The sequence below is a fragment of the Lethenteron reissneri genome, chromosome 21, assembly GCF_015708825.2.
Source record: "Lethenteron reissneri isolate LAM-NWPU_2019-01 chromosome 21, ASM1570882v1, whole genome shotgun sequence".
NCBI lineage: Eukaryota > Metazoa > Chordata > Hyperoartia > Petromyzontiformes > Petromyzontidae > Lethenteron > Lethenteron reissneri.
The window spans coordinates 1,253,406-1,735,065 of NC_083799.1; the positions used below are offsets into that span (position 1 = coordinate 1,253,406).

The following is a 481,660-nucleotide window of genomic DNA, read 5'->3' on the forward strand; positions in this document are numbered from 1 at the left end:
ATTTTTCATTTCCCCGTTGCCTTCTGCCAAACACGTTGAAGTTAGTGGGTGGCACCAATCTCTTTCATAACATAATATAGGTTTTTAAATAAATAAATAAATAACTCCGCTTCCCCCTTCCCATTGGAGGGACGCGCACGATGGCCCCACCCACGCGGCTCAGCCAATCGGCAGGCGTCTAGGCGGGGTATTTAAAGCGGCGCAGGGGGAGGGGGGGAGAGCACGTGGTTCCGGGTACTCAGCCGAGCGCCTCTTTCGCTTCGTGTCCACAACTCCCTGGCCGCACCTCCTCCCCCCCCCACTCCCCAAGGGGTCATCGCCGACCAGAGAGGAGGACGAGCGGTCAGCACGGCGGTGTCTTCACCAGGGAGTGGACGTGCCACGGGACTCTTGACCGGCGATCAAAGTTCGAGACCCTCCACCTCCTCCACCTCTCCACCCACCACCTCCTGCCTCGCTTGCACAGGTCACACATTGCACACCGACGATGCGCGCTGCACCCAGACACTGAAATCGCAAAGCGTACGGGCAGCCACCACGTGGCACCTTCCCCCCCCCCCCCCCCCCCCACAGACCTCGCACTTTGCAAAGTCTTACGCTGACAACTTTAATTTTACATTCGACAACAATGGATCGTATAGCATCTAAATTTAAATCGCTTCTTAAGAACGAAGAACTGCATGAGGGTATAAGGTTGGGGTGGGTTGGGGGGGAGGAACACGGAAGAGCGGAGGGCAGTAAACAGCCCTGAACGAGGCAACCGGGGCCTAGCACCAACAGCATCGAGAGCCACCACATGGCTTCTTTTAGGAGGGCCTAGATCCTATGCAGGGAAAGTCCAATTCTGCAACATTCAGTCTCGGCAAGCTCGCACCCTGCGCCTTGCACCGGCGTGTGTTACCTTCTAGCTGAACTTGACCAAGCTGAACGTTGTCTCGACTTACACCGCGAAACTCGTCCGTGGCTCCAGCTGGTGGTGGCACAACATCTGTCTGTGTGCGTTACAGGTAGGCCCGGCGCATTGAGCTTTTTTTATTCAAGCAAAAGTTGTGGCAACTTTATTCATTCGACGTGAGTACGCACGCAACTGCACTGACCAGCTCGTTCGTGTTGATTATCGCATCGCATGCAGGCGTTCAGAAGTGTTTCCCGAGTAAAGGCCATTGAACCGAAATAGTTTTCTTCAAAGGCCACTTGGCTGCTCGTTTATGCAGAGAGCCCATGCAGCTGTCACTGTAGAATGATGCAGATAGAACCCATGATAATATAACGGAGTGGATCCTTGACTTTCGTAAAGGTCTGGCCGTTCACCAGCGTTACTCAAGCAAGCGTGACCGCTCCTGATGCACACTGTCGAAACCGGTCCAAAGTTTGCTTGTGTTGAACCATTGCTGATTGTATCATCATAATTTCGTCCGTGCGGTAGGATGTATAAACATTGCATTTATATATTTTATGTGGAAGGTGTGTGTTAGGAAGCGATAAGAATAGGTTTTCCCCTTTTTTCTGGCAACAAAACAGGTGTTAAGATGTTAAAACACCAAACTGAAACCTTTTGCAAGGAATCATGTCTGCATTAACCACATACCTGTGGTGAAAATACAAACAAAAAACATGCTCTGACAGTACATGCATTGTCTTTGAAACTGATTGGTCCACACAAGAGACAGCTGTCTTTAGAGCCAAGTCTCAAACGGTTTTAGACCAGAGGACGCAAAAAGGCGAACAGCACAAAGACAATGCCACTATCAGAGTAATGAGAGCTCGGGTTGAGCAGCTACATCATGGGACCTCCTTTGCCAGTGTCAAAATATAAGAATAGGTTTTCCCCTTTTCTGGCAACATGATGTAGCCACCTACACATTCCACAAGTAGTGACTAATCCCATATCTGCATTTTCCATAAATATGCTAAATTAATATGTTAATTTCTTTGTCAAGGCGATCTCCTCCTCTAACCCAGCTTGTATATACGCTGCCAAGCTTGGTGGTGTTCATTCAGACGCTGTCTTTCCAACAGACCTGTTTTTCACCTGAGGACGGCTGCTTGCGTTGTGGCCGAAACGTCGTGAGAATTGTATTTTATTATGTTTTATTTTTATTATTTTATTATTTCCCTTGTACGTGACTTTACCGAAAGAACCAAGAAGATGAATCCCTGCAGTCACGAAAGCTTTAAATCGAAATGCATATGCTGTCAGAGCATGTTTTTTGTTTGTATTTTGACCACAAGTATCTGTGGTTAATACAGACATGATTCCTTGCAAAAGGTTTAAGTTTGGTGTTTTAACATCTTCACCTGTTTTGTTGCCAAAGAAAGGGGAAAACCTATTCTTATATTTTGACACTGGCAAAGGAGGTCCCATAATTTAGGAAGCTGCTTACGGTAGTTATTTTTCCTCGTATATGAAGTGGAGTTGGGTTAATTCTCAGCGGGTAATAGTATGTGCATGAAGTGAGGTGTAGAGTCGTTGCCATTTGGCATTAACGTTTATATTTTTCCTCCATTGTCAAACGATTAGTTTTTAATGATCGTGTGACGGTGAGAGGTTTTGTTAATTAAATATCTTGCAATCGGATTACATGTTAACAGTAATTTGCGTGGCATTTACCAAGAAGCATTCTGGTCACATCATTATACAAGTTTGCCTTTGTGCACCTACAGTACACGTCTCTTGTTGCTCTCCAGAATTATACGTGTATTTACCGAGTAAAGCCCATTCACCTATATAGCGCATGTTTAAGGACAACTCTGCAAATCATTACTCTACGTGAAATCGTACTTGTGGCCAGTGAAATCCTACCGCACTTGTTGCGGCCATGCAAATTTTTGGAAGAATAAAATGTTTATTTTCATGGGCATTTGTTTTTGTTCCATGTGCTCCATGGGGCCATGCAGATTCTTATAGCAAGTGAGAGCAGCTGTTACATGTGGGAGGGATGAGACAGATTTTTTTCACTTATTTAGCATTTTAACCACGAGTAATGAACTCGATGTTGCGCCGTAGATAAATTGGACGGTTTACATATAATAAATCGCTCTTGCATTTAGTTAACCACAAGACATTTCTTATCCATTAAAGAGTCCCAAATGCAAGAATGAGTGTTTGCCATGGTTTGCGCCCCACGGGGTAGATTTAACAACACAGGTGTGCAGTGTATGTGTAGTGGTGATACGCGCTGGCAGTAGGGATCGTGTGGCAGCGCGTGGTGATTGGCTACGTAGTGGTGACACGCGCTGGAAAAAGGGATCGTGTGGCAGCGCGTGGTGATTGGTCAACTAGAGTGGGTGCTCACATCGCGGTCCGCATGGGCTCCGTCTCTTGGGAGCGGAGGACTATAAAAGGCGATGCGCGCGGGCGCTCGGGGAGTTGGTAACCAGTGAAGACGGAAGACTGAGGAGGAAGAGATAGGGCCCTGAGACCCCTAGCCTCGCTGTCCTTGTAAGGGCCGGGACCCTGTGTGGCTCAGAGGCGGGACCCAAGGTCCCCGCGGCCGTACGTCCTTGTGAGGGCCGGGCTGCGGGACCCAGTGGTCGTGATCCATACCCCAGCTGGGGTGGATCTGTGAGTTCCCCTGGAAGCTACGGGGCTGGAGAGCCCGTGTGTGTGTAGCCGGGTGGAACGTGTAGCGTGAGCTGTAGTGACCACACGTGTTATTGTGGCTAAGGACAGTGTTAATAAAGTGTACTACCCGTCAAGTGGTCTCCCGCCGTAATTTACAATATTACATATGCACAAACACTTTTCTAGACCACCAGCTCCAAAGAACGAAATGTGGCTGTTTAGCTGTTTAGACCACCAATTCTGAAAAAGTAGCATCCATCCTAACCGTGACTCCTTTTAAGTTGTCAACTTTTGTCCATACATTAGTACTGTACACACCTTTCATGATAAATCTATTTGTTACCAACTTGAATTCATTTTTATCTTGATGGATTTTCTCATTTTAAAAATTGAATTGTCCCAGGGGATGAAGGCCTTAACATGGCATGCTCACCTCTCCCCAGTGCATTTAAACCCTGAATTATAATCACAGCATTGCTTATCGGTTCGATTACAACTAATAAAAAATAGCTCAAGGAGCAGAAATGTACTGTAGCGGCAACTGGAATTAAATCCATGTGCACACTTGCTCCGAAATTTAAATGACCTTTCGGTCCATTCAGGCCACGCCACAAGGCCTTGTGCATCTGCACTGCTATTTGGCCTGTGTAAGTCTCCATTGTGCAAATCACGGGAGTGATTAATGTGGTCACGAGTCGCACGCATATTTTCACGTCTTTGTGACTCGATAAACATTCACGAAGTTTGTTTGGCAACCTGCCTTTTAACTGAGCCAGTTTGCACAGGATTAGTTCTTCGATTCACGCAGCTGACTTAAGTAGTACATTTATAAGCGTGAGGTATAGAATGCCCTGATGTGGTTCGGATGACAGTGGCGTTTTGTAAACATGAATCAAGCTATTTTTGGCTGTCACTTGTTTATTACAGACTGTGGTCATACACATTAGTATAAGCCATTAACAAGTAAATTGTTTGCTCTATTTTGGAGAAGCTATCCCGAAGTAAAAAAAACCTATTCAATAAAATAATCCTGTCCTAGTTTAAATAACTGCTACAGATTCCTGTTTTATTAGCTTGTGAAATATTTACATCCATGAGTGCTGATTAGTTTGTCAAAAAACTTGGTTTCAGAAAATGCCCTTCATACTGAAGCATCGTACCATAAACAAATATTATTTTTTATAGTGCAGGACTCCTTTTGAATTGTATTTTTTATTGTTAGCATTTTCACTTGAATAAGCAACAGTAAACTGGGTCGCTTATAATTTTCCTGTGCACCTTTTATAAAAATGTACTTCTAAATACCTTCAAGAGAACACGAAAGCAAACGCGTCATATTCATGGTTATGGCGTATTTTGTTCACAAAGTATTTGCAAAGTAAAATGTGTGTCCATTTATTTAAGGTTGCAATTGGAATCTGTATCTGATGGATTAGATGACACTCATTTAACTTTGGGTTCTGGACATGAAGTTTTTTGTATTGGATATTTGGCTAGTCATATCAGCTGTGTATCTGTTACATAGGACAAACATAATTGTCTTTGTGATTTAACGTGTCAATGACAGCAATTGGGAAATGATCTATTCGGTATCTCTATCGAGAGCCTTAATTTTGCAACCCATCCCTTCGCGTGATATCCGACAATTGTAGAATGACAATAAAAGAACACCCACTTCCAGACATCGGCTGCCCTGTTGCCCTGCTCTGTCAGCATTTACAGTTGTTGGGATTATTGAATGTCTTTTTCAGACAATTGCATGCTGATGAAGGGGACCGAGCACAATCTTGCCGCTCCTTGGCCCTCCGTTGAGCCAGTGCCACGTTGGTTTCCAGTGCAGGCTCGTTTGTGCCTCCGATTCGTACGGGTGTCTACGTATGGTGTGAAATAAGTTCTACATACAACAGAAGTGGGCTTGTGGTCGTGTGGAGTATGAAGCGTTCTTTTAGATATTCTTGGTTCTTTCGGTGAATTCACGTAGAAGGGAAATAATAAAATAATATAAAGATAAAACAATAAAAATTCTCACGACGTTTCGACTGCAACACAAGCAATCATCATCAGGTGTGAAATCCACAGCAAGAAAATGATCTTCTCCACAGTAAGAACATTTTCTTGCTGTGGATTTCACACCTAATGATGATTGCTTGTGTTGCAGTCGAAACGTCGTGAGAATTTTTATTGTTTTATATTTATATTATTTTATTATTTCCTTTCTACGTGACTTTACCGAAAGAACCAAGAATATGAATTCCTGCAGTCACGATAGCTTTAAATCAAAATCGTTTTAAGATGTTGATTTTTTTGCAAATATAATGCAAACTATGATTATATAGCAATGGAGGAAACGTTGCAGTAAGTATTGGAGGATATCTCTATTTCCAGTTCAGATCGCCATAGCCCTTCATTGCTACTGGATCAATACAATATTTTGATGGATAGTCGAGTGGTTGTCCGATGGAATAACTTTCCCCACCATAGCAATGTGGGTTCTTTGTTATTTTCCGACATACCTGTTCTTCACCTGAGGACTGCTGCTTGCATTGTGGCCGAAACGTCGTGAGAATTGTATTTTATTATGTTTTATTTTAATTATTTTATTATTTCCCTTTTACGTGACTTTACCGAAAGAAGCAAGAAGGTTTATATACTGTTTTACAATAACAAGTTAAGATGCTGTTTTTCAACCTGTAATTTTGAGAATTCCCTCAAGTTAATACTGGATGCTTGGTCAGCTCGCGGTAGTCCTGGCACTTGGAATTTTTAAAGAACTTTGTAAAGTTGCTGTCAACTCCCCCCTCTGTTTTTATACTGTGGGGTAGTCTTATGTGCAAGCTCATTTTAACGGACACGTCACGCGTCCCACTTTTTTGTGCCGGCCCTCGGCGCATCACAGATACAAAGATCCGTATAATCTTCTTGTTTCTTTCGGTAAAGTCACGTAGAAGGGAAGTAATAAAATAATAAAAATAAAACATAATAAAACAATTCTCACGACGTTTCGGCTACAACGCAAGCAGCCGTCTTCAGGTGAAGAATGAGACACTACCAAACTAGGAGCTTATATATAAGCTGCATTGGGGGTTGAAGAGCGCCTTAACAAAAAGAATGTGCATGTGAAGAGGGATTTAGCATATTCATGGAAAATGCGTAGGCGTTGGGCGGGGGGGTGTCAAAGTCATATTATGCCCATGCATTATGCAGGATCAGCAGCAACCAAGGGGGGTGCAGGGATTAGCAGTAACAAAGGAAAGGAATGTTAATGATATGTAGCTGCAGTTACTCAACAACCACGTAGAAAACTAAAGTATAAACTACATAAAAAACTAAAGTATAAACTTTTTATGTAGTTTATACTTTAGTTTTCTACGTGGTTGTTGAGTAACTGCAGCTACATATCATTAACATTCCTTTCCTTTGTTACTGCTAATCCCTGCACCCCCCTTGGTTGCTGCTGATCCTGCATAATGCATGGGCATAATATGACTTTGACACCCCCCCGCCCAACGCCTACGCATTTTCCATGAATATGCTAAATCCCTCTTCACATGCACATTCTTTTTGTTAAGGCGCTCTTCAACCCCCAATGCAGCTTATATATAAGCTCCTAGTTTGGTAGTGTCTCATTCTTCACCTGAAGACGGCTGCTTGCGTTGTAGCCGAAACGTCGTGAGAATTGTTTTATTATGTTTTATTTTTATTATTTTATTACTTCCCTTCTACGTGACTTTACCGAAAGAAACAAGAAGATGAATCCCTGCAGTCACGAAAGCTTTAAATCGAGATCCGTATAATGTTTATTCGGCTGCATAGTTTGCTTTTTTCGTGTAATCTTTTCTAGTGGGGCGGAATGCCGACTCCTGTATGACGATGCCCCCATTCCTGGGGGAGGGTTGGGTGCAGGCAGAGTTAGTAGAGGGCAATGGCACGATGTTGAGTGCCACAAAATTCTGGCTTTGAGCCAAGCATGTGCAAATACAATTGGCCTGTGCAAATACAATTGGCCTGTGTTGCGGAACGTTGTCCTGTCCCCGGCTCCCCCCGGGGCAGTTCCTCGGTTAGGCTCACGTGCATGGCCGACTTGTGGAATTATCTCTTTTGGCAGTAGGTGTGATTTTATGTTTTCAGACTAGCCCGTGTGGACATGTGTCCACAACTGGGAGCGGTACTGTAGGGGTCAGAGCGCTGTGCTACGAACCCAGCGACACGTGTTTGATTCCTGCTCACGACCAGCAACACTGGCGAAATATTTGAACCCTTCGGGTCTCAAATCCATACCTTGTGTGGTGTGTAAACATCACCACTGGGGGAGGCCTATGCTGTCGGGCGTGGTGCTGGCCACCCTCCCCCTCGTGTACCGTGCCAGCCTTCATAGGTGCTCACAGCACTTGCCCCAACATTCAGTTGAAGGATGTGTGTACGTATTTGTTCTTTGTTTGGTCATTTTGCAGCTTCCGTTGCATGTTGTATTTTGTGTGTAACGTACGGTATTGTGGTTCTTTGTCTTTTGTGCGGTGTGATGTATGATATTTTTGGTTTAAGTGTGTGTTATGGTGTGGATATATACGCCCGTGTGTGTGGGGGTATAGTATTTGTTCAGGTGTGTTTATGGATTTGTGGAATGGTTTGAAATGTATCTATATACTCTGTATGAGTGTGCATCACATTTTCCCCAACAATGTGTATACTTTATTGTAATAAGAGTACTGTAAACACTCATATTTTAGTAGAAGACGTATGCAGTCACTACATGTAAAGTTTACCCCAACGATTCTATTATATCCATCCTTTTACTTAGCAACATGGCGTTGAAGCATGTGTGAACTGTGTACATGCAATTGCTACGCACTAGTCTGAAACGTACATTGAATTGCATGTTACGGTAGATTCCAAGGTTTTCGTGACATTGACGTGGTTTTTATGTATTTTTTTGCTCTGAACTGTGGCTCCGTGCTGAAGTGTTCGGTGTGATTTCTCTTCTACTGCAGGTGTTGCTACCGTCAGAGTGCGGCCGGCAGCGAGCGACTCTCACCATGGCCGAGTCCGAGTACGTTCTGGAGGAGGAGCTCTCGAAGGTTCGTACCTGGTGAACAGTTCAGATGCCAGCTCCGCCAATGCAGCTGCATCGTGCCTCCAATGTGACCTCAACATGGGCTCGGTTGGCTTGACACCCCAGAAATCCTGCCTCCCTAAGTAGGATTTGTATTTGTTCCTTGCCCTAAGTATTTAAAGCAATACAGGGTAACATAATTACTGTTTATAGTGAGAGGAAGGTTTTTGAATTTTGTTAATAGGAAACATTTTATGAAATTAAATTAGCAATGGGCCACAGTTAATCTTAGCCGCAGGCCAAGTGGAGTGTGTGTGTAATACAGCAATATAACTTGCTCGATGCATTGTCTGATCTCACAATGACACAATGTTGTCGCAACGCACGTTTCTGATAATATTCCCAAGAGTGACGAAGCATATTTTGTTTGTGGTGATCAGGCCACCATTGCCACGTAAATAATTATAATGCTGCTGTGTTGCCCTCGATACTGGCATTGCTAAAGTTCTGTAACGCAACAGTTAAAGCTGTACGATTTCACTTGTTTTTAAATGGTTGCTTAGTGATGTTCCATTATGTTGGTGAGCAATATATATTTTTTAAACCTCTGCCAATTGACTTGTGAATCTGATGTATGTGTGAGCGACTTCCGACACACGTCTAGTAGAAGACTTCTTATTTATTAAGAGCACGCAGGGCGATGCACTTCGTAAAGCGGCTACACCTAGGCTGTCCACACACGCAGCCCATCTCCGTCCTGCGCTACGCTGGCTGGTTGACGAGCGTAGCGGCGGCGACAGAGCTGGTCTTGCAGAATAACAGCCACGTGGTCGAAGACGAAGAGATGAGGATGGCAGCTTCGCAACCAGGACCCAGACCCCACACTAACAGCCCCGAAGCTCTGGTGCGGTGCTCCTTATATCTGCCTGGTGTGGCCAAGCTCCACATCTAGCCACGCCCCCTTTCTAGAACCTACTCGACCCTTCGGGATGGTTCCCGGAGCTTCTCGACTGATTCCACCCTTAACCTTTTCCCCAGATATGCCTCTTCATAATAAGGCATTATGTAATGCAGCTATAACCATAATTACCCATTCAGGCTGGCAGGTGTCACCCTGTCATTCCATATGTATTACCTCCACTGTAATTGATATTCTGTAGTGTAAGTGATCCTGAGATACATGCCATCAATAATCCTTTAGTGTAATATAGTCAGAAATAGAATATATATATATAGGCATGTTAATGTATGTCATGTTAATACATTTTAATAATTATTTTTTAATGGTTAACATCTAGTTTAAATCTTATTGGTTGTTGCTGTTAGATAATAAAACGTATTAGAAGGCAGCTCAGGTGACTGTTATTTTGACTTCCTGGACTGATTGATAAACAAATTACTTAATTTGTATGTGAGATTGTCCATCATCTTGGCTGTGAGCTGAAACAATAATTTGTAAGTTAAATGCTTGTACACCTGACAATTTAACTTTTTTGAATGTTGGGTAGTCCTGGGTCTTAACATAAATTTGGCAAGTTGTGTGGCCTAACATAAAATCTGTTAGGAATCCTAATATTGGCTACAAAAACTGTTAAGGTGGATCATAGTCGGTTAGAATTCATTGACACCCAGTGACTTGGGTTAATTTCCTATCTCTGCACATTTTAATAAAAAAAAAGAAAATACATTTGTGAATCAGGACTGGGGCCTCCTTTTGATTTCCTTTGCTTTAATACCTAAAATGGAGTGGTAGGCTGCCTTATGGGCAGCAGAGGGTAGTCCAGCTGCGTCGCCAACACGCACGGGCTGGCGAGAAGAACGGTCGTATAACTCCCATGGTGTGGGGAGGTGCTCCTTCCAGTAGTAGTTTGGCCAAGGGCTGTACATGTGTCGGGCAGGACTTAGGAGACAACAATTGTGGAGGCACCTTTTCTTAACACACGCCATCTCGACTACACACACTCGATACAACGCTAGCCGACTAGGATCGACCACGCTAACTAAGGTAGCTGGCAGGCTATCTAGCAACGCGATGACGACCACTGACAGACGGCAGTGGTCGATGCGACTGTGCCACACCTTCCTGCAGTTCCGTTCAGATGACGTATATGTACATGTATGTATGTCATCAGAACATAATTGAAGAAGAACTGTACGTCATTAGTTTGGTTCATTGGACACGGTTAGTCGAGTTTATGTTTCAGCTCATACACTCCCGAGTGACATGACATGTAATTTCTATGCCTGTAACTAAAAGTTTAAATTCCTGTCCCATCCCATCAGGTTTCCCCCCCACCTTCCCATGAGCTTCTGACTGCTGGCAGAGATAATGTGATGGCAGGCACTGGCAATGGCATACACTATTGCATTGCTTTTTTTTTTATCTTGAGAGTTAAGGGAAAGTTGGCAGTGGTGTACAAGCATAAATCAAAGCCTCCAGATGTATTATTAATACTGGAAGCCTTTCATAATATCACTTTCACATCACACGGCCACCTAAAGAAATATTGTAGTATCACTGATTATATAATTATGAGTGTACAGAGGACTACTGTACTGATATTATTCGGGCTTGTTCATAAACTTTAAATTTGTTATCGTATAACATTACTGACTTATATGGCCAATAATAGTGAATTAATGTGGGAACCTTTGCACTGGTTATTATACCTTCGTATCTTTACTTAATACCTTTAACAAAACGGTTGAGTTTTACCACCACAACATTTGTTCATTTAAATTCCATAGACCTCATGGACTATTGAGGCAAGCGTTTGCAAGTGTTCACCAAGGACAAGAATGGGGTTGCCAGCATCGCGTACGATCCCAATCATCTCCACAGCGCCGGTGTTCACAAACATCGCATCGTTACTCATCTTGGGCAGCATTGATCCATGGGAGACTAAGTCCACTTTAGCAATGCCAACTGCTAATGCTGTGTGGCAAGGAAGTTAAGGCCGGTCGTTGGGACGTCAAGCACAGCGCCGTTGCGTCCTCCTACATGTGTACATCTACTACCTCTGCATGCTTGTGCAAGCCAGCTTTATAAAGAGCAGGCTCAAAAGGACATGAGCATCCTCAAGATGGTATTCAGTCCAATTTACTGGAAAAGAATCCTGCGAGGTATTTTCAAGACTTTTTATTGTCCAGTTGCACACGAAGCACTATTGCTGTCTAGACGAGGGTGTCGTTTGCCAACTATCACTACTAGGAATGATACATTACATTGGAAAAGCAGCTGTCAGTATTATGTTTTTGGTATGGCTTTTATTGCTTTCTTCATTGTGTTATGGTTAGATTTTAAAAAAATCCCTTACCCCCCCCCCCCCAATTTAAGTTTATATTGTCAACATTGCCCTACTAATGTATGACAGTAAGAATTAACTTTACACATTCTACACCACACGAAAGAGAGTCTGGGTGGGGTTGGAGTGAGGTGGCTCTTCGTAACCCCTTGCCATGCTGCTGTGAGGCCATGGGAGGTATGCACTGCATTAGAGGCCTGAGTGGGTGTGATATGGGCCGTGTCGGGTTTCTGCTGCATGTCGTGTCCCTGTGTCAGTTTGTGAATAACACCGGGTCAACATGCACTGCCCTCCCTGCTGTTGTCTTGCAGTGATGTGGGCACCATTACAGATTTGAGGGAGTTGTTGTCCTGCTGAGAGTAGTGGAGTGTCGGTGCGGGCGAGCTCGTGCACAGGAACAGGGTTATTGCTATATCAAAGTTCATAGTTGAAACCAATTGAGTTAACTTTTGACCAGTTGTTTGGAAGTTCTTTTCTTATACCGGTATACTCGACATGCCGAAAAAGCTAAGCAGGATTTAGCCAACACCACTTGACATGTTTGGGGGCGCCCATCCCCAGAGAAATGGAATTCTCTTAATGGCCTGCTTGGCACATTGTGTGTTTCAAAGAGAATTTGGTGTTCACCTATAAGAACGTGTGGATCCTCATCAAAGTAATTGTATTTTATTACGAACATTTGTCGAACAGTATTGACGTTATGGTTTAGAACAGAACTTGAACATGGAAGAGCAGCCAGGTGCTCGATAAGCTTGAGAAGTTGACAGCCGTAGCTTAAAGTAACTATTCAAATATTTACCACTAATACTTCAAGTTTGCACTGTACGATCTCTATACAACACATTTTCTCTTCTTAAAGACTGAGTGATGAACAGAACAAACAAATAGGAGGGACGTTCTGAAAGGGAAACTGTCAGAACGATAATATTGAGGCCTAAAGTGTGCAGGTTAAAGGGATACACAATGGGCATCGATCGGCCATAACCTACAGGTTTTGGGTAATATAAGATGGCATTCATAAGGGGGCATTGAATGCCAAAACCAAATAAAATAACACGAGCATTGAAACTGCCCAAGTAATTAAAACGATAAAAATACCGTACATTGCAGGAGTAACTGATAAACTCGCCAGATGTTTGGAAAAACAAAACATCCGAGTCAGATTTGGAATGGTACATAAAATACAGAATTTATAATCTGATACAAAATATGTATTACCGAAGCTATCAACAGAAGGCGTGTACAGGGGTAACTGCAAGTTGTTTATTGTTATGTTGGGAAAACAGGATGAATGATCAGCACGGGACTAAAAGAACATCAGAGAAATATTAAATTCTCCAAAATACAATTGTCAACAGTAGCAGAACACGCTTGCCAACAAGGACACTCAATTGATTTTGATAATGTTGAAGTTCTGTGCAAAACTAGCTACTACTGGCCAAGACTAATTAGAGAATCTATCGAAATTGAAAGAAATAAAAATAGCTTTAACAATTTGGATAACTACCGTCTTAGTGCTGCGTGGAAGCGAATCATCAAATAATACATTATTTAAATGCATGCCTACAAAGGGCAGTGTACTTCAATAGGGATTACCGTTGGTAGGGATATTTTAATAAACACAATAGACAGAAAGGACCAGTTCAAAAGGCTCGCATAATGTACGTTGCCTCCGTAATTTCCCCCCCCCCCCCCCCATTGTGCAAGAGCGCAGAAGGGTGGTCACACATCTACACCTCTATATAAGGAATAAAACGGTTAGACTTCTCCACAAATCTGGCTGTCGCCTGATGAAGCTCGTTATAATTACTGGCGGAACGTCGTACTCAGATTGTAAATGTTGTGGCTTGTCTCTCCAACACACCGGTGTGCTGTACTAGTGACGGATTGGCCACGTTCTGTTTACGTGACAACCCTTACTAGTTGGCTGTGTCGGGTGGTGGCGGATTTTAACGACACATTTATATATTTACACGATCTAACCCAAAAAAACTAATGCAAGTGACATGTTTTATTTTGACATTTTTGCCTAATGTGTAATTGTTCACCCATGAGTCCACCAGCATATTTGGAAAACACTCAAAGGCAAACTACTCGTGGTTCCATGAAGCTGTCGATAACATTGGTTTGTCAGAACTCTTGGTATCATCTCCTGATGGTCCTGAAAATGCCCATTGGTCGTATGCTTGCCACTTTTTTTCTCTAGCCATGAACACGTGCAGCTGTTATAGGTTATTACACACCAGGAAACTACAACTGTGTAGTCTATTGATATTTTTCGGTCAACGCCTTTTTTGCTGAAATTTAGCTCTGAGACATGGTGTCCTTTGGCTCATGTTTTTTTCTTGAGACAATGCATTATACCTTCCTCTGCAAACGTGTGCATTGATAGGATAGCGCATGTAGGTGATGTGATTCTCATGGGCGTTTGGTTGCATGTGCTCACGAGTGTGGGGCTTCTAATGAGGCTTGGAGAAGTGTGGGAGGAGGTGCCATCGTGGGGCAATGTCTTTGTGCTTTCTGCTCTGGCGGCTGCTTAAGGTGGCTGTCACTGGGTCTTGATTTGTGCAAGTGAAACGATTTGCACCTGCAAGATTGTTGTTGGAACATGTCCATTTAACAACACAAGTATTTTAAACCACTAACTTAAACAGAATTTGTTCATAAAACATCCTATTGTGAATCCTAAGTGGGCTCGGTCAGATCAGTGTGGCTGTGGAGAAGAACCGGTTCTCCTGGTGTCATCTCTCTGGCCATGCCCTCTGAACCCCAAATTTTAGAGCAGGCCAAAGGGTGAGGCTTTGAAACACAAATACTTTGGGTGGGGCGGACTCTCATTTTTTAAAAATAAAGTGAACTTGTTCGGTTAGTTTTGAACATGTTGTTTAGAAATCGAACGGGGTAAATGGTCAGAATTAACAGCCTCGTGTAAATGTTCGTTTTATTAAAGGAAGACACAAACTAAAATTGTAAAAATTTTAATAATACATGCATAGGCTACGTGTCCCAGGCTGTTTGATATGGTTATGAACCCTCTTTAATGAACGAGAACCTCTCGTGAATACTTGCTTGTTGGGTTCAGATGGCAGGGTGACGCAGTGTGCCCCTCCCAACAAGAAATTCCTGGGTTCTGTTCCCTACTCTGGCACCAATCTGTGCGGAGTTTGTATATTCTCCCCTTGTTTTTCATCGGTTTCCTCTAGCTTTCCATTTTTCTCCCATAGCTAAAAACGTACGATGTTACCGGAATTGGCCAAATATCCCAATGCTAGCAACATCGCCCCCACTACAAACAACATTTGCATTACCCTCCTGAAAAGTCTTGCAACTCTGAGGCTTTCCTGGGAAAACAAGCATAACAATAATTTGTTTTATTCCTTCCAAACCATATACGAGGGACATATCAACCACCCAGCTTCGCTTGACCCCCGCTGGCATGTTTTTACTGTGTGGTTAAATCACAGACGACATCAACGGAGCTTCAACACCACGAACTCGCAGTTTCGCTGATACAACGATGGCAACGGGGTTATCCTAAGGTTGCCAAAATAGTGTTTTGGTATTGGGGAAAAGGGATATCGTTTGCTGCACATTATCAATTGGGTGGTGTATGCCTGGTGTCAGGCTTGCAGTGGGGCTGACCGTTGTGGCCTCCTATAGAAGGGATCTGTTTGTCATCATGGAGAAAGCTGCCTATGGTTTTCTGTTTCGATGGCACTCTTCACCTGCCTGACAGAGTAGGTTAACGACTGCATCACATCCCCTTCCCATTCCCATATGACGAATTGTTACGATTCAGTCGCTATTCAATTCAATACATTTATTTTTAGCCCTCTCCATTCCCTTGTATTATTTTTCTTACAGTTTTGTCATCTGTGTTAGCCTTATTCTGATTCCATAATGTGTTTTTTAAATTTGATTTCAATAAATAGATTATCGTGCACAATTTGATGCCCAGTATGGATGCTATATTGTGAACATTGGCAATATTGTGCCCATACTTTTTCCTGGTGGTCACTTCAGTATTGCAATTTCTTCGTCGAGTGTTGGCAACGAATGGTGTTAAACTTGCTTATAAGTACAGTATAATACTGTCTGGCCATTGTGTGTTAAATGCATAATGATTAAATTGCAAAAGCATTTGGTTTTGTGGGTTATTGTGAACATTCTTTTTTAAGAGCTCCTTTACATCACCAATGCTTTTACTGTCCTCTGAAGGGTACAGCTCGGATCATTTGAAGCTAACTTCATGTGGTGGCATTGAGCACTTCTATACAGCAATTTGTTTCTTTCATGAACCCGAAATGCTGTCGTTTCAACAGTTGTGTTTATTTTTGACAAATTGCTTTAAATTGAGGCATGACCTTGAAGACTTCACAGGGGTCAACGCTATTCATAAAAGGCTATCCTTTGTGGCATCGGTCCCCTTGCACACACTATGCCCGTATGCTGCCCTCTTGTGTCAGTTAACCTAAAACGGTGTAATGTTTTATTAGATTATTTTAAATGGATTTTACTTGAAGTAACTATGGGCATGTTCTTGTTTGGTTCTTTATGTAGTGTGGATTGAGCTGCTGTTGCGATGGCCATCCTCTTCATGACATTCTTGTTAACATGATCCTTTATTCCCACTGGTGTATTCCTGGCCAAGCCATTTTAATTCAACATAGGTGAAACACCCATGAGATGTGCATTTATCACTAATACTACTGCGGCCAAATTCTTTGTTCCGGCTCGTGTATAGCACTGAGGTGAGATTCGTTTTTGAGCTAATGTATGATGCCTCGATCTTGCACGGAGGAAGGAAGGCTAAGCCCAGTTTATTGATTGCAACAATGCTTATGGAACTTCCTTTAGAGTGCTGTGGAAAACACTGCTCGTGCATGGATCCGCACCTTCCTGTGTGCGCCAGGCAGAAGCTGCACTGATCGGCCAGTGTGATGTGCGGTCCACTGCCCGCAGTTGCACAGAATCGTGTACGGGGTGCTACTTAAAATTGTATTAATTATTTGCAGGTGCTGTGCGATGCTTTTCACTTTCTGCTCTGATGCTAATTACTCGCTTGAAAATAAAAGTAGGTTGTAACTGAGCTTGGCTTTCCACTTTGAAAAATATAAAAAATATGGGTGTTGTGGTGGACCGTATTCTAGATTTGAAGCTTTCGTGACTGCAAGGATTCATATTCTTAGGTTTTTTCGGTAAAGTCAAGTAGGTAAAAAATTAAAATTAATAAAAGTAAAATAAATAAAAATACTTGATACAGCAAGGGTGCTGTGATGGTTCCACCTGAATACGGAAGCTTGTGTTGCCTCCAAAACGTCGTGATTTTTATTTTATTTTTATTTTACTTTTATTAAATGTGGACCGTATTGTGACTTTTTCAGCTCTAATCTGTCATAGATAAGTTACGTGAATTCAGCTTTTTGGAGGACCGCCATGGTTTTGTGTTCCATACCTTAACCAGTTCTAAATAATCTTTATTTTATTTTGCTCTTATCTTAAATTGACTACTGTAATGCACGGTGCTGTTTTTTGGGTCCCAATTGAAATGTTTACTAATTTTGCAAAACTGAAACCCTTATTTTTGCAAGTGCAAAAATGGGATTACATTTTCGCCACTCCTGAAGGAATTTCTTTCCCCATTTGAAAGAGAAGTACATGTAATAACCCCTTGCTAACCTCTACAAGGCTCCCTATATAGCGAGTACGTTTTTGGTTTGAGCATATGTTGCTGCCCAGCCCAAAAAAACACATGTGAACGAGAACACTCGATAACATGACAGACCTGGCTACATGACCATTTTTTTACCCTACTTCATGTTTACACAGAGGGGTGCTTAGATCAGCAAATAGCTAGCAGCTTCCACATGCGCAGTTTTGTTTCCTCATCAGCAATGTAAATGTTTGCTGGAACATGTGCCTTAAGTGTCACCAGATGAAACCTTTTTACTTATTTCAGACCTTATTTAAAATGCCAAACACCTGGTATGGTAATACGATTTACGTCGTTTTGCCAGTGTCGCACTTGTATTATTACTGTGCCATGACCTGCATTGCGTCGTCTCAACCTCGACTTGTGGCTGACGGCATCATCCAGCCTTTCTCGTATCTGTCGCCTCGGCCTTTGCCCCCACCTACCCTATGAATTGCTTTGAATTGACATCGTTTCGATATTCGTTGCACATTTCAGCAACGCATCGCCAACGTAAACCGGGGTATTGCTGTACCACTGTTTTCACCAAAATCTTTAGGTTATGTATTTGATCATTTTTCGATTTAAAGCTTTCGTGACTGCAGGGATTCATCTTCTTGGTTATTTCGGTAAAGTCACGTAAAAGGGAAGTAATAAAATAATAAAAATAAAGCATAATATTTATTATGTTTTATTTTTATTAGAAGATGTATTTGATCATGTTGATGCTCATGGGGTGAAGTGTTTTGGGGATTATGCTATCTGTGTGAGGTTTAAATGTTCAAACCCTTTTAGCACCTTTCTGCTGCAAAGGTATGAGGCACTGTATGCATAATATAACTGCGATTTAATGAGAGACATGGGCAAGGTACTTGTATCCCTTCAATCGATCATGCCTTTGTTTTTGCCCAGTTATTTTATTCCTGCCCCCCCCCCCCCCCCCCCCGTGTGCATTGCCGGCCTTCATAGGTGCTTGCTCACAGCACTTGCACCAACAGTCTGTTCAGGCTCGACAAGGAAATCCTTTGTCTTTCTAATTAACATCTGCATTTTTGTCTCGTGGGGGAAGTATATGGTTCTTTCTGATTTGGCTGCAGAGAATAACAGTGGTGTCCTCACCTAGTTTGTGTCTGAGAGGTTCTGGGAGGAGTTTTTGCTTACTCCAGTTAAATTGGAGGGAAATGTGTGTGCACCAACCCTCATGGGGGAAATTACTCGTTACATAAACAATACAGAACCCTATCGTACACAAGTATTTAAAACTTGGCGGTTTTTTTTGGATCCTTAGGGAATGTAACTTTATTATTCTGTGAGCTTTTATTCAAAGGCTGGTGTTAGCCTGTCTTATGATCGATGTTGGTTCACTGTCTTTCATGTTCATTATAGATTTGCATTCTTTTGTCATTTCGCATTTTCAAAGAATCCTCAAATATTAAGTTTTCATTAGAAAAAAAATCTAGTTTTGAGGAGTTGAGTGGCTGTTTTTTTTTACTCTGGTAGTCTACACAGTTCATCCGGGTGCTTGAAAGTGATATTCGGGCACCAGAAGTCGTGGGGAGCACACGGTGCCAGTGGTTCGCATGCAGAGGGCTTCTTGCTGCCACGTGCCTGACGATTGTTGGCGTCATGAGCACAGGTTGTCCTCTTGGCCAGGCTGTTTTGTGGGTTTGCGTTCCTGGGCTACTTGCGCAACGTGGCTTGGCGCCAGCCACCGCAGCCCCTTCACCTGCATGGTGCAATGTCGTGGCTATAGGTGCCTCCCGAGGGCTGGCCGGAGTCGTCGTGTTTCCGGCAGCAACTGAGCGTCTGTTTTGGCTACGAACTATGGCAGAGAAACCTGGTAGATGTTGTGATATCCTGAACCCAAATAAACACCCTATTGTTGTGAAATCGTTTCTCTGGAGAGGGTGCTGGATTAATATGAAATGTTATCGAATTTTGTAAGAATAGAAATGAAGAGGGGGGCGCGATATTCATTTGCATAAGTATTGTATAATAATGACGGTGATGTGGTTCCTGAAAGTGGTATTTTCTGCAAGTGTTTTTTGCTGCAAACAACCATTCTGCAAGTGCTCACAAATTAAATTATATTTTCTGCAAACGTGCCAACAGCAGCACCCCCATTATAAGCGTGTGGATTGGAGAAGAGTTCTTTTCGGTGCCATCGTTATTTGTGGTTTGGCAGTCGGCCCATTGCTCTGCTGCAGCTCTGGTGTGGGGTGGTCCATGTGAGAAGCCGTGGTGGCAACTGTGAGTGCCGTGGCCCGTAAGTGGCGCTGTAATACAAAGAGTTAAGACTGCTCAGAGTATAAAAATATGTTTTATTTTAATTTAAATTTTTAACCCACGTGACTTTACCGAAAGAACCAAAGAGTATAAATCCTTGCACTCACGAAAACTTCAAATCTAGACTGCTCGGAGTGATTGGCAACTCTCATTCGTTCCATGCATGGCGTGATTTTTGCGTTAGGTTTCGTATTTATCTTAAAAAATCGACACCATATTAAATACACTTATTTAATATCCTCAATTATCAACAACGTATTACATATGAGAGTAGGTTTTCCCCTTTTTTCTGGCAACAAAACAGGTGTTAAGATGTTGAACCACCAAACTGAAACCTTTTACAAGGAATCATGTCTGCATTAACCACAATACTTGTGGTTAGAATGCAAACAAAAAAGTACTCTGATAATATATGCATTGTCTTTGAAACTGATTGGTCCACATCAGAGATCGCTTTCTTTTGAGCCTAGCCTTTTGGCATCCTTTGGTCTAACACTGTTTTGAGACGAGGCTCAAAAGAAAGCTATCTCTGGTGTGGACCAATAAGTTTCAAAGACAATGCATATATTATCAGAGTTTTTTTTTACATTCTGACCACAAGTATTGTGGTTAATGCAGACATGATTCCTTGTAAAAGGTTTCAGTTTGGTGTTTTAACATCTTAACACCTGTTTGTTGCCATAAAAAAGGGGAAAACCTTTTCTCATATTTTGGTACTGGCAAAGGAGGTCCCATGATGTAAACGTATTAAACAATTTTCAAGAATTCAAACTATTACATCAGTTGCACATATTAAAATAAGTTATAGGTTTGCCGATCCAGGGCACATTAAATCAACAGGTATAAAACCTTCATTTATCAAACATACATTTTTGTGCGTTTAAATGTCGTTTTTTACTGTATTTAAAATCAAACAAAGCAACGGATCATGCCATATCCATGTGCTTCAAATGAGCAGATTTCTCTAAATGCATTTGCATTGGAACTGAACCAGTCTCGCCCACTAGGGGGTGTGCTTGGGAGGAGATGCGAGTTTAGGAAATGTGGGACATTGGATTGCTGTATTCAGGAAGAATAGCGGTGTTTTTCACTGCTATTGATTGACTTGTTTATTTTTTGTTCACGCGTTCCACATTCAAAGTGTGTGTGGCTGTGCCTATCAGTCTAGTGTGAAGAGCGTGGTGACTCTCTTGTAAAGATGATCGAATATGCATCAAACCTGTATATATAGCCTCTTGTTTCAACAGTCCTTTCTTGTTCAGTAGTTCTATGTCTGTATTTGTCTACCTGATGACTATTGCTTGTGTTGCGATCAACGCCGTAATTTATTTATTTTTTCTACCTACGTGACTTTACCGAAAGAACCAAAGAGTGTGGATTCCTGCAGTCACGAAAACTTGAAATCAAATAAAGAATGCATCAAACTGCAGTGTTTAGTATCGCTATTAGAGCTCCCAATTTGAAAGCCGACCAAAATATGGAGAAAAAACCAGAGCTATAATGACCATTTACAATTAATGCAACTCCTTTTGCTTTTACAGCTATCCATCAGCTTCCAAACCACTGGTATGTTGGCAAGTTATTTGATGTATGTATGTTGAACTTTTGCACCATATGTAGCCAACCGTTCTAATCGGATTTGCTGCTGTGGTGCAAAAATAACAATTTGACACCATTCGTTAATAATACTGGATTTCAGAAGTGGGCCGCAAAGCCATAATCTGCTTTATGAATGTTTGTGATCCTACAAGTGTGATAACACTCCTCCTCCTCGTTGCAGGACCTGAGCTCATTTGCCATGCCTGGGCTGGAGATGGAAGCAACCAGCAGGGAGAAGGAAGCAAAGGAAGCGAGGGAAGCAAGCAGCCGGGAGAAGGAGAGAGGATATTTCCACATGGTACCAGACTTACTTGGCACACCCATGCATGAACCAACAGCCATCACTTGCGATACCACAACTCTCACCTGCTACCCCTCAATCATCGCCACTGCTAACATGAACTCAATTTTACACATTATACAAATGTATCGATTAGTTTTATCTTCCACCATTCGACTTGTATTATTTTTGAATGTTGAATAAAAGACCCTATGTCAGCCTGAAATGCCGTATGTTATTGGTAGGTGTCACTTGCTGTACAAATGTTGTTATCGTTTGTTCAATGAAAACGGTTCTGGGCTTAATGACCATTGACTGAAAACTGTCCACAGGTATGATTCCACATTGGTGTACTGATGTTGAATCCATGCAAATGGTTATCTTAGAATATCCGAGGTGGGCAAAAGCATTGCTGGATCAAAGCCATTATGATGTGACCATGGACTCGCACAACTATGTAACAGGAAATACTGGATGTTCATCTTCCAGGAAAACATTGGAAATAAGTGAATCTGGTGGAGGTAGTGCTCCTTGGTTGAACTAGTCTCGGTAGGATGGCACGCAGTGGCGGCTGGTTTGATTGGGGAGCTGAGGCTGTGGCCCACGTAAATTAGCTTTTAATTGATCACTTTCCCAAAATGTTGTACACTATTTTAATTTGTAAATATGTTTATAAAATTGACTTAAGTTATTGACTTTAAAAAATTTAAATAACATTTTTAAAGGTTGAATTTAGAATCCTATCCAGGGCACAGTCTTCTCGTGCCCCAGGTTAGGTGGATATTTCTGTGCCACTTTGACCGGTTCGATGCATTCCTCCTTCTAGATTTGTTCTAGATTTGAAGTTTTTGTGACTGCAAGGATCCGTACTCTTGGTTCTTTCAGTAAAGCCACGTAGGTAAAGAAAATACAAGATAAAAACAAATTAAATCACCACGTTTTGGGCGCAACACAAGCGTCCGTCATCAGAGGTGGGGACAACCACCGCAAGAAACAATTGCTGAAGTCGGCCAGGGGGGGGCTGATTGTGACAAGGGATTATATAGATGAGGAAGGGGGGAGGAGCCAAGGGGAGTGTGGGGGTGGGGCGTGGATCAGAGGAGAGCGGCAAACAAGATCCCAATGATGAGCCCACAAAAATTGAGCGGCTGCTTAATCACATCCATGGCCAATCACAAATTGTCATTTCAAGGTCATCTGCTTGGGCTTGCGCCTCTGGCTCTTAGCCCTTTCTCTCTCTCGAGTCTCCTCTAACTGTATCCTCCGTTTTTGCAAAATATTGTCATTGTAATATCTTTGCTCAATGTTTTTGAATAATTAATTTCCTCAATATTAATTGAATACAAATGATTAAATTTGGCCTATCATTGGCTATATGAAAATGGCTTTTACCAATTAAACTAATGTTATTTTTACATTTCTGGATAAGTTGAAGGCATTGTTATATTGTACAGATTTTGAAATTTGTAATCTATACCGTACTCGTCATTTACTGTACAACCTGAGTTATTGTAATTAATTTCTTATACCCGCGAGCCCCGCTTCCAACCCCTGTGCTGCTGGGACCACCCCACCAAAAATTTGAGCCACCAATCGCCACTGCTGGAACGCTTTTGCAATTGATGGATCTTTTTGTGGTTGCGATCGCGGTCTAAGGGTGCCTGTTGTGAAATGGTTGTGCAATGCTGAAACACGAGCACCTGTACAGTTGGACATCACTAATGTGGTTGTTGCTAATTAATATTTGTACCAGATCATACACGTGAAAAGTCATGGCATAGTTCTGCCTGACACACCACTTTCCCTTCGTCATTCCCAATCACTGCCACACCAATTCATCCTGAATGTTATTATCACCACACCCACCTCCCTCAAAGATGACGTCTACACTGTAGAAGAAACCCCATGTTTGTGGAATGGTCTGTAATAAATATTAATTACGCTTTGGTTCTTTTGGTAAAGTCACGTAGGCAGTGGAAACTGCTGGATTATTTTATTTTTCCGCCTGAGGACGATCGCTTGTGTTGCGATCGAAACGTCGTGACTTTACCAAAAGAACCAAAGAGTATGGATTCCTGCAGTGATGAAAGCTAGAGATCAAAATATTAATTAAAAATATCTATCATTCCTGTCGCAGTTCTATTTAGTTGACCAATATGTTTTTGGGGCTTTGCCGTTTTTCTCGTAAACATGTTGACAATGTTTTTCTGATGTAATGCAATTTTAGCTCCTGAACACCATGTGAGGGATTAGTCTGAGCTCAGACCATATATTTCACTTGTTAGTACCACCTCGGGTGGCATAATTCTTAGTCATTCCAGTTTCGTTGTGTGGCCAATAACAGTGAATTGTGACAATCTGAAACGAGTGAAATTCGAATTTTACACCTAAAAATCCGTTTTTCTGAAAGTGACAGTCCCTCGACTCTTGGCATGGCACAGCCTCTTATTATTGTACTGATAAAAGGTTGATGGAGAAGGGCTGTTGCTAGAGTGTGTGTATACTCAACAGAGGCAAAAACACGTCCAATACATGCAGTAATACAAGCATGTTACTGGTAGGAACCTCATGGTTACACCAGCCCACGGGATTATTGTGTCCGTCGTGCAGGGAGGGGCTGGGTGTGGAGGGTGGGGAGGGGCTGGGTGTGGAGGGTTGGGAGGGGCTGGGTGGGGAGGGGCTGGTCACTCCGCGTGGTGCCCTTATAAAACTCAACGTTTAACCGACTCACACCGGCTTGTGCCCGCCCTCACAGTCGGCCATATTTGCGGAATACTCCATGCCGCCGTTGACCCTGGCCATTGACCGAGCAACCCAACGTTCCTACCAGCTCCTTCCGCAGGAATGTGTTTACGAGACATTTAAGAAGTCGCACTTGACTTAATTTAAATAGCTTTTCCATAAAGGATAGTCATTACAAACTCTAAAACATTGCCAATTGGCCAGAGGGGGGCATGAAATAATAATGCTGCCCCCAAGTGCCTCTGGTTGGAGTTTCTGTTGTTGTTGGGTATCTCTATTCATGACATGGGTCATGAATTAAAATCGTACTGCTCATACTTCACTGCACTTGGAACATACTTTCCATGTTGCAAGAGCTGTGCTGGTGGTTGCAGCTGTATGCTGTTAACACTGGTTATAAGGGGCACAGTCCAGGCTGTACCCAGGGTTGTTTGTCACTTGTAGGATTTAAAGGCACGTGTTTGCTTGCAGACAGAAAATTTGTGTTTTATTCACGTTGCCTCTGCATTTCAAAGGCACCTAGGGCTATTACTTGACAAGGGTGCATTTCTGCTGTTGTGTTAGCAGTCTGTGGAAATTGTTTGTTTTGCCTTTTTACATATGAACTTCGTTGACACCGTACATAGCCAACCGTGCTAATCGGAGCTCGTGCAGTATAGGGAAAGGAAAACATGTGGGATGGATGGGAAAATCACTGAAGTAGTCTTGCACAGATCTTTGCAAAAGTCACAGCAATATTTGTAGCACTCAGGTATTATATAATTTTCATTCGAGCATTTATTCAATGACACACTTCCTTTTACATTCCAAAATACATTAACTTGAATTGCTGTTTGTACAAAATTATAAAGTCTCAAAGTGCTCTTTTTAAATACAATCGACAAACTTGTTTCCAAATATATTCATACCTCTGTGCAAAATTAAACCACAAACTGTGATTATGTCCAGTATTTGTGCAAACCAAGATCCTCATGTTAGGGTGCCTCGTCAGATTAGTGCCATGAGCACTGTTTTCCTAGTAGTGCTCGGTGCTGCTGTTGCAATACGCTGTCAAGCACGCCAGCACGTAATTGGTTCCGTGTGCATCAAACGGCGAATAATCCAGCGCTTATTGGTGCGGGGAGGGAGCGCTGCATATTGGAGCCCCTGAGTCTTAAAGAGAGCCATTGTACCCCAGGGCACGTTGTGCCGAGGGCCGTGTGCGCAACGTTCCGGTGCCACGTGGGGAACTGCGTGCAGTCTCTGCTACCATGCGCACGGAGAGCTCTGTAAGCGACTGTTTTCCAGCATGCACGGCACCGCACACATCACCAGCAAGGAAGGCATCGCAATCACGCGCGCAGCAGCAGCACCGCCACACACAACTCTGCCACTGCCTGGGATGGCAACGCAACACAAGGCAGCAGCAGCAACATGCATGGTAGAATGTAGCTTGTCTTGATTTTGGCTGAAGAAGACATTTGTTTTGATATCTCATCTTTGATAGATGTATATAGCTTCTTAGTCCAATGTGATATACAATAATTATAAAATTGTACATTAGATAACAGTGAATAAAATAGTGGTTATTAAAAGTGTTGGTGTAGTTATGGTGAGAGTAAGGAGGACCGGTAGAAGTGGTTGGGGAGGGGTGGGTAGGGGTAATGCTAGGGATTTGGGTAGGTCGTACCTAGGGGGGCTGGGCGGGGAGTCGCAGTAGGATAGGGAAGGGAGAAGAGATGAGTTTAAAGGGGAGAATGGAAGCAGGTTGGTGAAGATTATTTTATATGCAGTGGGAGTTGGTTCCAGTGAAGGGGCGCAAGAAGGGAACCGGAACGAAAGCGTGACTGGGCACAGGGTGAGTGCAGAGATGTAAGAAATACAACTTTGAGGCTTGTTAAATAATGTACCTTGCCAACTATAAAATCGGCATTGCAATGTCTTTAAATTGTATTTTATTGAACAAGTATTGTTTGTTGATTTACATAGCAGACTCTTGAAGCTCATTCTATGCTGGTTGGAATTTTATTTTCATGATCACATGTTCACTCTGTGCGGTACGCCTATAACATGGACTTGGAACCTTGCATCCTTTATGATATTTTTTACAACCTTGTCTTTATATGGAATGTCATATTTGTGCCTAAATTTGTTTATGTTTTACATTGCCTCGGTTTGCGTGGCCTGTGCCATTTTTTTGGCTCCCTCCCAGAATCTTGCTGGACTCCTGAGCCATGCGTGCGATTTCCCATTCCGACGGATTCTCCTTCCCTTGCTTTCTACGACTAACATTGCGACTTCGGCAGTTAAAATTTGATGGTAATAAAAATATAATTGTTGTGGCTTGGATAAGTATTCCCGTTCACCCTGTCATCGCATTTATTTAATGTTTGTATTTCACAATGGTTGTGCACTTTGTCGCCAGGTGTCCCTTTTTTTTACCACTGAAGTTCCCCCTTTGTTTTCCAGGACATGGGCCGCAGAAGAGTGGAACGCACGGTGAGTAATGACGGAGACTCAAGCATGCAACCCAAATCGCCTACCTCCCCACTGAGCCCCCGCGGCGCAGAGGGAATCGCGGGGCCTTCCTCCCCGCGGCACAGGCCCAACTTCGCCGGCCTCATTCGCCCAGGCCATCACTACAGGGAGAGGGGTGCCACGAAGGAGCCCCAGCACAAGGATTGCAGCCAGGCGCAGCAGCTGGTCTCCACGTCCCCTCTGGGAGCACGGTTGTTGAACCGCAGCAAGAAAGGTGGGTTTAGTCTTGGTGCGTGTGCTGTTTTTGATCCTGCGCTCCATGAAAGGGGATTAATGTAATCTTGCATATGTTTAGGGTCAAGCGTGCACGGTTGTGCCCGTGCACTCACATGGTCATATGTAGCCCCCACACATTGGCATGCCTTGCGTTTCTCAAAACAAACACTTTGTGCAAAACATAATACTTGGATTTAGCCTTTTAAAACTTGATTTGAAGCTTTTGTGACTGCAAGAATTACTCTTTGGTTCTTTCGGTAAAGTCACGTAGAAAGAAAAGAAATTAAATAATTGAATACGACGTTTCGATTGCAACACAAGCAGTCGTCATCAAGTAGAACTAAATTTGAGAGACAAAACACAGACGCTCTGTCTCTCTGCTTGTGTGTCTGTCTGTGTGTCTCCGTGCCTGTGTTTTGTCTCTCTCAAATTTAGTTTTACCCGATGACGACTGCTTGTGTTGCAATCGAAACGTCGTATTTGATTATTTAATGTATTTTCTTTCCACACGACTACCGAAAGAACCAAAGTTTTGCCTTTTCCTCCACTCTCCCAGTCTCGCTTTAATAGCTTGCAGTTGCATGTATTGAGTAGTAGTACAGCCAATATCTACTTTGCCTTCTGATTTTGCAGGGTACAACTTATTTTAATGCTTTTCATCTGAGATTAAATAGTGTTCATGCATTGGCTCTATCCATTTGTCTGTAAATAGAGATCACTAACTCTTGTAAAGAGAATCCAATGTAAACGAAATATTATTATGAAGTTCTGTTTTCTCTTAGTGATTTAATTTATAGACAGCCAAGCAATCTAACACGCATTCGCCATAACTCTTCGACAAGGATTCTGAAATAAAAAGTACCATGCATGCAGAAAAAGAATACATCCATAAATAGATAAGTCTATGAAATATACTATAAGAACCGCCATTCGCCACTAAGTGGCGGTAACGTCTCCGCGGCGCTTGTGCCGGTTATGTGCACTTTTTTATGGCCCCGTGAAGCGTCGAACGTTTGCTGGCAGGAGGCCATGGAACAGACCCAGGTATCGTACCATGGGTTGACGAACTGAGATTACCGGCAGATGCACCACCTGTGCCCCCTACTGTGGCAAATTTGTGTGTTTTTTAGCTGCCCGGCGCTCCGCTCGTTGTTGCGAGAGTTGCTCCTCTGCCCTCCGCTTTGCTTTCTTATTTTTATCAAACAAGTGTGCAAGCAGATGCATAAATGCAATTTCAACACTCTCCGATGGTGCTGGCTCCATAGAGGAGCAGTGCCAAGGAAATGTGCCCCCTCTCGGCCAGCACTCTGTTTACTTAGTTAGGCATCGTGCAGCTTCTTCCCAATCACTTGTCTGTCGACCAGTGGTGCATACTCGGGCAATGGGAGTGGTCCGTGGAACTGAATACAATAATTCGTTTTGGACAACACACATCTTCTTCACTGCATGGTGATTCGTGGAAGGGTTGGTGGTGCATGGGTCCAGAACGTTTGTGGAACCGCTGGATTATACGATGCTGCTCCTTCCCCGATTGGTGGTGGTGTGACTTGCCGATTGGCGGATACATGCACTCAAAAGCCATCTCTCCTGCTGCTAGTCTGTTCCACCACTGAAAACCCAGCTTCCTCCAGATTCATTCTGAAATGTAAATTAGTTTTGTTGTAAGTGCACTTAAATCGCTACTTGATGTGATCCGTGAGGGCAACACTGCCAATCTTTGATGGGATGGTTTTGATGGCATTTCCACTTCGTACGCCGAGTTGATGGACACTGGCGCTTACTAATGGCGCTTGGAGTCTCGGCAAGGTAGACCATGGTTGCTGTGCTCTTTTGTCATGCGCGTGACAGGGCATGGACAGAGTGCGACCTCGTCTACTGCGGCATCCTCCTCTTCCCGCCCTCCGCGTGTTGGGTTCCCGCTGGAGGCGTACGACCACGAGCCGAAGCGGCCGGAGTTCCGCCGCCGCGCGTACTCGTCACCTCCCGAGCCCAGCCAGCGCCCACGCGCCTACACATTGGTTGGTTGTGATTGCCGACCCGTTTTAATAATAAAAACGCCTTGTGGCATGTACGCATGGGAGACGTAGAGCACGCACGTACATCGGGAACGTTTCTGCAGGCTGGGGGCGCACAGGGCAGTTGGTGTGTACACGTGCATACAGAGCAGTCGCGTGTACATGGTAATGTTCCCACTTTTGATGTCGGCAGGAGATGCTTCCTGTGTGGCAGAAGTGTCCATTGGAAAAGCTTTCTGGACAAATCTGTAATGGCAGTTATCGTTTTTCTAAAGTTAATGTTGAGTAATCGTCATAAAAACAAGTCTGCAGAACGGTGGTACAGTGGTTAGCACATGATCGTGATTAACATGGTGGCTGGCGTTCAGTTCCAAATATTAGAAACCAGTCAAGGCTCCTCACCTCCACTCCTCCCCTTTAAAACCATGTGCCAACACACTGAAGTATGGTCAACCACCCGTGACCAACACGTCATTTGAGCAGTGACTTAACAAAGGGGTGTAAATTAATATTTATCCCAAAATAACAAATTATTATAGTTGAATAATATTGATATAAATAGTGATAAGGGAATAAAAGGACATACTTTTCTGGTGCTTTTTTAGATGAATTGTACAAGTAAATAAATATTTACTTTTGCAAGGGATGTTAATGATATCGATTAGGTCACTGATGTGAATGGACGCCACACCAATTTCTCTGTTAATGTTTAGGACAACAAGCGCGGTATTATGCTAGCTTTCATCACTTTCACGTTTCTTTGCCCTATGTCTAAACAATAGAAGTAAGTACATGCTTTACTAGTTTTCATCTCGCTCAATAAATAACAAAGTATGTATACGACCATCGTGTAATACAATATAACAACACTAGCATTTAATATACTGCCAATGTTTGATATATTTATACACACACTTCAATAGAGCTCTTTTCATTAAAGGGCTTTTTAGTCTGATCGTAGCTTATGGTGGAAGGCCAAATGTATGATCTTGAAGCCACAAGGGTCCCCTTGTATGTTGTGGTACATCAGGAATGGATGGTATACACATTTACAGGCCTTGAAGAACTGTCAAATGTATTTGGTTAACCTCAGTTTAATAATGGTCCCTGCCTAGGCACACCGCCACTTTGCTTTGAGAAGCAACTGGATGACCCTATGGACTTGATTTTTGTTTGTATTTGGAAGCAACTTTTGATGTCCATATAAATAACAATTTAAACTGATGAGCATATCTACTTTATTAAGTGGTTAACACACTTTTTTAAAACATTTAACTTACCAATGTATGTTTGACCATGTTTACACTACATTTGTGATAAAATTCGATCTTGTTTACCTACATTCTGACTGACAGATTTCAGCTTTTTGAAAGCCTAATCCCAAGATATGTTCTTAAGATTTCCCATCTCTGAACTGATTTACATTCCATAAAAAAAAAAACTGTCACAACTAATTTGCAACGAAACGGTGCTCCATGTTTCTTGATGACCGGGAACAACATTCAAAATGTTCACTTTCCGTGTCTGCCCAGAGAATCAAAATCAGAATCTTTATTTAGACTGGAGGAATCTGAGCTATTAACCACTTTTTTACCAATGTCCAGTAGGGGCGGGTCAGAAAAAATGATAGGCCCTGCGGTACAACTAGTCTTGCTCTTATTCTGTAGGTCCTGAGTGTACTGTAAAAAGTTTAATTTCCAAGCCTCCCTTATTCTTAGGCTTAAGCTTTACATCAGAAATTATGTACATTTCAATATATAATTGCCTTATGCTTGCTTGTACTTGCTCATACTCGGGTACCTTCCGGCCATTGTTTACTGGATTTATTTGAGCTGTTCCGAGTGTCTGGGTGTCGGTAATGATGGTGGGGGGGGGGGGGGCAGTTCTCAGGAATGTGTCTGCTTCTGTGAGCTTGAGGACAGACCCATTTATCTTCCCGTGGAGCCACTCGGCATTGCGGCTCGCGCTCTATTTATAGCCTTGCTGCTGCGCTGATTGGTCGAATGTCCCTTGAGCAGCGGTGTGGTTGCGTGTGGACTCCGAACCATGGGGCTGCAAGGGCGATGCTTCCTTTGTCGCCATTGAGTTTCGCAGCGGAGTCTCGCCGTACACTCCTGGAGCGGCGTGTGTCAGATTTTGGTTGATGCTCTGCGTGGGAGAGCTGCTGTGTGTGCCTTCCACTTGTTTTCTTGGTGCGACCCCCCCCCCCCCCCCCCCCCCCCAGTACTGCGTGTCGTGTGTATTTTGTGCGTGTGGCACGCACCTTCGGGGCCATGTCATATGCTGTTAATAGTGCTTTGCTGTGTCCTCGGCAGAAGGGTTGCGTTTTGTATCGAGTATTGCATCGGCACCCTGCATGCATGGCGAGAGTCCATTTACACGAGGTGGCTGGTGGTCCTCTGTCTGTGGCAGGAGCATCGCTTGGCTGACAGGTCAGAAATCATGCTGGAGAAGCTGACCCTGGAGGAAACGCGTGAGTAGTTCTCCCACTTCTTGTGGGGCCGTACCCATTACTTGTTATTGGTGGTGTTCTTAACAATGGATGAGCAAAATAGCTTTTATGTGTAAAAAGAACACGGCTCTCAGTTGTAATATCAATAGATTACAATGCCTAAATATATTATTATTTTTTTCAGATTACCCGAAATTGTTAATGCACGGATTTATGGTGAAATGTCTGAAGCACTTTTTAGTATCCTATGTTACCTATGTGTTCAAAAAGTAGTGACGAGGCAACTTGTAAAATAATTGCCTGCAACCCATGTAGTTCGCTTGAGGCTGTGATGCATATCTAATGGGATGTCGAAGTGCTCTTTCTTGGCTGTGCCGAGCATTGGTGCCGCCGTGTGCATAGTGTGGTTGCTCTCCATGTCACTGTTCGCTCCATGAAATATAACACCATCTTTTATATCCAAAAAGGAAAATGTCTGAATGTCTAGGACTCTGTGAAGAATGCCTTTTTGTTGTATGGGAGGTTTGGCCAATTTACATTGACTGTGTGAGGAAGCAACCAGAGCTCTTGCAAAACTTTCTCACTCAAGCATGATAATTAATGCTCTGTTTGCATCCCTGAGCCAATTGTGTGGTAGGCATGAGTGCATGTACTGGACAACAATTGTTGCCTTGCCACCACAAACTTGTACTCTGGTAATCGGCTGCAGAGGATTAAAGGGCTAAGTTCGATGTATGGCAACGACTTGAACTCAAAACCTTCCAATTGTGAATTTCAAACACTGCATTTGTCCAATGAATAGCCATTCCATTTTATATTATACAATGAACATAATTTTATCTGCATGTTAGCTGAGACTCTAGGACCCACTTTAAAACAAATAGGCTGACCTTTTTGTATCGTTGTCGCAGCCTCTCTTCCTCCATATACAATTAACAACTTGACGCTTCTGTCAACAGCTGACTTGAATAGAAACTTTATAAGAGGTGACTTTTCGGGAAATAGCCATTCAGAGGCCCTCCAATTTAGCACTGTTGACTACGTATGTTGTGAAAAGAAATTCGTACGTAGAGGCCATAAAGGTTACACAGTGCACTGGCCCCTGCTGTGAAGAAGGGCAATTACCTGAATTATATCTATGATATACTTTTTTAAGGCCATGTTATTGGCGAATGTGTGTTTTTGTTATCAAAAATAAATTACCACCTTATTTATCACAAAGGTAGATGCTTCCTTAACAGGCAGGCTTCCCCTGTGTGCAGAGCTTGTCTGCTAGAAGCCCAGTGGTCACGGCTGCTGTGTTGTGTATTATTAGCCTGTTTAACACGTAGGCTTTCACGACCAATATCATCCATAATATAAGTATTTTTTGGGTTGGATCGCGTGAATATATAAACGTGTCGTTAAAACCCGCCACCACCTGACACGGCCAACTCGTAAGGGTTGTCACGTAAACAGAACAGGTGTGTACAGGATTAACTGCACGTGTGGTAAATGTTATGTTGGCAAACAGGACGAATGATCAGCACGAGACTAAAAGAACATCGGAGAAATATTGAATTATCCCAAATACAGCTGTCGGCAGTAGCAGAACACGCGTGCCAGTGTGAGGAAACAGGCAATTTTGATAATGTTGAAGTTTTGTGCAAAACTAGCTACTACGGGCCAAGACTAATTAGATAATCTATCGAAATTGAAATAACTTTAACCGTTCGGATAGCTACTGCCTTAGTGCTGCGTGGAAGCGAATCATCAAATAATCCATTTTTAAATGCATGCCTACAAAGGGCAGCATACTTCAATACGGATTACCGTTGGTAGGAATATTTTTTAATACAAACAATAGACAGGAAGGACAAGATCAAAGGGCTCGCAAAATGTACATTGTCACAGTAATCGCCCCCCGCCCCGCGCAGAAGCGTGGTCACCACATCTACGCCTCTATATAAGGAACGAAACAGTTATACTTCCCCACAAATCTGGTTGTCGCCTGATGAAGCTAGTTGTAATTACTGGCGAAACGTACGTACTCGCATTGGAAGTTTTGTGGATTGGCTCTCCAGCACACCGGTGTGCCGTACTGGTGACGAATTGGTATGTTCTGTTTGTGACAACCCTTACTAGTTGGCTGTGTCAGGTGGTGGCGGTTTTTGACGACATATTTACGTGATCTAACCCAAAAAGCCTCTTATGGATATTATTATTCTGCCACTTCACTGGAGGATGAAAAAGAATTTCAAATCTGCAGTGTTCATTTTATTTTGTTTACTCGTCATAACATTTTAATCTTACTGTTTACGTAAAAACTGTTTACTTTGACTAACTTTCTGAAAAAGTTTATTGTCCTGATGGTAGTATATATTTGTTTGTGATCAACCAGATGACATTTCATGAGTTTCCCAATAAAAAAGACGATGGAGCAAAAATTCCACAGCATCAGCACATCGGCATTCGTTTTTGTGCCTTATATGCTTATCGAAAGCGCACTTTATTCGGCAGGGGTGTTATTTTTTAACTGTGTGCTCGCTCATCTGTGATTTGCCATGCATTAGGCACAATCGGCTCATTGAGGCAGATCACACACACACATACCAATTTATTTTCCCTTTTCTGGCTACGATTGAAGGAGTGAGTGTGGCTGGCATCGGTGCGTTTAGGAGTAAGTGGCCTGATGTCTGACGGCAGTTAAAAGGTCCCCCAAGGACAAAGAAGCTCTTGCCCTAAAAAAAGCTGTTGCGTAGGCCAGCTTAATGCACGTTTATCCCATCGGGCCACTCGGTTACATCTTACGAGCCAACACACATTATTAACTGAGAAAAGCATTGAGCTAGAAAACATGTAGGCGTGAGCTTCGTCATACTTCATGGGACCTCTGTTGCCTGTACCAAAATCTGATAATGGGGTTTTTTCCCATTTTTTCTGGCAAAAAAACAAGTGTTGAGATGTTAAGTCACCAAACTGAAACGTTTTACAAGGAATCATGTCTACATTAACCACAATACTTGTGGTTAGAATGCATACAAAAAACGTACTCTGATAATATATTCATTGTATTTGAAACTGATTGGTCCACATCAGAGACGGCTTTCTTTTGAGCCTAGCCTTTTGGCGTCCTCTGGTCTAACACCGTTTTGAGACTAGGCTCAAAAGAAAGCGGTCTGGTGTGGACCAATCAGTTTCAAGGACAATGCATATGTTATCAATGTTTTTGTTTTCATTCTGACCACAAGCATTGTGGTTAATGCAGACATGATTCCTTAACACCTGCTTTGTTGCCAGAAAAAAGGGGGAAAAACATCTATTATCAACGTCATACTTGTTATTATAGAAATGATTACATTGGAGAGAATTGTAACATCCCGAAATTATCACCAAATTGTGTTTTTGAGTGAAATATAAAAGTGTTAATTTTTTTTCGAGTGTTGGTAGTGGACACTCACCTGACAATCTGTCACTAAGCCTTAGTGTGGTCGCTTGTTCACATAACACCCAGCACAACGGAAGAAAGACAAGACAAATATCTCCCATAGCCTCAACAAACTTTTCGGGCAAGTGCCCTTCGTGTACCAATGAATGCCGGCACCCCTTTCTCTGCCTAGTGGTGATGTTTACACACTGCGCCTTTAACTCATTTGAGGCCGACTCGACCTATGTTAGGCCCAGGACTGTGTTTCAGATAATCGTCACTGGCATTGCGCAGGAGCGGGAATCGAACTCTTCGCTGGGTTCGTAGTGCAGCCTGTTTAACCACTGCACCACCGCTCTCCGAGCAGAACACACCCCCTTGATTCTTATTTTGAAATGTGGTATGACGTCTTCCCTATTTAGCCATTTGGATTTTAGTTTGTAGTGATGTAACTAGCATTCATCTCCTGTCAATCGGCAGAATGATCACATTGACTTCTGCAGATTGGTCCGCTTGTGCACATCTGTCAACCTCTGGGGCACATAATTTATTGATATTAAATGCAAATCTCAAGAGAAGGATACATATAGATCCCACCCCTGCCCCCCACTGCGATTCCTCGATCGAGGTGATCCATCGGCAAGCTTGCGAATGGATGGCTCTATAGTGGTGTCTTCAGGATTTACTGGGACACTCTAAATGGAGATGAAAACCGCAGTTGATTCTGCTGGCCCAAAATTGAGCCAAAAGGTCTCTGTTCTCATTCCCTCCCTGGCTCTGCTTGAGAGTGACATTTAGTCGCTCCCCTTAGGCCCAGATGTTCTCAGCCAGATCTATAATTTATGTATATTATTAGTTTGGATGTGCAGTTACGATACTTCTAGATTTTAAGCTTTCGTGACTGCAAGAATTCATACTCTTAGGTTTTTTCAGTAAAGTCATGTAGGTAAAAAATAATAATACAAAATACTAATAATTGTTATTATTTTATTTCTATTCTATAAATAATAATAGGAAAATAATAATTTTATTTCTATTAATATTTTTTTATTTTTTACCTACGTGACTTTACCGAAAAAACCTAAGAGTATAGTTACGATACTCCAGAATTATTATCTTTTATCATTTTCAGCTTGCTTGCATCGTATGGTAACACGTGTGTGTGTGTGTGCGTGTGGATCTGTCTGTGTTTTTGTAGAGGGTTCCCCAGATACTGCTTACGTGAGGTTCATGAAGTCGCGCAAGTGCTACGACATCATTCCCACCAGCTCCAAACTCGTCGTCTTTGACATCTCCTTGCAGGTCCCATTGACGCATACTACCGCACGTGGCAGTGCCTTTATCTCTCTTCTGTGTCATGTGTGTGTCTCTCATATCGCTTGTGCCTCCTGTCACTGCTGCTGAATGCATCATCTTGTTATATCATCCGAGTGCATCTAATGCATCTCCTATTCTCTTGATTTAATCTGAAACATCTGTGTTCACTCTTCCTATAATTTTAACAGAATAAAAAATAAATGGGTTAATTGATGGATCATTATCCATCTAGTGTGAGTGCACAAGCATCTGGTATTGGGGGGTGTGTGTGTGTGTGTGCGCGCGCACTGCGTTATGCTGATGTGGTGACGTATGCTGCAGGTGAAGAGGGCTTTCTTCGCCCTCGTCTCCAATGGAGTGAGGGCAGCACCTCTCTGGGACGACAAGATGCAATGCTTTGTGGGTAAGAAATGCATCCACTTGTTTACTCGCACTGCAACAAACGAATTTGATGATGGCCAGTGGATGAAACGTGTCGATTGGCAACCAATGGAGGGCACCTGCCCGAGAGGACGACCATCATAGAAATGGGGCACTGAGATGCTTAATGGACAGAAGTGAAGAATTATTATGGTGAGACATGGCGACGAGTTGGCAAGGCCTTCATCCGGCAGTTGATTAATCATGGCTGATGAGGATTAGAAACTCGGGATATTGTGTATCAAAGTGGTACATGTGCACATGACTTTTCCTCTGTCTAACTCAAGTGACCTACAATTGACCATGCATTCAATGAAGATTATTTGTTCCACTACACTAATTTTATCAAGTTAATTTAATCTATTGTGTCCTCCAGCTTTGTTTTGCACTGTTCTCGAGACCTGACAGTAGTGTGTTTTATAAGACAAATAAAATGTTTCTAAAGAAATCGTAATGGAATGCAACACCGTTTTTCTGATCGGTTTGGGTGAAAGTGTGTTTACAAAGTTGAAATATAATTCAGTCTGACACATACCTTGCTGTTCTTTTGGGAGATTGGGTGAGATGCCCTTTTGTGTTTTAACTCATGTTAGCCATTTTTATTTTCACAGGAATGCTGACAATTACAGACTTCATTAACATTCTTCATCAATACTACAAGTCTCCAATGGTAAAACACTGCTGTAGGACAGTGCCGCAGCATTACATAACCGTTGGTAAAACGATGATTGTCCTCGTGAGGGACAATTCTAATTCCAATGACCTCCTTTGTGAGAAGTTAAAACTGCTTGTTCTTTGGGTACACTAGCCGCTGCCATAATATTTATAAAATGCCACCACTGGCCTGGATCTTGCAATGCAGATGAGAGCCATCCCACGTTTTTTGCAAGGAGAAACTTTTGTTTTTGTTTACGTTACTAGGGCAGTGAATGGTACCAGTTATTCAGCACTGAAAGTCACACTGCTCCTGGTTGTTGGGTTGTGTGTACAGCCCTTGGATTAACCTCATCTGATGTATAACAGCTCGGAATGTAGGGATGCTAAGAAGTAGTGACTCTCTTCCCATTTGCAGGTGCAAATTTATGAACTGGAGGAACACAGGATCTCAACTTGGAGAGGTAATTTGTGAAAGGCACGATCGACAAAAAGGGGGCACTTTGCACTGTGAAAAGAATGCGCATCGACTCTTTTCAGCCGTTGTATGCCGTGCCATGTTTCTAAACTTGAATAGTTTCCTGGGCCTTGTTGGCAGTGGTGTGGAAACTGGCTAGAAATACTCATTTACTATCACTAATCAACACTTTTATAACTAAACACTATCCGTGGCCATTCTGCTCTGAATGGAGGGCTATGGAAACCCAGTACATGTAGGCTGGTTTTGGAAATTATGCCCATGTCCTGCTTCATATTTTCAAATGTTGTGATGCTCAATGATCCATTATAGATGTTTTTTGTTTCCCCATGTGAAAATGTACTGGTAATCTTGTCAGGATGTGTAGAGTTTTAGTTTTTCCTCAAATTGTAGAAAAGTAAATAAGGTACCTCGCAGAGTTCTTTATTGACTGTCCTTGTACTTTAAACCTTGACATCTATGCATATTTTGTGTTTTGAACACTGGTACAACATGCCTCCTTTGTGTTTGATTTTACAGAAGTTTACCTTCAAGACTCATTCAAGCCTTTGGTATCTATATCTCCTAATGCAAGGTATTTCCATTAAGTTTCTCTGACGACTGGTCCTCTAACCTGTAGCCGTCCACAACCATTTATTTTGAGCCCCTCTTGGCCAAGAGGAATAGTTCTGGCATAATCCAGAAGTTGCGGTAATCAGCACCGACACCGCTATTCCAATTTATAAGTTTAATTTGTGACGGCTTGAATGGATGCTCGCCTATTTATTACTGTCATTAAGACATCTTATAATTACAGTGAAGTAGATTTAATCGTCTTAAACTCCTGGTAACCATGTACCAAGTCCAAAATTCATATTAGTCCTAAACATGGGATGAATGCTTGTTAGCAAGCAACAATTTGAGGCTGATATAGCATTCGAGATGGTGGATTGGCCTACACCATGCTAGGGTCCTCTTGATTTGCCCATTATGAATGTTTAATTGCACCACACCACGTACTTATTTTAGTGACGTTCAGATGAAATTCCATTTCCATGCCATTACGAATAATCAATAATTGAACCCTGGTCACTAGGATTATAGCATAGTACGTGAACCATTACACCATTGTTCTCTCTAAAGCATGTACACACGAAGGCAAACATCCACACACATGAACAGCAGTTGCCGTTCGCCACTGTATTGTGTTATGGTTTGCTGGTCCCTTGCAGTGTCTTTGACGCGGTATACTCGCTCATAAAGAACAAGATTCACCGACTGCCTGTGCTGGACAGCGTGGCGGGGAATGCACTGTACATCTTGACTCACAAGCGTATCCTCAAGTTCCTGCAGCTCTTTGTGAGTTACCATTGTGCTTGTGTGCTCTCGGGTGGGGTGGCAGGGATATTGATTTTTTCCCGTGCACAACTACTTGGCCAGTAATTACATCGCGTTTATATTCCCAACAGGTTACCCATTTGATCTTCGTGCTTAAGGATTTATGTCTCTCGGTTTCCCGTTAACCTGGCTTGTGTGCTCGATGAATTTGTATCCTGCAAGGTTGATGGGCATATTTAGTAAATTGGCATGTCCCCCATACTTTGTTTTTTTGTCTGGTTTATCTGAGAGTTCAGCAATTCTGTGCAGTGTTCTCTAGCTCTCATGGTTGTATGTAATTTGGGCTCGGATCTTTGCTGACGTCTGCGCAATCTGTTTCTTGGCAAGTGATAGTCCAGTATATCAAACATTAGCATTGCTCAGGGCCGACAAGACTTGTTTTTACAAGTGAGATTGAGCACACACAGATGTGGAACTTGCCCGATGTTGTATGTAAATACAATACGGTATGTATCATCATTTAGTCAACTCCGTATTTAACCTGTGAAAGGTGTGAAAATCTTGTATGGGGTTGTGTGTGAAATTGGAGTTAATATACATGCCTATGTAATTTCGTCTAGTGTGTGAATGTGGTCCTTGATTTAATGTTTGTACGCAGTTGAAAGTTGATTGTTCACTGCTAGTTCTTAACTTTGACTTGGCTATTAACTGGTTTGCCATTGTCCAGCTGCGGTTGTGCATACTCATCGCTGGTTTTCTTAAGGAATGACAGCACTTGCTGTGCATTTATTTGTCAGACTGGCTATGTCTCATTTGTCGTGGTTGTGCCTGCATTGCCTTGGCTGACTGTGTACATGCTGTGCTTGGGGACTGGCAGGCAACGGAGATGCCTAAACCGAGCTTCATGAGTCAGAGCCTGCAGGAGTTGGGTATCGGCACGTATAAAGACATCGCGGTGGTGAGCCCCAGCACGCCCATCATCAAGGCCCTCGGCATATTTGTGGAACGCAGGGTGTCTGCTCTCCCCGTTGTGGATGATGATGGTACGTTCACACCCCTCGGCAACCACTGGCCCCCACACAGCGCTTTGTTGACTCCACATTGTATGCGTGGGACACCCGAGCAAGGCGAAACAGTACAATCTGGTTGATGAGGGCTCTGCTGAGCTTTCAGTTCTCTTGTGCATGTCAGGAGGGGGGGGGGGGGGGGTTTCTGCCAGTTGGTTTCCTTCCAGACTGAAAGCAGAACCTGCCTCGTTGAGTATTGATTCTATGCAGTTTTCTTGGGTAAAATGGCATGCCATTTCCCATGTACAACTTGATACGTTCAAAGTCGGACAGGAGGTGGCATTGCACCCTTACGCTGTATTGTGCTTGCATAGGCATGTGAGCTTATGCGTTTGTGCATTTGCTGCATTACTCTGTCTGTGCAACTGAATTGTGCACGCAAAAATGTTTGATTTGGTTATTTTCCTTGAATCTAACTATCTTCATATTCCACATCAATGTGTTGGGAAAAAAATATGTAGTGGGGACCACTTGGCTTCATTCATCTAATTCTCTGGAATGTTTTTTAAACGGCTGGTTTATACATCCGTGATTAAAGTTGAACTCTTAGAGTTGTACTGCTTTAGTTTAGCAATGCCCTCCAGGTTACTTCCCTGGTGCTTTAGTACTGTATGGCGTTACCTTTTGAGGTCCCACAAGTCCTGCGCTGCTGTATCTGTCAGGCCACTTCCTTTGATCCATGTTCATATACTTGTCCCTCGAATAGCAATTTGATGTTTTAAATCACTGCTGTTTTAATGTAGTTATAATATGAATATGATAAATGCTGCTAAATTGAAAACGCCACTAAATTGCCCTCCACTTTCATTGCATTCTACTACACGACACATTCATTATCAATGCAATTGATTTCCAGGCATTAAATAAAAAAAGTTGTTTGCAAATTACAAGTGTGTCAACCCTAAGACTAAACTTTTGGTTTTAATTGTTAGTGTTATCGAATGTTTGAAGTGAATCAACTAACATGCGGTTACCAAACGCAGCATTTTTGGAGCTTGACCTGCCGATTGTGCAGTTGTTACAGGTATATTGTTGGCACAGAATTCAGACCTTCATTAAATGTTGTGCTGTTTCCTGGGCTCTTTCTCTCACACTCATGATTGAGGGCATCTTTTTTTATTTGGCTGTGCCCCAAAGGGGTTTTCAGTAAAAAAATAAGCATCCAAAGACCCTAAAACTGAAACTCTCATTATTTCAACTAAACCGCACCCTATGCAAGTCCCTATGTGGGCAGCGGTGCAGAGACAAATATCGGAGTGAAATGACAATGAGTTCTTGATGTCTGTCAAGTTGGTGATTGTGTGTGCATTTCTGTTGTTTTCATAGGAAAAGTTGTTGATGTCTACTCGAAGTTTGACGTCATTGTGAGTTTTGCCTTCCTGTGTTCCATTAAAGATGCCACCAAATAAGATAAATGGCAGATAATCTAAATTAGTTAGAGCTGGTGCCTGAAAAAAAATTTCAGGTACAGAAATCTTTTTACTATTATTTTGGGAGCAGTCAAATTGTTATTGTTTTTTACGTGGTCATTTTGTCATCAAAAATAAATGTTTTTTTTATAATCCTCGAACAAGTAATACCCAATTTAAACGCATTTACCTGCATTTTCTCGAGGCATTACAATCCCAGAATGAAAAGGCGTTTCTATTGAAGTATATAAAATATTGGCATCTCCTGGTCATCGTGCTGGTTTTGTAGCGACAGCACATACATAGCCTAGGCCTAATGTCATTGGTGTTGGTCCTCTGTCGGTTCATGAAAGAATATGGCAGCGGAGAAGACCTACAACAACCTGGACATCACGGTGACACAGGCGTTGCGACACCGCTCTCAGTACTTCGAGGGCGTAATCCGCTGCTTCCGCCATGAGAGCTTGGAGACAATCATCGACCGCATCGTCAAGGCCGAGGTGTGGTGCTCGCATTGCTCTTGGCTCTCACACCTGACTGCCTCTCCATGTGCCCTGTTGATCATGGATGGACTTTGTTTTTGTCGGACGTAATTACGCTGGCCAGTGCTGTTTGGTGATTGGAGGGGTGGGGGGGGGGGGTGCTCAGGACCATTTCAGACACCACTCCACTACAGATGTTGGCCATGACTAATGGCTGGCATCATGGGCTTTTATTCAGGAAAGCCTCGCCTCGTCTTGTTGGGATGTTTAAAGAGTTGATCAATGTTTTCTGCTCGGGATTAAATTGGAGGACATGTATACAAACTTGCACGTGAGGGGACATCCAATAAGTGTAGATGGTTGAGCAGGCTTGGTGCACTGCCATCTCTTTTCATGTTTTAGCACAGGGTTGTTCTGACAGATGTTATTGCGACTTGCTGTGAAGAGTTTTAAACTGGTGTTTCTTCATCTCATGACACGTCCAATAGCAATATTTGAATAAAATTGTGTCTCAAAGTTCTGAAATGAATATTGGTTATTTTAGGACCATGACACACGCGACCGCCTAAGGGAAGTTTGATGCAGCCTGGTCGTTGGCTTGCCTGCAGGTGCACCGACTGGTGGTACTGGATGAAAAGGAGGTGGTGACGGGCATCGTGTCCCTTTCCGACATCCTGCAGGCCTTGGTGCTCACACCTGCAGGTATAAACGCGCTGTGGTCCTAACACATCCGTGCCACTGCCTCCTCCATCCAGCGCAGGTAGAGCGAGCGAGCGCCTGCCCGCTGAGCTGTGTGCCGTGCTCTCCCTCCCCCGTCACATTATGGAATGGAAGATCCAATTGGTGGAGTTGGGGAGCACTTCAAGCACGTGTGTGTGTGATTTGCACCTGGGGTTGTGTGCTTTGGTGTTGTGCACTTTGGAGCATAAACGGAACAAATGCATGTTTGCACATGTATCTTTGAGCCTGTGGGTTGTGGTGTTTGTTTTTTGTCCTGTGTTTATATTACTCCTTTTATAGGACGTTTGCTCTATTATTCACAATTGTCTTAAGTAAATGTTAATACAATTAGTTGATGCTCATTTATAGGATGAACTATTTTGCCCACTTGTTGCATAAAGTAAAATTGTGCTACTATTAATTATAGGCTTTTTTAAGTCTTAACGCACTTATTTAGCTGTAATCGTTTAAAGCAAAATGACATGAGGTGAAGTAAAGTGGTTAATAATAAACAGTTGTACAATCATATCCCATGTTATCAATTTAAAATATTTATTTTTTAGCGAATAAGCCATGAACAAAGTCCTGGGTAAATTTGAAATGATCATTGTTTGTAATTGTCTTAATAACAGGACACAAGCCCTATTATAATATACAAAATAGTGCAGCCCAGCCAAAAGGCTTCTATGATAATGTAATTCAGCTTAAGAATGTTAAAGGCTGACAGTCGACAGGAGTGGACTTTGGATTCCAAATGACATTTTTCAACCTTTTTGAAGGATGTTCACAGCAAAGTTTACATATAATAGAAAGTACATTTTTTTTAACTTGCCTTTTTAACACCTAGCTTCCTCTTACCCAAATGATCTTAGACTTGCACTCCTTGCATGGTTTGCAGGTTATAATGAATTATGTATAAACTGAGTTGTATTAGCTAGTGTCTCTTGCAGCACAGTTGGCAAACAGGTGTGGTACATTTATGAGGGGTTTTAATTGCGAATAATGATTTGTGAAGTTATATCGACTGATTGGAAGTTCTTTTTTTTTAAATACAGTTGCCCCTCATTTCAATTAGCCTAGAAATACACAAGTTAGAACCCTCTCTGAAAAGCACCAGGATTTAAAATACATGCAGCATGTGGGTAAGTTTGATTTAAAATACATGCAGCATGTATTTGAAATGGGTAAATTTGGTAGTTAATCTGTTGAAATGACTTCCACTAGCTTTTTTACAAAATGTGTTAGTTTTTATCAACTTTTTATGTATATTGCATACTTCCACTGACAACTTCATGGCAAAGACCGTCAGTCCACTGGACAACCACTGTTGACTTCCCACGGTGGCACTAATTAGACCCCAAAAAAGATGAATGGCCAAATAGACCCCTAACCAGGATGTGGACTTGCAGTCTTCAACACAAGCAGATGTTTAAGATGGGTAGCTTTCTTAGGAGGTAAAAGCCTCTTAAGGACAGGTTTGTGTATGGAAATAATAAGTACAATACTGTGACAGTGACTTGATAATTATTTGATTACAACTTTTCTTTTTTCCAGGTATTCCAAAGAGAAATAGATGGGAAATGCAAGACTCCAGCACGAATGTCTGAGTTGGCCGTTCATAATTCCTCATTCCATCACTCTTGGCCTCTAGTTTGCAACCGATATAGTCTGGCTGAATGAAGTTGTATTTTGTGTTCTCTTAGCTATGGAATAAGAGAGGCTTGTATTGAAAATGTCAAACTGCTGATGAAGGCTAGCGACAGGTGCAATGTGTGTCGCTTTCTTGAGATTTGCCCGCTGAAATGTCATAAATATTCTTTCATTGCTGGCTTCTCTGCCCATGATGCTGGCTTCTCTGATGGCGCATATGCTCGGCCTCTCAAAATGTTCAGCCATAATTATAACATTTTTAATTTGGCATTGCAAAAATCGGGTAATCCCCTTGGGACAATTATGAATTGATATATTTTTGTAATGGCTCGTATTCTTCACTTGAAGATGCCTATACATAGATCCATCTAAGCCTGACTTGCAGCCCTACCACATCTAAGGAACTACCTGTTCAAGTTATCTTGGGTGGCTCAAACTGAAATAATGAGCATATATTATTGTGGGAGAACTATAGCTCTTTGAACTCTTTGGGAATTGCCTGAATATCAATATTTACTTGGAGTCGTATCATTGGTGCATGACTCTTTTAGCCTACAAAAGCTTTCTTGTAAACGGGTTAACAGGTTATAAATATTTACACGATCTAACCCAAAAAAACGTCTATGGATGATATTAGTCGCGAAAGCCTACGTGTTTAACCGAGGTTTTATTAAATCAAAATGCCTATGCACACACCCGGCACTTGAAGTATCTGTAAGAGATTAACTTGTCTTGAATTTGTGTAACATTGAGAGACATTTACTTTACGATTTGGACCTTCAGTCATAAAATGTCTTCGTATTTCCTGCAAGCCATTCAGCATTGTACCTGCTACAAGTGTTTATACTAGGGCATGTGTGTGCATGATTTGAGCACAACATTCCCAATGAGTGCTGATAATTGATGACTGTTTTGATCACAAATGCCTTTCTCTGTATGTGATATATTTTTCTGGGGTTGTACTGTATAGTTCTAAATCTATTTGACTCCAATTTATGTAGCAGTAGAGTCTTCACTCACGTGAGTGTTGTGGCACTTTTGGGTTCGTATGTGAAGCACTAGGCATTCAATGTATGCAAGTCGGTCATTTGAGAGTAACTCTTAAAAGTTATGTTAAAGGGGAATTTTCTGTTGTGATGTGTAGCCATGTTGCACATAAGGCTGCCTTTCACCTACATAAATTGGAGTCTTGAATGTTTCTGCCTTCATTTAGAAGGTAAAATTAATGTTCTATAACAAACAGTATTACAGTATATGCCTTGTTTGGTTTTGAATAAATATTCCAATTGCATAATTTTCCTGGTCAAAGTGTAATTTGTAATACGTGGGTCCGCATCTTTAAGTTGGGTGCATAATAAACACTGAACTTTAACCAATGCTTCTGGTGCAGGGATGTTTTGGAAGAATGTATTTTTTTTACTACTGTAAATGTGTACTTTTCTGTATTTGTTCAGGAGAGAAATGTTTAAGCTCCAGTAATTGTGGTGTGATTTTGCATTTATAGACACGTTTATTTTTAAGAGCAGAGAAGGACAGGATTGTTTTGGTTTTTATTTTGGGTCTCCTGGGGAATGTTCCTTTACGGATGTTATGTTTGACATTAGTGATACTGTATTTAGAACGTTTTCCTGTTGCTATAATAACTTTGGCGAAGGCATATCTCTTTACAAGACTCATTCCAAATACAGTGATACCTCGGTTCATGAACTTAATTCGTGAACTGACTGGTCGTGAACCGAATTGGTCGTGAACCGAGGCACATTTTCCCATAGGGTTCAATGTAAATTCGGTTAATCCGTTCTGACCTTTTTTTTTGGTTTTTGAAGCACAAAAATATTAAACAAATGACAATACACATTACTGTAATACTGTACAGTATAGTAATGTATAAAGAGAGAACACTAACCTTGCTTGAGATGACTTCTGGCATGGAGGAAGGCAGGTGGGAGGCGGGTGGGAGACAGTAAGCACTCAAACGGGTGAACTGTACAATACAGTAAGTACAGTATTGTACAGTACAGTAGTACAGTACTGTATGTGCTAAAAAGCACACCAAAAATCAAAAAGTCACTAAAAGTGTCTTCACAGTACTCAGTGCTTCTTTCTGTGTCTCTGCTTCTCTCCACGATCTTCCTACAGGAAGTCACGACCATGTGACAGCCTGGAATTAGCATAAAAATGGCCGCGGCTCCTGTTCGTGAACCGAAGCGGAGTTCGTGAACCGGAGCATATTTTTATGAAATTTTCTGTTCGTGAACCGAGTTGTTGTGAACCGAAGCGTTCGTGAACCGAGGTATCACTGTATGTATTTTGGTACTTCATGCGATGGTTTTAATTTAGGAGATTTTTTTCTATGAATGTTTAATATACAAATACAATTTAATATCAACCATGAATCTTATGTTCTGATGACATGCCGATTTGGCACTTGGCTACGTACGGTGTGAAATAATTTCAACATACATGATTACCAATGTTAATAAACTACAGTAAAACTAGAATAACTTAACGACGAAGGCTGCACATTTGGCCTAACAACAAAATACTAAGAGGCTTGCAGAAGTCCAAAAAGTGATAGAAAGTGGGGGGTAAATAGTTGATATAAAAGGTTTCTGAAATTATTGACCCCCCCGCCCCCTTAAAAATATTCTTACCCCTGTGTAGGTATCTAAACGTACACACCCTACATACAACAGAGTAAGTAGTATTTATTGACTCTGTAGTTGTATCGACTGACTGTACAGTAGTATCTACTGAGCCAGTAGTAGCTACTGACTGTCTAGTAATATTTACCGACTGTAGCGACTACTGACCGTAGTAGTATCTACTGGCCCTACAGTACTATCTACTGACTGTAATAGTAACTACTGACTGTAGTATTTACTGGCCCTACAGTAGTATATAACGACTCTAGTAGTAACTACTAACTCTATAGTAGTATCTGCTGACTCTATAGCAGTATCCACTGACTATAGTAACTACTAACTCTATAGCAGTATCTACTGACTCGATAGTAGTATGTACTGACTAGCAGTATTTACTGACCGTCGTGATATATACTGACTGTTTTAGTATCTACTAACTCTATATAGCAGTATCTACCAACTCGATAGCAGGATCTACTATAACTACAGCAGTGCATACCGACTGTGGTGGTACCTGTTATCACTGCAGCAGTGCGTACTGACTGGTGGAACCTGCTATCACTGCAGCAGTGAATACTAACTGTGGTGGTACCTGCTTTCACTGCAGCAGTGCACACCGACTGTGGTGGCACCTGCTATGATTACATCAGTGCATACTGACTGTGGTGGTACCTGCTATCACTACAGTAGGACACGCTGACTCTATAGCAGTATATTTCGACTCTATAGCACAAACTACTCACCTGATAGTGCCGTGGTGAGGCCTAGTCCCGTGCAGAGCTCCCGGCCTCACCTAGATTGCCCAGCCGGCCGAGGTGGCACCTTGGCAGGCTGGGGGCTGGGCTGCAACCCCCGCCCCCCATCCCTCACCATCCCCCCTCCCGCGCTACAATAATACTATCTAAGTGCGATAATATTAGTATCTACTGACCCTATAGTAAGTGCACACATTGGGGTGGGGGAGAAAAGGGCATGACACTCTTTGATGAATTTACCTCAGCGTTGTGTATTTTTTTTGCATTTTAAACGTAAAGAGAAATCCCCCCCCCCTCCACCGATGACGCGTATGCGTTGCTAAGGGCAACCCCCGAGCAGCTTTCGCGGTGCGAGAAAATAATTAATAATAGAAATATCACTAAGTTGTTCATTTAACTACTTTAAAGTTGACTGACGAGAAAACCGAATAGCGCTGGCTCACCATGGGGCTTACGGCGTGGTACCCGGCAACTTTTTAAAAACGTGAACCCCATGGTTCGCGAGCCCAAATCCTTCGCAAGTTGCGTGCACGCAGACCCAGACAAAAAATTACGTTTATAGGTAAGAAGAAGGATGAGCGGTAAGTACCCGGCGTTGCCCAGGCGAAAAAGACACACACACACATCGACTTGCACACACTTACAGACATTGACCCACACACACAAACACATCAATTTACACACACACATGGACTCACACACAGACATCGACTTTAGATACACACACATGGAGTTACATACACATTGATGTACACACATCGACTCACACACACATCGACCTACACACACATGGACTTACACACAAACACATATCGACTAAGATGCACACACTTGGACTTACACACACACATGGACCCACGCTCACACATCGACTTACTCACAAAAATCAACTCACACACATACATAGACTCACACACACAATGCTCTACACACACATGGACTCACACACACAGACATCGACTTTAAATACACACATGGAGTTACACACACATATCGATGTACACACATACAGCGACTCACACACACACATCGACGCAGACACGCACATCAAATCACACGCACACATGGACTTAGACACACACAAATATAAAATGTGCAAACTTAAGTGTAAAATTTTAGTTGTCTACACGCACACACACACCACGCACACACATTGACTTACACACACACATATCGACTTACAAAAACACAGCGACTCGCACACACACATGGACTTACACACATACTAGATTTGAAGCTTTCGTGACTGCAAGGATTCCTATTCTTGGGTTGTTTCGGTAAAGTCACGTAGGTAAAAAATTACAATTACAAACACATTTAATGTTAACACAAAAAATGTCCCCTTCCGATTGGAACCACGTTGATAACATGACTTCTGCTTCTGCTGACTCAATGTCAGCCAAATGCAAAGCTAACCTGATTTCTAAATTCAACCTCCTATCTAAGAAGAAACCAGAGCCACACATCGCAAAGCTGGATGTCAATAAGACCGTTATTAATCAGAGTAACATCCCAATTTCTGACAATCTGAAAACGGTACTGGCCAAAGGACTAAATTTTGCTGTCACCCCTAAATATATACCAGTAGAGGATGTGATTTCTCAGATTGATGTAGCCCTCAGAGGCATAGGACACATCCATGCGGATGTAGCAAGAGCTGAAATAGGCACTGTTCTTAAGAATGCTAAGAAACCCACTAGTAACATTAGCAAAAACGAACGCTCTGAACTCGCGGACCTAAAAAAGAGAGATGATATAGTCATCCTCTCGGCAGACAAGGGCAATGCCACGGTCATCATGGATAAAGATTCATACAACAACAAAATCCTGGACCTACTTAATGATGGGAGTTACTCCAAAATTAAAAACGATCCTACTAACAGCCTAATGACAAAAACTAACAAAATCATCACGAGTTCGACTTCCCTAATCGAACCAACCAAACGTCCCTCTCTAAAACCCTCGGCGGCTAGACCTCCCAGACTCTATGGTCTTCCCAAGATCCATAAAGAAGGCATCCTGCCACGACCCATCGTGTCGACGATCAACTCTCCTACCTACAAACTAGCCCGGTTTCTATCAGATACTCTGCTTTCCTTCACAGGCAAGACCTCTTCGGCAGTACTCAACTCAACCCAATTAGTCTCTATGGTCAAGGACATGGTACTATCTCTTGATGACATCCTCGTCAGTTTTGATGTACTATCTCTGTTAACCAAAGTCCCAGTGCCTGACACCCTAACAATAATTAAGGACTTGGTCCAACATGGATTGTATTCGGATGTACCTGCTCTGGTTAGGCATTGCCTCACCAACACTTATTTTACCTGGAATGGCACCTTCTACAAACAGAATGAGCGTACCCCTATGGGCTCCTCTTTGTCACCAGTGATAGCCAACATGTTCTTGGAAAAGTTTGAATCAGACGCCATCCAGACATCCACCCTACGTCCTTCCCTGTGGAAGAGGTATGTGGATGACACTTTCGTCATTTGGCCACATGGCCTACAAGCATTGAACCACTTCTTGGACCACATCAATTCCAGACACCCATCCATCAGATTCACCATGGAAGTAGAGAAAGATGGTAAACTACCATTCTTAGATATTATGTTTGAGAGGAGACCTGAAGGATTCTTGGGACATTCTGTCTACAGGAAAGCCACCCACACAGATTCCTACTTGAAACCTGATTCCCACCACCACCCATCTCAAAAGAATTATCTCATCAAAACGCTATACCACAAAGCTAATGGCATTTCTGACCAACACCACCTGGCCAGTGAATTAAGACATGTACATCGGGCCCTCAGGATGAACGGATACTCTGACCGCACCATCCGCCAAGCTGTTTCTCCAACCATACAGAAACAACCACATGAAACTCCAATCAAAACTATCACGTTGCCATACATAGCAGACGTGACCAAAAAGATCTCCAAAATTCTAAACAAATATAAGATCCAAGTCCGATTCAGTACAGTGCATAAAATCTGTGATCTGATTCCGTTTGTGAAGGATGTCGTTCCTGACTTACAGTACCCTGGAGTCTACAAACTGAGTTGCAGTTGCGGTGATTGCTACATTGGAGAAACGAAACGTCATGTCTCTGATCGTGTCCGCGAGCACAAGTCCGATCTGAAACACGCAGAACTGAGTCTTCCGCCGTTGCCGATCATTGCTACAAGTCTGTGGGCTCTCATGATATTGTTTTTCCGAGACCAAGGTGCTCTGCAAGCCTCCTGGCTACCATCAAAGGTTTGTACACGAAGCCATACAAATATACAAACACAGACATAATTTCAACCGTGATCATGGGTACAAACTGAGTAATCATTGGAAAGATGGTATTAACCATACAAAAAAGATTTAACTACACATATTTGGACCATCTTAATTGACAGACAACTATTCTTTAGTTACTGTACAGTTTACTGATAGACAGCCAGTTTTATCATGTTTACCTTCTTTTTTCACACGCTGGTTTCCTGCTATAAGTTTTACCCACCAAGCAACATAGCAGGAGGCTGTTTCTTCCTGACCTGCTTTTTTGCTTTTACCTTCTACATGGCAGGGGCTCGGTCCCATTAGCAGCAGTTGCACTTTAACAACTCTGGCACCCCCCCTCTCAGCCAGTCTACATAACAAAGGCTCAGTCCTTTGTTATGTAGACTATCCGTAGTTTCAGCCGCACCAACCTTACCATAATAATAAAAAGGGGGCCTACCTTGGCTCCTCCCACCCTCAACCAGTATATATACAAGGACTGTTTTCTTGGAATTTCTCTTACTTGATACAGCTATCGTGCTGTGACGGTTCCACCTGAAGACAGAAGCTTGTGTTGCCTCCGAAACGTTGTGATTTTATTTTTGTTATTCTACTTTTATTAATTTTTATTTTTTACCTACGTGACTTTACCGAAAAAACCCAAGAATATTACACACATACATCGACTCACACACATCGATTTACACGCACACACAATTGATTTTTTATTTTTACTTCCACACACACACATCGACTCACACACACACGCACCTACACACACACACAAAGAAATGGACTTACACACTCAGATGGAGCCACACACACATCGACTGACACACACACACACATCGACTCTCTCACACACACATCGACCCTCACACACACACATCGATTCACACACACATCGACGCAGACACACACACACATCGACTCACACACACACATGGACTTCGACACACACGTAAATATTTGAAAATGTATGAACAAAATAAAATAAAAATTAGTTGTCTACACACACAGACCACGCACACATATTGACTAACACACAGACATCGACTGACACACACACTAATGGACTCACACGCACACATGGACTTACACACACACATTCTAATTTTAAAATGTAGTAACCTAATAGTTAAATATTAGTTGTGTACACACACCACGCACACACATAGACCAACACACACATCGACTGACACACAGACATCAACTCACGACCACACGCATCGACTCGCGCACACACACCGATTGATACACACGGACGTGCACACACACTAACATCGTCGCAGACACGCATATAGACTCATGCACACAAGGTCTTAGACACAATAATAAATATAATATTTACCAAGTAAATTTGTAATATTAGTTGTCAGCACACAAGCAAAAAAATATTATATTTCCAAGGTGATTATTCAAATTAATAGTTTCCTATGTACGTGAGTTAATGTAATATTTGCAAGGTGCTTATTTAAATAATAGGTTTCTATGAACGTGAGTTTTGCGAAAGCAAGAAAAAATTACTTAACATTGCCGTGGTGAGGCCTAGTCCCGTGCAGAGCCCCCGGCCTCGCCTACATTGCCCAGCCGGCTGAGGTGGCACCTTGGCAGGCTGGGGGCTGGGCCGCTACCACCCCCCCCACCATCCCCCCGCCCGCGCTGCAACAATGCTATGTAAGCGCTATATAATTAGTATCTAGCAAGCCTATAGTAGTAAGTGCACACATTGGGGTGGGGGGGGGACATGAAACTTTGAAGAATTTACCTCAGCGTTGCGTGTATCTTATTCGAATTATGAAGGCGAAAGAGAAATCACCCCCTCCACCGATGACGCCTGTGCGTTGCCAGGGGCAACCCCCGTCAGCCGAGTGGCGTAATAAATAAATAAAGCTAAATCGCACTAAATCGCTAAATAAAGTACATAAAAGTTGACAGGAAAATGGAATAGCGCTTGCTCACCACGGGGCTTATGGCGTGGTACCTGGCTAATTTTTTTAACGTGAACCCCACGGTTTGTGAGCCAAATCCTTCGCAATTTCGTGTATACAGACAGACAGACGGACAGATATTTAATATTGATTTTGCTTTGAATTTGTATAAATTAACTTTCAGTTTCATTAAGAAGACCATACCCTAAAATATATATACATACACGTTTGTCTTTCACGCGTACCAGTTGACTTGCATTCGGTGCAACATATCCAACCCAGAGATATTTCGCTGGTTCACAATGCATATGCCAACAACTAAAGATGCAACTGGAGTCTTTTGCGGCTGAGATTAAAATACATACTTTTCGTAAAACGTGGCCTCTTCAGAGCCTAATGCAGTTGCCAAGTAACCAGACAGATTTTCGTCTGAACAAAAGGGTTTGCTCGTGAATTTAAGCAGTGTGTATTTACCAGAGGTGGGACAAAGTAATTGTTATGCAAGTCCAAGTCGAGTCTGAAGTCATCAAATTCATGACTCGAGTCTGACTCGAGTCCAAGTCACATGACTCGAGTCCACACCTCAGAGGTGGGACAAAGTCATTGTTATGCAAGTCCAAGTCGAGTCTGAAGTCATCAAATTCATGACTCGAGTCTGACTCGAGTCCAAGTCACATGACTCGAGTCCACACCTCTGGTATTTACACACATTAGCATCGCCTACATTACAAAAAACCTGCTTACCGGGTGGACGGACCCAAGAGAAAAGTTATTCATGTCAACCTACTAGGGTGGTCGACATGTCTGGGTGGGCTGGGCTCATTTGAAAGCGGTTCCAATAGTCCTCGTGTTGCAATAAAAGAGATTATACTATTTCCACGAAAATGGCAATTGAACTCGATTTAAAATTGTGACAGCTGTAAAATATTGTGTTTCGATGTTTTGAATTTTAGGGTTTGCATTTTAGCAAATAAAAAAGACTTCTGACATGCAATCTGTATTTGATTGTCTGCAGACATGACTTACAAGTTATTTGCTGGCACAGTGGGATGATGTAATCATTGCTGTCAAGCCTTTGTCTGACTCAACAACACATGCATATTTCCTTTCAATAAAAACTACAATTACTACATTCTAGATCCTACGAGCATTTTATGTAGCCCCCAGAAACCAATTGACTTGGATTTTGGACTGCAAATCCCGTCATGTTCGTCACTTCTAATAACGAGGCAGACAAAACGCCTCCGTCTTTGTCTCACCACAAACATGCATTTTTATACAACAGGCACATCCTTCTGGAGTCACATATAAAGATGCACTTTCAGCATCATTGGTTTCATATAAGCCTCCAGGACTTCGATAATCTGCAATCAAAGCTTAATACCCTAAAACTGGTCCTCATTGATACATAGACCAAAGGAATTATATTCTCTGGCTGTCCCTAACCTGTATCACCACCACACTGTGCAATACAACCACTATTGTAACCGCTCTCAAATGAGCCGAGCCCACCCACGATTTCTCTAAGACGAAGGCACTTTGCAAGCCCACTGGCTATCAACAAAGATTCGTTCATGAAGCCATCCATATATATAGACACAGACACAATTTCAACCGAGAAGACGGGTACAAACTGAGCAATCATTGGAAGGACGTTATCAACCAGTTTAAATCATAACTGGCTATGATGTTCCCTTCCTACCATCTTCCGATTTAGTGCTTTATGCCCATTTTACAGGGTTCACACCAACACAGCCACTTCGCGCGCCAACTACCCCTCATTTGCGGCTCTGCGTTTGCCATTAACATGCTAATCTCTCATTAACATGCACATTTTCACCTGGCAGCCCTTTTATTGGTGGAAAACCAACCACCGTCGGGTTGGCTGCCCACCAATTGCATTAACATTGGCTGCTGACATTTGGGCTACGCCCGTTTCAAACCCTTTTAAACAGTTTGCCTTTGAAAGCTAACCCCCCTTTTCCTGAAGACGATCGCTTGTGTTGCGATCGAAACGTCGTAGTTTTTTGTTATTTTCTTTGAACCTATCTATATGACTTTACCGAAAGACCCAAATAATATGAGCCCACCCAAGGTATCAACTTGCTAATTGAGCAAGTTGATAACTTCAATCCTGTAAACGTTATCTTAGATTCGACTTTCTTTAAAAACCCACAATGATCACATGGTCGACTGGACATCAGTGAAAAAGAGCTTCATAGCTCATCAGATTCCTCAAGTATAAATAAAGATTCTGATTTAGAATAAGATCAACATTGAATTCCTCGACAGAAACACTGTACAGTATTGCACATCCACTCTGCCTGAGAATAGTTAAGCCACCATCCTGCCCATATTTCATTATTGTGACCCCATCTACCGCCTAGTTTCCGAATCTACCCTCGTGCTCTCCATTTGGCCCTATAGAACACATTGCAATCCCATGAGGGGCCGTCCATAAATGACGTCACGCGATTTTGGCCGATTTTTGACCCCTCCCCCTCTCCGTCACAGTTCATATGATCACTGTTTCATTGCTTTCATGGCTTTATTTTGGCGATTTCGAAAAGTGTATTGGTTTAGCCATGTTTGTTTGTTGTAGTACAGAGTTAGACTGATGGCTTTAATCTAAGTTTTCTTGTGGTTGTTGTTGGTTGTTTGACTTGCATCCCACTGGGATTTTTGCACACAGCGTTGGTGTACGGTGATTTTTTTCTGCAATATTTTGCTGTCTTTTCTTGGATTTTCTGTTTGCACTTAGTCACATATTCACTTTAAGATGTTTTTGTTCATGTTTTTGTTTTTTGTTTGTTGCGGTTGCACCCACATTCAAGAGCCGAATGGCTCACAGGGCTATACCTAATAAATGAACTTGAACTCTCGTCACACGGCATCACAAAAAGTCAGACCCCCTCATATATGACGTCACAAAGCTCTGTCCCCCCCTAAAACCGTATTTCCATTTTGAAAATACAACATGCTTCAAATCACTTTAAACTATTGTCATTGTAGTACGTATTTAATGTGGCGCTGCACTCTGATGTTGTGGGAGAAAACGTTTATTAAAAAGGAGGCATTGGAAAGCTGAAATTTTGCATAAAATTCACTTGAAAATATTCATTGTCTAACTAAAACTGCAGATGTTCAGAATATTATGTTGAAATTCTCTTATAATGATCAAATATTAAGTATAAAAATACGTGAAACTTCGTAGTAAAATGAGAGTACAAATATAATAATCACTGGTAGAATCATTAGAATAAAAATGTTTAATAACAATCATTCAACATTTTTACATAATGTATGCTTCTCCATTCTCCTATGGAGAAGCAAAATGGTCCTTCATGGAATAAAAAAACAATTGATTTTTTTTGCGTAAAATACTAAATCGTGCACACGATATACTGAATCGTGAGCGGTTAAAAATGTTTAAAATTTCCATTAAAGATCCTAATTGGTTAAATTCAGTCACTCATGGTTCATAGTAGGACAATGGCGAAAAGAAGCATGACGCCATTTGCTGGGTACAAAAAACTACAATTTCATGGAGGAATAATTAATCATGGAGAATGCGTTGGCTATTGTACACTTGCCAAATTATGTATATTTAGTTATTACTCCATAATTAATTATCCCTCCATGCTCAACAATGGCTGTTTGATATCTTTGTACCCAAAAAACTTTTCTCTATATATTATCATACATGTTATCGTAACATAATAATAGTATAAAAATGTAATACTGATATTAAACATTAATATTGAATAAACAAATGTGATTTAAAATTCTGTAAATTGATATATAAGTTTTTAAAATTATTATTCGAAACTATTAAGCGTTTTTAATATAACGACTGCATTAAAATTTTATTTGCACTTCCTCTTCCTGACGAAGTATTATTTTCTATAAGATTGTGACGTAGTTTGACTTCCGGTTCTTAAGTTTAACATAATATAATATGTTCTAAAAATAAAAGGTGACCTTAATAAATTGAAATAATCAAAAAGTTAACAATGAAAATTAATCAAAATTAGTGTTTACACTATGGGAACCTCATTTGCCAGTAAAAATATGATAATTGTTGCCAGATAGAAGGGTAAAACACCAATTATCAAAATAAGTGTTGTTATAACAATTCTATTTAATTAAGTAGAACGTGTTGTTTATATTTATTTGAAGTTGCGAATTTTGATGTGACGTCACATTTCTCAACCCCCCCTCCCCCCCTCGTCACACATCGTCACAAATGTCTGACCCCCCTACCCCCCCTAGGTGCGTGACGTCATTTATGGACGGCCCCTGAGCTCAAATCTGAACCCCCTGGATATCCTGAGATATCACCACTGGGCCGTCTTCATCCTAAAGGTCCCATTAAACAAATCTGACAATTACCTAAAGGACCACTTAGTTCATATAACTCCCTCCCGTAGCCTCAGAAGTGCTTCCTTATTCCTGTATATAAAAATTCCTTTCAGATTGTAAACACTCTGGAAACATATTTCGGCGCTACTGCTCCAGTCATCTATCGTTTGGTCCCCTCCATCCACTCTCCTTCTTTATCTGCCTATTCTACAAAAACGCAGGGCTGAACTTTCACCCGCACCCAACCTTTTTCTGGTGCCTCTTTCTCTCTTTGTTTTTGCTTGATAAGTTGACCCCGCTTTTACTGCTGCGCTCAACGCTGACCCCGCCTTGCATGGCCCCAGGGTCATTGGGGGCGGAGGGAGCCCGCCCATCCCCCCACTTCCCCCCCCACCCCTCACTTCCCCCCACCCCCACGTCCCACCACCCCCACCTACCCCCCTTCCCCCCACCCCTATTTCTCCCCCACCCCCACTTCCCCCCCCACCCCCACTTCCCCCCCTTCCCCCCCACGGCCCACCCATCTTCCCCCCACCCCTTCCCCCCCACCCACCTTCCACCTCCCCCCCACCCACCTCCCCCCACCCCTTCCCCTCCCCCCGCACAAGGGCGTGAGTTTGAACTTTACGACAGTTCCGTACACAGAGCGGTGCTGCCGTAAAGCGCGTGCGCATGCGCAGTTCGTCGCGGCGGGTGCTCTTTTGCTCCAGTCGGCGTCACCCGGTGTCCCGCGCCTCCTCCTCCACCTCGTCCACGTCGTCGTCCTCGTCGTCGTCCTCACTCCTCCACGTCTCTCCGCGTGTCCGCGACAGCGCAGCCGTGCACCGCGATGCCGCAGCCCAAGTACCGCAAGATCGCCGTGCTCGGCTACCGCTCCGTCGGTAAGAGGACGCGGCGTGGCGGGCGGGCAGCCTTGGCCTTGGCCTCGGGGCCCAGCGGCTCCGTTCCCCCGTGCCTCTCGCTCCCCGAGCAGAGCGAAGCGGCGCCTGAGTGCGACTGTGACCTTCCCCCCCGCCGCCCCGTCTTGCAGGAGGTGTGCGGCACGCACCGTGGGCACAGCCGTCGCCTGCTTGTGGGGGGGACACTGTCTGTGTCGTTCGGCGTGTCAGCGTGGCGTTGTGAAAATCCCACAGCGCTTTAGCGCGGCGATTGCAAATCCCACAGCGCATGGGCGCGGCGCGGGTCGCCGTAACCCACGGTGGGTTATCGAAGGGCTACGGGGTGTTTTAAAGTTTTTTTTAGACATTATCAGTGAGCGCATGAAGAAAGCGGGTTACCTGATTGCACATTCAGTGTAGTAATGTCTACAGAACTCAACGCAACATTTGTTTTGACTTTTTATTATTAATGGACTTGCAATTAACAGCGGTTGCCCTTTAGATTATTTCTCGCCTGTCTGCACCCAGCAATATGAGATGAGTTTATCACAGTCGATCAGTAAGTCGCGTGTAGTGGGCTAAACTCTCTCAAGGCGTCTTGGTCTGGGTAAAAGAGGACGCCAGATGCCCTTTGGAGCTTCAAATCACGGAGGAGGAGACCCCCTTCAGACGTGACGTGAGCAAGCAAATTGGCCAGTTTCAGGTTTACACTTTTCACTGAGAAACGAGGAACCAAAATGTAGCATGCTGTGGCTTAGGCCACCGTGCATTACTAAAATTCTACTTGGATCGAGAACCGGTTCCTGACTTTTAGTAATCATCTGAGAACAGTCACCGGTTTACCGTTTAACAACCCAGCTTAAGGCTTGGGGCAAGGAGCGTGTCTTTATCGCACAGCACTTAAGAGGCACTACCATTGTAAATCCTACAATGTATCTCGGTACGCTGAGGTATGGAGCATGAAGATATTTCTGGGATACAACACTTGACCATGCTGTGAGTAAATAATACAGCACTGCTATAGCAAATCACACTCGACATTGCCATGTCAAGACTACACGTAGGCCTCCTGTGTATATCATAACATATGCGTTATTATCATCTCAACTCGCAAAACCCATCCATCCAGTTCACCATGGAAGTGGAAGCTGCTCGGACGGGGTCGAAATTGTAAAATAACACACATCGTGTTTACCGAAAGAAAACGCATGCTGACGCCTATCTGAATGCAGAGTTACACCATCACCCTGCACAGAAATCTGCTCTTATCAAGACGCTCATTCATCGAGCTAAGAAAGTGTCATATGGTGACAGTCTGAGAAGTGAAATTCAACATGTTAAAGAAGCGCTGCAAATGAACGGTTACAATGATGCACAAATCAACAGGGCATTGAATGCCAAAACCAAATCAAATAACAAGCAAAGTACGTTGCCTCTGTAACCCCCCCTCCCACGTGGCGCAAGAGCGCAGAAGCGTAGTCACCACATCTACTCCTCTATATAAGGAACGAAACGGTTAGACTTCTCCACAAATCTGTCTATCGCCTGATGAAGCTGGTTGCAATTACTGGCGAAACGTCGTAATCGGATTGTAAATATTGCGGCTTTGCTCTCCAACACACCGGTGTGCTGTACTGGTGACGAATTGGCACGTTCTGTTTACGTGGCAACCCTTACTAGTTGGCTGTGTCGGGTGGTGGCGGGTTTTAACGACACATTTATATATTTACGTGATCTCACCCAAAAAACCTCTTATGGATGATATTGGTCGCGAAAGCCTATGTGTTAAACTATCTAACATACGTCTAACACGTATATTTGCTGATGTACCATATAGCACAACCGCACTGCCATTGTAAATCATACGGAACTTAGATATAATGCAATTTTACGTTGTACAGCCGCTTGCAAGTTGTATATCCTACTACACGTACGCATATCACAACACGCTGATATACGGTACTTTGTATACATGGTGTACATTTTAGAAGTACTGTATATATAGCCTGGACAAGTCTGTGTATCGTATGAAAAATAGGAATAGGTTTTACCCTTTCTGGCAAGAAAATAGGTGTTAAGATGTTCAAACACCAAACAAGTTCGCATTAACCACACTTGTGGTGAACATGCAAACAAACATGCTTTGTTAATATATGGCATTGTCTTTGAAACTGATTGGCCTACACCAGAGACAGACTTCTTTAGGGCCTAGTCTCACCAGTGTCAGACTAGAGAACGCCAAAAGGCAAACAGTACAATCAGATAATTTACAGTTGGGGGTGAGCAGCTTCAAAATGGGACCTTTTTTGCCAGTATCAAAAGTATGAAAAAATAAGAATAGGGTTTTCCTTTTCAGGCAATAAAACAGATGTGTTAAAATGTTCAAACACCAAATAGAAACCTTTTTGCAAGGAATCAAGTTCATACTTTGATACTGGCAAGAAAGGTCCCATTTTGTAGCTGTTCACCCCGAGCTATAAATTCGCTGATAGTGCATTGTCTTTGTGCTGTTTACGTGATCTAACCCAAAAACAACCTATATTATGGATTCTATTGGTTGCGAAAGCCTACGTGTTAAACAAATATCACAGACTGTTGGTGTTTTTATGTTTCGTTTGCACTGTCCGTGATGTACTGTCACGAAATGTACGATATCCTGAAAAATGATGTGCAGCACATCGTACATGGATGAAAGAAAAATTCCACTTGTTAAAAAGTCTACCTTCAAACCTCCCGACGCCCATCTAATTTCCATAGAGCACTGAAACAAGGGGTGCATGTTGAAAACACTTAAGCACAATGCCTTACACATTCCTGTAACAATGCTCTACTAAAATGGACTGACTTGATGGCACGTCTCTGAAATGTAAAATATATACCACCCATAACTGCAGCATACACGGTTGGCTAACATTGACACATGCACACGATCGTGCAGGGCACGTTACTGACAACGTGCCATGGACAGTGTTCTCCTGTACATGACCCAGTGGAGAGTGACCTCGCCCCCACCGAATCCTCCACTCTCTACTTGCATTCCTTCTCTGCACGTCTCCTCCGGTCCAGCAATGAAGCCCTTCTCTTCCATACCCCGAGCATTGAGTCAATGGAATTCGCTCCTCCTGTGTGGCTGCACTTGCTGTATGGGACGCCACCTCTCAAGGAGCTATAATAAAACTAAAGGGGACATGACAGAATGTCTGCAGACCAGGCAGACATCTTGTTCAGTTCACGACACCCGGAGTCGCATTTTACAGGTATGTGTGTGCAAAGCTAAGAGGGACTTGAATCTACGAGAACTCTGATAACTCTTTAAACCGTCTTTACTACTCTCTGACTGCCTTTACATCTCTTTGTAAGATTTATTTCTTTTTTTACTTTTGGGGTTTTAGAAGGGGTTTTTGTTGATAGTTACCAGCCGCTGATGGTCATCATATTGGACTTTTGAGTTATCCCTTGTGAGACAGCAGCTGTGAAACATACCTTCCCCGTCAGGCTGTGAAGATCTATATTTTTCACAGGTGAGCAATTACAATATGCTGCTGAAACGACAACCATCGCCTTCTTTAATTGCTCATGGCCAGCACAACTGAAGCAAGTTTCCCACTCCAAGGAATTTTTTTATAGAATGACGATAAATGGTCAGAAGTTTTACAGGATAGTCGAACGACTTCAATAATAACAGCCAATTGAAGTGGTTAAGATTACAGAAATGTGAAAACCAGCTAAGGTGTGGTTGTGGCATCTCTAATGGCCCAGTACCTCATTGGAACCTGTTAAGGGAGCAATTGCAATTTCCAGAATGATTTGATACCTAACCCTCATACTCACCTGACAATCACTATACCCTCACCAGATACTCACCTGAAACCAGACCCTCATCAGACACTAACAATATGTTTGCAATAATACGAGACCCTTCCATTTGTCACACTCACCAGACACCAGCAGGCACCTGACGACTACCAGACATTGAACACTCACCACTTATCACACACCAGATGTTCACCACTCGACACTACTCACAATACATAACTCACCTGACACTACTCATCATAGTCTCATCTGACACTTGACACTTACACGCAACTACCACTCCACCTACTTGACACCACTCACTAATCTCACGAACCACACGCGCTCACCACACTCAACTAAAACCAGAAGTGCATTGCTCAGACACTCACTCGCCTTAACTCAGTCTGATTAAAATCCCAACAAAGTTCTGGGATCGGCAAATGGGCATACTTCCAGAATGACATACAAATTAAACTGCTTATGAAGCAGTTTCATTTTTATAAGGGACTTTTGGAATAGCATTTGACCCATGCATGACATGTGACTTAGGCCAGAAAAACTGTCCCCACCACTTGCAGCAATGAGCGATTCCGTCACCTGCTGATTAAGTGCATTTTTGCATGTCGCAGACACTACCTATACAGCACTGCAGTGCCAGTGTTATGAACAGTAATGGATTTGTGGAGAGTATCTTGTGGAGAGTATCTGGCGAGTGCAAGTGGTAAATGTAAGTGTGTGATTTGCAGAGTGGTGAATGTGTAGTGTCGGACGAATATGAAGTCACCCCCTCCGTAAGATGGGTCATCCTATAGACGTGTCAGTGGGTATGTCTGTCATAGGATTGACTCGTGTAATTTTCATTGTACAGGGTACTGTGAGAACTTGGTTGACTGAAAAAAAAATTGACCTGTGATTTCTTAACTAGAGCGAATGTGCCCCCTACTGGACTTAGCACGCTATTATACCTTGTCAGTGCTTAAACACATTCCTGCGGAGGGAGCTGGTAGGAACGTTGGGTTGCTCGGTCAATGACCAGGGTCAGCGGCGGCGTGATGTATTCCGCAATTATTCCCGACTGAGGGCGAGCACAAGCCGGCGTGAGTAGGTGAAACGTTGAGTTTTATAAGGGCACCACGGGGTGACCAGCCCCTCCCCACCCCTCCCAGCCCCACCCTCCCCACCCAGCCCCTCCCCACCCTCGCCTCCCCACCCTCCCCTCTCCCCTCAGCCACATCCCTCCCATTTTTGGATACAGGACGGACGGACACAATAATCCCCTGTGGGCTGGTGTAACCAGGAGGTTCCTACCAGTAAGAGTACAATACAGTACTGTACATCAGCCAATTTGCATTACGGACCCTTGATTTGTTAATCATAAGTGAGTACTGTGTTGATTGTTTGGTTCCTGTGGCTCATGTTTGGCAAGTGTCTGGTGGGTAGTCAGTGAGAGGATTATCAGGTGAGTATTTGGAGATGGTCAGTTGGTTGGAAAATGAGAAAGTGAGAGGAAGTGAAGTGTTATGTGACTTTAGAGTATCTGCTGAGTATCAAGTGAGGGCATTGAGTCTTCTGAGGGGTGTGAGGTGAATTGTAATTATTCCTAGAGTGTTAAAGTCTGCTATCCAGTGAATGGTGGGTGGTAGGTGAGTGTTTATTGCGAGTCAATTATTTGATTATTTTCAGTACCTGTCTATGCTTGTAGGGGTATGCAGACATGTAATAGGGCTGATGAGAGGGTACACGACAAGTTATAGTATGTAGTAATAGAGGAAACCCATTCTATGCATGGACACATAATTTGTCAGACATGAAAGAGTGGTGTGTCTTGTGAGTTGGGTGACTGTTAGGCGAGTGGTGCATCTCTGGACAAAGAGCACTGTTGTATTTCATGCAGTTATGCCGCCTGTAAATTATTAAAATAAGCCTTGCATTGTTGACAGACATTTAATTTGTTATAAAACGAAATTGTTATTCTTCTGCGGTCATAGGTGAGTTCTGAGTGTGGTGAGTGAGTGAGTGCGAGTATTGAGCTCAGTGGTTCCTACTCGTTGCTCTAAGACTGGGTCTACTCTTATGTTAATAATTGATAAGAATACATTAGTGATTTGCATAGCCATCTTGACGTGTAAATGCATCCAGTCTGTTAGGAATAACTCTTCATTTTGCCTGACAAAGCACAATAATGGCATACAGCACTTCATTGTCACTGCAGAATGTTCCTTTATCAATTTAACTTTGACTGCAATCCTGTGAAAATCACTTTTTCTGAGTGTTAGGTGGTGTTTTGTCAATTCAATACAGATCATTAACTGAAGCATTGTCATGGTTAATTAGCACACCGTGTTTAATCTCTTCCCACATTGTTTAGCCATGCACAATTTAGTAATTATTTGCATGATACAGCCTTTAGTAGAAAATTGGCAGTGGTTGGCCTGTGGAGTGACTTTCCCCTGCCATATGATTGTAGAATTCCCACAACTGGCTCAAGACTGTAAACAGGAGTTAAGGACCACACCATGTTTATTTGAGTGTGAATTAACTTTTGAATGCTGCTATGTGATGGTGCCTCTATGATCATCCGATTAGCACGGTTGGCTACGTACGGTGCAAAAGAAGTTCAGCATACATACATAAAAAAAATGCAATCCTTATGATATCCCAGAAGTGTGGCTATTACTTTGTCAGGGGTTTGTATGCAAAACTTACAGTAAAAGCCTAGTTGTAAGCACCTCGGCTAATGTACTAGAATACACATTTTTCTGGACTGGAGCTGTTCATTTAAAAGTAAATTTTATCATGTAGGATAAAACCCTGTCGAAGTCAAACTAACCTTTCAAGAGAGCCTTTGCAGTTATGGGGAATGTCCGGCATACTGCTGTTATATTCCACGAATACATTATGTGCTGTAGAGAACAGTTTGACCGGACACACAAAGCACATTCTTTAAACGGTCACATTCTTAAAATATGTATTCTGCAAAAACAATAATGCTTTACTACTTCTCATGTTGTTTTGAAAACGTGTCCCTTCAGATGGTTGACCCACAGCTTCCCACTATTCATCAACATGCTTTTCACGTTTGCGGTAATTCTCACTGTGTTTTTGCTTATTTATTTGGTTTTCTCATGATATTTGAACTCTGCTTGTCCTACAGGAAAGTCATCTCTCACCATCCAGTTTGTCGAGGGTCAGTTTGTGGACTCCTATGACCCCACCATTGAAAACAGTAAGTATGTTAATACACTGCAAATAAACCTCTTTGTGATTTTTACGTGTAAAGTGTGTCAATGATCATTGCTTAGTAGATTACTTAAGGAGTCTTAATTTTATATAGGAACCATTCTGGACTCATTCTCACCTAAAGAATAATGAAAACTATGGCGCCCCCTGACTTTTCATTTTTGCCATAGAGATAAAGAAATGACTACATGTTTTCACAACATACCATCCACTGAAATGGACTCGCTGTTTGCACATCGTGATGCTGCCTATATGGCACTAGAGTGCAACGTATGCGACATACTAGTAGATTAGTAGTGCGCACCTGGTGAGTGTGATCGGTAGGTTCATGTGAGTGGTGACTTTCAGGCGAGTTTGTCTTGTGAAGATGAATGGTTAGTGGTGAGTGTCAGGCAAGTCTGATTTGGGTCAGGTGAGTGGCAAATGTACGATGTTTGGTTCAAAGTTCAAAGTTCATTTATTAGGTATAGCCCTGTGAGCCATTCGGCTCTTGAATCGGGTGCAACTGCAACAAACAAAAACGTGAACAAGAAAACATCTTAAAGTGACTATGTGCAAACGGAAAATCCAAGAAAAGACAGCTAAATATTGCAGAGAAAAATCACTGTACACCAACCCTGTGCAAATATCCCAGTGGGATGCAAGTCAAACTACAACAACCACAAGACAACTTAGATTAAGGCCATCAGGGTTGTACTACAATAAACAAACATGGCCAAACCAAAAAACTTTCCGAAAATCACCAAAATAAAGCCATAAAAGCAACGAAACAGTGGTCATAGGAACATACAGAGGTGAGCGCCTTGGGAGTGGTGTGACGTGAGTTGTCAGGTGTGGGGTTAATGTTGGGTGATTGTTGAGTGTAAGTGTAATGTGAGTGGCAATTGTGGTGATTGTTTTGTGTCAAAATGGTCGATAAAGGCTTCGCCTCTTACCCAAATCCATTTTCCACCTCAGCTCATCCTGTTTTGATAACTTCAACGTAGTAAAGTTTGGCTTCCCCATTGGCGGTCCGAAATAAATAAACTGTCTTGTTGTTTTTGTTCTTATTTGTTTGAATCACCTAAGGGATTGGCTTAGAAAAAGCAAAATAGGCAAATACAATAATAGTTTAATTGCCCAAAGCTCTGGTTTATTCCATATGTTTGATAATGTAATTATGAAAAGTGGTAAATCAATACTTTGTGGTTCTTTTGGTAAAGTCACGTAGGTAAAAAAAAAAAAATAATATAGTAAATCAAGTTAAAATAATGCTACTCTTTTACCAGTGTTGAATGAGCAGTCCAATCTTAAGGAATACACTTTTATTTCATTTGTATGTTTGCTAAAGAATGGCAATTCTCCCGTAAAAGTACACGAATATTTTATAAACACACAGCACCAACTTGAAAAAGGAATTTTCTATTGTAGCCCCAATGCTACGTTTACTGTAAATCACATTCGACAAGGGAGTTTGTACAATTTAACAACCAATTTAAGCACTAAAACAGGGGGGCTTGACCTTACTGAACAGAACATTTTAGATGCTCTTATTTCATCTCGCCCACAGATCACCCGGAATGTGGTGTTGCTACACTGCCTACTGGCTTTATTAAATTTGTTTTTGTTTAGAAAACTCCCTCTTTCTTTACAGCATTCACGAAGAATCTCACTGTGAATGGACAGGAGTTTAACCTCAAACTGGTGGACACGGCTGGTCAGGTGAGAATGTAGTATCAGATTCATTAGCCCATTTGTTGTATTCATAACTTTTAATCAAATGTTATTATATTATAATTATATTGCAGTTGGCGACTGGATGTAGAAGTGTGACAAGACCACATCGGATCTGGTGTGGCTCTATTATATACAGCAGGCCAGCCATCTCATAAGTGTGTAGTGACATCGCGGATGTCACTGTGTAATGCCGGCCCTAGAGAGGCACGGCGTGCGATGTACAGACATTGCGGACACCACTTGGATGTGGGTGCAGTACTGGCCCTAGAGGGGCTCTGTGAGCGCTTACTGACAGTGCTGGATAGCACCACGCTGTGCGTGCAGTACTGACCCCTACAGGATAGGGTGTGAGAGTGCCAGCCACGGGAATGGGGTTACTTTCGGCCGTGGCACTCTGGTTGACCCCAGAGGACACGTGACCGTTTAAGTCTACACAGGGCCCCCAAGTGGGGGCTAGGGGTGGTCACGTGTCAGGGTCGAGATCCTGCTCGAGGATTCTAGAAGGTGGTCATGGCCAAGGGCGGAGCCAGCCACGCCACAGAGGATATAAGCCGGGTCCCCGAGAGGGACCGTCTGCTGTTGTTCATCCTGAAGAATCTACGTTCTACGTACTCAGAGTCTCCAACACGTGGACCGGGACCCAAGCTGTGGTCCGGTCTGTTGTAGCTAGTTACGGTGTAATTAGTGCAGTTAGCCTGGTGGTCACCACCATAGGTTGTTATAGTGTTAAGGGGCAGTTACCCCTTGTGTTGGTATTGATAAATGTGTTGCCTCCAAGAGTACGTCTGTGACTCAGTTGAATCCACTACAAGTGTATTAAGCCTTTAAGGTATGGGATTTCCTTGCAACACAGCTGTGAAGTAATACCAGTAATATGGTAACAGAATACAAGATGGTTAAGCAAGCACATAATTAGAAAGAGTGTTTCTGAAATTCAAGCAAGAAAAGTGGACTGCATAAGTGAACAATGGTCACTATATTGTTTGTGTTTCCATTTTCTTATGGTCCATCTGTCTCCTATATTGTTAAATTTGGTTTAGTTTGTATTCGTTCTTGTCATTTATATTTCCCCTATTGTTGTTTCTTAATTGTTTTATTTGTGTCATCAAAACTGTTTGGTATGATTAGTCTCATTTGTTCCATCTTGTATGTCAGTCGTTTTGATGTATTTTCTCTCCTGTTCTCTATGTTTTCTTGTTTGTGTAGAGAGGTTCCGGACGACTCTGAGACAAGGGTTAAGGATTAAGGGCTTGCGCCGTAGGTTTATTAGATATAACTCCAAGAACATACAGGGGTGAACAACTTCCCAGGGGTTAGGGGTCCTGGGTTAGGTCCTACTAGTTCCTGTCACAGCCGGCTGCCCTGTGCTGCCTCCTCTGCGCCGGCCGTGGGTTCAGCCAACACGGCCGACCGAGGAGCACAGCCACGTCCAGCCCTGGCGCTGTGCTATATCCACTATCCCTACCCCCTTGCCCCCTGGCTCTCCGTTCCACCCTCTTCCGACCCTAGACTCCAGCTACGACCCCGCTTACGTCACGGGGTCCCCTTTTTGTACTAGAGGAGTTTTGACGTCATTGTGCCGCCCAGCGCGCATGACGTCACGTCCCATGACGTCATCGCACTGGACAGTCCACATGACGCCACTTCCCTATTTTACTCTCTACATTTGTATTATCCATTTCTTTCGTTCAATTTGGTTTAATCGGCTTTTGTTTGTATCATCTGCCCATTTGTTCTTGTCTTTGTACTATTTATATCATATTGTTTTGTTTGTCTCTTGGAGAGAGGCTGTATGGAGAGGGATGGGGTGTGGACAAACATATCATGGGATGGCGTTCAGGAAAGTAATTTAAGAAAGAGGAAAGGTGGAGAACGGGAGATATGGTACCATAGCATGTACAGTTTATATCAGCGGCCATTATATATCCAGTGCTGGATGAAGGCCTCTCCATCGTCGCATTCCATCTCACTCTTGCAACTGAGCTCATCTCCATGCTGGTTGTCCTGTGGGGGGGGGGGTTCTGTTTGCTAACCATTCCATTGTCTCAAACATCACCAATGGTCCCTTCTAACAATGTCCTTAGGTCATTATGATGCTCTCAAAATATATATAATCAACATAAATATTTAATTCTAAAACGCAGGATTCTAAGCATGTATTGCGTGTTATTTTTTATGCTGTTCAATTTAAACATGTGTGGTGTCCATCTTGCAAATTACCAAGAGATCAATGGGGTTGTCGAAAAATGTACATTAACTATCAACTCCCCTGTGCATTATTCTTACTCCTTACCAGTTTGTAACATATTCGTTCAAAATAGGGTTGGTTTTTTTGAAATTGGTAATTTACAAATTCTACATATGTGGCCCGAGATGATATCTACATTGATGCTACTGCTCTGTTTTTCACAATGTTATTTGTTCTGCCTTTAATGTGAAAATTTCCAACCAGGATGAGTACTCCATGTTCCCTCAAACCTACTCCATGGACATTCACGGCTACGTGCTGGTCTACTCTGTGACGTCCATCAAGAGGTGAGGAGGCCGCACACGATCCTCACGCACTCATTACACACAAAATGCTTGCCACGAATGAACCACAATACCTTACTGATCTCGCCAAGGAGCATAAACCATCACGCAAATTCCGGTCACCCTCACAGCAGTGGCTTTTGGCACTGCGCGCGAGCAGATGCGCTTCTACAACCGTCTGGAACGCTCTTCCCATATTAAGAAGCCACTGGAGCTATGCACTTTTAAATTTAGATTGAAAACTAATTTCTTTAAGTTCTTTTTGTGCTTAGTTTGTTGTCCTTCCCCACACCTATGATTAGCATGGTTGACTACGTACGGTGCAAAATAACTTCAAATACATACACATTGACATGTGTGGTCCACTTACACTGTAAGGGCAACGGCCACCAGTCTTTGGATTAAATTTATGTACGTGTTATCTTTTGTTCTTGCAAACAAATTCCTTTCCACCTTGTGTAAACCTGCATGATCTTTGCACTGGAAGAATACTATAATAATTAGATTTATTACAATGTATTGCATATTAATAGTGGAATGTTATTCCTAATACTGCTCAGAGCCAGCGGGACATGGAAAACATCTTCGGTGAGATATGCGATTATGTTTGCAGTGGTGGTTGCGTGCTGTCCCTTTGTTATTGTAGTTTTGAGGTGGTGAGGGTGATCCATGACAAGCTGCTGGATATGGTTGGGAAAGTGCAGTGAGTACAAATCTTTTTTACTATTATAACTGCTTGTTTACTGAGTATTTCTCACTTTTACTAAACACATTATGAGTGGAGACATATGCGCGAAGAGTGTGGTGTAGAACAAGATAATTACAATTGAACGGAGATGCTTTGCACATTGCTGTATAACACAATTTCATAAGAAAAAAGCACTCTAAAGTTATTCATGTCTTCAGATGGGCAGACTTATATACTACTTTACATTATAACTCGAAGCGCATAGGGCATCTTTTACAAAGTTGAGTGCACATGGCTGCAAAAATCCCAATTGAGTTATTTGCAGGTAATTTTTGGAATTTGGAAAATTTGGACCATGTTGTCGAAACACATTGGCCAACTCCTGTAGATGACATAGGATCTTTTATATCCACTGTGAAGCAGACAGTGCGCATATTTTATGGTTAATACACCCGAATTATTAATCAGAGCGTCTGCTGAATACACACCCTGAACCTCTGCAACAAGCGATGAATGTATTACGCTAGGCCATGTCATGTGAAGCAGCAGGGATATACGCCCAGGATGCATTCCTGAAAACCAGAATGTAAATTTTAAGTACTTAAATCGAAGCAAAGAGATTGGATGGTGGATTGTAACTTGGTATAGTACCTAAACAGAGGATACTCAGTAACCCATTGCACATCTATAGTCCACAACCATCGGTGTGAAAAATAAATGTGTATTATTCATATATTAAGATAATATTATACTATGTATCATTTGTTGTGTTTATCATATGACATAGATTACGATAGTCAGGAACGTAACGTTTCGGCGCCATCTGGCACATGCACGTCGCCGTGTTGACTAAAAAATGCTGGTCTTAACGGTAAATCTTCGTAAATCTCGAGTAGGGTATGGCGAGGTACCACAGTACGTAAATTGGGTATCAATAAGTTGGGTACGTTATACAAAAAGTACTTGAAACAGCCGGGCGTAAATCGGGGTATTATTGCAGTTTAAAATTCCGTTCATATTGCAAACCTGAAAAGAGAAGCAACTACTTACTGATACAGCTAAGTTGGTCAAATCTGTGCCAAATAAAAGCACCCTCATGAAATGTTTCTCTCCCTGGAATAAACTAGCAAATGTGGTGAAAAACATTGAAAGACTATATTTAAACGTTAAGTGTAAGTTGTGGCATATTTAATGTTTATTTGCAGAGGGTTTAATAATTGTGTGGGTTTTTGTGAATTAAGCTCCTCACTACATGTGATTGCTGTGTTCTTAATTAGATCTGGTCTGGTTTCCTCCTTAACTGGTATCAGTAGTGTTTGGATTAGTGTATGTAACTGTGTGCACACACTTGCATCATAATTGTGGCTAATTTAGGCCTGTGATGTTTATTGTAATAGTGTGCCCCTGGTGTTGGTGGGGAATAAGAAAGACCTGCATATGGAGAGGCAAGTTACACACACACTACCATCGGTTTGCATGGGACACGAATTCTGTTCTCATCGAAGTCTCGATTGATCCCTATTTTAGTCTAGATTTGAAGCTTTCGTGACTGCAAGGATTCATACTCTTAGGTTTTTTTCAGTAAAGTGACTTTACCGAAAAAACCTAAGAGTATGAATCCTTATTTTATGTTCCCCTCGTCACATTCATGCATTTTTTCTTTATTCTAAACAGAGTGATCAGTTGTGAGGAAGGCAAAACTCTGGCGACCTCATGGAATGCAGCTTTTATGGAGTCCACTGCTAAAGAGCATCAGGTTAGTGGTGGAACCCATCGTCCTTTTACATTTTCCCGAGTGTTTAGGCCTTGCAATCCCATTATAATTTGTAAGCCCTGACTTTTTTCAGCAGTAAGAGAAAACTAAATAGAAAAACTAAATATTTTAATATGTTTCTTCTGAATAAACATTTGTATCTGAAAATAAAAATGATGAAATTCGAACATGGGCAGAATTTGTTTTAAAAACAATTGAGAGCAGACATGCTTTAACCATAATCAACGTTTTTGGGTTTAGATCGCGTTATTTATAAATGTGTCGTAACCCTCCACCACCCGACACGGCCAATCAGTAAAAAAGTGTCACGTTGACAAAAGACAAATAGTTCACTGCTTTAGCCCACCGGTGTGTTGAAGCCACAACATTTACAATTCAACACACCGGTGTGGCTAAAGCCGTGAACTATTTGTCTTTTGTCAACGTGACACTTTTTTACGGATTGGCCGTGTCGGGTGGTGGAGGGTTACGACACATTTATAAATAACGCGATCTAAACCCAAAAACGTTGATTATGAATAACATTGGTCGCGAAAGCCTACGTGTTAAAATGCTTTAACCAATAATAATTTCACGTGACATTGGCCATGGGCAATGGATGGCTTTGCCATTTGCGGTGGGGGGGGGGAGATGATAATTCATTGCGATGTTTAAGCAAGTTATGATTTGTTCACTTGTACTCGTGCAGACGGTGGTGGAGGTGTTTAAGTGGATGATCCAGGAGATTGAGCGGGCAGATGGCAGTGCTCACCCAGAAAAGACCTCCTGCTTCCTCATGTGATGAACTACTGCACCTGTCCCTCCTGCCAATTAGTTACAATGCTTTGGCTAATTGTATGTTATGTTCATTCATTTGATCTTTGCTTTGTGCCCACATAGAGAAGTTTGCATTGAGAAGTTGTCTTGAATTATGGGTGTGTGCTGTGTGACTCTCAGGTGCAGTTCTCTACTCTAGAATTATATCTAGTAATGCTAACGTTGTGCCTTTGAAATTGCTAAACGAGATCCACTCCTTTTTTCAGTGGTACATCCCAAAGGGTCTGCATACTCTTTGTTGGGCCCCTTGCATGCTGTGCACTCACCACCATGGCCAGTGAAAATCTGCAGAAACATGTAGCCTCATTTCAGATTTCCTAAAGCTTTTGGAGTAATTTTTGAATTTAAGCAATAAATAACTATGCGTGTGCGGTTTACATGAAATGTACAAAGGTGCTCTTTCTTATAGCAAATAATGAATGTTTCGTGAAGAAAATATAACATTTTCCAGGATTCCTATAGCCCTGCTGGTCACACAGACGTTTCCCACGGATGGCTTGTCTGTTTCACCTTTAGGTGAATAGAACTGTTTGCCTTATTTGAAAACTGTCTTTTCAAGAAGCATTTTGACCTGTTGGTTTCATATTGTGTCACAATTGAGTTTGGATACTGCTAAGAAATAAATTATTCGCCCTTCATTGTAGACAATGACATGCATTGTGTTGCTCTGCCGAGATTCATTTAACTAATCTTATTAACTACATCATAATCCCCTTCTTTACCAGACATTTGTGTAGCGTGTAAAGTTGTACATGACTTCCGTCCAGTGAGAATACTGCTCGGATGGTAGTGCAGGTTTCGTCTTGTGATAAGATTTGACTTCAGAAATTATGCTGTGATGAAAATGCCTTAACATGTTGGTTTTGAAAAAGGCGTGATGCATTGCAGCTCTTGCTTATGCTTGCTTTAGTTGATGGACATGCAGAGCAATCGAGCACGAGAGCGTTGGGCATCTTTTGTTTTAAACATGGTTCTAACATTACTTTCTGAACAAATGCGCTTCGTGAGATGTGATGCTGCACATTTGAATTCTGATGTATGATCAGTGTATGCAGAGCTTTGTGCTTTGGTTATGGAATTTATGGAGATAAACCATCATGCACTTCTACATCGGCATGAACACAGACGTTGAAAAAATATATTTTTAGACGTGTATAATGAATATACATGTGTATTGTGTATAATTCCAATATATCCTGAAAATAATATATGTGTGTGTCACATGTATGCTTATAGTATGTTCATTTAGTACATAGGCCCAAACACATTTTTTTTTATCATATGCAGGTTAGCTAGTGGCAAGCCTGGGGACAGCATTTTTACATCACTTTTTCGAAATGTCTATACCTTTTTCAGATGTATTTAAAAAGAGGGAAATGAACATTAATTATACAATAAAACAACATACTGTATGGTTAACAATTTATTGTAAATAAATGTTATCATATTTCTGCATTCCGTTGTATTTATTTTTTACAATCAGTGGGCTGGGATCATTGCTTAATAAGTATTCTGTACACTATATCATTGGCACTGCATGAAATGAATTGAATAGGTTTATATGATTGTGATAAAGCGTTTTCTATTTCCATTGTCCATGGCACCTCGAGCTTGCGAGCTGTGACTGGCGGCAAAAATAGCATTGTCGCAGTGCTTGAGGGCCATTGCTTTGTTTCTGAATGGAGAACAGCACCGATCTAGCTGGTGGAGTTCGAAGGAGCCTGATGACGAGTCTTTAGACCTCACTTTTAGAAGCATCATCTTTGAGATATTTGTCCAATTATCGAATACTTTTCATAGGAGGAAACCAGAATCCCCTGAAAAACACTACTACAGATACAAGTGCAACTGTTTTAACCCTGCTAATGTAGGGACAATATGACAGATGAAGCAAATGCTAAAAAAATCTATTTACATGATAAGAATCGCATGACTCGTGCTAAATGGATAACATTAATGCTTCCTGTTCTCCATGAGCAAGGGCCCCCCCCCCCGGGTTTCTGGAGGCCCAAGACAGAATGCCACATTCCATCATGCACAGAAATATGTTGTGGGGCCCTCTTTTGCGTGTGATTCGGGGCAAATTGCCCCTTTTGCTCACTTCCCTCTCTGGACAGCCCTGTCCAGCAACGTTATCCGTGGTTAAATACACTGGTTTTTGTAAAATATAAAAAAGCCATTTTAAAAGCCTAGCATTTTCCAATGCCCATTAGACAACTTCACTTTTAAGTTTTCCCCGTGTGACGCCAACATTTGCAATACTCTGGCGTTGTGTCCATTGTTGATATTGCATGCTGCAAATATGTGCGCACACGTTTTTTTTACACTTTAGAGAGTTGATCTTTGAAAAAAAAATCCCGAACCCTCAACTTATGCAACAAAACATGTGAACAGGATTAATTTGCCACTTGACTCCTCATTCATTTTGTTGACAGTCCTATGCCTGATCACTGCTCATCTCGAATGCTGATGTATTCTCATTGAACGAGCTCAGCCTTGCAAGCAGGCTTAACTTGCATAAGAGCACCTTGTCAAAATTGCAGTGTGTGCAGTCGCTACATCGCACACGCAACACATGCCCTGGCTGGAGTGCACACATTTGTGCATCTCAGGAAGTCACCGTGAGAAATATAAACGCTTATCTCCATAAAATAATGGGATTTATTTATTTGCACCAACCTATAATATTTGTAATTTCTGATTAAGATGACTGTGTAATGTGGGCATCGCATACACTGCACGAGATTGTAGGGAATCATTTATTCACGAAGCGATCCTAACCCCAACTTTAACTCCTCTTGTGAAAAATCATAATAAAAATGAAGCATTTTGCCGTGCAACTTTCACGATTTTAATGAGGGAAATTATAGTCGTTCCCCGTGCTACCTATCTCTGCATCATGATGATGACATGGTGCAGCCCCAGAGAGGGACAGCCCTGACCTAAATGACTGTGCAGCCTTCTTATTTGCGGACACCACAGATAATACGAAGTTTTAACACTCAGTGACTCTTTTGAAGGAGCTTCACTGGCTCCCAATGCATGAGCATCAAGTTCAAAGTCGCAGCACTTGCTTTTACAGCAAAGACATCCGGTCAACCAACCTATCTGAGCGATGTCATCCGCCCATACGTACCATCACGAAACCTACACTCATCTTGTATGGATCTGCTGTGTGTGAAATCTACTTGACTTCGAGCAGCAGAGTTTTGTCATCTGCAACCCCGGTGGTCTGGAACAGTCTGCCAAATGAAGTCTGGTTAGCATTGACAATCGGTGCTTTTAAGAATGGACACAACTTGTATGGTCTCTTCCGTTTAATTTTGATATTTTCTCTGTGCCATCCACGCTTCTATCTCAGCGTTTTGCTCAATATGGTGTGCATTACAAATCTTGGATTGATATTTCCCAGTGCATTCCAATGTAGGACCCTCTTAAAATAGTCCTGAGACTTGGTGATGCCTTCCTAGCTAAATAATTGGCATTCTATTTACTATTATACGTATGAGATCCTGCTTGAAATGGGTCTCTTTCCCATGTCAGTGCTGTTGCCCGCATAGGACGCCCTACTTGCCCGGGTTTGAGTTTCCACTTTGCTGAATGGAATTACCTAATTCTAAAATATGTAACGATGTAACCATGACTAAGAATTGTTCTCATGTTTGCAAGAGGTTTTCATAGGTCACACTTTGCAATCGCTGGCCATAATGCTCCTTTCGTACATATAATGATACAGAGGGTGTGGCTGGTGACCACGTTACACACTTGCGATACTCTGTCAACTCAATTATGTAACAATTTGGAGTGATCAACCCCAATACATAGGTATATAAACAACCATCTCGGTTACCAAGACATAAAAGACATCCACGATTTTTCACCTCTAATTAGCATGGTTGCCTATGTTTCTTGCGAAATAAGCTCAACATACATCTTTTAGGTGATTGCCACCAATAAACATTCACATACTTGTTTTTATTTACACCACTGTATAGGCCAGGCAGGGTGAGTTCGGTGGCACTTATTTCACTGTGACTTGTCTGCCATTACAATACGGTAATTCACCCCTACCATTGTCAAAGGTGGCATCGCACACTCGCGCCCCAAATTGAATGCAAACTGCATGCGTGCAGACGCTTCCAGAATGTGTATGAACAGCTCTTTTTTGCTTTGTGTCGGCTGAAATCGTCGTTTCATCAGTTTTCTTAGGTGAGTGAAAGCGATGAGTGCATGTGTCCCGTGGCTTTGCTGCCTATAAATCCCACAATAACCACACTGGCACGGCTCATTCCGGACGGCGTCACCTCCACCATCTCAGCCATGTCGATGACAACGGGAAAGGTGCGTCCCATTAATGTATCTTATGTACGTGTATGAGTGTGGTATAATATTAACTGATAACAAATGTAACGCCGTAACATGGAAAGCCCCACGGCAAGGGTGTTATTAATGCAGCTTGTGAACAACACGATTGTAAAGCGAAACATTGGCCAGGTTTCAATGTGTTTTTGTTAAAGCATTTCAATCGCTTTTCTTTGCAGATTCGAGAGAAGTTCGTCATTAATCAAATGATCAGTACGTTTGATAATCACAGCAATCTTATAGCGCAAGAGTATCATGCAATCGCTGTTTTTATGGCCATATTCTGTAGTTGATTTTTTTTACATTTCAAATTAAACACTTGGTTGCAAATATCTGTGTAAATTCATGAACGTTTATAGTTGTGTAAAAATTACAGATGCTTTTTAAAACGGGTTAAATTAAATACCTTGAAGGTGAGGCATGGAATCACCATACAGGTAAACATTAACACAAGGTTTACATTATATTGTTACTGTAAAGGGATTGTGTGAGAGTTCATAAAATATAACTACAGTATGCAAAGATACCATTATTCAAATATCTTCAGAAGATATACAAATTTGTAACATTTGTTATACAACATGACACATTTGAATGTTGCTACCAAGTCACGAATTAAAGTGCTTGATTTTCTGGCATACAAAATTGTGTTTTGCAACGATTCTACGAGAAGACATCGGTGTGAAACGTTATTTCCAAAGTCTTACTCTTGTATACATTGGGTGAATTTAATTCAGAAGTAGGTGTGGTATGACAATGGTAAGCGTCTACGAGAGTTTACAGCGAGAACAGTTTTCAGCATAACGATTACAATGGTTTTCTCTTCAAAATAATTATCTAGAAAATGGACCTGGTGATGCCCCAATTGTGAAACTCTTCTTCTATAAACAAAAGGGATGCGTAGCAATAGGCTCTCCTTTATCCCCTGTGATAGCGAATTTGTAGATGGAAGATTTTGAAACAAAAGCAATAGCTTTAAGCACACTCAAACCATCTGCTTGGTTTAGATATGTGGATGACACATTGGTGGTCTGGCCACACGGCAAAGATACACTGAACGCATTTCGAAATCATCTCAACTCGCAAAATGCATCCATCCAGTTCACCATGGAAGTGGAAGCTGACATAACGCTACCATTTCTGGATATTCTGCTTGGACGGGGTCGAAATGGTAAAATAACACTGTTTACCGAACGAAAACGCATAATGACGCCTATCTGAATGCAGTCAAACCATCACCCCACGCAGAAATCTGCTCTTATCAAGACGCTCATTCATCGAGCTGAGAAAGTGTCAGATGGTGACAGTCTGAGAAGTGAAATTCAATATGTCAAAGAAGTGCTGCAAATGAACGGTCATGATGATACAAAAATCAACAGGGCATTGAATGCCAAAACCAAATCAAATAACAAGTGCATTGAAACTGCCCAAGTAATTAAAACGATCAAAATACTGTACATTGCGGGAGTAACTGATAAACTAGTCATATGTTTGGAAAAATTCGAGTCAGATTTGGCACGGTACATAAAATACAGAAATTAATATCAGGTACAAAAGATGTATTACCGAAGCTATCAACAGAAGGTGTGTACAGGATTACAGTGAGGGGAAAAAGTATTTGATCCCCTGCTGATTTTGTACGTTTGCCTACTGACAAAGAAATTATCAGTATATCATTTTAACGGTAGGTTTATTTGAACAGTGAGAGACAGAATAACAACAACAAAATCCAGAAAACGCATGTCAAAAATGTTATAAATTGATTTGCATTTTAATGAGGGAAATAAGTATTTGACCCCCTCTCAATCAAACATATTTCCCGCTCCCAGGTGTATTTTATACAGGTAACGAGCTGAGATTAGGAGCACACTCTTAAAGGGAGTGCTCCTAATATCAGCTTGTTACCTGTATAAAAGACACCTGTTCACAGAAGAAATCAATCATATTCCAAACTCTCCACCATGGCCAAGACCAAAGAGCTCTCCAAGGATGTTCGGGACAAGATTGTAGACCTACACAAGGTTGGAATGGGCTACAAGACCATCGCCAAGCAGCTTGGTGAGAAGGTGACAATAGTTGGTGCGATTATTCGCAAATGGAAGAAACACAAAAGAACTATCAATCTCCCTCGGCCTGGTGCTCCATGCAAGATCTCACCTCGTGGAGTTGCAATCATCATGAGAACGGTGAGGAATCAGCCCAGAACTACACGGGAGGATCTTGTCAATGATCTCAAGGCAGCTGGGACCATAGTCACCAAGAAAACAGTTGGTAACACACTACGCCGTGAAGGACTGAAATCCTGCAGCGCCCGCAAGGTCCCCCTGCTCAAGAAAGCACATATACATGCCCGTCTGAAGTTTGCCAATGAACATCTGAATGATTCAGAGGACAACTGGGTGAAAGTGTTGTGGTCAGATGAGACCAAAATGGAGCTCTTTGGCATAAACTCAACTCGCCGTGTTTGGAGGAGGAATGCTGCCTATGACCCCAATAACACCATCCCCACCGTCAAACATGGAGGTGGAAACATTATGCGTTGGGGGTGTTTTTCTGCTAAGGGGACAGGACAACTTCACCGCATCAAAGGGACGATGGACAGGGCCATGTACCGTCAAATATTGGGTGAGAACCTCCTGAGTGAAGATGTCATAGAAAGCAATGGGAGCACGAAATCAGAAACAAGTAAACCCGTAAAAACAAAGTTTTTCACTATAAATCCTTTATATGCGTGGCATCGGGGCGGCTAGAGTCCTCTCGTCCTCTGGCTTGAGATGGCTGCCACCTATGGGTCAGATGATTGTCTGGCAGCATTAAACAATTGGTAATTAAATACTTAAAAAAATTTCCCTAAACAGTGTAAAATTTTGGAAAAATGTTTTCACGAAAATGCCTTGTCACGCACAACGAGTCTGTGTGCAAAATGTCAGCTCGATTGGATCACGGGAAGTGGGTTAAAAAACGACCGAAAGATTTGCACGGTCCTAAGCAAGCACGCGAACTTAATATAAAGGATTTAAAAAGGTTGATGATTTGCCATTCGCATATAATACCCCATGGGCAGAAGTAAATAATCAAAACACATGAGAGAGATAACTATCTTAATTTGGTAGACTAATTCTATGCAGATCTCTCGTAAACAAAACATTCATCCCATCAATAACTGTTTCTCAGATAAAGATGTTGGAGTTCCAAATGTCACACGCTTGATTACCTAGGAAAGCCTGAGTCTCAATGCTCTCTTTAAGGAATGTCCTATCAATTACCTCAATAGGGGGCTGACGAGTGTTATGGTTTTCAATTAATCAGTTTGCAGAATTATTGTTCAACCACTATTCGCTCCCGTAACTACATTTCCCTTCCATCAAGAGCAGCTTGCCACCACGACGGGGATTCACAGCACACATCAGGCTGACAGCTATTTCGTTCATTATTTATATTTAGTGACTTGCTTGTCATTTTCTCTATTCTTCACTCCTATCGTTCTTTTGTAGTTTTACTGTTGTAACTTGCTGACCCGCCCAATACTGGACATCTGCGAGAAAGAGCTTCATAGCCCATCGGATTTCCTCCAATCTCGAAAAAAAAAGAAAAAAATTCTCATTCCGAATTCGATGTCGCGTGTTTGCAGATCATCTTTTTCGAGGGTGAGAATTTCCAGGGATTGCGCCTGGAGGCGTCGGGGGAGGTGGAGAGCTTCTTGGAGCGCAGGTTCCCCGGCTGCGTTGGCTCGGCCCGCGTGGAGAGCGGCGCTTGGCTGTGCTTCGAGCATGCGCACCTTCAAGGGCAGCAGCTGGTGCTGGAGCACGGCGAGTACGCGCACCTGCGCAGCTGGGGCGACCGCTGCGAGGAGATGGGCTCGTGTCGGCCCGTGCGCATGGTACGTCTCGGCTTGCGCCAGGGGCCGGCGCTCTCAATTGCCAGCAAGGAGCCACCACCCACCCACCCATTGTGCTGCGTCGCGCACCGCACATCATTCGCACTGGGTTATCAGAATTATAATCTTTATACTGGAGGAATCCGATGAGCTATAGAGCTCATTTTCACACGTGCTAACACGCCTGGGTGGATTATCATAAATGTGAACACTCATTACGTAGCTGATAACACCTAAACACATTCCTGCGGAGGGAGCTGGTAGGAACGTTGGGTTGCTCGGTCAATGGCCAGGGTCAACGGCAGCGTGGTGTATTCCGCAAATATGGCCGACTGTGAGGGCGGGCACAAGCCGGCGTGAGTAGGTTAAACGTTGAGTTTTATAAGAGCACCACGGGGTGACCAGCCCCTCCCCACCCCACCCAGCCCCCACCCAGCCCCACCCTCCCCACCCTTCTCTCTCCACCCAGCCCCACCCTCCCATTTTTTGATGCACGACGGACGGACGGACACAATAATCTCTTGTGGGCTGGTGTAACCAGGAGGTTCCTACCAGTAATATATGTACTATATAGGACCGCAGAGCTTGGACAATTGTCGGCGCCGCCTCATCGCAAGGCTGCCTTCCAGATTGTCTGTGGGTCCTCCTCGCCGCCTCTGAGTTGTTTTCTCTCTCTCGCTCTACAAGTTGACATAATTCTTATTAATTAATATATACACATACGTGAGTTTATATCGCCAACAAAATTACATTGAGTGCCATCAACCCTACTTTCGAACACGTGATTTCTGGCAGCATTCGTTTCACCAGCCAACGGTGGGGTTTTCCTGCTTTAACAAACAAAAACATTTGCTGGTATCATTGGCCCACACTCATTGATTGACTTTATTTCATCACCTTATGTCATTACGTTCTCGCAACACATTTGCTCGCATCACTTTATTTCTCTCTCTTGATATAGTCGTGTAGCGTTCCATATGCCATTCGCGGACAGCCAACATAGCGGATAGCACGTTCCCGAATAACGAGGGGAAGGAATACTGTATTGTTTATTTTCTGTGCAGTTTGGGGAGAACTTCTCCATTGAGCTGTTCGAGGGAGCGGATTTGACGGGGCAGTGTGTGGAGCTGAACGAGGACTGCCCCCTGTTGGTGCAGGTCCCCACGTGGGGCCGCCGCGCCGTGGCCTCGATCCGCGTGCGAGGAGACGGAGCGTGAGTCGTGCCCCCCACCACACCCGCGAGCCCCCCACATTCCCATGCTTAGAACGGGAGCACGCGTTCAGAGCCCGCACACCACCAACTGAAAGCATGACAACACTCGGGATTTAGTTTTATGAGCTAAAACTGGCCACATAAATAGGAATGTGGCATCTTCACCGCTGGTTCTCGATCACTAACGTGAGTTAGTCCTTGCCCATGAGGACTGACTTATTGTTTATGCTCCATTGTACATCGCCTCTGTCACGATCGTGCATGGCTATGCTGATCTCCTTCTCATGTCGCTCGATTTTCCTCCACGTGCCCTCCATGCCAGCCTCCAAGACCTCTTGTCCACAACGATGTTGAACATTGTCAATGAAAAATAAAATTGTTGGTTTGCAGTTTTAATTCAGTTATCTGTAATGTTAAAGGAAATGTCTTGCCATTGTTTTTTTAATCCTTTTGCCCACATATCAACAGATAATAATAAGGGAAATATGTGGATGCGACTGGCCTAACCCCACAGATTAAAACAAAAAAATAATAGGGCTAAATTGACAAATGTTATAAATGGGTTATGTGGTAAGTTTGGATTAATTTGTCAGTCTCTCCCATGCTGAGCGACACAGAGCACTTATTTAGCCATTGCAAACCCACCGACCGGCTGGAAGTTTTTCTCTTGATCGTCTTCTTCCACAGCACAGCCTCGGTGTGTGGCGCGCGCGTAGCCTGAGCTTGCTTGCCTTGTGACACATTTATTGACGACACTTCGGCAGCATCGAGTGCAACTGACGATAATCCCCGTGTATTGTTTTCCGGCAGTTGGGTGCTGTATGATGACAGTAACTACCGCGGCAGGCAGTACCTGCTGGAGCGGGGCGTGTACCGCTGCCCAGCTGCATGGAAAGCCTCCAGCGGGACGGTGCTCTCCCTGCGACGCGTCAACAACTACCTCTCGTAGCACACACGGATGCCCTCTGGCCATAAAGGCTCTTTTACAAACACTTAGGATAACTGCAAGTACATGGCATAAGTATCTAACCTTCCACGACCTGGCCCAGGATGGTTGATTGGATGTGATGTCTGGTGGCCCAGTTTATTGTGGTGGCGAGACAGACCTTATCCCAAGCACAAATGAGGTCACGGATATATTCACAGTACTGCATATATAACCATTTCAAGTTATCTCTGTTGGTCATTTCCATAACAGAGGTGCCTGGGTGACTCACAATGCTATGCCTACGTCATAATAGAGCCAGCACCGCATTTCAGCTTCCCACCCCGTATAAAACTGTTCTAAAATGTGTTACCAAGTTGATAGTATCACGTGGTCATCAGTGATTGCCACAAAAAACTCATTATAATTATTATAATTTGATTGTACTTCATTTCCTCTGGCCCATCACTGGAAGTAAACGATAAACATATGTGAGATAACAGCTGAGGCATACCACTCATCACCATCCCATTAACATAATCTGGTGATCAGACTTGTGTACAGTCACAACTGTTTCAATGTGCTTCTTCTATGCTGATTCCCTGTGACCTGCAGCTTCCCCGCTTGCAGTTTATGGGACATTAACTTTGTAGCTTAAAGGAACACAATTGGGATATATCAGAATTAATACTAAAAAAGCCTCTACATGCATACATTGTTATAACAATTAATAGCTACAATGTGATTTAGCAGCAATACCTGGTCAAGAAATATAGTAACACATTATTTCTGGAAGAGAGCTGTTATCTTAATTCTACAATGATAACCTCGCAAATAAGACTGTAATCTCCACGATGCGCTGTATACATCATACCAATGTTTTACATGCACACTTTCCCTAATGTTATTTTTTTCACTGTAAATTTGAGTCTGTTGCACGGGTTCTTAAGATCAAGCTCTCGGTTACTTATTGTAATTAAGTGGGAAATGTGGTGGACAGATTTACTTGGGTAAAATCCCATGAGACTCATTTGGTAAATTAGAGCACATTCCAACATTTACTTTTATATTTTCACAATCTATGGCACACACACTGATCATAGGTTGCTTGGCCTATAATTCCTTTAAGCCATTTTCCATCAATTTATCATCGGGCAAAAAATATGCACAGTGAACAATGGTCTAACATTTCGTTTTCTTTTAAATACCTATCATTGTGTGCTTTGTATAGCATTTCAAAAACTTGGAAATGTCTTCATATTACAATTCACACAAGCAGTGGTTACGCAATTGCCACACATCCTCATGCCGTGTGCCGCATCAAGGTCAAATGCAAGCACACGTGACCGGACGAGTCCATCCATGCTCTTCAGCGAGAGCTCGCGGCTGTCACGTCACGTGACCGACAGGTGTGCTCCCTCACTCGTGTCGAACTCAACGATGCAGAATGACACTCAGGTCACCGAGTCGTTTTAACGCCTACAACTGGTTTTATTTTCCTACTTCTAATTACATCATCAGTATTACAATAAAAAATGTACTTGAGATGAACTGAACAGTGTATGAGGTTTGGTTTTAAATGATGTCGTGAAATGCTATTGATGTTTGGGTTAGAGTTCCATACACACCAACGACTTACACAAACTTTATTTAATGCTTAAAAACAGGGGTGAACATCTCTTTTTGCAAGATAAATTGTCTTCCTGCACAAATTAGTGTGGCACGGTGCCCATATCTGTTCGTAGTCATGGGCCACAATTAGTCAATGAGCCCAGACTAGATATTTCATGTTGGTTTCACCTGATGTATGAATTTTGAACTTTTGCACCGTACGTAGCCAACCGCACTAATCGAAAGTTCTGTTTGCAAGATCGCTCATATTCCTATGCTTTCCTCATAGTCTGTTTCAGTTTCATTTGTTTGGTATAGCCCTGTGAGCCATTCGGCTCTTGAATCGGGTGCAACCGCAACAAACAAAAAAAACATGAACAAGAAAACATCTTAAAGTGACTATGCGCAAGTGGGATGCAAGTCAAACAACAACCACAAGACAACTTAGATTAAAGACATCAGTCTAACTCCGTACTACAACAAACAAACATGGCCAAACCAAAACACTTTTCGAAATCACCAAAATAAAGCCATAAAAGCAATGTAACAGTGATCATAGGAACTGTGACCGAAATTTCACAATAAACAACATGTACCACCAAACCCTGTAGCCATAGCTGGCTGCATGAGTCACTCCACAACAGCAGGAGCATCAGTAGGAGTATAAAAACATGTTCAATGCACCTTTGAAGATCAGCACACTAAATCAAAACACAAGATCATACTTTGCAGCGGTCATCCAGAGCGAAACATTTGATTTTTAGGCCACTGAATAGCAATGGCAGCTAGGGGTGTACAACTCCTCTAGAGCAGTTGTGAGTGAGATCTCATAGGTAGTGATTCAAGTTGCAGTTTATTGGCAATAGCATTCCAGACCCTGGGGGCATCAATAGCAAAGGCCCTTCCTCCAGTATTTTTACAGCAATAAGGAATGTGAAGCTGGTAAATGAGCGAAGACCTTAGGTCACATTGTTTTTCGAAACAGAGAGGAGATCCAGCAGGTAGTCTGCAGATTTTTTTTTGTAAGTACATCGTGAATAAATACGATCTGATGCACAAGCCGTCGAACATTAAGAGATGTTAATTTTGACCCAATGAGAGATCACAGTGGTGAGTCCTATATGGGCAGTTCAATGCAAATCTTAAAGCCGAGTGATAAATTAAGCTTCTTCAGTACAGTACTGGGGGCTGATTTATATACAATGTCACAGTAATCAAGTAGAGGCAGTATGGTAGCTTTTATAAATTCCAAACGGAACATAGGGGGGAAGCAGTGCTTGTGTCGATACAGAAAACTATATTTTTTGTCTTTTTACCAATATAATCAATGTGATCTTCAAAATTCAGTTTTGAATCCAGGATGACCCCAAAATACTGAGAGATCTTGACTTGCTCTATTTGATAATTATTTCAGGAATGTAATTGGGGAAAAATAACTTCCTGCTTTAGTCCTGGTAAGAAGCATAGCACCTTGGTTTTGGAGGTATTCAGGGCTAGTTTAAGAGCAACTAGCTGATGTTGTAGTTTGTTGAAATCATCCTGGAGCTTAGCAATCACGTCATCCGGAGAGCGGCCAGCAGTAATCAGTATCGTGTCATCTGCAAAAAGATTTACCCTGGAATGATCCAGGTCAGTGCCCAAGTCATTGACATAAAGAGAGAACAAGAGGAGGCCGAGGATGGAACCCTGTGGAACCCCTTTTGTTATCTTAGCACTATTTGACCTCCAACCATCTGTGAATACAGTTTGTGTGCGAGAAAATAGGTAATTTTTTAACCATTCTACTACGTGTTTGGAGAAACCGAGGCAACTTAGTTTACTAAGCAGGGTGTTGTGGTCGACTGTATCAAAGGCTTTGGACAAGTCAAGAAAAAGACTGGCGCAGTACTGCTTATTATCAAGGCTACTGTAAATGTGATTCAGAGTCTAATGCAGCAGATGTGGTGCTTTATTTTTTTCGGAACCCTGATTGTTGAGATGTAATAGATTGTTGTCCGACAGGAAACTGTAATTTGGTAGTTCAATAATTTTTCTAAAATGTTCATAAACGGGGACAAAATTGAGATAGGTCGGTAGTTATTTGGATCATTTTTAGGGCCCCCTTTGTGAAGTGGATGAACAAAGGAATGTTTCCATTCTAGAGGTACTGATGCTTCTTTGATGGACAGGTTGAAAATATGGGCTATAGGTTTGTATATTAGGTGACCAACAGTTAGCAGAGCATAGTCGGGCATACTAATGTTTGGACAGGGGTGTAGGAATTTGCATGAGCAGGGGTGACTCCCAATACATTATCAAAAAGGTTACCAGCTTCAGAAAAATGAAGGTTAAAATTGTCAACAATTTTTTTGGGCTAACTTGGAACCTCCTTACCCCAACCACCTCTGCTGTCACTTCCCTATTCAAGTCCAAGCTCAATACCTAATGTTTTCCTCTTTCTATGACTGACTGCCTTTGTCTACAAAGCATAAATGCACACTGTTGCTGTGATGCCTCTTGAGATGTGATCACATGTGTAATGTAGCCCTCAGAGACACCGTCTTGTTCAGTTATATATATATATTTATTATGAATGAAGTCCGCCGACTCACTGATAATTTAACGGGTACAGCTGGGTAACTTCTGTGACGATCTACGAGACGCTCCCTATGTAGTTGGCTGACTACATAGGAGCAGACGCGTAGCAGTCACGGAGACAATATTTAACTCGAGCCTTCCAAAACTATAAAGTGGCCGATCCAAGATGATGAAGACGACCCGCTCTAAGACAACGACGACGGTTCTTGATTCCCCCACAGCAGCCCAGAGTCCTGCTCCACTTTTATCCCACTCCCGGACCCGCCCACGCCCCTTTTCCCCAAAATCTCTCTCACCTCATCAGGGCTTGTCTGTCCCTGTCTCAATTATTATTTACGACCACTTAGGTCCCGTGCTATCCTTACGTGACCCTGTCAGTGCCCGTCGCGTCAATTATTAACCACGGCCATCAGGCCCCGTACTGTCCTTACACATGTCTATAATATGTACATCCAAATTGTATTTTATTGCAAATCAAAATTATGGTTTATCTGAAATTATTTTTGCTGGTACAAAGTTACGAAATTTAACTTGCAAAAAACATAGCAACCATCACTCCCTCGAGCAAACACATGACGAGATCTTCCAAAAAAGACACATGAGACCCAGTAAGTCTGTCCTGAGTAGACAAGAATACGAATTATAAATAGATCGCAGAATCCGATGCCACGTTTAACAATAGATATGAATGGGCAGATGAAAAAAGAGCGTGTGTGTGATATGTAAACATCTGCACCCTGATGACAAAGGTGACCAGGTATGGGTGCTGGCCATACCACCTTCTTGTGTACAATGATGGCTTTAATAGGTTCTGTCCAACAGCACTTGTCCCAAAATTCTAAAAGGCTAATCGGGGACCATTGTATTTGTGTGGAAGAAGTTGAGCAATATTCGTGATTCTCTGATGGCGTGTGGAAATCAGTACCTGAAACGTTCCAGCGCCTCGCCGATGTTGACTTGGCTAAATAAGAATACCTACAATGGTGTGTAAACATCTGCACTGGTGAGACAAAGGCAGCTGGGCAGTGGTGTTTCCATAGCCCCACCTCATGTCCCGTGTTACCTTAGATTTGGAGAATTATTTGTTTATTGATTGTGTAAATGTGTGCCTATGTCTATGTGCGTGTAATTAAGATCACGTGTGTTTGTTTGGGATCAGGTTTTGTATTTAAAATTTTACATTTCACAATGACGGCTGTGAATTTAAACACAAATTGTGGGTAAAATCAGCATTTCGTGTCTCTGAGGTTAACACATTCAGTAGTCCTTTGTAGAAAGTCGACAGTGCTTGTCCTGTGAAAGGTATGGTGCCCACCATGAGAATGTGTAATTCCCACCACAGAGTCAGGCCCATTAATGGGGATGAGAGTCCACTCCACTGTTAGCTGGAACAAGGCTTACACTTTCACGTTGAGTTTTTTTAAATACATTTATATTAGGATAGCGACGAGTCCCCAACCATACACACCACATACTCTGTTATTTTTAAAAACTTAAATCCCTTTAGGTGTTTTTATTTGACTGCACAAAGCCATGATGTGCAAGGTGTAGGCAATGTTGGTATTCTATTGTTGTAGAACGGAAGGCGTCACGCCACGAGATGTACATTACAACACAAACACACCTGTCCGATACAGTCTAATGATAACACTTCACCTGCCTCATGTGTACACTTGCTTTTCTGTTTCTCAAACAATTGTAATATGACTTTGCACAGTATTTAACGTTTGAATGTAAACAGAGGAGTAGCATGTATAGTCTAAACTCGGAAACGTGCCCTGGGACGTCTGTATGGTTACAAAAAGTATTTAACTGAGAAATGTTAAGGAGAAATACAGAAACTAAATTAAGGGTACAAAGTAACGTAACTTTGTTTCCAGCAGAGGCAACGTTATTATTTTAAAAGCTTGTATAAATATAGTGCAACATAACAAAACTTTCACAAATGAAAACAGCAATTATTTAAATTTGCATTCACATAGTCATCCCAAGGATAATACAGGGCAATATGAAGACAATACTGTATATCTTCTTGGTTCTTTCGGTCAAGTCACGTATAATAGAAATAATAAAATAATAAAAATAAAACATAATAAAATAATTCTCACGACGTTTCGGCCACAACGCAAGCAGCCGTCCTCAGGTGAAGAACAGGTCTGTCAGAAAGACAGCGTCTGAATGAACACCACCATGTTGGCAGCGTATATTTAAGCTGGGTTGGAGGGGGAAGAGCGCCTTGACAAAGGAATTTGCGTATCAAGAGGAATTTAGCATATTTAAAATTCCTCTTGATACGCAGTGTTGCCATTCGGCACCACTAAGGAGGTAGGGGTTGTTTTTGCCACACACAAGCACTCACTTGCAGCATGAAACCGACTCATTATATCATGCGGAGGATCGCTCCTCTGGACAAAATAGTTCCACGGTTCAGTTTTCAAGTGCAAGTTCGCGTTTGATGTCAATGTAATTTTTATTTATTTCATGGAAGCTGGTTCGTAAGTATGGGTGTTCGTAAGTCGGGTGTTCGTAAGTCGATGACTGCACGCACATTTTATTCTACTCTTGTATATGGCAATATGTTCAGGAGTTAAATGGCAGTGTTGAGGTCTGCTAGTCACGAGAGGGCTTCGGGAGTTCGTTCGTGTAGTTTTTCTATTCCTCCATTGAAGGAGGGTCGACTAAATGGTCCACCACATGGTCCATAGTTTGGGTTGTATGGCGAGAGTAGCACTGTGGCTTGTCTCTAATTTTCCTTTATGAAGATGTGCGTATTGGCCTGTTGATGTTCTGATGTGGTTGATGGCTACACCAGTGTCTTCGAGAAATATCAAAGCCAGGAGGTGTGATGTTTGGGTGTGAATGAGGTGTTTATTCTGGATGCCCGCGTTGTTCCACTGTGTTCGCTAACATTCCTCTGGATCTGGGTGAGATTCCTCGATAGTAACAGCGTAATCCAAACTACATAACTCCAATGGACAATCCATGATAATATGTGAACACTTCATACGCGCTCTTGTAAATTGAACCAGCATGAAATACGATACGTAAACAGTTTCAGTCTGTTCATTGACAATGAACAAATATATAGTTGTGAGTCACAGCACCTGGCCTGGCTTTGTTTCATGGAACCAGACTCTATAGCCTGAAGTCAAGTTTGGTCGGACCCCCGCGGTATATATTGCGTAAAGACGAGGACCAGGTGATGGGGCGACAAGAACACGATCAGCATCCGCGTATACAGAGATGCTCCGGCATAGCAAAACTCGATAGGGTATTTATGTACCAATGTAACAATCTAAAGGGTCAACAAATATGAAATGTTGTAGACCTACGCACACAGTTTAATATCTAAAAAAGCTGATCTTAACTGAAGCTATAGTCTAGTGTTCAGTACAACATATATTAGTGGGTTTACTGATTTGGCACGAGGCGCGCGCCGGTAGCTCCAGGCCATGGGCACTGGCTCCTCCAAGCTGCGCGGCGGCAGCAAGCAGGCGGTGCCCGACCGCATGTGGGACGCGCACAAGGGTGGCGTCTGCTGCGCCAGCGTGAGCGGCGACGGCGAGCTGTTGCTCACGGGCGGCGAGGACGCGCGCGCCGCACTGTGGAGCACGCGCACCTTCGCTGCGCTCGCCGCGCTCGAGGGCCACGAGTCGTACGTGACGGACTGCGCGTTCGCGCTCGACAGCTCCCGCGCCTTCACGTGCAGCGCCGATTTCGCCGTGCGCGTGTGGCAGATCGATGGTGGTGGCGGAGCGCTGAGCGTTAGCTGCGCGCACGTCCTGCACGGCCACACGGCCCGCGTGAACCGTTTGCTGGTGCACGGGGACCACTCGGTCTACAGCACGTCTGCCGACCGCACGGTGCGCCGCTGGAACGCGGCGGACGGAAGCTGTCTCGCCGTCTGCGAGGGTCACACGGACAACGTGCTGCCCCTGGCGCTTTACCTGGCGGAGGACGACCCGGATAACGCCGACGAGGTGCCCGGGCAGGTGGTGCTGGCGGCTGGCGGCATGGACGGCACGGTGCGGCTGTGGGACGAGACTGGCACGGCGCTGCACTGCCTCGAGGGACACACGGGTCCTGTTCTGTGCCTCGCTGTGCTGCAAACGCGAGCCGCCCTCTTCTCGGGCAGTGCGGATGGCACGGTGCGCCGCTGGGACGTGCTCAAGGGGGAGGCCGTGTCAGTGTTCGCTGAAAACCTGGGCAGCGTCATTTGCATGCAGGTGCGCAGATCATTACAAGTGTGTGTTTATAAATGTATAATTGGAAGGGCACCTGAGAAGCGTTATCCTTTTGAGCTGAATTGAGAAATATATGTGAATTGTGGAGATGCAAATCTCTGCTGTGGGACCTAAGTTCTGCTCCACTGGTCCTGTTCGTCCCATGGCTTCATCTCGCACGTGGACGTCCTGCAGGTGGCAGGGCGTTACCTGTACGCAGGTGGCAAGGATGGCATTGCGCGGCGCTGGGAAACGCGATCGCAGATCTGCGCACGCAGCTATCAGCCGCATACGCGCGCCGTGAGTGCGCTCGAGGTTCATCGCAATGTCCGTAAGTGTCGCTCGTTACACTTCCACAATCTACGGGGCACTGGGGCTGCAACGCAACTTCGAAGTGGAACTTGTGAATGTGCTAAGAATGGAATTGAATACAGGTGTTTGGTGTGTGGGTGTGCAGTGTTCACAGGGAGTGGAGATGGGAGCGCCTGCTCCTACAACGCTCAAACAGGGGAGGTAATGAGGACCTTCAAGGGGCATAACTACATTATCAACTGCATGAAGGTGAATTCCAGTGCTGTATTGTGAGTAGGTAAATTGATTTAATATACGTACTGTACTGTTTACATAGTTATTATCGTGTATTTATGTAAAGATGTATTAGGTAAGGTAACCCCTAAAGTCAGAATTAAATCAACACATTTTTTGGGTACGTTTTAAATATTTTTTTAAAGTGGTGTACTGCACTTGTTTTGTGAACAACAAAAATACAAGGGATACGATATAAGGCATATTAATTAATGGGCAATATTTAGTAAATAGCTCACCTGGCCTTAGTGTACAAACCAAGGAAGGGGAGCTCAATCGGGTTGGTAGTTGTGGGAGTTGAGTAGGCAGACCTGTCAACCCATGCGGTTTACCCGTATTCTTGTAAAGGGAAATTGAGTTTTCAGGTCGATACGGCATACAGCCGTTTCAATCCGGGCAATTTTTTTTTTATATTTATTTCCATTTCTCTCTTATGATGGGGCTTTGTAAGATGAATGTTGAGATTTTTAAGGGCACGGGGTGATCAATAAGTTCTGAATTTGGTCTGTCATAAGGCAATGATAAGCGTAGATTTTGACTTAAAGCTTTCGTGACTGCATGAATTCATATTCTTTGGGTCTTTCGGTAAAGCCACGTAGATAGAAAAATAAAAAATAAAAATAATAACAATATGGTGATATTGTAATTTTTTTTATTTTTTACCGAAAGACCCAAAGAACACTGATAAGCGGTTGACAGGCTACCCTGCGTGAGCTGTTAGTGTTATTGATGGAGCACGCCGAGGGTTGCCCTAACACGCAGCGTCCTCTCCAAAGAAAACAACATAGGTAAAACACACAAGCCTTTCAATGCACACACTTGTATGTGCACGCAAAAGTATAGAATGCATTCTTTTGACCCCGAAATTAATCAAATTTGATGTGCTCAATAAAAGTGGGTGGCTTGCATAAAGAGAATGTCAAATTTCGAAAGGAAGCCAGCCACCTTTATTGATTGATTCCGGGATCAAAGTAATTTACCGTACTTCTATATTTGAGTGCAAATAAAAGTGTGTGCATTGAAAAGCTTGTGTTTTTTATTATTATTACCTAATAGGTTTTGTGTACTTGCTGCTTCCAGCGTTAAGGAAAAGAGGAAGGCGCAGCGGCGGCTCCGGCGTTACGACAACGAGCAGAGATGTGATCAGAGGCTGTCCAGCAATAGCTGCTACCATTCGTAATTTCAAAAAGTGTGGGGGGGGGGGGGGTGTAAAATGTACGATTAATTATTAATGATTAAAATGTAAATCAAATCTTAAATTGTCACGCCAGGTGAGTCTGTACAGAAAATTTCAGCTCGTTCGACTTCGTAGATCCGAAAATATTAAGCGTCAAAGATTAAAAAGGATATAAACAGACAGCACGGAAAGTTAGATAAAAGTGTGTAATAATCATTAAAGGGCCGTGCATGACCTTGTAGGGAAGCTGTTGTGCCGACCCACACGTTCGTTTTTACGCGAGGATTTTTCAGTCCCCCCCCAAGAGTCACAATTGTAAGTGGTGACTCACCCAACTAATATGAAGTGTTGCTTCGCATGTGAAGTTGATTGGCTTAAGGTAAACATTGGTGGCCCATCTGTTTTGTAACACATGAGCATGCAGAACTTACGGTGACACTTATAATCCATGATTCAAAATCCATGTAAGGTACAGTGTGAGATGTTTATGGGGGTATTTTGTGAAGTGTATGAGGGGAATGCCTAGTTCCAGCGAAGCTCATTGAACTGGATGTTTATTGACTAATCGTCATGGTTGATATGACACGCGCAACAATGTCTCTAGACGTGTAGGGAAGGACCTGCATGTGATGCTCAATGAGTATCCACAGCATTTTAAAACTTAGGATATAGAACTACCGGTGTTTTTCCAATCGTGGAATTTTCATTTCACATGGAAAACTTTGAAACTTCACACACACACATTGACATATTTTGCTTTTTTCTTCTAAACACAATTTTATTGGAGGGTACTTACCCGTGAAGAGAATCTGTAAAGTGGAACTCAACATAAATATGAGCAAATTAACGTTCATAATCGAATGTACATTTAATGTTGTGAAATAAGCTCCACAATAAGACAAATTGAGGTCATCGCTGCCAAGCTTTGCACAGCCACTAAAATGGAGTAATCTGTCTACTGTGTGGTGTGTGGATGTGCCTGGTTCTGTGTGATTCAGGTAGCAGGGGATACACTCTTCACAGGATCGCAAGATGGAAGCATCCGGGCATGGAGTCTGCAACGGGTTTTTGCAGATGCACAGGACAAGCAAGCTGAACAAAATAACGACGTGGCAGATCAGTCGGAGAATAAACCAGATGAAGGAAAGGTTGTGGATGAGGTGAACGAGTTAAAGGAAGATGGAGAGAATGCAGAAAACGTGTCAGACGACGTGGCAGATAAGTCGGTTCGTACATCGGAAGAAAATGGTGCACATGAGGTGAATGAGTCAAAGGAAGACAGCACCAATAATTAATCAGACAGACGAAAGCAAGGAAGGATAAGACTAATTCAGGAGCAGGCCTCAAGACGAGGTGCAGGCAGTCATATGGTGAAGCTCATACTCTTATATAAGTGCACAACTTTATCTATCTGTGATGAACGCTGCACTTTCCGTCGTTTTCATGCAGGGGACGCTGCAAACCTACGCACCCCCTGTATGAACGACGGAGGCACAGGGACAGACGTTCGATTACGTTGGGATCGATCTGCAGACGGCGGTCTTCTCGCACGGCCAGCAGCTCTATGTCGCCTTATCTCGATCCCAAATAGGTGAAACTCGGCATTGAACCGAATCCCCAGCAAGGCCATCTACTTAACGACGAGAAAAAATTCACACGAAATGTCGTTTTCATTGAAGTCTTCCAGATGTAAAATGATATAAGCTTTTAATGAAGAAATACAATTATCTAATTCAAAACATAATACAATTCAAAGATGTTTCATTTTAAAACTCCAAAAAAGAGCATCGGGTGCTTGCGTGAATGCGTCGTTCGTGTGCAATTTTTTCGTGACTTTCCTGGCCGAAGGCCGTAAATGGTTAGTTGGCGCTATAGGCGCCCCCGAACAACCCCTAGTTGAAAAATACTTGCAAACGTCGATTTTGCGTGCGTATATAGCACCAGTATCGTCCAACTAGATAAAAAAAATGGCAAGCAAATTTCAAGGAATACTTGAATTTGTCTGATTTTCCTGTCCATCTTATTTGATATAGATTTATATAATGCCTTATGCCAAGGTGCGTTACAGCAATTATACAATTGTACATAAGAATGTTTTTACCTACGTGACTTTACCGAAAAAACCTAAGAATATGAATCATTTCATTCACGAAAGCTTCAAATCTAGAAAAAAAAGATGGTAGTAGTTGAGATATAGAGTGGGATTATTAAAAGTGGTGGTGTAGTTATGGTGAACAACATGACAGGTGGGATTGGTTAAGGAGGGGTAATGATAGGGTTAGGGGTCGTGGTAGTGATAGGGGTAGTGGTGGGGTAGTGATAGGGGTAGGGATAGCCCTAGGCGTAGTTGGGCGGCGGGGGCAGGGAGTAGCAGGAGGATGTGCTATGGAGAAGAGATGTGCACAAGTGCTTTGGGGCACAAGTCACACAATGCACCCACGATATTGAGGGTGTGAACAAGTGACAATGAAGGACACAAAGCAGGACCTGGAGAGAATTATGCACGTCAAGCTCACCATGCGAAAATGCAAACCCATTACAATCCTGAGATTTGACTGCCTGGTGGATTAAGCTACCTTGAGATTATCCTCGGGTCCAATTAAACCAGCCAGCTGCGCTGAGCCAATGTTTGCCTTCATAATCATGAATTATTACAGTGCACAATAGAGGGATAACATAGTTTAGCTTGGGCTGCAATACCGTACCGTTATAATTCATACTAGTATAATAAAACTGTTACCATGAATACATCAGGTAGAGCTCAATATATTATAATTATCCTCTTAGTCTTGTACACACATTGTGGCATTAACTAATCCCGGCTATGACATTATGGGGGCCCCGCATCCCACACCTCATCTCCACGATGACGTCTCAGGCTTGAGGAGACGGATGTGGACAGAGGGCACAAGCTCTGGGTATAAATAACCATTTTGTGGGAGTTATTGTTGTGAGGCTTCATCGGGTGGCTTAAGGTTCTTTCCTCCGAGCTGAGTATGCATGACTAAGATGCGGCAGTATCAATAAACATTTATTACAGCCAAATCTTGCACTGGCTGCTTCTGTTATTGTGTTGAATTCACGCGAGTGTGGTTTTGGTGTGGCCTATATTCCCCTCATGGGCAGCAGAAGGTAGGCTGCAAGAAGGTAGGCTGCAAAGGTAAGAGCAGTCAATCAATCTTTACTTGAGTGCTTCTCAATTTTTTGTGAATTAAATATCACATTTGAGATACGCAGCGATAACCTTCCCTGAGAGCACCATTGCAGGTGCTGCTTTGTAAGTGGGATAACCCCAATGCCTGTCCACCTCGGCCCTCAATCGTTGAGGAAAAGTGATCTATGACTGGATGACCGTGGTACATTGTGAAGGAATGGTCACCATGTATAGCAACAACCATTCAGGGACATTTCCCACCAAGCACAGAGGCTGCGCCCATCATATGCCTCGTGCGTCCTCCCCGTTAACCCCGGGTCTGGGAAAGTGACATTGAGGCAATAAAAAGGATTTAAAAAACAAAGTTTTTCACTATAAATCCTTTATATGCATGGCAGCTAGTCCTCTCGTCCTCTGGCTTGAGATGGCTGCCACCTATGGGTCAGATGATTGCCTGACACCATTAAGCAATTGGTAATTAAATATACATTTTTTTCCCCTAAAAAGTGTAAAATATTGGGTAAAAACTTTCACGAAAATAAATTGTCACGCACAACGAGTCTGTGTGCAAAATGTCAGCTCGATTGGATCACGGGAAGTGGGTTAAAAAACGACTGAAAGATGTGCACGGTCGTAAGCGCACAAGCAAGCAAGTGAACTTAATATAAAGGATTTAAAAATGCGTTTCCCTCTAGTTAACTTTTTTTTGTTCACAGGGCCACAACCAGGTCCTCTCAGACGATGAGACCAGTTGAGCTGTTGTGTGGGCCCCCATTACAAGGATACTAGCTGTACTACCCGGCTTCGCCCGGGACTTGGATCCACCATGCCCGGCCGCCTTTGTCTCCCCAGTGGCGATGTTAATACGCCACACCAGTTACTCGTTTTGAGGCTGAGTCCCTCCCTCACCACTCTCCCTCCCTCACCACTCTCCCTCCCTCACCACTCTCCTTCCCTCACCACTCTCCCTCACCACATGTTAAGGGCAATCCTAAATGAATCTACAATGAATTTACCTCAGAGTCGCGTGGTGGGTGTCGAGGCCTAGTACCGTGCAGAGCCTCCGGCCTCGCCTAAATTGCCTACCAGGCATGAGGCTGGGTACGGGTGCCGTTCCCCCCCCCCCCCCCCGTGCTACAATAATACTGTCTAATCGCTATAATTTTATTATGTACCGACCCTATAATAGTAATTGCACACATTGTGGTGGGGGGGGGAGTGAAGAGGACGTGAAACTTTGATGAATTTACCTCACAGTCGCGTGCTGGGTGTCGAGGCCTAGTACCGTGCAGAGCCTCCGGCCTCGTCTAAATTGCCCACCCGGCTGAGGCTGGGTACGGGTGCCATTTCCCCCCCCCCCCGCGCTACAATAATACTGTCTAATCGCTATAATTTTATTATGTACCGACCCTATAATAGTAATTGCACACATTGTGGTGGGGGGGGGGGGGGGGGAGTGAACAGGACGTGAAACTTTGATGAATTTACCTCAGAGTCGCGTGTTAATGCGTGCGCCTATTTTAACGGGAATTAAAAATGGCGTCCACCCCGCGGCTACCCGTTGCCAGGGGCAACCACCGTCCAATGAAACTGCGTATGGTCCGGCGACACACAGACACACACACAGACAGACAGATTCGCGATTTTATATATATAGATAATCGCTCAGGAGAGTGAACTCGGGTGGGCCAAAGTGACATTTGGTGGTTCTAGGGCCCCACCTCAGCACCACCCTAACGTTGGTCCTGGGGACACTCCTCTTACCCTCACTCCTATTATCTCACCTTCCAATTGTCTGCAGCTGTGAATGGATCTATTTGCGCGAAGATGCATCCTGACCATCGAAGCCTTTACTCGGATTACAGGAGTATAGTTGAAGTTGGCGTCGATGGAGCTGGAGTGAAGCCGGAACTGGGTTCGCTGGATCAGTCGGGAGACGGAGCTGAAGTTCCGGAGCAGCTCCACTCTTTCCTGCCTCCATTGCGATGTTTATATATATACAGTATGTTGCGTGGTAGAAAAGGACGCTGAAGCCGGTCGTGTAGGGGCTGACGCCAAACTGTTTATTTAGGGCTTACGCCTAACTTGGGGGAAGGGGTTAACACAAGGGTTATTAACTAAGCTCCCCAGGGGAAGGGTACTGGGAGTTCCCTACACCCCACCAGGCTACCAAGCTCTTCCCACAGCACTGACCGAGGGTTTATCCAACTCGGCCAGCCAGGTAAAGCAGCCCCCCTTTAGCCTGGCTCTCAATCCCTCTATCCCGGAGCCCCCTACTTCCTGCCCACTCACTCCTCTGACTCTCGGCGAAGACCCCCGTCCACGTCACGTGTCTCCCCTTAAATACCCCGGGGGGCATGACGTCACTTTACCCTGACGGCATTCCTGACGTCAGCACTCCACTCCTCAACATATATATAATCGAAAAACCTAACTTCTTACACGAGTACATGGTGTATAAACTTCAATCTCGGTGCACACCTGTATAATCTATTCGTTAATTCAAACCTGCTGTGCTGCGAGGTGGCCAGGAGATGGCAGTAGAGTAAGTAGGCTTGTGGCTCTCGGAGTGACGTACAGTATATATTTTCTATTTTTGTTTTAAAGATTAATAGTGATAATCCCATGGAAAGACTGACCCTGTCAACGAATTATTTAATATCCCTGCATATCTGTCCAAACAAGCGCACACGATGATCATTGAGACCCAGGGTTTAATGGTTAAGTTACATCAATACATTTGCATAATTTTGAACAACACCATCACTTGATGTAATTGTTCAGCTGGAATCCTTGACAGAAACTTTTTCGCAATATTTTAACCCCACCCACTTTGATAAAAAAAAGTTTTTCCAATGCAGCATGAGGAGTGTAGATATCGGCTCTTTTTATTGTGGAAATAATTATTCATGAATGGCAAATGGCGGAGTAGGGTGAATTTTCTGCAACGATGGCCATCATTCTGCCAACAAGAGGCAGAATGACCATCACTAATGCTTTCCAACTTGAGCCTCACAAATAACTGATCATTATTTATCATTTATACCGCTCCTCCCATGTAGCATATGGTAAAGCGCCAACTAAGGAAATGTTTTAATATTAAGCTCATAAATCCAATGCAAATATGTGTTTACTTAATTAAATTGTACTCTTACCAAACTCCTCACGGAAACTTCACAGTGAATTCTCATTTGCAATGTCTGCATTTGTGCAAGTCCTTGAGAAAGTGCCATTGATTGGTTGTTTATATGTCTCTCTGGTCCTTTGCCAATCTACTGCTGTAGCAAGTCCTTGCTACACCGCGTTGGTAACGTGGGTTTGTTGCACCATACTGGTTGGTGCGGGTTGGTGAAGAGGATGCCTAGGATCGGTTCAGATATGATTCGCCATTGATATTAGCCATGCATAGGAATCGAACTCTGAAAATGTAGTTTATAGCACAGCGCACTACTCACTGCACCATCACTCCACCCATGTGCAAATATACAGCATATATATAAAGTTAATAATATTGGTCGCTTTCGCGACCAATATTATCCAGAATAAAGTTTTTTGGGTTAGATTGCGTAAATAAAAATGCGTCGTTAAACCCGCCACCACCCGACAGCCAATTATTAAGGTTTGTCGCGTAAACAAAACGTGCCAATTCGTTGCTAGTTCAGCACACCGGTGTGTTGCAGAGTAAAGCCACTACTTTTACAATTCGAGAACGACGTTTCGCCAGTAATTACAACTAGCATCATCAGGCGGACAGCCAGAGATGTGGAGAAATCCTTCTGCTTCGGTCTTAAATAGAGGGATAAATGTTACGTCGTCACTTGGGAGCCAAGTAACGACATACATTACAATGACTATCCATTACTGTAATGGATATCCCTCCATTTAACACCGAAACAGGAGGATTTCTCCACAACTCTGGTTGTGCGCCTGATGATGGTAATTGTAATTACTGACGAAACGTCGTACTCGAATTGTGAATGTTATGGGTTTACTCTCCAACACACCGGGGTGCTGAACTAGCAACGAATTGGCACGTTTTGTTTACGTGACAAACCTTACTAATTGGCTGTGTGGGGTGGTGGTGGGTTTAACGACACCTTTGTATTTACGTGATCTAAACCCGCGGTAAAATGTATCGCGCCCCCAGACCGGAGCCAGGAGCAGCTACTGGTACAAGTGAAATGTGTACATTATGACCAATAACCATGGAAGGCTTGAGGGCAGGGGTGCTCCTCCACCCATGGGAACAGAAACGTTCTTTAAACAGTGTTTTTCTTCTGATGGGAAAGCTGCTCTTTACTGCTGGTCTGGGCCATTTATAATATTGTATACAACTGATATACAAATGTACGTTGTGGTCTGAGTTATTTGGTGGCTGTTTATTTGGAGCAAAAAGGGATGTTTGAAACAAAAGTGCAAGAAAGCTGTGTTTGTAGGATAATGTTTCAAAAGGCTCGTGACACGGGGTCAATAAGAATACGGTTAGTCACGAGCAGAGCTGTCTCCAGCACTGTGAGATGCAATGCCTGTAAGAGGGTTTTTAGGAACGTATAATTCAACACTATAAATATTGCTCGGTGGCTTACATACGCAAAAGATTCTTTACAGTGCTTGTATACTTGAATGGTATATTATCTACAGAATAGTGCATTGCAGAGCCCTGAGCAGACCTTCCTGTGTTGGCCATAGACCATTTGATTTAAAGTTGCTGTGATTTTTACTATTGGTCTTGATTTTTACAGCACGTTTATTAACACCATTAACAAAGCTCCATCTTGTCGGGTTTCTGCTTTCTGTCTGCAAAAACGCATGCACATTTTTCCCTTCTCATTCACAGTTTACAGATGCAATTAACTTCATGATTTATTGGTCTGCATGTGCAGACAAGGTCACCAAAGCGATGGAAGCTAGACCGGTAGTGCAAATGACATGCGAGCACAACATTCCTCGATATACAAGAACACATTTACAGCTATTTATCAATCCACTGCTGGCACTGACCATACTTCACCATGCTGGTCAAGTGCCAGATGGTGAAGGGTTGGGAGGGAGAGGCGTCTGGACCTGTTCGTCTTCATGAAGGGGTACGTGCTTGGAATTATAGTGAGATACATAAAGTGGAACTTTTGGATCAGAGAATAAATTCAAAGCAGAGACATTGGCTTGTGAAAAGTAGGCTTTGGCAGGACACGCTGCAGCAGGGATATCACGGCTGATGATGAGAGGGAGCCATTGTGATATCTGTATAGAGATGTATTCTGCGGTGGAATTTCCACAACAATGCCTCATTGCTTCATTTTGAAAAACAGCTACGGCTTGAGGTTGTTCAAACATTGCAACGAAAAGAGAAGAAAGGTATTCCTGATGAGTACTTTTGGATTATATGAAGTGATAAGTTGCCAGGACAATCACTCCTTAGTCTTGATAGAGTTTATAGGGTCATTTAATTGATATATTTTTACTGAGATGTATTTTGCACAACACGGGAAATCAGCCATTGTGTCTTTTTGTTATCAATAGCAAGAGCATACGCTTTTATTTTTGTATTGAAATTCAAAACGATGAATACACGCGTGTTGTGTTAGTAATGCCATCTTCAATGAAAATCAATGTGACCACCGAGAAAGTTGCAAGTGTTTGCGTATATATTCTACCAAAATGGGGCAGAATGACAGCCAACCACTCTTCATGAATTAGGACCCCCCAAATATTTGGCGTTCATACCACACACCTTGCAAAAGCATGATGTCTGTGTAAATTATGTGGAATGTCCTTCCCAGGTGTGTGAATGTAAGACCACGAACACATTCTTTTGGATTTAGGGGGACTTAAGGTATTGTAAAACCATTTTTTTAACCTAGGAATGGTATATCTTTCTTTAACGACTCTCTTCATCTTGCAAATTCAACTGTTTTATGTGAGCAACGTTTCCCCTCTCTGCCCTCTGGAAATGTAAATCAATGTTTGAATAAATAATTTCACAGCTATCACCGCAACAGATAAATCATACTCAAAATAATACTGTTGCTTTCAATCGAAATTTGCAATGAAGTCTCTACTGCTGCCCGACCTACATATTCCAGAGCTGTGTGAAAAATGCGCATACACAATTGTAATTCCGTGAAACATATACACCTCAATGAAGAGTGTCATTTCACATCAAAACGAAGGTAAAAATTATTTAGTTCACAAGGGTGAGATTCCATTTAGTTTTGTACGTTGTCCTGTCTGGTCTGTCCCTGATCGGTCTTGACGGTGGGTGGGGAGTATCAAGCGGAGAGCACATGTGCTACCCATATCCAAAGATTTTCTGCCATCTGTGTCTAAAATAAGTAATATTTAAAAATACAAAAAAAAACACGCTTTAATGAAATGTACCGTACGAGTAATCGCAGAACTCCACGACCCCAGGAAATAGCCCCGAAGCTTGCCATAACGTAAGGGACCGTGGTGATTTACAGCCAACGTCAGTTGATTGTTTAAAATATTTATTTTTATTTTTAATGATAGAATATAGTATTGGCATCAGTATGACATACGTATACCAAGTTTGCAGTCGATATGACATTGGGAATTGGTTTAAAATTGAGTTACAAGATTTGATACGGCAGACAGAGTTGAGGATATGACAACAGACAGAGTGAGTTTATCAAAAGCGTATAATAATAAAATAATGTTTTAAAATATGGTTTTGATTTTTTTATGATAGAATGTAGTCTTGTCGTCAGTATGACATAAGTATTGCAAGTTTGCAGTCGATAGCACATTGGGAAGTGGGTAAAAATTGAGTTACAAGATTTTTTGAGGATACGACAACAGACAGAGTTAAATAAAAGCGTGTAAATAATAATAAGAATAAAAATGGCCTCTGCCCATTTTTCCCATGGTGCACTTGGATGATCTATTTTAATAGCAGACAAATAAGCCCAAGTATTTTCAAATGAGTTTTCTTTTTCGAATTCCCTGCCGGTGTCCACCCAGCAGTATTCTTGGGTACACACCACGATTTGGTGATCAGCAAGTCGTGTTTGTCTTGAGGTCAAGCGTGGGTACACCCACCTCGTCATCAAGCGTGTGGAACAGTCGACCAAACACATTCTAGAGCTCCCTCTAGTGGAGGCCCTTCTGTCAGCAGTGGCATGAGCATGCAATTTCCAGGCTGAACCTTTACCTTGTATTTACCCATACAGAATATTATTTATGCATATATATTGACATTGAGGCCTTCCGTTGTGTGGTTTTTACATCCGCACGTACCCATCTATTTATTCATTATTAAATTTGCACTGGAATTGATTAATAGTTTATGACTTGAATCAGTAATCGATTCTAAAACGGTTACCAGTTTAACGGTTATCGTTTAACACCCTATTAGAAGTGTGTGAATATTACATTCGTGTTTGAAATACTAGAATTTAACAAAAAAATGTGTTACTATTCTGCTCACCGTCGGCTCTGCTGTGCTGTCTGTTGGTTAACTCAACAAAGATTAAATAAATTTAGACCTGTACCATAGTTGACTCGAGGAGAAAGTCAAAGTACTGCATGGCAGTGTAGTTGGGTGAGAAGGGCTGTCGGGCGTGAAGCGCTCTCTCCGTCGTGGACACGTGGGTCAAGGGTCATAGGGAAAAGCCTCTGCGCGCTTTGAGCCACAGTTTGTAAGATAGGGCTCAAGACAATGTTTCCAAGTCTCAGCTAAACTTGGCTGATAGGAGTCAAGTGTGACGATAAGTGTTCGTGGTCATCTCGCCAACGCTGCGGCGACATGTTAAACTAGCTTGTTTGCCCGTCCAAGTACGGGTGTATATTGCAGTAAATCTGAAATATTAAATAGAAAAAATTGTTCAGCTCATGATTATTAATGAGGGGGGGGCCCATGTGGAGTGACGTCACCCCCTCATGGTTATTGGGGAGGGGTGCGGCATGTGGAGTGACGTCACCCGCTTATGATAAGTATGAATGAGGGGGGGTGCTTCACGTCATCTGCTCATGATTATTAATGAGGGGGGTGCTCCATGTGGAGTGACGTCACCCGCTCATGATTATTAATGACGGTGGGGTGGGCCTAATGTGAAGTGACGTCACACGCGGGACACACATTCTTGGCTTATTATATTAGGGGCCGTCCATAAATGACGTCACGCACCTTGGGGGGGGGGGGGTGGGGGGTCAGACATTTGTGACGATGTGTGACGAGGGGGGGGGTTTGAAAAATGTAACGTCACATCAAAATTTAAATAAATATAGACCACGTTCTACTTAATTAAATAGACTTTTTAATAAATGTTTTCTCCTACAACATGAGAGTGCAGCGCCACATTAAATACGCACTACAATGACAATAGTTTAAAGCGATTTGAAGCATGATTTATTTTTGGGGGGGGGGGGCAGAGCTTTGTGACGTCATATTTGAGGGGGGTTTGACTTTTTTGTGACGATGGTGGGGGGGGGGTCAAAAATCGTCAAAAATCGCGTGACGTCATTTATGGACGGCCCCTTAGTAATACCTCGTCTGGTATACAGGAGTTCACGGGTTCGATCCTGCCTGAACGCCTGCATATTTGAGTTTGCATTGTCTTCGGTCCTCCAGTGTTTCCCGCCACATTTAGAAACACGCTTTTAGATTATTTGGCTGCTATAAATGTCTCATAAGCCGCCACTTCGATGAACTATCATTTGTGGCTAAGTCGCTTCTGAAAAAAAGACTGTTTATCAATAGTGGTGGCCTTCACTACACATAAATACACCCTAGGTACAGAGGGACTTTAGACAAATATGAATAGGGTTCAGTGGTTGAGTTAACTTAAAACTGATTGTGTGAAATTGTAAAATGTGTTTACTGCATGCAACCGTTATGCATGTGTGTACGTCTTGAAAGATTGCAATTTTTATAAAAGGATTCAGTATTTTAAGTTCACTGCAACACAGACAAATTGCTTTTACACATTGTATGCGTCATAATACAGTGCATGCTTTGTGTATGCATATTTGCGGTGTTTATATATGTGGTTTTTTGAGAAATGCATTTCAGTGCCAAGGCGAATACCTAACAAACCTCAACTTAGCAGCAAAATGCTTTGTAATTTAGTGAGTTACCATGCTGTAAAGTACCCTTTCATTATGTCATCATAAAGGCCCTTCCCAGTAAACATGTCAACGTTGGGTCAACGTTGGCGTGCGGTTGGAACCGTTGGACCAACGTTTCATGTGTACTGGGTTGCAGCCTCATGATCAGTCAGATCTATCGATGCGAACTATTTAAACTGCAGGATTTGTACAGCATATCAAATTACTGCTGCTATTGTTTTTGTTTCAATGGTATGCTTACGGTACAGTGCATGGGGCTGCTTTCTGCATCTATGTGCTATATTTTAGGTCTTGTTTAGTGTCAATTCTTTCTCCTAGCAAATCCATTGAACATACATGAAGATTGTTTGAGTTTCTATCCCTGATAAATGGGTAAATTATTAACCACTGGACAAAATAAATAACATATCTAAGCCTTGAAAATAAGTCATGTGAAAGCTGGTTAAGCTGCAGCTGAAAAAACATGGAAGGCAGGTAAAGAATGAAGCACTAATCATTCTCTCACAATCCTTCCATGGCCACCTCTCTCTCTTAATCTTACCGGGGATAAAAAATATTTTTGGTAATCTAACCCTTAGCTTGTAATGATTCACTCCCGTGCAAGGCCACAATTCAATGAATTGTGACAATCGAGGGCCATGATGCAAGAAGCAGTTCTTTGTCTTTTTATCTCGCTATAGATGACTCTTTGGTCTACTGTCTAACTTGTACTGCCTCGTCTACTTTATATTTGTCTACTGTGTCTCGTTTTTACTGCCTCCTGCGTACTAGCCGTGATCTCGTTCGTCTGTCTTGTTCTGTTTAGTTCTTACAATGAATAAAACAAAAAACTCATGTTTGCACGATGAGAAATAATCGATCCTTACGCATAGAATTTGAGATTCGCCTATCGTGAGAATAATATTGATGAATTATTATTAAGAAATTAATATTTAATAAATGAATCAGCGTTTAAAAATACTCTTAGTTTATTCGGTAAAGTCACGTGACTTTACCGAAAGAACTAAGAGTATGAATCCTTGCAGTCACGAAAGCTTCAAATCTAGAAGTTTAAAAATACCTCAATTAATCAAGCAAATGTATCTTTCCTACTCGCACTCTCCTTCCTGCTCGCTCCTACATTAACATTAGCTGCTCCGCCCACCTCTAAACCTTTATAAACAGACAGCCTCGGCAGATTCCCCCTCTTTTTCACCTGAAGACGGTTGCTTGTGTTGCGATCGAAACGTCGTGATCTATTATTTTTGCACGCTTTTTATTAACTCACTCTGTCTGTTGTATCCTCAAATCATGTAACTAAATTTTAACCCACTTCCCAATGTGGTATCGACTGCAAACTTGGTATACTTATGAAGTATTGGAAATGACGGCAGGAACTTCTTGACGGGTAACACACTTTTATTAAATCTTGACGTGTCACAATACAACGTGTGGTCTCTATTCTTTGTACTATACACTCCACTTAACTCGTGTAGACTCTATGCCTCTGGCTACACACAATACACTTGACTCGTGTAGACCCTATGCCTCTGACTACACACAATACACTTGACTCGTGTAGACCCTATGCCTCTGGCTACACACAATACACTTGACTCGTGTAGACCCTATGCCTCTGGCTACACACAATGCATTCGGCTCGTGTAGACCCTATGCCTATGGCCAGAGGTGTGGACTCGAGTCATGTGACTTGGACTCGAGTCAGACTCGAGTCATGAATTTGATGACTTCAGACTCGACTTGGACTTGCATAACAATGACTTTGTCCCACCTCTGAGGTGTGGACTCGAGTCATGTGACTTGGACTCGAGTCAGACTCGAGTCATGAATTTGATGACTTCAGACTCGACTTGGACTTGCATAACAATGACTTTGTCCCACCTCTGCCTATGGCTACACCCAATACACTCGCCTCTGGGTTACACAGAGTCCCGGTCCCGTTAGGACAGCGGGACTAGGTACCGCAGGGCCCTATCTCTTCGATCCCCGTCTTCATTCTTCGCTGGTTACATACTGCCCTTACGCCTGTGTGCATCCCCTTTTATAGCCCCTGCTCACGGGAGACGGAGCTGATGCGGACGTCTACGTGAGCATCGCTCCTTAGTTAACCAATCACGACGCGCTCTCTCTACGATCCGTTTTCCCCCAGCGCGTGTTAACACTACTCCACCAATCACACCGCGCTGTCACCTGATCACTCCCTCTCAGCGCGTCACCGGCACACAGCCAATCAGCACCCCGTAACCCACGACCCCGCGTTGACCCCTGATCCTCCACCGTCAGCGCGCGTCACCACATACACAGCCAATCATTACGCGCTGGCATACGATCCCTAATCCCAGCGCGTATCACCACTACACTTATGTCATACTGATGACAATACTATATTCCAGTGGCGGCTCCTGCAAAATCTCTCAGGGTGGGCAAATGTCTGGATGATTGATAAGGATAAGGTCCACCCATGCAATGAATAAATGAACAGCTTAAGCATGTAAAGGCAACTTCACTTCTTTAATATTAATGAAAAATAAAGTGACTCTTACAATACATCTTGTTTGTTTCTATACTCACTATTAATACAATCCACTCAAGTTTCTTTTATTAAAGATTCCACTAGGTGGCGACAAATTATATTGTTGGATGAAACGTGCTTACGTATTATGACGTATGCACGTTAGGGCGAGCCCTCCCGGAAGCCATAAAGAATGCATTGCAGCGCCCCCCGTTCGAAAAAAAACATCTTTGAATGTAAGTCTATGGGGCCACTCGGGGCGATTCTCAGCCGGAGTGAAATCGCCCAAAAAGAGGCGGTACTCCACAGAACGTGACATGACGCTGATTGGACTATATCCAGAGGCACAGTGACGGCTAGCGTGACTCTGTGGTTGAATGACATTGGTGGTGCGTCGCCCAATCGCTCTAATGAAGAAACCGCCCCTGCTATATTCTATCATAATTGTCCACGGTCAACTGACGTTGGCTGTAATTGGCCACGGTCCCTTACGTTATGACAAGCTTCGGGGCCACTTCTTGGAGTCGTGGAGTTCTTCCATTACTAGTACATTTCATAAAAGCGTGTTTTAAAAAATAAGTTTTTTTAAATATTACTTATTTCTATCTATGCTCGTCAACCAGCGTCGCGTAGCAGGACAGAGATGGGCTGCGTGTGTGGACAGCCTCGGGTGTAGCCGCGTTATGAAGTGCATCACCTTGTGTGCTCTTAATACATAAGAAGCCTTCTACTAGACGTGTGTCGGAAGTCGCTCACTACACAGCTATTAACACATTCCTGCTGGGGAGGGAGCTGGTAGGAACGTTGGGTTGCTCGATCAATGGCCAGGGTCAACGGCGGCGTGGTGTATTCCGCAAATATGGCCGACTGTGAGGGCGGGCACAAGCCAGCGTGAGTAGGTTAAACGTTGAGTTTTATAAGGGCACCACGGGGTGACCAGCCCCTCCCCACCCAGCCCCACCCCTCCCACCCGCCACCCAGCCCCACCCTCCCCACCCAGCCCAGCCCCACCCTCCCCACCCAACCCCTCCCTCCCCTCTCCACCCAGCCCCACCCTCCCCACCCAGCCCCTCCCCACCCTCCCCTGCCCACCCAGCCCCTCCCTGCACGACGGACGGGCACAATAATCCCCTGTGGGCTGGTGTAACCAGGAGCTTCCTACCAGTATTAAACCTTGGTTTAGCTGTAAGTCACGCGGCATTGGTGTAGACTACTACGAAGCATACATCACAACAACTGCAGGAAGGGCTGGCTTTTGAGTCGCTACAGTAATGGTTTGGCAAGGTACGAGATGACTCAGCCCTCTGATGCAAACACGTTATTGTTTAAACTTTGGAATAACGCGTGTGATGTAGCAGTCGTTTCTTCTAAATCACCCTTGTTAATCATTGCAAAAGTAGACTACTGCCCGAGCACAGGATATAAACCTGGCTCACTGGCGAAAAAAGACAAACCTTGACTTTGAATGAGAATCCGTTCAGAATTTGTTAACCGCTTTTGAACCAATTTAACACAAAATTGCGTTGCGTCCTTTTGAGCACCGAGCAAATAAGGGGCCGTCCATAAATGACGTCACGCGATTTTGAAGATTTTTGACCCCCCCCCCCCCCCGTTGTCACACGGCGTCACAAAAAGTCAAACCCCCCCTCAAATATGACGTCAAAAAGCTCTGCCCCCCCCCCCAAATAAAACATGCTTCAAATCGCTTTAAACTATTGTCATTGTAGTGCGTATTTAATGTGGCGCTGCACTCTGATGTTGTAGGAGAAAACATTTCTTAAAAAGTCTATTTAATTAAGTAGAACGCGTTGTCTATATTTATTTAAAGTTGCGCGTTTTGATGTGACGTCACATTTCTCACCCCCCCCCCCCTCGTCACACATCGTCACAAATGTCTGACCCCCCCCCCCCCCCCCCCCAAGGTGCGTGACGTCATTTATGGACGGCCCCTAACGCTGCGCATCGAGTCGGGAAGTTTGTCATCACTTTGGCTCTCAACACCAGGGGGGTAATGTTGAGAATTGAGATCGAACCATTTCAAAACTGCTGCACTGCCCTCCTGCCTGCCCTGCTCACCCCCCAACTTTCATACCTCTCTCCTGCCACGCACCCTATCACCCCCTTCCAACTCCATCCGACCCTCCAACTCCCCCTCCACTCCATCACCCCCTCCCATCCCCCCTCCCACTCCATCCCCCCCCACTCCATCCGACCTGCCAACTCCCCCCCCCACTCCATCACCCCCTCCCCCACTCCATCAGCCCCCCCCCCCCACTCCGTCAGCCCCCCCACTCTATCCGACCTCCTAACTCCCCCACTTAATCCCCCCACTCCATCCGACCTGCCAACTCCCCCCCCCACTCCATCAGCCCCCCACTCCATCACCCCCCCCCCCCCCACTCCATCAGCCCCCCCACTCCATCAGTCCCCCTCCCACTCCATCCCACCCTCCGACCCCCCCCCACTCCATCAGCCCCCCGCCTCCATCATCCCCCCCCCCACTCCATCAGCCCCCCCACTCCATCAGTCCCCCCCCACTCCATCCCACCCTCCGACCCCCCCCCCACTCCATCAGCCCCCCCACTCTGTCCCCGGCGCGCCCCTCCCCGGCTGCTATCTCGAGCCGCAGCTGCTGCTGCTGCTGCCCGTGCTGACGTCAGCGCGGCAGCAGCAGCAGCAGCCGTGAGCGGAAGAGGCGCGCGTGGTGCGAGAGACACTCCGCGTGGTGCTGCCAGCCAACGCGTGCCCTCGACTCTGCGTGCCACCACCCACCAGCTCGGTCTCTCCGTGCCGCCACACACGCCACCACCACCACCCACCCACCTCTGTGTGTCGTCTCTCCGTGGCTCTGTGTGTGCCCCAGCCACCGCCCACCGTCCACACGTCTCCGCCTCTGTCTCAGTGTGCGGGAGCTTCAGTGCGACCACGTGCTCAGGTGAGTGTGCGCCGGGCTTTTAAAGTAAGTTTACTTGCAAAGTGTAAATCAAAAAGTACTTTTTGCCACTTTACAGCACATCAATCATATGTACTTACTACACACACACATCACTCGGTACGCCAACAGCACTCCCATCCTGAGCGTGCTCGCATTGAAGCGCATCAACAGCACAAAGTGTGCGAACATCACGCCAAGTACGTTAACAGCAGTCGCAATGTGGCACATTAGGAATGGATCACTCTTTTAAGTATATCCTTGTGCAGCAAGGGAGTAAAGTGTGGTTCTGTGAAGGTCCTGATGTGCTGTGCAGTGCATCAATGCATGTGTGTACAGCAGCATGTGATGACTGAGTCGGGCAACAGCAACTTGACAGTGCAGCGCACGTGCAGGCACAGCACGCGACATCACTAAATGACTACAGCAACAGCAACCTGCACCCATAGAGAGTGCATCATTGCCAGCACTCTCACACAGCGTTGTTGTACGGTGTTTTTTTCTGCAAGATTTTGCTGTCTTTTCTTGGATTTTCTGTTTGCGCTTAGTCACATATTCACTTTAAGATGTTTCTTGTTCATGTTTTTGTTTTTTGTTTGTTGCGGTTGCACCCGATTCAAGAGCCGAATGGCTCACAGGGCTATACCTAATAAATGAACTTAAAACTTGAACTCTCACACAGAGAAGCTGATCACCACCATCACCACTCACTATGCTAATATCACACGCGCTCGCAGTGTTAACAGCGCGCGTAAGGCATAGCCCTGCTGAACGCGTGCGCTCTCACCTGTTGCCCTCTCCTGCTTTGGTGTTCGCAGTGGATTCACGGACTCTGACGATGCGAACGCGCGTCGAGACAACGTGTGCCGATGTTGTGTGCGTGCGTGCGTGCGACGCCGACCCCATGCACTCACACACAGTGTCAAGCGGACAGGCGCACGCTCTGGGCTCATGAGCACTGCGTGTCACTGCTGGGTGGCTATGGGTGCCGTGTGTGTGTGTGTCTGGGTGTTCGGCGTCTACCTGGGCCTTCATAGGTGCTCGCTAACAGCACTTGCCCCTACAGTCTGTTAAGGCTATATGGGGGATCTTTATCTTTAGGCGTCTACCCAGTAGAAATGGAACGTTGCGCCGACGTTGGCATGTGGTTGGAAGCGTTGGACCAACGTTCCATGTTTACTGGTCGGGTGTTTGGTATCTATAGGTGCTGGGTGTCTATGGGTGTGCTGGTTCTATGGGTGATTGATGTCTCGGTGCTGGGTGTCTGTGTTGTGGGTGTCTGGGTGCAGAGTGAGTGTGTGTTTCTCGGTGTAGGAGGAGCAGTGGTGTAGCGGTTAGCCATTTCCGCTACAAACCCGGCGACCCGAGTTCGATTCCCGCTCACGGCCAACACCCAGTGACGATTATCTGAACCGGTCCTGGGCTTCGACCTGCGTAAAAAAAAAATCGACACTAGGGAGACAAAAGGCGGCTGGGCATGGTGCTGGCTACCCTCCCCCTCGTGTGCCGTTCTGGCCTTCATAGGTGCTCGCTAACAGCACTTGCCCCAACAGTCTGTGAAGGCTATGCGGGGGATCTTTGTCTATGGGTGCTTGGGTGCCTGTGTTGTTGTGATGGTTGTCTATTGGTGCTGGGTGTTTGTGTTGTATGTGTCTATGGGTGCTGTTTGTCGATGTGTGTCTGTTGTGGGTGTCTATGGGTGTTGGGTGTCTTTGGTCACAGGCCCTGCTCCCTTGCGTCTCTCTGCCGTGGGGCTTCAGAGCTGTCGCTTAATGTGGGCGTGAGTTGACTATGTGTGCTCAATCAATAACACGGGACGCACATGAGTGTTTTTGGGTACAAAGGCTGCACGAAGCACATATCAAGTGTGGGCCTATACAGTACCCATGCACATATGCAATGCTCAAGTTACACTTCCCAAAGGGTGTTATGTGTGCTCGAGTTTATTTGTGTTCTGCCATTAGCCCTTATCTGTCCACTGCATGGTGAAAGCCTTTTAACACCGCCTCCATTCCTCAGGGTCTTGCGATGCCAAATCCACTCCACATGAACTGACCTCTCAGTGCTCTGCACTGGTCATCCTCTCACGTGTTTTGTCAACTCTCTTGGCTGAAATGCCATCACCAGGCTTAGCCATCAGTCAGCATCCCTTTAGATGACATTACCGAACCAAGCTGCCTTTATTTTAGCGGTCAATATGATGTCTCCTCTGCTTTGTTTACATTTTCAACGAAGCATTTTGAACCTGGGTCCGAGAGGAGTTTCCCGGATATTTTGGAGAGCTCTAAATCTTAAAGACATTTGTATTAACTCAATTTGTTTAGTGCTTTTTTATTGTAAGGATGATACTAAAGTTGATCGAAAGCAGGAAAAGCCCTCTACCGGTTGGCACAAGTACAGCAATTCGTGGCTATACACAGGTACACATGACACTCACAAGTATGTAGGATAAACACTCGCATATACGGAACAACAGTGTGAAGGGTACACGCTGTTATATAACACTGGTATGTAACTGCTGGGCCTGAAGCTTTCACATGTCAGTACACAGCAAGCATCTAAAGAAACTTGAGAGCTTGAAATGTCGAGGTTGAGAATAATGTTGTTGGCTGGATGGAGAGATAGACAAATAGAGAGGTTCTAAGAATGGCAAAGATGGAGCAGGGGTTTTGGTTAATAAGAAAAGACAATGTTAACATTTTGGCCATGTTGGTCGGCATGTACGTCTGCAGAAATATCTCAGAGTGACGATAGAAATAAGGTAATGAAGAGGGCGCTAAAGACAGAAATGGATTGATAACCTACAATAAAGTCAGTAGCGTCACGGCAGATGAATTCTTCGGAAAAGCAAATGAGAGGAACATTTCATTGATGGCTGCCCCACCTCTCTTGTGAAGATGCAGCAGGGTTGAGCATGCATAGATGTTTTGTTTTTCTCCATCGAGTTTCAAGTTGATTTTGTTTAACCAGGTGAGAACTCATAACAACATTAGTAAAGGGGTTCCACAGGTTTCCATCCTCAGCCCCATCTTGTTCTCTCTTTATGTCAATGACTTGGGCACTGACCTGGATCATTCCAGGGTAAATCTGTTTGCAGATGACACGATACTGATTACTGCTGGCCGCTCTCCGGATGACATGATTGCTAAGCTCCAGGGTGATTTCAACAAACTACAACATCAGCTAGTTGCTCTTAAACTAATTCTGAATACTTCCAAAATCAAGGTGCTATGCTTCTCACCAGGACTAAAGCAGGAAGTTATTTTTCCCCAATTATATTCCTTAAATAATCATCAAATAGAGCAAGTCAAGATCTATAAGTATGTCGGGGTCATCTTTGATTCAAAACTGAATTTTCAAGATCACATTTATTATATTGTATCGACACAAGCACTGCTTCCCCCCTATGTTCTGCTTAGAATTGATGAAAGCTACCATACTGCCTCTACTTGATTACTGTGGCATCGTATATAAATCAGCCCCCAGTACTATACTGAAGAAGCTTGACTCAATGTATCACTCGGCCTTAAGATTTGCATTGAACTGCCCATATAGGACCCACCACTGCGATCTCTACATTGGGTCAAACTTAACTTCTCTTAATGATGGACGGCTTGTGCATCAGATATTATTTATTCACGATGTACTTACAAAAAAATCTGCAGACTACCTGCTGGATCTCCTCTCTGTTTTGAAGAACAAATGTGACCTAAGGTCTTCGCTCATTTACCAGCTTCACATTCCTTATTGCCGTACAAATACTGGAGGAAGGGCCTTTTCTATTGATGCCCCCAGGGTCTGGAATGCTATCGCCAATAAACTGCAACTTGGATCACTACCTGTGAGATCTTCACTCAAAACTGCTCTAGAGGAGTTGTACACTCCCAGCTGCCACTGCTATTCAGAATTGCCTGAAATCAAATGTATCGTTCCGGATGACCGCAGCAAAGTATGATCTTGATGTTTGATTATAGTGTGCTGATCTTTAAAGGTGTATTGAAAATTGTTGATACTGCTACTGATACTCCTGCTGTAATGGAGTGACTCATGCAGCCAGCTATGGCTGCAAAGTTTGGTCGTACATGTTATGTATATCGTTTATTGTTAAATTTGAATCAGAGTTCCTATGATCACTGTTACAATTGCTTTTATAGCTTTGTTTTGGTGATTTTGAAAAGTTTGGGTTTAGCCATGTTTGCTTGTTGTAGTACAGAGTTAGCCTGCATTCCACTGGGATTTTTGCACACAACGTTGAAATACGGTGTTTTTTTTGGAAGACTTTGCTGTTTTTTCCTGGATTTTTCTGTTGCGTGTAGTCACTTTAAGATGTTTTTTATTCATGTTTTTGTTTGTTGCGGTTGCACCCGAGTCAAGAGCTACATGGCTCACAGGGTTATACCTCATAAATGATACTGAAACTCAAGAGACCAAGTTAGTCTCATTTGCAAAAATAGATTTAATTCACTTTGTAGTTACAAAGCTGTAGCATGCGGTAGTTCTACTCGATGATAGAGAGATGGAAAAGTTGCTCTTCACATCAATGTATACAGGTAATAACAATGAATACGACTCATGCAATGCAGAAATTACCAAAACACCTTCATGCAGTGGACAATCCACCCACATAAAATCGAGTGTCTTATGTGTGGCGAGATGTTAACTATCCTCAGCTGGTATGCAGGAGGTCGTCGGTTCGATCCCGATCGTTAACACCTGTATATTTGAAGTTTGCGTGTTTCTCTCCCCGTGGTCGTGTGGATATTTCTTCGGGTCCTCCAGTTTTTCTCTCCACTTTTAGAAACATGCTTTTTAGAGTATTTGGCTGCGATAAATTTCCACTTGATAAGCCACTTTGTTGAGCTATTGTTTGTGAGTCTGATCCAGTTCCGCAACAGACTCAAAACAGTGTTGTTTCAGAGAGCCTACTTCAACGTATGATGGACTGGACTCATACGAGTTGGCAATATGAAATGTTCTTAATCACTTCTGAAAAAGAGTGACTGTATACAGCTCAATGGGCCTTACCTGGTCAAATGAAAACTGTTTAGTTTGTTTTGGGTGGATTCTGTGATTCTTCCTGATGTGCATAAATCACTCATTGTGTACCCCAATGAACACTCAGCAGTTGAGTTTATTTGCATTCAATAAAATATGTGTTTCTGTAGACACTGTTAAGTTAGGACAGGTGAATGTCATTACAGTACGCTAAAGAATAAAATAATAAAAGACGAATAAACAAAAAATTATATATATCGCATGAAATGCAGAACTCATATACACAGCAGTGTGGGGGGATCGATGTCACGGATAATTTTATTTGCGGGGTTATACGCTAGTTTAAGTTTCTTTCATTCACAGATTTTTTCTTCTTATCCATAAAAAAGTTATAGTTTCAGTCTCTATATCTGTGTATAGGGAATTATTATTTTACGTTCAGAAATTTGTGGCTAACACACAAAACTTATTTCATTTACCCAGCGAGTATTTGGTAGAATTTTTCATGAAAATCAATTTATAACATTTTTGACATGCGTTTTTCTGGATTTTGTTGTTGTTATTCTGTCTCTCACTGTTCAAATAAACCTACCATAAAAAATTATAGACTGATCATTTCTTTGTCAGTGGGCAAACGTACAAAATCAGCAGGGGATCAAATACGTTTTTCCCTCACTGTACGAGGCATTGGCAGCATGCTCGCTTAGCAAGGAATGGTAGAGAAACGTCTCGCAAGTTCAGAAAAAAAGTCTGCAGCGCTTCGGTACAGGAGCCGGTAAAAAAACATACATTTACGTAATTCCATACATTTCTCATGCAGATACTAAACAATACTGCTTTTTCTTATTTAAATGTGCATACCATAAACCAGTGGATCAAGTGCTTAGCTCCCTCACTGCAGGCGCGAGTAAGTGGGCTTCACAGTTTTGCCTTGTCTTGTTGGGTCGAAGGTGAGTTTGGTTGAGTAGGCGTGCTGTCAGATTAAGCAGGCTTGATGGAAACACCATTGCGAGTGCTTAGTACGCGCGTACAGGCACCTTTTTTTTTACAAAGTGTAGTAAATTTTTTAGTGCAGTCTGTCTGGAAATACCCCTCCCCTACATTGTGTTCAGTCAATCCATATTTATTTTGAGGTTAGGCCACCTAGCAGCTGTATGTCAAAATTCTTGTAATATTTTGCCGAAAAAATGTGACATTCAAAAATGCTGATCATAAAACTACGACATGGGCTTAACCCAAACACAAATATGGATCATAGTATTGTCTACCAAAGTCTGCGTTGTTGATGCAATGTTGAACGCTGTAGTAAGTCAGAGGCGGACATAATGAATGGTTGCAATTTCGCAAAGCTTCTGCAAGATTTGCAACCCTCGCATGCAATCTTGAGGACAATGTGATTTTTTTGTATTTCCAGGTGGCTGTGATCTCAGTCAATGAACCCTAGACGCCCCAGTCCACCACCTACAACACTAGCAGACTTATGACATTGTAACCTCCCCAGCATATCGTGTAAAATGATAAGTTACTGTAATCAAGAACGCATGACATTTATCGTAGTTTCTACCCAGTTATGACACACAGCACATAATGGTGACAGTTTGTGTGACTTCTTTTGGCGTTAGAGCCAATACCAAATATATTTATCAATAGATTTATGAGCTATGCGTTCATATTCATAGCTGTATATTCAGCAATGTTTATTATTAGTATCCGTTATGATTAAGTGGCAATCTATTACTGTGCTGTTATTGATATCAATGATTACGTAAGAAATTCAGTGGTGGCTATGCTCACCTGTAATATAGCACTCTGGAGGCTTGGGTAGGTGGATAACACAATTGTTGCGAACTCCCTTCCTGTGGGCACTGAGGTGCCATACCCTGGCTTGCCAGGAAAAGGCAGTACAGAAAATGTTGGACCGCACCTGTTCTCTCTGTGTGGGATAGAGTGTTGCCCCCTCACACGCATGGGTTTTTCTGGGTGTTACGGTTTCCTCCCACATGCAAACATGAATTGGCTGATGACGCTTAAATATATAGAGGATGGCAGAGCTTGGAGGGGAATTTTGGCACCGGCTCACCACGTGAATGCTTTTCCTGCTATTCTGTGGTTCTTTGCACCTCTGAATCGTTCTCTCTCTCTTCGTAAGTATAACAATAATAATCTTATGCATCCAGGTAAGCCACACTGAGTCGTATTACTCTCTTTGAGGAGGGTCCTGCATTGTTTTTTTTATCTTCAGATGTTTTCCAAGATAATTAATAAGTGTTTATACAAGTGGGAGGAAACTGGAGCACCTGGAGAAAACAACATATGCGAGGGGGCACAATTAGTCCACTTGCTGTACTGCCTTTTCCCAGCGAGCCAGAGTATGGCATCTCGAGACCCATGGGAAAGGGAGTTGCACAACGCCTGTAAGATCCACCCACCCTGGCCGCCTCTACAGTGCTGGATTATCGGCGACATGCATCGCCAACCACCGCTGTTCCGCCAGTAGCTGTCCCCTTGTAAAATACTATTTTGACATTTCAAAAAAGAACTGCAAAATTACATCATTATAGCTTGTGTTTAAAGAACAGCCTATCGTTGCTCTACTTAATAAAGTGACATTTGCATTGTAAACAGTGGGCAGCTTAGCGTCTTGTTTGTCTCAAAGTTTCAGAACGTCTCTCATGTCCAGACCACAAAGTCGTAAAAGTGCACTCATTGCCCCTGCACTCGCGCACTCAAGTCTGCTGTTTTGGTCTTAACTTCTATTTATGTTGCGTAGAATATTATTTGTTTACATTTACTCTGTTTTGCCAGGTGGATAAATACTAAATAACCATCTTCTTGGTTCTTTCGGTAAAGTCACGTAGAAGGGAAGTAATAAAATAATAAAAATAAAACATAATAAAACAATTGTTTTATTATAAAACATAATAAAACAATTGTTTTATTATGTTTTATTTTTATTATTTTATTACTTCCCTTCTACGTGACTTTACCGAAAGAACCAAGAAGATGAATCCCTGCAGTCACGAAAGCTTTAAATCGAAAACTAAATAACCATTGTACTATGATTGAATAATCAGCTGGTGTAGTCTTGGTGGAAGTTTAATGAATATATAGTATCACATTTTTATGGAATTTGTTAACGGAATTGTTTAATGTACGAATTTGCGACAATGTATTACACAGCAGATGTTGTAGTTAACTATACACTGAGTAAGGATGGTTGGTGACCCATACTTACTGTTCCTGATAATCTTTGTCCTATGGGAAACATTGGTAAGGATATTTCATTTTGGACAAACAATACTTTGAAAACCAAGAACACTTGACTGAGTATCCAGAATTTTTAGGAGGTTGCCATATTAGATGCTTGAACAGTTCCTAAATGAAACTTGATTTGGAGCTTTCGTGACTGCAGGAATTACTCTTTGGTTCTTTCGGTAAAGTCACGTAGAAAGGAAAAACTATTAAATAATAGCACACGACGTTTCGATTGCAACACAAGCAATCATCATCAGGTACAAATGAAAGAGAAAACAAACCGAGTAAACTTAGAAATATAATGCAATACAACACAGAGAGTCGGTTAACATAACAGTCAACACCCTACCTGGTTCATTATGTTCTTCCAAAATTGCTAGATTTGAGAGAGAGACAAAACGCAGACACATAGACAGACACATAAGCAGAGAGAGATACCACAGAGACACAGAGAGAGAAACACACATAGACACAGAGAGAAACACAATGGACATGCTCTCAAACATCACCAAAGACACATCTTCCATAATACCATGCGTGCATGTTATGTGGCTGTATTGTTGTTTAAGCCTGTTGGGGCAGCCATGTTTTAAATATTTGAGTCGGTAGCCAGGCTACTTTATTGTCAGTCAAATACCATCCGTGCAGGGTCACCAGCCAAAATTAATGCCATTACTGTGAAGAATCACACATTCTGCTGTTTCTGTCACTCATAGTCCTTGGTTATGCCTGTCTGCTCAATTTTTTTTTATTTTCACCTGTAAGTGTGTACATACAACATAAGCCATTGTATTCACATGGACTCAATTACCCGCATCTGGCATATTATACAACATATAACACACTGAATAGACATCAGTGTCTCCCCAGAGAAGACTACAAGCCATACAACATTTTGGCAAAAGGATTCTTCATGGAATCTGGCTGCTACCAAAAGTATTTTCCAAGGGCAAATCAATCATAGGGTCACAAATGTCTTTTTTTTTTCAAGGCGAGGATAAATGTTGTATTGTATTTCTTAAATACAATGCATCATGTACATCTATGTAATGTACTGTAAACATAAATATGATGTCAAAATGATGTCAAAATGTCACATGCCTAGAAGCCCCTCGACAGGGAACTACCAATTGCTGTACACATCAGGCGGCGCGCTCGCAAACGCTCTCCTCATCTCCGGCCAGTCCAGCAGAGGAGCTGTGCATGCTCTTCTGCTTATGTTTAAAATTAACCTGCGCCATCCTATTTGGCTGCTACAAACGTGGCACCAGTTTCCACCTATGCAACTCGCCATATATTTCGTTAAGCAGCAGCACGTGGTGACCTGGTCGCCCCACGCACTGAGACATCCAGATTCGGTTCTCGCAGTTTTGCAGTGTTCGGCCCATTTACTCACCTACCTACGCACTCAGCTACTCGCAAACTAACTCGCTTATCCACTCACTCATGCTTAAAAAAGAATAACCAATGTAAAGATAGCGCATTACCCGTGGATGGATGACATCATCCATACCGATTGATGTAGATGTAAGGCAGAGCAGGTAAGAGTGCTTATCATGTTAGGATTATGTCATGATGGCTTGAATGCAATGGATGGGCTCATCCATGTCTGGTGTGGTCACTGCACGCCTTATTATGGTCATCGTGACCGCACATTCAAAAGGACTGCCAGAGCTGTCCAATTTCCAAAAATACAACCCCTAGCCAATAACCCGGCCACTACAACTCTCCCTGCTCTCAACCCACGTTGATTCCCATTCGTTTCACTTAAATCTGTTTGTTAATCCTATTCAGCAAAACTCTGGGAAACTTATTCGAGAATACTTTAATTATATATTACTTAAAACATACCACATTCCTTTCCGTCCACCATCTGATGTAATGTTATTTAAACGACCCTTTTTCTAACCACGTGGGTGAGATGGCAGAACAGTAGGAAGAGGGTTTGAGAGGTTTAAAGGAAAAACCTACAAGACTGGCATTGGTCATTTTGGAAAGGGGGAAGGGAGGACTGTCAGATTCATACTCTTTGTTTTTTTCGGTAAAGTCACGTAGGTAAATTTTTTAAATAAATTAAATCACGACGTTTCATTATGTTTTATTTTTATTATTTTATTACTTCCCTTCTACGTGACTTTACCGAAAGAAACAAGAAGACGTTTCGGAGGCAACACAAGCTTCCATCTTCAGGTGGAACCGTCACAGCAAAATTACTGTATCAAGATTTAATTTAGTTAAATTTTTTACCTACGTGACTTAACCGAAAAAACCAAAGTATGAATCCTTGCAGTCACGAAAACTTCAAATCTATAATTAAGACTATCATATTGTAGGTAGGAGAGAGATGGACTTCAAGCAAGTTCCTAGTTTTAGTATTTAGGCACAATAATAAGTGAGGGGGGATGGGTGCGAATTGGAGAGATGAAAAAAAGTCAAAGCGAAGAGCGGTTTCAGGAATTTTACGCGTTAGAAAGATGGCAGTAATCCTGAAAGAAAAATCTGTCGAGCATTGATGCAGAGACGTGGGCACTAAGGAAGGCAGAATAAAAAGTGCTTGAAATAACGGATGTTGATATCGATGCTGGCAATATCTCTTAAGGGGAAAGGAGGTGCCATGAATAAGTTTGAGCCTTATTGGGGGTTACTAATTCTTGAGAAGGCGAGGGAGGTGAGGCTTAGTTAGCTTGGACAAGTTTTTTTTTATCAGAGGCAAAGGAGATGAAATTAGAAGGGGCGTGGAGATGTTGCCAGTGCAGGGCAGAAGGAGGGTGACCGAGGATGTGGAACGAGACACGAGGACAGTGAATTTGACGAGAGAAGAAGTTAACTACTGTGCGTGGAGAAACAAAAATCCGAGCGGCCGTTCCCATGCATCAATGGGGACTTTCTGTGTTTACTTTTATGTTAGCGAGCTGGACCCTTGGCAACTAGAAAATAAGCTTCGGGAATTTTAATTCAGGTGCACGTGCAGGCGTGCACGTGTTGGAGGAGGTGTGGATTATCCCACGTCAGTGACACAGCAGTGTTGAACTTGTCCTAGACCTCTTCTTTGTTGCCTGAGCATTTCGTGAGGACCTCATGTGGTGTGTAAACAGCACAGGGCAAAGGAAGCCAGGTGTGGTGCATGGCAGGCCCACACATCCCTCGGTATGTCCTCACGAACACCACAGCCCCCTGCGGTCTCAAAAGTATCCGTACGTCCGATTCACGCGGTTGGCTGCGTACGGTGCGAAAAAAGTTCAACACTCATACATGCAAAGGCTTTTGTCATTGTGTGGGCATATGGTGGTAGTTCACATGCGTGTGGTTGTGTGCGAGTCCGCACATAGTACGGCTGCTGCTGCTGCAGATCCCGAGATGCGTGCAGCTATGACCCCACTGGAATTTAGTGGTCACAGTCATGTTGTGGTGTTTTGTACGTGTATACATGTTAACTTTTAGTTCCAACATGCTCCCAGTTAAATTATTCACGTATATTTACTTTATACATAAAAAAACACGAGTAAATGGGTGATTGAAAGAGAATTGCACAACATTGGCCCTAAGTAAAATGACTCTTTTAAATATATTCTTTGAGCATGCCGCCCTTGACCACGTGGGTAAACTGTGAACGTTGTTGACACGTCGTCTTCGGAAGGTTTTCTTCAGAAAATTGTGGACATTAGCGCCGCCGAACTGTAGCCTGCCCCTAGTCGATGGCGACATGAATATGGACCTGTACCGTTCTGGGTCTGCAAACCTCACGAACACTCATCTGCCCGACAAGCGGCAAGCTGGTAACCAGTCGTGCGAGACCGATTATAACCAGCGCTGAAAGTCAGCCACCTGAGCCGTTTCTTGTGGAATGTTAGGAATGAATTGGCACGCGTGGATTTATCAAACGGCACTGGCACGTGCCACTCAGATCGACCAGCGGCAGCCGTCTGACAGCGCGTGTGTGCCCACAGCAGCCAATTCAAGTCCCCCTTGGGGGTGCTTTCCTTTCTCGGTGAAGGTAAACGAACAGGTAAAGGTGCAGCCCTGCAAGGGCCTGTTTGCTGGGGGGGATGGCATCCACTCGAGGGAAATCTAGAAGGTTATTCGGTTCAGGTCATCCAATGCTGACCAGATGTTGTTGAAAGAGGTTTTGCATCCCCCCATACGTTACTCCACCACACAACACCTGCCAATCGACTCAGCTGTGGATGCTAATTGTACTGTTTAGTGGGCAGAGGCAATAAAGTTGTTCCAACTTCGTTGCCTGGAAGACTGAATAGGATACCACTCTGGATTGCAAGTCAAATGTGCTTAACATTAAACCGCGTGTACGATGACACACCGACACACAAATACACAGGGTTGTACAATTATGTTCGTTGTTCTACTTTGGGCCGTCCATAAATGACGCCACGCACCTAAGGGGGGGGGGGGGGGGTCAGACATTTGTGACGAAGTGTGACGATGGGGGGGGGGTGAGAAATGTGACGTCACATCAAAATGCGCAACTTTAAATAAATATAGACAACACGTTCTACTTAATTAAATAGACTTTTTAATAAATGTTTTCTCCTACAACATCAGAGTGCAGCGCCACATTAAATACGCACCACAATGACAATAGTTTAAAGCGATTTGAAGCATGTTTTATTTTGGGGGGGGGGGTTGCAGAGCTTTGTGACGTCATATTTGAGGGGGGGGGGGTCTGACTTTTTGTGACGCCGTATGACGAAGGGGGGGGGGGGGGTCAAAAATCGTCCAAAATCGCGTGACGTCGTTTATGGACGGCCCATTTACTGTATGTGCGGTGAACTGGCAACTGGGTTTTTGTTGTTGCGGTTTTTACAATGTGGTTACCGGTAATGAAAGAATAATGGAGTTTACAACCCTTTATCTGTACCTGCCGCAGTTGCACAAAGGTCTGCGAGCCATCAGACTTCATCGACGTTGCGATGTGACTGGAGGCCACACAGGAAGCCCTGGTGGACACATACGGGGTTTGAAAACCCTCGAGTATTGCACATATAAAAAAAATTACCCGTAAAAACAAAGTTTTTCACTATAAATCCTTTATATGCGTGGCATCGGGGCGGCTAGAGTCCTCTCGTCCTCTGGCTTGAGATGGCTGCCACCTATGGGTCAGATGATTGTCTGGCAGCATTAAACAATTGGTAATTATAATTATATTTTTAAAAAATTCCCTAAACAGTGTAAAATTTTGGAATTTTTTTTTCACGAAAATGCATTGTCACGCACAACGAGTCTGTGTGCAAAATGTCAGCTCGATTGGATCACGGGAAGTGGGTTAAAAAACGACCGAAAGATTTGCCACGGTCCTAAGCAAGCTAGCGAACTTAATATAAAGGATTTAAAAATATCTGAGCGACAAATATTAATTTAAAGTCCTCTTATTTTCCCACAGCGGTTAGCGTGCTGCGCTACGAAACCCGGCGACCCCAGTTCTAATCTCCCTCACGACCAACACCAGTGAGGATTATTTGGACCGGTCCCTTGCCTCTCCTAGGTCGCCTCGGCCTCAGATTCGTAACAGGTGCGGTGTGTAAACATTGCCACTAAGGAGACACGCGTGGCTGGGTGTGGTGCTGGCCACCGACCAACCGGCCTTCATAGGTGCTTGCTAACAGCACTTGCCCCATCAGTTTCTTACAGGCTATATGGGGGATCTTTGTCTTTAACCCATTGGTGTATATGTATTGGGTATCCAGCTGTTCAGGCCTTTTGCCAGGATATTTAAAGCAATGACCACGTGACCTAATGTGTGTGCAATTAGCCCATAAAGGGTAATCCGCTGTGTGGGTGATGATGAAGTCACAACCCAAAGCCGCGACTCTTGAGTAACTCATGCACACACTTGCTCACAGCTAATTTTATTTGGCACCAACAGGTCTTCACCATGTGACACAATCAATATATTTCTCACGTAGACTTTAGGCTAGGGTAAAAATAATGTAATGATTCTAATTGTCTCTCGGTAACTTTTAGAAGGTAATAATACAAGTGACGAATGAAACAAAAACAAACCTCTTGTTGGCATTCCTGATCTTTAACCTCACCTGACAAACCTGTTCCTCCTCAGCCCCCTCACCAGAGATAAGTGGCGGACGATAAGACCTCTTGTCTCTCTTTACCCTACCCCCACCCGATAACATCATAGAGCAGGCGGAATGTTAGATATATGGCCTGCAGCTTTCAGGTGACGAGTGCGTGGTCGTGCACATGTAACGACTTGTGTGGTCCAAAGCAGCCAGGGATATTGTGCTGGTGTGCTGGAGGATGGTGGCCCACCAGCTTACACAGGTGATTGAATTGCCCGTGAAGTTACTGTCGTAGCTGAATACGTGGTCAACAGCGACAATGCCCACGTGCCACGGCGCGTGCTTTGATCTTTGCGCATTCGGTGTCTCAAAGCGGATTTTTTTTTTAAGCGAGAACAAAATTTTAGCTAACTCATAAACATTTTATTCCAATTACGCAACGGTAACTCGCGAGTACAGTAATTCGAAGAATTTGTCGTGCGATCCCTCTTGACCGCAAAAAAAACGGGTAATTGGATGCCATTCCAACTATGGCCTTTGGGAAAATTCGCAGATATCAGCCGACTAAGTGTTCTAACGGACCATAAAGCTCCCACAGTTGGGAGTTGTGGATAATAATGTCGTGGATAGGTTGAGTTTTGGTGTTTCATTCTGGCAATCGTATTGATCCATGATTAATGCCCTTTACCAAGCATCTACTGATCCAGTAAAACTGAGCCAAGGGCCCTCCTGTAACGGAGCATCACAATCGTAGGTATTGAGAGGCAATAGTTATTGTATGTGCTTAGCCGTTGCTGAAGTGCATGTGTGGTAGTTACTGCATAGCTTTCATACCGGTAGAAACCTCCTGGTTACACCAGCCCACAGGGGATTATTGTGTCCGTCCGTCGTGCATCCAAAAATGGGAGGGGTGGGGCTGGGTGGAGAGGGGAGGGTGGGGAGGGGCTGGGTGGGGAGGAGCTGGGTGGGGAGGGGAGGGGCTGGGTGGGGAGGTGCTGGTCACCCCGTGGTGCCCTTATAAAACTCAACGTTTAACCTACTCACGCCGGCTTGTGCCCGCCCTCACAGTCGGGCATATTTGCGGAATACACCACGCCGCCGTTGACCCTGGCCATTGACCGAGCAACCCAACGTTCCTGCCAGCTCCCTCCGCAGGAATGTGTTTAAATGGCGCGTCTGAGGAGTGACGCAGATGTCCTACAGGGTTTTGTCATCGCAAATTCTGCGTTAATTCGAGGTAAGCCTGCCTATGGTTTGAGTGACTGCAATGAACACATGTGAATTGAATTACACAATTCGCTTGGAGAAACGTCTCAATTATTCAGAGTTGCTATTATGTTGGTGTGCAAGAGGATTTGCTGATGCAGATGAGGAATCACATTTCAAAATAATATGTAAATAAAGGCAGGATCAAAACAAAACTGGTACATTGAGGATGTAAAGTATTAAGGTTACTAACCTTGCATCGGAGCTGATTTCTGTTGAGAGTGATTCCCAGTCGGGAGACCTATGACACTCATCTATTTATAACAATGTGTGTGTCTCATGCAATCTCTGTTATGTGAAAATTTACATTATTAATAGAAAGCTATTTGTACTTGGTTTAACAGTGCATGGGCACATGATGGTGAACAGTACGATTTTAAGTTGCGACTTGAGATTGGGGACAGTGTATTTTAACGAGCGGTTGACGATCATCTCCATCTGCGTCGTTTTGCGTATGTGCACAGAGCATCGTTTATATATTGTCTCTTCGTCCAGAATACCGGCAACTGTCACATTTTCTGTATGAAGAATCGAGAAATATCGATTTATTAACGTATAAATTTGCGGTTACTCATGACAATAGAGTAAAGGCTTTGAATACGCAAGGCCTGCTAGTCACAAAATCACATTCACGGCACAGTTTTCCGGTTTAGCAAAAGAACACGTGTGCGGCAGGTGAATTGACTTGGATTGTGGTCTCCACTGACTGGGTCCGGTGAATGTGACCTTGCTTTTGTGGCTTCTGGCATTTTGTGGATCTTTGCACCACGTGAAGCCAGGCCTGGTCACTAATTGAAAACATTCTCTCATAATGCAAGCTCTGTTTGGGCCACTGGCAAAAGAAGTCCGCTTTTTAGAGAGCATAAAAACTGGCAGGTGCATCCCCAGGTACAGGTTCGGTGACGAGTGCCATCACGCGACCTTAATTACGACTCCACTAACTCTTCCCACCAATATTGCAGTCGTTATAACTGGACCGCATCACCATACACCACCCGCACGCTGCTGGCTTACTTTTTACACTCCCCTGTCTTTCTTCAGATGTGGTGTAATACCTCACTTTACCAATATAACATAAAAAATAAAGCACAAGGTACAAAACCAGTAAAAAAAACATTTCAAGAGGCCTTCTGAACTTTAGTAGTGCAATCTTTGCACTGAAACAATCAAAGACTTTATGATTACTGTACTTATGGGTTGGTGTAAACAATGAAAATAAGTAAATATAGCTGTTGCATTGTCCTTATTGTTACACATGTAGGATTGTTCATGTCATGAAAGTTAATAGACAAACCTAACGTGTAGCTTGTCGCAGCCAATATTATTGATAGAAGTTTTTTTGAGTTAGGTTACAGTGATCTGTGGGGAATGTCTTGTGGCACAATTTTGCCAACATCCTTATGTGAATTTGCTTATAGACAAACGTAGGCATACATTTGATGCCATCACTGGTTGAACCATGGTGTCTAGAATAACACGTTATTAAACTATAATCAACACATTTAAGGATGAGGATTTGCATTGAATTGGCACATAAATGTTATAGCAGCTTCTCGGTGCAGAACAAAAGCAGAAAACGCATGAAAGAGACAAAAAGATCCACAAAATACTGTTCGGCTTCGGATAACAAAACAACAACGAGCTCGTGCAGTGAGAGGCAACAACCACCGACATTTGGTGCCGGAAACATCGAGGAAAAGCCCAATAAAAAAGATGGGATAAAAGACCATACTATTTCTTCCTTCATCAGTCCACACCCCAACCCATCCAATACTTCACAGTATCAGCACTCCCACCACCACCCCCCACAGAACAGTTCCAGCAGCTGAATCAACACAAGCGTGATGCAGCACAGGCAACAGACTGAGTGCACGCCATTGAGATAAAGTTTGGGCAAAGCACGGGCGATTTTTCAGCCCACCGTGATGGAGCTTCTCCTTGGCCTCCGAAGAGCTTCCATTCAATCAAAATGTGCATCCTCTTAATAGGGGTCCGCGTGCAACCCCAAGAGTGACCTCTATATATGTGGTGAGAGCCTTCCAAAAAACTAAATGATTCTAATGTATTACTAAAAACGGAAACTGTGTACTTGCGTACAAAGGAGGTTTATGTCTGTGGATCGGGATGGACTTTGAACTTTTGTCACAAATGTAAGTAGGAAGTCAGAACATGGGGGATACAATAGGAGAGGAGTCGGAATATTTAGGCAGTAATGTTCATACTCTCTGGTTCTTTCGGTAAAGTCACGTAAAATTATAAAAGAACACGACGTTTCGGTCGCAACACAAGCGTCCGTCATTAGGTGAGAAAGAATGATCTTGTGCTGTGGCTTTATATAGGCACGGGAGGGGGGGGGGGGTGTAGAGTCGTGACTGCAGGAGTTCAACCGGGGGGAGAGGGGGGAGGGTTTGTGGCGTGCAGGGACGGGTGGGGGCTGTAGAAATTAGCGTGTCAATGAGCTTGAATTAGTAAACGAAAACAGCACGGGTGTAAGAGTGAGAATCACAGGAGTTAAAATTTGACGTGGTTTATCACGTCCTTCCAATGATTGCTCAATCTGAATCCATCTTCTCGATTAAAGTTTTGTCTGTGTTTGTATATCTTGGATGGCTTCATGAACAAATCTCTGATGGTAGCCCGAGGGTTTGCAGAGGACATTGGTCTCGGAGAAACAGTGTCATGTGTGCTCACAGCGTTGAACCAATGATCCGCCACCGCTCTACCATGTTTCAAATCCGCTTTGTGTTCGCGAACCCGGTCTGAGACACGTCGCTTCGTTTCACCAATGTAACTGCTGCCGCAGACACAACTCAGCTTATAGACACCAGGACATTGCATGTCCGGAATCGCATCCTTCACCGATGGGATCAAATCACGGATTTTGTGTACTGCATTGAACCGATCTTGGATCTTGTGTTTGTTCAAGATTTTGGAAATCGACCGAAACGTCGTGTTCTTTTATTATTTTTATTTTTTCTTTCTACGTGACTTTACCGAAAGAACCATAGATTATGGATTCAAATCAAGAATGTTCATAATATGGAGGAGTGCCAGAACGACGTCAAAAACACATTCGATTTTAGCTGGCTAGGTTTTGCTTCTTTTAGTTGTTTTTATTTTTTGCTTGTTGGCAATTTATTTCTGTGGTGCTATGAGTATCGTGTCGTGAGATGAGGAATCCATACGGAAACCTCCCGGAGTAGTGCACCCTGTGAATGAGAGACCTGCACCGTACAAGGGGATTATTCCACCGAAAAAAAAATACATTCCAATTGTAATATTTTCCACTGTATAGGGCAAACTTTCCCATACACTCTGCCTGGAGATTATCGCATGCCAGTCAAGACAATATTTTGAATTTTCATACCTGCCCCCTTACTCCCCTCTCTTCTGCTTTTCCCACCCCCTGCATTTTCATTTTTGGAAAGATCAGCCATCCCTGTAAAATTCCAACAACAAGCTCTGTAAATAAGGATGTGTATAACCTGCCACGCCGGACAGTATGTGTATTGTTGCAATGTACCATATGTCAAAGATATGAATACATTAAAAAAAATTACATATAGAATTTAATGAAATAGAAGATTATAAACCAGATTTTTTGTTATGTTTTTGGTGTGTGTGCGCAGTCATTGTTGACCGGACTGAGACCATCATTTTACTGCACGAGAGAACGTGGATAATAACACACAGCAGCTTGGAATTTAACCCAGAATCTCGACAGGACTGGTTCGGCACTCTGACCTCTGATCCACTTGGCGAATTCTAGCTGGGTAAGTTCTTTTTTAATGAACTATATAAATCAAAGTTTGTGGTGAGATTTATATCAGGCACATATTTCATAGTTGTACAAGCTCATGCATTCACAAATTATACATGTGTACTTTTCCAGCATATAAATATGTACGCTCAAAAGTACACACAGACAACACAGTACTTACATATTTGCTCATGGGTGTTGTTATGTGTATAGGAACAAATACATGCACAGAGGTGTACATTATTTGCACGATTATATGCACAACTGTGTAACCACATGTTCATATTTCAATACTAAAAATACGCTCACAGAAAGGTAAATATGTACATATGCCTGCACACATAATTGCAAGGCATGCACACACCCAACCACCTTTGATATATGAATGTCTATGTAGTTGCACAGGCTTAAAACCAACCACGTATGAGATGGACTGGGAAAGAGAGGCTGGTTTGCAACAACATTGGCCAGGGTATGACAAACATCCCCAGAATTTGACCACTGTTCTTCGGGCAAAGTGCCAGGAGTACAGGGTGGTGCGAATGTGAATAGTAAGACATGGGCAGTTGGTCCAGCAGCGGAAGTTTGATTAGAATGGAAAGAGTGGCCTAAAATGGATTTGCTTACAAATGCCTTTCTTTCTGCAATGTAATATTTGATGTCGATTTTCCCTGAGGGTTCTGTTTAAGTAATAAAATTAAACTATCGAATGGTAATAAAACATTGAGGTGAGTTCAAAAGCACGTCATAGTTTGGGCTGTAATTGCTTCTCGGTGTTGAGAATCCGTGTTAATTGGAAAACGGATTCTCTTTAGTAACAAACATGGACCAATGTCATTTTAAAGGAAGCCATTAGGCTGCCTATTGTGAGCACTGGGAATGTGATGCCCACCCATCTGTCTGTCCATTCGTCCTTTCATCAGTTACCACTTGTACTATTTACATTACAACTAAAAATAAATCGCTCAGTTGATCTGTACAAAATTTATCACACAGCATAACAATCTTAGTTCCCAGAACAGTATAGAATTTTGGCATTTTGTTATTAAAGATGTGAGCATGAATAAAAATCACGTGCACGCTAGTTCGCCATGAGGGCCTAACCTCGGAATACCATGAAAACTGGAGGCTCTCTCATTGAACTGCCTTGCCAGAGAAAACACGATTGAATATGAGGATAACGAAGATAGCTCGGCACATTTTGATCAGAAGAAACATAATAGAGAGTGGAACATTCGATTCAACAGTTTAAAAGTAAAAATTAGCAGGTGCAAATTCTTGGTTCTTTCAGTAAAGTCACGTAGAAGGGAAATAATAAAACACAAGCAATAATCATCACACCTGATGATGACACAGTACTTACGACGTTTCGATTGCAACACAAGCAGTCATCACGCCTGATGATGATTGCTTGTGTTGCAATAGAAACGTCGTGAGAATTTTATAGTTTTATGTTTATTATTTTATTATTTCCCTTCTACGTGACTTTACCGAAAGAACCAAGAATATGAATCCCTGCAGTCACGAAAGCTTTAAATCGAAGACTAGCAGGTTGTGATTTGATAGGGGTGGTGGCGGGGACGAATGTATCTGGCTGTGCTTGTTTTTCATCCCCAAGTCTGCACTTTCAGTTGTCATCCCCGAGGGAGTATAATTGTTTTCTCTCTCCTCGGATAGAAGATTTAGAATTTTCAATACCAGGGTTAAACCTGGTTATTACTTGAATAGGAGACTGCTTGGTAATATGAGGTATGTGTAGGGTTGAGGTGCCCAGCAGGTATATGAACAGCAAATAATTATTGAATCAGTCTTTGCAGATATTTAAGTGTCTCCCCTTATATGCGTGGCAGGTTTTAGCCTAGAATAGTGTAGCATATAGAATGTATTACACAGCTCCTCGGGAGTGCATGGATCACGTAGGATGTGTGGGTAATAGCAAGCATAGATAATAGACACACTGCAAAGAGGAGATTGACTGTATTAGCCACTTTTAAATATGGGTTAATAGTAGATTTTCTTTGTCATTGTTTGTAGATTAAAACATGATCTGATAAACATTTTTAAAATATGTCAACTACGATGTCATTTATATACAATCATTCTTTTTTATTTTACGTGCCAGTATCGCCCTCAATAAGGTAGGCACCCGTGTACATGACAACAAAATGGGAACGGTCCAGGAGTATGGGACAACAAGAATAAAAAACCCATCACCTCAGCGGCTCACACCGACTGAGCATGCAGTACATTATAATTCAAAGAGTAATGTATGACAAATTCAACTTTGATGGAGCATTTATAAAACAGCAGCCAAACAATCTGAAAAAATATATCCATGGCTTTGTTGATACATCTGCAGTCTTATTCTAGTTTGTAACATACATTCTCTTCATCCCATAATAGTAACACTTTTTAAAATATATACTTTTCACTCAAACTATTGTTCAGTGGTGTTCATATCCAGTTATTAGGACTGGACTAGTGGTGAAAATGTCCCCGATCATTTTTGTGGTGGTGAGTGTACAGGACAACCACTGCTGGCTTTCCAAAGACTGGTACGCATCTATCACCCCCGAGGGTTTTTTTAAAAATCCTTTATATTAAGTTCGCTTGCGTGCTTGCTTGCTTACGACCGTGCAAATCTTTCGGTCGTTTTTTAGCCCACTTCCCGTGATCCAATAGAGCTGACATTTTGCACACAGACTCGTTGTGCGAGACAATTAATGTTCGTGACATTTTTTGTTCCAAAATTTTACACTGTTCAGGGAAAACAAATTAAATATTTAATTACCAATTGCTTAATATTGGCAGACAATCATCTGACCCATAGGTGGCAGCCATCTCAAGCCAGAGGACGAGAGGACTCTAGCCGCCACGCATATAAAGGATTTATAGTGAAAAACTTTCTTTTTACGGGTTAATTTTATATTCAGCCTTCTGACCACACCTAACGTCATTTGCGAGTGATATCTAAACCGGGCCTGGACCTCCCCCTTTTCCATCCTGCACTGACCAGCATGGTATCGTATGGTCAGACTGCCACATGACGCACAGCATAATGGGGGTTGTAAAGTTTATTTTTTTATCGTTCTAGATCAAGGTTAGTTGAAACACAGAATTCTGTTTGTGGTCTGTCCGCTTTTAGTGGTCTGCAGTGTGTACGAGAGGGAATCACTCCTCTGTCAGTTTGGCACGCGCCATATGAACGTTCATGTGAAAAGGATCGAGCGCTCACCTTGAACACCAACTTTAAACACGACGTTACTTCTGTGTTATGAGTGCTCTAAAAGATTTCGTCACATAATGTACACAATTGATGAAAATTGACCCACAAAATACGGAAGCTAAATAAAACATTCCTGTATGAGCTGTCAAAACAACAGTACTACTGGATACCACAGCATCGCTGGAGACTGTTATGTCCGTTTAACAGTGTACTGGTTTATTTCGACTAAAAAGTAAAAAATAAGGAATGCATGCAATAGGTCTCTTTCACATATCTGCCCTTCCACTTAAAAGTGCTTTGTTGGGTCTGCTGCGCCTCATAAAAAAGTAAATAATACTAATTTAAACATCCCTTCAGCCACATGGCCTTCTGGGAGTGCATAATCTCAGCAGAATTGGTTCAACTCTAGACTGGTTTTGACATTCAGTGCCTCATCAACAGTCAGGTCTGCTTAAACTAATGACGGTGAACTGCCAGATGTTTATAGGCAAGAACCTTCTGGTTCGATGTAAAATTATGTAATATTTATATCACAAAATAATGATTATCTTTGTTATATATATACTGTACTCCCATCATGACGCGAAATTTTATTTTGTAAAAATGAAAGTTAAAGTAATTGTATCCTTCAAGAGACACTTGTCATCCATTAGTTTAGTTTTAGTGTCCAAATGTCTCTTTTTATAGACACAATACACTGTAACTTGTATGGATGTTTGTTGAAGTTCTTTCCTACCATATGTAGCCAACCGTGCTTAATCGGAGGTGTGCCCTGCAAACTTGGTGCAGCATTGAACCAATTGTGCTTTGTGATGTTCCTGAAAGTAAAAATAAATTCCAAGAATGCAATGCAGTGCTCTGCAGCTGCCTGCCAGAGCTTATATACATAAGTGGCAGGGCAAACGTAGCGTACAACCTCATGAAGCAGACATTTGGAGAATGCCGGAGTCGAGGGTGGGGGGGCATTGCCAAGGGGCTCGACTGTATCTTGTGTGGTGTGGAGGACCCTTGGTCCCTGTTTATTGAGAGGCTTGGCACGTGCCACTTGGTTGTGCTGATTAATTGTAAATAGCAAGCCGGACTAATTCTGGCCTGGTCAATCTGACCATGTAGTGGAGGCTGGCAAATATATCCATATAAAGAGCGACCATCTTGTGGAGGTGATAACATACCAAGAGATGTTACCAAATCGTTGCCCTTCCAGCAGCATCCCAGTGATGGAGTATGTCGGTTCCAGTGGCAATGAGAGGAAAGTACCTTAAACGTGAATTACTCTTGAAATACTCTAAAGCCCTTTCTCAATTCACCTTGAGATAAAAGCCTCCATATGCCGCATTGGTTATTGGCTCGTTTGACCATACTTCATAACGCTGGTCAGTGCGGGTTGCAAACGGGAACGGTTTAGATATCATTCTCCACTGATGTTAGCCATAGGCAATAATTTACTCGGGTCTAAAGCTTCATAGCACAGTGTTCACACCACTACCACTGCTCTACCATTTTTTTTAACGAAAATACTGCTATTTCAGGCCAAATAGCTTTAAATATTGGGATGACAGTACTCTTATCCATGATGAAGGGGATGATCCCATCGCTAATAAGATAATTTGTGAATCGGTACCACGTTCGTCCTGTTGTCTGTCATAAAATGTAATCTTTCTACAATTTAACAGCAATATTGCTGTTAAAATGGATGCAGAAGGAAATCATTCCAGTTGGACAGTGTACAGAACACTAGGGAATCACGCATTGATGTCATTGGTGATGAGAGATCATCATCATCATTGTTCGTCTTCATCATTATATTTATCTATCTATCGTCATCATCTCTTGACTTTGTCATCCATCTTCGTCATTCCTTATCATCTCCCTCATCCATTATCATCAACGCGTGTTACAATTGTTACTGCACCCACGGTAGAAATTGGTGGCCGCTGGAATTCTAACCTTGAATCTCTGCAACAAGCGATGATGCCACTGCCCAATTTCTATTCACGTGGAGGACCTGCCAACGTATGCTTGTTTACCAATATACCTGTATAGATCACAACCTACAATGCTCGAACAAAATTTCCTGCAATCCTGGCAGTGTTTCACCAAACAATATTTGGATTGATCATTTTTGACTGATAACTTGTTCAAGCATTGCATGTAGAATGACACATTTGGTCTCCAAAAATTTTATTGGAGGGATTCATCTTTCGTAGACTATTTTTTTAAATGATGAATAATAAATTATCCCTTTCTGGACATATTTACAGTATTATTTGCTAATCAGTGCATGATGGAATGTAAAAAAGGCCTTCTGCATTCAATGTGTGCTTTTCAACGTTTTAAGCAAAATACAGCAGAAGGCAGGTGTTTGAAAGGTGTTCATCAGCACCCTTTAGACGCCATTTTTTTTATTCAACACGAGCATGGAGTGTTGTTTATTCAACCCCGCAGCAGGGCAGCTGGAATTGTGGGTGTTTTAGTAAAATACTTGCAATTGCCATGTTACTGTAAAGTGCCAAGCTAGTGCCATGAAAGGCGTTGTAAACAACAACTCTGTAAGAAAAGTGCTATAATTGAAGGTGCCAGAAGAGTCTGGATTGTGTGAGAGTGTTGTGAAGCTGGGGGAGCAGTCGTGGGGCATCTCTGGGGGGCAGCTGTTGAGGGGTGACGACGACAACGCGCCAGTGCCACGGACTCTACTACCCCCATGGGCCCCAGGCTCCCCACACAAATGTCTCCATTGTTGGTTCCTGATCCTGGCCATCAATGGCTGAGAGGCAAAGCCACACAAGCACATCCAGAAAAGGCAACAGCAACAAAAACCCATGATTGTTTTTTGTTTTCCTTGAACATACGCTTAGCACAAGATGTTCTTGAAAATAGTTCTTGGTATTTATGCATACCGAGGCAATGAGACATTTATGGAATAAAACAGTTTTGCACCCCTAAAACAGTTGAACTGTCACAGTTTGTTGACTAATTGCTCTGTTTTCCCTTTTTTGATTATTCGTCTGAAAAAAAAGACATGAAACAGTTTTTTTCCATGAAGGAAGACTGGTTCATTGGTTCTCAATGATTGCAACTACACTTTTCAAAATTTACTTAAATCCTGGAATGAATCCGCTTCAATCAGAACATAGATCACCAGAACATCATATATATTTATTGTATGCCTCAGCATTGTTCATTACGTTTTGTAACTCCTGGCATTTGAATTTCAATGTCTGCTGAAGTCATTAGGTTAGATATGTGCAAAGTAAAACAGCACACACATTCCCTGTGTTATCTTGCCATTAACACTGTGTGTGCTGTTTCAAGGGTGCCTTGTATAGGCTGCGATTACACCATAGCAAAAACATTCCTTAAAATAATAAAAAAACAAAAGTACTTGAAAAACTGAACTTTTTAACGGGATGTCAAAGATCTTTTTTTTAAATATATAGAATGTGTTGTGCATGTTTGAAATTTGATTAAGCTTTATGCTGTGATGCAGTGGGGGTGGGGGTGGCTTTTGAATTAGACTCGGGTTGGGTAAGAGAAATATGTGTGCAGCTGATAGGCTTGGCCTGGCACGCTGCTCTCAGCTCCGCGCAAGTCAGGAATGCACAACTCACTTCCACTCTGGCTGGCTCTATGCTGCTGGCTGGCTGCACGCCTCTCAGCGTGAGCGGCGACATTGGGTAAGCACATACGGACACGAAGTCTTGCTCGTTCGGTACACACGGGCACAACACGCACGCACACGATACACGTCCACACGCTGAGGCGAAGAGGGTGTCGTTCTGGTCACAGGAGTAGTGGTACATGTGTGAATTTTGATTAAAGTCAACGATTTTGCTTCGAGATCAGAAATAATTTAACGTTCCAGAACTGTTGTTTTCGTCGCTGAAGTTTAAGGATCTTACTTCCTATGTTCATATTGTGCCCTGTTGGTCATAGGTTGTTAAGCCATTCTGAAGTTATGCATATTTTCCTCTCTTTTCAGCAGGAGTTTGGTTGTCGTGTTTCCCTATTTATATAGTTGTACAAAAAAACTGGTTCTTCTCGTGAGGTCTTTAACCAATCTAAATATGCAAGTATAACAATACATGTTATGGAATTTTTCACGTTCAAATAATGCTGTTTTTTGGTTTGAAATAACAGTTACACTCAAATTAACCGTGAAAACTTAAAAATGTCAACGAGGACAAATGAACCAAAGCTAACTTTTCACCACGGCAGACGTAACTGTGTCAAGACTTGTTCAGGCTGTGTTAAGGTACACCCATACCCCAGGCACCTCGGCTTATCTCAATGTTTCCGGCTGTTTTGATTATTCTCTATGTCGCAGTTTAGTCGATGAGTGGCTGCGTTGGCCAGGAGCTGTCCTGCATTCTGGCAAAGGAGATGCCGCTGCCAGACTGCAACTGGCAGCTGCACCGGCTGATAAGATAGAATACTGTATTATTGTGCGAGCTCTGCGTATAATGGAAGGTAGCGGTGTTCAATTAAAAGTGAAGTGTGTATGCAATTATGTATTATAATTATGAGGTGAGTGTATGTAGATTATTCTAGAATGAATGGATTTCTTCGTAGTTTTTTTTCTCTTTTTTGGCATTTAATTTATGTATAATTGTTAAGTAAACAGGGTGACTAAAATAGGGGTCACTAATAATAGCTGACATTCCTGGCAATAGTCTTTCCAAGCACATAAATGGCATTGGTATTGATATTCGTGCTTGTGCAACACTGCCAATGCAATATCTACAAATGCAACGTTTAACAACTGAACAAATTTATTTAAAACCCTAATTGCTTGACTATGTAGGGCCAGGTGATGTGAAGACACTTTTCGTTATTTATAAGACCACAGTGTCCTCATAGCCGTGTCGGCCAAAGCCTCCTCCTCACAGTTGCCCCCGATGTTAATCTTGTACAGATTTCTCCCTCACATCGCCTGGAAACGGGAGAAGGCACGGTTTGGGTTTCTGCTCACTCGTGGTGCGAATGATCATGTGAGCAGTGAGATTTACAGGGCCAAGCCTTGCTTCATTCCCTGCCACGCGACCCGAGTTTTAAACGTTTCACCCCGCCACACGAACCACCTGGCTACTGGGCCGTGCACCGTTATTCTTCTCTCACATGGATGTTTGAAAAACAAACACGGCATAAAGCCTCAGGTTTATTCTTTGAGCTCGGTTTCAAAGCAGGACCGTAATTAATGTGAAGACTCTTTGTTTTTGGATAATATCATTTTGGGCACATTCTGAAGTTCTGTCAAGAACACTATTAGTGCAATCTTTTATCCAGCTACTTTAACTGCTGCTAACAAAACAGTCTTACTGTCAGATTGGTATGCATTGGCATGTTTTCTACTCTGTTGCCTGCTATTTTACAGCATCTGCTTATGGAAAATCTAATAAAATGTTGATTTATAACGCATCTTAATGCCAGCTGCTGTGCAAAAAGGTGGGCATGTACATATTTGTAGCCTTTGAGAAAAGATACGCTTTTTGTAGAGCTCACATTGTGGTGAAGGTAAGGACAGACGTTTCATAGAGGCCGGCAGTGAATGAGGAGACGACTCGTGTGCCCAGCCAGAGGGAGGCAGTGTCGCACCCAGACGCAGAGAAGAAGCTGCCACTTGAAGCACCACATGTCTTGTGATGACAATATTGCTCCATAAAAAAAAAAACATTTCGATTAGATCGTATGAATGTAAATGTGTCATTAAACCCGCCACCATCCGACATAGCCAATTAGTAAGGTTTGTCAGGTAAACAAAATGTGCCAATTCGTTACTACTTCAGCACACCGGTGTGTTGGAGAGTAAACCCATAATTCGAGTCCGACGTTTCGCTGGTGATTGCAACCGGCTTCAACCGACAGCCAGAGCCAGTCTCTCCATTCTAGCATTGGTGCAAATTCCGTATTCCTTGAGCGAGGGCCAGTTTCTCAACAGGGCAACCACTGTTGAATTGTCACAGCACCCAGCAAATTCAACTCCCTAACCCCTCAATCACCTGTCTCCCCTGTATTTGTCAGTATACAGTACAGTAGTTAAATTTCACCAGCATACACAATGATTAGGCACAGTTAATTGCAACCAATAAAAACACGATTCCAATTCTACTGGCATATCCAACTAATTTATAGCAGCAGAGTATGCCTGTGTCTTTGGTATTATAACGTTTACACACTTTTGGAAGCCTCATGTTATATGTTTTTCGACAGATGCCACACAGAAGGTTGGATTTTCATTTTGTGCCAAAAGTTGTCTCCACAACAATTGCCGGCTCAATGGCAGTCTAGGCACGGGTTACTCTTGTCAGGTGTAGGGTGCTGCCTAAACACCAGCCTTCCGCTTCACCAGATTCTGTCTAAAGTCAAACGACGACAGTACCAGAGATAATGGCACTGCAGTAGTGTCCACACGATCTCGTCGCCACGCTGCGCTGGATCCACACTCATTTTCCTTTCATCAGAGCAAGCAGCTCTCGTTCTCCTAAGGGCAACTCGAGTGTCGTTCACCTATCCTGATTCTGCACCTGTTTGTCCTGTGGGGCCCTTCATCCAAGGGAGAACAACTTGTCGGCCTGCTGATGTTCTCTGTTGTGTGTGTGTATATGCTATTCACGATTCATTCAATACACTGTACAGTTAAAACAATACAAATTCACGGGCCGCATTTTAGTTTTGTCGTATGCTATTAATTGTCGAGATATTTACGCTAATCGGAGACAACACGATAAACACAAAAATTAGTTCTAAAGAAATTGGTTTAAATCTTAGATTAAAAGAGTCTATCTTCAGTGGCTTCCTAATATCGGAAGGAAGAGCGTTCCAGACGGTCAAGAAGCGCATTTGAAAGCGCATGAAGCGGTGACTGTCTTTGATGGATAGCCAAAATCCGCTGCTGCGAGGATGACCCGAGTTCACGTGATGGAAACAACGGACTTGACAGGACTGACAGGCCGGTATTTATTAAGCACCCATACCTAAAACCTTCTATAAGAGTGACCCCTTGTCATTCTTTATTGATTGTGTCCCTAAACTCTTTACCCACCATTCCAACACACGCTGCGTTGGCCGTAGTCGCCTCAATGTTTTCGAGTGCAGAACAAATACTCTGCTTGCATCAGGGTTTTAAACATGTACAGTACTTAAAGGTAACATGTAGCAACATCTCGGGCCGATGGTAGTTCAATAACTTTCCATATTTTTCAACAAAAATGGAAGCCCTGTTATGTTAGTGAGTCGGAATTGACCTACTTGCTGCCAATTCCTGGGAAGGGAATGATTTCCTGCTTGTAACATTATGTTCCATTGTCAGCTGGAAGAGCACACGGGATTTTCCTACTGTAGAGGTGTTTGTTAGCAGATGTTTTTAGCCCTGTGTTTTTCACTGCTATGGAAATATAAAACTTTGAAATGTGCTCCGTAGTCTTTTTTCAAAGACGGATGATGAATAGTAGGAGACTATGTGGAAAGAATTCTTGCAGAAAATATGGCAGCTTCTAAATGTGTCATCCTCGATCAGCCTTGTACTTTGCAGTTAAACACCAGCATATTTGTAGACTATATAGTTGATTGCTGAATTATTTTAGAATTTAATGGTACTCCAGATATATAATTTTAAATTCATCAATTGTTACGCTCGGTTTACTGTGTAGAGACTCTGCTAAGACTCTATGTGACAATGTTGGTAACACACATGTGAGTGGTGGCGTGAGCTACGGATAATAGCATATTTTGTATAAGTGCATACTGCCAGCCTGTTACTAAGGCTTTGCCGATAAACCGGATTACCTGTTTTTTTGTACTTTCGTCATTACTTTTCCTCTTTCACTGTACAACTGTGGCATAAGTTTTACGTCAAAAGACAAAGAGATTTCCGTTTGGAACTCAAACAGTGAGCAGGGCATCACCCCATGCCAGAGGTTGATGGCACAAAACTACCTCTAAAATCGCTTCTTATGTACATAAGGTGGCCTACCATTTCATATGAGCCACAAAGAGTATTCATGGTTTGGCAATGTATTTTTTTTCAGAGCTAGAATAAATCAAATTAAGTAAAAGCAAATATTTAACGTGACTCTTTTTGGTGTGCAGTCATTGGTGCTCAGGCCGAGACAATACTGTAACTAACTAAACTTCAGAACCTATTTAAATTATAATGGGTGCCTGCCCGGATTCTACCTGGCTTTAATCTGTGATATAGTATTTGACCCAACATCCACCTGGCCACCTCACTTTAAATGTGTATAATATGATAAGAAAGCAAAGGAATGGGTGCTAAATGTCTATATTCATCAAACAATACCACACATAATTTAATATATTTATCACCTACCTACATTTGTCAATACGTGTAAGTCATGGATGGAATTTACCGATGTTTTTGTTTGTTTTAAATCTATAAGGAGGTTCAGTTATTATATTATTTACGATTTACTTCACATTGTGTTTAAGCTTCCAGTTGCTGCAGATAACTAGTTTTGGCTCGGCTTAGACTGGGGACTGGTAACGTCTTCAGTATCAAATTACAGTATGTGCCCACACTCTTCAGCACACATTTCAAATGAGCTCTTGTGTTTTAGTTTCGTTTTATTGCCAAGTTTCTTTTTGGGCCTTACAATCTATAGATATGATTTTTTTCACATGCACTTGGAAGGCCTGCAAGCTAATTTTAATATTTGAATATCCTGATAAATTATATTTGCTGGAACTGGTTTTCATTCAGTATAATTGATCTGTTGTGTATATCAAGCAGTTACCTTGGTGTTGATGTGCTGACAGTCAGTGACGATCTATGTAGTTTTCAAAATTATTCTTTAAGTCGCAAGCTTGATGTTTGTCAGTTAGTATTTGGACTCTTCATACATTCCAAAATCGCTTCCAAAATTATTTTCTGTTCATATGTACTTTGGTCATAACTTGAATAACTAATATAACAGAAAATGGAAATACATTTTTATTTTAAAACCCTTTGTTGTAACAGTGCATTAAACAGTTTGTCAACTTAATCATACACTGTACTGTATATGCAAAACGGTGTCTTCATCAGCAAAACATTGCAGCAGGAATCTCAGCATGTTTGCTTGTCAAGATAGCATCACCATTATTACACATGTTATGAAACCGGAATTGTGATGCCTATTGACTGAACGTATAAACATCAACATATACAGAGGACCACGAAGCTTGGGCAGTTTTTGGCACTGGCTCACTGCCTGGCTGCTGCCTTCCCACTTATCTGTGGTTCCTCGCGCCTCTGGGTCGTCCTCTCTCTTCAAAGTAAAATAAAAACTGCATGTGTTGCAAGTCTAGAATATTACATTTAAGAGCCCTGAGATTTTGACAACGATTTAGGCAGCAAGACAACAAAGCTACTGGAAAACAGTTGTATGCATGTTAAGGTTCATCAGTATGGTATAGCCATAGTTGGCCTGATGCTGTCGTTTGTGCCGGAGAGACTTGTGTTGAGCAGTCCTCACCCTCCACTGTGGTGGACAAACTGGAGCCACCGTGTCGCTCCGTGACGGGCAGCAGAGGGCAGTTCAACAACAATCACTGTTGTACAATTCCCATGCTCCCACATCTACACTCCCCACCTTGAACAATCTGCACTCACCAGCATGGTGGTATATGGTCAAATAACCCCCATGACCTACATGGCGTGGGGAGGCCTCGTCTAAGCAGTGGATTGACAGGAGCCCGATGTGCACACGGTGTTGAAATGAGGCAACGCTCACCAGAATTTCGAAACGTCCTTATCTTAGAGCAGTGGTTCTTAACCTGGGGGTGCGAGATGCCGTTTCTGAGAACCAAAGAGGTGCAGGCTGCAGTAAAGGTGAAGAACCACTGTCTTCGAGGGTCACTGTATTCACACCATGTTAACTCGATGGCAAGGGCAACAAGTCCCATGGTGACGGCGAGAAGTTTCCACACGGCTGCAGCAAACCATTGAAGCATCACCAGTGACGTCCGTGCTACGTCGTCTGCTCGATGCACACAGTGCTGGCGCTAGCTACCTTTACTCGTGCCCAAGGAAGAATTCACAGAAGTCCCCCCCCCCAACGTTTTCCTCCCCTGCCGCCCGACAGCTGTCGAGAGGGGTCCACCCTTGAATTGCATTTTTTGCGCCCCTCCACCCCCCTGTATTTTCCACCCCAGGAAGCCACCTGTGCCGCTTGCCTCTAACGCTTCCTCTGGATGTACGGGATCTTTTTGTTGCAATTAGTGTACTTTATATAGCCCAATTAGCGTACAGTATACGACTGGGCGCCAGGATGGTGCAGTGGTAACACTTGTGCTTCAGAGCAAGAACTGCCTGAGCTCAATTCCTGATTCAGGTGCTTTTTCTGTGTGGAGTTTGTATATCCTCCCCCTATCCTGCGTGGGATTCTTCGCGGTTCGCCAGTTTCCTCCCATAGAAAAAAATGTAACTGGTGCTGGCCAAACATCCAAGTGCTCAACAATTATCTGCAAATTACTCAATTGGGATTCCAAAAAAGCAACACCACCCCCTACGGGAAAAAAAACTTTGCAGGACCCCCCCTGAGACTGTGAGGCTTTCCTGGGCAAACAAGCAGAGCTATGAACGTAGCCCCGTGCAAACGTGGTCACCTCATCTCGTGCGTTCCTTTTCTCTCTCAGTAGATGTAGGACAGAGGGGAACTGAAATGTAATGTAAAAGGTCAATAACGTGAGTCAAACATACTCTTTGGTTCTTTCGGTAAAGTCACGTAAGGTGAAAAAAAAATTAAGAATAAGAATAAAAAATAGAAATAACTAAATTAAATCACGACGTTTCGGAAGCAACACAAGCTTCCGTCATCAGGTGGGACAACCACAGTAAGAAACAAAAATTACTGTAACAGTTATTAAATTACTGTAACAGTTATTTTTGTTTCTTACTGTGATTGTCCCACCGAACTACGTGACTTTACCGAAAGAACCAAAGAGTATGGATCCTTGCAGTCATGAAAACTTAAAATCTAAAGTGAGTCAACTTTTGTGTGTTGTTATTGTCAACAGAGCGTGCCTGGCGCCGCATCATTCGCCTGGCGCGTGCGACACGACGCAGACGTCATCGCTCGCAACCGCTGCAACTTACGACCTTTAAGGTAACCCTGACCTTAATCTTTTCAGATGATCTGTGGAGAACTGCTTTCTATCTCTAAACCCCACTCGTACATACTTTTACATGAGAGGTCTTGTATTGGTGGAATATTTAGATCTATATTTTTTCTTAGTTTTGTTTTGTCCTGTGAAATAATGCAGTCATGTTTTTGTTATGTTTTCGACCGGTTCCCTATTCCTGTAATGTGTGAGGCATGTTCCGATACTTGCTGTTGCGATCTATGTAACCATGATTGCAACTAAGATCTTGTATCGAGTAGGAACGTGTGTACCATTGCAGGACGCCCACGAAATAGAGCCTACCAGCTTATTGGGCCCTTCCTGCCGAAATAAATCAAATCTAATATAATTTTACGCAGCTCTGTAAATGTATGTATGTTTAACTTCTTTCGCACCGTACGTAGCCAACTGTGCTAATCGGAGGTAAAAAGCTATAGAAGTCGTTCTAATTGAATGTTTCGGAGAAGAAATGTAGGGTAATTATTGAGCTTGCTGAGCTTAGCTCGCATCAGTGCGTTCCTAAGGGGCCATTGTGCCCCACGTGGCGCACACTGCCTGCAATGACCACTGGCGGTGGGTCCACTTGTGCACAAGCAGTCTCCGGCTGAGAGGCGTCCGCGCAGTGGGACGGGACCTCCCCTCTCAGGGCTCCCCATCACCATGGACCTGTACTGCAGGCATGTGCAGTGCCATTTAACACATTCCTGCGGAGGGAGCTGGTAGGAACGTTGGGTTTCTCGGTCAATGGCCAGGGTCAACGGCGGCGTGGCGTATTCAGCAAATATGCCCGACTGTGAGGGCGGGCACAAGCCGGCGTGAGTAGGTTAAACGTTGAGTTTTATAAGGGCACCACGGGGTGACCAGCCCCTCCCCACCCAGCCCCTCCCCACCCAGCCCCTCCCCACCCAGCCCTGTGGTTCAAGTAGAAATTGGTGCATCACTGTCAAGTGAAAGAGGTGCTAAGGTTGCTAAGATTCATGGCAGATAGGATGTGTGACATTTCTGGGAAGGATTAAGGAAATTCAATACTAGTGAAACAGACATGGCTGATTATTATCCTAGGAGCAGCAGACCAAGAATAGCGCTGTCCGTAACAAATGCACGGGGATGGGAGGAAAAGCTTCAGGCCGCTTGGTAAGGTAATAAGGACATCAGGCTTTGTGGGGAGCAGTCGTGGGGTATGTAGTGTGCACTGTGCAGCCTGTCCCCGTGTGGTACAAATTTGCCTCAGCACACGCCTGCAAGTGGCCATTAGTCTGCCAGTAGGGGACGATGTTGCTTTTAGTTATTATTTTAAGTACAGCAGAAATCCAATAATCCACGTTGACAGGGGGGGAGGGGGGGATATTTCGCAGATCCTGTAATTCATGGCACGTGTGTGTGTTGTGTGTAGATGTATGTAATAATAATTTAGGACATTTGATATTTACGCTATTCTTCTATCACATGTCTATGATGAAGGCGCTATATTTCACAGGCGGGGGCAATGATTGCAATATGTAATTCCAATTTAGTAATTTGGGGGTAATTTTTTACGAATCCGGCAAAATTGTAACATGATGCCAGCACACAACGGCCTATGTCTTTCTAATTACGTAATGGGATATTTAATGTCCACTGTGCAGCAGACGACGTGTATCTCACAGTTAAAGCGCCCGCAAGTATTAATCAGGGCGGCCTGTCGGGTTTGAACCGCGAACCTCTGCAACAAGCGGCAAATGAGCCACCGCTGTGCCGGGTCACAACCGCTGTGGTGTATGCCTGCGCTTGCATTTTGTTCGAGTTAATACTGTATTCAGGTAACAGCACGTTTCATAGAGCAACCGGCACACAAAATATACAGTAGTGTATTTGTATTTTCTGAAGATAGTGTCTTTGGGCCTATATCATGGACATTGTTGTACTGTATTATGCCCCCCACATGATGCACTCTTTGTTCACCAACCCATACCTAGCAGTGTGGTAAAGTATGGTCAAATAACTCCCACGACCTTCACGGTGTGTGGGGAGCTCCTCATCCAGAAATGGATTGAAAAAGGGGCTGTACATGCACAAGATAGTAACGATGGGGAGGGAGTAGCATGCAGAGATGATCGACTGCGGAGGACTGGTATTTTTAGCAATCGCGTGTAAAACCTGTAAGGCTCTTTGACAGGCGCAGTAAACCCTTCCTGTTGGACACGTGGCTATAGCTGCTTATATTTCCGTCTACCTAATGCTCAATCACATGTACCCCGTGGTCATCTTTAACATTACACTAATTATTTGGTGGTACTGCATTGGCAGTGGTGCACAAGCACAAATAACGAAAAAACCCAACGCATTCACCAACAACCCTGCCCTTAAAAGGAAAACGTTTAACCAGTAATATATTTCATAGGTGACGTTTTGGGCAATGGCCACATAGAGAGGGCAGAGAGGTAGAGTGCTCATCTTTTCTGCTTGTTGTTTGAAGGTTTAGATTCCATCTGAACTGGAAAGGTGACATACAGGGGATGACTTGCGTTGAGCCGGAGGGATGTGTTTTCTCTGAAGAGGTAATGGCACTGAGACTTATAACGCAAGCTATGCAGCTGGTTTCCTTGTCTCACTATTGATGCTGCCAGGAGCAAACATGAATATTACATCGGGTAATTTTGGAGGGCGTATATGAGTGTCTATGTGTGCGCGCATGTCCTGGGTAATTTAGTGGTCTGGCTAGGATGTGTTCGCCAGGACTTGTTCTGCAGGGCTTTTGTAATTTACCGCTCCATTATGCAAGCTGCGTTACAGTAGATGCACGCTAAACAGGAATGTTGTGGTTTTGAGTATCTGTAACTGTTGGTTGTATTTCACCTTTTGTCAATTAAAAATTGGGAATTGGAAGATGTATTCGGAATATATTTCAGACTGCTTCTCGTGGATTAAAAGCAGCTCCTTTGTTATGTGTTATTGAGTTTCTGCAAATCTAAAATGATCGTATTACAGTACTTTAAAACGGTCAGGTTTGTGTGGCACAGCTTTACTGGATAGTACAATGTCAACCAGGTACCTTTTGTGTTTATCTTTTTCAAGTGCTGTGCTGTTGCAAGTGTTCGACACGGATTTATGCTAGGGAGGTAGAGATACATCATGAATTCAAATCGATGATTTGACTCCCGATAGATGTGTGGAGTTGTGCATGACAGAGTAGCTCATTTTATATTTGTGTTAATGTTGTATGCATCGAGCCCACGTGACCCCTGCAGTCAGTAAATAGGTGTTACAAGTCACATAAATGTCATTGATTCTCAAATTAATGACAGTATATCCGAATCGTGACATTTCATTGCATTGCAAGAGGGTGGTTGAATCATCGCCGGTGTAGTGAGTGACCTCCAGTCATCCTCGCAGCAGCGGATTTGGCTAGCCCAGGGGTCGGCAACCTACGGCTCCGGAGCCGCATGCGGCTCTTTACGGGCTGCTTCTTGACGATGAGTACGTATGTACTCAGATGCATTGCGGCTCTTGAAATACTGCATTTTGTACCGAATTGGAAAGAAATGGCTCTTCTTGTTATTTTGGTTGCCGACCCCTGGGCTAGCTGTTGAACTAGGACGGTCACTGCATTGCACGCTTTTTCAGATGCGCTTCTGCGGTCGTCTGGAATGCTCTTCCTTCTGATAATAGGATGCCTCTGGAGCTATGCACTTTTACATTTATATCGAAAACGTATTTCTTTAGATCTATTTTTTAGGGTGTGTTGAGGTTGTTGTCCTTCCCCCCACACCTCCGATGAGCATGGTTGGCTATGCACGGTGCGAAAGAAATTCAACATAGATATCTGTGTTTTAGTTACAGTGAATAAGGCCACAGCCGTTTTATTCACCGCTTAAGAGATTGCCAACATGGTGTAAACTTATTTGCGTAAGAACAGCTTTCTTTAGCCTACCAAGCCGTTTGGATTAAAGCTTGCTGCCTTTAATAGCATGCACTTCTGGACTCTGCTCTCTACGTAGCTTGTCTGGAGACTGTTCTGTAATTTGACTTAGAATTACATTGATTGAACTTGACGAGGAAGTGGTGTGGAATCTCCCTGGGGTTGTAATGGCCATATTTGTATAAATTTAACCGTGAACTTGTTTTGTGTTAAACGGCTGACATGTATTCACACATCACCGAGATTCAACTGCAAATTACGATTACCTGTTAGAGCACCTCACGCATAGTCTTCTCAGATACGCCGGTAATGGAAGTGATGTTCAGGGATGGAACGGGTGGGGGGGGGGTGGCGTGAATCTCGTGGCTCTCGCCAAGTGTTCATTTCGTTCCGCGCATAGGAGTCTGGGCTGCGCGCACCGCCGGTTCTAACATCCTCCTTTGAGCCCAGCGTCAAAGCCACAGCTCCGCCCTCGCGCCCACCCCATGTGCTGCTTAATCTCATTACAGGCATTAAGTGAGCTGTTAAAACTGTAATAAGTGCACTCGCTCCCCGAGTCTTCTTGAGTCTATAACGAGCCGTCAGTGGATGATCTCCACTCACCCCCCCCCCCTCGACGCCACCTGAAATTCTCTTCGGCGCAATGAATGAAGCGACGATGGCGCAAAACCCCTTCCTAACGCGATACCTGCAAGCTGCCGGGGCGCTGCTCCCTCAAGGTGCGTTAAAACACGACGTTAGCGTTGGTAACTCTGCGGGTCGCGCCCGAAAACGAGTCGCGTAAGAGAGACTTGCGGGGTGCTGGTATTGAGAGCAGTTCTCATGCTGGGGCGGGGGTATAATGAGGGCTCAAGAGAAATACGGAGGAATTGTCGACGAGTTCCGGAATTACTTGAGAGGTGGGAAGGGAAGAGATGTAGTATTGAAGCATGGGAAGGAGGGGTACAGCTGTTGTGCAGATGGGGTTGTAGCTATTGCAGGGAGAAAGAGGAATGTAGCAATAGTCTATGCTTTATTGAGCTATGATTGATAAATCAATACCTTTACTTAAGAAATGCATAAGTAAATATTATGCAATACATAAAGTATGAAGAAACATATTTGTTTCAATGTATATTAGGTCCGGCAGTAGTTGCCCATGCCTGTAATTCAGCACTGTGGAGACGAGGGTTGGTGGATTGCACAAATGTTGCAAAACTCCTTTTGTCGTAAGCGTCGAGGTGCCCATACCCTTGCTTGCTAGGAGAAGGGGGTACTACAGCAAAGTCCGGACAAATATCATCTGTCCCTTCTCTACGGGATAGTATTGCCCCTTCACAAACGTGGGTTTCCTGTGGGTGCTCCGGTTTCCTTCCACATGTAGAAACACTCATTGACTGAAAACATCGTAATATATATAGAGGACTGCAGAGCTTGGCCAATTATTGGAGCCGGCTCGCCGCCTGGTTGACGTCCAGCTTAGCTGTGGTTCCTCGGCAATTGTGGGTTTATACTCTTTGGTTCTTTCAGTAAAGTTACATAGGTATAAAGTAATGACTTCACCGAAAGATCCAAAGAGTATGGATCTCTGCGGTCACGAAAACTTTAAATCTAAATTGTGGGTTTGCATGAATAACACCGCTATGTCAATACACACGTGAGTCCGCAATTAATGTTTTTAATATGTGAAAAAGCAATTCCAATGGTTGTTTTTGGTAACTGATTAATCAAAGTAAAAACAAATGGCAGATGTCAGGCAACTACTGCTGCCCAGGTACTATTCCTCAATAGCGGCCAGACACCTGCACACGCCCAGAGAGGGCGCGATGACCCATGACTGTGACAACAACGATGATTATGATGTCAATATTAATGATGCTGCCGATTTTGGTTAAATCCAGAGATCTCTCATCTGTGACCCAATGGCCTTCGACTCCTACTATCCAATTTACCGCATATATGATCTTCCAAATATCCTCCATCATCTGATATTTTCCCTATAAGTCATTTTGGATCATTATGATGTTGGTGCTGATGATGGTGATGATGCTGCTGTTGATGTGATGATGATTTTGATAACGATACTGCTGCTGATTATGATGCCGATTTTGATGATACTACCACTGATGGTGACGACAAAGATGCAATCGCTGTTGGCGATAACGGTTATGGTGACAACGCTGCTGATGGAGCAATGCAGTGGCACTCTGTGCTGTATTATAAAGACAAACGCACACAGAGACACGGCGACTCAGAGACGGACACAGCCAGACACAGAAACAGATATTGAGGCAGATACACAGATACATTGAGACAGAGATATAATTGTGTCACGGTTGTTGATGATGCCACCTCAGCCTAAATTGGTAACATTGAATCATTGAGCTTGAATTTTCTACTTTCGGCCCTTTGGCCCAGGCCCCTGGTTTATGATTCGTTTAACTGGCCTTTCACGACAGCCCTACTCTGACACCTCCCATCTCAGTACTGTGTCTTAGCATATACCCACTGGCTTCGGATGCAAGGATGCCCGTGTGAGTTAGCATCACAGAGTCCATCAACTGTTGCGATATTAAGCCGGCACTCACAGACGTGGTGACATGTGCGACGAATCTCGCTATGCTCACCCACCATGCTTCAACAACTTTCACACACAACTCCCAGTGTATGGTTAGGTTTTCTGTGTTAGCAACCATGAAAGGAAAGAGTGCATATTTGCAAGATGTGTACCTATCAAGGGACTATTTACACTATGCAGATCATGGGATGTTCTAAGTCAAACTTCTATTAGTGTACATCGAATTAATGTCATCGTCATTTTGTTCAGAATCCAGCTCAATCCAGTTCTGTCAGTGCTTCGTCAGGAGTGATGCGATGGGCTATGAAGATATGAACAACGTTAGATCTTTATCTCATCCTCATTGATGTTAATGCTGAAGCAGTGGCATGGCCCAACGGCAGCGTGTTCACCGCTTGTTGCAGGGGGTTCACGGTTTGAATCGAGCAGCTGCCCCTGATTATTACCATCAACGTAATAACCGTAATAATTCTACGCACCATCTGCTGCACAGTGGGCATTAAATATTCACTCACGTCATTTACAAGAGGTAGGGTCATTGTGAGTTGACGTCAGGGTCCAATTTTTTGCCAAATAAAAAAATGACCTGTCATATAACTGAATTGGGATTATACTTGGCAATCATCACCCCCTTACTGGCAGACATGCCCCAGGTCACTCTTGCAAATGCGACTATCCTTGCGTGTTGGGTTCTCACTGCCTGGTTAAACAGAATAAACGTAAACCTTGAAATGGATGACAGTGAAATAAACAATTATCCTTATGGCGGTACCCCGGGTACCAAATAACACAGAATGGCCGAGGCAATTAAATACTTTATTTTTGGGACACTATTTTATTCCAGGGGTGTACTTAACTCTGCAACTGGGGTACCAATCAATCCGAAATCAGTGCTACTCCGCGATGTCGAAACGCAGCGAGGACGATTGCGCCGAAACCCTGAACGCTCCGAAACCCTGAACGCTGGTACGCACCGTAGCGGTGCATCGTGTACAGCTCGTCGAGATGAGTCGACTGCCGCATCGCCGACCATCGACAGACTAAAAATGACTGCATCACGGACATTATGCGAGAGCCGGGGTCCTATGGCACCCCGGGGTACCGCCATAAGGTTAAAATATAATAGCATTGGAGGCCTGTCTGCCATGTGCTCTGAAACCACCCCTTGGGTTGAGGGTCGGAATTGAGGGACTGCTGGACATGAGGCAATGCGTTCCTGCAAACCCTTCCCACCCAGCCGTCATCGCTGCTCAGTATCTCACCGCAGCTGAGCACAACTCATTATGGTCCAGTACACAAAGCAAACATAATCACCATGTCCCCTTGGATGCATTTGGCCCAATTCGTGTAAAATATGTAGTTTCGCACTGTCGCATACCCTCGTATGCTCATCCTGCTGACAGACCGATTTTCACGCACGCACAGACACACGCACGCTCATGCGCGTCTGTGTTGGCCCCTCCCTACCACCAAGGGGGGGGTTTAATGGTGTAAAGCCAAAGATGCTTGGTGCTACTTAAAACAATTATGTTGAAGAAGAAGATGATGATAGCGATGCTGAGGATGATGATGGTGATTATGGTGATGATGGGCGCCAAACTTCCACATGAATTGTGATGGAATGGGCTGGATGGCCCCTCTGTGTTCCTCGCATCAGCAACACTCCCAAGGCATTCCGTGTGACAGACGAAAGGCTCAAGCATTGGCGAAGGGTTTTGCTCTTACGAGACCCCACCATAAGGGGCCGTCAATAAATGACGTCATGCACCTGGGGGGGTGGGGGGGTCAGACATTTTTGACGATGTGTGACGAAGGGGGGGGGGGTGAGAAATGGGACGTCATTTCAAAATTCACAACTTTAAATGAATATAGACAACACGTTCTACTTAATTAAATAAACTTTTAAAATAAATGTTTTCTCCTACAACATCAGAGTGCAGCGCCACATTAAATTCGCACTACAATGACAATAGTTTAAAGCGATTTGAAGAATGTTTTATTTTTGGGGGGGGGGGGGAGAGATTTGTGACGTCACATTTGGGGGGGAGGGGGGTTAAAAATCGTCCAAAATCGCGTGACGTCATTTATGGACAGCCCCTAACTCTGTTCTGACCCCACTCATTTTGGGCCATTGCATAATTGCCTAATAAATAATGGTGCAATTATTTCGTTGAAGTGTTGAATGGTCCATGATTTGCACATTTCACAATGTGGTAATTTTTTCTCCAAAAAACAGCCGTCATTTCACAAAAAGTGGCAGAATGGACAAAAAACTCCAGGCAAAGTCATTCAAGTAGTGACGGTACTCCTCTCCTCAAGTAGAATTAAGCTAAAATATATTTTTTATAATTTCCTGTTCATGTATTTTAACATTACTCGTATCGGTTATCATTAGCGTGAGTGGTGAGTTTGATTATAATAAAGCAAATGTATAATGAGTGGATAACGTGTATCCATTTATTGTGCAAGCTGTGTGGGATAACTGACATCACCAGTAATCTGTAGCTAATACTTCTCCACTCTAATCACAAGCTGATGACTGACTCTACTTCCCTCAACAGGGTGTCCCTACTGAAGCTCATTTGTGGGGTGAACACGATCAGCTGCCGATCAAAGTACAACAATACCGTTTGGCATCCACAGTGGAGTTTGGTTTCATTTGTAGAGATCGCATATTACAAAGGGTACGCAAGCAAAGGACACTGTCCTTAGCCAACAGAGTCCAGGTGTATCTGTTTGTGATGTTCTCAGGTGCCTGGCATTCCCACAGGTGGTAGCAGAGCCAGTTCTGTGTGACGTGCCAACAACACGGCTGCCTGGAGCCCGCCCACTTGCCAAAGGGTTTGCACCGCGTATTGGCTGGAGGGCTGGTTGAGTGGCGTGTTGTGGTCTGGGAGGCACTGGCTAAAGCAGCGTGAAAGATTCTGCACTCATTGGGTCATAAGAAGTGGTCTTGAGCAGCGTAAGCTCAAAGGGCCCTCCCTGTGCAGCATTTACCAACACCAGGAGCAACCGTTAGTGGCAGTGCCAGTTAGGATGGACTCTCAGCATGACGCCAGCCTTGGTGAGTGGCCAATCGTGGCATTACCCCAGCAGAAGCATCCGTATGACTGCAAGAAACCAATGTCCTCATTCATGCGTTGGTAGAAAAGCAGTTTCTGGCAATGTTTGATCGGAAAATATTTTTTAAAAAATCCAGTTTTTAAATAGGTATTGCTGTTTCTGCCAACACGTCAATGAGATCCAACACGTTTGGTTTGCACGTGTCTTTTTACAGAGGTTTAACGCGTGTGAATTTACACGTGGAGTGCTTATATTTTGTGTTTTTGTGTATTTAGATATCTCATCATGTGTATAAGTTTACGTGTATTAATAAATTTGCGTCTTTATGCATATGGGGTTGCCTGAGCCGTAAACACACGTGTGTTTTTCGCTTGGTTTAAGTGTGATATAGTCTTGTGGTACGAGTGTGATGAGTAAGCGTTCATGTGTGCGTACATGTGCGTGTGTAATTTCCAACCTTCCTTTCAAGGATGTTTCATGGATGCTGTGAGATACACAACTGCAATTGAAGCACTGTGCTCTTTTAAAAGTACAACTGTTCAGTAATCTGCACCTTATTTTAAAACAAGGTAGTTTGTATTGTATGAATCTTTCTGTTTTAGCACGGAAAATTAACGATGGGGTGGGTCTCATTTTGTGGCTGTGCAATTCTGCCGTTCCCTTTGAGTTGCTGCCGAATGCTGGCAGGAAACCATCCGTGGACAGTTTTTTGTATCACCTAAAGCACTACTGTAGTATTGTATCGTTTAAATGTCCGTTCGCATTGTTGCTGTTCATACAAATTACACCTATGATGCTGTGCTTAAACCATGCATAGAAAGAGGGAGTACGCCTGTGGTGAATTATTGATGAGCATTAAATGTGCAACACTAATGTTATGTGTTTGCCTTTGAGGCAAGTACTCTATACGTGTATAGAAGAAAAACGACCGAGTGTGTAAATGTCCTGACGTGTGTGCATCTGCACGTGTAACAATAGAGCACTACTCAATGTTCCAGTTTACTCCTGCTCCTGGCCCTGCATACGTATGTATGTTGAACTTATTTTTACCATACATAGCCAACCATACTCATCGGAGGTGCGGGCGGGGGGGGACAACAACAAACTAAGCACAAAAAAGTAGTTGTAAAGAAATTCGTTTTCAATCTACATTTAAAAGTGCACAGCTTCAGTAGCTTCTTAATATCGGAAGGAAGAGCGTTCCAGACGGCCCCAGAAGCGCATCAGAAAGCGTGCGATGCAGTGACCGTCATTGTTTAATGGCTAGCAGCCAAAATACGCTGCGAGGAAGACAAGAGTTCACGTGATGGTTTATGCTCCTTGACGACATCCGCAAGGTAATGTAAATTGTGTTTAAACCTGGTTTAGGTGAAGGCACCTCTAAATTATTACGTGCTATAGTCTTCATGTTAATCGAGTCAGAGGTTTGCCACTCAGAGGAGTAATGGGGCAGTGCTCTCCCCTGTGTGGAAATTCCACATTCCTGTAGTACAGTCAGATCTTCCCGAAAGACAGTCGCTGATGATTTAACACAAACTAGTCGTCATAACATCAACCCCATAGGGATGAAGGATGGAGTGGACCCCGGAATGGGATTGAACTTGTGAGTCGTGTGCTCAAGCCACGTTGCCACTCCCAGAAAATTAAAAGGATGGCGTGTTGAGCCATTTTTATTAAATATTGCTTTGAAAAATAAATAATGCTCATAAAACTTGCCTTTCTACCATGAATATTTGTGATTATTTTTTGTTTTGCACAACAGTGGATGGACAGGTATAAACTTCTTATTGAGACTTTTTTTCTCATTGGGCTGGATGATGCCCTTGTTAAGCAGTCAAATGCACAGTACAAGATTGTTCCACTGCTAACACCAAACAACATAAACCTAAAACAAAAGCAACAAATTATGAGGGATGCAAAAATGGCTTTCCCACAAAAATATAATCCGATATATGCAATAAAAGAAATAACTTAAACCTGTTGAAGCAACATTCGATTTTCGACACTAAAAAATTGCAATGATATTCGAGTAAAACATGTGTAATAACATGTGTTCCACTTTCCCAATGAATCCTTCCACATCATATCACGTAGAACTGTGGCAGAGTAGTAAATGCCCTCTGTCAGAAGCTGGCCCCCTCTAGGTGGCAGTACTGTCTATAACCTGTACCGGAGTCCATTGATTAAATTATTATACACTTCTCCACAACAAGGTCCCCCTGTGTAGGCACATAATAGACTTTTGGGGGCAAGTGCTGTTAGCGAGTAGCACTTATTATGAAGGCCGGCACAGCACACGAGATGGGTGGGTGGCCAGCACCACGCCCGGCCTCTTTTGTTTCCCGAGTGGCGATGTTTACTAAGCGCCGCACTCGGTACACTCGTTTGAGGCCGTCAGCGGGAATTTAATTCAGGTGGTCGGGTTCGTAGCGCAGCGCACGAACCGCGACACCACCGCTCCCCGTTAATAACATACACACTTGTGTATGCATGTGTTGTATGTCCAGAGCCCCCATTTGGCTGCTGTTGTGGCCCTCCCCCCACAGCACTACCCACCATAACGTTGCCATTCAGCACCACGAGGAGGTTGGGGTTTTTTTCTTTCAGTCCTCTGTCGGGAGCTGGACCGGTACCGCCTGTATCTCTGTGGTATTCAGGAGGTCTGGTGGACCGGCTCTGGCTCCTGCCACCACGAGGGGTGGACAATCCTCTACTCTTTTGAACAAAATAATGAAAGGGGCGTGGGAGCGTGGCGGTGAGGTGTGGGAAGCTGTAAGCCCCAGGCTACTTTGGGCTCGCCTTCCCATCAACCAGAGGCGAGGAGTGGTGGTCGTGGTTACTTATGCCTCCACCGAAGATGAACATCCATGGAGGGATGCAGGCAAGGCCGATGAGGCAGATGCCTTCTATGACCTCCTGTCACAGGTGCTGGCTAAAGTGGCCCCTCGGGATAGAGTCATCTTGTTGGGTGACTTCAATGCCCGAGTTGCTCATGATGCTAGCACCTGGTCTGGAGTGATTGGAAGACATGGGCCAGATCAGCTCAATAACAATGGTAGGAGGCTGAATATTTTTTGTGCAGCCCATGGGCTTGTAATTACCAACACGCTGTTCTGGCATCGGCTCATCCACACAACATCATGGATGCATGCCGGGTCCAAGCTGGACTACAGTTTGACGGAACAGCGGATGCGGCCCCATGTCCTTGACACCAGGACCTACCGTGGAGCTGATCTGCCCACTGACCATCGACTTGTCATCTGTAAGATGCGCCTGCCATTCTTCCACTCCGGTGGTGGGTGTACACCCAGGACCCTATTCAAACCCATAGTGGCATGGTCTCAGCTAGCTGATGAAAGTTGCAAGCGAAAATTTCATCATCGCTTGCGGCTGGGGTTGGCATCGTCCCCCACTCCACCTGATGTCGAGGGTAAATGAGCTCATGCAGCTGCAATGGCTGCTTTGGGTACACGGTCCAGACCTCCTCAGAGACTCTGGCTGATAGAGGAGGTGTTCAGACTGGCTGAGAAAAAGCGACAGGCCCATTCTCATCGTCTACAGCACCCCACGTCAGAGAATGAGGAGGCTTACCGCAGGCTTTGCACAGAAGTTCAGAGAGCCGTGAGGTGCTGCAAGGATGGTTGGTGGTCGCAGGTGGCTGAAGAAATGGAGTCTGCCTCAAGGGCCCGCGATCAAAATTGCTCTTTAATTCCATCAAAAAAGTAACCTGCAGCGCCACACCTATTACCATCAGTAGGGGTAAGAATGGTGATCCAATCTCTGACCCCCAGGAACAGGTTTGCAGATTTGCTGAGCATTTATGAGGTCCTGGGGGAGGGGAAATCCCGCGGCCTGGAATGCATCGTGGGACAAAGTGGGGATGACCCTGCTGAGGCTGCGGTGCCTCAAATATTGGAAGAAGTCACCCCCTGTGAGGGGCTGGTTGAGGTGCCATCTGTCGAGGAAGTACTGAAGGCGATCCGGAGTCTGAGACCAGGAAAAGCACCGGGCAGAGATGATCTCCCAAGCGAAATGCTGAGGGAGGGTGGCGTTTGTGCACAGACTGCCCTATATGACATCATAACAACAGTCTGGACCACTGGATGGGTTCCGCAGGATTAAAAGGATGTCCTGGTGGGGTCCCCCTCTTTACGTGGCCTGAACGTGCACACAGCCTAGCACAAGCGTCGTGGTGACGTCACCGCCAATTAGTGGCGAATGGCGGTTGTTGTTTTTGGCTTTTTGTGTTTAGTTTGTTGTCCTTCCCCCCGCACCTCCGATTAGCACGGTTGGCGACGTACGGTGCGAAATAAGTTCAACTTTTTATATCGCCTGCATAAGAGTGTGCATTGCCAGGCAAATGATAATCCTTGAGAGCTGGAATAAGCGGAATTAAGCAACAATCCACCAAGGCTATTAAATCTGCACGGTTAGAGCCTGATTTTATCTCGTCTGATATAATGGAACCCAATTCAATCCAATCCCATCCCATGCAGGGTATTTTCTGGATCTGATTGATCAGCAGCACATTCTGATAGCAAACGGGTATTTTCATCACAAGTGTAATCCCCCTCCCCCCCCACCGCAGCATGTGTGCTGTTGTGAGTGTAGCTAGCTCAAATACCCTCCCTATTGGAATCGAAGTTCCCAGGTTTAGTTTCCAAGTGAGTGAAGTGTATGCATTATTTTATATCATAAAAACTGTATTTTGCATCTTCTAATAAGATAAAATTTTACGAATAAAATATTGTAAAGAAGCGTTTTTTTTACCCCCTTTTACACTGTTTATAAGCACGTAAACTACGCTTGGGAATTAAGCTCAGCAGCACCTTGTGATTCAGCAGGAGGGAGGTCAGTGTGTAACCCCGTACACTACTGTGGCTCTGGCCATTGGGGCCGGCTGTTAATGGCCGTGCGGGCCTGTAAGCCCATCAGCCGATTAGGATGAGACCCGATCACAGTGGGGTGACATTCCCATTCCATCTGATCCTTTCTTTTAAATAGTCATTTAATTTTGTAATCCTATAACTGAATACATGTGTACGAAGTTTATATATGGATGCAATTTCAGGTATCAAAATGTTTTTGTTCGGCTTCCAATGTTTGCCTACCATCTTTATATTCATGAAACTGAAGCACGCCCTGAATTCACGTGTTTTTATGGAACACGTTATGAGATAAAACATATTATGATGGTGTATTTTTCCAATATCAACACCAAAGATGTAATCGTAGCTGCAAGCATTGGCATCTTGCCCTTTGATGTCTTGCTGCTCTTGATAGGTCAGTCCTCGCTGTTACCCTGACAGTTTGTAATGCTGATAATAGGGTTCTATAAAACTTGATTTGAAGCTTTCGTGACTGCAGGAATTACTCTTTGGTTCTTTCGGTAAAGTCAAGTAGAAATAAAAATAAATAAAATAATAGAATACGACGTTTCGATTGCAACACAAGATGATGTATCTTTATCAGATCTCTATTTAAGGCCTCGACACAGAGGCATTGGGTCTCTGTGTGTCTATGTTGTGTGTCTCTCTCTGTGTGTCTCTGTGTTGTTTCACTCTGCTTGTGTGTCTGTCTGTGTGTCTCCGTGTCTGTGTTTTGTCTCTCTCTCAAATTTAGTTCTACCTGATGACGGTTGCTTGTGTTGCAATCGAAACGTCGTATTCTATTATTTCATTTATTTTCTTTCTACGTGACTTTACCGAAAGAACCAACGAGGGTTCTTTGACTTTGTCCATCGTCTGGATGATTGTTTGGCTAAGGATGTGTGGTCTGTGTTTATTACAGGTGACTGAAACACATATTTATAGAACTCGTACGATCAATCTGGTGACCCAATCCACTCTGGTAAAGTTATTTGATCCAAATCGGAATTGAATGGAATGTATGACTCAAGGAAGCATGTAATTACGTTTCCATCGAACCAATCATACATTCACCGAACGAATAATGTGCTAAATTGATAATATTACAACAACAACAATATACATGTATCTAAACAAATGTGTTTCATTTGATATTGTGATAAACATTTGATTTGTAACAATAAATACATATGTAAATAAATTGTGTGTGGGTTTAAATGTCCACAGTAAATTGGAACGTTGCTAAAGAAGGGTGAGGAATGAACTGCAGGAGATGGTTATCCATTTCGATTTTTTTTTTTTACCAAAGGACACTTTTGGTGTGGATAGTTGAGGGGTAAGGAGTCAAAAACCATGGGAGCAACACAGCATACGTAGTTGCCACCTGCTGAGCAAACAATAAGCCAGGGGATAGAGAAGGGAGAGGCTGCTGGAATGTAGAGTTGGATGGAGGTTATCCACGTGTGGAGGTGGGAAGGTTGTAAGAGACGCATCGCTAAACACACCTCCGATTATAATGGTTGGGCTATGTGCGGTGTGAAAGAAGTTCAACAAACATGTGTTTTTCCCGCACAGATGTCTCATTTGTGCAATCACAATCCCAAGCACCCTGCCTTAATCTGTTTTGTCACAGGAGCGATCTGAGATGGGTCAATACAGTTGTTTTATGTTTTATTTTGGCACAGGTAAAACCCATTCGGCAATAAAATGCTCATTTTCGATCGGGTTCCTGGATACAACAAAAACACGTGAACAAATCAATACAGAAACAACTGTACACGGTCCAGTTCTGAATGTGAACTGCTAAGTGACACGAGTAGATGTTTACAGCACATGACACAAATGTGGGTAAATAAAGACACATAAATAATAACTATACATTAACAAGCAATTTTATATTAAATTAGCTAAACTATACATATTTTAACATGTGAAATTACTGTAAAGATAAATTCACATGAACAATATTGGAAACAGAACTAAAAATATTAAAAAATAAAGAAGCTTAAATATCTGATGCTTTTTTCTCTCCGTCTCCTGTTACCCGATCTCTCTGCTGTCCTCCCGCGTCTGCCTCCTCCACGGACCTCATCCTCCTCCTCCTCCTCCCCCTCCCAGCTGTTGACGAGTACCTGGAGTTAGAGAGACGGTGGAAGACTCCCCGCTGCAGTCGCCCCTTGCACACAGAGAGCTCCCATAGGTACGCTACATCTGCGTTACCATCCTAACCCGAGAAGCCACTGGAGCTATGCACTTTGAGCAGATGTTCAAATAATTAGAAAACTCATTTATTTAGAGCTGCTATTGTTGCCTTTAGTTTGTTGTCCTTCCCCCGCACCTCCGATTAGCACGGTTGGCTACGTACGGTGCGAATGAAGTTCAACATACATACGTGCAACAATCTATCTATTAAGGTTCGTGAAGGACTATTGTATACCCTGTGTTTTGGCCGTTGTAGATCGTTGTCAATCTAAACGCTATTAACATACAAATGTTGTAAAATTGTGTGATTAATATAGGGGTTAGTTATCCCTGTATGTGTCAAGTTTAAGACACACACATACAGTTAGCCATTTTGCTCAACGCCGAAACTTTGAGTGGAGGCTTTGTGGGCTTGTATGCCAGTGCATATATGTGAAATGAGTGTCTGCACGTTTGTGTGACTCCATACACGTGCGCGCTTGTGTGTGTGCGTGTGTGCGGTGCGTTTCTGCGTGGCAGCAGGAGTAAGCGCTCGGCCAGCTGTCCAGCGAGCAAGGAGCGTCTCGTGTCGCTACTGCCCAGTGGTACGCAACGTTTGTGTGTCGCTGTACGCTGAAATCTTAGGACACGCTGATTAATCGCAAGTGACAGCTATTGCCTGTAGAGTGAGTGGCCCGTAATGTTCAGGTTGCGGGTCACTCTGCATTTCACAATTCATAAGCAGTCTAAGAACACTGCAACAGGGACTGCCAGGAGGGTAATGACATCATCCAAACTGTTAAGAAAAGTAAGTGGGCATGGGCAGGACATGTCGCTGCAAGGGATTAATGATGACGCACTGGCAGCCAAGGAAAGGAACAAATCCGAGTGGATATCCACCGAGGCGATGGAGCGATGAAATCAGTTGATGTTTGGGTGCTGAGTGGATTGTTACATCGCAAGATCGTGAGAGTTGGCATCTTTGTAGATTTGAAGTTTTCGTGACTGCAAGGATCCATACTCTTTGGTTCTTTTGGTAAAGTGACGTAGGTGAAAAAATAAAATAAAAATGAAAAATGAAGGATAAAAAATAGAAATAACTAAATTAAATCACGACGTTTACAGTAATTTTTGTTTCTTACTGTGGTTGTCCCACCTGATGATGGAAGCTTGTGTTGCTTCCGAAACGTCGTGATTTAATTTAGTTATTTCTATTTTTTATTTGTATTCTTAATTTGTATTTTTTATTTTATTTTTTCACCTACGTGACTTTACCGAAAGAACCAAAGAGTTTAGTTGGCATCTGTTTGGTGGAGGCCTTCATCTAGCAGTGAAATTGATCATGGTTGATAATTGATAATGTGGTTTTTAGCTTCAATGAAGTTATATGCTGCATCCGCAATCATAGTGACACTCTTTCAATGGGCACAGGAGTGAGTTTTTCCATTGGGCACAGGAGCCCTTTAAGTAAGTTCTCCTGAAAAAAGGCACACTCCCTTTCCTAGTGCTGTGATCAATCAATGATTGATGTATATTCAGCTGAATTTTTTTCTTGATTCAATGACATCAATTTAAAACTGCACAGCTGAGTGTCCCATTTCATTTGATTGCTTTGGGACAGGCCCTGCGGTTACTGTGTGAGTCAGCCTCTTGGTGGCAAGCAGTTGAAGAGAGGCGATGCATGCACAAGTGCCTTCCCTCGCTGTCAAATCGTTTCCATAGCGAGCGGCTGGCGGAACGTCACCCAAGGGACTTGGCGTGTGCCCTTGTCCCTCGTGATGTTTGCACAGTGATGTCGTGAGCTTGAGGAGATGCACGTTGTGGTTGAGGTTTGCGTGATGGGATCAAGGTAAATCCACAACCGGCCGGAAGCCCTTGTAACCGCCTCCACGCTCCTGTGCACAGCATTCTGGGTCCTAACTTGACAGATTCTGACTTTGCGCTGATATTGCATGTCCGGGCCATGTGCTCGTGATGCGGTGCACTTTGCCAAGTTTAATTCTCAGTTCAAGATTTTCCATGCGGGTCTTTTTGCATCGCTAAGCTGATCTGTTCGGAAAATTCTAGGTTTTATTTCACACATACACAATTTTTGTTACGTAAGCGTTTTGTTAAAACATGCGTTTCAAATGTTTATGTTGCGGGTTTTGTTTCCAGTTTCAGAGCTGAGAAAATTGTTTGAAAGCGGACAGATTTACAACATGAATAGGTAAAGTTTTTTTTTTTTAATATGTATCCTGTAACTTCATTTATTCATTGAAACTTCGTTACAGTGTTTGTCTCAGACGTTCTGCATCTCTCGTCTCACACTTATCCATTGACACATGCTAAATGTTCTGATACAAGTGTCCCACTGATTTGTGTTATCGTCATACATTAATAAAAAACAAAACTCTATCCCTAAAGTACATTTGCCATGTAATTTCTACTTCCTCTTGTTTTGGGATATTTTTTAAAAAGCACGATATGTAACATCGCTTGTGAGTTGGGCGGCAGCTTCTCCACTGCTTCTCTCACTCAATCTCACTCAGTGGTGATCGCTTAGTGTTTTTGTTAATATAAGCCTTTGCCACTGCTCATACGTGCATGTGTTTACATATGGTATACTCTGGCCATATGCGTGTAGAGTAATTGCATAAGCAATCACTACAGACGTTTATGCTCATTCATAATGTTGCATGTTGGAGGGTTTGTGTGCGGGGTTACACGTGTGTGTGTGTGTGCGTGCGCTGCAGGAGAGAACGCCTGTCGCGTCGCGTGGATGCCATGACTGACGAGGAGAACGTGAGGAGCAGGGTGTTCACCAGGCCGGTGCTGGAAGGGGACAGCTCAACTCGACGCGTGGCAGCTTCCCCCACATCCGCCTGTGTGGACCACACCAATGGATTCGGTATTGCACGCATGCGTGCATGCTCAACCCTTCCGTGTGTGACGTCCACCGTGATTGGACCGCTATGATATACATACTACTTTGCAATGTTATTCAATATTTTTCGACATATTTTGGGTGTTTATTTGACGACTTGTAATTCGGGCTTGAGAGTGTTAATGAGTGTTCTGTAATTATAAAGCAGGTCATCCTTGGTCATTTCCAGTATAATTTACAAAATTAATCCTGGTATCTTAACTGTCAACTTCATAAATGCCACGTCAAATTTCCAGTTTATGTTTTTTAACCAGGTGAGAATTTAAAAGACCAGGATAGTCTCATTTGCAAATGTAACCCGGGTCACCAAAATGACAAATCACCACTGGCTTACCCAGCCATTTGGAGTTGGTCAGTGGGCACCGTCTGTCTTACCAAGCGAGAGTCCACTGAGACTCTTGTTGTACGGTATACATATGAGAAAATGTGGTGTAAAGTCAGTGTGATATAAAAAAACTAAAAACTTTGGAAAGCAGGTGCGAAGCTTCCAAGGATGTGTTTTTTGAAATGTGAATTTCAAATAAATATTTAAAATGTAACCTATACAAACTAGCATACTGTGTAAAATATGTAAAAAATATCAAACTCTAAAAAGAAAATCACACAATGTACAACGAGAGAATTATGACTTCTTACAGCTCTTTTGGTAAAAATACTGCAGGTCACAACAGCACACTCACTCTCTCGCCACACTGCAGGTCACAACACTTGCTTTCTGCTTCTTCCATTGCGCTGCTCCACTTTGAAATTCCCTCCCATCGTCACTTTTACTCAACTCATTCATAACCTTGCACAATTCAGGTTTTTTGGGTTAGATATTATGGATGAAATTAGTTTCAAGAGCCTACGTGTTAAACTCCTATCAAATGACAACGTTGATAGTGCTGGTTGTTTCTGGCCGCTTGGCGTTTGTGGCCTTTGGGCCCTATGCTCAGCAATTGTGTTTTATACAACAACAACAAAGATTGTGCTGTTGTCACAATCTAAAGGGGCCCTAAGTCATCCAAATCATAAACTCAACTGCGACTAAAACTGCAAAGAAAATGTAAACTGTGAATAACAATTGTGCTGGTTGTCGCTGCTGGCTTGTGCAGGTCAAAAGAGGGAGACGGAGAAGGGGCCAGATACGAGGGAGGCGGTGCGTGAGCCGGACGATCGGAGCCAGCAAGCGGCGTCCACCCCCGGCGATGCTGAGTCGCGAGCGGAGCGGATCGCGCGTTACAAGGCAGAGCGGCGCCGGCAGCTCGCCGAGAAGTACGGAGGAAGTGAAAGCTCGAGAACTCGCGGCCCCGACGCCGCTGAAACGGGGAGCGAGCAACCTCGGGGAGCGCGCTCACGTGCACGGGAATCTCCTGTAAGCAGAAGCTCAGATGACAATGAAGCAACTTTGGCAACGTCCACCACAGGACTATCCTCGAGAAGGGGACAGCATCTTCCATCTCTTGATATTGATAACAAAGTTAATGATAGTGCAGCTGCAGAAATAGCTCTTCAGGAAGATGCAGTTCACACAAATAGACACGGACGGGTGATTCCCCACGATGCTGATCCTGCGGGAGGGGAGAGTTTGCTGGAGAACTACACTTCAACGGCGACCTATTACTATCGAAGGAGCCCAGGTGGAGGAGAAAGCAGGGTGCCACCTTCTCTTATCCCAAGTAATCAAAGTGAGATGGAACCAAATTTGAGTTTTGAGCAGAAGCCAAGTGACGCGCGACAACCTGTAGCAAGGAGCCACAGCCTGGAGCCGAGCCGGAGCAGCCTGCGTCGTCGTTCTGCTCAGCCTGCCGGAGACACTGACCCCAAGGTCAACACAAGCCCCTCGTTGAACGCCTCCATACTGGACTCACCAAGCAGGTCTCATTCTGAGCTCTCGGCCTCTCCTTGCCCTGACTTGCTCAGCGCAGAAAGGTGAGCGTGCAAAGGTTGTGATGAGATTGTTCTCTTTGTGAAAAGAATATAATCGGTTGTGCGGTGTGCTGTGTTGAGCTGTGTGGAGTCTAGCTGTGTGTATGGGACCGCTTCTGTGACGTAGAGTGACGTTTTCTTTATGGATTAGCATTGTTTTAGAAATGGAATGTTAAGGTTTGGAAAATGTGTGTCTGTTAATTTGTGGTTCAAGTGTTTTTCATGCACAATGTGTCATGTTGTTTGTTTTATAATTAATTTGTTCAACATCACTCGAACATTGAAGATTCTGGAGATAAAAAAGTACAACAGCAATGAACAAAACCCAATACATAATTGGAAAAAGCAGCATGAAGTAAAATATACCATCACCTTTGGTCAAAGGCAGAATCACCGAGTGTATTCATGTATGAGAGTGCTGGTAGTAGTTGTGTGAGTGCTCACACGTTTGCATGTGTGTGTAGGACATAGGAGTGTGTGTGCGCAGATGTATGCAGGATCACTGTTGTATTTGTGTTCGTGGACGCGTGTGTCTACAATTGATGAGTTTGGTGTGTTTGCCTTCCACGCTGCCTATCAGTAGCTTGGGAGGGTCTGGTCAAGTATCTACAGCATTGTGGATGCAGTGCTGCTTATACAGGCACTTGCTGTGGTTTCTTTATTGTTTAATGTGAATGTAAATGGCAGTGTATATATGTCCAGCAGGAGGTATGCCAATCTATAGTTATGCTAAACAGAATGCCGTGGTGGCGAGATGTTAAATCCCCTCCCCTGGTATGCAGGAGGACGTGGGTTCAATCCCGACCTTGACGCCTGCTGTATATTTGGAGTTTGCATGTTCTCCCCATGGTCGCGTGGATTTTCCTACAAGTGTCCTCCGGTTTTTCCCTCCACATTTAAAATCAACATCACGTGTTTAGGGCATTTGGCTACGATACATTTCCACGTGGTAAGCCAACTATGTTTTGGATCGGTCACTTCTGAAAAAGAGCTGCATAGCTCAGTGGGTTTTACTTGGTACAATAAAAAATAGTTTTAATAGTTTTTAACTAGAGAGGATATTCTGGGTTGTGTTAATGGTGTGTTTACATTCCACTTTCATGTGTGTAACACTGACTTGCTATTAGATATCCATCTCGTTTTTTCTCTCCTGAATTCATTCTGCTTGAATGAATTCAGGAGAGTAGCCTCAGTAATGGAGGGGACCAATATTGCAGATCCTATCATCTGCGGAGTTATCCGTGCATTTTGCTCCACTTATCCACGGTAAAAATTTGTGGATAATTGCAGTTAATTGGAGGTATGTGCCGCTCAACTCATCCTGTGCGTGAAATGGTTTTCTTTATTTATTGAGGAGACCCCCTCCAGTGTAGAACATATTAAGTTTTGTTTCATAATTTCATGTTTTTCACTGCTAGGGAACACTCTGTTCCATTGTAATTAATAAAGCTGCTGAGAGTGAGCCTCGCAAGGCAGTGTGCATGGGTTGTATGTATGTATGTACGTATGTATGTATGTTGAACTTCTTTCGCACCATACATAGCCAGCCACGCTAATCGAAGGTGCGGGGTAAGGACAACAAACTAAGCCCAAAACGCAGTTCTGAAGAAAGGAGTTTTCAATCCAGATTATAAAGTGCATAGCTCCAGTGGCTTTCTAATATCGGAAGGAAGAGCGTTCCAGATGGCCGCAGAAGCACATCTGAAAGCACACGATTCAGTGACTAACTTTGTTCGATGGCTTTCCAAAAGCCGCTGTGAGGATGACCGGAGTTCGCGTGATGGTTTATGTGCTGGCACACGGGCACTCGGGAGCCTCGGTTGTGTCAGCTGTGATGCCATGCTCCATATGGCCCGGCGACTCGTCATTTGTTTGTGGAGGCTGCGCATGCCTCGTTCTTGTGTCGTGGTGCTGAATGTGTGAGTGCTGTGCTGTAATGGTAAATGGGGGCGATCGACGCAACTCAAGGCCCTCTCCTGTTTCTCCATCTTGCTCTAAGACGACTCTTGAGAAGCCATCACAGCCTCAGCGATGGCATCCAGGAGCAGAGCCGTCGGGAGCCGGAGAGTCCATGGAGGCAGGAACGTGTGCGGCTGCATGGCAGTGACTTCACTCCAAAGGAAGAGGCACACAAATTGTTGCATGGAAAAGTGATCTCTGGAGAGACTCCTTCAAAAATAAACTTGAGGATAAGAAACTTTGAGAACAGTTCCCGGTCTGGCAGAAGAATGACGGAGAGTGATTCTCTTCAAAGTAGAACAAGTGGAGACCAAATCAACCAAATTTGTTGCGAACCCTTTGAAAGGTGTGCGACAAGTAGGAAGTTTGACACCCAATCACACTCCAGGCTGGGAGTCATGCGTCAACACTCTCAGCCGATTGCAGATCCTGCCTCAAACTACATGAGTTCTCACTCGACAAGGATCACACCCAGGAGAGACCAGTGGCTGAGAAGAACCACATCCCTCTCAAACGATCTCCCCTCTTGCTCCGACAACACGTCTGGATTGTGGGCCAATGAGGTGGAATGGCCCAGATGTCGGCCAGCAAGTGCTGAAGGGTCGCCAGCGTTTGTGAAAGTTGGTGTTGAAGAGGAAGGGGAGGGAGGCACGAAGGGGGAATGGGGGAAAAGTTCTCCTCTGGAGACACGCATCTCCGTGTCCACGTTGCGCAGGCTGTTTGCGGCCGCGAACGCCCGCGTGACAGACAGCCCGTAGGTTTTCACCACCTGTGAGCTAGCGGCTCTCTTCTTCTGTCCGCACGGTCCTCAGGCACGTGATATTTAGTGTCAGCTGCGCTTTGTTCAATTGAGTTGGTGCATAATCTGTCTGCTGCAAAGGCAGCATCGCAGACCCTAGCGTGCCCTGTGTGGACACAAGAAGAAAGCTGCCGTGTGGAGTTCCTTTCGTTGTTTGACTGTTGTGTGAGTGTCGCTAATTTACTGCATGCACAGTGGGACATACTTAACATTACTGTGAACATGAACAATACTGCCAGTCGTAACCAAAACAATTGGAGGAGTATTGAAATTTCATTTTCAGAGTGATCTACATGAACTCGTGCCAGTGCCAAATATATATCTCTCACATTATTTCGGTTAGATTTTTTCGGTAAAGTCACGTAGGTAAAAAAAGAAAATAAATTAAATCACCACGTTTCGGAAGCAACACAAGCAACCGTCATCAGGTGTTGACTGCTCGAGCAAAATGAATGAGGCGTCACTACGTGATTTTATTTATTTTCTCTTTTTTTACCTACGTGACTTTACCGAAAAAACCAAAGATTATGGACCCTTGCAGTCACGAAAACTTCAAATCTAGAATTATTTCGGTTGTTCAACACAGTAGATGTTAAGATCGTCCTACTGTCACCTCACTATTGACAACATGTTTGTTTCTGCACGCGAGCCCACTGCAGCACACATTATGTGTATGTGTGTTATATTGTGTGCGCACACTGGCACCGCTGTTATGGGACCCCACCCCCCCACCTAGTTAAGTACAAGCAGTAGCATGTGTGCTTTGTTACTGAAGTTTTTTTAACTGCTGGTTTTATCTGGCTCAAGTGGCCTGCAGTGTGCTGCTGTGATACACGTCCACTGAGAATGCTCCCTCTTTCGTTTTAGACCGTGAATTTGTGTTGTTATGCACTCTTTCTTTAAAGTCCCAGTCAATGCACTTATAAGTGGTTTGTACTTACAATAAAGTTTTGTTCGTACAGATTGAGACTGATGACATATTCAGGGCAATTGCTTCGTGAGATCTTGTGCTGTGTCAGCAGTTGACGTGGCCTCTGTTATCTCGCTGCGCAACTCTCACCGGTCGGGGTCGTGTTTCATGGTTGACATGAATGAAGTCCACATTTCTTACAAAATACTGGTATTTTGATATCACAATTCCGTGAACCTACACACTGTGCAATCCAGCTATTGGCCGCGTTTTTGCTGCGATGTGGACTGCGATGGCTCCATGCATTGCATTTGACCCCACTGGCCGTCCACCGTCTTCACTGTTGTCGTTTGCATGCGTTCACATCGTGCGCTTGTGTTGATGTGTGTGCATGCATACGTGGTGCTTTGCGTGTTGTCATAGGCTTTTGCCGCATGTCACTGTGCTGCTCTGCTAATGTCCTGTCTTATTGCTGTACCTCGCCCCACTGCCTGCAGTAGTAGTGGCGGTAGCAACGTGGCACGCTCACCCCGCTCGCCCCGCGGTGCTGAGAGGAGGAGCTCGGAACGCTTCCGCACGCAGCCCATCACATCTGCCGAGCGGGAGGACAGTGCACGGTACCCAGGACACACAGAGGAAACCCTTGCCTGGAGGGGATAACACTCAAATGTCAACACAGATAGATTGAAGAACCTATTGCTGCATTCATAGCCAGATGGAGGAACCATTGTGTCACCATTCCCCGACACATACTCGAAGGTCAAAAGCTGTGGATTGACAAAGGGCAATAAATAATTAGTATTACTCAAGATCAGAGATTAAGATATGATAAAAAATATTCAAAGTCTGCTAAATCAGCATGCCTGGAAAACATCAGTGGCATGCATGCTCAAGCAAATATAACAACAACAAAAACCGACAAGCATTTCGGTTAGAATAAAAATGTGTAATAATAATGTATAGCCCTTGTCAATCCACTGCTGGATGTAGGCCTCCCCACCAGCACCCTGATAAACATTCCTTCATCGTTGTCATTGTCCTCATTAGAAGCAATATCAACTCAGCAATAACAATGGTAATGACAACATCGTTTTCATCATCATAATCATCATATGCAGCAACAGCATTCGTTTTACATTATCATCAGCACCAATTATCACAATTCTGTCATGTCAACTCGACCCTTAATACTGCACACTTTTGGCCATTCTGCAATTGTGCGATAAATCGTGGCAGAATACATATTGTTTTGTACGTAATGGGTTGTACATGAATTGCCACGTGTGGCATGTTTTTGTTTATTTATGGAATCGGCCATCGTTGTGCAAATAATGTGGCAGAATGACGGTCCAAAATAGGTACATGAATTGGAACATACATATGTTCACATAATACCCTGTAAAAAAACAGCTGTATTATTCTTCTTATGCTTGTTTACCCAGGAAAGCCTCCCTGAGTTAGGAGGGTCCTGACAAGGATTTCACAGTAGGGGGCGATTATTGCAATGTAGAGTAAATTACACGTGAGTAATATGGAGGTAATTCTTCAAATTTGGACCATGAAGCTATCACACAATGGCCGACAGTCTTGCGAATAATGTCACGAGATCTTTAATGCCCACTGTGAAGTAGACGGCACGCATTTGATATGTTAAATACACCCGCAGTAAAAACCAGGACCGCTGCTGGATTCGAACCTTGAACCTCTACAACCAAGTGGAAAAACGTGCTCCTGCTTGGCCATGTCATCACCAAATGTTATTATTCATTGCAAAATAATTATTAAGCCACCTTGGACTTTGAAGGCATGGTACATGTCACGTGACATTAAACATGATTCATATCACAATTGTTAATAGTAACATTGGAAAATATTTGTACGTTTTTATGAGGTTATTGTGGTTGTTTTGTGGTGAAATTACAGATAAATGCATTTCGGTGTGAGTGAGTCGGATCTGAGAAGCAGCAGAGTATGAAATAAGGGCTTGTTTGTTTTTCAGCAGCAGACCTTTCATCGGCCTGGATGGGTCAGAAGGTGAGTTCCCAGGAGTTTAGCCATGCAAGTGGAGCGTTAATATCCACCCATAGGTGGACTCTTTATGGCCTGTTGTTTGTGCCGATGGGTGACCGGGCTTTTTCTCGTGTGGCCTCCAGGCTGTGAAATTCCCTTCCACTGGACATTCGGTCAGCTGACTTCCTCGGTTTATTCAAATTCCGCCATAAGACGCAGTTTTTTTTCAGGGATTGATTGGTGTAAGCCTGCATGGTTCGGTTTGCTCTATACAGGACCTTGTGACCTTCGGGTGAAAGTTGCTTTAGAAGTGTAAATTATTCGATCACTCGAGAAGAGAGAGAACGACTCAGAGGCGCGAGGAAGCACAGACAAGCAGAAGGCAGCGAGTCCCTGCAGTCCTTCTATACATTAAGATTTTTTTTAAAGACAATAAATGACTGTTTATACATGCGCGAGGAAGCAGGAGCACCTGGAGAAACCCCCATACAGAAAAGATGAATGATGAGATTATCCCACATGTTGTTGTGCTGCCATCTCATGGCAAGCCAGGGTACAGCACCTCGACACCCATGGGAAGGAAGTTTCGCAACACTTTTATTAACGGAGACAAAATGTCACTGAGGCCATTTAATTATCCATGCTGGGACCGTAATGTATCTTTTTCAGTACTAATGCAACTTTTATTTATTTCGGCTTTGGTATGAGAGTTTGCTTGGCTGAAGGCCCATTGTAAACAACTCATCCACACTATTGACGAAACAGGCCAGAGGTTGTCAATAATAGGGAATTATAGGTATATTGCAAAAGTCTTTATCATTTTTGGCAATGTCTTCACACAATATCATTACTGCTGATGTAAAATGAGACGGAAGGGCAAATGCTCTGTTGCGTCTATTACAGTTAGTGGAAAAGTGCATTACAGTTAGTAAAAATGCTAAACTAAAATAAAATGTGCATTGCACTGATGGCAGCTCATGATGTCTTGCAGGAGAAGAAGAGAAGGTGGATGATAAGGCAAAGATGAGTGTCGCTGAAAAAAGGTCACTCTTCAAGGTGAGTGTGAGGGAATAGATTGCAGCGGCTGGTTTAGAGGAAGGAGTGGCGATGCTTTAATTTTATTCACGACAGTTTCCAGTCTGGTACATCAATACCCAGATTTACGTCTCCCCTGTTTACGTCGTTTTGCAAATATGTCGTCACCTTATTATTAACTACTACTACTGCCTGAATTGCATCACCTCAACCCAAACTTATGTCGTTTACAGCATCATCCTTCCTTTCTCGTATCCGTCGCCACAACAGCCTTTGCCTCCACCTGCCCTGTGAATTGCTTTGATTTATGTTGTTTCGATATTCGGCGCACCTTTCAGGAACGCATCCCCGACGTAAATCGGGGGTATTACTGTAATTAAATATGACTCTTCTCTTGTCACATCAAAAGTTAAAGGTCATCGGTTTTGAACGTATTATATCGGTGACATCTCTCGAGAGATGCGAGACAAATCACGTAATGGTGGTGCTTAATTCCTACTCACCTGTCACCCAATATAATGGATGCTGGCTGTAGTTGAAGTATCAACTGGTCTATTATTACGATTATTACCAATCACTTCTGCCATCATCACACACATGCGTGTGTCCTGATGGCAGCTATTCCACCTGTTTAGTTTCAGTTTCATTTTTAGGTATAGCCCTGTGAGCCATGAGGCTCTTGCAACCGCAACAAACAAAAACATGAACAAAGAACATCTTAAAGTGACGACGCGCAACAGAAACATCCAGGAAAAACCAGTAAAATCTTCCAGAAAAAAAGCACCGTATTACAACGCTGTGTGCAAAAATCCCAATGGGATGCAAGTCTAACAATAACAACCATAAGACAATTTAGTTAAAGTTATCAGGCTAACTCCGTACTTCAACAAACATGGCTTAACCATACGTTTTCGAAATCACCAAAAGAAAGCTATAAAAACAATGTAACAGTGATCATAGGAACTGTGATTCATAATGGATGCTGGCTGTAGTTGATGTTGCCAAAATAGCTATTGTTTACCACCATTGTTTGGTAAATTTAAGTTGTGTTTAAACCCTCAGAGCGGGAAAAAACCCTGTAAATAACAGCTCACTGCTCTTCTAATGTGCAGGTCTTCAAGGGTGCTGCCATTGTTGACCACGTGATACATTTGCCATGTCACAGCGTAATTTGCAGAACATTAAAATCTTACACGCGCTTTCCAGGGTCATGCACCATTAAGTATGTAATGCTTACCGATTCACAGTGACATAGGTTACAGGATGACTCAAACCTCGTTGCTTATTGAAGCACTCTTGTAGTTTTTGGCAGTACTGAGGCTTGTATGGAGAGGATGCTAAGTATTTCATGGTAGAATAGCATAGGCAACTTGGAGGTTTGAAATAGGGCATTTCACAAATAGCATAGTGCATTCACACATTCAGGGAAGATGTTTTCCATGGTGGGTGTGCGTGTGTGTATGCATGGTGATGGAGGGCAGGCTTCTTACACAAGCATAGCAATGGTCACCTATGGGTCACACACTGTGTAAGGGGCCCACCTTGGGGTCAGCTTTCAAACTTATATAATATTTTTTGAGAGCTGGCAGAAGAAGGATGTGGCTGCTATATGCATTGGCATTTTACGTGAAGATTTTGATTTTGAGAGGTATATTTCTGTATGAAAAACAAGAATAAGTTATACCCTTTCTGGAAATAAAACAGGTGTTAAGATGTTCAAACACCAAATAGAAATCTTTTGCGAGGATTCAAATCTGCATTAACCACACGTACTTGTGGTGAATATGCAAAAAACATGCTCTGATAATATATGCATTGTCTTTGAAACTGATTGGCCTACACCAGAGACAGCCTTCTTTAGGGCCTAGCCCCACCAGTGTCAGACCAGAGATCGCCAAAAGGCGAACAATACAAAGACAATGCCACTATCAGAGCATTTATCACTCGGGGTGAGCAGCTACAAAATGTGACCTTTTTGCCAGTATCAAAATATGAAAAAATAAGAATAGGTTCCTTGGAAAAGGTTTCCATTTGGTGTTTGAACATCTTAACACCAGTTTTATTTCCAGAAAGGGTAAAACCTATTCTTATTTTTTCATACTTTGATACTGGCAAAAAGGTCCCATTTTGTAGATATATTTATGCTGAAACCAGTTAGTTTCTTAAAGATTTCCCACAGCATTTGTGTTGTTTTTTTGCTACAATGTCCACGCTTTTGAAGTTGAGTAATGGGCTATGATTTACTCTATGCATGTTTCAAGACTTCTGTTCTATACATTTGCCAATGGTAAACGTTGATCTCAGCAAAATGTGAACGGAAACATGTGTTGTTTCTCACGTTGAAAATCTCTTTTCCGTGTTCTGCTGCAGTCATTTAATTTGCTAAAGCGGAAAGGTATTTTAATTCCAGAATTTCCTCTGTGGAGACATCATAAGAGAACACACGAGTCACGTTGACATCAGAAAAGATCAAACTAATTGTGATCCACAGAAATGGCCAGTCTCCTGAAACCGATATTTGAGACACCGATCGTGACAACCTTGCCGCAATGTAGCACAATGATAGAATATCGGTATTGGACAGTTCACTGCGAGTGCTTGCTCTTGCGTGCTGGACAGGAGCAGATGGCAGAGTTTGGGTTACAGCAGAAATCTGAGATCTTGTTGCAGGATGCCAGCTTACACGGCCGTGCAGGGTAATCCTACACATGTAATCTCCTTTGCCTAAAATTAGAAGTCTGCCTGAAGCTCTTCGTAGTTCTTCGGCTGTTCACAAAATGTACGAACGTGATAACACGAAAAGTCTAATGCTAAGTAGTCATCTTGTGATTTTGAGAAACTAGTGGACGAAAGATTGCCACGTGAGTTGTTGGAGATCCGTGCGGCTTGTGTTACCATTGCCATTATTTTTAGTGGGCTGCATAAAAATGCGTCCGCCACATTTGCCTTAGGGCAGCGGTTTTATTTTCTGCCGCCACCAACGTTTGAGAGAGCGCTGCACACCACAAGCACACTCGCTCGCCTTTCACTACCATTACAGCTTTACGGCAAGCGTCGTCAGAGTCTTGTGTAACTGAAAAAAAAAACCACGATGGTAGTGAATGACATGACGATGAGCATCCTCCTATACTTGCGCAGATTTCTTGTAAATTTATATTCTTGTTCAGGAAGATTATGGCTAAAAAACACTCTATTTCATTGGTGTGTTATCATTCTCGATTATCTTAAAGTGTGGTAGTACTTTGAGCAAAATTATTGGGATGTGTTTCTGACTCAATGTCAAAATGTTCACCTTCGTTTCTCCCTTTGTCGTGCACAGGAGCTGGAGAGGACATCTGTGGAGCTGTGTGCTTCACCCAGCGGCAAGCCACGTAGCCGCAACGCGGCCGTGGAGAGACGGCTGCGAAGAAATCAGGAGCGTTCTCGCACCCAGCCCGTCGACTACAACCCTGTCAGCAGGTGCAGGCACGGCACACTCCACACGCTCGGCACACTCCACACGCTCAGCACAGCCTGCACATATCAGACTCTATATCCAGCCCACACACAGTACGCACACGCTGTACACACTAAAAGCAGCATCTTAACACTCTACATCCAAACAGCATTCTCACGTACACTCTACTGAGCATGCAAACACTCCAAACGCGATACACCTAGCTTACATATAATACATACACACGTACTTCACCTAACCTTCCAAAACAAACTCTTCACATTATACCCCTCATTAGACATACAATCCATCCTCCCCAATGCGTCCATCGTAAACACCCTATACACATTCACGCCACATCCAGTCTGTACAACCTGTGTGCACCAAATTCTATACCCACTGAGTGAAGCCTGGACACGTGCCACGCACACTACAACGAAAATAACACGCGCTTGCCACACGTGTTGTACACAAATTTCCCAAACGACGAACACGGCTTGTTCTATTTTCCAATGTATGCTGCTTACTTAGTGTTTTTTTAATACATTTAAAGTTTTTGTCATTGTGTTCTGTTCGACATCTTTCACACTGTGCGTGTTGTTTTTGTGTTTGTACCCCATGTCTCCCTTGCAAAAGATACTCTTTTGAGTGGCCTATCACCTGGTTACAAAGGTCAATAATATATTGGTTGATGAAACATACACACACTATGCCTAACATACACATAATCCTTGCTTAATACTATTGATGATTGTGTTGTAAAATCAACTTTTTTTACTGAAACTTCTTGTAATTTAATTTGAAAAAAAAAATTGTTTCAGTATAAAACTGTTGTTTATAGCCACAAAGGCTAGTTATTATTATGGATTGTGTGGTAAACCTGTACAATATGGAACGAGATGTGCATTTTAGTCTCCATTTGCACGGTGAATAATAATGGATGTCTTTAAAACCGTACTTTATTAGCAAGCGACCCTTTGTACATGCCTGCTTACTGAGTGAGTTACTGCTCTTGCATTGTTTCAGGCTCGCAGGGTTATCAGTTACCGCCGTGGATAGAGCCTGTTAGTCTGGAGCAGTTGCCTGTATTGATGCAGCCGGTCTGGAGTGGCATCATGTCCAGGCTTTACCTTCGCTTGAGGCTATGCTATCGAGGGCCCACGCAAGTATTTCTGGGTTGAAATTGTGTAACAAGAAAACCATGCATTGCTATCCTATTATAAGACGGATATCATTCTAAATACTGGCATATATTGGTGCAGTTTGGCATATGGCAGAGGACCTATGGTTGATAAACTACATTTATAGGGAATATAATTACAGTTGATTGCATAGGCTCCAATTCAATTGAGGACAGGTGTCTTGCAACGGATGCTAGAAATTTCATGGCCAGATAGAATAAGCAATGCAGAAGTCCAGGAGAAAACGTGACAGGTAAGTTTTGTAGATATGATCTGGCATAAAAAAACAGTTGGGCAGGACGTGTGTGAAGGACAGAGGGGGGGCTCATTGGCGATACAGCCATTGGAGTGGTCTCCACGAGTTCGGCGACCAAGGTGAAGACCTTAAGATCACAAGGTGGGAGACTGTGAGGGCGGATCTTAGAGGTCACTGCGTGTTGACTGTTCAGCAGGTACGGAATCTGGCAATGGCGAGGTGAGGTGGTGGCATCAACGGCTTTGGCCACGATGAGATCTTGTCAATAATTACGTCAGCTTAAATGGCAGCGGCAAGTGCAATTAAAATTAACAAAATTACAGTGGAAATTTAGCGATCAAATTTATGCAATTATTTAACAGATAAACAAGGTCTGCTTTTAAACAAGCTTAGTGTTTACACTATGAGATCTCTTTTACCAGTGGCAAAATATAGTAGTAGGTTTTTACCCTTTTAAACTAGTACAAAACTTACACCTTTATTCAAGGCATCATGTTTGCAATAACCACAACACAAGTAGTCTAAAAAGCAAACAAAAAGAAGCAACTCTGATAATGATAATGATATGCACTGTCCTTGAAGTTGATTGGTCCACACCCGAGACGGCTTTCTTTAGAGCCTAGTCCCCATTGGTGTTGGACCAGATGACACCAGAAGGCGTACAACTCAAACACAGTGCAATATCAGAGTCTTGAGAGCTCGGGGTAAGCATTTACACTATGAGATCTCTTTTACCAGTGGCAAAATATAGTAGTAGGTTTTTACCCTTTTAAACTGGTACAAAACTGACACCTGGCGTCATCTGGTCCCACACCATTGGGGACTAGGCTCTAAAGAAAGCCGTCTCGGGTGTGGACCAATCAACTTCAAGGACAGTGCATATTATTATCATTATCAGAGTTGCTTCTTTTTGTTTGCTTTTTTGACTACTTGTGTTGTGGTTATTGCAAACATGATGCCTTGAATAAAGGTGTCAGTTTTGTACCAGTTTAAAAGGGTAAAAACCTACTACTAAGCTTAGTGTTGTGTAATGGAGACAGCCAGGGTCAGGATATCCTAATAAAGGATTGACTCTTGGTTTCAATTTACCTTGATGCTTTGCCCTCTTGCACTCCCCCATTCTCTCTGTGATAGCAGCTGATTGCAAAGCCAAACATAGCTCACATTTGATGCCAGGCACCAAGGCCTGGCATCAGCCATTGCTCTCCCTTTTGCAGCATATGTACATTTTAACTTTTGCATTATGGCCATCAGGTGTGCTTCTATTGAAATGTCCACTATCTACTTTTAACAAAATGGGGACGTTAAAACTGCATATGTGCATTACGTATTCCTGAACAGCACAAATTACACACTCTGATGTCTTCTCATCCAACTTCCCTTCCACACTCGTGCTATTGCCTGCCCTTGGCAGCACACACCGATGCTAAAATTAGGTCAGGGAAAATCACGACTGGAAATGGATTCATCTGCTGGGCTGAAGTTATGCGACCTTCTCTCAACATTTGGGGTTTTGGTTTTCTGAGACAAATAAAAGAGGTTAAACATTTGACCTCTTTAAATGCGAATACATGTTCATGCAAAGGATATAGTTGAACATGAAACTTGCCACCAAAACACTGACCTAAATTCCATAAATTATACAAATTATTTTGGTGATGCTGTGTTGTTAGTGGTGCACAAGCACATTAACAAATATTATATTTATTTTGGGTAACTTTCCATAGATACTCTTTGGTTTTTAGGTAAAGTCACGTAGGTATGACAGAAAATAAATCACGACGTTTCGATTGCAACACAAGCAATCATCATCAGGTGGGAAAATCACAGCAAGATTTTTTTTTGCTGAAGTGGGAGAGAGATGCCATGGTAAGAGGGAGAGAGAGAGGGGGGTAGGGGGAGGGGAGCACTGCGTGGACGCTAGGAGAGGGACGTGAAGCTGGACGGGGGGAATTGGGCAGGGGCTGGAAGTGGGAGGCCGAGAGAGCTGGGGATGCGGGGGGGGAAGTTAACTCCGAAAAATAGACTAGTACCCGGACCAATAGACTAGTACCCGGACCTGGCAGATATGATAGAAATCAGTTAGGGTCTTACCTGGTTAATAACATCCTTCCAATGATTGCTGAATATGTATCCATCTTCTCGGTTGAAGTTATGTCTACGTTTATATATCTGGATGGCTTCATGAACAAACCTTTGATAGTAGCCCGAAGGTTTGCAGAGTACCTTGGTCTCGGAAACAACAATATCACGTGAGCCCACAGCGTAATAGCAATGGTCAGCTACGGCAGAGGTATTGGTTCTGCCGTGTTTCAGATCTGTCTTGTGTTCCTGGACACGGTCCGAGACATGACGTTTTGTTTCACCGATGTAGCTGCTGCCGCAGGTACAACTTAGTTTGTAAACGCCAGGATATTGCATGTCAGGAATGACATCCTTCACAGATGGGATTAGATCACGGATTTTGCGTACTGTATTGAATATTTTATTTTATACCTACGTGACTTTACCGAAATAACCAAATAGTATCGATTCCTGCAGTCATGAAAGCTTCAAATCTAGATTTCCATAGATAATTGTTTTACCTTTCATTAACCGGCGAAAGGAAATAACCACCACTCAAACAGCAGCAATTGTGCTAATACCTCTTCACTAAACTTTCTTAGCGCAAGTTTTTTTTTTATCCAACACTACTTAATTGTCTCCTTTTTTATGTCAAAACCAACAACCCTGGGTAGCAGCGATCCTCCCTCCCACATTCACTGCTTAATTTGAATTGTCCCCTATCTCGTGTTGAGTGCTTTTCTCTTGGCTGTCAATTTGTTTTAACATGTACAGCTGATCCCACTGTAATTTTTTAGCCAAGTTATTTTTAACATAGACTTTGGATTTTTAGTGGCCTGTCATGTTCTCACGAAGATAAAGCAAAAAGGATCATATTTAAAACATTTGAGTAGCGGAATCAATATCATTTCTTATCCTGCATTGCACATTGAGCCAGTTAACTTAAAATATCTATCTCTTTATTCTTAGTATGCAAAATAGTGGCACCTAAAATGTGGTAATTGCAGGAAAGTTGATTGAAAGCCCTCTAAATTTCAGTTTATGTTCTTCTAACAGACATCGTTAATCGTTGTGCAAACTTGTTGTCTGCGACTTGAGTTTTACTCACAGCTGTGCTGTGTTCCTTATTCACCTTTTGGCAATCTTTTTAGGTTTTATTACAGTTCCAATAATGTTAATGATGAAGTCCTCAAATGCGGTTTATATGGCTTTTCCATTTCACTTGACGAATAAAAGTGTCACAAGCCTTTTAATTGGTTCGTTGGATAACTTCTGACTCCCGCGCACTGTATGTTGTCTTGTTTTTTTTCTTCAACACGTTGAGGCATTTGCAAAGCATATATTTCATGACGTTATCAGATGGCTTCATGAGCAACAGCTTCCATTCGTAGCAGATTGATCAAACACCAAGAGCTCGCATCAACTTCAGCAGTTTCCTTCATCAGAAGCTTTTGTCAACATGTCTATCAGTTGCCTGCTTTCACAACAGCTGCTCTTATCTTAAGAGCCCACTCTGTCAACACGAGCAGATTGTATATCCACGGCAGCTCGGCCTCGGTTTGAACTAAAATTTGTCGTAAATTTAAAGTTATTTTAATTAATATTTCACGTCGAACATTACTCGTTTTCAGGGGTGTCCGTGACATCTGTTGAATTAACATAGCAAACATTTGATGACACGGTAGACAAACATCTAAAGTCTATAACTTACATCGGCTGTATTTATACAAAGAAGATAACACCCAAACAAACATGTAAGTACATATATAAATAATTAGGCGGTGCACGCCATCCGTTCATGTAGAGTGTACTCTGCCCGTAACAGTGACAGATGTTGTGCAAATGTGTTGCAAATAAATATTTGAATAAGTCGAGACTGGCGGCATGTTTTCAAGTGTCTCGGGTGTGGACCAATCAACTTCAAGGACAGTGCATATTATTATCATTATCAGAGTTGCTTCTTTTTGTTTGCTTTTTTGACTACTTGTGTTGTGGTTATTGCAAACATGATGCCTTGAATAAAGGTGCCAGTTTTGTACCAGTTTAAAAGGGTAAAAACCTACTACTATATTTTGCCACTGGTAAAAGAGATCTCATAGTGTCTGAGAGGTCGTTCCATGTTGAAGCAGCTGTGCATCTAATTTAATAATAAAAGTAAAATAATATAATTTTGATTTAAAGCTTTCGTGACTGCAGGGATTCATACGTAGAAGGGAAATAAAATATAAAACAATAAAATGCTCACGACGTTTCTACGTGACTTTACCGAAAGAACCAAAAATATGAATCCCTGCAGTCACGAAAGCTTGAAATCATCTGATGATGATTGCTTGTGTTGCAGTCGAAACGTCGTGAGAATTGTATTGTTTGTAATTTTTATTATTTTGTTATTTCCCTTCTACGTGACTTTACCGAAAGAACCAATAATATAAATGCTATATTTAATAATTAACTGAATGTCCCTCCCCTGCCAATACTGACCACAAGAGGGCGCTTGTGAATCCTACAGTCTGACCCCTCAGCAATAGTCAACCTGAGGCCACTTACCCCACATGTCCCTTCTCTCTCAAGGCACTGCACCAAGAGCTGCCACTAGAAGGTGTTCACTCTTCATCCACAAAATGCATGCGAATACATTATCCTCTGAAACATTGACTTGTTCTTCAGTAGCATCATCACTTGGCTGTTGTGTATTAATTATGCCACACTTGGTATATTCATCTTCTTGGTTCTTTCGGTAAAGTCACATAGAAGGGAAGTAATAAAATAATAATAATAAAACATAATAAAATAATATTATGTTTTATTTTTATTATTTTATTACTTCCCTTCTACGTGACTTTACCGAAAGAACCAAAAAGATGAATCCCTGCAGTCACGAAAGCTTTAAATCGAAACTTGGTATATTCACGCAACAGTTTGACAGCCAATCTCGTTTCCCTCTGTTTTGGTGACCGCAGAAATGATGTTTCCACCATGATGGAAGGAGTAGATGGAGAGGACGACACATCCCGGCTGAGTTTGGTGCAGAAGATGGCTCTCTTTAACCAGCCGTCCAAGCCGTTGCAGCCACAACTCTCCTCGCGGCAGGAACCCGAAGTGTCCAACCGTCGCACCAACCTCCGTTACCAGACACAGCCAATCACAGCCAGAGAGGTGCAACAGGTGAGATCGGACAGCAATTTTGTTCGTAAGCAAAAATGGGGAAACGATGAGAAGGAGGGGACAGCCATCATCACCGTCTATCATTGTCACAACCATTCATTGTCATGTCACCAGTGAGATCATCTTTTATCATAATTCATGAGCGCAGGCTCAAAGTCCCAAAGAATGCCAAGCAGCCAATAACAACGGCACTATAAAAGTTGTAATCGACACGAGTTAACACGTTTGTTGAATTGAGAAAGGTTATTATATAAGAGCTTGGAAAAAAAGACGATGGGAGGGGGATTCTAACGCAGTGCAGTGCGAGGGAAGAAGCAGAAAGTGTTGTGACCTGCATAGTGGTGGCTGAATACAGTGTGGATGAGACAAAACAGTCCGAGTGGTAGACCAAATGATCAACATGTGTAGAGGAACTAAGTTAAATTAAAATAAATCACGACGTTTCGAACGCAACACAAGCGATCATCATCAGGTGGAAATGGGGTAAAGCACATAGCGAGGGAATACATAGGGGGACATCACGCACATAGCACATAGAAAACGGTAAACTGCACGGAGGCAAATACAAAAAGAAGATGGGAGACGAGAACTCAACAAATCTTAGAAAGATAATGTGATGCAAAACCAGTCGGCCAACAACACAGACACTAACCTGGTTGACCACGTATTTTAAAACACTTATTTCAAAATATTTATTTTAATTTAATTTATTTTTATTTTATTTCTACATACGTGACTTTACCGAAAAAAAACCCAATGAGTATAGTAATTTCTGCAGTCACGATAGCTTCAATTCTATATTAATGTGTAGAGGAATCAAGTTGTGAAATTCATAGGAACCATGGTAGTAGCGAAAGAATAGTAATAAGGAGGCAACTATCCACAAGTCAGCGAGTGACTGGATTCAATTAGCGAGTGCCCAATCATCACTCAACCTGTCTGCTGTACGTAATATCAACATAATTTATCATTAATCTGCATTCATAATCATAATAAATATCATTGTCTTGCTCTTTGGTTCTTTCGGTAAAGTCACGTAGATAGAAAATGTATAGATCACGACATTTCAATCGCAACACAAGCCACCGTCATCAGGTGCAACAAACACAGCAGGAGGACTGCTGTGTATCTCTTGCTCTTCGGGGTTTTTTGTTCCTGTTGCTCGGCTCTCTGACATTGACATGCTCATCTTCTCATTGGCACACCTCCGGTGGCTGGGCCGTCTCACATTGACATGCTAATCTCTCACATTTACAGCTTCAAATCAAGATTTACGTACAAATTCCTTCTATAGCTCTGCCCATAATTGTTTTTTATACCCTTCTATCTGGCAACAAAACTGACACCTTTTTACAAGGAGTCATGTTTACATAGACCACAATACCTGCAGTCATAATGCAAACAAAAAACATAAATCTGATAATGTGCACTGTCCTTGAAGTTGATTGGTCCACACCCGAGACAGCTTTCCTTAGAGCCTAGTCTCACATGGGTTGGACCAGATGACGCCAAAAGGCGCACAACTCAAAGACAATGCACCATCAGAGTATGAGAGCTCGGGGTAAGCATTTACACCATTGGAACCTCATTTGCCAGTAAAAATATGATCATAGTTTTTTTTTTGTTGCCAGATAGAAGGGTAAAAAAAAACAATTATCATATTTTTACTGGCAAATGAGGTTCCAATGGTAGCTCTGCCCACTTACACTTGGGTTGGGCCTACCAGAATCTTATATAAACTCTTGTTGCAGCAGCGCTTTCCCCTACGTCAGCAGTCCTCCTGTTGTGTTTGTTTCACCTGATGACGGTTGCTTGTGTTGCGATAGAAACGTCGTGATCTATTAATTTTCTATCTACGTGACTTTACCGAAAGAACCAAAGAGTATGGATTCCTGCAGTCACGAAAGCTTCAAATCATCATTGTCATCGTCATCAATAATACTGATTAGCATCAATATTATCATACACATATTATGATAATTTAAACACATGTCACTGGCTGTTTTTCTATCTTCCTTTTTTACTTGAAATTAAATTTTTTGTGAAACTCTCTTCCCATGGGCATCGATGTGCCCCACCATGGCTTGCCAGCAGAATGCAGGACAGCAGAGTGTGGACAAATATCATCTGCCCCTTCTGTATGGGATAGATTGTTGCTCCGTCACACTTATTGGTTTTCTCTGGCTGCTTTTCTCCCACATGTATACACACTCACTAATTGGCTGAAAACATCTTAATATATAGAGAACTGCAGAGCAATTTATGGTGCCAGCTCACCGGCTGGCAGCCTTGCAGCTTGTCTGTGTTTTCTCAGCAATTTTGAAATGCAATTTACATGAATGACACTATATAAAACTTATCACCAGATTTTTTAATATTTTAGTTACTGTGGATAAGAGTAGATTTTCTTTATAGAGTATATGCCGGATTAGATTCTGCCTATATGTCCCAGCCAAACTGCAGGTGGGAGCCTTCCTATTTGAATTCCCTCGAATCATCTCTTTTTCCCACATTCTTGGTTGCTCAATTTAAGAAATGTATTAACTCGTATTTATTACAACTTTAATAGTGCTGTTGTTGTTGGCTTCTTGGCATATTTTGAGACTTTGGGCCTGTGCTCAGCAACAATGATTATAATAAATAAATAATTATAAACCTGTGCGTATTTTGTGTGCAGTTATAGATACTGTTTGTACCGTGGTGCAGTGAACAGCCGCTGCTTGCGCATGCCGTTTTGAGGTGCGGCGCTTCTACTGTGCGTGCTGTCGCAGCGGTTTCCCGCGTAGCTGCGAGTGTTCCATCATAGCGCAAAGTTACGTGACGGAAAGCCGCTGTTTTAATCGAGCATCGATCGCCGTACGTCTCAGGGCTTATCGCAGCGGAAGCTGGAAGAAGCTGGTGGCCATGACGCGAGGAGGCCTGGCGTGGCCGCCGCCACCGATCACCATGGGAGCCGTCGTCTCGGCGAGCACGACGGCTCACTCAGCCTGGGGAAGCCTCCTGTGGACAGTGTTGGTGCCGCCAGGACCCGGCCCCCACTCGGTCGACCAGTGCCCCTCGCCAGTGAGTTACTGCCCACCTTGTCATGACCCACACACCATGGGTACGATTAATTCCTTATCGTCGTAACCAGGGGGAGGAAAATTCGAGGCTTAAGCCAAGTTTTATGCAGATTATATAAAGTTGCCCTCGGATGATCCATGAGCCATGTTGTGTTTATCTTGTTTTAGAATGGGATTACTCAATAAATATATTTATTTACCAAATATGAAGTAATAACCAGCTTTAATATCCGGGGTGCACTTGGCTATTTCGACGAATACTGAATACGTGTACATATTTAGCAAATCCAAATTTAAAGCAGAATAGTATTTTTTCAAATCTGTCTCCATTCTCGGTTTAGCCAGACTGGATTGTGTGAGAAGTTCACAGATCCGTGAAAGATCTGGACACAGTCCCATGAGTGAGCTCCTCTAACAAATGAGGCTGTGCTGGTCATTTAGCTCGCATGCCCAGCCACCGCATGCCCATGCTGCTTCTGTCTGGCCAGATAGATGGGGCTCAACGTACATGGAACAGGCTAGAGAAGAGATGAACTGATGTGGTACAGAAGGATCTGGAGTTGATTGGACTTGCCAATGACTGGCCTCTGTGGAGGAGTTTCCTAAAGAACACTGCTGGGGAGTTGGCAGTTACTCTCCATAAACAATGGAGGGCAGATTTGGCAATGGGGAGCACAGTTGGTACATCTACCAGTCATATCAGTCAGTCAACCCATGGCACCTGGGTCTGTTCTGTGACCTCCTGCCAGCGGGCCTTCAACACTTCACATGGCCTCAAAGTGCACCTAGCATGGCACAAGTGCCGTGGTGACATCCCCTCCACTTCATGATGAACGGTGGTTGTTATACCACAGCCACATTTCCCAAATATGGGATTAGGCCCTGATTGGTCAGCCCTGTCTCATGCTGTTGTGTAGTTCATGTGTAATCTTCTTGCTGCACTCTAGACTTGGAATGTGCTGCATTGTGAGGTGCTAACACAGGCTCTGGCTATTTAATCAGGCAAAATAACACACAAATCATATCCAGAATTGAGTAGAATGGTCATTCTCCTTTTAACTCTAGAACCATAAGGATGAACCCAAACTAGATTATTGTTGTTGTTATGCTTGTTCACCCGGGCCAGCCTCGGATGGCAGCCGTGCTGTGTGCATGTACGTGCCGCTGCCAAGACAGCGCCAAAAGTTCCACTGAAGCTCGCGTTGAACAGAAACGTGTGTGCTGTTGTGGAGCATTATGGGTAAAAAAATAAATTAATATATCTAACAGTCAATCACTGTACATAAGAATACAATATTTTTATTTATTGTATTTATTACCCACAATCTCCTACGAAAGAGCCTTAGTGTTATGTGTTTTGCAGTAAATACATGTAGCAGGTCTTGTGTTTCATAATATCTGTAAGGAAATACCATAACTGTTCCAATTAAGTAATAATAATATTTTTATAAGTAGTAATAATCAAAATTCCTATTGTAAATGTGCTGGGCTGGGTGGCCGCTGTGATTACTGGCTGGGTTGCACATTCAGCTCAAAGATGGATGCAGAGTTTGTTTTTCCATCAGCCCTTTCTTTGTGCAGTTGTTATGGAGACCCTTTTGTGAGGCAGCTACATGTGTGCGGAAAAGCAGGGGAAAAAAAGATTTTACCACTTGAGAGAGAAGGCTGTGCTTGTGTGCACACTGCCAGCTCTTGGCAAGCGGATGGCTTGCGAGAGAGATATTAGGTTCCATGTTGGCAATCATTGGCGACGTCAGTCACCGTCAAAATCCCTGAGGCTCTTACTTCTGCATCATCTTTAGGCGTTAACTCTTTCGGATGCCATTTTAAAATAGGCCACGAGCCGTAACTCGATACGACTGTTATTGCATTAGCACCAGAATTTTAGAATGAGTAAGTTATAGTGGACGTGTACAAGGTCATATATATTTGCTTGAATATATACCTGTATAAATACGTGCATGCTTACATTCATAGCACGTGAAACACTAGTCTCAATCTAAATAATTGTTTTAAAGGTATGTTATTATTCAGATTTTTCATAGTGAATCACGAGATATGTGTCACATGAGACCGATATCAAAAGTATGTATGAAAGTTCATAATGCTAACGTGTGCGTAGAGCTCATGCTCGCTCACGCAGCATGTCATTTGATTTCTATCAGCTCTGCAAATTTCATATTTTGGCACGTGTGACGCACTCTTTGGCAGGACACTTATAAGATACGCTTCCAATGTGGATAATTAGGCTTACTGAAGCAGCCTGAAGTAGGTTTGTGATGTAATTTCACAGAACTCTGCTCTGACACATGGCAGTGCCACTACCTTTTTTACAACGGTTCCGAAAGGAAATTCTGTCACCTCTTGACCTGGGACCACCAAAAGGACAATTACTAATATAATGAGCCAAGAATATGTGTCCCGTGTGTGACGTCACTCCACATGAGGCCCACCCCCCCGCGTGACGTCACTCCACATGAGGCCCACCTCCCCTCATTAATATTCATGAGTGGGTGGATTATTACACTTATGCAGAGGAAGGTCGAGCTGAATTAAATAATTTATTACGCAAAGTCGCTTCAAATATGACGTTTCTTTACAGAAAGTGACGGTAAAAAATAAATATACACAGCACAGTGCTACATCCGTATGTAACGTCACTGCAAAAGAGCCCCCCCCCCCCCTTAATTAATATTAAATTTACACTAACGCACAAGAAGGTCGCGCACTCAGCATGCCGCACCCCTCCCTTCGTTAATAATCATGAGCGGGTGACGTCACTACACATGCCGCACCCCTCCCCAATAACCACTAGCAGGTGACGTCACTACACATGCCGCACCCCTCCACAATAACCACTAGCGGGTGACGTCACTCCACATGGGGCAACCCCCCTCATTAATAATCATGAGCTGAACAGTTTTTCTATTTTAGATTTACTGCAATATACACCTGTCCTTGGACGGGCAAGAGGCTAGTTATAATATAGTTGAGAAAAAAGCAAAAAATACCTATTATTTAATGGCCTAGTGATGCTTTTATAAGTACGTATATGGTCTCAGCATGTTGAGAATGAAGAGCCTTTGATCAGTACTTTTGGTACATTCTTCGTATTTAGAATAATGTTTATAGCAGGCAACCTCTGTGAATGGGCTTGGCCTGTGCATATCATTCCTCTCATGCTGCTTCTTTAAGTTGCAAAATGGAAGAAATTGAATTAAGATTGTGACCAATATGTGGTTCAAGAGCGTTTTATTTGAAAGGAATTCCGCATTGTGGAACAAGTTTCTGATTGGAAAATATTTTTAAACCAAATAATTGTAACAAAATGGATGCTCTACAAATGGCTGATATTTTTCGTACAGGTGGTGGTGAGTCAGAGGGTACTACTGCTATCTCCATGGTAACACGGAACACATCGACATCGCCATGGCGACGATCTCCATCATTAGGCAGCGGCGAATGGACACCTGGCAAGGAGAGGAGCGGGGAGCTGAGGTGCGCGAAGGGCGAGAGCCCACCGTTACGTGAGGGCGTGCGTGCCAACCGAGCCAGGTACAGCCACCGCCACTCCACACAAGTTCACACAACAGCATCCACTGGCCTGGCTGACAACTTCGAGTTTATTTGGCACCATTGTTACACGGTTAACTAATTGCAACCATCTCTTATCATAAGGCAATAACACAGATGGATAAATACAGCATGTCTACGTAACAGGGCACAAATGAGACTGGCTAATTATGGACTGGCCACTTCATGCTATTGGTTTTCTGTATACCAGTGGCGGTTCCTGCAAAATCTCTCCAGGGGGGGCAAATGTCTGGATGATTGATAAGGATAAGGTCCACCCATGCAATGGATAAATGAACAGCTTAAGCATGTAAAGGCAACTTCACTTCTTTAATATTAATGAAAAATAAAGTGACTCTTACAATACATCTTGTTTGTTTCTATACTCACTATTAATACAATCCACTCAAGTTTCTTTTATTAAAGATTCCACTAGGTGGCGACAAATTATATTGTTGGATGAAACGTGCTTACGTATGATGACGTAAGCACATTAGGGCGAGCCCTCCCGGAAGCCATAGAGAATGCATTGCAGCGCCCCCCGGTAAAAAAAAACATCTTTGCATGTAAGTCTATGGGGCCACTCGGGGCGATTCTCAGCCGGAGTGAAATCGCCCAAAAAGAGGCAGTACTCCACAGAACGTGACATGACGCTGATTGGACTATATCCAGAGGCACAGTGACGGCTAGCGTGACTCTGTGGTTGAATGACATTGGTGGTGCGTCGCCCAATCGCCCTAATGAAGAAACCGCCCCTGCTGTATACCACCGTTCAAATAACAGTTAGGTGACACGACTCACGGTTGCCTGTTCACTTCAGATGGGCGATTCTCGTGGTTCTTAGATTAGAATTGCGATTCGAATTCTTATGATTGAATGCAATTTCCTAATGGGATTCAATGGAAGGAAATATTCGGTTATAGGCATAAAAGAAGATGTATCACTTATTATGGGCATTATTAGAAGATAACTCGCATGAAACAAAAATAATTGTGCACAGCATATGGACATTGTATCACCAGCATTGTCAAGTGATGTGGGTTTCCTGTGCTCGGTAAAATCTTAGTTATTTGGATAAATATCTACAAGGCGCTCATGTAACACATTCATTTCAATACAATTAACATGCTCAAGAGCAAAGAAATGTAAAACACCATGATTCAATGCGAGTATGTGAATGTATTATGAATTAAGCCCATGCTGTTTCATGTTCAATTTTAAATCACCCTTAACATGGATGGCATGTTTCCACACCCATGCATTCTTCTTATACATCGGATAGTGTAGCAACTACAAGTAGCCTGTGTAGCTGAAATCATACTGCATATTTTAAGGTATAATTAGAAACTGTTGCTCTACCCAGTTCTGTGCTTTGTTTTGAATCATATTTACATTACAGCGCTGTGCCGAGGCACGGTAAAGTGTTACACTTTTCATGAATGCAATGTTGTAATCGTGATTTTGCTCCTGCACTGTGATATATACTCAACACATCTGGAGAGGTGTGTGCCATGCATTCCTAATGCATGGTTCTTCCTTACCACCACCACCACAGTGTGTGAATACATAGCAGGCGCGAAATGGTTTGTGGAACTAGGAATACTGTAGAAGTGTGAATATATGAACACTGCACACAGTGCAGAGGGCACTGCACTACCACCACTACTGCACATCACACTGTTATAGTCACTGTCTGTGTGTCTGCGTGCAAAGCACAGTGCAAACATTGCACCAGTGCACTTTTACTACTGGGTAGGGCACGCTAAGTGCATAGGGATTGAATAATGTACCGAGTCAGCTGTAGTCTAAGAGCTGTGGTTTTATATGCGTCACAGCAATGAGGTGACTCATATTTATTTGTGGTCACGATTCAGTTATGGGAATTCTGGATTTCTTCAGCAGGGGCCAGTCTCTCCAGATGATGGCCGCTGATAACTTCCCACAACATAGAATTTCAATCCTTGAGGGTGATGGCTCAGTTGATTCCCAACTGAGATTTGAACTCGCAGCCTTTTCATTGTGACTCTTGCGCTGGAACCGTGGTATAGCCAGGGCAGATGTGCTCCTGTGAGATGGTGAGAAAAGTACTTGTGCCATTTTGTGTTTACTTATGTTGAAGATGTTGGGGAACAGCATGAATTGTTAGTCCTGTTGAGCTACACATGAAAAATAACCAATTCCTAATATTCGGGATGCATGCTTCCAATACCGAGGTGAGCCAGGTTGAGTTGTGTTCCCATGAAGCGCGTGGGCTCGTTCCCTCTGGTTGCATGCCCCTCGCCCCTTTCTCCAAATGCCCACCCTTGTCTCCCCCTCCTCCCCAGCAGCTTAATCTGTGACCCTGGGAGAGCACACCCCCTATGGATAGGAGCCTAAGGGAGGTCACGGCTGGTGATCAGGAAGGGATGCTTTACACAACTTCGTTTAGACAGGGTTTTGTGTAATCCAGGGGTGAGGATACATTGCTATAAGTTAGACTTGTTAGTACATTCTACCATGTGGTCTCAGTAGGGTGAGCGATATCACGGTGGAGGCGATCGTGTTGCCGTGGCGACCTTGTAACATCACGGCTGGTTCTGCAGTTGATGTGTGTGAACATGCTGTAACTCTACTGCAAGGGTGCCCCCAGTGCATGCTTCTGTTTCACGCACGCGATCATGGGTCTGCTTTCAAAAAATGGGTACACACCAGCATGGCTTTGTCCTGGAAACAATCCAGTTCCTGCACCCATTTCACGTGCTGTTGAAATGAGGCATGAATTAGCCAGAGATTTAGAGGCAATATGTCAACAAAATGTATTTCTCCAGAGTTTTTGTTCCTAAACCATTCTTCTGAATACAATAAACAACATATGAAATGGGGTGCCACTCCAATACACTTATGAGAGACGTAAAAACGCACTTATAAGGGATACCCCAAGGTTAATGCATCCCACGTTGTTCTCAATTACTTTCTGTTGAACTTATACAAAACTTTAGACATGCATCCTTGGGGAATCCATTTTACCTTTAAAAAATGTATAGTTTCTCTTCACTTACCTCAATGTGGAACCATGGATGGCATTCCAAAGCAATAACGAATGCATTAGCCTTTCACAATCATTCGCAAATAGCGTCTTACAAAGCAATGTAAATTAAAAAATTGTTTCTACACAAGCCATCCTTCAAAGGACCAAACTGATGAAGATATGAGGGGACCAGATTTGGGTTGTACGCTGGATTGGGGGGGCAACACAGTCCAACATAACTGTGCCACTTGAAGGAGGGCTTTTGCTATCTGACAAATACGAATAACATTCATGACATTCCCATGAATTTATATTTAAAAAATGAATAAAGGGGCATTACTCTAGCTGAACATAATAAAACTGAGTATACGTTAAAAATTATTTGCTTCGAACAAAGAGCCATATTAACAATGGGTTTGTCAACAACAACAAAATGCACATTTTAAAATGTTCATATTTGCTAAAAAATCATCACTGGCCTATTCAAATGTGCAAACATGGTTGATACTTACTCTTAGTTCTTTCGGTAAAGTCACGTGCCTCCGAAACGTCGTGAGATATTTATTTATTTATTGATTTTAATTTCATTTTTTACCTACGTGACTTTACCGGAAGAACTAAGAGTATGAATCCTTGCAGTCACGAAAGCTTCAAATCTAGAATGGTTGATACTGCCCAATTAACCTCTTCCTGACCCAATGTGTGATGACTTGGAAATGGGAGACAAATGCGTACTTGTAACCAGCAGGTATATATTGCAGCAGGCATAATTTCTGTTTACGTCCTGAAAGTTGCTGAGTTCCCACAACCACTGAAAATTGAGCCAGCCTAACTCTAACGTGTTAAACTGGGAAATTAGCTCAGCCTCGCCAGTCCAACGCAGCTCCAATGGTGCCACGGAGATCACTTTTAGTGGGCCACGTGGCTCTGTTTGCTAAAGAAGCTACACACATGAATCCGGGTCGCTCTTGGAAACAAGAATGGGGTGAATAGAGAACAGAGCCAAGCGGCCGATAATGCCTCTCGTTTGGGTCAACTTTAGAACCGTGTTTTTTACACACTTTTATTGAACTTGTGTTGTCTGTATATATTATTTAAAAGCTTTGACGCTAAATATCTTCGGATCTACGAAGCCTAACGAGCTGAAATCTTTTACACAGACTCGTCTCAGTTGACAATTCCAGATTTAATGAAAAAAAAAAACGGCCCAGGTCCCGCCGATCGTGAACCTCTTCGTGTTTTTTGACAATTTTTTTTATCATTAATAATTCTACATATTATTTTGTTCTTTCGGGAAAGTCACGTAGATAGAAAAATATATAATTAAAGTAAATTTTATAGAAATATCACGACGTTTCGATCGCAACACAAGCAGTCGTCATCAGGAAAAGGGGTTAGCCTCTAAAGGCAAACTGTTTATAAAGGTTTGGAGATGAGCGTAGCCCAAGTATATCAGCAGCACCAACAGCATGGGCGGGGCAGTATTGCATCACTTTATTATTAGTTTTTCTATCTACGTGACTTGACCTAAAGAACCAAAGAATATGAATTCCTGCAGTCACGAACGTTTTAAGTAAAAAATGCTTCTACAGTTTATTTAGAATACATCTACATTTTACCCCCTCCCCCCTTTTTTTTGAAATCACAAATGGTTGTGCCCAGCGAAGAGGGCAAACGTCTCGTCCAATCACAGCCGCTGTTGCTTCGCAGCCTATGACCAATGAAAGACACGTTCATCATGGCGTCATGGCGCCGGAGCGGGCGCTGTACTACCTTCTTCCAGAGCGCGAGACCAACCAGTGCAATATTAACAATAATTACTACTATTGATATTATTAACATAATTACAGTTTACAATCGTAATAAATAGCGCTGTCATTTGCTTTTTAACGCCCGTTCTGACGCGCTGAGGGCACTGTGGTTATGCTGAAGTTGCGCGAGCAGGTGGGATAGCATCAGCCAATCCAAGCATATGCTGATTTTTTTATGGAATTAAAAAGATGATTGATTTTCTCTGGTCTGAAGGGAAGGGTGGAGGAGAAATTGGAGACAGAGAAACTGAGCCCAGGGAGCTGAACATATCTTTTTATTATCAGAATGATTCATCCAAGAATGCCAAACTGAGTCTCAAGACACTTTTCCAGCAGGGAACTGTCAAATGTTTGCAGTAGTGGGCGATGTTGCTTTGTGTAATCCCCAATTCAGTAGTATTCAGGTTATTTTTCAGCATTGGGATGTTTGGCCAATACCAGTTACGTTAAATGTGTGAAACTAAACTGCTGTGCCATGTTATTCCTGGAACAGTCTGGTACATCTCGGGTGAGATTTCTATTTGGCCCTGGAAATGTAACAATTTTGTGAACGGTCCTTGTGATTAAGGAAGCAAAACGCTGCATAGGCATTCATCACAATCCCCATAGCGAGGCAAAATTGGTGATAACGAAGACAAACCTCACAGCAAGGCAGTTTCAACGCAATGATGACATTGTAGACAAGATGATTCTTAGGAATAGGTTTTTACCCTTTCAACTGGTACAAAAACTGACACCTTTATACAAGGGATCATGTTTACAATAACCACAACACAAGCAGTCAAAAATGAAAACAAAAAGAAACAACTCTGATGATGATAATGATATGCACTGTCCTTGAAGTTGTTTGGTCCAGACCCAAGACAGCTTTTCTTAGAGCCTAGTCTCCATTGGTGTTGGACCAGATGACGCCTTTTGGCGTCATTTTGACTGCTTGTGTTGTGGTTATTTCAAACATGATCCCTTGTATAAAGGTGTCGGTTTTTGTACCAGTTGAAAGGGTAAAAGCTATTACTATATTTTGCCACTGGTAAAGGAGGTCTCATAGTGTAAATGCTTACCCCGAGCTCTCACTACTCTGATAGTGCGCTGTTTTTGAGTTGTACGCTTTTTGGCGTCATCTGGTCCAACACCAATGGAGACTAGGCTCTAGGAAAAGCTGTCTCGGGTGTGGACCAATCAACTTCAAGGACAGTGCATATCATTATCAGAGTTTACACTATGGGGACCTCATTTGCCAGTAAAAATATGATAATTGGTTCTTTACCCTTCTATCTGGCAACAAAACTGACACCTTTTTGCAAGGAGTCATGTTTGCATAGACCGCAATACCTGCAGTCATAATACAAACAAAAGAACATAACTCTGATAATGTGCACTGTCCTTGAAGTTGATTGGTCCACACCCGAGACAGCTTTCCTTCGAGCCTAGTCTCATATGGGTTGGACCAGATGACGCCAAAAGGCGCCTTTGGCGTCAAAAGGCGCCTTTTGGCGTCATCTGGTCCAACCCATATGAGACTAGGCTCGAAGGAAAGCTGTCTCGGGTGTGGACCAATCAACTTCAAGGACAGTGCACATTATCAGAGTTATGTTCTTTTGTTTGTATTATGACTGCAGGTATTGCGGTCTATGCAAACATGACTCCTTGCAAAAAGGTGTCAGTTTTGTTGCCAGATAGAAGGGTAAAGAACCAATTATCATTATCAGAGTTGTTTCTTTTTGTTTGCATTTTGACTGCTTGTGTTGTGGTTATTGCAAACATGATCCCTTGTATAAAGGTGTCAGTTTTTGTACCAGTTGAAAGGGTGAAAACCTATTACTATATTTTGCCACTGGTAAAGGAGGTCTCATAAGTGTAAAATGATTATTGATTGTTTTGTCCCTATTGTCCACCCGGCTGACAAGTTTTGATCGTAAAATTATGAAGAATACATACAATTCCAATCCCTTCTTAGTATGTTGGAGTATGACCATTTGCGATGGAAACATTCATTTCTATGCATATTCGAATACCTTTTTGTAGACAGAATGCAGACTCTTCTGTTTTAGGAGTATAGATAACAAAGCCCATGCTTGACATTGCACAGGGAGTCCTTCCTCCAATAGTGGTTTGACAAAGGGCCATGTTTTATTTTTGACATAGTTGTGTAATAATTATGTAACTCATTTACGTGCATGCTTGCATACACCACATCACATATGTTAACTGATGGAGGCTAGCACGAATGCGCACTGTAGTGACAATTTTGACAGTAGCGAATTTAATGACAAGACTAACGCGGAGCATTTTATGCAGTCTGCAATTTATACTCTTGGAGAGTGTATAATTAATCCACACAAAGAAATCATTTCAAAAAATTTCAGTAACTTAACGTTTATTGTAAGTCGTAGTAGTGAGAGTTGGGAGGTCAGCTTTATTGTTTAAAGACGGGTGCTTTCGGGAAGGAGTAATGTCTGTGTTACCTTATGGGTCAGAGAGAAGGACTTTCACAGAGAATCGTCTGGCCTTTGAATATGTACACGTGCGGGGGATGTTAGGAATGTCATGGGCACCCTGAGGTCAGCGAGCAAAGGGAATACCCAAAGCCAGATGGTGGGATAGTGTCAAAGTGGACTTTTGAGGTGCAGTGTTGACTTCGTCAAAGCTGCAGCATGCAGAAGAAGGAAGTGATTGAGTATGTCATGATGATGCCTTGTGAACACCTGCTGTGTGAATAGATGAGGTTTCACAGTTATTACCAGGTGACACATGCATGAAAGCGAGTGTCATGTACACATGTGTGCCTTGCTGTAACAATATATGTCAATGTAAACATATCTCCACGGTACATTTCTGACAGTTATCACAAATGAAAATACATTATTCACGTAATATGCACACCAGCCTAGTTTAGCCACCAATCCTAAAATCTGAAAGTATAATAGTGTCGTAATTCAAAGTTTCACTTTGTATGTAGAAAATGTGTATATTATAAAGCAGAAAGGTCATAGATGTAACGTGCTGCAACGATGTCATTGCCTTCCCCAGTCACTTACAAATAAATACAATATCACATGTAGAATTATCTCTTTAAAATGTTCCACCAATTATAGAGGATCTTGAAATGCAATCACATTTGGACATGGAATCAATTCATATTAATTGCTACCTTTATCACCGACAGTGAAAATGTGGAAGTAGTAGAGGCCATAAGATGTTTAGGTAGTGATGTGTGTAATGCAGGGAGCTCTCAGAAGATAGTCAATAGATATATGTTAGTTCATTCATGGACTATTAAAACCACTTTAGAAGTACAGAGACCAGCATTTGAGGCAATTGTCACACAAATGTCCCCACATGCTTTTTAGATCTAAACATAAGAAAGCAGCTAGAAAATAATCTGTACTTTTGGTTTTGATGTTATTCCAACTTTGAGTGTTCTTAAGTTCATAGTAATTTCATGGCAAGATCAAAATGCAATGTGGAAGTTTGTTGCATAACTTGGGACAAGGCATTTTGGATATACTCGGGAAGAAGAAAATAGATCCAATGCCTGTTGTGTATAATGAAAGAGGACAGGTTATAGTAACAGGCATATCATTGGGCACCCAGAGGTGGAGACATATGCAAAAGCATAAGGTGGAGTGTGGTGTTAAAAGCAGACTTTTGAGATTCAGTATCATCTTTGTAAACATTCCACGATCTGGCAGATGGAAGGAAGTGATTGTAAAGTTGGCAGCATCAACTACATTGGCCATGGTGGCCTCTTGACCTCCTGGTCCTGCTCCTACTCCTAGCTCTCATACTTTTCCTCTTACGTGTCATAACAAGGGCTGTCAAACTCCTATGCTATGGTCTGCCATCCCCTTCCTCGGCCACCCATGCTGCTCAATCCCTCCCCCTTTTTAAATCCGGCCTCCAGATTATTTTTCTGAAGCCTTTGACTGATCATCCTAGTTAAAATGTATATTCGTTGTACATAGCTTCCTGTTTGGTGGTATCCTGTGTTGTGCATGTCCTAGCTTCTGTAGAACATCTGGATAAGCAGCTGAATATATCCAAATTGTATGCTATTAATCTGAAAGCGATAGAGAAACTGGTTTTCATAAGTCTCGTAGAAGGGGTAATTTCCACAGAGATAAATGCTTGAGTGGCTTCATTTAGATGGGCAGTGTGAGTGGGTGTTGGATGAAGAGGAAACTCGTGGAAAAGGGAGCAGGTGAATGTGGTAAGAAATGTCGAAAAGTTAAAAGAATTGGAGAAGTTGTAACATTTTGGTAAATTAATGAGAGGGATAGGCAGGCCAGTAATATAGTACAGTATTAATGAAATGTGAGCGAAAAGAGAGTCCGCCGTCGAAAGGGAGAGCAGATGGAGGAGAGAGCAGGTAGAATTTACTATTTAGACTAGAGGAATCCGATGAGCTATGAAGCCCTTTTTCACAAGTGTCCAGTAGGGGCACTAGGGTCAAAAGGTTATAAATGAGAGAAGTGAGTGGGAGACGAGAATGGGTGAAAAGGGAAAGTATATAGAAAATCAAATAGCAGAAGAATTCTGAGAGTAAGAGGCATGTGGGCATGTGCATGTGGTGGAGGTGAGAGCACACGAGAGAGGAACCAGGTGAGGCTGCACATCGTTGTGAGAGAGCTGGTATGCATTTGAGCAGGATTAGGTGTTTGAGGAGAGAGAGAGAGAGTAGAAGGGAGTGAGCAAGTGAGATGGAGAGTTGGCTGAAGGGAGTTGGGCAGTGGGTCGGTGGGCCATTGGGGAAAGGGAGAGTGCGAGGGAAGCACGTGTTGTTGTAATGTTAGCCCAGACCCTCGCATAATGCGTTGCAGCTGCAGCAAAGTCAAGCCGTTTCTGCATGTGGGAGCACTTTGTGCTGTTTGCAGGGACTTTTTGGCATAGCCATTAACCAATGCAAACGAATGAAAAAGGGTTTTTATTGTGTACTATGTTTCTGTCTTTGTGTACTGAAAAAGCGAACTGTTTATTTTTGTGTACATATTCTACATAAGGCGGTTATTACCTTTCTTGTTTTCTCTCTATCATTGTTGAAAAATGTTTGTGACAGGGCTTTAATTACATTTTTTGCATCGGAAATATCGTCGGAGGAGCGAGCGGTGCCGTTTGTCCATCGTCGACTGCACGCAATTCCTTCTGCACAGTTTTCGATGCGTTCTTTTGCCTGTGCCTGCTTTTTCTGGGAAAATCAACTTCGTTGCGACCGAGCATTGAGCTGCAGTGAGTCACGCGCACGTGATGAGGAGGCGATGGGCTCCGTGGGGGCTGTGTGGGCGGATTAGCTCGCAGCTGCTGGAGACCCTTGCCACTGCCACGGGCACGGCCTTGGTTGTGTTCGTGCATCTCAGATGGAGCTGAATCCCAACACCGCACCGATGGGGGGGGGGGGGGGCTAATTCGTAACGTGTGCATGTTTGCAGAGCTTATTCCACGAATGTTCTCGTTTTTTTTCTTCCAACTTGAGGTATGTCTTTGCATAATTTTCTTCAATTGCATTGGCAATGGAAAAATACACCATGTTGTATCAAGACTCAACTCATGTTCACATGACGGGGTACATCGTTGTTTAATTAAGTACTAGGCAGAAATGTAGTGTTGTGCATGTTACCAAATGACAACTTATACCATGGATATTTTGCGGACAACAATTGCAATGTCCATTCACATGTCCTCACGACCCCCAGAAACAGTTTTTAAATAATGCAGACCTCAACGCTGTCTCTTGTCCATCACATAGATTACACCACCTTTTTTTCCTTCTGCAAAACACATTCCTGCGGAGGGAGCTGGTAGGAACATTGGGTTGCTCGGTCAATGTCCAGGGTCAACGGCGGCGTGGTGTATTCCGCAAATATGCCCGACTGTGAGGGCGGGCACAAGCTGGCGTGAGTAGGTTAAACGTTGAGTTTTATAAGGGCACCACGGGGTGACCAGCCCCTCCCCACCCAGCTCCACCCCTCCCACCCATCCCACCCAGCCCCTCCCCACCCTCCCCACCCAGCCCCTCCCCACCCAGCTCCCCCCCACCCTCTCCTCCCCACCCTTCCCTCCCCACCCAGCCCCTCCCCACCCTCCCCTCCCCACCCAGCCCCTCCCTGCACGACGGACACAATAATCCCCTGTGGGCTGGTGTAACCAGGAGGTTCCTACCAGTATTATTTGGGCCCCTCCTCCCCCCTGCAAGTCACTAGGGACCTATATCCCTCTTTCAATCTGACTTCAATGATGTCATTGTTCATGTGCTCAGGCTTGAACGTTGGAATCTTAGCATAATAACCTCATTATGTGCTTAAAATCATGATATTATTTGATGGTATGAGTTACGAGCATGTGTCGGAGACCAAGGTTTGTTAATATTGATGCTAAGATTTAATATGAAAATGTTGCCTGCGTTCAAATGAGCACGTGGCTCGGAAGGTCAGAGTCGTGAGCCGGTACCGCTGAGATCCTGGGATTAAATCTGTAGCGAGTTTCTAGTCTCAGCCCAGTCACCAATGGCTGCACACACACAAAAAAAACCTTCCCATAAAATTTAGTTCTGCACTTATTTTGGCAAAATTAATCATTTGAGAATTAACAGTTTTGGTTTGTCATGCGACGCACATTCATTTCAATGATAGTGTTAATGGTAATCTGCTGCACCCAAGTGTCCTCCGTTCGGACCAGAGATCACTTGAAGGGATTTTAAGAGATATTATCTGCTTCCATGGGCCATTTTTAACATAAACGGTCACAACTGGTTTACAATGGATAGTTTGTGGCATGACACTGATAACAAATTTGGCATTCACTGGAGAATAAGACAAAAATGTAGTGCGCAATAAACACATTCCTCCTGCGGAGGGAGCTGGTAGGAACGTTGGGTTGCTCGGTCAGTGGCCAGGGTCAACGGCGGCGTGGTGTATTCCGGAAATATGGCCGACTGTGAGGGCGGGCACAAGCCGAAACGTTGAGTTTTATAAGGGCACCACGGGGTGACCAGCCCCTCAACACCCAGCCCACCCCTCCCACCCCCCACCCAGCCCCACCCTCCCCACCCAGCCCCTCCTCACCCTCCCCACCCTCCCCCTCCCTCCCCCTCCCTCCCCACCCAGCCCCTCCTCACCCAGCCCCACCCTCCCCTCCCCACCCAGCCCCTCCCTACACGAAGGACGGACACAATAATCCCCTGTGGGCTGGTGTAACCAGGAGGTTCCTACCAGTATGAGATGCCTTAGGTGTTGTGTAGAATGCCAGTGGGTGACAGCCTCTGTTTAGACATGAAATGTCAATGTTTATGTCCTCAGCATTTTGGCTGAGGTGGTGGCAGAGGCCAAGAAATGTCAAAACCGTGACATAGGAAGCTGTGGTATATTGTGATATATATATATTTTTTACCAGTCACACTGCTTTTGGGAAAGCAACTGTATATCTGATCTTGCCTTTAACTTCAGCAGTATCACCACTGAAATCACGTACGCTAACTGCCCGTAGATAACCAATAAACTGTTGAAGTGAAGTGGGGCATGCTGTGGTTGAACTAACGCTCGCGGAAACATTGATTTCCTGAAGACATGCAGATTGAGTAACAAAAATAACAACCGATTATTGTGCATCTGTACTGCTGTCGTGCCATCCCCAATTTTTTATTTAGCAAAAAGGCAATTAAACTGGAAATAAAATGGAATGTTCTGTAAACTGTGGGTCACAAGTACAGTGGTGTCACTGTGTTCTTGATAATTGTTGCTTCAATTTTTGTTGCTTCACTCAACTATTGGCGTGAGCCTCACATGCAATTAGCAAAAGTCCTATTGTGCCTTTGTGAGATGCTCCGTACGGTGACAGGCGAATGCATACTCTTAGGTTTTTTTTAGGTAAAGTCACGTAGGTAAAAAAATTATAATAAATAAAAGTAAATTTCGATTTAAAGCTTTCGTGACTGCAGGGATTCATCTTCTTGGTTCTTTCGGTAAAGTCACGTAGAAGGGAAGTGATAAAATAATAAAAATAAAACATAATACAATTATTCTCACGACGTTTCGGCCACAACACAAGTAGCCACAACACAAGTAGTGTCTTCACCTGAGGACGGCTACTTGTGTTGTGGCCGAAACGTCGTGAGAATTATTTTATTATGTTTTATTTGTATTATTGTATTACTTCCCTTCTACGTGACTTTACCGAAAGAACCAAGAAAATGAAAGTAACTAAGGCGAATGCATACTTGTGTAGATATGAAGGGGGTGGGGGGGGGGGCATCAGAAGATGTTGATAATTCTCGTACCCCCAGTGTAATTGTTGTGATAAACCCTTGCATGTTCTATAAACACTGAGGCTGTGGTTTCGGAGTAAGGTGAGCGGCGCATTGGTGGCTGCAGATGATGGCTTTTGTAATGACATTGTTATGAGATGGGAATGAGGAAGGAAACGGGCCCCTTTGTGCAGGCGGTGGCGGTAGCAGCAGCAGCAGCAGCGGGGGGGTGCGGCTCGGCTCGGCTGCCCAGCCCCGGCTGATCGCACAGGCTGCCCCTCCCCCCACTGTGGGTGCGTCCATTCAGTGAGCAGGGGGGCAGCAGCAGGGGCAGGGCTGTGTGAGCATTGTGCCGAGAGAGAGAAGAGAAGGCAGAGAGAGAGGCAGGCGTGAGCGTGCACGGCAGCCTGGACCGGCCACTCCCCTCTCGTCTCGCACTCCGCACAGATACCCGTGGACCCGGGGTCTCGTTGTGAGTCCTGCACGTGGTTATTTTGTAAGTGCTCGCTTCTCAGTCTCGTGATTATTTTAAAGTTAAGCTGTGTGTGTGTGTGTGTTTTTTTTAAATGCTGTGTTTGTAAATAATTCGTTTGGCTGATGGTGTGTGGGGTTGTTGTTTTTTTTACGTGCAGCTATTGCTTTAAACAAAGCCCATTGTCAATATGTTGAATTGTGAGGGTGGTGTCTGTGTGTAGTATTCGGTTATGCATTAACATATATTGCGGGCTCTTTGTGTAGCGTAGAACACAGTGGCTATGGAGTGGCCGCGTGTGTGTATACAGGCTGTGTGCGTTATGTTGCCCTAACAAAAGATCTCCGGTCTAATTTAGTGTGGAGATATGAAAGAAATGGCTCATTCTTAAACATCTTTGTCTTTGTGCACTGGCCGCTTGGATATTTAAGTAATGTTCCTGAAAGTTACATTTCGGTGGGTTTTCCATACGTAATAGGTTTACGCGTTTTTTTTCTTGTTCACCGTGCTACTGGCATCCTGTCACCTTATTAAGGATGTTAGTGATGTCTCGCTTCACTGCATTACAGGGGTTCCCTTTGTGGATCTATTGCTTTGCCTCCCTGTTCGTGAATTTCTGCCCAGTTAGTCGTCGGTGCCTTTAGCCACTCCCTCTCAACCCTCCACTCCTCCTCGAGGGCTGATTGCACCCCCCCCCCCCAAGCAATTCATCTCCAACAATGCCCTTTTTTTCTGGGGATGTGCGGATTTGGCTTGTGCTCATGCGTTTTGGTACACGTGATTTGTAAGTGAACGCTTACTTCGATGGTGTATTTGAAGGTAATAGTTCAATGGGCATTACCTGGTAAAATAAAAAATACAGTTCAGTTATATTTGTATGTTTCGTGATTTTCTTACCTTTCCTATACTTTGTGCTCCTATCTTGTTTTCATGTTTGTGATGGAGTTATGACCCGCCCCTCCTGGACATATGTCGAAAAGAGCTTTCTAGCTCATCAGATTCCTCCAGTGTAAATAAATATTCAGATTTTTATGTGAAATACATTTATATGTGTATGTGTAGCATAAAACCAAAGTAAACTTGTTTAAGTTTAGATATTGGTTGAAGAAGATCGAAAGCTTTGGATTAGTATTTTAATTTTAAATTGGTATAAAATGTAATTCACATACTCTAGCTACGTTTGGGGTATTTTTTCTAAACAGTTTTCCACAGTGACCTTTTATTTAACTATTAATGTAATTCAAAATGTTTGACCTATGGTGAGAACCCATTTCTGCTTTGCGTATTTTTTAGACATCATCTAATCACCTTTTGGAACCCCCAAAGGTCACATGATGAATCAAAGCATTCTGGTTTTAGTCTTAGCAACATTTGGGAAACACCAGCTGAAGTAGTTTTGAATCCTAAAACTCATGTGTTTGATTTCTGCAAAGAATAAGAAGCCCACTCCATAATTGCTGTCATCTTTCCATCACTGATAGAAAAGGTTGCCGCTATTTCCATGTATTTACTTCTCTCCGTTTCTGACCTTCCTGAATCAAATATATATCCCAGCTGCCAATTTTTCTGCAAGTTCAGCCAGGTTCGATTCTCCAGACAGAGTCGGTGCATTGTAAGTAGTGATGGTCATAGCTGGAAGGTGCCCTGTTCATGCCAAGTGATTCTAACAACCTCTGCTCCTACACCTACTCCACCAATGCCATGGCTGGTGGATTCAGAGCTACTGGGGGCCATGGTTAAGGTGCACCGGTAATGAGGTGGAGGTGTTGACCCTACCTCACTACACTGGTCAGTGCGGGTTGGTGTATGGAACAAAAGGGTGCTGCCCATATCCTGTACTAGCACGACTGAGGTCTTCACAGCACTCAAGCCTCTTGATCCCAAAAGCCAGTGCGCTGTTGAAATGCCTCACTGCCACGAATCAAAACATTGTATTGGCCAAACATCACAAGTAGTCCCACACCTGAAAAAGTTATTACTGATGTAGTGACTGGGAATGTCAATGTGTGGTGCCGGGCCTGTGAGGCCACGGCGGGATGTATACTGTTGTGTGTACACCCCGGACACGGGGTGTAGTACCAGCCCTAGTGGGGGCTTAGGTGAGTGCTGGCGAAGCGTGATGGCACTACGCACAGCATGCGGTGTGGGTTCCCGTTGAGAGAGCGAGAGAGTGTCAGCCAGCTGGGGTTACGTTGGGGGCATGATACTTTGACTGACCTGGGGACATGTGACTGGATGATACTGGAGGGGGGCCACCGGTGGAGGGGGCCAATGGGTGGTCACATGGTCCGGGAGGAACTGTCGAGAACCTTCGGGCAAGGGCGAGAGAGATCGAGAAGGTGGGTGGGGCGAGAGGCGGAGCGAGCTCCAGCCCGGCCTGATATAAGGGGGGCCCTGAGAGGGGCTCGGGGTTCTTACTGTTGTAGAGGCAGGAGATCCACATCAAGCTTGAAGAAGCCTCCAGCCACGCGGTCCGGGACCCAGCTTGTGGTCCGGACCGGGATAGTGGAACCGTGTCTAGTTCCACTGTAGCGTGGTTAGTTGGGTGGTCATCACCCGAGAGTATGTTGTGTTAATAGCCTGGAGTATGTTGTGCTAATAGTTTAATAAAACGTGTTGCTCCCTAAGACAAAGTCTGCGACTCAGTTGGACTCACTACACTAATACAGAGAGTTGTGGCAAATTGTCACTGATATATCAGTTTCAATCAAGAATGAACAGTTAAGGTTAACCAGATGTTATATCTTTGAAGATGGAAATGTATTAAAACACATTATTACATTAGGTAAGCAATCATGGGACCTCCTTTGCCAGTACCAATATATGATAATAGGGTTTTCCCCTTTTTTCTGGCGACAAAACGGGTGTTAATATGTAAAAACACCAAACTGAAACATTTTACAAGGAATCATGTCTGCACCGTTTGAGACAAAACTGTAGGAGTACAACTGCATCGATGAAAATCCATTGCTATTGTGCCACACATCTGTGTCTGTCACATCAGTGGAAGGCTACCCTTGATTGCCATTGGCAGAACTGACAGTAGGGAGATGGCAGATTTGCAGGCATTGATCCATTGACTGTATTAACGAGGCAGTGCAAAGGGTCTCAACAACCATCTGCTTGCTATACTGTACCCCTCTTCCTGCAGCCTGAGGCCTTTAATTCCATCGTGTGGAGAGTTTTTGTTTTTTGCAACAAAGGCATAGCTTGAAAACGGTATGTTTACAGTGTTTTTTTTACATTTTTGGATGTGTGCTTTGTGTATGAGATAGTGCTTTACAAACCACGTGGTGATATTTTTGTAAATTATCGTTTCATGGGCACCATGAGAGCACATGGTGCACTGTACCATAATTCTGGGAATCCATAATAAAGACCCCTATTATTGAGCTTCAAATAATCACAGTCGTAAGTTCACATATATTTGTCGTTTATTTAAAACCAAGTAAAATGCCCACTGCGCTTTCAGCTCAGCGATCTGTGTTGAATTCTTGGTTACGGCTAACATCAAAACAAATCAAGTCGGATCAATGTTTCTCCATCCTCGGTGAGCAGTGGGCGTTACCTGATAAATGGAATAGTAGTTGTGAGTTAGAAATACTGCTCCTGAAACTGGAGATTTCCACAAAGGGGTGTCGGGTGTTTTCATCAGTCCCACCAAAAACAAAACACCAGCTCTGGTCCTTTATTTAATTGAAACAAGTATACCTTCACTCCTCTCCCTGAGTAATAGGGTGGTGGCTGAGGGTGGAATTGTTCTGAACACCTGAGCAGTGCAATCATAATGAGCCCTGGTTTAGTGCCAAATGTACCACTGCATCGGAAGAGTGGCAACGTCAATTCATCGGCTGTGTAAGAATGTTTGAAAGCTGCCATATCTGTCACGAAATGTGAAGCTGTGGATATTCTCAGCCACAGTTATTTTGTCCTTCCTATACATTACAAAAAATGGGATCTCCTTCGAGGATGCCTGCACTGGTTGGATAATTCACAATCATTACTCTTTGCGAGCGCTCTGGAAACAGAAGTGCCAGCACGCGTATAACACATTTAAAATCCGACCGGTTTCAGTCCCAGTCCTATGTGTGCCACCACACCCAACTGCTCGCTTAATAACCAGTATTGAAAAGGTTTTGTGTCGCTCAATCACCAAGGAGTGACTGCACCTCGTTGCAAGCCACACTTGTAGAACCAGTCTGAGACTGCTGTAGAAAGGGCTTCAAATCAAGAGCAGACAGTATTGGGAACATTTAACTTTTTTATTTAAATTACACATTTATTTTTTTACCAATTCACAATACATGATCGTTTGCCTGTCTAACCTTGGTTTTTCATCTAAATTGGCAATACTGGGAAGATCTGGAAAAAGACTTAATCGTTGGGCTTCTATAGCAGGTGCAAGTGCGTTAGATAGTTCATGTAGCCTGCATACCCAGCCACATTGTGCCCGTGCATATCTTATTTGGCTGGATACCAGAGGAGTTAAATGGACTGCACAGTCAGGGCTAGAGGAGAGATGGGCATATGTGATTAAGGAGGATCTCGAGCTGAGTCGACTTGTTAATGGACAGTGTCGGTGATGTCTTGTTATGCTACGGAGTAGCTGTGAAACATCTGCCCTCCAGTAACAACAAGTGGAGGAGGAGCAATGCTCACAACTGTAAGCAGTGCATCAGGTGGCTAAAACAGCAACTTGGCATAATTTGGAATATAGTTGTGTGCCTGCTGTGTATCTATTAATGCAAAGTTCCTGCAGTGGTGTTACTAGAGTAACATCTATCTTGGTGTGCCTGAAAATCACAAAGTTTCAAACTCGTGTGTCAACCAGCTTGGCTACATATGCACAATGCCTATTTTGTTCATGTTGTGGCCTTGAGAAGCTTTGTCTGATAAAAATTGTGATACAAATACTCATATGTTGCATGTTCAGGGAAGTGGCGTCACAATGGATAGCGCATTGTACGTGGACGCGTTGACCTAAGTTTGTATTTCCAGCCGTGATTTACATCAGTGGCAAGTGATTTCTGAACTGGTCCTGAACCCACACACGACACCAACCTGCACTGACCAGCGTGGTGATGTTTTGTCAAACAACCCCAATGACTGACAGCGTGGGGCAGTCCTTCGTCCAGCAGTAAATTGATATAGGGCTGAAAATATTATTAAATTAATCCGTGCAATGTGGTGAGGTGTGGATTGCTGTCCATGGCTTGGCTTCCGATGTTAGTTCTAGATCTTATTGCTACATTTGACATCAACCACTCTGATGTCCTTGAAACACTGTCGCAGCTATTTAGGCATCTTGTGGTTAAAGCTGCCCATTTTATTTGGGCACGGGGGTCTGGCTTACCTTGCATATCACCACCGGAGACAACACAGTAAATGCTGAGAATAACTCTGGTCAAATTTTGATATCGCAGAATGTCAGGAGTCAGAAACTGAGGGACGTCCGTGCCAGGTCGTACGTGACGTGGCATGTGTCGTACCAGGACACCCCATGGCTGCCCCCAGACAGTGATTCTATAAATTGTTTAAATCAAATGGAGATTTTAGGTTGTTGACATCATCTCCAATAGAGGTTTACAGGGTAGATGAGACGAGTTAGCCTGCTGTGTTCGAGTGCATTGTCTGTACAATCAGTATCACCCACGTTAAATGTTTGACGTTCGCACTGAATCGCACATCCATGCGTGATATGCAGGTGAAAAAAGGAGCTTCAATTCAGCCTGCAATTTTGTGGCTCAAAGATTGTATTATTTACATTATGCTGCCTCTGGCAATACTCTGGGAAAGACAAATTATGCACATTGAAAACACTGTTACCTTCTCTTATACGTAGGATTCATGGATAAGATTATTTTGGATAAGATGAGTTATTCTTCCTTGTATAAATGCATAATGTAATTTTTTATTCAATCATCATTACTAATGTGAGCTGTTATGTGCATTGTCATATAATGACATAATTGTAAGTAAACATATATAGTCCATTAGCCTATTGGTCTGACATAAAACATTATTTTTCATAAGTATAATTAGTTTAAGCAAGCAAATTTTTTGACAGATCCAAGCATCGGGGTGTCATCGGCACAGTTGGTGCCTTGGTTTTGACCTAACAGGCCACAGAACTTACGTGGATGGCCCTTGCCAACGACGTTACAGTGTTTGTTTAACAGGCCTGACTGGTGATGTGACTCAAAAGGTCAAAACTGGTGTATACTTTGCTTGCTTAAATAAATGTTGCAGTAAACATTTTTCCGGAGGGCCAAAAGGTCATTTAACTGAAAATATTTAATTTTTTATTGTGGGGAGATGGACTTTTGTTTGCTTAAATAAATGTTGCAGTACGGTAAACATTTTTCCGAAGGGCCAAAAAGTAATTTAACCGAAAATATGTTATTTTAATGTGGGGAGAAAGGGCTTTTGTCTGTTTATGTATTTATATGCAAAATATTTTTTGTTTGTTAAATTGGACACCGAAATATCTTCTTCTTTAGTGCTGCCTAACGGCGTGTGCGACTTCACGATGATATTGGTCCCGGTCTAGCACGGCGTGTAGCGTTTGTGCTGTTGTTAATTGTAGCCATGTTTTGATGTTACTGAGCCATGTCGTTTTTGGCCGTCCTGGTCGTTTTTTCCCTTCGATTCTTCCTTCCAGGATTTGTTTTGATAGCTGGTATTTGTGGTCGTTTCGGGCAATGTGGCCTAGGTAGTAACACTTCCTGCTAATGATGGTCTTCAGCAGTTGCCTGTCAGTGCCCATATCTTGCAGAACTTGTGTATTGGTGGTTTTGGCTGTCCATGGGATTTTCAGCATTCTTCGATACAGCCACATTTCGAAAGCTTCGAGCCTTTTTGTTGCTGTTGTTGTCAGTGTCCACGCAGGGGCGGTTTCTTCATTAGGGCGATTGGGCGACGCACCACCAATGTCATTCAACCACAGAGTTACGCTAGCCGTTACTGTGCCTCTGGATATAGTCCAATCAGCGTCATGTCACGTTCTGTGGAGTACCGCCTCTTTTTGGGCGATTTTACTCCGGCTGAGAATCGCCCAGAGTGTTCCCATAGACTTACATTCAAAGATGTTTTTTTTCGAACGGCGGGCGCTGCAATGCATTCTCTATGGCTTCCGGGAGGGCTCGCACTAACGTGCTTACGTCATCATACGTAAGCACGTTTCATCCAACAATATTATTTGTCGCCACCTAGTGGAATCTTTAATAAAATAAACTGAGTGGATTATATTAATATTGAGTATAGAAACAAACAAGATGTATTGTAAGAGTCACTTTATTTTTCAATCAATATTAAAGAAGTGAAGTTGCCTTTACATGCTTAAGCTGTTAATTTATCCATTGCATGGGTGGACCTTATCCTTATAAATCATCCAGACATTTGCCCCCCCTGAGAGATTTTGCAGGAGCCGCCACTGTGTCCACGTCTCTACTCCGTACAGTAAAATTGACCAGATGTAACATTTCAGTGTGCACAATATTATAAAATATACGTTTTTGTTAGGATAAATGACTTGTGTTTGTGTTTTTTAAGCAATCAAGAGTTGGGCGGTGGGGATGGAGGGGTTGGAGAGGAGGAGGAGGAGGGAGGAGACATATCTCAGCTGAGCCTGGTGGAGAAGATGGCCTTGTTTGACCGGCTGTCTCGACCAGTGCCAGCGCAGCAGGCCTCCTCCCCATGCCAGGCCTCGGACACACGCAGCCGTCGTACTGGCTCCCGATACCAGACTCAGCCAATCACAGCGAGTGAAGTGCAGCAGGTGAGTGCAGGGATGGTTCAGGTGCACACAGAGCATCTAGCACAACTTCCTTCTTCCTAGCGTTGTTCCCGCTGTGGCGCAGGGTCCGCTTTTCGGCATTGTCTTCTCCATTTGGCTCGGTCCAGGGCATCTTCAGGGGATGCGTTGACCGTCTTCATGTCTTCCTTTATTCGGTCCATCCATCGCTTCTTCGGACGTCCGCGTGGACGGCGGCCCTCTGACTCAATACGCACGGCAGTCTTGGCCACTGATGACTCTTCACTTCGCATCACATGGCCGTACCACCGAAGCCTTGCCTCAAGCATCTTGTCCTCAATGGGGGCCACACCAAGTCGCTTCCGAACGTCTTCGTTCCTGACACGATCCCATCGAGCATCTAGCACAACTAAGGCTGTTTATTTCAGGGGTTTTTTTTGCCTGCAGTCTTTTTTAGCTTTCGGTCAAAATGTTACTATTGGGTAGTCGCACATCAAGACACAGAAAAACATGTACATATACGTACTCTTTGGTTCTTTCGGTAAAGTCACGTAGGTATAAAATGCAATAAATCGCGACGTTTCAGGCGCAACACAAGCGTCCGTCATCAGATGGGAAAGCTGAGGCAGATTGTTTTATGGACGCTTGTGTTTGATGGACGCTTGTGTTTTAAAACAGTCTGCCTCAGCAGCAGACCATGCTTTCCCCACCTGATGATGGACGCTTGTGTTGCGCCCGAGACGTCGTGATTTATTTTATTTTCTACCTACGTGACTTTACTGAAAGAACCAAAGAGTATGGATTCCTGCAGTCACGAAGCTTCAACTAAAATATATACATATACGCATTGGGCTTTGGCAGGGCATGTCACGATTAGGGATGACACTGAGTTATAGCCAGTGAATGGAACACATTTGAGAGGGAATCTACTGAGGATATGGAATGATGAAATCGGTCTGTGTGCAAATGCTGGATGGATTGTTACATTTCAGGTGCAGAACAGATAAACTCTATAAACCATTATGCTCTTACCTGATCAGTTTTGGTATAACAATGTAATTTAAATAAGTAATCTGTTTCAACATCAGAATAAATAAAAAACTTTCCATCTGGACTAATATTTTGCAACGGCATTTGTTTAAGTAAGGTAAGCCCTGGACTGATGTTGACCTCTTTGAGTTGTAACAGCAGGGAGTGGACTGTTAAGTAAATGTTGTCATCTGTGCAACATTGGAGGGAACTGGCACAAGCGATGCAAGGTGTGGCGGCATCAACGGAAATTGCCCAAGATTACCTCTTAACCTTGAAAGTTCATGGTTTATTTTAATGATTTTCAACATTAATTTCTTTGGCCATTTTTGAAAACCTATTTAAAAGACAGCACTTTGCCCTACCTAGAATGATATTCTAGAGGCGCATTGTCATTTTGCTTTGTATTTCATATTATTCCTTTTTTTGCTATTCACTTTCTAAAAGTTGTAAACTTTTTATATCAGCTTATTAATGTATATGTAACACAGTGAAACCTCATTCTAATTATTTTAAGGTGATGAGAAAAATCTCATTCAAATACATTGGATTCAAGAAATGCTATTTTCTACCATAAAAGCACTCGTAGGTCATGCTGCCTATTTCCGTTTCTACTCAAATCCTCTCTCTCTCTATTTCTTTATTACGCTGTATCCTCTTCACCTGCTTCACAAGTCTCCCAAGCCGTGCACATCCTCACACCACACAACTCCATGCCGTGTCTCCGCTTTGCCACGTCTCTCGCATTACGCCCATTCCGCATCTCGCTCGACGCATCTTTCTCCTGACTCCACACAATCCCTTGTCTTTCACTCCAGTAACCCTCCCTCTTCCGCATTGTCTGGTAGGGATACACAATACCTGATTATGTGGTGGTAAGTGGTAGGAGGATGCTTGTGGTAGTACATTTTTACATTGTTTCATTCGAGATTTTTGGGACCACAAACACAATACATGAGGGAAAATGAAAGAAATAGGATCGTAGAAATGTGGCTTAACTCTTCAAAAGTAAATAATGCTTCGTATGTATTGTATGCTTTTGTGTGACCATTTGAGAAACATAAAATATGACTTCATGTTTTCAGATCCAGGATGGTGCAGCCTCAGGATCAGTGAGTGAAGGTGGCCCTGGTCAATGGACTGAAGCGGTTAAACAGAACTTCTCCCAGGACTCAGTGCAGCTGGTCACACAAGCATCCTCCAAGCTTGGCCGGCCTAGAAGTTTTTCTGCTGGACAGGAAGTTACCGAGGCTTCATCCAACAACAATTCTAGTTCGAATGTAACCAGGACTGCTGGAGAAAGAGAGCTGCATGGAGATGACATGCCTGGAACTACCCTGTCAGTGTTCCAGAGCACATTTAAGGAGAAAACTCAAATGGAACAGGAAACAATGAAAACATTGCTATCTGGAAAGCTGCGTCATGATCACGGGAGATTGGGAGATACAAAGCAGTTGGAGACAATGACAATCGACAACCCCAAGAGCTTTTCAAGCCAGCATTTGACCAGAGACCAATCGGAGAAAGCGACTACAAAACAGTCCACGGTTACACAAACAGATCATTCTGAGAGGAAAATTAAGTCTGAAGTTGCTGCTCGGCACAAGGAGGATGAGGCTGGACAAGTGAAGCAGAGTGAATATTGTGTCGAGGCAACTGAAGAATCTCTAGCCCCTGACAACCAACTGGGTGTGAGCAGAGACGACAGGAGAGATGGGCTGGAGCATCGGGACAGGAGCCAAGGGGGTGGAGAGTGGAGGGGTGGGGATGGAAGGAGTGCGGATGGGAGGAGGCTGGGGAATCGGGCCACGGACGCGGACAGCCCAACACAGGGCAGAGCTCTTCCAGGACATGGTGAGTGCCGTTAATTGATTGTGATGTTTGTTAATGTGCAGCAACAAAGCAAATACATTACTTATCGCTGAACAGTTTCATTTGTTAGAAAGGCATACTTGAAGTTAATCTGTGCTTTCAATATACTGGTACAAGCTTTTTGGTCTTTTTTATAGAACTTTTCTCTTTTATTTATTTGACATTCAATAAGTGTGATGTGTTTATACATTACTCAAATGTTTAACCCTCTGTAAAGCACACGTGTAATAAGAGGGTTTATAAATGAGTTCTTATTGACGCGCTGGGCCTTCTGGAGCCTGCTTTATAAGTGCGTGCAATGTATCCTTCCACTTTGTATAAACAGTGCCTCTGCTTGGTGAATAACTTGCCAACGCACGTGTGCTACAAGTTTACTGCAGAGGAATGAGTGTTAATTTCCACTTCATAATTACACTGTTTTGTTTTTAGTCTGTAAGATTAAAACCACTCTTCCTGAGAGTATTGTTACAGTTCATCTGCCCATAGGTTGCTACTCGTCGCACATGAAGAGGATGTTTTTGGTGTAATTGATAGAGGGAGTGAAGCGGTGGCGCACTGATTTTCACGCTATACCGTGAACCCGGCGACATAAGTATGATTCCCGGTCTTGGCCAAGTTCAGTGGCGAGACATACACATTCGTGCTGACCGGCGAGGTGAATTATGGTCAAACAACCCCCAAGACTCACATTGTAGATTGGATTGACAAAGGGCAGATTGATTGTTATTTTTTAATACAATGAATAAACTATGAATGTAAATGATAAATCCTTTTGAAAAGCATACAAATCTATAACGCTGAAGTGGGCAGATGCGAGTTGTTTGAAAAGGGACCCCTTTTTCTAGATTAAATCATTACACTTCCTGTTTATAAGGTGGTGTTCAAGGCCCCTCAACAAATGGTGCTTGAGTCGAACCACAGTGGGCAGGTCCCCATGAGCCATTCCTCCCAACCACAGCTGGGCGCGGCACATTCTGACCACTCTCGTGCCCAGCTCGGTGGCTTAGAGTTTTAGCTTTGTACCGTTCGCCTCTCACGAGCATCTTGACTATCTTCAGCAGCAAGCGAACGTTCCCTGATTGTAAACATTAAAGAGTCGATTGCAAGAAAGGCAGACCTACTGTGACGTTGTACAAAGATGACACTTGAACAAAAATACGTGTATTTGTTAATGTGCGGTCTCAGAGAATTACTGTAACCCATCTGGTGATGTTACCTGGCTTCCATGAGGCACTTGTCTTTGCCAGGGTGCAATGAATGCTCATGGTCTGGTGTCACGTCTCGACTCATTTTCCAAGAGGCTGTTTACTTTTAGTCAGTGGAGGTTTCAATTTTTTGTACTCGCACATTATTCTGGCGTATTCTATGCAGGAGTATATTCATTGTAAATTTCACTTGTGTACCACTGCCAACGCAACAACCCAAAATCATATTTCGCTGTAATTTTACGTGCATTAATGGCTGCACAGAAACAAATTTTCGCGTGTTTTTTCATGTTGATAATTGTTGCTTCAATAATGTACGCAGATTTTTCTGATCAAACTTCTCCTACGAGGGAGACTGTTGGAGACACCTCTCCCAGTGGCATGGCAACTGCACCATGGCGACAGAACCGTCTACAGCAAGTTACCAATGACAAGCAACAACTTTCCAGCCAATCGGAATTGATTTCAGGGAGCAAAACAAATACACCATCTGGAGGCAGCAATGCCATCGGGAAAAAGAGTGAGCTACCGACAACACCGAGCCTGATTACCACCACAATGTCCATCAAAGATAGGTACTACTACTGGGATGCACATCTGCAAACATTGGCCACTGAAATTATTCGCTTTTTTTTACTTAATTTGAAGTAAATGGATGAGGAAGCCATATAACTTTTCAGTCAATGCATGACATTTTTACGTCTAAAAGCATCACCTAAGTGTGTGTTTCTGCCATTGCTCTGTTCCGTTATATTTGATGCTGATTGCATGCATTGATTGCCGATGAAATGTTATGATGTAGCATTTTGTTCTCTATGCTGATTGTAGTCTATTTACAGAGAGGAAGCAGTGGGTATTTTGTCCAAAGGCTTTATTTCGGGAACCACCTGATGGTACCGAGTGTATCTAAAACAAACCATACTGGATTCCTTCATGCAGCCAATTTGTGTTGACCGCATTCAGCTGCACCAGTAGTGGAGCAAAGGTGGAGTTCGGAGGGTGGATGAAGGATTGAATAGAGGCTGTGCATAAACGTAGAACTTGTGTAAGCGATTGACCATGAGGCACTAACTAAATAAAGACATTGTTAAAGTAAGAGTAAGAATACAAATATATAAATAGTTCATGTCTTGGAGATGCGTATCTGGCCCTTGTTCCAGGCTGTCTGGCAAGAGTTTGAAGAATCGTTCAGGAGAAAATAATACTTTAAACTGACTTTCAGGCACATTGCCATATGTCAATGTCAGTGACATTGTATTCGAAAGTACAGAGTTACGCCACAGTAAATGTTGTACTTGGTGCCAGTGATGTTAGTGTTTCCACACGCAAATACCCTATGAAGCTTTATCTTAACTGTTAAAAAAGCAATATTGCCTCCTTTTCACTGATGGCATCACTCACTTAAGAAACGCTGTTTTTTTGCATGCTTAAACAATGCAATAATAAAACGTTATTCATTGCCACAGTGCATTAAACGTTTTCAAGTATAATACATTTTTGTATTTTGAAATTAACAATGTACACCTATTTTTAAACACAGTTAATTGACCCTGACTGATAGGTTAATTTATTCTATATTTGAAGTTTTCGTGACTGCAAGGGTCCATACTCTTTGGTTTTTTCGGTAAAGTCACGTAGGTAAAAAAAAAGGTTAATTCAGTTTCATTTATTAGGATTTACCCTGTGAACCATTCGGCTTTTGATTTGGGTTCAACCGCAAACAAACAATAAAATTACAAGATACACCTAAAATTCATTGTACACAAATCTAAACATCACATCACGTAAACAATAAAATCCTACAGAAAAAGCACAACCCGTCCATGCTGCGTACAAAAAGTGCAAAAAAATCCATTTCGACGGAACACAGTGATGTGAGCACTCACATTCTGACTGCGATCTTAAACGGTTGCCATTTTGGTGCTTGCACTGTCAATCCGATGAGACTGAATTGTTCGTGTACTGCGTACCTTTTTAGCACGTTTAACAACAGTGCAACCGGCTAATTGTGGAAAAAGACGGGTCTACGTTTGTATCGACATACAATCTACACAATCTATGCAACAACAAAACCATTTAAAAAACAGCAGTCTTTGTGAAGTTCATAGACAACCTCTGTAACTTGTGGTGCACATCTTTGAGTCGTCATTGTTTACAATTAAGCTACTGAGTGCAAAGATCCTACAACCTAGAATCAGTTTCTGGAAGGAATTGGGAATGTTTGGTTACCAATGGGATTATACATTTTTTGAAATAACATTCTATCTTTTCTTAGACTGGAGCATGTCATGCCTCCACATGCCCCTATGCAACCTAGGGTGTGGCCTTGAACATGCCACAAAAGCCCACCAAAGATGAAAAGTTTTTTTTTAATCATTTGCATGGGGCCTGTGTCAAATACTGCAGGGTTTCAGATGCTGGGAACCTTGGTTTTAAAAGTCTCACCAAAGTATTAACGGGCTCCTCTGTGGGTTTCAGCCGTAGCGAGTAAGCGGCCTTTTTGTAAAGAGAGATGAACCACCTTTTACAGAGTTTTGTAATAAAAACCAAGTACCGTATGTTTTTCTGTTTATTTTATAGCTACTGTATATGGTGATCCAAATGTCTTGTGACCCCCCAATTGTTTGACCCCTAACATTTGTTTTTTTCCATTTGCATGTTCATTTCTGTTTTTAAATAAACCTTACTTTAGCTCGACCAACCTGTACAATAAAAAATTGGACAACTGAGTATAATTTACGTTTACATTTTAAATGCGTTATTTTAATCTTGGGATTACATTATTCAAAAAGTTACATTCATACAAAAAAATAGCACCTGGTTTTTTTTACTGCACAATTCTTGCTCGACTTTAAACAAGTACTTTCCTGACTTTGTCAATGTAACTAATCTGGTTAGACTGGTAGAGTGAGGTCCCATTTGTTTACAGGATCACTCACTTCAGCTTACCAGACAAAAAAACCACAAGTATTTTGCTACAACTATCGATTTTTTACATTTGTAAACAGTGTTTTTATGTTCTTTTGTAAAACACTCCTTAACTTTTTATTGCTGAACTGCCATCACACTCACAATTGGTACATTTTATTTATGTCATTGATTTACCTGTAGTACAAATATACAATTATTAACGTGCATAGTTTTTCAAATTTATGCTTTTTGACCCCCACAAATGAATACAAATAAATTATACATCAATCTTCAGTTTTTTCTGTTTTCTGCTCTGGATGAAACACTGTATTTAAATGTTAGCAAATTTTCTGCGTCGGTATTATTGAGCTGCAAACAATGTGTCTTAAGTACATTAAATGAGTCATCTTGGCTTTTTATACTTCTCATTAATAGGTGTGTTTAGTGTACATATTATTTTTCTATCCTCGGTGCATACTGTTAAATGTCAGTGGCGTTTACCTCCTTGTGTTGGGCAAACTGCAAGTCCACTCATGCTCTTACGTCTCGCAGGCTTTTCTGTATGTCTCCCCATGGATTTCCATAATTTACATCTAGAGCAAGACCCTCTATATTCCAACTTTCCTTTTGTCCCCCCCCCTCCCCATAAGTGCATGGAGGTCTCCCTGTGTATCCCATGTTTCTCCCATCGTGTCTCTGAGAGTCTACTTTAGCAATTTGTATACGTATTTCTCCAGTACATCTTTTGTGTCATGGACTCTGGTGTTTTAGTACTGCTAAGGCTTGAGCTTATTTATACTTCAGCAAGAGCAAGATTTCACTGTGTGGATATACGTGATGTTTTAAAACAGATTATGTGTTTCTTGAGCCATGCCGTGTGGCAATAATGTAATTGCTTTGGGGCCTCTCTGCAGGCTGAGCTCATTGCAGAAGAGTGGTAACGAAGACTGGAAAAACCGCTCGAACAAGCGTTCGGGTGACATGAAGATCACAAGGACTGAGCTCTTCAAAAAGGTATTTCACCATAAGGGTGTTGTAGTGCCTACATCTGTATCATCTTAGATTGTTGCTGGAGCATATATTTAAAGTCTAAGTCTGTTTAACTTGTAGTGTCAGCTGGGAAACTGACATACTATTGAGTCCTAAACTTGATATTTGATTTCCAGACTGCCCACTCTTCTGTGATTACTGTCAACCGTTCTTCCGTGATAGAAAAAGCTGAAACTATTTAAGTAAATCATTGTTCTCATGTTTTCCTCTCCTCTCTGAGCAAATTAGATTCCAATTCATTTATCCCATTTTTCTTTCCATTCCCACAACATTTGAATAGTCAGATCCAAAAGGCATTCTGTCTTATAGCCCCTGTCTATCTGATGCCATGGTTTGCGAAACCAAAGCTTCCAGGGAGTGAGGGCCATAGTTTCGGCTTTGTCCATGAGAGGAGATGTACCATCCTGGTCAGTGCACGTTGGTTAAGATAGCTGCTTGCCAGAGGAGCACACTGCGAGGCAGCAGCGCAGAGTTGCAGTTAGTTGACTGCAGAGAGAACTACAACAACAGATTAATTTACCTACTGGAGTAATAATGACGCATCATTCACAATAATAGTTTCTTTAGCGGTTAACTGTGACAGTCATACTGGTATTACAGTTTGCGACTTGGTGTAACTGCTTTATACTGTTATTTTATTCAGTGGTGTTGCTTTATTTGTATTATTGTTTATTATTCATAAGTTAACCATTGCAATTGCCAATTTAGAATCTATTTAATATCAAGGTAGTTTTATATATATAAAAATTTCAATGAGGCTTTTTTGGGGTTCCATAATAGATGATGTAGCCGATGTAATTCCATGGCAACCAATGGATGCCTTTCCTTTCATTAGGCAGACACTTAAGATTTTTTTTTTGTTCCCTTAAGGCGTTCCCATTGGTCAGAAACATTTCACCTTGAGCACGTTTTAAATTAGGGAAATATTTACGGTGTAGTATTCAACCAGGCACTGGAGTGGAGCCCAGACTGTAGAAGATGGACAGCATTTGTTTGTTATCCAAAACATTTCACTGAAAATGACCAAATCAGAGAAAGTTTGCAAAGGGGACATGCTTTTTACGCAATTGATGTTTTCCATGTGGAAAGTGATTTTTGCCTGGGTCATTTGATACCACAAAGAGGGGGGGGGGGCAGGGCTGTGGTGCTGTCAGCTATGATATTTGAGATGGAATGTTAATTGCCTAGAGCACAAGCCCCATTTTTTGCTGGATAAGTGAGCCTAATTGAGGGATAAATAATACATTCTATTTATATTCAACAGTCATTAAACAAGTGTGTGCACAGGATAATTGCTGAGAGCTAAACAAAAGTGTCATTCATTCTACTGCATTATCTTTGACAACAGTTGCTCAGCACATAGTATTCTGGTTACCAGACTGTAGACTATCCTTCGTCATTAAGTACATTGGGAATGGTACACTTGGTTGAGTTTCTTTTGAAAATTAATACTTACAAGCTCCACCACCCATCCCATCCCTTCATGGTTATTTCGGTAAAGTCACGTAGGTATAAAATAAAATAAATTAAATCACGACGTTTCAGGCGCAACACAAGCGTCCGTCATCAGGTGGGACAACCGCAAAAAATAATTGTTTCAAAACAAGCTTGCTGTATTGCTTTAGGCTCAAATCTTTGCAGTTTTTTCCTTTCCCATAATCTGCATCTTCTCAATGTCTATAACCCTCTGGGCATGCAGGCAGGGTATCCCAGTGCTCCTGAGTCAGATGCAGGAGCTAGGCACCTCTCAGCTCTTGGTAAGATGATGAGCTTTTCATCCACCCACCACTTTCTGCGGCTGTTCCGTGTGCTCTATACGACAACTGTTCAAAAACAACCGCTTTAGTAAACGTGTTTACTTGTTTACTGAAGCATGGAAACTTGGGATGCCTTGCCAGCTGATTAACATAGTTTACAGGATAATGTGTCAATGGATCCCAAGCAAGTAAGACTTGACTTAAAGCTTTCGTGACTGCAGGAATTCATACCTTTTGGTCTTTCGGTAAAGTCACGTGGATTTCTGTCTGAGACCTTGCTTCCATTCACTGGCAAGACCACCTCAGCTGTACTTAATTCAGCTCACTTGGTATCTCTAATTAAAGACATCTCACTGTCTCCAGGTGATTTGCTTGTCAGCTTCGATGTAGTTCTTTGTTTACCATAGTTCTTGTGCCTGACATCATTGCAATCATTGAAGATTTGGTTCAACAAAGACTGAATGCTGATGTACCGGCCCTGGTGACAAACTGCCTCACTGACACTTACTTCACCTGGAATGGTACATTCTGCAAACAAGTTGAAGGAATCCCAATGGGTTCTCCCTTATCTCCAGTGATAGCCAATGTTTTCATGGAAAAAATTGAGACAGATGCCATTCCTTGTGGAAGAGGTACGTAGATGACACGTTTGTCATCTGGCCACATGGCCTGCCAGCTCTAAGCCAATTCTTCAACCACATCAATTCCATACACCCAGCCATCAAATTCACCATGGAGGTGGAAAAGGATGGCAAGTTACCATTCTTGGATGTTTTAATCGAAAAGAGACCAGATGGCTCATTGGGACACTCTGTCTACAGAAAAGCCACCCACACGCATGCCTATCTAAAACCTAACTCCCACCACCATCCAGCCCAGAAGAATTTCCTCATCAAAACTCTACACCATAGAGCTCGTTGCATTTCTGACCGTCATCACCTAGCCAGTGAACTGGAGCATGTACACCAAGCCCTCAAGATGAATGGATATTCTGACCACACAATCCGTAAAGCTATCACCCCAACCGTTGGGAGAGAACCATCTGAGGACCCAATCAAAACCATCACCTTGACATACATAGCAGGGGTTACCAAAAGATTTCCAAAATCATGAGTAAACACAAGATCCAGGTTCGACTCAACACAGTACATAAAATTCGTGATTTGATCCCATCTGTGAAGGATGTGATCTCTCCTTGTGTCTCTGTGTGTGTCTCTATCTGCTTGTGTGTCTGTCTATGTGTCTCCGTATCTGTGTTTTGTCTATCTTTCAAATTGAGTAATCTTTGGAAGAACGTAATCAACCAGGTAGGGTGTTGACTGTTGTGTTAGCCGACTCTCTGTGTTGTATTGCATTATATTTCTAAGTTTACTATGTTTGTTTTCTTATTCATTCTATTTTCTTTCTACGTGACTTTACCGAAAGAACCAAAGTGTACTGACCAATACAGTTTATGCTCTTTCATTGACAAGAAAATAACATCTTGGATGCAATGGTGATGTTCTAGTATACCACCTTAGCACTTCCTATTAACGTCACTTTTATGACAATGCTACATTGTTACTTATATATGGGGACGTTGTGAGCATGTGCGTCTTAGGAAAATCCCCAAACCCCTGAAGCGTTCACAAGCTTGTTGATGTGTATTCTTAATGCAGTGAACAACTGCACATTGAGGTGTCAGTGCAACCTAAAACTTAGTCCAAGTAATTTCCAGAGGTTCATAAGAATCCTTGAGATTCCTGGATTGTCTCCAATCTCTGCCATATCACATGGCGTCAGTGTACACAAAATAATGCACAACACTGGACACAGTAGCTAACATTAGGCAGTATATAGGGCAGTCAGTCCTCTACCTGATATATAAAAAAAAAATCCCCTCAAAACAAAAACATGCACAGTACGATATTGTTCTCTAGATTTACCATGCTTATTGGCAAGACGCTTTAGGCGTATACTGAAGGTTTAAACCCAGCTATGAATATGTGAGGAACATAGCGTTGAGAGAAGGATTGCATCCTGGTGGTTTGGTGGAGCTCCTTCAGGTAGCTTCTGAACAGAGAGGAACCACAGAGAACTCAGTGGCATTACGGAGAGAGAAACTTAACTTGAACAAGTCAAAACATATTGAAGAGTTGATGGAAATAAGTAACCATGTAGATTTCAAAACAGCTGAAACCTGGTAAAGTCACGTAGAAGGGAAATAATAATAAAATAATAAAAATTACACAATACACCGCCACTTTTTTCAAATTTTCTTGCAGTGGTTTTCACACCTGATGACGATTGCTTGTATTGCAATTGAAACGTAAGAATTTAATTGGTTTATTTTTATTATTTTATTATTTCCCTTCCACGTGACTTTACCGAAAGAACCAATAATATGAATCCCTGCAGTCACGAAATCTTTAAATCGAAACTGAAACCTGGTAAGACTGCTAGGGTGGTGGAAGAACCACTTATACATTAATCAAAGCTATTTGGAAAAACGGGTACCACATGATTGGGTAAATGTTATTTTACCGCATTTATCGCTTATACATTCTGATATTAAAATAGAATAATACACCTTCATTGGCCACTGCTAACTATGTTGATCCATCAATCATGGGACACTGTCTAATGAGATTTGCAATGTTTGTGGATGTTGAAGCAGCATAAACTAAAACGTTTTATGGGAAGTTAGACTTTGAAGAAAACCACATGATCATTATCATCTATTTATCCTGCTTTATCCTTCATGTTACAAACTCTACCAATCTAGATAACATAAAAAAACGAACAACCCAAAGAACTTACAGAATAGGGGCTAGTTTTGTTTTTTGGTGAGCTGTGACTATTCAGGTATGAACAGGTCGAATTAACTTTTTTAATTGCCCTAAAAGTATATTTTCTATCTCAAGTCATGAGCGCAATGTGGACACAATTCATGGGAAGTTGATGGTGAGGCTCAAATTGACACAGGGAGGCCACAGGCACCCAAGATGCTCTCCAAGGGCCCTTGAGGGCCAGAACCTGGAGCAGCATCCTGCTGCTAATGATTAATGCTTCATGGTGTACCTCACTCTGTTTACGTCCAGGCGACAGCACACCAAGCCTCCAGTGTTCTCATGCTGGTATACCAGTGCACGCACTGCTATTGTTGCACACAGATGCAGGTGGTATCGTCTTTCGTGCATATTGCAATCCCTGGATTGTTAGCATGGTGTTTTGTGCTACAGCCAATGTCACGGTGTAGTTCGGTCACTATTCACGTTGTAGACAATCACAGGCATTAATTTATATATATATATTTTATTTCCCTTCTACGTGACTTTTCCGAAAGAACCAGGAAGATTAATCCCTGCAGTCACGAAAGCTTTAAATCGAACATTTAAAATCACTGGTTTTTACCTGAAAGGATCAATGTGGATTATTATGGTGCATGAAAATTATAGCTGCATTTTCTTTCCTGTAAAAGTATTCATAGTTAGTTCAAAGTAATATGTTGTTGAGTTTATGCCGTTGTTGAGTATTCAATTATGAATGAAAAATATTTATCCTGCTATAAAGGAAAGCATAAACGTATATTTGGTTCTGGTAGCAATTATAATACATTTTTGCATCAAGAAAGCTCATGGTGTTTAGCATCATGACATATTACAAAGCACTATGTGGCATACACAACAATGTTCAAGTAATGTATTGTTGTTTATATAAATCAGATCTAATTGTACTGAAAACATCACTTGAGTTTTGTCCCGATACTCCTTATGAGCATGGTAGTGGAAAATTCCATGTTCCTCTAGAGGCTTGTTCGCTCCATAGAACAAAAAACCTTCTTAACGAACTCAAAGGGGGTATCAGTTTTATTGACCCGAGAGAGATGATGGGCTGAGTCGATTTCCAACAAGGATTCAAACTCTTAACCAGCTGATTGTGCCACTGCCGCCAATGACGCTCGCCATGAAGATATGCCAATACAATGAATGCTTTTCAATTCTGTTTACAACCCTTTTTGTAAATGAATGGGGAAAAAAACTACTTATACATTTTTATAAATCAGGTTGTTTAGATCCACCATGCGAAGGTGTCTAAAAATGTATCATTCTTTAATAAACTGAGCAGTTATCATAGGTTAGCAAATTTTGTGTTAATAATCGTGTTTTATGTCAGTTCCTCTAAACATTCATATATATTTTAATGTATTCTTAATGTATTCCTTGTGCAGCATTTATATAGAATATTACTGGCCCGAGGTGTATTTCCAGTGTATGCATTATATTAATGCCTTATCGTTGGAATATCCAACTGATGATTCACAATTACAGATATATTGACAGGTTTCTTTAATGAATGCAATATTGTGCTTGTAAATTACATTCAGGTAGCTCCCTGGTTTTATCTTTAAAACCTAAGCTCTGCTCTTTAGCTCTTAAATTCTTGCTTCTGATATTCGTTTCCATGCTGTCTTTGCTATTCTCCCTTCTCTGCACTATGTTGACCTCTCCAAGGGACCTGTATTTGCTTCCGTTTTTAACCCTGCTCTCTTTGCGATCCATCAAAACAAGTACGCTATCCACTACGACAAGGTGAGGTCTAGTTTAGGCCATTTTATACCAGCAGCCTTTTCCACTTAATCCCTTGTTCTTGTGTGATATATTGGCCAGTACACTTAACTGGCAACGGTTTTGATTTGACAGAGCATCATTATTTCTTTTGGGATGAATACTTGATGCCCTGATTTTCAAGACCATAGTCTTCATCGGAGCAAAAGCGATTAACATTGAAACTTGAAACTAACATGAAAATTTGATTCACTGAAGAGGTCGTGCATGCTTCTGGGAAATTCCATGAATATGTTCGAAATCAAAAAATCTTCTCTACCAGGATGCCTCTCTCCCCGTCCAGTGTGTATATTATACTGTACGGACACTGCAGGTTGTAAAATGAAAAGACAATTGCATGACAAATAATAGAATTTGCATAAACATATTTTAAGGATAATTGCTTTCAAGTGCTATCCATTGAACTGATAATATGAATAAAACATTCAAAGTCAAATACATTTCCTTTTGAACCTCACCAACCATTCTTACAAAAAAAATGTAATGGGGTGGGGGAGGGGAGGTTGTTTTCCTAATAGGACAACCACTTTAAACTTTCCACAAAGTGGCACCAATTTTATTTACCCCAGAAGGATAGAGGGCTGAGTAAATCCCTGCCCAGGATTTGAACTCCCAGCCACCCATTTGTGAGCAATGAATTCCTATCACAGTGCCACCAATCCAAGTGTTCATATACATACATCATCAACCTTAATGTATAATAGATTTTGGTTTGGTGTTGAGTTATATATCTCTGAGCCACACTAAAATATCTTTCAGAGCAAGAAGGCTCCTTAATTCCTCCATAAAATAAAAATTGCACCAACAATTTAGGACCCATCAAAATCAAATGTATCCCTTCAGAGGCATCAGCTACGAGCACCGCTCGTGATCACAATCCTAACTGCCCTTGTTGCATCTTGCTTTAGTAGTGATACGATAATGGCTTGTTTCTCTCTTTGCTGCTTTCCTGCTCGTGACCTCCTCTGCCTCCTTTGGCTGCGTCGCTGCGTCTTGTGGCGGCCTCCAGGCACGTGCCTCCTATGTCGTGTTGGAGGTTGAATCTCAAGCTCACAAGGCTCATCGGCCCTGGCGGCGGCAGGTGACTTGCACACCACTGGCTGCAGTCTCCCGCGTTTCCCTCCTCACGGTGTGATGCTCAGATTTTTCCTCGCCATGCTCACATTTGTAGCAGTTTTCTCATCCTGCATGAGAGCATCCATGCGCTTGAGTGAACCTCTGTCAAACTTTTTATTTGTCAAACGTTAACGATAGCATTCCAGTTTGAATACTGTAACATAGGGATGCAACAGTGACATCACTTAATTGGCAGTTTCATGGCGAACATTGTTAATTTATATTCTAAGCCACAAGTTTCCATAGGGTGCATGATAAAGGGAGCCTTTCTTTGCGTGTTGAGTACTGCGTGGTTTTCTCCACGGTTGTTCGGCTAGTGAATCCTGTTAGAAGGTGAATCCAAACCATGTCAGAGTGCACAATGTTAAATACGAAAACTATGAACGACGTAGGGGCACGGATAGAGTGTTCTCCACTATTGTTGAGCTTGCCTGACGCACATCGGAGTAATGATAAAAATGCAGTCTGAATCAGGCGGAGCCCTTGCTCGAAGCTTTGTGCAATGTGCTGTGAACCCGGCGACCCGTGTTTGATTCTCAGCCATAACTAACATCAGTGGAAAGTGGTCCCAGAACCCCGGCTAGTTTATTCTTCACTAATACACACTGACCAGCAGGGTCCCATGACTGACTCGGTCGGCATCGGGAAGCCATCATCGAGCAGTGGATTGACAATGAGCTGGATATGTACATTCCGTTATTTTTTTATAATTTCGTGAATAGCCGTGGTTTTGTTGATTTTGAGGGTTAATTGTGGAAGGTTCTGCTTTAGCACACTTTTTGGAAGTGCTTTACTTCTAGAGGTCCAGTTATGCCCTGTATATGTATTCTTATTTTATTCAAAACATGTTTTGTGATGTTCATCTCTGGCACTTTACCTTTATTTAGTAGTTTGTTTTATTTTCTCATATATTTGGTCACATTTTTCTATTCATATGTTTTTTTAGTAGAATATACATTTCAATTATCTTCAACTTGTAATAGTTCGAGACCCGTCATGTTAGCCGAGCATCTTTCGTCATGGTACTCTAGAAGCCAAAATATATGTTTGATTACCAGAGACAATACGAATCCCACTACTACATACTTGCCCTCTGTGATAGAAAAGGTTGCCACCTTTCAGAAGTATGGAGTTCCCTTTTCTCACCTCCTTGAGATCAGCTGTTCCAACGTCCAGCATGGACATTAACAGACAAAGGGGATAAAACTGAAAACTGTACAAAGAAGCATGGATAGGTTCGTGCTTTGGAATTGCTTGAGACGAGAAGAACATGTGAAAAACAAAAAATATCTCACTTAGATGCCACATTAACTGCAAAGAAATGTAAATGGGATAAGGAAGGACACTTTTCTGGAAGCAATGATTGCCTGTGGTTCAGACTAATGATGCAGAGGCTGAAAAAAAGAGGGAATACGCCTGAGAGCAATTGCCGTGCAGATGGAGTGATGAAATCGGCTTGTATGCGGGGAGCAGATCGATTTTTGAATCACGAGACTGTGAGACATGGCAATGGCTTGGGGAGGCCCTCATCCAGCAGTTGGTAGATCATGGCCGAAGATTATTTATTTGGTGCACAGTTTTTTCTAGACATTTTTGAGCTCATGTTTTAATAAGAGTAAGTCTGTGCTCTTTCGTCATGGACAAATACACTGATCTTCATGGCTTGGCTAGATTCTTGAATTTGGCTGGGAAGAACGTTTTTGTTAAAAAAAGAAACTTAGAAATGATTAGAAATATGTAACGATAAATATTAAAACAAGATATATTGGCTCTACATGTAAGAGGCGTTATGTTGGTGGTGGTACAGTCATTCTCCTATCCAGTGGACCAGCCTCTTCTATGCAATGACTAGTCAAGGTCCAGCCTGCCTCTAATTAGCTTCTAAGTAGGCCCTTCCATTCGTTAATTTCACTTACCATGCATGTGATGTGTATTCTAGATTAAAACCCATTGAAGCCCACCATTGTCACAATTTTGAGCAGAACTGTTCTGATCCACAACTCTGATTAGCACAGTTGGCTATGTACATTGTGAAATTCTAGATTTGAAGCTTTTGTGACTGCAAGGATTCATATTCTTAGGTTTTTTTCGGTAAAGTCACGTAGGTAAAAAAATTTAAATTAAAATGAATAAAAGTAAAATAAAATAAAAATACAAAATCACGACGTTTCGGAGGCAACACAAGCTTCCGTCTTAAAGTGGAACCGTCACAGCCACGACTTGATACAGCTGTCGTGGCTGTGATGGTTCCACCTAAAGACAGAAGCTTGTGTTGCCTCCGAAACGTCGTGCTTTTTTATTTTATTTTACTTTTATTAATTTAAATTTTTTACCTACGTGACTTTACCGAAAAAACCTAAGAATACATTGTGAAAGAAGATCAACATGCATACATACATTACATTTGTAACGAATCGTTTCTATTTTTTTCTGCTTGTTCAGAAACTGGGGCTGGAGGCTGATTCAAAGATGTCCATCTCGGAGCGGAAAGCTCTGATAAGCGAAAGTGAAATGGCGTGGCAAGTGCGGGGTGCAGGTGCTGCCAACGATTCCGTGCAGTTCACGGTGGCTGGCCGCATGGTTAAGAAAGGCAAGTGCCAATTCGTTTAAGTGAGGATGCCATGTCGTACCCAGGACCAGCGGTTCACACGTGTTTAAAGTTTCGAGCCAGGGGTAGCAAGTCTACATTCTCATGGAAAGTGCAGTCTATTCATAGGACAGTCATTGGTAACTTCTCACCCAGAGGCGTGGTGGGCTGACATTGTAGTTGACCAACATATGACTTTCAAATTGTGCATCGGACACTGCCACTGCAGAACCGTGCCTCAATGTAATCATAATACCCTGTTGCTACTAATACAATTTGGTGCATGAGGGCATTGCATACCAGTGTCATAGCCCATAGTCTTCAGTATATATTTTGTAATTTATAAAGGAGGGCATTAATCTCAAGACTTTTCAATTTCATGATTCATAAACCCTGCCTCAAAATGCAGATCCCGTGAAATACTTTTGACGGGGACTTCCCTGTAGGAATGCTTTATTGAAGAACCCTGTCTCCACATGGCTGTGCACACACTATTTTCTTTAACCCCTTACAACCACATATATACCAAGGCAATAATACTGTAATAGCAAAATCAGGAGGATTTATATTGGCAATGCAACTGCAGGATATATCGTAAAGAAGGAAGTAATGGCTAGGTGTGGTGGCGTCACCGGCAGTGGTCTTGATGACCTCTTGACCTTTGCTTTCAGATGTTTTTTTCGTGCTGACAGAATTATGCCGAAGCCAGCATACCAAGGATATCATTGTCTTAACTGCGTGGCTATTGACTCTTTCCCCCGACATTGTTAACTGAAATACCCAGTGCAAATTGATACACATGCAAGTAAAAATAAGGTTTCCGTTGGGATACAAAACAAATGTACAAATATTATAAAGTGTGCCTTATGTTTCTCTAAGAAAAGAAATCAATGTTTTAGTATCAATGCCTTAACTTGCTTCCAGGAGACCAACAGACTATGTTTCAAGCAACTCGCCAGTACTTGTTCATTCCTGGCTGAAGAAATATATAAATTCACGTTGTCTTCTTATAAATAATTCCTATTAACAAGGATATTTTATATGCTTGAAGGACACCACACCCACTGAGAATTACATAAAACAAACTCGGTTTGTGACAAAGATGGGCATGGTTTTGTCTCCCCCCATGTACACATGTTGTGGCACAAGCCGCAACATTTAATCTTTATGTTCTCAAAGTATTCAAACAAAAATGTGACTTTTTCCAACCAAGTGCTTCATGCATCCTGTTGATGGCGGTCCATGCAGGTCTGGTGTCATCCTTGCCTGACCCCTTGACCCCACGATCTAAGGCGGCCGAGTCAGCCATCAGCAAGCCCGAGACGGGTGAGACGGCACACCTCCACATTCACGTGTACCAAGTCAGAAGGTTGTTTGGGGATAATAAATAATGTGATACATCCCCACCGCTGGCAAAAATACTCTTCTGGTTCAATCTATATTTTAAGTTTTCGTGACTGCAGGGATCCATACTCGTTGGTTCTTTCGGTAAAGTCACGTACAAAATAAAATAGATTAAATCACGACGTTCCGGGCGCAACACAAGCGTCCGTCACCACGTGGGACAACCACAGCAAGAAACAATGACATGCAGATTCAGTTGTTTCTTGCTGTGGTTGTCCCACCTGGTGACGGACGCTTCTGTTGCGCCCGAAACGTCGTGATTTATTTTATTTTATACCTACGTGACTTTACCGAAAGAACCAAAGAATATACTCTTCTGGTTCACAGCTCTGCCCACTAGACCACCTTGTAGGTAACGCTATTTTATCTTGAACTAGAAAATGTAGAGTATTTTTAGTTAACTCTTTACTTTTAATTCACTGTGCTGATATTTGCCTGGCATTGATATTCGTCCGTGTGTGTTTTTCTAGAAATTATTCCTTCGGATTCAATGGAATCCGATAAGAAACTGGACAAGCTGGAGTCATTCCTGGATAGGATCAATACCAAGTGTACATGTGGGTGAATTATATGACTAACCTGTTATCCACGACTTTCTATACAGCATGTTATATGCAATTATGTTGTGATGTGTGATCTGGGCATTGAATGCTGCTTTTGTGCATTACATGTAAAGGATTTGAGCTAACAGTGTACGGATGCAAACTTCCCATGGCTGGCAGAAGTCATGTGCTTAGCATTGTCATGCTGTATGTAGTGATTTAAATAAACTCACAAAACACCTCCAAGGATCTCTGTAAACCTGAAATAATGTAACTGAATAAATACCAAATTTCCTGTGATGATGTGCCAATGTCTCAGGCCTGCATTACTGTAGTAGGGACTGATTAGCCCTGTAGATCGTGATATACCATTATCAAATTGTCACAATATTAGGGCTTTAACATATTATAATGGAAGATTTTTAATTATCCCTCTTCTTTGATATGACATGAAATGCAACTATTACAGATTCAGTCCTAAGTGATTTATCCACCAATTTTATTTGCCTGAGACTTTGCGAATTGCCAAGAAACGCTGTTGCATTTACGTCTATATTTACGACGGTGCCAAGTTTAAATGAATGCGAACAACCTACGTCGATTCGTGAATTTACACGAGGTTCCTTTGCTGCTGCCAATGTTTGCCCAGTGGAGTCACGGACGGCAGTGGTGAGCGTCACCGAGGAGGTGGTGAAGGAGGTGCTGCAGCCCGACGACGATGAGACTTTCCGCCGCTTTTACAGCAGCTCCACATCGTCCGTGGCCGTGGAGATTCGCGAGGAGGACTTGGATGTTCTGTACGACTCGGAAGCTCCCAGGTAATCGGGCCCTTGATTGAGCATTTAGGCTCAAGTCATGCCATTCTTATACCATGCGTAGCATGTGTGTGTTTTGTGTGTTTGTTTGGCAGGAGTGGGGAGGGGTTGTGTAGCGGTTAGTTCTGCGCGACTCGGTGATCCGAGTTCGATTCCCACTCGCAAGCAATAACAGTGGAGAATATTCAAACGATCCTGGGCCTCCCCTAGGTCGACTCAGCCGCAAATGAGTGCCTGGTCCGGTGTGCAAACATCTTCACTCGGGAGACAAAGGCGGCCGGGCGTGGTGCTGGCCACTTACCCCCTTCGTGTGCCGTCCCAGCCTTCATAGGTGCTCGCTCACAGCCCTTGCCCCAACAGTCTGTTAAAGCTAGTCGGGGGAGCTTTGCTTTTGTTTTGCAGGATCAGTAAATTAAACATTTCAAAATGTCCGTGCACCCGCTCTGTCGGCTCTCTTTGTCCGTGTGTTTTCATTATGTGACCCACTACCCTTCTCTTGTGACTTCCTCTGGAAATGTTCCACCATTTCTGACCAGCTTGGACTTACACACCTGTGAAAAAGAGCTCCATAGCTCATTGGGTTATTCCAGCCTATATACAATGTCTTCTGTGTCTTGCTCGAAAGCACAGCCAACACAGCATGCTCAAGCTGTGGACAGCAGTTACGATTATAGGCATTGAACACGGGTGTAGCTTATTGTGCTTCATAACAACGAAGGAAACGAAGGCATTTACTTTTTAAGTCATTCATATTTTGAGTAATTCATTAGCTTTGAGGATAAGAATTATCTTTTGCATTTCCATCACGTGTTGTGCATTGATCACCATTCAGCTGCTGTTTTTACATTATCCTGGCCCCTCTCCCCTTTGAATCCTCAGCCCATGTCCTGTTTTATGTTTCTCACATGGCAAGCTTGGTGAACATGACACTTAAGGCATCGCAGTAAATTTCTCTGCTCCACGATGCCATGAAACCGTTACCATTCCCCCTCATATTTTTTCTTTAGGGACAATGAGCTGTGCCCTTGTAAAAATTAGAGGTCGATATCATGTTATATAAAATATATATGCAGCAATATCAGTGTTAGAAACCTTTACAGTATAGGGAGCCCTGGCGCTGCATGGAGACTCTATCCGCAGCCTAGACGTATTATTTGTGTCTATGCTACTGTGATAATTCGTGCATAACGTAAAACAAAAATTGCTAATGCCTTTTTCCCCTACGCGATGTAGTTTGAGAATAATAGTGTGATGCATAAAGGGAATGTTTTGTTGTGTTAGTGTGCACATGAATCTATGCTATGCTTCATCTTTCACTCTCACCTTCTTATGCATGAAAATAGGGAAGTGACCAAAAATTTAAATTGTCTTCATGCTCTGGCATTTCAGTAAAATCCTGGTGCATTTTCCCTTGGGGCAATTTGCATTTCTGACATTTGCGACCGTGACTTTCATCTGTGATTTGACAACTGTGAATTTGCAAGTGTAATTTATGTCTTCTTTGTATTCTTTTTAAACTACACTTCTTCTTTTCAATTTCTTTTTTTAGTTTGTGTGATTTTTTAAAAATGTATCTACCTATGTAACTTTCTCTAATTTTCCAACATTGCTTACCCAGCTTCGTCTTGACGCCTGTGTAAAGGAGCTCAATAACACATTGAGTTTTCCAGTGTAAATAAAATGTTTATACAAGAACCGATATTGCACTTTTAAGGTGGTACCTTTATCTTGATCCAACAGCTATTTAAGGGAAACTCTGAATGCGAACTATTTGCTTATTTACTTATTGGATTGTTCACCCTTTGAATGGGATGTGTGATGCCTTAGATTATCTAGCTTTTAGGTAGGTGTCCTTAAAACATTCACACTTCTGTTAGCTAAGACCCTATTCTACACACCCAACAGCAACTTCTATGTGGAGGCTACTCTCATGTTGGGATGATTCCACTGTTTCACTTTGTCAGGATGATCATGCTCATGATGATAATAATGGTAATCATGATGATGTGCTGTTGCACCGTGGATAGGAGTCTCTTGAAAGTCGTTGCCATGACAGGAATAGTGCCTCGTAGTCACGAAGATAAAAGGAGTGATGTAGAAGTTGGTGGAAAATACATCCTATTCGTCTAGGGTTTTGTGGGCTTCACCTGACCCGAAATTACCTTTGAAGTTACCTCCTGGATGTCCATCTTTTATACGAGTCGTTACTCGGATAAGAGGAGTGACGTGGATGTGGCGAGACATTTATCCCATCATCCGTGTGCATTCACGCTTTGCCGTCAGATTAGATGAGTCGAGTTTTCAGATAAACACGGATAGTAGGACCCATGTCCAATGCCCCCCACACCAAATTGGAAGAGCAGAGTTCCACCGTATTGATTTTGACCTGAATTGCATTGATAAGTTCACATACCAGACACAAGACAAAAATAACAGCAGAGAGTAACTTGTGGGGAATTGTCGTGGAATGATGAAACTGATTTGTGGCGTGCATATGTGCGTGTGCCTCAGGCTGCTGTCAGCCATGTCAGAGCACCGGCGATCGGTGAGGCCTGCACGTAGGACGGCCGCCTCGCGTAATCCCATCAAGGCTCTGGCGCAGAGAAACGACATCAAGACCGAGTACACGGAGCAGCGGCTCAATGTGGCCACGATCGAGGCCAACCGCCTCCGCGCACAGAAACGTACGGATGTAGTGTACAGTCGCTTACAAATGTGTTGGACTGCAGTGATGTTTAAAGTAAATGGTGAACCTTTTCACAAACTTTTCCTTGACCATAGCCTTTCATAGATTGTGACTCATCAGACGTTAGTGTGTAGTGCAATTCGGACATAAAACTATAATCCTAATCATGCCTCTACATTGGAATTGTTGAAAAAAATGATGTAGATATTCATGTTTACATATTTTAAGAGTAGGGATCAAAATTTAGTGAAATATCAAGTTTTTGCGATAATTTTTTACAAGTTTAATTAGCACCTTGTGAGCAATAGGCAATTTTGTAAATATTTTGGTTGCACACATTTTTCTATTTCACAGCTTTTGGGTAACTCATAGTCATTCCACTTAGCTTCATTGTCTACTGAGTGGTTGTTCATCAAATTATTTGTTGAGCGGGTTTAAACTGTCCTGATTTTACAAGGTGACATGGCATAGATATTGTATCAATACAAGAAAGGAAGGATGCCAGAAAGACTGAAGGAATGCAGCAAAGATGAGTCTGATTTTACTCAGTGTTGAGTTTTGCATGTGTTTCGAAGGGGAGGAGCGGTGGTAAGGGAGCTAGGAACCTTCAGCTCAGGGAGGGAATGTGAATGAGCTGTCTTGGTGGGGAGGGGATGTTTTCACACCAACTGAATGGATTTCCATTTTCAGCCCAGTGGGAAAAAGGATTTTGGAATTTCTAGAGCACTTAAAATTCCCCAGCATCTCAATGCACCTTGCACCATATCTCATCTCAGCCATTCCATTGCTCAGCTATTGTTGAGGTAAGGGGAGCCCCTGTGCAGAACAAGGTGAACCTGGCACTGGTCTGTATGGAACATTTAGCTAATTTGAATGTAATCTATAAAATGTTGGCCGTGACACCAGCACAGCACACATAGCTATTTCCTGTGTCACCGCCACTGGATCTAATGATAATACAATTTCCCTTTGCTGTAAAACATTCATTCGATATTTAATGTACAAACTTTAAAGTTAAATAGAAGTGTCATATGGGAATGACTACCCTGTCTTCTAAATGCTTTTAGGAGGGTTCTGATTTACTCGTACATCCCTGAATATAAATGGTCTCTGCTATGTTGCTTAAGACTAATAATGCATACTTAACATATGCTTCAGAAAAACACACCGAGTTTTGGTGGTCAGTGTTTGTTCCTTGGCCGTGCGGTGAAGAGGTCTCTAATCGGCATATGATTAACACCGCTGAATACCCCCCCTGCTGTCGGCGTGTGCTCAGTGGCAAAGCACTCGAGGCTAGCGGACGCTGCGCTGGCCGGCCTGGCCAGCAAGGAAGACTTCAGCAGCGTGAACCTGCGCAGTGTGGCCACCGCCTCTCCCTCCTCCAACAACAGTGCCCTGCCCTACAAGCCGGTCATGCTACTGCAAGTCAAGGGTAAGAGCACGAGCTCACGCCAGCAGCGTGAATGCCTGGAAGCAAGAAGAACGGTGATTTAACGTGGGGTGTTGGTTAATAGGTGTTTTCACGAACTGACGATACATAAACCATCACGCAAACTCCGGTCATCCTCGCAGCAGCTTTTGGCTAACCATCGAACAAAGACGGTCACTGCATCGCACGCTTTCAGATGCGCTTCTGCGGCCGTCTGGAACGGTCTTCCGATATTCGGAGCCCACTGGAGCTATTCACTTTTAAATCTAGATTGAAAACTACTTTCTTTAGAACTGCTTTTTGTGTTCAGTTTGTTGTCCTTCCCCCGCACCTCCGATTAGCATGGTTTGGCTACATACGTTGGGAAAAAGTAAAAAATACAAAACTAAAACACACACAGCAGAGATATTTCAGCTTTGACTGTATGGGCATTATTCCACAGCCGACTAAATTAAACCGTACATTTATAAGTTTAAATAACATTCAGTCCCTTAACTGCTAAACATATACAACATTAATGTGATTAAGTTGATACATATGTTTTATATGTATAAACACGTGTACATCCAGTTCACCATGGAAGTGGAAGTTGACAGATCTCTCCCATTTATGGATATTCTGCTCGGGCGTGGCTGAAATGTACTACTATAATGAGCCAAGAATGTCTGTGTGTCACGCGCGTGACGTCAATCCACGTCGACTAGCCCCCCTCATTAATAATCATGAACCGGTGACATCACTCCACATGGAGCACCCGCCCCCCTCATTAATAATCGTGAACATGTGCCGTCACTCCCCATCGAACAGCGCCCCTCATTAATCATGATGAACAGGTGACGTCCTCCAAATGGACACCCATTATAGCGGGTGACGTCGCTCCATATGAGGGGGCGAGGCGCCTCCTCCCCCTTCCTCAGCTTAAACTTATAACCCTCACTACAAAGGCAGAACCCTCACGTCACGTGATCTCCATAACGCTGTTGAGACATAGAAGTAAAAAGGACGTCATGATGAACAAGGGATTATAAACTTAAATGAAATAGGTCTGTGTCACTGCGGCCTTACAAATTGCACATGAATGGATAGTCTGACTACACAATCCGCAAAGCCATCATCCCAACCGTGAGGAAGGAGCCATCTGAGGATCCAATCAAAACATCACCTTACCTTACATAGCAGGGGTAACCAAAAATATTTCCAAAATCATGAACACACACAAGATCCAGGTCCGATTTAACACAGTACATAAAATTCGTGATCTGATCCCATCTGTGAAGGACAAGATTCCTGACATGCCATATCCCGGCGTCTACAAACTAAGCTGTATCTGCGGCAGCAGTTACATTGGGAAAACTAAGCGACATGTCTCGGACCGTGTCCGTAAACATAAGGCAGATTTGAAACACGGTAGGACCAATACTTCTGCCGTGGCTGATCATTATTTTAATGCGGCTGGCTCACACGAAATTTATTTCTCTAAGACGATGGTACTTTGCAAGCCTACTGGCTATCAACAAAGATTCGTTCATGAAGCCATCCATATATACAGACACAGAGATAATTTCAACCGAGAGGAAGGTTATACACTGAGCAATCATTGGAAATATGTCATCAACCACTTTGGGTCATGATTTGATTTATGTTTTCTTGTCAACCTCTACGGTCAGCAGTGTGGGTGTGTGGAGCGAGGTGCAATGCTTTGATTGGTGTAGACCTACTGACGGTGTCGGAGTTTTCCCCTACGTTAACATTAGCTGCCCCGCCCATCTCTAAACCTTTATAAACAGCTTGCCCCTCAGAGGCTAACCTCCCTGTTTCTGATGACGACCGCTTGTGTTGCGATCTAAACTATATTTTTATTATTTTATTGTTATTATTTTTTCTATCTACATGACTTTACCGAAAGAACCATAGAATAGGTACTGCTATTTTAGTGCACACAAATGAGAGGAGGTACAATAACAATGTGCATACATAATGTCCATGCATAATGTACGTCGATTACCATATGAATAACCCAACCGGTAATGGATGCCCATTGTAATTTATTTGCATTCATTAATCCCACCCCTTCACACGTGAAGGGCTCACAAGTGACATAATCACATCTCTATCCCTCTATTTAAGGAACGAAAAAGGATTTCTCCACATATCTGGCTGTCCTGATGATTTTAGTTGTAACTACGAACGAAACGTCGTACTCAGATTGTAAATGTTGTGGATTTTCTCTCCAACACACCAGTGTGCTGTACTAGTAACACTTTACTAATTGGCTGTGTCGGGTGGTGACGAGTTTAACGACACATATTTTCGTGATCTAACCCAACAAAGCTATATAATGGTTTATATATATGTATAAGCACTGTTGTGTGTACTTTTCTGTGAATCGTGTTTATATATACTGTATACATATAATTCTAGTTCACTCATTACTCATGGCACTTAACAGTGTAAGTCGTTAATCTGTCCCATAACCATATAAATGATGATGCATTATTCAAGGAAATGAGTATGCAGTCACCCTCAATGTGCATGCGTCGCTACGGCAGATTAAACTAAAACACTGCAGATGTTTTTCCAATTGACTTCATGCACAGTTGAATAACAATTACTATCAATCACTAATAACAATTACATTACCACAACTTCCAATGCCCCAACCATTGCAATGTTAGTTATTTCATTATTTATAGTTCTGACAACCTCTGCATCATTTACTTTCTCTAAACACATTTAAATGTCGTTTAGAACCAGTCTAAGTTTCCAACCTGCTGAACTAGATTTTTATCTTAATTGTCTTCTGTTTAAACTGTATTTGGAAATGTTAAAGTTTAAGGGACTCCACTTGAAATCCTTGACTTTTATATTTGCGGATAAGCCAAGGCAAATCTTTGATTACGAGTCAGAGCTATTCCCCCAGAAGCTAGTGGTGTGTGATGGATATCCTTTGGTTCCAACATTTAAAAAAATAATTTAGATCACTGTTTTCATTGCTGTACCATTGGGACTCCTATCAAGTACAGATGCATTTGATACAGATCAATGACGGTGTGTAATCTAGACATTGCACTTCATTGGTCATGTTATAGATGCATATTAATCAAAGTGTGTTTTGATAATGTAAAGATCTGCTGATGATTCTTGGGTATATCAGGTCTGGGCTTGGCATTGACACTGGTAATTCCTTTTGAGTCTTGAACTGCCTATCAAGAGAGTCGTGGATTGGGATGTTTGGCTTGTGGGAGGAAACTCGAGTAACTGAGAAAAAAAAATAGCGCGTGATGGGGCATAACACTCAAAGGTCCATACAGATAGATTCATTATTTTGTTAAACTGCCATCTCCTGGTTATCTTGCAGCCCTAGCCTATTCCAAGGCATTTTACCAACCAAGTGCCACACACTCAACCCAGCTTAATTCCTGAGACCCAATGAAGTGGTGCACATTCAGGGTGATTTTGTACCTGTGGGAGTCAGTGTCGAGGTCCCTTTGAAGGAGGCTGTTGTCAAAAGTGGGAACAACTACTTATAATAACGACCAAAAGGTGAAGTCGTTTTTTGGACAACTAAAACAAAGCAAGGTAGTAGTATAGTGCGGAGTGTGGTTGACTGATCTGTTATCCTGTAATGTATGTATCTGTGACATCAGGGTACGTCTCTCGACTTAGTGCTAGCGTATCTTCACTACTCCACATTGCCTCACTTTGCACACAGACCGGCAAGTAAGCCGTGGTGTCGTCCCACCACTTACCGGTGAATCGCTTTGCTGCTGCTGTTGTTATTGCTACTGCATGTGAAGGCCGGAGACATGTCCAGACCAGGCTTGTGGAGCCTCGAGCCATTTCCCTCAACAGTGGAGACTGCTTCCTCCTGCTCACGCACCAGCATTGCTACCTCTGGATCGGGGAGTTTGCCAATGTCATTGAAAAAGCGAAGGTACGTGGTATGTTGTCATGGCTCGCTATCAGTATTTGGCAGTGTACTGTCACTTATTCAGATTTAGACGAACAGTTATTATGTATGCCACTTATGGCTCGCAGCAAGGAGGGCCTTTGTTTGATTCATGACTCCAGTGTCTTTATTTTTAAATCCTTTATATTAAGTTCACTTGCTTGCTTGCTTAGGACCGTGCAAATCTTTCGGTCGTTTTTTAACCCACTTCCCATGATCCAATCGAGCTGACATTTTCCACAGACTCGTTGTGCGTGACAATTAATGTTCGTGAAAATTTTTTTCCAAAATTTTACACTTTTTAGGACAAAAATATTATATTTAATTACCAATTGCTTAATGCTGCCATGCAATCATCTGACCCATAGGTGGCAGCCATCTCAAGCCAGAGGACGAGAGGACTCTAGCCGCCACGCATATACAGGATTTATAGTGAAAAACTTTGTGTTTACGGGTTATACTTGTTGGAGTTTGTATGTTCTACCCTTAAATCTTGACTTAAAACTTTTGTGACTGCAGGAATTCATATTCTTTGGTTCTTTCGGTAAAGTCAGGTAGATGGAAAATAATAAAATGAAAGTAATAAATAAAAGATTCATAAAAACCAAAAACTCACGATGTTTCTATCGCAACACAAGCGGTTGTCATCAGGTGGAGAGAAAAGGCGGGGGGGGGGGCAAGCCTCCAACTGCAACTGTTTATAAAGGCTTGAAATGGGCGCAGACGAGCCAAAGCTGTGAGTGGGCGGGGCACTGGCGAGCGGGCGCAGTCCAAGTGTGTCAGCAGCATGGGCGGGGCAGCCAATGCTAATGCAGGAAAAGACAAAGGGGGATAGAGAGAGGGAAGAGCTAGAGAGAGAGAGAGGGGGCAGAGACAGGGAGAGAGAGGGGGGGCAAAGATAGGTGGAGAGATAGGGGGAGAGAGAAGGGGGAGAGAGAGGGGGCAGAGATAGGGGGAAAGAAGGGGGCAGAGATAGGGGGAGAGAGCGGGAGGGCAGAGACAGGGAGCAGAGATAGGGGAGAGAGACGGACAGAGAGGGGGCAGTGATAGTAGAAGAGAGAGGGGGCAGAGACAGGGAGAGAGAGGGGGGCAGAGACAGGGAGAGAGAGAGAGGGGGCAGAGATAGGTGGAGAGAGAGGGGGGAGAGATAGGTGGAGAGATAGGGGGAAAGAAGGGGCGTAGAGATAGGGGGAGGGAGGGCAGAGACAGGGAGCAGAGATAGGGGGGAGAGAGAAGGGGGGTAGAGACGGGAGAGAGGGGGGATAAATGGGGGGAGAGAGGGGGGAGAGAGAGAGGGTAGAGATGGGGGGCATTGCCCCTCGCTCCACATATCAACACCGCTGACGTGGAGGTTGACAAGAAATTACAAATCAAGTCATGACCAAAAGTGGTTGATGACATCTTTATAATGATTACTAAGTTTCTAACCATCTTCTCGGTTGAAATTGTGTCTGTGTCTATATATGTGGATGGCTTCATGAACGAATCTTTGTTGATAGCCAGGAGGCTTGCAAAGTACCATCGTTTTAGAGAAATCAATTTCGTGTGAGCCAGCCGCATTAAAATAATGATCAGCTACGGGAGAAGTATTGGTCCTACCATGTTTCTAATCTGACTTATGTTCACGAACACGGTCCGAGACATGTCGCTTAGTTTCCCCAATGTAACTGCTGCCGCAGATGCAGCTCATTTTGTAGACACCGGGATATTGCATGTCAGGAATCTTGTCACAAAAGTTTTAAGTCAAAATTTAAGGGAAGAACATACAAACTCCAAACAGCAAGACGCTCGAGGCATGAATCAAACAAAGGCCCTTCTTGCTGTGAGCTATAAGTGGTATCACGACCGCTTGTGTTGCGATCGAATCGTCGTGAGTTTTTTGTTTTTTATTTTAAAAAAAATTCCATCTACGTGACTTTACCGAAAGAACCAAAGAATATGTTCTACCCTTGTTCTGCATGGGTTTCCTCCAGGTTCCCTGTATTCCTTTCATAGCTTTAAAAACACACATTGTGACTAGTACTGGATTAATATTACCATGCTGAAAATTTACTATCAAAGTACTCAATTGGGATTACACACAGCAACATTGCCCCCTCCTGAGACTCGTTGAGGCTTTACTGGGTAAACAGCGCATAATGATGATGATGATAATAATGATTATCCAAACTAGATTTTAACAATTTTTCAAGTTGCAAAGTTGGTGATGTATAATATGAAATGTACCATAAAATTCAGCGTGACCATACCGATATAATCGATACCTAAAGAAAAGAGATAGCTCAGCCAATATGCCCATCACCTGAAGACGGTCGCTTGTGTTGCGATCGAAACGTTGTGATCTATTATTTTTTCTACCTGCGCAACTTCACCGAAAGAACCAAAGAGTATCAAGTGAGAAATTTAGCCCTGATTAGATCTTGATTGAAAGTAGAAAATTAACTGGTGAAAATGGCATAGATTTTCAACATTTTTTGCCGACAGAACATGTTTTGCATATTCCTCTGCTGGTGCAGGCGAGTGACTTGGCGACGTACATCCAAACCAAGCGAGACTTGGGCTGCCGAGCGAGCAGCATCACCATCATCGAGGAGGGTATTAACTGTGGCAGCAACCGTGCCCGCAGCTTCTGGGACCTGCTCGGCGGCCGCGTTTCTTATAAAGGTGCCTGGCCTGGCGTAGACAAAACTGGGCGCACACACCGCACGGCGTGTGCAAACAGTACACTTCCAGCAGGCACTCGACACTGCACAGCAAACACAAGAGCACTGCATGTACACTACACACCAAACATACTGCATTTTAACACGTAGGCTTTCGCGACCAATATTATTCATAATCAACGTTTTTGGGTTTAGATCGAGTTATTTATAAATGTTTCGTAACCCTCCACCACCCGACACGGCCAATCAGTAAAAAGTGTCACGTTGACAAAAGACAAATAGTTCACTGCTTTAGCCCACCGGTGTGTTAAAGCGTGGTTGCTGCCACAGTGGTTTCACGCTTCAACACACCGGTGGGCTAAAGCAGTGAACTATTTGTCTTTTGTCAACGTGACACTTTTTACTGATTGGCCGTGTCGGGTGGTGGAGGGTTACGACACATTTATAAATAATGCGATCTAAACCCAAAAACGTTGATTATGAAACATACTGCATGTTGTGGGTGGCAGGGTGGCGAAGTGGCACCACTTGGGCCTCACAGCCAGAAGCATCTGGGTTCGATTTCAGACTTGAGCGCCTTTCTGTGCCGAGTTTAGATGTTCTCCCCCTGTTTCTCATTGGTTTCCTCCAGGTTTTCCCAGTTTCTTCCCAAAGAAAAACAAAATTACGTATCTAGTTTTGGTCAAATATCTCCGCCAAAAAATGAGCTGCAAATTACTCAATTGGGATTGCACATTTCAACATCACCCCCTTTTTGAAAAAAAAGCTTTGCAGGACCTTCCTGCAAAACAGTCTTGGGACTCGATGGGCCTTTCTTGGGTAAACACGCTTTTTAATAATAATGATGTTAAGTGCAGACAACGAGTGGTAGAGCAGGTGTCGCATGGCCTTCGGTAGAGCATCTTGTGCGTGTGCGGCATGCAGGTACGGGCCCCCCTGAGGAGGACGAGCTATACGAGAATGACGTGGTGGCCACCAACTGTGCGTTCCGGCTGCAGGGGGAGCGGCTGGTGCCGGACGACGAGTGCTGGGGCAAGGTGCCGCGCTGCACCATGCTCAATCCCTGCGACGTGAGTACCCCCGAACTTTGCCGCTTCGTCTATGTGTAGCTCCTACTGGAAGTACCACATATCAACTGCGTGCGGTTGGCATCGGTGCTATGTCAGACAGTGAAACATTGAGGACGAGTTGGTTGTTGTATGTAGTTAATAAACTTAGTGGGAAAAGGAGTTTTGAGGATATATATTTGTATAACCACTTAAGGACAGCAGTTGTGCATAACTTTACAAAAAAGAATACGTTGTGAAAGTTTTGTTGGATTATGGTATGGGCAGCTTTTGAACAGGGAGAAGCAGAATTGCTGAGAAACAGGTAACAGAGGAAAGGTAATGTGGAAAAAACTAAATATAATGAAGAGCTTTATAGCATTCTAGGAAATGTATGTAATTTTTTTTACAATATGGACTGATACAAATTCAAATTCTGGCCTGGTGTCATCTCAGCCCATCATACTTCTAGACCATTTAAAATTAATACCACTGATTTTCCAAAAAAAATTGCCCTACCATATACCTCTTTGTATATGCTACTAAATGCTATAATTTCTAAATATTCTGAATCCTTACAATTCATGACATTTATCCATTATGACAGAGGCATTGAAATGTTACACTTTTTTTTTTTAAACTAATCCTATCATCAACAGGTGAATGAATCAAGAATGTGAACGTACACTAAAAGGCGCAACTCGAAGAGACGTTACATGTGACTAACCCTTCTCTACAGCCTTTGATGGTGTCTGGGCATTCTTCAGTATACACATATATTTACCAATGCCTCAGCCACCCTCGTGTAACATGAGCACCTTATCTCACCCCCTGGGCTTGTACCGCCAGGTGGTGGTGTTTGACTTTGGGAGTGAGGTGTACGTGTGGCACGGCAAGGAGGTGACGCTGGCTCAGCGCAAGGTGGCCTTCCAACTCGCAAAGCAGCTTTGGGTTGGCCCCTATGATTACAACACCTGCCGTATCAATCCACTTGGCAGTGACATTCCACGGTACGTCATGCACTTTTTATGGTCCCTGGGGGCCGTGGGAGGCGCAAAGGATTTACGGGGGCCTACGTTCATCTGTTAGATGTCAATGTATTTCATCACGACTAGGCATTATGATTATGTGGTAAATTAAACACGGCCTAGCAGCTAAGCAGACTACTATAACAGAAACATCTTTTCTTGATTTGAAGCTTTCGTGACTGCAGGAATCCATACTCTTTGGTTCTTTCGGTAAAGGCACGTAGGTAGCGCCGCAGCTTGTGTTACACACAGACATGACATTAACCTGCTAATCCCCCTAATCTCTCTGCCTAATCTCTCCCATCAACATAGTGCTAATCTCCCATTAACACTGCTGTTGTGCGCATATGCGGGGACGATACTCTTATGCAGCGACGGAAGCTCATTTCATGCTCCTCTCTCTCTCTAATTTCTCTCTCCCTAATCTCCCCCATTAACACAACTGACGTGCTTGCGTCCGGGGATGGAATTCCTTTCCAGCTCAGACCCCGCTTGCTTGCCCATCGCCACATATATAACATCTTGTTGTAACAGCTCTCTCGCTGGTTCAGCAGTTCCACTGCTGGATAATTTTTTTCCGCCAGAGGACGACCACTTGTGTTGCGGTCGAAACATTGTGATGTATTTTATTTTATTTTTCTGCCTCCGTGACTTTACCGAAAGAACCAAAGAGTATAGAAACATCTTTCCTATGGATTTGACAGTTTTCCTAGCACCTATTTTGGAATGCCCAAAATGTAGCTTTCACCTGCGAGCAATGATGCGCATGCTTTGTGTTTTTTGGGGCAGGATGGGGGAGGGGCGCCCTGAGTGGTCCATTTTTGGACGCCTGACGCAGCACAATGAGACGGTTCTTTTCAAGGAGAAGTTCTTGGACTGGGCAGATGCAATGAAGCCACCCAAGAAAAATGGCGATGAACTGAAGGTGGAATATGCTGCCTGCGTATTTGCCAAGTGTATTAATCCCTCCTCTCCGTGTCTGTCTTTGTTTTTCTCATTGCCTCGCATATTTCTCTCTCTCTTCACTTGCCCCTCTCTCCTCAACTTCTATCTTCCCTTCTATATCTCCTCAACTCCCCTTTACCTTCTCTTCCGTCCCACATACCTCTCCTGGTTACGGCTTCAGTCTTCTCTGACCTGACAGTTTTATTTTTCTCTGCCACCATTTCATCCAACCCCTCTAACAGTCCATCTCTCAACCAGATGCCCTTGCTTTCACTTCTTCCTATATCTCTTACTTCCCTTGTATAACCCTTTTCTTGTTTTGCCCCCCTTCATTTTAATGCTTTTTAACCTCAATGTTTTTTTTTTACCTGGTTAAATAAAGGTGAAATATATAAATAGTTATTGTGCTGTCGTTCTCATTTAAAGCCTCCCAGAAATACGCTCGTTGTCAAATTATTGGTTTTATATTTTGAATAGCTGTAGTTTTCAAGTTTATGGAAAATATTGCGACGTGTGAAGTTTTTTTTAGCTTAGAAGTGTGAGGGGAAAGTCATGAAAAATAAGTTTTTGTGTTTGAAAATGCACTCCGTTCTTCTCAGAGTCTCTTGCTTTACTCCCTTTCTTTACCTCCTTACCTTTCCAAACCTTCTATTTTATCAGCTTGCCTGCTGCCGGACTGTGGAAATTATGCTCCTATAAATTGTCTCTTTTCTTCAATGATTTTAACCATGAGAACAAATGATGCCTCTACATAGAATTGAATTGCAGTTTAACCCATAGGCTTTCGCAACCAATATTATCCAGAATATATGTTTTTTGGGTTAGATCACGTAAATATAAATGCATTTCACCGCAAGGAGTGAATTTGCTTTTGCCACGCCACGCGTGTTTGGCCTCGTGTGACCCCACCACCCCTCCCCCATGCTTTTACCCCCCACCCCCACCACACAGGAGGGTGATCCCCAGAGCCCGCACATTAGCAGCATCACGTCGACCAGCCCTACCTCCCCGATGGCAACGATAGAAAATATGGTTCATGCCTCGCCTGAAGGTGGCGGCGTGGCTGTGGTGCAGCCGCAGGCGGGGGGCACGGTGCTTGAGGGGGTTGACGTAGGGCGTGGCCACGGCACGGTGAAAGGGGAGGACGCGCGAGCCTTCGAGCTGAGTACCGTGGCCGTGGAGGCCTGGCACGTGGCTGAGCATGGGTACAGCTCTGTGGCGGCCAGCAGCCGAGGGCAGCTTCACATGGGGGATGCCTACATCGTCAAGTGGAAGTACATGCTGTGCCCCGCGGGTAAGGGATGTGCACGCCATATGCGTCCTTGTGCCACGAGCCATTGCAGCTTGCTGTGAACTCTTGACGGGGTGTTCGGGGTGTTCACTTGGTCCTCATTGACGGTAAACTAAATAAATATTCAGCAGTTCAACTATGGCCATCATAGTAACGGCCATATATAGAGTCGTATGTAAATTAACTTCACCTGGCCAGGCAGCATTATGCCAAAGTTTTGCAAGTTCATAGTCTAGCTTATGAGATCAGATTCTGTTCAGAGATGGAGTCAATCGCATTGGGGTCCATCAGCTTTGTGGGGAATCGGCAGTGGCTGTCTCATGGATCAACTAATTTCCTCTCTAGCGATGTGTAATATTCACCACTGACTCTAGACTAAAAATGGAGATCATGCAAGTGTAGTGATATTTGGTGCATTATTAATCTGCTATGTATTATGGTTCAGCTGCCACAGTGCAATTTCATTCCATTGATTGACATTTATTCTGTATAATTTTTAATTAAGTCCCCCCCCCCCCCTCCACCATGCATTTGTTAATATCACTCCTATGCCTGGAGCAATGCACTCGACATACATTTGCAACCACAATGTCAATTGTGATTAATTTACAGTTGTTAAATAACAACAGAACATTGTCTGTTTTGCAACTTGTCTTGATAGATGAGGCATTATTGGGATGGTTTAAAAAACATTAATGATACATTGAAAAAATCCCTTGTTGTTTCCACCCCACCCAACAATTGGCATCATCATAATGCTGCCACACATTTCTTGTTCTCTTATTTTACAACCACATTCCCTTGCATGTTAATCACAATTAACGTACAATACAATCATTACAAGCCGGTCTTATGGTCACCCCGGCAGAATCCTCGTGCTCTGTCTATCATCTCAGAATCGGCAGCCACACTGCCATGGGTTCTGCCCAATGATTCCAATGGTTACTGAGGTTGGTCATGAATTTAATGAAAGTTTATTTTATACAACATTTCCACCAAAGTATCAATTCCAACCATGGAAGCTTCTGCCTATATTATGAATTGGGGACCCATGGTCTTGTTTTGCTCACTGGAATTACTGCAAGTGGTTAATGATGATAAGGATGAGAAGTGACATTTCTATTTGTCTCTGCAAATCACAGCATTGTGCTTCTCAAAAGCTAGTAGTTCTATTCCAGTAATGTAATTTAATTATTATGTAAGTCTGTGTGTGACCTGATGCCTTGCCCCGTGCGGTGATGCAGTGAGCAAAAGGAAGAAGAGCGAGGCGGTGCGGAGTGTAACGGCGGGCCGCGAGCGCTGCGCGTACTTCTTCTGGCAGGGTCGCAACGCGGGCGTGAGTGACAAGGGGGCTTCGGCACTCATGACCATCGAGCTGGACACAGAGAAGGGGCCACAGGTGAGTCATGCAGGGAGGACTTTGTCGGGAGGGGTGTGGTACGTGCAAATGACACAGATGTATTGTAAGGAAAAAGAGAGTTCAAGTTTCATTTAATAGGTATAGCCCTGTGAGCCATGCGGCTCTTGAGTCGGGTGCAACCGCAACAAACAAAATATGAACAGAGAACATCTTAAAGCGACGACACGCAACAGAAACATCCTGTATAAACCAGCAAATCTTCCAGAAAAAACCCCACCATATTACAATGCTGTGTGTAAAAATCCCAGTGTGATGCAAGTCAAACAATAACAACCATAAGACAATTTAGATTAAAGTTATCAGGCCAACTCCGCACTTCCGCAAGAAACAATGTAACAACAGTAATCGTAGGAACTGTGATTCAAATTTAAAAATATACGATATACATAACATATACGACTAAACTTGCAGCCATAGTTGGCAGCATCACACTCCCAGTGTATGATGTGTGAGTGAATCAGTGTAAGATGAGTGAGTGTATCACGGCCTCCTCCCCGCCATCACGGCCTCCTCCACGCCATCACGGTCTCCTCGGAGCGCACATGCAGACGTACACACACATTTGCCCGTATGTTTGTTTTTTGTGCGTGGCCATGTGCGCCGTCATTGCCAGGTGCCAGTTCAACAGGGAAAGGAGCCTCCCTGCTTCGTGCAGCTCTTTCAAGGCGGAATGATTGTCCACCGAGGACGGCGGGAGGAACTCGACAACAGCCAAGGTATACATTACCAACTGGGATGCACCAAGCGCACTCACGATCTATTACCAAAACCCTTTTGCTACATGGCCAGTGCGATGTGACTCCAATTGTATCGGGTCACCTGCCCGAAAGGGTTGAAGTTTAAGCAACCCATATATTCATATTAATACAGGATAAATGAGGATAAATGAGAAATATTTTATATACAGGATAAATATGAGCAAAACAAAGGTAATGTGCAACATATCCAATAAATAATTACAATATGTCTACCTGGGGTGCTATTAAAGGTGGACTGGGATCAAAGTGATAAATTAAAGAAGTAGATGAGAGCAGGGTTGGAGTGCTTTTGGAAATCTGAACGTGTTAATAAGCTGATACGATATATGAATCAAAAATATGGACATTAACAAAGAAAATGGAACAAAACCATAAAAGTGCATTTATTAGTATTTTTTTTCTATCTACGCGACTTTACCGAAAGAACCAAAGAGTATGCATAAAAGAGGCAAGGAGAGATGTTTATGCATGTAAGAAAAAGTAAATTGGCTTCGGGAGAAATTGTCACGTGAAGGTATGGATGGTGCCCATTAGTCGAGATTAAGCGTACCACTAATTGTGATCAGAAGACAGTCACTGTGTTTAACTGGGATCAAATATCATTCATGGATAAAAGTAAATCTCATAGGTTCTGGGATTCCTGTACTCAGAAGCATTACTAGGTCATGTGAAACAATGTATACACAGTCTAGCTGACAGACAAATGGACAAATGAAGGTGCTTGTATATAAAATGAAATTTGATGTCAACAGCGTAAGTTTGCTGCTGTCTCTGCAGGCATGACGCGGCTGTTCTGTGTGAGGGGCGAGTTGGTGGAGGAGGCTTTGCTTCTCGAGGTGGTGTGTGGGCCAGCCGCCCTCCGCTCCCGGGCCTCCTTGCTCCTGTTGGAACCTCGCCGCCATGTTCTCACCGTGTGGCATGGGTGCTGCTGTCCGCCCTCCAGCCGGCGTGTTGCACGACACACTGCCAAGCGTCTACGCGATGTGTGAGCTGCACACCCACGCCTACATACATATTGTTTTTCACTACTTTATGAATTTAACCAAGTATGTGTTGTGACTGCCAGACGAACTTTAAAGATGGACAAATTCAATGTATTTTAATGCTGATGAGGTTGTTTTTATTACAAAGTAGACCACAGATGATATTGCATTTGGTGTGTGCTTCCCCGCATGTTGAGATGCTGTCAGCTCAGTGTGCCACACTTCTACTGTGTGGTGGCTGCAGGTGCCCCCCAGAGATGAACATTCCTGGAACCACAACCTTGAGCCTAGAGGAGTGCGAGGAAGGTGCTGAGCCTTCCGCCTTCTGGAATGCCCTCGGTGGTCATGACCGGATGGCTTACCAAAGCCTGCTACAAGGTGCACATGCATTACAAACAGGGAGGATTGTGGGCCAGAACGACCCAGAATGCTGTGGTGGGAGTTAAAATTTCAATCCGACAACGTTCCGGAAGGAACCGGGGGCACGTGTAGTGGCAGGGGGTCGATATTTATATGTAATTCGTAAGTATCTGTCCTTCACACTGTTCACATTCCAAACAGTACATGGGAAGAAAAGATGTTATTTAAATGAATGTGCTAAAACAGAGATGTTTTTAAACGTAATAGTCGGTGCTCGTGTGCGCTCAGGCTCAGTTGGATATGGTCAAGATCTGGGCTGGAAGGGGGCGGTCTCAGGGGCAACAAGGCCCATTCCCCCTGGGTCACAGTCAGGGCACTACCATCATGGAATGTAGAGGTTTAAAGGGTGCCATGGGAAACATTTTAAGCATAAATACTATTTCGATTTAAAGCTTTCGTGACTGCAGGGATTCATCTTCTTGGTTCTTTCGGTAAAGTCACGTAGAATGGAAGTAATAAAATAATAAAAATAAAACATAATACCTGAAGACGGCTGCTTGCGTTGTAGCCGAAACGTCGTGAGAATTATTTTATTTTATTATGTTTTATTTTTATTATTTTATTACTTCCCTTCTACGTGACAACCGAAAGAACCAAGAAGATACATACTATTGGTAACATGTAGTTGGTGGTCAGTTGTTACTGGCAGTGTGTAATATCCACGGCAATTTCTTTGACAATGTATTCACGGTTGGTGCAGACAAGGGGCGGGAGGGAGACTCGCTGAAACTCTACCGCACATCAAGCGCGTCGGGCGAGCTGGTGCTTGTGGAGTGCACCTCCAATGTGAGTGTGCCTGGGGCACCATCAGCCATGCCCTTCCTGCAGGACGACCTCTATGGAGTGGAGCAACCAGGTGAGGCTCAGGACATAGCACGATGAAATAAGAGGTGGGTCATTCCATGGCTCTGTTTTGACAACGTCCGTTGCACTTGCAGGATCTGTGGTTAGTCGATTCCAAATGTAAGCAGATTGTGCCAAATACCTTTCTACTTGCACATATTTAATAATTTTTAAGCTTGGTAGACATTGTTCAAGTGTCCATGAATTCCACCCTGCAGTTACTGTCACCTTGTAGTGCTCATTTATAAGGAATGGTAAAAGTATAATGAGAATTGTAAATCCTGTCCTTTATAAAATAAGAATCATTTACATTTATGTGAAATATATAATCCTGCATTGACATGCCTGACTTTTTAAATTAGATAACTTTATCATGGGATCTCCTTTGCCAGTACCAAAATATAAGAATACGTTTTCCCCTTTTTTCTGGCAACAAAACAGGTGTTAAGATGTTAAAACACCAAACTGAAACCTTTTACAAGGAATCATGTCTGCATTAACGACAATACTTGTGGTCAGAATGCAAACAAAAAACGTAGTCTGATAATATATGCATTGTCTTTGAAACTTATTGGTCCACACCAGAGACAGCTTTCTTTTGAGCCTCGTCTCAAAACGGTGTTAAACCAGAGGACGCCAAAATACCTTTTTTGGCGTCTTCTGTTAGACCAGAAGATGCCAAAAGGCTCAAAAGAAAGCTGTCTCTGGTGTGGACCAATCAGTTTCAAAGACAATGCAAATATTATCAGAGTACGTTTTTTGTTTGCATTCTGACCACAAGTATTGTGGGTAATGCAGACATGAGTCCTTGTTAAAGGTTTCAGTTTGGTGTTTTAACATCTTAACACCTGTTTGTTGCCAGACAAAAGGGGGAAACCTATTCTCATAGATAAATATAGTCGTACATTTTTTTAATAACTGTTGAACATTGTTAAACAGTAAGAATCATTACTTTAAAAGGAATTTGAGAAGATTTGTTTTATTTTCTTTATTTTAATAGTCATATATAATGTGGTTGTGATAAATACACATTAACTAACGCATGCCCTGTTACAAGAAAAAAGCAAGAGCATGTACTGTACTCCATGTACTGCAAGCTGTGTTTATTTGTCATGGTGATTATAAACAGATAATACTTAACAGCCACAGATCTAAGACACAACTTACATGTAGCAGTAACATATAAAATTGTACGTTCACCAGCCGTCACACATTACACAGATTAGATTTGACACGTGGACCCCAGCGCCCGTGTAACCATACTGCCATGTGCGTCTGTCCGTGTGTGTGTGCGTGAGCAGCGCTGTTTGTGCTGCAGACCTCTCGTGAGGCCTACGTGTGGCAGGGCTGGTGGCCGGTTGACCGAGAGAGCACGGGCTCGAGCAAGATGCGCTGGGACACCGACCGGCGGGCTGCAATGGAGGCAGCCCTCCTCCTCCACAAAGGTCTCAGCACCTTGCCAGTGCACCACAGTTGAAGAGCAGTACAGACCGGTTGCCAATGACCAATTCATTTTTTTTAGCTATGGAAGGAAACGGGATAATCCAGAAGAAACCCATGCAGAACAGGGGGAGAACATACCAACTCCACACAGAAAGGCACTCGAGTCGGGAATTGAACTCGGGGATTTCATGCTGAGGCACATGTGTTACCTCAGCGCCATCCTGCTACCGATCGTATCTAGAAATGTGTCTTTTTATAACATCTTTTTTGCAGTGCATTAGGTAGCAGGAGAGTTTCTGTAATTGTTATTTTACATGGCCAAATGTATTAATAAATGACTGTATTCTACAAAGATTAATAATTCCTTGTCATACTAAATTACAATTCATTGATCATTTTCCTGTTGATGATGGTGGGCAGCAGAATCCAGCGGAAAGGTGAAAGGGACGGCGGCCTACCTGGTTTATGCTGGACTGGAGCCACCATCTTTCACCAACCTCTTCCCATGCTGGGAGTCACACCCTGACGTAGCTGCATCCAGCCAGCAGGTGCACACACATACACACCAACATCTCGAGCTGGTGTAGTTGGGGCGCTGAAAACAAGTCTCCTAGACAGTTCGATTTGACAGGAGTTAAGAATGAATCGCTAGTCAAACCAAATCCAGGATTTGAACAAACAATGGAGCTGCTACACTCCTTCCTATCGTTTTGTCCTGAGGCAATGGTAGAATTTTATATTCCCAGTGTGGGTGACGGTCTCTCCATAGGATGATTTTGGCTTCCGACAATATGGCACTTAATTATATTAAAAAAACACATTTTAAATGTTACTTGATAACCACAGGAGCGAGTGTGGGGGCCACCCTTACATAATGCATGTGGAGCCACTCCACGCTCTCTAAAACTAGTCTCTGCCATATGTGGAATGACTCCACAAAGTGTGGAATTGTGTCGGATTCACAAATACGCGTGCGAGTGTCAGATGGATCTCAAGACCGAATGGTTGGCCCTGTGCTGCCATTATGCCTGGGTATCAGAATGTTCTGGTGAGATGACCACTGATTCGGCCCACTTCATTCGCACCGTACTTAGCAAACCGTGCAATTCGAACGTATATTCCTCCTAAGGCATATATTGTACCTGCGATCTGTAAAGTCTACTTCTTGATTTTTATGCTGCAGTCTCTGCTCTCAAGTGTTCCATTTATTTGTTATGCTGAGTGCAACATGTTATTAATCGCCCTATGCATTCAGTTCTGCATACTTTTATTATACATAACTTAGAATTTATGACATTTGGTGTGCTATTTTATGATTTAAATTGTCCAGGTCTCTTAATGTAATACAGTGAATAAAATGTTTTACCTCAAGGTAACTAGTTGGGCGATTAATGACAGAGTGCCAAACCGTGTCCGATGTTAGTTAAGTTTTGTGGATGGATTTGACCTCATACGGGGCCACGTGCCTTCTCAGTTGCTGGACCCATTGAACTTGCTGCAGAAGCAAACGTGCCTCAATCACTCACGTGTTACCTGGTAGCTATGTAGCATATTGGAGATGTTTGGATGCAAGAGTGCATTCTTTTAAAACGATTTAAAGCTTCCGTGACTGCAGGGATTCATCTTCTTGGTTCTTTCGGTAAAGTCACGTAGAATGGAAATAATAAAATAATACAAATAAAACATAATAAAATAATCTCACGACGTTTCGGCCACAACGCAAGCAGCCGTCCTCAGGTGAAGACCAGGTCTGTCGAGAAGACAGAGTCTGAATGACAACCCCAGGCTTGGAGCTCCAAGAAGATATTTTAAAACGTTTAATAAATTGTTATTATTCGATTTGCAGAACACAGAGGCTAGAGAGAAGTGCACCTTGCTGGAGGATGCTTTGGCCCAGCTGAGCCAAACCACCTACTCGTTGGCACAGCTCACAACGCGTCCGCTGCCGCCGGGCGTCGACCCCCTCAAGCTGGAGAGATATCTGACTGATGTCGATTTCCAGGTCCGTGTCTGCACAATTTACATTACACTTCTACGTGATGTTTTAGATTTGAGGTTTCCGCAGCGTTGAATAAAGTTAATATTTCACCCTTTAATCGGTTACGATGATGACGCTTGTGACTTCATCGCCAGTAATTTCTTAAGTCGTCCTCTTTCTACCGGTAAATCTGTAGATCTCAAAGGCACACAATATAGACACCAGGTGGAAAGTGGGCGAATTATGCAACTACTAGTGATGAATTCACACGTACAGTCATACTGGAATAAAATAAAAATGTCAATTTTATATTTTATTGTTACATTTATATACGTGGTGTGAATATGTTGTTTGCTGATAATGTATTTTCAGTCGGTGCTCAACATGTCAAGGGAAGAGTATCACGCAATACCACTGTGGAAGCAAGCCACTCTGAAGAAGGAGGTTGGGTTGTTTTAAACTAATGTCAGGGATGAGTGGTGCAACTGTGATATTGTCTGATATGATAATCATATTTAAATGTTCTTGCATTAAGAGCTCAGAGATAGAAGCATCCGTGTAATGGACATCCCAGCTCTGCTTTGACTTGGGAAATTGGCCCATTTACAAGATGTAGTTTGGCGAGAAGTTTTTATTATGCTGCTCAAAGAACACAAAATGGGCAATGTTAAAGGGATTACTAAAACCCAGTTTTTATTATTAAGTACTAAAGACTGTTGAAAATAATTTTTCATATATTTTTTTCTAAATTGTAGTTCACTTAAAGTGAAAATGTTCAGATCATGTCATACTGAGGTTCAGTGTTGAACTTAATAGGTGAGAATTGACTTTTTGGATTTAGAAAATGCCAATTGCTTTGCAGAGCGATACTCCTGTGGGCATGCTACATGCTGAGTTTGGACACGAGACCATTTTCCTGAGGCAGTCCATTTTCTGTGCAATTTACTTTTGGATTTTTTTTATCACAATGTGACAATTTGAGATGTTCTTTTTCCTAGAGCACATAGAATGCACAGCTCGTTTTATCGTGCCCATTACTGTTGGGAAAACCATGACATGGAAAGGGCCTACCGCTGTTTTGATATTACAAGCAATTGTACATGTTATTTGTCAACATTTTGAAAATGCATTGTTTTACATAATTACATTTTTCAACACTAAATGCTACTTGGAATAACAGCCACTGCCACTGACTTGTCTATTATAAGCACTTTTGTTAATCCTCATATGTCCTTGTTTACTGACTCAATGTTTAAAATCAGAGGAAATGTCCACTTTAAATGGTGTATAAAGGACTCATTCAGTTTAACTAATGATGTTTGGCCACTGGTTACTGCTTTAAGATGTATCCGTGTAACCATTTTATTCTTTTAATGTCATTATTTTAGGTTTATAATCAGTTAAGCTATTATAAACCATATAATAAATGTTTGCCTGAAATTTGAGACATCTATGGATGAAAGAGGCTGAGTAAAGTGTGCCCATCTCTAAAATCTTTAAATACCAGTCATTTGTGTTGTCTGTTGTACACAGTTTTTACAGCCAAATGAAATGTTCTTTAGAATTTTCTAAAAAATAACGGCAGTGTTTTACATTACTAATTACAGTCATGGTAAAATGTTCAAGTGTACTGGAAAATATTTAAAATTGGAATGATTTTGGATTTTTATTAAGCTTTAGTTTTTATAAGAAAGTATTAACATAACAATACGTGGCACTTTAAGATGCCTTCAGAAGATCTTAAACGAAAGCCTACCAAGTAGAACCTATGCAATGCTGTTTTTATTGGACTGAACTAAGGCTTCTGACTTTACTATTATGTAGTGCCTTTCTTCAATTGGCGCAAATTTAGTAGACTTCACATCCTTTCGACTAATGTTATATTTACTGTTTTATTGTTATATACAAATCTGTAATGATTTTAATCTGTCCATATAAATGTAATGTCTTTTACTCTCTAGGTATGTATTTTAGAATTAAGGCTAAAGCTTTTGGCACGACTGAGTAACGATGTCTTTGTTTAAATACTTCCAGTGTGAATATCACAAGTGGAATTGCAACGTTGGTTTTTGTTTCATCGATACAACAAAGTTTAATAAATTGTTCTCGTCTTTCGTGGTGTAATTCATTTCTATTCTTGGGTTTTTTCGGTAAAGTCGCGTAGGTAAAAAATTAAAATTAAAATCACGACGTTTCGGAGGCAACACAAGCCTCCGTCTTCAGGTGGAACCGTCACAGCACGCTCGCTGTATCAAGTAAATGAGAAATTCCAAGAGATCTGACCCCATATATATAATGGTTGAGGGGGGAGGAGCCAGGGCAGTCCCTTGGATAGGAGTTTTTTTATTGTAAGGTTGGTGCGGCTGAAGCTACGGCTAATCTACATAACAAAGGACTGAGCCTTTGTTATGTTGACTGGCTGAGAGGGGGGGGGGGGGGTGCGAGAGTTGTTAAAGTGCGGCTGCAGCTAATGGGACCGAGCCTCTGCCATGTAGATGGTAAAAGCAAAAAAAAGGCAGGTCAGGAAGAAACAGCCTTCTGCTATGTTGCTTGGTGGGTAAAACTTAAAGCAGGAAACCAGCGTGTGAAAAAAGAAGCTAAACATGATAAAACAAAACTGGCTGTCTATCAGTAAATTGTACAGTAACTAAAGAACAGTTGTCTGTCAAATAAGATGGTCCAAATATGTGTAGTTAAATCTTTTTTGCATGGTTAATAACATCTTTCCAATGATTACTTAGCTTGTACCCATCATCACGGTTGAAATTGTCTGTATTTTTGTATATTTGGATGGCTTCGTGTACAAATCTTTGATGGTAGCCATTTCTCTTTTTAATCATGATTTTGGCATGACTGAACATTACCAATGCAAATAATGGATCCCCAAAAGGTATAGAATAACTATAACCATCTTTACAGGATTAAACAAGTTGGAAGTTCTGGGGGTTATTGATTCTGAGGACTTTTTTTATTGCCGTATAGCACTGACATTTTAAATGTAACTAAAATTAGAGGTATCCCTGTTATGACTGGACAGAATTTCCACATTCAAATTTTAAACAAGTAACATTGTGAAAAGTGGCAAAGCACTTCTTTTAAACAATATGTCATTGATGTGCTCACTCGCGTATATGTTAACAAGCTGGAAAGCCAATCCAATAAGGGAGCATATATTTTTTTTCAAGGGGAAAATGTAGAACACCTCTCCAAATATAGCAAAAGGTGCCTAAGTCTGGCGAATGGTTACCCGGTCTGATTATTTGAACATCAAGCATGAATACTGAACAGCTAATTTATGAAGCATTAGGAATTTGTGGTCATCCACTGCTGGATGAAGAACCTCCCCAAGACATTTCCATAGCTCACGGTCCTGAGATGTGACATTTCACCTAGCCACTTGCATGTGGGCTGATGCCATCGCTTCGTCTCTGGTGAACGTGTTCTCTTCTTCATAATAAAGCCGACGTGTGTTCTCTTCTCACGTTTTCTCCTTTAGCAGCCGCTATCTTTAGTGTCGACCAATGGCCGTCATTCATTCGTGCAACGTATCCCACCAAAGCCCACTTTTGTTACATTTAAATGATGTTAACACATTCCTGCGGAGGGAGCTGCTAGGAACGTTGGGTTGCTCGGTCAATGGCCAGGGTCAACGGCGGCGTGGTGTATTCCGCAAATATGGCCGACTGTGAGGGTGGGCACAAGCCGGCGTGAGTAGGTTAAACGTTGAGTTTTATAAGGGCACCACGGGGTGACCAGCCCCTCCCCACCCAGCCCCTCTCCACCCAGTCCCTCTCCACCCAGCCCCACCCCTCCCATTTTTTGATTCACGATGGACGGACACAATAATCCCCTGTGGGCTGGTGGAACCAGGTGGTTCCTACCAGTATTAACTTTTGTGTATTCTTCAATCCATCTGTTCCTCTTTTTGCCTCTGGGTGTAATTCCACACATGCATCTCTCCCATGCTTCTTTGTACACTTCAGTTTGTTCCATCTTCATGAGTGTCCATGTGTTTTTTTTATCTACGTAACAATGGGTAATCTATATTGATTAAAAACGTTGCCTTTCACCTGTTAAGTTCTGCTTTCCAAAAGCACTCGAACCCACTGTTCACCTTATTTCATCACAGTTGACCTCAGTCCAGCTTCAATAACTGGCCTCGGAACGCACATTGGGAGGTGTTTCCAGTTGCCTCGCGCACCACACCTCCAACCGCCCCTGGGCATAGAAAATGTGGGGTCCAACTTTGAATCTGATGACCAATCAGAGTTAACATTGCACATCTACACCAGGTATCCATAGAGAATCGTTGCAGACAGGCCACCCGACTGGACTAATTGGGGGGTAGAGGCTTTCTGGTGACGAGGCTTTTCTGGCATATTTCAAAAAATCTAATAATTTATACCTTATACTGCTCTTGTCAGACCCAAATGTTCTGTGTTGGAGTGATCACATTTCTGTGATTGGAAAAAATATATTGGAAACCCGTTTTAAAAAGGTATATTCCAAATATTTTCACCCATTATCTAAACAATATATATTCACACTTTGTAAACATTTTATATTTTAACACAATATTTGAAGAAAAACATTGGAAACTTCCACACAATAACCACAACCATCAAACTATCTCATGTGGAGTAACCATGTAATTATTTGTTCTAGGACTAAATATGCTTGAAAATCACTTTTATTGAATCGGCATACAAATTTAACATTAATGTTTAAGTTATGATACAACTTGTATCATTATAGCACAATACATTGCATAGACAAGTCACAGAATTATAACGATGGCAGATACCAGGGGCTTTACAGAACAATGCAGTTGAGACCTATGAGCCCTGACGGTGAGCTATGAGCACAGTAGTGTGGCATACAGACATTGCATTGTACACTGTGTGTGGGGACAAAGGCACTAATACTAACGTTCATAATAGAGGTTTGTTTGGGTTAGATCGCGTAAATATATAAATGTGTCGTTAAACCCGCCACCACCCGACAGCCAACTAGTAAGGGTTGTCACGTAAATATAACATGCCAATTCGTCACTAGTACAGCACACCAGTGTGTTGGAGAGCCAAGCCACAACATTTACAATCCGAGTACGACGTTTCGCCAGTAATTACAACTAGCTTCATCAGGCGACAGCCAGATTTGTGGAGAAGTCCACCTGTTTCGTTCCTCATATAGAGGCGTAGATGTGGTGACCACGCTTCTGCTCTCGTGCGCAAAGTTGGGTGGGGGGGATTAATGAGTCAACGTACATTATGCATGTGCATTATGCGAGCCCTTTGATCTTGTCCTTCCTGTCCATTGTGTGTATTAAAATAGCCGTACCAACAGTAATCCCTATTGAAGTATCGTGCCCTGTATAAGCATGCATTTAAACAATGTATTATTTGATGATTCGCTTCCACGAAGCAATAAGTCGGTGGCTATCCGAACGGTTAAAATTATTTTTATTTCTTTCAATTTCGATAGATTCCCGAGTCTTGGCCAGTAGTAGCTAGTTTTGCACAGAACTTCAACATCAAAATCAATAGTGTCCTTGTTGGCACGTGTTACGACCAAGTCCGCTGTCCATTCAAAACTCACTTTACGCAACCCAGGAACCAGCACAGACGGGTAAACACATTGAAATGTATGTTTCATTTCTTAAAAAAAAACCATGGGATGCATGTGGAAATCGCCGTGTAGCAAAACCAATCCAGTTTAGCTTTACTTCTGGTATTTTACCATCATCTCTGATGCAAAATTAAATTTATCAAGTTTGTCTTCAAATTCTGTAAGTAAATCTATGCAATGATAACAGAAAACGTCTTTTCCCCCACTAGTGTTCAACAACTTCCACGATAGTTGTGCATGCTTCCTCACAACAACAGTCACGTGACTGTCATTCGACCACACTTTATTCTTGTACAATGTAAAAAGAACATTAAATTGCGCATTTACTTCATCAGTGTGTGAGAAGTATGGTTTCATGACTTGCTTAACTTGAAATCGGCTAATTTTTGCAAACTTGTCTTTCCTCCTAATATATACAGTACTGGCAGACCGATAGTTGTAAAGTGCAACTTATTCATGTTTAATTGTAAAAACATGTTTTCTTTCTTGCTTTGAAGCCAGACAGATTGTCAGAACATTTATGAAGTGGGGTACTGAGCCAAAATGTTCATATTTCATGTTTAACATTTACCTTTGGTCATTTCAAAAAAGATTAACCCAGTTTACAAAGTCAGAGATGGATCGCATCCCTTGAATGCTGTATGTAAAATTGTATCTTTTAAGTCAAATATAAAATATATCACATGCATATGAAGCAGCTGTATCAAAACATTTACTGAAAAAGATCAACCGTATTCCTAGAAATATCATATAGTGATCGCTCGCACATTCTTAGATGTCTTTGGAAATTGTAAAAATATAGAAAATGTTACAAAAAGAAACAGACCTATACATTTTCTAATTGGCTTTCTCCTCATTTTTTGACACGATGTGCTTGTAAATTAAAACAATTGCAATTAGAAAATATATCCCTTGCATTCAGACACCGGATAAAAACTGCATCATCTTGAACCTGTTTGTTAACGGTGGCATTGCAAAAAAAGCTTCATATTATGATGGTGAGTTTTCAACAAGGTTTTCCTGTTTTAATGATAAAACAGGATTTGATCCCATTTTTTTTAACGATATACCCTGTATCTTATTATTTAAGTGATGTAGGAACGCTGTTTAGCCTTGAGAATATTGTGACAATCACTGGATCAGTGCAGGGAGTCAACGGTTAATTTCTATTTCTATAACCTCACCGAAGGATGCCTTCCTAATGCTGTATTGATTAAAACACGATGGAACCAGTTCATGGAGCTATTATTGGCAGAATAGTTGTTTTTGTGGAAAGTCAGCCACATTCCAAATTTTGCAATTCATTCGGGGCAAATTCCCCATTTTAAAAAGCCCATTACGCTACTGCACAAACCACAATTGCAGAATGAGCCAACGTTGGCGGAAACGTTTTTCCATCGCACAGAATCCCGACAATTGCACCCTGGGGGGATGAAGCTCGTGCAACGAACGTGGACGTGAAAATTGGTGTACTTGTCAATCCACTGCTGGATAAGGGCCTCCCGTTGGTCATACGGATCAGGAGGTTATTTTTGCCATACTTAAATGCTGGTCTGTGTGGCTTGAAGACTGAGCATAAACATGACAGCATGCTGTGGATTTTTATGCACTGCCCACTGCTGCCAACATTGCATTGTCATTTCATGTGCCTGATGCCTCCATTGTGCAAAAATATTTTCAGAAGTACCGGGATAATTTGAGCACATTTTCGTTCCTCTCGAATTGTACGGGAAATGCCATGGACATTCAGAAACGCAAGTTATAAAAGTCATAGAAATTATAATTGGCTTTGTTATCATGTTGATCATCACAATTATTGCTATCAAATTATTTTTGTTCATCATTATTATCATCATATTCAACATTGCCTTCAGTTTCTTTTAACGCTTCCATTGGATTTGCGCTGCTATTCTGCTCCTTGGTGGAGGAGAGATGAAGCCTTGATTGGTTGACTCGGGCCACCGGCTGGATAGTGTGCTGATGGCAGCAAGCACGGCCTTGATTCTCCTTCAGCACTCCCTCCAGCTACCGATTGGCGGTGGATTTTATGGGGGAATGGAATTCCATCCATTCTGCCTGGTGAATTGAGCCAAAACCTTACACATGAATTTGGTGCAATATCCAAATCGTACAGGAATTGAGACAGCATGGGACAAATTTCTAAAAAGAAACCACGAAGGCCCTTTGTCGTGATCGAAAGGTTACATTTGAGAATAACCCTATACTACAAAATAGAATAAAAATCATCTTCCCTGGTAAAGTAATGATCAAGCTAGAACACGCAATAAAATGTAACTGAAATTATGCATTGCATTTCTGCAGACAGAATTGTTTAAACACTGTTTAATTGATCATTCAACGTAATTAATGATCACCTAGTATTTAAGGTTTATCTCATGTTCCATTTCTTTTAATCAATCGCATAAAAAAAACTACGAAGTTAAAAACCTATGAAAAGCTTGGCTCTTACCAAATGTAATCACAATAGGCAGGGCACATTATAGGTGAAACGTGGATGAGTAAACAATGGGAAATTAATTAGTTGTGTTAAATTATGGACATTCTAGATTTGAAGCTTTCGTGACTGCAAGGATTCATACTCTTAGGTTTTTTCGGTAAAGTCACGTAGGTGAAAATAAATAATAAATAATGAAATTTATCATTTTATTTCTATTATAGTAATTTTATTTCTATAATTATTTCTATTTTTATTATTTATTTTTGCCTACGTGACTTTACCGAAAAAACCTAAGAGTATAAATTATGGACACTAAAATGCACTTCTTTAACCTGTATATTTTCATACCTCTAGAAGATAACACATCGTAACTTTACGATGGTGAAATGTAAAAATGTACCATTTACTTGATCTTTAACAATTATTTTCGATAGCATAAGACATGATTTTGCCTTTTAAAATGTACGCTGTCCTATTCGGTGATAAAAAAATATATACTTCCAGTCCTATTACAGCTGTCGCTGTTAACAAGCAGAGCACAAGTAATAAAGGAAACGACAACAAAGACGATCATTCACTGAGCTAATCCATAGCTTCGTTGACTTCGATTTCACTCACCAGGAGATTTCTATCACTACCGCTTCCCTCTAGAGCCCGGCTACCGCCACCTCCACGTGTATATAGTGCATTCTGGAAAGTGGAACAGCCCTGTGGTCCCCTCGTGCCAGGACTGTCACTGGCGCAGTCTCCACGGAGCCTGCGGGCTTCGTTGCGGCGGCGTCGCCGACTGCGGTATATCCAGCAGATGAGCAAGAAAGCCCCAACCACGCCCAACAACATGAGGACAAGGCCCAAGACATCCAGAAGAAAGCCGTACGTCTTGACTGTTTTGGAGAAACACGCACACACAAACGCACATACATGGTTTGCTTTGCATTTCCGTTTCAATGTACGTACATATCTTCCCATGTACCTTCATATATGTGTATACCTTCGCATGTTTGAACTAATACTACAGTATATAGTATATTAATGCTGCTCTAAGATCCAAAATAAAATAGCCTGGCAATGGGCATGATGCCTGAGAGAATAAAGGGCATCCGCCACAGTTTGTGCACTTCCCATCGACTGTACCAAAGGCTTCCTACATGCCCAGTTGGTAATGCTCAGGACCACCAGATTGCATTCTGGAAATTAAGATGCATATAGACATTGTTTTGCTTTGAGGCATTACATGCATGCAACCACAAAACATGAATTAATCCAAAAAGGTATGAAACAGAATCCTTTCAAGACAATAGCATAACTCTAATTCATGCACAACAGTGAATTTGTATTTTAGTAGACAACGAAAAAATAATATTTTCAAAGCAATGATCCAATATTGTTTTTGTATACAGCTGCTGGACAAGTGCTTTCACGGTACAGAAGTCATGCTTTCTAAAGTGTGACACATTTACATAATAAAAATGAGGGTTCTTTTGATGACTCATCAATCTACTGCTGGATGAAAGGCTACCCAAGTAGCTGCTTACCCTCACAGTCCCACAATGCAACAATGCACCCAGAATGGCATTGCCCCATCTCCATCGTGGACGTGTTCTTGGGCGTCTTCCCTCCTTTGCCTCCTGCTCAGTAATTATCCTTGCCCATTAGCCATCACTTCGTGACATGTCCTGCCCAAGCCCACGTATTTTTCTTAACGGTCAAATCTGCAGATGTATTGAATCTGCATATGTTCACAATCCATTGTTCCTCTTTCTGTGTCTCGGTGTATTCCAAGCATGAATCTCTCCATACTTCGTTGTGCACTCTTGCACCTCCGATTAGCACGGCTGGCTATGTTACAGTGCGAAAGAAGTTCAACATACATACACTCTTAAGCTTTTGTTGGTCAGGGACTATAGGCAATACACAATAGTTAAATCTTTTCCTCTCCAGACATTTACCTTTCCAAAAGCGCTACAGTCTGCTCTCAAACCATAAAATACCATTAATTAGCATTAAAAAGTGTGTAGAGAGTGTGTAGAGGTTCATGCTTGAAATAATACTGAGTGACAGATATGATATTAACTGTTGAAAAGAGTAAGTTTCCTTGGACAGAACACATCACGCGAAGGAATGGTCGTTGGACAAGGCTTGTGATGGAATGACAGCCAGAAGAGGGAACACACTTGAGAGGAAGACCACCCACGTGATGACACGATGATATCAGCTCACGGATTGTGACATGACGGATTGCAACAATGTAGAGGAGCCTGCATCCAGCAGTGGATATATCAAGACTGACGATAACTTGCAACGAGTGAAAATAACTTACTTTTCATATGGGTGCTGTGATCTGAATCTTTCACTGCCAAAATAAAATCAATTCATTAAGCATCGCCACAGTGAAATGTTCTTTTTTGCATGTATAGACAGCATACTTTAACCCTTGTACACTGTCTGATATTTTATGCGAGACCTCCATTGCTGCAAGTTGGCTAAAATGTCATTTCTGCATTATTTCAAATGATCAGTCATTTTTTTATTTCACAATCGTGCACCAAACACAATTGCATATGTTTGACATTTAAACACTACGTGTACAGGGCAGCAACCAAGATGCTATACCCTCCCAATTCAAAACCTCCCATGTGAGCATTATATGTAATTTTATTCTGTGAATGCCACAGGCATTTACATTTACAGAGTTTAACGGAGTTAACAAAACTATATATGCTGATGCCTGTGACCTGTTATGTCTAAGGCTATGTATGATTTTGTTACAGAGGTCATGGCTGTCATAGAAATATTGAATTTGAACAAAGTGCATGACATTTTGAAAATAGCTGTAGAAACACATTGTATGTATGTCCAACTTATTTCCCACCATACATAGCCAACAGTGCTAATCGGAGGTGCGCATGTACGAACAGATGTCACACATTTCCGGTAGGTGACATCTCTGTGACCACACCCACCCCAACTTCAGCAAACATGCAAATGGGACACGCATCGTTCACATACTGGTCCACCTCTCCCCATCACACTTCAATTTACTGCCGATATTTAGCGATTGCTCCCTGCTCAAAGTTATTATTTGTTTGCTCTTTCCCAAGGTGAAGCCGATCGCACCCCTATAAATAGTATATGCCAGGGGACAGTCTAGGAGAAACAACCCTATACTTGGGTGACTAAAAATAGGTGAGCACTACATAAATAATGCACCTTCTACTATTGTATCATTTTAAAACAGCATCACTGTGAGGAAAGTGTAGATAATGGCCCCTTTTCAGAAGGTCCCAATCGGAACCTGAATAAAGTTTAGTTTGTTGTCCTTCCCCAGGACATCTGATTAGCACGGTTGACTATGTACGGTGTGAAAGAAGTTCAACATACATTTATACAAGGGGTCACCGAAAAATGTACACGCACAAACGGTACCTCGAGGCATCTTGCATATGAGGCCAAGGCCGGGGGTGGTGCATGTAACCAGCTCCCACTTCCCAGTATTTGTGACCATCCACGCACACAGATCGGCATCCATGAGGCCCTGTGGATCGCCGTGCGCCCAGTTGGTGTAGCGGAGCTGTGAGCCATCCTCCCAGCGCAGGTCACCAACTTCAGTGAAGGGAGGATAACATTCATTATATGATCACCTATCTATGCCAACAGGCACATAAACCTGTAGTCTCAATCTGTGGTTCCCACACTGCTCTATAAACCCGGTGGAGATCACATCAGCAGCAAATTAAACTTCTCCTAGGTGTCCGCTTCACTAAGCCGCATTGACCAACATAGTGAAGTATGATTAAAACCTAGATTTGAAGCTTTCGTGACTGCAAGGATTCATACTCTTTGGTTTTTTCGGTAAAGTCACGTAGGTAAAAAATAGAATAAAATAAATGAAAACAACTCAATTAAATCACAACGTTTTGGGTGCAACACAAGCTTCCGTCATCAGGTGGGAAAGCTTTCCCTCCCGCTTGTGTTGCACCAAAAACGTTGTGATTTAATTTATCTGTTTTCATTTATTTTATTTTATTTTTTACCTACGTGACTTTACCGAAGAAACCAAAGAGTATGATTAAAATCTCCCATGACTTATATCATATGGCATTCATGAAGATTTGAATTGACAATGCGCTGTAAGTGATTTATTGTTTTCTTGAGTATAAGTGAAAGAGATGGTTAAATGGCTGTTGATAATCACAACTTTACCACGAACAATAATTCAATCCAATTGAATTTGTATCACACTTCACTGAAGCTGGCAATGTATTTGTCTCTCCTGATTGGTATTGCATCCTCTTACACGTAAATCTGCTTACATGAATACCTTGAATCATTTATATTTAGACCATCAAGTGTAGATGTACCATCAGTGTCATAGCTGAGGCTGAGCCAGATGCTTGATATGTGCTGTTGGTAGGGCTGCAGGTTTTCCCACACGAAGGTATTCTCCTGCTCATCCTGAATGGACAGTGGTTTGGCCTGGGGATCTGAAAGACATGTGTGTGCTTGTGTCAGAATACATGTCTTTGAATGAACACGGGAAAGGTACAAACAAAGTGGTAAAAATAACACACACAAAATTCAACTATGAATAACGAGCTAAAAAGTGTTGGCAGACACAATATTTCTCTGCCAAAAAGTTTTTATCTTATAATTCATGGTTGAATTTTTGGTTGGGCCATGTAATAATATGGCCAAATTTGTGTCGTTAATATCCTCCACACCTGACAAAGCCAAACAAATATAATTGCCACGTAGTGTACAAGCATTTAGCGCTCCAATTATCATTATTTCAGCTAATCCACAATGTGCCCAAAATAAATATTGCTGTTTCTTTTCACTTTATAGTCACCCTAATATCCACCAGAAATAAAATCTGTTTCTTGATACTGGTAAAAATAATAGTTGTGTTTTAACTTCAAAATAATTCGAATATATCCATAAATGTATACGTTTCCTAGAGGTGTGCTTACGGATGGAGGCACAGGCCTGTGATGCACCATCCTGGTATGTGGTGCGCTCCGGATAGAAGGCGTAGCAGTTTCCACGAAAAGGCAACCAGGACGAGCTGTTGATGGAGTGCGGGCACTGCCCCTGGATGGCACTCTTAACGGGAACCGCTTCTAGGTACGTGACACAACAGAATACAGCCATAACTGTCAACATCCAAAACATAATTATCACTGATACATTGTATTGCAACGTTACAACCACATAAAATACATACTCTTTGGTTCTTTCGGTAAAGTCAAGTAGGTAGAAATAAAATAAAATAAAACAAATCACGACGTTTCGATCGCAACACAAGCAATGTTCATCAGGTGGAACAACCACTGCAACAAAATGCTGAAGTAGGCGAGACAGCTGCCGTGGCAAGAGGTTATATAGGTAAGAAAGGGGGAGGCAAGGGGGGAGAGAGAGAGGGGGGGGGGTGTGAAGTAGGGGAAGGGGGGGCTGCGTGTAGGATGGAAACAACCACAACCAGTTAAGGCATTACCTGGTTAATAACATCCTTCCAATGATTGTTCAATTTGTATCCATCTTCTCGGTTGAAGTTATGTCTGTGTTTATATATCTGGATGGCTTCATGAACAAACCTTTGATAGTTGTCCGAAGGTTTTCAGAGTATCTTGGTCTCGGAAAAAACAATATCATGCGAGCCCACAGCGTAATAGCAATGGTCAGCTACGGCAGAGGTATTGGTTCTGCCGTGTTTCAGATCTGCCTTGTGTTCGCGGACACGGTCCGAGATCTGACGTTTCGTTTCCCCAATGTAACTGCTACCGCAGACACAACTCAGTTTGTAGACTCCAGGGTATTGCATGTCAGGAATAACCTCCTTTACAGATGGGATTAGATCACGGATTTTGTGTACTTGCTGTGGTTGTTCCACCTGATGAAGATTGCTTGTGTTGCGATCGAAACGTCGTGATTTGTTTTACTTTATTTCTACCTACGTGACTTTACCGAAAGAACCAAAGAGTATGGATTGCTGCAGTTATGAAAGCTTAAAATCATTACTTTAAATACACTAAATTGTATGGCACATTCCCCACATGATCTACACTTTAAAGTCAGTGGCAGAAGTATGAATCACACCCGTATGTAAATCACACCGTGGCAAGGTAACCAGAGGCCTTACCTTGTCGACTCATGCAGATGGCACCCTTGAGGAGCGTCTTGCAGCCTGTCACCTTCCAACAGCTGTCACGATCGATATAGACGCAGCCCTCGATCGTCTGGGGCTCGCCTCGCATCCAGTGTGTGTAGGGAACGTGATCATCAGAAATCCATTCGTAGCCTAAGTCACCTGACTGCGCATACATACAAAAAGCACGTGCATGGTCGCGCACATGCCAGTAGAAGCACGCACACGTTTATCAACAAACAAAAGTCTTGATGGTCATGGAAGTAAAATTTCGGGACTGGAATCATTGTAACGTATACAATTACTTATTTATCTAGAAAGGCACGCTGAATCCAATAAAACAAAATTCAGAAGGGGTCTGCATTCTATGTGTTATATTAAGATGTTTACAGCCAATAAACATTTAGGCATGTAGGAGGAAAATGGAGCACCAGCAGAAAAGCTACGCGTGTGAGAGGGAAACATTCTATTCCATACAGATGGGACCAATTATATGATTCCACACTTGCTGTACTTCCTTCTCCTGGTGAGCTAGAATATGGCACACGACATTGGAAAGTATTGCCGAATATATATTTTTATACGAGGTCAAGTCAAGAGTTTATGGAACAATCCCCATTCTATGAGATTTGTATTTTTTACATCAACCACATGGTCTCAAGGCGTGTTCTGCAGTGGGAAGAAAGAGTTGTGTATAATTAATTCCTGCTTACTACATAAAATTACGGCTACAGAAGCCATGGAATGTAGAACAAAATTAACATTCTGAATCAAGTGAAATTAGATGCACATATGAAAGCATTGAATACAAATTAAGCCATAAGATAAAAAAGTGTAACAACATGAATCTTGATTATTAATTCTTTTTTCCAAATATTTATATACTTCAGCCAACCCCATGACTGACCAACGAAGATTTATAGAGACAATACGCATGCGATAACATCTTCATACTACCAAGTGTGTGCTTTCACATGGCTCACAAACAAAAACGTGGACGTGTAAATTTACACATTATTTTCATACGCTAAAAGAGTAAGAAGACGTGTGTGTAAAGTTTTATCAACCTGGTTCAAACTGCCGTCAATAACTCTTCGTTGATGGACGATAACGTTTGGTGAGAGACACCCCTGCATGTGCACAATACGGGATGTATTTTTTTATAACGGAGGTGCAAGTCAAAAAACTCCGTACATCAAAGCTGGAGAGGCCGATCCAGAGCGGCGATGCCACGCGGTCGAGCACGAGTGTGAGGAACGCCTGGTGTCGCGGGTCCATGATGCTGGCCAGCACCGTGTCACGGCGCTCGCACAGCCACGCCGCCTCAGGCCACGACAGGCTGTACAGCACCATCGTGTACGTTACATTATCCATCCGCAGTGTGTCCACAGCGAGCGGGTCTGGGATCGGCGACGGTGATGGAAGTGCCGGGTCTAAGATGTGCACACACCCGCGCAGAAAACCCTCGGTCATCGTGGAACGGAGGGAGGGGGGGTTGACAACAGAGTTTCTAATAGACAGGATAAGAGTTATGTTTGACTCGTCAGGGGAAGCGATATGTGAAAATAAGGGGAAACAATTATTTACTCAAATAATTGTTCCAGCACTAATATGCACAATGGTAGGCAACAGCATAAGGCGAAACACTGAGGAGGAAGACCGGCATATGAGGTACTTAAATGGCATGTGGCTAAGGACTAGTATAATACTCCAGACTGCGGGACTCCATCAATATTTGTTGATTGCTAATAGGCTGTAAAATCTACAGCGATTAATTGACTGGAAACCCTTTTAAAGCGGGCAGTTATTTGAGTGGGGAACAGTGTCATGATTCTAAACAAAAGTATGGAGGGTAGCTACCTGAGCTCAAGTACATACTCTGCCGTCTCTGTTGACAGGCATTCAGACATGGCAGAATAGAATAAATCACGACGTTTCGGGGCGCAACACAAGCGTCCATCATCAGTGTTGCGCCTGAAACGTTTTGATGTATTTGATTTGATTTTCTACCTACGTGACTTTACCGAAAGAACCAAAGAGTATGGATTCCTGCAGTCACGAAAGCTTCAAATCAAGAATGGTAGAATAGTTTTCGATCAACAGCTCTTACACATTGGAGTTATTGAGGAATTTATTTGACAGGGCCGCCTGCAAGTGTGCAGCAGATGTCAAGCGCCTGCTGTGGCAGCCATGGGTGCAAGTGGCTTGGGACCCAAATTAAAGTAACATGCACAATGGGTCCTAGGTGTGATCAGGGTGTGCCTGGCAAGCCATCAGGCCATAACTAAAATTCCACGCCGTGCTGTGGCATGGAGACGACGTACAGCCCAATTCCCACCCAGAATGCAAATAGGCACCCCTCTCGCACACCCTTGGTGAGAAAGGTTATTTAAAAAAAAATCACACTGAAACAATAAATAATCGTACGTGAATAAAACAAAAACCATTGATTCTACCTTTGTATTTTTGGCAGATAAAGTTGTGCTCCTCCTGCACGCAGTTCCGGCTGTCCCACTTGCCGGTAAAATGGAGTGGAGGGCCATTCCACACCATCACGCAACTCACCTGCATCACCAGCCACAACCAAAGTAGAGAACAACAGCAATGTAATATTTTTCGATTTAAAGCTTTCGTGACTGCAGGGATTCATCTTCTTGGTTCTTTCGGTAAAGTCACGTAGAAGGGAAGTAATAAAATAATAGAAATAAAACATTATAAAATAATTCTCACGACGTTTCGGCCACAACGCAAGCAGCCGTCCTCAGGTGAAGACCAGGTATGTCGGGGAGACAGCATCTGAATGGACGCTGCTTGCGTTGTGGCCGAAACGTCGTGAAAATTATTTTATGTTTTATTTTTATTATTTTACTACTTCCCTTCTACGTGACTTTACCGAAAGAACCAAGAAGAGCAATGTAATAGCATAGGTCATCACAGTTACAATTCTGAGTTGGGAATTGCCAACTGCTGCCGGTGGGTTAGATAATCTTAGGGTGTGTGTAAACATAATTTGCACCATTATCAAAAACACCATTATGCTAATGCTCCACCACTGTATACCAACTGCTCAATGCTCTCCAGTTAAGTGGCAAAACGAAAATATTAAAAGTTCAATAATTAACGATCATTCACCTCGACTCATTAAACGTAACAGGACACAACGATGACTCAATGTAGATGTTGCCCAACTTTAAGGGAACTATAAACGGTAACACTTATCGCTGACATTACAATTAGAAATTGCATAAAATCTCAAGCAGGCCTGATGGTTTCCATCATATTAGAAATGCACTTTCAATGTTGTCATCTTAAAATTCTCAATTTCAGGTCAAGAGGTCATTATGGCCAATGTCGGTGATGGGATAGCACCCTCGTCACCAATTCCTTCCGCTATTCCCTGTAGCAGAGTCAACACCAGGCCTCAAAGGCCTGCTTTTCCAGCTACCTACCATCTGGATTTTTGTCTTCACCTTGGCCTCTGACCTCTGGGTGCCAATCCAAAATAATTACCCATGTTGCTCCATGTCACATATGTATGTATGACTTACGTGGAGACTGATTTATGTAGCCGAAGTAGTGATTATTCCATCCGTTTTCAGTGGAATGACAGCCTTCCTTTCACATACATAATTGTGCACTTGTTCCCTTCTCAAATTCAATCTGTATCGTCAAAGCTGTCCCTCCAAAAATTATATGTTTTACAAAGAAGCTTGCAAATGTTACAGGATTTTGATTCTCACAATTTCCAAAAATTGTTGCAACACTGCATATACTTAAACTTTTATGTCAAACACAAAATGCACGAATGATACGTACAAAGTCACCCTTGTCATTGCTCCCTTGGTCTGCTTTGTCTGTCTTGACCAAAGCAGGGTGCATCCAGTTGGTGAATGTAACATTGCGTTCTTCCAGCCATGTGAATGCTCCCACGCTCGCACGCACATGCAGTCCCACCCAGTAGCTGTCTTGTCCCGGTGCCAATTTCAAGATGATAAATGCTGTAAACACACATTCACAGATGTGGCACAGTAGGAACACTTGCGCCTTTGCAGCAAGAAGGGCCTCGGTTCGATTCCAGACTTTGGCACCTTTATCTTTGGAATTTGTATGTTCTCCCCCAGTTCGGAATGGGTTTCCTCCATATTATATGAGTTTGTCCCATAGCTATAAAATATACAATGTAACCGGTTTTGGACAAATATCTGAAGAATTACCTAGACATTACTCAATTGGGATTACACATATAAATATCGCCCCATAATGCTAAAGCTTGGCAGGACCCTCCTGAAAAAGAGTCGGAATTCAGCAAGGCTTTTCTGGAGAAAATAGTGTATAAAAATAACAAATTCACAAACATGTCTGCAAAGTCCACATGTTTGTATGCAAATCTGTCACTCAAGCCCATCACAACATATAGAGTAAAAAGAAGAATATAAACACCGATTGTATTTGACTACCATTTTACATAGTCCTAACGATAAAATTCCACTTTATTTTCTCATATGCATGTTATTGTGTGCATTATGCAAGACCTGCAATAGAGTCAGCAAGTGTGCAGAGGTTGGTTCACTAGGACAGACAGGCACCTTGCTCGAGATGGTTTGCAATGGTGGCCAGGGTTGCATCCTGGCTCTCGCAGTACTCCTTAGCACCCATCCACGTCCTGGCCTGCCCAGGCCCATCCACAAATCCCAAGCACTGCACCACACAGCACACGCCAAGCACACACGCACAGATTGTCGTCTCTCCAGTCAACCTTATGGAAAAATTTTATGAAAATATTTTAATCTGTTACAAACCAATGCCTAAATAAACGCATTTGTAGAAATACTTAAAACCATTTCCAACAATGGATCAAGTTGCAGTGAAGAGTGCGCAGTTGCATGCAGCACTACTTGGCCACCTTATCTCCAAACACATGCCAGCCATCAGGACAGTTCCCCCAGGCCGACGTGGCAGGGTGTAGAGGAGTCATTGGAACTGACATTGTGACATTCCAGCGCTTGCACACTGCTGGCAGCTTCATCCCACAGCGCATGTCCCCCCAAGTACCTGAGAACCATCAGAACACACCCCCGTCAACGACAACACTCTTGCTATCTAATTAAAACACAGTTAGGATTTGGTAATGTTGCATTTGCAGTGGTGCACGGGCCACTAATAACAAAAAAAGTTAACACATTTGTGAATGACATTGCCTAAATACGATTTCAAAAACAATATGGATATAATCAGGCAATGTCCTATGAAGAAGTCGTTCCCTGAAACATTGCCTATTGTATATTTATTTTCATTTTTAGCCACTGTTGTTGACAAATGTGTTGAGTTTTTTTTTATATTTCCTATCTAACTATGTCCTTAACAATGGTATCACTGTGTTTAAAGATGCGGCGTTATCTATTCAACATCTCGGCCCGTGGTTATTTCCATTGGCAGCCGCTATCCAGTGATGTAAATTCCACCTTCACGAGGTGGAACCTAGACTCTCCGTAAGACAATTATGAGCATAAAGTGGGAAGAATTTTTACCAAACATTGGACATCATGATAATAGTTTTTTTACCCTTATATCTGGCAACAAAACTGACATCTTTTTTACAAGGAGTCATGTTTGCATTGACCACAATACCTTCGGTCGGAATGCAAACAAAAAACACAACTCTGATAATGTATGCACTGTCCTTGAAATTGATTGATCCACACCCGAGACAGCTTTTCTTAGAGCCTAGTCTCACATGGTGTTGGACCAGATGACGCCAAAAGGCGCACGTGGTGTAAAAAAAAAGGTGTCAGTTTTTTTGCCAGATAAAAGGGTAAAAAACCAATTATTATATTTTGCTACTGGCAAAGGAGGTTCCAATGGTGTAAATCGACGATCTAATGGCAGCACCATCAAACGTGATGCCTAATTTTGTTTTGTAAACAGTTCTTTGTGCAAAAGCCGGTATTGACTGAATACACATCATCACATTAAAAGAACCGGCCTCACCCTTGTTGGCAGACATGTAGACGCAGGTCTGGAATTTGCGGGCTGCATTCGGTCTGTTTTCTGCCCATGCCATGAACGTCAACAACGAACCATCCGACCACCTACCAACACATAAAAAGGGACATTACTGCATACTGCCTTGTATGCACAGTGACTTACGGAAATAATTTCAGAGTTTTGTGGAGGAACCAAACCTAAATATGCACTCACTCCATGTTAGATTTTCATGTTGTTTCATGATGATAAATGATATTCACGATAATGGGTGACTCCCCTTGGCTATGTCACTCTTGATACTAGCTTTATGATTTTCAGGGATTCACATTTCACCCGAAGTCTTAAAAGTGCCTTTGGTACTGGCAAAGGAGGTCCCATGACGAACGAACATTACATTACTATTGTGTCAATATAGCACAAAGAGTGACCGCTCAAATTTTTGCACGCTCATTCATGAACGAAATCTAACTATGAAACAGTACCATGAATTAATCTGTAACGTTCACGTATGCTGTTGACTTTCTGGTGACAGACGCAGCTTGTGAATGTGGGGGTGCCCCTCTGTATCCCTGGTCGGACAAGCGTGGGGCAATGCTCACCCAGCCAGTGATGGAACCTGAACGTCGCGTGAAGGCTACGGGATGAGCACAGCACTCCAAAGCTAAACTCACACCCTTCAGCAGCTTCGTGTAAAACCAAGTACGTAGATAAAACCGTGCTAATCATTTGCACTTTGCAAGAACGTGCAACTCGGTGTTTATGTACATTTCCATATCACAATTCTGGCTAATCGCCTGATGAAGCTGGTTGTAGTTTACAGTGAAATGTCGTACTCGAAATGTAAATGTTGTGGGTTTACTCTCCAACACATCGGTGTGCTGAAGTAGTAACTAATTGGCACGTTTTGTTTACTGACAAACCTTATTAATTGGCTGTGTCGGGTGGTGGCAGGTTTAATGACACATTTATATTTATGCAAACTAACTCAAAAACATTTTTATTATGGATTCATGATCATATGAGCATTGGTTGTAAAACAATGTATACTTAATGCCTAAACAGTGGAAATGTTTGCTGTAAAGTATCATGATCAGTGTTTGGAATACAGTATAAGGATTTGAATGTGCATTGCTCACACTCTTATACCATGTACAGTATGAACTCTGTACAGTTTACTTTTTTTTTATTCTGTTTCTAATAATGGAAATCCTTCAATGTGCTTTCATACATTGATGGGGATATTATACAAAACAAGTAAAATAAAGGGCCCAGTTCCTGAAGTGTAAAAGTCTGCATTTCCACCCCTTTTATTTGAATTATGGCCCCTTTTCTGGACAAAAATTGTGAAACGATTCCCCATTATTCATCCCAATGTGTTCTGCCACGTCTACAATGCATTACTCCAAGCCTACATTCTGTACAGTGAAAATAACCAAATTGTGCAGGGCTAGGGCCGGAGCCAGGATAGGGCTGCACAATTGCAGAATTGTTCAGAAAATCTGTACTGAAAGCTGCACACTATGGCTTTAAGGTGAGTTTTCATTAGCGGTGGTTAGGGGATAAGACTTTTACACATATTACAGGAATGGTTCTGCACTTAGTAATACAATTCCATACTATCTTGGCACATTCTGACAATGTTTTGCAGAAGTAATTATTCCAAAAGATACTCTCTATTTATTGTCTACAAATTGATACTAACCTTATTAACCCAGAGGGATGATGGGTTTATTTGACTTCCGGTTAGGATTTCACCAGACTACCTTTACATTATTTTAAGTGGCATGCTTTGTGGCGACACTGCGTAGGCAGCTAAGACAATAGAATATCTTGATCTCACTGCAGGGGCTGGGATAAAGATGTAAACACACACAAAACCAAATGAAAATACATTTTAGCCTAACCTGCCAAAAGCCAACCTGATTGTGGGTGGATGTGGGACTCACTGAAGCTCACTGTCACCATCCAGCATGCTGAGTCCAATCCACCACTGCTGCAGCGAGGCCTTTGACAGCTGTAGATGTATACACACGTGCACATGTACAGCAGCAACAGCTCTCCAAGCCAGAATCATAATGGAGGCAGAGCTCTTCTGAGTATGGGAGTCGTCTGGCATGCTGCAAATAACTAAATAACATATAATTCCAAATGTTAAATGACACTGACATGTCACAAACTCTTATATTTTTTACTCAAATGTATTTAATGCACACACATGCACAGCTACATACACAAAGACATTCCCACATACACAGGCAGTATGTATGTTACACTTCTTTCGCACCGTAGCACAGTGATTCTCTGTGTGGCTTTATAAGCATTGGTTCCCAACCGAAAGATTGTCGTGTACCCCCTACCAGACCGATCAACTGTCCGCGTTCCACCATTTAATTTTGTACATGTTTTACACCACGTACGACATTTATTCAGTAATTTAAAACATATGAACAAATTCAACAAATAGTTAGAATTTGATATTTTACAATTTAATAACACTTTACACTTTCATCCGAGTCCCTTACCATCGCCATGAAGCAGAGGTGGAAGGCTGAGGCTCGGTGGATGTGGAAGACTTGGGAAATTTTCTTAAGGGCTTGTAAAATTTGTTTTGTTTATATGTAAATAAATTGTGAAAAAAATGCGAGCGCTGCAGCACGGGGATGGCCTAGGCGTCCAAAGGCACCATACATTTAACAAACCATCGTCTTCAAAACACAATTTTCTCGTCAAGGAGTCTAAATCATCACGCAAACTCCGGTCATCCTCGCAACAGTGGCTTTTGGTTAGCCATCAGACAAAAACGGGCATCACATCGCGTGCTTTCAAATGCGCTTCTTTGGACATATGGAATGCTCTTCTTTTCGATATTAGGAAACCACTGGAGCTATGGACTTTTAAATCGAGAATGAAAACTAATTTCTTTACCACTTTCTTTTGTCTTTAGTTTGTTGTCATTCCCCAAACCTCTCATTAGCACGGTTGTCTATGTACGGTGCGAAAACAGGACCCTGCGGGGTGGGCTGGTAGGAACGAATAACCAAAGAATATAAACATAATGTATTATTAACACGTGTTTAGCCAGGAAAGCCCCACTGAGTCTAAAGGTTTTTGTAGGGTCATGCCAAGTGTTTGCAGTAGGGGGCGATGTTGCTACACGGACGGACGGACGGACAGACGGACAAACGGACGGACGATATAATCTATTGGTGTACGTTTCTGTCAAGTGCCTGCTGGTGGAAGTTTCAGCAGTGCCAAGTTGCGTCTCATTCATGGATTTAACAAGATTGACTTTTACAGCTCTCGGATTTGGCACACCAAGTACAAACATTCAACGTGAAATTGAAAGTAACAAGTCTGCTGTGTATATACGTGTTTCTAAAACTAACAGATGTGAAAGGTTAAGTTCGGCGTAGAGATAACATTTCTGTAAATTCTTCTTGGTTACCTTCTGCATGGTGTGCAACAGGTATAGAAACTCGGCCCTGTCACGCACGGAGGCCAGCTCGCCGCCCATCAGCGTGCAGGACAGGCGGGCATGGATCCAGCTCAAGGGTTGCTGCACAAACAGGTACTCGGCGCCCTGGTGATGCAGCCACTGCGTGTCGCCGCTCACTGCAACGCAAGCGGGAAGCACAGCAGAGCTCTCAGTACGCAGCACGTCGTACGTGCTGATGAACCTCGTGGACGACGGGGGTCAGTGGAACACAGGCACGTGTTCAGCGACGGTCGAGAAGCACTACGCCTGCAACAGATGCGTTGCTCAACGTAACTCGGGCAGCACTGCATGCGTAAATACCAGAGCCGGCCCTAGACCTTTGTGGGGGCACTAAGCAAAATTTGGTTGGAGGCCCCTTTGATGTATGATTTTTTTTTCACCCACTTGCTAGCAGTGACTCTAGGGGGGCCCTCTGCTGGCCACGGGGCCCTTTGCAATTGCAAGGGTCGCTTAGTGTAATACTCAGCTTGTCCGCACACAACGCAAAACATAGATGTGGCTTCCGCTAACCACGTACACTCCACACGTGAAATAACAAGCAATAACTGCACGATAATGTGTCATTTATTGTTAAGAATTAATAACAATTTACAGCCCTTCTAAAATCGACTGCTGGATGTCTACCCATGCTGTCAGTCATGAAGGCTATTTGACCATACTTCACCGCACTGCTCAGTATGGGTTGGTTTAAGGGGGTGGACTCACACTGGGTCAGTTAAAACTGGCCACTGATGTCAGCCATGGCCAGATATCAAACTCAGCTCTCCGGCCTCACATTGCAGTGCGAAAACCATTGAGCCACTGTCCCCCAACAACCAATGCATAATTGTTAACTGACTAGAAATGCAGCTGCCAATTCAGTACACGGCTTACAAGCAGTGCGAAGCCCTACCCCTCCCACCCCCCACCCAGCCCCTCCCCACCCAGCCCCTCTACACCCAGCCCCACCCCATCCAGCCCCTCCCCACCCTCCCCACCGAGCCCCTCCCCACCCAGCCCCTCTCCACACAGCCCCACCCCACCTCCCACCCAGCCCCTCCCCACCCAGCCCCTCTCCACCCAGCCCCACCCCTCCCATTTTTGGATTCACGACGGACGGACGGATACAATAATCCCCTGTGGGCTGGTGTAACCAGGAGGTTCCTACCAGTAAAAACAACAGCAATCCATGATAGTTGGTTCACTAACCATCCAGTTTTTGCCTGGACAGTCAGGCTTTTGATCGAGCTCAACAATGTCTGTATCTATCTATCTATGGTGAACTTCTTTAGCACCGTACGCAACCAACATGTCTGGTTGACACCTTCATCTGGACATCAAATTTCCACTGTTTGGAATATAATGGCATCGTGAAAAACGTGCACAAACAACCCGGTACGGAGTGGCGTGTTTGACGGAATGTGGAGCCTAGCACTTTCCCTGCGTGACATGTACTTAATGGAACCGGGTTAGCCAATTAATAAAGATTGATTTACTACATTTGCAATAAAATAAGTAATTTACCAATAGACCCTTGGGACCAACCGTCGAACCGACCGAGTAATATAACTACACCACATTGCAGTAGACACACAGTAATTTGTTTACTGGGATAAGTAAAACTCCGTTTTATCAAGCACCATTCACACAATGCCTCACAGCGCTTTACCACATTAAAACTAAGCGGAAAACAACCCGACACAGACAGTAAAACATACGCACACTGCTAACGATGATAGATTCCATACATGCACGCATATACACGGGGTGACTGTTATTTATGACAAGATTTTCATTACGTTTGTAGCTGGCTATACAATAGCAGCTGACCGGACCAGGACTTCCTCATATTAGTTCGGCTAGCAGAGATCTTACTACTTTGAGGTGTTTTGACATTTGCAAACACTGCGCTGTAAAGTCATACAACATAATTTGCGAACGTTACATAAAATAAAATCAGTGCCATCCGTGTTACATTTTTTAAGTTCCTTTTTTAAAAAGTTATTCCTACACCACAGTACCAGGAAGAGAGCCCATTGGGACAAAGTGGCCCGATTCATGTGCTCTTGTTTGGCTGCGTGCTTTTGCGAAATTCCGCCGATAGGTGCAAATTATGCACAAAAAACGATTCTGCCGAATGGAATGCACATATTTCTGCCCCCAATTTGCTCTGCGGAATGGGTGGGGCCCAATTGTGCCGAAACAAATTAGGGCCACGTGTGCTGACAATCAGCACGTTCAGCCAGCAAACCCCACCGAAGCCAACCAACCGAGTTCTTTAACATAGCCAAAGATTAACCTGTATAGTCCCAACAGACTGTAGGAGGCACGTGCTGTTAGCCAGCAAATGAGTACCCTAGTGCCATGTGTAAACATCAACACTAGGGAGACAAAGGCGGCCGGGCGTGGTTGCTGGCCACCCATGCCCCCCCCCCCCTATGCTGTTCTGGCCTCCATAGGTGCTCGCTAACAGCACTTGCCCCAACAGTGTGTTAAGGCTATATGGGGGGTCTTTGTCTTTGTCTCTGCACATAGTTTGGGACAGTAGGGCATAGTAGGGGGCAATCATCTCAAGTCAGTCGACCCATGGCACCTGGGTCTGTCCCGTGTCCTCCTGCCAGCGGACGTTAGACACTTCACGTGGAATTAAAGTGCACATAGCCTGGCACAAGCGCCGTGGTTATGTCACCGCCACTTAGTGGCGAATGGCGGTTGTTGTTGCTCTGCCCAGAATTGTAGCACAAGCCAAAGGTGTCTTTGCAAAGGTTAAATATGATGACATTGCTATAAAACGATGTTGATAATGATAATATAATTATGAGGATAGTGGATGACGATTATGAGTATCATGGAAATGTTGATGCTGTATGATGATAACTTTGGTAATGATGAAGATGATCACGATGATAGTGATGAACATCATGACGGTGCAGCTGCTCCAGCTTATGATATTCCACCCCCCCCCCCCCCCCCATTTGTTCATGATCCACCAACTACGATCGGCCCCTTTCTCTTGGCAATCCACCTATCATTTGTCTCCAAAATTCTGGACTGCAGGTGTGCTGTCGTGCCAAAGTGAAGACCAGATAGCCATTTAAAGTTGAGTTGACATAGAGATGCCATTGAACAGATGCCATTGATGTAAGCCATGGACAAAAATCGAGTTCAGGTCACTGGTTTCACAAAGGCCCTACGCATCATCATCAGTTCAACAGCATCCGCACGGGCAAAATAACATCATTACCTTAAACTTCTTCGTGTGCGTGACTGGCACAATTCTGTTGCTTTTCACGCTGTTTTAACAGCTAAAACCTACTTGAATTTATTTTTGGAAATGCCATGAAAAAAACTGCAGAATGGACGAGCCGAAGACGCACCATGACAAGGCGAACTGGAGCGCCACGCCTACACAGCCTCCCACCAATGGTGAAAACTTCCAGCCATTGTTTGGCACCACCCTCACTCCACGGGTGCAAAGATTAGTAGCAGTGGTATCAGTTCTTGTCAGTGTACAATCGGTCCCCCGTGAACTAAAAATTTTAGAGAGCGAACGATGTTTCACCAGCACGGCCGTCATTTCGTCAAAATGTAGCAAAATTATGGCCAAAAGGGCAACACGAGTTGGATCCAAAAATCTTAGTCTAGGAAGAACGTGTAAAATAAGTTATAAAAAAGTGACACCAAGCAGTGTGTAAGAGTAGTGAACTCAAGTGATATGGTACACACTGAAATAGACGTGCATTCATTTACTGATAAATGACAGGATCAAAGAATGAGTCAACGCACACTATGGGTCGTATCATGGGACCTCTCTTGCCAGTATCAAAATATAAGAATTAGGTTTTACCCTTTCTGACAATAAAACAGGTGTTAAGATATTAAAACACCAAACTGAAACCTTTTGCAACGATTACTCTTTGGTTCTTTCGGTAAAGTCACGTAGAAAGACATTAAATAATAATAGAAACGTTTCAATTGCAACACAAGCAATCATCATCAGGTACACATGAATGAGAAAACAAACCTAGTAAACTTGGAAATATAATGCAATTCAACACAGAGAGTCGGCCAACACAACAGTCAACACCCCAGCTGGTTGATTACGTTCTTCCAAAGATTACTAAATTTGAGAGAGAGACAGACACACAAGCAGAGAGAGAGACTCACACAGAGACAAACAGAGATAGACACACACATAGGCACACAGAAAGATAACGTCTCTGTGTCGAGGCCTAAAATAGAGAGAGAGGGGGGGGGGGGCAGAGGGGGAGTTGTGTGGAATTCCTGCCCATAGAGGGACGGAGGAGCTGGACTCTGGACTTCTAAACACACAAGCACGGAGCGTTGTGTGGAATTACTGCCCATACCACCCGGAGGAGAGAATGGACCCATAAACAAGCACGGTAGAAAGCAAATTTAGTAAAATTAGGAAGTGTAATGCTATGCAACATCGAGTCTGATGATGGTTGCTTGTGTTGCAATTGAAACGTACGTTGTATTCTATTATTTAATTTAATTTCTTTCTACGTGACTTTCCAGAAAGAACCAAAGAATAATTCCTGCAGTCACGAAAGCTTCGAATCTACATGTCTGCATTAACCACATATACTTGGGTCGTATACGTTCATATAAAAAATGACAGGCCAATCCTTTCCTCCTTCCCAGCTCACAGTGGTTATACTGGTACATATGAGTGAATGGGTACAACACTCACAACACCATTTGAAATAATACAATTGATTAATTCCTAACATCTTAACTATCGTTATGTTTAAGGCACTGTGCGCGTATCTGCTTTCCGGCAGGCCTCCCGCCTCCATCTGTCTTAATATATCCGGCATCAGCCATTTTCTCACCCCGTTCGCTGTCATGCCTTCATCACATCTTGTTTGGATTATTCCAACTCTCTTCTCTACGGCCTCCCTGAAATCCTTGCTTCAAAACTCCATCGGAGAGAGAGAATGCCACCACCAGACATCTCAGCTACAAATTAAAGGATGAGAACGTCACTCCTGTATGTCTAACTGCCTCCTAATTCAATCAAGGGTCAGTAAAAAGATAGTTTTTGTCGTCAATAAAACCCACACCATTTAGTGTACGTGACTTTTGTTTTGGCAACATTTGCAGCCTTCTTGATTAAGTTCTTTAATAATTTCCTGTAGTTAATTCCCACTGGTTCATATAATGACTATCATCAGTAAATCAGAGATGGTTAATATTTCCCCCATTTATGTGTATGCATTTTTCCTCCATATCCAAAGTTCAGAAAAAAGCTGTCTTGTAACGCTGCTGAGAATAATGTTGGAGACAATTTATTTCATTTGTGTGAATCCCCTTCTAATACGTGCATTATTACTTTCTTTCTGCAACCTCAGTGTAGCTGTTCCAGTTTTATGAATGGGCTTTATTAAGTTATAAATGTTTTGATGCGGAGGTTGGATGACTGCATACATTTCAAAGGATTTAACGAGTTAATTTCCTATCAATGGGATATCAGTTCATAGTCTGGACGAGGGTCAACTGGAGTCAATAAAACAGGTACTACTTTACTCTTTGGTTCTTTCGGTAAAGTCACGTAGGTGAAAAAAAATAAAGGATAAAAATAAATAAATAAATAAAAACACCTACGTGACTTTACCGAAAGAACCAAAGAGTATGGATCCTTGCAGTCACGAAAACTTCAAATCTAGAAGGTACTACTTTGTAGACATTCTGCAGTGGTTGTTTCAGGGATAAGCAGGCCCTGCCATGGGAACATGGACTATCCACCACTGGTGGAATGTTCGTCGCCAATGTTCAGGATTCACCAGAGAAAGACATTGTATACTAGAGCAGTGTAGCTTCAACTAAACAGGAAGGTTTTAATCTTGATTTGAAGCTTTCGTGACTGCAGGAATCCATACCCTTTGGTTCTTTCGGTAAAGTCACGTAGGTATACAATAAAATAAATTACGACGTTTCGGGCGCAACACAAGCGCCCGAAACGTCGTGATTTATTTGATTTTATAACATCCGTGACTTTACCGAAAGAACCAAAGAGTAGAAAGGTTTTAGTTTTAAATTCTCGTCGGGGTTCGCCTCAATCCTATTGTCGTTATTGTTGAACTATCGTCACGCCACAGTTGAAGACAAAGGTAGCCAGTACGGGGGAAGTGAACAGAGGTGGCTCGAGAGCAAAGGGGGCTGAGATAGGTGGAGAACACATGCAGGGTTGGCGAGAGAGGATGGGCACACAGAGGTCAGCAATTGAGATGGGAACGATACAGTTAAAGTTAATACTAGTGTTTCCCCCCCTTATTTCTGGCAACAAAACTGAAACCTTTATACAAGGATTCGTGTCTGCATTAACCACAATACTTGCAGTCAAAATGCAAACAAAAAACACTATGATAATATATGCATTGTCCTTGAAAAAGATTGGTCCACACAAAGGGATGGCTTTCTTTTGAGCCTCGACCCAATTGATGCTCGACCAGAGGACGCCAAAAGGCGTACAGCTCAAAGACAACGCACTATCAAAGTAATGAGGGCTCGTGTGAGCATCTACATCATTAGACCTCCTTTGCCAGTACTGGCAAAGGAGGTCTGTAAAAGTTGTCATTGGAGGTTGTGTGGTAACTGCTGCAGTTGCAGAAACACGCAGAGGGAAGAAGGCAGTGGCAAGGTGAGGGGGCATTGCTTGTATTGGCCTGTTGTCCTTTAAAAATTAAAATGTATATACACAGGTCCCAGCGTGTGTACTGCTGCTTTCTCAACCCCCACCAATGTTCCTCACTATCTAGGGCTTTGCACAACAGCTCTGCTATTGTACACACACATACAAAGATTCCCCTTATAAAGATAATAGACTGTTGGGGCAAGTGCTGTTAGCGAACACCTATGAAAGCCGGCACGGCACACGAGGGAGTGGGTGGCCAGCACCGCTCGCTAGTGGCGATGTTTACACACCGCACCAGGTACTCATTTAAGGCTGAGTCGACATATGGGAGGCCCAAAGCCAGTTCAGATAATCGTCACTGGTGTTGGCCGTGAGCAGGAATCGAACTCGGGTCGCCGGGTTCACAGCGCAGCGTAGCGCTCACCGCTACACTACCGCTCACCAAACACACACACATACACACATGTGTACACGCTCGAGTGTGTGGATATTGGATGGATCAGAGCATGCTTGACCAGATTCTTCTATGAGCCGGGGTCCTTGCTCCTAACTCTGAATTGGACGCTGCCTTCAGAGCGGACAGGAACACTACCCATTTTTCCTGGCAAAGTGGCACCTAAAATTGTTCATGAGGGGGGGCTGAATAATTGTTGTATAAAGTTACCATCAGCAGGACCTCAAGTAAAATCAAACCACACTTCCTTCACGAATCAGCTGTGTTGTCTCAGTTAACCCTCACCTCTCCTTCAAGAATATCTACCTTGGCCAAGAGGCACAACTGCCTTGCGCATGGTTGGTAGCGGGTGCTTGAATCTTGTTTATTGGATGGGGATGTCCTTACATCTCATCACATCTCATCACATGCATTATATTTACACCCAATTTAACTGGTGTTTGAAAAAGAACAACTATTTGTGTTCATACTCTGGCGAGTGATCAGATTGAATGGACATATCTTATTTTACCTACAGAGTATCTATGGAACTGCAGACAGTTTTTGGTTGCACTAATGTATTATATGTTGAACGTTTTAACATAATCAGGATAACAGGAAACTAAGGGGCACATAATTGGTAATGGCTGAAACATTAAAAAAATTGCATTGTAAGCAAAGCAGGGCAGGGGAGCGAGAGGAGGGGCTGGACCCCTGATGGAACACTGCGATAGGATTTGTATATACTAATGATGTCCCATCGTGGTGGATCATGGGTAACATACACACAGAGAACATTCCTGTTGCCCACCAGAAAATAAATATTGTTTTCAGTCCATCAGCTCTCTGGACCAATGTTTATCAGCATAGTTTTGTTTAAGCAGGAAAACTCTTGGTCAGTATACACCATTTATGCTGCGGTGTGGTCTCGCTTTGCATGGGGTACAATGCTCCGCTCCACATTCCGTCAAGCACGCTGCATGACAGGTTGTAGGACACGCTTCTCACAATGCCAGTGCGCCAAAATACTGGACATTGATGTCTGGTTGAAGACATCGAATAGACACTGTACAGCTAGATCAAAAAACAGTCCGGTCAAAACCTGGATGACTACTAAGTCTCCACTTGCATAGAGCCAGCCAAAATGTAAGAATTCCACACATGTTATATTTGTACAACTGCATAAGTAAAACATTGGCTCACAGTGGGAGGAGAGTGAATAGTGGGAAAAGGATAAGCAGCCAGAATGCGGTTACATGGGCGGGGACAGTTGGGATTGGCTTGGAGTAACAGAGCCGGATTCAGTTAAGTAATGTCCGTGAATATGTTGTTGTGATAATCAGTTGAGGATGTTGGTCACAAAAAGACAAATATGTACTCACGTGGGATTTCATCCTTGTCTCCTTTGGAACCTGCAAAGCAGAGATTTCAAAATACATATCAATTATGTGTGAGTGATAAAACGTGTTACCTAAACCGATTATTAGCTCATGCAATTCCAAACTTGTCTTGCTTGGGAATCGGTGCCCAGCGTTGAATTTGTGTAGTTTTATATATTTCGTTTTGTATACCCTGCCTGCAAAAGTAGTAGGGATATAGGAGTTTTCAAAGAAGGTTAAGTAATCAAATACCTTAACTGCATAGAGGATGGTGTGTTTTATTTTTTTCAAACTCTAATGAGGTCTGGGACAGTCGATAGATGGAATCTAAAAAACATTAACTTACGTTACTATGCCTGATTGATACTCCACCTATTATGCTATAATTTAAACACACATAGGACTGTTTTCTGTAACTCTTGTCCATTGACAATGGACTCATAAAATATAATTCTCAACAATGCTTAGTGTAACCTGTACTTTTAATGCTAATGTTTATTACTGTATGGCGATTACGGTAATTTCCTATATTCTAAACATTACATTTTCCATTAAAAGTGCAGATCCATAACGTGGATATTCACTTAATTTTAGCATAATACATTTCCTCCCTCAATGTGTAATTCTTTGTCCGACAAAGTGTTTAAGCATGTTTGTTGTCGTCTAGAATGTTCAAGGTAAATTTGCAGCAACATTATTGCATTGGGGCATGTCATATATAGCCATTTATACGTTGCAGTATATCCTGTACCCACACTTTTATTTGTATTTACCGGCGAAACGTCGTACTCGAATGGTAAATGTTGTGGGTTTACTCTCCAACACAGTGCTGTGCTCAACTCGTAACGAATTGACATATTTTGTTTACCTGACACACCTTACTAATTGACTATGTCGGGTGGTGGCGGGTTTAACGACACGTTTATATTTACGCGATCTAACCCAAAAACCTCTATTATGGATAATACCAGTAGCGAAAGCTACTGGTATTACTTTTTTTATACTTAACATTTTTAATGTTTTTTTCACTCGATTTTTTTTTCTTTAAAAACCAAAGGGTTTCAGGTAAGTGGCGGAGCGTGGATATGTGGAAGGCTGCGGTGTGCATGCCAGTGTCGCGTTGTCGGCGCTTCAAGAGACCCGACCTCTGGGAATCTTGCAAATCCACTCGAGGCGCGTGTCGCACCGCAGCTTGCGCCACTGCTTCCCCCGCGAGCCCAACGCGGCGCAATCCCGCACAGCCTCGTCGTCCTCCGCATGGCCCTCTTCAAAATCCGAGAACGACAGCTAAAGCCAGAGAGAGCAACTGCTTTTTTTTGTGTTTGGTTTGTTGTCCTTTCTGCACCTCCGATTAGTGGTGGTTGGCTAAGTACGGTGCGAAATAAATTTAGATTTAAAGCTTTCGTGACTGCACGGATTCATATTCTTGGTTCTTTCGGTAAAGTCACGTAGAAGGGAAAAAATAAAAAAATTCACACATTTTTTTTCAAATTTTCTTGCTGTGGATTTCACACCTGATGATGATTGCTTGTGTTGCAGTCGAAACGTCGTGAGCATTTTATTGTTTTATATTTTTATTATTTTATTATTTCCCTTCTACGTGACGTTACCGAAAGAACCAAGAATATGGTGCGAAAGAAGTTTAAAATACATATGTACGTGTTTGGTGTTTCATCAAAAACCAAAATAGTAATAGAATACATGTGAACATGTAATTACACCGATGCACACTTGCCACTTTCCTTCTCCTACCGCTGTTGTATACCATTCTGAGATAAAATATATGTCTCTACGTGTGCGAGGTAGGGTGACGTGACTGCCACTTACTGCAGTGCCATCACTCCATTTCCATGATTTGATAAGTCCCGGATTGCGGCTATTCAGTCCAATCCAGAGCCACCGCTCGTTTTGTTCTCCAGATTCTCTGAGGAATACAGTGTGGGAAGAGGTTGATAATGGAGAAGGGGAGATGCCATATGGAGATAAACGACAACTTAAGAAAAAGTCTGCACAACTTAGCTTGGCATGGTAGGGTGTGTTTGTTCAGCTCTATTGACATCGTGAAGATATGCATAAATGGTGATGAAAGCTAGTCTATGTCAGCAGCACAGTTTATAAATGCTCCCACACATTCCAAGTAGAGTGTGCCTGTTGCCACAGTGGATCAAGCAAATAGGTCACGGGCCAGCGTGGGCTCGACAGCCATTGGAAAAGCAAGTGCGGGCAAATCCCACAAATCTTGCGAGACAAGAAAGGCAAGACTGAAGAGGCAAGGTTCGGATTTCAATGCGAGCAACTCCAACTTCTTACTGGAGTGGGAGCATATCTGTGTGTCCTCCATGGGGCCGACAGTCACAGAATTTCACAAACCATGGAATTTCACAGCAGCCACGGACATGCCCAACCACCCTGTCCTCCACTTGTCCTCGCCCCACCTGAAGGTCATGATGACTATGAAGATGATAATGACTGTCTTCACAAAGGCGGTCACTATATCGCATTCTTTTAGATGCACTTCTGAGGCCGTCTGGAACGCTTTTCCATCGGATATTAGGAAGCCACTGGAGCTATGCACTTTTAAGTCGAGATTGAAAACTCGTTTCTTTAGAACTGCTTTTCGTGTTCAGTTTGTTGTCCTTCCCCTGCACTAAAATTAGCATGGTTGGCTACATATGGTGCAAAAGAAGTTCAACATACATACAGAGCTGTGTATTCTTTACATTTCACACGTAATTTATCTCGTATTTCAATGCACTGGTATCTTCAGTGGTATATACAGAACTCCTACGTGTTAGTGAATGTCCGCGCGCCGCCGTGCTTCTGACAATGTCACCCTGCGGTGCACCGCGTACCCCAGGAGGCCACGGATGAGCGTGGAGACGGCTCGACCCTCAGCTGGGTCCCTCAGGCTCAGCAGTGTGGCCCCCAGCTCTCGGCAATACCCCTCCGCTTCCTCCCATGACTTCATGTTCCCCGCATCTGCAAAGTGCAGCAACTGCAGACAAAAATGAAGACAAAGGACCCACGTATAACCTTAACAGACTGCTGGAGATCTTTCGATTTAAAGCTTTCGTGACTGCAGGGATTCATATTATTGGTTCTTTCGGTAAAGTCACGTAGAAGGGAAATAATAAAATAATGAAAATTAAACATAATTAAATTCTCACGACGTTTCGGCCACAACGCAAGCAGCCGTCCTTCACCTGAGGACGGCTGCTTGCGTTGTGGCTGAAACGTCGTGATAATTTTATTATGTTTAATTTGTATTATTTCATTATTTCCCTTCTATGCGACTTTACCAAAAGAACCAAGAATAAGACTGCTGGAGCTTCACGTGCTGTGAGCGAACACCTATTTTAGGAGAACCCTCAAATTAAGATCCTAAGCAGGGCTTTAATCCAGCCGGTGTGTGGCAGTATGCGTATCCAACTCTGGAAGCCCTTTTCTGATCCATGCTCAGATGTGAAAACCAACAATACAGCTGCCCTGAGAGCAGCTTCGCGCGAAACCGCACCAAGGCAAACAGCGCGCCTAAGACTTGCGACCTCCTTCACACTTCCGGGCAAGCAGCCACCCATCCATTTTAGAATGCAAGCACTGCATCGAAGCATCAAAGGATATATTTCTGAAGAGTATTGAGATTCACCCTGGTTAACAGTGTTTCAACTACAATAAGGTAACTGGGTGACTTAAGCAAAATGTACTTGTGATACTGCGGTGGCAGTGCTACATAAGCACAAACAACTCAATATGTTCGTCACTAACACTGTTTTTAAAGGAAAATATATGTTTCAAGCGACGAAGAAGGTCCATAGCTTGAAACATTGCCCATTGTATATTTTTCTCGACCACAGGCATCATCCCTTCCAGGCAAAAAAGGCCCCTGAACTTGCACATGTTCTCTGAGCCACACATTCCCCTTTCTGTGCTCTTTACATCAATTTCAGAAAAGAAAAAATTATTGGCAATGTGCTGAAAAAAGAACACTTTAAACAGTGTATATTACCTCCTATTGCAATGGAGATCACATATATTATGGTGGAACTTAATTTAAAAAGAAGACTGTCATGAGGGCAGTGGGTGGCACTTTAATGTTAATGTATCAGTAAGCATGCAAATCAAAGATATCGGGCCGAATCACGTTGACCGATGGACGGTTTTTACTCAAATTTGACGGGAAAAAACAAAACAAATTGCAAGCGGATATCGATGATTTTCCATGTAAATTTATCATAATAGCAGTTTCCTCCCTAAAAATAACCACAGCCATCACATAATAATAGGGTTTTTGAGCCTCGACCCAATTGGTGCTCGACCAATTGGGTCGAGGCTCAAAAGAAAGCCGTCCCTTGGTGTGGACCAATCAGTTTCAAGGACAATGCATATATTATTATAGTGTGTTTTTGTTTGCATTTTGACTGCAAGTATTGTGGTTAATGCAGACATGAATCCTTGTAAAAAGGTTTCAGTTTTGTTGCCAGAAAAAAGGGGAAAAACCCTATTATTATATTTTGGTACTGGCAAAGGAGGTCTAATGACACAGCCATCACGTTAGTTGGATCACATTATAGATTAAAACACGGATGTGGTTAAACGGTAGTAGGTGAGTGCAGTGGCCTACCGACCCTGTAGCAGTACGGAAGGGTGGCTATGGAATCCCATCGAAGTGGGCACTGCCCGGTGAGGCTGGGAGTGGGGTCCGGCGCGAGGGAGCCCCCTTGCTCTGTCCCAGATATCTTGCTCACTTTCTTGCACACGCGCTTGGCACGGAACGAGACGCAGTCGTGCACTTCCCACAGGCCAGCTGCTACCCCAGTCACCATGACCACGCACTCTCCCCTGTGAGCTGCACACAAGCATGCGCGCACATGCACTCTTTGGCATCACAAAGACATCATCATAATCATCGTGGCTAATACGAAAGTAAGAAATTAAGTAGGATGGGCTACTTTTGGAAAATAGTATTTTCATGAGAAATATGCTAAGGAATCTGAATTACTGGATCAATGAGTACTGTTAGCAACAACATAGGGCATGGAACATTGTCATTGAGAACAAAATGTCAACACACAATGAGCAACCTGGAAATAAAAGCTTCTTGCTTAAAATAAGTTGAAGGATCCAAGATAGGAGTCGTGAAAAAGAAAATTTTTTCAACGAGTTTTAAATAATAATGATAATGTCCATCAGCATTTTGCAAGAATATTTCAGTTATCTTGTCATGATTTTTTTTATTCCTTCCCTTTGTCAATACATACAATAATGCCTTCCCTTTGTGTCGGCTGTCGGGGTTTCGTGACTTCACCACACTAGTCAATGTGAGCTGTAAATCGGCTGGACATAACTAAATGAATATAGAAATGCCCATAAATCAATGTCCACACCTGTTGCCGTTCAAAAATGTGGAATGAAAAATAAACGTGTGCATAAGATATCGGTGATATAAGACAATAAAACCAAAAGCAGGAACATGTAACCAAATAAGAGGTGGCATAATCAGACAATGGTTAATGTTAAAAGTGCATTTGAATAGAAATTTGGCAATAGCAAGGCAAGGCCTTTATTTTGCATTGAAAGGGAAACTATGGATTATTTGTGAGTATTTAGATATCTACACAAGAATATGTGTATATTTAAAAACTATTTTTGAATAGACTTGCATATTAATATCCACGGGCTTTACAGAAAATGAAGATGTGTTTATATACTGAAAAACAATTAAAAAGAACGGTCAAAGTCCAATAAAAATTTGAATAAAAATTTTTACATCACAATTCATGACGCAGTTTTTTCTTGTCCACTACATTGCACGAATTAATTGTGTGCACCAAACTATTCTATTCACAACGGAAACGACAATTCTTTGCACTGGAACTGCAAAGTGATAGCGAGGACTGTGACATTTGTTATCATTTCAAGGTCGTTTACTGCGTGATGCGAACATCAGCATCAAAACGGCATGGAACAACTTATGGGCTTTGAGCAACGTGCCCGACAAACACCTGATGAGCGACCCCACCACCAGACTGCCTGGCTTCCACCTTCCACGGAAACAACAGCAGCACTTAACTGTCTTCGCACAAACGACGGAACCAAGTGGAAAATCAAGGCTCTCCTGTGCGAGACGTTGGCTACGAATTCAAAACCATGGCCTGTATAGCTTCACGCTGCCCCAATTTTCCAAGTGAAGGCGGTGCATCTGCAATTCACCAACTCTCAGGCAAAGCAATATAATGGCTACAATCGCTCACAAGTGAATGCCTAATAAATGCTCTTCACAGGCCCATGTGGAGGACGGTGATGGTATAAATCGTGACCGCGCAGTGGCAGCAGAGCAGGTGTGTGCACACACCTGGCTCATTTCGGTTCCAGTTGGTGAAGGTCACGTGCTCCCCACCCAGCCAGCGGAAACTGTCCAAGCCACCCGTGTTTCGCAGAGACGTCCAAAATGAGTCACCTACGCGTGGCCCAACCAGACTGCTCACAAACGCCTGCTCAAACCTGGAAAAACAAAACAAAACAGAGATCATAAACTTCACTGTCAGGCCTGTAGTTATTGATTCATCTTGCTTTGTTTGATTGTTTTAAATTGGTTTGCCACGACAAACCAGAGCTTCTCCCATTTTTGTTCTGCTCGGAGGGAGACCTGTGCCCTCCGATTAAGTAAATAATTTGAGGGGGGGGGGGGATCAGAGTTCATGTTCATGTCTGGGCTCTCACCAGTACCCCCGTCTCCCCCACCCCTCCCCGGGGAAGCTAATGATCCATCTAGTGGGTATAATTCTGCGAGCTAGAACTCTACAAATTCCAGTCTCAAAACGCAGACGCTAAATAAAATAAATGAATGCATGTTTCCAGTAAAGTGATACGGCGAGTCACATGGATGTTACAGAGACAGGAGAGACAGGAGCAGAGGGACAGATATTGGTAACAGAGCTGCTTAATGCTTCACAGATGACAGCCCAGAGATTAGTATCCTCACCGAAACCCAAAGACATTGAAGTAAACACCAGTTTGTACTTTTGTGAACAGCACCAAAACACATTGATATTGTGCTTAGAAACATATCAATCACACGACGTTAATCCGTGGAAAACAAAACATCCTCATACAAATGATTACCATGTTGGTGAACATTAACTCGCTATCAGGCCTCAACATTCCAACGTATTAAATTTGTATCTAGAGGGAAAAAGACACGTGCTTCTGCTCCTGTGTGCGCAGAGTCTGCATGGCGTGCACACAGGCCACATCAGCACCACCACTGCCAAGTGGGCTAGTAATCATTAAATCGTAATTCTGTGGATTAGTGCCAGGTTACCTTTTATGAAATAATTATTCCAGGTCCATTGTAGACACACGTATTTACTATTTCAAAATAACACATCAATAACACGTACATTAATGCAGGGTATTTAAGAGGGTTCGCTTTCAATAGAGGTGGGCCGAAATGACAAACCATAGGGTGGCACAGACAAGACAAACCATAGGGTGGCCTGGTGGATCAGGGGTCAAAGACAAAGACAAATATCCCTCGTATAGCATAAACAGACTATTGGGCAAGTGCTGTTCGTGAGCACCTATGAAGGTCAGCACATCACATGAGGGGTTGGGTGGCCGGCACCATGTCCGGCCGCCTATGTCTCCCTAGTTGGCAATGTTTACACAAGACACCAGGTTCTCATCTGAGGCTGAGTCGACCTAGGGTAGGCCCAGGACCAGTTCATGTAATTGTCACTGGTGCTGGCCATGAGCAGACGAGAACACACACATGCGTGAGCACACACACCAAGTGAGGCTGCAGGAGGGTGTAAGTAACCTGCTCATGACGGACACCAAGGTGGCCTGCTGCTGGGAACAGCGTGTCCACGCATTCTGGAAGTCGGTCAGCTCTTCGCCAATGAGGTAGCAGAATCCGTTGTGGAAATCCCAGCCCTACATGTGATAAACACAACTATGTTACAAGCGCATCGAAACATAGAAGCCACATAAGAACCCATCATGAGTCAATAAACATCAAAAACAAACATGTGGAAACCTGACATCTAAAAACATCAGTGTTTCATCGCTCAAATGAGCATTGGCCAGTGCTTATCTCCACTTACAGCCTTGAGCCAGTGGTGGAAATTCCACATTCCTATATTCTGTGCACATTATCCAAAACGGAAATTGAATTTTCCCAGCTCTAAATCCACTCAGGTTGTGCATGCGGTGGGGGTGGGGGGCATAAAGATGCATCACCACGCACATTCACGCGCAACATGGCATCAGACCGAACCCATGAACAACCTGAGTGGATTTAGAGCTGGGAAAGCTATTCTGACCAACTCTCGGAGTGGGGGCACTTGTAGGCATGCTTCCACATCTGGATTGTGTTAAGTTCAGAGCAACCGTGAGGATGAACACACACGTGTGTTTATGAGCACATTTTCTCTTCTACGACCCATGTGAATGCGCTGTTATGTTTTTATATTCGTAACCATCCTGCTTGTAGGTCGAGGTTACGTGTCCTTTCCCATCTCTAGAGTTTTCATCTGCACCAAGTATTATTCAAAGCAATTGCTGTGATATGCATGTTACCTACAGATTATGAATACTTTGTGAATAATTTGCACGTATTTACGTGCATATTCCCTGAGAACAAGCACAAACTCACTGTTGAATCACTGCACCATCAATGAGGTTTCTGCAGTGAGTGACATTTAAAAATGTTGTTTTTGTATCATGAGGCCTCCTTTGCCAGTACAAAAATATACTAATAGGGGTTTTCCCCTTTTTTCTGGCAACAAAACTGACACCTTTAACAAGGAATCATGTTCACATTAACCACAATATTTGCAGTCAAATGCAAACAAAAAACAATACTCTGATAATTTATGCATTGTCCTTTAAACTGATTGGTCCACACCAGAGACAGCTTTTCTTATAGCCTAGTCTCACATGGTGTTCGACCAGATGACGCCAAAAAACTGCAAGTATTGTGGTTAATGTAAACATGATTCCTTGCAAAAGGTGTCAGTTTTGTTTCCAGAAAAAAGGGGAAAAGCCCTATTAGTATCAAGTTGTTTTTGTATCATAATCAGAAAAAAGAGCATTTCCCACTATCATTGTAATTTTTTATGTAAAGGGCATTAGATGTGTGGTGTAAGAGATATACTCTCTTGTCCAGAGTGCAAATTTCATTGAGGGAATCCAACAATGTTAATTTTATAGCCATAAAAAGGAAATACGTAGGGATTCTGTACAAATTGCAATGATTCAGCACAACTAATCATTTGGCTCAAAAGCTGAGGTTCAACAGTTCACCATTGTTGAATATATCTTAAATATGATCATTGGTTTTTTACCCTTATATCTGGCAACAAAACTGACACCTTTTTACAAGGAGTCATGTTTGCATAGACCGCAATACCTGCAGTCATAATACAAATGAGGTTCCCATAGTAATATCTTAAATAGTCTACGAATCTGTTGAGATGTGTAAAACTTTTACAACTTGTCATGAACATTGCCACTTATGTTAGGAAACGACCAATCATAACCCAACTTTTAAATAATTCACAATTCATAACTTCATGGCTTTCTCACCTGATGACGGACGCTTGTGTTGCGCCCGAAACGTCGTGATCTATTTTATTTTATAGCTACGTGACTTTACCGAAAGAACCAAAGAGAATGCCTCCTTTCCCCCTGACTTACCATAATTCTATTATTCTGTACAGCCTCTTGAGATACGGTTGACTTGATTCAATTAAAAGCAAACACAAGTCCAAACTGCCTCGTAAATCGTTTATTTCTCAAATTCAAAGCAAATATGTTCTACTGCCGATGTAAATAGCCTTGGCAAAGTGTGTATCTCCTTGGCAGACTCTTCCTATTTGCTTTTAGTCCCTCTCTTGATTGTAAAAGCAGCCTGGTGAGCACTGGCAGATGAGAATGCTGTTCTGCGCACTACAGGGGCGCTAAGACCAGCTGTGCCAATACAAAATTCAGCAAGGACCCCTGTGTGAACTGCAGTGCCCTTAATGTCAACATTGAGTAGGTCAAGGAATCCCTTTGTGTCAACTATTCAAGGTCTCCTGGCTTGCAGCAAATAATTTTAGCTACTGCCACAGCTCAGCATAAGGGCAAGTTCAGTGAACTCATAACAGGTATCCTGGGAATCACATCAAACTGCCTTACAGCTCCAAGACAAATAACTTACACTTGAACATTGACTAAATTCGATTGGTCAAACCCCAGGTCATCAGAGATGTCTCTGCCCGCGACAAATTCATCACAGCAAGCGATCACAAACTGGTGCGATGGAATCTTCTTGGTTCTTTTGGTAAAGTCACGTAGAAGGGAAGTAATAAAATAATAAAAATAAAACATAATAAAATTATTATGTTTTATTTTTATTACATGACTTTCCTGAAAGAACCAAGAAGATAAATCCCTGCAGTCACGAAAGCTTTAAATCGAAGTTTGGTCCGATGGAAGTTTCACTTCCGCACAGCCAAAGAGAGGCCAAAACTTATTACAGGCAAAAAAACAAGATAATTAACATACTCTTTGGTTCTTTCGGTAAAGTCACGTAGGTATAAAAAATAATGCTGAAGTTTCAGCGATTTTCTTGCTGTAGTTGTCTCACCTGATGACGGACGCTTGTGTTGCGTTCGAAACGCCGTGATCTATTATATTTTCTACCTACGTGACTTTACCGAAAGAACCAAAGAGTATGGATTCCTGCAGTCACGAAAGCTTCAAATCAAGATAATTAACATAAAAAAATCTAGGTGAGTTAATTTTAGACTAACGCTAAGAAAGATATTGAAATGCATATAGGAGCAACGCGATGAAAAGTTACCACTTGAAGTAACGGAATTAAATGTTTTATTTATTTTTGGAATTGTATATTTATGTTCTTGCTATTTGTTGTGTATACAGAACTTTTCATTTGTATGTTAAAAGAGCCTGCCTCGTGAAGGTGGCTCTCATTTTCAAATCTGTAAATTACGAGAAAAGCCGACCATTACAGGAAAAAAACCTTCTCGTTATCCATTTTGTCATCTCTCTCGTTATCCCTCTCGTTATCTCTTTTGTCATCTCTCTCGTTATCCCTCTCGTTATCTCTCACCTTGGGGCATTCCGTTGTGCCGCCGCCCTCCTGCGAGTCGGGCTGGGCGTCTGACAAACTTCCCGGTGCCCGGCACACAGCCGCCTTCTTGGCATCGCATGGTCCATCTTTCCAACGACCTTCCTGCCAAGCACATTTTTGAGAAATAAGAGCAAATGCTCGCTCACCAGACACAAAATACTTCACTGGCTGAGTGGCTGAAATGCAGAGCAAAAATCATAACATGTTGTGGTATAATCATGCAGATTGTGCAATTCAAACTTTCATCACAGCAAGCACCTGTGTGTTTGCCTGATGGTTATGGAATTGATACCGATGGAGAAGATATCATTACTTTAAAGTGTTAAATTGTCATTTTACAGGTTCCTTTATGCTTTCATACGGGAGATTGCGTCTTTAAAATCGTATGCCCCATGCCATTGTAGTATTCCTATACATTTGTATGTTCAGTCATGATTCTAAAATAAATGCTGAATCAGACCATATAATATACGGTCAAATTAATATGAAGACCTAGTGAGAATACATTATTTACTTTCTGATGTCTAACAATGCAGCTGATCAATTTATGTGATAACCAAATTCATCTGTCAATAAAGAAGCTCCTCTGTTTCCTGCAAGTTTAATTTTAGGTAGAGTGGGGGTTAGAATAAAGCTGTTTTGTTTGAAAATATCCACGATATATGGACATCTCTTTCAACACTAAAATAGGGCCCAAAATATTTCAGTCATGACTTTATATTTTTGTTGAATGGAACAATGATAAAGATGAATGTTCACTTTAGGAGTTTCTATTATGTACTGTAAGATATTGTAAATATATATGTAACAGTTGTTTTCAATTCTATTTCTGATGCTTTGCAGCAGAAATATTTATTTATATATTTTCATACAGGTCCCTGTGCAGAAGCGATGTATAATTCCACAGGTTCTTACTTGGCTGTTGAATAATCACTGACAATGCTGCAACACACCTTTGCTGAGACATCGTACCAAATACAAGAGGTCAAATTCATGCAACGTTTTACACACTCTTTTGGAAATTCCGCAAATGCGTTTCTGCCTGATTCATGCAGAATTTTTTGGCCCCATTCTGCAAAAACATCCTGCAAAACAAGCAGCAGCTGTGGGGAAGGTCTTCGGCTTCGGGGATTGGAGCTGTGTGTGTATTATCAACAGGCTCTCCCTCCTCATGCATCGAGCCAGCCAATCAGGCTCTGTCTGACTCACACATGTACACACAAACGAAATGTGTGCCGAGGCTTGCACTGCTCTCCACCTAGCATAAAGCCAAAGATGGCAACTTTAAAACATTATGACAATGATGATGAATATGATGGAGATGACAATGATGTATGTGAAGATATGGTTGATAAGGATGATGACTATAAATACAGTGGTTATAATGATGAAGATGATGACCGTGAAGACAAATGAGATACGTGTGTTGTCAAAGATCAAAGACAGTGACAAAGGCTGTAAAGACAGCAAACCTGCCTAACAGCAATGCCGAGTACAGTAAAACCTTGGATTGCGACCATAATTCGTTCCGGAAACGTCTTTGTAATCCAAAGCACTCGTATATCAGTTGTGATCACGTGACGCTCGGCAGACAAAGCGTATACACGTACTACTCGTATTGCAAGACCTCGCTCGTTTATCAAATTAATATTTATTTACAATTTTTGCTCGTCTTGCAAAACACTCGCAGACCAAGTTACTCGCAATCCAAGGTTTTACTGTAAAAGGAGCCTGAGGCTCCTTTACTTTTGATAATAATAACTATCTACATCAATATGTCAATCCACTGCTGGATGAAAACCTCCTCAAGCCATGCTGATGAGAGGTTGTTTTACTAATACTTGACCACACTATGCTCCGCACACAGATAACCAAGAGATAAATGTCGAGTAAGTATATTACACAAGGACGTTTACAAACATTTGAGTTACCTTGCCCCAGAGAGAGACGCAGCCCTCTCCTGGGCGGCTGTGTGGATGGCGAGGATGCCAGAACGTGAAGGTGACCGGCGTGAAGTCAGACCATTCAAACACCATCTTCGTCTTGAGGTCATTAAGACCCAACCACACCTCTTCACTATCTGCAGCAGCAGCAGCAGCAGAAAAGCTCACTCACTCGCCCATCATGCACATGCTCTACGTGATTCTAGATTGCGTCATTTATTTGCATTGAATTCTGAGAAGAGAGGATATCTTTTTTTTCTTCAAAAGTTGCAAATGCTAATATATTGGAGGAACATTTTAAGTGTACTGTAATTATGGGTTTCATCCATGTAGGTAGTTAGAGTACAAATGACGATAATAATATTATGATGCAAGTTTAGCCAGAAAAGCCTGATTTTGAACTCTGTTTCAGGAAGGTCCTCCCAATATCTTGTTGTCGTAGGCGATGATGCTACGTGTACTCGCAATGGAGTTTTTTACAGGTCATTTGTCAGCATTGGAATATTTGGCCAATGCTAGTGACAGTGTATGTTTTAGCTATGGGAGGAAGCTGGAGAACTGGAATTAAACCAATGCAGAACAGTCGGGAGATCATACAAACCCCACACAGAAATGCATCGGAGTCACGAGTCTAACCAGGCAATTCTTGTTGTGAGGCACAAGTGTCACCACTTCACCAACCATTTTCTCATAATACATACAAGTAGGCATGAGAAAACATTCGTGCATTGAATAAACGTGGATGATTTATCATTGAATTTTTCTCAAAAGAGAAGTACGGTGCAATAATAATTTGCATTTGTAAGGCGCATTACATCCATAGATCCCAATATGCCTAACCAAATTGATATTTTATTGCCACTGAGCAATAGACCCACATGGACCCACAGCAAACAAGACCACTTGCTGCTCCCTTGTAACTTCCCATTCCTCTGCTGCCAAGTTAATTCTCCTGTATACTCATTATCCATCTTATGGACCTTAACATATTTGACCGGTAAGATGTTAAGCACCTCAAAAGGGGAACAACATTAGCGGGAAATATGTTAGCACTGCTTGGAAGGTGGAACACCTTTCCAATGATGATGAGCTGGTTTTTGTAATGGGGATTGTTCAGTTTGCAAGTGAGGGCGTGTTAATGCGTTTTACCAACCACTAAGCACATGCTGAACTAGGAAGTCGACATCTGCCAAGCCGTGTAGGCTCAGAAGGTCGCCACCTCCTAACCGGCATCGTGCCAATGCATCCTGCCACGTTCGTTTCTCTGCATCGCGCCAAAAGCAGCTTCCGTTGAATGGTACCCAGCCGCGAGGGCACACGGTCGGTCGATTCTCCCAGCTCTCTGTAACGACACCACAATCAGTTACCTTTCGAATTCACTCCCATCAGAAGTGTAAAAGCTCCTTCTTGGTTCTTTCGGTAAAGTCACGTAGAAGGGAAGTAATAAAATAATAAAAATAAAACATAATAAAACAATTCTCACGACGTTTCGGCCACAACGCAAGCAGCCGTCCTCAGGTGAAAACCAGGTCCGTCGAGGCGACAGAGTCTGAATGAAACAGCACACGAGCTTGGAGCATATATATAAGCTGGGCGCATTGACAAAGGAATTTGCATATCAAAAGGAATTTAGCATATTTATGGGAAATGCAGGAATGTGATTAGTACTGCATATGCATGTGCATTATGCAGGATTAACAGCATCAAAGGGAGCTGCAGTTACTACTGCTGCTGCAGTTGCTGCTGCTGCAGTTTCTGCTGCTGCTGCAGTTGCTGCTGCTGCTGCAGTTACTGCTGCTGCTGTTACTGCTGCTGCTGCACTTGCTGCTGCTGCTGCAGTTGCTGCCTTATCCATTTTAATATAACACTATGTATTATTCTACCCACCCTAATGTGTATCACACTGCTATATGTTTACTATACAATTACGACACCATACATTACTCTGCACACTGCACCATGCCAGTGAGTGGAACGCGGTCTGAAAGTCACCGTAAACGTGAACACAATCAGTTAAGATCCGAAATGGTTTATTACGTCCTTCCAATGATTGCTAAGCCAGAATCCATCTTCTCGGTTGAAATTGTCTCTGTGTTTGTATATGTGGATCGCCTCATGAACGAATCTCTCATGATAGCCAGATGGCTTGCAGAGAACCTCTGTCTTGGAGAAGTCAATATCATGTGAGCCCACTGAGTTGTAACAGTGATCTGCCACGGCTGAGGTGTTTGTCCTACCGTGTTTCAGGTCTGCCTTATGTTCACGGATGCGGTCCGAGACATGTCGTTTGGTTTCTCCAATGTAACTGCTACCACAGAGGCAACTTAGTTTGTAGACGCCAGGGTACTGTATGTCTGGAACCACATCTTTTACAGACGGGACCAGATCACGGATTTTATGTACTGTGTTGAATCGGACCTGGATCTTGTGTTTAATCAGGATTTTGGAGATCTTTTTTGTGACCCCAGCAATGTAGGGTAAGGTGATGGTCTTGAAAGGCTCCTCAACAGGATCCTTCTTGATGGTTGGAGTGATGGCTTTGCGGATTGTGTAGTCGGAGTAACCATTAGCCTTAAGAGCTTGGCGTACGTGTTTGAGTTCACTGGAAATGTGTTCATGGTCGGAGATGCATTGGGCTCTATGATATAGAGTCTTGATGAGGGAATTCTTCTGGGATGGATGGTGGTGGGAATCCGGTTTTAGATAAGCATCCGTGTGGGTGGCTTTCCTGTAGACAGAGTGGCTCATTGAACCATCAGGTCTCCTTTTGATTAGGACATCCAAAAAGGGTAGCTTGCCATCATTTTCGACTTCCATGGTGAATCTGATGGCTGGGTGTATGGAATTGATGTGGTCGAGAAATTGGTCTAGAGCAGGCCGGCCATGGTGCAGTGTGCAGAGTAATGTATGGTGTCGTAATTGTATAGTAAACATATAGCAGTGTGATACACATTAGGGTGGGTAGAATAATACATACTGTTATATTAAAATGGATAAGGCAGCAACTGGAGCAGCAGCAGCAAGTGCAGCAGCAGCAGTAACAGCAGCAGCAGCAACTGCAGCAGCAGCAGCAACTGCAGCAGCAGCAGAAACTGCAGCAGCAGCAACTGCAGCAGCAGCAGTAACTGCAGCTCCCTTTGATGCTGTTAATCCTGCATAATGCACATGCATATGCAGTACTAATCACATTCCTGCATTTCCCATAAATATGCTAAATTCCTTTTGATATGCAAATTCCTTTGTCAATGCGCCCAGCTTATATATATGCTCCAAGCTCGTGTGCTGTTTCATTCAGACTCTGTCGCCTCGACGGACCTGGTTTTCACCTGAGGACGGCTGCTTGCGTTGTGGCCGAAACGTCGTGAGAATTGTTTTATTATGTTTTATTTTTATTATTTTATTACTTCCCTTCTACGTGACTTTACCGAAAGAACCAAGAAGATGAATCCCTGCAGTCACGAAAGCTTTAAATCGAAGTGTAAAAGCTGTTTCCTCTGATATTTTTATAAATTCTGACTTCAATCACTATGACGTAACATGTAGATCGAATTGCCTAACTACTTAACAATACGCAGGACGGCTGCTTGCGTTGTGGCCGAAACGTCGTGAGAATTATTTTATTATGTTTTATTTTTATTATTTTATTATTTCCCTTCTACGTGACTTTACTGAAAGAACCAAGAAGATGAATTCCTGCAGTCACGAAAGCTTCAAATCGAAATAGCACATCTGTCCGTCTTATGGAATGCAATGAGTGTGAATCAAGCTGCAGATTATTTTGCAAATATAAATAAGCATTGGCCAATGTCAAGTGATTTAACATGCACAATTTTCCAAAAATCTGTTAAGGAATGTAATGCAATATATCTTCATGAGAATGGTTAGTGTAACACGTAGGCTTTCGCGACCAATATCATCCATAATACCGTTTTTTTAGGCTAGATCGCGTAAATACGTGATGGTTAGTCAATTGAATAAGAAATATGTAGCACCCAATAATGGGTAAACATCCTCTACGAGTTTTGTATCTTTAACCCCCGGCCATCACCCCCCTCTGGGGACGTAGTGTGCTGCCCAAGTCCACTTCACAGTCAATTTGATGTCTCCACCTTGTTTTTACTATCCCATTAATGTGTGGTCCTCAATGTAATTCCAAGTATGCACATTCTCCATCGCTCTTTGTGTACTGCTCAGTTTTTGTTCTACTAGAATTTGTTTGATACTGTCCAAGCTTCATATTAGATTTTTGGGTTAGGCCACGTAATAATTTGGGGAAAATGTATGTTGTGAAGCCCTCCAACACCTGATATGGCCAAACAAAAAAATATGTCGTGTGCTGTACAACCATTTAAAAAGCCAATGATTGTTTAATTTCAACCGGTCAGTTACACATTCATTCTCACAACTAACTTCAACAATGAGAATGCGCCAACCATCTTCAGGTCAAAACCCAAGAAGTCAGGACATTCACTTCCATGCCTCTGATTGATATATCACAAATAAGTAATTAAAATAAAATAAAAAAACCACGACGTTTCGATCGCAACACAATCGGTCTTCAATGGCGGAGCCAGGATTTTCAGGTAGGGGGGGCAACCCCTCCAGCAATGAAAAATCACAAGAGTTGTTAGTAAGTAAGGACTTGTCCCTTGCTTTTTATTCGACGCGTGTGCGGCGATGGCGCAGCCATCGATCGAGGGTCGAATTCGAACCGTGTGTGATCGGCATCGAGCTCGCTGAAGGTGTTTGCCTTCAGGGAAGTCGTGGACTGTGTACGCAACTGCGCACAATTCTGTGAGTCACTTATAACTGCTTTGCCGTTACTTATTGGCAAGTATGGACTCAGACTATTGTCCTATCATCTCATAGTCCCTGGCACTTAATAATGTGCTCCAGAGTGGCAGTGGGAGTCGCAAAATGCAGATTTATTACTAATAAACCCAAAATTAGGGATTTCGATCGGATCATTGGGGGGGCACGTGCCACCCCCCCCCCCCCGCACTGGCTCCGCCAGTGGTGGTCTTCATCAGGCGGATAAAGACCGCTTGTGTTGCGATTTGTAAACAATTATTTAATTTATAAAAAATTCAGCCTCGGTTTGTGACAGATTAAATGGCTGCGTAAATGTCCACAGAGTGAAATGCCTCATTTAAATGATTGCACATTGAGATAATTGTGATAACAGGCACACACCGTTGGGTATCTGTACGGAGGTGATATTGAGGCGTTTCTTGCAAACATAGGGCAGTGCAGCCGCACACTCCTTGGTTTGCCACTTGCTGAAAAACTCGGCACGGAGAAGGGCACAGTTCTGTCCATCCGTTTCTGAAGGGTGTCCTGCAGGAGCACAACATTTATACAAACAATGAGACACCGACAAAGATCTCCCATATAGCCTTTAACAGACTGTAGGAGCAAGTGATGTTAGCGAGCACCTATGAAGGTTGGCACGGCACACGAGGGGGTGGGTGCTCAATACCATGGCCGACCACCTTTGTCTCCCCAGTGGCGATGTTTACATACCACACCAGATACTCATATGAGGCTGAGTCGGTCTGGTGGAGGCCCAGGACCAGTCCAGATAATCGTCACTGGTGTCAATCGTGAACAGATGCAGGGTTCACAGCGCAGCATGCTAACCATTATGCCACCGCTCCCCACATACACACATTCAAACACTATGCTACGGAATTTCAAATGTATCGTGCGAGCATACTGTCAAAGGGAACTGACGTGGTGAGGAAGCGGAAATCTGAAACAAATACAACTGCTTGCACCTTGGTCCCAGTTAAGGAGCTTTAACGGAGAGCCATCAGACCACTGCCAGCCACCATCCGAGTCCAAGTCATTGAGTCCAATCCACATAATTGCTCCAAAACCATTCAGAAAGCCTGCACACAACAGTGAAGTGATTGAGGGAAAATGACAGTTGATGGAAGAAAATAAGTAAGACACATTTGCACCTGAAAATGTCGTAATGCGTGGCAAAATTATCCACTGACACGATACACCAAGCAGTACATTTGCACGATGCAAATTAGCAGTTACTAGGGGCCGTCCATAAATGACGTCACGCACATGGGGGGGGAGGGGGATCAGACATTTGTGACGATGTGTGATGAGGGGGTGGGAGGTTTGAGAAATGTGACATCACATCAAAATGCGCAACTTTAAATAAATATAGACAACGCGTTCTACTTAATTAAATAGACTTTTTAATCAATGTTTTCTCCTACAACATCAGAGTGCAGCGCCATATTAAATACGCACTACAATGACAATAGTTTAAAGCGATTTGAAGCATGTTTTATTTTGGGGGGGGCAGAGCTTTGTGACGTCATATTTGAGGGGGGGTCTGACTTTTTGTGACGCCGTGTGACGAAGGGGGGTGGGGGTCAAAAATCGTCCAAAATCGCGTGACGTCATTTATGGACGCCCGCCTATCAGATGCACTAGAACATTGGCTGAGTACAGTTCAGCGTTATGGTGTGTGGCTTTCTATAGGGTGTTAGTATTTGCATTTTGTAATTCATAAAAGAGACTGAATGACTACATGAAATGCATTCCCATGTTCTACAGAGTGTGGGTACCACGCTAGAAATAATAGCGAATTAAGGTTACTGATAATGGCAGTAATTTATAATCATTGTAGAGGCATACATATCATATCAGGAGATAATGCTTCTATTTTGTAGCTGCCAATACGTGGAATGCCCTTACCTTGGGCCCTACGAAGAGCTCATTGCATTCCAGCCATTTAAAATAAATATTAAGGCATTTATTCATTGATTTATTAAGGATTGTGGTCAAAAGTTAGACATTAACTATGTGTGTTTTCTCTTGTAGATAATAAACTGGTCCATTACGTTCTGCGCTTTGAGACCTGGGTTATGAAATGTGCATGAAAAATTATGACGATGTGAATTTTAAGTGACGTTGCAATGGAATGTATTGGCACTGACAACAGCAAAAAAGCCAATGAGATTTTGTTTTAGTTCTGTTTAAAGTGAACCCTTTATGGAAAGGTGTGTATACAAAGTGTATTTACGGATATCCATCCTTCAGTGTGAGCCAGTTTTCCAACAGACTTACAACAGAGTTATTCGAAAGAGTTTACCATGCGTGTTCAGCGAGCAATCGTGATGGACTGGACTCATAAAGAGTGCGCGACAACAAACGTTCAAAATGTATTAATGAACAGCAGTGGCATTGTAGTGAGATCTCGGGATGTCACTGTGTTGTGCCGGCCCTAGAGAGACACGGCGTGCGATATGGTGTGGATGTAGTACCAGCCCTAGAGGGGCTCGGTGAGCGCTAGTTGATAGCGCTAGGTGGCACCGCGCTTGGCGTGCAGTGCCAGCCCTACAGGACAGGGTGTGTGTGTGCCGGGGTTACTAAAGGCCATGGCACTCTGGTTGACCCCAGAGTGGCACGTGACCGTTTAAGTCTACACAGGGCCCCCAAGTGGGGGCTAGGGATGGTCACGTGTCAGGGTCGAGATCCTGCTCGAGGATTCTCGAAGGTGGTCGTGGCCAAGGGCGGACCCAGCCACGCCACAGAAGATATAAGCCACCGGGTCCCCCAGAGGGACCGGCTGCTGTTGTTCATCTGAAGAAGCCTTCGTCTACGTCCTACGTTCTACCGAGTCTCCAACACGTTGACCTGGACCTGAGCTGTGGTCCAGTCCATTGTAGCTAGTTATGTTGTAATTAGTGTAGTTAGCCTGGTGGTCACCACCATAAGTCGTTATTCTGTTGAGGGGCAGCTACCCCGTGTGTTGGTGTTAAATAAATGTGTTGCCTCCAAGAGTATGTCTGCGACTCAGTTGAACTCACCACAACATTAATAACGAACGTGTAAACAAAGCAGAGCACCAGAAGTTGAGTGCTTGCTGGTGTCAATGCCCCTTACCAGCAATGTAGGTCTGCTCGTGCATCTCCGTGATGCTAAGGAGGTCGGAGCCTTGCTGGAGGCAGCTGGTGCGCGCCTCGTGCCATGAAAGCACAGCATGCACATTAAACTGGTAGCAGTTTCGAGTCACAGGATCCGTGTCCCAGAACACACTGCAGTCCGGAACTGCAAAAGCCATTGAATTACAGTGACAGGCATGACTATATGCATCTAATAAACAGCCAAATTTGAAAATCCAGAATCTGTTAACGATAGAATATCATCAAATCATCTACCAATAATTGAAAATGGCAAGATGCAGTGTAAAAACACTGGGGAACTTGATTTATAAAAAAAATGTATACAGAAATTCAATAAAAGCGGCACGTTGCTTTGATTAGAAAATATTGGAGAGCCACACAAAACAATGAACACAGCAGCTATTTGCACCCCATCATATGAAAGGGCATTATATTCAGAATATTACAGTAACCGTGCTGGTGAGACACTGCTGTATACAATCCTGAGGCAACAGAGAGGAAGTAACCGCAAGTTGTGAGACACCTTGCTGTATGGTTATTAGATTAAAACAACGACAACCGCCACAAACTAAATGTCGGGAATACTCCCACACGTTCAAAGGTCCACAATGCAGTAGAAAAACAACGCAATGGCATCACTGCAATCATAGCTACCCAAGAGTTCATCACAGGCTAAATTTATGTTTAAATAATTTAAATATTAGTACATTTTCATTTATTTTGTTCCTCTGTACTAAGCACAAACACGTTTAGGTGATTACTCTGTGTGTTTAAATGTAAATCCCAATCATGCGAACCAAGTTCTTGTTTACATGTAGAATTTCGAAAATGTGCCTATCGGTCAGGTTTCTGTGATTTCAAATATTATTTCTGCAATTAGGTTCAGAAACTCATCTTGACAAATGTTGATTTTTTTTAAATCGAACTTTTCACACGCAAAAATCCGCTCTTTCTATTTTCTACGACTGGCAATATCACCTTGTTGTTGTTATTTGTAACGAGCAATTTTAATAAGCCAACCAACCACATAGTTCAGTTGAATATTTGTGTAAAAACTATCTGAAAGAAAACCTTTGTATGGCGCAGAGGATGTGGAATACCAGTCATGACTTAAAACAAATGTTTGTAGCACATACATTGGCTTTTTGGGGGCTTTAAATGCAATATATGTTTAAATGTCAAGTTAGAACACATCACTTTTATTAAAACACTTCAATGTGAATGACACCATTTTTATATCACGGTTTTTAAACATAAAATAACATTAGCAAAGAGCTCATAATGGCCATGATGAGGTCACAAGGGAGTCTAAACTATTTTGCCTGTAAGTGACTTGTTGTCACCTATACTATCTGAGAAGTGAACAGCCAAAATGGATGGAATGTCAACATAAAACACATTGTAGTGCCCAATGGTAAATAAGTTGCCTAATGGCCCTGTATTTGTAATTTGAGTGTAATTAGTGGACAGAAAGGGTGTTTACTCACGCTTGACAGGACAGAAGCCCCAAAGTTCATCGGTGCCATAGTCGGCTGATGTGGCGCACCACAGATGCCAATCATCACGCCCATCCCCTGTGCAGGAGTGATACCACCGGTGGTCATACTTGTACGGGATAGCGCATGGCCGACCATGGGAATTCCCTTGGATAGTATATATTTCTGCATGGGAGGAAGCGTGGGATCAGAAATCAAAATAACAGAGTGTACAATTGCCAAAGAAGAGATTAAAGGAAGGGATACAGTATGAAGACTGAGATGTGTATTCTCAGCCGTTCTCACCACGGTACGGTCGTAAGCACAGGTGATCCTGAGTGCCATAGATCAGCAGTCGCGTTCCATTCTTAGGGTGCAGCTCAAATGGAGCCTGGGCACCAATGGCTCCATGCAGACTGAGCTTCCCTCTGTGTGGAATGATCAGCTGCTCATCATCTCCACATGCCCAACGCAGCTGCATTTCCTCCACATCGCATTCATATAAGGCTGGGTGCTCAGTCTTCTAGCACACGTCACATACAACCCAAAACAAACTCTATTATACATAATATAAGAGTAGACACATACATGTATACATGAACATGTCTATCTCTCATAAGCAAAACTGCCCATATTCCTGGAGGCCTGGAGTAAAATTACACATGAGGCCCCCTCTTATTCATTAGTGACAAAAAACGAGTCTCATTATGGGGCCTTCCTTAGTGTATTAAGCAAATGCCATGGCATTGTCAAATATTGTTGGTGACAGCGCTGCATCTTTAAAGACGGGCCCCGTTAAACCCAAAGAAGCAATTATGTGTCCTAAATATTCTTGTCACCTGATCATCTTCAGAGTCCGTTTCTGATGCGTTCAAGTTGGGTGATATACTTGCAATACTGCTACTCGGTTGCACCGGAGCCACCCCGAGACAGCGAGACATCCCCAAGTTGAAAAGTCGCTGTCGAGACACCCATTTCCACTGCTGAGCAGGCTCCGATGAGTTACAGCTCCCTACCAAGCCCAGCCCTGAGGACTCTCCCACGAGGCATCCACCCACGTCCGGAACTTGGATTGCAAATATATCTGAATATTCCTCTCCTGCGGATGAAAAATTATATATATTTAAAAAACAAAGCACTTAAGACAATTACGGTACATACTTGCTGTTTTGTACATTAATGTATATTTTTTTGTGAAACCAGTCGGGCAATACCATTTTTTACATCCAGTATTCCTATAGTAATAATCACCACTACCGATATTTCATTAATATCTATTTAATATATGTTCAAACTATTTGGGGGAAATCAGTCACATGTATTCCCACGTGCGCCACTGAATGGGAGGCGATGGGGCTTGGTGACATCACCGACATCATGAGCAAGGGCTCGGCTTGTCGGGAGTTTTCCGTCTTCAAAAGACCGCGATGAAAGTAGTTTATGTGAGTCGATTAATGGTGCCGTGGTTTAATGGTTCGCACCCCGGACTGGCAATCCAGAAGTCGCCAGCCAGTTCGATCTCCCGAGGGACGTCGTAACTGAAACAATGGGCGCAAGTTTCTTAAATTTCTTGCCGTCTGTTCACAAAGCAGAATTAAATGGGTACACCAGTTTGTCGATCTGCAGATCGCGCGTGGTGGGGTAAAGCATGGGTACTCGCACCACTTCCAAGACGTCTGTCCAGCATGGAAGAGTAGGCCAAATTCCCTTAAGAGAGGCTTCTCTGAAGCTCACACTGGTAAAGGTCCTTCTGCCAGCAGCGTGTCTTGCTGGATGACGCTGCTGCTGTATCGTAGCGAGCCATTAGCGGCCACCATCTGTGCTTGGTTAAGTCTCTGCAGTCAGCGGCTTTGCATTTCTCTTGCAACGCGACTATATTGGGGGGGGGGGGGGGGTGGACACATCCCCTTAAGAGGGGCCACATCCCCCCCCCCCCAATATTAAAATATGCTGAAAATGCCCCCCCCCCCAATATATTGCTATAAAATAGATTTCTGTTTATATGATTGTGGTTATGGTTTGACTTTATTAATTCCTACTCTCTGCCATTACATACAATGCAACAAGAAAAGGTAAAAAAGGAAAAAACAGCAATGTAATACAATACACTATTAGACATTGTTAGAAATAAAGAAAAAGTCAATCCCATGTGTTAGTTAATTTTTTCATATTTTAGGCAGGAAATTCGTTTTCAAATTTAGATTTTTTTTCTGGGAGGGGGGGGACCCCCAGACCCCCTGGAAGATTTGGTCCCCCCCCCCCCCAATGTTGACTCCATGGCTACGGCCTTGCAACCACCTTATTGTCCTCATCATCCTTGCACAGCCATACCCAATGGCAGCCCGACCACTGGCATCTTTCGTCATTAATACTGGACAGCCAAAACGTCTACGCATGTGGACTGCATTTAAACTCCGGGGGGCCACGCTCTTGCAGCGCAGCGCATCGACCGTGATCACCATCGCCCCTATTGGCGATGCGCTCTGCCCCACGCTCACGTTATTTGTTGGAGAAGAGAGACGCATGGGGAGGAGGAGGAGGATGGGGGCGATTGGGCCCCGCGTTCCGCCTATGGAGCGGACACTTGAGAAGGGGCTGCAGCAGCAGCAGCATCCTGGCCATGTGCACATCAGAGCACCTCCCCCCACGGATACTCAGCCACACTGCCCCCATGTGTAACCCACATTCCTCTCGGCTGCCATTCATTATATCTTCCCTTTAGTGTGTGATGGGGGGGGGGGGAGTACCCGAGTTCCAAGTATTAGGGGCGGAGGGGGGTATCTTCTCCAATGTTATAATTAATGGGGGGGGGGGGCTCATTTCACGATCCCCATGCATGAAATGTAAATGTCCGGATTCCTCCTCGCAACGCGTTTTATTCTCACGCTCAGATGAAAGTTATCTGCCGAGACCTGTGTTAACCTGGCCGCCCTTGTTGAAGTGCGTGTGTGTGAAGCCGTGTGTGGAGGGTTAGGAGTGGGGGGGGGGGATGCAGCCCCCCACTTTTGTGAAGCCGGGTCGGTGTGTGCGGTGGTGGTGGTGGGGAGCGGTGGTGTGGTGTGTCGTGGTGGTGGTGTGTGTGGTGGTGGTGTGTGTGGTGGTGGTGTTTGTGGTGGTGGGGTGTGTGGTGGTGGTGTGTGTGTGGTGGTGTGTGTGGTGGTGGTGTGTGTGTGGGGTGGTGGTTGTGTGTGGTGGTGGTGGTGTGTGTGGTGGTGTGTGTGGTGGTGGTGGTGTGTGGTGGTGGTGTGTGTGGTGGTGGTGTTGTGTGTGGTGGGGGTGGTGTGTGTGGTGGTGGTGTGTGTGTGGTGGTGTGTGTGGTGGTGGTATGTGTGGTGGTGGTGTGTGTGGTGGTCGTGTTTGTGGTGGTGGTGTGTGTGGTGGTGGTGGTGGGGAGCGGTGGTGCAGCGGTTAGCGCGCTGCGCTATGAACCCGGCGACCCGGGTTCGATTCCTGCTCACGGCCAACACCGGTGACGATTATTTGAACCGGTCCTGGGCCTCCTCTAGGTCGACTCGGCCTCAAATGAATACCTGGTGCCGTGTGTAAACATCGCCACTGGGGAGACAAAGGCGGCCGGGCGTGGTGCTGGCCACCCCACCCGCCGTGCCGGCCTTCATAGGGGCTCGCTAACAGCACTTGCCCCAACAGGCTGTGAAGGCTACACGGGGGATCTTTGTCTTTGTGGTGGTGGCCATCAGCAATCGTCGTATTTTTTAGGCTACAGTCTACATTATAGACTGCCAGTACACTCACCCAGCTTAATAACCAGGCTACAGTCTACATTATAGACTGCCAGTACACTCACCCAGCTTAATAACCAGGTTACAGTCTACATTATAGACTGCCAGTACACTCACCCAGCTTAATAACCAGGTTACAGTCTACATTATAGACTGCCAGCACACTCACCCAGCTTAATAACCAGGTTACAGTCTACATTATAGACTGCCAGTACACTCACCCAGCTTAATAACCAGGCTACAGTCTACATTATAGACTGCCAGTACACTCACCCAGCCTAATAACCATTGCTAGTCTACATTATAGACTGCCAGTACACTCACCCAGCTTAATAACCAGGCTACAGTCTACATTATAGACTGCCAGTACACTCACCCAGCTTAATAACCAGGCTAAGGTCTACATTATAGACTGCCAGTACACTCACCAAACTTAATAACCAGGCTACAGTCTACATTATAGACTGCCAGTACACTCACTCAGCTTAATAACCAGGCTACAGTCTACATTATAGACTGCCAGTACACTCACCCAGCTTAATAACCAGGCTACAGTCTACATTATAGACTGCCAGTACACTCACCAAACTTAATAACCAGGCTACAGTCTACATGATAGATTGCCAGTACACTCACCAAACTTAATAACCAGGCTACAGTCTACATGATAGACTGCCAGTACACTCACCCAGCTTAATAACCAGGCTACAGTCTACATGATAGACTGCCAGTACACTCACCCAGCTTAATAACCAGGCTACAGTCTACATTATAGACTGCCAGTACACTCACCCAGCTTAATAACCAGGCTACAGTCTACATTATAGACTGCCAGTACACTCACCAAACGTAATAACAGGCTACAGTCTACATTATAGACTGCCAGTACACTCACTCAGCTTAATAACCAGGCTACAGTCTACATTATAGACTGCCAGTACACTCACCCAGCTTAATAACCAGGCTACAGTCTACATTATAGACTGCCAGTACACTCACCAAACTTAATAACCAGGCTAGTCTACATGATAGACTGCCAGTACACTCACTCAGCTTAATAACCAGGCTACAGTCTACATTATAGACTGCCAGTACACTCACCCAGCTTAATAACCAGGCTACAGTCTACATTATAGACTGCCAGTACACTCACCCAGCTTAATAACCAGGCTACAGTCTACATTATAGACTGCCAGTACACTCACTCAGCTTAATAACCATGCTACAGTCTACATTACAGACTGCTAGTACACTCACTCAGCTTAATAACCAGGCTACAGTCTACATTACAGATTGCCAGTACACTCACCAAATTCAATAACCAGGCTACAGTCTTAAGAACCAGGCTAGAGTATTATTATTTTGTATTATTATTCTATCTACGTGACTTTACCGAAAGAACCAAAGAACAAGCTCTTTGAAAGGGTGGCCCATCTGCACGACGCGTTAAGTTTCGTATCAAATACGGCGGTGCTAACAATGACAGCAACGCTAATTGATGAGGACATTAGTTAGAGAGAGAGTGAGAGTGTTTATTGGTGAGGACGTTAGTTAGAGAGAGAGTGAGTGAGAGTGTGAGAGTGAGTGAGAGTGTTAGTGAGTGAGTTTATTGATTAGGACGTTAGCTAGAGAGAGTGTGAGTGAGTTTATTGATGAGGACGTTAGCTAGAGAGTGAGAGTGTGAGTGAGTGAGTTTATTGGCGAAGACGTTAGCTAGAGAGAGAGTGAGAGTGTGAGTGAGTGAGTTTATTGATGAGGACGTTAGCGAGAGAGTGTGAGTGAGTGAGTTTATTGGTGAGGATGTTAGCTAGAGAGTGTGAGTGAGTTTATTGATGAGGACGTTAGCGAGAGAGTGTGAGTGAGTGAGTTTATTGGTGAGGATGTTAGCTAGAGGGTGTGAGTGAGTTTATTGATGAGGACGTTAGCTAGAGAGAGTGAGTGAGAGTGAGTGAGTTTATTAGTGAGGACGTTAGCTAGAGAGTGTGAGTGAGTTTATTGATGAGGACGTTAGCTAGAGAGTGTGAGTGAGAGTGAGTTTATTGGTGAGGATGTTAGCTAGAGAGTGCGAGTGAGTTTATTGATGAGGACGTTAGCTAGAGAGTGTGAGTGAGAGTGAGTTTATTGATGAGGACGTTAGCTCGAGAGAGTGTGAGTGAGAGTGAGTTTATTGGTGAGGATGTTAGCTAAAGAGAGTGAGTGAGAGTGAGTGAGTTTATTGATGACGTTAGCTAGAAAGAGTGAGTGAGAGTGTGAGTGAGTGAGTTTATTGGTGAGGACGTTAGCGAGAGAGTGAGAGTGTGAGTGAGTGAGTTTATTGGTGAGGATGTTAGCTAGAGAGAGTGAGTGAGAGTGAGTTTATTGGTGAGGACGTTAGCTCGAGAGAGTGAGTGAGAGTGAGTTTATTGGTGAGGATGTTAGCTAAAGAGAGTGAGTGAGAGTGAGTTAGTTTATTGATGACGTTAGCTAGAAAGAGTGAGTGAGAGTGTGAGTGAGTGAGTTTATTGGTGAGGACGTTAGCGAGAGAGTGAGAGTGTGAGTGAGTGAGTTTATTGGTGAGGATGTTAGCTAGAGAGAGTGAGTGAGAGTGAGTGAGTTTATTGATGACGTTAGCTAGAAAGAGTGAGTGAGAGTGTGAGTGAGTGAGTTTATTGGTGAGGACGTTAGCTAGAGAGTGTGAGTGAGAGTGAGTTTATTGATGAGGACGTTAGCTCGAGAGAGTGTGAGTGAGAGTGAGTTTATTGGTGAGGATGTTAGCTAAAGAGAGTGAGTGAGAGTGAGTTTATTGATGACGTTAGCTAGAAAGAGTGAGTGAGAGTGTGAGTGAGTGAGTTTATTGGTGAGGACGTTAGCGAGAGAGTGAGAGTGTGAGTGAGGGAGTTTATTGGTGAGGATGTTAGCTAGAGAGAGTGAGTGAGAGTGAGTTTATTGGTGAGGACGTTAGCTAGAGAGTGTGAGTGAGTGAGTTTATTGGTGAGGACGTTAGCTAGAGAGAGAGTGAGTGTGAGTTTATTGGTGAGGACGTTAGCTAGAGAGAGAGTGAGTGAGTTTATTGATGAGGACGTTAGCTAGAAAGAGTGAGTGAGAGTGTGAGTGGGTGAGTTTATTGATGAGGACGTTAGCTAGAGAGAGAGTGAGTGAAAGTGTGAGTGAGTTTATTGGTGAGGATGTTAGCTAGAGAGTGAGTGAGAGTGTGAGTGAGTGAGTTTATTGGTGAGGACGTTAGCTAGAGAGAGTGAGTGTGAGAGTGAGTTTATTGGTGAGGACGCTAGCTAGAGAGAAAGTGAGTGTGAGTGAGTTTATTGGTGAGGACGTTAGCTAGAGAGAGAGAGTGTGAGTGAGTTTATTGGTGAGGAAGTTAGCTAGAGTGAGAGTGAGTTTATTGATGAGGACGTTAGCTAGAGAGAGTGAGTGAGAGTGTGAGTGAGTTTATTGATGAGGACGTTAGCTAGAGAGAGTGAGTGAGAGTGTGAGTGAGTTTATTGATGAGGACGTTAGCTAGAGAGAGAGAGTGTGAGTTTATTGATGAGGACGTTAGCTAGAGAGAGTGTGAGTGAGTTTATTGGTGAGGATGTTAGCTAAAGAGAGTGAGTGAGAGTGAGTGAGTGAGTTTATTGATGACGTTAGCTAGAAAGAGTGAGTGAGAGTGTGAGTGAGTTTATTGGTGAGGACGTTAGCTAGAGAGAGTGAGTGAGAGTGTGAGAGTGAGTGTGTGCGTGAGTGAGTATATTGATGAGGACGTTAGCTAGAGTGAGAGTGAGTGAGTTTATTGGTGAGGACGTTAGCTAGAGAAAGTGTGAGTGAGAGTGAGTGAGAGTGTTAGTGAGTGACGTTAGCTAGAGAGAGAGTGAGTGTGAGTTTATTGGTGAGGACGTTAGTGAGAGAGAGTGAGTGAGAGTTAGTTTATTGATGACGTTAGCTAGAGAGAGGATGAGTGTGAGAGTGTGAGTGAGTGAGTTTATTGATGACGTTAGCTAGAAAGAGTGAGTGAGAGTGTGTGAGTGAGTTTATTGGTGAGGACGTTAGCTAGAGAAAGTGTGAGTGAGAGTGTGAGAGTGAGTGAGAGTGTGAGTGAGTTTATTGATGACGTTAGCTAGAGAGAGAGAGAGAGTGTGAGTGAGTGAGTTTATTGGTGAGGTTACATGTGAAGCTCACACAGGAAACGAATCGGGGGTCTGGGCTGGTGGGGGGGGGTCGCGGATCCCATCTCCACACGGGACCCCCGGTGCTGACCGGAGGGCCCCCCCAGGGCCCCCCCCCCAACACCCACCGAGTTCATTGTCTGTCGCGTCTCCGGTCGTGAGCTGCTGCTGCTGCCACTCACCTGGAGCCGTGGAGCAGCAGGCGAGCGGCGTGAGGAGCAGGACGAGAAGCAGGGCACGGGCAGCGTCCATCTCCCCAGACCAGAAGCCAAAGCTCTCCTCTACCCCCCCCACACACACAACACAAAGCTCTCTCACTCCCACGCCGCCTCGTTCGTCTGCGCACTTAGCACTGGGCCCTCGTTGATTGTTCACTCCTACATGCACTTCTCATCACACGTTACCGCCTGCCTGCCTGCCTGGCGGTGGTGGTGGTGGTCGTGAGAGTGACTGCGAGTGCTTTGCGTTCCCGTGGGAGGTTGGTTTTCTTGAGTTATTTGCTCAGTCGCTGACCATTGGATGCGCACGGGCTACGTGGCGCGTCACGACTCCCTGCATCAGCAGCCGCTGCTGCTACTGATGCTCCTGCTGCTGCTGCTACTGCTGCTCCTGCTGCTGCTACTGCTACTGATGCTACTGCTGCTGCTGCTACTGCTGCTGCTCCTGCTGCTGCTGCTACTGCTGCTGTTGCTCCTGCTGCTCCTGCTGCTGCTGCTACTGCTGCTGCTCCTGCTGCTCCTGCTGCTGCTCCTGCTGCTGCTGCTACTGCTGCTACTGCTGCTACTGCTGCTCCTGCTGCTGCTGCTACTGCTGTTGCTCCTGCTGCTGCTGCTACTGCTGCTGCTACTACTGCTGCTGCTACTGCTGCTACTGCTGCTCCTGCTGCTGCTACTACTGCTGCTGCTGCTACTACTGCTGCTGCTACTGCTGCTGCTACTGCTGCTCCTGCTGCTGCTACTACTGCTGCTGCTACTACTGCTGCTGCTGCTACTACTGCTGCCCCTGCCGCTGCTGCTCCTGCTGCTGCTGCTCCTGTTGCTCCTGCTGCTCCTCCTGCTGCTACTGCTGCTCCTGCTGCTGCTGCTACTGCTGCTCCTGCTGCTGCTACTGCTGCTCCTGTTGCTGCTACTGCTGCTCCTGCTGCTGCTCCTGCTGCTGCTACTGCTGCTCCTGCTGCTCCTGCTGCTGCTACTGCTGCTACTGCTGCTGCTGCTCCTGCTGCTGCTCCTGCTGCTGCTGCTCCTGCTGCTGCTACTGCTGCTCCTGCTGCTCCTGCTGCTGCTCCTGCTGCTGCTGCTCCTGCTGCTGCTCCTGCTGCTGCTACTGCTGCTCCTGCTGCTGCTCCTGCTGCTGCTGCTCCTGCTGCTGCTATTGCTGCTCCTGCTGCTGCTCCTGCTGCTGCTGCTCCTGCTGCTGCTACTGCTGCTCCTGCTGCTGCTCCTGCTGCTGCTGCTCCTGCTGCTGCTACTGCTGCTGCTGCTACTGCTGCTCCTGCTGCTGCTACTGCTGCTACTGCTGCTGCCCCTGCTGCTGCTACTACTGCTGCTGCTGATGCTCCTGCTGCTGCTACTGCTGCTCCTGCTGCTGCTGCTGCTGCTGCTCCTACTGCTGCTGCTGCTCAACTCTCGGTCGGAGAGTTGCAGCTCAGTCACTGCCACCCACCCCCCTGCCCCCTCTGGCTCTGGCTCTTCTCTCGCGCTCGCAACAACGCAGAGCCAGCGGCTGCACGGGGCCAGTGGCTGTCCGCCAGAGGAGAGAGAGAGAGGGGCAGGGGACAAGGCGCAGAGGCCAAGACCTGCTCGGCAGTCACTTGCTCATCATCATCCTGTCGAGACTGGAACAAGTTTGTTGCACGCAGCTGCTGTTATGCCAAAGCCCCATCGGTGGGAAGGGGGGGGGGCTCGGTAACAACTTTATTTGCGTGTTTCCCCGTCCTATAAACAACAACAATGACGCGTGTTAATGAGCATGTTTTTTTAAAAAAACAGGCACATTTTGAACAATACAATCGTGCTCATTCACTTGCTGAACAGTATACAGAGAGTGAATGATCTAAAATCGGGTGCCAAGAATTGGACCGTATACGCAGCTGGCGCGCTGCAACGCGTCTTGGAGCCGAACCAACATTGCGATGTCTGTCTCGCAGCTCGGTGTGAGACCCACACGTGTGATCTCACCCCCTCCTGCTGCCCAGCATCACACACACACTCACCCACTCCTCCACAGCATCACACACACACACTCTCACCCCCCTCCCCAGCATCACACACACTCTCACCCCCTCCTCCTGCCCAGCATCACACACACACACTCACCCCCTCCTCCCCAGCATCACACACACACACACACTCTCACCCCCTCCTGCCCAGCATCACACACACACACACTCTCATTCCCTCCTGCCCAGCATCACACACACCCCCTCCTCCTCCTCAGCATCACACACACACACTCACCCCCTCCTCCCCAGCATCACACACACACACACACTCACCCCCTCCTCCCCAGCATCACACACACACACTCACCCCCTCCTCCCCAGCATCACACACACACTCTCACCCCCTCCTCCCCAGCATCACACACACTCTCACCCCCCTCCCCAGCATCACACACACACTCACCCCCCTCCCCAGCATCACACACACTCACTCTCACCCCCCTCCTCCACAGCATCACACACACACACTCTCAGCCCCTCCTGCCCAGCATCACACACACACTCACCCCCTCCTGCCCAGCATCACACACACACACTCACCCCCTCCTGCCCAGCATCACACACACACACTCACCCCTCCTGCCCAGCATCACACACACACACTCTCAGCCCCTCCTGCCCAGCATCACACACACACTCTCACACCCTCCTGCCCAGCATCACACACACACACTCTCACCCCCTCCTGCCCAGCATCACACACACACTCTCACACCCTCCTCCTGCCCAGCATCACACACACACACTCTCACCCCCTCCTCCACAGCATCACACACACACACTCACCGACTCCTCCCCAGCATCACACACTCACACTCTCACCCCCTCCTCCCCAGCATCACACACACACACTCCCCTCCTGCCCAGCATCACACACACACACACACTCACCCCCCTCCACAGCATCACACACACACTCACCCCCTCCTCCACAGCATCACTCACACACTCACCCCCTCCTCCCCAGCATCACACACTCTCACACCCTCCTCCCCAGCATCACACACACACTCACCCCCCTCCCCAGCATCACACACACTCACTCTCACCCCCCTCCTCCACAGCATCACACACACACACACTCTCAGCCCCTCCTGCCCAGCATCACACACACACTCACCCCCTCCTGCCCAGCATCACACACACACACTCACCCCCTCCTGCCCAGCATCACACACACACACTCACCCCTCCTGCCCAGCATCACACACACACACTCTCAGCCCCTCCTGCCCAGCATCACACACACACTCTCACACCCTCCTGCCCAGCATCACACACACACACTCTCACCCCCTCCTGCCCAGCATCACACACACACTCTCACACCCTCCTCCTGCCCAGCATCACACACACACACTCTCACCCCCTCCTCCACAGCATCACACACACACACTCACCCACTCCTCCCCAGCATCACACACTCACACTCTCACCCCCTCCTCCCCAGCATCACACACACACACACTCCCCTCCTGCCCAGCATCACACACACACACACTCACCCCCCTCCACAGCATCACACACACACTCACCCCCTCCTCCACAGCATCACTCACACACTCACCCCCTCCTCCCCAGCATCACACACTCTCACACCCTCCTCCCCAGCATCACACACACACTCCCCCCCCTCCCCAGCATCACACACACTCACTCTCACCCCCCTCCTCCACAGCATCACACACACACACTCACCCACTCCTCCCCAGCATCACACACTCACACTCTCACCCCCTCCTCCCCAGCATCACACACACACACTCACCCACTCCTCCCCAGCATCACACACTCACACTCTCACCCCCTCCTCCCCAGCATCACACACACACTCTCACCCCCTCCTCCCCAGCATCACACACACACACACTCCCCTCCTGCCCAGCATCACACACACACACACTCACCCCCCTCCACAGCATCACACACACACTCACCCCCTCCTCCACAGCATCACTCACACACTCACCCCCTCCTCCCCAGCATCACACACTCACTCACCCCCCTCCCCAGCATCACACACACACTCACCCCCCTCCACAGCATCATACATACACACACTCTCACCCCCCTCCTCCACAGCATCACACACTCACTCACCCCCCTCCCCAGCATCACACACACACTCACCCCCCTCCACAGCATCATACACACACTCTCACCCCCCTCCTCCACAGCATCACTCACACACTCACCCCCCTCCACAGCATCACTCACACACTCACCCCCCTCCACAGCATCACACACACACTCACCCCCCTCCACAGCATCATAGACACACTCACCCCCTCCTCCCCAGCATCACACACTCACTCACCCCCCTCCACAGCATCACACACACACTCACCCCCTCCTCCACAGCATCACACACACACTCTCACCCCCCTCCTCCACAGCATCACTCACACACTCTCACTCCCTCCCCAGCATCACACACACACACACTCACCCCCTCCTGCCCAGCATCACACACACACACTCACCCCCTCCTCCTGCCCAGCATCACACACACACACACTCACCCCCTCCTGCCCAGCATCACACACACACACTCACCCCCCTCCCCAGCATCACGCACACACTCACCACCTCCTGCCCAGCATCACACACACACTCTCACCCCCTTCTCCTCCACAGCATCACACACACACTCTCACCCCCTCCTCCCCAGCATCACACACACACTCACCCCCTCCTCCCCAGCATCACACACACACACTCACCCCCTCCTCCTGCCCAGCAGGACACACACACTCACCCCCTCCTGCCCAGCATCACACACACACTCTCACCCCCTCCTCACCAGCATCACACACACACACTCTCACACCCTCCTCCCCAGCATCACACACACACACACCCTCATCCCCAGCATCACACACACACACTCTCACCCCCCCCTCCCCAGCATCACACACACACTCCCCCCCCCCCTCCCCAGCATCACACACACACTCTCACCCCCTCCTGCCCAGCATCACAGCATCACACACACACACTCTCACCCCCTTCTCCTCCACAGCATCACACACACACACTCTCACCCACTCCTCCCCAGCATCACACACACACTCTCACCCCCTCCTCCTGCCCAGCATCACACACACACTCACCTCCTCCTCCACAGCATCACACACACACTCTCACCCCCTCCTGCCCAGCATCACACACACACTCTCACCCCCTCCTCCCCAGCATCACACACACACTCTCACCCCCTCCTCCCCAGCATCACACACACACTCACCTCCTCCTCCACAGCATCACACACACACTCACCCCCCTCCCCAGCATCACACACACACACACTCACCCCCTCCTGCCCAGCATCACACACACACACCCCCTCCTCCCCAGCATCACACACACACTCACCCTCCTCCCCAGCATCACACACACACACTCTCACCCCCTCCTGCCCAGCATCACACACACACTCACCCTCCTCCCCAGCATCACACACACACACTCTCACCCCCTCCTGCCCAGCATCACACACACACTCACCCCCCTCCACAGCATCACACACACACTCTCACCCCCCCCTCCACAGCATCACACACACACTCATCCCCCTCCACAGCATCACACACACACACTCTCACCCCCTCCTGCCCAGCATCACACACACACTCACCCCCCTCCACAGCATCACACACACACTCTCACCCCCCCCTCCACAGCATCACACACACACACACTCTCACCCCCTCCTCCCCAGCATCACACACACACTCATCCCCCTCCACAGCATCACACACACACACACTCTCACCCCCTCCTCCCCAGCATCACACACACACACACTCTCACCCCCTCCTCCCCAGCATCACACACACACTCACCCCCTCCTCCCCAGCATCACACACACACTCACTCTCACCCCCTCCTCCTGCCCAGCATCACACACACACACGCGCCTCGCAGCCACTCACTGCAACTTTACTCCAAAACGCGCACTGCTCTTGCCAGAGCGTTCCAACTGCGTCGTTCCACTGCGGGCCGGAACAACGTTCGTTCAAGAACTCCGTGGGATGTTCGATACACGGAGATCGATGTGATTGTGCGCAGTGGAGTGAGAAAGCGGGAAACCCCAGGGCTGTTGTCGTCGATGAGTTGATGTGAGCCGCGTGGGAGGGAGGAATTGGGTCTGGCAGGGTTTGTGGAGTCGCGTGGGGCACCGGGGGGGGGGGGGGGGGTGCTGGAGGAGGCTGCTCCTTGTTTATTTTTCTCCGTGTGCTGCGATTTTATGGCTGTGACTGTGTGTTTTTTGCGCACGTGTTTACGATGTGTTTTTCAGTGGTGTCCCTTAGATTTCAAGAGGAAGGGCTCTATTTCATGGTGGCGTCCAAAAGATATCTGCAATGGTTGAGCGAGCGAGCCATACACGACTTTCTTTGGCGAATTTATATTGAGCCCTACTGTTCAGCCTTAATGTGTTTTCATTTTAATGTCATGAACTATAGTAACATTTGGAAAGGCATCGCAGAGTATGTTTTACTCGGGCATACATTTAAGGCCCAAAATGGTGGAATAAAGAGTCGGACACAAGCTTTTGAAAAGATTGACTTAATGAAAAGCCATATCATCAGCGTGAATTTCACACATGTGCGTAAAGAAGAGCAATTCTAAACCGTACTCATTGGTTATTTCGGTAAAGTCGCGTATGTAGAAATAAAATACAATTTAAATAAATCACAAATAAATCACATCATCAGCTGAAAATGGGGCAAACCACATAGCGAGGGAACACACAGAGGGACATCACACAGAGCACACAGAGAACGGCAAACTGCACGGAGGCAAATACAGCAAGAAGATGGGAGACGCGAACTCAACAAAACCTTAGAAACGTAATGCAAACCCGTCGGCCAACAACACAGACACTAACCTGGTTGACCACGTATTTCAAAAGACTGCTAAATGTTGTGTTCATCTTCTGGGCTGAACACACCAACGTAAAGAGAGGACAAGGACTCGTGAACAGACACAAGGTACAAGGTAGCAAGAGATACATACACAAAGAAGAACACACAGGGAATGATGTTTTGGGCAGCACATAGGGACAACCAGAGCAACACCACACCAAGAGACATACACACATGGAGAGGCACACACAGAAAGACGCCCGGAGGAATCACGCACAGGGACTTATATAGGCTGTAGAGGTGGGGGAAGGGAAGGGGTGGAGAGAAGGACCAATGCAGGCTGTCTTGCCTCACGGCAGATGTGGAGCGTATGTACACAGGAAGTTCCTGTTTTTGATGCTAATTTTGGTTACGTGACCAGGAAGTTACGATGTTAGATTTCCACTGAACCACGCGGGCGTCGGCCATTACACAGATAAGTCAAGATGGCGGCACCAATCGCGTCTCAGTGAAGCCAGACGCAGTTGTCCATCGTGGGACTTTGAGAAGCATTGTCTGTAAGTTTGTTTATATTCTTATAATATTGGCAATGCTGTTGTAATGTTGGAATGACCGTTATAGTGATGTAAATGCCTTTTATGGTACCATTACGTTGTTGTGGTAAATACGAGGCCTAGTTAGCAACGAAGCCTGCAACTTTCCTTATTGTGGATGTTACTTGTGATTTAGTAGGTCGAGTCAGACTTGTGCCTATGTTGCGATCCTGAGAGCAAAGATGACGAAGTATCTCATGCACAGTTTAGTGTTATGTGTAATGCTATACATTTGGGGTGCAGTGGGATGAATACACGATGTGCCTTTATGCAACACACCGGCTTGTGCTCTTGTGTAGTTGTTCAGTGGTAATGTAGGGGCCTGGTCCGTCCAGGATCTATTGTTATCTAAGACAATGTTCTGATGCTGTGGTGTTCATTGTGTTGGTGTTTCCGGGTTATAACAGATGCTGTATTTTCTCACCAGTTTTACCTTGTTAAAATCAATAAATGACGATTGGAGTCGGACGTTCATCCTGGCTCCGAGGATTTATTGAACGCAAGGTTATCTACTCGACTAGTGGTGCAACGCAGCGCACAGTGAGGCCGAGATACAGGCAACAAATCGTGGGAAACAATGGGGAAACAAAGTGAAATTTATAAGTACATACCATTTACGAAAGAAACTTGAACTATGGCAGGACACGTCGCTTAGAAGAGGTATTATGGCCAGCGATCAAGACGACCGGCTGAATGGCATCCAAAGGAAGCGATCCATCGCTGCGATCAAGCGATGGAATTCGTTCACGTGCAGTTTTCAAATGGGTCGTTGAATCGGGGGACTGTGCGAGGGATGGCGAGGGCTTCTGAAAGCGGCAATTCGTGATGTATGTGTTGTGTGTGTATACATATACCTGTGCGTGTGTGCCTGTGTATACGTTGTGGGGAGCTGTAGTGTAGTGGTCAGCGTACTGCGCCACGAAACCGGCGGATTCCAGTTGGATTCCCACTCACAGCCAACATCGATGGTAACAAAACTGAATCGGTCCTGGGCATGGTGCTTTTGGCCATTCATAGGTGCTCGCTAACAGCACTTGCCCCGACACTGGTGAAGGCTACACGGGCATCTCTGTATTTGTGTGCATTGTTTACGTTTCCTTCTTTCCGCGCATATTCTGTTGTCCGCGGCAAGAATCGATCCACAAAACTCGAGCGATCTGCGTTCACCCCCATCTCCCGCTATCTTCACCATGGAGCGATGATGATGATGGAGGTGATGATGTTTTTGATCATGGTTTTGACGATGTCGCTGCCGATGATTATCTTCGTTGATGCTGCTGTTCCTGGGCGGTGTCCGACGAGTGCGACGGTGACCCCCCGTCGTGGATTGACGATGGGTGAATAAATGATGATGGTTTTGTGAATGATGGAGTGATTATGCTCAATAGTTTATACCGTCGTGCAGCCTCCGGACTGGCACAGTTATTCGCGCTGTGGGTGAACGAGCCTGGCGGATACAACTCGCACAAGACGACCACCGTGGAGACGGAAGGATGCGAGAGAGAGCAGTGCATGTGCAGGAGTGAGATCGCACGTGGGCATCACAGCAGGGAGGGATGGGAACGGCACGGGGAGACCAAGGTGTTCAGGGAGAGGAACATGATGGGTAGAGCGTGAACGACGGCCGTCGTAGAGTCAGTCAAAGAGTTTAGCAAGTTTCGCCATGCGGTCTGACTGGAACGAATACAGACACCTGTGGTTTTGAAAATGACTTATGAACAACCTATGGACCTAGGGGGCCGTCCATAAATGACGTCACGCACATAGGGGGGGGGGGTCAGACATGTGTGACGAGGGGGGGGGGGGAGAAATGTGACGTCACATCAAAATGCGCAATTTTAAATAAATATAGACATGTTCTACTTAATTAAATAGACTTTTTAATAAATGTTTTCTCCTACAACATCAGAGTGCAGCGGCACATTAAATATGCACTACAATGACAATAGTTTAAAGCGATTTTAAGTATGTTATATTTGGGGGGAGGGGGGGCAGAGCTTTGTGACGTCATATTTTGAGGGGGGGTCTGACTTTTTGTGACGCCGTGTGACGATGGGGGGGGGGGGGGTCAAACATCTTCCAAAATCGCGTGACGTCATTTATGGATGGCCCCTAGATAAATAAATTTTAAAAATCGAAACACTTCGCTAAATGCCACCGGACGGACAATTGGCAGTATTCCAGCTGATGCAGATGGTGGAGAGTGTCACTTCAGATGACTCGTGCCCTGCCGCAGAGCCTGCGCTACAGGGCGTGCTGGGGTGGGCCCTGCATCGCCAAGTGTCCCATTTGGGCCACCAAAATCCCACTTTTTCTCGCGGGTCTGTATGCCTGTTACGGTGCCCTGACACCACACAAGACGACTCTTCACTGCCCACCAATCCGAGAGGAACTTGAGCAGGGTTGGCTCTCCGAGTGATGGGTATCAGTGGTGACTTGTACTGGTAGGAACCTCCTGGTTACACCAGCCCACAGGGGATTATTGTGTCCGTCGTGCAATGAGGGGCTTGGTGGAGAGTGAGGGGTTGGGTGGGGAGGGTGGGGAGGAGCTGGGTGGGGAGGGTAGGGTGGGGAGGGGCTGGGAGGGGAGGGTGGGGCTCGGTGGAGGTGGGAGGGGTGGGGCTGGGTGGGGAGGGGCTGGTCACCCCCTGGTGCCCTTATAAAACTCAACGTTTGACCTCAGGCCGGCTTGTGGCCGCCCTCACAGTCGGGCATATTTTTGACCGAGCAACCCAACGTTCCTACCAGCTCCCTCCGCAGGAATGTGTTTAAGTGAGTGGTGGGGACCAGGAATGCACGTATGTTGAACTTCTTTCGCACCGTACCGAGCTAACCGTGCTAATCGGAGGTGCGGGGGAAGGACAACAAACTCAACACAAAAAGCAGTTCCAAAAAAACGAGTTTTCAGTCGAGACTAAAAAGTGCAACAGCTCCCGGTTGCTTCCTTAACTAGTGCCTGGTGAGTGCTCAGTGGCACATAGTTTATCGAGTGGTGAATGAGTGGAGATTTGCCTCCCCTGTCCACTCGGTAGTATAAACGGGTCGGTCGACAAGTGGCGTGTGGTGGGGTAAAAATGTGGTTACGCTCGCCTCTTCCGACACGCTTGGTCCGCGTGAAAAAGGTCAGATCCAATGCGTGTCGTTTAGAGTTCTCTCTACGGCAAGCCCTCGGTCAGCATTGGCGTGAGCAAGCGATTGCAGGGGTGCGCCTTTACCACTGAACTAAGGCAACTCGGGCGAATGCTACCACGCAATGTAGCTTGGGGTTAAGCATCTTCTCCCAATCCAGAGAGCCACAGAAGCGGTGGCTGATGGAGGGTGTCCACATTAACACAATGAACGCTTTCATGCAGTCAGATACTCTTCATACTTCCACATCCAATGAACCTCGGCTTTCACCCTTTTTCATGGTGATTCAGATTGTAAAGCAGGTATTTGTTGTAATTACGTTTTTGGTTATATTGTTAATAACGTATACACGTAATTATATATCAATGACCGCTAATTAAATAGTATGAATCCAAAATTTCAGCCGTTCTTAATCGACCAATTGATGAAGGGCTCCACACGCCATGTCGATCCCGGGGGTGTTTGACCATATTTCACCACGCTGGTCAGTGTATGTTGAAGGGAGGGCACAGGACCCGTTCTGTTATCACTCGTCACTGATGTTAGCCAAAGGGATCAAACTCGGGTCGATGGGTTCATAGCGCATCGCTTCACCACCGTATACAATGTACTGTAAATGCAAGTTAAACGTACAGTCTTTTGTTATTGTTTCACTAATTATAAGCATGCCGGGTCTCTCCCGTAACCGAGAAGGCTCTCGTGGAGCCTTAAGAAATCTTACTGCTTTATATAAGTTCACACGTGCATAGCTGACATGAACAGGATGGCAATCATAAATGTATTTATTTCTAAATATAACACGTAAACACATGTCAACACATTAAAATCAATAATGCACTTATCCAACGATAAAATGTATGTTTATATATATACACTTAACGGAGTATATTCTGTCACTAAAAGCTTTCCAAACTTGCATTGAGTTATTTATTGCATTTATCCAACAATATTCATTACATAAACACGTTGCAAGGAGTAAATCAGAATTGCAACTTCAAGATAAATCAACACTTCCACGATTTATATACTGACTTTAATGGCGGATAATGTAATGCAACATTACTTGATAATGATCCACTCTTCCACTTTTCAGCAGTCGTGCTCGGTAGGCTGTTTCTCAGCTAATCGGTATTTTGATGCGCTCTTATTCATAGGCCAGACAATTGACCATTTTTAAGGCTTCTCACGAAAGTCTGAAAAATAATGGTTGGAGTCATTTGTTTCAACCTTCTGACTTTAAGGGGCAGACAACTGCAACACATCCCTGCGGAGGAAGCTGGTAGGAACGTTGGGTTGCTCGGTCAATGGCCAGGGTCAACGGCGGCGTGGTGTATTCCGCAAATATGCCCGACTGTGAGGGCGGGCACAAGCCGGCTGTGAGTAGGTTAAACGTTGAGTTTTATAAGGGCACCACGGGGTGACCAGCACCTCCTCACCCAGCCCCACCTCCCACCCAGCCCCACCCTCCCCACCCAGCCCCTCCCTGCACGACAGACGGACACAATAATCCCCTGTGGGCTGGTGTAACCAGGAGGTTCCTTCCAGTATTAACATTTACATACCACGTTTTTTCAGTGCTTCTATATATCTCAATAATTTGCTTAAATACAAATTTACATTGATGAAAGTCAAGCAGTTGGTTAAAATTTTATGGAATTTTTGATAATGAAATTATTACCTGTTCATGAAATTTTTATATTTAATGTGCCCATCAGCCATTTTCTATAGAAGCCTGAATGCGGAATTCCCCATGCCACCGCATTCATGGTTCTTCGATGCCACAATTATAAGCTGACAGTACTGTAAATACACGGTAACCCTCTCAGACATGTTCCCTCTGACTCCCATTCTGTCACCAGTCTTATCCATCTACAGTCATCCCTTCTGGCAAAGCGTCCTCACCCAAGTTAACATATTTAATATGTATTTGTTCTATGATCCATGTATTCCTCTTCCCGTAACAATGCAATTCCAAGCATCCTTGTTTTCATACGTGCAAAACGGTGATCATGTATATAAACAAAAAGGGATTTTCAACAGCAAAACATAACAGGAATTCGCAGAATGTTTTTTTTTTATGTGAAGATCACATCTTGGGCATATTCTGCAGAGCCTTGCAACGGCCACCAGTTCCAGAGAGACAAGATCGAGGCATTTTTAATCTAGGCAGGAGAAAAAAGCAACTGGAAATAAGGTTTCTTATGAGGACTTGAGTACAGTATATTCATCACAAGCCTGCCTGCTGCCGGTCTGTCATCACAGCACCCACTGAAGACCAACGAGGTCTTGCTCTCATCAAAAAATTAAACAATTCTTAGTGAACCCTGATTTTAAAAAACATCAGTAAACCGATGAGACTTCAATTGTATCAGCACTTAGGAACTGCTGACATGTTTATCCCAGCAGTGGCCAAACCTCCACGTGCATTTGTTGAATACGTCATTGGAAACCTTCTTGGAAAAAAATTACTCTTAAGAATTGGAACCCACTTTATTCTGTGACTAAGGAAATTCCTAATTTTTAATACAATATCACACCTTTTATCTTCTATATTCATGGCAAATTCCTCTCATTATCCATGGCTATGCATCACTTGGAAGCAGTCCTGAGGAACACATTATTATTCTAATATCTATTGTCATTCTGCAGATGAGAGGAGTCACCCAAAAGTAGTGGCAAATTCTTCTTACGAGCTGCATGTATCTGCGGGTGTCGGTGCAGATGAGAGGAATTGTGGAAAATGTGAATAGGATCTGTAAATAGTGCCCCCCCCCCCACATACCACAGTTTAGTCGCACTGTATCATAGTGCTCCTAACCACTATAGATCTTTCATTTTAAAGATGGTTATGTTTCATCGCCCAAAACAGAATTTACATGTAAATTTTTTTTAAACTCAAAATCAGTCAATCTAATTTTAGAAGCATGTTAATTTATGATGGCTATACGAGATGTGTGTCAATAATGGTTGGTAACATCAAAGGGATGAGAGAAGAGTGGTCGTGAAGATCTGCTGCAGGATCTGAGGGATGAGTTTGGTGTCCATGGCAACAAAGGAACGGCCGGCTGGCAGCATGTGCTGTAACCTGCCAACGAGAAGTGGGCAGCAACACACGCATCGCAGTATACAATATGTTCTGGAGTTTAAAGGTGTACTTTATGCAGCAATTAAACATATATCTGAAGATACTGCACCACATACATGAATACAACAAAAAATATTGAACGTGCAATCAGAACTAAAAATAAGTAACATTTAAAAAAACTTTTTTTTTAAACACGCTTTTATGAAATGTACTAGTAATGGCAGAACTTCATGACTCCAGGAAGTGGCTCCGAAGCTTGCCATAACGTAAGGGACCGTGGCCAATTACAGCCAACGTTAGTTGACCGTGGACAATTAGACCCAAGCCGAAAAATAACATGTAAAAATGTATGTTTAAAAAAAGATATTTTTATGATAGAATATAGTATTGTCATCAGTATGACATAAGTATACCAAGTTTGCAGTCGATACCACATTGGGAAGTGGGTTAAAATTAAGTTACAAGATTTGAGGATACAACGACAACAGCAATGACAACGACAACAACAACAGACAGAGTGAGTTAGAAGAAAGTGTGTAAAATAACGATGAACATGGTGCTCTTAAAGGTGGTATCTGAATCCTGCAAGAGGTTTTTAAACGACGGTAGATAAAGGGAACCAGGGAGCAGAGGTTAGGGCAAAAGGAGACCTTAGACCTGCAGGAAGCATAGTTTTAAGGACAGTGGATTTATGAATACAAGCTCTGTCAAAAATAACAATAAAATCACCACATACGTATCTATATACGGTACACAGATAAAACTATCCGTTCACGTGTCAGTCCGTCTGTGTGTCAAAACGAGCACTGGTATTGGCTAAACAATACCGTGACTCGGCCAATCGTGCACATCTACACATGTGCTACTAAGGAGACAAAGGTGCTGGCCAGAGACCCCCTTTGTTGCCTGCATTTGCCCCAACAGCCTGTGAAACCCTCTACAGCAGGACTTTTTGTATCCAGGTGAATGCACGTTGATGTGTCTGTATTTGATGTGTCAGTGAATACGCCTGTGTTTGTGTTGGTCAGAGATGACCTCCCAAGTGGACTGAGGCATAAGGTTGACGCAAGCTTGACACTGCTGATGAGACTATGAACGTCAAAACCGTTCCAGGGTTTGCTTGTATTAAGCCAATGCCACTAAAAACACACCCATAAGGGAGTGCGCAGATGGGCTCTATGTGGAGCGACAAATATGGGAAAGAGGTGTGTTGCCCACTTATTTATTTTGTTGGGGACTGGTGGTGATCGTGTACTAAGCTGCCTAACATGACAATTAAAACAACATGCAAAGTTAATGTCCATAACTTATCGCACGGCCACCACAAGAGTGCAATGAGCAAAATAATTACCTTGCGGCCTGGTCGCCCAGCGAACCGATGAACACAACAAATGCATGCACGGACGGTTCGTTGGTAAGAGCACGTGCCAGACTTGCTGCTGGAACCCCGTAGCGTTCCAGGTTCGCATCGCTGAAGAGCACGAGGAAGCGCTCGTCTGCATCCTCTTGTGCGAGGGTCGCCGCCGATGCTCGCGCACCCTCCACGGTGTAATCGCCGCTCGCGCAGAACTGGGAGTGCGCGTGCATTGTCTGAACACACATGAATGGGTTTTAATAGTTGTACAACATCGTTAACTATCTGACAACACATCTATTCTAGCCAGACGTGAAATCACTCAGCAGTTTTATATATTGAGCTACGATTATAGAACTTCAAATTGCCATTTTGTTAAGCAGTAATTCTGACGCTTTAGTCGTAACAACTGGCAACAATGCTGCTTTACTTGCCATGTCTTTAATTGATGTAAATTACACACATTTATCTTCTTCTTCTTCCACGTGTTTGACCCACTCATGTGGGGTCCCTCTGTCCCCGCCAACCTTCTCCATGCTGCCCTGTCCTGCGCCATCTCTATTTCCCCTCCTCGGGCCACCGTGTCCGATCGCACCACATCGCCCCCCACCTCTTCTTCTGCCTTCCTCTTGATTTCTTTCCTTCCACTTGCATCACTTGCACCTTCTGACCCACATAATTTTCCTGTTGTCTCTCCACGTGACCGAACCACACCAGCCTTTTCTCTCTCATCTTCTGTCTGATTCCTACCACCTATTATTAAACTCAACATCCACCGCCAACATCATCATCTCTGTGACGACCATAGCTTGGTCCTCCCTCTTTCTTGTGCCCCGACACACGGCCCCATACAACAGCACCGGCCTCACCACCATCTTGTACACTTTTCCCTTTAACCAAACTGGGACCCTTCTTATCGCACACCACACCAGTCATCTCTCGTCATCTAGCCCTTGTTCTTGTTCTCATCTCTCCTTCTAGTCATCCATCAGCACACACCATTGCACCAAGGTACTTAAACTCGTTCGTCTTCATTAACTGGTCACTTCCAATTTGCAATCATCCTTCTGCATTATTTCCACTGATATTTCCCACCATATTATCCGTCTTTGTCCGACTGATCCTCAAACCGTTCCCTCAATTCTTTTGCACCCAAATCTTCAAATCATCTTCCACTACCCCTCTGTTTTCACCGCATAGCACAATATCATCTGCAAACAGCATACATCACGGGGGATGTCTCTGAATATCTCTCGTTAGTGTGTCCAGCACCAGGATGAGTAGGAAGGGGCTCAGAGCAGAACCTCGCTTCACTCCCGCTCTGACTTGAAAGCTCTCCTGACACCCCGCCGCTGCTCTGCACATGCATTTTCCCTCCTTCATACATATCCTGGATCAGCCGGACATATACCTCAGGAAAACCTCGTCTTCTCATACACCACCAGGTGAGCTCTCTAGCTACCCTGCTCTATGCTTTCTCTAGATCAATAAACACCATATGCAGGTCACATTTCTTCTCTTTGAACTTCTCCATCACTACTCTCAGTGCAAAGATTGCAGCCATCATTGACCTTCCCTGTCCTAAATCCAAACCGACTCTCACCAATATCCACCAGCTTCCTCAGTCTCTTTTCTATAATCCTTTCGCAGAGTTTCATGGTGTGACTCATCAATGCTATTCCTCTGTAGTTCCCACACTATTATACATTGCCTTTCCCTTTCAAGATGGGAACCAATGTACTCTCTCTCTCTCTCCACGCATCCGGCCTTTCTTCTCCATCCACATTTTCCCAAACAGCCCCATCAATATTTCAAACACTCCTTTCTCCCAATTAATTTAAACATATCAATTGGAATCTCATGTGGCCCCACTGCCTTTTGATGTTTCACTGCTCCCCAGAGCCTCCACCACCTCTTCTCCGGTTATAGTCTCTGCAACTACTTCAATTCTGTGATGCTCCTCAACCATTTCGTGTCTTGGGTTTTCCACATTCAGCAACTTCTCAAAGTCCACTTTATCTCATCCAAGATTGTTCATTCTTCACTGTTCTTAACGAGATTCACATGGTTGATGTCCATGGTATTTCTCGGATGACACACATTTATATTTATTTTTAATGTAATTTAGATTAATTGTACTGGCATGGGTACATTTGACAAACTTCTAAAGCTCTATTGTAGAAGGTTATAATGATTTAAAGCTTTCGTGACTGCAGGGATTCATCTTCTTGGTTCTTTCGGTAAAGTCACTGTAGAAGGGAAGTAATAAAATAATAAAAATAAAAGATAATAAAATAATTCTCACGACGTTTCGGCCACAACGCAAGCAGCCGTCCTCAGGTGAAGAATGATTCTATTATTTTATTACTTCCCTTCTACGTGACTTTACCGAAAGAACCAAGAAGAAGGTTATAATGCTTGGAACATACTAATATGCTTGATATAAAAATGTAAATCATATTTTTGTAACATATATATGACGTACCTTCAGGACAGCCAGTCGCTGCTTGTTGTTTTTGGGAACCTTGTTGGTTGGTACCAACTCGATGTCAAAACCATCACCAGAATGGCCGACAATGTCATACTGAAAAAAAACATGAACAGTGAGAGAACACAAGACGCTTATAAACATCACCGATTCTCCTGTTTTGATGGGTTTTCTCATTATTTACAGACTGTCAATTGGAATAACTCACTGCCTCGTTATACAAAATAAATATACCCATTATTTATAGTCTACTGATGTGGTTCATTTTATATTAGAAATAAATATTTATTGTATTTCTCTTGCTAATAATGTCCATAAGCTTAGTGTTATCTTTCATCCAGAGCTATTTTTCACCCTTGCCAGATCTCTTACTTTTATTTATTTGTGTAAATTACTGACATCTGCAATTTTCTCTCCCCATTTATTGCCGAGACCTTAATTCATGCTTTTGTAACTTATTACGTTGATCGCTGTAACTCTGTGCTCTATGGCCTCCATAAATCCAATACTCTGAAACTCCAGGTCTAGAATCATACAACGAAATGTATGACTCACGTGAAAGAAAAATCACATCTTCTCAATTACGTCACCCCTTTATCGGTTCCCATTTCAATCAAGAATCAGCTACACGATTGCAGTCAGCAATATATATAGTTAGCCCGTTAAAGTAAAGACATTTAACTTGGTAATGTAACTCAGAGAGTTGGAAAAAAAGCTGACAATGGCAAGTAGGATGGAAACATCAACAACCAGTTCAGGCTTTTTCCTGGTTAATAACGTGATTGCTCAATCTGTACCCATCTTCTCGATTGAAGTTATGTCTGTGTTAAGAAATCTGGATGGCTTCATGAACAAATCTTTGATGGTAGCCCGAAGGTTTGCAGAGTACCTTTGGTCTCGGAAAAAACAATGTCGTGTGAGCCCACTGCGTTCAAGCAGTGATCAGCCATGGCAGAGGTATTGGTTCTGCCGTAGTTTCAAATCTGCCTTGTGTTCGCGAACACGGTCCGAGACATGTCGTTTCGTTTCCCCAATGTAACTGCTGCCACAGACACAACTTAGTTTGTAGACACCAGGGTATTGCATGTCAGGAATCACATCTTTCCCAGATGGGATCAGGTCACGGATTTTGTGTACTGTGTTGAATCGAACCTGGATCTTGTGCTTGTTCAAGATTTTGGAAATATTTTTGGTAACCCCTGCTATGTATAGCAAGGTGATGGTTTTGATTGGGTCCTCAGATGGTTCTCTACCCATGGTTTGGGATACAGCTTTGTGGAATTGTGCGGTCCGAATATCCATTCATCTTGAGGGCTTGGCGTACGTGCTCCAGTTCACTGGATAGGTGGTGCTGGTCGGAGATGCAATGGGCCCTATGGTGTAGTGTTTTGATGAGGGAATTCTTCTGGGCTGGATGGTGGTGGGAGTCAGGCTTTAGATAGGAATCCGTGTGGGTGGCCTTCCTGTAGGCAGTGTCCTAACGAGCTATCAGGTCTCTTCTCAATCAAAACATCCAGGAAAGGTAGCTTGCCATCATTTCCCACTTCCATGGTGGATAGATGGGTTTATGGAATTGATGTGGTTGAAAAATTGGTTCAGTGCTGACAGGCCATCTGATGAACGTGTCATCTACGTATCTCTTCCACAAGGAGGGACGTAGGATGGATGTCTGGATGGCATCTGTCTCAAATTTCTCCATGAAAAAATTCGCAACCACTGGCGATAAGGGAGAACCCATTGGGGTACCCTCATTTTGTTTGTAGAATGTACCATTCCAGGTGAAGTAAGTGTAGGTAAGGCAGTTCCTCACCAAAGTTGGTACATCAGGATTCAGTCCCTGTTGGACCAAGTCTTCAATGATTGCAATGGTGTCAGGTACAGGTACCTTAGTGAACAGGGAGACTACATTGAAACTGACAAGCAAATAATCTGGAGACATTGATATGTCCTTGATTAGAGACACCAAGTAAGGTGAGTTAAGTACAGCTGAGGTGGTCTTGTCCGTCACTAACAATATTTATTAGGTGACTAAACATCACTAAAATGTGTTAGGTATTAATGACATGGAAATGTAGTTAAGGTTCAGTGTGTATAACTTAATTATTTGCAGTATGTCACACATCTTCCACCAAGGAAAGGATCTCTCCCCCAATTACTCCAGCCTCGAAAGGTTTCCCTGTACCATGGGGCCAATTGTAAGGCCAATTTAACCAACACCAAACTCACCGAGACTTTCCCCTCATAGCCCTGCAAGGCCTCCATGATGAGGCAGGCTGCCTCCATGGCACGTTCCAGTCGCCCGTCCAGGCCATTGAAGCGATACATTGAGCCCGAGACGTCGAGCAGCACACGCAGGCGCTTTGGCTTGACCAGCGGTGAGCCCAGCTGTGGAGAAGTGCAACAACACACACAAAATCAAATGGAAACTAAATATTAATGTTATGAATTGCAAACGACAAACTTCAGCCTTTAAAGACAGATGTTCTGTGTTTTCTCTGGGGGTAAAAAACTATCAATAATTAAAAATAAAGTGAAATTTATTCAAAAGATTTCCCTAACACCCAACTCACCGGTCCATTGACTTCCAAAACCATGAGTTGGTTAGTATGTGATTTTGTAAAAACAGTATATTATTTTTGGATATCAGGACGGACAGATAAGATGGCGACATACAAGTGGTGTTACACCGAAGCGAGCGGGATTTAAAATGAATTTGATACGTTTTATTTTATTTAGTAGTTTTTGCTGTAAATGATATTTGGATCAGATGTAATGCTGCCCTCTATTTTTCTATGCCCCCCCCACCTCCACAATTCCAATTGTAATATTGGCATCATGCCATGAGACAAAGAATCCATTTAGAGAGTTTGCAAGGCAGTGTGCCCCGCAAGAGAACAGCTGCTGAAGGGATTTTTCACAGTACATACTTTCCCATACACGGTTATATATTTGCATGACAGTCAAATTTCTATTTTTTTCATTCTCTGAACTGGATTTAACCAAATCACAAGTAAAACACCAAATTTAACGTGAAATTTAATGACGTTATTTTGTGTGCAGTCACCGGTGAGATTGGGCTGACCATCCACTCGCTACATTTCAGAACCCAGGATTAATAAAGGGTGGCTGTCCATACTCCAATCTAGACTCTCAGGGGTACTGCCTCATAGCTCTGACCTCTGAGCTACCCCCCCCCCCCCCACCTCATTGCTGCCATGTTGCCAATAATCTTGGAATTAAGATTGTTGATTATTTTCGAATGTCATATGGATATATTTTGCCTATGACATCTGGTTAACCATTGTAGATTTGTGCAGATATCTTTATTTTCGGCATTTGATATACATGATACATGTTATTTATGTACAGATGACCTCTATTGGGGTGTCATTTCATTAAGGAGATGCTATCAGTTTAATAGTTGTAAATTTCCTGATTTACAACACAAATGAAACAAAAAGAGACTTTCCTAAAAAAAAAAATTCCGACCCACGAGCCAAAGCTGTTCAAGCCCAAAGCCTGAGTCCAATATATAAACTTCGAGGCCTGAGGCCCGCCTCCTATTCACCTCAGGATCTTGGTCTCCACGGCGTCGGTACACGGCTCGTTCACCTGTAAGACCGTCGATAAGCTTTGCATCGTCCAGCTCTCCCGTTGTCTGGTGACGCAGCCATTGCCGCTCCTTCCCTTTGGCCTGTAAAGTTTCCATCCATTCATGTCAGCGTTAAAACAAGTCGGAGATACGTTTCCCCCGGATATATCCTGCTATGGTACTTATTTGATCAACTCTAAAGGGATGAAGGATTACGTTTACTCCAATTATGAACTGAACTTGCAACCTTCTGATTGCGAGCTGTATTTCTAACCGCTCATCCATCGAGTTGAATTATCATAAGCATAACTTAATCATCATTATCATAATATATGACTGCTCTGTTTTAAATTAACTGCTAAATTAGTTTATCTACATGTCTTGTTGGGCATGGGGTTATTTGACCAGAAGTCACCATATGGGGGGAGGGGGGGGGAGCAGGAATGATGCAGATATCACTCAGCACTCATGTTAACCATACCTGTCAACCCCTTATCAGTGCCTACCTTATTACAGACCAATTCAGACCTTATTGGCCATGTCCTTATAAATCTCAAAGTTCATTGTACAAAGTCCGATTACAAGGGAGAAACACAAAGAGACAACGTGTAGCTTGTGCACATGATCTGTACCGAAAGTATTTTACTTCCCGGATCAAATTTGTCGGCTGCTATGGGGAACGCTACTCTTCAGAGTATAAAAAAATAAGCTATCCCACGACTTGTTTTATTTGGCCGTATGATTGTATTGAAACGGCTATACGCCATATGGACCTGAAAATTCAATTGCCCTGTACAAGAATATGGGTAAACCGTATGGGTTGATAGGTATGTGTTAACTGTAGGCTGAAATTGAACTTGGTTCATCATAACTTGGCGTATCGTGCAGTAACACTAATCACTGGGCCACCATGCCACTGCACCACCCCCGCTCGCCTATAGCAACTCAAAGTGATTTACCTCCATTTTCATTGTTATTGTTATCTCAAACATCTGCATCAGGGTCAACCGAACTGGGATACCTCAAGGCTGTCGAGGATGATGCGTAGGGCTTGCACCTGGCTCCGCACAGCCCCCAGAAACCGCTCGTACATGGCGGCATCATATTCACTCATTCCAATCTCCCGTAACCTACAAGCATTTTACACACAAATCCACACACTGCAGTCATGAAATGAATATTATGGAATTCAAAACCTCCTATGTGTCGGCAGAGGTTATGCAGTGATGAAGAGAACTTTGATAGACAATTACAACTAATAAAAACAAAATCTCTGATAATAACCATATATTACCGACAAGCAGACGACTTGCTCGGACTGTAGCCCGACAAAAATCCACTCGCATTCAGCAACAGCGTCAACACATTCCACTCAGCCTCACACACCATGCACAGTCCACTGGATGGTGTGTGCTAAGGCCCAATGCACGCTTTGCAAGCGGTACAAATATAATCTATCAGGTGACTCCAGATGCCATCAAATGGATTTTCAGACTTAATGTAGAAGTACAACCCAGTTTGTTGCTTTTGAAATACCATTTGAAATAAAAGGGGAGGTTGGCCAAGGTATGCAAAGATAAGTTGTATGGGTATCACTAAAGACATCAAACACATTCCTGCGGAGGGAACTGGGAGGAACGTTGGGTTGCTCAGTCAATGGCCAGGGAAAACGGCGGCGTGGTGTATTCCGCAAATATGGCCGACTGTGAGGGCGGGCACAAGCCGGCGTGAGTAGGTTAAACCACGGGGTGACCAGCCCCTCCCCACACAGGTTTTACTCTACTTACGATGGAGATGCGTTACGACGACCCCATCGTAAGTCGAAAATATCATAAGTCGAAGATGGCCTAGCCTACCCAGGAGTCTTAAAGAATGGTGATAATTTAGCAAAATAGAGCAATTTACAGTACCGTACTGTATAAACTATATACTGTATGTATTTATCAATTACAATACTTTATTGCACAGTTAAATGTAAAGTAAAAAACAAAGTAAATTCTTAGCCTGCCTACATGAACTGCAATTTAATCGAAAGTTTTTTCAGGAAACAATCCTATCTGCTATAAAAACTGTTAACATGCATTGAAGGGATCGTATCGTGGTAACCTTAAAATGAAATCGCTAAAGCTATGTATCATACATGCATTGAACGTATCGTAACGTATCATATTGTACTGTAGTCACCAAGATTCTGTCCGTCGTCTGCATACTTGAACGATGTTAGGTTGTTGATGGCTACATTAACTTAGTTGTTGGAAGAGGAGGATGGCGATGATAAAGTACAGTATCGTATCTCGTACGCTGCTGCGTTTGCCTGCCGCGTGAAATGTAAAATATTTTACTATTTTGTCATATCGCTATCGCCATCTTAAGATCGAAATATCGTAAGTCGGACCATCGTAACTCGGGGACTACCTGCATTAGTCATCTTAGATATGTTGACAACACATTCAGTCTTACAACTAATGAAATGAGCGACAGGATGTTGGTACCTCTCCTTGAAGACTTTCTCCGCCAACGCGCGTGCTGCCCGTTTCACCTCCTCAGGGACAGCGTCCTTCTCTGCCTGGGACACCTGACAAGCAGAGGCGCGAGTGAAAAGACACTCCACTTTCAAGGACCGTAATCTTTCTCAGGATAGCGGTTAAATGCAAGGTTTCCGAGTGCACTTTTCATCTAACTGTACATTACAAATACACAAGGCAATACCTTAATGATAAGGGCCTAATCATGTGGACCACTGCAAGCTAAAGAGTAGAAATCTTGATTTGAGGCTTTCGTGACTGCAGGAATTCATACTCTGGTTCTTTTGGTAAAGTCACGTAGATAGAAAATAAAAATAATAGATCACGACGTTTCGATCGCAACAACAAGCGATCGTCTTCAGGTGAAAGAAACAGACTGCTGTGGACTGCTTGTTGTTGTGATCGAAATGTCGTGATCTATTATTTTTATTTTATTATTTTTTATTTTCTATCTACGCGACTTTACCGAAAGAACCAAAGAGTACTAAACAGTAGTATTTAGCAATGTAATAGTGTAACAGTATTTTTTTTACCACAATACACAATGATATGAAAGGCAGTCAAAAAAATTCTGAAAATACCTTATTTCTCAAAAGTACAGGTCATACGAAACTATACTTTTACAGTTCTACAATATAAGCCCTGTTCATAGCAATCACTGATTGCTGCTTTTTTTTTTTATTCCTGAATGCCCTGTGCAATTGCTTTGGTGACCTCACACTTTTGTCTGTCGCATGTACAAGTTGTTCCAGGTCACAAAACCAAATGCCCTGAATGTGAAGAACACGATTTCTTGGCAAAAAAAGCAAATGCTACTTACGTAGATGCTCCATATATGTCTTGTCTAATTCGAGTAACAGAAACAATAATCTTACCTGGTGTACAGTGTGGCCAGCATCCAACCTGTAGGGGCCTCCCTTTCCACCCAAGCCTGCAGTGTCTCTGCCACCTGCCCACACAATGAATCCGCTTGCTTGTATTCATCATGCAACTATGTAACCTTGAGCAATCGCCAGCATTGTACAATTCATTTACAAAGATGCGGATAACAACCGCACAGGTGGAAAATAAATAAAATATCTGGTGTGCGACTGCTGCTACGAACACAAAACCACAAACGATATAACTTTTTTTGCCCTGAAGATAAATTGGAAGGCAGTGGGTGCATGGACAATTCACCAACACTCTTGACAAAACAATGAAATGGCTAAATCACTTAGAACTGAATCTCTAATTTTCGCTCTTCGTTGAACATGCGATATAATCAGTACATTTCTGATGAATGATATGCAGCATAATATGGTATCGAATTAATCAACGTACATATTATACATTTTACATGGTGAACGATGATTATTCCATGCGAGAGCAGTGTTAATGGCTGCAGGCTTATTTACCTGTTCCCCCAGCCCACGTGTTGCCACCAACATGGGGATCATTGCTGGGGTCGGTACGGCCATGCTTGGGGGCAGAGACATCTTCTCCACTGTCTCTCTGCACGGTTACCTATGCACACAGCCAAACATCAACAGGGTTACCACTTATTAGTGTCACATTGCAATGATATAGCGACTTATATTTTAGCTTATTCACAAACATATTTGAACAAAGTTTACGCATGGCATAGGAAAGGCGGCATGACCCTGGGACTCATGTGCAATACAGTACAGGTGACCCCCGACTTACGACGGCTTGACCTGCGACCCCCCCACTTTTACGACCTTTCTTATAGTAAGACCCCACAGCAACGACCAAAACTCGTATCTACGCCCGCCTAAAGACTGCTACCGATGCCGAGTCGATTTGTGACGAGTATGCGTATTTCATGCGAGTAAGCAGTCTATATAATAACACCCCCATTGACCACTATACATCAAATAGTTACCTCCATGTATAGATGTAAATTTATCAACAACACTGCTTCTGAGTTTGCTAACCCCAATATGTATCCTTGAGCTACGTTGGTATAATTTTCTGCTTATGCGATGGTTGATTCAGCATTCTAAACTTTACTCACAAGTGTTATGGAGCTTAAAACCACAGTGGCTATTTAAACGTTGGGCTCACACGAGCCCATCGGTTAGACCACCAGTTAAAAACATGTGTTCATAAAAATGCGGTGAGACTATTGGGGTATACTTGATATAAAATACATTTTTACTCAGGTCAGTTGCTCTTACCTGCAAGGGAGAGCCCTCTCCTCGGCCAATCATATTTCTCCACTCAAGCAAAGAGCGTTCCAAACTAGCCAATCCAATCTCCCAGAGGCGAACACGTCCCCCTGTATCTACAGTAACCAGACGTTCATTTCCAGCCACTGCAAATAGGAAGCCGGCATCTGAAACTCGAGATAGCCATGACGTGTAGGGCGAAATGAAGTCAGAACTGCATACGCACATACACACATAACATTTTTCAGTCTGTCCATCTCTCTGTTACAGAATTTACTTGAGTAAGTTTCATTCCATATGGGCAAGTGTGTACTCATGATGAGTGAAAAAAATCCCAGGACCCATTGTATTGCAATTGTACACCTAAACAATGCAATTTGGATTCAGCAATGCTGCTATAAATATTAAAAAGTGGAACTACCAGTTTTCTAGGCAAAAGGCTGCCATTCTGCCAAAAGTGGACATATCAAAAAAATTAATGCTTTAAGCAACAATGTCATTGCGATTTTAAACATTATTTGTGTAAACCAGTCATTCTTTTGACAATTGTTTTTATATGAAGTCCCCAATAAGACTACACCACTCCAGAGATACACCGACACATCTACACTAGTTCAGGGATTACCTTGGCACGGGGATGTATTTCACCTTCTTGGAGCTGAGGTCTGTTATTTCCAAATATCCAGCACAACTCGGATGTTTTGTCTCTGTACAACAAGATAGACTGCAAATGAGACAATATTGATTCATAAACCCTTTGGTAAGGAAATGTGTAGGTTTCTAGCAACTGAAACAATACATACATCTGTAAACACCCATGCTAAACGAGCAGGGAAAATGCATTGGTTTAACTCAGCAGCGGCCAAAGCTTATAACAATTTTCATCATGGCTCATTACAAGTAAAACTCCACTAGGAATTCTAACATTAAAAATGAATAACTTATACCAATAGATGGCAATATTACACTGTATCATACTCGACAGTGGTGATAGTTGGTCACACAGCTTCTGGTGGATTGGGGAGCTTGCTGAAATCCACTAAAATGGATCATAGTGCTTGCTGTATTGGACACCGCTGGTTTAACCAACGTCTCCATTTCAGTTTTAGTATGTAAAAACTGTAAGCGTTGGTCTACGAACCTTAAGATTTGTGTAGCTGTTTGAGCATCGTTATTTGCTTCTACTTAAAATGTGTTAAATGCAACTCACTACCAACACGTTCATATCCAGAGTCTGAAGTGGTGCATCCTCTATGAGGAACCATGCATACCTGGTGCATAGAGTTTGCTTGTGGGGACGAGGTCAGTTGGTAGGGCCCGCACAATCTGATTGGTCGCTGGTAAAAAGCAGCAGCTGCTATGAGGGAGGGCAGACGAAATTTCTTCCTCCCGACTCCACGCGTGAACCTCAATGGGGGACTGTCCAACAGAGGGAAGTAAAAAAAAATGTTTTGACTTTCGGTTTTCATCAGTTTCCACAAATGCATTAAGCAAATTTCAGCAAATTTGCATATATATGCAAGGAAAAAAAAACTTTCATAAAATATTAGTGACGTGGCAATTTTTCAGAAAATAAATATTCTCTAATAAATGATAAGTACATAAGAATTATTGAAGAGTTATCACGTCCTATCAAAACATGATTAAGATGGTTCGTCTTATTTAGTTATCTGCCAAATGGCAGATCTTTGGCTCAAACTCCCTCCATCCTGGAACTCCCTCCATCCAGGAAGAAGGGAAACGGATGGTTAGTGCATTCAATAAATGAATAGTACCATTGCTACCTATGTCTACCGCAGTGTGGAATGAGACTTGAACCCCTGTTGGGATCTTTGTTATTAACATATTTAAGACATGAACAAAACATGTAATTTTGCATATAAGGTGTTTAAATACCTTGACAACTGAAAGCACCTTCCATGGCATTTCATATAAAATATTAAAAGGGAACCCCCCCCTCCAGTGGCAGCTGTCCCTGTGCAGCGCAAGGTGACTCAACACCGGCTTAATGGGAGGCATTAAGTCTGCCTATAGAGGTGCGATGTTGCTATGCGTAATCCCAATTCAATAATTTGCGAGCAATTGTTTTACATGGCAACTGTAGAGCATGGCATGGCACACAATAGCCGACGTCAAGGGATCTTTAAAGTCCACTGTCAAGCAGATGATGCTTATCATTTTATGGTTATTACACCCGTAGTCTTCTTGGTCCTTTCGGTAAATAAATTAATAAAAATATGACATAATAAAATAATAAAAAATAAACATAATAAAATCAAAATTGTCACGATGTTTCGGCCACAACGCATGCAGCCATTCTCAGGTGAAGAAACAGAGCTGTCAGAAAGACAGCGTCCCAAATTCGACAGCTCTGTTTCTTCACCTGAGGACGGCTGCTTGTGTTGTGGCCAAAACGTCGTGAGAATTTTAAATTTTTATTATGTTTGCAAAAGGCGGCGGCCACGCTACCATTGAGCCACGTTCCATGCTTTATTTGTTGTTTGCTATATGAGAAAAATGTGAGAATCTTACCGTGAGCTCGGGAAATCCCAGGAGAAGTGTGGCATACGTGGAGTGGTCAGCCAGGAGGCGATTGGGACATGTCACCCGTTCCCCCAGAGCCGCGCTCAGGTTTTCAGATGGAAGCTCCTCGCAGGACAATGACACTGGCCTAGTTGAGCTCCTGTCTAATGGGAGGGTTCAAATCACAATCATTAGGAATGTGCTTATACTACTGTTGTGAGTAGGTGCGAGATGTTGAAGCCAATCATTGATATTATAGCTATCGCAAATGCACGAATAAAAATAAGTCGTTACACGATTATCGATGAACGAATTCCACCAAAACCATGTACAATGGTTTGTTGCGATATTGATCAACAGACAGAAAGGCACCTGTAAGTGAGGACACTTTCCTTAAAATAAAAGCTTACTTTGTTTTGTTTAACTTTTATTTTTTCAATTCAACAATTGCCTTTTTTTTAACTTGGGGGTGGGGGCATACAAAGCAACATGGGGAGGGAAGGGGTGGGAGAAAGGGAGAATGAGGGAGGAGGTTGAGGATGTGGAGCAGGGTCGCCCAAGGCCAACGTCGGGGATGGGAGATTGGGAGCAGTGGGTGTGTGTTTATACGTGTGATTATGTGTCTGTGTGTTTTGTGTATGCGTGTGTGCAAAAAGTTCAAGCGTTTGTGTTTTTAACGTTGTGTTGGTGCTATTAGATGTTTAACATGTGTACAATGCATATAGACTGTTCACATAACTGAATATATGTGCAGCATTAAGTACAATTAACTCTAAATTTTTGGAATGGTTGTTAAAAAGAACATTTATGACTCAGTGCCCATTTGACTTCACGAAAGTTAAACAAAATGTACTTTTAGAAGCAATAATGTATTTTTAAACAATGAATCTGGCTTCCAGCCGAGCTGAAGTGAGCTTTGCATTATCTGTGTTTTTGTTTTATCCGAGTCGCCCCTCACCACGATTATCCCAGATAATTATTTTTCATTAATTGCAATAAATTGTAGGTCTACATCTTACACTATTCAAAAAAAGAGTTTATGGGTTTTTGTTACATTAATATAACTTGTTTTTTTATTAAAAGAAAATGTGTTTTCAATCCGTTTTTTTTCACGCAAATTCCTTCAGTTTGGATTTCTATTGAGAGAACCAATTCTATTATTGAATGTGAAAATATATATTTTGAATTCTGCACTAATCTCTCATTACTGCATACTGCCAATGTATTTACTATCTCACACAGCGCTAAATGATGAACCATGATGTACACGGGTCACTTTGCTGTTAGTCTACACAATTGCTACCAGTCCACGTCGCCCAGTCATTCTACGCTGTGCATGCTTCGCCATGCGAACCAGTGGGGGTTCGTGAGGACATGCGGCCAAAGAGCAAAGCACACTTAAAAAGAAAAGTGATTTAATCTTAAGTTGTGTGCAATTGTGGAGCTAGTGGGGAAAACATGGCATGCATGTTTTTTCTTTTCGATTTAAAGCTTTCGTGACTGCAGGGATTCATCTTCTTGGTTCTTTCGGTAAAGTCACGTAGAAGGGAAGTAATAAAATAATAAAAATAAAACACAACGTCGTGAGAATTATTTTATTGTGTTTTATTTTTATTATTTTATTACTTCCCTTCTACGTGACTTTACCGAAAGAACCAAGAACATGTTTTTTCTGTTTAGGATTTTTCTTTTCTTGTTTCTGTGGCAATCAATATTTTTCATAAAAGTAGTTTTTGGGTCAGATCGTGTAAATATAAATATGTCGTTAAACCCACCACCCGACAAGGCCAATTAGTAAGATTATTATATTTTCCTATTAATGCTCTCTATCTCTAATAAGACATACCAATTCATGTTGCAGGGAATAATACTGACGTTTATAGCATAGTGATGACAGTGATGCAATTTCAGTGATATAGATATCATTGCACATATCCTATAACCGTCACGCAATTTATTCAAAGAGTCCCATGTTATAGTTAGAGGTCCACAGCTTCCAATTGATATCCTGGTCTAATAAATTGTGTCTCCTGGCAGGAGATGCTAACAAGCCAGCAGTGTAGGAACAATAGCTGAGGAACAATACAAACAACACATTTAGTTTTTCAGTCGTCAGGTTTGTTCTGGATAACAATGGAATATGAACCAGCACAACATACACATTCACGTGTTAATCGTAATCCAATACTTTTTGATCTGCAAATATGTCGATGGTATCTGTTCCAACTCAAAAGAAAAAACGAAAACCGATCGGCTCAGAGGCAAGCGAATCAAATAAGACATTAACCATGCACCCGATGTATTAGAATCAATAAAGACACATTAACATAGCCACATTTGAATATGCTATAGTAAAAGGAGAATACAACGTTTTGCATTGAAATTTGAGCAGTTTAATTTAGAAAATAATTTACTCATATCCATAAAATATTTCAAACCCTTGATTTGTTCAGTTGAGTTCTAAGCATTGAGAATGTCAGACAGGCCAGGCTTCGTGTGCGTGTGTCTTTGTATGCATTCCGGGAGCACAGTACTTGTGAGCATGCCGAAGCCCAAGCTGACGGGCTCCTCCGAGATGGGTTTTAGCTGGTACACAGCCTCCGCTCCTGTCGCGCTGGAGCCATGCCGCACGAGCAGGAACTTCCTGCACAATGAGATGAAGGTGGTTGCACGTGACCATGTGTCCATGGATATACATGCACAGTACAATCAAGCCAATGTACACAAATGCAAAACACGCAAGACCCTGAAATTGCCAAAGCAGCTGCTTGTTGTGTTTCACTGGATTTCTATTTGTACTTGTGCACCACTGCCAATGCGGTATCAACAAACTATTTGTTTTATTTTGTGTAAACTTGATTTGATGATCTCTTTTCATGGAACTTGTCAAGTAATGTACTTGGTTGCAGTTTCTGCGAGTCAAAAAGCTTTCACCACCCCTGCCGTAGAGGGTGGTCTTGCTTGGGTAGAGCAAACCATATAAGTAATGTGGCTGGGCAAATATTCAGAGCAAGGGTAAATCTACACGTAACTATTAATTACCTTGCTGCTGTAAGATGATATTTGCCTGAAAAAAAACTGACGTAACAATACGTCTTGCTGACTGAGTACAAATAACCGAAAGACCTTAACACATTCATCAATAACACACTACCTGTGTGACCTTTTTTGAACCCCACTGTGCACATTATGCAATCACATATGCTGTAAATTGACACAGTTAATTGGTTACTTCTAACATTTGTTTTTAGCACTATTTTATACTACATGTGTGTGAAATGTCTGCATACATTGTCAGGCTATGGAATGCAATGGTATGCACTATAGAAGCCAGACATCTGTGATTGCTCTAACAACAAGATTATTGATTTGCGCCTTCATCATATAACATCCATGTTACTCACCGGTTAGATTTACTCTCCACCAGCAGCCAGTGGTCCTGGGAGACCAAAAAGAGGGATGAAATGTTGATGGGGAGGGCGATGGATGTGACCACTCCTTTGTCAACATGCAGCAAGTCCAGCACATTCCTGTTACACACACAGCCACACAAGACACAAGTCCACACACAACATGTCTTTCTAATTCAAATGTTTGACAAATAAAAGCAAAACGTTATTTCAGTCTCTATCATATAAAGGCTGATTTAACATTTTCAGTAAATGCTCGCTGGTACATCATTGTTCTGATCCAGTTATTGTATGTGCAATAATAAGTTACACAACTGTATAAATCCACTTCTGGATGAAGGCTTCCACACGCTGCGTCAGTTGTGGGAGTTGTCTGAACATACATCACCATGCTGGTCAGTATGGTTTGGTAAAAGGGGCAGTTCCAAGACTAGTTGAGATATCACTTTCCATCATAGTTGGCTGGAACAGGAATCAAACTCAGGTGGTCAAGATCTCATCATTCTCCCTATTATTTCCTAAGTATATGAAGTGAGATTAATTAAGGTGAATAGGCCACTGCATCATACACACACCGAATTGTTCATAATAAGCTAATATACTACGATTGGGATTCAAACAGTGCACATTTCCACAGATCCTTTGAACATGATATGTTACGTCCCTCAGTGAAACTCAAATCTATAAGTCAATGTGGAAAATATTCTCTGGTTTAAGTCATGCTACTTACCCATTCTCTTTGTAAAACACAATCCAGTTTTGATGAGAGAATTCTTTTGCCATGCAATACATCTCCTAAAAATAGGACGCAAAAAGACACAAGTGGTTGCAACATTCTGAATCAAAATCAGCACCTGCATATGTGAAAATATGCCGACATTGCATTGTGTGCGACTGATCAGACCAATCACTGACACTCGTGTATGTGCATGTTTGTGTGTGAGCACAGTACTTGTTCTAAGCTTTTGTACTAATTTCTACGACACAACTATATTTACATTTTAAATCACAGGTATAAAGGAGAACTCAAAAACCAATCCACAATCCAAGTGACAAAAAAAACTCAACACGTTTATCAATAATCCAGCACGGGTTTATCTCAGGAAGACTTTAAGTCTCTTCTTAGGGCAACCGCTGCCGACTTTGCACACAGCAGTACCCCCCTGTGACTCTTATTCACTCTGCAGTGGTTGAGGCCCACCCTGGAGGTGAATGAAGGTTCTATACGCCACAAATCAGAGGCGCCACGGTGGTGAGATGTTAACTACTTCACCTGGTATGATCGGTTGTGGGTTTGATCCCAACCCTGACGCCCGTATATTTGGAGTTTGCATGCTCTCCCCGTGGTTGTGTGGATTTTTGTCCGTGTCCCCCGGTTTTACCCTCCAAATTTAGAAACACGCGTTCAAGAAAATTTGGCTGCTATACATTTCCACATAAGCCACTTCGTTGAGCTATCATTTGGGATAGCCAGGTCGTTTCTGAAAGAGAGCTAAAGCGCTCAGTGAACCTTACCTAGTCAAATAAAAAATTAACCCGTAAAAACAAAGTTTTTCACTATAAATCCTTTATATGCGTGGCGGCTAGAGTCCTCTCGTCCTCTGGCTTGAGATAGCTGCCACCTATGGGTCAGATGATTGTCTGCCAGCATTAAGCAATTGGTAATTAAATATTTTTAAAAAATTCCCTAAACAGTGTAAAATTTTGGAAAAAATATTTCACAAAAATTAATTGTCACGCACAACGAGTCTGTGTGGAAAATGTCAGCTCGATTGGATCACGGGAAGTGGGTTAAAAACGACCGAAAGATTTGCACTGTCGTAAGCAAGCAAGCACGCAAGCACGCAAGCAAGCAAGCAAGCGAACTTAATATAAAGGATTTAAAAATAGTTTGTTAATAGTTAGTGTGAATGTGTTTGCACACAGTCATGTGGACACTTGCCTGTGCCTGCTCCTGTTTGCTGGACCACCATCTCTGACCCCGTGGGCGTGGTGAGTCCTGCTCCTCGGGCCAGAGCAGCAGGCGGTGCACCGTGTCCGCTTCTGGAGCAAGCAGCAGCACCAGGCCACTCTAGCACACACCACCAATCCAGCAGCATCACATCCATCACGTCAGCATCTCACTACTGTGATCACAAAACACAAGACAACCCTGGGACACCCCTGTTAACGAGAAGTTTCATTTCAAGGGATTTTCCAGGTGAAATATTTCAAAAAAATTCAGTCACATTTCAGGGAGAATTTTTTTTTCAATTTACAATCCACGAATAACAACCGTGTAAAAATATTTTGCCTGGTGCCTATAAATACGTCCTATTTTATTTTAAAACATTTGTCCTGCATCCTCATTTTGTTTCATTATTATACATGCGTTATGTTTACATTTCATGTTATTCAATCTTTTCATTGAAATAAAAAGAGCAACATGAACATTTGTTGATTTTAGCCACACAATAGGGGCATATTTTCATCCATTGTTTGGTGCCACTGGAGGGGAATTTCTGGCCAGATCAGTTCATATCTTTTGATGGAGGTTCCGAGCTGTGTAAAGTTTAGTCCGAAGCCCAAATGTTGCATTGCAGTAAACATGGACATTCTACCCAGTCAAGCTGCTTCTTTTCATCTAGGGCTATTGCAAAGGCCTCGCTCAGTGTGAGTGAGGTTGATATAACATAGATTGCCTTTAATTAATCTTGCTTGGTCTTCATGGATTATGAAAGGCAGTATCATTTTGAAGACTTATTGGAAAGGCTTGAGTGAATATTTTTTAGGCAGTGTTGAGGAGCAACATGTGTCTGTAGTTAGCAATGTCATCTGTTGTTGTTTTCAGTTTGTGGATGACGGTCACTAGCCTGTTGCATGGATGACAGAAGGGATCAGGTCCAATTGGGAGAGTCCATCCGATTCCAGTTTCTTCCTCACAGGATATGCCTGGGCTGCTGTCGTAAGTTCTGCTTCAGGCGATGGGTGCCACAAGACGCTCCCCATCTGATGTATGGGATTTTATATTTGCCCGGTCCAGGTTAAACGACTCAAACTGTTTGGCAGATTTGCAGAAATTTGAAACAAAGTTTGTTTTTTAAAAATATACGTAGAATATGTGGTGGAAGCTGGCCATACCTTTTTCTCAAGCATCAGCACTTGGCCACCCAAATGAGAACCGAGAGGGGCCACAGAGACCAAGGGCTGCCAAATGGTTACACCAGCACGCGGGAAAACCTCAGCCAAATCCACGTGCCTCAGCAGAGGCTCACCGCGGCTGCCCAGTCGCAGCGCGTACAGGCCCACAGGGTTGCACGTTGCCACATACACTGTGGTAGCCTCCACATCTGCTCACACGCTCATTGAACACACGATGCATACATTTGAGTGCAATGCCCGTGCTGGTGTCACATGTGATTTTTACGACACAGTACACAACAGGGCTTTCCCTTGTGAAAATTAACACCGGAGGACCAATGTGTTTTATCACCACTAAATTTGGGAGATAAATTTAACACTGAAACTACCCTACAAACGATGCTTCTACTAACATTGTATACTGTTGAACTTAGTTCACACCGTACATAGCCAACCGTGCTAACAGGAGGTGCGCAGGGGGCGGGGGAACGACAACAACTGAACAGAAAAAGCCGTTTTAATGATATTCCAGTCATCAGAGAGCAAATTAGTGCCTTGTGGACTAGGGAATGCCAATATTAAATAAGAACGTGCGCAGAGGTCTGGCTCACACCTGTGGGGGCTGCAGAGCTCACAGCTATGTCGCACGCCATGTTGGCTTCGTGTAGCTTGAGGCTCCAGCTCGCCTCCTCCTCCGAGAAGTGCAGGCCCCGGGGATCCACTCGCTCTGCAACTTGAGGCTGTGCTGGCTGCAGTGCAGGACCCTGCAGTGACCACAAAAGCAGCCAAGCGACAGCCCTTGACACTTCAGCTCCCACACAAAGCTCTGTACGTTATCTATAACAGCACACGTTCCAAAACAGACACTAAACAACCGTGAAATTACAGCATGCCTACTACAAGATAAGTACTCTGATAATATACAACCATGATGGTGATACGTGAAGTAAATGATACCCAGCCCAGAATAAGTATTCAATTCATGGAGTCAAATTTTTTGTTCTAATGGCAATGTAGGATAATAGGAGTCGTGGAATCTCCAGTATTTTCTATGCAGAATTGCCAAGCTTGAAATTTCCCTGGCGATTGCGGAATCACCACTGGAATCCCGTTAATTTGAAAAACAGATTCAGTATCGGCTTTCAGACGAACGAGGATTCTTTTACAGTCTAGAAATTGTCGAGAGTTCACATGGGTCACCAAAGCACAGACAAGGGGCTGGCGTGTGTGCGACGTCCGTACCAAAACAGACACAGTTCTCTTCTCTGTGAAACACTGCCTCCACGGTTGGTCTCCACTGGGCTGTCCACCTACCTCCCAATGTCCTATCAATTTTGGGGGAGGTAAAGGGAGCCTGGAAAAGGAGATAGGAAAGGAACAACACTTAACATATAATACAGGTGCACTGATTACACAAAATATTTTACATTTTATATTGTGCTTTCTACCATGTAACACAGCTGCAACATTAAGTTTGGATGCCAAGGTCTATTTATACTCTTTGGTTTTTTCGGTAAAGTCACGTAGGTGAAATTAAATAAAAATAACTAAATCACGACGTTTCGGAGGCAACACAAGCTTCCGTCATCAGGTGGGACAACCACAGCAAAACATTTTACTGTAGTGGGCAGAGACAGCTGTATGTGACAAGCGATTATATAGGGTAATAGCAAGGGAGGGATGCATTGGGGGGGGCGGCGTGTGGAGTCGGGGGCGGGGGTTTAAGCTGTTGTCGTTATTGTCACATACAGCTCTCTCTGCCCACTACAGTAAACATTTTGCTGTGGTTGTCCCACCTGATGACGGAAGCTTGTGTTGCCTCCGAAACGTCGTAATTTAGTTATTTTTATTTAATTTCACCTACGTGACTTTACCGAAAGAACCTAAGAGTATGGATCCTTGCAGTCACGAAAACTTCAAATCTAGAAGGTCTATTTAGTATGCTCAGTGTAAAGGGGCAAACTTCCCATGAATGACTGCACTTGTCAACATCTGAAAGGTTTCACTGTGCCAGCTCTGGCGTATTGATTCCACTCACTTCAGTTCCTAGTTTAATCGAGTGATATAGATATCAGGAAACATTCAAATGGCAACCCATCATGTCTAGTTCTGCTTTGCTGCATGTGTTTGAATACTAGAATCTCAAAGTTACTGGCTCAATATGCTCCATATTAACATCTTGTGTTACTCACATAATCCAGTGCACATTCTAACTCTGTGAATGGAAAAGCTATTTGGGTATGCACTTGTTGTGACAAAAGTAAAATTATTTCATTTTAAAGGATTCCATATGCTTTTCAGTACTCTTCAGTGAGAAAATGTTTCGCACAATTTGAGAAATGTCTGAGCACAAGGAGCATAACAATTGTTGGTACGTAAATATTATCAACATAATGCGCAAACAAATTGTTGTATGCACTCGGAGGCAAGGGCTAAACCCGTACAATAATTCCACAATTTCAACGATGCATGTCTGCAGCTGAATGGGCATGAACATGCGTGGCTCTGCCCGTGCTATGTCACTAATCCAGTCTTTCCACCTATTTCTGGTAAAAACAAAATCCTGCAGATTTTCTGGATATTCACCTACCAGAAATTCGGAGTAGCAAACGACTCTTATGGATGACATCGCATCAGATGTATTTTAATGTAGTGGGTGTACAAGGTTACGTAACCTACATTTTATCCTGGCCAACTACGTGTGGAGTTTGGTGTTCCACTTCGTTGTCAGATTAAGAGGCCTAATGTCATTGGCAGGCTTGCAACAGCCACATAACCGTCCATGTGGGCTGGCACACTAGGAAGAATCATTCATTTGAGAAGCTTGACGACACAGTATATGTGAAGCAATGTTGGTTGACAAAAGGCTTAAGGCAGAACAATGGATTGCTTAGGTCATTTGCACATGGGCTACATTGCATCCACGGTTTAAAGGTGCTTATGAATTTGAAGAATGCAGGCATGAATTAAACTTTAAGCTACGAGGTCCCTCCCAAGCCCCTGTTGGTGACCATGTGGTGGCCAGACCTCAGGGAGGTATGCCAGACATTGACCAACATTTTGCACAATGTTTGATTGTGGTTGCACAATCATTAATGATTATGTATTTGAAAATGCTTGTAACAAGTGGTTGTCTTAGTGTAAACTACTGCATTTAAATTATAATGAATAGGCTTCCACCCTCATTTCCATTCCTCTGTGTACGGTCATGTATTTAATGTATGTATATATTTTTTAGTGTTCAGCACTAATAACCAGACAGTTTGCACTGTATTAAATATTTCCTACAATCAGTTGATGAGATTTTCCATTAATCTAAAATGCTAAATGAACATTCAAGAACAAAGTGGAGGTAATTTCAACCAATGCCGTTTCATCACTAAACCTTGCTATCAATTCCCGACTCTAGATGCCAGCAATATGTTAGTCAACACCAAACCTTCATGGGATTATGATTCCAAGCTATCAATTAGTTTAAGTAGAGTGCACATCTCAGTGTTTTTCAAAAAAACAAGAACAGTAAAAACCAAACTAACAATAAACACATCTGCACATTGAAATATGTTCTCAAGGAATGATCAAATTTACGTGGTTCATGATATTTTCTAAGATCAATGATGGAAACAAGTTGGAGAAAAAAAGATTTTGACATTTTAGTTTGAATAAAAATTGCACATTTATTTCAAAATTAGCATCCAATACATTGCAAAACATATTTATAGTGCTAGGGCATTTGGCATCAAGGAACAATGTTTTATATTTAAAAATGTTCATCAGATGTTATTAGACAGTAAACTCTAATACACACATTTAGGCAGTAAAACTTGATTGTTTTCCAGTTCACAATGTTTCTCAGATAATTATCATTGCAATTATCTAGATTGTGTTTTCCTCGACTCTGGCAGACAAGGTACAATAAGACAAACACACTGCAAAGATTCTTCCCGAAATGTGATAATATACCACCAACATACATCACACGCCTAATTTCCACAGACTTGCTTAATCATAAGGTATCTCTCCAATTTAAGCTGAAGCCATGGGATTGACTCAACGTATCCCGTCTGGCAATACATTTTCTCTTTCATTCATCTCAGCTTACTCTTTGGCCAGCTGCACGTTGGCAGGGTGTGCGCCTGCAGGGATGCCGTGCTTGTGCAGGGTAGAGAGGATCATGTCGCGCGCCTCGGGGCTGTAGGCATCGAAATCAAAGACGCTGCGCACAGCGCCCCACAGCCCATCGTCTGGGAACATCTGCAGCACAACACACACACAGCATATACATGAATACAGAAAGATAGCTACCACTAAGTGTATTAATCGCAGCGCTTTCAGATGCGCTTCTGCGGGCCGTCTGGAACGCTCTTCCTTCCAATATTAGGAAGCCACTGGAGCGATGCACTTTTAAATCTAGATTGAAAACTCATTGCTTTAGAACAGTTTTTTGTGTTTAGTTTGTCGTCCTTCCCCTGCGTTGCAAAATAAGTTCAACATACATACATTAAATCATTGATTAGACTCTTTCTGAATTGCCCCCCAACTCCACCCACTCATCAAGCGAATCACCCAGGCCCAGGGCTCACCTGCAGATGCTTGACCACGCTGACCAGCTCACGCGTGGAATAAGGGTAGGGCGCCAGGCCGGCGTCCGCCAGGCCACGCAGCTCCCCGAAGGCGGCGGCGAGCTTCTCGAGCGAGCTGACCTGCACGCGTGGCCCATAGCGCTGCAGCATGGCCAGCTCCGATGAGCGGCACGGGTTCTCCACCGCGTGACATGCAAATATGTCCCCTAGAATTCGTGCGACACCAAAGCAAGTGCAAAGTTGCGCACGATTGATTTAGGTCAACAGGTACAGACTTTTCACGTTTTTTTGTTTCTTATGATGCTATTAAAATACTGAAGATGTTTTGTGCCAACTGTGGGAATGTGTATAAATTGTAGGTTTCAATGGACCTTGGCAAACAATGAGATCTGAATGATGCAATTCGAGGATGCTCAATGATTTATTGGAAATTTAAAATGCTCAAAGAAACGATGATATAGCTAAGAATTTGCTATGATTTTACAGTACACTTCCAAACTGGAAACCACAAAGATTGAAAGGGCCCAATTAAGGCATAGTAAGGGACCTTTTGGTTGAGGTAAACTAGGATTCTTACATTTTTATTATGAAAGCTTAGTCAATGAGCCAAAATAAATATCAGCAGAAATGTTTTGTGAGGACTTGATTGGTTGCCTTTTTGAAATCCTTTATATTAAGTTCGCTTGCTTGCTTGCGCGCTAACGACCGTGCAAATCTTTCGGTCGTTTTTTAACTCACTTCCCGTGATCCAATCGAGCTGACATTTTGCACACAGACTCGTTGTGCGTGACAATTTATTTTCGTGAAAAAACATTTCCAAATTTTTTTAGGAAAATGTTTTTTTCATATTTAATAAAAAATACCAATGTGATAAAAATGAAACTCTTACTCAAGAAAAACTGAAATGAATAATAAAATAAAACCGATGCCACGCATATAAAGGATTTATAGTGAAAAACTTTTTTTTACGGGTACATTTTTTCTTACTTGTTTTGAGTATAAAAATGGTGTTTCAAAGCAACTTTTTCTCAAAATGGCCATTCCTCCAACATGAGAATAGAGCCCCTGAAATTTAACAGATTTATTTCTAGTTGCTTTTGAAAAGCCAGTCATTTATTGAAAGAAATTGTATTTAAAATGTGAATTAAAACATTAACTACACTGAACTTTTCCAAGATAGCAAACAGGTAAATATATTCCTATATAATACCTGATCAGTAAAAATATCTTAACCACTTTTGGGTGGTTGTAGAGCTTAATTTATAGTCCTACATTTGCCAGTGTAATGAAGTGTTTATAAGTCAAAAGTTTATTATAGCATTCCAGTAATGAGGCATTTTCAAGTGTGGTTTATTCTTTGAAAGAGCCTTGAAATTATTTGTCATGAAAAAATTATGAAATTATGGAAGAAAAAACTTGTTAAAATACGGTAATTATCTACACTATATAAACATATCATAAATAATGTTTAAAACAGATGGAATTTTCAACAATTACTTTGACTCCTTAAAGAGAATGTTAACCGGGTAGTGAAAGAAAATATGGATTTATTGAAATGACGAGTTATCGTCTGCACTCTACTAGTAGAATATTATGGGCTAATAAGTAATCCAGTTGTGGAGTGCGACTCACCCATTGCACTGAAAAAATCATTTCCCAGAAATGGAAAACCAGGCCGGTTTGCCAAAACAACCATGCGAAAGTCAGCATGCATAGAAACCACCCCTGGTCGATCCGCTGCCTTGCCTGGGGCTGCAAACACACGCACCCATATGCACATATATGTTTAGAAAAATACAAACACCTCGCCAGTATACATTACTAAATGCACTAATTTACAGCACATACCAACATGTCTTAATATATAAAAACACACGCGCGCACATGCCCTCACACGTGCATGTGCGCACATGCCCTCACACGTGCGTGCGTGTACATGCACCCTTCTTATCCGGTAGTGTAGCGGCTGGTGTGCTGCGCTATAAACCCAGCGACCCGAGTTCGATTCCCGCTCACGGCCAACACCAGTGACAATTATCAAAACCAGTCCTGGGCCTTCCCTAGGTCGACTCAGTCTCAAATGAGTACCTGATGTGATGTGTAAAACATTACCACGAGGGAGACAAAGGCGGCCGGGCGTGGTGTTGGCCACCCAACCCCTCACGTGCTGTGCCGGCCTTCATTAGGTAATCACTAACAGCACTTGCCCCAACAGTCTGTTAAAGCTATATGGGGGATCTTTGTCTAATTACCCCAACTGCCAATGAGACCCTCAAACATGCATTCGTCACATCCTGACTAACATACTGTAGCTCTTTCTTCTCAATTCCCTCATCACCCTACACGCTCCAGTTGACCCAAAATGCCAAGGCTAAATTTATCAATACTACATCTCCCCAATTCTCCAATGCCTCCAATTTCTCTCAATACATTCCTAAAAGAAACCATTATTACGAACCTTCATGGACTCTCTTCCCTGCCCACCTCTCCCCTCTCTCACTCTACTCTCCCCAACGCTCAACCCTCCACATTAACAGACAAAAATAAAGATCCCCCGTATAGCCTTACAGACTATTGGGGAAAGTGCTGTTAAGCAAGTACCTATGAAGGCCGGCATTGCAGGTGAGGCGATGGGTGGCCAGCACCACGACTTGTCTGCGTGGTGTCAATATTTATACATTGTACCAAATACTAATTTGAGTTGGAGTCTACCTAGGGGAATCAAACTCGGGTCACCGGGTTCGTAGCAAAATGTGCAAACCACTATAACACCACTCCCCACGGTAGTATGGTGGTATAGTGGTATAGTGATATGCCAGATACCAGTAAAATTAGAGATGACAAGTCGATATAAATTACACTTAAAATAACAGGTTGATTCAAAATAACACCAGGGTCTATTTGAATTGTTCCTCAGAGGAAAGGAAGATGTATGTTTATGCTGACTACCCTTATTCAGAAAATATCGTTTATAGAGTCTTAAACAGTTTTGGTAACTGAGGTTTGGTGATGAGTGATGTCAGACCATGGATTCACCGAGGTGCAACGAGTCCTCAGCGTTTTAACATTTGAATGCATTCCAGAAGTTAATCATATGTGGATGTGAGAATTATGATTGACACATTTGTGTTACTTTGCATGCTGTAGTTTTACTATCTTATATGCAGCACGCGACTAATAATACTTATTCTTAACATGTGTAGTGCCATCGGGGATGTCACTGTATGGTGCCGGCCCAGTAGGGTCGTGCCGTTCGATGATCCTACATCGTGGACAGCGCCGTGTGGGTGGCTGTGTGTGACACAGCCCTAGGGGGGACAGCACCGTGTGGGTGGCTGTGTGTAACACAGCCCTAGCGTGGACAGCACCGTGTGGGTGGCTGTGTGTGGCACAGCCCTAGCGTGGACAGCACCGTGTGGGTGGCTGTGTGTGACACCAGCCCTAGCGTGGACAGCACCGTGTGGGTGGCTGTGTGTGACACAGCCCGAGCGTGGACAGCACCGTGTGGGTGGCTGTGTGTGCCACAGTCCGAGCGTGGACAGCACCGTGTGGGTGGCTGTGTGTGACACCAGCCCTAGCGTGGACAGCACCGTGTGGGTGGCTGTGTGTGACACAGCCCGAGCGTGGACAGCACCGTGTGGGTGGCTGTGTGTGACACAGTCCGAGCGTGGACAGCACCGTGTGGGTGGCTGTGTGTGACACCAGCCCTAGCGGGGCTTGGCGAGCACTGGGACAGTGCGGGTACCACGCACAGCGTGTGGTGGGGGCTCCCACGAGGGAGAGTGGGTGAGCGTCAGCCCAGGGGCAGGGTTGCCCCGGGCCGTGGCACTCTGGTTGACCTCGTAGACACGTGGTCCGGAATGTCCATACAGGGGGCCCCAGGTGGGGGGACTCGGGGGTGATCACGTGTCCGGAGAGAGCTCTTGAGAAGGTTCGAGAGAGAACGAGAATGTTCGGGAAGGCGGGCAGGGCCGAGGGCGGAGCGGCCCCGACCGGAGAGGGATATAAGGCGGGTCCCTGAGAGGTACCGGGGTCGCTACGTTCTACAAGCGGGAAGCTCAACATCTACAAGCTGGAAGCTCTACGTCTCAAGCGGGAAGCTCAACATCTACAAGCTGGAAGCTCAACACCTACAAGCTGGAAGCTCAACACCTACAAGCTGGAAGCTCAACATCTACAAGCTGGAAGTTCAACATCTACAAGCGGGAGGCTCTACGTCTCAAGCTGAAGCTCTCCGTCTTACGAGGCAACCACGTGGTCGGAGACCCGAGCGAGGGATCGACCCTTCTTAGCAGTAACTCGCTGTAGTCTGGTAAAGGGGCAGTTACCCCCTTGTGTTACGGTGTTACGTTGTTACAAATAAAAATGTTGCCTCTAAAAAGAACAACGTCTGCAACTCAGTTGGACCCACTACACATATACAATTTGCTTTAACATAATTTTATTTGAAATACCTAACTCTTGTGTACACACCTAAACATGTATGCGCACAAGCACACATGGGGCACACATGAATGCACCCTGCCCCGCATGCTCGAGCGGCTGGGGTTTGAGGGTCAGTGAGCTCACCGCTGAGCCAGTCTGCACATAATTGATGGTTGAATTCCTGCAACCACATGGCATGTTCTGTACAGTGCTATTAACTAAAGTGCGCCATCTGCTGTAAATATAAGGAACCTACAATATTTCCATTATTCAGACGAAAGGTGAAAGATAAATGTATTCATGAGATATTTGAGAGGACGTGAGAGAGATTCATTAAGACGAGGTATAGTCAAGACGATAGGAGAAAGATATTCAGATGGACGTACTGGGTGTGATGCTACTCGTTCCAACCAAAATTTTCTGCAAACCCCTCAACAGACAAGATGAGAATCTCACCCTTCATCTTCAATGCATCTCCCAAAATGCATTTTGGAAGTTGACCACCCAGGTCACTTACTCTAGATCACACAAATTTACATAACTGCGCACAGGACCAGTGGATGACATTTATATATTTTGGTAACGTAAACATCAAGTTAATAATATACCTTTCATAGAATCGTATTTAACTCTGTTGATGAAGGCATAGAGGATTGTTTGACCATGGTCACTGCGGGTTCGTGAAGGACTGTTTCAGATTTAATTCACCACTGGTGTTGGCCATTGGTAGTATGTATTAAAACTCAGGGTGGCGGGGTTCATTAGACAGAACTACTACATCACCGCTCCACACCATTTACATAATGCTGCAAATGAATATTAATGTGCACATGTCAACAAGGCGAGACAAACATCAGGCCATCTCTGCTCCAGTAAGTACCAGCCAATATGCGGCGCCCGTCGGCAAGAAGCATCTCTCCGTTCTCCACCAATGCCTTGAGCACACACGTCACGTTTACTGGAGCCTTGTCTGCCTCGTCGATCACCAGCACGTAGCCCTGCTTCACGGCACGCACCTACAACAGAGGCACGCAGACGTGCATCCCATCTTAACCGGTACACAGAATGTTGTGTTTGGGAGCTGCATCATCCAAACCTGCGATTAGCACGGTTGCCTATATCCCTCTGTCCACCTCCTCAACATTTGGACTGCCACTGTTTCTATTAAGAATCCTCATTCTCCAATCTTCTCTCTCCAGTCAATCTCAGGAGGCCATCACAGTGAATGCTGTTGATGTTTTCTTCATTTCTCATAAATCTCGTCATTGATGCAAAGTCGACATCCCACCTCCAAGCTCTACTCTCTTGTGAGCTCCCTTACTGCCGTATTCACACGTGAAAACAAGAGGTCGTGGGTTCGATCCCGACTTTGATGCCGGTATATTTGGAGTTTGCATGTTCTCCCCGGGGCCGCGTGGATTTTTCTCCAGGTCCTCCGGTATTTCCCTGCACTTTCGAAACATGCATTTAGCGTATCCAGCTGCTATAAATTTCCACGTGATAAGTCACTTAGTTGAGCTATCATTTGTGGTCAGGTTGCTTCTGAAAAAGAGCTACATAGCTCAGTGGGCCTTACCTGATCAAATCAAAAGTTTTTTTAAAAATGCCTTCTGTGCCTTCACTTGCCAGCTGTGTTAGTCAGGTGCAGTTCTACTAAGTAAACCGGCAGCAGAGTGCCGCTGCTTACAAGTGGGGAGTCCTCGTACACAATGACTCCGTCCCGGAGAGTTGGCTGCAATGTCAGGCTCTGAACCGTGGTGTCCCTGTAAGACAATGGAAGGCACACACTGAGAGGAGAACAATGGCAACATTTGTATAGAGAGCACTTTAAAATTGAGTCAAGTTTAAAAGTTACGTATGAAGTAGTTTTATGGAGCAAAACAAACAAGCAAATTCGTAAACAGTAACATCAAATATAGTACTTATATTCTTGGTTCTTTCGGTAAAGTCACGTAGAAGGGAAATAATAAAAGAATACAAATAAAACAATAAAATTCTCACGACGTTTCGATTGCAATCAATTATTTTATTATTTCCCTTCTACGTGACTTTACCGAAAGAACCAAGAATATGAATCCCTGCAGTCACGAAAGCTTTAAATCTAAATATAGTACTAATGTAATGCATATTGTTAATGTCATCAATTTAATTCTGGATTCTCCATGTATCAATGAACTTACTGGTTAAGCAAATCAGCAAAACCACTGATGCCAATAATCATACCTTGCAGTAATTTGAGGATTGGCATTTATTTTCAGTTTAGTCAGCTGAATTGAGGAAAGGTGCGTGAGATTCGAGCCAAACTCAGGTGATATTAAAGAATGGATGTCAAAGTGAAGTTCTGGATACCTGTGCAGCTGCAGGTATTCGCGAGGACGGTTCAGCAGTTGTAAAAATCGGTCGACAACCTTGTTCTTCCCCACACCCTACACAGATGTACACAAATCAGCATCAACAAGACACTTCTGGAAGAGTTGTTGTTTTAGAGGTTGTGCAAAACTGTAATGGGATGGGTTAAGCAATCCACGATATCAAACCTGTGAACCATGAGAGCTACATACTCTTCTCAATAGCAGCATGCACTTTAATGTCAACCGTTTTGCTCACCGAATGGTGGCTGCATGGCTTATAAGGTTGGACTCTGAGTGACTTTAGAAGGTTAACGGTGGTGTAAGGTGGATGCGCCAGTTCAAGTATAGAAGGTGCTAGCGACAGGTCGTACGTAAGGACGTATGTTGCACTTTTTTCACACCAGTACGTAGCCAACCGTGGTAATCGGAGGTCACACAGCAGGTGCAATGCAGGGGAACGAGCAGACCGAATAATGAGTGAAACTACTGAACCACTGCATCCTCCATTTTTTTGTATAATCTATTCATGGTTAGTTAAGATACCATTGAAACAACATTTCTTTTGAGAAAAAGATTTAGTGGCCAGTTTCATAAAGAGATTTTTTTTAACAAAACATAATTAAGAAAATAACACAAATGTCTATGTGATGCTACCTGATTCCCCACAAGAAGCAGATGTTCTCCCAGATTGAAATCCTTCAGCATATCCTCCATCACACGAAGGTGCTGTAAATATACAATCAGTCAATTTGTGAGAATTCCTTCATCAACACGTAATGCCTTTACAGAAAACACGTGCTATGTTGTGGTAGGTTATGACAATCAAGACAACATAAATGTCACGGAAACAATTTCACCTTCAGACACCAGCCTATGTGACTAAAGGAATTTCTTCAACAACTGTGAATTGAAGCATTCTTACACAAGCAAAACATTATCATTACATTTTGACTTAAAACTTGCGTGACTGCAGAGGCAGATTTGAAGCACGGTAGGACCAATACTTCTACCGTGGCTGATCATTATTTTAACTGCGGCTGGCTCACACGAAATTGATTTCTCCCAAACGATGGCACTTTGCAAGCCTACTGGCTATCAACAAAAATTCGTTCATGAAGCCATCCATATATACAGACACAGAGACAATTTCAACCGAGAGGATGGTTATATGCTCAGCAATCATTGGAAAGATGTCATCAACCACTTTGGGTCATGACTTGATTTGTGTTTTCTTGTTAACCTCCACCCGTCAGCAGTGTTGGGTGTGTTGAGCGAGGTGCAATGCTTTGATTGGTGTAGACCTACTACCGGCGTCGGTACCACATAATACCATCAAAATACGAACTGCTCTATATATTCTAATGCAAGGATGAGAACTTAAAAGATATGAATTTCTTCCAACATGTATATATTAAAATGTTTGAATTGAAATAGAATAATCAAACATAGAACAATTGTTAAGTTAAATAAATAAAGTTATAATAATAAAACTATTCCAATAAGAAAGTAATAGGACTTTTCAAATCGCTAAAAAATCGCAGCCTTTGCGATTTGCTAATCGCATTGTTTCAAATTGCGATTTGAGATCTATTAATCGTTCAGCCCTAGCTATGCCCATCTCTAAACCTTTATAAACAGTTTGCCTTTAGAGGCGAACCCCCCTTTTCCTGACGACAGCTTGTGTTGAGATCGAAACGTCGTGGTTTCTTTAATTCTTATTTTTATTTTATTACTGAAAGAACCAGAATAAGTCTACACTATAGACTGCCAGTGCACTCGCTCAGGTTAAGAACCAGGCTACAGTCTGCATTATAGACTGCCATTACGCTCACTCAGTTTAATAACCATTGCTACAGTCTACATCATAGACTGCCAATACGCAGTCTAACATGACTGACCTGCAGGTTGTCGTAGAAGAGGATGTCCGGCACCTTTGTTTGAACAGCGGTGCTGCTCACTGGGGCAGTGACATCTCCAATGTGCAGGACACCATCCCGTACCTCAGCTGCAAATGCAAAGACAGACGCACGGATTTCACCATTTTGCCCCATGGGATATCTAGATAAGTGCTGCGAATGAACATTTGCTAAATTCAAAATGTAACTTTCCATGATTTGAAACAACGATTGAAAATAAATGCGAGCTCATTAAAAAAAATCCAACCTCTAGCCTTCTTTGGCAGAAAGCAATATTGGATCAATGTGACATGTTCTTGAATTGGATTTCATGTTTTGAATGCATTGCTTCCAACATATATCTCACATCCCACACATTTCAGCTCTAATTGTAATTGAAAACAATAACTCATCCATGCAAAATTCACAAACTCAGCTTCTCAGTCACTGGACCAAGGACGTGCACTACCACAAAACGAGTGAGATGAATGTGCATGGTATGTTCATAGCGTCCAGGGCACTAACTTATAATGTCTGCTTGCTCAGAATCCTTTCCAGTGGTCTCAAGCCCAGCATCTTGCATGGCAGTTTGGAGGGCAGCACGTGCCAAGCTGGGAAGAAACCTTCAGACATACAAGAGCAGACAGGCACATGTTTTAATGAAAAGTAAACAGGTAAAGGTGTAGCCACTGCTGGCAGAAGGGTCTGCAGTCGAGGAAGTTCGAGAGAACATCTCTATAGAGATTATTTGGCCTGCTCTTTCACACTGGCCACATATTTTGAAAAGGTGGCAGTACCCACATTTTATGCCATCATACGCAACCTACCAATCAACTATGTTGTGAAATCATTTGAAAATTACTGTTAGTGAGAGTTGAATACACTAAAAGCTACATCTTGCAGCTAACTTGGTTTTATCATTCTTTTAAAATAATGAAACATACCACCAAATAGGTAAACCTTTCATATGAGATAAATTTACAAATAGCCACTTTGATATTGCACACATTAACAATACACACACACAAAGCACTTCGTTGCAACACATGGGCGGATGGGCTACCGGGAGAGGCAGGCCTTGTGGATTGCAGCATGCAGATCCTCGCCCTCATAGCGCGCAAGACGTCTGGACATTCTTAACAGTTGCCGTGTTGACAGAGACGCAGCCAAGGACCGCATCTGTGCGAGAAGACACTTTTAAGTACCGTTAGATCTTTTACACCAGTAACAGAATAGGGAAACTTGGAACCGTTTGCTTTAAAAATCACGGAAACCAAATGGCATGTGTATGTGTGAACAAGCGGTGGAATTCACATTTGATTTGTACGTTTGAAGCAAAAATTCTGATGTCAGCCCACATCCCCATATCTACCTTCCTTCTTCCAGAATCATCAAATGTTGCAAAAAAACACAAACTACCTAAGTCTGCTCTTGCAGTATACCTTCATTTGGTTTCACATCTTTCCTTTGGTTGTGGACCTCTGGGTGATTACTCAAAGACCTGTCTCGCTAACCCACACTCAATAGTCATGGCAACTGTAATTGTGTGCGAGCGTATTTGTGTATTTGTGTGTGGGGAGCGGTAGTGTAGCGGTTAGTGCGCTGCGCTATGAACCTGGCGACCCGGGTTCGATTCCCGCTCATGGCCAACACCAAGTGACGAATATCTGAACCAGGCCTCCCCTAGGTCGACTCAGCCTGAAATGAGTACCTGTTGCGGTGTGTAAACATTGCCACTGGGGAGACAAAGGCTGTCGGGCGTGGTGTTGGCCACCCACCCTCTCGTGTACCGTTCCGGCCTTCAAGGTGCTCGCTAACAACACTTGCCCCAACAGTCTGTTAAGGCTACACGGGGGATCTTTGTATTTGTGTGTATTTCTGTATGATTTACAGTTGGGTCCCGGGCCTTGCGTAGACGCTGTGCAAGCTGCAGTAATTGATGTGCAGCATCCTGGGGAAGGCCTGGGACCTGCACAATACAGTCACACCCCCTTCAGTACCCCAAACAAACCCAACATTTCACTTCAAATATATATATACGGATAGTGAAGGTCACCGTTTTAAACTTAACACCTTATTTAATCAATTGTAACTGTCTACTATTTCAACTTAAATTATTGAAACATGTACAAACGTGCGTAGTTAAAAAAATTTATGATGCTGTAAAATGTGTCACATTACATTTTTTTTTATCATGTCACATTACATTTTTGCCTCCAAAGTAGAAAAACACTTCCCGGAAGTTCGTGAGGAAATTAAAAAAACCTACCGGAGGTTCCCCGGCACAGCTAAGAGAGAAGTCTGTGCAGGTGAAGGCAAAGGTGACGATATATGGTGCCAACATCAGGTGAGGACAACAATCCATGCAATATGAATGATGCGAGCTCACCTCACGCTCTTACCATAGCACGCAGGATGTCCATCTCTTGAGCAGGAGTGAGCGGCGGCACTGTGTGGTACAGGAACATGGAGAGCGCCTCAGGGCCCAGCCACTGCTGGGGGTTGCCTGCAGTGGGGCCAGGGGCAGCTGGTTCCGCAAGAGCGACCACACGGAATGCTGGGTGGATTGGGAACACCCCCCTGTTAAAACCGATAAATAAGTGTACAATGACGTGAAAAGCGCTCAATGGAACACACCGAGGGAATGTCAGGGGCATTACTTATCCCCAAGATTTCAACAACTTGGACAATGGAACTGCAGATTACCAACCAACTGAATGGAAGAGATATTTTATGGTGAGATAGATGCGAGATAAGAGTGCAATGTGCTCGGAAGAGAGGTGTATCCATAAGATACAAGACAAAGAAGATGTATTTGAAGATGAATACGAGAGAAATATATATTAACAAAAAGAAACTGCAAAGAGATACGTGAGAGGTGTAATTAGACAATATGAGACAGTGTAGGAATGTATTAATTTTAAAAATATCGTGGAGAGATGTATGTATAACATAAATATAACATAATCCGAGAGACGTAATGACAAAACACATAAAAGATAGAAGAGAGAGTATTCAGAATATAGATATTAAAGAGAAGAGATATGTTCATAAACAATGAAAGGAGGCAGGAGAGTGATGTATTGAAAAGAAAGTATGTGCCCAACTCACAAAGCTGAAGTGTTAACCCATTAAGGACCTGGCCCCACACCGATCCCACCAACACAAGACGCCTGTGCATCATGGGACTTATTAGGACTACTTGCCTTAAGTATAAGAGGTGTGCATACGCAGTGTACCTCTCTGTTAGCTGTTCAGAGCTAAGACCGGCTTCTTTTTGCAGGACTTCATAACGATCAGCACCAATCAGACGTGAGCCATCATATAACGTGAGCTCACGGTCATGCACCAACCTGCCACCAACACATTGCCAAATGAGCAGAAACTTATAGAGGATGCATCATAGAGATCATTAACATTTAACCTTACTGATATATACATGAACAAACAGTAAAATATTAATTACTGCAAGTAGGTAACTGCATTTTAAATAACAAATAAAGTAAAGTATTTCACATAGTTTAGGTTTTACAACAAGCTTTTAATTCTCACAATGTATATTCATGCTGTAATGTCAACAATTTGCTACGACAAAGTGTGAACAAATCAGCATCTTCTCACTCAAACGAGTGTGGGTTCAACGCTCATCCCTGTTGCCTGTACTGAGCAAGATGTGTAAATTCCACATTCCTGTACTATTATGCAACCATTTTATTACCTTCACATAAAGTTATAGTTAATTTATTACCCCAGGTGGGATGATCGGTTTGTAAGTTATGACTCTTCTGTAAGATGGCCACATTCATAACATAATATACGACAAATCCAATGTTTATTCTGGATTACCTCTTCTAAAAGAGAGCTTTCATACAACGGTAAGCCCGATTTCCAATTACTTTCCCCCCCAAACACGGGACAGTGCATTTGCTACTGTGACTGATAAGTTGCCTCCACACTCAGACTTGACCATACGCCAACAATGCGAGAGGATTGGCGTGTGCCCCCGCCGGGTGGTTAGTACCGGTGCAGCAGAGCCAGTGTGCCAGGGTTGACACGGTGAATGCCGTCGAGGAGGAGCAGGCTACCATCACGCGCCGCTGTCACCACGGGGGATGGCCGCCACGCAGTGTCGCCGTTAGCCAGCGTCACTCTCTGCTGCAGCAACTCCCGGGCAGTCATGTCCTACAGAGTGCGCCATCGCGACAATAAAGACAAAGCAATCTAGATTTGAAGTTTTCGTGACTGCAGGGATCCATACTCTTTGGTTCTTTTGGTAAAGTCACCGAAAGAACCAAAGAGTAAAGACAAAGCACTTCCGATAGCACTAACAGACTGTTTGGCCATGTGCCATGCTGCTAGCCATGTGCTGCTAGCCATGTGGCTTGTAGCATCACACATGCCCGCCTCTCCTCAATGGTGATGTTTACACAGTGCGGCAGGTACACATTTAAGAATGTTGCATGCATATATCACAGACACAATGATATTACATAATTTCCAATGACCACTAGGCAGAAGTGATGTCATTGGTGTTTGTGGCAGGCTTCATGCATTGACATCATCGTCTTCAGCCATGGTCAATCCAGTGATGGACGAAGGCCTCCCCAAGCCACCACCATCTCTCACGATATAATAATCCACCACCTCATACCTGCACATGAGCTGGGGGCACTTTCCCAAACACTGTACTATTGAGAAATACCCACGCGTGGCAGTCGATGCAATATTTTTCATTGTCTTAGTCAAATGAATAGTTAAACCAAATTTAAAGTCATTTTCTTAAGCAACCCAGGACCATCAACTAACTACACTTGAGAATGTAGTTTAGTTACGGGTGGCTACCAAAATTCAGTCCCAAGCCCTTATTCTTATTCACGGCTCAGCTCCGGCTTGGTTCTGGCTCAAGTAATCCAGCTCAAAACCCTAGCTGACCCTCGGTGTTGCTTTGGTCAGTGCTCTGACCACCCCTGATCAGGAGTGTAGCCGTTCGCACGCTGCACTACGAATCCGGTGACCCGAGTTTTATTCCTGCTCACCAGTGATGATTAGCTGACTGGTCCTGGGCCTCTCCTAGGTCGACTCGGCCTCAAATAAGTACCTACATTGTCACTGGGGAGACAAAGGCGGCCGGGCATGGTGTTGGCCACCCACTCCCTCGTGTGCCATGCCGGCCTTCATAGGTGCTGGCTAACAGCACTTGCCCCAATAGTCTGTTAAGGCTATACGGGGGATATTTGTCTTTGACCCCTGATACACCCATACAGAGAAATAACACCTCCTCAGATTACCAACATTACACATACTAGCATGCAAATATACGCACATACCTCATATATAATTTTGTCCAGATATACAAATCATCACAGAAATGTAATCCACATTAAATGACCATCTCTCATATTCACCTGATAAAGCATGATTGATTCCATGTGATAGCCCAGCATGTCAGCAAATGCTCGAGCTAGAATACTTTTACCACAACCCTGGGGAAACACGAAGAAAAGGCAAAGTCAACACAGCAAAACACCTAAAGAGTTTAACAACTGAACAGCAAAAGCATGCCATGTTTCATTGATTAATGAAAATAGGTTAGAATGTTCCCAATAATGAGTTAATCTGGTAAAACAGGCATTTATGATTATTCTAATCCACTGTAATCCTATGACCGAGTTTACATTCAATTTGCGACCCCTAATGAAAACGCATTTAAAGCTGCAGCATATGGCTGCAAATAGGGTTACAAAAACTGCTAAAACAGACTTTAATTTGACAACTTTTTCATAGCAAATCACAAATGAGCATACGAGTACATTTTTAGAATGTCCCATTAAGATTAACATTTAATTTTCATGGGGCTCCTGGTAATACATCAACACAAACAGTTAATTCTGACACTAGCATCTGATCTGACCTTCAATCACACTACCTTTCTGGCCCCCTTGACAACAATGTCATGAACCCTGCTGTCTATCCGTCACAAGTATATTTGCATGCACATATATTACACAAATGCAATACTGTAGAGTAAAACACAAATGGCTGTGGAAAAAAACGCTGCAGCAAACATCGCGTTGTGATGTTAGAGTGCACGTACCTTTCCCCCAAGGAGACAAAAGTCAGAGGTGGTGTGAGACAGGACCATGTCTGCCAGCAAACCAGCATGAGCCTCTGTCTCGTGATACCCGCCTGATGCCACTGGTCTCTTCAAATCCTCCATGCCTGTCATCACCTACACACATGTAACCATACACAGAAAACCAACCACACTTCATACACTTGCCGTAAATCTGTGATAGCTGTAGCATCATTGCTCATGTGGTAGAGCGCTGTCATGTTTTTATGAGCGCGCATGTGTCAGGCACCTTAAAGGAGAACCTCTTGTCCCCAAAGAGAGCTGTGATGACTGCCGAGCGAGCGTCACTGTCATTCACAGCCTCACTCCTCTTCACGTTCTCGATGCGCCGTGGCTGAGCAGCTCCAGTACCACCCACCAGCTCAAATTTCTGCAAGAAAATAAGAAGTGGGGACAATAGGAATTGCATTTTTAATAAAAATTTTAATCTCCTTCCAACTCCCCAAACAAAATAATTTAATAGCTAAACTGTAATCTTGATTTGAAGCTTTCGTGACTGCAGGAATCCATACTCTTTGGTTCTTTCGGTAAAGTCACGTAGGTAGAAATAATTGTTTTGTTTTATTGTATTTTATTTCTACCTACGTGACTTTACCAAAAGAGCTAAACTGTACTTGGTTCTCTGTCTGAGCCAAAATGGGAAGGGTTTCATAGTGATTTGCTCTATTATATTTGTCATGTCCAGAACACCATAATTGCTACTCAACGAATTTAAACTGATAATAAAAACAGAATCTTACGAACACATCCAGTACCGAATAATCCCTGCTGACCAATCAAATAAAGGTCATTCCTAGCATTGATTTAGGCCTCATTTTGCTACGTATTTTTTGTCAAAATAATTTTGTGAAGAATCAAATTGTATTGTCTAAACAGTAATGGCCAAGAAGTGGAGGATAATTTCAATGCAAACAGTAGTGGTTGAGAATAGTTTCCATAGTCAGTAGTTGAGGCAGCCATGTCAGTACCTTGAGTGTGTTCTGCAATGCTGCGTTCCCTTCAGGCCCAAGGAGAGCAGAGTACGGGAACGCTTGCTCTAGCAGCTTCCCAGCATCATACCCTGGCACAATTGACTGCAACAACACACACCCACACACACCATCATTCATCACATTACAATGAGCACCTCAACCATAAAAAAACAGCAACATTGGAAAATTACTAAAGAAAATAACACAAAAAAGATTTCTGCCAAATTATACCAAAAAATGTAAGTTCTTCTACAAAAGACAGGCCAAACTGTATACATACATCACTCTGCTGTGCATGTGACGGAATCACTGCGAATGCGCCGGACCGTGGCAGATCACAGAAGCTAAGCAAAGTTGAGAGTGGCTAGTTTTTGGATGGGCTACCACCATGCACATCAGGTTGTTCGAAGCTGTTGCAGGAATACCTGGTGAACAGTGTAGCCAATTACATTGTTGCACTGTACTTCCTATGCTCCCATATCAATGTTACATAGCCTCCACCAATCGACATGAGCATAGAGAAGTATGGTCAAATAACCCCACAATCCACACACCAATGGGATGGCCTCATCTGGCAGCGGAATGACAAAAGCGCTGTAGATGTATATTGCAGTAACAAGCACTCGATTTGTGTAATGCTCGTACGAGGATGCGGGCGAGCGGCAGCAGACTGTTCATGGGGAAGTCAGGCAGACCCAGTGTCGTGCCCTCAGGCGTCAGCATTGTCGTTGCAAATCCCAGCAGTTGGGCCAGCCTGCACCCAGCGAGAGAGACAACACTTGTAAGACTGATGAGTTAGGGCACGCAGAGGGGGTTAGTCAGGGAAGCAGAATGGAGGTTCAGTAATAATATGGGACAGGGAATATGAAGGTATGCAGTGGAGAATCATTCAAGACCAGGAAAAAAGGGAAAATAAAGAAAGGGGATATGCAAATGTACATAATTATTTACATGAAGGGTTAGGAAAAGAAAAATCCTGTAAAAATAAGGGAAGGAGTGAATGACGAAGACAGTACAGGTGACAAAAGATGCAATGAAGAAGAGGAGACTGAGCATAGGAGGAAACGAGCATGATAGAAATGGTGAATATTCAGAAGCAAAAAATTATAAAATGGGGAGATTGTACAACGGTTAAACACTTTAATGGGGCAATGTTTTCAGTCTGACTGTCTCCCATCCCAGTCTCCTCCCCAGATGGTGATGGTGTACCCTCCTAGCAGATACAAGGACATTTAATTATAATCCCTTTACACAATGTGTGATACATATATAGTGAGTCCAACTGAGTCGCAGACGTTGTCTTGGGAGCAACACGATTTATTCCAGTAACTTCAACATAACACAACCTACACTTGGGAGTTGAATGCCCATCTAGCCACGCTACGGCAGAGCTAGTCACGGTTCACTATCCCGGCCCGGACCACAAGCTGGGTCCCGGACAGCGTGGCTAGAGGCTTCCTTTACCCAACGTGGATCTTCTTCACTATGGGGGCCCCGTTATATCGGCCTAGGCTGGGGCTGGCTCTGCCCCTCGCCCCGCCCACCTTCTAGATCTCTTGAGCTCTTTCCCGAAGGCTCCCGAGAGCTCTTTTATACCACGTGACGCCCAGTGGCCCCCGTCCACCGGTGGCCCCCGTCCACCGGTGGCCCCCCTCCAATATCATCCGGTAACGTGTCGGCAGGTCAACCATGTATCATGCCCCAACGTAATCCTGGCAGACTGACGCTCCCTCTCGCTCCCTCACCGGGAGCCCGCACCGCACACTGCTCTCAGTGCCCTCCGCGCTAACCAGCGCTCACCCAAGCCCCGCTAGGGCTGGTACTACACCTCAGTAAGTGGGCTACACATAATGCCAACACATTATCTGCCGTGGTTTCTTTAGCCCGGCACCACACAGTGACATACACAGTCACTACACATACAAATACCATTCAGATGGTTCTATTCTGCATGTGCATTTTTGTCTCTTTTGGAGTTTCTGTCCAATGCTACAAGTATATATAATTGTAGAACCTATTGTGTTTTTCCTATAATATTAATGTGCGTTACATGCATGCTTCACCACCCAGCTAGGGCACCTTGGTTTGGTCATGTCAAGTTGTATAGGCCCCTACACCTTGGCGCGTCCATAATAAGCCATATATGCAATCACGTATGGAAATGTGTGCTATTTATATAAACACTGTCATGAAGTGTATAAAACAATTTCTGTATAGAAAATCAACATACGTTTCAGGAGGAACGTTTGGTGCGGCTGCGTAGAGTATCTCCAGTTGCTCCTATATGGACAAGTAGCACAGGCTGAGTGTAGGTACATCAAACATATGAACATAATAGACCTGTGGAAATCGCAACAATAACCATTTAATATATTTCAACAAAGGCAAACAATGAAACTTCCTACAAGTGTAGTAAATTCATTCCTCAGCGTTCCTGAGAATATAACTGTCAAAGTTAACCTGAGTAAAGATTAGTATTGGTGATAAAACTCGTGAAAGAAATGGTGAAATGACTGCTGATACTTCCGGCTATTCCTAAAGATAAAAGCTTGCACTGTTATAGAAATGGATTGGAGAAAAAAATTGTTTGTGTCATGTTAACATTTTCACATCACATTCGTAAATTGTATAAAAATAAAAATCCTATTTGATTTAGTTCAATATAAACCTGTTGGGAAGTGTACATGTTCATTTTAAAACGACTCCAACATTGTAGGACACCTTGAAGGGCGGGTGCGGAATGTTGCGCGCCTGAAACCGGGAGCGGAGAGGCGGGTCCAGCGGGTTTCCGCGGTAACGCGGCACGGGCAGGCCGAGCGCGACCACACGGAACTCCTCGCTCACCCGCTCAACCCGCCATGCGGCCAGCTGCTCCGCCGAGTGCTCCTGTGACAACAGCACGTGGGGATGACGCTGCAATCAAGTGAAGATCCACCTTCAGCTGAACAATGCACCTTTGTTGGATGCCGATTTTGTAAATTGTTATAAGATCAAGACTTCATAATGGCCGAAATTATTGATGTCACCCCACCTCGACAACACTTTCTATCCTAGCCAGATTTCCGTTATACAGTGGCCTGCCCCAACACCCACTTGGCCAAACGATTTCTGTGCAATGTGGTTCCTTTCCAATATCGCAGGAAGAAACGTGTGTGCAAAGGGGAAGTGAATCATATGAAATATATCAAGGTTAAATGAAATCAGTAAAATACTCTGATTACTTCAGGCATTGACATCCAAAGATGGAGGATCGTACTAACCCTATAAGAAAACTCCATGTCACTGTGGCCATACCTGTAGAAGCTTGTCATAACGCTGTGCTGACATGAGGAAACGTCCATCCTCCAGCTGCATTTCTCGATTCTCCAATAAATTGTTGAGAACTGGAAGCACATTCCTCTCTGCTCTCTCCACACCTTCCAGAACCAGCACCCGTCCTAGTAAGGCTGCTCGCACAGCACACTGAACACATGTGCAAAATACTTTTCCGTGAAAAGTGCATCAATGATGAATAACATATACATCTGTAAACATATATAGTGCATTGAGACATGCACTCATTATGAAGATGACAAATATAAACGTATTTTTTTTACATAAGCACATATAATATATGGGAGTATAGAGAAATGTATTTGCAATTATTTACATTTATTTACAATGCCATGTATTCATAAAAAATAATCAAGGTGGTAGGTGTCCCATGGTTATATCATCTGGTCCAGTGAAACTGTCATCATTGAGTAAGCTCAGACTTGGGCCCTGTGACCAATGTAGGCTTGATAATTGTTTTTTTACCCTTCTATCTGGCAACAAAACTGACACCTTTTTTTACAAGGAGTCATGTTTGCATAGACCGTGCATACATCAGAATTATGTTTTTTTTTTTGCATTATGAATGCAGGTATTGTGGTCTATGCAAACATGACCCCTTGTAAAAAAAGGTGTCAGTTTTGTTGCCAGATAGAAGGGTAAAAAAACAATTATCATATTTTTTACTGGCAAATGAGGTTCCAATGGTGTCAATGTAAGCTTGTCTAGTCCAAGGGTGTCAGAGGGAGAGTTCACCTGGTCCAGGTAGTGGGCGCTTCCCTCCTTAATCTCGCGCCGCTGCTTCAGGTCACCTTCTGTCGTGTCCCGCGACAGAGCGATGTACTCCACCTCTCGCTTTGTCAGCTCCTGCACATGCAAAAATGTCAGCAACATTGTCATGATTGCAAGGGATGCATCCAATATTTGGTTTGAATTCCATTCTGGCCTTTTCTATCTGAATGGTAATCGATTAATTAAAAAAACCTACAAAACCAGTTAGTTTGAAAGTCATTTTTTACCTCGAGTTCTAAATATTTCATGTGACTGGATGAAATAATTATCCAGTCCAGAATGTAGTCTTTGCAGGAAAGTGCGTTTTACAAACTTTTTGAAGGAACTTGTTAAGGTTACTTGAGAATGAAAGTTGTGAATGTTGGTGGATCTTATGCTGTTATACAACGGTCATCGTGGGTTTCTGCATGAACACCCATGGATATCATTTTGTCAAGGGAAGATAAAATGTATCTGAAATGATGTCATGATTATTTACACCTATGATAGGTAGGCTCTGATAACATTTGCTTTGGTCATAAAGGCATTAATAGTTTCAAAGTACAGAGTCATGTTTTATCCACTCAGTTCTATGGCTATAAACGCAATGTCAATATATGAAAAATTTAACTGTAACCCTGTATGTACATGCACTTTATGCATGTGTGCACTTTCAACAGAAGCCATTGATGTATTCTAACACAGAAAACATAGCATGAAATCTGTATACCATGTACTGCATAGCGATTGAGCGGCGTAGAGGTCCTGGCGGCCCAATGAGGAACACATCCTGCCCCAAGACATCTTTCTGAAGAAGCCAGCGCAGGTGTTCCAGGGTGGATTGGGACAATGAGCCTGTAACTACAGCACACGCAGGGCCACAATACACCTTGCTCAGTCAGATTATTGCATTCTTTCAAATAAAGACTTTAAAATGATGAGCATCATGAGAAGAACTGTATTAGAAGGGTTTAATGAAGGATGTTATTGAAGGAAGAATGGGTGGGAAAATAATGAGAGGAAGGCCAACAATTGACATGTTGGACGACTTGAGGAAAGGGTCAATTGTGGAAATGAAGAGGGCAACTTTTCTTATGCACGTTCACTGTGATTTATTTGGGTTTATGATTAAAAAACAAAGACCTAAGCTATTTCGAGTGACACCCTCCCTGAAAATGTTCAGCAAACACATTTTCTTAAAACCTCTGGATATTTTACATGTTTATTCTTTAAAGTATATTTCTAATATTCTGAACATGAGCCATTTCTTGTTTACTCTAAATTGCTACAAAATATGCAAAGCAACCAATAGAAATTTTGACACTTACTGTGCTTGACAGGCACCAACTCAGGGTTTTGCGGCCGCTTCACCTTACGGGATACATCTCCAATAGTTATGGTCTCCCCTGGTCACAGGAGACAATACAATTAAGCAGTTGTTAATACTGTAATACCAAATTTAAGCAGCATTTGTATATCTAAATAAAAATACATATTCTCCATAGACTCCATTTCATGCGGTGTAATGCAAACCGATAAGCTAAATTAATGATAACAGATTAAATACCCATTAATTAAAGAAAATTATGCAGGTGCGTAGATCCTGTTTAAATGTTCTACACCTTTGCTGTAACAGGCAGCTAGCACGCCTGCCTTTAAGTCTCTCTTCAGCGTGCCTGGCAAGACAATGTTGATTAATCTTTTCCAAGACTTTTCCCAGGCAAGTTTTCTAAGAAACTGTAAGCACTGCATTCTTCCAATTCTGCAGAGCCCACCGCATTGTCCAGGTATTTGATGTAATGCCACGCAACCTGCAGCACAATCAACATCCCTCAGTAGTTTCCTGGGGAGGTCACCTCTCACTCATGCTTGCAAAATAGGTCTCTATTGCGAACTCGTTTCTGATAAGGATTAGCGATTCTGTTCTATGCGAGAAGTCAAAAGGGCTTTACCACAAAACACACACAAACCACACACTTGTGAACATTCAAATTTTACACGGATTAAAATAAAAAATAACCATTAACTTAAATGTTCATCTGACTTTTTTCCAGGAGTGAAACTGGGAAAATCCACAACCCCAGCAACGCCTGGCCCCGCCTTTATAGGCTCAGCCAAGTTGGCACCACCACAACTTTTGGTCTGCTCTGTCTGACCTCTGTACAGCCATTGCACAACACAGCATAAATAAGCCACGGTCGTTTCATTCCAACGCTTTATCAGTAGTTCACGCCTATTCTTTTATATATATATTTTTTTTATGAACCTTCTATGAGCGCGTACATTTTGCTACAACTAGTTACTTCACGAGGGAACCGGTTTAAGATCGTTCTGTACAATCGCAATACTGTATTCCATGATTGTGTGCGCACATTAAAAACTGCTTATAAATAAAGTGACTCGTTCTGGAAAGTTGTCAAACACAGCCATGCGTCGATTTTATCATATTTGACAGCATTATTGCAATTATTATTTGTACACAACATTTCAATTATAACAATTGTAATACTCAGCTGCTGAAGCCAATAACGCACGATGTTGATGACCACTAGTCTGAATGAGCGCCACTGTCAACAATGAGATCCACTAGTCTCAATGACCTCGAGTGTCAACAAGCTCCACTCCAAGTGTCACAGAGCTCCACTCCAAGTGTCACAGAGCTCCACTCCAAGTATCACAGAGCTCCACTCCAAGTGTCACAGAGCTCCACTCCAAGTGTCACAGAGCTCCACTCCAAGTGTCACAGAGCTCCACTCTAGTGTCACAGAGCTCCACTACAAGTGTCAATGTGCTCTACTACAAGTGTCACAGAGCTCCACTCCAAGTGTCACAGAGCTCCACTCCAAGTGTCACAGAGCTCCACTACAAGTGTCAATGTGCTCCACTACAAGTGTCACAGTGCTCCACTACAAGTGTCAATCAGCTCCACTACTAGTGTCACAGAGCTCCACTACAAGTGTCAATGTGCTCCACTACAAGTGTCAATGTGCTCTACTACAAGTGTGAATGAGCTCCACTCTAGTGTCACAGAGCTCCACTACAAGTGTCACAGAGTTCCACTACAAGTGTCACAGAGCTCCACTCCACGTGTCAACGTGCTCCACTACAAGTGTCAACGTGCTCCACTCCACGTGTCAATCAGCTCCACCAGTGTTAACGAGCCCCAACGACAGCACTGCGCCCAAGGTCACCCACGTGCTCAAACACCCGGCTGCCCGGCCACGTGACTCGCGAAGCGCTGCGCCGATTGGCTGGCGGAGAAGTTCACAACAACGCGGTTCACAGCTCGCGACTGGGAGCTCCGCGGACACTCGGCTCCGGCGACAAGTCGCCGCGGAGACGCCTCGAGACTCGAGACGCGACACCAACCAAGGACGCAGCTACTTGCGGGAGCCGCGACCGCTCATGACGCCACTCGGTCCCGAAGAAGCTTCAACGACTCGCGCCACCCACCCAGCCAGCCACCCACGGCTCTCGCCACCCACCCACCCAGCCACCCACGGCTCTCGCCACCCACCCACCCAGCCACCCACGGCTCTCGCCACCCACCCAGCCAGCCACCCACGGCTCTCGCCACCCACCCAGCCAGCCACCCACGGCTCTCGCCACCCACCCACCCAGCCACCCACGGCTCTCGCCACCGCCGCACGGCGGAGCCGGGGCCCCTGGGCACCTGAGGAGGCTGCGCAGAGCGCGCGGCGAGCGACGGCTCGGGGCCCCGCCATGGCCCCGGCAAGGAGCCGCACGCGGCGCAGCGCGGCGTGCGGCTGCTGCTGCATGGCGCCTCTTGTTGTTACTGCTGCTGATGATGATGCTGATGCACACGCCGGCTTCATGCGGTGGGCCGGCACACGTGACCGCAACCAACCAATGGGGCAATGCTTCCGGGCTGGTGCGAGGCATTCTGGGACTTGTCGGCGTGCCCTCCATCTTGTTTAGTTCAATGTTGCACTGCACGTTATAAAGCGATTAGACGTCAACGTGTACATGTTGTGGGTTTGCTCTCCAACACACCGCTGGGCTGAAGTGGTTAACTAATTGGCGAGTTGTTTCCGTGACCAAGCCTTAGGGGCACCGTCCATAAATGACGTCACGCGATTTTGTACGATTTTTTTTACCCCCACTCGTCACACGACGTCACAAAGAGTCAGACCCCCCCCCCCCTCAAATATGACGTCACAAAGCTCTGCCCCCCCAAACAAAAATCATATTTCCATTTTGAAAATAAAACATGCTTCAAATCGCTTTAAACTATTGTCATTGTAGTGCGTATTTAATGTTGCGCTGCACTCTGATGTAGGAGAACACATTTGTTAAAAAGTCTATTTTACTAAGTAGAACGTGTTGTCTATATTTAAAGTTGCGCATTTTTATGTGACGTCATATTTCTCACCCCCCCCCCCCTTCGTCACACATCGTCACAAATGTCTGACCCCCCCCCCCCAGGTGCGTGACGTCATTTATGGACGGCCCCGTACTGGCTGTGTCGAGTGGTGAAGGGTTACGACACATTTACACTTTGAATAAATATAGACAACACGTTCTACTTAGTAAAATAGAATTTTTTATAAATGTTTTCTCCTACAACATCAGAGTGCAGCGCCACATTAAATACGCACTACAATGATAATAGTGTAAAGCGATTTGAAGCATGTTTTATTTGGGGGGGGGGCAGAGCTTTGTGACGTCATATTTGAGGGGGGGGGGGTCTGACTTTTTGTGACGTCGTGTGACGACGGGGGAGGGGGTCAAAAATCGTCCAAATTCGCGTGACGTCATTTATGGACGGCCCCTAGATAAAAAAATAAAAAAATTCGAAACACTTCGCTAAATGCCCTTTTGAGTTCCGTGACTCTAGAAACGTAAACACGTTTGGTGTACCATCAATGATCAATTTGCTATTTGTTTTGTTCAATTAAACATTTCCTCCCCATCTTATTCATTTCTATTATATTTATAGTTTGCGTTTCCTCACTTATATGAACATCCAGTTGGTTGACCTGGGTTTGGGGTTTGAAGTTTGTTCCACTCCCACTGTTATCATACACAGTCTACTCTTCATCAACTGATGACACAATCCACACCGCTTGCAAGTTTATTCTGGACTCTTGGCGGTTTCTCTTCTTGCGTATTGCGGCAACTTTACAGGGGCTAAATGACAATGTCGAGGTCTGGCAGCCACGAGAGGGCTTCAGGAGTCGGTGTTGTTTGGCCCTTCCTCCATTTGAAGGAACGCAGAACGACAGCGCTAAACTCTCATTATCCCATAGCTGTCAACCCATACGGTTTATACCCCGTATTCTTGTACACGGGAATTGAGTTTTCAGGTCCATACGGCGCACAGCCGTTTCAATATGGGCAAACACATTTTTATATTTTAATAATAGGGGTTTTCACATTTTTTCTGGCAACAAAACTGACACCTTTTGCAAGGAATCATGTTTACATTAACCACAATACATGCAGTCAAATGCAAACAAAATAAACAATACTCTGATAATTTATGTATTGTCCTTGAAACTGATTGGTCCACACCAGAGACGGCTTTCTTTTGAGCCTCGTCTCAATTGGTGCTAGACCAGAGGACGCCAACAGGCGTTGTTTTAATTTTGACCGCAAGTATTGTGTTAATGCACACATGATTCCTTGTAAAAAGGTTTCAGTTTTGTTGCCAGAAAAATGGGAAAACCACTATTATTATATTTTGGTACTGCAAAGGAGGTCTAATGATGTAGATTTCTCTATTTGTCTATTTGTATGGGTTTCTCCCTTGTGATAGGACTTTGTAGGATGAACGTTGAAATTCATAAGGGGCACGGGGTGACCAATAAGGTCTGAATTGGTCTGTAATCCGGGGTTGACAGGTATATCATCCTGAAGCGTCTTTTTTTCAACGGTTTTACTTAACTTGATCCCTCTGTTTGTCTGGGTCAAATCTTGTAATCAAAATTTCGTCCACTTCCCGTTGTCCAATCAATTCCACATTTTGCACACGTACTCAGATCCGGTGACAATGCATGCCTGTATCAAAATCAGGCATCAATTAATCAATTAATTGGCTCTTTTAAAGCAATTCACATTTTGTATGGACGGCTTATTCAGAGCCGGCCCAGCCACTAAGCGACCCTTGCAATTGCAACGGGCCCCGTGGCCAGCAGAGGGCCCCCTAGAGTCACTGCTAGCTAGTGGGTGAAAAAAATCATACATCAAAGGGGCCTCCAACCAAATTTTGCTTAGGGCCCCCAAAGGTCTAGGGCCGGTTCTGGGCTTATTGATTAAACATTTATTTGTGTAGGTCAAAAACGCCACGGTCCTTAAACTCTGGAATAGCCTCGCCCAAGAAGCAGGCGCAACGTGTCTCTTGTAATCAGGATATCGTCCACTTCCCGTTGCCCAATCGAGTTATTTACTTGTTAGTGCACTTTAAAACACTTTTTTAAAGAGTTTATTTAACCGATAGTTGTAAACGCCTCCTCCTCCTCTCCACCCCACAGCACGGAGTGCAATAACTCCACCCAAACATCCGTGCTGGCGTTATCGTATCCTGGGTCAAAGTCACCTGGGTTGTTTACGAGTTTGCTGCACTTCCTGCACCAGATTGACGCCGTCTTTACCTTGTCCAAAAATGATTGCCCCGTCAAAACGCACGCGGCGTCAAGCCGTCGTCGCCGTTCGAGTCGTTCTGCTACTGATCTCAGTGAGTGTCGACCCATTGCGACAAGCAACAACAACAGTCCGTGCGTTTTCAGCTACAACAATTAAGAAGAATGTGCGCGCACGCCGTTTTGGGGAAGTTTGCGTGCGCACCTCACTGGTTTCGTTTCGCGACAGCTTCCGTTGTGCTGTGGAGGGGGACCTCGCCGTGGTCTCTGCGCTCTAATTGCGATTTTTCTGACAGATTTTCAGATTAAACATTTTAAAGTCAAGCTTCAGTTCAATATTCACGGTGTAATGGATTTAAAACATGTGATGGAGCATTACCGCACGATACCATCAAAATATCAACTGCTCTCTATGTATTCTAATGCAAGGATGAGAACTGAAAAGATATGAATTCCTTCCAACATGTATTTATTAAAATGTTTAGATTGAAATAGAACAATCAAGCATAGAACAATTGTTAAGTTAAATAAATAAAGTTCTAATATCTTAATTTGAAGCTTTCGTGACTGCAGGAATCCATACTCTTTGGTTCTTTCGGTAAAGTCACGTAGGTAGAAAAAATAAAATAATATATCACGAAATTTCCGCCCGAGGACGAGCGCTTGTATTGCGATCGAAACGTTGTGATCTTTTATTATATTTTTTTCTACCTACGTGACTTTACCGAAAGAACTAAAGAGTATAAAGTTATAATAAAAAATAAAACAATTCCAATGAGAAAGCAATTGAACTTTTAAAATCGCAAAAAATCGCAGCCTTTGCGATTTGTTAATCGCATTGTATCAAATTTCGATTTGAAATCGATGAATCGTTCAGCCCGAGCTCGGGCGCTGCTAACTTGTGCACGGAGCTGCGATCCCAGCCACGGCTAACGTCAGTGGCGAGTGTCGTCTCAAGTGGTCCCTCCCCCCACTTCAACCCACAGTTACCAACATTACTGCCCACAACCCCGATGACCCGCAGCTATGTGGGGGTGACCTTCACCCAGCAGTGACGAAGGGCTGCTTGTATAATTTGAAATGGAAGTGCACTACGTGTGTATGTATGTTGAACTTTTTACTGGTAGGAACCTCCTGGTTACACCAGCTCACAGGGGATTATTGTGTCCGTCGTGCAGGGAGGGGCTGGGTGAGGAGGGAGGGGCTGGGTGGGGAGTGTGGGGCTGGGTGGGGAGGGGGGGGGCTGGGTGGGAAGGGTGGGGAGGGGCTGGGTGGGGAGGGTGGGGGGGCTGGTTACCCCGTGGTGCCCTTATAAAACTCAACGTTTAACCTACTCACGCCGGCTTGTGCCCGCCCTCACAGTCGGGCATATTTGCGGAATACACCACGCCGCCGTTGACCCTGGCCATTGACCGAGCAACCCAACGTTCCTACCAGCTCCCTCCGCAGGAATGTGTTTCGCACCTGTACGTAGCCAACCGTGATAAATCGGAGGTCACACGGCGGGTGGGAATGCAGAGGACCGTGCTCACCGGAGGACGGACGACAAACTAAACAGAAAAAGCAGTTCTAAAGGAATGAGTTTTCAATCTAGATTTAAAAGGCGATAACGCTCCGGTGGCTCCCTAATGTTGGAAGGAAGAGCGTTCCAGACGGCCGCAGAAGCGCGTCTGAAAGCGTGCGCGATGCGACGACCGCTGTCTTTGTTCGATGTGGCTGTTGTGGCTAAGCGCTTTGTGTGTAATGAGTGCCACCTTATAATAATGTATTCGATCAGCAAGTACATTAATATTCCACAGACCTTGTCAATCCGATGAAGCCTACTGCGCATGTGAAATTAAGCGTCGTCCTTTACACTTAAACCTGTCATCAAAACTACCTCTAAAAAGCAAACATGCGGATACGTCAGCTGTGCTTGCGCACAGCAATTGCCCAAGCTCTGCTGTCCCCTATATATCTATTAAGATGTGTTCAGCTAAATCTGCTTGAATGAGGTGACGCTCAGTCTGACGCCGAGCGAGACAATTTCTCTCGAGGATGGAGAACACTGTGCTGGGGAACACGGCTCGGGTACTTGTGGATGCTTCCGACAACAGAATCATCAACACCACCCCGTTGTGCGCTGTTCCATTTGAGCAAGGTCAATCATTTCCCCTCGTAGACTTTGACCCCCAACATCATCCCACTTTGTATCCATCTCTACCACCAGTTTTAGATCCCTCTGCCCCCAGGTCTATGAAGGGGGGGGGGGGAGTCTGTGAAAGATGAATGATTTATTTGAGGGGATGAAACTTGTTTTTACTCCCATTTCAGATTTTTCTGTTTGACAAACAAGTGGAAGGTTGCTCTGAGACAATGTACGAATCAACGACTGGAATTTGCTGTTTCATGTGCAGTGAAGGTAAACAATGCAACTTTTGCATAGTTACAATTCCCACACAGGTTACACAGGTTTTCAGCCAGTCCAAACCTCACAGTCACATTGCATTTGTTGTTTTTGTATATCTTCTGTGCCACGTAACCCAGTACATTATTGGCTGATTCGATTATGGTATACCTAGACTACCTCGTTTGTTGTACAATTGAGTATTTGTATCAATAAAACGGAACTTTATGAACATTTACTTTAATTCTATACCTTTCCCATGTCGTCGGATAGGAAATGTTTTTTATCATGGATTTCTCAAAACAAGTATATATAGCAATGAATTACAGTAACCACATTATGGTAAGGAACAGTTCCTGTTATATGATATTAGAGAACTGCTGTATTGTAGTTTAGAAATAACTTTAATAGGCCACTTCCACACAACAAGAGATGGCAGCTGGAATCTTACAGCCACAAATAAGGATTATTTTTGGTTCATCTCATCTATCGGCAAATTCACAGGGATCTGATAATACAGTAATGGGAAGAAGTCCAGTTCTCTTGACCCCTGTGAATCATAGTATTTACTGCTAAGAAAATGACAGACCAAATGAGTTATATTGTATCTTTACGTATTCATTCAAATCACCTGGTTGAATCGAGATGGTGGTTGGATGGGTGACCTCTATGCATTAAACAGGTGTTTTAGGTTTGAAGTTTTCGTGACTGCAAGGATTCATACTCCTTGCGTAGGTAAAAAATTAAAATAAATTTAATCACGACGTTTCGGAGGCAACACAAGCTTCGGTCTACGTGACTTTACCGAAAAAACACAAAGAGTAGGTGTTTTAGGCTTCTCCAGGGCTGATTTGCAAATTATGACAAATTGGTCCCATCCCATGGATTAAAATCATCTTTAATATCATACCTCGGTTGTGCCCTGAGTTGTCCTACACAATTTGGCTCCACATATGCGTGGAAGTTTCCACATTATTGGGAAAGCATTATCATGTGTTTGCAAGTCCAGCCATTTTGGTTTAATGCGTTTATAGAAAATGTTAAAGTTATATTAGTTGGTTTAAATGAGATATAAATAGTTCTTAGCTTGTAGATATATGATTAAGATTCATCCTCACTGTCTAAGAAACGTTTTAAGTTTGGAAATGAAAATTCTTAAAAGTTATTTTGAAATGCCACAGTGGCGAGATGTTAACTACTTTGCCTGGTACGCAGTAGGACATGGGTTCGATCTCAACCCCGACGCCTGATGTAGATTTGGAGTTTTCATGTTCTCTCCATAGTCGTGTGGATTTGTCTCCGGGTCCTCCAGTTTTTCCTTTTACATTTAGAATCAACATACGTTTAGAATATTTGGCTCCGATACATTTCCACGTGATAAGCCACTTCGTTGAGCTATAATTTGTGACCAGGTCACTTCTGAAAAAGAGCTAGATAGCTCAGTTGGCCTTACCAGGTAGAATCCAAATAATTTAGTTTATATCTACTAGACACACACGTTCTGTTTTTAGGGTATCACCTTTAATGAACATTGCACTTTTTTTACTTTGTGAAATATAAAATACAATAAAATTGGTGTTAACTTGTTTATATTTTTGTTAGAAAGACTTAAAGTGAATGTTTACTACAATATTTAAGTGCATTTGTTGTTTTGAATTGGAATGGTTGGGCCGGCGGTCAGAACATCAGAACGCACTCCTCACGTAACTTATTTGTGATGTAATAATATAAGCATAACATGGTTCATGGATGCAAATCGAGTGTATTTGTGCTGGTTTATTCCAGGGCAGTACAAGATGTTTGATTGCTCTTCTAATGAAGGGGATTCATTCTGCAGACAATGTAGTAATGGACACTACATGGATAAAGTCAACAATGCGACAAAGTGCAACGAGTGCAGCCTCTGTGACGCCAGTAATTACTTCATATGTAACATTACATGTATTTTAATAGTTATTTTAACTTTGAAATTGCATTCTAATATCACGTATATTTAGTTTTGGTCACCATGTAAAGACTATACTACCCTTCTAGTCTTAGGTAGATGCATGCTTCTGCATTTCAAATCACGACGTTATTATATATTGTGTAAATTGGTGTTGGAAAATCCTGATTTAGTCCAGAGTATGTTCACCCATGAAATCCTTGTCTGTCATGTAGACCCATAGTTAAACAACCCTCCAGAAAAGATTGCATTCAGTTGCTGATGGGCATTATAATGGTGAATCAAGCCATAACCATTAAAGAGCCGAGCCAAAAAAGTCCATTAATGTTAGAAAATAAATATATTTAATGGTAAAATATCCATCACCTCTGAAATGGTGCGCAAAACTAAGAAATATGTATTCTGTATTGAATATTGTGGATGTAACTTTACGTTTGGTTTTGTGCAGACGAAGAAGTTGATCAGCCGTGTAATCTGAAACGCGACGCCATATGCCGCTGCAGGGAGGGTTACTACCGCCATGATATTTCAAATCGTTGTGAGGCAACTGGTAAGCAATAATGATAACCATGGTTACTGTAAACTGATTGTACAAGTAACCGAATTGCAAAAGCCACAAGGCTAATTAAAATTGTTCTTTCTGAAGAAATGTTAAAATGGTAATTATAAATATGAAAAATACAAATTCTTTATAGAAAAATATATGATCAGAGGGTGTATCTCCATGCATTATTGCATCACATGCTGACACAATTAAAAGCGCAGCCTCAGTGTTCTAGTTCTGTAGGCCAGTATGAAGTTGCTGAGTGCATTAGAGGTGATTACAATTACTGTAGAATACACAAATTGTTCACTTTAATTGTGACTGGGTGTTATAATGCATTCCTGTGATTCAGTACCTTCACTGTGACATAACCACTTATTGGGAAAGGAAAGATATAATCTTACATCTTATTCTATATTCTACATGCTAATCTTTCAAGAAAAATACATCATATTGCCCAGTATTATATGTAGAGGAAAAGGTTTCAGATGTCAGACTAGAAGAATTAAACTCGACGTGTTACAGTCTGAAAAGGTGGAATCAATCATTATGGCTAGACACAACACTTGGTGAAATCATATTTGTGGACTTGTTCACGAAATGATTACATGGGAATTAAAATATAACAATACGTTTGACCATTTCTGGAAATAAAACAGGTGTCAAGATGTAAAACACCAAACAGAACCCTTTTTCAAGGAATCTTGTCTGCATTAACCACACGTACTTGTGGTGAACATGCAAACAACAAACATGCTCTGATAATATATATGTGTAGTGAGTCACTCAGAGACACTTGTAGTAGGAGGCACTTCACAGGTACAAGAAGTAACTACACTAGAGTCAGGACAGCTAGCAGGCTGCCTGACTAACAACTCTGAGGAGGTGAAGACAGTGACGAAGACTCCAGCAGCACGACGCGTTCCACTGCAACAACAGCCCCGAACCTTCGCTCAGGGTCCCCTTTTATCCACCCAGCGTGGCCTCACTCCGCCCCCGGCCCCGCCCCCCTTCGAGAACCTACTCGAAGGTTACCGGGCTTTACCTCACGTGCCCCCTCTATGACGTGACCTGTTGGCAGACAGGGCTGCTACAACTGCAGATCCCCTCTCTGCCAGCAACCAGCGTTATGCGCCATAGTGATCCATTCCATGTCACTACATATGCAATATAACACTGATTTAAAGAACTAAACAGCCATTAGTCTCTTACTGTACTGTATGTAAATTGTTCACGAAGATCATTGGGAAGATAATGAGATTGAATAGATATACTGAGATTACATGAAGAAATTACCTAAATTTATCAAAAATGGACTCGTGGCTACACGTTTTAGCGAACATTATTTTGCAGTGATATAAATTCTAAAAAACTGGATTGGAGAAACAAAGGCATGTATATTAATGGGAACAATCATTTTACAATGGAAATTAACTTCCGGAAGTGTTAAAATAACTAAATATAGAAAGTTGATCTTGGAATAAACATGAGCAAACAAAGTTCATGTATAACATTTAACATCAATTATATTTTCCACAAGCATTTGCATACATTTATTTGTGACTTTTTTGCAGTAAATATAACATTGGTCTAATGGTATGAAGGCAGCTAATAAATGTTGGCATGTGTTATTATTGTATTGTACTTTCACACTGTCTGCTGACAACACCATGGGGATGTTTTATTTAAGTTAAAAACCCTCACTTTTACCTTCTCTCCTCAGGGCATGCATCTGCTGTCATAATTGTCCTAATCATCGTGGTTATTATTTTGGCAGTGAGTATTTTAATTTATATTCTTTTAAAGAGGAAAAGATCTAGGTGGACCAGTGCACGTTACACATCTGTTCAGAATGGTAAGAATTTCATTTATTAAAACACAATTGTATAATGTCATTGTATATGCTGCGCTGTGTTTATATGAGATGAAGTAATATGCAGACACTGTGCAGTGAAACCTCTCATCTGCACTCCTATGCTATGTGCCTCATCCGTGGGTGTCAAATTGATTATCATGTATGTATGTTGAACTTCTTTCGCACCATACATAGTCAACCGTGCTCATTGGAGCTGCAGGGGAAGGACAACAAACATTTCCAAAAATGATACTAGTCACGCTGCTGCTGATAATGGCCAGCCCGAACGATGGCGCTCCCACTTGTTTATAGATTCCATTTGGAAATGAGCTCCTTAAATATGTTGAACTTTCAACCACAGTGTCGCCTTAGGTTTTGACGTAATGAAAGTGTAAATTATCTGTAATGGGCTCTGGGTAAAATTGGGGATTGTTGGGAGTATTTTACTGACTGAAATGTAATGTTAAATAACAATTTTAACTGCTAAATATTTATTTGTATATTTCTGTTCCATTGCAGATGATGATCTTACACGTTACAATGAATACTTAAAAGACAAGACAGAGTACATTGCAGACTACAACTTTGGAAAACATATACTCCTGGAAAACAGATTCGTGTGTCCTTTGTTATTCCCAATTGATCACGTTAGGTATCTCAAGGAGCATTATTTTATGTCCAGGCAAACGAAACACACCCACACAATAGAAGACAAACCAACGCATTATAAACAATTGTTTGACCCAATTCTCGAGCTAACGCCTCGCCTAGTTGTGCTCACTGGTGATCCCGGAATTGGAAAATCCACTCTTTGTCAAAAGATTGTGTACGATTTTGTTTCTGGAGATTTGTTTCATAACTCCTTTAAGCACGTGATCTTCTTAAGATTTAAAGAAATAAATAATTGTACTGATGATATTTCATTCAGAGAACTTTTGGCAAAAATTCATTCAGGTATCGAAACGTTTCCTGACCTCCCGACAGCAAGAGATATCATTATAGTATTAGATGGGCTAGATGAGTTCAGAGATCGTCTTGACTTTAACTTATCCAGCAGTGATCCAAATAAAAAAAGTAAAGTGAGTGAAATAATTGCTGGTCTGATAGAAGGAAAGTTGTTGAAAGGGGCTTCTATTTTACTTACAACACGAAAGGTTTCGCTGGACCAATTGTATCTCGTTAAGGTCGACAAATACGTTGAGATTGTAGGATTTCACAAAAAGGAAATACAAGAATACTTTGAAAAGATGTTCCCACAAGATAACATAGAAAATGATATCTATGAGAGAGTACAACAATGTGATCGCTTGTTCAATTTCTGTTACATCCCTGCCTTCTGCTGGATAATAGCTTTAACATTCAAGTCATATTTTAACAAGGACAACATTTTTCTCAAACTATTTAAGTCAAGCACCACAACTGAACTATTATCAAAGTTTCTTTTTTTGCTACTTAATCATCACACAGGAAAACAAACCGATGTCAATGAATCCATATCATCACTTGCTAATATAGCATTTTGGGGAATTGAAAAATGCACTCAACAGTTTGAGAAGAAACATTTGCAAGAATTTAATGTGAACCCACAAAAGCTGAACGGTACTTTTTTGAGTGAGATATTTAAATCTGAAGACATTTTAATAAAAACAAATTACGTATTTTTTCACGAGTCAATACAAGAGTTTTTTGCTGCATTGACTTTTTACCTGCCGGACCCAAAAATAACAATTTCAGAGTTCATTCAAAGAACGGAGTCATGTGATGATGGACATTACGATGTGGTTAAATTGTTTTTATGTGGCTTGGCATCCGAAAAAGCATTGGAAAACCTTGGTGACTACATTCATACACCAGATTTGACTCATAAAAAAATATTAATTGACTGGTTGAAAAATGACATCAGTCAGTACAAATATGACAAGAAAAAGATCATTCATATTTTGCATTGTATATTTGAGTTACAAGACGAACAGGCCACACGTGATATTACAGGTGGCGTGGAAGAGATTGACATTTCAGAGGTGCAGATTTCTTCAATGGATTGTGTTGCGCTCTCCGATCTCTTGAGCAATCGCAAGAGACCGATAGACACACTCAATCTGAGTAAATGTGGCATCGACTTTGGTGAACTAAAAAGACTGGTGCCTGCTGTAAAGAACTGCAAAAGATTGATGTGAGTAAAATACTGAATATATTAATTATGTATTATACAGCATAACCTTTCATGTATACAGCGCATTCTCGTGAAGAGCCCTTTTGTCAGGAGTGACATGCACAAGGAATTGCAAGGCTGCACCTTTACCTGTTTATATAATTTAAAAAATTCGAATGTCTAACCAATTAATGATAATTTGGCATGTGGAGTGAAACTTGGTTACCTGAAAAAGTGCTGTACATATGATGGGATCACGCAAGAGTTTGTACAGATGAGTCAGCAACCCCTTGAGTTTAATGCCAACAACTGGGCAACGCATATCTCAGTGAGTTGGGTATTGAATTTTTATTACAATATTTACCCAGAAATTTGGAGGTGTAATGAAACCTGCTTCACCTGCCGAATGAATAATACAACAGTACTCTGTTGTTCATTGTACACTTGCTTGCTTGATTCCATGTTTACAAATGTTTGTAGTTTCTGATGGGGTGTAATGGGTCTTAAAGCATTAGAAATATAATTTTACATGTAAAACGGTCCATGAAAGAAGATTTTACAGAACTGGTTTGAAATCCCTTTAAGTGAACTTGTTATGCACAACTTACAGGGTGCATTTTGCAGGAGGCCGGCTCCAGAGAAGTGCTGACTGCATGGCAGTCCATGGCTGATGATTAGGAAGTGGTGGCAAATGTGTTATATAATCGATCTGCCTTGTGACAATATTGTTGTGAAGGGCGCTATATTAAATAGTGTGATTGCTTATCCACAGAGGAGTCACCTGGAAGTGATCTCCTGTAAACACCAAATTAATATATTTTTTACGTGTGCCTTCTCACGGATAAGACGAAGTGGCAGCGAATACAGGTGACAGCAAATTGAATCTGATTGCATTTCTCCACTGATAGCTGCATGGATTTCATGAACAATTTCTGTGGATAAATGTGGATGATATAATCTGGCACCAGCATGCCCCTCATAGCCCCCTGGATAAGAGGAGGTTGACCTTATGCAGTATCTAGAACTGTGTAGCATATAAGTTGGGGTTGCTATATCATGAAATGTAGTATATTGTGTTACCTGCAGCCATCAATTAGGCTGCTGTCCTATCTATGCATGGTTTTTCTCCAGGTCGTACAGTTTTTCACCAGCAAATAAAACACTTTACAGTACTGTTTATGGATTTACCATACATTCCAAGCAGGACTGTGCTAAAGCATAGACTTAACATTCTTGTTTTACATTGAGAAGCAAAATAATCATTTTTCCTCCTGATGACGATCGCTTGTGTTGTGATCGAAACGTCGTAGTTTTTGGTTATTTTCTTTGAACCTATCTACGTGACTTTACCGAAAGACCCAAGGAATATGAATACAAACTATTAATCTTATGTACATTGTTAGGTTTTGTTAACGCTTTATTTGTATTGCTTGTAATTTGAAGGTTTACTTAAGTTTTTTTAGTGGCATAGTGTATATAGCAATACATATCTTTGTATGTTTACGTTATTGTATTACAATATTTCTGTGTTACATGGATTCTTTTTTCACGTGTTTTTTAGACTCCTAGGCAACCCACTTGGTGATGACAATTTGAAGTTTCTGGCAGAAGAGATGGAGGAATGTGGAAATCTGGAGGTGTTAGAGTGAGTGTTGTGTTATGTATTCTTGGTCATGAGCAACATGTTATTTGTATATCTCAAATATAAACATGACATAACTTGATTTGGCTCTGTAGCTCAGGAGCTTTCGGCCAGCACTGCCGAGATCCTGTGGTACATTTGGAGCAGCCACCGATGATTTTAAAGCCAGTACTTAAGTGTCACGAGTTAATGGTCTCAACTCAGTTGCTGTTATGTGAACAGAGAAATATAATGTCAACTTTGCTTTGTCAATTCAATATATTCCAGCTTTGAGGAGGAAAAGTTTTGTAATGTGGCATATAAACATGTGGAGAAGAGGCCTGTTGATGTGACTTCAGAGTAAATTCTGACATCGCCTTCCAGGAGGAATTCTGACACGACATTACTGTTACACTCTTTGGAGAGAGGACACGAAGATAAATCTCATTGCCATGTAACATCATGCCAAATACACGTTCAGAATATAATTGTGGAAAAAAGGCAACATTATTTTCTTAAACATTGGTAACTGCAGATTGTGCTGGTATTACTGGGCATTTACAAACTTAAACTTGGTAAAGAATGTGTTGATTTGAAGTTTTCGTGACTGCAGGGATCCATTTCTCTTTGGGTCTTTCGGTAAAGTCACGTAGGTAGAAAAATAAATAATAAATCACGACGTTTCGATCGTATACAAGCAATCGGTCATTAGGTGAAAAGATACAGCAGTTCAAATGCTAAACAGTTCTACTGCTGTATCTTTTCACCTGATGACGATTGAAACGTCGTGATTTTGTATTTATTTTTCGACCTACGTGACTTTACCGAAAGAACCAAAGAGTAATATTTTGGTGCCCTGAAAATCTGGTGAAAACAATTTGGTAATTTCTACTTGTACCCAAAATTATAAATTAAAAGTAACAATATTCACCACATTTTTATTTTATTACATTTGTGTAATGACTCCCGGAAAACTTGAACTGTCGAGGTTTCTTTACTTATTATTTAGGGCGCTTCACACAGATAACTCGGTCAGGGATAATGTGCAGATAACTTGGGCCAGGGATGGGACGCAAGTGGCGACAACGCGAAAACAGCGACGATGTGAAGCCAAGTAGACCCCAATCCCACGGCAGCCCCGAGTCTTGCCTCTCGCCTCTTTTTAAATCCTTTATATTAAGTTCACTTGCTTGCTTGCTTAGGACCGTGCAAATCTTTCGGTCGTTTTTTAACCCACTTCCCGTGATCCAATCGAGCTGACATTTTCCACACAGACTCGTTGTGCGTGACAATTAATGTTCGTGAAAAAGTTTCCCAAAATTTTACACTTTTTAGGACAAAAATATTATATTTAATTACCAATTGCTTAATGGTGCAATGCAATCATCTGACCCATAGGTGGCAGCCATCTCAAGCCAGAGGACGAGAGGACTCTCGCCACCACGCATATAAAGGATTTATAGTGAAAAACTTTGTTTTTACAGGTTATACTTATTACGGGTTATACTTATTACGGGTTATACTTGTTATTTCCGGCGTGGCCCTCACTCCGCCCCCGGCATCGCCCCCTTTGTCAAACTCTCCAGCCCGTTCCCGAACTTCCCAGATGGTTCCCCCTCCGTAATTACCCCTCGTGACCACTTGGCCATGTCCTGTTCCTGCACCCACACTGTCTCCACACACGCAATGTCTCTACATCTGTAAGGATCACCCAAGCCCCCGTTTATTAAATAAATCATCAATACTGCCGTATACTAGCTGTCGGAGGGTTAATCCGAGGGGTTCAAACAGTGAAAAGCGTGGGGAAGGGATATGGAAGTGGAGGACGGACAGGGGGCAGATAAGGAAGAAAGGTAATTGGTAAGGGTGAGAACTTAGGAATCCTTCCAGGAGATTCGGTAATAGAGAATAAAAAGTGGGCAGGACGTGAGTATGGGGTTTTTTGAATGAGGCTTCCCCACCAGTGCATGTGTGAGTGATAATGGCATAAAATTTGCTTAACTGAAGATCTTCTGTGGACTTTCTTACACATTGTAAGCTCCACCACTTTTACTGTCTCGATAACTGCTTTTTTAATGTATATTTTGCCATAAATAGATAAATGCACATTACCTTTTTTCTTTGCAGCTTGCAATCTTGCCAACTGACAAATGAATCAATCTCTGCTCTCCAGAAGATCGTTATGGCCAACAGTAATGTAAAGACACTCAGGTATGTTTTGTGTGACACACTGGCACTTATCAATTGTATGTTGGATTGTTACCTCCATTTTATTGGGGACAATTTCACCAGAGATTGATGATCTCCAATAGGGCTTCTTACACATACACCAGTTATAAAAAAAAACTGGATGCTTTTTTGGAGGCATGCCACTGCAATCTTATGCCTTCCAAAAACAGATGAAGTTGCTTTGTGAAATGATAGCACATGCCTAATAGTGGACTCTTACAAGGTCAGAATGGAAGCCACTTAACTTTTATCAAATTGGAGTAGATTAGATGTGATGAACATTTCCACATGTCCAAAGTTCTTATGCTTGGTCGGAAATAAACTATGACCAGAGACAAAATTGACAACACTTCTCACAAACTTGATTTGAAGCTTTCGTGACTGGTTCTTTCGGTAAAGTCACGTAGAAAGAAAAGAAAAGAAATAATAGAATACGACGTTTCGATTGCAACACAAGCAATCGTCATCAGGTAGAAAACAAACCGAGTGAACTTAGAAATACAATGCAATACAAGTCGGCTAACAGTCAACACCTTACCTGGTTGATTACGTTCTTCCAAAGATTGCTAATTTGAGAGACAAAACAGACACGGAGACACAGACAAACAAGCAGAGAGAGCACAGAGACAGAGAGACAACAAACACAGACCCAACGCCTCTGTGTCGAGGCCTTACATAGAGGGTGGGGGGGCAGAGAGAGAGGTGGGTCTGCTGGAGCAGAGAAATTAGCATGTCAATAAGAGCTGTGTGGAAATCCACCCCGTGGCGGCCAGGGGAGAGAAAGAGCAAATTAACCTATTAGACCCTGGTAAATGTTAGAAAGACAAATAGGCAGTTTGAGAAAACAAGCTTGGCAATTTTTTGAAAATGTAATGCAATGCAACACAGAGTCGGCTAATACACAGTTAACGCATATCCTGGTTGATTATGTTCTCCAAAGTTTGCTAAATTAGAAGTTAAGTGTGAAATTTAACAGACAGAGAGAAAACAGACTTAAATCCTCCCCGTAGAGGTCGTTCAAACTTGATTTGAAGCTTTCGTGACTTCTCACAAGGTTAGTTAAACATTTTAGAAATTTATATATTGGTTCCTCATTACATAGGGCCTATGATGTGTTATAACATTTTGGCCCAAAATGTTATCCTGCCGAGAAATAGATGGCGATTGCTGATGATATTAAAGTGTATATGATTATTAGCTTGTAATATTCATATAGCCGGGCGTAGTGGAACTTGCCTGTTTTCGGTGGAGGCAAGGATTGGTGAATCACAAATGTTGTGAAACTCCCTTTCCATGGGTGTTGATGTGCCATACTCTGGCTTTCCAGGAGAATACGGTACTCTGAGAGTGATCGAATACTGTGTGCATTGCAAATTGCAATTATTATAATGGACTATTAAAATTTAGTAATTGCATTATATCCCCATGTCGGAATGTCATACCAGGAAATTATTTACCTTGTTCCCATTATTTGTCTTTCAGGCTCTGCAATAACGAATTTGATGCCACGTTCAGGAATCTCTTTTTTCAAATGGAGATAAACAAGAATGTGGACGTAATATTGAACGACAATCCTCTCGATCAAGCTATCCATAACGTCTAATTGTGCATCCTCCGAAGGGCCAGGGCCCTAAAACACCAACTATTACAACAAACGCATTACCTGGCATTGATGGGGAATGGAGGGTGCCGGTTATGAGTTATACTTCTGGTTCAAATTTTCCAAGTCCATAAACCTTTTCAAGAAATAAATTAACGAAGACATAAGCAATAACTCTTTAGAGATACTCATTCAGGATGGGCCAGATATTCAACAAGTTACAATACAGCACAACGCGATCACAAGTGTGGATAGCGGATGTTTGCAAGAGGCCGCCCACACCACCATTCGGCAGCATCCTGAAGCTTCCTTAAACAATAGATCTATCGGGAAGGGAGCGGCCAGATGGCTATTGTATATTTTTCAGAAACGTAAAGTAAGATTTGTCTTGGCATCTGAGAGATGCTGGTTAAGAGCATTCTGGATGTTACGGTGCCAGATAATATTTTTGCTGTATATATTAAAGGTAGTGTTATTGACCGAGGTTTTTGTAACAGGTGACAGTATATTCTATTAGCAGTATATCTATTTATTATTTACCTTTTCTACGTATTTACGGTAAATGCGGATAACATGGACCATATCAATGGTTTTAAATAATGATTGGCTAGTGTAATGCAGTAATAAAGCAGTGCCTTTCAGCTGTGGCAGCATCAAGACCTTAACAGCAGTGGTGAAAGGTAATAATTTTTCATTAATCTCCACAGCCATTCTAATCCATTGCTGGACGAATGCCAACCTACACCAACGGATATCATCGCTCAGACTCCAGTGGTTATCCTTTTAGGAGGATTCTCCATTATCAACGTTGGCTATGTACGGCGCGAAATAAAGTTCAACATGCCAATCTGCCAATGTCGCCCATCAGACATCACCCCCAAATCAAGCTGCGCGTCATGCCAAAACCCATCCGTTTTGAGTTAACTTTAAATGTTAATCCAATGTACAGATGGTATGCATGTATTTTTGCATTGGAATAAATTGTTCGATTTTATGAGTAGTAATGTGATGGTGCTTGAGTGGCAGATGTGCTAGAGAAGGTGCCACGTGTCAGCAAAAAGAAAAACGTTGGAAAGATAAAATAGTATTTTATTTTAATTATACTAGTATTTTAAAAAGTAAAATTCTTTAAAAAACAGTTCTTTAAAAACCACCACATTTGCAATATATTATATGAAAACCAATCCGTTAGGTTCCAACATTAATTACATTGACAACTTCCAATCATCCATTTACGTACATGTCTAAAAACACTTTAAATGTTTACGCAATACTAAAAAACACGCTGGCAGTTCGACTCGAATTAATACCAATGCACCTCAAATACCGCCTCCCTATGTTAAGTACACCAAGAAAAACCACGGCAGAGCATTCGCAAAACCGAGACAACCCAGCCGTGTGTCAAGACGCGTTTCCCACACTGCAGTTGTGCGAGTCGGAACTCGAGGGAAGCCTTCCCCGTATGGGGACCCATTTCAGGATTAGCGGTCACAAGCTTCGAAAAATGTGGTTTGCGGTAGAAGAGCAAGTAGGTTTCGGCTATCATTTGATTTAGGACAATTTGCACACAAGATTCACATTCGCACAAAAAGTACCCCCCCCCCCCCCCTCTCAAACTGCCTTTCCTTCCCGTTGTCCGTTTCGTGCTGTTTTTACAGCCAATGTTCAGTGGGCTTTCAAAGCACATTGCACAGAAATCGTTAATAAAAAAGGGCTAGTAAACTGAAGCTGTGTATGGAGGTCCAGTACAAGAGTTGACTTCCGAAAACACTCCGCAATGTCTAGCTTTTAAGACAAGCTGAAGGTTATTGTAAACATGTTTTTGGTGAGCATCATCCAATTGAGACCACCTTTCAGACAAGTCACCCAATTACTACTTGTACGACCCGTCACGGTAGATGCGCAATGTCCATCGACCGCTTGCTCAGAGCCGTAGAACGAAAATGAACGTCGCCCTTAAATTAAGAACGGGGGGAGAAGCGATGCGTACACCGAAAACCAGGTTACAGCGAAATTTAAAAAACGGAAACAAGTGTCCGTGAACAGGTGCGTTCTCATTCTTCAACCCAGTTAAAAAAAAAAAGACACGCACTCCGGTTGTGAAGAAAAAAAATTCAACGTTCAAGAAAGCAGCAGTCAATCTGCATCCACGGGGGGGGGGGGTCCCCCGGGGGTCTCGGCTGGAGACTGACGGAGCCTCCTCCCTCACCGCACACGACCGTTACCCCCTCCTCTTCCTCCACCACCACCACCTCGCGCGGCCGTCACGATCTCGCCCAGCGCCACCCCCACGCTGCCGGCGCGGGGTCGCCCCCCGGCCCGCGGCGCCCATCCGCGCTCCACGAGGTCGCGGACGCGCGCCTCGGGGTCGTCTCCGCCGCGCGCCCCGAAGCCCGCGGGGAAGACGGGACGAGCCCCGCGGGCGACCACCGCGTACACGACGCAGTGCGGCTCCGCGCCCGGGTACGGCGCCTGCCGCGTGGCCAGCTGCCACAGGGTCACCGCCAGCGAGTAGACGTCGGCCGCGGCCGTCACGACGCCGCCGCTCAGCAGCTCGGGGGCGCGGTGCGTGTACGTGCCGCCGCCGCCGGGCGCGTCCGTGCGCGTCGGCACCTCGCCGCCGTCGTTCAGACGCCTCGAGCAGCCGAAGTCGCACAGCTTGCAGAGCTCGCCGTCGGGGGCCAGCACCACGTTGCCCGGCTTCACGTCGAGGTGCGCGATGTCGCGTCCGTGCAGGAAGCGCAGCGCTTCGGCCACGTCGCGCGCGTACGCGACGCGCGTCGCGAACGGCACGGGGGGCGCGTCGCCCTCGTCGTAGAGGAGCCCCTGCAGGCTGCGGGGACCCGCCAGCTCCAGCACCAAGGTGCGCGGGGACGCGGCCAGGAGACGCGCGATGTTGGGGTGGCGCAGACCCGCGGCGTTCATCTCCGCGTGGAGGCTGGACGCGCCGCGCGGCGACAGAAGCTTCACGGCCACGGGCCGCCCGTAGTAGCAGCCCCGGAACACGCGGCCGAATGCCCCGGAGCCCAGACGGCCCTGGAGGCTCAGGGCGGAGAGATTGACCGAGCCGGGTCGGTGGTCGTGAGCAGCAGCAGCAGCAGGAGGAGGAGAGAAGTCTTGCGCGGGCGAGAACGCGCAGCGAAACGCGGCCGACACCGGGGGGGAGCTGCTCTTGCACGGGGAGCAGCCGCCCGCGTCAAACCACGGGGAGGAGAGGCGAGGGCGAAAGCGCCCCACTGGCAGCGGAGACGGCATGGAGCTCTCGCACGCCGCGATTCAGAACCTCGCTGCTGCTGCTCAAGTCCCTGCTGCGACCCCGCTGGGGCTGGTGCACCGCAGTGGATCCACGTGGATATTAAATGACACGTGGATATTATAGTCCACGTGCGCGCGCACACACGTGGATATTATAGTCCACGTGCGCGCACGCACGCGCGCTCATTAGCAATGGGAGGTGGATTTGACACAGAGCGCACGCGGTACCTGAATGGAGTTTCTCAATCTCCAGTCGTCGCGACCCCCACGGTGTGGATCACCGCAAGTCGTTAAGATATCGTTTCCATTCATGGGCGAATTAGGCTGCATGCTCCCGATGGGAAGTAATCACGGCACTAATCACGGCAGGCTGCACCGTGGAGGGCTTACTGCTAATCTCGATTCACAGATCGAGAGCACTGGAGTTAAGTTACACGGCAGTGAGCATGTTTCAGCCTCGTGTAAGCCATGTACCCAAAAGGTTTTGTTGAAAGAAATCGATTGGACGATTACAATGCATATTTCGAATAAAAGTATCCTACTCGCAAACATAATCGAATGCATGTCCTTTATATATTTTATAAACTAATATATGTGGGACGCAGCCCACACGTGAAAATGTATTTACACGGCACCGGTGATAACCCTTAAAGAGAAAATTCAGAATGAATGTAAATTTTAATGTCTGTTTATGAAGGTGGCCCGGACCCTACGTTTTTAAGAGGACGATGAGAGCAAGCTGAGTGCTTTTGGAAAAAGCAACGTACCAATATGCCCCGACAAGAGTATTCAAGGTATATTTATTACCTGCTGACATATAGATCAGAAAATGTTACCCTGATAAATTGGAACAAAAACTTAAAAGTGCATTTAGGACCATTGTAGAAATCTAGGATTGGAATTACACCCGAGAGGAAGAAGATTACATGTCGTGGCAAGGCTCTCATCCAGTAGTGGATTGACGTCTGAACATATGCTACGTAACGTATTCTATTGCATGTTATACTGGTAGGAACCTCCTGGTTACACCAGCCCACAGGGGATTATTGTGTCCGTCCGTCGTGCATCCAAAAATGGGAGGGGTGGGGCTGGGTGGAGAGGGGAGGGGCTGGGTGGGGAGGGGCTGGTCTCCCCGTGGTGCCCTTATATAACTCAACGTTTAACCTACTCACGCCGACTTGTGCCCACCCTCACAGTCGGCCATATTTGCGGAATACACCACGCCGCCGTTGACCCTGGCCATTGACCGAGCAATCCAACGTTCCTACCAGCTCCCTCCGCAGGAATATTACAGTGCTCATCGTGTCGACGTCCCGGAATTGCACCTATTGGGCAGGAAGTGCCTTCACTTGGGTGTGCAATTTGCTGCCATGAGACGCTTATGAACTTCAGCTCTCAGTTTGGTGTCGATGTTTCTTTTGCTGGTGTGTCAAACCATTGTATCTTACCCGTATGCACACTGTAATCACGTCATTATGCTCTTTGGGAGAGCCGTTGAATACGGTCCTGATGCATAAATGTGCCAGACATAACTGTACAGATATACATTATATAAACAAATACCATGGAATGTTTATTACAGTGCCGAATGGTTTAATTCTCAAATATATTTTCACAACTCTTACAATGTAAATACTTTTCCATTTTTAAGATGTGTTATCGATTGTTTTCCTCTTTCACATGCACAGAATTACTGTATTTGTCAATATGGATATTTCTTCATCTCGCTATGAATAAAACATTTCTCATTGCACTGACATTTTTTAGTAACTTCCTAAGCATGAAATTATTTTTAAACAAACTATTTTCTAGTCTATTAAATTGCTTTAAGAACCTGCAAGTAAAAAAAAAACGTTTTCATATAAAAAAGGTATGTTTATGAATAACCATTCTTTGTAAGAGTTGAATCTATAAAAGGTCGGAAAAATGTGTTGGCCTGAAAATAGAAAAACATTTGTATATTCCTATACAATAATTGTGATTTTTACCTTTTACAGTTCCATATATTTCCGGATGCTGTCATTATGCCAACATGTGAATTACGTCCAAATTGTAAATACAGCGGTATGTTTGTATGCTCTGCCCCTTGTGATGAGACTTAAGTCAGCAAAGCTGAACGTGAACTCCATCGGCACGACCGAGACTACAGAAACACTGCAGTCCCTCCGAGTTCCACGTGCTAGCACAGCTCACTCCTCGTCACAGTTGTACTGCAGCAAGTATTCAGCCTGGGGGGGGGGGGGGTGGCACAAAATGGATGAAAAAACAAATATCCACGTGTTAATTATTCAATCAAACTCTCAACTGTTAAAATAAGCAATGGGGAAAATTCCACATTCTGTGTTGGTGTCCACTCCATCCATATGGTTACCACTGTGGAATCCATGGTGGTTAATTCTGCAACCTGATTACCACTCGCATTTTAACCTGAGCTCAAGAAGCCGATCAACTCTCACCCTCACTCTCGCCCTCTCTGCTGCTAGCCACTTTTCATTGTGGCCATGTGCTTGGAGCCACGGTCGCGAGATGTGAATTACCTCGCCTGGCATACAATTGGTCGTGGGTTCAATCCTCACCCTGACGCATGTATATTTGGAGTTTGCATATTCTCCCCGTGGTCATGTGGATTTTTCTCTGGGTCCTCCGGGTTTTCCCTCCACAGTTACAAACGTGCGTTTAAGAGTATTTGGCCGCTATAACTTTCCACACAAGATACTTCGTTGAGCTATCATTTGTGATCGCCAGGTCGCTTCTGAAAAAGAGCTATATAGCTCAGTGGGCCTTACCTGGTAAAATAAAAAGTACGTCGTTTTTTTTTATAATTGCTGCGGAGAATGCATTGAGTTTCTCACCACAAAGTCGATGGGGTCGTGCGGCTTCACCTTGCAGCACTCGTCGAGGCCCTGAGCCAGCGGCGGCATCACGTACTTCATGAGGTAGTTACGCAGGGGCAGGTGGCGGGCACCCATCGCCTCGCGCTCCTGACGCTTCACTTCCTCCCAGCACGCGCGCTGGCGACGCGGGATACGAGCAAGGGCAGACGAATATAGTTTGCTCCTGTTCTTAAAAAAATATCAACTATTGCCCCTGGTGTCACTGACATTTCATTTGAAGTTAAATAAAAGAAAGCCTAACCCTACCAACTGCCATCAACTTAATTAGTCCTTACCCCTTAAACCAATCGGAGTCTGTCCTGCTACCGCACACATCATCTGAGACCCAAGCATGAGAAACCTCTGTTCGCTCCTAAAATCAAGTTCCTTCATAGATGTAGCTGTAATAATGAATCAGCAGAGAAGCAAGAAACCAAGTCTGTAAGCATTATACTTAAAATTCACAGTTAATGATTTTGTTTGCTTTGTTAAATTTTCATTTTTTACTTCCTTTATTTTTAAACTTGATTTGAAGCTTTCGTGACTGTAGGAATTACTCTTTGGTTCTTTCGGTAAAGTGACATAGAAAGAAAATAAATTTAATAATAGAATACACACACTCTGTCTATGTAGTGTGTCTCTCTCTGTGTGTCTCTGTGTTGTCTCTCTCGGCTTGTGTATCTGTCTGTGTCCTCCCGTGTCTTTGTTTTGTCTCTCTCTCAAATTGATCAATCTTTGGAAGAACGTAATCAACCAGGTAAGGTGCTGAATGTTGTGTTAACCGACTCTCTGTGTTGGATTGCATTGCATTTCTAAGTTCACTAGGTTTGTTTTCTACCTGATGACGATTGCTTGTGTTGCAATCGAAACGTCGTATTCTATTATTTAATTTATTTTCTTTCTACGTGACTTTACCGAAAGAACCAAAGAGTAATTGCTTTATTTTTGTTTGTAAATTAATGTAGTCATCCTCTCTATTTATTTAACATTTTCAACCAGTTCCCTATTCCTGTCACATGTAAAGCATGTACTCATACTTTCTGTTTATATCGCGACCTATGTAACCATGATTGTAACCAAGATCTGTACCATAAAACATCTGTATCGTTGCAGGACGCCCATGAAATATAGCCTACCAGCTTATTGGGCACTTCCTACCGAAATAAATTAAATATATCTACCTCAGCATACACGTCTTATCATTGCACTACAGTTACAATAGAATGCAGATCCACGATAGTTACAATAAAGTGCAGCTGCACTAAAGTGTTTTGCATGTAAAAGGCAATCAAACACAAAGGGATCTCACTCAATATTCATACTGCTAGGCAAACAACCTCTATTCTCCTGGCCACTTCAGAGCCCAGCAGACCGACAAGTGAGTCTCGCGACGTGTGATACAATTTAATGTTGAGTTCAGGTGTGGGATGCCTGTGTTACTTGAGCTATTCAGATGAGTTGTGCCCATCAATGCACTGACCCACTCCTCTTCCTGACAGAGTCTCTGGGCAGCCTGCTGTGCGTCCAGCAGCAGCTGGTCCACACGCCTCCGTGCCTCTCGCTCCCTCCGCTTCGCCTCCGCTCGCTGTGCTAACTCCAGCTGCTCCTCCTCCGAGGGTCCGTAATTTCGGGGCTCGCCCATCAGCTTTATAATCCGTCGCTTGATCTGAGCCACCTCGCAAACACTCACATCTGCATTAACACACGTGTGCAACACAACATGCTACTTACTATGCATGCACTTTAGAGCGCGTGAATTCAATTAGGTTACTCGTCTATTGCATAGCCATATCGGCTCCTTGTTGTGACCCATGTAGAATTGAAGGTTTCAAGTTTTTATGTTGAACCAGGTGAGAACTCAAGAGAACAGGATAGTCTCATTTTCAAATAATCTAGGGCATTCGTCTGCCAGTAGGGGCCGATGATTGCGATGTATAATCCCAATTGAGGAATAAAAGGTAATGATTAGCTAAAGTAATTAGTATGTAATGGCAACAAGTGATCTCTGCTGCATGAATTCAACCACATCACTGGTTCACAGCATACACATCTGCACAAATGATGCTTTAGAGAGCTGACGAAGACGCCGTGGCATTGAAACGCAAAATAGAACGCACACGTTTAAAAATGTGCGAGAGCCAAACACTGACCAATGTGGTCAGGATGAATCTCCAGCTCGTCGAAGTAGTCGAGGACCGTGTCGTCCTCGGAACGAAGAGCGTGAAACTCTGCGAGGCGTCTCCTCACGCGCTCCTCCGTGAGGTCAGCCTCCAGCACGGCGCACTCAGGCAGCGACATGGCGCGGTGGAGCACAACGTCGTCTTCAGCGTCCAGCGACACCACCAGCTCTGTCACAGGGTTTGTACGCGACATCGCGCTGCGGTCATACACCGTCTCCTGCCACACACACACTCACCTTGTCCGTTCTAGTTTAAAAAGAAACCAACTAAACGCTGATTTGCCATGCTAGCGAAAGAAACACTGCATACCTGGGATTATGCTCTTGTCAAAGAGGGGCACTTTCCTCTTATTCAGTTCTTCACCATCTTCCTCGTCTTCCACTGTCAACATAACAGTGTCACACTAAAGAGGAGTACTACCAGGTATTCAACCACCTCACCACCATTTTGATTAACTCTGCCATAAACAAGTAATATTTGAAAAAACTTTTTTTTAAACACGCTTTCATGAAATATACCGTACTCGTAATGGCAGAACTCCACGACTCCAGGAAGTGGCCTCGGAGATTGCCATAAATTCGATCCAAGCCGAAACATAACATATAAAAAATAATGTTTTAAAGTATATATATTTTTTTTAATGATAGAATATCGTATTGTCATCAGTATGAAATACGTATACCAATTTTGCAGTCGATACCACATTGGGAAGTGGGTAAAAATTGAGTTACAAGATTTGAGGATACAACAACAGAGTGAGTTAAATAAAAGCGTGTAAAAGATTGATGTAATCGAACACCATTGGCAATGGCTTGTTATCTTCTTCTATTGGTAAACCAGAAGCATTTGTGGATATTCCACTTCCTATCACAATAGACAGTTTCTCCAGAGCATTGCCACTGTGGCAAAGTGAGACACATTTACAGATGCCAGCGTGATGATGGGACGAGTTGATTAGGTTCTCCAATCTTTCAATTGTGAGACAAGCGCTCTCAAAACTGTTTTCCAATGGAAATGCAGCACTGCCAACAGTATGCCAGAATGATAACAGTGCGTAAGTTTTAGACTCTGTCTTATCGACAGACATGTTCTTCACCTGAGGACGGCTGCTTGCGTTGTGGCCGAAACATCGTGAGAATTATTTTATTATGTTTTATTTTTATTATTTTAATACTTCCCTTCTACGTGACTTTACCAAAAGAACCAAGAAGATGAATTCCTGCAGTCACGAAAGCTTTAAATCGAAATTTAGTGCGTAAGTTGATCGCCTCTCAAACACATACCACACCTAGTGATAGGCTGGCCTTAACTGGAGAGAGAACCAACCTCCTTACATTTGAAATTCCTTCCAGTCAGTGCAGAAATAAATGTTTTACTTACAAGCCTCTAGTTTCTGATCAATTGTGAGTATGTATAACCGCTATTGGCTAACAATGCAGTGAAATCTCCTTACAATGTATGTGCGGGGACCCTGTATTTTCCCACTTTAGAATGAAAATGATTTAAACTGAAATGCGAAGAAAAATTACAAATATTATGGAAAACATTGCATGCTATCTTGCCACAATGGAACTGGACTATTTCAAACTTCTGAACCCTACTTAAGAAATCTGTTACTTTTTGTTGCCTTGGTTTGACTAACGCATTATGAGAAATAAACTTGGTCCACAAAGAGACGTGTGCTGTAACGTCATATCTAGCTGTGGTGTCACGTGACGTGTGCTGGCTTGGCTGTGGTTTTTGTTGTACTGTGTTGCTATAGCCAATTGTTGTGCAGAAAGCGCACTGCATCAGTTGCATGACCATGCTGGTACGTAAGTGGGATATACGTCGTAGCGGTGATTAAGAAAAACTATTGTAAATTATAATTCACGACGTTAATCTGAAATGCACATCAATATTAAGTACGTTATTTGAAATATTGTAATGTTATTCATGTGAGTAAACCTGCCAAAGATTTTTTATGAAATAGGTTTATGTGGAAAGTATTTTAATGTCCATTATTATGAGATTTCACTGTTACAGTTATGTGTTAGTTGGAGGGAAATTGGTGGAGGGTGTTGTGGATTTACCTGTGCTAGTATTACCAAAAACATTTACAACAATCACCTCCACAAGTAGATGTACTCACCGCCAAACAGCTGCACTGCCTGAGCAAATGTTTTGGGGAAACCGTCCAGCACAAATCCCTGATTTTGGCATGGTGGGGAAGACAACTTCTCTTTGTACAACCGTACCAAGTACGAATCTTCCAGTCGTCCTGGGCAGCACCAGACACACACAAACAGTGAAAACCCCATTTATCTTTACAGACTATAAAGACATGGGCTATTAGCCACTTGAGGATGTGAAAGTGGAATTTAGATAATCCTACACTTGGGGTTTCTGCAGGGAGGATGGGTTATTTATGGGAAGGCAGGGCTGGACCATGAAGTTACGCAGGCAGGGTCAGGTTTATATAATGTAGTTGATTTCTGAAAGTGATAGCAAGTCACTGTTCCATATGGCCAGGCAAAAATAAGCCAAAGTAACTCCATACTTAAACCAGCATTTGGCGGTGCTAATCCCCATTGGCAGTTCTGAGTTAGAGATTGAAATTCCACATTTCCATAATATAGTCCAGTCTATCCAAAAGGAAAACCGATTTCTGATTTGCCAAGTTAAGTTTAATTGACTGAGCTCTAAGAAATTATGAGCGCAGAAGCTCTTGGCTGGGATTGAAACTCACAACATCAGAGTGGGCTACAGCTGTTGTAAATAAAACACAGAAGAGCCATAAAAGACATGTGCAGTGGTGGTAACATCTCTTCTGACGAGACAATACACCTTCATTCTGCAGCATGTTCTCTCTAAGAGCCTCCAGAAAGTCCTGCGCTTCTTGAACGTCTTCTGTAAACGCCTCCACGTCTTCCTCGTGCCACTCAGTCTCCTCTTGCCTGCCAGCTGAGCCAACGATCCTCTCCTGATTCCCAGGGACAGAGAAGTTAATAATAAACAGACATTATTCCATCACCAAAATAATATAACCCTTACATTTATCGCTCAATGGGCCTTCCACATCACAGTTTTTCAGTGGCTTTTTTGAAACTAGCTAAAAGGCCCATCCGTTAAATAACTTACACATTATTTTACTGAGGATGAAATGGCCAGTTGTTTATTTATAATCCGTAATTCATTGAGAAAATGCATAATTGTGGACAAGAGAAATCAATGTGGGGTTGTGACTGGTCTGTGTCTATTTTGAGGCATTCATGGGACACCCATAAGTTTCTGGATTCTTATGGTAAGAACTAAGGATGTCTAATCAACATGCTGTTATATGTGCTGCACGAAACGTGGGGCATTGGCTGCCTGGCCTACCTACCAGCTTGGTTAGAGCCTCTGTGATGACATCCTTCATGTTGACATGGTGTATTTTGTAATGCTTGCACAGCATCTGGGCCACAGTGCTCTTGCCAGTTACCGGTGGGCCCAGGATGCAGATTTTGATGGGCTGGGGATATAAAACAAAACATCTCTCTCACGACACAGCCCTGATGAAACAGTTAAACATCAGTGAAGTACATTATTGTGGAATCCCTCCCTGTATGAATCAACTCTTAATAACTTCATATTTGCCTTCATTTCTTTACACCGTTTATTCGGAAAATATGCCATAGTTTCCCGCTCGCGGGTCACCTCTGGCCAGATCATCAGCAGTGCGTGATGCTATCATGATGACGAGTTTGGCACCATCGGGAATTCCAAGCACAAGCCACACCTTTGCGGCGAATTCCGCTCTTAGCCATGGATAAACATGGACAATACAGTGAGCCATCATGCATTTAATAGTATAATACGAAGACTATTTAAGAGGAGAGCACATATGGGCAGAAACATCATATACATACAGCACTCACTATAAAAGGGCCCTTGTGCTATTTACACACAACATAAGCGTCATTAAGTGATGCAGTGGAGAACACTGTCTCAAACCTGGAGCTTCCGTGTGGTCCGGAACTCGCGCACCACCCGCTCCAGGTTGGCCAGCAAGCCGGCCTCCGCCACCCAGCGCACGTTCAACTCCTCTTTGACAAAAACGGCCTCCGCACACACGTCCAGCAGCAGCTGCTCCACATGATGGGGCTGGCAGGCGTGCAGGCGTGGGCAGTGCACTCGCTCAGTCAGATACGCAACCTCGCTCATTGGCTCACATCTACTCATAATGCCAAGTAATAAGCAGTGACCTCTTTCACTTGCAGAAAGTTTCACATGATTGAATATTACCCACGATGACATGGATCAGAAATATGGGCACAATCAAAGAAAATGGAAGAAAAGCCAAATAGCATGCAAAAAGCTTGGAGAGATGGATTCTTGGATATACACTGAAAGACTAAAAGAGGAACACAAATACCAGAGAACAAACACAAATCATGGACATCATATTGACTGCTAAGGAAAGTAAATGGGCTTGTGTATGACACTTCACTAGGGTCGCTTTCGGCCAATATATTGGACGAACAACAGAGTGGTAGTTTAAGGAGAAAATATGTCTGAGAGGTCGACCAACTCGGAGATTGAGCCATGCTATCAGCTCATGTTCAGGAGTTAAATATATTGTGGCATTGCAGGACCATGTGAGTTGGTGACGGTGTGGGGAGACCGGCATCCCGAAGTGGATTGATCATGGCTGGTGATGATAATGTCCACTACAGTATCACACACGTTAAGTCAGGTGAAAGTGTCTCCCACTTGAAACATTGGGTGCTGCCAATCTCTGAATGTTGTCCTAAACCATTGGTTAAAATTCCATATTGCTAAGGTGGGGATAGTATCTACATATGGTAACCACTATTGACAATCCAAAGAGTTGTCCTTTAATCATCCCAGAAAGACAACACACTGAATTTATCCATGACTGGATTTTAAGTTACAAACTTACAATGTTTTAAGTTAAGCACCCTAACCATAATATAAGCTGTAAGGAATAAATATGTTTTTGTACTGAAATGTTATATTATTTAAATATATTACTCGACAAACAAGTTGGAAGTTTGCTAAATAGAATGTGGCAAGAACCGTCTCTCATAACCGGCAAGGGGAGGTTGAGACATTTTGTGGTGTAACCTAAAACGTTGCAGCAAAACAACAAACATTTGTTGCGAATTCAATGATGAGGAGAGTAAAGTGTCGCGATGGTGAACTGCCAGCGGCATGGAGTTGTGGAAGAGTAAATAAGCCCAGGCTGCTGGGCACCGGTGGGGTGGAGATGCTTACTCAGGAGCACTCTTACCAAGCAGTCCTTGTTGCTCATGGCTTCCTGTTTGGAGATGTGGCTGATGCGCCCCGTGCTCAGCCTCTTACTGATGGCCTGGGGTGCAGAGATACAACTTTCCATTCCATTCAGAAGCATCTCCACATCATTCTCAACCAATAGCGCACACATGATTGCAAGCTTCCACTAAGTCTTCACATGATGAGGATAATCGGGTAAATTTTCATGTCGGTGCAATTTTTCACCTGATTTCTGGCTTGTGGAGCTAAAAGTAAAAAAAAATTATGCTAATTCTAAGGTAGGTACATTGATACATATGTCAAAGTATACACATCAATATTTAATTATTATGGCCAGGTGGCACTGTCATTTCAATCCATGACAATCACAATCAAAACTTTTTGGAGTTAAATTCGAGTCGGGGGTCGATTCAGCACTACAATCCTAATCAGTGGAGAAAACGAGTAACAGCTTGTAGGTAGTCAACATAAGCGATTATTCTGTACGATAGTGAGGCTGACCCCAATCATGGGATGAGTGTAAATTCATTATTTGTATCCGCTCATACAAGCGAGCTTTCTCCAGGCAGAGAGGTTTCCCAAAAATGCATAAATACCAAAAAAAACATCCATGGCAAAAATGTGAAAACACGTTCTTACCTGTGCTATCTCGAGCTGAGTGTGTTTGCCCTCGTCCACAGCCAGGATGTAACGAGTCTTGGGCTTGTGGTCAGCTATATTCTGAATCACTCTGGCAATATTCAAAAAGCAATGTCAACTCAAGAGTGCCTCATTTTTTTTCTTCTTGGTTCTTTCGGTAAAGTCACGTAGAAGGGAAGTAATAAAATAATAAAAATAAAACACAATAAAATAATTCTCACGACGTTTCGGCCACAACGCAAGCAGCCGTCCTCAGGTGAAAACCAGGTCTAGTCGAGGCGACAGAGTCTGAATGAAACAGCACACGAGCTTGGAGCATATATATAAGCTGGGCGCCTTGACAAAGGAATTTGCATATCAAGAGGAATTTAGCATATTTATGGGAAATGCAGGAATGTTATTAGTACTACATATGCATGTGCATTATGCAGGATTAACAGCATCAAAGGAGAGGATATGGGAAATGCAGGTATGTGAATAGTACTAATTCAGCATCAAAGGGAGGGGCCTCATTGTTCAGACCGAGGTGGTGCTCATCTCTGCAGAGTAGCTCTCAGTCACAGTTCTGTGGAGGTGGCCAGACGCTGCACAGGATAAACACGTTAAACTTTATACTCACAGAGCGAATGTTTTAGGGCAAGTTCTAGCAAAACAATCCATCATAAGGATTTGGCCAAACATCCCAATGCAGATTCTCCTGAGAGTTAGTGAAGATTTCCTGGATTAATGGAGTACTTTATTTACTTCCTTCGGCAGCATTTGTACAAAACCTCTATAAGTGACAACGTGGACAGAACAATTTGCTCACCTGCCCTTGCATCTCAATTTGACAGCTCATCGACACAACGCCGGCACTGGTGGTGTCCCTTGTGATTCTACTAATTGTTTACATTGTGCAGGGCATTTCCTTAAAATGTTTGTGGTTATAATGCTACTGAGTGTCAGCAAAGATATATGCATGTTTTTTTCCCAGAGAATCGTTCCAATCAGCATTTCAGCGATTAGCTGTAAATGTTCAATCAGTCGCCACCTCCAGCAAGTGAAAATGTTCCGATGTATGGAGAACCGAGCAAGCACACCTCCCCCTTACTGGCTGTTGACACCAGCATTGGCAGGCAAAAGTGCCCATTCGCAAGGTCCTTTTTGCATAATCAGCCGATTGTGCTTGTGCGTAATCAGTCGACTGTGGGGCAAGCACAATGTATTAGACGACAATGTTTGTTTTTTTACAGAGTATTCGTATAGATGGGAATGATACCTGATGCGCCTACATGCCTGTGCACACTGACAAAAAACAATGACTTAGCAACCACTAAGTGCTACATCCAGGGTCAACCATGAGCCCAGATTCGCCAAAAGAGTAAAAGGATTCCCATACCCTGCCAGGTCTCGGATGTGAATGGTCGGCAAGACGTTTGTTCCTCTCTCAATCACAGGTACTGCAGGCAACTCTCCCAACCAGGCAGTCTGTTAAAACATGAACACATGTGTGAATGCTGGGGGCACATGTCAATGTCACTTCAAAAAAAAAGTAAGATGAGACAAATATCAGCCTGTAGAATAATGCTGTGATAGTCACCTTGAAAATGAAATGAAAAGGATCTTCCCCCATTCCATAGGGCAGTCCAGAAGACACCACATAGCCAATGAACTTTTTCTTACTCTGAAAGTAAAAGTGTCATCAAATAACATTGCACCACGATGTATTGTCGTAAGTGTAGCAACATTTGTACGAATGTTATCATTTGTAAGCCTTGAACAAATATCGAAACTATGGGTTACATATTTTTTACTTGATTTACAAATATATCCCAATTGTGCTATGGGATTTGTGTCATGAGATAAAGAAACACCCATCAGGACCTCCCTCAGGCAACAGGACTGTAGCCAGTTCCGAGATCCTGTGTCAATGTGTCTAAATGTGGCCGTTACAGATGAGCACGTGCTGTCATGTGATCACAGCCAACTTAAGTTTATTATTACTACTACGCTTATTTACCCAGAAAAGCGTCACTGAGTCTCAGGTCTTTTTAGGAGGGTCCTGCCAAGGTTTCGCAGTCGGGGGTGATGATTGCTATGTGTAATCCCAATTGAGTTGAGGGCAAATCTCACGAGATTAGAACAACAACATCTTGAGAACTTAGCCAAGTCCAATTCATCATTCATTGGTCATGTATTTACTCACTTAGAATATATATTCATCATATATTTCGTGCTTCATTGTTTTATACTATTTATAAATTATGTTGTTAGCACCAATTGAACTGGCCTAATATACCACATCATGTCAGGGAAAGTCCCAGCAAGATGACAGAACATGGCTACTTGTGGAGTCATTTCAATTGGCTTCTACCCCACTTCACGGCCTGTACGAGTTGCTCACCGTGTGTCTGGCCTCCAGTGTACTAATACATTCTTGCCCTCTGAGCCATGACCAAACGAAGCAAAGAATGTGTAAACTACACTTCAGAACTTGGCTTAATTATTAGTGATTAACTAGATTCAAACCTAGTGTTGGCAAAGGCATTATAATCCATCATGAGCCACCTGAGCTAGCTAAGCTAGCTGGCCATCTTATAGCTGAGTAAATAAACTACGCTAATACCGTCTTGCCCAGCTTCATGACCAGCTTCTCCAAGGCCACATGATCCTTGAATGCAGGATGAGGCCTTCTTTTCCGATGGTCATCCTCAGTGAACGGAACCTCCGGATCATCCTACAGGGTGAGAGACACATCAGAGCCTGACCATCCCTTGTAAGTTTCTCTAGTAGGAGAAAACTAGTAATTTTACATTCAGCATCCCTATCTCCTCCGGAACTACTGTATGCACCTCACAAATTCTGGAATCAGTCAAAGATAGTCTTCTATAACTGCATAATATTTTTTTACTTTCAAATATAAGTCGTTTTGCTAAGAGGTTGTATGTGGCTGATAATTTAGTTATTTTCCTGTCTCCGAATGCACATTATTCTTTAAGTGTTTTCGTATTTTGTTATGATTAATTATATTCTAATGATGCTATCAGTGCCATGTTATGTAATAAGGCATTATTTATTTGGAACTCACAATGAACATTGCAACATCTCATCATGTGGGTAATGGCCAATGGTATCAAGAGACTTGCATATGCCACCACTTCAATAGGCCACTCACATGTAACACTAGATGGCACCATTATGCCCTGTAAAAAGTATTTGATGCATATGTAGTTGCTGCAATCTTAACTTTCATGCTACGATACAATCCCAAATTTCACGATGTGACAATCATCACAATATCAGTTTCCCATTTTCTATCATTCTAGTTCACATTTATTTAAATTTAATGTTTGTGCTTTGCTGTACTTTTAGTAAGAATAAAGATTACTTAAAAGTTATTACATTTCTGTTCACTCAGCATATGTTTGCCATATATAATACACCTTCTAATCAATAACGCTTAAAACACAGTCAGTTAATTCCTCAAACTAATTCAGCAATGTGCACCACTATAAAAAGGATAATGTTAATCACCATGTCATCAATTACTCTGAAAAACTATTTTCAAAGACTCATTATCTATTAATTTACAGTACATCTTTCATTCTTGAGCTTTTAACTTTAAAAATATTGAAAGGATATAAGGTTATTTCAGAAAAAACGAGCGATGACAATCACAACGAGAATATTCAACAAAACTGACGATACAATCATCGTGGATCTCAGATCGCACAATATATTTCAGTATCACCATATCCCAATTAGACCTCCACCACCTTAATGTAATTTTGTACGTTTCTGTTCAATGAACCAAGATGTTATGGATCATAGGATGGCTTGCTTATGTTCAAGAAGCGTTTGCACTTTCCAGGCGGCGACTTACGGGATCCACAGGCTTGGTGAGTGTCCACGTCATGAAGCTTGTGATCAAGATGAAGATCTTTGGGTCCTTGAAGTTCTCAATCTCAGCATGCAGGGCTAAGATAGCAACAACACCAACATTATCACACATCAGTGGCGCTTGCAGATGACACAAAATCATATTCAACAATAAATAGAACAGTACTGCAAAAAAATAAGTCAAGCCAAGCTCTCGAATGCCACCAACAATGTACTAATGTCTCATAGAGTGTGAACCTCATTGTAAGGTTCATACCCAACTCAGACTTTTAAAAGCATACCTGTCAACCCATATGTTTTACCCGTATTCTTGTACAAGGAAATTGAGTTTTCAGGTCTATACGGTGTACAGACGTTTCAATACGGGGAAAAAAATGTGTATATTTGTTTGTGTTTCTTTCTTGTGATGGGACTTGGTAAGATGAACGTTGATATTTATAAGCGCACAAGGTGACCAATAAGGTCTGAATTGGTCTGTAATAAGGTAGGCACTGATAAGGGGTTGACAGGTATGTAAAAATAATAAAGTCAAACGAGTTATTAGCTTACTGGTGATGAAAATTCTTCATTTTTCTTACATTGACATGATAATCTCTCACAATACAATGGCCATCTCCACAGCTTCGTCGTCGTGGAGGTAGCCCAGCTCTCCGATCTTACATTCATATGCAAATTTCATCTCTAGCCCCGCCCACTTCGCTTATGACCCTTGGGCTACACCCATTTCAAACCTTTATAACATCCTGCCTCAGCAGCTCTCCCGCTATATATTTTTTCACCTGATGACGATTGCTTGTGTTGCGATCGAAACGTCGTGATATTTTTATTATTATTTTTCTATCGACGTGGCTTTACCGAAAGACCCAAAGAACACTCTAAATATGTTTATGTAATTATAAAATAGCACTCAATATAATATTATTATCCAGCTGGGAACTTATATAACTATGCTATAAATGATTACCAACTACTCTGAAGGAAGTCAACAGTGGATGCTATAAGGTTGGATTAGAATACCACCATAAGTAATATGGAATTTCCACTCTCCGCATTGACTCAGGGCTGCCAAAAGACATCATCAACACTATCCACGAGTATCTGAGTAGAGAGACACTATCTCTTTTGAATATCTAATAACACATGAACTATTACACAGGCAGAATTAATTCATATCACTGTATAGACTTATAATATATTCATCTTCTTGGTTCTTTCGGTAAAGTCACGTAGAAGGGAAGTAATAAAATAATAAAAATAAAACATAATAAAATAATTCTCCCGACGTTTCGGCCACAACGCAAGCAGCCGTCCTCAGGTGAAGAACATGTCTGTCGATAAGACTCGTGAGGATTATTTTATTATGTTTCATTTTTATTATTTTATTACTTCCCTTCTACGTGACTTTACCGAAAGAACCAAGAAGATGAATCCCTGCAGTCACGAAAGCTTTAAATCGAAATTATAATATATTATTTATATTTTCAATAATATAAAAATATATTCACATATGTAATTTCATTAATAATCTTCTCACTCAGGTTTAGCACATTCTGGAGGAGATTGTACCAAAGCGTTTTTTCCCAAACACCTTGAAGGTGAAACAATGGAAAGAAACACAAGCCTATTGGTCATCCATTCCACAACCCCAACACCCTGCTGGCACATGTCAAATAAACTTGAATTCACATGTCAAGATCAGTTACAGCCCAGCTTCTCTGCTACCAGGAGAATGGAAATATCATCTCATGGTTTGTGGTGCATATTCCTTTCAGCAGAAGACTAGTGCCAGAGTAAATAGTGGATACAATGGTGTTCTGTACCTGAATGCACCCATGCAGCCTCATCCAGGAGATCGGCCGTCTCCCTGATGTCATAGACAATAATGTCACAGCCCAAGAGGAAAGACTTTAACTCCTCCCGAGATGAGGCCTGTTCATGAATGAGCCACGTCACATGTGACAAAAACAATACAATTTTTGTGAACTTAAGGCTGACTTTATTGTTGTCTATAAATACAACCACATGTTCGCTTTTATTTTTGGCTGAAAAATAATGATAGTCCTTTATCCGTGAAAGCCTTACTAAGTGTCAGCTCTTTTAGGAGGCACCTGTATTGGGATTTTGCCCAATTTTTTTTTTATTTTTGTTAAATAAGAAGACACCAAAGTACATGGAGAAAATTACTAGAAATAAGGGACTAACACTCGCTAAAATGAAAAAGTTAAGATCATCTCCATGCACTTCCATCTCCTGGCCATTTCAATACCCATGCTCATGACGATGCCAATATAATTCACCATCTTGTGTGAAGTCAACAGTATTTTTCCTATGTATAGACTGGTCCTGCCACAGAATGTGTAATTTTCAATGGTAGCTCATGACTGCCAACATAGATTTGTAGCACCCAAAACATGTTTGAGCAGAAAGACACTTTCAAGTGTTAAGATATGATATTTGTAACAATTAAAATAAGCATTGAATTATCATCCTCATCAGCTGTTCTATCCACTGCTGGATTTAGACCTAACTTGTCACCATCCCTCACAGTTTCGTGATTCAACAATGTAGCTCTTGCACAAATTGATCTCATTTCTTCAGGAACGTGACCTTCCTCTCATGTGTGTTCCTTCCTTCAGCTGCCACTGTCATCCATCTCAACCATCAGCCATCGTCCCTTCTAGCGATGCGTTTTATCCAAGCAGACATGGATGTGTCTTGCCCAAGCCTACTTGATTTTCTTAAGTTAATGAACAATGTCTCTAATACATGTGCCCTTCTTTGTCTATCAGTGTAGACATCTAACTGTTGGTCTTCAGAAAACATAACACTAAAATTGGAACTACTGTACTGCAATGTGTTTATAAACAGGAAAAGGCAACATACCTGCACAGTCTCAAGCACAAAGGGTGGTGGCTGCTGCTGGGTCTGGCTCAGGGACCCTACCACCTGGTAGGTGCCCTCCCTCGCCTGTGAGAAGCCGTCCTGCTCCTCCCCCTCCTCTTCCTCCTCCAAATCCAGTGGCTCTGTGGATTCTCCGACCACGCACTGTGACAGATACTGCCGAGAAAAGGGCACACAAATGCCAAATATGCAATATTTATGGTAACGTACTTTATGTGAAAAGATTACAATCTTAGCTTAGCTCTGGTTATCAAGGTTTAATATTTCCCACAAAACTTCACTCATAACACTGTGTGGTGGCATTGGAAGGGTGCATCTGTCTCCCATGCAGCCTGGCACTTCTCTTAAAAGCCTGCCAGTTGTACGGTTGTGAAGTACAAGGTGCTTTAAACATTTTTTAACAACAGTACCACAAGAAATGTGCCTCTGGGCTTTGGAGACCACCTGGAGAAGATTCCGGGCATGTGTTGATAATGATGGCGAACAAGTGTAGACTCTTTGACCTTTTGAAGCTATTAACATACATTTGTTATCATGTTTCTGTGCATTATCCGTTCTTTTACTATTAAAAACGATAGTCCCATATACGTATTAACATTTTTTGAAGCACCTGTATTTGTGAGCAAGTGAATATAACCAAATTACAAAATCAAAGTCGTACTCTAAGAAGTACTGGGATCTTGACTTAAAGCTTTCGTGACTGCAGGAATTCATATTCTTGGGTCTTTCGGTAAAGTCACGTAGATAGGTTCAAAGAAAATAACAAAAAACTACGACGTTTCGATCGCAACGCAAGTGATCGAAACGTCGTAGTTTTTTGTAATTTTCTTTGAACCTATCTACATGACTTTACCGAAAGACCCAAGAATATAAGAACTGGGATTTTAAGCCCGAAAGCAGTGGTTCAATTATGATGCCTTCATAATCAGTGTATACGATGAATTTAGCATTACTAACTTAAAGTTGTGGATAAAAATACGCTAAATCTAGTCCTAAATATTTTCCACGGGACAATATTGCTTTAGAATGGGATCCACCTTACCCAAAGTGGTTCAATGGTGAGTACTTGAATTTGTATCTCTTTAGTTAGGATCGAATGTAGATGCAATTAAACTCACCATCAATTACATTTTGATTGACAATCCTCCATGTATGGTCAAAGGGTTTGAAATTGGCTGATGGTCTAAAATTAGTTCATCTGTTTTTATATTAAAAGCTTCAGACAAATTTTACTTGAATCACTCATGAACCTGTGAATCTACGCTAAACATAACTGGAATCACAATGGCAATTCCAGATCTCAAAGTTCTTAAATAAAATCCCACCCAGAGCTACTCCGCAGAAACCTGAAATGAAAAAACCCCAATTGTGAATACCAAAGGAATAAAAGTATGAGTGATATTATATGTTCTACAATACTCACCTTACATTCTTACACTGTGAAATTATATACTCTTCTTCTTGGTTCTTTCGGTAAAGTCACGTAGAAGGGAAAGACGCTGTCTTTCCGACAGACCTGTTTTTCACCTGAGGACGGCTGCTTGTGTTGTGGCCGAAACGTCGTGAGAATTATTTTATTATGTTTTATTTTTATTATTTTATTATTTCCCTTCTACGTGACTTTACCGAAAGAACCAAGAAGATGAATCCCTGCAGTCACGAAAGCTTTAAATCGAAAATTATACACTCTATAATTTCCCAGCGGCATGCATGGTAAACAAAGCACCATTGTGTTTCACAGAGTAAATAAAACACAACGCAAAACTGTCAATAAAAAAACATTGAATGAAGGAAATATGAGACAGTAGACTCAGGCCCTAAATGGAATGAAACATTTTATTTCTAAAAATGTTATTTAAACCATTTGGATGACTAAAATAAGATTTTATTTTACAAGGTGAAACGGACACTTTCCTATTATTCTATTAGCATTTTATATTGACACAATGCGGTTGTATTAATTTAAAGCACTTAATGCAGGTATATCACTACAGTGGCACTCCCCTTATCCGCAAAATTCTATTATCCGCCAAGTGGGCCCATCCACAAAGACCATGGATATTATGGGTGACAGTGGAAAATGTCAGTCATTGCTGTCCACACTGTGGCGATAGGTCCGTGTGCTGTGTGGCAGGACGTTAACAGTGTCAACAGTGCACCATACATACTGTAACATGGGATATTTCAGTACAGAAAATAAACACAGGTGTCTCCTCTCGCACAATTAAAAGTTTAACAGCGACAGGATGCTCGCTCTCCCTCACATTTCTCCACAAGAGACAAAACATCAAGCATAAAACAACAGCCTCCGATTGGCAACAACACATAAATGTTAATCACGGGCGGCTGAGACTTGCGACTTTGAATCTATACGGTAAAATGAGCAAGGCTCTCTGCATTGATGACACTGCTCAGCATCACCCATTGTATTATGCCATGATCCACATCACAACACATGTGTGACACAGCATTGGCATTGCATCAGGAAGACCAACTAGGATCAATTACTATGATCCAGGGAGAATTATTTTTCTAACAATTTAGTTCTCCATAAAAAGTGGTCCCCACTTAACGCTAAGATACAAGGTTACTGGAACTACACTATGTGGCATAACCCAAAAATACATATAGACCATTGTATTAGCAATAAAACAAAAATTTGTCACAAGTCATACTTAGAGCTGTTAACAAACCTCTCCAATATTCCTGCCCACATACGAGTCGACATGGCTGATGAACACCCTCCTGATGGGCAAGCCCTCTCCACGTGACTTGCTCATGGCTGCTGGCACGACTGTCTCACACAGCAGACACACAGGGGTTCACCACACACACAAGATAGAGTCATCATCAACAATGGCCATTATACTGGTAGGAACCACCTGGTTACACCAGCCCACAGGGGATTATTCTGTCCGTCCGTCGTGCATCCAAAAATGAGTGGGGCTGGGTGGAGAGGGGAGGGTGGGGAGGGGCTGGGTGGGGAGGGTGGGGAGGGGCTGGGTGGGGAGGGTGGGGCTGGGTGGGGGGTGTGAGGGGTGGGGCTGGGTGGAGAGGGGCTGGTCACCCCGTGGTGCCCTTATAAAACTCAACGTTTAACCTACTCACGCCGGCTTGTGCCCGCCCTCACAGTCGGCCATATTTGCGGAATACACCACGCCGCCGTTGACCCTGGCCATTAACCGAGCAACCCAACGTTCCTACCAGCTCCCTCCGCAGGAATGTGTTCTATACGGTGTTGAATGAAGGTCTCCCCAAGCTGTCACTATCTCTCACAGCATCTTATTGCAACAATCCTTCTATCTCATGCACACGCGCCAATCTCCAAGATAAATCCAGGGACATAGGCTATTTTGACCTTGATGTCATCTATGACCGTAAAACAAACCCAAATCACGAATAGCAATGAGTGGTGTACTATTAGTCTTTGGTTCTTTCGGTAAAGTCACGTAGATAGAAAAAAATATATAATAAAAATAAAGTGAATAAAAATGATAAAATAATAATAAAATAAAAACCAATAATGTAGACTGTAGCCTGGTTCTTAATCGGAGTGAGTGTACTGGCAGTCTATAATGTAGACTGTAGCCTGGTTATTAACCTCGGTGAGCGTACTGGCAGTCTATAATGTAGACTGTAGCCTGGTTATTAACCTCGGTGAGCGTACTGGCAGTCTATAATGTAGACTGTAGCCTGGTGTACTGTCACCTAACAGCACAAATAGCACTTAAGCTGGAGGCATTTGCTGATGGTGTCCGGTGAGTAACTATTGAATACTACGAACGATGCATTCACGCAAGCACCCGATGCTCCGTTTTGAAGTTTAAAAATGAAACATCTTTGAATTGTATTATGTTTTGAATTATATAATTGTATTTCTTCATTAAAAGCTTATATCATTTTACATCTGGACGACTTAATTGAAAACGACATTTCGTGTGAATTTTCTCTCGTCGTTAAGTAGATGGCCTTGCCGGGGGTGCCGGGTTCGATGCGGACTTTCACCTGTTTGGGATTGCGGGATCGAGATAAGGTGACATAGAGCTGGCCGTGCGAGAACACCGCAGTCTGCAGATCGATCCCAACGTAATCAAACGTCTGTCCCTGCGCCAACGTCGTTCATACAGGGGGTGCGTAGGTTTGCAGCGCCCCCTGCATGAAAACGACGGTAAGTGCAGCGTTCATCACAGATAGATAAAGTTGTGCGCTTATATAAGAAGTATATCAGTGCGTGGTGTTAGATTGAGCGTCTGGTGAGGGTCAAGTGAATGTAGTGTTTGGTGAGTGAGGTGTCTGATGAGCGTCTGTATCTCTGTGGTTCTGAGATACAGTAAATGTATTTGTGTATTCTAGTGGGTAAAACATAACTCCATGTATGTCTCGGCGTGTAGTAGCATATCTCAGCGTGGGGGTATACCTCTATGGACTGTTTCACAGAGCGTCGACCATATGAAGTGGTAGATGTATGTGTTTAATTGTGCTGTTTATGTACAGTACTGTGTAGCTCAGTGTGTTTCTCTGTGGACTGTATGCATGGCGGTAGTTGACGCACTGTGCGTGTAATTTATATACTTTTTATATCTGTATGTTGGTTATGTACTGCGTGCATCTGTGACGTTTATGTACTGTATGTGTGGTGATTATACTGTATGTGTGTAGTTTATGTACTGTATGTATGCGTAGTTTATATTCTGTGCGTATCTGTGTGAAGTGTAGGTACTGTGTGTGTGTGTACTGTGTGTATCTGTGTGTGTAGGTGCTGTGTGTGTACTGTGTGTATCTGTGTGTGTGTGTAGGTACTGTGTGTATCTGTGTGTGTGTGTAGGTACTGTGTGTGTACTGTGTGTATCTGTGTGTGTAGGTACTGTGTGTGTGTAGGTTGTGTACTGTGTGTATCTGTGTGAAGTGTAGGTACTGTGTGTGTGTACTGTGTGTATCTGTGTGTGTGTAGGTACTGTGTGTGTGTGTACTGTGTGTATCTGTGTGAAGTGTAGGTACTGTGTGTGTGTGTACTGTGTGTATCTGTGTGAAGAGTCGGTACTATGTGTGTGGGTTGTGTACTGTATGTATCTGTGTGTGTGTAGGTACTGTGTGTGTTGTGTACTGTGTGTATCTGTGTAAAGTTCGGCCTCTGCGGAGGAGGCTCGTAAAGAACTACTCCAGGACACTTGGAAGACCTCTTTGCACAAGAGCTTCACAGCTCAACAGATTCTTCAAGGTGTACACAGTACATATACTTATACACAGTATCATTCTGACGTTACCTTCCCGCGCTGACCGACCGCCGTCTTCTTCTCTCCGTGCGAGTGGCGCGCGTCCCCGTCAATCTCAGCGTCGCTTCGTTGCCTGGAGACGCCTCGCGACCCCCCCCGACCCCCACCCCCGTCCCCCCCCGACCCCCACCCCCATCCCCCACCCCCCGACTCCCACCCCCGACCCCCACCCCGCACCCCCCAACCCCCACCCCATCCCCCACCCCCCGACCCCCACCCCCATCCCCCACCCCCCGACTCCCACCCCCGACCCCCACCGCGCACCCCCCAACCCCCACCCCATCCCCCACCCCCCGACCCCCACCCCATCCCCCACCCCCCGACCCCCACCCCACCCCCCACCCACCGACCCCCCCCCCGACCCCCACCCCGTACCCCCCGACCCCCACCCCCCGACCCCCACCCCCGACCCCCACCCCCGACCCCACCCCCGACCCCCACCCCACCCCCACCCCATCCCCCACCCACCGACCCCCCCCCCCGACCCCCACCCCGTACCCCCCGACCCCCACCCCCCGACCCCCACCCCGCACCCCCCGACCCCCACCCCGACCCCCACCCCCGACCCCCACCCCACCCCCCACCCCCATCCCCCACCCCCCGACCCCCCCCCGACCCCCACCCCATACCCCCCGACCCCCACCCCCGACCCCCACGGAGTAAGACTGATGGCCTTAATCTAAGTTGTCTTGTGGTTGTTGTTGTTTGACTTGCATCCCACTGGGATTATTGTACACAGCGTTGGTGTACGGTGCTTTTTTTGCAATATTTTGCTGTCTTTTCTTGGATTTTCTGTTTGCACTTAGTCACATATTCACTTTAAGATGTTTTCTTGTTCATGTTTTTGTTTTTTGTTTGTTGCGGTTGCACCCGATTCAAGAGCCGAATGGCTCACAGGGCGATACCTAATAAATGAACTTGAACCCCCACCGCTCTGAACCCCCACGGCTTCACCCCCCCCGACCCCCCCAGCACTGGCCCCGTGACGTCGCGCGCTCCGCACATAACACCACGCGGAGGGCCCCACCCCACTGGCCACCCAGACACACACACGGCCCCCTGGGCCATAAAAGCCACCACATTTTGGGCCCTAGAGGCCGATGGCAGCTTGCCTCGCTTTGGCTGGAGGTGGGCAGTGGGAGCCTGGAGGTTAGTGGCTATGCCACTTTTAGGCCGTGCGAGGGGGCAGTAACTGGCCTCGTGGAAACCACAATTCCCGCACGAGCCACGCGGCTGCTCTGGGGCAACAGAGTCCTTTCCACATTCACGATTTCTGCCGGATTGCACCACCAACCACCGACGTCCCACAATTAGTCTCATATTTTGTGGAACCCGGCTGGGTTTGACCCCGCGGGCAGTCCGGGAAAATTGGCATCTGTGGTGGGGTGACAGGAATTATTTTGTACCCGAGATCTGTTGCCATTTTGTTGAACTTTCCTGCAGGATACGGCAGAGCTTTGAGACTACACCAAGGCTGAATTGAGAAATATGTATGGGTTTAGTGGATACGAGAACACCGATTATTATCATGGGTGATGTAGCTGTTTGAACGGCTCTCCTCCACCCTACCCCCTGGGCTACGTGGTGGTGTAGATTGGACCCCACGCAGCCAATTTGGTTGTGAGCCTTCCACAGGCGAGCCCACCGTCTTCTCCCTGCTCACCTGATGAGCCTCTGGAGCAGCGCGCATCTCCACTGGCAGTCCCGAGACACGGGCCGTCGTCTCACTTCACGTGGCGTTCACCATCTGTGTCCACATAAGACCTGTTATTGTCACAAGCATGGACTCGTTTCATTTACCCCATTTTAGAATTTAAAAAACCTATACTCTTTTCACGCAGTTTTCCCTCTCGTGTATCTTAAAACACGCTCTATGATTTGTGTAAAATGTTCCTGTTGAATGTTTCACACTGGATGTTTGGTAAATATAACCATCTGTTAAACACATTTTCAAGGTAATATTAAAGACAGTAAGCTATGCATAATACATGTTATCATTTAAAGGTATTGCTATCGTGTGTGGCCATAGGCAGGGGTCTGCAACCAGAATAACAAGAATCTATTTTTTCTAATGCTATTAAAAAAAACTCTATATTTCAAGAGCCACAATGCATGTGGATAACGTCACGAAGCGGTCCTTAAAGAACCGCATGCGGCTCCAAACGTACAGGTTGCCGACCCTGGCCATATTTCTGCATATGGCTTTCCACATTTATTATACTTAATCGAGTCGTTTAGATTTATCAAACAGATATCATGGATAATGCCACAATACTCTAAACAGGTAATAATGAAATGCAATAAAAATACTCTATTGAGTAGTTATCTATTGGATAGTGAGCAACACTTCGTGGCATGATCCCCGCCACAGTGATGTCATCTCTACCACTCGTTGAGGGCCACCAATGTGGGGATTAGAACCTCCTCCACACTCGCTGGACCATAGAGACACTCGGAAATAGTTGAATTTGTAATATTGCGTCATGCCACACATCCCTGAAGTCTATTGTCCTGATTAGCCAGTCTCGTGCTGCAGCTGCAACGCTTTGCAAGGTCACCTCAGCAGATGCCCCGTGTGTTTCTTATTTATCCCACAAACAGCGGCCTCGTGTTTCTTGTTTATCCCACAAACAGCGCCCCCGTGTTTCGCATTTATTCCAAACACATGGGCCAGTTTTTTGTGATTACCCTACACACAGGGCCCCGTGTTGATGTTTACCGAACACGCACGGGCCCCTTGTTTACTCGACAAATGTGCGCGTTCAGCCACGTGTAGTGCCGACAAACTCATGTGGGAGGCGGGGGATCAGATGACGCCTACTCCCCTTGCTACGAAGCGCAGCCTCGACTCCTCAGCTGGGGCTTCTGAGCCTCACACTAACCTCCCCACAAGTCTTATCTCAGCACCATCCCATCATTAACAAGCCCCATCCCAGCCTCATCTCAACATCTCAACCTCGTCGCAGCCTAATCCCAGCCCATCATTAACAAGCACTGGCAAAGCCCTCCTGTCATCACAAGAGTTCAGTACAAGTCTTCAATCAGGTGAGCCATTCTTGTAGAATGGTGTATGTTTGTGTGTAAAATGTTGTATATGATTCAAATAGCCGAGAGATTTTGTTTAAATTCAACCTTTGTACCAGTGCGAATTAATGCTATGTTTGCTCATGTACCATTAATTCGCCAAGTATATAATGAACTGACATTCGGTGAATGAATGGTGACGGTATGACATCTGGAATACTATAGAGAACGCGATCACTGTGGAATCAGTTAATGTGTATGAGTGAGATTGATTGACGCATCTCAAGACCACACAAGATGGTAATATTTGTGGGCAGGCCTTAAACCAGTAGTGGATAGCCACTGGCTGATAACGCACTCATACCAGTGACACATACAGTATTAGTGATCTCCTTACGCGAGTATCTAAAAACGCGTAAGATACCTGCAAGAGTGCACCTATGCGTGTAAGAGTGTGATGTATCGATCGTCGATTATGATTGGTTCTTACGCTCACTTTGCACGCTGGAAGTTGCGCCTTAAAATATATTTGCGATGTGTGACCCGTGCCGTCGTTTGATCTCTTGTGTTCCACTACCTACACCAGGGGTCGGCAACCAAAATAACAAGAAGAGCCATTTATTTCCAATTCGGTACAAAATTCAGCATTTCAAGAGTCGCAATGCATCTGAGTACATACTGTACTCACGTACATATCGTCAAGAAGCAGCCCGTAAAGAGCCGCATGCGGCTCCGGAGCCGTAGGTTGCCGACCCCTGACCTACACTATAATGGAATATAGTTGCGTGACCAGTGTCTACATCGGCTGGAATGCACCCATTCTCGTGAGTTCTCGGAATCTAAGCGGGTTGGAGCCTGAGTGTTAACGATTGATGGCGAGTTAACACGTAAGCTTTCGCGACCAATATCATCCATAACATAGGTTTTTTTCGGTTTGTAACATTAATTGGTTGTGTTTATAGGTCTGTTCGCATTTGGTTCACGTTCAGAGATGTACCCGCGTGGCGCGTGGTGACATTAAATTATGATAAATTTGCGATAAAAGTTTCATGCCGCACATACAAGTCCAGTATATATCATTAATCATGTTCAATCCACTGCTGGACCAAGCCCTCCCGTCGCCATCTCTCACAGTAATATTCCACCTAGCACCCACACACGGGGCTGATTCTATCACGCCAGCTCCTCGGTGAACGTACTTTCTCTCTCGGTTGCGTTCCATTCGTTGGTCACCAGTAACTTTAGACTGATGGCTTTAATCTAAGTTGTCTTGTGGTTGTTGTTGTTTGACTTGCATCCCACTGGGATTTTTGCACACAGTGTTGGTGTACGGTGCTTTTTCTGGAAGATTTTTGCAGTTTTTTCCTGGATTTTTCTGTTTGCGCATAGTCACTTTAAGATGTTTTTTTATTCATGTTTTTTGTTTGTTGCGGTTGCACCCGATTCAAGAGCCAAATGGCTCACAGGGCTATACCAAATAGATAAAACTGAAAACTGAAACAGTGAGGCGCTAGACCGCATGTTGTTGTGGATGGAATGGAGGCGAGAAGCAGCGACGTTCTTTTTGGGGCTGGGAAAGACACTGCCGAGCTGACCTCACGAGGTCAGGGTTAAAACGCGAGCGGATGCGGTTGCGTGGCAATTAGGAAGCAGCCATGGCTCTCAACACTCGCAAGAAGTCTGCGCCCGTGCTGCTGACCGAGGAGCACCACGAGGAGCACCACGAGGAGCACGTGGTCGAGGCGGGAGGAGGAGGAGGAGCAGCAGCAGCAAGGATCGGACCCACCGCCCGTCGTCTCTTCCATCGCGCCATCAGCGCCCCCGATGGAAACCAGCGGAGAGTTTCAGTGCAGCCTCCATACGGTATGTGTGAATGTTGAACTTCTTTCGCACCGCACGTAGCCAGCCGTGCTAATCGGAGGTCTGGGGGAAGGACAACAAACTAAACACAAGAAGCCGTTCTAAAGAAATTCGTTTTCAATCTAGATGATTTAAAAGTGCGTAGCCTCAGGTGGCTTCCTAATATCGGAAGGAAGGGCGCACAACCATCACTGTGCGTGCACGAGCACGGGAATTCGGGGTCACCTGGGTGAGGGCGAATAACCGCGGGGGAAGGTAACCAGCGGGGTGTTAACCACCGTGCAGGTTTACCTTAAATCACGAGTTCACAATGGGGTCAGTATCAAACACTGCGTATATCACCTGCGCAGGGTAAGTTAATTTTAGTTTGTTTTTAATGGTACTGTAACCAGTACAGCGGTAACTTCATCCACCATGTTTTATCTATTGCTGGATGAAGGACTCCGCATGTTATTAATATCGACATGATATGTTTTACAAAGCTTGGAGAAATAAGGGCATGCATATAAATGGGGAAATAGTAACCAGTAATTATACATGAATTGTTAAGATAACGTTATAAAATGCTGCAAAGTGGGACCCAAGATATATTTGAGAAAACAAAAACATGTTCAACAAGTTTGTGATCCGATTAGCTTTATAGCTCATCGGATTCCTCCAGTGTGAAAAAATACATATTCTGATTCTGAAGCTCCTTAAGATGGCCAGGAGATGGCATATATTTCTACAATGAGTTAATGAACCTGTGTGTACGGACTTTTGAGTGGTATCAGCTGATATTCTTGAGGTTTTCCAGGTAATATGAATTTCTCCCATCATGCAAAACACCCATTGATATGTAATTGACAACCCCCCCTTAAAGTTTCGAGATGCTGGTTTTCATGGATAAAAATAAATTTTATCAGCACATTCATTCCATTAGCGCGGTTGGCTACGTACGATGCGACAGAAGTTCAACATACATCAATAATTTTAATGAACTCTTCTATCATTATGAGTGGTTACATGCCCTAGTGGTTGCCGCTTGTTTCGGAGGTTCGCGATTCGAATCCGGTGGCGGCCCTGATTATTATTACTCCAAGTGCATTAACCGTAAAAATGCACACGTTCTACTTCAGTGCACGTTAAAGATCACATGACGTCATTCGCAAAAGTAGGTTAATTTTTTCTGGCGTAAAATTACTCAGTTATATACACAAAATAATCGCCCCCTACTAATTGGCAGGAGCCTACTGAAAAGGTCACAAGACTCAGGCTTTCCGAGATAAACAAGCGGAATAATAATTATAAGTTAATGTTTCCATTTTCCTGAAGCTCGCTTTCATCGAGACGTGTTTGTGTCGTTGTTGTGAATGCAGCGCGTCTTCATGGCATGTTGCGCGAGACGCACGAGGAGGAGCACTTGGAGCTGATGACATCCTCAGAGGGCCACCACCATCACCCTTTCCCGGAGGCCCAGCCACTTCCACCATCAAAAAGAAGCATGCCCAACATGGCCGTGTTTGTCATTACGCTCACGCCGTCTCCAGAGCAGGAGGCGGAGGGCAAAGACAGGGATGACACCGACACAACCTCAAACATGCTGATGACAACGCACGTTTACTACGGTGGCCACGTGTTCAATCTGTGCCGAAAGCCCAAGGTGGAAAATGAAGACAAACACGATAACTCCACCACGGTGTGAAGGAAACAGTGTACACGTTCAATGTGTGTGCTTAAGAAAATGAATTTAATATGTGAATAAGGCCTTGCAGACAAAGTTGATGGGGCAAGGTCTTGTGTTATGTTCACCTTCGTAAAGTCATGGTCACGTGCATTTCTCCATAGGAAGTTAGGATGACAGTGCAGTCCATTTAAATCACCTTACTCAACAGTTGCCTTTCTGTTCTAGAATTGGGTACAGATAACGTTTTTTTCCCCCCTGTATTTTTTACTTGACCAGAACATCACATATAGATATGTATTAAACTAAACCAGTATACAATGCAAGGGCAGCTTACTCAGCAGGGCACTCGACTCATTATTTCTGCCTCATGATCTCAATTAGGGTTACCTTAATCTGCCAAACATTTTGAGGGCATCAATACCATGCGTCCCTGATTTGTATAGGTCAGAAAGGGGCTTCACTTCACTTTACAATGAAAATAACTTGAGCAAATGCTGCGACTAACAGATTTGCATAAAGTTTATTACATGTATTACACGTTTAACATGGATGTTTTGGATGCTGTAGAGATTGTAGATCCATTTCCCTAATACCTATATCTTTACATTGGTAATGTTTGGTAAGACCTTTTTTTCTTTTTTTTACTTAAAACTTTCGTGACTGCAGGAATTCATATTCTTGGTTCTTTCGGTAAAGTCACGTAGATAGAAAATAAAAATAATAAAATTAAATTAACAAATAAAATACAAGCAAAAAACCCACGACGTTTCGATCGCACCACAAGCGGTCTTCTTCTATTTAAATGACTTTACCGAAAGAACCAAGAATACCTTTTTCAATTGGAGAACAAAGATATCTCACAAAGTTTTACCTTACATGTTACATAGAAACAGGATTGCTTTTAATAACTTAAAAAAAAACACTTCATGAGGTGGAATACACGGTTTTGGCAACATGCACTTGAGTACTGATTAAATGTCAGGCAAAATTACAAGTGTGGAGATTACATGTAATCAAGCACTGTTTTGAGTCATACGAACACATATTGCTTCTGATTAATGATTGCTCGTGATTGACTTGTGATAAATATTACAGCCATGTACCTACACAGAAACCTCTCCCAAAATACCCAGTACCAGTGCCACGAGCCAGAACACGAGATTATCGTTTTGCCCCAGATGATGTTATTTTGGATTTATGGAAACAAGTTGAGGAACAGAAGAGGCAGTGATGCACGAGCATAAAAACACTCACCTACTTTATCAAACATACTGCTTTATAACAGCACAGTATAACAGACTGACATTTTCGGTGGTCAGCAAGATATATTTACTGACTTGTAGTTGGATATTGCAGCCTACACTAGAACCCTAAGACACGAGGACATTTTAAAGAATTGTCTTCATATGAAGACAAAATGCATTCTATCAATGCAGAACACACCGATTTTATGGAGGCTGTCCCTTATTATCTTAGCAACAATACCTCAATCCTTTGAAAATTGAAAACAGTGCTTCATTTCATAGACACTTAACGATAAACCCTTACAACCTACTGTTCATGTAGGAGTTGATTTGCCTCATCGCTGAGATACCCACAAACGACCGAGGCATGTGAACACAGCATTTTATGTATAACACATGATACAAATACAAACATGATATTACAGCCCATGCACCAGACTGTCTAGAATTGTTCACAAGCCTTCGGAAACTTTGGATCCCATGTGAAAACTTGACAAACGAGTCATTCTATGAAACGTGGCTCTGCAGTCTCTAGCCATAGTGAATTCAAGAGTGTGAAATGAAAGCCAAAAAATATGAAGCATAACAATATTTGATTAATTTCAGAATTTAATTAATCACCACAAACAAAAATAAACTATAAAAAATCTAATTCACAAATCATTTTAAAACAAATCAAGACATTCAATTGGCTCACGTGAGTTTAGTCAGTACAAAATATATGCATCATAGAGGGTATAAAACATGCATTTACTCTTATTTTTTAAACATTCGCTATTCTACATCACTTACATAACTGTGGGGAGAAAAAGTGTTTATCAATAAAAAAAATGGAGAGGTCGTGATTTTGTTAACTCTCCTGACATTTTAAATGGCCGGGCATCTTATGAAGATCATCATAGCTGCATCAGAGCACCGAGCTGGCACCAACTAAAGTCCCGGGTGTCTATCTGGGCAGCCGCCTGTGATCAAACAAGGTCTGAAGTATAGCACAATGCTCTCAACATGATCACCAGTGTCTGCACAACAAACGACAATAATTATTAGCTTCGCTTGGCTGTAAAGGATCATGTTTGTAAGTAAATATTGAATGATGCTGTCGTTAGACTGCTTAACTCACAATCCAAAGGTTGTAAGATCAATTCTGGTCAGGGACCTACTCAATCCATAAACCCCAATGTGGCAGATAAAATATGACACTTTGAGGAATGTGAACATTGGGCTTTCTAGGTGCAACTGGCGCCAACCATGGTAATGCAGTTCCCTCACCAGCACGACTGCCACCCCCATTGATAATTTGAGCAGGGAGACACTGGCTTTTTTACTTATAAATGTGATGAACCGTGCATTATAGAACATTAAGGTGCCCCATCTAGTATTGAGAAGAGGACCCTATTGAATTGACCAGAAATAAGTTATGTGGTGTCATATTTGGGACTATTCCATGATGTGGCTTCAAGTCCAGCTATGAATGTGATTTTTCCCCCCATCCTGCTATGAATCTGATATAGCAAAATGGGATACAGTGAACAATTGCGAAATATATATATTTCAATTAAAATGCTTGGAAAAATTGCTATTTTCTTAATGTTTACACTGAAAATGAGCAGTGATTTTTCAGCAAATCCATTGGTTGTAAATCCACATTTCTAGATTGTAATGAATTTTTTTTCAAGCATTTACAATTTCATATATACTTTACGATAAACCCTTAAAAAATTAAATGTGATAATTTACATTGTATAACAAAGGGAGCGGTGGCAGAGTGGTTAGCGGACTCCTCAGAACCCGGTTACCAAAATTCTATTCCTGGTCATGGCTAACATCAGGGAGTGATATCTGAACCAGACCTGGAAACTCCTCTTCAGCAATCCATACTGAAAAGTATTGCGAAGTATGATCAAACAGCCTCCCTGATCAACGCGGAATGGGGAGGCCTTCATCGAGCAGTGAACTTGCACGGCTGAAATTTATTATAGAGCATACCTCGTTGTGGAATAATAAATAAAAAATGCATATGCCGAATTATAGCATGGTTATTTTTCACATTTCACGCCTGCAAGTATGCGACACCAAGGCATTAGGAAATAAGACGTCAGCCCATCTTAATGGAAGACTTCGCAATCCAACGAAACAACTGCTTTTTAACGCATTTAGGCTCTGTGGTCCAAGCCGTCTGACAAAAGTATAAGGCTCCATTCATGAGAAAATAAACTGAAATGTAAAGTTACATAACTTTTGAGGTATCGTGCCCACATTATTTCCAAGCACACTACTATAATAGCCCCCTACAGTAGTGTCAGTCACGTTGGCGCCATAGTAAAACTGTCTGTGTTAAAAATGCACAGTGCATGACAGAAGTGTCTGCATATGCGACAAAAGCACTCGCCAAATACAGAAGCATTTGAAAACTATATGCAGCTGTGGCCCGTAGCCGGAATTTGAGTGAATTTCCATTTACTTTTAGAAGAAAATATCAACTGCTGCTATACTGTGGATCGATATTGTCTTTCCAATGTAATATAATAGTACTGAGTAATGTTTATTCGGGTGTTGTCTTCCATTGTCTCCAGTAACTTTCCATATCAATTCTTTATGAGCATTTCACATGCCTAATAATTAAAATTGCTTGCACAAGAAGCAAGCTTATGATAAATCTTCAGTGAAAATCATTAACTTTAATATTATGCATTGGCTAAGCAGTTGATTTGTTAATGAATAATCTGATTCAAAAGTGTTAGTGGAATTTTCTGCAGATTTTTGCTAGCAATGGCCCAATCTGTGACTAGTCATGGACACCCGGCCACTTTTTCACCAATTACTGACATATTTTTGCCAGAACAACAATCAGACCTAAATGAATAACTAATAAACATGAATACATCACCATTGGAACCTCATTTGCCAGAAGAAAAAATATGATAATTGTTTTTTTGCCCTTATATCTGGCAACAAAACTGACACCTTTGTTTACAAGGAGTCATGTTTGCATAGACCACAATACCTGCAGTCATAATGCAAACAAAAAACATAACTCTGATAATGTATGCACTGTCCTTGAAGTTGATTGGTCCACACCCGAGACAGCTTTCCTTAGAGCCTAGTCTCACATGGTGTTGGACCATATGACGCCTTTTGGCGTCATCTGGTCCAACACCATGTGAGACTAGGCCTTTTGGCGTCATCTGGTCCAACACCATGTGAGACTAGGCTCTAAGGAAAGCTGTCTCTCGGGTGTGGACCAATCAACTTCAAGGACAGTGCATACATTATCAGAGTTATGTTTTTTGTTTGCATTATGACTGCAGGTATTGTGGTCTATGCAAACATGACTCCCTGTAAAAAAAGGTGTCAGTTTTGTTGCCAGATAAAAGGGCAAAAAAACAATTATCATGAATACATCAATTGAATGATAACGCCTTATTCCTATACTACTGCCTCCAGGCTCACGTGTGCGAATGTGGTACTGTCTAAAGCGTACTCGCATAAATTGTGCATAACGTGCTTTCTATCAACAGAACCTACCTACAGTCCAACTAAAACTCAATCACGTCAGAATCGTGATTACATATGAACATTATTGGGAAATTTGCATGCATTTAACTAATTGCAACTTATAAATGAACGTCCAAACGCACTTTTAAAAAAGCATGATGCATAAAATAACTAAGCATGTCCGAGTAGCTGGGAGCATGCCACTCTCATCACCCACTCACACCTCACGTCACACATAATCTGTCCTGCCAGAGCCCTTTGATCTGGGGGGCCCGCGCCGTGGGGGGCCGCGTGGCCGCGACTTTTTCCCCGAAGGCTTGGAGCTGCAGGAGCAGCACAGGAAGGCGCCGCCCATGAGCACGAGGCAAGCGCCAACCCAGCCCACAAACAGAGCCTGACCAAACTCATACCTGGAACAAGAATTCACACACACGTATGTGCATCAAGGCATGACAGAGGTAGCTTAAAAATGTTAGCTGGTAAAATGTATCTAAACTAGTTCAGAATCTTTTTTTTTTCATTATTTAAAGACGATTTAGCACGTTTGGCTATGTACGTTGCAAAAAAAATTCAACATAAGTTTAAAAAATATATAATAGGCAAAAATATACAATAGGCTATATTTTGGGAAATAGCCATTAAACACTGAGTGGCATGGATTGTGTAGCAGCAAAAAGTGGGTAACACAAGCGAACATTTTTATCCTGGTTTATGGAGCAGCTATATGTGTGGCACAGCACACACTCACCTGGCCTGTACAGGTGTCAAGGGGCTGTAGAACTCCCGCGCAATTTCCGCAGCATAGTAAGACGTGCCAGTCAGACACAACAGCCCTAAAACACACGAGTACACACGCACATTCACACATGAGCAGAGGTCTGTTATAATAAAAATATTTTTTTTATAAATCAATGAACTAGAGCCATGCGTCTACAAAACAGCAGATACAGCATTACATAATTTTTAAATCAGTTGGACAATTTAATTACCATGTAACATAATTAAAAGCAAAATTATACCTTACTGTTCATACATTTTGAGTGCCATGAAATATAAGGGCATCATTGCATTACATGGGTAAAAATAATGTTCCATATACAGAACTAAAAAAAGATGCCTCCAATAATCCGTGGATCCTAAAATTCATGCCGCCCTGGAAGTTTGAGAAACTCACATAATCTTTAGTGAACACATTTTCCGGTGGCTTTATGGACTTTTTAAAAATCATCCATTCATTTTCAACAATAAACAGCTCATTATTGGTAGTCGGTATGTCTATATGCATTCAAATATATAATGTATACACATGGACTGCATACATTTCTACTTATCTTTAACATAATTGCAGATTAAACTAGTGCCATCTTGTTAAGGTAACCTGTTAGGGTGTGGAAAAAGGATTTCCCTTCTAAGAGCAGGAACACACCCACTAATGATATGATAAATGAAAACAGTAGCCAAGCTGACCTTTTGGCCTGTATCATTTCCCATGTGGCTGAGGGAAGCACGAACAATTCGCAATTGTTTCCTTTTTTTGTCAAGAAACCCATTAAAACAATGCACCTCATTTGCAAGGGAGACCTGCAGCGTTACGCATGACATGTGAGCACACACCGGCAACGAGGAATACCACTCCGCCCAAGATGGCGAAGCGGTTCTTGCGGGTTTTGTTGTCCGCTCCCATGCGAGTGCACTTCATGCCGACGGCACTTACTCCCAGCGCAGAGAGACCCACCACGATGGAGCAGATCATCAGCGCACGGGTTATCTGCACCCTTGCTGCACACACAAACATTAAACCATTTTTATACAAGGATTAGTGAAGGCATGGTGATGCAGTGGTAAGTGTACTGTGCTATGGAACCAGGCCCAAGTACAATTTGCAGCCATGGCTAACATCAACCGTGTTTGATATATTAACCCCTCCTAGGCCCTGTGCTGACCAGGCTTGAAGTATGGTAAACAGCCCCCCTGACCAAAACATCATGGTAAGGCAGCAATACATTGTGACAACCCTAGTTAACATGCACCCACAAGGTGACAAGAAATTATTGTGCCAAAATAATTCACCCTTTACACATATTACCTCGTTTGTTTAACCAGAAGAACTCAAGAGAGCAGGATTGTCTCTTTTGCAAGAGTGACCTAGGTCACCAAAATTTAAAAAAACAATGACACACATGGAAGTACAACTAGGCATCAAATGGCCTGCGTGCTCACAGGAGTCATTGGACGCAATTGTTGGTGACATCATCACCACCACAGAGCGCTGGACACCACACAAGGTGGGTGTGCGCATGTGGAGAGTGGTAGTGTCATGGTTATCGCAATACGCTACGAACTGAGGAATCCGAGTTTGATTACCGGTCACAGCCAGCATCAATATCTGAATCAGTCCTGGGCCTTATCTAGATGAACTAAGCCCAAACTGAATACCTGGTGTGGTATTTCAAGTCACTATCTGGGACAACGGTGGTGGGGCCATGGTGGTGCTGGCCACACCACCTCCTTGTGTGCTGTATTGCCTTTACAGGTGTTCTCTTATAAAATTTGCCGCAACAATCTGTTCAGGCTAATGGGGAATATTCGTCTTTATTGTGCGAGCACTCACTGGGCAGCGCGAGGAGGGAGTCAAATATCTTGCACTGGATCTGGCCCGTGCTCTGCGAGGCACAGCTCATGAAGAGCCCCTCGTAGATGCTCACGGCCGTGATGATGACCTCGCCGGCGTAGGCACTCGTCCTCCACTGCGGTAGCCCCGTGGCGGCGATGGTGGCGATCCATCCGCACATCCCCAGCGCGTAGCCCAGCAACTGCAGTCCCGAGTTGGCCATCCTCGCCTCGCTTGAAACTTCCCTTTAGAACTCGTTAATGCCTACTTTCCCCTTCTTGTCTAATACCACAGCGTCTCTCTCCTGAGGATAATTTTGATTTTCGTTAAAGGAGAGCTGTGGGAGACAATGCGAAAAACGCATGAGGATCACGCGGACAGGTTAGGTGAGACAAAGTGTAGATATAGCAGTGGTTAGCTGCACAGCAGCTGTACCCAGTGAGGATGGGGTGTTGTTGGGTGTGGTTCCCTGTGCCCTAAAGGTGTCACATGCAGTCGGACAGGTGCTGTGTGCCTTCATTGGGTTATCAGATGTGATGTTTAGTCAGATAGGTGAGTGTAAAACAGGCAGTTGGACATATATGTTGTCATTAACAGAAGGTAAATAGATAGATGTGATGTATAGATGGGGTTGCATTGGTTTGGGTTATGTGTAGGTTTTGGGTGGGGATCCGGGTTGGTGGTTTGGGTTAGGATTAGGGTTGGGTTTTGTGGGGTTATTGTTGAGGCTCTGGTTGGGGTTGTGGTTAGAGTTGGGTTTGAGTGGGGGTTAAGGTTAGTGTTACATATTTACAGTTGAGGCTAGACCAGTTGAGGCTAGACGGGGTTAGACATGATGGAGTTAGAGTTACTGTACAGTTTTGGTTATAGTTGCGGTTAGAGTCAGGGTTGTGTCTATAGACGGGGTTAGGGTTGTGATTATAGACGGGTTAGGTTAAGGTTATAGACTGGTTAGGTAAGGTTTGTGATTACAGACGAGGTTAGGGTTTGTGTTTATAGACGGGTTAGGGTTGAGGTTGTGATCTTTCCGCCCCCCTCCCCCACCCGGTCCTTCCCGCGCGAACCAAGCGACACCGGGCACAGCGCGTTTCTCCACGGCGCCCCTCGCGCTCACCTCACCTCGCCCTCACCGGCAATCACCTCACACCTCCCCCTCACCTCTCGCCCTCACCTCACCTCTCCTCACCCACCCCTCACCTCGCCCTCACCTCACCCCCCCCCTCACTTCCCCTCACCCTCACCTCGCCTCCCCCTCACCTCACCTCTCCTCCCCCTCATCTCACCTCACCTCTCCCTCATCTCACCTCACCTCTCGCCCTCACCTCGCCCTCGGCCTCACCTCGCCCTCACCGGCAATCACCTCACACCTCCCCCTCACCTCTCGCCCTCACCTCACCTCTCCTCGCTCTCACCTCACCCCCCCCCCTCACTTCCCCTCACCCTCACCTCGCCTCCCCCTCACCTCACCTCTCCTCCCCCTCATCTCTTCTCCCACCGCTCTCACAGGCAATCACCCCTCACCTCCCCTCGCACTCACTTCACCTCGCCCTCACTTCACCTCGCCCTCACTTCACCTCGCCCTCACTTCACCTCGCCCTCACTTCACCTCGCCCTCACCTCCCCACGCGCTCCCCTCACCTCACCCTCCCCTCGCCCTTACCGGCAATCAGCCCTCTCCTCGCTCTCACCTCCCCCTCACCTCACCTCGCCCTCACCTCTCCTCGCTCTCACCGGCAATCACCCCTCACCTCACCTCGCCCTCCTCACACTCACCTCACCTCACACTCACCTCACCCTCACCTCTCCTCCCCCTCACCTATCCTCCCCCTCACCTCTCCTCCCCGCGCTCTCACCGGCAATCACCTCTCACCTCCCCCGTCACCTCATCTCCCCCTCATCTCACCTCACCTCTCCCTCATCTCACCTCACCTCTCGCCCTCACCTCACCTCGCCCTCTTCACCCTCACCTCCACCTCCCCTCGTCCTCGCTTCTCGCGCCCTCACCTCTTTGTCGCTCACCTGGTTGGAGACGACGTCACTTCCGTTATCACCTGTCGCGGATGTGACGTCACTGTTTAGCTCACCCTACTGCGGGTAGCGCGTCACGCGCGGGGAGGGGGCATTGTCTGGCGCCGTGACGTCACTCCGTTACCTGGCGCGAATGACGTCACACGACGTTGTAAAAATATGTATTCTACAACTGGCCAAGACTAATTAGATAATCTATCGAAATTAAAAAAAAATACAAATAATTTTAACCGTTCGGATAGCCACCGACTCAGTGCTGCTTGAAAGCGAATCGTCAAATAATACATTATAATACATTGTTTAAATGCGTGCCTTATACAGGGCACCATACTTCAATAGGGATTACCGTTGGTACCGCTATTTTAATACACACAATGGACAGGAAGGACAAGATCAAAGGGCCCGCATAATGCGCATGCATAATGTGCGTTGACTCAAGGGGCCGTCCATAAATGACGTCACGCTATTTTGCCCGATTTTTGACCCCCATCCCCCCCTCGTCACACGGCGTCACAAAAAGTCAGACCCCCCCCCCCGTCAAAAATGACGTCACAAAGCTCTGCCCCTCCCCCAACACAAAACCATATTTCCATTTTGAAAATAAAACATGTTTCAAATCACTTTAAACTGTTGTCATTGTAGTGCGTATTTAATGTGGCGCTGCACTCTGATGTTGTAGGAGAAAACATTTATTAAAAAGGAGGCGTTAGAAAGCTGAAATTTAGCATAAAATTAACTTGAAAATATTCAACGTCTAACTAAAACTGCAGATGTTCAGAATATTATATTGAAATTCTCTTATAATTATAAAATATTAAAAGAAATTATAACTATAAAAAAATACTTGAAACTTTTTAGTAGAACGAAGCAAAATGGAGAGTACAATTATAACAATCACATATTCATTTCACAGAATGAAAAGCCCTGGTAGAATCATTAGAATCAAAGTGTTAAATAACAATCATTAATTTTTTTTACAAAATGTAAGCTTCTCCATCCTTCATTCTTTTTCAAGGCAGCGTGTTAACTAATGTGTTATCATTTGTGCTTGTACAGCAACATCACTAAATAATGACACATTATTGTCTGTTTACATGCGAGTGCAATAATTGCACAAAATCCACATTGGTTTGTGTAACGTCATTTAACTTTCTGAATAATTTTTTAAAGTAATTTTCCCAAACCATTAGGACATTATTTTGTTCGTGCACATTTTGTTCATTTCTTCTGCTAAAGTGGCTGTGTTTGCTGAGATTTTGTGTTTGCTTGTACTTTTTACTGTTATTTTGCTATTTTTAGTGACTCAATTTTTTGCTAGACCATCCTTGTCTTTTTGAGTTCTCACCTGGTTAAACAAAACAAACTTGAACCTGAATATTAATGCATGGCACTAGGCTTAATACAACCTGGTCATATCACCACGTAATTTAAACGTCATTCCGAGAGGACTACGCCATAACACGTTTTTTAAGGTTTCCACGCTCCAATAATATATTTCATTGTCTTCTTGGTTCTTTCGGTAAAGTCACGTAGAAGGGAAGTAATAAATAATAAAAATAAAACATAATAAAATAATTCTCACGACGTTTCGGCCACAACGCAAGCAGCCGTCTGAATTCAGACTCTGTCGCCTCGACAGACCTGGTTTCAGACGAGGACGGCTGCTTGCGTTGTGGCCGAAACGTCGTCAGAATTATTTTATTATGTTTTATTTTTATTATTTTACTACTTCCCTTCTAAGTGACTTTACCGAAAGAACCAAGAAGATGAATCCCTGCAGTCACGAAAGCTTTAAATCGAAATATTTCATTGTTTTTTAAACTACACCAGAGACAGCCTTCTTCGGGCCTTGTCTCACTCGTGTCAGAGCAGAGAACTTCCAAAAGGCGAATAGCACAAAGAAATTATCTGGTCTGACACTGGTGAGACAAGGTCGACAATCAGTTTCACGGACAATGCCATGTATTATCAGATAATGTTTTGTTTTGATTTGAAGTTTTTTTCGTGACTGCAGGAATCCATCCTCTTTGGTTCTTTCGGTAAAGTCACGTAGGCTGCGATCGAAACGTCGCGATTTTTATTTTTACCTACGTGACTTTACCGAAATAACCAAAGAGTATAATGTTTTGTTTGCATGTTCACCACAAGTACGTGTGGTTAATGCAGACATGATTCCTTGCAAAAGGTTTATATTTGGTGTTTGAATATCTTAACACCTGAGAATAGGTTTTCCCCTTTTTTATGGCAACAAAACAGGTGTTAAGATGTTAAAACACCAAACTGAAACCTTTTACAAGGAATCATGTCTGCATTAACCACATGATTCCTTGTAAAAGGTTTCAGTTTGGCGTTTTAACATCTTAACACCTGTTTTGTTGCCAGAAAAAAGGGTAAAATCTATTCTCATATTTTGGTACTGGCAAAGGAGGTCCCATGATCTTAACATCAATTGTTTAGGTCCTTCGGTAAAGCCACGTAGATAGAAAAAAAAATCACAACATCCTTTCCTCAGCAGCTCTCACTATTTTTTCACCTGATGATTGCTTGTGTTGCAATCGAAACGTCGTGATAGTTTTATTCTTTTTTCTATCTACGTGGCTTTACCTAAAGACCCAAAGCATATGAATTACTGCAGTCACGAAAGCTTTAAGTTAAAATCTTAACACCTGTTTTATCGCCAGAGGGTAAAACCTAGTCTTATTTTTTCTTTGATATTGGCAAAAAAGGTCCAATGTAGTAATTGTCATTTTACTTTGAACAGTATAACATATAACAATACCACAGTACTGTGGTGTGATTTTATTGCCTCTCAAAATATCGGGTTAGTTATGGGGCACACGTAGGGCGGACAAATCTACTTCATTGCAGACGGTGAATATCTCTGGAGTGAGAATGTAGTGTACGCGTTGTCTCACGGGATACAACGGGAACGCAGTGGGTGGCACACAGTTCCTCCACACAAATGAACTCCCCGTTGCTCCGTTTCCCATTCTTAAAAGGCTTCCTATCCACATGACCATCTGGGCAGTTTCTGCCTTTTGTTTGGCCTTTCCTCAGCGCGGGGCACAGGGGCGGGTGGGGGCGAACATTGGCAGCCGCTGCTCACAGCTTACAAAGGATACGGGTGGCCAGGACCACTGGTCCCAGGTGGCCTCATTCCAACAATGGCAACACATACAAAGTAACGGAGGGGCCCTCTCCACTGCCGATCACGTGCTACCCGAATTGTAGTTGAACTTCCACTGTAGCTCACTTTTAAGTGTCACCGTCAATTGGATAATTACTTGAGATTTTTCCAACAGGCCGATAATTTACGTCCCCAGAGAGATGGTGATGATGATGGGTAAAGCAACTCGACCACCAGGGCTCTCTATCCGTGGTTAACGCAGTTATTTATACATTAACATTGTATTGAAACTATCAGATATCTCTCATTATAAACGTTTTTGGGTTAGATCGCGTTATTTATAAATGTGTCTTAACTCTCCACAACCCAACACGGCCAATCAGTAAAAGTGTCACGTTGACAAAAGACAAATAGTTCACTACTTTAGCCACCGATGTGTTGAAGAGTGAATCCACAACATTTCCAATCTTTGACTACGACGTTTCGCTGGTAATTAACATCCAGCAATCGGCCAATTTGCCAGAATAGTGAAGCCCTCCACCTGCTTCTCGGTCTGAAATAGAGCAGCAGGGTGACGTCATTATTTAACTCATTCAGGTGCAGCGATTTGAGGCGGAGCGGGGTGTTATTGTAATTATATAATAGATTAGTAATCAGTCAATTGTGTCAGATTAGTAATGAGTTGTAGATTAGTAATTGGTTGTAGTGTTATTGTAATTATATCCGTTAGTAATCAGTTACCCCATGTGATGCACCGTCACTTCATAACAAAAGCCATCAGAAACATGAGAATGCAATTGGATAGTCTGTCCTACGTAGGAAGGAAAATAAACAGTTTTTAAATACAGTATTTATAATTCAATGTTAGGTTTTTACAACCAATCCAGAGGCAGTAGATGGGTATCCATAAATATATCCAAAATTTCAATGACACGGGGATTCTCTTAGATATTGGAGCGGCAGAACTACGTTTTCCATCACCTTCCATTGCATTGAATGTTGGCCGAGGTGATGCTCGCCAGCACAGGAAGCCAAGGAGTGAAAGAAGACTTCAGGGTGCCGCCCAAGATAAAGTGCGGTGTCAATTTCGTTATCAACAAGGTTTGCGAGAGAGCTCGCACTCCACACTGGGGCACAGGACGCCACGGTGGAGCGGACCAGGGCTTGTGTCGATATCTTAAACATGCGGGGGTATCCATTTCCCCCACATTGTTCCAAGTTTCCGAAATATGAATTACCTCCCCCGTCCTGCACCCCCATTTGCTATCGTGTCATGAGACGAATAATTATTCATCAAGGACCTGGACAGCACTGTGTGCTTCTAAAATCCCTTCAAGTGATGTCATATACACACAAGGGAGCAGGAAATTCCCAAGACCCCTCCAAAAAAGAAATTCCATCGCATAATAAATACAATATTTTGTTGTTTTCAGAGGTTGAACTTTGCTAAATTTTTCACAATCAAATAAAATGTATTTTAATGTATTGCCAAGACCATCAACGTATTACATTCATTTGACAACCTGGGTTATTCACAGGAAATTGCCTGGATTCTAACCCAAAATCTCAGCAGTGCCAGTTTTCTGCTCTGATCAACGACCATGCCAGCTTTTGGTAATTTTAAGTCAAATAAAGTCTGTCAACAATTTAGAATGTTAAGAATTTTCAATTAAAAAATTTTCCATGACAAAATAGAGGACTCATTTTACAGTTGGGTTATTCTACTCATTAATAGACACGTATGGAAAAGAAAAAAACAGGTAAATAAAATACAAATACAGTTTGTTTGTGCAACTTTATTACCCAACAGATCAACAAAATATGCAAAAGTAATACAATTCATCACCTATACCCCATAATGCAATTAAGACAACCCCAAATAGTATGCTACTTTAAATGGTTGCAGGTATTGCTTTGCACAGTGCAAAACATCTGTGTAGCCTAACAAGGCTCTTCCAATCAAACACCGATAAAAAATACTTAAGTAAAAAACTATTAAAATTTAAAATACATAATTAAATCCTTGTCAATTTAAGTGTAAGCATGTCACACAGCACAACATGTATGGCCATTTAGTTCTGATTTAACCAAATCGTAAAGCCAAGACTAGCACAAATGAAGGGTTAAAGTTCAAGATGTGATAATTCTGTAAGAAATGGTGGCATGAATGAAAGTGTGCACTTTGCTTGGCTAAGTATGCAGGACCAGAAGCCATGTTGGGGAAACCTTCAGGTTCGGCACACAAGTAAACTTTATTCATTGAAGTATTTGGTCTTATAAAAGGTCATCGTGAAGTTACCACACGACTCGGATGTTTATGCTCGGAATAGTGAACTGCAATATTATAACGATACACAACCACACACAACCCCTTCATACATCACTATTCATTGGATACATATGCTAAAAGTGTTTAAATACATCTTTAAAAAAAACATTTAGTAACGTTTTTTTGGTGGATTGTACACTCGGCATTACACGCAGAAAGGCACTGTGCATGGGGCCCACATCAAAGCACGCACACCTGCCAGAACAAGTATTTACAACCACTTCATACAAATAATCAAGCCATAGATGCACGAGCAAATTTATGATAAAAAAAATACATTAGTCCACAAGTTGTATTTAGCATACTGCACTTTCAGCCAATTTCATAAAATTTTGATGTACGATTTGTTAACAACCACAAAATAGTCGTGCCAAACACTCAATCTACAACGCAGGGATGTTCTCAACATAGCAATTTAAAAAAATCTTTTAATATTCGCATATTAAGGTTCAACAAAACACTCCTTCAAAAACACAAGAACTTTACTAAATAAAAAAACGAACACTCGAGCAGCTGGTTCGGTCTGCTACACTTCACCCGTCACACATACTCCTTCTGGGCAGAGCCCGTAGAACTGGGGGGCCCGCGCCGCGGGGGGCCGCGCGGCCGTGACGTCTTCCCCGACGACTTGGAGTTGCAGGAGCAGCACAGGAAGGCGCCGCCCATGAGCACGAGGCAAGCGCCTGCCCAGCCCACAAAGAGAGCCTGCCCAAACTCATACCTGCAACAAGAAATCACGCTTGTCAAAGGACTATATAGGCAGCCCTGTATGTATTCACTTATTTCGCACCGTACCTAGCTAACCGTGCTAATTGGAGGTCTGAGGGAAAGACACTAAACACAAAAACAGTTCTAAAACCTTAAACTTACAACATGGCTTCCCATTACAGGGTTACAGATGACACAGGATTAAAAAAGGGTGCAGTTAGTATCCCAACTGATTACAAATTGTGGTACCTCGAATGACCATTACTAAGAATTTGCAAGCGATACTATGAGATTTTGACACAGGCAAGAGGGGCTTTGCTTCACCTCGTGCAAAACATTAGCATTACAACTTTGGCTAGAATCTATTTTAGACCAGAATAAGAGCTGCCAATACAATTTGGATTCATACAGCTCCCACATTAAACAATGATGTACAAAGAAGGGGGGGGCACACACATTTAGTGAACTGGGAACGTGGAAATGAGGTAAAACGTCAAAATTGTACTCCACAATCAAAATAACTGTGGGGTGGGAGCTGATCTCCGAAGGCAATCCTGGAGGAAAGCTAACGACGCCCCTCCCAATTGGTACTCATTTTGTAGAGATGGGCCAATCTGCCAGCAACCAGGATGCAAACTCAACCTTGGTGATTTTGAGACAGGCACACTGCCAGTGATCCGCCCAGTTGGTTTACTAGAAATTATTCCAAAAAAAGTGCTGCTTTTGAAATCTAATGTTCAAGAGTACTTGCGATTATTCAATAAGTTGTCAAGATTCAGTGCTAGCAGTATAAATATAATTGAAATAAAAAGTTAGATTTTGAAAAGATATACGATGTACATTATTATACAGCCAGTTAATTGAAATAACGTAAAACAGTATTGTAATAGAATGAGTCAAATACCACTAATAACGAGAGAATAAAAATATTAATATCTTAAAATCATCCTGGCCTTGCTGACTTTTACAAGACATTCGAGAAACCCTACTCTACTCTACAAATCACTCAATACCACAAAAAGCAACAATTTAAGAAAACCAAAGCACACAAATAATATACCCCACACCAACCACCAAACACCACCCATTCACACCACTGCTGACACAATGCCTAATTTCAGCCTACATTTCAGTTTGTAGGTTGTGAAAAAGAGACGTGGAATTTACAAAGTAAGCTTCAATGCATTCGAATTGTATATATGCAACATGAAATACCAAATCGAAAATAATCAAAAAGGTGGCAACCCATCGCAGAAAGGCCCTGGTTTAGCCGCTAAACTTTTGTAACCTTATTGCCCAGCAGGTGGCTGTCTCGTGCACGTGGAAACCGGCTCTCACCTGGCCTGGACAGGCGTGTTGGGGCTGTAGAACTCCCGGGCAATGTCCGCAGCGTAATAGGACGTGGCAGTCAGACACAGTAGCCCTAAAACACGACGCGCACATACGACAAAAAGCCCCACATTTAACCTTAAACACGATTTGGCCAAGTCTGGTTAGCAAGTGTATGTATAAGGCTGCCTAGGCACAGGCCAGAGTAGTTTGACCAGCTCCATGCCCAGCCACATTGGTTTCTAATGTGCTGTTCTGTTATCATACCACGTAAATGAAAGTCGACCTAGAATTGTGGTGGGTTTAAAAATATAAACTGAAAAATTGCGTCATTGTTATAGGAAGTTGATAAGACAGCACTGGGCCGTATTTAAAGTGACACTGGCGGTATTAGCGCAACTCCTAAAAAACAATGTTTACAAGAGTCAAAGCTTCATGTACGTTGACAAAGACAAATAGTTCACTGCTTTAGCCCACCGGTGTGTTGAAGCAACAACATTTACAATTTGAGTACGACGTTTCGCTGGTAATTGCAATCAGCATCATCGGGCAATTCGCCAGAATGGTGAGGCTCTCCTGTGTCTCCCGTTCTTATATAGAGCAGCAGCAGGGTGACGTCATCATTAACTCATTAACTCATCAGGTGCAAAGATTCAAGGGGGGAGTGATTGTAATTATATACTAGATTAATAATCAGGCTATTGTTACGATGCGAGTTGTAGATTAGTAATCATTTGGAATGTGTTTTATTGTGATTATGCTACATTAGTAATCAGTTAGTGGTTGTTTCCCTTATAAGTAATTGTAATGTATCTTATTTAATAATACGCTTCCAGGCCGCACTAAGCCTATAGCTGTCTGAGCGATTAAAGTTATTTCTGTTTCTCTCAATTTCAATCGATTCTCTAATTAGTCTTTGCCAGTAGTAACTAGTTTTACACAACACTTCCACGTTGTCAAAATCAATTGAGTGTCCCTGTTGAGGTTAGCACCTGTCGACATATTATACAGTTCAATACAACAGGCCGACGTTTCTCAATAGACAAAGCTCATGAAGCTCAGCAGCACCCTAACTCATGCACAGGCGCAAGTGGGGCACAACGCATGAGATTAGGGAGGGGAAAACCCATGCAAGTAGGGAGGATGAGTCACTCACTAAGCAAACACGCAAACAGGAACACGGCTCACTCACACGCCTCGGTTCAGGTTAAGAGCAGTACAGTAGCACAAGTACAATCATTTAGATATTTAATGTTTGAAATGTTACCTCTTTGCTAATGGCCACGGTATTGTTTATTCTTTAGTCCTTGGTTGTGTTTCTACAAAGTACTACTTATTTTAACCCCGACAAGGATGATTGGCTAAATGTACTCCGCAACTTGAACCACTTGAATTCACTGCGCCCGTGCTAGATTGACTGTTTATGCTGTGCAGCGCATATAATTAACTTTGGTTGAAAGAGACAAAGTTCAACATCGATTAGATGCCATTGGCATGTTTAAATTAGCTATAATTGAGCGATTACAGGGAGGTGGAAGTTATGGCAAGAGGCTCAGGGATGCCAGTGGAGACAGAAGGAGCATCGCCCCACACTTCGGCTTAACAGGGCTGGAGTTCAGTAGGGGTCAGACCTAGCGGTGGCACAGGCTCTGTCTGCTGGGCTCAGTGTCTCACACAGGCAGGAGGGCTCAAGCTATGATACAAGGCTACCACGTACGTCTTTTTCCTAAGAGTCTGCAGTGTTTTACAGCAGGGGGCAATGTTGCTGTGTGTAATCCCAAATGAGTAATATGCATGAATGTTTTCAAATTTGGCAGAATTTGACCATGATGCAGACAATGACCTAAGTCTTGCAAATGCCATCAGAATCTTCACTCCCGCTAGACCATGTCACTGCCAAAAAGGTGAAAGGTGAGAGTTGAGGTGTGTGATGAAGAAATACATAAGTGCCAGTGGATTTGTAGATAAAGTTATGGCTATGGGATATGCTAAACAGATTGAGATGAGGTCCTGCAGAGTTGAGAGCTGTGGGAGGCAAGGAGGAACTTAAGATTGATGATGGCTCTAAGACAGTGGTTCTTAACCTGGGGTGCATTCATCCCGTGGGGGTGTGATATGCCCTTTCTGGGGGTGCAAGGCATGCCAGATGTTTTAGAAGGTAAATCATACGACAAATTAAGCACGGGCACGTAAGTACAACTACTTTGTTTCAAACCCTATGTATTTATTAACATTATATTTTTTTACAATTGGGAACCCAAGGGGTGCAAGGCTGCAGTAAAAGTTAAGAACCACTGCTCTAAGGTTTACAACTCTTGAACTTTGATCTCAATTTTAGGAACGTTTAACTGGAAAAAATTCAAGATGAAAATGGATCAAAATGAGTGGACAGTGAAGTTGAGTGTGAACATAAGAACTGCCTTTCATTAGCAAAGAGTTATTGAAGCTGGACAATATTTTTGCCAAGTGGGGGGAGGTGGAACATTCAGCAGAGGAAAGGTTGAGGGTTGAATACCACAACATGGGGTTTTGAAATGTATAAAACCTTGAAATGGACACGTAGGAACATTCTAGATTTGAAGCTTTCGTGACTGCAAGGATTCATACTATTTGTTTTTTTTTCGGTAAAGTCACGTAGGTAAAAAATAAAACAAATTAAAATGAAAAACAACTAAATTTAATCACGACGTTTCAGGCGCAACACAAGCGTCCTTCAGGAGGGGACAACATAGCAAAATCACAACCGCTTAAGTGTAACACATTTAATTGAATGTTTTACCTACGTGACTTTACCGAAAAAAACAAAAAGTACGTAGGAACTGAAGCAGGAGAGGCGTTTGCCAGAAATGCCTACAAGAGATTGAAGGCAGCCCTAGAGGGTAGAGGGGTCAAATGGTGTTGACAGTGGTTGTGCCGAGGAGCACAAGGAAAGAGAGAAATAGAGTCTGAAGTCGGGAGGTCATTGACCACACGTAGGATGGCAGTATCTGTAGAATGGCTTTGGTGAAAATAAGATTGGGCTGGGTCATAAAGAATGGAGGGAAAAAGTATTTGAAAATATACCATCTTTCTAGGACCCAACAAAACAGAGGCTGGAGATTGGATGGCAGTTTATGGAGTTGTTGGGATGCAATGAGGTGTTTTTTTGGGTGGAAGTGATGGCAGGAGTCTTGGGGGGCTGGATAACAATGCCAGAGGAAATGGAAACATTGACAAAGGCTTTGATGGAGGGTGCTACGGAGGTCATGAAATAGTTTTGTGCATGCAGGACCCTCCTTCCCCCGCACCTCTGATTAGCACAGTTGGCTATGTACGGTGCAAAAGAAGTTCAGGCATGGAATTAGCGATGGGATATTTTTTTTGACCCTAGGAAGCCATTGCAGCAAAGTTTATGGGGAGGAACTATTTTTAAATGATACATTAAGAAAAATGTTAGGAGCATATTTTGTGCTAGAAGCATTGGTCATTGTTTAGAAATTGATTGTATGAAGCGAGAGAATACCAAAAACAATGTCCAGGTTTCACTGTATACGTGTTCGTTACGGGCAGGGCACACACAAGCAATATACATGGACTCGATTGTGGAAATGCCGTTCTATGGGAGCAATAAACCGTACAATATATTACATTAGCAAGTCACGGTCATTCCACCTAAAGTTAGTGTCAGATGCTGAATCGTGGATTCACACGCCCAAGAAAAGAAAGAATCCCTCGACAAAACAGCCACATATTTCCAGACATGATGCAAACTAACCAAACACCACCATGTACACACGTACCGGCAACGAGGAACACCACTCCGCCGATGATGGCGATGCGGTTCTTGCGGACTTTGTTGTCAGCTCCCATGCGAGTGCACTTCATGCCGACAGCACTTACTCCCAGCGCAAAGAGACCCACCACGATGGAGCAGATCATCAGCGCACGGGCTATCTGCACCCTCGCTGCGCACGTGCAGACACACACACACATTTGTCTTTAGCAATCGCATTTCCCCATAGCACTCACACGTCTCATCTTTACAAGAATGTTAGAGTGCAAGCTCACACCCCCTTAACCACATTTGGATTAAAATGGTTTTAACCAAAACCTAATCCTAGCCAATTATCAGCTCTAATTTAATCACATTATTACAAACCTTGCAATTATACAATGGAAGATTTCCTTTTTTTTATTATTATGAATAATCCTACAAAACAATGAAACAAGCCAATTGACCATAATTATTACACCATTGTAGCAACATGGAAAGCAAGCTCAGCCATAACATTTCCAGCAAATTAATTGAACGCAAAAATATTGTTTATCGGTTCCTTGCATTAGTTGCCTCCACATTTGCATTTTTAAAACACGTCAATGTACAAACGTGAATAAATGTCTGCACTTTTAACTTATTGCATGCGAACAACACTATATTGCAGGTATAATGCATGCGGGCATCATTTCACTTGGTAATAAGGCTGGGACAATTTATCTTGGGCTGTAACTGGAAACAACGGTCGCATTAAGGATCACAATGTGCAACACATTTCAAAACCAATTTTTGTGACATGAGAATGCTAATGCCTTTGTCACGTGTTTGATTGGACTGTGAAAAGCAAAGAACATTGCAGAAGCTGGCTTCGTAGTGGCAAAGTGTGCCGGTTTAATAATGAAATCCGTGGCATAAACAGGCATTAAAAGATGTTCAAACACAAAATACACACCTATTAAAAGGCATCAAGTCTACATTGAACACACATACTTGTGGTAGAAATTGTAAACAAATATGCTTTGGTAATTATGTATCCAGTCCTTAACTTACTGGCCTGCACCAGGGGGACAGCCTTTTTTATGGCTTTGGCTCAACGGTGTTGGAGCAAAGACCCCCAAAAAAGGCAAACGGTACAATCATGATGGAGTCTTGAATGCCGAAGCATTAAAAGCTCGGATTAAGCAGTTCTACAAGTGGCAAAAGGGTCAATAGAAATTCAAACCGTCTTGATCTTCATCACTATATATGAATGAATAACACAAGTACAGAAGAGATTTGCAATAAATATATGAAGTAGGTTGTAATTGTAATTTATTTTCTGCTAATTGTGGACTGGAAGTGGACTGGAACATCTATATGAAGGAAGGGATGTCACGGAGTTGGGTTGGCTGCGTATACCCTGCCCTGTATGTGGTTTAAAATGTGTTAGGATTGGATGGAACAGCGAAGTGTCATGCACAACCGTTGCAACACGGGACACCATAAAATTTAACGCAAAGCAATAATGTTTAACAGTACATGATGTAATATTTGAAGACAAAACTGCACGCAATGAGCACCTTTAGCATCTTGTATACAATACTGTATGACCAATGCGACTTCTCATATCATGGATACACTTTAATATGAAAACCTTAATTTCTTCAATCATAAAAATAAAACTTATCAACTCAGCGCAACAATACAAATAAACTTGTATGCACATGTAGCGCAGTAGAACTAAGCGGAGATGAGGAATTCTATAAGGGCTGTTGCCATTTATTAAAACACTGCTACACTCGACATCCTATGCTCACACCAATTTAGGTGCACTCTCTCACGGTCCTTTACCCCGGACACTGAATACTATTTGGGTCCCACACTCGGCTAGCCTATGGGCTCTCACTCGTCCATGCAGAACGGGGGTTCAGCCAACACCGCTCCGAGGGGGAGAGATCCTCTCCCAGCTGATCCTTACCCAGGCTCCCTACGACACCCCCACCTCCGTCACGGCCCCCCTTAAGAACCCTTTGGGGCAGCTCCTCCCCCCCCAGCTCGGCTCCGCCCATGTTCCCGAAGGTTAATAGTGGACTGGAAGTGACGTTACGTCATTCTTGATTGGCAACCCGCTCGCACCTCCCTCTGCCCGCCCCCCTCATTGGTTACTCGCAATACTCCTCTACACGTACATGAATTGTATTAACTTGTGTTCATAAAATCAGGGTTTGCAACTGCACACTTAAAACATTAGGTGCTCAAGGATGCATCTGCGCAACATGTCTTCTCGGATTAGTGAGAATGTTTCCTGATCTGACCAAGTGACTCGTTGGTAGGGCACTTGCCTTCTCAGAGAGTTGAGAGTTAAAATTCCAGTAAGGGATCACCAAGCTAATAATCACTGAGGTTGTTAAAATGAATACAATTTTTTGAGTCAACATTGGCCATCTTGTAGAAAGAATGACACACCTGGCAATGAAATGTGTAACTTCCATTGTGAACAACAGCACCACTGAGCGAGGGAAGCACAGCCCCCGATGCTTGTTTAAACATGCAGATGCACTCTCATACTCGCATGCCCTTTGGATTGCACCCGTTGGGTTGCACTCATGCCTTTGGATTGCACCACTCTTCGATTTCACATTAACATGCTAATCGCTCACATTAACATAGCCACTTCCGTGCCCGCGTCCAGGATGCCGCTCTCCTCCCATCTTACAGTTACATGCTAATTTCTCACACTAACATCACTAGCCCTGACCACTTCTTTATGACCCTTGGGCTACACCCATTTCAAACCTTTTAAAACAGTCTGCCTCAGCAGCACACCATGCTTTCCCCACCTGATGACGGACGCTTGTGTTGCGCCTGAAACATAGTGATTTATTTGATACCTACGTGACTTTACCGAAAGAACCAAAGAGTATGCAGATGCATTTTAAGACACCGGAACGACCCAGCAATAGTATTATTACACTTGCTAATCCAAAGCATTACATGTCTCAAGGCTCTTTTTTTCACAGCAACATTTCTGGAGTAGGGGGCAATGTTGCTGTGTAATCTGCAGGTATTTTTTTAGCATCGACGTGTTTTTTCTTAGATATCACTCAAGGACGCACCAACGAGCACCTCTTGCATGCGCTCTCATGCCTTGAATACGAGAGCTACAGAGTCAAACCCAAGGACAGGGCCGGGGGGACATCATCCCTAAGCAGCGGGGGTGGACATTCCAGAGCTCAATCCTAATTGGACGAATCAACAAGACACCCAAAACAAGACGTCTGTTGTATTGGACTTAGGCTTATCACGAGGTTGACTGCTACATGCGTACGTGCCATTAGTCGCATCGCATGCTTCCCATGTCACCCTTGTAAATGAGACCATTCTGGTCTCTTGAGATCACACTTAGTTAAGCAAATAAACTGAAACTTCGTATATTCGAGGCTCAGCATTGACACCTGATAATTTTCACACAGACAGCAATGATATAAGATATGCACGTAAAAATCACAGAGAATAAGTACTTATCTGCAATTCAAGCCATTCTGCAAACACAAAGATGTTGCAGGATCAATGGGTACAATTAAGGCAGCATGTAATGATAAAGTTGCAAGCTTTTAGGGTCAAAATTTGAAAAAAAATTGTAATTCTGCAAATCATTGCAACAGTAATAAATAAGTAGGCAACGGGGCTTTGCTAATATGCTTTCATGAAGTAACATTTAATCCATCAGCTTATGGGCATTCCAGTTTACAGTTTACCCGTAGCATGTGTTTTAATCAAGAATGCCTCTAGCCAAGCATAGACTTCAACCAATTCCCAGCAGAGTGTGGCATTCTAAACCACGGGAAACTTGTTATGGCAGGATCCACAAAATAACAAAATGAGTCTCAGAATATTCTTGTAGTGTTTTCGGGTTTCTTAATAGATTTGGCGTGTGGTGGCACACAGCTGTAATCCAGTGACTTAGATGTGGCATCAGTAAGAAAACAATGCATTAAAATCACTGCGCTCACGACACATGCATTCAAGTGTTCAATTTGTGTACTACGCGATTGTGCGGCAGGGTTTTGCACAAACCCTGCTTTCCCCTAGGATGGCAGGAAAAAAAACGGATTCCTGAATTGGCACCGAAAATCGTGACAAATTATCGAGTCATAAAGCAGGTGAATTTCCACAGGCCTCGTGGTGGTGAATCATTTGGGGGCACAGGCGGCACACAGTTTGGATAATCATCCTCGTGCCACCTTCAGATAGACAGATCGTGTATTTAACTCGTTAGTACATGGGATGGTTTGGTAAAGAAAGCACCCCCCTCAATGTGGCAAAACCTACTTCACTCCCTATTTCACTCAGGAATTTTTTTTTAAATATGGAAAAATCCATAACTACTTTAAAACACAATGCCACACCTAAAAGTCAGCACTGATTTTGAATCACTACACCACACCTTGCAAGTTGGTCTTGTGATTGACACATTTTGTTATAAACCTGTCAAATCCACATTGAGCAACGAGTGACAACACCTTACGAATGACAACCCCTTGGTAGAGACAGTGATGCAACCATCACCACGACGAAGTACTGCGCTCCCTACAAAGGGCGTCCCCCCGTATGTGCGAGCACTCACTGGGCAGCGCGAGGAGAGAGTCGAACACCTTGCACTGGATCTGGCCCGTGCTCTGCGAGGCGCAGCTCATGAAGAGCCCCTCGTAGATGCTCACGGCCGTGATGATGACCTCGCCGGCGTAGGCACTCGTCTTCCACTGCGGCAGTGCCGTGGCGGCGATGATGGCGATCCATCCGCACATCCCCAGCGCGTAGCCCAGCATCTGCAGCCCCGAGTTGGCCATCCTCGCTTGTCTCTTCACAGCGGTCACTCAACTCAACAAGAACTCTCCTTGAGAGATTCAAACTCCCACTGCCGATGTGGTCGCTTTTTTATTTCAGCAGTTATTCGTCTTCAAGAATGTCTGTGGAAAGAAAAAAGTGTATGAAAGGAGTGAAGTTGAGCAACTCAAGGTTGACCAGTTCAAGGCTCATCAGGGCAGTATTCTTGAAACCTTAACATTTTAAGTCAATACTAGTCCCTTCACTTGAAAGGTCCAGTTGGAAAAGTTTGTAAACCCACTGCACAAACACCAAGCAAATCATGTCGTGGTGCTTAAAATTTCACCACAGAAAATATTTAGTTTTGTGCAAAATGTTCATCCAAGTTGCACAATATCCTAGTCATACCCAACAAATGTGCACATTGCAGGGAACCTTTGTTCAATTGCTCCGTTGCTAATACAACAAAAAACACATCAACTGGTGACCGATGGACACAGCCAATAGTAAAACAAGTTCAAGCACAATGTACACACTTCTCGTGAGCATGGATAGGGTGAGGATCTACAGGGGTAAACACTTTTATTGTGCCATAAGTCTGATCCGAAGATGCATTTACATTTTGAAAAAAAGAGCTAGAATTGAACCCATGTACATACAATTTGCAAGTGCCAATGACACCCGTGTGCGAGCAGAATGTATGTAGCAATGCCTTAGGTTCATTATTTGTGCATCTTGTTTCACCTACATTAGATGCATTCCACAAAAACTGCGACTATCATGTACCCATGTGCTTTTCACATAAGTATCGTACAAGGAGATTACGAGTTCGTGCAGACAGATAGCCTTCGATGAGTAAACATGAAAAATGTGGTTCTGGAATGGGAAACATCCAGACTGGTTGTAACTGGTTTGACTATAACAAGGGGGGCAATTGCAAACCGTTGGGTATTGCACAGTGAACATTGGAAGTAAAGAAAATATGCTGACAAAAATTTGAGAGGGACATGAAATGTGATGCATATGGAGAGCACAAAGCCCCACAATTTCCTGGAGAATAAGAACAGGAATAAATGTAGGTACAAAGTTGCTCAATCTCTTGGGGTCGACAACCTCGGGAGGGAACAGTTTTGATTTCGTACAACCGCAGCGTGGGAAACAGATGGTCACATTCAAGTGACCATCACCAGGACAAGCGGATTGAGAAACAAACACATTTACACGTTTATAAATGGTCCTGTCTGCTTGCCGACGTTTCACTTTACCAATGATGGCAAATTGTAAAGCTAAATGATTTCCGGCCTTGTGTGCACATATTAAGACAATGCTAGCTATTATGTACAACTGAAAGAATGATAGCTTTAAGTTACCCAGATCACAGGAAAAAAAACGTAAGCAGTGTCAGTTATTTCTATAACATTCCAAACATGCTCAAAAACTATGGACACTACTTAACCTTCAACTCGATGTATGTTCCAAGATGCAACGGTACATTTTAGTGAACTTTAACATAGAGAAAAAAAAGAAGCAACTTTTTTGGGATTTAAAGCCAATGGTCGAATACATTAATTCTACCTCTTGCTTTGGAATCTAATATGTTTATAATTTTGGAGTTGCATTATATGTAGATTGAAGGTATATCAGAAGATCCTCGCCAAGGTGATCTGGTCAAAAGTTGTATTAAAGAGGACAATTTCCTGAAAACCCTTGGTTGGTATTTTCCATTGAAAAATAATCCATAATTTTTTTTTACAAACTAATAATTAAGCCAACAAATGCTGAGAAGGCATTTTTGAATAGCACACGTATGAAGTCACAACATGGTAAGATGCAGTAGAAGGACAATGTTGTCTCCTGTGGTTGAGTGACATTTATTTTCATCTATACAATCCGGAATTAGGTCCAAATCAGCACATCATCATCACGCTAAAAAAATAATCGATATTCTGGCATTGAGGATAGCAATCATTGATTACCAATAGCTCTGTTCTACTGTATTTAAATCATATACATCAACATTTAGGAATTTACAATGCAATCAAGTAGGACAGACACGAAGCCAGTATTCGCCTGGAACCAAATGCAAAGTCAAATGAAAAAATCCACCTTACATTTCCTGCTTCAGCCACAGAGCCAAATATCTTTCAACCAACCTTCAAAACACTTCCAGCAACCAAGGTCATCACACCCATTATGGCCAATAGCATTTGTAAGCCGCCTATGTTTCTGCAGCACCTATGTTGAACCAACACGCTCACTCTAGGCCTGTGGTTCCCAACATTGACCCAGGCACAACAGTCAACCCCTCAACATTTTTTTTCAAACCATGCACAAATAGCATGTTTTTTTTTGAAAACATTGAAACTACTGTATTCAGAAAGCACTGTAAAATATTAATAACAATTTAACAAACTATTAACGTGCTTTTTATGGACTTTCATTAAGATGGTTGACACTACTAGTAATGCAATGGGTAGCAAAAATCGTGGGGTTTAGCTAAATAAATCACAACATCTGTAATAGTTATGTGGGCCACGTCCCAAGGCCTTGCAGACCACAACGTGACAAAGGGAGATGTCTGCAGAGAACATTTCTAGTAAGTCTTAGTAATATACCATAATCTTGGATTGCATCACTATATTACTCTACAAGAGACTGAACTAAGTTCACTGTAGAGATTCCATAATCTTATGTATGGCAGGGCCAGCCTCTGGAGCATTGATTTTTCACAACATAATGAGGGTTTTGAATCCTGAGTTGGATTTGTCCTCTCAAATCTTATGGTCAAAGCTAATAATAATGAAACAATGACGAATAAACTAAATGAAATTCTATACCCGCAACCACATAATAGGAAGACAAACCCGGCTTGGAAATGATCCAATAGACATCGCCACACAACAATAACCGTGCCAGCTGGCACTCCTAACACGCCGAGACTCTTGAATCTAAGACTTCCCATGTCGCGGTACCAAATATTTTATTATTTCATCTTCAACCTGCCTCATCTTAGAATGTGTTCTTGTCCAGCAATAATAAAAACACTAGCTGTATTTAGAATTCATAAAACACAGTTCTTAATTTCTGCTATGTAACAAGCGCTCGAGGAAGCCCAAATGTTGGTTGAGATCTGCCAGCAACAACAACAAATTATCAGCGTGTGGATAAAACCCCGAGGGCTCCTTGTAAGCAGACAATATGGAAGCAGATTACACCCCATCAGGGTTTAAGAGAGATAAAAACAATAGACAGTAACAGACAATTAATTATCGATGCAAAGGTCGTTCGATCTGTTATGTAATTCATTGATCTACAAGCAGAATTTAGTTATCTACAAATGGCCATACTTGACACGAGCATGCCATGGTCAAGCCTTTACCATCTGTCCCTAAGGCTCATAACACGTTAGCAGGCCAGTGTCGTAAGGGGAGCCTCGTATAAATTAAGGGATTCCCGAGCTAATACTTATACTGTAGGTAATACTTGAAGTAAGATCATCAACGTTAAGTCACTGCAAGATAAAGGCCTCCCACAGTCCATCGACATCTGACAGTCGTGTGATCCAACAATCCATCACTCCCGACTTTCACTAAATCGCCCGATAAGATGTAATCTCACCCAGCTTAGGTGGCTATCATTAGTCTTGATTACTGGCTATCATCCCTTGTCCTTACCAAGATACCCACTCGTTTTTCTTAACAGTTGACTTCTGACTTCATAACGAAATGTTCATTTTGCTGTCCCTGTGTATTTCCAAGGATAACGTCAGCCAAACAAGTGCTCTACAATCAGCAGGAAAAATATCCCAAATCAACCCGAGTCAGCATTGCAATATTAAATAAATGTACTACTCGTCCGATTTGCCAATAAAGAAAGTGAAAACCAGAAACACACAGCACATCAGAGCTAAGAGGATGAACAGTCAGTAAATAGGATGAGAACCCAATCAAATTTCATTCGCAAGATGGAGGAGATTAACAGATCATAGAAATGCCACTGTACTTCCTTAGCACGTCCTACAACAGGAACTAGTCTGGTAATGGTGCATTACACTCATTGAACATGTATATGCAAAGCATGAGATACTTCACAGTAAATAGCAAGCATTCATAATCATAGTAGGGTAGCAGCTCGTGCAAGCCCATTAACGTTGCGTGTCACTGGAAACACGACACCCACGTAGAGCACCAACACGAGCCGTGTGGCCATCACTGTACCACTCAGGGGACAATGCTTCTCCCCGTCATACTGGATGCAAATCGCCATCCCATTTTACAAACACCAAAGACCCAGGGAAGGCGCTAATCTATTCAAGGGCAGTGGCCAGCCCAGGAGGGCTGGGATATGGTAATTTGATCAAAGGTTACGTTTAGCGAGACAAAACGAGGGTTGTACTGTAATTACGTGACTTTAGAAAGGAACAATGCGATAAAATGAAAGCCAATGAAGAGAATAAAGTGCCCTGACCGAGAGGCGGATAGAATCAGAACCGGTTGGTCAAGAATTTGGAGACAAAGGCGCAAGGGGGCACATGGGCGGAGCCGTTGGTGGACATCTTACGAGCCTTCTTTCCAGGGTCCAAGTGTTCAATGCCACAAAGGGCACAAACTGACCTATCCACTGCCCTGCACTGGACTCCTTCAGAATGAGGGCCCGGGCAACTCACAATTGTTATCTCAACGGACTATTGCCTGAAAACGTTCCATAAAATTGTAAATTTACAAAAAACTACTCGATTGTGGAAGATATAGCTAAAATAGAAATACTGTGATACCCCCAAAGAATACAGTTTTTTTGGATTAAATCGTGTAAATATATGTCCTTAAACCCACCACTACCCGACACAGCCAATTAGTAAGGTTTGTCACTTAAACATAACATGGCAATTCGTCACGAGTACAGCACACAGTTGTGTTGGAGAGCAAAGCCACAACATTTACATTATGATGACGTTTCGCCAGTAATTACAACTAGCTTCATCAGGCGACAGCTAGATTTGTGGAGAAATCCTCCTGTTTCGTTCCTTAAATAGAGGGGTAGATGTGATGGCATTATTTGTGAGTCCTTCTTGAGCGAAGTGGGGGGGGGGGGATTCATGAATGCATATAAAAGACAATGGGTATACATTGCCGGTTGGGTTATTTAAATGGTAATCAACGTATGCATGCGCATTATGCAAGCCGGGTTGGTGGTGGGTTTAACGACACATTTATATATTTACGCGAACTAACCCAAAAAAACCTGTATTATGAATGATATTGGTCGCGAAAGCCTACGTGTGTTAAACTGATGAAAAGTTTGTTCATATGCTATATAATACACAAGGTATATTATACATACAGTAGAGTATTTTATACTCAAAGGGAACGCCCAACAAGCTACAAACCCAGCCGATGTATTAAACACATGGCAGACAGACGTTAAGAGATGCATAAGGTCAAATGCTACACACATTGGCTCCATGATTTGCCGTCATCGGCTATGATCTATCTACGGTTGGCTTAAGGCATGTCCAAGCCATCACTCCTGGAGATTGCATTGAGTAACCCAATCTACATTATAGATGAGAGTCTGAAAACGAGATGCTTTCACCGAAGATATTCACAGCTACATAAAAAAAAAACATGTTGCGTGGGCAATGCCGTGAGCATTAAGCTCCGTGCGCCAAGATTAAGTCACGGTTTTGATTTTAAGTGTTTGGAAGTTTCCCTAAAGAGAAATGTTACGTCAGAAACACACAAACTTGGCAGGCAGAGCAGCAGCTTTCACACTGGCGGGATCGTCAGAGGACGCGAAGGTTATTAAACCCGTGAAAGGCGGCGTTACGAAAAAATATTCATCACAAGGCTTCAAAACACGACGAGTAACAGCTGTAATGAGACATCACAAGTGTAAAAACGGCTCTGATATTTTCAAACGACCATTGGCATTCTCACGTGAAATGATTCAAACTCTTTAGTTCTTTCGGTAAAGTCACGTAGGTATAAAATAAAAATAATCAAAAATAAATTGATAGTGATTTAATTTATTTTAGATTATTTTTTATTGTATTTTATACCTACGTGACTTTATCGAAATAACTAAAGAGTATGGAACATTGCAGTCACGAAAACTTAACATCTAAACTGAAATGATTAACTAATTAATTCACTCGGAATCATAATCATTCACCAAGCATCTCGTTTTCCGTCACCATCCACCACGCCATGTGCTACCCAACAAGCACGTGTCTCTACAACCTCACAGAAAATGCAATTTCGTAGGCGACCAAATTCCAACAACAGGATTGGGTTTTACAAAAAAAAACTAAATTGCAGTTTAAACGCGTTGAAAATGAATATGTAACCGTGCTTTATAGTTTATATGACCAGTAGCACCCGCCAAACTGAGAGGGCATGGCAATGAGCTCTCAACCTTTGTTAAAGGACGGTGGGCGTCCAAACGAAGGTGAAATGTTACTACGACGCCCTGCTGCTGCGGTGCACAACACCTACAACTTAACTACGGTTTGGGTTCTAGTCGTTGTACCGTGTTACTTTCGATCAAACATTTGCACAGAGTACACTACCCGAATAGTTCCTTCTACAATTATTTTCTTATTTTGCTTTGCTAGTTGCTTCTACACAGGTTGTTGGCATGGTGTGGTAGGAACTGGTGCCTCACAGACAGAGGTTCAATTTCCAGGACAGCCTTTGAGGAGTTGTGTTCTTCCCTGGTTCTGCGTGTTCTGGGTTCTCCAGTTTCCTCCCATAACAATTAAAATATATATAAACAGTAATTGGTATTGGCCAAACATCCCAATGACGAAACGTTACTGAATTGGGATTATAAATATGCAACACTCCCTCCACGACTGTGATAACTTGGCAAACCCCTTGTGAAAATTAGAGACTCAAGGATTTCCTGGGCAAACGTCATAATACAATATTAATACTACTAATAATAATATAGCAACAGCCGCCTTTAGTTAATCAATGGCGGTGTCTCCACGTGAAGGGTCGAACGAGAAGCTGACATAAGGTGAAGGAACAAGACCCAGGTCGGTAATTGTTTTTTTACCCTTCTATCTGGCAACAAAACTGACACCTTTTTTATACAAGGAGTCATGTTTGCATAGACCACAATACCTGCAGTCATAATACAAACAAAAGAACATAACTCTGATAATGTGCACTGTCCTTGAAGTTGATTGGTCCACACCCGAGACAGCTTTCCTTAGAGCCTAGTCTCACATGGGTTGGACCAGATGACGCCAAAAGGCGCACAACTCAAAGACAATGCACCATCAGAGTATGAGAGCTCGGGGTAAGCATTTCCACCATTGGAACCTCATTTGCCAGTAAAAAATATGATAATTGTTTTTTTACCCTTTCTATCTGGCAACAATGGTGGAAGACCCAGGTCCCTTGCATGGGTTGACCGACTGAGATGACCGACTGATGCACCAACAACAATATAGTGCAGCAGGTCGAATTGCACAGACATCAGAGTATGAGAGCTCGGGGTAAGCATTTCCACCATTGGAACCTCATTTGCCAGTAAAAAATATGATAATTGTTTTTTTACCCTTTCTATCTGGCAACAATGGTGGAAGACCCAGGTCCCTTGCATGGGTTGACCGACTGAGATGACCGACTGATGCACCAACAACAATATAGTGCAGCAGGTCGAATTGCACAGACATCTCGCACATTTATTAAATGCGCTCCCCACTCAATCGCTGGGGGGGGGGGGTGGAAGTCCCATTGAGAGCACCTTTGAGATGTAAAAACGTTGCAGAGGCTCGAAACAAGAGAGCGATTCTCGCGCTCCAAGGGCAACAGCCTCCTCCACACGACGTCTCGATACATTATAACAACGCGAGGTCGATAGAGTACAGTGGATACAATGTAATAAAAAAATGCGTGGGGGGCTGCGAGAGGAGGATCATTCCACGCGATTCAATCAGCGAGAATGTAATTTCACAAACGCCTGGTAGTTTCGGAGGAGGAAGTTGTCAGCAAATGTCGCGACGGGTTCTTCATGAACACCGCAAAGTGGTTGGACACGCAGCACCTGCAATGTGTTTCCTCTTCCTTGACACGCAAACCCGGTTAGGCGTCACCTGCCCGGTTCCCCTTAACGCCATACCACCACCACCACCCCTCTCAAACTCCTACCCGGCTACACCTTTTCCCTCCTATCCTCCTGCCCGACCTGACTTTGAGCACCCACATTTTCCGATGATTACGCTATTTTCCCTGCCCCCCCCCCCCCCCCCAGTTCACCATGCCGACACCTATCCCCACCCACACCAAACCGTCTGCACCCCCCGGGTTCCTCCTGCCGAACACATTCCCATACCCCACCCCCCAGACCAAACCACCGGCAATCACACAGGTTCCTCCTGCGTGATAACACATTCCCATACCCCCCCCCCCCACCAAACCACCTGCACCCCCACGCGTTTCAACAACCTAACACATTCCCATACCCCCCACCCCACACCGAACCACCTGCAGCCCCCCACGGGTTCCTCCTGCCAAACACATTCCCATACCCCCCCCCAAACCAAACCACATGCACCCCCGGATTTCAACAATCCTAACACATTCCCATACCCCCCCCCCCCCAAACCAAACCACCTGCACCCCCGGATTTCAACATCCTAACACATTCCCATAGCCCCCCCCCCCCCCAAATCAAACCACCTGCACCCCCACGCGTTTCAACATCCTAATACATTCCCATAGCCCCCCCCCCCCCCACCAAACCACCTGCACCCCCGGATTTCAACAACCTAACACATTCCCATAGCTCCCCCCCACCAAACCACCTGCACCCCCGGATTTCAACAATCCTAACACATTCCCATAGCCCCCCCCAAACCAAACCACCTGCACCCCCACGCGTTTCAACAACCTAACACATTCCCATAGCCCCCCCCAAACCAAACCACCTGCACCCCCGGATTTCAACAATCCTAACACATTCCCATAGCCCCCCCCCAAACCAAACCACCTGCACCCCCACGCGTTTCAACAACCTAACACATTCCCATAGCCCCCCCCCCCCCCACCAAACCACCTGCACCCCCGGATTTCAACAACCTAACACATTCCCATAGCTCCCCCCCACTAAACCACCTGCACCCCCGGATTTCAACAATCCTAACACATTCCCATAGCCCCCCCCAAACCAAACCACCTGCACCCCCACGCGTTTCAACATCCTAACACATTCCCATAGCCCCCCCCAAACCAAACCACCTGCACCCCCACGCGTTTCAACATCCTAACACATTCCCATAGCCCCCCCCCAAACCAAACCACCTGCACCCCCACGCGTTTCAACATCCTAACACATTCCCATAGCCCCCCCCCCAAACCAAACCACCTGCACCCCCATAGGTTCCTCCTGCCCCCCGCCAAGTGCCCCCCCCCCCCGACCCGCAGCAGCAGCAGCTCGACCGCACGCACAACACGGGGGGGGGGGGCTGTTGGCCGCATCAAAGCCCCCCCCTCTGGCCGCCTCCGTCTCCCCCCAAGCGGCACCGCGTTCGTGTTCACTGCAGGCAAACTCCACCACCACCTGCAGTCGCTAGCGGCCACCGGGAATCGCGCGCACACGCACAGAACATCCCTCGCTGTGACTTGACACAAGCTGCTGGTTGAAGAAGCGTTTATCAAGGAGCGGAGCGTCGCTACTACAATAAAGTGACGTAGAATGGAAATAATAAAATGACAACATTTTTATTATTTTATTATTTCCATTCTACGTGACTTTACCGAAAGAACCAAGAAGAGGAATCCCTGCAGTCACGAAAGCTTTAAATCGAAATTTCACAATAAAGTGGTTTGGCCAGAAATCCGCACGGCCGCCTTTGTCTCCCCAGTAGTGTTGGTTGGTTTAAACATGGCACCAGGTGCTGCTCATGGCCGAGTCGACCTCGGAGAGGGCTCGGAACTGGTTGTGATAATCGCCGATTATTAGCCGCGAACGATAATCGAACGGTGACCACCGCGTTCGTAGCGGAGCGCAAGACCCACCACTGCGCCACCGCTCCCCACGGAGACGGAGACCCACGCACACGGAGACCCACGCAGAGCCATCGCTCGCTCCCTCCCACTCACTCACCGGTCGTCTCGACAGCCCTCTTGGGTTCCCGGCCTCTCACTAATCCCGGCGACAGAGCGCGACGCTGGGGAAGCTGCGACACACACACAGAGAGAGGCACCGCGTTGGCACCACGAGCAGCTGCGACTGAATGCACCTGCGACCCCCACCCACTCACGACTCCCTCCTATTTATAGGCGCGGGGTGGAAGTGGGCGGGGCGTGACGTCATCGCCCCTTCCCCCTCCCCCCCCATCCGCGCACCTGGGGGCCCTCCACCCCACCTCGCTGTTGTTCCTGCGTGGTGGTTCCATGACTCACGACATCATCGTCATCGTCGTCGTTAGCCATGGTCAATCCACTGTTGGATGAAGGCCTCCCTAATCGGCCGCCGTCTCTCGCGATCCTGCGATGTAACGATCCACCGATCATCTGTATATACGCTCCATCTCCTCGGGGTGACGTCCTCTCGGGCACGTTGTTCCGTTCCTCGTCATCCCTCTCAAGCTCAATTACTTTTCTGAACAGAATGGCGTCTCTAACCTGCGCATTCTCGCCAAAAAATTATCGATTAAAATTCCAAGCGTGGAACTTTCCATGGTTATTTGCGCACTTTTCAGTTTTTTACCCTATATTTTTCATCAACGTCCCAAACAGTGCTTGTTCTCATGGAGGGGGCTGGTCTTCACCATAAAAATGTGGCGTTGTCTGTCACTGGTATGGTGGCATGCTGCTGCTGAGCCACTTCTGCTGTTATCGTTTCGTGGAGTCACCGGTTCTCGGGTCTTTAGTCACCTCTGTAATCAATAATCCATCACTCATGGCTCACGTCGTGACATCACCGCTGCGGCAAGGTGTGTGTGGGGAGGGGGGAGATCACAACAGTGAGTTTCAGGCAAATCGCAGTCGGAAGCGTGCGTGCCCAAATAAGGCGCGTGGTGGTCCACCAGTCGAAGGCAAACATTTATTTCGCTTGTCGCTACCACCAGAGTTGACATCACTTTCAAAAGTCAAACGGGCATTGAAGCGGTGCTCATTTTCTGTTTATAGCCCTGAGCCAGAGGTGGAAATTCCGCATTCCTATTACGGAGATCAGTCGATCCAAAACGTGGTCCTGTACTCTCGCAAATCATATTATCGTCGTTGTGTTGCTTGGGTACTTGGATACTTATTTCGTGACACCTGAGGGGTGACACGGTGAGTTATCCCCCAAACAAAATATGAACTCGCAACCTTCCGATGGTTCTACCACGTATCCACCTGGTCGGCATAACTTTAGCAGTCCCGATTTCTTGATATGACCAATGAGAGTGAATTGTGTGATATCCATTGTTAATGAGTCCATCCTGCCATATGAAAGAAGACGATTAAGTAGGTTAACAAATATTAGCAGTATGAACAAAGCGGTACGATTGAGGTTCTGCTACCTTTAGGTGGTATCGATGTCTGCTCTAGCCCATGGACTGTGGCCCGGGTGGTTTCCCTCTCACACGCGTCATCACCAGTGACAACTTGTGTCTCTGGTCGTCACCGGTTCGAATCGGCCAAAATGAATGAAACTATTTTTGCGGTTGTGTTCACAGCTTGAGCCGCAAGGCACAGGGTGGGGGTGGGGTGGGGGTGGGGACCGCCCTGCTCGCTGTGGCAGTCACACACAGGTGCTAAAAAAAGCAAGGTGACATCACCTCTTGAAAATGTTGAAACCTCACCGGCTACGGTAGAGTCAACAGATATTGTGCACAACACGAGAAGCGGATTGCTCACACAGCCTCGTGGTCGATTCAGTCAGGGTGTGTATGCGACTCCGCAGGCGGTTTAAAGCCGCATCATCATCGGGTGGAGGGAAGCCTTTGTCGACAAAGGAACACAGAGACAGAGATACCGGACACAGCAGCATGGAGAACACAGGACGTGTCCCAGTAGCTGTATAGCAGACGAGCGTTAGCACGATGAGAAGGTGATGCTGTAATGGGTCATTCACTGTGCTGCACATTAACCCAGCAATTACCCGAGTTTTGTTCCTGGTTGTGCCAAACACCAGTGGCACCTATCCTAAGTCTCCTCTAGGTCAACTCAGCCTCAAATAGATGCTCACAGTAGCACTGGTGCATACCCATAACCTTGTGTTGCAGTCGAAACGTCGTGAAAATGGTATTGTTTATTTTTTTTCCCCTTCTCCGCTCAGGTGGAGAGAAGCGCCACATGTTCATTCTCGCACAGGTGACTGACTTATGTATCGAGCATTCCATAAAAGGTGACATTATATAGTACAGTACACAGACATGCCTCCTGTGCATCAAACATATTGACCCAGTAACACGCTGCCGTGATTCTGTTTTTGAGGTCATCCAGATTAGTCGCTAATGGTGGCACAAAAACACGGCCTTTGACGTATCCCCACAAGAAAAAGTCGCAGGGTGTCGTGATGTCTGGGGATCTTGGGGGCCAAGAATGTAGCACAAACTCTTGGGGTCCCGTGCGACCTATCCAACGTTGAGGCAATGTGTCTTGCGAATGACTGAGGCTAGGGGCTGTTTGTGCGCTGGTAGGAGGCATCTAGCGGTAATCATTTGAAACGCTATGCCCCGCCCTTTCAAGTGGTAAGAGTTTCATTCGTGGGCGGGTGGTTGTAGAGATTTCAAATCGGGCCCATCTTTTTTAAACACCCTGTATAATATAACATGGATAATTCAAAATCCTCATGACATGACTTTATAGAGTACTTGATGTAATGTACACCCAAAATGTTTATCACAAGGATAACAGTTAATAAAAAAAATATTACATGGTTTTTGCTCATTTAGTTCAGAGAAATAAATAATGTGATGTATCTCACAACTAGTCAGTTTAAACTACGTATACTAGTTGGCCTTTCGCTGCATCTGCGGCACAAAATATATGCTTGCTACCTGATGCACGTATTCGATTCTATGCTTCTATTACCTTAAATCATTATGTAAGTTCAAACCCTGAAGGTCCCGCACCTTTCCCCTTAGACTCCACCTTCTTATTTATTATGCCCCACCCCTTTGCTCCTTAGTCCCCATCCCTTCCTGTTGAGGCCCTGTTATCTTGCTCTTTCGGCTCGGTGCCTTTCCTTTTTAGGACCCTGTTCCTTCCTCTATAGGCCTCGCTTCTTTATGGCTAGCCCCTCCCCCCCCCCCTATTTATGGTTTGGCCCCTGGCCCCTTACTCATTAGGATCTCCACCTGCCCTGATTAGGGCCCGTCCCATATTATTTAGACCCCGCCTCTTTGTGTTTAGGCCCGGCCCCTTTCTCTGGACACAGAGTTGGGATGTTTTGGGTTAAAGGTGGGGGTTGTGGGAGGTTGGGGGGGGAGTGAGCTGGCGCAGCAGAGGTCGTGGTGGGTGTAGACGGTAGTGGTAGGGTTGGGGCAGCTTCACAATGACCCGAATAATACTGTATAATAGAGATAGAGATGGATACAAATTGAACAATCATTGGAAGGACGTTATCAACCAGGTAATGCCTTAACCTGTTGTTGTTTCCATCATTACCTGCCGGTTTACTGCTAGCCCCGCCCACGCCCCCCCCCCCAGCCTCACGTCCTCTCTCTGTTCTTCCACCACCTTCCCACTTCTCGCCCCCCCGCCTCATGTCATCTTCCCCGAGCGCTCACGCGCCCCCCCCTCTCTCTCTCCCCCCTTACCTCCTCCCCCCTCTCTTACCTATATAACCTCTTGCCACGGCAGCTCTCCCGCCTACTTCAGCATTTTCTGGCTGTGGTTGTCCCACCTGATGAAGATCGCTTGTGTTGCGATCGAAACGTCGTGATTTGTTTTACTTTATTTCTACCTACGTGACTTCTCCGAAAGAACCGAAGAGTAGAGATAGGGCAGTTGGTCAAATGGAATGGAGATGATAAACTCAATGAATACTGTTCACTGAAATGCAATCACTCCGCGTTTGAAGAATTCCCTGATGCATTGGCAAAGTTCATATGCACAGGTTCTCACAGGAATATAATGCGTTGTCAGTGTTTATTTTATATCTTTTATTTCATGTATCAACATATTTCACCTCCATTAACCCATTAAATTAAACACCTCTTTAGTAAGGGTGACCAGGGTGTCAATGTATCGGAGAATCAATTGGTGAAGTTGGTCAACAAGCCACATACTATATTTTGTATGTCGGTGATTCTGTGTCCTGTGGATGTTAAATGTTCAGTGACTGGTTGAGTGAGGTCGGCGATGGTAACTCCTCTCAAGTCTTGCCTGAACTTATCTGCCGACCTTTTCTGGGTTTCACCAATGTAAATGCAGTCACCACATTGGTCGTGGTACCATGATTTTGCGTCTCATATTACACGTGAAAACATCCCCTTTGCTTACTGCACACGAGTGGGGCTGATGTTTTGCAGAATATGTGGTTCCAGGTTCTGTAACTTGAGGTGATAGCACTGAACCAAAAACCTCCATATGTTATGTGGGTGGAAGGAATGCAGGGGGTTTCTGAGGAATACTCCTTTGTCGCCAAAGTTATTATTGATACATTTGTGGATAACGCTGGATACTGAGTGGTATGTGAGGGTAACTGGAATACTGTTTAAGCTGTGTTGTTGCATATTTGCATTGCTGAGGTCTGGATCTTCCCACAAGTTCGCTTGCGGATTCAATCAACGTTACCTTCTGCAAACCCCATATTGGATGAAACTTTTCAGAAGCTGTCATTACCTGTGAGTATGGAATTGCACTGTTCACATTGCTTGGGATGCGAATAGTTCTAAATGAGGTGTAGATGTGTGAATATGTTGAGTTGTAGTGAACTGATATGGGTTTCTGGTTCTCCTGGTCAGGGAGATGTTATGTCCAAAAAGGCCAAACTAGTTAAAAGAGATGCGTACATTTCACTGTAGGGTGACTGTGGGAGACTCCATTGATGCATGTTTGTAGGGGCGTTGCGACATCAACACGGTTGTCAATGTTGCACTTGTATAGTTGTGAGTGTGGTGCTCGCTCTTGAATGTTGACGATAGACGATCAAACATTCAACCGGTAGGAACACGTAGAGCCACTCCATTGTCTAGGGTTAATCCGTCCTTGAATTTTTGGGAAGTAGACAATATTCGGATACGCATGCACAGTCAAGTGTGAGGCAAGGGGCCTCCTTAGACGGGTTCTTCTTCATAATGAATGAGGTAATGGCTGATGATGTACCCGATTGGAATGTGTCAGTGGGGTCACTGGAGATAGGGGACATGTGAGTATGCGGCAGCTGACTGACATCCTACACGATGGACACTGCTTGTGCCCCACCACTGCTGCTTCACTCAGCAAGACTGATGACAAGTGTCAGTCTTGTTATGAAGTTTCTTCAAGGTAGACATTTTCCCCATTATTGACCCATCTCGGCTGGCTATGGGCCTGAATGGAGTCTATGGTCGTAGCAGTTAAAATGACTCCAATTTTACAGTCTGGCAGTTCACTGAAAATGTTTTACCGCCAAGTGCCGTAAAAACATTTAACTTTATGGGATATTGACTAATGCTGAGGAACTGGTGCATGTTGCACTCACCCGAGTCCAAGGGTTATTATTTCTCAACATCCGTGCCGTGTGATTCTAATGGAAAAGCAAGCCGTTGCTTTTCACTGGCATCCTCAAGACATATTACAGTCCATGACTGCACACTAGTTCAAGGTAATTTCACATTAAATGCATGGGGTTTTTTTGTTGCAAGATGTATGTCATTAATCATGTGTACGCATTCCAAGAATTGTACATTGACTTGAATGAAGGTGGGACTCCTTGACAAAATACTGTCAGGACAGAGATGCCTGCGATTAATTAGAGACATTTCAACTGGAACATGATCCATGCAATTGTATTCATTGCAGTCTTCATCAGTGTAAGAGGCACGTGAGTGCAAAGTGCAATGCCGTACACGTGTTATGGTCTCTGTGGGGTGACCAATCGCAGTATAGTACGTGTACACAAGCGTCTGTTGTAAAACAGTGCTACCAATAAAAGGTGTGATGCGTGACTGATGATATGCAATAAAACATAACCGCAATTTTCAAAAATTTTCAAAAGGGTATCCTTTAATGACAGAAATCACTCCCAACCACCAAAATGCCACATAGGTTTTTTATATATATAAAACCTATGAATAATCTAATTTATGATAAAAAAAATAATTATTAATTCCCACTTTTTAAAATGTCAGTTCAGGGGAGAGGAAATGTTAGGTTAAACTAAAAATGGTCACCAAACAGCAACCGTTTAGTGTTCATAGAGCTGTTGAAAGCCACTGTGTAGTGAGAAAAGTATTTCCAGGTGCATTATCAACATCGAGACCACAACGCAGGAATTACACCTTAACGCAGTAAATAGTTAAACTCGATGAGATAACTGAAAAAGCACGCGAAGCCGAGGCACATACCGTGATTTAAATCACGACTGGAATTGTGAGTGTCTCGTATTCATACTGTATTGCAAGTTACGGATGATTCTGATTTACACTTAGATTTGTATGCGAGGTCTGTACGGAGGCTTTTGCTTAAGCGCAGTTCACGTGAGGATTGGCCATGCGCACGGAGGCTTCTAGGGAATAAGCCCAGGTCAGCACAGGAAACATCTGTGGCGACCCTGTGGATGAAGCCAACTCGTGTTTTACGTGCTCGACGGTTTGTCGCGTTGCAAGATGTATCTTTTCATGTTCTAGAAGGGCAAGAAAGATATACTTGAATTTCTAACTGTATAAAAACAATATGAAAAACCAAAAGCTATATATTTGCATAAAATTTTATTATTAAAATATATTTTTTTAAAGCTAAACACAAACTACCTTTTGTGTTAAGTTTGTTGTCCTTCCCCGATTTGCCCGGTTGACTACGTACGGTGCGAAATAAGTTAAACATACGTACATTCTTGTCGTCTATAGATGTAGGCCTACAAGAGTTTGTATCTGGAGGTTTGTGGAAATATCACAGAGTTTTAGAAAACGAATTTATTCATGTACTTTTTGTCACTGTTGAGATGCTAGAGCCAATATAAAAGCAGATTAATTATGCAGCTAGTTACGAGTAAAAAAATGTATGTACAAATATATGGTCAGTAGTTTAAATATCACATTTAGAACTAATCTAATCTGAAAATCTAAGTACTGTCTCCTTAAACCAAAAGAACAGTCACCCGGGTTGTATCAATTAACACCCCGATGGTTTAAAGAATCGTCTCGATATGGGGTCATATTTAGATTTCGTAATACATTATTTATGTCCTCTGTCCTCTGTATACGGTACTGCAATTTGTCTCGTATGTATGAGATCCATTGTGTAAGGGTGTTTTATAAATCTAATTTATTATAATTGTTTTGTTTGTATTGTTTTTCACACTTTTACTGTCTCACCTGTACTGTCTCTGTCTCATCTGAATGTCCGTTATGGTTGACTGTATATTTACAGCACTACGAAATGTTGTTCTGCCAGTTATCTCATATTTACAATCTGTCTCTTCTACAGTCCGTCTTGCTTCTACTGACCTGTTTGTTTTGCCTCTTGATTTAACACGATACAAAAAATGCATGAACCTTTACCCATTCTCACATGCGGGATTTAATGCTTCCATCATAAGCTTCAGCGTCGTTTGTAATCGATGGTTCATTACATGCCTAATAACCACTGTTACCTTGACACATAATGACCATTTAAATTTACTTTGGTGGCACCCATTGGTTTTCAAGGACCTATAAGACAAATAATGTTTTTCTCACATGTTATGGCGTCCTTAACATACGTATTGCCATACATTCCATCCACATGTAGATATCCCTTCTGAAGCAATACAGTACATAATGCATGTACTGTATTGTGAAGAAACAACTTATCTGAACAAACCCCTCTGGTTAATTGCCCAATACTGTAGATGTTAGAAGTAGTTGGTGCTGGGGCCAGGGTTGCGCTGTTTTGGTTTGGGAGTGAATGCCCTTGGCTGTAAGTGAATAGAGTGCTTTTAGCCACTTACATGATTGTGTATGTTTTCATTGTTTCTTAATTCTGAAACTGAAAGAGGAGAAAACATCCGTCCCAGCCTTCCTCTCCGTGGGCACACAGGAAAGGCCAACACAGTAACGGGAATTAATGGTGTTACACTATAAGCATATCATGAAGTATGTGCCTTAACGCATGAGAACTGGACTACGAAAATATAACTCTTAACGATTTATTAGAGAGCTGTACATACAAAAAAAAACAATTACCAAACTAGACCATTCAATTGTTACACTTTAAATCCCAATGTCAATCCACTATAGGTTGAGCACACTGTCTATCCAGAGTAAATCCCTACCTCATACCCTAGCCAAACCAACCAGCTGTATCCGAGCACCCGCTCTTAACCAGACCTCCCCGAAACCCCATTTCCTTCAAAGTTCCCGTTCGGGATTTGCAAGAGGCGGTCAGGGCACAACCAAATGTGTCCGGTCCTCCTCCCCTGCCGTACACGAGAGCCACAGGCATGTGACACATCTGTCGCGATGTGTGTATGCATGTGCACAGTGTGGATTTTTTTTTACGTGGTGCGGGCAAGGGGTGGGAGTTTGTGTGTTTTTTTGGCAGTTTTTTTAACGGATTTGTGTGGGTAAAGGTCACAATGAGGGTTAGGGTACACGCTGTTAATGTTTTCACTTGTTTTTGTTTTGATGGCAACTAGATCTTTGTAATAAGTGTTGTTTGTTCATCTATTTAGTTTTACTTGTTTTACTTAATTGCCTTCGTGCCATGTTGCCTATGGAATACTGTGAGCGAAGCTTACACTATAACTCCACCTAGAAATCAATTCTGAGTGCATACGTATTAAAACACAATTTGTGAATAATAATAATCAATTGGAGAGAGTAATTATTTGTTGTGACATACTTTTTCATGATGATAAAACCTGTGGCCTATACCAAATCCCAATTTTTAATGATTACAACTGCAATACAGTACTTCTAATCGCGTGCTTGTTGTTGCTGTTGTACCCTTTAGCCAGGCGATGCAATATACCTATTTAGACACACGAAACAACACTGCTTGTATTTGCAAGGGTGACATGCATGTAAAGTACGTGACATGATACAGAACCTCCTGAATCCACTGATGGAATGTCTTCCCACACCGTTTAATTCATCATGGGGGTAATTCGACCATACTTCCCCATGCTGGTCAGTGCTGATTGGTGAAGCGTCGGCGTGGAGGAGGTTGGGACGGTGAAGATATCATTCGACACTCATGTAAGTCATGCTCGGCAATCAACCTCAGCTCGTCAGGTTCGTAGAACAATACAACCACCGCTCCATACTAAACAGTTTGTAACTGTCCTTATACCTTTTTTTTACCAAGGCCACCTTGAAAAAGATTCGCAAAATATAATGAATTCACTCCTGGAACATTGTGGAAGCTGACCCCTAGGGAGTATGAGATGATTTGTTAAGACCTGTAAATATTGGAAAAAATATCCAGCTGTCCACTTCCCGGACGCACGGCAGGCAGAGTTAACCTCGGTTTTAGAAGCTTGCTGTTGCCTGCTGTGACGTCTGGCAAGCGTTGTGAGACCTGAACTTTTGCACCAGGTCCACACAAGCTGCAGGGGAAGCAGGCCACGGCATTGGTAGGCGGAATTATGAGCGATGTAACATTCCAGCAATACAAGAAGCTCTGCATGTGGCTGTTATCTTGCCAATGATGGGTGGCTGCATCCGCTGATTTTGCACAGCCATCCTCCTCACAAGAACAAAGTCTACTGGTGGCCACTTCCACCGATGCCTTCCAGTCACATGAAGCTTCCTGCTCACAACCCTTAGTTTTTTTTTGATGTTCAAAGGCAAGACCAAAGTATCTGCCGCTTGAATTGAAGACCCGTGTGTAAAAAAGTGCAATCACTTATTGTTCTTATGAAATGCAGCATTCTTTCATTCTCTTCCACCAGTCTCTTCAAATAGTTTACTACCCTCCAACTGGGGCGTGTCAGACAGCTGAGGCAGCTGAAGATGCATTATCCGAGTCATTTATCCCGCATGTCCAAGCACCCTCTGCTTCTTCTTGGTTCTTTGGGTAAAGTCACGTCGAAGGGAAATAATAAAATAAAATAAATAAAACATAATAAAAGGCAATATTTATTATTTTATTATTTCCCTTCTACGTGACTTTACCGAAAGAACCATGAAGATGAATCCCTGCAGTCACGAAAGCTTTAAATCGAAATTTCACCCTCTGCTTGGCTGGATAAGAGGTGGTTAAATGGGTGGAGCATGAGCAGGACAGAAGTTGGGCTGATGTGGCATAGGAGGATTTGGAGGTGATTAGACTTGCGGATGACTGGTGCCAAAGGATTCAAAATTAGCTTTTGTGGAGTAGGCCCATGGACGATGCTCCTGGGCAGTTGCAGGCAGTCGCTATCCAACAACATTGGAGGAAGAGCGATGCTCACAACAATGTGAAGTGCCGGGCAGCTAAAACGTAGCAAGTTGGGAGTGAGGAGCACTGGTGGTGCATCTGTCAGTCATCTCAATCAACCCACGACACCTGGGTCTGTTCCGTGACCTCCTTGCCAGCAGCGAGCCCATCCACATTTTGCTTAGCCTCAAAGTCAGAAGTAAATTTTCCTCAAGCACCTCGCCTGGTGCAAGCGCTGTGGTGACGCCATCGCCACTTCATGGCGACTGGCGTTTTTTGTGAATGTGTAATGCGAGCATAAACAGGGTGGTTACTGGCCCCTGCGCCAATCACACGGAGCGTGTGGGAGGAGCCACTGCTCACCTCGGCTCCAATGGGAGACGAGGTGAACGGGAGGCGGAGACGGGGGCAGTACGGGAAGGAGGAGTCAGGGTCACGTGATGGGAAAGATATAGGGAGAGAGCTGGAAGAGATCGGGGAGTTGGAACGGAGCGAGAATAGGGGAAGCCACGCTGGGCAGTGGGGGAGATGGCGCCATCTGCCACGTGGTGGAGCGGCGCCATCTGCCACGTGGGGTGCGTGGGGTAGACGGGGCTAGCAGAGTGTGAGGGCTAGCAGGGTGTGCGGGGCACACGTGGCTAGTGAGTGACTAGCCGAGTGTGCGGGGCACACGTGGCTAGTGAGTGACTAGCAGAGTGTGCGGGGCACACGTGGCTAGTGAGTGACTAGCAGAATGTGCGGGGCACACGTGGCTAGTGAGTGACTAGCAGAGTGTGCGGGGCACACGTGGCTAGTGAGTGACTAGCAGAGTGTGCGGGGCACACGTGGCTAGTGAGTGACAAGCAGAGTGTGCGGGGCACACGTGGCTAGTGAGTGACTAGCAGAGTGTGCGGGGCACACGTGGCTAGTGAGTGACTAGCAGAGTGTGCGGGGCACACGTGGCTAGTGAGTGACAAGCAGAGTGTGCGGGGCACACGTGGCTAGTGAGTGACTAGCAGAGTGTGCGGGGCACACGTGGCTAGTGAGTGACTAACGGAGTGTGTGGGGCACACGTGGCTAGTGAGTGACTAGCCGAGTGTGCGGGGCACACGTGGCTAGTGGGTGACTAGCAGAGTGTGCGGGGCACACGTGGCTAGTGAGTGACAAGCAGAGTGTGCGGGGCACACGTGGCTAGTGAGTGACAAGCAGAGTGTGCGGGGCACACGTGGCTGGTGAGTGACAAGCAGAGTGTGCGGGGCACACGTGGCTAGTGAGTTACAAGCAGAGTGTGCGGGGCACACGTGGCTAGTGAGTGACTAGCAGAGTGTGCGGGGCACACGTGGCTAGTGAGTCACAAGCAGAGTGTGCGGGGCACACGTGGCTAGTGAGTCACAAGCAGAGTGTGCGGGGCACACGTGGCTAGTGAGTGACAAGCAGAGTGTGCGGGGCACACGTGGCTAGTGAGTGACTAGCGGAGTGTGCGGGGCACATGTGGCTAGTGAGTGACTAGCGGAGTGTGCGGGGCACACGTGGCTAGTGAGTGACTAGCCGAGTGTGTGGGGCACACGTGGCTAGTGAGTGACTAGCAGGGTGTGCGGGGCACACGTGGCTAGTGAGTGACTAGCAGAGTGTGCGGGGCACACGTGGCTAGTGAGTGACTAGCGGAGTGTGCAGGGCACACGGAGCGAGCGGTGTGGCTGGCGGCGTGTACGGGGCACACGGAAAGAGCGGAGCGGCCACACGGAGCGTGCGCGGGGCGTGCGCGGAGTCTGCGCAGGTCCGGCCGAGGACCAGCGGGGTGCGATACGAAGAACCTAAATTAACGACACAGCGGAGACCAAGAAAGCCTGACAGAGTCGTTTACTACACTGGAGTCAGAAGTGGAACGAGATGTCGAAACATCTGAAGAAAAATAATATACCTGAACCATCTTCAGAAGATGAAGAGGACCTTCCTCCGGTGGCGGGGGTCCTGACCATGGAAGGCGGGGGCGCCGAGGACGGCTGGCGACACATGGCAGTCCAGCTTGATTCGCTGCGGGCCGTTCTGCTGGATTTTGTCATCCTGGTGGCGCCAGCGACGATGCCGGATCACCCAAGCGGGGAGCCTTCGAGTGGGGCCGAGCCGTCCGCCATTGGGGCCTGTGCGACGCTTCCCGCCCTCTCCGACACGCGGCGAGACGCCGCCATCTTGGGTGTGGTCGGGGACGAACGGCGGGAAGCCGCCATCTTGTCGCCTCCTCCGCGGGAAGCCGCCATCTTGCCCCCGCCGCATGGAGACGCCATCTTGAACATCGCAGTGGAGAGGCGGCCATGTGCTGCCATCTCGGAGGCGCCGCGTGGTACGCATCCTGCTGCTGAGCAGCTGTTTTGCGGGAAGGAGCCGCAAGGAGAGGACGCTGACGCTGCTGCTGCCGGGGCGGGAGCACCCCCATCTTGGCTCGTGTGCGAGACACCGGAGCAGTCGCGGGAGGACGCCGCGCTCACCGTCCGAGTTCTGCGAGGCGTCTCAAGTCACCACCCTGCCGTCCTCTGCTCGCTGCAGCTCCGGGCGAGTCGTGACGATATGCACCCGGCCCTAACACACACCTCACCCATCTAGCGTGTGCCGGGGGGGCGATTGGTTGTTATGTCTCGAGCATGCGGAGCGCGGTTCGGGCTGTGTGTGTGTGTGTTGAGGATGGACGCGCTATCTGCTTGTTTGCTCGGTGTCAAATAGTGTTTATGCGTTGCGGCATGGAGATGTTATCTTGATGGCGAAGTTAATTATTAATTCGGTTGCGTCGAGTGTCCCACGCTGTTACCATCCCGTGGGCTGCCATGTGCGACGTGTTTATTTTGATGATTTTTTTTTTGCTGCACAGTGCGACAGGGTTAACGGTGTGTTGTCTGCCTGCAGCTCTGCTTGCGATTGTGCATAAAGTACGACCTGTGTAGAACTTGCTGCTTATAATCGCGATATGCTGACTGTACGTACTGTATAGACGGTCTTTCTGTACGGATACGGAGTGCAGTGCATTGTTTTGACCATTGGGTTCGGGATTGTTATTAGTTGTGCGTACCTGTTCAGAAATTGGTCAATTCGGGGGGGACCCTCAAATTTGGTTGTATGGGTGTTCGTGCACATGTGTGTTCATAGGAAATTGCGAGTGTTGAGGGATGAGGGCGTTGTTGGTGGCTCTGCCGTTAAGGGTGATGGGGCCGTAAATTGCCGCCAAGTGGCGTCGCTCTTTCCGTTGATTGCATGCGGCTAGGGGTTGCATTGTGAGTTGGTGTGTATAAGCAGTGTGTCTGGTCAACTATGGGTAAAAAAAAAAAAATTCCCCGCTACGATTGCTGTGCGCAGCGAGCTGCGGCTATGCGTTGTATCATTGGGGGTTGTTAAAACGTGACAGGGGATGTGTGTTGTGACCCCCAGTGAGGGGCAGCTGGGGTGCATGCACGGGGGAAAACTGGTGACGTGGTCGCTTTGGCCGCCATTTTGAGCGCGCGCGGGAAATCGCGGGGATGCGCTTGGCGCAGGGGGCCGCTATTTTGAGCGCGCGGGGGGGGGGAAACCTCGGTGGGGCGCTTCGCGCGTGCCGCCACCATTTTGAGTATACACGTCGAGCCGCGGGGATGCGGTTATAGATATCATCCCTTGACTCTCGTGTTGTGCTCTAACTTGTGTGCGTGCATTGCGTGTTGTGCGCAATGCTGGCGTGTTGGCGTCCATCGGGGTGATAGGAGCATAGTGGCCCGTGTCTGACTAAGGGGGGGCGTGTCATTGCACCAGCATTTTGGACAGAGATGCTGCTTGGGTTCTATTCTGGGGCAAGTATTTCACCAGTATACGCCTGCCATTGTTGAGTGCGTGATGCACGAGTTGTGGTCACATCGGCCTATGGCTGATGGCTGACCTGACAGCCCGGAGGCGAGACACTCCGTGGTATGTCTCAAACTAATGGCCCATGTGCTCATATGGCTCGGGGAGTCAGGGTTCCGTCGTGCGGTGGCAGACTGTGAACCTGGTGGGCCGGGGGCTCACGGAATTTAGAAGTAGAGGTTCCGTTACGTGGCAGCGAACAGGGAGACCTGGCTACCATGGGCGGGGATTCCCCTTGCGGGTCCTCCAGCGGGAAGGGCCGCGGACTTATTCCACTCTGGGTTATGATGTTATTGAATGTATAAGGGAACATTGCCCGTGGGGGGGGTCGATGAAGTCTGGCCTTGCTAAGGGATGAACCTTCCTTTGTCTGTAAAGCGTCAGACTATAAGATGCTGGGGTGTGTCCATTGGTGATGGGATAGTACGGGATGGAGCGTGGCTGAGTTGTTGCGATGTGCCATTGTCTCGTCCTCGAAATTGCACTGGCCGAGTGTATGGCCAGTGGACGTTGCTGTGGTTGGACGACCACGGTGAGGGTGAAGGCGAGTTAAATGTTACCGCTGGGGAGCGTGGCTCTCTCCACGCGAGGGTGTGCGGCTGAGGGCTGTGTTGAGAGTGACAGTGGATAGATGCTGTGTATGTGAGATGTCTGTGCTGGTCCTCAAGAGTGGACTGCTGATGGGCAAGAGCAGGAAAAAAATTTGTCATGTGTAAATAATAGTTTTTTTTAGTTAATATGTAAATACTGGGGCATCCATCGCGTCTATTTTTGGGTATTTATTGCGGTTCTCCTTACACGGGATGGATTTAGATCATCTCCACTACCCTGGGGCCGGGTGGCTGTCGTGTACGACATGCGGATGTGCATTTCGTTGTGCTGTGCCTCAGGGGGTTGGGTTCTCCTTCTCGTCACAGATCTGCGGCGCATGCCACACTGGGTGTTACCGATTGTGCTAACCGGATGTGGACTTGAAGGGGGAGTGGAGCACCTGTTCGTCACTCCTGCTCTACCAGTTGTTCTCGGAAGTTGGACTTGAGCCAGGCAGATGGACCAGCAACACGGACACGCTCTAAGACACCACATTCCTGGTTTATGCGAGTCGGCCGTTCTTGCGTGTCGGTTACCGTTGTTGTGCATTGCTTTTCATTCCTTAATTCTTATTGCTTGTTGCGCGGAGGACGGGCCGGTGTTCCGTACCGGATCCTGATCCCTCCCCTTTCGTTAATTGTGTTGTTGTTATAATCTCC

At 43.4% G+C, this 481,660-nt stretch overlaps 12 protein-coding genes across 24 annotated transcripts; 6 read left to right on the plus strand and 6 right to left on the minus strand.

Moving 5' to 3' along the window:
• Nucleotides 1–237: 237 nt before the first annotated feature.
• On the plus strand, nucleotides 238–45,933 carry LOC133345002 (5'-AMP-activated protein kinase subunit gamma-2-like). 5 transcript variants are annotated; one of them, XM_061555340.1, is made up of 18 exons: nucleotides 238–466; nucleotides 1,008–1,071; nucleotides 8,554–8,640; nucleotides 21,679–21,795; nucleotides 26,968–27,250; nucleotides 29,101–29,270; nucleotides 31,680–31,740; nucleotides 36,324–36,427; nucleotides 36,764–36,845; nucleotides 37,474–37,532; nucleotides 37,935–37,980; nucleotides 38,514–38,568; nucleotides 39,206–39,332; nucleotides 40,189–40,354; nucleotides 41,705–41,742; nucleotides 42,141–42,287; nucleotides 42,878–42,971; nucleotides 44,544–45,933. In XM_061555340.1, the coding sequence occupies exons 3-18, from the start codon at nucleotides 8,599–8,601 to the stop codon at nucleotides 44,594–44,596; spliced, it is 1,644 nt and encodes a 547-aa protein (XP_061411324.1). In that variant the 5' UTR covers nucleotides 238–466; nucleotides 1,008–1,071; nucleotides 8,554–8,598; the 3' UTR covers nucleotides 44,597–45,933. The 5 variants fall into 5 exon arrangements, with proteins under 5 accessions (XP_061411324.1, XP_061411323.1, XP_061411325.1 ...); XM_061555339.1 differs by lacking the exon at nucleotides 1,008–1,071; XM_061555341.1 differs by lacking the exons at nucleotides 238–466; nucleotides 1,008–1,071; nucleotides 8,554–8,640; nucleotides 21,679–21,795 and adding an exon at nucleotides 25,672–25,787.
• Nucleotides 45,934–58,262: 12,329 nt separating this feature from the next.
• LOC133345003 (GTP-binding protein Rheb-like) lies at nucleotides 58,263–74,496 on the plus strand. Its single transcript, XM_061555344.1, has 8 exons — nucleotides 58,263–58,480; nucleotides 65,430–65,501; nucleotides 67,149–67,216; nucleotides 69,684–69,766; nucleotides 70,410–70,466; nucleotides 71,849–71,896; nucleotides 72,126–72,207; nucleotides 72,914–74,496. Exons 1-8 carry the CDS (start codon nucleotides 58,429–58,431, stop codon nucleotides 73,004–73,006), a joined length of 555 nt encoding a protein of 184 aa, XP_061411328.1. The 5' UTR covers nucleotides 58,263–58,428; the 3' UTR covers nucleotides 73,007–74,496.
• Nucleotides 74,497–77,282: 2,786 nt separating this feature from the next.
• LOC133345004 (gamma-crystallin N-like) lies at nucleotides 77,283–84,166 on the plus strand. Its single transcript, XM_061555345.1, has 4 exons — nucleotides 77,283–77,382; nucleotides 81,035–81,283; nucleotides 82,345–82,493; nucleotides 83,304–84,166. The coding sequence occupies exons 1-4, from the start codon at nucleotides 77,362–77,364 to the stop codon at nucleotides 83,440–83,442; spliced, it is 558 nt and encodes a 185-aa protein (XP_061411329.1). The 5' UTR covers nucleotides 77,283–77,361; the 3' UTR covers nucleotides 83,443–84,166.
• A 6,627-nt stretch (nucleotides 84,167–90,793) lies between these two features.
• LOC133345005 (WD repeat-containing protein 86-like) lies at nucleotides 90,794–95,886 on the plus strand. Its single transcript, XM_061555346.1, has 4 exons — nucleotides 90,794–91,832; nucleotides 92,025–92,160; nucleotides 92,287–92,390; nucleotides 94,590–95,886. Exons 1-4 carry the CDS (start codon nucleotides 91,059–91,061, stop codon nucleotides 94,884–94,886), a joined length of 1,311 nt encoding a protein of 436 aa, XP_061411330.1. The 5' UTR covers nucleotides 90,794–91,058; the 3' UTR covers nucleotides 94,887–95,886.
• Nucleotides 95,887–149,454: 53,568 nt separating this feature from the next.
• LOC133345007 (supervillin-like) lies at nucleotides 149,455–256,948 on the plus strand. Its single transcript, XM_061555347.1, is given in 43 exon segments — nucleotides 149,455–149,545; nucleotides 161,433–161,514; nucleotides 162,036–162,100; nucleotides 163,653–163,704; nucleotides 164,231–164,385; nucleotides 165,516–166,332; nucleotides 168,329–169,042; nucleotides 170,495–170,614; nucleotides 171,997–172,031; nucleotides 172,999–173,063; nucleotides 176,362–176,501; nucleotides 182,940–183,144; nucleotides 186,012–186,207; nucleotides 189,572–189,761; nucleotides 210,857–211,082; nucleotides 213,173–213,941; nucleotides 215,487–215,739; nucleotides 218,989–219,088; nucleotides 220,824–220,862; nucleotides 220,864–220,881; nucleotides 225,432–225,452; nucleotides 226,498–226,569; nucleotides 229,047–229,194; nucleotides 230,440–230,517; nucleotides 231,066–231,152; nucleotides 231,787–231,955; nucleotides 234,464–234,636; nucleotides 235,915–236,070; nucleotides 239,865–240,001; nucleotides 242,533–242,680; nucleotides 243,604–243,749; nucleotides 244,575–244,735; nucleotides 245,543–245,678; nucleotides 246,650–246,992; nucleotides 248,234–248,388; nucleotides 249,023–249,125; nucleotides 249,945–250,152; nucleotides 250,395–250,528; nucleotides 251,271–251,426; nucleotides 252,715–252,858; nucleotides 253,280–253,404; nucleotides 254,703–254,858; nucleotides 255,207–256,948. Coding segments are annotated over 43 exon segments (7,560 nt in total). The 5' UTR covers nucleotides 149,455–149,469; the 3' UTR covers nucleotides 255,294–256,948.
• Nucleotides 256,949–259,501: 2,553 nt separating this feature from the next.
• Nucleotides 259,502–323,537, minus strand: LOC133345008 (C-type mannose receptor 2-like). 2 transcript variants are annotated; one of them, XM_061555348.1, is made up of 32 exons: nucleotides 323,520–323,537; nucleotides 317,546–317,644; nucleotides 310,324–310,583; nucleotides 309,791–310,007; nucleotides 309,497–309,670; nucleotides 307,990–308,154; nucleotides 305,856–305,969; nucleotides 305,272–305,415; nucleotides 301,232–301,420; nucleotides 300,067–300,215; nucleotides 298,115–298,237; nucleotides 294,815–294,930; nucleotides 293,348–293,496; nucleotides 291,621–291,841; nucleotides 289,848–289,990; nucleotides 288,823–288,919; nucleotides 288,141–288,282; nucleotides 286,999–287,028; nucleotides 278,496–278,662; nucleotides 276,997–277,064; nucleotides 275,054–275,154; nucleotides 273,969–274,117; nucleotides 273,652–273,763; nucleotides 272,882–273,063; nucleotides 271,522–271,630; nucleotides 270,260–270,498; nucleotides 269,060–269,231; nucleotides 267,891–268,040; nucleotides 267,282–267,404; nucleotides 266,347–266,523; nucleotides 265,241–265,273; nucleotides 259,502–263,804 (listed from the first exon to the last, which is right to left on the minus strand). In XM_061555348.1, the coding sequence occupies exons 2-32, from the start codon at nucleotides 317,613–317,615 to the stop codon at nucleotides 263,503–263,505; spliced, it is 4,587 nt and encodes a 1,528-aa protein (XP_061411332.1). In that variant the 5' UTR covers nucleotides 317,616–317,644; nucleotides 323,520–323,537; the 3' UTR covers nucleotides 259,502–263,502. The 2 variants fall into 2 exon arrangements, with proteins under 2 accessions (XP_061411332.1, XP_061411333.1); XM_061555349.1 differs by lacking the exon at nucleotides 323,520–323,537 and having other exon boundaries at nucleotides 309,791–310,004; nucleotides 317,546–317,888.
• Nucleotides 323,538–328,940: 5,403 nt separating this feature from the next.
• On the minus strand, nucleotides 328,941–380,730 carry VWA8 (von Willebrand factor A domain containing 8). 3 transcript variants are annotated; one of them, XM_061555351.1, is made up of 46 exons: nucleotides 380,557–380,730; nucleotides 378,212–378,289; nucleotides 377,614–377,744; nucleotides 376,869–376,979; nucleotides 376,095–376,262; nucleotides 375,522–375,686; nucleotides 375,031–375,080; nucleotides 373,446–373,554; nucleotides 372,798–372,902; nucleotides 372,059–372,199; nucleotides 371,791–371,925; nucleotides 371,102–371,179; nucleotides 369,718–369,878; nucleotides 368,936–369,049; nucleotides 368,099–368,276; nucleotides 367,588–367,665; nucleotides 366,760–366,875; nucleotides 366,222–366,319; nucleotides 365,700–365,806; nucleotides 364,456–364,527; nucleotides 363,800–363,876; nucleotides 363,138–363,213; nucleotides 362,331–362,466; nucleotides 358,658–358,777; nucleotides 357,026–357,231; nucleotides 356,545–356,696; nucleotides 353,685–353,796; nucleotides 353,056–353,206; nucleotides 352,443–352,651; nucleotides 351,265–351,393; nucleotides 350,053–350,117; nucleotides 349,317–349,442; nucleotides 348,447–348,556; nucleotides 345,922–346,076; nucleotides 344,661–344,808; nucleotides 344,015–344,096; nucleotides 343,399–343,603; nucleotides 342,616–342,724; nucleotides 342,094–342,167; nucleotides 341,186–341,268; nucleotides 339,715–339,823; nucleotides 338,670–338,795; nucleotides 337,328–337,486; nucleotides 335,099–335,197; nucleotides 332,611–332,849; nucleotides 328,941–331,259 (listed from the first exon to the last, which is right to left on the minus strand). In XM_061555351.1, exons 1-46 carry the CDS (start codon nucleotides 380,717–380,719, stop codon nucleotides 331,151–331,153), a joined length of 5,724 nt encoding a protein of 1,907 aa, XP_061411335.1. In that variant the 5' UTR covers nucleotides 380,720–380,730; the 3' UTR covers nucleotides 328,941–331,150. The 3 variants fall into 3 exon arrangements, with proteins under 3 accessions (XP_061411335.1, XP_061411336.1, XP_061411337.1); XM_061555352.1 differs by lacking the exons at nucleotides 328,941–331,259; nucleotides 332,611–332,849; nucleotides 335,099–335,197; ... (4 more) ...; nucleotides 342,094–342,167; nucleotides 342,616–342,724 and having other exon boundaries at nucleotides 343,431–343,603; nucleotides 344,015–344,113; XM_061555353.1 differs by lacking the exons at nucleotides 328,941–331,259; nucleotides 332,611–332,849; nucleotides 335,099–335,197; ... (15 more) ...; nucleotides 353,056–353,206; nucleotides 353,685–353,796 and having other exon boundaries at nucleotides 356,112–356,696.
• A 2,693-nt stretch (nucleotides 380,731–383,423) lies between these two features.
• LOC133345010 (NACHT, LRR and PYD domains-containing protein 1 homolog) lies at nucleotides 383,424–398,811 on the plus strand. 2 transcript variants are annotated; one of them, XM_061555354.1, is made up of 9 exons: nucleotides 383,424–383,580; nucleotides 385,799–385,886; nucleotides 387,657–387,785; nucleotides 388,265–388,366; nucleotides 390,084–390,215; nucleotides 390,735–392,388; nucleotides 393,929–394,012; nucleotides 396,116–396,199; nucleotides 397,700–398,811. In XM_061555354.1, exons 1-9 carry the CDS (start codon nucleotides 383,509–383,511, stop codon nucleotides 397,818–397,820), a joined length of 2,466 nt encoding a protein of 821 aa, XP_061411338.1. In that variant the 5' UTR covers nucleotides 383,424–383,508; the 3' UTR covers nucleotides 397,821–398,811. The 2 variants fall into 2 exon arrangements, with proteins under 2 accessions (XP_061411338.1, XP_061411339.1); XM_061555355.1 differs by lacking the exon at nucleotides 383,424–383,580 and adding an exon at nucleotides 384,983–385,625.
• A 1,211-nt stretch (nucleotides 398,812–400,022) lies between these two features.
• On the minus strand, nucleotides 400,023–401,072 carry LOC133344927 (serine/threonine-protein kinase mos-like). The gene has a single exon (XM_061555255.1). The coding sequence runs from the start codon at nucleotides 401,070–401,072 to the stop codon at nucleotides 400,023–400,025; it is 1,050 nt and encodes a 349-aa protein (XP_061411239.1).
• Nucleotides 401,073–402,644: 1,572 nt separating this feature from the next.
• On the minus strand, nucleotides 402,645–424,206 carry LOC133345011 (adenylate kinase 7-like). 2 transcript variants are annotated; one of them, XM_061555356.1, is made up of 19 exons: nucleotides 424,086–424,206; nucleotides 421,515–421,615; nucleotides 418,804–418,977; nucleotides 417,741–417,849; nucleotides 415,904–415,998; nucleotides 414,647–414,757; nucleotides 413,621–413,704; nucleotides 413,420–413,508; nucleotides 412,042–412,132; nucleotides 411,401–411,478; nucleotides 410,101–410,250; nucleotides 409,490–409,618; nucleotides 408,952–409,087; nucleotides 408,257–408,385; nucleotides 406,435–406,506; nucleotides 406,096–406,293; nucleotides 405,426–405,637; nucleotides 403,925–404,083; nucleotides 402,645–403,300 (listed from the first exon to the last, which is right to left on the minus strand). In XM_061555356.1, exons 2-19 carry the CDS (start codon nucleotides 421,599–421,601, stop codon nucleotides 403,262–403,264), a joined length of 2,142 nt encoding a protein of 713 aa, XP_061411340.1. In that variant the 5' UTR covers nucleotides 421,602–421,615; nucleotides 424,086–424,206; the 3' UTR covers nucleotides 402,645–403,261. The 2 variants fall into 2 exon arrangements, with proteins under 2 accessions (XP_061411340.1, XP_061411341.1); XM_061555357.1 differs by lacking the exon at nucleotides 424,086–424,206 and adding an exon at nucleotides 422,827–422,966.
• A 10,957-nt stretch (nucleotides 424,207–435,163) lies between these two features.
• On the minus strand, nucleotides 435,164–440,061 carry LOC133345013 (claudin-19-like). Of its 4 annotated transcripts, none has more exons than XM_061555361.1 (5): nucleotides 440,014–440,061; nucleotides 437,995–438,331; nucleotides 436,998–437,162; nucleotides 436,132–436,216; nucleotides 435,164–435,793 (listed from the first exon to the last, which is right to left on the minus strand). In XM_061555361.1, the coding sequence occupies exons 2-5, from the start codon at nucleotides 438,215–438,217 to the stop codon at nucleotides 435,613–435,615; spliced, it is 654 nt and encodes a 217-aa protein (XP_061411345.1). In that variant the 5' UTR covers nucleotides 438,218–438,331; nucleotides 440,014–440,061; the 3' UTR covers nucleotides 435,164–435,612. The 4 variants fall into 4 exon arrangements, with proteins under 4 accessions (XP_061411345.1, XP_061411344.1, XP_061411343.1 ...); XM_061555360.1 differs by having other exon boundaries at nucleotides 439,999–440,043; XM_061555359.1 differs by having other exon boundaries at nucleotides 439,962–440,023.
• A 4,864-nt stretch (nucleotides 440,062–444,925) lies between these two features.
• LOC133345014 (claudin-19-like) lies at nucleotides 444,926–466,349 on the minus strand. The gene is made up of 5 exons (XM_061555364.1): nucleotides 466,192–466,349; nucleotides 455,876–456,218; nucleotides 451,295–451,459; nucleotides 447,525–447,609; nucleotides 444,926–446,199 (listed from the first exon to the last, which is right to left on the minus strand). Exons 2-5 carry the CDS (start codon nucleotides 456,096–456,098, stop codon nucleotides 446,019–446,021), a joined length of 654 nt encoding a protein of 217 aa, XP_061411348.1. The 5' UTR covers nucleotides 456,099–456,218; nucleotides 466,192–466,349; the 3' UTR covers nucleotides 444,926–446,018.
• Nucleotides 466,350–481,660: the final 15,311 nt, after the last annotated feature.

Bases quoted from the DNA above. Each gene is read 5' to 3' on its own strand.
- LOC133345004 (XM_061555345.1), top strand. From the start codon at position 77,362: ATGTCGATGACAACGGGAAAG. The intron at 77,383-81,034 runs GTGCGTCCCATT...GCGTGTTTGCAG, and splicing joins TGTCGATGACAACGGGAAAG to ATCATCTTTTTCGAGGGTGA. The intron at 81,284-82,344 runs GTACGTCTCGGC...TTTTCTGTGCAG, and splicing joins CGTGTCGGCCCGTGCGCATG to TTTGGGGAGAACTTCTCCAT.
- LOC133345003 (XM_061555344.1), top strand. From the start codon at position 58,429: ATGCCGCAGCCCAAGTACCGCAAGATCGCCGTGCTCGGCTACCGCTCC. The intron at 58,481-65,429 runs GTAAGAGGACGC...CTTGTCCTACAG, and splicing joins GCTCGGCTACCGCTCCGTCG to GAAAGTCATCTCTCACCATC. The intron at 72,208-72,913 runs GTTAGTGGTGGA...GTACTCGTGCAG, and splicing joins CCACTGCTAAAGAGCATCAG to ACGGTGGTGGAGGTGTTTAA.
- VWA8 (XM_061555351.1), bottom strand. From the start codon at position 380,719: ATGAAGCCGGCGTGTGCATCAGCATCATCATCAGCAGCAGTAACAACA. The intron at 357,232-358,657 runs GTGAGTCGCACT...CACGAATTCTAG, and splicing joins TGATTTTTTCAGTGCAATGG to GGGACATATTTGCATGTCAC. The intron at 353,207-353,684 runs GTACGGACGTCG...TGGTCACTGCAG, and splicing joins AGAGAACTGTGTCTGTTTTG to GGTCCTGCACTGCAGCCAGC.
- LOC133344927 (XM_061555255.1), bottom strand. From the start codon at position 401,072: ATGCCGTCTCCGCTGCCAGTGGGGCGCTTTCGCCCTCGCCTCTCCTCC.
- LOC133345008 (XM_061555348.1), bottom strand. From the start codon at position 317,615: ATGGACGCTGCCCGTGCCCTGCTTCTCGTCCTGCTCCTCACGCCGCTC. The intron at 291,842-293,347 runs GTGTGTGCACAC...GCTTGTGTGCAG, and splicing joins CTGGAACCGAAATGAGCCAG to CTCACAGGGGAGAGTGCGTG. The intron at 271,631-272,881 runs GTACGTATCATT...CTGGTGATGCAG, and splicing joins GCAATGACAAGGGTGACTTT to GTGAGTTGCGTGATGGTGTG.
- LOC133345010 (XM_061555354.1), top strand. From the start codon at position 383,509: ATGATTGCCCCGTCAAAACGCACGCGGCGTCAAGCCGTCGTCGCCGTT. The intron at 387,786-388,264 runs GTAATTACTTCA...GGTTTTGTGCAG, and splicing joins GTGCAGCCTCTGTGACGCCA to ACGAAGAAGTTGATCAGCCG. The intron at 396,200-397,699 runs GTATGTTTTGTG...TTTGTCTTTCAG, and splicing joins AGTAATGTAAAGACACTCAG to GCTCTGCAATAACGAATTTG.
- LOC133345011 (XM_061555356.1), bottom strand. From the start codon at position 421,601: ATGAGCAAGTCACGTGGAGAGGGCTTGCCCATCAGGAGGGTGTTCATC. The intron at 415,999-417,740 runs GTACAGAACACC...TTGCTATCTTAG, and splicing joins GGCTGCATGGGTGCATTCAG to CCCTGCATGCTGAGATTGAG. The intron at 412,133-413,419 runs GTATGGGAATCC...GAATATTGCCAG, and splicing joins CACATCCGAGACCTGGCAGG to AGTGATTCAGAATATAGCTG.
- LOC133345013 (XM_061555361.1), bottom strand. From the start codon at position 438,217: ATGGCCAACTCGGGACTGCAGTTGCTGGGCTACGCGCTGGGGATGTGC. The intron at 436,217-436,997 runs GTGTGTGCTCAC...CGTGTGTTTTAG, and splicing joins AGTGGTATTCCTCGTTGCCG to GGCTGTTGTGTCTGACTGGC. The intron at 435,794-436,131 runs GTGAGTGTGTGC...TTCTTGTTCCAG, and splicing joins TTGACACCTGTACAGGCCAG to GTATGAGTTTGGTCAGGCTC.
- LOC133345005 (XM_061555346.1), top strand. From the start codon at position 91,059: ATGGGCACTGGCTCCTCCAAGCTGCGCGGCGGCAGCAAGCAGGCGGTG. The intron at 91,833-92,024 runs GTGCGCAGATCA...GACGTCCTGCAG, and splicing joins GCAGCGTCATTTGCATGCAG to GTGGCAGGGCGTTACCTGTA. The intron at 92,161-92,286 runs GTAAGTGTCGCT...GTGGGTGTGCAG, and splicing joins CGAGGTTCATCGCAATGTCC to TGTTCACAGGGAGTGGAGAT.
- LOC133345014 (XM_061555364.1), bottom strand. From the start codon at position 456,098: ATGGCCAACTCGGGGCTGCAGATGCTGGGCTACGCGCTGGGGATGTGC. The intron at 451,460-455,875 runs GTGAGTGCTCGC...GCACGTGCGCAG, and splicing joins CTCTCTCCTCGCGCTGCCCA to CGAGGGTGCAGATAGCCCGT. The intron at 446,200-447,524 runs GTGAGAGCCGGT...TTCTTGTTGCAG, and splicing joins AACACGCCTGTCCAGGCCAG to GTATGAGTTTGGGCAGGCTC.
- LOC133345002 (XM_061555340.1), top strand. From the start codon at position 8,599: ATGGCCGAGTCCGAGTACGTTCTGGAGGAGGAGCTCTCGAAG. The intron at 29,271-31,679 runs GTTGGTTGTGAT...TGTCTGTGGCAG, and splicing joins GCCCACGCGCCTACACATTG to GAGCATCGCTTGGCTGACAG. The intron at 39,333-40,188 runs GTGAGTTACCAT...GGGGACTGGCAG, and splicing joins TCAAGTTCCTGCAGCTCTTT to GCAACGGAGATGCCTAAACC.